This window comes from Passer domesticus, chromosome Z (genome assembly GCF_036417665.1).
Source record: "Passer domesticus isolate bPasDom1 chromosome Z, bPasDom1.hap1, whole genome shotgun sequence".
NCBI classification, from domain to species: Eukaryota; Metazoa; Chordata; class Aves; order Passeriformes; family Passeridae; genus Passer; species Passer domesticus.
The window spans coordinates 41,933,579-42,435,124 of NC_087512.1; the positions used below are offsets into that span (position 1 = coordinate 41,933,579).

Consider the following 501,546-nt stretch of genomic DNA (forward strand, 5'->3'; position numbering starts at 1 on the left):
AATATCAGCTGATAAAGATATGCTTGTGTTAAAATGCCTACTTGGTTGGGCTAATATCAATGTGATAGGAACCTGCTGCTGGTATGCCAACTATCAGCACTCGCTGTCTGAAGACAGTATGGACCAAGGCCCAAAACTGGAGGTGATTATAGGCATGAACTAAAGCCACAGCCAAGGAATATGCATGCTCTAAAAAGGCAGACCCGAGGAGGAGTCATGCTACACAATTCTTGGAAAATGTAAACTAGTTTGGGGAAAAGTTTACTATGTAATTGTTTATGAATATGTAACAGGCTGATGTCATATAAATGGTATATAAAGGGTGTTTTCAAAACAGCAGGTGTGCTCTTGGCTGAATGCCAAGAGGCACCTGCCTGTAAATGTTTGCTTTATTGTGTCTCCTATTGTCCTTTATTAAACTTTTAAATTTATACAGGAGAGTGAACCTTGTTTTTCACAATGTAATGTAAAGGAATGTAAACAGCAAACTCAAGCAGTACAATGCAGGATAGTGTTTCTATCTACACTGCCTTCTCCAGCAACTCTTTTTTAATTCCCTTTATTTTAAAATATTATTTGTATTCACTTGAGTTCCCACTATGCATGTTTATTTTAACAGCACCTCGATTACTCTCTGCGATTACCAAGACATTTAAACCCAAAATATTTTACTGAAAGTAGTTTCACACCATCTATCAGTTATGTGATATTCCTTCAGACTTCAGATTTCCTGTAAATTTCCTTTATACTATTAGGATGTATAGAAGACCAACTAACTTCAGACTTTCCATCATTAGAATTGATCTGATTTCCAAACATAAAAGTCTGCCTTGTTTATCCATTTATTTGTATAACCAGCATCTTGTCTTGAAACTCAAAGTTCTTGGCAACTGCTTTGTTGTACATTTCATAGTAGGCAGAGCTTGTAATTATGTACGTCTGTTTATCGACTGCATGTGATATGTGACCTTCTGCACTTTTTACTGAGACTAAGGAGCCTCTCCTACTAAAGCATTAAGCATTATCACAGAATCACAAAACACACTGAGTTGAAAGGACACACAAGGATCATCAAGTCCAGCTCCTGGTCCTGCACAAGACAGCCCCAAGGGTTACACTGTCACCAAAACAGAGAGAAAAACATAAACTCTCCATCATCTTTCCAGTGTTAGAGAATTCAGACATTACTTTATTCTGGCCAGGATGTTATTCTGGCCAAATTATTTCATCCACACATGCCTGGGTTGTGCAGAAAACCATTGCATCACACAGGGCTCTTTAATCTGGTTTTTCACATATTTATATATACAAAACCCAAAGAAATTCTCATTCATTGTTCCAAATTACCCAATTCTTAGTATTCCTATTGGTTATTGATCCCTTTGGCTTCCATGCTAATTTGGTTCTCATTCTTTGGTTCTCTTATCAGTCTTTTTGCAGATCAGGTGACTACTCCAGGGGTCAGTGTTCCCTGGTGTTCGTTTATTTCCTGTATATCTTCTGGCTACTCCCAATCTGTTGACTTTAAACTCCTCAGACCTCGCCCAGGCTCAGTGAACAGAGTCTTTTGAAGAGAAACTTCAATTCTTCTCCTCCCGGACAAAGGGGAACAAACCCCTGACTAAAGTTACATTAAAAATTTAAAAAGTTACACCGTTTCCAACAACACTGTGTGTCTGACAGCCCACTTCTCAAACCTTGTCAGGCTGGTGCTGTGAACACTTCCTTGCAGAGGTCACTATGGTTGACATCTAACATCATAAACTGTGAGATAATTAGGCAAGTCCATAACACTCCAGGTGAACAAATGGCTGACAGGACAGATTCACAGAGTTTTAGTAAATGGGGCTACACCAGGCTGGTGCCCAGTCACCAGTGGGATTCCACAAAGCTCAATATTAGATTCAGTGTTTTTCAGCGTTTTTAGAGGTAATTTGGATGCAGAAGGCAAATGTCAATGTAACTTTGCCAGTAATACTGAATAGGAGGAGCCATGGAATCCCTCCAGGGCAGAGAGGCTGTACAGAGAGCTGGGCAATCACCAACCATTTGAAACTGAACAGGAGCTAGTGCCAGATTCTTCCCATGGGGCAAGGTAATCCTGTTTATACTTACAAATTATGGGATGGGATCCTGGAGGGCAGCCCTGCAGAAAGACATGGGAGTGGGGGGACTTGGGCCGATGGCAATTCGAATCTGAGTCAGCAGTGTCCTGGCTGCCAGGAGGGCCAACCCTGTCCTGGGGTGCATCAGGCACAGCATCACCAGCCGAGCAAGGGAGGGGATTGTCCTGCTCTGCTCTGAGCTGGGGTGGCCTCACTTCATGTGCTGGAGGCTGGTTTGGTTGCCACAATACGAGAAGGACATTAAGCTATTCAGGAGTGCAGAGGAGGGTTACCAAGCTGGTGGGAGGTCTCAAGGGTAAGATTTACATGGAGCAGCTGAGGTCACTTGGTTTAATTGCCAGAACAGAAGACTGAGGGGTGATCCCATCGCCCCACAGCTTCCTGCAGGTGGGCAGTGCAGGGGATGTGCTGATCTCCCCTCTCTGGTGAGCACAGTACAACATGAGCAAACAGAGCAAAGCTGCATGTATGTTCTAGTGTTGGGTAGTCCCACAGGGAGTTTGACTTAATGAGCTTTATGGGTCCATTCTATTGAGATTCTCTATGATTCTAGGGTTCTATAAGCTTCTCATAGGTTGTTCAAACTTAAATGCTGGAAGACTAACACTTCTTTCTAAACTCAGTGCTGGTTTTGAAAAACAGGATGTGCCTTGATTCTTACTAATTCAAGCCTCCTTAAATTTGTCCTCATGTACATCACTGTTGTGATCAGTACTGTTTCAGAAAATACACCAGTCTGATAAATCACACTGCCACATTTAAGCATGTTTCTATGTTTCTACCTACATACCAAGAGCTTCTTACAACAAGTCTGAGAAAGCTGCTCCAGGTGGTAACAGCCACAAAAAATGCAAGTGGCAAATCTTTTGAACTGAGAGGTGAGAGTAGCATTAATTTTATCAAGTAATCTCCTGTTTCTCAGCTAAAGATCCATTGTTTCTGAAAGAAGAACTCCAATGCTAAGAAAAAAGTTTGAACACAAACCAATAATTATAATTTCACAACTATTCAATTCAAATACTATGCATCAACTAATTTCTCTTGTCAGTTTTGTCCCCACATCAAGTCTGAAGGTTACAGCAAGAGCTGGCTCATTCCTTTTTTTCAGAAGAATATTTCTTGAATAAATGAGTGTTTTTTCAGATTATTTTTTTTCCATAGGAAAAAAAAAAAGATCACTTGAGGTGATTTTTTAATGATTATCTATGTAAACAATACTTATTGATTAGTCTGTATGCTTTTTTACAAGCCCATCTATCTTGTTATCCCAAACAAATTGTGGATTTGCTGGCTTATTCAAATTAAATTACTATTTAAAATTTAAAAACTAATTTCTTAAAAACTTAATGAAAGCAATGACTGAAAACAGCAGAAGCAGCAGAAAAAGTTCATTAGTAGTCCTGGTCCAGATAAAACTACCATGATAAAGAAAAAGAATCATTTCTTACCACGATAAAGAAAAAGAACCTCAATTACCCAGCTTCTGTTATGACAATGAGAAAAACTTGAGTAAAGGTCCTGATTAGCTGCAGTTGCAAATAAAATGCACACATCTATTCATCAGATGGAATTCTTCTAAGCAATAAAAAAAAAGCTTTTTTTTGGTTTTGTTTTTTGTTTTATCTTGTGGAGGTTTTTTATTTTAAGCTGATTTTAATTTTGGAAGAGAAAAAGGTTAAACCTTTCCCCTTTAAAAAAAATTAAAGAGAAAATGTGTTGAACATAGGATGTAAAAGACTGTGGGGTTTGTTTCTATTTCTTTTTTTAAATAAGTATTTTTGAAGTAATAGCATTTTTCCTACCTTCAGAACTGTACTTGGAAATTTTATTTCTGTATTTCTTATGAACAGAGACATATAATGAGCTTATGATTCTGCCAGTTAACAAGGGGCCTTAACACAGTCAACATAAAGACTAATTTAGTTCTCACAGGATTAATTAAGCTGATTTGAAGGAGCAGAAAATTTTGTTTTGTTTAACTTAGATTGCTCAAATGATGCTAATAATTTAAATGAGGATTCTCCTCATTCTTTAATTAGTTTATTTTCTCATGAAAGGGAAAAAATACAGAAGATGGAAAAATTAATTTCAGAACTACAGCCTCTTTGTCAAATAGTGAAGAATTTACATTATGAGTATATATAAATTCAGTACAGTGAAGCACCACTAGTTATGTCTATGCAGTAATTTTGTTTCTGCTCACGTCTCTCCATTCCTTCTGGTTCAGCAGCCTACTGATTTATTCAATTTTGTTTGCATGGGTCAAACATTTTGCTTAAAATAAAAGTACAAAGAGAAAACAAAAAATGGAGAACACAAGGAGAGAACAAAACAAAAGCAAAGTACACCATGGAAGAGGAAGAGATAGAGCAAAGGTTTCTAGAGGTGAGACTACAAGTCTCACATTTGGTTTAAGTGCCTGTTCCCTAGAAGGAACCTATCACTTTGTCTGTTGAGTCAGCCAAATAAACTCCACCAATCTTTTGTCCCTAACATTGACAGAATCCTTCAATATATACCTTTGGCTACAAACATTGCTTGAAACATCAACACTTTTGATAACTTGAAAACTTCCAAAATGGTAAAGCACAATTCGTAAGAGATTATTTATTGTTAGAGTAATCCTTCTGCCAGTGCCTAGTCAAATAGGCTCAACCAAAGATCTTCCAAGCCACGCCACTGCTCCTCCCTATGCCACTGTTCTTTGCTAAATGCTGCTCCATACCTTAACCTTCCTTTTGTACCTGGTTGATCAGACTGCGGTGTACTGCTTAGACCCACAAACCACACACACAGAATATTAAGATGTGGCGGGGGGAATAAAAAAATAAAAGGAGGGTGGGAAGGGGAAGTTTCTGGGGTGATTGGAAGTTGATTTACTACTTTTTACATTTGATCAGAAAAATTGCAAACCAAAAACATCCTCCAGATAACTGCACTTGCATCTTTGTATTTGTGTAAAATTATGGTTTAAGCTGAAAACACAAGAGGTCTCAAACAAAGACTCCCATCCAAAAAACCCAAATCTATTTCAGAGCTAGAACAGTGTAGACAGCAAGTTTCATTGGTCAGTGGTGACAGAATCAGATGAAACACAACCTTGAGGAAAAAAATCTTACAGTGATCCAATCAGCCAGTAAGTTTAATAATCTTTAAAAGAACAACCTCTTCATAGCATTTAATTTTTCATATTCAGGGAAAGATATTTTAGTCAACATTTTCAAATAAATAATTTCATACCAAAGTTACCTTACTGTGTCTTCAGTTTTTGACATAATTTTCCCCAACACTTGTGAAGACTTGAATATCTGACCAGCTACTTCAGTCAAAATGGATCATGGAGGTGTTAGGATTACTGTACATTTCCAGTTTCTGAGCAAGAACCATTTTCTTCTTTTTCTATTTATACTGATGTATAAATTGAAATGAATCACATTCCATGTATCACCTTTCAAAACTTCAAGGTGTTTACTCATCCTAAACACTTAGGCATGTGTCAGTTTCCAAATTCTGTACCTAGGAACTGCAATATTTAGATAAACTTTTGATAAAGATAGTTACTACAGGTTTGCCCTTACTTTACAGTCCCAGAAAGATGACAATGATGGGATTGATAAATCTCACATTGACTGTGGTGGTACAGGACTTGGTATTAGCTGAAAATGTTAGATTGGTTTAATTTTGTGAATATAAGTGTGAAATTTTGTCATGCATAATTTTGAAATTCTCTTTAATCCTTGAACTGTATGACAAACTGCTATAATACTCATATATTACTTATGTATCAGTAGTTGTCAGCTGTATCTAGCTCTTTTTACTTCTGCTCACACTGATCCTTCAAGACATATTTCATCCATGAATTAGAAAATAAAGAGAAGGAATGTATGTGCCTTTGCACCACAGCATACACTGCTATCACTTTTCAGATAATAGTCATGATCTCCCTTTGTTTCACAAATGGAAAAGCAAAGCAGGACACTCTTCCCTGGATTGGACTGTGACTAATCAGGAAGAATTCTCAGGAATTAAGTGGGATTATGTTTGCCTGCCATCTCTCCACATCCCCCAGCAGAAAATCATGAAACAAAACATCCTCTCCAGAAGTCTTTAACTTTACTTTTGTCAGACATTCTCATCTTAAAATAAAAATCCTCCAGTTCCTACTTGATCACTCTTTCTTAAGAGATGTTGTCAGTTTGGGACAGAGAGTTAGTACAAAGTGGAGCTATGTAGTTTGAATACCCCACACTGATATTTTTGGGTCCATGGTAGTAACTTCACTGGAATCTTGTTTCCATTGAAAGCCCAGTTTTCCAGAATATGATTAAAATTTTCTGTTTAGAGACTAAATTTCTGTATTTCCTCTAATTTAAATGCATTTGTTTTGGAAACATTTCCAAACTAGAGTAGCCAGTGTCTTATCCATGAAAACCTCTTCCTTGGATCACAGTGACAGAAAGCAGTCTCAGCTGTGGTCAAGATACAAGGCTCAGGATGGCCCATGAAACAACCAACCTCAAAACAAACCAATCAACCAAAGAAACCTCTGGAGAGTACAGGAATGATGCACTATCTTTGGAATCTCAGCTTCCCTGGTGGTCTCCACTTGGTTTACAGTTCTCTTTCTGAGGCTCACCAATATGTGCCAGAGAGGCAGAGTGCACACAGATAGGATTCACCTCCTTGATTTACATATTTTTAGTAAACATTTTTCTGCAGACTTCTCTATGGCTGGGTTTTCTTTCCTGGCTTTTTTTTTTTTTTTTTGAGAGGGGGGAATGGTGGGGGGGATGTTTTTGTTGGTTGGTTGGATTACACCTTCACCTCCAAGACAAAAGAGGCACAGCTGCAGGTGTGAGAGTCAGTAATATCCCTATGAATTCATACCCTTCCTCCTCTCAGAGGTTTCTTTTGTTCATAGGACTGCAGCATTCCTGCAAAGGCATCTGTTGCTGAATGTTTTTTCCATGCTCTTGCAAAAGTGATGCTCTAATTCCTTGTATTTGTATTACTCATTTTGAAGAGTCATTAAATTTGCACACTGAAGGCATGTAAGAAGTGGAGAAATAACTGTTGAGTGGAAGTAACTTTAATGAGAGCACTTTTCCATTAGAGATGCTCCTCAAGTCTGTTGGGTGCCTGTTGCCATTATATCCACTTGTAACTTTACCTTTCAAGATTGCAATTTTTCCTACTGTTGCTGTAATGAGACGCAGCCTTTACTGCTTCTGTGTGGAAAGAGGCTCTTTCACAGAGGTGTGTTGATAACTAACACTACATACTCGCTTTTCCTTGCAGTATTCTCCTCTAAATGTTTCTGTACCCAGCAACTCAGAACAGCAAGTCATTAGAACAACTTTGCCTGTGCCTCTCAGTTCTATTTTGCTTTTCTCCAGCACCCTATTCCAGTATTTGAGCTTTATCAATATGATAATCTCACGGCTCACAAAAATCAAGTACTTTGTGATAGTGCAAAGTGGTCTCTGGACTTTTGAAACACTGCTGTTCCTTAACTTGTAAACATCACAGACACTTTATAAATTAATGAAATTAATTTATAAAATTAATTCAAATAATTCAAATTCAAATAATTCAAATAATAAATTTGAAATTAAAAATTAATAAAATCTATGTATTTTTTCAAGACACTAATAAACTTTCTGAGTTAAGGATCAGGTTTGTTTAATAGGCAATTTTTTCTTCTCTTTAGGTTTTTCCCATGTAACTACAACATGGAACATGTGAAATAATTTTTCAGATAACAAATGACTACTGCTACTAAGACCTTCTTATAAATGTAGCCATAAGACAAAAGAAATATTTAAACAGACTTCTCCTGAGTTTGACAGTTCCTTACATGCTAATGACTACTACCTATATTTAATGTAATGGTTGCTAGAACATGATAACTTTTTTTCAAAAATATGCATTAATTTGATATGAGATCATGAATGTGCTGTGTCTGTATGCTCCACTTGGGAAACTCAAGTCTTCTTTTTTTTTTCCCCAACCATTTTTTTCTCAAGTATTCTTGTTTGTTTGTTTGTTTTGTTGTTGTTGTTTTGTTTCCAGTTGCACTGGTGTTCAAGGGAGTAAAGATCCAGTCTAAGAATGAAGAATCATTAATCCTGATGGTATTGTCATGGAAGAAGTATGCTGGTTGTCCTTCAGCTAGGAGAATTGGTTTCACAGCAAAAGATCACACAGGAGCCAAGTAACCAGGCAAGCAGTGATGTGGATCAAGTCAACTCAGGCACACAGCTGAGTGCTGCTGTAGATACCAAGTACAATGAGGGTAGTATGCTGATCTCCGTGTCTTTCCATAGCATATTCAGGAAGGAGCATGAGTCAGAGCAGGGGACTCTTCAGTTCACAGGGTGTCTCACCAGTAATCTATGTTTGACTGCTCCCAATATTGTAAGTAAAATGCAATCATCATTGTAAAGCTTTGGAAAGCCTGCTTCAGTGATGGGAACTATGTCTGTGGCATGATCTTGGAAAGAGCAGAAATCATACTTAAATTGCTGGAACACTAAGCTGCCGTCCATTACTAATTCAGCACCTGAAATGATTGCTAGGTCCAAACACAGGCAGGGTGTGATATGAGAATGCTGTCTAGCTCTGCCGAGGGGGAAGCACACTCTATCAGGCTCATACATTTCTAACAAGGAGAATGTGAGTAAGTGACTTGCAACAACATATTCTCACTCTAGTGTTTCTCTGTGAGGATCTGGGTGACCACTGTACTGCTCAGAAAGCTGGCCAAACTGGAGCTGGCACTTCCCTTTCCTCTTTTACAGGCCTCTCATATGGATATCGTGGTTCCCATTCCTTTAGTGTCCTGTCCTGACAAGGCAGTGGATGGTGTCTCCTTTTCTTCCTAATACTTCCTAGCTCATTAGGAACTTTTGGGATTGAAGTTGATCTAGGAAGGTAAATTATTTTCATTCTCTTTGCCAAAGACGAAACAACATTTTTTAAGGATCACTGAAACATCATGAATACAAACAAATCACTCTTTCTCTGAAGTCTTTATTTTGAAGGATAATGGTATGCTGTCAAAACAATAGCAGATTAAAAAAATAAACTCTTGGAGAAGGAACAGTGTAGATAGGAAGAATATCTATGTGTTCTGTTACAGCTGTAATCATCCTGCAGCTTGAAAACTAGTAGCCATTTGTGAGTCATGTACAGGGACTAAGGCACTCTATTCACATTGGAAAAATGTCTTAAAATGGGCAGGTTATTTAAATAAATAATTTTTCAGGGCTTGATAGAAGCATACTCAAGCAAAAATATCCATTCACTTATAAAACTTACTCACTATGATATTCTATTCACATATATACAGGCATTCCTTACCAATGGCATTATTGAATACAAAGGGTGATTATCAGCATTCCTGCTACATTTCTTTTCAATATCAATCCTTGTTCAATCTCCAGACTCTCATATCACACTTGAAAAAAACTGCTCCCACGGAAAGTCATCAATCCAAGTTTGCCTTGGTTTGACCCCTTAAATACCTCCTATAAAATAGGACAAAATAGACAAAAATCTACAGCTTCATAAAAAATTTTAATGATGTTGATAAATAATAATAGTTGTCATTATACATTAAATCCACAGCCATATGAATTTACATATGAGATGAATTTGTGAATGAGTTTTCTTTCCCTTCTTTCTCTATATTTATTTTCCTTTCTCTTCTATCACAGAAAGCAAGTAGTGGAATTTTCAACTTATTAAAATTTTTGGCAAAATTCCCAAGACTGACATGGAGCCAGGATTTCACTCAGTAAATCTGGTTGACTAATTTCTTAATTTTAATAGTATTACACTGTATATTTTTCTCTGTCTTGTTTTCATGCTATAGACTTTTGTGGAAGCTTGTATCTGAATTAGCTAGCATGCAGCTGTGAGCACCTGCTTATAGGAAAGTCTGAGTATTATTTTGCCAGGTTTAAAATAGAAGACATGAGCTGCAGTTGTCCTTTGTGCTCCTCTGATTGATATTTTAAAGCATCTGAAACCTCTTTTGATTTCTCACAACAATGTGAAATGTTTGTCTCTTACTTTCAGCATATTTCATGCAAAATGTCCTCAGCAACTTCCACCTAAATCCTGTGCCTTACTTTCATTTATAAGGATGCTTCTTCTTGTTAGGTCTTTTCAATTTTTCCACAATCCCTGGACTTGCTTTGATTACTTTGGAGTTAGAGACAAGGTACACTCAAACTCTTCTCACATAAAAGAATGGGCAAGGCTGTGACTAAAGACAAAGAACAGTCATGACAAAAGCATTGATAGAGTTATTCTGCTCAACAGCATGTATATACCAAATAAGAGGCAGAACAGTAGTAGGACCTGTGGAACAAATAGGGATATTTTAAGGTTCTAAACATTCTTAAAAGAGAAAGATGTAATTGGATCAAAGAGCAGGTAATTCAGATCAGCATATACATATATGAATCTGCATCTCCTTATGTCTCTGTGGATTTCCAGATTTAATGACTATACACTCAGAACAACATTTGAATGCAGGACTGATAGTTTGATCCTTTTGGTGTATGTTTTTTCACAACCAATCTGGCTACAAGTGGTAAATGTTGCTTCTCTTCCAATTTGGAACTGAAGTTGTATATTGGGGTTCCTTTCTTCTGTTTTCTGGTGTTAGTGTGAAAACAAGGATTTCATTTCTATACTAGACCTTCCTTTTTTTTAAACGGCTACCTGTTTTTCCAGCATAGGTATATATACATATATATAAACATATAAATAATAATATAAATAAATAAATAAATAAGTAATTTTATCTGGCATTCAGGACCATTATTGTATCCATTCCTAATAAGGGCAATTATTTCAGTTGTGTAAAATAAAACTTGCTGGAAAAGCTTCACCATGAAGTTCATCAGTACTTTTACTGTCAAGCCACAATACCTACAGATATTTTTGGTGAACACGGTCATAGAGTTAGACAAACAAAAGCCCCCCTGAAAATTTCAGTGATAGGGAGGCTCACAAAAGTTCTCTTCAGTGACTAACAGTGGAAATCTGCTTGACAACCACCTAAGTGGAGACCAGCCTGATCTCCCTGGAGCTACCCTTTACTACTTCATTTATGCCATTTCAGAACAGTATAAAATACACTGCAGTTAACACTTTGTTGGCAATTTGAATCACTTGCATCACTTTTCTCTTGTGTTACAACATTAAAATTTTTCTTTATTTTTCCAAACGTTTTTCACTGAACTGTAGAAAATTTGTCTGGGAAAAAAACATTACGCTGTACTTAGCTTGTTCTTGGCAGACACACTTTTCCTTTGCAATCTTCTGCAGTGTTTATGTGATTCTACCACCTTCTTACTCAAGTTAATTCTGTGCTAACCTACATCGAAGTTGTTAATGTTCCCCAAATAATACCACATCTGCTGCAATCTAAGTAACTTACATCTTGAATTCTCTCTTGTTTCTTCCACAGTGGCACTTGGCCATTTTGGTCCTGTGTGTGACCAAGCAGGAATTTGCATTCATATATCTACTTAAGCATTAAGACACAAATGTGTTCACCCCCCTAAGCTGCACTTAGCTGTGCTTGTAGCAAAAGCTACAAGCAAAAGATGATAGACTCTGACAGGAAAAGCAGAAGGTGGCACAAAAACTGTGCAATGTGAATAGCTGAATTTTGCAAATTAGTCTTTAGCTGTAGGTAACAATTTTCATGGAAAGGTGAATACATTAATAATAATGGAGGAGAGGAAGTCTGCCATAACAGTGGAGGAAAAAAAATTACAAGTTTTAGCCTTGACTAACAGAATATTATATTCACAGAATCAGTTAGGATTTCATGGACACCTTGTTGCCTGACACTAGAAATTAGATTTGTTTATCATTTTTTCTGTCAGTCCTTTTAATAAATTCAAATTTTACTACAAAGCTAATTTCTCAATACTGATATATCAGTAACTTGCTGACATAAACATATCCCGTGCTGAACAAAATCACATGGCAAGTAGTCTTATTGTTTGAGAAAAATTGTCCCTTCAGCTGGAAAAGGGGCTGTGAAGTCGAGACTTCTATGTTGTCTATACTTCTGAATGTAACTTATTTCATAAAGCTGGGCTTTTCATCTTACTTTTGATGTCACACAGTAACCCCAAAAGATGTCAAAATTTGCACATCTGTAAAGAGTATTTATGCACTATTCAAAACACATAATTTCTCAAATACACAAAATGATATACACTTGTTATAGGCAACAACCAGATAAGGCCAAATCAATAATTTGAGAAAGCCAGATTAAAATAAAAAGGAAATAGATTTTATTTCGCGAATCAAAATACAATCTCTGCCAGTCATCATCAAAGGGACAGCGTCGAGCCGGGGACTCGACCCTGGGTGAACACAGGTCTGACCCTCTCGCATCAGACCAGTGAAGTTCACAAAGTCCTTCTGGTGGGCCGTGGTTATATACTGTTTTTCTTGCCCAGAGCTAGGTTTCCTTTGTTTCTTTCTCCAAATATTCATGCAGTCCTCATCCCCTGTCTGGTGTTAGAAGAATTCTATCTTCGAGTAGACAGACACGCTCAGAATTTCCTCAGAATTTCCATAGGAGCAATTCCTTTCACTTGCTAATTTGGACTCTTATTCAGGGAACACCTGTGTGCTACAGTCTAGTGAGGTAACCGATTTCCCAACCCTTGTGTGAGATTTCTAAAAACATGGGTGCTTTCTGTAATATATTCTAAAGCATGATTCGATATATATTTCCCTAAGTATTAATATATTAATCATATTTATACGAGCAGAAATTTAATAAATTTATTACACACTGAATGGAAATACATATTTCAAATCAAACTTGGTCTATGTAGACATGTAAAATATAGGACAGAAGAGAAAGGAATATGTATGTACCATGTTGGGCTGAGATGGAGCTGTTTTTCTCAGAACAGCCCTTATAGTACTAAGTTTTGCATTTGTGGTTAGAACAGTATTGGAAACACACCGGTGTTTGGTCTACAGCATCAAAAACACATCAGTGTTTGGTCTACAGCATCCAGGCTGTCTCTCTAACAGCCTTCAACTACCAAAGGAGGGTAGGCTGCAGCTGGGCAAGAATTTCAAGGGACAACAGTCTCCAACTGATGGAAGAGATATCCTGAATGGTGTGAAATTCTACTCAGCAATAAAACTGTGGAAAAGGAAAAGCGGGAGGTGTTAAGGTGCTGGCTTTCAAAGCAGCCCTAGGTAAGTTGAGGCCTAGCTTCCAAGACAATGGACAGACATTTGCCTGACAATGGGAAGTAGTGAATAATTCCTCTTTTTTTATTTGTTTCCATGTGCAACTTTTTCTTTTCTGGTTAAATGGCTTTTATCTCAAAAAATGAACTTTTCCACCTTTTTTCCTCCTGCTGTCTTGTTGAGGAGGAGTGAGAAAGTAGCAGAGAGGGCCTCTGGCAGTCATACAAGACAAAGTACAATGTATTACCACTTGATCCCATTTATCCTTTTCCTGCAGTACTTGGAAAAGATATTGTATTTGTAACTCTTAATACTAATGTTGTACGGAAAAAAAATTGTACCATCCTGAATACAGCACAGTGCCATTGGGATAAAGGAGCAAGAGATTTGATACTTTGCTTATCTCATCACCTGAACTGGTATTTATTTTCTGGGTCATTAAAGTAATTACACATCAGAACCAGTGCTGACATGTTTCAATGTAGGATGGTAGTAATTCGATAGAATTGAATTTATTTGCAAGTTTTTGAACTATTCACTTTTAGCATTAGTCAGTTTGAACAGAGTATAAACATGAGTTCTGCAGTAAATCAAAATCCTACTAACCTGATAGATTTCGTGTGTGGTTATAAAATCTGTTCCCAGTTGTGGTAAATAGTCAGAATTGTACAGTGTTGCTTTAAGACAGGAGAAGAATTGATGAAGCTGGTTGAGGTAAACAAGAGCTGGGCCATTTGCTTATCTTGCATCTGGCTTAAGCAGGGCTGAACAACAATGTCTGGAGCGGAGACTCCCACCCGATGTTGTTTCAGTGAGGCATAGAGAAAACACGGGACCTGCTGTACCAGTTAATTGCCACACTCCCTCCACCAGGAAAAAAAAGCCCTGGTTCACTATGGAGATAACAACGAGCACAAAGATCCTCTGAAGAAGGTCAGGCAGCCTTTTTTGCAATCTCAGTACGTGAAGGAGGACCAAAGTGTTTATTCCACCTATTTTGTAAACTATAAATCCTGACTAAAAGTAACTGACACTCATTAGGCCCCATTAACAGATTAATTTAAGCATCCTTTGGGATGCAAATGAAGAACACCCGTTGTGCAATGCATGCATGACCAAAGTCATCAAACCCCACCCCAACATGTAATTGTTCCATTCCTCAGGGAGGGCCAAAATTTATAGTACAAAAGGTGGGCTTCAGGGCAGAAAAGGCTGGACTGGCAAAAACATATCTTGAGGGGGAAAAACCTCTGGAGGAGGAAAACATTGCTGGAGGGGAAAAATATCGTTATCTGCTTGGCATTGACTGATACACGGTGTCTCTCCTCTTTCTCCTCTCCTGAAGGGATGGCCTTAGGTGAGGTTTATACTTCCAACTGCATTGTAGCACACCTGAGAATATTAATTTTCATATATATACCCCACTATTAGAATATCTCTAACAAAACTTTCTGATGTGACACTATTTTTAGTGCATTTATCACTGGCAATCCTGAATGTGCCTTTCTGTTGCTTTTCATTATTGTGAATCTGGATTGTGAACATTGCTTTTTGAGTGCAACCAAACCTATAGTGTTGGACTGGTGAACTACACCTATGCTTCAAATTCTTCTTTTGCAATTGATCAGACTTACAGTGCTAAATTGGTTGTAATCAGACCACACCCAGGCAATATTATCTCTGAAGGCCAGCTGGAACTCAGGGGTCTCATTTTCTGCTGAATTCCCATACTCTTAATGTGAGACCAGGTAATTTGGCATGTGGGGCCTTAATTTACTGGTTTTGAAATATGTGTATGTTTGCCTAAGTATAATTACAAAATTGTAACAATATTTAGATTAGATTAGATTAGATTAGATTAGATTAGATTAGATTAGATTAGATTATGCTAGATTGATGTGTGTGGTAAATTAAATATGCAAGTAAATAAATGTTTTTAAATTGTCTACTTTTCCTTTATATTATGGTTTTTCAAGTGCTACAGTTGAAAACATCAAAATCAGATATTTTTGTGTTCAGAAATATGTAATTCCTTAGAATCTTGTCTGAAGCAACTATATTTTTGGATCTTATTATGTATGACATTGAAAAGCACTAGTGACCTCCACCATAAGGCTGTCCATTATTTCCAAAATAGATGTAATTGCACCTAAGTGAAGATGACTGTCTTGGAGCAAATATTTGCAAATTGTGCAAATCACTCTTCACAGTTAGGTTAAATGTCTAAGTGCTCATTAAAAATTCTTTAGAGATAAACAAGGCTAATCCAATCCAAGAAAAACACATCTCATTTTTCACCATCTTGATTCATCTCTTAGTCTTCTTACCCTGAGTAGATTGATCATAATTAGGTCAAGTTATTTACATAGTTTTTTGCAGCCCTAAATGTTATTATGAATATTTGCTCTGGAATACAAGTATTTTTTCTTTCCTTTAAATTCAGCATACTGTAATAAAAGACACATTGGTAAATGCATATTTATTCAAAATATTGTCCAAAAAGGTATTTTTTCCTTCTTCTCTTCATGAAGTTCTGGAGTTAAAAGAACCAGATACACAGCTGCTGTCAGAAGGAGCAGTCCAACCATTTATTTTTCTTCTTATCTCCTCCCACCCTTCTCAGTATGATGACACAAAAAAAATTTTTGTATTTTGTACCGATATGTTTTCAGTGAAAATGCAGCTCCCACACACCACACAACTTCACTGTCACTAGATCCAACACAGGCTAATAAGGAAGAGGTCATCAAAAGAGGTGAAAAAAGGCAGGACCAGTTGGCAACGGCACTGCTTCAGCTTAATTTGAACCAGTCCTGAAGCATCTTCTGAGAATGAAAGATGTGAATAGGATATTTCCCTCTCATATTCATTTATTTTTGACTGCCTAGCAAAGTGACAACCTGTAAACTTGCCAGATTTATTGAGCTTAGCAATAGACTGTGGACATCCTGAGTGTAGAAGTTGTGCAATTTCACTGGTCATAAACTTTCATTGTTGTGCAAGCACTTTTCAGGCCTTTAGGCCCTTCCTGAGAAAATGGAGTATGAGTTAAATCCAAATACCTCTCCAGTCCTTCTCAATGCATATTTACTGAATAATTTACTGAAACTAACTGTCCTGTATCATGTTATCATCAAACAACTGCTGAATACAAAAATGTAATGAAGTACTAGTATTGAGACCTTGTTTTTCAAATGAACGAAACTTCTCAATCTCTCCACATTACAGATAGTCTGTTTCTTACTCAAATCTTGATGATTAATTGAAGCAATTAACTCTCCATAATTCAGTAACAGTTCAAGACTCTACAATTATCTCTACAGTTATTTTACTTTAAAAAAATGGCACAAAAATTAACTGTGAACTGACACAATTGTTTCTCATTAACACAATTATAAGAGTAGTTCTTCTAGGAGTAAGAAGATTACTTTCCTGCAACATATGAATTTGTTGGCCACATTACTCAGCTTGTAGATCAAAAATTATAAATTATTAAAAGACACATTGATATAAAAATTACATTAGTTTGAAAAGGGGGTAGAGGTTTATTATGTCAGCCATGGAAATAGTACATCTTCTTACTACTGCAATGAAAATCCAATACACCTGGCCAGACACTTCTGCATCAATTTGATCTGGGAAACAATGAGATGATGAGAATGTGCTTGCAGTGAGTACTCTTACACAAGACAAATAATGATGCTGTCTCATGCCAACACCTACTTAAAAAAAACGTGCAAGATGAAGCTTTGATCTGCTGCTAATGGAAGGGATTGGATACTATTGTTAACTCATAAAGTATCCTATTTACTACATAGTATAGATTACAAATTATATGTAAATGAAGGTAGGTTTAGGAGACAGATGTGTATTTGAAGATTTTCTTTTTAAAGCTGTTACCAAAGACACAATCTCTCCTCTATAACTTAGAATCACAGAATCATTTAGGTCAGAAACCATCTTTAAGATCATTGAGTTCAACCATCAATGTGACACTAACAAGTCCACCACAAAAGCACATCCTCAACTGCCACATCTACATGTCTTTTGAATACTCCAGAGATGGCGACTCAACCATTTTCCTGGGCAGCCTCTACCAGTGCTTGATAACTGTTTCAACAAAGAAATTTTTCCTAATATCCAATCTAAATATCCCCTGGCACAACTTGAGGCCATTTCCTCCTGTTTTGTTAGTTGTTATGTGGCTGAAGAGACCAACAACCACTTAATTACGACCTGCTCTCAGAGAGCTGAGAGACCACCCTTGAGTCTCCTTTCCTCCAGCATAAACACCCAAGCTCCCTCAGCTGCCCACTGAGGACTTGTGCTCCAGACCCTTCACCAGGTCCACTGCCCTTCTCTGGACACGCTCCAGCACCTCAGTGTTTTCCATGGAGTGAGGAGCCCAGAACTGAACACAAGATACAAGGTGTGGCCTCACCAGTGCCAAGATCAGGGAGACAATCACTGCCCTGGTCCTGCTGGCCACAGGCCAGGATGTCATTGCCCTTCTTGACAACCTGGGCACAGCTGGCTCATGTTCAGCCACTCCCAACAGCACCCCCAGGTCCTTTTCCACTGAGCTGCTTTCCAGCCACTCTGACCCCAGCCAGACCCCTGCCTGGGGCTGCTGTGACCCAAAGGCAGGACCCATCACTCCACCTTGTTGAACCTCTCCTGCTATAACTGCAACTTCTAGAATGCATAAACTGCCTACTAAGTCACCTGAGCTTATTACACAGTTACATAGCTATGTAACTTACTTACATGTAAGTTACATAGCTATGATACAAATATTATATACTAATAAATGCATCAGTTCATGCCAGATAATGTATCTATTTCCAATGTGCTGAGAAGTTCAGTAAAGCTTTGTCTTTTCTAGGCTAACTGGAAGACGACCAGAAGACATTGGGAGAGTATCTAAGAAATAAGCTAGGGTTTTCTGACAGCAGAAGTCAGAAAATAGCTTAAAAGCAAAATAGAAAAAAAAAAAGTTTGCCTCACAAGGGTTATTAATTTGCTATTAATAATGTCCACATACATATTAAAGGTTAGGTACTTGTATGTAAATAATATGCAGATAAAAGGTATTGGGATGTTGTTTCTCCATAACTTACCTCTGTTCTTCAGAGGTATTCATCTGAAAGTAACCCAAGTTTTCTCTAGAATGTATTATTGCGAAATAAGTATACTCAGTGAAATTACCACCCCAATAGGCTGACTCACTGTCACAGAATCATAGAATAATTCAGACTGGAAGAGATTCCAAGGTAAATTCCCAATCTTAACAGCACAATTTTCAGCATTGGATTTACATATTTATTTCACATTGTATGCAGTAAGAGACTGTCTATTGCTGTTATATGTGATTTTCACATGTTTTCTTGGCTGCTAATGAATCTTTATTTACCTACTGTTCCTCAGAAATCCCAGGAAAAAATGGTTCTGGTAAAATCTTGTTTATGTAGAATAGCTTTCTTAAACTGCTATAGGTCTCATCCTATGTCCAAGAATCAGTAATAAATTGCTAAATTGTTTTAAGTTAGTTTAAGATATTATAAAGAAAGAAACATGAATTTTTAATTTTCTGATGCACAAATATATGATACTCATAACATGACTCTAACTGGGAAATGACCAATCAACATATTTCATAGAATCTCACAATTAGATTAATGTCAGTGAACCCATCTTTGATCATCAGATAATATGAATTTGAACTGGATAGAAACAAGAGTTTTGATTTTTTTTTTTTTACCTGAAATCACTTCAAGAATTATTTACACCAGTTCATTATCCATGCTTTCTTAAAAGAAATATTGAATTAATATTTGCCAAATAACTTCAGCTTCTTACGCTATGGACAAATCCATTAATTGCAAGTCACAACATATTTCCTTTTTATTTTTGTAAGAGTAATCTGTAATTGCAGGAAAAGAAAACAACACACAAATAAACAAAGCTACACTATACCACCCCACTCCCCCCAACCTATAATTTTAATAAAAAATAAAGATCTCTATAGAGTGCATCCACTCACAAATCATCTGACCCACCTGGTTAAAGAAGAGTCAAAGGAAAATTATTTTTCCCTCAGATTTTCAAAATGGGCTGCTTCAGCACTATAGAAGTACCTTAAAAAAATTAAACCTTTCTGCATTGATGGCAACAGGTACATAACAAAAGTCTAAAATTTTTCAGGCCTGCATGAGAATTATCTGACTTTGAGCATTTACTAAAACCTGTTTATCACAGGTTTATGATGCTTTTGAAGTCAAGGATTTGAAGAAAATATAATTCCTTATATTCTGTAAGTGTTAATAATAGGTTCTGGATGAAATTCACAAATAATTACAACCTCTAATTTAGATATTGTGTCTTCAATAAGCTTGTGCAACAACTTGAATTTATATGCTACCAGTAACAAAATAATTACTTAACATATGCAAATTAACTGCATTAGCACAGTATCTTTAAAAATAAGAAGTCTAAGTACATTACTTCTTATTTTCCTCTGCATCTCATGCTCCTTGATCAGATGAGGTGAACCCAAGCCCTTGGTTTCATGCAGCTCAGAATAGAAGGATGAAACTGGTTCCCACACTTATAATTAAAGAGTTGGTACAGAAAGGAAAACATATTTTCTTTTCAACTCATGTGGTTGTCTATAGTTTAATGCCTCCTCCTGCTTGCTCTGAGAGTCTGCTGCTGCGAACACCTTCCTAAAAGGATGCAGAAGAAAGGAACAGCTGTCTACAGAACAAAAGTTACATCTTATTTGAATTTATGGGAGACTCCAGTTTAATGATCTGAAATATTTCTGAACAGTATTTGTTTTCCTGTCTTTTTACATATTTTTAAAAATATTAGTACTGTTTTGACTTTATTAGAAAATTGTAGGGTAACATATCCCTGATATTTCTTGTTTATAGGAAAATAATGTTTCTGTGTCAAGCATTTATATGAGCAGTTCTCAGAAGTTGTTTAAGAAAGCTCAGAATTGCCTCCACAGAGAAGGATGATCAGCCCTGGAGCAGAATGGAGACATTAAATAAGTAGAATTTTCTTAACATGTTAATGGAGAAATTCTTAAAATGTTCATAGAGAAAATTATGTCAGAAGGGACCTCTTTAGTACTCAAAGCAGAGCTAACTTCAGACTTAGAGCTGCTCAGGGACTTGTCAAGTTTTCAAAATCTCTGAAGATGGAAATTCCAGTTTCTGGGCAGTTAATTCCAGGGTCTGATCCCTTTACCAGAAACAAGCTGTTGTTTATAATGAGTGAGAGTTTGCACTGCTCTAATTTATGACTGCTGTCTCTTGTCCTTTCACTGTGTACCTCTGAGAAGTGTTTGGGTAGTTAACACTACAACACCCAATCACCTTGGAGAAACTGTTTACAAGCCCAAGTTTAGATGTCACATAACTAAAACAAAGTAGATACATATGGCAAAAAAGACCCCACTTGTGAAGGAAAACAACGTTTTGTAAAAAATAAAGCAAATCATGTTGAATTTACCTCACCTGCCAAAAGTGACTCTTCGATATATAATTGTTCCTTCATTTTTCCATTTCCATTATGAACAGCCAAAGCAAATTTTCAAGAAGGTGGTTACACTGCAATAGGTATACTCTAGTGTAAATAATCTGACAACTCACCACAGGCCTTGTCTAAGTAAATAGGTATCTTGGAGATAGATTATGGGATCTGCCTCTGGTGAAAAGAGAGGCCTTAACCTCAACATCCCTTTTGTGCTCATTCAGCAGCCCCATTTTATACAACACCACTGTTGGTTAGACAAGTTTAATTAACTGTCATGCTAGAACATGCGTTTGTGTTTCAACTACACTTTCACTGCAATTCAGAGTTAATGGAGGAGCCTTAAAGGAGCTGTGTTCCAGTCAAGTGAACTAACAGACATAAGAGGCCTCAGTTTATTTGTCTGGAGTCTATTTTCCTCTTATATTCTTTCCTTTTTCAACATTCCCTTTCCTACATAGATTTCTATATTTGAAATAATATTGCAACCCTTGCTGCAAAGCTCAAGATGAGACCTTATAAGAAGAAATGTTTATTTATTTACAGTAAAATAAATTTCACCCACACTGTCATATTCACACACTCACAAGCACACTCAAGAAGTGTGTCCATGAGCTGTGCCATCTGTCAAGCATCAGGTGACACTTGGTGTGCTGCGAGGTGTCTTTACAGGATTCAGATGATGATGCAAAGGGTAAGGTAAATGTACAATCAAGCCTTCTTTGCCTCAGAAGCCACTATATTGCTCATGATCTCTTTATCCACTGGTTCCAGCTGTGTTTTGCATCTGCCCGTCTACTTCTAAATTTCTTTATCTAGTTTGCAAGTTACTCTTTAAGCTCTCTTTAGCCACTGCAAGGGAAACAGAAAAATTCTATTCTTTGTATTGTCTGTGTTGTCTGTCAGTGAGCATGAAGACAGAGGTAGCAATCGCTTCAGCCCCACTACTGACACATAGGTAGCTGCAATCTAAATCCCCAGCTGGCACCCCCACCTCCCAAACAGGATGCATGTTGATGCTGCTATTGGACAATCCACGTTACTTGTTTTCTCTGATTCATAAGTTGTCTACACAAGTAACAAAGATTTATTTTCTCCCTAAGTGAAAAAAATGGTATCTTTCGATTCTCTGGAACCACAAGTAAACAAACTTCAAGGACCACTTTTCTCAATCCTGCTGCAGGACATAAAAATCATGTCTTAAACCCCAAGATATTCAGATACTATTCTGCTGCAAAGATTGATGATTTCTGCAAGCAGTTAAGACTTCATTGAATTATAAGCTTTTTTGAGAGTTAACTCTGAACATCTCCTAACAGGAGCTTATAAATTACTTTTTTTTTCTTAATGAAAGCAAATCACTCCAGATTAAAACCAGGAAAACTTCACATCAGTATTTTTTGAACAATTTTCTTTCTGCAGTATCTTTGCTGGCAAACTGGCCAGCTTATTTCAGATCCATTTGATTCATTAACACCTCAAGCCAGAACAGTTTGAAGCAACTTTTTTTACTTTTCAATATTGATTTAATTTCCATGGTATATTATTTGTTCTCCCCAATGATTGCATGATTTCATATTTTTTTTTTATCACTGTGAATGAGAGTTAAAGCAGAACTTAAAAACAAAAAGAGTGACAATCTAATTTTGGTTAGATAGGAATATGTTTTCCACAATGAAATATTTGAATAAGAATCCTTTGTGTTTGTTTAAAACATGATGGATTGCTTTGTAACCATCTGTATTATAGATTCTGCAGGGTATAGAAAACAGTAGAAAGAGTAAACTAATCAACCGTGATATCAAAAGATATGTTCCCAGATCACAAATTCGTATGATCTGAAACAACACAGTGAAATCTTGTCAATCATTGTTCAGCTTATTCCAAAAATGCATATTCATGGAAGGCTGCAGAAAAACGCATTTTAGAGAGATCTACTCATCTGTGAGATGTTCATGGGAATTTCAACTTTTAATGTATACAGTACCTGGAAATATTCAAAATGTTTAAAAGCACAGGTAAGCCACAGGAAAAAACATGGAGGAAAATGTTCTGCAATTATGATGATCACTAAATACTATCATTAGAGATTTTTGGTGATCATTAACTATCTGTTTTCTGGAATTAACCTAGATGTTAAGTTTTGCTGGTTTCCTTTTGAGTTAAGAGGGAAGGAAAATATTTAAAATGAAGGTGTTGAGAATCTCTGTAAGTTAATGAGTTCCCTTAAATCTTCACTAGATTTACAAAGTGGTCTTTATTCTCCATATTAAGTGTGTACTAGAAATACATGTAGTCTGATGGCTACTTGCTGGCTTCAGAAAACGGAAGAGTGCTCAGGTTGACTACTCCAATAATATTATTAAATACAAGCAGATTGGAAACAATTATTTTTAGACTGTAGACTACAGAATTTCATTATATGAGCAGTCAGTATATGCCATAGTTTGGTTAAATGTGGAACAAAAAGCACAGGAAAGCTTAAGAATCATCATCTTGGCAGTTGTGCCCACAAGAATGTTCATTCACAGTACCACTAACAGGTGCTTATATACAAATTTCTTTTACTGCATCTACCAGTGCAAGAGGAAGTTGTGGGAGAAATCAAGATTAAGATCAGAAATCAGATTAGGATCTTTTGAGCAACCAAACAAAAATTGCACATATCATGCTAAGAACATTTACACTAAATCTAACTGAATTGTACACATCAACATAAAAAACTAGAAAAAACCAATGCTCTGCACAAAGAATCTAGCAAACAATACCAAGTAATAGAGGAAAGTAAGTGCTAGTTGGGAGTATCTGAAGTGAAATTTTAAATTACATATATAGAGAGAAACATATTAGGAACAATTTCTTCACTAAGAGGGTTGTCAGGCTCTGGAACAGGCTGCCCAGGGAAATGGTAGAGTCGCTACCACTAGGTGTTTTTAGAAGACATGTAGGTGTGACACAGAGAGACATAGTTAATGGTGGACTTGGCTGTGCTAGGCTAGTGGCTAGACTTGATCTTAAAGGTCTTTTCCAACCAAAATAATTCTATGTTAAAATCCAATTTTTTAATTAAATTCAGTAAGAAACTTCTAGTTCCCTTGTATAAACGTTTGCTCCCAAGCGTGGTTTAGAAGGTAGTTTTTTAGTCCCCTCAGAGGAAAAATATTAAGGCACAAAGGACAGTTATTTTGTGAAAATACTACTACTACTACTACTACTAGATGGATGTCTCTATCCTTTATCAACTGCTTCAATGCTGAAAAACAGTGTTTGTTCAGCAGAACAGCACATTGTTTCCATGAAGACACATGACGGATGCTGCTAAATACACATACAGAATTATTATATTTTGATATTTCTGTGCTGGGACATGCCTATTGAAATAGCTGTGAAGTTCTGCAGGTATGTCTTCTATCCATTGTTCTGGTGCAATTTGGTTCCATTTGCTCTGTGGACTCCACAGGGCACTGGGGAAATGAACTTCCTGCTTTAAATATATTTTATGAATTCTTATAGAATTTTCAAAACAGTGAGGTATAAAATAACTGAGGTATCACTTCATATTGTACTAATTCTACATAGGTTTTCCTTAAATTCTTCTCTCCATGCTGAGCCTTGCAAACTACTTTTTCCTTGTATTACTCTTTGTTAATTTCTTTTCAGATTCTGTTGCAAGTGCAGCTGAGTATAAAGTAATTGAGGCTTCTATGCAAGCATATGTTTTAGAGGGTTGCAGTTTTTATGAAGGTGGATGTGTTATGTCTGAGTTTAAGTGCACCTAGTAGTCCACAGGCTGCTATTTCTTTTCATGTTCATCATCCTCCTCAGAACTTACTGGATAAGTATCACTATAAAAACAGATTAATTTTTATCCCTAGATCATCACAGCTGAGACCACTAAAAAGTTCATCCTACCAAGTTTTGTACAGACTGCATCTTCAGCATCAATACAGAACAGAGTAAAGCCCACTTTCCTTTTTATACTAACTATGTGTAAGAATTAGCAAACACATCTGAACTGAAAGTGACATGGCTGTAATTAAAGCAAAAAAAAATTAAGTAATGAAGATAATACACATAAAAAGTGAATGAACAAATGAAAATAATAAATACAAAGTAAAATTTACATAAATACCATGAAAAATTGAAACTGAAGGAGATATGCTAATAATACAACTGGAAAATACCTTTTAAGTCCTAATTAATCCAACACTACTGGGAGGAAAATCACACAAGATTATCTACATTGTATTTTCTATCTTGCATAGAAATATCCATTTGCCTTTCTTAAAAATAGATCAGTATTTCATAATTTTTCTTCTCCTTTCAGTACTAAATCTTTGAAAGAACAGTCTTTCTATCTTCCTAGAAAGCTGTTAATAAGTTGAAGTGACATGCCTTTTTTCTCAAGATTTGTCACAATGGTTTTCTTTGTTTTTCTTCCTGCTATGTACTTTTTTTAATATCATTGCTGGATACTTTTTTTAATATCATTTTCCCCTGGAAAGCTTTAAAGAACATTACACAGAGACCACATGTATCTTAAGTACTTGTGTAACTCCTTTAAAATAAAAATTATCAGTATGGAAATTTTTGTCATATATTTGCAAAATAAGTTGTTCATCAAACCTCTCAGGTTCAAAGCCCATATAAATAGAAATCATGAACAAAAAGTGTATTTTGGAGTAAGTATCTTTCCTTTTCTGTCATAGAGATTCATTTTTTCTACCTATATGGAAATTAGTGGAAAAAATGCTATAGTTTGTCCTGCAAAAGGCTGACAACTACTCATTTTGGATGTATGTGCGTGAAAGTGAGGAGGGAAGACACGAGAGTGGGAGGAAAAGGATTTAAATTTCTGCAATAGTACTATGATCCATTTGGCATTCTCTCTTGCTGGGACCAAAGTAAGTCTGTGAAGCAGGGTCTCATCTCATGTGACAGAAATATTTATCTGTTTCAAAAGAACGTCGGGTTAATATCTGTGATTCTTCTCTCCAAGCACATTTATTAGACTCTTTTCCCTTCAGTAGTTTATCATTCCTTGACACTTAGTAATAGATCATTCACTTATAAAAGGGATGTAAATACACCAGTAAAAATGAAGGCTTTTGTTACTAGTAAGAAAAATGTAATCATGAATTGAGACTGAGCTATAAGAAAAAGAATTAATTTAGCTACAAAAGCTTCCCTATCAAACCTCTAAAATTTCAGTTAGTTTTTAGATTTTGCTCCAAACTGAAATTCTAATTTAGTTTATTTTGAACATTTATCTTTTTTTGCTTTTTATATGTTTCAATTCTAAGCAGATTCATTGTAAGCCAGTCCTAGAAATTAAACACATTCATCAGAAGTCACTCTCTCTGTTAGCACACGATAGACATTTCTGATAGATCCTGAGCTTTAGTTATGTAGTAGTTGGGAGAATCTCTTTAGGCTGAGCTTTATCACTGTGTTCTGATGAATACATCTGATGAAAATTTTTTTAAAAGACAAGTTTTAATATAAATCACCAATATTTGGACCTTATTGTTGTTTTACTTAAATTGTTAGAAGACAGATATTTTGTTCCTGTAGATGTGATAATACACAAATGTTGCAACTATGTCATTTAGTAAACACACTAGGAGGCCTCTGTTTCTTTAATTTTAAATAACTTCTGTATCAGCTTTGTAACAACTAGTTTGGAACAGACAAATTTACCAGAGAGTCAATTAAAGCTACCCTTTAATATAGCAATTAAGTCCCTTTAGTCCCTTCAAGAAAATTAATACAACAGGCTGACTGATCCCAGTATTTAAGCACGAGGATTGAAAATCAGGCTCATAGGCAAGATGGCATTTCCCCTTCAAATTCACAACAAGCAACCTGGATTATAACAGTTCTTGATTCTACCATCAAGTTAATAATCAATTTGTTTCTTCAGGATATAAGGTTGATAATTCCTAGGCTAGGAGGAGATGTTGAAAAAGAAAATGTTTCTGGAATTTGAGGGAACCTGGTTCCCACCCAGAGTATCCCAACAGCATTCAAAGATTTTGGGAGATTTCAGCCACTCTGTTCCCAGAGAAACTAGGCAGCGTTTAGAGCATTAAAAATTCCAAGAATTTTTTGTACACTTTGTAAAAAAACAGGATACTAATAACTGGATTAAGCTGCTTTTTGAGTTCACAACGTGATGGCGTCAAATTGAGCTCTTCATGACTCTTAAGGTACTCATAAGGAAGCCAGACGAAGAGTGTTCAGGAATTAAAGTGTCTTTGTCTTATGTTGTAACAAAAAAAGTCACATTATGTCATGTTATACTTGCCAAGCTCCAGTGGAAAGCTTTCCACGCTAATGGAATCAAAAAGTTAGGAGCAGAAACAACAGTTCACCAAGGCCATCAGGACTGTGAAAAGAACTTGCAACCTTGTGCTTTTTTTAGCAGGGAATTTTGAAACGTTCCCCCACCCTCTTTTTGTTTCCCTGGTTCACAGATGACAAGAGGGAGACAATTTTAAAGGAATACTTCTGAAGGAACTACTCCTCCTGCAGTTGAAGAAATACTGCTGAGCCTCTTCCATAAGACTATTTAGTACAAAATATAGTATTTGGGTTTGCTTTTGTCAGCATCTGAGGGCTTGTATTGGTCACAAACATTTTGCTTAGCCTAATTAGTTGTCAGGTAGCCACACAATCTTGGGCTTCTCTGTACAGACATGACTTCCAACATTTCTTCAGAAAAGATGAATGGGCAAAAGGGCCCAAGTCTGTGCCAAGGAATCCACAGATTCACAGTCTGGCTGAAGCAAAGGTCAGATCCAAAGCTGCAAGGGTTACCGGGTTCAATTTGCCCAGCCCTGCCTACAGTCAGGCAGAAGCTCTTAGCAATTCAGAAGAACAAATGGCCTTGATGGGCAGTCAGTTTCTCAAGAGACTCTCAATCAAGCAATCTCCTATGCCTCAGACATCATCAGAACTCAGATCCTGAAGCAAGGAATGGGTTGATAGCGCTGAGGATCCTTTTCTATGAGGGTTTTCCAACGTAATGGCTCTCCCATTGTTCCCAAGAGAAGAAAACAACTATAACCCTGACACAGCTCAGGATTAACAGTAGTTACAGTTTTCCTTTTAAATTGCTCCTTTCCCCTCCAACAGCGTTACAAAACTACAATATTAGCAGCATGTACAGGACTGAATTCAGTTCTTGCTCCTGGGACCACAGAAATTACTTTGTTGATTTCACATGTGGTCTGATGACTTCAGGAATGTTATAAATAATAAGTGATAAAGCTAAATTAATAATAAAAAAATATATATTTTTTGATTATTAATTTAGCTTTATTAGCAATTTATTTCACGACTGACATTCGGTCTCCGATAGCCACAATCAAAGGGTCAGCGTCGAGCCCAGGATCAGCACTGGGTGAACACTGATCTGAACTCTACCACTTCAAATCCCTCTGTTCACAAATGCTGTCTCTGTCGGGGTAATTTTATACAGTTTTTTTCCACCCGGTGCAGAGCTTCTCCTATTCTTCTTGTCCTGCACATATTCATGTAGTTTCCTTTTCTCTGTATTGGGCTGGGCAAAACCGTTTCTGGGAAGTGATGAATGCTGATTGTTGGGCCACAGGAACCTGGTATTGGGATGCACACCCTTGACGACTCTGACTATCCTGATCACCAATAATTATCGGGTATCCATTGCTTGGGCATCTCTGGACTGTCCCAGGAAAGGGCCCATCTCTGCATGGAGCCACGTCTTTCATTTGCTAATTAGGTTTCTTCTCTTAGCTGAGGTCTGTGATGTCACAATTTGTGAAGCAATCTCTTTCTCAGGCTGCGGCTTGTGGTTTTAAATCTTAAAGAATTTTTTGTACAAGCACAACTTATTTAATGTATATTTTATACAAGCATTAATTATTCCATAGCATATTATCACAAGGAACAAGACCTTGTTGGACTCAAACACTACTTCCTTCAAAAAGCAGTGACATCCCATTTATGTTCTGTGGCCCATAAACTCAGGAACAAGCCCTGTGGTACAATGTGAAGGCTTCTGGGCAGGCATGGTAACTGGAGTTATTGGCAATGCATATTTTGGTCTGGCTTCCTGGGTACAGAAACACCTGAACTGATGAAGTGTAGGAAGTCTGGAACTGGTTCTTATATGTTGTGGTCTGAAAGTAAGCTCCAGACTAAGCTTAACAGAGAGACCTTCCCATTGTCACAGAGGGTTCAGAAAAGACTCCCTTGCTTTCTGAACTCCTTCTCAAAGAGAAGTCTGCGTTTGGCTGGATCCAATCCTAGTCACAGACTTAATCAATGATTATGTCTAAAGGACTGCATAGGTGTGGTTGAACCTTTATATGACTTTGTCCTGCAAGACTGAAGATGGCAAACCAAATAAATCTATATTAAGAAAGTCAATCAGTTATTTTAATTGATGATAGTGATTAGAGTAAAAGACTTCAGTCAGGACTGTAACTACTAGCAGAGTGCACTATTTTTTAAATCAATAATTTTGAAGCTAGCTTAATAATTATTAAATGGAGACTGATGCTACTCATCCAAACCAAAGACCATGGACAAAGTATCCCTGAGGAGCATCAGCACTCAAGGGAGGAATCTCCACATGCACTCCTACTACGCGTGTGTTGCAAGTTCCTCCTGGAAGAAGAAGGACTGGGCTTTCACAGTCATTGAAAGTCATAAAATATATGATTCTAGGTCAGCTATGTCAGCTCAGCAGCCTTGAGCTCAGCACCTTTAAACTGATTACTGTATAATCACTTGCTGATTTCTTTATCAATTTTTGTCTGCAGCCTCCTCAGCAACGTCAGTTGCTGTCAGAACACTGTTTTTTACATCCTCAGAATGTTTAGTTTTGGGATAACAGACTCAGGCTGGCTTCAGCATTCTTCAAAACCAAAAGCATCATGAACCCCTTCTCTATCTATCACTGATAACTTTTACAAATAGAGTAAGGTTTGAGCTGCTTACCCCCACTTAGGCAGAGCATCCTGCTACAGTCAGTGACAGCTCAAAAGAACAAATACATCCTAGTATTAAATCCTTTCAGAAAAATAGCACCACAGCCACTACTGAGAAGCTGTTACTATCCTTCTGTTATTAACTAGCTAGCTTCCATGATGGAGTATGTCCCACACCATATATTCAGATCTATTCTCTTCGTCTGCACAGTCATGCATGATTTGATGGGTGGACTGTTCAGTAGATGAGGAATTGGTAGGACACTTGCATCCACAGAATAGTGTTCAGCAGCTCAGTGTCCAGATGGAGGTTGGTGACGACTGGTGACTCTCAAGGATCTGTAGGCGGACGAGTAGTGCTTAATGTCATCATCAATGTCAGGGACAGTGAGATCAAGTGCACCCTCCCCATACTGGCAGATGACACCAAGCTGAGTGGTGCAACTGACACAACTAAGGGATAACATGCCATTCTTAAGGACCTGGACAAGCTCAGCAAATGGGCCCACGTGATATCATGGGGTTTAACAAGACAAGTGCAAGGTGCTGCACCTCAGTCAGGGCAACCTGCAGTATCAATCCAGGCTGGGGATGAGCAGATGGAGAGCAGCCCTGGGGAGAAGGACTTGGGGTGCTGGTGGCTGAGAGGCTGGACATGATCCAGCCATGGGCACTCCCAGCCCAGAAAGCCAAACGTGTCCTGGGCTGCATCCAAAGCAGCGTGGGCAGCAGGGGAGGGAGGGGATTCTGCCCCTCTGCTCTCTGCTCTGCTGAGAGCCCACCTGGAACCCTGCACCCAGCTCTGGGGTCCCAGCACAGGGAGGACATGGAACTGTGGGAGTGAGTCCAGAGGGGGGATACAGAAATTATCAAAGGGATGAAGCACCTCTGCTATGAAGGAAGGCTGAAAGATTTGGGATGGTTCAGCCTGAGGAAGAGAAAGCACTAGGGAGGCCCTAAGTGGCCTTTCAGTACTTAAGCAAAGGTTGTAATAAAGACAGGGACAGACCTTTCAGCAGTAGCTGTAACAGCTGAACAAGGGGCAATGATTATATACTGAGTGGGGAGTTAGAGATGGTAGGAAGCAAGTTTTTACAATGATGGTGGTGAAACACTGGCACAGGTTGCCCAGAAAGGTGATAGATCCCTGAAAACACTCAAAGTCAGACTGGATGGGGCTCTGAGCAACCTGAGTTGAAGCAACCTCTAGTTGAAGATGTCTCTGCTCATTGCTTTTGAAGGTCCCTTCCTAGCCACACAATTCTACGACTCTATGCCTATTTTAATTCCAGGAAAATTTAATCAATGATTGCTTATCTCAATGACATGCAAAATTGGTAAGGGATTTTACAGTCCTACTCAGATGGTACAGCATTATTAACCTGCACTCTCATCTTTACCAATCTTTGTCCCTACTTCATTGTTTCTCACTCTCTTTCTTTCTCTCATAAATTTCTTCCTTTAAATTGCAAATGAATAATTTCTCAGAATCTCACTACCCTTTTATCATAGGAATTACTGGGGACACAGTTCCTTTGATGAAATTAAGAGATGTGAAAACAACAAAAGAGAAACTAAAAAGATTATTCTTCTCCTGTTCTGCCAATAAGAATTTTAAGCAAAGTTATGTATGTCTGTACCTTCACATACCCGTATATTTTATTTTATTTTCTGTCACAGGCATGGAATTCATGAATGATGTGATCTGTCAGCATGACTTAGGAACTTGGATACTACCTTGTGCATTTGCTACTGTTGAACTAAGAAATCCCAAATGTCCATTCTTTGAACCAAATCTTCCCTTCCCCAAACTGACTTAATTTCTTGCCAAGCCTTGCTTCAGAAAAAGGTACCAGTATGATTTGTTATGGCAGATCAGCTATTCACCTGATTTCATTATTAGACAAATTTGTCAGAAGGTAACGATCTTACTGATGTTTCCCATTTTGCTACCAGCATGACAGTATGAATGGATCTTAGAGGTCTGTGTGACGGACCAGGATTTGATTACAGTGTATCACATTTTCATCAACACTTCCAGATTATTTTACTTTTTTCGCCCCCTCTAATTAATGCCCTAGACAGTTTAATCTGAAAATTTGTGGTACGGCTCACCAAATTTCTTCCTTCCACTCCATCTAGATCACGGGTGCTTCATGAATTAGAAAATACTCCCCATTAGGATTACGAAACGTACTAATTTTCTCCTAGATGTCCTGGCATCTAGAAGAAAACTGGCTAACAGTTGAAAAGATGGCACTTGCCTATGGTCTGTCAATTGCTGAAGAAGTCTTGGTTGCTTGCAGGTTTTCCATTCCTGCTCCCTCAAGTACTGTCTCCCAGCCTGCCAGGGGCATGCAGGACACCCCTTCAAGAGGAGGTAAGAACTTGTAACTACTGCTTTTGTTCACCACGGATTTTTGAAGGCTTCCTCAGCTTTTTTCATGTCCTTATTGCATAGATCAACACCTTTTCACGGAAACTTTTAAGTTTTGAAGGAACTACACCTTCTTTCTCCCAGTAATGTTGCCTCTCTTGAAATGAGAAGACAATTTCATACAAAATGCAGTTGTTTGCTTGTATTATTTACAAACACTTTCCCTGCTTGGCCTTCTGGCAGCTGCACTACACTCTTGACCTTCTTCAGCACCAAACCTGACAGAATTCAGGAAGCGCTCTTGAATGGAAGCGTTCTTGGACAGCGCTCCCAGGCACACTGTGTGACTGCCGGGGATGTCCCGTGCAGGGCTGAGAGGTGGACTCGATGATGGTTGTGGGTCCCCCCCCAGCACAGGACACCCAGAGACGGTTCGGTGATCTCTGGAGGGCTGGAGGGTGGCCGGGGGCACGCCTGGGGCACGCCCCGCGCCCCCCGCCCCCCGCAGGCCGCGCCGCCGCCCATGGCGGCCCGGGCGGGGCTGCCCCGCGCCCGCCGCAGTCGGGGCGGCGCAGTGCGCCTGCGCGCCGGCAGGGGGGGCCAGCGCGGGGGAGGAGGGCGGGCCCCGGCCCTGTGTTTTGAACGGCGCGATGCGGGCGGCTCACTATTTGGCAGGAAGGTGAGGAGGCCTCTATCCTGGCGGCGGAGCTCGCGTAGGGAGAGGGGGATCCAAATGTGGCAGAGGCGAGCTGGAGGCAGCGGCGGCGGAGGGGGACAAGCGAGACGAGGGGAGCGGCCGTGCCCGCCGCCGCTGCTGCCGCCGCCGCAGAGAAGCTGAGCGGCCCGGCTGGGAGGGGCTGAGCGGCAGCCCTGGCACCCCCGGGCGCCCGCCCCGCCGGCAGGTGAGCGACCGGGGCGAGGGAGGGGACGGGGGGAGCGCAGCCCGTCGCGCCGCCCTTGGCCTGGCCCGGCCCAGTACCGGGCAGAGCCGGAGGGAGTCGCTGTGCGGGGACCGGCGCTCCCAGGCCGGCCGCGCCTCGCCTCCCTCGGGCCTCTCGCATCGGGGATCCCCCGCCCTCCCCGCCCGGAAGCCGCGGGCGGCATCGGGGCCGCGGAGGCTCCGGTCTGGAGGTGTCGTCTCTGTTCTCCCTTTCCCCGCAAGCTCCCTGGCTGCTTGGCAACCCCCCCGCCCTTCCGGGCTCCGGGGCTCTGCCGCCCTCCCCCGGCACGGCCCCGCGCCGCATCCACCCGTAGGGGAACGGTGCCCTCCCCCTTTCCCCGCTGCGGAGCTATTGTGTGCGGGCGGGGGCCCGCCGAGGGGCTGCTGGCGGATAAGCCTTTCCCGGGGGAGGTGGAGGCGGGAAAGCGGGACGAGGGGGGCGTGAGGGCGGCGGGGGAGCCGGGGCCGCGGGAGACAGCGCCGGCGCAGCGTGTGCGCGCCCCGCTCGCTCTGCGCTGCTGCGATCCTTTGTCTGCTGTGCCGCTTTCCCCTCCTCCCTCGCTCCCTTCCTCCCTCCTCCCTTCCCTCTCCCTCCCTGCGTTCCCCTCTCTCTCCCAGGCTCCAAGCGCTGCTGCAGCTGCAGGTTTGTAAATACTGGACCAACACACACACACACAACATGGCTGACGCTCGCCCTGCTCCTCCACCAGGGTCTCCGCCTTCTCCCTCAGTCTCCGCTGCTTAGCCGCTCCTCCGTGTACGCTTTTGTTTCTTCCCCCCTCCCCCTTCCATCGCCCATCCAAAAAAAAAAAAAAAAAAAAAAAAAAGAGGAAAAACAATTCACCCTCCTTATTTGCACGCATGGCGGGATTTCAAGGGTAAGGATCCTCGCTTTGGAAGCTTTCTCCTTTCGTTTTGCTGTTTACAACAAACTGAAACCTAAAATCTGAGGTGATTTGGGTACCTGGCGAGGCCTGGGGCGAGGGAGGAAGGAAGGGAGGGAAGGAAGGAGGGGGGGAAACTGGCTGAGCCCCGCTGAGAGAGGCTTGATTGGAATGTGCGTGTCTTTTTCTCGTGTTGGGTGGGGGGCGGCTGATGCACCAAAGTGCTGGCAGAGATGAGAATATTGTGTTACACTTGGCAGAATGAACTAGGGCCTATTCTTTCGTTTCAGGACAATTCGGTATAAGGGGTCAACTCTGGACAATCACATTAAAAAGATGTGAACTAGTTATGTCAGAGTAGGCATTGTGTAGGTAAAACCCGTAAAATAGGCCTTTTGGCTTTTTTGCATTTCCTGTATCTCCTTGTTGGTATCTTAAACAGCTTGCAAAACATGGAATACTAAACCGGAATTTACACTTGTCGGGTCTTCCCGTTCCTAGCTTTCTGCCACAAATTAATTTGCCCTTGTGATGACAATAGTACAAACCAAAGCATTTCCTTTTTCCTAAAAGGAATGCTTTCAGATTTTTTAATTTTGGGGTTTTTTCTTGTTGTCATTGCTTGTTTGTTGGTTTGGCTTTTTGTAATAAAGGCATGGTAACGTGAAGTTAAATGAATTCCCAAATGAAAACAAGACAGCATGCTTTTGACCTCTTTACTAGTGCAAGGCAAATGCTTAGTTCGGTACCCTCCACCTCAGTTATTCAGAGCACCCCCTTCTGGCTTTGATAAATATGGCTTATTTTTTTGCTGCTTGTGACGTAAAACCAAAACACTTGAAGGTAGTTCAAGCGTATCTAAAGTGATCTGCCATGAAACGGTTTTATTTCTAGCTTGTTAATTAAGGGTGAATGTTGAAAGTGTTAAGACGTGATGCTTTATATTTGCTTTCTGGACATGTTAACTGTAATTCCAAGTGTTTAATTATTCAAGGATCATACTTGAAGATATGGTGTTTATTTATACACATGGATAGCCACAGTTTCTGAGCATTGCTCTTAAGTAACAAATGTCTTAGCTATGTCGTCTTTTGTCTGCTTTGCTTTAGAAGCTTCTAGTGGAGAAGCATTGGAATGGCACAGTCTTGCAGCTTTTACTGAGACAAAAATGTGTGAATTAAATACTGTATGTGAATACTTCTTTCTGCTCCTTTTTCCATCCCCATTAATAAGCATTGGTTAGCAAACATTGATTATGGAGAAGATAATATATAGAAAGAGTTTACAACAACATAAAACTTAAAAGAAGTCAACCAAATTACAGTATCATTTTGGAATGTGTATCTACGTCATGGCTTTTGAGGCAACTGTTTTAATTCTAGATGGAAAAGTCAGAGCAAAAGTCTGTAGCCTGATACATCAGTAGATTCCTTCAACAGACAGGTTTTTATTTTACATTTTTAGTCTGAAGGCTATATTGCCTAAATTAGAATAGTTTTACCAGTTGTCGTTAGTTTGTCATTCATTGTGATAACTACTGTGTTTTGAAATTGTGCTCACCTCCTAAAAATGTGAAATGCATTAAAGTATGCAGCTCCTCCCTCAGAACAGGCCTCCAGATACCTAAGCAAATTTTTAGCCTGAAGAGCAAAATAGAATAATAATAAGCCATCCACAACACAGTTTAACTCTGTTACATTGCAGTTTTGTTGCTAGAACTAAATTTTATTCTGTAAAATTTGTCTCTCTTTCATCATATTTGGGAAGTTTCTCGTCTATAGCATCTTTACTTCACCTTGAATTGTATTCTTTTGTGTGACACTCAGAAGGTTTTTCTTCCCGTCTTGGTTGTGTTTAGTCAAAAATCAGTATTGTGGGCCTTCAGATCTGAAAAGGAGCAGATGTAATTGAATAACTTGCCAAATCTCTGCATCTTCACTTAGGGAAGACCCTCCAGTGTTTTTGCCATTGTGAGTTATGGCAGACTGTATTTAACCAAATTAAAAACCTGAAAAAGTAAAGCCTTCTTTTCAAAAACTGTTTGGCAAATGAGACTGAGGAAAAGGAAGACTGCAATAAATGCAGTCCCAGTGATCAGCTTGTTGGAAGAAAGTAGAAATTAACTATTTTTTCAAAGTAGGCACGCTTTTCAGTAGATCTTTAATCAAATAAATCATGACTCGCTGTAGTTCTAAATATTCATGAAATTACCAAGTAAAATACTGTCATAAAAGTAATAAACATTTAGTACATTCTTACTGAGTACTTTATATTTTCTCAGTCTGAGTATTCTTTCATCCTGTTCTTACCCAGTATCTTTCCTTGCTATCTGTTGCCACACTGCACTCTTTAACATGTTCAGATCTGTAAACCAATAGCTGATGCAAGAGCTGTGTTAATGTAATGCATGATTTGCTTAATGTTTGACAAATGAAATATTTTTAGAAAGATTCTATTTACAGAAGCAAAACACCATTTTTTAACCTTTTTTTTTTTTATTTTCCAAAGAATGAAGCCTTTTGCTGCAAACTTCTGATCATTCTATTTTCTTTTTCTTGTCTCCTTTCTTCTTTTTTTGGCCTGGTAATAGAGAGATCAAACTTTGATTTCTTGATGGTGTGGCATGGTAGTATGTTTTCATACATGACTGAAACCAATTCAACAAACTGGTTTAGAAAACCATCTTTGAAAGCTGTTCATTGAAGCTGAACTGAAAGAGAAAGCTCTTACAGAAAGTTGTTTCCTGTTCTGTGGTTAGATAGCTTCTTTCTTATGACAGGTGTTAAGAGAATTTTTTGGTTTGTTGTTTTTCTTGTGTTCTTTCTCTTACTGCTCTTCAGAGGTTAGTGATTTTGTGGTGGAAGGCTGAATGCCGATCTTTCTTGACACTGGTTCTCATTATCAGTATCTCCTGTATATCAAGATGTGTCCCATTTGCGCTCCAGATGCTATCTAAATGTCATTGTGCCACCTGCCTTAAAGGAATCTGACTTTGCTTTATGTAGACTTTGCTTCCATCTGATGTGAATATATATTGAGGTCCTTAAAACAGTGCTGTTAACTGGTTTGTATTTAGCTATGAACAGTTGATTCTAGAGACAAAAGGGCCTCGTCACTGATCCATTTCAGTAATAGTGAAATAATTTAATTTGAACTGCTTTCACCATGTGGAGCTGAAGTTAACTTTCTGTTATATAGTAAAATGTGAATTTGCTAAAGACATACAGAATTCAGGAGTTGAGTGGATTTGGCTTTCAGTTTGTGGAAGATGGTTCTAGAAATCCAGGTTACATTTTAAAATTTATTTTCTGTAATGTATGTAGTGAAGCTGCTGTAAATCTGTGTTAAATGAGGTCTTGAATGACTGACTTGGAAACTTCACTATTGTAATGGTTCACAAAATGAAATGTATAGAAATAGTAATAATTACCTGTGATGTCTACTAGCTGTAACTGTTACCTAAGCATATTTTAATTTTTGCTGTTACTGTGCCTTGGTTGAAATGTTCTTGAAATATTTTGATGAATTTTTACTCTTTTTGATAAGACCTAAAAATCTCTAAAACTTGATTAGCTCTTTGATTAGGTTAGGTTTGGGATTTTTTTTGTTGGTTGGTGGTTTTTCGGTATGATTTTTTAATGTGATTGTGGACTATTCCATTATAGTATTCAAGTTTTCCACTTACAGATACTGGTGAGAATAGGTGCTTATTTCAAAAGCAGTTCTGCGAAATACAATGATTTAGTAAATACATGACTTTCACAGAAGGGGTGCTGAACTTAAGACCATCTGTTCCATATGGTATTTTGAACAACATGGAGCTCTATCAATTAGTTACTACTTTGCAGTGTAGTAAGCTATTCTAGCTGGTCTGTGCCATCATGCTAAGGTCTGTAAAGTGTCACCAACCCAGACTTCAAAAAAACCCATAAACAACAACAGATCAAGCAAAACCCAACTGCCCAACTTCTTTTCCCATGAACTTATTTTAATCCAGTTTAAATGTAAAAGAGAGCTTTGCTAGATTATGATTTCTTACCCTAGGTGGATAAGGAAGAAAGAGTATTTTGGTCTATTTGATTTATTAAAATCAAGTAATTATGTGTTTCACAACTGTTCCAGTTTTTACTAGTTTAGTGTTTCTGTTTCCTACATGGAAGTCGTTGCTAGTTATTTGGAATCAAGGCAGATCAAGTCCACTATATTATCTTGTGATTTTAGTTGAAATTTTTGAATAGGGAAATTTTTGCTTTTTTAGATGTAGTGTTTTGTGAGCTGAGTAGCACAAGAAAAAACATGCTCTAGATTAGTTCTCTAGCAAAAATTCTGTAAAATTTTGTTGATTAACTTTTCTATATACCTTGACAAACACGATGTTTGCTCAAGTCTGGAGCTGTGTTTCAGTTTCTTCTAGTAAGCAAAGGTTAAGTGCCTGCCATGGTCCGGGAAGTATTGTGTGTATTCTGCTGCATATCTGTAACTTATTTCTGGTTTTAATTGTGCACTTAAAAGTGTCTGCAGATCAGACCGTCTTTCTTCTGTTTTCTAGGAATGATAAAAATTAGTAAAAATAATGTTTCAAGTACGGAGTTTGTGTAACTCATAAAATTATACTTGGAAAAGAGTTGACTGATTCTGGACAATTGCTTGCCCATTATGTTTAATAACCACATATGGTCTAGACAAAGAGCTAAACACCAGTGAAGTTAGAACAGAGGCAAACAAGTTAAAGATGAATGTACTCCTTTCTCAAAGCATTCCAGTTGCAGAGAGCTTTGTTGAATTGATGTAATTACTTTTTTCTTCAGAAATCCCCTTCAGAAGTTCTTTGTCTTGTTGGTGAAAGATGGCCTACAAACCCATTACTTGATTGTTTAGGTGGCCATGGATCTATAAATGAGGTATTGTGGTGCTGAGATTTTGTGAGATACGATAGGCCAAAATCTGTACCCTGACAAGTATGCTTTCAAAAGCGGCTTAACAGTAGATTCTGACTTTCAGGGACTTCACAGAAATCTCTTCTTGAGTGCTTTTAGGGTTAAGGGATGTGCAGGCATTCGGTATACTTGGAAACCACAGATTGTTGCATATTCTGTTGATGGGCAGAGCAGCTAGCCTCTGGGTCATCTCTCCCTCCTGCAGCACAGAAGTCTTCATTTCCTGGACTGCAGGAGTACGTCTCAGGTGAACTACATCTCTGCCTTCTGCATTTCCTTTTTGTTAGTAAAGCACACATACTGTTAGGTGCCAGACAGAAGACAAGACTTTCCTGTCTGTTCAACTTCAGCGAAGCTTTGCTCCTGCCTTCAGTTTTTGTGTGTCTTTGTTTGAAAGGTGTCTGCTAAGGAAGGCAGGAGCATCCCTTGGAATGCAAAATATGATGTCCTTTCTTCTGAATTATTATAACTCTGAATTTAAGGGGCTTTCAGGCAAAGATATGAGAAAGGGAGTGACAATTCTTTACTAGTGTGTATAGCAAGGCAACAAACAGCAGTGGCAGCGACAGCAAACGAGAGCGGAAACTCCATGGCAGTCACGTCCCGCTCCTGAAGCGCTTTCCCTCGGGTGCAGTTCCGGGCGCGGCCGGCAGGGGCGCTGCTGGCTCCCGGCGGGCCGGGCGGGTGCGGTGGCTCCCCGCGCCTGCAGGGGGCGCTGTGCGCGCCCGGCTGTCCGTCTCCGCTCGGACGGTGGCGGGCGCAGCCGGCAGGAGGGGCTGGAGAAGGGGTTCCTTTGGGACCCCCCGGGGCAGCCACCCCGGCGCCCCCCTCTGGACAGCAAAAGGAGCTGTAGCAGGGACATCGGAGCAGTAAGCTGGGAAGGTAGGGATCAGCCAAGTCCCAGAGTGGTGGATGAGATTTATCAGAAACTTCACAGCTGCAGCTGGAGCCGCGGGGCGTTCCGGCTGTCCGGGGTGCAGAGCTACAATGTAGCGAAAACTCTGAGCAGTGGCGGAAAAAACCAAAATGGCGGGGGCAGGGAAGTAGCAGCCCGGCTCTGAGCGGGGCAGGGAAGAGGCTCCCTGGGAGGGGAAAGCACTCCTGAGGCGCCCCAGCAAATGACGTCCCTTTTTTAGTGAGCTTGGGCATTAATAAGGTCTCAGTTCAGTGGCTGCTCTCACGAGCAGAGGCTCACCCACGGCAGAAGAAGCAGGAGAGGGCTGTGCTCCAGGCTCAGCAGTGAATTCCCTCCCCCAAGCAGCAGCTCTGACCGTCCTCCTCCAAAGCTAAGTCCAAGACAGCTAGGAACTGCCCCAGCCCTTTGCAGCACAATTCTCGTGGCATCTCGGCCCTTCCCAGAGAGAGTAGCCAGCTGGACCCCTCCCCTGAGCTGTGACCACTTCTCTTGTCTCTCATAAGTACCCAGTCGTTACTGTCTCCTAGCAACACATATGGGAGAAAATTCCCTGAGAGAAAGAAACAAAAGGAAGAATCTTAAACCCCAGCACTGTATTTACAGTGTTTATACCTGTGGCTTGTATGGAAAGAGATCAGACAGGTTAATGTTACTTGATGGGAATAGGGATATGTGGCTGTGTTAACAGTGGATGAAAAGTACTTTTTCAAGTGCTCTGACCTTGACTAACCAGAAGTGAAATAGACATTGCATTACAGATAGTTTTAGGCTAGAAGCTTGAAGAACTGAATTTGCATGGATTTGTTTGAGGCAGGCTTTTTCTTTTGCTCTTAGGTATAATTTAATTGAAGAAGGAAGAGTAATGATGTGATTAAGCATCCCAGGTTTTGGTTGTACTTAAGCCTCTAATCACATTTCTAGGAGAGTTTGTGTTTGGGTGAGGGTGGCGCAATATGGTACTGGCATGAGCAGAAAGGGCAGAGGTGTGGCTGTTGTAGTGTGTGCTTTGATTATCTCTAGGACAGACTCCTAGAAAGCCTCACCTGATTTTATGGGGAAGGATATCCTGCTTCCTGGGATCCTGTTTGCTGGAAGATACCTCACTTTTTCTCTTCTTCACTTTCTGTATTTCCCCTTCTCTGCTGCCCAGTTGAGTAGACTCAACTTTGTTTCAAGGACCACAGGACAGTTTAGTCTTCCCTACAAATAAGCATGTGCATTTTCAAAAGGGGAGAGATATTTGGTTTTTGGGAGGATTGTTGTTATTACCAATACCTTGGTTGATGCAGACTCTCAGGAAATACACTGAAGTGTTTATTGGTGAATCTAGTTCAGATCAGATATAAAACTTTCCAAAGAGAAAATGAGATTATAAAGCAAAAGAAGGGACTTCCTTTATTTATTGCTAGACGTTCTACCTCCAAGTTCTGTCATAATTAATTTACTTTCTCATTTAATTTCTATTTATGTTGCATGCACAGTGGAGTAGTTTCAGAGCAGCAGTTGTTTTGAATACAAAAATACCACTGAAGTTGAAGAAAGGAAGGCAGGTTTACTGTGGGTCAGACACAGTATGGTAAAGAACAAGTAATTCCAAGGTGATTGTCGTTCTGGAAGCCTTGGCTTCCTTCCTGCCATCATTTTGTTACCTGCCTGCAACTAGAGAATGAGGACAGCATAGTGTTTTAAGTCAGCTATACTCAAATGCATACAGATGTTGTCTTAAAGTTCATTTTTTCACAGTCCAGTAAGTAACTTCTCAGAGTAACTTGGAATAGTTTGTAATCTGCTTAAATACTTCACATCTACTAATTAGTTTCCTGAGTATGTAGATACCATCATCAGAAGTAATAATATTTTGTAATACCATACAATCAGTAGTAATATTTTGTGCATTTTTCTTCTGTGCTTTTAAAGAAATACTAGTGTTAGGAGGATTGGTGTGTTCCAATGTCTCTGCAGCTTTTAGGGAGAGTCACTGGTTTCACAGTTGAACTTCTCTCTCTGTTGTCTCGCTCGTTACCAGCAGTTACACTCACACACATGCACACATACACACTTACGCAGGATGTGTTGTGTTTTTTCACCAAAATGTGAAAGAACAGTACTCAAGCGAAGAAGATACCATGGTACATCACAATGCTGATGGTTCTCGTCTTAGAGAAGAGTGTATGATTGGTTGTTTAATGAGGTACCATTGTCTTTGATGATAAATCCAGTTCTGACTGAAGTACTTAAATTAATACTGCAAATATCTGATATAAATTTTCTACAGCTAATTTATCTTCTTTTAAAGTAATTTCTTGTTCTTTTACTGACCCTTCAGACTTACAGAAACCGGTGTCATTAGCTGCAATTGGAGCTCGTATAATGGAATGCTGAATTTTGTTTTCAGTGACTTGCTGTTATACAGATTGCAACTTTGACATCTATGGCAGCTATGCACCATTTAAATGTGATAATCTCTTTAGGCCAAGATTTTTAGACGGTGAGTGAATATTGTGCAGTTGATCTGGAAAAACTAACATCTCATTTTTCATTAGTAGCCATGGCAGGAGACTGCCATGCTTAACAGCAAGTGTTTTCACTTAAGTGGTTTATGATTCCACTGTAGACTGTTACATGGATGCATTTAAGAACTGATTTAATATAAGCTAAAATGGCTGAACGTGAAGAAAATAGGTAAAACAAATTCAGTTTAAGACTGGTTGCTCAGCTTTTTCAAACTGTAGATTAAAGCCAAGATATCATTTTCTCTGAATCCTTTGTTCTGTTTTGGTTTTTTTTGGGTTTTTTCCCCTGTAATTATAAAGATAGGATGAAAAATGCGATTGATCAGAATTGTCTAACTATAAGTTTTTTTTAAAACAGGTTCGTAGTGAGAAATTTTCCTGTGCTTGGACTATGTCTTTACTATATACTTACCAGTGTGATAATGCTTTAGTTTGCAGAAATGGTATTGTTTGCTCCTTCATTGCAGTAATTCGTAAAAAATGTGACCATTTTCTTCTGACTAGAAGAGGCCAAAGTTTATCAATACTTTCACTCTAATTCCGCTTCCTGCTGTCAGCTGATTTAAGAAACAGAACTACATTTTTATTAGAATAGGGGCAGTCAGTGTTTGCATCCAGTGGAAATCCAAGTTAATAGCTGATTTATTAAAAACTGTCTGTTATGAGTGTAGCTACTGTGATATTGGTTATGGGAGAAATTCAGATACATGTGTCTCAAATCTTTGAATAAATGATCTTGTGGCTAACTAATCTTGTCATAGTTTCAGTTGTATAGAAAGCTCATGTAGGTAACTATTTTCTAACCTTATCCCTTTTCAGTATTTTTCAGTCCTGTTTTTTTTTTTTTATTATTTTTAAAGGCTGAATTGCTACTTACATGTCAATATCCTCACTGGTTACTTAGGTTGGGGTCATAACAATTAAATTTTGACATTCTAGTCAATACTGTGAATAATACCTTGTCCTTACAAGAATCTTGAATGTTTATGCGCTTTGTTTGCATTAAAAGTTGGTAGGTGGTTGTTGTGTTGTACAAGTATTTGTGTCACAAATTCTTACATTTAGTTTAGGATTTGTCTTTTATATGTCTTTTATTAAACTAGGTTTAATTTAGTTTTGCAGTGGCATCTTCTCAGGATACTCAAACACATCAAAGAGTAATTTGGTACTTATGATGCACAGACTGAAAAACTTGCAAGTGGTTCATCTAACGGACATCATCCCCCTGCCCCTAAAAACTGTATGTTGCTTGTATTCCCTCCATGTTTGAAGGTGCACGTAGCAGCACTGCTAGCCTGCATTGTGGAGAAGTGGTTGTGATGCGCTTAAAATGACACTTAGAAAGATCAGCCAGCCTTCTCAAGAGTTGTAAACGCAGGAGTTTGATTTGCCATGATTACTCAACCTAACAGGCTTGTAAGTACAGTAACTTACTACTCTGTTACTTTTTAACAGAAGGGTAGGTATGTTTGCCCTAGGCTTGCTCTGCCAGAATGTTGGAGCAATCCTTCTCTGAGTAGTACAATAGAAGTTAAACCTAGTCTTCTGACAGAGGCCAACTGAAGTATGCTCCTTGATGAGACATGAGCAGAGAACACTGAAGTGCCTTACATTTTTAAATAGACATTTTCCTCCATGGTTTCCAGAGACCTGTTATAAATGTTTCCAAACCAAATTCAGTGCACTTGCTTAGAGTTGTGATAAATTATTTGGGTCACTTCTGTATCTAAGAGCATGACTAAAAACAAAATAATTGCATTGTAAAACTTAAAGTTCACTTGCATTCACCATAGGGTGGTAAAAAGCACAGTGATTGTGCAGTGTTGCTGTCATATCCTGGGCAGCTGTTATTTCTGTGCATGGGTTTTTGGTTTTTTATTTATTTTTTATTTGAGGGTGGGGAGGATAGTTACCTACCAGGAAAGAAAGTTGTAGAACCACAGAGTGGTTTGGTTTGGTTTGGATTGGACCTTAAAGATCACCTAGGTCTGACTCCTCTGCCGTGGACAGGTGCACCTTCCACTAGACCAGGATGCTCAATGGCTTATTGAGGCAGGCTTACCATTTCCAGAGAGGAGGCATCCACAGCTTCTCTGAGCAGCCCGCTCCAGTGCCTCACCATCTGCACAGTAAAGAATTTCTTCCTGATACCTAAACCTATTCTCTCTTACTCTGAAGCCACTCCCTCATGTCCTGTTGCTGCTTGCCTTGATAAAAAGTCTTTCTCCAGCCTTCTTGTAGGTGCTCTTCAGGTTCTGAAAGGCTGCCATGAAGTTACCCCAAAGCCTTCTCTTTCCAGGTGGAGCAACCCCACCTCTCCACCTGATCTTGTAGAGATGTGTTCCAATCCTGTGATCATCGACTGAAAAGCTAACCCAGTTTGTATTTGCCACAATGCAAAAGTGTGCTGCTTTGGATGGTTACACAAGCCTGTGACAGCTTCTTGTTGTGCTGTTGGTGCAGGTTCTTGCCTTGTGGTTAAATACAAAGTTATTTGCAGTACACAAATAACAAAGTTATTTTCAGTGAACAATTAGGAGTGGGATAAAATTTACCTTTGGATAAAGTGATGTAAGGGAGATTATCATGACTTTAAATAAGAGATAAATCTCTTCTTTGTATTTTTTTTAAAAAGCCTTATCTTGTAAGATTGCTTTAAGCATGGAGGACCATGTAAGTATCAAATGATCAGGCTGTAGTTTAGAACATAAGACAAGGTTAAATCAGCAAGTATTTTTGCACTGCCTGTAAGAGGATGCTGTAAAAAGAAATCATTCTACTTGGTATATTGTGCAAAGTCATAGGAAGAAGTGGAGCAGTATAGTGAAAAGAAATACTATCTTTGTGTTACTACGTATATTGTAAACACTGTCACTGTTTTTAAAGCTGTTCAGCTAAACTTTGGTAGCTGATGATGATTCCATAGTAGAAGGACAGAATAGTACTGAAATTGAACCCTGTGTTCTGTTAGCATAGGCAAGTAGTTCAGTAATAAAAGAGGTTGTGCTTGTCCATGCTGCTTGAGAGAAGAGTAGACAAGAGCTATAAGAAAAGTATTTTAAAATGTGTTCTGTGTGTCTTTATTTTTCTTGCACTAAAGTGTGCGTAATGTTGCAGTAGTGGGATTTTTTTTTCAAAATTAGTTTTGCTCTGGCATCTGTATATATAGGAAAGCAGATACATTTGTTCTTAGCCATTAGAAAGAAAATAGACTAGAAATTTATTTCAAAACCACTGCATGATTTTGTGAGGAACTTGAAAGTTTATATTGACAAGCATATTTAGTTTGTTGGGTTTTTTTGTTTGGTTGGGTTTTTTTTTTTCCCCATTAGCTTCATTCCTAGTCAATAGAACAGCCAAAATGTATGTGTTTTAATACCAAATCTATGAAATTTTCTTTTGCAATTTTGTGTTTAATTTTTGGAAATTTTTTTTTAATCAAGTAAGGAATTCTTCAAAGGGGAAACATGTCAAAATGTCAGTGAGTCCTTAGCCAAATATTTAATCTGGTTGTAATATTGCCTGTGTGGGAAGCAGATCAGATAGGAAATTATTACATTTTAATCAGTTTAATTTTAGTGAAATGCTCTACTTTTGCACAGCTTCACTGTTGATACCTTGTAAAAAGCCAGACTAAGCCTACAAGGTTTTCTAAAATTAATTTCTGGAGAACTTTTCCTTGTTTTCTGGATTATTTATTTATGAATGCTTAAAGTGGCAGTCCTGCAGTTACTCTCTTTTACCCTGAAAGTTTGTGTGAATTTCACAAACATAATTGTATTTAGTGTGAGAGTAAACTTAAAAACTGGAGTTAATTGAGCTTTTTTTATTTTGTTTTTTCATTCTGGATGTGGCATGCATATTTTCTACTTTGTTTTGCCTCATTAATCTCATTTTTCTTTAATTTATCATTGGTTTTGCCAGTGGGTCAGTTTTGGTGTGTTTTTTCACCTGTGCGTGTTGATAACTAGCAGTTCATTTTCAGGAAAAATCCTATGCCTATTTTAATTGCAATCAGTAGCTGATGTTTGGCTTAATGACTATGTAGTATTATAAGTGCTTTTTGCATGTAATCAACCCATGTGGCTTGAGGTTTGGCACTTAAAAATCAGTGCTTTTTGGACGCAAACTTAATAACCACTGATGTATGATACCTTTAGGAATGGCATTGTATAGAAGTTTTCTGTTCCTTTTTCTGAAGAATTTTAGAACCATATAGAGCAACACATAAATAAAATCAAGAAAGTTTTGATCACAGGTTCCCAAATTCTTTCCAATTGATGTAAAGGCCCAGACAGTGGAAGAAGCCGTGATCTGTGAACTATTGAGCTGGGCCAGCTGAGATGATCATCTCTTGCAACTGCAACTGTCTGTTCTTTATGGGAAGACTGAGAACTCGTGAAACCTCTGGACAGAGGTGGACTAATTCCCACAATAATACTAAGCTAGATGTTCTCTTAGTTTCACTATTGGCTTTTGTGTGGAAAAATAGAATGAAAAATAGATAAAGCATGATTAAACTACGCCTTTCTTCTGTTGAAAGTGAAGTTATTCCCTTTGTCCTTCTTTGTGCATTTTTAAAATTCTAGAGGTAGAAAGACAAGCTTATCTTTGGTTTGTTTATTTGGTAGGGGAAGGGGTTGATAGCATGATTATGTACATCTGCATTTCCAATGCTGTTGAAAAAATCAGTGTATCGTGTACATACAGGTGGTACAGATGCTAAGCAAGTTCCTGAGTCAGAGAACTGTTAAAAACTTGCTGCTTGTGCTCTGCGTGAAACTAAGTATAAATGTGGTTTTTATGTCACTTTCACTCTAGTGACTTCTATTCCTGATAGTTAAATAAGGGTGCAAGTCAAAATATTGTGCAGCTGTGGACACAAGTTTTACTGAAGCATAGTATGTCTGATTATTTACAGAATTTTCTACTGAAGGATGATCTTCCCACCAGAACTATCTGCTCCTAATGTTTGGAATGACAAAAATTTGTCTATAGTTGTTTAAAGGAGATTTCTCACGTTATATGATGCTAATGTAAGCTCAGTATAACTAGTGTTCTTTTAGTGCATTTTAGGAAGCAGATTGAAAAAAAACTATAGTGAATTGTCCCCCATCTTGGATTGTTTTGCTTATTAGAAGTAACAAGGCACATTTTACTGCTGATTGCCTGAGGGTTGAGAGGTGTCCACTTTCACTGCTATTAAAATTTGTGAAGGCAAAATGGAGAAATCTTTGTTGTTGAAGGTCATTACGTTAATTTTTCTGTGTTGATGATGAAGGTATTGAGGTATACTTGCAAAATGTGGTGAGTTTATAGATGCTTGTGTATACCAGAATGTCTGTCTGGAAATTTGTTGTTACTTCATCTATTCATTGCAATTAAAAAAAAAATATTTTTGCTCCATAAGCAACTATAGCTGAAGACAAAACCCTTAATATCTTAGAAGTTTTTTTCCTTAAATACAGTGAAGTATTGTGAAAGAGTTGTGTCAGAAAAGATACTGTTTTCATCAGTCAGCTAAACTTCTTCAGATGAAAACATGTCTTGGTTTAACCTATACTTAATGGGAGCTGTAAATATAAGTAATAAATTATAGGTGTGTACTCAGAGGTAGTTTCTGTCAGGAAGATGAGTTTCTTGAGCTGTAGAAGGTGCTTATAGATAATGACTTGTTGTGTGATCTCCTGAGTTCTGATAAACCCATGTCCTTGGGTTTGTTTTCTTTAAAGTTCCATTAATAATTTGAAAGATAATATAAAAGCATGCTTACAGAGAATAATCTTAGGCAATGTATTTTTAAAATAAAAATTGAAAGTCTAGCTAAATGGTAGATAGCAAATACAAGACTTGGAAAATTTGCTTTAGCTGTATCAAATTTAACCTACCATCAAGTAAACAACAGAAGAGATGATAATTTTGAGGCCTAGTTCTCTAAGGTTGTATTTTATTATGCGTTTTACAGGCAGGAGGAAAAGCACTTACTATCTGTCTTTGAAGCTTTCACTGTACGGAGTAATACAAGAGTAGTTGGAAAAGCTATAGATGAATAAGGTAGATGTAATGTAAGAAAACTGTTTTGGTTTTATTTAAGTTGGTTAAACAAACTTGTTTTTTAAAAGCTACTAAAAGAAAATGCCGATGAAACTAAATCACAGAATTCTAGAATATGCTGAGCTGGAAGGGATCCGTCAGGATCATCGCTTCCAACTTCTTGCCCTCCAGAGGACCATCCCTAAGAATCACACTGTGTGCCTGCCTGAGAGAGTTGTCCAAATGCTTCTAGAACCAGACAGACTTGGTGCTTTCCTGGGGAGCGTGTTCCAGTGCCCAGTCACCCTCTGGTTGAGAAACCTTTTCCTGATAGCCATCCTAAGCATCACCTGACTGAGTTTCATGCTGTTTGCTCAAGGTCTGTCACTGGTCATGAGAGTGAAGAGGTTGGTACCTTTCCCTCCGCTTCCCCTCATGCATAAGTTGTAGATCACAATGAAGCCTCCCATCAGTCTCCTTCAGTGCTGTCAGTCACTTGTCATAAGGCTTCCCCTCCAGACCCTTCGCCATCCTTGTGATTCTCTTTTGGATGCTCTCTAGTAGCTTGATGTCTTTGTTTAATATTCTGGCACCCAAAGCTACACACAGCACTCAATGGAGGCTGAACCAGTGCAGAGCGAAGTGAGGCAGTCCCCTTCTTGTGTTGACCGTGCTGTGTCTGATGCACCCCAGCTTGGCCCTCCTGGCTGCCAGGACACGGCTGACATATTCAACTTCTTTTGACCAGTGCCCCCAGGTCCCTTTCCACAGTGCTGCTCTGCAGCCTATTGTTCCTCAATCTGTACGCATGTCCACGGTTGTTCCAGGTGCAGAAGTCAGCACTTGCCCTTGTTAAATTTGGAAGGATTGGTGATCACCCACCCCTCTAATTGTCAAGATATCTCTCACTCCTTGAGGGAGTCAACGTCTCCTAATTTAGTGTCCTTGTCAAACTTACTTAGTATCCATTTGAGCCATACATCCAAGTTGTTAATGAAGATGTTGAAGAAAACTGGGCTGAGGATTCGGTTTAGTTAGTTTAGAGGGTTTGATAAAGGTTTTTTGGTATAACAGGATTTTTATGGTATGAGGCTATATGAATCTTAAAAATCACAGAATTTGAAGGGACCCTAAAGATCATCTTGTTCCAGCTGCCCTGCCATGGGTAGAGACACCTTCCATTAGACCAGGATGCTCAAAGCATCATGCAGCCTGACCTTGAACACTTTAAATGATAGCGCATCCACAGCTTTTCTGAGCAGCCTGTTCCAGTGCCTCACCACCTGTGCAGTAAAGAATTTCTTCCTGATACCTAATCTAAACCTATTCTCTTCCTTTGAGGCCACTTCCTCGTGTCCTCTTGCCTTGATAAAAAGTCTTTCTCCAGCCTTCTTTTAGGTCCTCTTCAGCTACTGAAAGGCTGCTGTAATGTTGCCCCAAAGCCTTCTCTTTCCAGGCAAGACAACCCCAACTCTCTCAGCCTGACCTTGCAGCTTAGTGGCCCTCCTTGAGACTTCTTCCAACAGGTCATGTCTGTCTTTTTGTCTCTGCTGAGGGACAGAGACCTGGATGCAGTATTCCAGGTGCATACCATGCAGTTGGTATTACGTCTCTGGTCTACTCATAAGAGTGAACTAGAGGGGTAATACCACCTTCCCAGACTTGCTGGTCATGCTACTTTTGATGCAGCCCAGGATGATTGGTTCTCTTGACTACAAACACACATTACTGAGTCATATTGATCTGCCTCTCATCCACCAACACCCCCAAGTCTTTCTCTCTGTGGCTGCTCTTCAGCTGATTGTCTGCCCAATGTCTGTATTCATGCTTGGGATTGCCTCAGCCCAAGTACAGCACCTTGCACTTGGCCCTCTTGAACTTCATGAGTTTCCCACAGACCCAGCTCTTAAGCCTGTCCTGGTTCCTCTGGATGGCAGCACTTCCCTCCAGTGTGTGGACTGCCCCACACAGTGTGGTGTCTTCAGCAATTTTGATGAGGGTGCATTTGGTCCCACTAGCTGTGTTGTTGACAAGGATGATGAACAATTCAGATCTCAGTACTGATCCCTGAGGACACCACTCGTCATTGCTCTACTCTTGGATATTGAACAGTTGGCTGCAACCTTTTTGAGTGCAGCCCTCCAGCCAATTTCTTACTCATTAAGTTGTCTGGTCTGTCAAGTCATGTCTCTTGAGTTTAGAGACAAGGGTGTTGTGCAGGACAGTATCTTAATACTTCACAGAAGTCCAGGTAGATATGTTAGTCACTCTTCCTTCATCCACCAACACTGTAGAAGGCCACCAGATTTGTCAGTCATGATTTTACCCTTGGTTATTTTCCGGTGTTGAAGTGTAAATGATCCTCTACTATTACCCAGAAAAGCCAGTATAATGTTTTTCTTCAACCATCAGTGAAGATACTGAAGAGAATTAACATTATGAAGTGATAAATTCATTATGGTGTAATAAATTCATCTTGCTTTGAGGGCCAGGATTGTTTTCCAGTATTGGGTCACTGGACTACCTGCACGTTAGTAGAACTAAGTGTTAAGGCTTGTGTTATGGTTAAGTACAGCTGGCAACTAAGCCCCATGAAGCCACTTGATCACTCCCATACCAACAGGGTCAGAGAGAGAATTGGATGGGTAAAAGCCAGAAAACTTATGGCTTGAGAGAGAGGCAGTTTTATAGAGAAAGCGAAAGCTGTGCAAGCAGGCAAAGCCAAACAAGGAATTAATTGCTGTTTCTGAGGGGTAGGTAGATGTTCAACCTTCCCCAGGTGAGCAGGGTTATCATAATGGTTACTTGGGAAGACAAATTACATCACTTCAATGTCCCCCAACCCTTCCTTCTTCCCCCCACCTTTACATCCTGAGCATGATGTCACAGGGTACAGAATATCATTTTGGTCAGTTCAGGTCACCTGTCCTGGCTGTGTCCCATCCCAACCTTCCATGTACCCCCAGTTTCCTCAACAACATGGCAGTACAAAAAGCATAAAATGCCTTAGCCCTGTGTAAGTCTGCTCAACAACAACAAAAACCATTGCTGTGTTATCAGCCCCGTGTTCAGCGGAAATCCAAAACGCAGCCCCATACCAGCCAGAAAATTAACTCTACCCCAGCCAAACCTAGCACAGGATGTAATAGAGGAAATAAAATTCACCAGCTTGTCAGGGAAGTTATAATTTAATAGCCAGTGCCCTGGGAAATTAAAGGAAAAGAAGTCAGGTTTCTTTTCAGCCAAATCTTTCTCTTTGAGCAGGGACATCTGCTAAATCTTCAGATCTTAACAATACAGAAAAATAGCAGGAAGATACTAATTTGCTGGAAAACTGGGCTAAATGTGCAGTGCATTATTCAGAGCTGGAATATTTGGCCTTTTAAATGATATTGAAAATGCCTGAAGCATTTCTAATATCAGTAGATTTTATTGTCACAGATTACATGCTTTACAGAGTAGAAAAAGTCTTGGTTTAACTGTGATAAAAGATACTCTCAGAAATAAAAAACCTAAGAATGACAACTGCTTCTGCTCTGAAAACTTTAGCTGCAAAAAGCAGCAAAGAAACTCTGTATAGTTAGTATCGATATGTGACTACATTTCAGTACAGCAGTGAGTAGTAAGCAAGTCAGAAAGAAGAATTTTATGATTGCTTCCTCTAAAAGAGAAACTATTCCCTATGTACATAGGAAAGGAATGGATCTCCTGTATATCTAAAGCTCATAATCCTCTTTAGTTATTCTGCTGGCAAAACAACTTCATGCTCTTTATCTAGAAATATTTGTTACCTTACTAATTCTGTGTAGCTTCAGATTGTCTCTTGCTTAATGTATGCAAAGTGTATAATTTTTGACATGTGGTAATTGCATGTTGGGGTCATCTATAGTAGATAAGTTTCTCTGGACTTAAAGTTTTTCTCAAAGCCATCAAACAAAGAGATCACTTGAATTAACCAGTGTGCATTTCTTTCTCTTGCTGTGCACTGCATGGGTGCATGTGGTTGCATTACATTCTGACCAGTATTAGTTTTAATTAGTTGTATTCCTGATAGATGATAACTGCAAGGAAATTTGAAAAATGCTTTTAAGTCCTGTACTGCCTCTTTTGTTCTGGAAGTTGCAAGTAGTAAGATAAGATTAAGTGTGTAATCAGTTGAATTTTATGTACAGTAATGGAAAGTACTGTTTTCATATAAAGTACAAAAGCTATAAAATAGCTTAAGTGATACGTCAAATAATATTTTAAAAACATTTTCTGTTTCAGATTTCAAGAAATTGCAGTGTATGGACCTATGTGTGCCCTGCATGTTGTTGTTGACTGGCTAAAACTTATGAATATATAAGTGAAAATTATGTATGACATGACTTGACAGATATCAGTTTTCTGACAAATGTGTTTGATTCAGTACTTTGCCATGATGCATGTTTGTGAACTAAGCTACAAATGTTTTTGGAAGTATGGTTACAGGCTGCCCAGGGAATTGTGAAAGAAATGACAGGATGTAGCACTTAGTCAGAGGACAGTTAATTTTGGAGGTGTTTTCTGACTTTAATGATTCTGTGGGTTGTTTATTTTTTTTTTTCCCATTATTTGCTGATGAATTGAGTATTTGCTATAGCCCTTCTATTAATTTGGATGGTGTAACTAATTATAAATCAGACCTCCTTGGGTGAAAGGCAGAAAGGGTTCATTGGTTCTAAGACTGCATAGTGAAGCATCAGTCTGCTAACAAAATGGTGAAAAGAGCAGTGTGTAGCTGTTCAGAACATGGTGTAAATTGAGGGTTTAAAATTGCTTCCTTTTATTGCATTTTGAACTAGTAAGATGAGTGTATTTGGGGAAGTGCTTCTAAGCAGGCATTTAAGAATTTTGTGATACTGCTTATTTGCAGTTAATTTTGACTGCTTGTGGTTGTCATTAGTACTTCTTAGTCTGGATGTATGCCTCAAAGTATTTAAAGAAAATTTATAATGAAAATTCAGTCAAAATTTCTTAAGTTTCTTTATGATGATATAGTTAGGAAAAACTATAGATAGTTAGGATTTTTTTTTCTTCAGGAAGAAATGCTGTTGTTCTTGATTAAGTATGTCAAACTTTGTATCAAAGATGTGAAAGAACATATCTTCATTAAGGGTGTCAACTTTTATAAGTGGAAAAAAAATTAGTGAACTGCTAACGGATCACTTCAACTCAAAGAAATAAGCATTGAACAATTCTTGTTTATGGTACTTAACCAAAGACCCACTAAGACAGAGCTTGATAAATCCCCATGTTTTCTATGCAGCATTGTGTCAGCTGGATAGGATTGCTACTGTAATTTGTAGTGTTACTTGTTGCACTGCTGAAGACAACCACAGAGACTTTCTTGGTTTGTGTTCTGTGATCTGCTTTATGCTTTTTTAACAGTTCTCATGTTGACTGAAATACAGGGTTTTTCAGAGGTGATAGCTATGAGTTTTAGTTGTGACAAATAGCCCTCAGTGAGAAACCAGAAGCCACAGAGGAGTGTGTACTCTTAGCTTTGGTTGGTTTTGCAAACAGCCTAGGATAGAAAAAAATGCTGCAGGAATCCCAAGATTATTAGTATGAGAAACTATGTAAAAAAAGTTGAGCAACTGATTAAACTCGTCGTGGTCAAATGACCGAAGGACTTTTTCTATGGTAGAATGACCTAAATGCAAGAAAGACGAAAGGCTGAAGTCAGGGAGAGGGATAAAGAGAAATATAAGGCCGTGGTTGAGGAGTAAGGTGTTTTAAAAGAAGTGAAAGAGTTCTTGGCTTAATTTAGTTCAGTATTTCGTAGTGGCAGATAGCTTTAGAAACTGTAGAGTGACAAGTGGTTTTGAGAGGTAAAGAGACCCTGCCAGTGTGGGAGGGTAACCAATGTATGTGGGCAAATGTGGGCAGCCAGGCAAACCTACATGCTGCTGGTGGCACAGACTTGTTAATCTGATACTCTCAATAGAAGCATTTGAATGTCTGTATGGGGTATCACTAGCGACTGCTGTGGTGTGCCTATTAAGGCTTACCTCATCTCTTAAATGGTCGTTATGCATGTACTTAAAATGTGAATGTGAGAGGAGCTGAGCTCACATGAACGTGGAAATAATGAACTGTGCTTTCATAAAGAAAGCTATGCAATTTGAATGAAGCAAGTGTAAGGGTTGTTCAACTTTGCCTTTAATAGTTGTGGAACTAAATGGCGATGCATCACAGCAAGTTTAAAAGATCCTGCTAGGAAAGTGCTAATACTGATTTACATGATTTGGAGAAACAGAAAAATTTTTTTGAGTTGTGTAGAAAAAGTCTTTAAAAATGTAAAAGTAATTTAGAAGCCTTCTTTAACTTATCAACTAGGAGTCTGTAGGCAAAAGCTTGACCTTTGCTGTTTATAGGGATTTGATCTCTGAATTGTATTTTTCTCAAACGTAATCTTTAGATCAGGTTCAGGTATTTTAGATTGTTTTTAGGATACACTGTATTGTACACTGCTGCTTTGCTTTGTGTTTAGTTTTTGTATTGTTTGAGCAGTTTTTTTATTGGTCTGAAATAAATCTAAAATCAAAACATTGCTATCTTGGAGTTTCAACAGCTTGGGCAACAGCAGTTCCTGTTTCAGATCTGATGTTTGATTGTGGGCTGTGTTTTATTTATGGTGCTCTTAGCACAGAGTGTGCCAAAATAAGATTGGAGAAAACTGTCTCATAGTTTTAACATACTCGTTGTGAGATTCTTTATGTGTTACTTGGTGAAAAACATGCTATTGGGCTTCTACTTCCATTTAACAGCCCTTATTTTCTTAAAAGAATCCGAAGTCACGACTTTAGGTAATTTTTAATGTAAAAAGTGATTCTGATATAATGCAGATGTAAGGACTTAAAGAGCACAATTGCTTGTCCAGCCTCAGAAGGAACTTAACATAAGATAAACTTGGACAGCAGCAACTTTAGATAGCAGAAAACAGAGGAAGTTGTGACTGGAAAATGCTAATTCTAGGCCTAGAGGAGTCAAAACCTTTTAATGCATCCTGGTTAATGCATCCAAAGATTCCTCTGTAGCAAAGTGTGTGAAAGGAGGCAACTGCTCACAGAGTTATCATTGGCCAAACACAGATCTCAAGGGAGTATGCTGCCATGCTTATGTGCAACTTTAACATTGGACTTCTGGAGGAGGGCAAACTTCAGCCTGTTAGACTTACTCAGAGAGTTCCTTGGGAAATAGCCCTTGAAAACAAAGGAGTCCAGGAAAGGTACGCATGCTTCAAAACAGAGATCTTGAGGGCGTAGGAACAGACTGTCCCTGTGTTCCAAAAGACAAATCTATGAGGCAAATGTCCAGCCTGGATGGGCAAGGAGGTTTTGAAGGAACTCAGGCATAAAAATCATCTTTGGAAGGAGGGTCAAGTTTCTCAGGAAGTATTTTAGGGGCTTGCTAGAGCATGTAGGAAAAAAATTAGGGAGGCCAAAGCTCAGTTTGAACTTAATTTGGTAACTTCTGTGAAAGGTAATAAAAAATGTTTTTACAAATATATTCATGGTAAAAGTAAGGTTAAGACCAACCTTTTTCCTCTATTGGATGCGGAAGGGAACTTAGTAACTTAAGATGAGGAGAAGGCAGAGGTGCTTGACACTTTATTTGCCTTGGTCTTTAATGGGAAGATGGCTTGTCCTCAGGACATCTGGCCTCCTGGGTTGGTAGATGGTGCCAGGAAGCAGAGTGGTTCCCCTGTTATCCAAGAGGAGGCAGTCAGAACTGCTGAGCTGCTTGGATGTTCATAAATCTATGGGACCAGATGGGATCCATCCCAGGGTGATGTGAGAGCTGGCAGATGAACTTGCAAAGCCTCTCTTCATCACTTGCCAACAGTCCTGGCTCGCTGGTGAGGTTCCAGATGGCTGGAAGCTGGCCAGTGTGACACCCATTCACAGAAAGGGTGGGAAGGAGGAATCTGGTAATTTTAGGCCAGTTAGCCTGACGTGGTAAGGTAACAGAGCAGTTTATGTTGAGTGTCATCACACAGCCCTTACAGGATGGCCAGGTATCAGACCCAGCCAATGTGGAGCGGGTAGGTCGTGTTTGACCAACCTGGTCTCCTTTTATGACCAGGTGACCTGCCTGGCAGATGCAGGAGGGGCTGTGGATGTTGTGTACCTGGATTTCAGCAAGGCCTCTGGCACTGTCTCCCACAGCACACTCCTGGAAAAGCTGGCAGCCCATGCCTTGGACAGGAGCACTCTTTGCTGGGTTAGGAACTGGCTGGATGGCCGGGCCCAGAGTGGTGCTGCATCCAGGTGGGGCCAGTCACCAGTGGTGTCCCTCAGGGCTCTGTGCTGGGGCCAGTTCTGTTCAATATCTTTATTGATGACATGTATGAAGGTTTTGAGTCTTTCATGGTAAATCTGCAGATGACACTAAGCTGGGAGCATGTGTCAATCTGTTGGAAGGTAGGAGGGCTCTGCAGAGAGACCTGGAATGGCTGGATGGATGGACAAGAGTCCAATAAGATGATGTTTAATAAGTCCAGGTGCTGCATCCTGCATTTGGCCACAATAACCCCCTGGAGCGTTGCAGTCTGGGGACAGCGTGGCTGGACAGTGCCCAGGCAGAAAGGGACCTGGGGGTGCTGGTGACAGCGGCTGAACATGAGCCAGCAGTGAGCCCTGGTGGCCAAGAAGGCCGAGGGCATCCTGGCCTGGATCAGGAATAGCGTGGTCAGCAGGGCCAGGGAGGTCATCCTTCCCCTGTACTCGGCACTGGTGAGGTCACACCTTGAGTGCTGTGTCCAGTTCTGGCCCCTCACTTTGGGAAGGACCCTGAGACACTTGAGCGCGTCCGGAGGAGGCAACGAGGCTGGTGAGGGGCTTGGAACACAAGGCCCGTGAGGAGGGACTGAGGGAGCTGGGGGTGTTTGGCCTGGGGAAAAGGAGACTCAGAGGTGACCTTATTGCTCTGAACAACTCACTGAAGGGTGGTTGTAGTCAGGTGGGACTTGGTCTCTTTCTCCAGACAGCAGCTGACAGAACCAGAGGACACAGTCTCAAGCTGTGCCAAGGGAAATGTAAGTTGGATATTAGGAGAATGTTTTTTACAGAAAGGATGATAAAGTACTGGAATAATTTGCCTGGGGAGGTGGTGGAGTCACCATCCCTGGATGTGTTTAAAAAAAGACTGTATGTGGCACTCTGTGCCATGGTCTAGTTGAGGTGTTAGGGCATGGGTTGGACTCAATGATCTTAAAGGTCTCTTCCAAACTAATGATTCTGCATGTGAACTTGGACTGTATACTTGGTACGCCTGGAAGAATGAGTTGGGGATGCCCACCACCAAGAAGCCCAGAGTGAGGAAGGACCCATGGGACACCACAGGATCCCTCTCCCTGTCTTCCTCCCCGCCTCTCCAGAGCTGTACTCTGTCCCCTGGAGAAATAGAGTATGGGCTCAAAGGACTGATGTGTTTGTATGAGAACCTTTTGTATGAGAGCTGGTTTCTGTTTTGCATGAGAACCTTTTATGTTGAAGATACACACTGTCAGTAACTGCATGAGATATGTGTTCAGAGACCTTAACTTGCAAGTCCAAAAAAGTGTCAAAAAGGACTTTAGATATGTTACTGTTAAGGGAGCAAGGGGTATGTGGAATGTTAAATCTTAATAAAACTGAATGTTTTATCACTGTTCACAATGCAGTGGCATTGACTGAAGAAGCCCAAGGCAGAATTGAAAGAAGTTGCTACCAATCACCCCAAACCCAAGACAGCTTTCTTGGAGTTAGCCCCAGTTCCTGGGTTATATCAGTACTTTGATCCTTGGGACTCAGGAGGGGGAAGTTGCTAATGAGGCTTGGGTTGATGGTTGCTGTTGGATTTGCATTTTTAATGATTGGGATAGCTGTTGTACATTGTATGATTGCTCATGTTATTGCTTCTGTCGTTTCTCCTTCTGTTGCTTCATATACATCACCCTTATGGCCAACCTATGAGCTGAAGAACAAAGTCCCTGGAGGTCAGTATTTGAGCCACAGGGTGGTGTAAGGACTTAGCAGAGTTTCCTGTCTCATACTGTCAAGGCCACAGAAGGTACTTGTCTGTAAGACAAGGCATCACAGTGGAAACTTGAGGGCAGTGACAGAAGGAAAGAATTTGCAACAGGAAGGTGCTAATTCTAGGCCCGGCAGAGACGAGATCTGGTTAGCACATCCTGGTTAATATATCAGGACGAAATTTCCCACTGTAGCAACATGTATGGGAAGCAACTGCTCATACATACCACCAGTAAAAGAAGGAGCATGCCAATACTGAATCCTCTGTATTCTCCCTCACTCCGTCCCTTTTTAACAGTTAAGGCACATTTAAACTTCTGATCTATAATTCTTCATCCTTATTCTATGGTCTTAATTTCACATTTGTCCTAGTTTTGGCTAGGACAGAGTTAATTTCATCACAGTTGCCAGGAGGGAGATGGAGCCTGGAGCTGTGTGGGCAGGTCCAGGTTATTTTATAGCGCCCACATCATTATTAGGGGGCATGGCTTTAAATTGGAGAAAAAGGGAACATGATGCAGAACAGCCATTATTTTGTTCTGTTTTTCCAGGAGAGCAAAGCAGCCAATAGACTAGTGTGTGGGCAGTCCAGCTGGGAGATTTGTACATTGTGGTTTTTGTCTTAGGCCTGGGGAAGGAGCATGGGTGGAGACAGAATCACAGAACGAACTGGGCTGGAAAAGACCTTTTGGTAGGTGGGCAGATGATTCCAGCGCCCAGTCACTCTTTAGGGAAGAATTTTTTTCTAATGTCTAACTTAAACTTCCCCTGGTGCAGCTTAAGACTGTGTCCTCTTGTTTTTGTGGGAGAAGAGACCAACCCCCACCTGACTACAACCAACCTTCAGTAAGTTGTACAGAGCGATAAGGTCACCTCTGAGTCTCCTTTTCTCCAGGCCAAACACCCCCAGCTACCTCAGCTGTTCTTCATAGGCCTTGTGTTCCAATCTCTTCACCAGCTTTGTCCCCCTCCTCTGGATGCATTCAAGTGTCTCAGTGTCCTTCCTAAACTTCACAAGACAATTTGTCTGCCATTGTTTTTCATTGTCTCAGGCTCAGGGAAGAAGATGGTCATGTCTGCAATATTCTCCTTTGTCTCAGGAATCTGTGTGTCACTGGACATGGTAACACTGGATCAGTTGGACTTCAATAAGCGTTTTCTGCATGTGATCACCCTCTTTTATATGCTGTTGTTATTAGTATTGTTGCTACTACTGTTTGTGTTCCTTAGCTCATTGCTGTTTTTCCAGTGAATTGTTGTCTTAATCCATAATCTCTGCCTTTTTGTCCCTTTCTCACTGGAGCAGTTGGAGTAAAGGAAGTGGCAGTTTGGAGCTTAATTTCTGTCTGGGTTTGAGCTACAAGAGCCTTCAAAAAGAAATATTTTTATGATAAGAATTTGTGTGCATTGAGCTCACAGTTCTGTGAACCTCTAGAGTAGGGTTTCCTTACAATAACTCCATGTTAAAGTTTCCTACGCAGTGATTTCTTCAAGTACATGGACAGATAATGGCAAGTTAACAATGGAGCTTTTCACAGGTTATATTGAGATTCTTACCTGTGTGCAAGTAACTGATAATTCCAGGTCTCTAATGGATCAGGCTTCAACCTTGGGTTTTGTTTACTAGTATTCTTTAGGTAATTTGTAGTAAGGTTTTTTTTGTTTTTTTTTTTTTTTCTTCCCCATTATAAAAAAAAACCAAAACAATAACCCAAACAAAAGAAAAACAACCCCAAAGCCCTAGGCTGTTACCACCTGGGCCTTTGTAACCCTGAAGCTAAAAAATACTTCTTTTGTGGTCATACGTACTTACAGTTTTGTTTTGTGTTCAAATATGTTGAAAATGTTACCTTACACAAAAAAGGACCCACAAAAGAAGCAAGCCAGATGATCTTTCTAAGGAGTACCCAAATGGCAGGTGAAAACAGTAGCATTCTTGAGGCCAGAATTCCACATTCATGGTCTACTATATCCTGAGGAATGGCATAAAATACTAAGCCAGTCAGAGGAGAATCAAGATGACATAATCTTAGTTGGTAGTTTCCCGGAAAGTCTGAAATAATTCTTTGTATGCAGTAGGATTTAAACACTCTTTAGAAAACGACCCTTTGGCATATTTCAGAAGAGTAGGCATTGGATTCTAGATACCTGAACTTCGAGGACAGTACTTCTTGCTGTCTGGAAAGACCTTGACTCCTAAAGTCGAACTTCAATAATCACTTTCAGTGATGTGGCACTAGTTAGGTCTATTGACTCTTACCTTGGGGAGGAAAACATTTAGGAAGTTTCACATTTCACAGGCTCTTTTTCATCTATGGATTTTACTAATTTTAAGCTACAATATATATTTATATGTGCATATTTTAAGACAAATACCCTATCTTTCTTTGCATAGTGCTTGGAATTCTGAAATTGATTTTTCTCCCAGGAATCCAGGGCTTTTCAAGGAACATCCACTCCTGCCATCAAATGTGATATAATGTGTTCTTCCTGTAATTTTAAGCAGTTCTCCTGCATGGTAGAGTCTAACCTGATTATTCTGTGTTTTGGATGTTTGTTTGGTGTTTTTCAGTAGACAGTGAAAGGTCCTATTTCCTTGGATTTTTTCATTTTTCATGCTCTTGATGGATGGATTCTCTAATGCAGATAAGAAGACTCTTACTACCTTGAATTTCCCACAACAATGAGGGATATTACAATTACACGTACATACAGATACATGTAAGCATAAGGGTATGCTAAAATACATGTAGCTGTAGACACTAAAAATTACTTACATACTTGGAGAAAACAACATCTTTTTATCATTCAGCCTATAACACTTTTTTCTTAAATCAGAACTCGCTGCATTCTAACATAGGGACTAAGAATCCTGTGCCCTCCTGACCTCTTCACTGGAGCTTTTATTGCAATTTAGAAGTGTAGTGAGGGAGTTCTGAAAATTAGTCTTGCAAGGTAATATTCTGATCCTGTAAAGGTGTTATTAAATCTCTGAAATTAAAAAAGATAAGTAAGTTTGTTTAAAGTACTGTTTTGTAGTCCCAGCTCTAATGAAGTTCTTACTGCTGTCTTTACAAATTAGCCCAAATATACACTGTCAGAGTTTATTTCAAGTTACACCCACTGTAATACTGAATTGGATTAAGTGAGAGAGGCTGCTTTAATGATATAACATGAAGGAAGTGTAATGGAAGTAAAGCACAAACTATACTAGGTTCTCTAACAGCTACACTTTCCTAATTCAGCAAGTAAAAAAAAAAGGCTGGAGAGGAAACAATGGAAATTGCAATTTTAGGATTTTTCTCTGGCTGTTCTTTCCATTCATCTTTATTTTTCATGTGCGTAAGAACTTTTGAATGCAATATTCACAGGTTAACATCTTACCATCTTGATGTAATCTTGTAAGACTATACTAATGTTTCAAGTTAATGAACTAAAACAAATCCACCTTTCACCTTTATCACTGTTCCGAACTTTAAGAGAGCTATGGTAAAGACATGTGCTAAAAGATGATAGGTTTAATGAAACTTGCTCAAAATGCTGCCTGAGATAGCAGCCTTCTGAAAGAATAGTATCCTTTTTAAAGCTACCCATCTAATTCTAAACCTTTGGGATGATTCTTCAGCATAATTACTGTTCATAGTTATTGTTCTACTGTAGTGTTACCAAATTTTTTTTAGGATTCCTAAGTTATATCAACTTTCATGGTCTTCATAGCTGTGGTGAAAAGCTGGAAACTATAGTCCAAAGAAGCCACATCTCTTCTCCCTCCCTCTTCTAGTAAGAGAGGAGGGAAAGGCAGACACTATGGGTTGATATAACAATTACTGAAAGCAAATAGGAGTGGAGTAAGAAACACACAGTAATAGTAGCAATGCTGATAACAAAAGTATAGAAAATGAGAATGCTTTACACACAAAAGCAGGTGTTCACCACCATGACTTAGCTTTGCTTGGCCACCAGGGTAAAGACAAGATGGCAGCTGTTCCTGCACGCACTGCCATGTCGTCTGCCACTGCCAGACAAAGACAAGATGGCAGGTGCTCTTCACAGCCAGCTTTCCCTGTCACCAAGCCCACAACAACAGAAAACAATGGCACATAAAGCCCCAAAAGCAGGACCAGCCATGTCACACTGCACCACTGTATCATTCCTGGTGGCTTCTTGAACCAGTGACACTACTTTTGACATCTCCACTCAGCTCCTCTGGACTCTGCTGTGCTTGGCACCCAGAGCCACAGTTTCCTGAGGGAACGTACTTGTCATTTGTTTCCAGTCATGCTTACTTAGCTTTCAGTAGAGTCAACTGTTGGGATCCCCCTGCCATCCTAGGAATAGAGATGGATTCTCCCCCTAGCTGCCTTGATGGCATCAAGGTATATGGTGTGTTGGTGCCAGATAAAGCCTTATATTCTTATGTCTTTTAATGTGCCAGAGCATCAGATCCACATTCCAGTAGACCTGATTATTCCTTTCCCTCTCCTGTTTAGAGGCAGAACATCTCTAGTCATGGTACTTGTTACTTTTTGTAAATATGACCTTCAGGAGGATCAGAAATAACATCAACCTTTTAAATCTCTCTGAGGCTTTGCCTGAGCAAAACTGGAGCTCCATTTATTATCAAAGAGTTTAATGTGGTGTTTATTCTTCGTCTCAACAGAGGTGCTGCTAGAGCAGAGGTGGGTTTTCTGTCCCACTTTCTCACATACTCTTGGTGGTCATCCATCTAGAACCACAGATTACCTTGTGGTGTGTACCCTCTCTCTCTAGCTGGGGAGCACCTGCTGCCCAGTAGCAGGAACTCTGATCTGTACTGGCAGGGCATGTGACATTTCCTCCTTAAATTTCTGGTAGTCTTTTTAAAACTGTTATTGGTCCTTTTTAATTTCCCCATTAAATTGTTTTAAGTCCTTGAGCAATCATTTCACAGATGAGATGCAGTCTGTATTGGGATGCAGATAGTTTCTTTATATAGCTGGGGTTTGGCAGCGAAATTGTTCACTTTTTTTTCTCCTTCCCTCCATGACTTCTCTGCCAGTGAGTTGGCATGTAACACTGGCACACTCTGTAGGATCTTCACCACGTGTTTGGTATACCTTGGCTGTTTGGATGTCATCTGTATTTATAGGGGACTACTCAATATTTGAATCTTACGAATTACCTCCATTACAATTAGTTCTCTCAGGTACTGGATACCTTGGCTCCATGGTGTACCGCTTGTGTTGGTGCACTAAAAGGTTATCTGTGCAAAGATACCTCTCAATCAGACTCGAAGGAGTTACTTCCAGAGACTGAGAGTTTCTGGTCTTGTCTAAATCCCCTGGTCAATGCCTGCAGTCCAGGACAGGGATCCTCATTGTTTGGCTTCATTGCCATCTAGTTGCACCATTTGCCACGATATTCCGACATCAAGCAACCGGGTCAGTAGGGTTCACCAGGCTGGTGGCTGTAATCTCTTTGTGTATCTCCGAGCGCGCCCATGGGTAGGGATCAGGTGATTATGTCCAGCCCTGTCTCTTCCTCTGGTTTTGAGGGTCCTCACCAGCAAATTAATTTGTCCTTGACTTTTTTTCTTCTGAACAGGGGCAGCTGCTGCTGACATGGGTTGTTCCTCTGGTTCAGCTGCAGTTTGAGTTGCCTTGCTGCCTGTTGCTCTGCTTCCCTCTCACTTCCCTGAGCATGCTGTCAGATACACAAGCAGTGTCTGACAAGTGTCAGCAAGTTGCATAACTTTGTGCCTCTCTGAAGCTGTTATAGCATTTCTCTTTCAAATATTTTGCCACTTTATCAAGGTTGTATATTTTTCAGGGGTGAACTTCCAAACCACTGGAGAAGTGTACTCCATTAAAAGCTAGCTTATTTTCTCCACCATCCCATGCTACTTATGGGATGTTGAGCTCCAGGGCAGTTCACTGAACAACTTGCCTAGATGTGTCCATGCTGACTCAAAACATTGCATAGACTAAACTTATTCTAGATTTCACTTATTCTAGACTGAAGAAATCTGGCATACATTGCAATTAGAATATGCTTTCTTTAACATCCAAATGGAATTCAAGATTCTCCAAAACTGTTGTAGGAGGCCCAAAGGAGGAAAAAGGGGTGAAAGGCTGAGAAAAATCATTGTCCTCTGGCTCCTCTACAGGCTGGGAACTATTGTTAATGAATCCTCAGATGTAGCAGCCAAGGCCAGGTGAGCAGCACTGAACACACATCGCAGATGACCTTTATTGCCATTGATGTAATCATGTCATAAACAGATACCACACAGTACGGCAACAAAGCAATCCTGATCCTTCTCCCTACTCTGTAAAAATAGCATCATGGGGAGCATGTGTAGGAATATATTCAGGGCTAAGTATCACACCTCCATGAACAAATGGAGCTGCTGTAACTACAGGGTTCCTAATACACAGATTCTTAGATCAAAGTTATCTCTACCCTTTTGTGGTTCACAGTGGGCACCAATGAATGTAGTGATTTGACCCCAGCTACAAATTAAACTCTAAATAAGTCTCTCCCCTTCTTCCTGACAAAGGCAGAGATGATGGGTTGAGATCACAATTTAGTGAAAGGGAACAGCAGTGGAATAAGAAATGCACAGTAATAGCAGCAATATTAGTAACAAAAGTATACAAGAAGAGAAGGTGCATTATAGACAAAAACAGATATTCACCACTTCCATGTGATTCTCTGTGGCAGCTGGGACAAAGACAAGATGGCAGGCACTCCCTGCAGTTGGCTCTCCTTGTCTTGCAGGCCTGAGACAATGGAAAACAATGACAGACCCCTGAAAGCAAGATCATTCACATTGTGCTATGCCACTGCTTTGTTCCCCGTGGCTGATACCCACCCCAGCGCCTCTGCTTTTGCCCTTTTCACTCTGCTAGGGCTCGGTTCCCAGCAGCACCAGGGCTTTTAACTGCTCCGTTGTGCTCAGCTGTGTTTGCCACCCAGAGCTGCACTCTCCTGAGGGACAGGAATGGATGAGGAGTGGCAAGAGAGGTCAGGGTCCACTCAGCTGTTTCCAGCAACCTCTTTGAGGAAGAGTACTCACCTTCTCTTTCTCCCATGGCTGTGCCCTGCGGTGCTCATGTAGATTCTGTAGAATAGCAATATAAACCTTGCCCATGCAGTTCTGAGGTCCCCCCCACCCTTCTTACAACCACAAGAACTTACTAGCAACCTTTTTATATTGTTTTTCATTATGGTAAATAACTTGCCTGTTTGTTTATGCTAAAAGTTTTAGTAAGTAATTAGAAATTGCAGTGTGCTGTCTCTTGAGTTTTAAAGACACCTTGTCAACAGAAGACAGTGTGCACAAATTTCAGATTTTTCTAGTCTTCTGCTGAATAATCTACAGTTTCATTACTATGGCATTGCAATGGGGAGGTAACTTTGAATTTTGTGAGTTTATATCTGTCATGAGAGTAGTTTGTGTTGGAAGAGGCATTTAAGGAACATCTAGTCTAACTTCCCTGCCATTGGCAGGCACTTCTTTCCCTAGACCAGGTCAAAGCCCCACACAGCCAGTACCAGTGCAGTGGTATGGGTGTGTTTGTGTATATGCACACACAGTTGCATACCAGTGCTGCTTGTTTCTGTATAATTGTAGACAGCACCTCTCTGGGTAGAGGTAAAACTGCAGAGGCCATGATAATGGAGAGGTAGTTCTACTTGATTTGGGGTCTTTCAGTTCATAAATGTGTTTCTGAAAAGTATTATTTCTGTAGTTGTCAGCTGCAAATCACTTTCATCTTCAGATTTCATGTACTGTAACTGTACTTTCTTCTCAGACACCAGATCTTACTACCTACACGAATTCCTAGTATAGAATAAAAGAAGTTCCTAATAACTAATATACTGATTCAGCTGGTAGGATACTTCAACTATTTGCAACATGAGTTGCTGAATTCTTGTACTGCAGGAAAGTGTTGGGGATATTTTTTATTAGGTAACAAAAAAAGAAACCCAGCAGTAACAAACTAAACCCAGCATATTTTTATTGCAGCCATTATTTAGGAGATGTCTTAACAGTAAGATTGCCTTTGGGAAGGCAGATTCAGAAGTTTTGCGTAGAGTGATCCTTTCAGCTCATATAATAAGGATTAGGGAGTCTGAATAACAGACTAACATGCTGACTAACATGCAGACTAGCAAGTTCTTCCAGCTTGTTAGTGCTGGAAGAAACTATACTACTGCTTAATCTGAAACATGTAGCAGTAGCTCTGAGCTGATTTATTAAGTCACAATTGCTTACCAAGCAATTTAGTTGATGCATTTCAGTTTAGAATGACTCCTTTTCCTGAACATTTTTGTGAAGTGCTTGTCCTCCCCTGAGCAGCTAGCAGTGGAAGTTCTCATCGAGTTGTATACAGAAGTGTTTTAGATAGCGAAGTAAAAATATTGAAGCCCACCAGGTGGTGCCAGAAGGCCTGATCACTGGTGGCTCTGAAAGCTGGAACAGGCCTGAGAAGGTGCAAACATGCCATTTTTGGCAGAAATTGTATTGTCTAAATGCAAGCAATGTATGCTGTTACCTTTCTTCTCCTTCTAAACTTCTCTACCCCTAAAGCATTTCCTCAGTAAATATTTCCTTCTGTGTTCATAATGGTAAAATTTAAATATGCTGGTTAGGAGTGAGGCACTTAAAATTGTGAGCTTGGTGTCAGCATTAATTATGACTGGTTTTGTCTGCTAACATCCCTCTTCAGTGGATAGCAGAGCCATGAAGCTTTTACAAAAATGCCGTAAACAGCATTGTGCCATGTGTTGCAGTGAAATGCATGCAATTTTATGGAAATACATACATGAATGTTAAGTAAAATTTAAGCTAGAGGATTATTTTATGTGGTTTATACTTATTTTCATGGAGTTAAAAGCTCATATAAACATTTTAATGTTTGTAAACAGTTAAGTTTATAGAAAGGGGATAAGATATTTCACAGTAAGAACTGAAGTCTCTGCATGTTGGTTTTTCCATAATTTCTCTTTATACTGCAAAAAAACCTTTTTTCATGACTTTCATTTTTTCTGTCTTTATGTCATGTCTTTCTGCCTATTTTGATAGTATGACTCCCCTATTCTCAAATAGAACTGGTATGATTGACAATTTGTGATGCTAGTGTTTTTAATGTGACACTTAATAGCCTCTGAAACACTGCAATAATTAGACTGCTATCCGACGATGTAATCATCTAATTTCCTCACGTTTTTGTAACGTTTGCTTTTGTGTAGAAAGGCTTGTAAAAACAGATGAGATGAGCAACACTCCTGGGCTGGTGAGTAGCAGCTCACAAGTCAAAACAATGTCTGTCTTTTAAGTGAAACCTGCAGCTGCGCTGATCATGACCTGTGCTATTGGGTGTTGGGCAAATGGGTGCCTAGTAAGTAGGCATTCTCTTCCAAATGTCTGTAAAGCAGACTGTCTGTAAAGTCTAGTCTTGAAGTCCCTTTGGATGTGTCACTTTGTATCCAAAAACCCCTAGTTATGTTAGATTTACTTCAGTGTATCTGCCACTGTCAACAGAATGACTTAAAAATTGTTTCATAGGTCATCTTACATATTGCTAAACAAGGAATATCTGCTCTTTCTACACAGAACAGATAATTGCAACTGAGTGCATCAGAAGTGTGTTTTGGTTTTGTGTTTCCTACCTTTATGTGAAGCGTGACATTTCGTGGGACTTGGGGTAAAAGATTTTTCATTTTATGAGTTATCTTCTCTTTATGATTTTCTGTATTAGGAGATCAAGATATTTTCATGTTGGCATTAAGTCTGCTATTTTGCCATTTACCACTTTTAAGAACCCTAAGTTGTATAGGGTTTGGTGTATTTGTAATCAAATAAGTAAGACTTAACTTACACATTCTCAAAATTCAAAATGTTCTTAAAGTGCATCAATTTGTTTTCAGAAAATGAATGAGGTTTTATGCCTCATTGTTAGTAACTTCAGAACTGTTGCTATGCAACTGAAATGTATTGAATTCGGAATACTAGTGTTAGGAAAGCATGAGTTTCATCTTCAGTAAGGCTTTGAATTGGTAACATTTACTGGCTTAGTTTCTAGAAAATCAGTTTAAACAACTGGATCTTGTTTTAACTTCAGTAGCCTTGTGTCCATTCATTGTTTCAGAGAGCATAGTGAAGCACTTTTATTACATGCTAGCAAATTAATTGTGACTTTAAAAGGATTATGAAAAAATTTTCTGTCTCTGAAGCATAATTTCAAATTTAGGGCATAGTAATGATTGGGGGTATTCTAATAAAAATAACTGGTAGAAAACCATGTCTTTTGTGGTGGTTTAGTTATTTTTCTATACATAACTGCATAAGCAGTGCAGTCAAAATATCTAGTGCTTTATATTTTTACTAAGAATTGGAAATCTTGTGAGGGAGAAGTGTATAACACAGGTGTTACAAAATGCCTCCCTTGAATAACAGTTCACCAGCTTACTGTAAAAGGGTATATTATCTTCTAAATCTGAAGAATTTTCACATTTTGTGGATTTGTGAAAGTGGTGATGGTGATTTGGTTTATATTTTGGAGGGATTTTTCTTTTAATTTCATAGGTGTTTTTAGATCAGAAGATATAAAACAAGACTACAGTTACGTCTCAACTAAGAGCTTTTCAGGAGAATAGTTATCTCTTGTATTTTTATGCAGTACCTGTGAGACTGAGTATGGTTGTATATCACAGCAGTGCTACGAATTTAGAGTTAGTTTTTGATAATCTGTGATGTTTCTATATTAATGTGTTTTGGTCCATAGGAGAACACATCTGTGTTCAGCAGAAAAAAATAATCTTTATGCTGTATTTCTAGTAAAGTAGTTAAGCAAACGAATTGCTTCCTTTGGAATATTGTTGAATATTGTTGCCATGATATCATTTAGCATTGTTGGGTGTACACTGATAGATTTCAGGATGAGATGAATTGTGGAAAACTAGTATGTTTCTGTAAATAACTTTCTCATTTCACAAGTTCTTATGAATTCCTGACTGTAAATTGCTTAAGTTAGATCTTTCTAAAAACTGCTGATTACTCCCTACTGAATTTTCCTAGGTGTATTGCTCTTTGTTCCAAGAAGTTAATGGGTACAGTTCATGAAAGAATTGTCAAGTGCTAGATGTAAATGTATTTTTCTGTGTAACATTTTGCCATACCTCAAGGTGCATCACCTTTATGTTCCCTTATTCAGTAAGGCATTAGCTTAAGCTACATTTTTTCCCTTGTCTGGATCATTAGTTAGGGGCATTCTACTGCTTTTAACCCCTGTATGAAAATTGACAACAGTATCCAAAACTGAAGTAAAAGAGGGAAGACAGTGCTGACTCACAGATTAGACAGGCCCTGTCTCTCACAGATTAGCAGTGACATTTCTTAAGGAAGTGATCTGATCTCACTTGCCTTTTTTGTGAGCAACACTGAAGTAGTGAATTCTTACACATAAATGTTTCTGTTACTCTGAAATAAATTAACCTGTAATGCTTTGATTTTTTTCACATGGTCAAAATTTTCTGTTATTAAATCCTGAAAAGGGTATTAAAAAGTTGTCCTCAGTTACCTCCATATCTAGAGGGATGTGATGACTAAATGCTTTAGGAACTTGATGATCTTAGGTGGAAAGAATTGCCAGAAACTTAAAGAGATCTATGAATCATCAGATCTATGAACTATTGACCTACTCAAGAAATTGCTGGTATGAGCAGTCATTGCAGCAAAATCAGTTTTTAAAAGCTTTTGTGTTGCATTTTTTTCTACAGTCTTTTTTTAAACCTCTGTGAAGCAAAGTTATTCTGCTATGTGAGTGGGAGCATGTTATTTCTAACCAAATAGGTTGGTTAGATTGTTTGATTGGTGCTTTAACCCAGTAAAGGTAGTACAGTTTCTCTTAAGTTAGTAGTCATACATCCCTGTGTTAAGCTCAATAGTTTATAAGAAGCTTTCATTTCTTTTTGTAATTGACATAGTGACCTGGAAATTTACTGTGATCAGGAGATAAAAGTAGCAGCCCTTGTATTTGTTTAGCTGTTTAGATCCTGTGTTCTGAATGTTTTCGAAATAACAGAATGTAAAGGAGTATCCTATTGCATATGAAAACAAGCATTAAAATGAGTCTTGGTTAACATGGAATATTTTTGTTTCAAAATCAAGCTGCTTAAGAACTTCACCTGTTTTGTTTTTCAGAGTACTGTAATTGAAAGAGCATCTTCTACATTTGAAGAAGGAGAAGTTGTTGATTGAATGGTGGATTAATAAATGGTTGTCTCATCCTAAGACTAAAAGAAGATATCCTGGAAGTTGGAAAGAACTGGATTTTCACCCTAGTCCAGCAGCTTTGCTGCTCACTTAAACACAGATGAATGAAGACCCCATTTGGAAAATCACCAGGTCAGCGGTCCAGAGCTGATGCAGGTAAGGTGTTCTTTCTAGGTGGTTTTCTTTGCTTTTAATAGATGAAAAGCATTCTTATTTTACTGAGTTTTTAAATATATGAATGATTTTCTGCAGATGTTAATCATTTTAGATGTTATCATTCCATTATCATTTAAAAGAAAATTTGCTTTTATTCTAAAAGATCATGGCTTGACAACACAAACTAAAAACTTAAGTAGTAAATTTAAATGTAAATTTAGCAGTACAGATCTGACCTCCCTATTTCGTGTTGTGTCAAAAGTTAGTTATCAGTGACGTGTGTGGGGAAAGCAACATATTTTTTATCACCACCCATTATGAATTGTGGCTTTGATGAAACTCTCAAGAAATCAACTGACAAATGTAATTGGGAAGGCCCAATTAACTTTTAAAATACCTAAACAATAGACAATTTGGGTTCTTCCGCATACACATTTGATTAATTGAAAACTGGACCCGATACTGGAGGATTTCTCAGTAACCCTTTGGAGACTTTGAAACTTGTATTTTACCTGAGACTGTGTTAAAATTTGCTGTCACTTACTTGAAACATGTAACGATTACAAAAGTAATACAGTTACATTTCAAGTAAGAACTACAGGTTTTAAAGGAGAGATCCAGTGCAAAGTCTTAAATGCTTGGTCACTTGGTTCAGTGCCCAAACGGAGACAGTGATGAGTGGAGCTCCTCACGTGTTAGTATTGGGAGCAGCATTGTTTAACATCCTATTCAGTGGTAGGGATGGTGGGATCGGGTGCACTCTCAGCAAGGCTCCAGGGAGTGCAATCTTTTCGTTTTTAAGTGGGACTTCGGCGGAGACAGAGAAAGGCTATTTGCCGAAGCCTTCAGTGACAGTACATGGGGTGATTGTTTTAAACAGAGAGTACAGTTAGGTTTGAGTGTACAGAAGAATTTTGTTACAAATGAATATGTATGGTGAAACACAGGAACAGGTTACCCAAATGTAAGTGACTCCTCACTGGAAATGTTTAAGGTTACGTTCAAAGGGATATTAAGCAACTTGATCTAGTGAAAAGTGCCTTCCCTCATCATAGGGCTGAACTAGGTAACCTTAAGAGAATCTATGAGATTACCTAGAACAGCTGTAAAAAAAGAAAAAAGTTGTACTTAAAGAAGTAACTTTTAAATCAGATTTGTTGAGCTTATGGATACAAATATGTTATTAACTGCCTTCCATTTTTAATGGTTGTTGCCTCTTGCCAAGAAACTTTACAAACAGCACATAGGCTTCCAGAACAGCTACATCTTAAGTAGAAATTAGGATTTTAAGTCTTGCCTATGAAATTGCTGTCATCTGGGACTGAATAATAAAGCAGTAATATAGTCTTTATCAGGAGGAAAAAATAATAAAAGAACAAGATACAGAGAAAGAATGGGAATAATCTGTGTATTTTATATTTTATATGTTAATAATGTAAAATAATAAAATTGATGGATTCTAGAACACTTCTGGATCATGTACAGGTAGCAAAAAAACAGTCTGGAGGTAGAGATGAACCAGTGGTAGTGTCAGGTATTCATATAGGGCAAAATTTGATGCATTAACAAAACATTTTTTGACTGACATTGATTTCATCCTGTTGTAGAGACTTATCCATCAGTGACACTACAGGTTGGTGGCATCTTTGACAAAGCAAATTTTCAGCTGTCCTGTCTGTCTGCTTAGGAAGGAAATGATTTTATATGTTGTAAAGTAGGTGTAAAGGAAGAGGTGTATGTGATTTATAATATATCGACTTTTGAAATCTCTCTCTCTGGGAAACATACTTTGTACATCGTTCTTTTTCGAGAAGCAAAGGGTAGGATTGAAGGTGGAGAAAAGAAGGCAAGGTAGACATTTAATTTTTACACAACAGTAGAGTACATGGCTACAGACTCTTGGAGTTTGTCAAAGTATAGAGTTACTTTCCACGATATAGTTTCTGTCAATCAGACAGGTGCTCTTGGCAGTGTGCCTGCCTGTCTCTCTAATTAGTGTATTGCTGTCCTAAATATAGGAAATATACAGCCTTTAAAAAAAAATTAATGTACAGTATATTTGATTGTAAAGTAAGATGTGATTACCCTGCATTAACACAATTGACCCTTCTAAATCTAGTGATACCCTGTATAATGCTGTATAAGTGAAAGGCATGGTCCTCTGGAGTCTTTCTTAGCAGTGTTCTCCCAGAGACACAGAATCCTACCAAACTGCATGATGGTCAGGAACAACTGCAAAGCATTTACTGGATGGTTTGAAAACATAAAAGTACTCCCTTAGTAAAGAAAACTTCTAACACATATATGAGCATATAACAATTAAGTCATATGTAGTAGTAGTTTTGTAGCAGCATTTGTAGTTTTTTTCAGTCATAAAAGCAAGTGTAAATTCTTTCAGTATTTATTAACTAAGAAAAGAGATCATGGATGTGAATTGCTAAGAATTGCAGTGAAATCTTTTGTTCAGAATTAGAATTTGGTTTGTCTGTACTTCTGACCTACTTCAATTAAAATACCTCCCTTCTTCAAACTCTTTTTAGTTGAGGTTGAGCAGTACTAGGTGTGAATCAGCACACTGAAGTATTTCTTATGTCCCTGAGAGCAATTCTGAAATAGTCTCCAGATACAGAGTGGAATTACTGCTCTTCACACAGATGATTCTGGAATACGACTTTTAAAATATCTAGGTTTTGCTGCCTGTTGTAAACATAGGAAATATTCAGAGAAGTAAAATATGGTTGTTCTTCTCTGGAGAGCCTTTCTGATTTTCATGGATTGCATTGAGGGTACCAACTCATGTCACAGTAGCAAAACATTGTTAGTAGCTTTCTCTCATCCTTCTTCCTATTCTCCAATAGCCCCAGCTGAAATAACATGTATATTTCCCTTGAAGCCAACATCCTGAACAATTGTATTTTTTAGTGTTGTCATACCCTGTTTCTTTATGTGGAGTAAAGTTCAGAAACATGATTTCTAGTTTTGCTGTTGAATTTTAAGGATTTAATATAAGGTGTTGAATTAATGAGTCTCAGAAAACACAGGTATGTGTCACCATATGACAGTTGAATTCTTAATTCTGTTACTCTTATCTGGAAGCTGGAGTTTGTGGTCACTTTATATTGCAAAAAATATGTTTCTGTGCTCTTAGTCATAAAAAAAATAAAGTAGTTTGATATGAAAGGGACCTTTTAAAGGTCATCTTGTCCAATTTCTGCAGTTAGTGGGGACATCTTCAACTAGATCAGGTTTTTTTGTAATAGAATACCCCCAATCATTACTATGCCCCAAATTTGAAATCATGCTTCAGAGACAGAAAATTTATTCATAATCCTTTTAAAGTCAAAATTCATTTGCTAGTACTTATTAAAGTGCTTCATTATGCTCTCTGAACCAATGGATGAACACAAGGCTACTGAAGTTGTACTGAAAACTTGGATGCGTCCAGGGATGGGGCAACCACCACCTCTGGGCAACCTGTGCTAGTATTTCACCACACTCAATGTAAAAGAAGTCTTATATCTAATCTTTTCCATTTAAAAATAATTACTCTGTGTCCTGTTGCAAGAGATCCTCCTAAAAAGTTTGTCTTATATTTCTTGTAGGCCCCCTTCATGTACTGGAAAGCTGCAACAAGGTCTCTTCAGAGCCTTCTCTTTTCCAGGCCAAACAATCTCAACTCTCACGTTTCTTCATACAGGAGGTGCTCCAGCCCTCCAGTCATCTTCGTGGCCTTCCTGTGACCTGATTCCAGCAGGTCTGTTCATGCTAGGTCCCCTGGATGCAGGGTTCCAGGTGGGCTCTCAGCAGAGCAGAGGGGCAGAATCTCCTCCTAGGCCCTGCTGCCCACACTGCTTTGGGTGCAGCCCAGGACACGTTTGGCTTTCTGGGCTGGGAGTGCCCATGGCTGAGTCACATCATCCAGCTGCTCCATTCTTGTGGACCAAGACAAATTCAGGAGGCAGATAGTTCTGATTTTGACCTTATTATTAGAATATATTAAACATAAGGATTCCGTGCTATTATTCTCTCCCCTTGTTCAGAGCTGCTGTAGAGGACAGAGAAACTCTTGTTGCAGTTTCTACAATTGTGTAGTTGTCATGGTTTAACATAGTTTAGGTTTTAGTTAAGAAAAAAAATCCATGCGCTACGGAAGTGATTCGCTGTAAAGACCACAGCAGCTTCCTTTGGACCTGACAAAACCAGTCAGTTGGCTAGTTTGAATATTGACAACCTCTTAAACCACTTAAAAGCATGAAAATGCCTCTGTGGAAAACACATCTAAAAATGAACAAATCCTGGGAAAAGCTTTCTTGCTTCTAGCCTTTCGGCAGGTAACTGCTAGCCGGGCGAGGCCCCACTCCGCCGTGCGGCCTGGCGGGGTCAGGCAGGGCCCTGTTCTGCTGCAGCGCTGGCCGGGCTGGTCCGGGCCCCGCTCTGACACACGGCCCGGCCAGCACAGCCCGCTTGGCTGAGATTCTGCCGCCGCTGAGCTCCAACCATGGCCGGCAGGCCACACTGGCTCTGTTCGGCTTCGGGTGGAGCCGAGCCAGCCTCTGTTCCGGCTGAGAGCCACCAAGCCATTCTGCTGGTGCTGCAGAAAAATCTTGTGGCTAAGAACAGAGATAGCTCTGCAGTCTCGCGCAGAAGGAACCCCTGTGACTGGAATTAAATGTAGCAGGGGCCAGAAAATAGCCATGCAGCCAGAGCAACCACTGCCTGGCAAAGATCATATGGCTATCCACAGGCCCAGGCAAGATATTAACATTTTTAGTGTACAGATGAAACTTGCAGACACCAATCCTCTCTCAAGTGAGAGAAGAGGAAAAGGTGAAGACACATAGAGAAAACAACATAGAGACACCAAGGTCAGTAAAGAGGGAGTCAAATCCCAGATGGGAACAGAATGAGGAGATGCCTTAGTCTTGGGCTGAAATTCTCTTGTAAGGCTATGGTGAAGATATAATTGATACATTAGACTTTTTTTTTGTCTTCCTGTAACTCATGGAATGCACTGTGGGGATGTAGCATTCTAGCCACAGCAAGCAGAGGCACCAGTGCTGAAAGCAAGCAGATGAAGTAGCTTGAATAGAGAGAGATAAGCGAGATGAGAAACTTTGCCCCAGAGATGGAAGAAGAAAACCTCTGTTTACACAGATAAAAGAACTTTTGTTTCTCTACTAGAACAACTCATCCTTAAAACTGTACCCCAATAAGCTGAAATGACTCGTCCATGGTGATAGTTATGGAAAAGGATACCAAAACATGGGAGGGACTTCATGATTGCAGGTTTCCAGGCAGCTGCTATTTGTGAAAATTAAAGCCATGAAAGAACTGTTTCTTGTGGAGAAGTCTCCATGGCATGGCAAGAGAGACTCCTGTCCCTTAGAGAACTGAGGAAAGACTATTTTAGAGGTGGTAAATTGACTGAAAGTCCCAGGCTTTATCTATACATTGTCAGTGGAAAAGAAAAGAGGGTGTGGTGGGAGGAGAAGTGCTCTGAAGGTTTAGTCTGATTTCTCATTATTTTTCTTTTAATTCTGTTAATAGAGTTTTCTTTAAAGCTTGAGCCTGCTTTGCTCTCCTCCTAATCCTTATCTCACAGCAGAAAATGAGTAAGTAATTCTAGTGGGTGCACTGCATTTGGCCAGCATTAGACCCACTACAGTAGCCAAGCGATTCAATAGTGTAACCTGATACATCCTTAAAAGGAGTTTACATCTCTATGAGACCTATCTGAATTCAGACTGTGCAAATTAGGAGGGCAAATTGTGGCAAATTGGCATTTGGTTAGTACAAGATCTAGGATCTTCATATACTTGCTATTGATATATTTATTAAACATCCAAATGCCATTACTTCATATATTAAACTGGGAGCTCTCTTAAGAGATGATGAGAGTAGTACTTAGTTGTTCATGATGTCTTTGGTATAGAGCTCATTACATCAGTGAACAATTCGAAAATCCTGAAGCGCAAACTTAGCAAACAGCAAAATCCCATTGATAGAGACTGGCATAATTTCTCTTCTGTACTTATTGCAAATGTTGTGATAAATCTTCCTTCCATGTCAGTCTAGTGTTTCTGTTCTTGATTTTGAAAGATAAATCCTTCATAGCTCCCTTCTTACAGGTTACAGAATCCTTGAGAGGTGGACAGAAAGCAAATTCTTGTGCTGCACCATTCTGTTGCTTTGCTGTGTTTTTACTTGAGCTACTTCAGCCAAAATCTAACTTTTCTCTCATTAGCTGGAAATGTAAAACGTTAAGTACATATATTCATCTTCTGGTGATGAAGTTTCTCTGTTTTGTAAGAACAGTTCTTGGATTTTAAGAAATTACTGTTTTTAAAATAAAACATCACCATGTTTTTTATAAAATGTGTTTTATTATATATCAGTAGAACACAGCCTCATATAAAGGGACATAACTGAAATTATGCTTAGAAAGTTTTTTTTACAGGTTGTAATAAAGTCCTAAAGTCTTACAGGTTTCTGATCAAACTTTTTGTGATGCTGTTTTTGTTTTTCCAGCTAAGTTCTTACAAATACTCAATTATTTGGTTTTGTAACAGTCAAAAGTTGCAAGTAGGATCTTTACTACAGTAATTGACAGACAAGGCCCAATTTTTAAAAATTAGGAAAATTTCAGATATCATTACTATTGGAAATGCAGATTTCTGACGATCTGATGCAAGCTTGAATATACTAAACATAAGATTATTTTAATTATTAATTAATTATATTAATTCTGCCATTTCTGTAACTTTGTGTATGCCCTCTTAATTTTGCATACAAAAATTAAAATATTAAAATACTTATGAAGACTGAAAATTATTGGTACTGTCACTGCTTGACTCCTGTGTGATTCTCTTTGATAGGTATATAATTTTAGATATGCTTGGAACATGCACATACTGTAAATTGAAAAGCATTGGTTTGTTTAGGCTTAGAGAGAAATTAAAGCACTTCTCTGCAAGTGTTAATTTAAGCATTCCTAGTTAAAATTCTAGGCATGTTTGTGCATAAACATGAAGCATTAGAGTTATACATGGCTCAGTCCAGCACTGTGACCAGATTGTTTTAGATATGACAACCTAGAAGCAAAAAATCCAAAACACTCCGAAACAAGCTACTGTGAAGAAATTTTAGATCTCCATACTATTCAAAGGCAGTATAGTGAGGAAGACAGGGAGAATCAGGACCAAGGCCTGATATCTTCTGGCTGTGTAGTCACCATCAGTTTATCAGGGGCTGTTTCAGTCAACCCCAGTAAATGATCCCTGTGCGGGTGGCTTTTGACTGTGATCTGAGGCTGAAGTTTTCATTCTAATAACTAATTTTGATTTTTCTACCTATGCACATTACCTTTTATGTGCAGAGTTCTTTTGAAAGTGTTTTTCTGTCATTTTGTTCCTGCATATTTCCTCTGCTGAATTCTTCGTGGTTCCTCATAAGCAGCTTTCTAACAGCCAGCAGAAGCCTGATTTCCCATTTCCTCATCTCATCTTATTAAAAGCTTTCAATTTTTCATATTCATCCCAAATTTTCACTGGGTTGAGTGCAGTGCTCTTCTCTCAGTAAAACTTTGTTTATTTTTAGTTTTATGTGCTGTGTTAGGCACAGGTAGTGCTAGTCTGGCTAACTCAGGATGATGTGTATTGGCATCTGCTTTTTTAACTCAAGGATGAAAGTTTAAAACAGCCTGTCAATTCACTATTGTTGCTGATTGACCATTGCAGCTGCTGTCTCAGTTGTGTTTAGTTTAGCTTCCATTTAATAGTTACTGTCACTCATTATGTTCATCACTGAGCTTCTCTGTTGGGTTTGGGTGGCAGGGTGCCAGGAGGGTGCAAGGGTGACTTCTGTGAGAAGTAGCTAGAAGCTTCTCTTGTGTCCAAGAAAGCCAGTGCTGGCCGGCTCCAAGATGGACCTGCCACTGGCCAAAGCAGAGCCTGTCACATGCCAGTGGCATGTTGTATATAAGAACAGTGGAAAGATTCTGCCCCACAGCAATTGCAGGAGAGGAGTGAAACTGTGTGAGCGTAGCAGCCCTGCAGACACCAAGGTCACTGCAGAAGGAGCAGGAGGAGGTGCTTCAGGCACTGGAGCAGAGGGTCCTGTGCAGTCTGTGGTGAAGAGCATGCTGAAGCATCTGTGCCCCTGCAGTGCATTGAGGACCCTACATTGGGGCAAGTGGACCTGACTAATCTGAGAGCCTGCAGGAAGTCTGCACTGGAGCAGTTTTCTTGGCAGGACCTGTGACCCCATGAGAGAAGAGCCCACACTGGAGCAGGTCTTGTGACCTTGTGGGGGGCTCACTGCAGAGCAGCCTGTTCCAGAAGAATGGCACACTGTGGAAGAGATCCATACTGGAGCTGTTTGTTAGGTACTGTAGCCCCTGAGATGGATTCACATTAGAGAAGTTTGAAGGACTGTCTCCTGTGGCAGGAACCCCACACTGCAGTGGGGAAAAAGTAAGATGAGTCCTTCCCCTGAGGAGGGAGAACTGACCCTAACCCTGAGGAGAAAGAAAGAAGCAGCAGAGACAACATGTGATTGACTGACTGCACCTTCATTCCCAGTCCACCTGGGAGAGAGGAGATAGAAAAAGATTTGGAGTGAAGTTAGGCCCAGGAAGAAGGGAGAGCTGCAAGGGAGGTATTTTTAAGATTCAGCTTTATTTCTCTTTATATTACTCTGACTTGCTTGATAATAAATTAATATTGCCCGAGTCAAGCCTGGTTTGCCTGTGATGCCTCTCTTGACCCTCTCTTGACCCAGCAACGTTTGGTTGTATTTTCTGTCCCTTGTCCAGCTGAGAGAAGAGATAAAGCAGCTTTGGTGGGTACCTGACATCCAGCCAAAGTCAGCCCACCACAGCTTCATGTGCAGGTAGCTAATGTCTACCTCTCTAGACCCTTTTCCCATTTTAGCAGGTCACTGATCAGTCATAACATGATGTGTTTGGATTCTTTACATTTTGACATTCAATATGATGGCTTTTATGTAAGTCTTTAAATTATTTTTCGTAATTCCAACATCTTTTACATTGTAGGTCATGCAGGAGTGTCTGCCAGCATGATGAAGAAAAGAACATCCCACAAGTAAGTTGTTAATGTATTTACTAAAGAATAGCTCTCAGTAACTGGACATACTGTTCTAGAAATATACCTGTTTTGTTCCACTCTGTTCTTGAAGATTGAGGAATAATATTCGGTCTGTATATGTGTATAGAGTCAGACTTCTAATCCTTTCAGGAGGGCAGTAGGAAAGAAAGCCCCACAGATAAAGTTGTAAACATTGTAATGACTGTTAACATTATATTTTTTTAATACAATTTTGAAATTCTTTCTGGAATCTGTAGAGAAGGATTTTCAAGTCTGAGCTTACCCACGTCTACTGTAGGATGTCTGTTCTCTGGCACAGAGTTCATGCAGTCACCAGGTCAAAAAAACTGCAAATCATCCTTACTAAGAGTCCAGTTGGGAAGGAATCTCAGATATATCTAATCATGTGTGCACTGTAACTGTAGTATTGGAAAAGATTTTTCATTTTTTAAAAATAAAGGATGTACTGAAATACTTCCGTAAGGAAGCTGCTATTAGTATATGAAGGAAGGATACCTGCTTTTGCTACACTTTCATGGCATGTATTTTTCCGTCTTCAACGTTTTAAATAGTAGCAGCTGAACACTGGTGAGTAGCTGTATGAAAGCAGAGATAACCTTCTGGATATAATGGGTCTTAATGTCATGCAGCAAGATACCATATCTCGCTGTATCTGGTGAGAGAAATCTAAGCTGGGTAAGTGGGAAACTTAAAATGTTACTAGCTGTTTGTAAGTGTAAAGTCGTATAGTGTGTGTCAATCACAAGCAATTTGTTTGGCCGGTGTATTTTCCACAATTAATCTAGTTAATCACTATTAACAGTGTTAACTGTTTCCCAGAGACAACACTTGATGTTAAACTTCTCTGATGCCTTCCACCAGCTCATCATTATCCATTCTTGTCTATCTTCATAGAAGGCAAAGAGAAACATTTTTTTGTCTAGGGGCAGGTAGAGTTGGTTAAACTTTAATTTCTCTTGTTCTCTTTCAACCGCTCAGAGAAAGGAGTGTATGATGGGAAGACTATCAGAGGTGGGTTGCCTTTTGTACTTGAGGGTGGCTAGATTTGTCTTTATTGTTGTGTTAATATACACTTACTTAAATAACTAAACAGGCTGTAAATTTGTTAGCATAAAAGCTTTTGTGGGACATAAGAAGTTTTGATCCTAAGTGACATAATTTTGAGGTATTTAAATTAAACATCCAGCTTAGTTTTTGTTGATTTAGCCTAGTTCAATTTTTTATTATTTAGTTAACGTTTTTTTGTACCAAGCCAAGGTGGCTTTTTGTGTGCTGCTTACTGACTTGTCTGAGAATGAGGTGGAGTATGCATTGTTCATAGTTTACCATAAATGAGTAGGATATGAATGTGATGTAATACTGTATGCTGATGCTACTCTGAGCCAGCAGGATAGACTGTGAGTTAGGAACGTATACTTTGTCACTGATTTAGCTATTTATTTAGTTATGTCCTCATTTAAGGAAAATGAAAAAGAAGCCTACTGGTACTCAAAGGCCATTGAGATTTTAAAGGTTTGTTTCAGAAGGTTTGTGGCAGAGGAAGGAGAAAGGCATGACTCAGTAAGTGAGGTTGTGAAAGAATGAGCAGTGTGGATGAGCCTTATGAACTCTTTAAATAGTAGTTACCTATTTGTCGGACAATACCCTTTTCTTTAAAAGAAAGAAGGGCCCACAACTGTTCAGCCTTTTGGAGATTGTTCCAGTGGTTATAGAACAGTTTTTCCAAGCGCTCTGTCAGTGAGTAGTGGTGATCTCTGCCAACATGGCATCAGATCAATCAATAAACTAACAGATGTCATTTTTTCCACGCTTAGTGTGTAAGAATAGTGCAAGATCTAGCACAGGTATGAAACAATCCTTTCTTCATAGCTCTCCAGATTTCTTGTAATCAGCAATTCAGAGACTTGGACATCTAGGTTATAATTCCAATTTAACTACAATTGAACTTAAACATTTTGAAATTTTGATACCACTTTAGGTAACATGCTCTTGGCTTCTGCAGCACCCAGAGCTGAAATTCATAACTTAATGGTTTTTTTTGCTTTTGAGGGAGTATATAATGTACTTTAAAAATTCTGTCTTAATTAACATGCCTCATAGTCTGAATATTGTGAAAAGTAGTTAACAATTCTCAGATCACCATTATGTTATTAGTCATAGACATTAATAAAGTCACAGTTGTATTAAGTTTTGTATCCTGTTTTCAATAACATTTCTGTTTTGTACCATGAGAGATTTGAAAACATACTGACTACTGCTACTGTACTGCTTCTATAATGTTTTATCATTTTTAATCCATTTTTTCACAGTTGTGCGTGTTTTGCATATCTGAGAGGTGTGGTTTTCTTTCATCCTTCTGGGTTTTTTTTTTCCTTGTGGTGTTTTTTCTGAGATGACACGATCAACAATAAAAAACAATCAACAATAAAACTTAAATGGGTAACTTTATAGGTTACTGGGCATCACCATTCCTATTTTTCTAAATGCTAGTTCGTGTTTTAAGCACAATGGTAATGGCTGCTACCAGTCCTCTGCAGTTCTGAAATATGTTGGTTTCCCAGGTAGCAGTAGCCAAATTAAACTTTGTGTAAGGACCATATAAGCACAGCTTTAACATCTGGGCAGGTTTCCTTCTGGCTGTGTAGTCTTTAGAATGTTTCCAAAGTATCTGGTTCTGATAATGTAACTTTTTTGCATTAGGTTTTACTTAACAGCTTACAGCTTGCAAGATAAAGAAGAGGATCAGAAACTTTTGGGAATCAAAAGGCCATTTACAATGAGAATGTATCTGATGTGTCAAGAACTACTTCCAGGACATCCTATTTTCTTTTAATCCAGGCTTCATTTCTTACATGTCTAATTGTTTTCAAATATTCAAGAGCAAATGTCTATGGAAATTTTAAAGGCTGTTATAATGAAAGAGAAGGAAAAATTGTGTTGGACCTTCTGGATAGAACATCATAGAAGATTCTCTGTGTAACTTGATTTATTACAAAAATGACACGCTGTTGAGGAAAGGAGAATTGGTTACTTAGTTGTCTTGCATGGAGGTACAGTCATAACTTATTAATAGTTAGAAACTTCTGCTTGCTTTCTTACCATGTTCAGATGCAAGAAGTAGGTTTTCCTTGGTAATATACTAGTTTGAATATCTAATTTCTTAGAGTATGAACTGCTTCAAATGAGAAGTGAGCAGTTGTTCAGTAATGCAACCTTCAAAAAAACTTTGAACTTCAAGTTCACATAGCGGGTACTTGATTTGTAATTAAATTCCTAATGCTCCTTGCTCTATGAGGCATTTTAAACCTGTTTGAATTCAGTTATGTTGTTTTCTTCCATCTTTTTTTTAGAATGAGTGTAAAGCTTTTTACCTTATTGTTCCAAATTAAATATTAAAGTGGATTATTCTTTGTAGGTAGAAAGTAAAGTTGACTGTGAGGTTGGATATCAATGGAACTATAATCTTTTGCAAAGATGAAATGATGAGCAACATAAACTGCTTAAACCAGACAAAGCAATGCCAGTTTAAACTTCTTTTATTTCTAGTAGTTTTTATTCCCTTCAAAATGAAGCATTGTTCCATTAGAAGTATGTAAATGAATTGAATACAAAACAAACTCAATTTGTGCTGAGAACCAGATCTCTGAACTTACTTTGTTACAGTAAGCTATTACTGACACTTACTACAATTAGAAACATGTAGATATATATACTTGAGCATAGCTAGAATTTGAAAATACATTCTAGTTTTTGCATAAAATTAGAAGCGGCTCTGTGGGAGAGTTTCTCTTTATATAGGAACTCCAACCTCTTCCAGTTATCTGTGCTGTCAAGGTTAGGAATGCAAAACTGCAGTCTAATCTTTGAAAACCTCAAATTTGAAAACACCCTTGCTAAGGTCTTCATGGTGAATTAAAGTCTGAAGGTGGGACACCTATTGAAGTTAATTCTGTATCTTGTTTTTAATAGTTATGATTACAGTTATGATACAGTGTTAAACAGTCCAATATCATATTGTGAGTGTATTATTCTGAAATACTGCTTCCAGGATTTCAGTGGTATGATTGTTATCTGTATTTTCTGAATCATATGGGGACTTCTATGAGAGCATTAATCATATCTGGAGACCTTTTTCTTTGATCACTATCTCTAATCTAAGGAACAATATTGCCTTCTGCAACTGATCGTCTTTTAGATGTCACTTTTAAGCTAGTTGTGTGTATATATTACTACCATTGAAATGATGTGTGCTACAAGTAGTAGCCCAAAAATTTGTTTTACAACTAGTTAATATGCAGGAGAATTTTGTATATTGTCATAATGCCCCTTAGTTTCTTCCATTTGTGTTCAAAACTGTGTTTTTAATAACTGGAGAAAACAAAACTTGTATAACACTTTCAGTAATTTAGAACTGTCAAATATCTTACATTACAGTTCATCACAAGAGTAACTGTTACTTACCAGAGAGACTTTTCATGTCAATTCCATGAAATATCAGAAGGACAAAAAAGTTACTTGATCTGTTTTCCACATAAAGTAGTATCCCATCTCTGGCTATTTACATTAAATGTAGTTTTTCATTTTCCATACTAAATACGAAAGTGTTGTTGCTGTCATGTGTCTTTAAAACTACTTTGAGTCAAAATTACTTGTAAATGAAGGAGCCAAAATTTTCTTCAGGTGAAAACAGGTCTGTTTTAGGGAAAACAAACATTTTGAAAGAATTTCTGTCAGCCGTATAATACTTGCACTGGTGTTTTCCTTCTGGGAAGGAGTTGTTTACTGTTCTGCAGAGAGTAACAAGGTAGTAAAGCTGTAATACTGCCAGCTAACCTTGTGCTTTGAGATTTGATCAGGTGAGTTTCACTTTGGACATTCAATGTAGCAAGGGATAGAATAGTTATTTTGGCTTAAGCAAACTACATTTAGAATTTATTGCTGGGAAACTGACCTTATACAGCATGTCAAAAATGTGTCACTACTTTTAAGTATGGTATTTTTTTCCAATAAAGTGTGATAAGCTTTATGACCTAATTAGAATAAAGCGTGCTAAGCTGTAAAATATATTGTCATGTAAAAGCATACAGCTGTTTTCTGAAGTAGAATATATATGTACGTGTGTAATATTAATGTTTGTATCTGTGTACAGAAAACATAGAAACAATGTGGGACCAAGCAAACCTATTTCTCAGCCACGAAGAAATATTGTAGGCTGCAGGATACAGCACGGATGGAAAGAAGGAAGCGGACCTGTAACACAATGGAAGGGCACAGTTCTTGATCAAGTTCCTGTAAATCCCTCACTCTATCTCATAAAGTATGATGGATTTGATTGTGTGTATGGACTAGAACTTCACAAAGATGAAAGAGTTTCAGCACTTGAAGTTCTTCCAGACAGAGTTGGTAAGTGTTTGGGGTTTTTCTCCTAAATAAAAATACATATTGGCTGTCATTTATCACCAAATGTTTTCCACTAATCCCTCCAGATTTCCCCCAAGATAACCTGTGACTACTTAAATGTTACTGGTCAGTTTCATTTTTCTGTCATGTCAAGTAATCTGAATGCTTTGATTTTTTTTCTATTCCACTAAATTTTGATGGTGCTAGTGAGTGCAATTGCTGTCTTCTTGTTTAAGTAGTATGCAGTACATTCTGTAGTTTTCAGATTAACATTGATATTTCTGTTAAAATTTCAACTCTAAGCCATCTAGACTGTATTGTCTATTTTCTGTGTCTAACACTAACAAGGTTACATTTTTTCTTGTACTACTGCCATGTACTTATAATAATGGCTGGAGGACATTTTCTAAGTGAAGTAACCTACTTAGTAATAATGTTTTTTGTTTTTCAGAATTAGTTCTTGGATTGTTAAACTGCAGGTTTTTCAATCCACCAAGTTTGATATGTACTCAAGTAAACACCAGTGTGTAAATAGAAAAAGCTGTTGCTTCTTCTAACTGCAAAGGAATTGGTTACAGTGTGTAGGGTGGCATTATGAGGAACCAAATCCCAAAGTTGAATTAATAACATCATAGAACTGCCATGAGATAGGCCTTTTGTTTCTGCCTCTCCCTGTCCAGTAATTCAAGTTCAGAGTTCTTGCTGCTCAACTGATCTTTTGTTACCTTGCATTGTGATTGCTTAATCACAGGGAGTAGAATAATTCATTGTTATTTTAACAACATTCTGAAGTTCTTAGATCTGCAGCACTAAACTCCCCGGAATGGACACTGTTTTGTTTTGTGTATGAATTTACTATCTGCCAGTCAGATTTGTGCATTTATCAGCATAAAGATTATTTTTACAAAGATACATAACTGTACTTTTGAATGAATTTCTGAAATGCTGTCATTTCAGCTTCGTCTCGAATTAGTGATGCCCACCTGGCAGACACAATGATTGGTAAAGCTGTGGAACATATGTTTGAGACAGAGGATGGCTCAAAAGATGAATGGAGGGGGATGGTTTTGGCTCGAGCTCCTATTATGAACACATGGTTTTATATTACCTACGAGAAAGATCCCGTCTTGTACATGTACCAGCTCTTAGATGATTATAAAGAAGGTGACCTTCGCATTATGCCTGATTCAAGTAAGTAGGCCAGTTACTGTTTTCCTTTGGCAGCTTTTTGTATTAAACATTTAGCTGTAGTTTATTTATGGTCAAGAGAGCTGACAAATAAGCATTATATTTGATATTCCATGTAATTTTTCTTTAACAAATGTGGTAGTACAAGAAAGAACATCTGTTGATGTTCTATTTAACTTTTCTTAGCAGTGACATATGCAGGTAACACTTTTTCATAATTAATCTTAACTCTGCTGAAAATATGGGTATACTACTGTGAAAGACTTTACATTTTGGTTTTTAGTGGAAAATGACAGGCCAGAAGTCTTCCACTGCTGTTTTCTTACAGAAATATCATGTCGTATGGAGTTGGCTCTTGATTTGTGTCTCTGAAGCAGTTCTTGTGGGAATGAATATTTTGGGTCAAACTGATATAGTAAGAACAATTTCACTGAGCTGTGCCTTCAGTATGAAAAACTTCTTCAGTAGTTGCTTGTGGGAAAGAAATACTTATTTTTTCAAAATTAATTTTCTCTCAGGTTTTGCAACACTAGTAAGAAAAAGATTTCATCTTAGTATTTTTCCTCTCATTTTGGATGAAGTAGTCTTCTTCAGGACTTCTATTAGTTTAGGAGGCTTTTCACGCATCAGTATTATTCTAGAGATTTAGATAGTTCAAAGAAAGAGATTATAAAGAATACTTTGAGTTTACTTCTCCTGCGTAACAAAACCCTTTCTGACAGAAGCCATTTGGGATTTAAATAAAATTAATTTTAACTAATACATATGCAAAGCACTATTTGGTCAATGACTACAGTTATCCAATTAGTAATTTGTTGAGTTTGAGGTCATGTTCTTGCAGATGCACCACTGGTAATGATCTACTGGCAGAATAAAGAAGTGGCACTTATTTGCATAATCTCTGTGTTAATGATCTGTGTTTAGATTACTCTCTCCTCTGGCCCTAGCAACATCTCTGATGCTTTTAAAGAAAGAAGCACAGATGTTAATGGAGAAAAGTGACCTTCCTCTTCTTAAAGAAAAAAAGCAAGCTCTTTCAGACTTGAATATTAAAATAACTTCTTTGTATTAACCATCAGAATGGACTAGGAATGCATTTTAAGTCTGCTTTGCCTTCTTCTACCTTGAGAGTAGGGAAGGTTTATATGCTTTCTTTCCATTTACATATTAATTGATTTTAGTGCTCTTTACCCTCTTTGCGTGCCAAAGGATTATTGTTTACTGATTTTTCTAAACACTTCTAAGTATTTGCTTCCTTTCCTGAATGTGAATGCTTTCCAGATATTTTGAATCATGTCTTTGAGTCAACAACTGGATGTTAGTATTTTGGAATAGTATTATTCCAAAATCAGCTTTTAGAATATCTGCAAATACTTCCATAAATTTAGCGGCACTTGCCATAATATTATAAATAAAATTTCTATGGTACTATCCCTTATCAAATATAGGTTCTGCACATGTGAGGAGATCAAATAATAGATAATTTGCTTGAACCTTTTTTCTTTTTGTAAGGGGAAAATATATTGCTGGATCTGATACTAAAACTTGGCCTACACTACTAATGAAAATGTAGGAGTTGAACTTGCATCTTTGCCAAGAAAAACTCTTCATATAAAACTCATACTAAGAGGATAATAACTATGTGTGACAATGCATTTATAGAGGAACTGAAACAAAAAAAAGAAAACTTATGTTTGCAAGAATTTCTAAGTGCAAATGCAAGCCAGTCTATTCATTCCCTGGTTTTTTTCTCCTTTGAGAGTTCTTTCAAAGCTCTCAAAACTAAAAATAAAATGGGTAGATTCTGTAAGGGATTCTTAATACAAACTTGTAACTAAGTTACTAATTTAAAAGCTTATGAATTCCAGAATAAAAGCCACATCAGATATTACAATTGCTTTAGAAGGTTTTCCAGTAGAATACAAACTACAAGTTTATCTGAACTAGGAATCGAAGAGGAGGTGAGAAAGAAAATGTGATTAGCTTCCAATTCTCCATACAGTACTTTTTACCCTTTATCGTGTTCTGTGATTGGCTTGTATTCAATCACTTGGCATGTTACAAATCACACCTTTCATAATCCAGATTTAGCATAGAGATTGTCTGGTTAGGTTTTGCCAGAGAGGAAAATAATACAGTCAGACTTTACCAAAATTACTCAAAAACATGGAGTCAGAAGTCCCTTTTAATAAGGAGTTGACACCTACTACCATTTCAGAAGAGATGCTTCTGTTGTAGTGAAATGAGTGCATTGAACCTTTGAATAATGTGTGTGGGAAGAGGGAAGTTAAGTTAGGGTACCTTTCTGCTAAGTAGGTCCAATGCCTTTTTCTGCTCATTGCTTAAATTCAGCTGTCTACAGCCATTTTCTACAACTTGTGCATACACCTTCCTGCCAAAGATTTACATCTCTTACCAAACTGCTGTCTTTGTCTTAATAAAATTGAATACAGTATTGCTTGAAAATTTTTTCTGCAACTACTTTCTACAAGCATGGCAATTGTTAAATGCTTGTCTGAATTAAATTAATGAATCTGTTTACAACTTCTAATTGTTTTGTGTGAGTTTGAAAGACAACTATGCAGTTGTTTTCCTTAGGGCAGAATTTTATTAATGCCTACTAAAGCATACTGGGTTTATGTTACAGATGATTCACCTCCTGCAGAACGGGAACCAGGTGAAGTTGTGGACAGCCTGGTAGGCAAACAAGTGGAATATGCCAAAGAAGATGGCTCAAAAAGGACTGGCATGGTCATTCATCAAGTTGAAGCCAAACCATCTGTCTATTTCATCAAGTTTGATGATGATTTCCATATTTATGTCTACGATTTGGTGAAGACATCCTAGACGTCATCATGAACTTTTGCCAAATTTGTGGAACTATTACATGTAAAATTTGTAGACACAAAGACTTGACTGCTTTCCAGTTTAACGAAAGCTTAAATGTCCCTGCGAACCCACAATCTCTGCCAGCAAAACTGTTTTGTTCTGAGTAATACAAACATGACACATTTTGTGTAAGAGAACTCCTTTTCTTGGAGGAAGTCAGTATGTTTGGGCAGGAGGGAGTTAAAAGCAAAGAACAGCTGCAAATTCAAGCTGTGTAAAGTTGATCTAGTATTGTAATCATTAATCTAAATTTTTTCATAGATTTTGACTTTTTCTTCAATCTTGCACTCACTTGTTCAACTGCCACATGCAAGTGTAGTTTGATATTTTGATATGCCTTCTTTTGTAACATTAAATTTAATTTCTTGGATACTGGCAGTCCTTGTCTTCAGGGTTGGGACAGAGGTGACTTTTCTGAAAGGTTTAAACAGTTTGTGCAGTATCAAGGAGTGCCTAACCCAAGTAACATCAATCTGCTGTGTTTCTACACTTTATTTCAAATTTAGCTTTTTAAGAACTTGCAGTGCGTGGAAATGCTTGTGCATTTTTACTAGTCAACAGGGCAGTAGGATATCGAGTGTTTGGATTACGCACCTTTCAGTGAAAAGGCTTTAAACTATGAAATTACATTTAATCTGTATAACCACTTAATTAGAATATGCAGGTTAATGGCCCATATTTACAAGTTGTAGGAACCAGTAAATACATGCAACAAGGCTGCCTTCAATCCTAAATGTTGTACTTCTTTCTTTGTTTGTTATACACACTTCTTAGCAAAACCCAAGTGCTTGGTGCCACAACTCTAACAGTATATATGCTACTTCAAAAGACTTTAGACTACGCATTGGCATCAGTAGTCTCATTTAAAATCAAAACCTAGCAACCTGAATGTTTGTGTGTGGACTTAGAAGCCTAACAGTAGTTAATATTTTACATGGTAAATACAATCTCACACCAGGGAAGTGGGAGGGGGTGTCCTTTTACAGTGAAGATGTAACTTTAGAGAAGGAGAAGCATTTATTGCCTTCTGCTCAGTCCGTTGCATTCCTTTGTTTTGGTTTGCTTTTAATAATTTCGGTTCAAGAAGGCATCTTCCCAGTTTATTCTTTTTCTGGCTTTTCCACTTAAGGAGTGTCTGGACAAATCTACAGTTTAAACCTGTTGTTGCCTTTTGTGGTGTACATTGTACTTGCTTTGAGGTATGCTGTTAACATTAATTTCATTCTATGAACACTAGAGTTCTGCATGCCAGTGGTGTACTATCTAATGGAAGCTATAAGGCAGTCTCAGTGGTTCAGTCATCTGCATTAGATTGTGGATGTAAATAGCAGCCCACAACTGCAGAATCTTTTCATGGTTATAATCTTGCAAGATAGTTGTAAATTAAAATTAGGGTTTCCTTAAGTGTGGCAGCTTTAAAAAATAAAGGAATTGGAACAACAATGCAGCACAGCAACAAGGTTGTCATGTTACAGTAAGGCAGAGCTCTGCAAGTTTCAAATAACTGCTTCACAGAAGTACAGAATGTGAAGACAGTTAACACTGTTGATGGAAGGAACAAATACCCTGATATCCAGCTGTGTGCCATTAGTGGAAGAATGCAGGAGCTGTTAATCAGAGGACAGAGGTGCAATGACCTCTGTTGTGGGTATTCCTGATACTGAAGACTCAGTGGTTTAAGCCCCTTTCTGTCCATTTTTTTGCCTGATTTCATATTTTAGCCTTAAGGCTTGTGCCTCATTATGCTGTTGAATGGTAATAAATACTCTCCGTATAAATATGATACCTTAATTCTTTGTCCATTGCTACTATATTGCATTATGTCCAGTATTTCATCATGGGCAACCAAAGGCAGGCTATTGTCTTTCAGTGAATAGCTTCTCGATGCAGTCCTTATGCAGTAAGTACCTGAGTCGTAAGTGTTTCTTGTGTTTGAACAAAGTGAGCAGATTTGCAATACAGTGTTATCATCCTGCAGATCTGTTGTGTTTTCTATTGACTCTTAAGAGTCCTGCATGTAAATCTCAAAGCTGAGCCTGGCTCCATGAGCCCAAGTCGATATTTGTGGCATAGGAATGAGTGAGTGTATTAATTACACACAAGATACATGGATTACCTAGTACACTGAGCTTGGGGCTACATATCTGAGGAATAAGAGGTTTGTTTTGAAATATCTGAGGTTTAGGTCTACTGGAACACTTCTAGCATTAGGCTTGCATTTGTGGGTTTTCTGCAAGCCTATTGAATACACTATGTATTCTGACAATTAAGAGTATAATCTACAAACTGTAAATTTCACTGTCATTTTTGGATGTCCCCATTTGTCTGTTGCGTGGATATTTTCACTTGGGGTTTTTTTGGGGATTTTTTTGTTTTGGTTTGGTTTTTTGGGTTTGGTTTTTTTTTTTTTTTTTGGTAGCTTAAACCACAGTTTTGAGGCTTGAGACTAATTCCACTCCCTGCCCATCTGCTTTGGGCTTTGTTTTAGGCTCATGTTTCAGATCTGCATGCAGTGCTTGCGTTACCCTGGTAACTAAATGTTGGTTCCTTGTTCTAGGGGTTCAACATTACTTTCCAAAATCACATAGGGCTTGTGATGGCACAAGCCATGGATCTTTGTATAAAAGTTATTCACCTTTCACATTTACCTGCTGTAGTATTGTTGTATATTGTGTGTGTGCGTGTGCGTGATGTCAGGCTGCCATGTAAAACTTAAAAGGGAAAAAAAAACAAACCAACTTAAATGCAGACCATCCTTTTTTGCATGCTTAGAGGGTTAGAACATTCAATGTAACAAACTAAAGTTGCATGTTAAAATGTTTAGGTTTTTGTTTTGTTCTGTTTTTATTTTGTGTTCAGTTTTTTGTGAATTTGCTTATTGTGCTGTTTTAATGGTTGTTAGTAGGATTAAATGCACCGGTGAGACGAGCATAGTGCCAACGGAAGGTAATTTTCCAGTTGTATGTGTCATACAGCATTTGAAGGGACCATGTATTCTGTTAAAGAAAAAAATAAAATTTCAGTTGAATAGCAGAACACTACATTCTTCTTCTTTCTTTTGAGTGCCAAACCCTAAACTATGTTGGAGTAGAGATGGGGAAAACCCTTTTTGTTGGAATAGGTAGAAGCATTCTTTAAATGGATTGTTTAAACTTAGGGGCTTTGTCTTCAGAGAGAATTGTCTAGTTGCATCAGGGAAAAGAATTATGGTAAAAACAGTTTCTGGTTCCTTGAAAATGCTGTGCTTTTTGTATTTTACATCATTAGTGCAATTTGGATGGTTCTTGGTATGTGTATAGTTCAGAGGTCTTCGTGTTCACATTTTTAAATTAGGTAATGAATTCATCTTTAGAGCTTGGTTTCTTTATTTTTATTTTATTTTGAACAATGTAGACAGTTCCCTGTTCTCTGCATTTAGAAGTATAAACACTTTAAATTGTTACTTAATTCTGTAAGTAATTTTTATAATTATGATGTAACTCTATCCTTAAAACATTTAAAATAAACCCTTTATGTGCAACTTATGCCTGTAAACTTTGTTCTCATGAGCAAAACACAGAGATGTGATTTCAGATTATGAAGAAGCAGTTTCTTCATTTTTCTGCTGGAAAGGATTTATTATTTTAATGTTGAGCCATGTATGCTGGTATAATACTTGCCCTATGAAATATGTTTGCTTGCAAAGCCAAATTGTTGTTCTTTTTTCCAAGTAAGTATAAGTGGTGGTAAGGTGGAACTTGCCTAAGGAAAAGCATACTGTTAAATTGTATTTAACTAGACACAGAAAACTTCCCCCCCCGCCCCAGGGGCTGTGCTGGTCTGTGAAGCAATCTCTGTTTCCAGAGCACACAAAATGTCTTGCCAGTGGGGAACTGCGGAAGCATTTGGCAGTGTTTTGGTGATACATTAATTTGCTTTGAATTAAAACAATTTAAAATTTAGTGATGTGTCTTTTACTGGTGATAAAAAACAAACTCGATGCAAATTGGAGGCGATGAGGAAAGAAGATAACATCACCATGTTGTGGATTTTCTAAAATATTTTAAGTTGTTTTGAAGACTTTATGTGGTTTAATTACTAAGGCAGTCTTTCCATGTCGAACAGATTTTCTTTATTACTGCCTCTTTTCTGATAATAAAAGGTGCATGGCACTTAAAGGATATGGTATAGTGGTGGACTTTGTAGCGTTAGATTAACTGTTGGACTCAAGGATCTCTTCGAACCTAAATAATACTGTGATTCTAAAACATGTTTTTGACACCAAGCTCATTTAGTCATATACTGAAGAATATGGAGTATGCCAGCCTGCAGACCCAAGCCTTTTCCCTTAGTTCACATCCAGTTTATTGTATCCTGTTGCCCCTGACACTGCTCCCAGTGAAAATTTATATTGTGTACATCTGTGATTGGGAAGAGTCTAAGACTTTTGCTGTAGCTGGAGTATCACCTTCAAAAAGTAGGTGTTTATCTCTGTGACCAGCCTGTTAAATTGTAATTAAAAACAGGTACACTAACACATAATGCCTGAACCTGTTCTGTATTACCACTAATAAACCACCCTCAGTTTGGTGGCATCTTTCTCTGGAGAGAGACGAAGAGAAGGCTTATAAAAGCAAAGATATTTTTGTTGTCTGTCACTGCAGTAATGAACTCCCTCCTGAGAGATGATTACTTACAAGCTCACTTGCAAGCATCTTAATTGTCAGTGCTGTGTAGACAGTAATGTCCCTCAGATTTGAGAGGCCGATAGGGGTCTACTCAGAGCTATTGCTTTAATGCTACTGTACTGTATTTTCACATCTGTCAGGTTTCACCTTGTCAATATGAATAGGTTATATTTTCAGGGAGAAAAAAAAAGCTGCTCTTTGCTCAGTGAGTTGCTTATTTTGACATAATTTTTTTTTATATTCATGCTGTATGCAGTGGAGCCATTGATGACTTCAGGGGACTCTACTGCTTTCTGGAAAGTTCAGTAAGGATGTTTTGGAGGTGGTTGGGCTGCTGCAATTTAAGATCATTAGGGTACAAAAGGAGAAGTAAAAATAGGTCAAGGAAATTATAGGTAGGTTCTTTGATTCTCAAGCACTAGATAATAAATTATTTTTACTATTTTACAAACTTTAAAGCATTGTTTCCAATCTGGCTCATTTTTCTTTCAGTAAGTTCCTGCCTTAGCAGGTTACATCACTTAACCTCTTTGCCAATATCAGTATCTTACCATTTTAATATTCATTTCAGGATTTACAGCCTGGGGAAGTTATCAAGCTACTCAGGATTTTTTTTAAGCTCTTCCCACTGCCTTGTGAGTTTCCTGATTTCCAAACAGAGTTCAGAGCTGCATATGCCCAATGTACACCTGTGTGTATATAACAGGAAGCAGCTGAGGTCTCAGCAGTGTGGGATAGTCAGCACTTCCCTATTCTACATAGATATTTATTACAGATCTCTGCACATTTTTCTTCCGAAAACAGATATGATTTGCTTAACTTCATTTGTGTGCAACTTGGGTGAATGGTTTTGCAACCTCACAGTTCAGATATCTCTGTGTTTTGACACTGGTTCCACTCACCCCTATGCAATTAATCCTTAAATTTGTTTGTATTCAATGGAGTCTGACTTTCACAGCCTTTTTTAGTATTTTGATGCCATTGTTCCTCAGGTCTATAGACCGATCTGTTCAAAGCTGACTTTAGTAATGAACATGGACATCTTCACATTTACTTTGATTTGCATAATCTTGTTACTTCCTAAGGATGTTCCACCCAGATCTGACAGATAAGAGGCAATTTTTTTAAATTAAAAAAACCAAATACAACTTTATACTACTTTAAACACACATTCTTGTTGATCAAAGTGAATCCCTGTAAACAGCCACTGAGAAGAAAGTGGTCGTATTTTTCTTTTATGGAAGATTGCTCAGTGTCAGGGTGGCACTCATCTGAGTTTTGGGCTGATGCGTTTTAGTCCTGTGGCACTAACTAGCTATATATGATATATTCAGCTTTGAAATGGACTAGGGGATGACTGATTAAATTATCTTCATGAAGACCTTTACCACTGGATAAAAGCTGTTGCTAATATATTTGATTTTGCGCACTGTTCACTAACTCCTTGCTATTTTTAGCTTATAGAGGCAGATGTCTAACTTAAACTTCCATTAGTTTAATGAATTACAAAACATTAACCTTTTAAGCTGTAAGAACAAAATAAATCAGCACTAACAGCAGAAGCACTGGAGGAGATGAAATGATTAAAAGGTTGTCACTAAAGTGTTGGAAGAATGGCAACGGCAGTTTTTACAAGTAATTTTTGATAGGATGCTCCACATTTCATTATGGAAATTTGGAACTCTGTTTTGCTGGGAATCCTCAATATTCTCCAGTATTTTTTTAATTCAGGTTATGCCTTAAAAGGATGTCATTCTGCCTGACATAAAATCCTCTTCTATTATTATTAGTGCAGCTCAGTGTATTGTCTAATCAGTAGCTCATAGACAAAAAATAAAAAAGGGAGTTACAGTGCAGTTTTCTGAAAAAGGCAGAAAATCTGACTACTCTGTTTCAGAACTTCAGATGGGGCGCAGGGTAGGGGAGGGTGTTGGGAAATCCAAACATTATAAGGATCCATTATCTACTGATTGGGAACTAAGAATAAGATTTCATTCTTAAAAAAACTGGCAGGATGATTTAAGAGGAAGATGCTCATAATATATTAGAAATGCATTGTGTTAAATTTTAGTGAGAAGAAAAGAAGATTAACTATAGTAGGTAATGCTTTCTAATGTTGTAAATCCAAACATTATCCTGGCCTTTAACTTGACATTACAAGACTAGCAGTGTACACAGGAGAAGATTCTTAGCATTTTGGCATCCACAGATTTGGTTTAATGCATGAAAATTATCATATTTAAAATGTAATCAAATTATACAGGTAAATGGCCCAAAATAACACCATATGTTCTCCAAAATTCTGATTTTTTAGTCCAACAAATACCACTCTAGCAGATGACAAAACTACAACTACCTAAAATTTCTATTAATTGATACTATATAATCATACTCATCCAGATAACACAAAAGCATGAAATGGAGGTCTGAATTGCTTCAAATTTTTAAAGAATGTACTTGTGTATGAAAGGAAGAAAATATTTGGAGTACTAAAAACTTTACTGCAGAAAGTCTGTGATGCATTTCATGCTTTCTTTTGAGATGCTCCTCTGTGGAGTGCAAACATTTTTTTTGCACTCAATATAGGTTCAAGATTGCAAAGATATGAGTTGCTGATACTTGTGTCCTTTTGAGTAATTTAATTAAAAAATGAAGTATACACTGTACTGCCAGAGGCAGAAATGTGAATTCTTCAGACATCTGCTTTTCTGTAAACTACCTGATTATATCACTAAAAACGTTTTGGAAATAACAAATGCAATTCCAGTTTGTTTTGGTTTTTGTTTTTGTTTTTTTTTTTTTTTACTGGGATTAGTCAGTACTCGGGTGGCAGAGTAAAGGTGCAGAGGAAGCACCAGAGAAAATCATGCTATGGAGTAAAAAATGACCTGTCCAACTGACTGAAATCCTGAACTGCCTGTTGGGATGGCACTGGGGTAGGAGGCTCCTGCAAGGTATGGCAGCAAATGAACCTGCTTTTTACTGGCCTTTGGGCTAGAGCTGTAAGGGTATAAATACTTACTTCTGAAGCAGTAATCCTTTCTTGACTGCACCAGATTATAGTTGGTCCTGACCCATGCTCTAGTGCTCTCTTTGCAATGGGATTAACAACATAAGGAAGGCTCTGTCTTGATGCTCTGGTACTGGGGAAGTCCTGTCCGACTCTTAAGTCTCTTACTTCTATTCAAGATCCAGGGCTATCTTACAGGAAGAATTTATCTCAGAGCCACTTGGAGATGCAGGATTAAATGTGGCCTTACTGTGAACATGGAAGACTTCTTTGAGGCTTTAATACTTTCTGTTTGTGTAGACAACAGATCTAGCCTTCTAGTGGCAGGAGACATAAACAGCATTGAGGTCTTTGCATCCTGGACCCAACTTCCTGCACCTTCACCATGTCCTGTTCGCAGTGATCACTTACTGTGGCTTAGCCCCAAAAGTATGCCTGGAGCAGCCATTTTTTTTCAGTTAGCAGCCTTAACAATTTCTTGAATATGAAGATGATTGTGTTCAAGTAATTCCTCTTCTGAATTGCTTCAACCATAGAAGAAGTTTTGGGATGAAGTTACTGGGATGTGAGAATTTAAGATAAGAGTATTGGGTGTACATGTCAAGTGTTGGCAGTAGAGAAGTTTAGGGGTGGCCTTTGTGAGAAAACAGCTGGTGCTGCCTAGGACACAGCCAGCCTGAACAGTCCCACTACAGGGCACTGCTGATCACATTAGCCAAACTTTTAGTGCTGCCTCTGGGAAGCATATTAGAGAAAGTGTACAAAATGCTGCAAGACAGCTGTGAGAGAAAAGTGACGTTACGTGAGAGCAACAGCCCTGCTGACACCAAGGTCAGGGCAAAAGAAGGGGAAGAAGGTGCTCCAGTCATTGGAACAGAAGTTCCAGTTCTCCTGGAGCCCTGTTGCAATCCAGTTTAAACACAGAACAGCAAAGAAAATTAAGTTTCTGTGTATAAAATGGAAAGAACTTCGAAAATTGGAAATACTCCCAAAAATGTGATTAAAATCAAATGAGATTAGAAGCTGGTTTTAAAAAAAATAATTTAATAGTAAAAGGAAGTGGCAGAAGGAAGGAAGGAAGTGGCAGAAGAAAAGAAAAGGAAAAGGAAAAGGAAAGGAAAGGAAAGGAAAGGAAAGGAAAGGAAAGGAAAGGAAAGGAAAGGAAAGGAAAGGAAAGGAAAGGAAAGGAAAGGAAAGGAAAGGAAAGGAAAGGAAAGGAAAGGAAAGGAAAGGAAAGGAAAGGAAAGGAAAGGAAAGGAAAGGAAAGGAAAAGAAAAGAAAAGAAAAGAAAAGGAGAAAAAATAAAAGAAGAGAAAAAAGAAAGAAAAAAAGAAAAAAGAAAAAGAGTGGGTGTAGGATGGGTGGTAGGGAGAGAGTGACACGGGTTAGGTAGAACCATATCACCTTTAGAAATGACATCTGCGGCTGCCGTGCCAGCACGGCACGCTGGATGGATGGAATCCCGTGGATGTCTGTACCTGCGGGCCGGTGGGGACGCCCAGGTGCCGCCCTCGCAGGGCCCCGGTCTGGCCCCGTCCCCTGCAGCCCCGCGGCTCTGCGGCACCGGGGCAGGGCCGGGAGCCCTCGGGGGATCCTGCGGCAGGCCATGGCACCCCTGTGTCCTTCGTGCGGCTGCAGCTCCCCCGGGGCCGAGGGGCCCCTGGGCTGAGCCCTCTGCACGGCCAGGATGGGGTCACTGCCTCTCGCCAGAGCCCTTTCCGCACAGCCCGGAGCCTCTCGCCCTTCGTGTGAGGCCGGTGCGGGCCCGCAGCTGAAAGCCCTGGGGCTGCGGCCTCCCCTCCGAAGGTGCTGAGCTTGTGCGCTGTGAATTCACTCTTCTCCCCCAGCCCGGAGATGTTACTTTACTTATCTTCATCAGTGAGCGGTGTAGGGCCTGTCAGGGCCCCATTTAGGGTGTGGGGGTCTTCTCTGCAGCTTTTGTAACACAGTTTTGCTATATCGGCAAACTTCTTCCATGGAGATGTTTAAATCATAAACTATGATATTTCAGTTTCTGCCAAGCCTGTGGTGCAGTCCATGGTGAGGCAGCTGGGCCCTCACAGCCTGCAGAGTACCACTGAAGAGCAGACACTGTGGTCACTGGGGACCTGGTGCTGCAGCAGATGGAGATGCCCTGAAGGAAGCTGCAGTCTGGGAAAGTCCATCCTAAGGCTGATTCTAGGCAGTACCCATGGCACTGTAAAACGAGCCCACACTGGGGCAGTTTTTCTGGCTGAAACTGCAGCCCAATAAGGACCCAATACTGGTGCAATCTGCTCTTGAAGGACTGCAACCCCTGGAATGGACTTACAGTGGAGCAGGGGGGAAAAGTGAAAAAGTGTGAGGAGGAGTGAGGAGCAGTGGCCATTAACTAAAACTCAAGAAGCTCCAGTTCAACATGAGGAAGAACTTTATGCTGAGGATGGCAGAGCACTGGCACAGGCTGCCCAGGAACGTCGTGGAGTCTCCCTCTCTGGAGGCATTCTGAACCCACGTGGATGCATTCCTGTCTCACCTGCTCTAGCTGACTGGCCTTGGCAGGCTCTTTGGACTGGATGATCTCCAGAGGTCTCTTCCAATTCTAACAGTTTTGTGATTACATGAAGGAGCAGCAGAGATGGAGTACTATGAACAGATCACAACCGCTATTTTCCAGTTCTTTGCACCAGCTGGGCAGAAGGAGGAGGTAGAAAATTCAGGAGTGAAGTTGAGCTTGGGAAAAAGAGGGGTGGGAGGAAGATATTTTTGGCTTAGACTTTCTTTGTTACCATTCTACTCCTATTTTTAATTTGCAAAAAATTAATTTCACTTCATTAAGTCTATCCTACATTCAATGGTACTTAGTAAAGAATGTTTGTCTTCAACTCAACTCAGTCTTCATCTCAACTGATGAACTTTCTCAACATTTTTCTTCCCCAGTTCTGTTGAGGAGGGGGACTGAGAGAGCAACTGAGTGGGCTTCTGACAGTCATGCAAGGTTAACTCACCACAATAGCATGAGGATTTATTCTACTCAACAACCTTATGTATGATTTCTCTTTTCCTTGCCCAAAATTATTTTCTATGTAACTGAAAATGATAGCATAATAAAATGCCTTGGATTGGAAGAGACTGTAAGATCATCTAGTTCCAAATCCCCTCTATGGGCAGGGATGCCCATGAAAATTACCTGAAAGTCAATGTTCATGAGGCACAGAAGCTAGCATGTGAAACCTGAGTCTTTGACATCTGTCATTCTCTGAAGTTAATTGTCATTTCAGACCTCTAAAGTACAGTCACTGTTTTTTTAACTCACAGTCAACCAAAGGAAGAGAAAGTAGCCTTCTTAGGCTAATTTTGGGGGGGTTTTGTAGTGGAGACTTCAGCCTATTTAGTGACATTGCTTTCTCAAATATTTCCGTGCTTCTAATGGTTTTAAAATCAGAGCAAATCGTACTGCGAGCTACAGAATGTTGTATATTCTGCGTATGTCAGTGCAAGAGGAAGGTCTTTGGGATTTTACAGTGGCTGGATAAAACATGTACAATATAAATGACAGTGAATCCCACTCTTAAAAGAATGTTCCCTTAATTCAAACAGCAAAACCACAGCTTTCTTATGAAAAGGAGCATGCTAAACAGAAAACTCTTAGGACGCTGTCTACAAACCCATGAGACAAGTGACTGTAGTAAGGTCAGTGTGCTCTGCTGAAATACTTATATGAACTTCTGCTAGCAGCTGCAGCATAGCTGCATTAGTAGCTTGGTTATTGGCAGAAAAATATTCTAGCTTCAGCACTGTAAAACCTACACTAGCTTCTCTAGGACCTGGTCCATTTTGCTAATAAATGATCACCTGAAATACATGGTTTAATGAAATAATTCAATCTAGCTAGAAGAGAGGTGGCTAACAAGGTGGGCAGGAGTAGATGCAGACTGTCCCTTCCACGACTGAAGGCTCAATTCAAGTTTCGCCAGAAGAGGTTGTGCAGATGCCAATTACTTTTGTATGCAGCTATCAAATTAATTAAAGCAAGTGAAACTGCTATTATACTTCTGGAGTCCCTCCTTGCAGCAGAGTGCTTGTGACAATCTGATCTTTTTCTTCAACTAAAACTCTGACAAAAGGTTTGAATTAGGTGGTGGTTGCTAGCAACTGTAGGGGACTGAGCCAAACTCGGCAGGAAGAGTCTGCAGATTCACACTTCTCATAAGGCCCATAAGTGCGGGATGTAGTGTTGAATTACTCGGACCCTGAAAGGAATACCTCTAGTCAGAGGTCTCCTCAAGTAAAAAAACCAACGCAAAACCCTAAATGTTCTCTTAGCTACATTAGACTGCCAAAAGGCTAGAGTGAAGTGAAAAGTGTATCTGAACTCAAGTTAACTAGAGCAGAATTTTACCACAGTATTTTTCCATTTCTGCAGGTGCAAATGTTGTTCCTTGTTGCCATGCAGCTGTTGCTGTATTAGATGACGCTGCATTGTTTCCTTGGCATACCTGTTTGGAAGACAGAAAAGTTACAGCACTGATATTAAGACTATCTAGCACTTGGTAATTTGAGATACACTGCTGGGGATAAAGTTAGATGCAAAGGATCATTGAATCAGGCTTTTTGTACTGCAAGGAGAAGTTAATACACCTTGGTAAATTCAAAATCTGTAAATAGAAAGAATGTATCATAATTGCTGCACTTCCTATAACAGACTTTTTGCATAGTAGGAATCTGTTAAAAGGCTGTAGTATTTCCTGATTAAAACAAAAAATATTCCTTGCAAACTCTCAAATCCAGCTAATTTTAAAATATTTTTAAAGCATTTAAGAGCATTCTTTCACCCTTTTCATATGTGCTATTTATGTACACCAATAATACTTATTAAACTGGGACCCAGACTTAATGTTGCAAATGCTTACTTAAAATTGTTATTGTAGAACCACAGAATACCCTGATTTGTAAGGGACCCACAAGGATAATTGAGTCTGTCTCCAGGCCCTGGACAGGACACCCTGTTCTGTGCCTGAGAGCATTGTCCAAATGCTTCCTGAGCTCTGTCAGGCTGATGCTGTGACCACATCCCTGGGGAGCCTGCTCCAGTGCCCAGCCACCCTCTGGGATAAGAACCTTTTCTTAATATCCAACCTAAACCTCCCCTGATACAATTTCAGGTCACTCCTGCAGTGAGCTCTCCCCTCAGTCTTCTCCAGGCTGAGCAGACCAGGTGACCTCAGCCACTCATCATAAGGCTTCTCCTCAAGGCCCTTCACCATCCTTGTTACCCTCCTTTGGATGGTCTCTGATAGCTTAATGTCTTTTTTATATTGTGGCATCCAAAACTGCACAAAGGACCCAAAGTGAGGCCTCACCAGCACAGTGTTCTCTGATAATTATTGCCTCTTATTGCTAACAATCTGTTGCTTCAAAAAAGGAAAACAAAAGAAAAGGGTATACCTTACAGTGTCTTCTGTACTGAATTGTTTTGGTTAGGTGGTAGCTGCTACAGATCTCATTCAGTCTTGATGATGGAGATGTCTTTGTGGTAAGAATGCTAAGCTACATCGCAGTATCTCTTACGAAAGAAAAGTAAGATTCCCTAACAGGTAACCCTTTGATATCTGCTGCAATCGGCACCAAACCGTTCAAGTAAAAATAATAAAATTATAATTAAAAAAAAAGTGTGCTACTTATTTGATTAATTTTCCTACTTGAGAATAGCTGATATTTTTTCTTTTGTGTTTGGAGATTATGTAGGGAAGCAGCTCCAAGAACAATCCTGAATGAGCATTCACTACGTATCTGTATCACTACTGACTATGTCAGAAGACCCTGAACCCAGCTGGGGAAAAGGTGTTCCAAATGTGTCAGCTCTAAGGAATGCTATGAATATGCAATAACTACTTTAGTTGGCAGGTTTTGTATAGTAAAATTTAATTTTTTTGGCTCAGTAATTCTTTGTGCACTGTCTTCTTTCCCCAGCTCTTTGGTTAATGTGTTGGGTTGAGATCAAGAAACTTACTATTCCTTTTTTTCACTGTATACACTGTGGTGAGTAACTTTGCCTGCTTTCTCACCAATAACTCAGATTATAACTCTTTCCTGTAAAGCACATTTTTATGTATTATGAAAATTAATTTAAAAAACCCAGCTATTTTACAAAATTTTATCAATGATTGCTACAAATTTAACTCTTCCATCCCCTGATGTATTTCCTTTATTCTGTGTATTCTGGTCTCCTTTGGGGTCTGATTTTCTGACTGGCTAGTATTCACACATAATGGGATTCACCAAGGCTGGTTGCTAATATGACTTCTTCAAGGATTGCACTATATACAGTACTGCTCAACCAGAGTTTATCTTCATTAGTTTTGTCACTTACATGTTTTCATCAGGGTATAATTAACTAGATGGTGCACTAATGATTAATTGAACACAGACCCTACAAGCCCTCAACCAGGTCACACTCTTCTTTGAGTGAATTTAATCAGCTTTTGCCTTATGGCTTCTCACTGGAGCCTGCCAACATCAACCATGTTATATCAGTATGCATTTCCCACAGAATGCTTAAGCATTATAGGCAGATTGAAACTTGGTGTTCTATACTTTTTCATTTAAAATTCCAGCATCATGCATATAACACAAGTTTTGAGAGACTATTGCAAATGTTTATGGGATCAAATTCTTTACTACTCAGACCCATGCCAGCTATGAAGGAGAGAGCAATGGGTGTGTTCCTTAAAGACCTAGACAAGCTTTCAGAACCTTCTCACACTTTATCTTGTGTATAGCTTATAGAGACATTAGCTCTGCCACCACAGGTGTATGGAATTACTTTTCTTTGAGCATATATTGTATTTTCTTATATTATTTAGGAGTCAGCAAGTCTGAACAATTTTTTACTTCCAGTTCATTTCTTCTGCAGGTCTTTCTCAGCATGCTGCCTTGTATCATTGAAAGCAAGAGTTTATTATTCAGGCTCTTCTTTTTTTCTTTTTCAATTCTCTATTGGGTATCAAAATCTAGATATGTAATTGACTTCAGTGTTAATTAAAGTAAAATTCACAGGGAAAGTAAGATAATCTTTGCAATATGAGCACAAATAAATGAAAAGTCTTGGGCTTAGATTAAAGACAGGACTAAATATTATTGCCTTAAAAATAATATAGTAAATTCAATAATAAAAAGTTCATTTCTAGCAAAATCATAAGCGCAATTTTTTGTGGTAGGAAATTTCTGTTTAATTTTATCCTGGAATTCCCCAGAGGCTTCCAGTGGATGAGTATTGTGTGCAGATTTTCTGATAGTGTCGCATCACTGCTAACACATTACCTTGAGACAGGACCACAGGTTCTGTGTAAAGAAGCTCTATTATTTTCAGTCCAAGTGGAGACTAGCAGGGGGAATAACACAGTGTTAACACCACTAGCAAGAACAGTCCTAGAAGACATTTCAATTGAAAGGTCTTAGTCTCTTTGGTATGAATCATAAAGTGAGGCATTTCTTATTGATCCATGTTAGTGTCATGGAGAAATGTCTCTGTAGTCAATTCAAAGGCAGGTGCAAGACAAGATTTGCTGTGTTATGCAGCATTTTCAGTGAATCTTTGATGTGTTTAGAGAGTTGATTACCTTAAGCTTCCTGAGGGAAGGTGTCTAGTTCCTCATGCCTAGTAGCTCTCCATAAAACCTGAGAAAATACATTTTCACCACCAATGAAAGGAGAAATTGGTAGGAATATCAAGAATGTACCTATGGTAGCCTGAACTTGTCTGGAAACTTTTTTCCATTTTTTGGTGATTCTACAGGCTCCAAATGCTTCAACTCCATCCTGTTTCACAATGGTCTCACAAAGGGAGACAATATGGCAATATGGCAAAGCAAAAACCAAGGCGAGCCTATTTTAAGAACAGGCAACCTTCACAGCTCCTTTTGTCTTCTACTTTTGACATCCAGAGGAATTCTGAAGTGGAGAACTGCAGAAGACAGCACTCAAAAGTCGGAGAAAGGATTGATAGGTGATGTGACAGATGGGAGGACTACTTTGTTTTGAATGTCACTTCTGTACTGGAAGCAAATGAGTATCTGGGTTTGAAAAAAGCATAGTTTAACTCTTAATGAAAAATGGAGAAATACAGTATTCGAATAAATGCTAAATTCGAATAAACACCTAAGCTAAATTCGAATAAACACCTAAGCAATTTTTTTTGTTTTCCAGTAGAATATCAGAATTGAAGTAACATATCAGTCCAGATATACTTGGAAACAAATAAGAAGGCCTGCTTTGTAAAGGTTAATTCAAAAGAATCTCTTAGAAAATAATGATGAATTAACCATTTTCTTTTAAGTATGTGAACTTTTGAACAAGAAACAAACAGTGTTTTAACTAGCAGTATGTATTCATAATAAAAGGCAAAAGGGATAAGCGAAATGGCAGGAATACAGCTCCCAATTCAAAGTGACCCTACAACCAGTTTTGATGAGCCTACTGAAAAACCCCCAAGACTGCTGTGTTACTTCTGAGGTTCATCTTTGGGTTTTCTCTTGCATGTTCAGCTATTTTATATGATGCTACGTTTTTTTTCACTCAAGACAGAACACAAACAAAAATTTTTTGTTAAGTCAATGGAAGAAAAGCATTTTTCAAAAAGACCTCAAAAGGAAATAAACATGGGGGAGAATACTTGTGCTCAGTTTATTCCTAGACAAATTTAAACTGGAATTCTGACTGGAAGTATCACTGTTCATACAGGATCAGCAGATGATCAGATGTAGAAATTGGACTTTAATTTCACTGTAAACTTGGTTGCAATCTACCCAAGCGAATACTCATCATAATTAGCATCCATTCCATTCTACTGTTGAGTACTTGAATCATAATACATACTTCTCACAATTTTATCTTTTCTCTGAGTAAAAATTGACAGATTTTTGAGAGGCTGCAGATTACAACAGGGGGAAAACTGAAGAGTAAATTCTAGAATGCCTTTGTACACACTGTTTTAATGTGAAATATTTTTAAGATGCTTCATTAAACACTTGAAGTATCCATTATAAACATTAAAATTTATTTTGAGGGATACTGATAGTTTGTTTTTTTAAGATAAATTCTCTTTAATTGGGTTTTGCACAGTTCATGGAAAGGAAAAAATGTGCCAGATTTGATTATCACCCTATTGTGATCCTTTAATTAAACTGTAGTTTAATAGCCCTACCACCAAATCTTCTTTCATTTCCGTTTTTGCAGGTTGCTTTAGGCAGAAAAAAAGATTTCATATTTGTAATACAATTTTTATTAATTTCTAACTCAATGTCAGCTGGAGGGAAAAAAACCCAAAACATTATTCAATGCAAACACATGATAAGTGCCCTGGAATAAAATGAGAATTCCTCTTATGTACTGGGACAGAGAATAGACAGCCCCATTTATATCCAGAATTCAGATAATTCTCCATGCTACGAGTTAAAAAAAAAAAAAAAAAAAGAAAGAAAAAAAAAAGTGCCGGACGTCTGGTAATAAAAGTTTGCTCCCAAAACTGACGAAGCCTGGCGATGAGACCTCCAGGAGAGAGGCGGTGAGCTCCATGGCGAGCTGAAGGGGCCCAGCTCACGCTTTGCTGCTTAAATTTATTGCAAGTTCGGCATCTTCAGCGAGGCTTGGGCCGTCCGTGGCTCCTCCGGCAGCCGCTGGGCTCGCAGCCGCCGGGCCGGGCCGCTGTCCCGGCTGCGGGGGCGGGCCGGGCGGCGCCGGGCGCTATAAAGCGGCGGCGGTGCCATGGCAGGCGGCGGAGTCGCGGCGTGTCGGGGCGCTGTGGCGCTGGGGAAGGAGGGTCCGGTGGTGCCAGCATGGTGGATGTGTTCAGCGGGCGGCTCCTGGTCAGCAAGGATGGCCGCAGCGTGGACCCCGAGGAGGCCCTGCAGAACAAGGTCGTGGGCTTGTACTTCTCCGCCGGTTGGTGCTCGCCGTGCCGCGACTTCACCCCCGTCCTCTGTGACTTCTACACGGAGCTGCTGGAGGAGACCGAGCCCCCCGCCCCCTTCGAGGTGGTCTTCATCTCCTCCGACCACAGCGCCGAGGAGATGGTGGGCTACATGCGCGCCATGCACGGGGACTGGCTGGCCCTGCCCTTCCACGACCCCTACAAGCAGTGAGTACTCGAGCAGCCGTAGTGCAGCAGCTCCCCGGCGCCTCCGCCTCTGCCCCGCCAGCCCGCGCCTGCCTTCCCGCTGGAGTCCCTGAGCCCAGGTCGCGGCGTCTCCCGAGCCGCGGCTGCCGCTGGCTGTCACACTGCTTGCTCGCTGTCTTAGCCCGTCCCATACCTAAAGAACGCGGTTTTGTGCGCCTCTTTTGGAAACTGAAAGATCTTTGAGCAAGAGCTAGTAAAGACCCCATGTGTTAAAGAGATGAGTGAGGTAAAAACGAAGGGCCGGTGAGGATCGTGTGACTGCTGTCCAGCACGGTGGTAATTGTAACTAAGGCTGGTCTGCACTGTCCAGTTTAGTGCGCTGGGAAAAAGGCAAATGAAGACGCAGCAAAACTTGTAACTGAACTACTTGAAGCTGAGGGAACTGTGAAGAATTTCACACAGATACAGTATCAGCTGGAGTTTAGCGGTGGCATACTGCGTCTGGTAACAGGGGTGTAAAATTCCTGTGCTGTTCGGTTTCCAAAATGACATTCCTGTAGGCAGCTTGCTCATGAAAACTGCGAAAGGAAAGGGCATGACTGTGTGTAAGTAATGGGGTGAAGGATGATACCAAGAAGTTTTTTGATGACCTAAGTCAAGGATGGAGTCTCATTTGGATGACTTTCAGAAATCTGATTTAGCTCCTATAAGTATAGACTGGGATTACAAGAGGACAAGGGTTACTGAAATGCCTGTAGGCTTGAAATGTATGTTGAAACGTATGCTTCCAGTTACTTGAAATGTAACTGGAGACTTGAAATGAATGTAAATATTGATAAAGGGATTTTTTCCCCTCTTTAAATGGGTTGATGGTGGAAAATTTTTTTCCAGGTGGTACCAAAGTCAAGAAGGTAATATGACTTTTAAATGTAGATTGGGCAATAAAACTTGCAGCCAAATTAGTTCTTCTAAGAAAGAAACCTTTTCTAGTACTTCTAGCAACTTCTATCTTTCCTTTTAATTCTAGATCTATCCCAGTGTGCTACCTGGTGTGTAACACCCCAGCTACTCACTCAACAGGGAGCATGTTGGCTAATCTTGTTTTTTCAGTGCAGTTTGACAAACTCAAGAGCAAATTAATTGAAGCCAGGAACAATTTCATCCTTTCCTGGCTCATTTCTGGATGCCCACTACCAATTTATGTTAGACCTTTTTTCCACTGGCTTAACTATTGTTTTGCATAGTTCTCTACAATCTTCCCAGGCAGTAATTGTATTTGATATTTACTAATCACGATAGAATTCAGGCAAGTTTCCATCAGGAAATGTAGCACTTCAAGTCCCCGCACCCAGCAAGCTGTTCAGCGTGGCCCACGGGAATGTGCTTACAGCTTCATCCTCTGTGGATTAGAGGTCTATATCTGACTGCTCTTGCTCAAGAATGCAGAGTGGAGGCAAAGAGATAGTTTAATTGGCTTTTCTGTGTCATTCTGTAATGTCCTTCACAGTTCTGTATAGAAGCATGGTTTGTCCTGCCAGATGACTGTGAGATCACAGTGCCTTACTGAAGAATAGAGTAGAGGGGAATATGAACAAGCAATGCTTTTGAAGTTGTGTTTCTTGCATGTACCAATGAAGGACTCTGTGGAGCTGTTCAAGGTGCTTAGGTTGGATTAACTGGTACTTTGGTGTCAGGGGCACTGGTGAATCATTGTAGACTTAGAGGAGATGTGTATAGTCACTAATCCAAATTATAATTCTGGCTAGATACTAGTTCTAATTAAGAATATAATTTAAAGAATGGGTAATATAATTTTATTATTAACATTTAAAATTTAATAAATATTTTTAAAGTTCCATTGCAATTAATTGAATTGGCTTTTTTTTTTTTGACTGTGTAAAGAAGGCATTTGATATCTTCAGTGAAGTTAAAATATCCTAGCTGGTTGCTTCAGCGTTTAAGATATATAATTGCAGCATAGACTGATGTCTCTTCCAGACACAACAGAGCCAATTTTAAGCCTGCCATCCAAAATACTTTTCAACAACAGAAGCATTGGTGATTAATTTTGTCTTAAGAGATAGCCAGCATTCATATTTGTTGTGTGTAGAGCCAAACACTGCAATGTCAAACCTACCTTCAGAGAAGCAAAGTACTGAATTCAAAGCAGGATCTCCAGACTCTTCCATGCTGTCAGTCCTGACTATTCCCAGAGGTGGTACAGCACCTTTACTACTTCATGTGGTCTGTGGCATGGAAATACTGTTCCTGATCCTTTTACTGTCTGCAGGTTAATGTAATTTTTTTTATTGCCTGAGGCACAGTATTTTGATTCTTGAAGTGAAGACAGTATGGCAGGAAGTGAGCACTTGGAAGAGAAAGAGAGTAGTAGAGAGGAAAAGCAGGTGTTGGACAGAGCATCAACAACAAAGGGTGTTAAATCGGACTGATGTTTTGATAACGGCACGCAAAAAACATACTGCTGCTGTATTTGTACTGAACCCTGTGGTGAAAGGCACCAGTTTTTGTGAGGGTGCCTGGTGTGTACAGTAGCTCCTGCAGGCTTCCAGGTAGGCAGGTATTTACTGAGTTGGCCTGTACAGCTCAGTAAAAATTAGAAAAATAGAAAACAACCATAAAAAGAAAATGAAAAGGTTGTATGTACATTTTATATTAGGAAGCTTTACATATGAGGGTGGATTGGGGAGGAGGGGTGTTAAAAAACAAAGGTAGAATAATGTTAAGTATCTGAGCAGTTAAGAGAAATTGCTTAGTTATTAGACTTTTTAGACTGCTTTTGCAAAATCTCAGCAGACACCTTAAAACTGAATCCCAAGCATGTGACATGCATGCTTATGACTAAGATTTAACAATACAGAAATTTCACAGCTAAAAGAAAGTACTTACAGCTGTGCATTGCAGGGCATACTGCTAGAAGCAGATGAGCAAGAAGCTCATCACTTTCACATGACAGCACTTCCAAGTGAAAGCTGTCATAATTCAAGTGTTGTCAGATATCACATTACACATGTGTATAAAATTTATCATTTATGTTCCCAAGATTATATTATATCAGTCCTGTGTTGTCTTCATCTCAAGAATGGTCTTGCACGTAGATCTTAAACTCTTATATAAAAGTACTTGCATTGTGACTCAGCCTGGGTAGATGGGGAGAGAACGTGGAGAGTGAAAATGAGAATTTAGGGGCTGAAATAAAGACAGTTTAATAGAAAAAGCAAAAGTAAAAATACACAGGCAAAGCAAGATACGAAATTCATTCACTAAATTCCCATTCACTGACAGATATTTAACAGCTTCCAGCACAGGGTAGCCTCATCCTGTAATGATTGCATGGGAAGATAAATCTCCTGGCTCTTAATGTTGGTCCCTTCCCCCTCCTCTGTTCAGTTTTTACAGCTAATCATAGTGTTACATGATATGAAACATCCTTTGGTGGTGTGAGATCAGCTGTCCCAGCTGTGCATCCTCACAGACTCCTGTGCACTCACTGGCATGATAGCACAAGAAGCAGAAAAGGCCCTGTTGCTGCATGAGAACTGTTCAGCAATAGCTAAAACACGTGTGTTATCAGTGCTGTTTTGGTACGCACCATGGCAGCTGCTGTGAAGAAAATTAGCTCCCAGCTAATGTCTGTATTGTCTAGAAATACAAAATCTGTGCTCTCAAAAACTTTCATCCAACTTTCTCATAAGAATAAAAAGATCTAACAATGGCTATGATTTCCAGTTTGCCTCAGTCTTAATGTCATGGGTTTTTATTTCTATTTATGGTTTAATGGTACCATGAGTTGCCGTTGGAGTTAGTCCCATGGCACATATGTAGTTTGTGCAGGTGAGTCATGGGATTTTAGGTCCCTATCAGGAAGAATGATCTTAATAAGTTCTAAGAAGTAATTTTTGTAAGCACATGTACCTATGTGCACAGTGATTAAGAAGCACTGTCTGCAGACCTCTTTCTGAGCCTTCTTCAGGTCCACCGATCTTGAAAGCTGCACACAAATGTAAGCAAAATCTGTGCATGCTTCATTCTGGTTTGATGCAGGCAACCTTCTGCCCTAAGGCTGTCTGAACAAGGTGCCATGCTGGGCTGGATATATGCATTCCCTTAGGAAAGTAAAGTGTAAGATTCCAGTCTCTGTACCAAATTCCAGACCTTCAGTCTCCTAGTGTTCTGTCTGTGATTGCTACAATTGTGTTTATTGTTCACTGAACCAATAAAAAGTGTCTTCCACCCCTCTTGTCTGTCATTCAGGTGATATGAGGTGATAGTAATTTTACAGGGCTTCTATGCATACTTGCCTTGGAAAGTGGTTTTTTTTTTTTTTTAACCTGTTTTAGCAGATTTTGGAAAGTTCTATGAGGATTGTTGGTTGATTGCTTGTGTGTCACAGTTCACTGAGAAAGCAAACTTGATCCATACCCATTATTGCTGCCTCTGTACTATTTCCTGCATTATTGCTCAGGCAACATAACAGCAGAGCAGTATGCTTCACCTGTTGATTTTTCTTCTCTTAAGGAAAAATGCAGAAGAGAAGGCACATTTCAGGTATGCCTTATCTGGATCAGTATTTCACTTAAGTTTTATATTTCAGTATTTTTTTCCTCCCAGGAAATAATTGAGAATGTCTATGTATTAGTGTCAAGCATTTTTTAGCATTGTCTACATTTTTTTCCTACTCAAATTTCTTTGAACCTCATACAGCCAATGTTCTTGCTTGTGGTGATAGTGCTCAAGCAGCGTATGTCCATTTATTATTTTAAGTATATTTTGAGGGAGATGTTGTTAGTGTTTTGGAATTTGGCTATTCTGTTATTTCCTGTTTTGTGTCTGTCCTCTGATTCTTCTAAAGGTGCAGAGGAGTTGAATTTTTTTTCTTTGGCAACACAGATGGGTGACTCTTACTCCAGATATTTTGATTGCTCTATGATTCTCTATGTAGAAGGCTTGTTTCATTGGGGGAGTTTAAGGAATATCTTCAGTCTCTTCCATTTACACAAAAAGCTTATGCATCATGCTTTCTTTAATAGTGATTGCAGGAAGTAGCACTATGGGACAGTTGGGTGTATTTGTAGGGGAATGAATATCAAATGCTGATCTAAGTGAGATCCTTCTCCTGTCCTGTAAAAAGGACACCAAATTACATCTGGTTTGGGCTAGTAAAAAAAAGGTGGAAGAGTATATCAAACTTTGCTTCTAAGGACATCTTTTACATCTCCAAGAGCCTCTGCTCCTTTGGAAGCTGCAGGCAGCAGTGATAAGTATATACAGGAAGGGTGCTGCAGCTCTCTTAACTCTCAGAGCTACATTTCATTGTGTAGGCTTCCAGCTATGGCCTTGCTCATCTCCTTACACTACCCAGTGATCTGCCTCAAACTCTGAGGAAGCCCAGGCACTCATCATGTCTGCTCTCCCAAGTGTCCTGGCCAGAGTAGCCTTTGTAAAGACACTAGGAGTTTTCTTAAAATGCTCCTAATGGTGTGTTTATTTTTAATTTTTTCCCACAGTGATCTGAAGAAGAAATACAACATAACAGCAATTCCTAAACTGGTGATTGTGAAACAAACTGGAGAAGTCATTACTGACAAGGGAAGAAAACAGATCAGAGACAAAGGGCTATCGTGTTTCCGGAACTGGCTTGAGGGTGCAGATATCTTTCAGAATTTTTCTAGCTAAAATGTTGACAAATAAAAGCCAGAAAAGGCATTGTGGAAAAGTTGGTAGAGCTCTGAAAAGACTCCTGCTTTGTTCAGAATGAGAAGGGTAAGACTTATTTATTTACCTTTTCTTGTAAACAAATTCTAGGTTTGACTTGAAAACCAGTTATTCCAGTGTCATAAAGTACAATTATTGTTGTATTGTTCTATCTGTGATATTTAATATGAACCACAACGTTCCAAATAATACTGAAGAACTTCAGCAGAATAGGCCGTTTAGACAATAATAATAGAAACCTATGAAATCTATGCAAACAATTACTTTGCAAAGTCAACACACTAAAAATAAATGCAAAAAACCTATTTATTGATGACTTTTTTCAGGTGATTAGCACATTTTATTAAGAAAATGAAATTGTTTGCTTTAATAAATTACTGTTTATGAAATATGTCTCATGTATTTCCTTATCTACCTTAACAAGAATAAGCAGAAAGTGTCATGACTTTTAAATAGAACACATTTGTTTGTCAGTACTGAAGAATTATTCTTCTACTTTATTTTACTTTTATGGGATTTATTTTTATTTATTTATAGTTCTGCTCAGTTTTCTTTGGATTTTGCCCTATAAACTAAATTCCAATTCCACAGGACTGGAACTAGATCTTTAAGGTCCTTTTCAACATAAGACATTCCATGGTTCTATGATGTCAGTTCCCCAGTTAACATCAGATCAGGTTAAGAAGAAACCATTTTCCATCTTTTCTTTTGCCAAAATATGTAGCAGCAAACATCAAAAATTATACCAGGTCTCTCTGATGAATGCTCATGTTGTATCTAAAGCACAGCTTGATTTGCTATCTCTTCATGGATGGGGTCCCAGCCCAGATATTCATGCAATTAAAGAGCCAAAAAAACCCACTTCCCATGCAAACCAAGTGTTTGCTGATTAGAATTTAAAGAATTTAACAGAGTTGTTATTGTTTCCATTACAAGCACTTACATTGCTAACACTTGGAGTCTGGTTGACTCAGTTTGGAGCAAGAGAGCTTGCATCCATCAACTGCAGCACTCCAGTTGTATGTAGCATCCCAGCAATTCTTTGTGACCCCAAGGGGGTCACAGTCCTCCAACTGCACCCAGAATTCTGACTTCCTGTCCATCCCCTGGGCTATGTGCACTAGTGTAGAGGCATTTCAGTGAGGCACCTGAGAGTACTGATTCCTCAGAGTGTGGTGGTTTTGCAGACAGTTCTTTGCATGTCTGTGCTTGAAGGGTTACCACTTCAGCCTTGTTTTGTTGATTGCAATGTCCCATCTGCAGTTATTGGCTTACTGGCCCCACCATGACTGTCTCTATTATTTGCTGAGGTACGTTTGCCTTACCATGGGAAAACTTAGCAAAGAGGGGCTGAACTTTAATGTATGTGAATAATTGTATAATTTAATAACAAACCTGTGTAATTTCTTGTAATGGAGGGAGAAAAAATTCTCTGAAGAGTGGGAATGCAAAAAGTCACACGTACTTTGCAGTAGGTAAGAAGCAAGCACACCTGAGAAACTGATTTTTAAATCGAAAATAATAACTCTAGAAAGTGTTCAGCAGAGCTGTGAGTTCTGAGCACCTTTTAGCTGTTTTCAAAATTAAATCTGGGTGTACCATGGGCAATTTCTAATTTGTGCCATCTCACCATATAAGTAGTATTCATGGTCTTTCCTCATGTATTTTAAGCTCCCTACTAAGTTTTTTGTGCAAGTGAGATGTGAGCTTTGCCTGCTGCTCTAAAACCACCCATTAGCAGATATATTTGAAATATAAGACGAGAAAAAAAAATCAAAATTTTTCCAAAAGTTTTGAGATTAGTTACCTGAATGTGGAATAATTTCTACCCTATTATCAGGTATCAGGCCTTATTTCAGCCAAGATATCTTGATTCATCATTTGTCTATTTGCACATATATGAAAGAACTTAGTATTTATAACAGAGATGGACTTAGGCCCTTTGGATAATTGAACCAATTGAGTAACACAGCTTCCAAGTAAAATTCAGCTATGAATCCATAATGATGAAATGAAGATATATACTGTATAAAAAGCTTGGTGTGACTTCAGTCAAGGACTGGTGGTTTTGCACATCAGTGCTTGCAATATCAGAAAACTATTTTCCTTGTCAGTGCTAAAATAATCCATGTTTGACCTAGATGAAGTACAGAGTAGTGGAAAATATTTTCTTATTAGCAATACCTTGTGAAATTAGAGAAGCAAATCCTAGTGGGTCAGCTGTAAAGCTTATTATTACTTGGAATGTGTGTTCTTTGCAGTGTACTCATCTTAGAATGTACAGAATTGTCCCTTTAACGTTCTTAAATTCTTTTTCAGTTCACTGATGACTTTCTACCCTCTGTATTTAGTCACAGTCACCTTTAATATTAGTGAGTACTAGTACTTTTTCAGTGGAGTGGGGAAAAATCCCTCATTTTAAAAATACAACAATAGACAGCAGCATAGTGATAGTGGTTGATGCTGTATCTTTTTAAAGGAGTCAACTAAAAAAAAGTAAAGTTAGTAAGAGAAGCATTCTTCCGAATTCCACTGGACAAGATCTTTTCCATTACTAGTAAATAATTTATGGATCAATATATGCTAAGATTATTAACAACCAATGGTGTTGAATTTGTTGTAGACTTTATGGACAGTTACTTTACTATGAAAAATGGCAAGGATTGTAAGTTGATAATTTGTGAATTGATAAAAAGCCTGAATCTTGTAGAGACTTGCTGCAGGTGAGTACTGCAGGCGGTCCTGTGACTCTTATTTTAGGAAAAGGCAAAGCAGAAAGGGTGACAGATTCAGACATGAAATAAACATCAAAAAGGCAATGAACATTTCTATCTTTGTTAATATTTTATTCCTTTTATTCCTTAACCCTGCTCCCGAAGAAACTTTCCTTCTTCCTCCTCCAGAGCTGCTGTTGTCAAACTTTAATAGTATTATGATGTATTTAAATATACGTGCATAAAAATAGGGGGAAGGGGGTGTTTAATCTCTGTTTATTCACCTAAACTCTTCAATTATGATATTTTGGGCTGAAGAAAAAAACCTAAATTAGGTACTTGAAAATTCCTTGAAATGCTGTCATGATATCTTGATCTGCATTTTTAATACTAACTTAATCTTTCACTTTTCTTCTCAGTTGAGAGTGCATACAAAATATGTACTCTCTTCCTGAAGTAGCTCTTCCTGAAGTATGAGTTAAATCTAGACTGCAATGTTCTGCAGAACACAAGTAGTAGTTGGTACATACATGACAGGGTTTTTTTGCTTTTCATTTCATTTCCACCCTGTGAACAGCCTGGTTTTGCCTTTTGTACAGCTGAGTTTTTTTGTTAAAACCAGGCACTGATAAGAGTTTAACTGTTACATGTTCTCTCTGCAGGCAATATTCATAAAAGGGCAACCCTAATATTTTTTTCTGTCAGTTTCTGTGAAGATGGACATATAAATGACAAATACCGAACAGAAACACTTTTAAGCCTTCTACCTCCTCAGTGTAATTTAAATTTCTCTAGTACATGAAGTTCAATGATCAATCTCATGACTCTCTGATCGCAATTAATGCTGTCAGTGTCAGGTGAAGAAGTTGCAATGGAAGGTGCTATTTCTATCCAAAACCCCCTGCATTTAAGCATAGTGGTACAATCCCAAAGAAATACTTCAAAGAGAAGTTGAAGAAACTTGGCAAAGGGGTGTTCTTATATAGATTTCTCTCTGGGCAGGTACTGAACTAACAATTCAAACAGATAAACAAAAGTTATAGGCAGGTTGTAAATAGATACAAGCACTGTCCTGGAAGTGTTTGTACTGGCTATTCCAGTAACTCTGCCTACTTGGATTTGTAGGACATTGAAAAATCAATAGATTCTTAGAATAATAAACAACCACTTTGTACAGGCAGTAGCCAAACCTCCCCAATCCTTCTCGTACAAATAACCTTACGTGCAGGCACAGGACATCAAAGGACATCTTTTTCAGAGATTACTGTTTTCCCAAGTATAATATGAGGGCACACTTCCCATGTAAACATAAAATTTACTAATGCAGTTATGCTTGGATCAAAATTATTTTCAAAGGAAGTTATTTTATTTGAATAAGTGGGGCTTTGTCCCAGAACAAGGTCATTTACTGAGATTCTCTTCTTTGGCAGTAGCTTCAGTTTGGTTTTGAAAGGCACTCAGGTTGCTACCAGGACTGTCAAAACCTTAAGTTCTCTTCAACAGATAGCATGCCTGCTTAAGCATGGAAGAGGATGTTTTTAGTATTTTTTCATTAATGTGGCAATCTACTGGTTATGCTTATTTCTTACTTGGAAATTAATAGCAATATTGCCAGTCTCAAATGGTACATTGGGGCTTACAATCTCTATTTCATTGTGCAAGCTTCTCCTGGCTTCTCCCAGTATAATACATAATAACCCATAGAATGCCATCTCTGGAGATTGAGATATTTGAAGGGTCCTCTGAAGCTCCAGGTATGCTGATGCAATGCCAGTGCATACACATTTTGTGACCCAGTGCAGTCCACATAAATTGGAATGCAGCTGTATCTTGTTGGCATCACCAAGGCAAAATTCCATTATCTACATCTAGATACCTCATCTCTACAACCTCATAAAGCTGCTCTTACATATAGTCCTATCTGGTGAAGAGAGCAGAGAATGAAGGTTAGGCAAGGGGAATGAGTTGAGATCTTGACTGAATCCTGGGCTCCCAGTCCTGGCTTTGTTTATCAATACTGAAAAACACATACTCTGTTCCCTGGACCCATATTACATCCTGCAGTTAGCTGTGCTTATGAAGAGTGCTGCTTTTAGTGATACCTTAATTAACACCTATCATTAGAAGAGTATTCACATTAACAATAACTCCACTTGTATTTGAAGCTGACATGTTATCACCTCCTTCAAGAGAAATTCAAACAATTGCACATTTAAGGCCATGCAAGAATTTGAGTATATGGAGGATTTTACTGTGTGTGGTGCAGGGGGAGAGACCAGTTGCAGAAACCAAGGCAGAAGTGTCCCACATGTGAAAAGAAAAAAGACAGAACTGCTTGATGTTCTGCTTGAAGTAGTTCTAACACCATGAAAGAAGTTTGAAGTTGCTGGGACTAGGCTGGAACAAGTGTAGGGTTGTGACAGTAAAATTCTGCATTTGTTTCAGTCATACTGTATTCAAGATGGCATGACTTTCTTTAAAAATGAACAACACTGATGAAAACAAACCCACCTCCAAACCCTTCAATTAGATGGTAATAAATTTCAGAACTTCAAAATTTTGACTTTCTGCTCAAGTTGAGAGACTAAGTGCCGACTTTGTCTGAATATTCTAGCAATGTCCAAAACGAAACCACTTTCTGGCTGGTATATGGAAGCAGTCCTTGGTGTGGTCAAAACTAGATCAAGGACACAGCAGCATCACAGATGGAGGAGCTGGACAGAGGGCTGTGCATTCACAGGGATGCAGTTTCTGAGTTATCAGGAAGAAATGGGTACATCTGCTGAAACACCTTTCCCCTCTATAAAGATGCTGCTGCCCTGACGTATCAATCCCCTTCACAGAGCAGTTTGTATCTGCTGTAAACGTACACAAACCCTAGTAGAGTTGTGATATGTCATGGTTTGTACTGATAGAGGACTGAACCATTCTCCTTTCTGTCCTATAGCTGTTGAAATAACCTCCTGCCTGACCAGAATGTGTGAAGTAGACTGTGTTTGCAGCATGACAGGTATTTTGTGTAAGAATGCACCAAAGTGCAATAGCCTCTTAGGCTCTAATAGGCCTCTAGTAGCCTCTAATATGCCACTTAGTGATTTATCTTCTGGTGTACTTTAAGTTTGGAAATTTCTGACCGCATGAACTCAACTCTGTGAGTTCATGCAGAATGTTTCTTGCTCACAAATTGAGCCGTGGTTTGTAATCTGCTTACCCAGATGTGTCTTAAAAAGTCATGATGCACTTGACCTTTGAAGGAAGACATTAGTTTGAGGTTTTATTTACTTTCAATCTCAACCTAGAACATTCTTGTCTAGTGGTCAGATGCCAAAACAGAATATGCAGTATAAAAGAGAGGCCCCTTGAAGCTATGTTAGAAAGTATTTGTTTCATCTGTGAGAGCTTAAAAGAAGAGAATTTGATGGGACCTTCAAGTGTAGTCTAGTTATGCCATAGTTTATTTTCAGCTGTACTTGTTGACAAACTGTACTTATTGACAAATAATTTATTGCTACAGTCCAGCTGCACTTCATGAAGGTAATTTAAGACTGCTGGGCTTCAGAAGCATTCTTCTGTCTTTCAGGAGGATGGTGTAATTTTCATGCTGGATAGAGCTCAGGTGATTACTGAAGTGGAACATGGGTGGGTCTCTTCTACTTAAAATAGTAAGGGAGTGGGTGTTTGAGAGTTATGCAAGCTAGCAAGAGGCACAGTCAGTGCAGCTGCTCCTAACTAGGAGGGAGAGAGGAGAGGGGGAACATGTATTAACCTGGAGCTGCTATTAACCTGGCCTTCAGGCTGCTGTCTGTTGCTGTAGACCAAAGGCCAAGAGTAGCTCAAACTACAAGCAGGGGTGAAGAATGGAGGGACCAGACATACGCCTCTGTATCGGCTGTGCTTTCTGCATGGAACAGAGAAGACAAAATCCAGCAACAGAATCTAAACTTGAATCCTCGTCAAATGGTAACAAAGAGAAAGGCTTAATCCTTTTCTAGGGAAGGCAAAGAAGCAAAAGATTGTAAACTGTATTTGTTACATCCTCCCTCTCCTTACTCTGCTAAGGCCATGTTAGGAAACTCTACCTGTCCAGCTGCTGTAAGATGCTCAGATTCCTCTCTGAACACCTAAATGCTTTATCTAGAGAATAGTTTGTCAGCTCCTGAGGACTCAGGAAAAAAGCTTTTTTTAATCTCACCAGCTCACTAAACACAGGATCAGTTAATGCAGTGGTTATCCCTGGCCTAGTAGTTTTACGCTGAAAACCTGACAGTTTTCAGCATAAAATCTTCATTTTTCCACTTATTTCTCCAGTTTTTGTCATCCATATTTATCACTCTTCTACTTACCCTTTTATCCTGAAGTACACCATCTCCTAGAGTTTTGTGCATAGTAAGAGAAAATCTAGCATACTTTTATTTGTATTCACTGTGAGTTACAATGTATGTTAAAAGAAAAAATTGATTCTCTTTTAAAAACTGAACATATAAAGTTAGACCAGTGAGTTAAAATCTGGAAGTTAGGATGGAAAATTAAGTTAAAAATTCAATACCTATATAAGTATCTGATTTAAATATGCAGAATTGAGTGATTTATATCACTTGATATCAGGTGACCTCCCCAGAAGGAGATCATCTTAAAGCAAAACACTATGCTACTTTTAAATTTCTGCTTATTTTTGAGGACCTCAAAAATAAACATGAAATAATTGATGATTGACCATAAATGATTGAGAACTAAGAAAGCAAAGAGGCATGTTGATCAGACAGGTAAGCATTTCGAGTTCATATCAGTTGCCCAGGATGGAATAGCAGCTAACAAATTTAAAAAAAAAAAAATCATCATCTTTCTCCCATGCTGATTTCATGACTCTTTTATGACTAGGTTTATCAGGTTTTTTAGCAAAGTTCTACTCTTACTGGTTTTATTCCTGACACACACCACACTAAGAATCCCTCTATCTTTGAGCTTGTCTTGAAAAGCAAAACTCTTACTTAAAAATCTATTTTATTGAAAAGATAATACAGACTCACACAGCATGCACCTTATTATGGCTTTCTGAAATTTGAAAAAGGCACAAAAGACATGTTGCTAGGTTTTTAACAGCCTTGAAAAACAAAGACTTTTTTTTTCTAACAGTGATTGTCCAGCATAAAACATCACTTCTTTAAAGATATATTGTATATACATCATGAGGTTGCATGGAGCTCCAAATTCCTTTGACTTGGCTAAAACGGATAATAAACTTGAGAACTGCTTGTCAGTCTTTAATTTATGTCTGTGGATGAAAAATATCTTAGCAATATGTCACTGACCTGATGCCCCATGAGGTAACTGTCTGATCCCAGTGTGAATACTTCAGGTTTCTCATCCTCCTAGTTTATCATAGCAGGAAATATGTTTCTGTGTGTAAAACCCAGGCAATGGTAAAACAGTGCTTCTATTTAAAATTAATTTAACATTTAATATTTTTTATTCACTCCCATCTTTTCTTTCTAGTTCAGAGGATAACACATTATTTGTCACAGGCATAACTGAAACTGTAGAGAGTATTCTGAAAGTCAGTTCATCACCTCTGTCTCAGGCAGGTGATTGTCTCCAGAGAAAAACTAAATCATGTTCATGCACATCTCTGCAATGCACAAATGTCCAAATGACACCAGACAGATTCTTGAAGATAAATTCTCCCTTATGCTTGAACCAGGTCCATTGTCCCATTTAAATTAAATTTAGTTCTAAAAATAGGATTTAAGGGAGATTTAAATAATTGAAGAAAGATTTTCACTATAAAACAGAAATTTGTATTTCTCCCTGGCAGTGATCTCACCACAATCATTGCATTGATCTCCAGGGACACCATTTTCTCGGCTTATACCCTGTTTCTCTTTGAGAACATCTCTACGATTTGCATAAACATTAACCATAGTTCTAGAAGAAAATACATTTTAAAATAGGTCCTATAGTATTATGGTGGCCAGCTGTAGCTGGCCTGTAGGCCTCAAAGTATAAATAATTATAAAAATATAAGGGAAACATGTGATCAGTTACGTAATTACCTGACTTATATAATTCGACCAGTAAGAGCAGGCCCAGGCCGTTGGAGACTCAGGCTCCTATTGGCTGGCTGAGCAGGAAGTAACAGGCTCAGCCAATGAGGATTAACCTCATGGGCTCCCAAGGTATATAAGGGAGCAATGTCTGAACTGCAACATGAACTGCTGCTGCACGGACACAGTGTGCATGGCACTGGTCTGTCTCCAAAATTGTGGCAATTGGTGGACCCCGATGTGATTGCAACAGCTGCTGCCAAGAGAGCGGGGAGGCAGACGGGGCAAGGAGGTGTTGCTCACATCTCTTGAGCTGTGAAGAGCAGTGTTCACAGCGCTGTGAGGCAACCAGAAGGAGTTGCCCGCAGCCTTCGGGCTGCGAAGAATGGCATATAGAGCTATGATCGGTCTGGACCCCCCCCCCACCCTGTAGCAGGCTCAAGGCCTGCAAGGCCTCCTTGGAGGCCAAAAGCCTGAGCTAGGAAATGCCAAGTCAGCATGACTGGACCTTAGCAGCCCCTCTCTTCCTCCTTCGGACGCTGCTTATGTCTCTGTAAGCCCATAGGTCACTTTCCCCTGACCCTTACTATTGGACAGTTTCCAAAACCCCTCTAGGGTATAAAAACCCCTAATTCTGCCCGGTTTGGCAGAAGAGCTGTCACTGGGAACCTTTGCAGAACACCCGGATAAAGAATCCTGCAGAACCTCACACGGCCTTCTCCTCTCTCTCCCTGCATCTGCTGCTGTGGCACCTAGCAAGGTAAAGGGCTGAAATCACTGAGCTGATAATCACTAAGAGCTGAAAATCACTATAGCTTGCTTAGGCTGCTTGAGCCTCCACTGAGTTATCCTGGCTCCGACACCCTGCTGGGCATCAGCCCGGCAGGAAACTGCCGTAATACCCCTCCCCCCTTTTATTTTTTCTTTTAATTTTTATTTTTTCTTTTAATTTTTTTTTTTTCTTTTAATTTTTATTTTTTGCAAGTGGAAGACACTGCCAGCATGGGAGCATGGGCTCCAACACCCTCCTGAAGGTATGGACTCCCATTTTAAAGAAAATATTTGAAAAATATGAGGAATGGGCTTTATTTGCCCTCATAACGTGGTGTGAGAGCCATGGACTGGATGTATCAGAAGGGGCTGCCCTATATTTAAAAACTTGGGAGTGGGCTGGCCAACATATCCTAACAGCTGCCTTGACAGGAGATGACTCTGCCATTTATGTTGTCAAATCATGGAGACTCATAATGAACATGACCAAAATGTTGCAGAGCGAGCGGGTGGTGAGAACGGCAGAGGCATCACAACTGGCACCGTCCGCCAAGGCAAATGGTGAAAGCAGGGCACCGAGGGAGGTGGCGGGGCAGGCAGGTGCTGTGCCAGGTGTGAGAAGGAAAAGGATGGGTACCAAAAGCACAATGCATTGGGAGGCTTATGGGTGGAGTCATGGGGCCTCCCCAGGCGAGGGTGACCTACCCAGAGAGTGCCCTGACCCCCTTCAGGACCAGGATCTGTTGGCAGATCGTCCCATCCTTGGGTTGTCAGATAAACCACCCCAAGCAGCCATGATATGTTAAATGGGCACTCTACAGCCCCTCTGTGCCCTGCCGCGGCTGCCGAGGCCTCTGAAACAACTGGCCGCTTTCCCGCTCTGTGCTCTGCTGCCCCTTGTTCTGCCGTGCTGGCAGAAACCTCCGTAACCACCCACGACCAGCGCACATTGTCAACAGGGTGCACTGCCGCTGATGCAGAGGACAGAGAAACCCCCAGCGCACCAGAACCACTTCCTCCTGAGACCAGCTGGACCAGCTCCAAGACCACAGCCCCAAGCCCCCTTCCTCAGGGCATGCCTGCATTTTCTGCCCAGTCTCCAAGGGGTAGGGATGTACCTGCCCATCCCCATGACATGGGGGTGGATCTGAGAAATGGCTCACCCCACGGGGGTGGGTCAGAGAAATGCGTTCCCAGAGACCTCATACACGGAAGTGGTGCTGCTGTCCCAATCACTCCAATGCTGCTGGACCGAGAGCTTTCCCTAGGTTATACACCAGCTAAGAACACAATATACACCAGAGAAGACTCCTCTGCTGCTGCTGAGTCATGACAGCACAGAACTTTCCCTTTTGACCCTGGTGGGTCTCCCCGTACCAAGCCTAAAATTGTGTTTTGTTCTCAGTTATCCAGAGTTGTGCTATCAAGACATATTATTTAGGGATAAAAGCTGTTAGACAAATTTATAACTAATCAGCCAAAGGTACAAATAAAGTTCTAAAGCTTATAGGGTTATTAAGGAAAGACCAGAAGTTAACCTACTCAATATGCTTGTAAAAGAAAGCCTTACATACATTATTCTCAAACAATATTAATGATAATATTTACCTAGACTTTATCACCTTATATCTAACTGAACATACCTTGTGATAACTCTAAATAATGGCAACATAACACTTAGCTTTGTCACTTTCAGTTTAATGATTATTCATAATCCTTCAATGAAAAATACACCTTGGGCCATCAATGGGACCCTTAGAATGACAACTCACTTGTAACTTTACTCAAATACTTCAAGAATCAAATATTTTAAAGACATTACAAACACAAAGATGTGTCATTTTTGCTTATGTGTCAAGATGCGGCTTGTGAAACCTGAGACATGAGATGTTTCCTTTAATAATTTTGAATTAGTCTTGTAAATAGTACTTTCAGAAGCAGTTGTATACCTCAGTAAATACAATTCTTGCAGGTATAAGGTGTGTTACCCCACTAATATCCCCTACATAGCACTTTAAAATATACTTTTTCAACAGAAAAGGGGGAATGCCTAGTGCTGTGTATTCCCTAAAACCGGTGACACTATTAAAATTATTTTATATATTTAAAGAAATGAAGACTAAGGATTTTATTTATTTAAGACTATAAATAACAGGACTGAACTAATATGGTTTTCTTGTTGTTTTTCCCACAGTTCTGAGAATTTAAATGTTTCCTGTTTTTAGAGTAAGCTGTTTCTTATTTTAAAGTTGTAAATTTGTAATCGTTGAGCTGTTTCATGTTGTTAGCATGTCACCCTGATATTTTATGAAAAATCCTTTGCTAGGATTTTTCCCTCCTGAGGAGCTGAGGGCCTCAGGAAAGAAGTGTAAACAGTAACTATCTGCTGCTGTGGAATGCAACAGGTGCAGCTGTGATTGGGGCACCTTGGTTGTTTCTAATTAAGAGCCAATCACAGATGCAGCTGCATCGGATTCTGAGAGTCACAAGTCTTTGTAATTGCATTCCATTCTTGTTCTTTCTAGCCTTCTGATGAATCCTTTTTTCTCTATTCTTTTAGTATAGTTTTTAATGTATCATTTTGATATAATATATATCATAATATAATAAACCAGCCTTCTGAAACATGGAGTCAAGATTCTCGTCTCTCCACTGGTCCCAGGAGCACCCCACAAAGCATTCACCGCAGTTAGAGCTAAGTTGTAAATTTGTAACTGTTGAGCTGTTTCCTGTTGTTAGAGTTAAGTTGTAAGTTCCTAACTGTAAAGCTATAAACCTGCAGCATGCCGTATTGATAACTTGTATTGCTAGTGGTCCTGCCTGACAGAGTGAATATTACAAATTCAAAAATATAAAGGATACATCACCAACTAAAAGGAGGCCTGAGCCTGTTAAATAGAGTTGAAGGCTCAAGGCCTAGGTTTTACACAAAGCCGTGTCTGTCCTCTTGTCTGCAAGGCGCCTGCAGAGGATGACAGACGCTGCTTTCGTATTTAAAAACAAAATGGGGTGGCCTACAGCTGGCCTGGAGGCCTCAAAGTATAAATAATTATACAATTATAAGGGAAATGTGTGATCACTTACGTAATCACCTTATTTGTATCATTCCGCCAGTAAGAGCAGGCCCAGGCCGTTGCAGACTCAGGCTCCTATTGGCTGGCTGAGCAGGAAGTAACAGGCTCAGCCAATGAGGATTGATCTCATGGGCTCCCAAGGTATATAAGGGAGCAATGTCTGAACTGCAAAGTGAACTGCTGCTGCACGGACACAGTGTGCATGGCACTGGTCTGTCTCCAAAATTGTGGCATGGTGTAGCAAACTAACTATTATTTCCCATTTAAAATGTACTATTTTGAGCTCAGAAATTATGATTCTTTTAATTAGATGTTGCAAGTGTTGAACAGCAATATTCTTGCATTATTTTGCACCAAGTGGAAATTTTGTGTTGCTATATACCAGAGTAACAGAAAAGGCAAATTGATGGAAGTAGTGTTGATAAGAATGCATTTTCTCTTAGGACTCATAACTGCAAAAATAAATGGAAGGGAATTGTTTTTAATATGAAACCAGGAAACAAATTCACAAATAGAAACTAGTAAGCACAAGAAAATTAGCAGACTACTGGTCAGATTTTTAAGATTTATTTTCCAAATAAACAATAGGATTTACCCACTAGGAAAAATGATCTGTAATGAGAAACAAAGAAGCAATTGACCTTTTAATTTAGTCTTGTAAAACAAGCCTTTCCTTCCAAATATTAGAGTCTGAAAAGCTGTAAACGAGGCAGGGAGGTGCTTAAAATTTCACAGGCAAAAGTGGTTAAAGCATTATGCTTTTTAAAACATTTTGACAGACTATATCATTACCCCGCTTCATGGAAGGCAAGACAGCAACTAAAGGCAGAATTATTTTCTTCTGGATAACTGCTTTGACTTTCTTCTCTTGTAAGTGAATCTGCTGGTTTTCTGCGACTGTTAGGTAATTTTTAAAAACGCTTAGTTTAATGAGAGATGATAAACATTCTTTATTCTTTGGTTATTGGCTGTTTTTTAAAATTTCCTAATCTTCTTCTTAAATTCAGCTGTAATCTTACTCTGGAATGGTTTATTTAATGAGAACATCTAATAATGGCACTCTGTGCCTCTCTGGTCACATCCACCCAGATTTCACCATTATCAAAACACCAGTCATCCCAACAGTCCTGGGAAGCAGCTGATGTGATCTCTATTAATTTTACTGAGAGAGAAAACAAGACATAATGGAAGTGTCTGGAAAAGTTTCCTGTGAATTTGGTAGCAATGCCAGGACCTGAACACAAATTGTGGTATGATTTGATTCCTATGCCAGTGGTTACCAAACTACAGCTAGGGACTCATTGCACAATTATGATAAACTGTCTACAGAAAATTCACAAAATCATATGGCCTTTTCAGTTAGAGAAGTTGATTGTAAAAGACTGTGAGAAGTTGTGGTCTGTCTGAAAAATTTGGAAGGACCACGTTTTCCTGTGAGTGTGAAAAAATAAAGCCAAAAGGCCTGTAGCTTTAATTGCTAAACAAACTTGAGCCTTTATACATCTGTATTTTTCTCTTCAAAGAAGTATGAATGAAAAATGCCATCATAACAAGTTGTGTTACATGCTTACACCAACAAATGTATGTATATCCTAAAAAAGAAAAAGGAGACGAGAGAAAAATTGTGTACTTGTAGTATAGGAAAAGAGCATTTACTCCAGGAAATATGGTGAAGTTCCATCGCAGACATGACACCAGACATAATGTAGGACCCAGGAAGGATGCATAGTCACCACAAGTACCTTCTAGGCCCATTTAAAGAGACAGGAATACTGGCTGATTTTCTTAAAGATGTACTTGAATCCTCTTGTTCTGTGGCTACTGCATCCATTTTTCCAGGACGTGTTCTCCTCTCTTGCTCTCAGTGTCTTGCCCAGGCTGATTTCTGGTAAAAGCAGTTCATGCCTGTGGTTTTTAAGCCCTGTGAAAGAAGGAGCCAGAGTAGTTGTGTGGGTGGGAGAGCAGCAGCACCTGTGCCAGCAGAGCAGGAGAAGCTGACCAGGCACAGACCTTAGGCTGGGGTGAGAAGGCAAGGGAAGATGGCCAGCTTAGGATGAGGAATTTAGGGAGACCTGTGAAAGGAATGGGATCATGCAGAGCAGGAGGAATATATTTTTTTCCTTGCAGCCACATAATTCTGAGTTGGGATACACTGGGAGTCTTGGGACATGCCGGGACTGGAGCAGAAGGAGCTGGGGTCTGCATGTTACCTGAGGGTCCAGGAGGGATGTGGCTACACTGGAACAGCTGCTCCACTCCAGTCACTCAGACAGCTAGGCATTCTAAGGTTTGTGGGCCAGAGACTTGATAAAACACCCATTAAAGCTGGGAGGTCAGGTCTTCAATTCTCTTTTGATACTGGAACCTTGTTCTGTCACCAGGAGACGCATCAGGAGCCACAAGGTAATTGCTGCACCAGGCAACAGCCACTGAGCACACAGAGGGTATTTTTCTGGCTGTTTGCCGTGTTGTGAATGAGCCCTGAGGACTCAGAAGAGACTCTGGGGGCCACCAGGGAGCTTGCGGGGCAGCTCTGTTTGGCAGCTGGAGCCGATCTGCTCTGATCCCCGCTCTGTGGCAGGAGGGGAGGGTGGCAGGGGCTGGGGTGCTGCACCTTTGGGCTGGGCTTAGCACCACAGCAAACCCAGGCCCTGCTCTGCCCACTGCACCACCACGTCTTTCCTCCAGCTGGCAGTTGAATAGAAGTGGACCTGAAACACTTCATTGTGTTCCTAACTTTAACATAGCTGGTTTTATCTAGAGATACGTTATTGCTAACATTTTCTGTCTTTAAACGTTTTACTGGTGAAACACAGTAAAGTTGGCTTTTTTTAGAAAAAGTGCTTGCCTTCTTCTCTATTGTGTAATCCTGAAAGACAAACTGTCTGAATAGTTTCTTTCTGTGTGCACTGGTCAGTTAGAGTCCTCTTATTGCCCATCTCACCTTTACAACAGCCAGTTCAATCTTCAAAGCACTACTTGGTGTATGAAGAAGGTATGACTTCTTCTCTCATCATGTGTCCTCCATCCCAAATAACTTGAAATTGAGACAGTTGGAACAAAGACTTTGAGAGAGTAAGATTTTATTTAGTCACTGCAGTTGTTACCCGCATTTGTACATGCATGGATACGTACATGTATACACACACATATATATATATGTATATATAAAGAATAGAAGAAAAACAAGCTCTTCTGAACCCAGAACATATCTAGTTTAATTTATTTCTCTATGGTTTTGCCATGGTTCTTAACAGCTTAAATATTCCCACAGTGAATGCCAAGTGGTGGGAATATTTTCGTTGTGTTGAGAATAGAATGTTCATTAATGGATAATATTCAGGCAGCCATGCTTACTACAACAGTCCTTTATATGCTGTTAACAGTGACAGAGCTGTAGGCCTGTGTGCTTTCTTCATAAAGATATCCTGAGACTATCCTGCATTTCTGACATTGCAACCATGTGGACAAAACATACCTGGGCACCAGTAACATCCTGCTTTCCTTAAGGCAAATCCAAGCTAGGTTGTCCTCAGCCTTCCTGTCCTCATCCTGTCTCCTCCTTCTTGCTTTTGCTCATTCTTCTTCATCCCGAGTTTACCAGTTGAATAATTCATCTTTTACAAGGTTCTCTGAAGAGATCTGAGCAAAAATCAAAATCAACTTTCTTTATAAAATTTAATTCCTGAGGACAGCCTATTTTAAATGTCCCCATCTATCATGGCTGGACAGTAACCCACTCTATAACAAGTTTTTCAATACAGTCCACAATCATTTATAAATCCTCTGAAATTAACCCTAAATCACCTCCACCCCACCACTCTGTACAGTATGAATTATACTTTTAGAAGATATGAACTGAACTGCTTGTAGACAGAACAGAGGCAATATTTTTAAAGCAAAGCAATCTTAGCAGGATTTGACTCTCAATATCACAGCTCTTTATCATGGCTCTTAGGCTGAAATTTTTTTTTTTCTGCTTTTGACTCTGTTCTTTCTGAAAAAAGAATTCTGACCTCAAATATCTGGCTTTCAAGAGGAATCTTCAGGGCCCTAGCCTCACAGTTATACTCCTAGACAACACATTGAATTTTTTGGTAAAGATTTAATCCTGGTCCTGTAACATGCCACACATTCTCAACTCTGAATGACCTGAGCATATGGAACAAAAATGTCAGGAGTTTTGTGCGCCTGCTCTAATGAGACTCGTAGGATTAAAAACCTTGCTGGCATCAGCCGGCGTCAGCTTTGCTGCTTTCCACTTCAGCGTTTTCCCACGAGAGGGCAATGTCATCCCTATTTTTCATCCTTCAAAGCTCCATCCTTCCCGAGCTTTGTCAGCCTACACATTGCCCCCTCTGCTGACCGGTCCACACTCAGTTTTCTGCGTTTTTCTTATACAAATGGATCTATTTAACATTGTGGTTATTAATCTTCAGTAACGGGTCCACCATTTGCTGGCAAAGGAAATACTAGTAACTGGGAGACTCTTCCCTGGCAAAGGCACTGTAAGCTCCAAAATTATCTGTAATTATGTGAGCCCTGAACTTGTGTGCTCCTTTGAAATAGTGTAATTTACTTTCTATATAGATTTGTGTGAGGAAAGCAGCTTCAGACATTAGTGCTGGCTGCCTATCCTTAAACAATGCATTTATCAAGCAGATGAGTAGGAGTTGTGTTTTTGTGTAATTGTTACTGAAGAGAAGCTGTGGGGAAAAAGTTGTGAGGAAGAAGAGAGTAATTACTGTTCAGTGATTTGACAAATAATTGGTGCCAAAGTTGTCCTGTAAATCAACCTCATGTTTCAATAATCTGCTATAAGAGCTCTTCATATATATCAGGAAAAAAATATGTGTTTGCTGTTTTGAACCCAAGGTAAGTCAGCCATGCCCTTCCCCTTCCCCCCGTACCTGTCTGTTTAAAACGTGTAGTTTTTATAGCTGGTTTTTGTTCTTTTTGCCTTTACAGGCAGGCAGGACAAATTACCAACACTGTCCATTCCAGTGATACCAGTTGTTTTGCCATCTGGCCTGTCAGCAGTGCAAGCACAATATTGCAACATGAAACTCCTCCCCATCATTCTCTCTTCACCACAGCAGCAGGAAAGATAAATGGTATTCCAGAAGAAACATCTCAGCAGAAATCCATGCCAGAGCTACATCTATGCATCTTGCAGGAAGTCTTTAATATCTTTCTGGATTGAGTCTATGTGAATTGCCCAAGTGAGTGTGTGTCATGTCCAGGACTAGGTATCAGAGCTTGATGGATCCAGGCCTTCTGTTTTGACAGAGCTCTTTCAAAAAGTAACTGTAGAAACTGGTAAGTTTTCAGAATTGCAACTGATATAGCTTACACAAATCCTTTGCTTTAGTCAAAACATGCATGCTGAAAGTTTTAAACCCCTAATATCAAGGAGGGGGTGGGGGAAACATTCTAGTTTGAGTTCCAGCATTCTCATTATTCTAATTGACTTATACCTTTTTTAATAACCAAAACCACCTGTCCAAAGCAGAGAAAATAATAAAATTGGACTATTTAATTTTTCTCTGAGATTTGTTTTGCATTTGGTATCTCAGGGATCAGAAAATTCAAACTGCTATGTTTTCAAAACGTTCCCACAGATGCCTTTCTCACATTCCTCCTGCCACTGTAGATCATGTCCATTCAGTGCAGTCTTCGCTGGTGTGGTTTATTCATGTGCTGCAGTAGTGATGCTCTCTGGAGCATTCAGCTGCTGATGGAAAAGGAACACTGATGCCTACTATGACCAGTACACTGTGGTCTCTTTTGGCAGCTTTGTGGTTTCCATTGTCTGAACATTCTTCTAGACTTGTCCAGAGTATCTTCTGCTACCTGAATGTTGTAAAAGGATTAGAAGAGGGTCATAAACATCCACACAGTTCATTATACAGTTGCCATTAATGTCCTCTCTTGCTTTATCTAGAGGTTGTTAGTTTATTCTCCAGTATGGTAAAAGAGACTGAACACATTTACAGAGTCATTTTTTCTCCTTTCCCCCTCTTTGTTTAGTGGGGTTTTTTTTGTTTGGTTGGGTTTTTTCGTGGTGGCTTTTCCTTTTGTGGGGTCTTGGTTTTGTTTTGTTTGTTTGGGGTTTTTTTTTTGTTTGTTTGTTTGTTTGTTTTTTTTGTTTTTTGTGTGTTACATCTATTTAAGAAATGCAAGGGTTATTTTTTGCCACTTAAGTGCATCTCCTCAGTTGTTTATTGGTTCATGTTTTGTCTAGGTACAGGCTTAAAAAGTAGCAGTTAAATGCAATTCTAACTGAACAAGTTAAATAGTCTCTCAGCAGTTACACCTCTGGGATATTGCCAAATTGAGGCAGTGGCCTGGCGACTGGGCTGAGCTGTTGCAGCAGCAGGGCACCTTTGGCACAAATGCCATTCTGTGTTCACTGACCCTCACACCTTGCATCTGGAATACAACTGATGGGAAGGAATAAGAGGTACATTTCAAAGCTTTCTCTGTCCACATGAAATAAAGCATGTCTCTAACACAACTTAACTAACGTATTGTCCCTTGCACTCTTGAAGCTTTAACTGTAAAGTGTGTGTTTGGGGATTAAAGCACATTGTTTCCACAGAGCATGTATTCTAGTTTTTGGCACCCTGGTTCAGAGATTTGGGATGTGTGATATATTTGGAATAGATTTTGTTTTGCACATGGGGGATTCTGTTTCAATAAATCTAGATTACATTGCCTGTGTCATAAAAATATAGACTATGACATACATGATTATGAGAGCCCCTCAGCTAGATTGGGCAAGTCATATTACTGTAAAAATATTTAAAGTGAACAGTCCCAATAGTGACACTATTGTTTGGTTGAATGATTTTTAAACTATTGTCATTTTTCTAGACTACATGGGTATACTTTGAAACAGAACATTTTGAAATGAACCCTAAATGCACTTTGGCAGTTGGAATCAGCTGAATATTTTTTTTAATTGGATCCTGTTGTTATTAACCTCTTGGTTGCTGGGAAAGTAATCCAGATAACAGTGTCAGTCACTCTTATTTGCATTTAGCTATAGAAACTGACATGTTTTCATTTTATCTTTCAGAGATAAAAGATTTCAGCAGAGGAATTCAAATGTGCACTTAGTTCTTTTTTTTAAGCAGAGAACCTGGAAAATAGCTTGAAAATGATGATTTAAAAAGAGGTATATATGTCAAAAAGACAGATGCATTTGATAGATCTTCAAATGCTGTACATTGTTATAGTTCTAAGTTTCTGAATTTTATTTTTGTTCCTTTTAATTACATCAGTATTTCTCTAAGGGTTTTAAAGAGAAAACCCATGCACAGAATGAGAGAACATGATAGAAGTTTTGTTTCTTCAGCACATTTGCAGTGAAATACCCCAAAAGTTCTGGATAACAGATCATTGAGCCTGCAGTGATAAGCTGTTGATTGTTACTTGTGCAATGATCCCTACAAATTGTGCCATTATCCTTCAAAAGAAACATACCAAAGGAGTACAGCCTTGTGATAAGTGACATAATTCTCAGTTTTCCTATCGTGACAAGGGAGACAAATCTGTTTCTTGCCAAACCCCTGTGTTTCTTGCAAGTCCTGCTGTCTCTTGTTCATCGTGTCCACTCCTAAAGCATCACTTATGGTTCCTTCCCATTTTTTTACCCACTACCCACTCCCTCTCTTTACAGTGGGTGTGTTTGGCTGTGCTACAGGATAGGGTTGTGATGCTCCTTGCCATTCATAACTGGGAAGTGGTTACCTCTGGAGTGATACGGAAGACTTGTCAGTGTCTGGGAGCTGGTATTGTGTGAGTTAGCATATTCCCTTTCTACTGGGTATCAGATGAAGGAGGTGGCAGCTGTAATCCTCAAGATGGTAAGCCACAGCACACCACTGGGCAAAAGTGGGTAGAGCACAACAGACAGGGTCTATTAGATTAAATTAGAAAGCAATTTTCGATTATTTGTTGTGTTGACAGTAAAAAAAAAGAGATATTTGGTCATCAGAGGAATAATTTTCTGTCATGTACTGCCAGATGTTTAATTTTGGTGGCTTGTCCCTTATGAGTTTCTACTATTGCCTGGAGCATTATCTGAACCATGAAAATGGGATGCTTCTGTTCTCGGCCTAGTGAATTCTTCTTCTGGTGAAGTGTAACAGAGCAATTCTCCTACAGAGAAATCAGAACATGAGGAATGAAGGGTGGGAGCAGGTATCAGGTTTCTGGGGAAAAGAAAGCACAGCAACCTTGATTATGGCAAAGTAGCTCTGGGCCTTAGGGCTTTTTTGATGAGGACATCCATGCAGTAGGGTTAACATCCAGAAGTGTACTCCAGAGCCCCTCATCATGCAAGGTGTAGGACAATTCTTTAAAAAAAACCAAAGTTTGGGAGAGGACAATTCTCTTTTGTGTTTTGTGCACCAAGGTTCACTTCTCTGCTTAGAGCTTGCAGCAGCAAATGCAATATGATGAGCCATCCAAACTTCATTGCTAGGCTGTGGAATATGGATCAGATGGATTACACTTAACAGTTAAAATCAACAGTTGATTGTGATTAGTGTGACTAATTAGAGCACCTTAACAAGATAGATGGCTTACAAGATGAAGCCTTCACACTCTCATGGAGATTTGTTATTTTTGTGATGATCTGTGCTGTGCAAGCACTTAAAAAATACAATATGAATATAAGAAAGCTGTGTCATGACCCTTACTTATAGCAATAAAATGTTGTTTTTCTTTCTTGGGGAGTTTTTACAGAAAGCAGTGAGCTCATCATCCTGTATGTTCTGCAGTGTGTGTGACACTCTGAAGTTTAAAAGCTATGACTGAAGTGGGATGAAAACAGAAAACTGTTTCCATTATGTATTTCTTTTATATATATATATGTATATGTGTGTGTGTGTATATATATATATACACACATAGATAGATAGATAGATAGATAGATAGACTTAATAAATATATATAAAATTCCTTTATATGTAGTGAGAGTCATTGTCTCCTAAGGGAAAGGAAGGAAAGATACTCACAGTCATACTAGTTTACTTTTTTTCCAGTTTCCAAAATTCATTTGCTCTGTGACCTTGAACAAATCTTACAGCTGCTGTTTACCATGAATTAAACACAAGCACTGTTTTTTAACTGAAGAATGCTTTGAAATGAGAGGATACCAAAATCCATAGAAATCATCTTAGAAAGGTGACCTGCTGTGCTTAGATCGGTTACTGTAGATGTAGGCCTTCTCATTCCCCATAGTTTAACACCACTAAGACTACAATAGTGTTGTGAGGAGTTTCCTTTTTTTTATTTTTCAGATTTTAACCCCTTTCATCCTTCTCACTCCCTCAGACCTATTTCAAAGATTCTGGCATAGATGTGGCATAGTATCAAAGTTTAAAATTAAAACAAAAAAGCTACCAAAAATCACCCCAGTTTCAAAATGCATGCAATAGTATCTGGACCACATCGCCTTCTCTGTAACTGGAAATTAATGAGGATGACCCTGGTCAGCTGACATTTTCTTAGAGATGGATTCTCTAGTCAGCCATAGCCAGACTGTGTGATGCCAACACTTATAAATACAATTTTCCTGCAGCAAAATAGAGAGAGGACTCTGTGCTCTATTCTTGTTCCTTGGTTCCTGTGGAAGTTATTCTCTATGGCAAAGAGATGGTCCCGATCACTGCTTATGGCAGGAGTGACACTGATATCACCCCCCACTTCTGCTTTCATTGATTCAGAGGTCAGGTGTGGTGGAAGCCCCCTGGCCTGGCAGCCACAGCAAGAACAGACTTGTCCAGTCAGTGATTTATCTGCTCCATGGAGAGGTGACAAGGAATCGGGCTCTCTCCTGCAGCTGATTTGAACTTTGACAGCTGCCAGTAAATATCTGTGTTGTGTCCCGTGTTAAAATCTCTCAGAAGATCTCATGATGCCTTACACGCATGTCAGACCTTACACGCACAGAATTAATAGAGATTAACTCCCCCATACTGTGCAAGCAGGCTTAAGTAGCCCGAGTAGCTGTAAAGGAGCTTGCACCATGCTCATAGGACCAACTTTTTCACTTCTACTTATCTGACTTCCAAGCTACTTCATTTTGTTCTTTTTTGAATTCCAGCACAGTGAATACACTCAAAAAGAGAAATCTGTGGCTCAGTAAAGTACAGAGTCTGAAGTAACACACTCCAGTTTTTTCTTTGCAGCTGACCAGAGGCTGCAGAGCTTTCATCCTTTGCGGGGAAGTCTGTTGGGAGCAACTATTTTGCTCCACTGTGGTCTTCCTCCTTCCCTTATTAAGGCTACAGTTTTCACAGCCAGTCCCTTCCTGGTAAGGGCAGCCTAGTCTGTATTGTGGGAGATAGTGTGAAGCTACACAGACAGACAGACTCCCTCCAGAAACCCTCAGAGAACTGAAAAGCTAGCATCCTTAGTGGAAGGTATGATTTCAGACCATCTCCATGTCCCCACATGAGCTCAACTGCTACTGATGTGAAGAAAGCAAAGGAATTTTTTATTCCTTACTCCAGGCTAGGCACCATATGGCATTGTTCTAGGAGAAAAAGCAGGTAAAACATTTTTTAAGGGAGAATGAAAAAATAATTTCATTTGTGATGCTTGATATTGCAACCATTCTTTTCTTTTAAGTGCATTATCATCATATATTCGTAATATCCACGGTGTGTTTTCTTTTCCAACCCAATGGCAACATGTGGACCACAATTTCAAAGAATGCAGTCTGACTAAAAGAAATGTGGCATATATATTGAACAACTGGCTAAGGGAATGCTCTAGGTTTTGTGGCACAATCAGAATCAAGAGATTAGGTGGCAGTCTTTTCATTTGCAATGTGTTTTAGCTCAATATCAATTAAAGGATAAGAATGAGTTATTGCAAAGAGCACTAGAGTAGTAAATTTTTCCCTTATGTTTTGGGTGTGAAAGATCACACAAAATGGCAGTACTGTTTGAAAGAGTTTGAAGAACTCACGAATCATTTATCTCTCCATGACACTGCCTCTACCATACAGGGTGTGATTCAATCATTTTCTTCAAACTGTGATTCTCAAGACAGACAAGTATCACAATGACAAGTGGTACTGGGCTGGACATGCCTTTATTGAATGGCCAGATGATGGTGCCCTAAAAATGTCCCAGGTCTCTGAACCTTTATGGTTCAGCTCTTAGGAAGAGATATTAAAGTCTTAGTCCTTGAAAATTCAGTTAATTCTGAGAAAAATAAAAGTCATGACTAAACACCCATGCAAACTGTAGTGACTTTCAAGAATTGTTGGCAACCCTATATGTATGGTTTGTGAATTAATAGCTCACTTCATGTTTTGCAAGGCTCACAGGTGGTAAATAACATATCAAGTATTTCTGTGTTGTTTTTAGCATTGTGCAAAATGTTCCATGCTTAGGCAATTTTTTTTTCTGAAATCAGACATAAATTTAATGAGAAAATCACATTTCAAGTGGTATATTTGGGTCTCAGAGTGCTCTTGTTTAAAAAAAAAATCTGTAAGGTAATAGAGTCTCAGGGCTTTGCATAGGTCACACTGAATCAATGATTCAGCTGAGATAAGTTGATTGACTCCCCTTTCCCTTTTTTTACCCCATTTATTAGATACCCCTGCCAGTGTAAACAGTCTGCATAACTTGGTAAGGAGGTTAAAATGTCAGGTCGAGTTCATTTTAAATTGCTTGAGCCACTTGTGGAATGTAAACTCTATGATCAAGTTTGTATTTAACCATGAATCTTCAAACAGTTCAGTACTGAGACAAAAACTGATTGCACAGCAAGCTATGGCTGCCTGACAGGCCGACAGTGTAGGTGGGTCTTATCTTCTGCTGGAACTTCTAAAGTGATTTACTACCTCCATATAACAGATGTGTTTCATTCTCATTAAAATTTAAACCCAAGTGGCTACATCAGGATTAGCTAACACCCAGCCCTGCTAAACAGGACTTGCCAGAGTATGTAAAAATAAAACTACTTAATCAGCTATTAAGAATGATGAAGAAACAGTCATGATGTTTCTGCAATTTAGCACAATAATGAAGCAATATTCTGTAATAAGATAAGGGGACACAGGGCATGCCCTGCTCTGAGTGGAAGGAATAACTGCACCACGTGCAAGCATTACAAATCAATACAGCTTGACTTCAGAGCAGCTGAGGCAGGGTGGTATTGCCTTCAGTGCACATTAGCTCCACCAGGCATAATCTATCTCCAGATAAGTTTGCTGCAAAAGAACTGAATGCCATAATTTCTGTCCCTATGATTTGCATTGTACTTTATTTCAGCCAGAAAAGATGGAAATTTATATTAAGAACTAGTCTCTCCCATCAAGTTCCCAATCTGACAGGCAACAGAGACCAGTAAACAGCTAGAAAAGGAAGGCTACTTGTTTCTGTATTACTTCTGAGAACTGCTGTCTTGTCAGTTAAGGATCAATCCTGCGTTCATGGTCCAAGCCCCTTCTATCCTCACAAACTAGCTCCCCACAATGAAGCCCAAAGCAGGAGAACTGCAGCAGAAGGCAAACCTGGTTTAAAGCTGGATCTCTGCTGGTACAAACTGTGTGGATGCAGCAAACTCACGCCCTTTGATCACAGTCACAGAAAGTTGTCTAGCCAGCCAAAGGCTGTTAAACAAGCAAAGGCGCCCAGGGTTCCTTGGCCAAGTGCAGCACCTGGAGCAGGACTGCTGCTGTTTGTTACCTGCTCACTCCTAGAGACGCAGTGCTATGGCAGCCACATACCTGGAAAAGACATCCTGCAGACACTGGTGAATCTCTGCAGGCGTGTCTGGACCTGCCCACACCTACAGGGAGCTGAGCAGCTGGGCAGTCATCTCGTCCTGCAGACCTGCCTGGGGACTCTGCTGCACTCCTCTGCAGGGACCACACTGGATGATAGTCCCTGCTCCGTGTCACTGTGAGGAGAGGAGCAGAGCCTGTCACAGACTGTGGGGTTTTGGATGGTCCCCCATTTTCAGGGAGGTACATGGGCGTGTTTGTAAAACACCCTGGGTGCCAACTGTTGCTATGTATAACATGTATGCTGCTATGTATAACATGTATGAGACAATCCCAGGGTACTCTTTTAATTCAAAACTTTGTTTTTGGTAAAACATTAGCTGTAAGGATAGAAATCTGCATTCTCATGCTCAATAAGAGAGCTAGAGGCAAAGATAGCTCTCTGTCTTGGATATTTTTCCCTTCCCCTGATGTCAGAAATCATAAACAACTTATTATTTTGTTCTTCACAAGAGCTTTAACAGGGAACTTTAAAACTCTTCTATCTGACTGCTCTTTGTTTCCTCAAGTAACAGCCTCACCCGAGTCTCCTCTTCATCTTGACTACATTTCTTACAGGTACTGAGAAATGGTCTAACCACGCTCCTATCTCAGCCTGGCTGGCCTTTTAAATCTGGAAAGAAAAATGGTAAAAACTCCTAGCAGCTCTCAGAATGAAAGTGGGAAAAGAGAATCCCATAACATCTCAATGTAAGCAAAAGGAAGCCAATTGGATATGTAAAGCAGAACATCAGTTTGCACTCCCACCCCTCTCCTTTTCACTCTCAGGGTACCCTGGGAGATTGGAAGTTATCTTTTACTGTCCTTTCCCTTCCTCTGCATAGTCAGATTGTTTTCAATTGCATAGCTGGAATGGTAATCCTCTTCCCTTCATAATTTTTTTCTCTTTCCTTTGGGCCTGGTTCAAAACACACTTACATTAAGACAGTCTTTTGTGTTTGACATAGTAAGTCGCTGTCAGCAAAATTCAGTCTCCAGCAAGAATTGCAAGAGATGTTGTGACATCAGGAGTAAATCACTCCTTGAAACACTTCTGAGAGAAACAGGCTGTCAATTTATGACTGGTTTACTGTTAACACTTTCATTTGAATATTTCAAAGTACTTTTTATTTATGAAAAAAAAAGTTCAATAATTTCCAGGCAGCTGGACCGTTTCTTACTAATATAATTAAAAGTCACCACAGCATTTAAACCTGCAATTAGACCCCAGCAAAACCGAGTAAATAAACCAACGAGGAATTGGAATTTTCCACCAATGCAAACATAAAGGCACTTTTCTGTCAGACAGCTTGTTTCACATCCACAACCTAGCCCAAACATTACCAAAAAAGGACAGTGAGGGAGCAGAGTGGTATTAGGTGTGAGAGAGCACTCTTGCTTCTATGAGCATCATTCTTTTAATTTTTCTATTCTGGTGGGAAATAGCCAGAAATTTAGGGTAGTATGCAAAAAGTGAGGAAGAGAGACTGAATTTGCTAGTATTTCAGGAAAGTAATAACCTGCTGAAACTGCAGTGAGTCATTTGTACAAGATGTTAAGAGATTGTTGTGGCATAAAAAATACATAAACTTGCCTCAGTGTGTTGCTGTAGCATACACACTACTTGAAATTATTTTTCCTGACCTTAATTTAATTAAGAGTTAGTCAAGAAGAAATCATTTCAGAGTTATGTCAGACCAACAGTGTGTCTACAGAAAGGAAAAACAAGCTGTTTTTGCATTTGCATTTTCAAAAGACGCCATAGCTCTTCATAAAGCCTGAAGTAAAACAGAGAGGATAAAATGGATGGCAGTGTACAAAATACACAACCAGATGCATAATTAAGGCGTAGTGAAGGGAGGAAAAGGCAGACTGAATAATTCTGTGGGTAGAGCAGATCTATCCAGCAGTATCTGGGAGCAGGACCTGGCCCTCAGCCACAAGACTGCAGGAGGATGAAATGCAGCTTAATGCACTGGGACTTACTGGTGCTAAATTAACCCAGAAGCTCTTGTTTAATAAATTAACCACGAGGTTACTGCTTTCAGCAGCTCTTAATACAGATGATAGCTTTATTCAGTAGCCAGCAACATCAAGGGACAGGGAATCAGGGATAAAATGGGCTGGTAATTTGCATGCCTGTTTGGGAGTTTGTCATGGCAGCCTATCTGTGGGCACATCCGTCTGTGCCTCATAGGATAATATGTTCTTACCTTACCTCAACAAAACACCAAAGGTTTGCTCCCAGACAATGCTCAAATACCTGAGGAAAGGTGTCTAAATAAAGTTTAAATCACTCTATGAATGGTTTTATACCACATGGAAAGTTCCAAGGCTGGTATGTGTACTTTGCTGGACCAGAAACATTCTTTTGGCAAAATATATCCATCTTAAAAAAACAGTTCTCATCGGTCATCAGTCTAAAGTGCTTGCAGGTGCTCTGCTCAGGGCATGAATACAAATACAATCAAAACTGGCCCCACTTTCTCTCCCCTCGCTCACACATGCTTACTCCAGTTTCCTGCTAGCATTTCTGACTGCCCATGCTGTGTATCCCTGATACTTCTATTCCTTCCCAAATGAGGACCACTGGCACTTCTTACATCACTTTGCTCGCTGCCTGCCTTTCTGTCTCCCTACTTTTTCAGTGTGGTTTGAACCACTGCACTTTTAATGGCAGGAGACCTGTGCTGATGTGATGCTTCTTTTTCTCTCTAAGGGCAAGCATTTAATGACATGATGCCTGCAGTCCTCTTCTGTACAGTTCTTACCCTCAGTGGCACAATGTGCATCATCTTAAACCTCTGTCATGGCATTTCCTAATGACAAGTGTTTCACTTGCTACATTAGGCCTACTGCCAGTAAGGCAATGAAGATATGAAACTTAGCAGTTTCTATTTCATTTCCTTAAGTGAAAATTACTTTGCAGCTGAAGGAAAAAACTTCATTTAGCAAGCCAGGCTATTAGAGCGGAAGATTATGAAAATACATTCTGGAAGGAGATAGGGAAAGAATATATAAAAAATAATACAAGAGTATGTTCAGTTTTTAATGCTGTCACTGCCTCAAAGTCCGTGGTACAGAATCACAAAGGAGGAAGTCAGCCAAGGGCAAGTTAGATAGCCCTTGGGAAGGGCAGGAGGTCTTCTCAGGGAGCTCACAGTGAGCCTGTGTATGTTGGTGGTTGAGAGGCAGACAGCACTGCAAAAATATTCCTTGCTTTGCTGTTTGTTTTCATTCCTTCCTCATCAAGATCATGGAGAAATTTCTGCTCTTCCAAGGGAGCTATTAGCTCTACTAGTCCATTTCCTCCTCCACATCCTGCAAAGCCCAAGGTCTCCAGGGATGACTAAGCCAATGTTTTTACATTGATGCAAAGAAGTGAAATGGATATAAACTCAGAGTAACCTCAGTCAAAGCATGGGAGAATATAAGTGTGACCATAAGCTGGACTCTGCTGACACCAGCAAATGTGCTCCAGGCCAGCGCTGTTCTTCTAAGATGTCACAGATTTTTAGGACCTAGGACTGGAGAAAGAGCATATCCCTTCCAAAGCAGGAACGTAGGGTTGGTAATTTGGCAAGGCACTTCTTCAGTAGCAGCTGGCAGGTAAACTGTAAACCCACTAACCCCAAGTGCACTAAGGATGTGGGAGACGCAAGGAGGGGAGTACTGAGAGGAGAAGCACAAGCCAACATGTTGAAGATTGATACAGCTTGTTGAATGTCGGGTTTATAGAAATGACAAATTTTAAACACGGGTTTTTTGTGTCACATTAAAACATGTATTAGGACAGCACTGAGACCTTCAGTGTTCTGAGCAGTTCCTGACTTGGCCTTTAAGATATTAACAGGCCTGATTAATCTCTCAGTTACATGGTTGCAGGTAAGGATGATCTCACTGAATTCAGGCCACTAGTTATCCACAGCTGGAAGCTGCATGCACTACACTTATAAAATGTACTATTAACCTGGACACAGAGATTTCTCTCTTTTTCCAACTACAAAAAAAAGACCAAACTACAACTATTACACAAAGACTTTGAGTTAAAAGCCGACTTGCTTGCTTCATTAAGAAGGAATTTTTTTTTCCATTCCAGATTTCCACTATGGCACATGCCTGATCATTGCTGACTCTAGTAAACATTACGGAGAACAATCAATGAAATGTTTACAAAACACTTTTAACATTGCAAGAATATTTTTTAAACAATTTTTTAACCCCTGTTCGGAGGGAGGAGAAAGATGTTAAACTTGTGCTGAGAAATAGAAAGAAGAAAAACAAGGAATGGGTACATGGATACAGACCAGCTTGAAAGTAGCACTTTTTCCTGATATTTCCACTGGCAACTGTTCAGCATATAATGTACTGGCCACTGGCAACGTACAGCATATAATCATCTAACTGCTGAACCTAAAATCTTTTCTTGGGAGTTCTGATAAAGGATACTCAGAAGCCTCTTCCACTGCAATTGGAATGATAGTTTTCAATGGATGGATAGCATAGTTTCATATTGGGGTATAAGGGAGAGCAGGCACATTGTTAAAAACATAGATATGTCTACTTTTTTTGTCAGGAGGAGATTTCTTTTACCCAAAGGTTGTTAGCTGCAGCCAAACCCAAATATATTATTTGAGTCTGCACTGAATATTTTGTTACATCAGATGATTATGGTTTTCATTATTTCATATCGATTTAGACTATGAATGGTATTTTTGCCACTATGTTTCCCAGAGCACACAAATTTAATTTTTGATTAAATTAATGATCCAGATTTGCCAGTAATGATCAGTTATCAGTTATTATGTATTAATACAAATTGATAATTTATTTTCATTAGTATTTTGCAAAAGTGTATTAACCAAATGAAATACTAAGGGAGGGGTGGGGGGAAGTGAATATTATAATTTTAGCCCAGTACACTGAAAGATAAGCCAGCAGCAGATAAATATACAACTTTGTGTTTTGACAGGAATGTGCATCTGTTTCCCATTAAGTTTGCTTGAGACAAGCAAGGAGTCAAGGTTTCCTGTGATTTAATTTGAAGAGCAATTTGGATTTCCTGTGCCTCAGCTGGAGGTATTATTGGTTTGAGACCAGAAATGCCCTAACTATCCAAGGAGTTTCATGTTCCACAAAGAATAATACCTACAGAAATTTAAACAGGATGTCAAGAAGTGTAATATGTGGACTCTTAGTGCTCTCCACTATTTCCAATATAAGCTCACATGAGTTTCATTCTCTCTTTTTGCCACACGAAGTGACCAACCTGGAAAAGACAATAAGCTAACAAATACTGCTCAGCATAATTCACAGTGCAATTCTGTCCAGCAGAGGAGCTAAAATTCCACATCAGATTCCCTGGAAAAGACATGACTGACTTAAACAGCCAAAACTGTTTTTCATAGAGTGGGAACAGAGCCCAGACAGACAACTGCCAAGCTGTGGTCATACATGATGTTCAGAAAGGTCTGAACATATGTCCTGTGACAGCAAGGTTCTGCAATGCCTTTCAGGCACTGTACACAGAAGTAAAGACACACTTACTCACTTATTTAAATAATGGCCTTGGTTCCTGTGATCAACATATAATGCTGATGGTATATTTGCATGAATAATTGAACATTATTAAGAAGATAATTACCATCTGTTAGATCCTTTTATTTACAAAATACACTTCACTGTCTTTTGAACAAGGAAACGTTATTTTGAGCCATTCAGATTGTTGAGAGGTTAATATATCAGCACTTTTGTTGAGAGGTTAATATATCAGCACTTCTACGGATCTCCTCTTCAAATGAAATCTTAGTCCCAACTAAAGTCAGTTCTGTTTTTTGTCATAGGGCTTGATATAGCCTATATTTTCAACTCTCATGCTCCCTGAAGACTGAGAGAGCTCTGGAGAGTCAAGTATAGGAATTGAGATTTTTAACACTCCAGATTTTTGTCTAAAATATTAGTCACTTATGTTTCCTCCTAGCCAGAATAGTCCCATTCCTAACCAGAATCACTATTCCTAACCAGAATAGTCCACAAGACTCAGGGTTTTATCTCAGCTACATCAAAAGGGGTAATGCAGCTTACTTATGTCCTTTCAGCTTGCACTGGTTTAGGAACTTGTAGAAACTATCTTAAAATGCAGTCACTTTCAGTTTTGGGGAAAAATTTAGGTTGTTTCTTTGACAGTATCAACTATACTGCATTTTTTTCTGGTTATGGTTAGACTGCACTGGATTTTGTAAGACCATACCATTACTGAATATTTAGGAAGCTTCAAATAGTTCTGTTGTTTAACGATCTAGAAATAGAAAATTACCTGTAAAATTATCTGCCTGATTGTGACTGCAGTACTTCACTCTTCATAATGAATAGAAAACACAAATGACTTAATTAAGGCTATGAAGATACCAATACTAGTATTTCTTTAAAATTCACGTATTTTTTCCCTGGGTTTTCATTGTTGTGGTTGGGTCTTTTAAATGTTCACTTTATATGCAGACATTTGGATTTTTAGGTGAAAGTCAAAAGAGTTTCAGCAGAGCAGTTTACCTCGTGTCTCGTGTTTTGGAGGCACGACTGATCTCAAAAAGCAAGAAAGCAAGAAAATCAGGCTACTCTGCTACTCTATTAAACCTGTTTTAGGCTATTCCAGGCTATTCCTGGAAAGTATGCATCTTCTGCTGTTTTTTTCCTACTATTTACATTTTTTAGTGTATGAGATTTTAATTTTAATGTTGAGGTTCTCCAGGGTTACTGATCCCACAGCTAAGACACCTCATGATTTATTAATCTATATTTGTAGCTGATAGGTGACATTTGTCATATCGTTCCACATAAATATTCTCTTAACACTGCAGCAACATTATCTAATAAAAACATGAGGAACAGAAGTTCTGTACAGTCTCCATGATTTTTTACTAAAATTGGAGCCAAATTCTTACAAATTCTAGTCAGGAAGCTGAAAATTTGACTTATGACATTCACTAATAAGTAATAATTATTCATATAGAGACAGTATTCTATTGATACATAAGGGATGTAGTGATCTTGAACAAAACTGATGAGAGCTATCATCAGATATGGAAAATATGGAAAGTTGCACCAAGATATTTATTTACAAATAATAGCTATTCTATCAAGTATGAGCTTCTGTTAACAAAATAAGACAGGTTTTGTTATTTTTTCCTATAGTCCATCGTATCTCAAAGGCTCTACAGATCTCTTATAACCAGTATTAGTGCTGTGCTATCCCTGACTGGAGCTCAAAACAATTATGTAACTAACATAAAAAGAACCTCTTTAATGGTATGTGACCTGGATGTCTCAGAAGGATACAGAAATACCAAGATGAAATATGACTTTAGTTCTGTATGAACAACCTACTCTCACTTCTCCAAATCCAGATCAAGATGCTTGGGTAATTAAATGCTGAAACAACAGCTAGAAGTGTGACCTAGCCTACTTGAGGATAGTAATCCCTCAAGAGTCTTCAGGTTTGTAACATTTCTTGCAGTTGGTGGTTTCAACTACCTACAGATGAAATGTACAGAAATCTGCAGCAATTTGCTTTGTGGAAATAACATCTGACCATTCAAAACACAGGCTGGTTTGAAACAGATGAATTTTTAAAATTTTTTTGGCTGGTACTAGCATGTATTTTCCTGATCTCCTCATAGAGCCCTGGCCATGCCATGTTCTGAGAACTTTCCTGGTGACACAGAACATCTGTTTCTGTCTGTGGAAACCTTGGCCTTCTGTGCTCTGTGTGACCCAAGAGCCATATGTATAATGTTTACACAGAATCATTTGTAACACTGCTGATAACACAAGTGACTGCTGCTTTTTCACATGCATTGGTACATTTTTTTGAGCAGGCAGAGTCACACATCCCTACTCAAGCCATACTTGGGAAGCGTAGTCTGTATGCGCCTGTCTTCAGTCAAACCTTTTCCTTTCCTGGAACATTTCCAGGGCTTCCATATGTTAAAACAGGGTTTTCCCTTACTAAATAAATAAAAGAAAATTGATTTAGTTGGTTTTCTCTTGCTAAATCAAGGATTGAAATGAAAATGGCAAATACCCAAATGTACATCCAATGACTAATGTGAGAAAATGCTTTCTTACATCCCTAATGTATTTCCATAGCTGTGCCAGAATTCTGAAAAAATTCTGGCAGCTGAGCTCAAGAAATACAATACTTATTCTTTGTTTCATTATATCTTTCATTAAGAAAAGAATGATCTCTGACCCAGAGAATTGAATAAACAGCCTTGCACGGACTTTGGTGAACTGTGGATCAGTCCTGTGGGATTTATCTGTAAAAGGCAGTTGCTAGGTTTTGTCCCACCTAATTATAAACATTTTTATATAAACATCTACTAAGTCACACCAGTCAGGGGAAAGCAGAACATGATTATCAGTACTACTTTAGTGCCTGCTTGAAGATGAGAGGAATCATATTCAGTCAGTTCTTATATTCCTCTACACAAAGGGGATCTCTAATCTTGAGACATTTTCATTTAGTTTAGTCAGATGAATACCATCAGAAAATTTAATTTTCAGTGCTTCCCCTGTGAGTTTCCCTAAAATATCTCTGTCAAAGATGAAGCATTTATCAAATAATGTGTGCTACAAAAATCAACACTGTAGGCCGATTGATTATTACAATGCGTGCTTAATTTGTAAAAGCAACTAAGAATCCATTTTGGGTTGAGGTTGTTTCAAGGATAATTGTTATGACTATTTTAACAGCAAAAATTGACTAAATCTTTCAATTAGCACTTCAAGTTGCACATCTGAAAGAGGTGAAGTTGTTATGATGTGGTATTAACTTTGAAAAAATCAGCCAATTAGGTCTTTTTCTGCATGTGTAACTCTCCACTACAAGTCTGCCCTTTAGAACCTGGCCTGAAGAACAAAATAAACCAGCATAACAAAGATACAAAACTACTTTGCCTTATGTAAACCATGTGATATTATTTATGACAAAATTAAATCATACCAGTTCAAAAAACTCAATGCTTTTTAGCATCATAGCTTTATGATTTAAAGTCTCTGAAGAGTATAATGAAGTGTTTAGGGAGAAAAGATGACCTGTCTTAAAATTCACAAGCAGATAATAATTTTAAAAACCTGTGTTGCCTGTGCACATTTGGAGACCATTACAAATGTATTTTTCACAAGAAAAACTACATTAAAAAAAAAAAAAAGAAAATAGTCACAGTATTCAACATTATCAATACACTATTACAACTTTGTCAGAAATATGGGAGGAATGCAAAGGTACTTTGTGGGACTTTAAATAGACTTTGAACTCTCAACTTTTATTCACTCCTGTAGTGGCAGGAATGCTCATTAAGCATCAGGAAAGCTGGACTGCATGCTTGTCTCAGCTTCAGGTATTTTCATTAATCTTTTTCAGTTCCTAAGAAAATGAGTGCTATAATTAGCAGATGGTATACTAACTGAGCCTAAGGTTGATGATGGAACATTTTGCAGCCAAGAGCACAAGTCCTAGAACTGAGAAAGAAGCAAGAATTTGTAACACAATGTTATTACACTTAGCTAGAGTTGTATACAAATCTGTGAAACATCAGATGTTGAGTATGACTGTTGACTCTGTTAAGAACTGTAATATGTGTGAGTTATTTCATTCCTTGCTCTCCATTTCTGAAAGTACATAAAATCCTTTCATTTCTGCAAGTACATAAAATCCCACACTGAAATTAATTGAAACACAAAATTCTTTGCAGATATTTGTATGCTTTAACAAAATCTAGTCTTCTGTTTCAGGAAGAGAGAGAGCTGAGAGCAAAGATTCTGGGAATCCAAGAGAATTCCAGCATTTCAAATACATGTTTCAAACACCCTAATGGTGGGTTCAGACAGGAGGGAAAAAAAGAGGTTTGTATAATGTATGGTCTTGGCAACACTTCCTAGGGTAAAACAAAATATCCCCACAATACAACCGTGACAGTAAAAAATGTAAGGTCACATTACAGATAACTTAAAGTTTAGCTCATTTTACCAATGTGGTAGATAGAGGAAAACTAAAAGAATATGTAGAAAAAATTATGTTCTTTTCCACACATGTTTCAAGAAGATGACAGAGACTATTAGTATGAGCATGCATAAAAATTGTATTTTTAATTGCTTTTACACTGCTTCATAAGCCAAGGTGGACTCCCTTAAATAAACTCTACACTATGAGTGACATTTGTTGCATGGGCATCAGTGGTGTAAATGTTAGGTGACAGACTTCTCTGTAATGATGGAAAACCCTTGTCACTCTCCACTGACCACAGAAGAAGGCAAAACTGTCCCAGAAGTGCTGAAGCTTAAGTGAAAAAATCTGGTTTTGTCCTAGCACAGTGTTTTGAAATGATTGCTGAATATTTTAATTTTAGTGAGAGGTTCTAGAATTTTTCCAAACAGATGACTGTAGGGATGCTGAGGAAACTGATTTGTTTCTTTTGACCTCTTTAGGGTAGAACCAAGAGGCAGCAGAAAAGTGACTTTTGAAAAGACTGAAATAAACTCTATATATTCAGAAAATACAATCAGATATTTTTTAAGTGATTGAGGCATCTCTATAGTCACTGAGCTATAAAACTATCTGAACGTGGGAGCACAGGTAGGTTTTTTCCTTGATTTTAGTATAACTTTCATGAACAATTTCTGCCATTATTTCTAACTTAGAATATGATTCATCTGCTTGAAATCATTATAAACCTTACAATTTTTATTAGACACTTGAGTTCATTGACAAGCAACAGAAAATTTGCAATCTATGAAAAAAAGTTGTCCCAACTTTTCCTTTCTCTGTGTGTGATTAACTATCCTTTGGAAATGGTGATGATCCATACATATCTGATTTATAAGAAGTGAGTGAGAGAAATAAAAAATAAGGAAGTAAGAAAGAATAGAATAATAGTGACATTGGACAGCACTCAGAATATTTTCTGGCAGATTTTTCAAAAAACTAAGACAACTCTGACTTGTCAACCTAGGAGGATATGCCATCATCACAGAATACCAGCCTCTGTGACTGGTTTGGGTTAATGTCACTGCATTTAAGAAGACAAACAAATTGGAGCCGTTTCCATGCTTGCATCCACTGTCAAGAGAGCCAACAGTGCTGGACTTTCAGGCACAGAAAATCAAACCCCATTGATTTAAAATTATGGTATTAGACACTTGGTGATGTCCAGCTGTTCCAAAGCAGCTGTCAGACACATTTGCAGTAGGGTGACTAATTTGACATACAATACAGGATTATCAGGTGATCACTTCCTGGTCTTCACTTGGGGCAATACAAGAAGAAATTCCATATATAGAACAGATTTTTATGAAAAAGTGCAGAAGTGTCAGAAATACAGTGAAGTTTACAGAGGCAATGAAAAATACACAGTAGCTGATGGAGCCTGTTATTTAGGGGAACCTGGTTAAAAAAATTATTTTTGTCTTCAGTTTTTTCCCAGACTGGTTTGTCTCAGCCTACAGATACAATTCCTCTTTGGAGTTGAGGGAGTGCGAATGGCTGGTGTTTGGCACTCCAACTGATTCCTTCCACACAAAGACACATGAAAATATGAATTAATACATGTAACTCCAGTATTTATTTTGGAAATAATTACATCTTTGTCTTCCATGCATGGTGCATGGTAGCATAGTAGGTTTCCCACCAGACAGAGTGATGGCTGTTCTCTGGCACACCAGACCTCAAACAAACTCTGAGTGATCTTTTTCTACAGTGACAGTAACAAGACTTTGTCAAGATGTTTGTGATTTGTGATTAAAATCCATTGTAATAGATTGTCTTGCTGGTTTTAGCTATGTTATTTTTCAGAGAAGCTCATCTCAACCAATGACTTCAGAACAGTAAATGAAAATAGTGTACTGTGAAGCAGCAAGAGTTGTGAGTTGTCCCTTTACACTGACATAAACCCACTGAAATACAGTGATATAAGTCCACCACAGAATCAATGACTCGCAGCAAAATACAAAAAAAAACAACAATGCTTTGCAGTCAGTAAAATGATCTTTAAAGTTATATACGTTTATTTAGCAATGATGATAAAGTGCCATGTTAGCTTTAATGTGATTTATTTTTTTAAGTAGAGAATATTTGTGATAAGTTGCTGTTAAAATTAGAGTGGGGACCAGGTTGTGTTCATCTACTTTCCATGTATTGTGTGGGACATTTTATTTTCCCTCCTGACACTTTAAAATCAGTTCAATACCTCCTTCTCTACAAAGATAGTCATACTTGTATATATACATATATATTTAGTCATATATATCGAACTAGTTCTGGCTGTTTGTTTTAGATGCAAAACAGGTACCTGTAACAGATTGGCATTGATATTGCCATTCACAGCATCTGTCTTGTCAAACGTCACACCAGGTAGTAGGAAAAACAAGTTTCGTTAATAAGATCACAGTATTGGTTCACAGGTCACTGGGTAAAATTTGACAGTCTGTGTTACTAAAAACAACAGAAAAAATGTTTGGGATATTACCCTCTGAGTTTAAAACCTGAATCCTACTGGGTTGCTCATGGATGATATCACATGGATAAATAAAATTGCTGAGAAAAATTATACTAAAAAGACAAACGTGTCTGGTTTTACCCTGCTTTGGCAGTCAAACTGTAGCAAAGGAACTAACATTCCCATAATTTGGAAACAGAAAGCTGGTGTCTTTTTCTGCATCATGCTGACAACAGAGGAAGCAGGACAAAATAATCCCTCCCGTATATTCTAATTCACTGTTCTCAGAAATCTATCACTCTCCCAAACTTTTGATCGTATCACTCTCTCGTGAATATTTTATTTTTCTGTAACGTGAAGTGTGGTGGTACATTTCTGGATAGCATGACTAAAACATTTGTCCATCTATTTTCAGCACAAATATGTGAGGCAGTAGATCAATTAAAACATCTGTGGATCCAATGGAGCATATCTGGGAGTCAGTCTGAACATGTGATAAAAGCTACACCAGGTAATATAGATGCATGTGTTTGGTTATTTGAAAAGGGAACTGACAGCTATCAAAGGATGCTAGTAATATTGCCTCCTTTCGTGATGCTGATTATGCCCAGAATCATAGCTAAGCTCAGGGGTTATCTTTCCTTTCTTAGCACACTGACTTCTCACTTTCTCTGTCTGTGGGCACCAATATTTCTCTGTTGCATAATATGAAAGGGACAAATGCAACTTCATAGATTTATAGAATATGCTGAGATCGAAAGGACCTATTAGGATCATTGAATCTGACCCTTGGCCCTGTGCAGAACAGTCCAAGAATCATACTCTATCACACCTGAGAGCATTGTGAAAGCACTTCTTGAGCTCTGTCAGGCTGGTGCTGTGACCGCCTCCCTAGGGCGCCTGTTCCAGCCTCCAATCACCCTCTGAGCGAAGAACCTTTGTCTAATAGCCATCCTAAACATCACCTGACATGACCTCAGGCCATTCCTTTGGGTCCTGTTTCTGATCACCAGAGAGAAGAGATCAGTGCCTGCTGCTCCTCTTCCCCTCATGAGGAAATCATGGACTGCAATGAGGTCTGCACTCTGTCTCCCTCAGGCTGAACAGACCAAGTGCCCTCTGCTGCTCCTTCCAATGCTTTCCCTCCAGACCCTTCCTTGTCCTTGTTGCCCTGCTTTGGATACTCTCTCATACCTTAATATCTTTTTTATATTGTACCATCCAAACCAGCCTCCAGCACTCGAGGTGAGGCCACTCCAGTGCAGAGCAGAGCAGGACAATCCCCTCCCTTGCCCAGCTGGTGATGCTGTGCCTGATGCATCCCAGGACACGGTGACCTTCACACCAGAAAACTTGGGAATTTTAGAGAGAGAGAGAATTTGTTAGGAAGTGAGAAGAGCTCCTTCAGACTTTCCTGTCTGTTTCTTCATGAGAGATTTTCTTAGGACTGGTACCAGCACAAGAAAAACTTGTATTATTTTATATTATATAAATATTATATGTATAGATTAGCCCAAGTTGGTTGGAGTCTGGTGCTAGAAACACCAAGGTAGTGGATTCGATTCTTGTATGGGCCATTCACTTAAGAGCTGGATTTGATGATTCTTCTGGTTCCCTTCAAACTCATAATTTTCTGTGATGCTGTGAAACTAGCGGGACTTAGAAAGATTGAGAAGGTCAAGTAGTATAACTGCCAGTATAAAGCCCATCACTATGGGTAAAATACAAGATAAGGACACACAATAAGTATTTCTACCAAGATCATGTCAAAATATAAGAAGCAGTTAAAAGCCTTACTAGACCAAATAATTTCAAATGTTAGGAGAAGAAAATTCAGACTGCAGTTGAAAAACAAATGAGTCAAATGTGAGAAATGAGGGAACTCATTTAAGAATATCTTCCTGCTGGTGCAAAACCAGACCCATCAATACAATACAAAGTGAAAGGTTTGGGGGATGTACTTTGGACTGTGTACAGGGGTCTAAATTTAGTGCTCTGAATTAGGCTACAAAGGCATTCATCTCTTCACTGACTCCAAGGACACTTAGGCATCTTCACCTCTGGACCTTTTTGTCTGTTAAAGTGACAAGTGCAAATACATATATTCCACTATCTTCAACATATTCATAAAATCTTCTTTCTTAGGCTGTTATTTCACTTCTATAACAAAGAATTCCCTAGGTTTTTGGGTTGTTTTTTTTTTTTTAATTTTAAAATATTTTTAAAGAACAAATTACATAAAGATTTAATCACAGGAATTAACAAGTGATTATTCAGGTGTACTTAGCAATTCTGCTATCATTTGAAAAACAGCAGTACTGCTGAAGTTTACAATAAGAACTTCAATGCTTAGCCTTTAACCAGTGGCAGTACACATCCAGCCCAGATAAAAGGAGATCTGCTGTATGCATCTGTTAATTAAGAAATTAGGCTTTTGTTTGCCTCAATCAGATTTCTTTACATCACTGATCAGCTAAATACAGGGGGCTAGACCTAACATTCAGTTTGATATTTCAGACACTCAGTCCCTACAAGAGGAGGTCCAACATTTTCATGGACTTACTGGAAAATTCAAGGCTGGAATAAGTGTAAATGCATTAGACTAGTTAGCCTGTAAAATATGAAAAATGCTTACCCTGAATTTACCAAATTATTAAAATCTTAAGTAGAGAACTTCTATTTTCAACATTTCTGGTAAAAGATTGAATTCACTTCAACAAGGACTTATAAAGGGTACGATTCAGTTTAGAGAACCTGGACCTTTAGGAAAGTTAAATAAAATTGTGTTGGGCAAGCTGCGTATTGATAGACAGTAATATATATACATATATATATATATGTGTGTGTGTGTGTGTGTGTATTTAACTGACAGTTTTAGAAAATATGTATTTTCAATAAGTAATCTAGACATATCCAAGAGAAAATCCAGAGAACAAGTTTGGACAATGATTCGAGAAGCAAAGATATAGGGGCTAGTGGTTCATTTTTTTCTCCTGAACAGAAGACATAAGTGATTGACATTTGTATACGGTCTGGAATCACATCAAAAAAGTGATTTCCTGGGACTAGTCCACCTGAAAAGAGGACGCCTTTATTACTGTCTCTTGGTACCTTAGGTCCAAGATTAAATAAGTTAAAGAGACGAGACAAGAAGAGTTGTTTCACAATTTTCTTTCTGGTCATATGAAGGACAAGATCCCTATGGCTCAGACAGCTGCCACAGAGGATTTTCTGGGTGAGAAATTGCTCTGTTTACTCAGCCTGAAAATGACCTCTCTCCTGTCTACCTCTAGCCCATTGTTAATCAACCATCTCAAACAGGGAAACAAACTGGAGGACCGCTTTCCCTCTTCATGCCAACATACATTTTGTACCCACTTAAAACCTGTCTGGGATGCTTGTGTGATAAAACAGAAACATGACATTGTCTTTCACACTCTGGTTATCTGTCAATTAATAGACTTAAATGACAGTCTCTGTTAAAGTGAAAAAAAATCAGTATTTATATCAGTGTTTGTTTATTTCACAAATTCCATTAGTTAATTAGATGACCATTTTTATTTCTAGATAAGAAGTAGGAAAACAATTAGAATTAGAATTAGAATTAGAATTAGAATTAGAATTAGAATTAGAAACTTTGAGCTTCTTAGAGACTATTAATTAACTACATTACTGTGACTGAGCTGCTTAGAAACTATTAATTAACTGCATTAAGATTTTGATACAAAGTTTCATAGCTGCACTGACTAGACAGTTCTGGAGGGTTTACAAAGTTCCGCAGTCTTATATGCTATACAAGTAATTTGCACTGCCAGTTCACCTCCATGGGTATGAGGAATGCTGGCAGCATGAGCAAGGGATAGGTGTCACCTTTGACTAGTGCTACAAAGAGCTGATTAAGGCATGCTCCAAGCTTTGAGAGCAAACAGGCTTTGCCTAAATTTAGTAAACAAACTGAGGTGAAGCTGGTCTGGTCAACTGGAGCTTCCAGAGGTGTCAGAGGCAACCAATTAAATCAGAGCAAAAGATGACATTTTAGCCTTTTTGTATTAGTACAGCCAATACAGCTCGTTCTTACCCTACTGAAATCACCATTCAAAACAGCTTGCTCATACTGAGATTAGCACAGATAACATGCTCTGAATTTTATTGACATGGGGGAGACTAACCAAGGTTTCCATACATCATAAGCATGCCAGAAAAATTTGTGTACAGCCACTATAAATGAAAGAAAGACTAATATTTGAGTCAGTCTTCCTGTTCTGAAAATGAAATACCAAGTAAAATGAAATGCCCACATGGGGGAGTTATTGCAGAATAGTTAGGCCAGCTTCTCTGTTAAAACAAGCACTCCCAGTCTTTGTAAAGAACCATCAAACTGACAGTGCTATGAAACAGAACAGTATTATTCTCAGTAAACAAAGCACTGGGCAACTCTCATTTGTTTATTCTTCATGTAGCAGGTTTGTCAAGATCCATCTTTTTTTTCACATAGGTGAATAATAGTGACAAATACACAGTGTAGAGTAAAAGTTCTGAATGTCCAAATATGACCTGAATGTGCCTATGAAAATTGTTTTATACTTATTGAAAAAGTCATCTTTCTTAGAAAAAGCTGTGTACAGCCATGCTTGGATATCAGCTTCTGATTGAGCAAGAATTTTGAAAAGAGCCTAGTACCATCTATCATTGTTAAAATTTCAGACAACATAAACTGGAAGTGACATGTAGCTGAAAGGAACTTCACAGAGTTTGCTCTGGACACAATGGAGCTGGCTGTAGCTGTTCAAACAGCTCTCCTCATATCCAAGAGTCAGAGGCATGCATGCACTCTTCTGCCAGGGCACTTTGAATGCCCCAGGCAAAACAATGATGCAATAGATATCGTATGTCCTCAAATCAAAATCAAAAACATGCCATCTTTGCTGGATAATTCCAAACAGGAATAAAAGCACACAGCAAGAAAATGCACAACAGAAACAGATTCCACTCTTTAAAACGCCACTGTGGCAGGAAAGAGAAGCCTCATAACTGTGGAGAACTGAAAAAAAAGTAGGCCATAGAACAGTTCTTGTACAACTGGTAGCCATCAGTGCGATATAGACAAATCCCTGGAGAGCTGCATACTTAGGCATGAGTAATTTAAGAAAAGAAGATTTTTAGGCACTCAGATCTTACATTTTGGGGATTATAAATCAAAATCACTTCAGCATTTATGTGATAGTCCACAGCTGAATAAGATTTTTTGGCTCTGCAAAGAGCTAAATCTACAGTTTATTAGCAATCTGAAAGAGAGCAGGCAAATGAAGATCACTGCGAGACTGCAAAGGCATGTCAACAGTTTTAATGTCTTTGAAAATGAAACTAAAATTTTGAGTCTGTAGTATTTACATTTAATATTAAAACTCATGACAATTACTAAAAAAGCAAATGAGTGCTTGCTCTCCAAAGTTACATAATCGCCTCTGACAGATAAATCATCAGCTTTCCTGATACTCGTAGCAGTGACTCTGTACTGGATACATCTTTGGTATTCCTGAATGGTTGAAGCTAACGTTTATAAGTCATATCAACTTGTATTGCTACTGTGTAGCAAGATTTGTGATTTTATTCATTTACTCAAATGTTTGAGATTTTTGCACTCTGAAAAACTCATGAAGCAATGTGCTGTGTTGGTGTAAAAAAGTCAGCTGTTTGCTCACTTTTGCCTTAGCTCTTTCCTGAATAAAGTCAGAAATGTGTATTCAGCAAGAAAATAGGAGAAAGATACTAGATGCTATGACAGAATTTACCCATTGTATAAGAAGAGATCATTCAGGTAATGCAACTTTTAGATGAAGATGGCAAACCTGGATTTGAAACATTGATCACAGACACTTACAAAGCACATTTTTAAACAAGCACAAGAAAAACTCTTACCATTATAAGGCCTGAGTGCAGAAAATATTTCACTGACACATTAGGTATTGAGTGATAAAACATTATCCAATCAGTTTCTTCCTAGGGGAATGAATCCAGGTACATGTTTCTGATCCCATTGTTATGAACAGACTTGTCATTCCCTCTGGAAAGACCAGAGCTTATCTCAGAGTGGAGTGTTGTGTCATAAGGATCACTGAAAATCCCCAGATTATGTAACTTTGATATGTGCCTACTCTGTGGCAAAGCTTCTAAAAATTCTTCCTTCTAACGTGGCCTCCAGATAATAGGCCAGTTGGACAGGTGGACTAAACCCGGTGTCCATTGGTGCACAAACTAAAGTCTCAGGGAATGGGTCCAGCCCAGTTATATCACAGAAGCCATCAAAACAGAGATAAGGTCAGAAGTTAAGGGTGTGTAATAGCACATTTGGCGGAGTGATAATGATTGCCTGATCCAGAGATAGTTAAAGTCCATGAACAGGCTCATATGGTATTTGCAAGACTTCAGTAGAGCTACTATTTTGTTGATATTTTTCTTCTTCTCAACATAGATGTGATAGAGCTTTTCTATTTTTAACTCTTGGTTAAAAGTAACAGAACTCTTCTTAAACTTTTTTCTACTTTTAGCCTAACTTCAAAAAATCTGCATTAGTTGTCTGTGAAAATTTCTATTGTTACAGCTGAGAAATATATGTAAAATTTCGTTCATTTGGTTGCTAATGAAGTGTTAGACTATCACTCTTACTCATATTCTAGCTTAGCTCATATTTATTTTAGGATAAAAATAGCAAAGGAATGAATACACTTAAATCAGCCTTATTTGTCCAAAAATGCTGTTTTGCTGTGTGAGCAACAATGCTTTTCAGCTAGAAGGTATGTAAAAATAGGAATAATTAAAAAAAATTAATGCTGGTTCTTTATTTTGGTGTAAGTAAAGGTTTTTCAAATCAAGATCTATCCTGTAGCTAGTGATTGAAGGACAGTGATTGAATTCATAAAAATAACCAAATTCAAGGAACATGACTACATGTCTCTGGCATGCAGTGTCCTTGTTTAGAGAACAAGGAGCTGTTCACTGGAGGACTTCCAAAGGCTTGTCTCCACCAAGAGGACTTCCAAAGGTGTCTCCTTGTGTCTGTTGGTGGACACTTTGTGCTACATGGTGCTCCAAGGCTGACCACAATTTCAGTTTGACTGGATATCACTGGCAGTGAGCTTCTGCCAAGGCATTAGAGAGTTTTCACGGGCAAAATAATAATAGGAAGCACTCCTGTGATTCTTAATTCAGATTGTCAGCCAGAAACACACTGTTGTGGTGACACTGTTGTTCTTCTGTAAGTGTAAAGGACAGACTTTTCTCCAGCAGAAATTGAAATCCCTGCTTGTATACCAGCATGTGTTCTCTCCTCAGTTACGTGCTTCAGGGTTGGGTTTGAAGCCTGTACTACTCACAAATAGTCTTCTTTTACAGACAGTAGAAAGAAGTGAGCATCTTCAAGAGCGTTCGTCTCTTTCTAATACAGATGGCTAAGACAAGTTTTCTTCTTCAGGAAGAAGTTCTATACTCGTGAAGAAACTCTGTTATTTTACTGTGAGGGTGGTAAGGCGCTGGCACGGGTTGCCCAGGGAAGTTGTGGATGCCCCATTCCAGAGCGTGTTCAAGGCCAGATTGGATGGTGCCCTGAGCAACATTAAATGTGTCAGTGTCCATGGCAGGGGCGTTGGAACTACAGGGTCTTTAAGGTTGCTTCCAGCCCAGGCTATTCCATGATTCTGTTCTATGACTCTATGAAGTCACCTTATTTTTCTTATTTGCCTAGATATGAAGCCAGGGTGAGTTGTGATCAAGTTTAAACTTTTTGAAACTTTAATTTCTTCAGCTGAATAAGGTGAATCCCATATATAATACAGGAGACAAAAACCTAGTGTGTTTAGGACATATGGTGTAGTGGAATGTGAAGGGGTAATGTGGCTGGGGGGATTTTTGCAGATTTAATTTGAGTCTTTAACATGATTAAATAGACTCCTCTGGTTTCCAATCTGAGTGTAAACAGACCAAAGTAAGGAGGAGCTTCACCTTTAAACAACCTTGTATATCAGCACTTGGGTTAATGACTGGTGTCACTCATGGGCTGTCACAGCTGTATTTTCCGTCTTATCAGAAAGTGCCTGCAAGCCCAGTTTGCTTGCACATGCACAGATTAGCCTACAAGAATTGCTGATGACTCTCTTCCTCATTTTTTGTGGTTATGAAATAGTGAGCAGCTACAACCAGTTTCTTTCCCGGTATGCCTGTCTAGGCTGAGAGACTTTCTCCTCCTCCTGTTGGAGCCCTTTCTTTGTTTAGGCAGTTTCTTTGTGTAGTTAATCTTCAACATGCTTCACCTACTTCCCATTCTCCTGCCTGCAGCCTGAGGCAATTACCTCAATCCAGCTGGGATAAAGAAAGCAGAGGTTCTTCGTTAACCAATGGAACAGCTTAGTAATGATCACATTTCTTCTGAAATAAATGATTGTTTGTATAATATTAACCCTCCAGCCATAAATTAAGTCAGATAGTGCAAAAAATGGCTCAGCGAAAAAAAGCAAATGCCTTGTATTCTCTTTAGTAAACAGGAGAATATCCAAATATTTATACATCTCTTATTATGTTGCTTTTAATCTTACTAAAACGACCTTTAAAATGGAGAGTGAGCTTCATTTCAGTAAAATGATCACAAAGAATTAATTAGTGAAGAAATAAACAGCTCTTCCATGGCCACTGGGAACAAATATATCAAAAGCACTAAAATGCTGGTATATGATCATTCTCCTAGGCAAGAAGATCTCAGTGTAAGAGGGGTTGGAATAAACAAAGAAATAAAAAAGGTTCATTTTCCTTATCCTGAAATAATTGCTAAGACTGGCCAATGATGTCAGAAGGCAACATTCAGTACACCACTAGATTGTCAGTAACTAAATCATTAATCTGTAATTTGTGTCAGAGAGAGGAAAGCTTGAAAATGAGCCATTGAATTGTATAGTAAATTGTTAAAATAAACAGCAATCAGGTAATCTTCATTCTTTCTGATATTCTTTCTGATTAATACCTTAATATTAGTCCTTGATACCTTTTAATAGGTTTTTATTCTCTTAATTCATTAATATTGAAAAATAAATGTATGCAGACAGACCTTAAGGTACATTCTTAAAGTATTTAAATCAGCTTTAAATGGTCCTTGCTTGAAGCTGGAATACAAAGTGCTTGGGCTGCAAACTTTTGAAATATGACTCTTTAAGGGAAACTAAACTTCAGAATCGTAAGTTAGATTGATTTTCAGCATTCCAAGTCCTGTCATGTGGAACCAATTTAATGACCTAAACCTCAGAAGGGTGCCAAAGGCAGAGCACCAGTGGAGGTGACTGCTGTCTCTGGTAGTTAGGTTTAATAAGGAAAAAATCTCATTGTTAAAGTTGCATGTTCTGTGTGGTTTTTATCTACTGGCAGAAGTCCAGTGTAATAAAAGCTATAAAATGGCCTGCTTATAGTTAAATGCCTGAGTGCATATTTCTGGAAGACATGTTTTGTTACATTACATCTTAATCTCCACAATCTTCACATTGGAATGATATCCTCCCCCCATCCCCTTTCATATTTTATCCTGAGGACTCTTTCTCAGGATTTCTAAAAGTGGAAACAGAGGAGGAATCACAGCTGGAAGAAGCCATACTGCTGCACATGTGAAAAAAGGCATGAAAGATGGAGAAAGAGAGTATTTACTGTTGAGCAATTTCCATGACTTGTCAGGACAGGGTAGTCACAGCTTGATTTGTCCTTTGTGGCACACAGGGTATTTGATTTTCATTCAGCTGAGGAGGACAGACTCCTTTTCAAAAGAAGGCCTTGTAAATCAGAAATGCCTGGTCACCTCTACATGAAGTAGCCCCAGATTACATGGACTTCTGACTAGAATATTATGAAATCACATTTCTTAGCTCCAGAAAAATGAACAGTGCATTTGCTCATCCTCTTAAACTATAGTTTTAAAAGCGAGCAGATTGTCAGATGTCAGCTCAATGGCTAGAGGATTTTGTTTGGTGGATTGTTGTCTTGGATATTTCAGGAAATTCAAATCACTGCTGCCCATGAAGATGCCAAAATTGTTACTCAAATTCTTTGATGTTGTATCACTGCAACAGCTTCATAAGACAAAATTACTGAGAGGAGTAAATCAGAAATATTTAGAGCTCTGGGAGATCATAGGATGGCACTCCAGGAAATAGTGTTTTCATGCCTGGAACTGTCTTTGAGTGCAGGAAAGCAAAGGTAGCCTAACGCATACAAAACCTATACTTAGAAAACATGTTAAAGTGATTAAGTAACCAGTAATTTTGTAAGTTTTTCTGTTCTAAGAAAGTAAAAGACCTTATTGTGGTGAGACAGGAACACAGGGATGTGGCAAATGTGTGGTGAGTGGAAATCCCAGGTTTAAGGGAAAGACCTTAAGCTTTCATAGAACCTTTAGAAGGCATCAGTACTGCAAAATCCAGCTTAAAGATCAAATTTGAAGCTAGACAAGCTCAGTCTAGAAGTACCTTTTTTCAGTAGAGTGTTGTTAAGGAGTTTTTAATCTTTGCAATCATGGTTAGTAACAGTAATGCATCTATAAAAAATAGTGAAAGAATTGTTCTATTCAACTGATCTTTTCTTGCCTTTAAATCCCTAACTTTAGAACTACAGGGTGAAAATTTACAGCATTGTGATTGCTGAGGTTCTGCTTAGTGCTAATGGATTGCACAGGTTTAGATAAAACAACAAGTAAATCTTGCTCTAAAAGCCACCTTCCTTCTCTTTTGATTAACTTGAGCATCTGGAACATTATACTAACAATAGTACTGTGTTACTTAGCATAGCTATTTGCTCTACAGGAGCAAGTAATTCCTGGTTTCAGTCTTGGGAAAACTCAGTAGGAAATGGGATAATGGTATTCATGTCATTAAAAAGTCTAGTGGAGAGCAATGAAAATGAAAATTTGATTTCCTTTTGAAAGGGTTCTTCAAAAACAGGAGAAATTATCACTTTTGGCTTAAAATCCCTTCATCAAAAATATAATTGCTTTGCTAACAATACAAATCCCTTTGTCTTTATGCTCTGGTGGAGGATAACAGATTCATGTTTTAAAGATGTTTTAATTTTGTTTGAGCTTGAATGGGAGTTTACACACTTTTTTGATTGCTGAAAACAATCTAGGCTATAACAAACCTGTTTTGGCATCAAGATTACAAGTTTGTAGTATATCTGTTGGTTGCTTTTCTAATGAGAAGATGGAGATAACGTGTAACATCTGGCACCTTTTTAACAAACCTACAAAGATGAAATCTTTTTATCTTTAACACCAGGTTGAGCTCCTTGACTTAGAAGATTAAGCAAAATACTTATAGTAGTCAAACCACTTATCCCCTAAGCATTAGACATAAGCATGTGGTTAATGCTGGTCTTGGAAGGATATGGATAGGGAGTCCTTTGAGGGCACAGAAAGTAACCACATCTTGAAAAACAGCAGAGATGGGCTTGCTGCTCTGTTTGTTTTAACATTGGGCAACCTTGAACTACATTTTCCCCTAATCCAGGGGAAAAAAGTGCACGTCTAAACCAAAAGCTTTATAATGCTGTAATAAGTATAACTTTGTGTAATTTCAGAGCCCTGTTACTCTCTGCAAATCAGGGTCATGGTGACACGTGGTTGAACCCCTGGTACTGAGGCCACAATGATGTGCATTATGGTGGGGAAATTAACATTGGAAAATTAAATGCTTGGGAATTTTAAAGCCTTCTACATTAAATGGGCAAGTTCCATTTCCTCTAAGTTGTAAACACTCTTTGAGCAAAGAGATATGTTCCAGCACACAGTTTTCAAAGCAAAACCCTGACCTGACTGAAGTCCGTGGGAGGCCTGCCATGAAGGTCACTGCAGATGAGGCTGGGAGTTCTCATTAAAGAAGAGCGGCTTTAGTCCTGCTGTCCCCCAAAAACTCTCTTTCTTCCTTGTTCTGCAAAAACCCACTTAACATTGATGGCTTATTCAGCTTGTAAATCTGTAAATAGGCACAGATATTTGCTCATGATTAAAATACTATGTCCTCTCTGCTTATGTCTGTGTGCTTGTGTGATGTGAGAAACAGACAGTGACTGGATCAGAACTCCCACAGACATGACATGCTGAGGGGTGATCCAAACTGTCCCCTTTTCTCCAGATCATGAGCTGCTGGCACATATTGATCTAATTCTGAACAGCAACTGCTTAAAAACACAATTGACAGATAAACACGTCAGCAACATATCAAACCTGAACATTTCTGGAGCAGTAGTTCTCAACCTGTGGACTGTAAAACTGAAGTCTGCTTTTAAAGGGTCAGTGAAATGTGACAAGAGAAAGCAAATCTGTAAATGCTTTATAACAATCAGTGTTGAAGAAGTTTGTCTGTCTTTTCACTGGGAATGTTGCTGTCATTCGTATGTTGGAAGGATACTGAAAAATACTGAACTAGAAGATAAAGAGTTAAAAAAGCAAAGAATAATAATGTATTTCAGAAAAAATCAAGCATGTCCTTGCATACTCCTCAGGCTGTGTGTTAACCTGGGATAGAGAGCATAAAAAAATCGAAGTGTCTTTTCATTTGGCAGGACAGCCAAAATATCTTTAAAGCTATGTTTGTGTGTCAGAGCAGAAGTTGCCCTTTTCTAGATAGGCAGGGTTATTATTATGCAGTTTTCTGTGTCCCTCTAAAGAGAACAGGCCAGCAAATGTTTTGTCTCATTTCACATATTTTCACAACTGTAATTATATACATGGTAGCACAGCAAGTAGTTATGTTTAGTTTTTTTCTTTCTACATGAATATACATAAACCTGCCAGAAAGAGTGCCCTGGTTTTATGCAAGAGTGTAATTTCTTTGTGGGGAATGGAGATGGTTTCTCCCATTTAACCTACCTGTTTCTTTGCCATCCTTCTAACAGAGCAGACTGTAGCAATTACTGAGCCTTGAGGAAAATCTCTCCAATACAGGCTAAAACTGCAATTTATCTGATGCCTTGGTCTCCTTTTCAACATATATTTTAGTGATACTGACCTCTTTTATTTTTTTTATGGTTTCTCTTAAAATAAATATGCAGGATATTTGCAATGTTTTGTCTGCCATGAATTTATAGGCTTTCTAGTTGCCTTTTGAATAAACTGCTCCTTGGTGTAGCTTGTGGGATTCTGCCTTTCTTTTCCTAGGCGCACACAGAGAGAAGTACCTTGCATGCAACACGAGCTATTTGCAGCTCCATTTCTTACAAAGTGACCCACGTTTCGTTTCTCAGGCGGAGTCACACAGTCAGAGCCTCTTTTCTAAACAGATGCTGTGAAACCTGGCAAGGGACCACATCTGTTTTGACTAGAGAGCTGTATTTCTTGAGAGGCAATTGCAGAGGCAATTTTTTGTGTTCACAGGAATGCAAATACAGTTCACTGGGTGTAGAAAATGTATTTTCATAGAAACTGGATACTGCTGGCACCAGTGTAACTCCTATGGATAAGGGAACATGAACACTGCTTGAAGCTCAGTGAAAAACCATCCACCCAGAAGAACACCACATTTAAAAGCACTTGGATGGAGATGACAAGACACACATTTCTCCTTAGTGCAAATTCAGGACAACTCTGTGTATGGGCAACCTTTGGGTCTTATCCTTAGACCTTTTGAGATGGGTGACAGGTATATTAAAATAATTGCAACACATATTTGAAGTGCATTAAGCATAATGATAATAAACTCTGCAATGTAAACATTAACTGAGAGCTATTCAATGTTCAGTATTTCTTTTAAATGGTGGTTGTTCAGACAGATCAAGATTGCAGAGCTAAGCCATTTGTCCTCATATCCAAGACAGATGGGAGTGAGAAGAATGAAGAGTGGTTTCATACCATTATTTTATTCCATTCTGTCTCCTGTCTAGGCACGCAGCTCAGCTCTAACCTAACACATCCTCCTATTTGGGATCAGGACCTGCTACAGACAGCTCACCAAAAATTTTTCACATAGAGAAAAATTTGGATGTATGTAATTCTCCCTTGAAAAATTCAGTGAATTACTAATGTATTCCTATTTTTGTGAGGCATAGTGTTTGACAGAATTTGTGATCTGTAAAGGAGTGGCATTATGAAAAAAAGTAATGAAAACAGGACTTGCTTCTTTCTTTTTTCTGCTCTTTCTCTGAATATGTTTCCTCTCTGTATTTGAGGGGTATAAGTAGAGTTTTAGAGAGTTTTAATCTAAGGCAGAAATACCATCAGCTAAATCCTTAACTGCCAGCAAAGTGCCTTCCTTTCAGGAATGTGCCTGACTATCAAACAGTAGGCTGAAATCTTCAACAATCTTTCTTCCCAACGAGTCCTATTATTAGCTGTAGAATCACTAAGACAGAAAACATGTAGAGCTCAGCCTGCATGGAAAGAAAAGTATGTATATGCAGAGAAAAATCCCTCCTCAAAGTAAATTCTTATCAAGAGCAATGCATTTCTTGAACTCTAAAGTAACTAAAATGAGAAAGGCAAATTACATCTTCATCTATTCTTGTTCTCACCAATCACCCTCCCTATCCTTGGGAAGACTTTAAGAATTAGTTGGGAACCAGTTTGTTCTCACACCTCCTCAATGGTGCATTGGATGTATAACTGAGGGATTTTTCCGAGATATCAGTACTTTGGCTGCAAGCTCTGATCTGGCCTTGACAATCAATCATTCTTCACAAGGTGAAACTGAGGCAGAGTCTTGGGACTACTCACTTGAGTGAGGATAGTTGGACATTTGTTCTTTATAATGAACAACATGTCTCAGGTGTAGATAGTCAAAATGTCTCAGGTGTAGATGGAAATGGCCAGAGCTACAGCCTCTGGGCAGGGTGCCTTTCCTGTGAGCTGCTTTGAAAGAACAGCTGGATCACATGAGCTCTGCACACTCAAAGCAAGGAGAGAATGCCTGAACAAAGACCTCTGCTCCATTTTAAGAATTTATTTTTAAATATTGCTATTAATTTCAAAGAATAACATAGAAAGTTTATTTTACATCTGAATGAATGGCACCAACAAATTCCTTTTCCAGAAAACTGCAACAGCATCAACACCACCCTTAACATTTTCCTTCCTCTCTTGAATTCCAATTTTCAAGGTCCACCCTCAGAATGATGACAAATTCTGCTACATTTTGGTCCCAACACATCAGTGAAGCTTTAAAACTTAGCAGAGGATATTTTAGTTTGTGTACAGGACTGCAGCAGAGTGCCAAGATGCGCTTATTTGTGTTAATACGTGTACACTTGACAAAGCCTGAGGGCAAAAGAACTCTCTAAACATTCATTAAGGCCCTGCTAAAGGGAAATCAAACCCAGGTTCTCTAGTACAAGCTTTTAATAAACATTTTCAACAGATGGTGGGAGGCAAAAAATGCTTCTCTTGTGTAGAAACTGGTTCTTAACTGCTGGAAAAGCCATTTCACCTAGGAAAAAGGGTGATACCTGAAACCCACTCTTACTGACAGAATTACAAAAAATATATGTAAAAAATATTATCTTTAATTGAAGTCTTGTAAGATACAGATGCATATTTTAATGAAATAGGGACAGGATATCTAAAAGAGAAAAGGAAAGATGTTTTTGTTTTTCAATCTTATCTTCAATTGCATCTGGTTTAGTTTGTGGCTTCTTAAAGTTTTGTACTTTCATACTTTAGGGAGAAGGAAATTTGCCTGAATTAAGCCCGTGTATTCATTATTTCCCTAGTGACTTTACTGATGCCTTATTTTTGTGACACCTGACGTGGAATTAAAATTATAATTAACTCAGTAAGGAGAAAAATAGCTAAAGGAGTTCTATCAATATTTTACACACTCAGCAGCAAGTCTAATTGTTTCAGAAAGTGACATGGCCATTTCTAGCTCTGAAAGGAGGTGATTTCTCCAAAATTTCTTCAGAGAAATTAGGGGAATTAACATCTTTATCATTTCACATTTGAGAAGGCTCATTGTGCATTCTATGCCCCAGCTGGGTAGGTGCAGTGAGGAAGCACTCATGGCAACACACTGCATGTCTGCCTTTCACTCAGCTTGCCTGTGCCTGTCTTTTGGCTGTGTACTCTGCTACTTTAGTGAAAAGTAATTCTGATATTTAAGGTGCAAATAGGGTTCTCTAAACATATATATGTTTATAAACTCCAAATATAAACTCTACAAATAAAGAGCTGTAAACTCTTTGTCTGCCAGACAAAGTGGTTAGATTAGTAGACACTGCTTTTAAGCCACTGTGGTTTCAGCTTCAATAAAATAGGTCTAGGAAAGAAGAAGAAAAAGTACAGAAAGCTGTGGCTAAAGTCTTCTTTTTCATCACGCCAAAGGCTTTTTGATCTTGTATTGGAAATCATCAGTTTCAAACACTTAAGATATGTGGTAAAGATCTGTTCAGAAGTGGACACCATTTCCCCCTTTTTCTATTTCTCTTGGTGAAAGGGAAAAAAGTGGTTTAAATATCTGGGCTTCACAATCCAGAGAAAAATGAAAACTCCAGGAAAACACAGTTCATGGTTGGCAGGGCTGGAAAAACAAACAAAAGACCCAGTGGGAATGAGTGAGGCAATGAGCAAACTTCATAGTGTGCAGAAGAAAGGCAGATTTCAAATTAAAATGCTTACCAGGTGATTGAGGTATTTTGCCTGAAAGTTTCAATAAACATGTCCACTGAAGAGTATCAGCTGTGTCTACAGTGGCTGGTGTGAAACAAAGAAACATCTGTTATGTATATCTTTTGGACACTTTGGAAAGCTTGGAGCCAAGACTGAGGGTCAAGAATGCTATATATACAGATATATAAAGCGCAATTCTCAAATGTAAGCAGAGCTAATGTTCTGGCTCTTTGATAATATCCCCTGCAGTGAAATTACCACCAAGTTGTGTATGCAGAGGGCCTTCCCTCTGCATACACAAAAGTACACAGCTTTGTGCAAAGTCAGCCTAGTTTATAGAGAAGACCCACCCAGCCACCAGCTCAAGCATACTTAGCTAAGTAGAAGGTACACACTTACCTTTGGACTTCACTTAGAATATAAACTACAAAAGCTCTGCCTTCATCTTCACCCCCACAAAACCAGTGGCTGTAACAATCAGGATTATTTTCCCTAGAAAATAAACACAAATTGGTTGCATATACTTAATGTATTTGTTTGAAAAAATAACAAGATGGATGCACACTCCAATGGACAGTGTTTCATGCTGTTTATGATATTTTACATTTTGTATACCTTATTTTGTGTCTTCCCATCCAGCCAACTCTGTATCCACTGAATTGAAAGTAGTGAGAAAGAATCAGATCTGAGGAAGAAAATAGAATACAGATTTTATTTTTTCTAGTAAGTATTTAGCCTGGATGATATTCAATCTAGCTTTGTCAGTAAACACAGATCAAAATATTTTGTAACCAAGTTATATGGGACATGCTGATGAACAAAAATAAAAGGCCTGCAGAGAGACAACTGGATTTTCTTGGCAACGTTTGTGTCAAGGTTGTATTCATGGCATAGCAGAGAAGGAATTCAGGAAAATGAGAATATCAAGGGTAAACCGGAAGATTTAGGGAACTGTAGGATGGTTAGTTAATGAGCCACCATATGTGCTTGCACACAGCAAAGCCAGTCTTGTGCGGCAAAGGTAAAAAGGAGAGCAGAGAGCATCTTGTTAAAAGCAGAGATGAACAGAGAAAAGTATGATTCCCTAAACAGCAAACCTCAGATGGTTCTATCCCCTTTTCTTCTGAGGTGTCAGGGCAAAAGGTTAATTGCAGGGGATAACATGAGTGCAGAGCACTTGCTTGGTCAGTCTTAATTATTTCCACAGACTATCTCATCACAGAAAGTCCAAAATTGCCAAGAGATACTGCCTTCAGAAACCATTACCCAAATCTGGCTGGCATCTTCTTGCACAGCATGGCTTGCCAACAGTGACATGTTCAGGAATGGTGGAAAGAAATGTCAGTGTAGCGAGGGATAATGTCTAAGTGAGGAATTTAATCTGAAAAGAAGGGAAATAATCCAAATCTTAATCTGTGCAATGATTCATGTGAATGACATCTGCTCTGTCTGGCTCTGAGGCCAAGATAATTAATCCATGGAGAAGAGGTTTTGCTGTACATCTTTACAAAAATCTTGGAGTAATAATGTCAACAAATGAAACAAAATGGTCATTATAGGATAACCTTTTACCTGAAAGGCAGTGGTGTCACCAGTGGCTGCTCGGTTACAAGCTAGCTTGTTATCTAAAAAAGGCAGAAATCTGTCTTTCCCATAGGAATTGCTTTACTGTGGAAGCTCCTCCTCTATTTTCACAAATGTGTTCACTACATGCTTGCAGATGTCTTTCAAATGCATTTTCTCCCTGAGAACCAGAGGGATCAGGAGCATAAGGAAAGAGCATATGGTAAAGTCTTAGCCCCAGGGGGTATGCAGATTGGACTTTGCTCTGCATTTTTCATGATATATGATTCTTCCCATGGAAAAAAAGTTGGTGTTAGGAGAAGGGTTTTGTATTAAAATTTCAGAACAGAGAATGTTCTGAAAAACAACTACTTTTTCAGGAAATTAATATTGCCTCCCCCAGTACATATCTGCAAAGTCCTTGACTACAGTGCTGAAAAAGGTCTTATTTTTTGGAAACATTGGAGAAAGATCAGAGAATTAGACAAATATATGCTTAGGAAACAGAAGTAGTTGGAAGAAGGTTTATCTATGGAGAAACTCCCTCTGTCTCGCAGAAAAGAGAAAATACATCTGTCTCAAATTTTCTACTGTAAAAGCTGACAGAAAAAATTTGGTACTGTCTCATCAAATAGCATTCATCATTTTATAAACAACAAGTCTGATTTTTGGCACAATTTGAACAGACACTGTGCTTCAAGACCTGAGCACAGCCATCAATGGAGAAGTCCTTCAGAACCTCAAAATCCTGGAGGGAGCTGCTCAGCACACTGGAGTGCACAAGAGACTCAGGCATTTGTAGGAGGAGATCAGCACTTCCGAGTCATAACTGCTTAAATCAAAGGCTTCAGGCATGGAGGAGGACAGCACCTTTCCATGTACAACTGCTAAATTCAAAGATTGTTGCAGTGAACGTATACAAATTTATATTCCTTAAGGTTTGTCTCTGGGCAAAGTTCAAATGGATTTTTCCTTGAGACAGATAGATAGTATGGATATTTTTTGTCATCAATGGTTTGCATTTTCTAACATGGAGTATATTGTTATAAAACCTCTGGATGTTTCTCATTCATGCCATTCCATATTAACTCAATCCAGTATCCATGTTAGCCAAATCACAGCAGAGATTCTCTCTGATTTACATGGCTCTTAAATGCTCAAGACAGCAACAGTGTGAAGATAAAACTTATGTTTCACTTAAAAATGTATAATAATAAGCAATACATGATATGTGTACGGGTGAAACACAAAGCAGTGATCACAGATATGAATCTCTAAGGTTGATCCTGTATGTGCAAAAATAACTTTCTTCCTTTTGGCCCCATTTAAACCTGGATGAACTGGATTTTACTTTTGTAGAACAGAGAGAATACAACATCAAACTTACCAGATGGGCTGATAGTTTGTATTAAAGAAGCAGTGCTAGTAGGTAATTACAGAATCTTCTTTCAGGCAGTGTACACACATCCGTCAGACTAATGATAAGATGTTTAGTTTGCATTTACAAGTTAAGCTGCAGCTTTAACTTTACTTGGCTTTTAAAATGCCATATGCTACCAACTAATAAAAAGGTTAAGATTTCACTGAAGAATAGCAGGCATTTTTCCACAAGACGCTTGCCCATAATTTATGGGTATTTAATGTACTTCCAGAGGACAAAATTATGTGTATGAGTTCTCTGAGCATGCACCAGTCATCTCAAGAATCCCAAAGTAGTTAAAACCCTAGATTTATAGTAAAATAGTTTAATATTGTTACTGAACAAAATTGAGAGTTCATGGAAAGGACAAATACAAAACACATGCTTGCAAAAATAGCACTGGTTGAGAGTAACAGTATCAAAATATGTCCATAAGATCTTTAATGTTTGTAAGCTGCATGTGAAGGCTAATGAGATTTCAAACTACAGTATGTCAAATTTATGAGGTGTAGAAGGACATGTCCCTTACTCTCATGTAAAATATTGGGCAATAAAGCAGTTTAAAGCATTCCTGAACTGATTTGAAATTTAAAGTTATGCCCCAACTGGACTGGACTTTAGAGAAAGTAGATGGTGTTTTTTCCTGCCTTCCAAATCTAGCATTCTTAATATTTTCACAGTGCCAGTGTCTGGAGCATCTAATGCCAATGTATCTTCAGCAGCATGAGCTCAAGTGACTTGATATTTACAACACAAATCTCATGTGAGCTTTCAGAATCGTCTGTAGAAACAGAATTATAAAACTATGAAGGAGGGGCTTAAAATATTCTGCAATCATGACACAGTCTTTGTGCCCTACGAGAGGAAGAACATGCTATTTTATAAATGTCAACAATTGTTTTCTTTCTTCTTCTATGTTATGCATTTGCTGGGTGCACATTGCTACCCTTTTATTTTACTTAAGAATGGGTCATATTAAAGAATGACCACCGGAACATTCACTCTTGTGGATTTGTTTTTCCTTTAAGTCACAAAAAAAATCCATAAATCCATGAATTTAAAGTTACTAAATCTAGAGATTAAGTCCAGAACTTTTTGAGCTGTGTTCAGTTCTCTTTTTACATCATATTTAATTTCAGATCTCGACCAAACCAGCTCCTTTATTACCTGTGAAAAGAACTTCTTCCCTGAAAGGTTTCTGATTAAGCTGGTTGCATTAAAGGTTGTTTAGACCTTTTTAACATATGAAGAAAATCGATTAAAAATATTTTTAAAAGAAAATACAACATTTCTTTTTTTTCTGAATGCTCTCTGTATTCAATAACCATACACATAAGCCTTCCCTAAAGCACTAACTCACAGAAATTGTGTATCGTAAGGTGTGCAAGTTAGTCCGGACAATTCTAGAGCCTCACAGGGACAGATACTGAAAGAACAAATAATAACTTTGAATCCTGTCCTGAGGCACTATAGATTACAACTGCCAAATGGACAAAATTTAGTAAACCTGAGAAACTCAAATTTAGGTATAATTCCTGGAAGTTTTTTCCCATTAAATTATAAACAGGTATATTTGTGTTATTGAAACAGCTTTCATTATGCCTTAAGCACTATTTCAAGGGCTGGAAGGAATCTGCCTTTAAAATTGTTTAATCTAATTAAGGGTTTGGGAGACCAACATGGGTTAATCTTAACCATATGATAAAAACCATGGAGTATCACTACATGTAAAAGCCATTATCTGAATTTTCTGGGTTAGTAATTTTTGCTTTGGAATAATTCTGGAAACCTTACATTATGTGTTTACCTTATGCTGACAACATGTACTCTCAAACTCACTTGTCCTATAGCTTTTGTCTAAGACTGGAGTATAAATTTTGAAAGTAGAAAATACATAATATTTCACTTGAATTGCTCTTTTATTTCTTCCTCACAGCAAAATCATGCATGCCACATTGTTTTTGAAAATCTCAAGTATCTTTTTGCAACACAAGAAGGCTCACTTCCATAAAGGCATTTCTGACAGGGACATTTTTATTCTCTTAATAGAATACCTAGTTCTTAATTTCATCCCTGTGTAACATGCTAAGTGTCTGAGTTTCCTCTGTGCTGCCACGCAGTCAGAGACAGTGTAACTTACATTGATTCCTGTGCCTTGAGATTTGTGGTAGGATCTGGAAGCATTTGCATGTATATGCAAACAAGAATTGTGCATCAATAGCACAAATACTGACCCTTTTTTACCTGGTAGTGGGAATGAGCGTGTTCCTGATGAAATGGTTTCAGGTCTTGATCTTTGCCTTGCCAAAAGAAAGCCTGTGTTCAGAAACCAGCAAGGGGTAATTCAGCTCCTCAGTAAAAGAATTGCAAAGCCATAAGCAAAGAAAAGAAGGCCATGTGCTGTAACCAGATGTCATGCCAATATTTCAGCTCCAATTGCCTCTATATCTTGTAACTCTTAAAAAGTAAAGGGAATTTGCATGCATGTGTAAAATCCAACTGCTGACTGTTGGTCAATCGGCTCCCTCAGCCCATAGAAACTGACTTTAATCTTTCCTACACTTATCTCTTTCCTGGAAGCTTCTCCCATTGTGTGTTCTGGGAAACCTCTAATGCATTAACAGCAAGCATAGCTGACTTGAGCAGTTCTGAAGCTGAGCATTTGTCAATTTTAGTTTGGAGTGTTATCATAACAAAATCCAGTCACTCTTGTGTAGGAATGCATGTGCTGCACACTCTATTAAATCTAACTCTTTGTTCGGGGTATAATACCTTACTGCTTAAGAATGATAACAGCAAAATGTCAAAACAAACTCTAGAACCTTTTTAGGCCAATATCTAGCATGTTAAATACCAGGCTTTGGCAGCATGCAGGCAGGGATAGCAGGAAATGAAGCAGTGACAGTGGAGAAAGGGATGCAGCCAGAGCTTTCTGAATGGTGACATTTGTTTGCAGAAGCTTGAGACCTTTTCCATGCTGATGCCAACACAGCTTTGAATTGTGTTATGGGAAAGAGAAGCTGCTGAAAGGATGCAGAGATTCACAAAAGATGGTTCAGGTCCATTCCACGGTAGGGGAAGAGGGATGGGTATGCGGAGGGGGATATCTAGAAGTGTATGCACCTGCGTACACATGTATGTATTTGTCTTTGTGTGTGTGTGTGTGTGTGTGTGTGTGTGTGTGACTACGAGAGACAGAGGCAAATGCACACTTTGGATGTGAGCTGCATCCTTCCAGATGCACACTGAAACAGAGCTGTGCTTTGTTATAGTGCTAAAACTAGCTGCAAACAACAGCTGGAGGCCTTCTGAAAAGAGAAGGGAAGATTTTCTGAACATGAAAAGTGCTCCAGTAAGGATAACAGCATTGGTTAAATATGGGACAGTGACTGTGGGACTCCTAAAAGGCTCCTGGACATGCCAAGCAGGTGCAGTCCTGGAGACACTGCCTCTTATCAGCTGTGGCCTGTAGCAGCAGGAGTGCCTCCCTGGCTCTACAGCTTTCTGTCTCCACCAGCCAAAGGAGCTGCAAAGGTGTTGCAAGATTTGTTTCCAAGGGATCCTTGAAATACCAATGCAAAAATGTTGATGCTGTCTGAGTGATCAATCTTTGAGAGATGAATTCCATTGTTATTTTTTTTTGTCTGGTGAAAAGGTAACTAATGTGAGAAATCTCAACGTTGCCGGTGTCTTCTTCAATAACATAAAACTTTACTTCGTGTCTTGATGAAAATGTCCCTGTCATTTAAGGGCCAGCCTTTGTATTAAATACGCCATAAAAGATCTGAGTAAACAGGCACACATGAGAGGAGGCAGGAGATCTCTTTGTTTAACGCACATGTGAAATTTGATTGAAACATGGGACCTGAAGTAAAATAACTTCAGCCAAAACAATATTTTGGATTAAATAGATCTATCAAGAGTGATGGTAGAATCAGTGAGAACAGAACCCGTTCCAGAAAAGATGGCTGCTGCAGTTTTTGTTATTTGACTAATTTTTAACAACACATTAGGATCTCAAGGGCTTTTAAAATATATTTAGTTTTTTATGTCCAAAATGTAGCATTTATTTTGGTCAGATACAGCATAGTAAGAGCTGAATCAGCTTACTAAAAGGCATAGTAAATTGTACTCAACAGCAAACAAAACAACAAAACAAGGTTACTCATGCAAGGACCCAGTAAGAAGACTTAACTTCCATAATGGACTGAAAACCCATTAGGGATGTGAGGTCAGCAAACGTCTCTGCTGCCACTCCTGCTTTTGTGACAGGACTTCAATCATTACAGAAGCTTTCTCAGAATTTAATGAACAGAATAAATGAGCTTTAGATGGGCTGGTGCTTGAAGGAGCCTCTGAGAATACAATAGTTGCTAACAGACATTGCTGAACTGCTAAAGAACCCGGGAGTAAAGCCTTGACACACTTTTCTTAATGGTGTCACACTTTCCTCAATGTTTCCCAGTGAGGAAACAGGCACCCCAGGAGCTGTTTTGTAGGGCTTCTTCAACTGGGTTTATGTACCATTTGCAAAAGATGCCACCAGGTCACCAGCCAAAGAGGTGACAGACACAAGTACCAGGATCTGTACTGGAGAGACACTGATTTCTGTTTCTTTGTCTTTCAGATTTAGCAGTGTGAGATCTCTTCCCACACAATAGCTTCCCTCAAGCTTTGCAGAGGCCTGCATTGCTTTTCCCAATTTGCAGATGGCAAGGGTTCAAAAAACGTCTAATTTTTTTCAGTATTGAATTTCCTGCTCTGAGGGGGAAATGATGTGCAGATGATGTTTTGCAGACATGGCCTTACAAAGGCTGCATCCACAAAGCCTCCCAGGCATGCTGCAAGGAGGACTGAGGCTGTATGTGAAGATGAAGTGGGAATGGTCAGTGGTTCTCAAAATCTAAGCTAGAAAAGGAAGTCAGCTGTACTGATCTTCAGCTCAAGCACGCATTACAAAATGGCCTAGGACCTAAAACAAATCCCTTCTAATATTATAGGAAAGGACTCATTATTTGTTTTCTCTTCAGCGTGTAGCATAGAATGCTTAGAACAGGGCAAAGAATCAAGTAAACAAAAACTAAATTGAAAATTGAAACAAAGTGTCCTTTTTAAAAGTAGCAGTTACCCCAGACACAGTTTCTCGGGGGCCTAAGCACACCACAGGCCTCTGCAGCTGGAAAAAAAAAAAAAAAAAAAAAAAAAAAAAAAAAAAAAAAAAAAAAAAAAAAAAACCCAAACAAACAAACAAAAAAAAAACCCCAAAAAAACCAAAGTGAAATTTACTCATAGGACAGCCCAGACTGGAAGGGATCTCAAAATATTGCCTGGTCCAACATTTTATCGGAAATACAGCCTGGATGAGATTACCTGTCACTCTGTCCAGCCACATCTTGAAAACCTCCAGTGATGGAGACTCCACCACATCCCTGGGCAAGATTGTTTCAGTGAATGAATATTCTCACCATTAAAATCTTCTGTCCTATGAAACATCAAAAAGAGATCCTATACTCAGGAAGTAAATACAATCAGTACTTTTCTGTTGAATTTCAAAACATAGCCCCTTTGCAGTATGTTGTAGATCCACAAGAGTAGAGACAAATTGTTTTTAACTCCAGTGCAAAGGTAAGGCCTTGATTTTGCAGCTGTTTTTCAGCACGCACAAGGACCCAAGTGCAAATGCAAAAGGACAGGGGAATATACAATACGTAAAAAAAAAATATTTGTGTATCTGAGGTGTATGCAACATTGCTGCTGTTCTGTCAAGAATACTGTATCAATGAACCCAATTCTTCCATTTTTTACACTAGTTAAACACTCCCCAGAGCCATGAAGTGTGGGACCTTACTGTCCTGCCAGTTGTCACCTGCAGAAGCAAATGAGTAAAAGTAGATTCTGTTTGCTTCTTCTCCTGTCTTCTCCTCATCACACTTTCCCATATCACATCTGTAAAATTTTCTAACAAAAACTTCTACCTGTAACTAAATCAGCCAAAATGTACTCAAGCTCAAGCTCATCTCATGAGCTGCCAGGCAGCTGTGCCATCCTTTTGGATAACTGAGGTCATGTTTTTTCTGACATGCATATAAACTGGAAAAAGGATGTAGGTTTATTGTCAAGCCCCAATATAACTTGAAGCTGGAAACCTCAATCTTTGGTCTGCAAACTGATCTATCTGTCATGGAAACATTAAAACATGCATACATTCTACTTCAGAATATTATTTCCATTAATTTGTTTAACGGTGCCTTTAAATGCTAAGTATTTCCTCTTTCTATGTTACAAGTGCTGCACGTAGCTTCCTGCTTTGCTGTGGCTTAGATGTCTCTTGAGACATGCAAGTGAGGAGCTTGCAGCAGACCTCACTGAGCTTGCTGTGATCATAACCACAGGATGATGATCATCAGCCCTCCCTCTGGCTCCAGCTGCACGTTTCCACCAATAGTTCCCCTCTCCTGTGAGATCCCCTCTATGGGCCCCAATGTTCCACCCCGCTGTGCCTAAATGTGCCTAATTTATTACCTGTGTGAAGTAGTAAGTGCCTTCTACAAACTTTCTGAGTGTCTGGAAGGTAGAATGAAGCAATCAAATATCTTGCCTGACTTTTTCTGTAGCATAGTGCCAGGGGCAAAGCCTTCAAGTTTCCACAGAAGCAGTAGTAGAAGAGCTGGGTGAAGACTGGCATGCTGCACCTTCTACAGCCTGAGGGAAGCAGAGAACTTGGGAGGAGAACGAGAGCCAGGCTTCAAAATGCATTAAAGGTAAAGCCTGTGCAAGTGAGAGAGCCCCTAAAGGAACTGCTACATGTTGGGAAAAATATGAGCCCAGTCTCATCTAATGAAATATTCTGTTGCTCAGTATTTCCAGGCCACTTACAGATATACCAGATATATTATATATTTATTATTTATTTGAATACTGAGAGTTTTTCTCTCAATGTTAAGACTGCTGGTGGTAATTTTTAAGGAAGACAATGTCAGTTTTCCCAAAGTATCTTAAACATATACTGTCTGTAACACTGCTGCATTATAAACAGTCCATTACTTCAAGGAAGAGTTCATGTTAAAATCAACAATATTTAGGTTAAAAACATGCACAGAGGAGTGTGCTTACTGGCCAGTCTGAGAACTACTGCAGGAATAATAGCTGAGAAGCACTGGAATTTTTTAAATTTTCAGTGATGGAACGGTTTGGGATTATAAAATATCTTTATATGCTCACTCATTTTTATCAGAAGACATTTCAGTAGTCTGACAGAATACAATAGAAACAACTTTCACCACCATGGGTTTTAAAGCTTATTTTCCCTGGAAAAAATGAAACATGGCATACTGGTGCATTTTAGAGGATATTTTCTCTTGAAATGAGAGAACTTTGCAAAAACAAGGAGGGACAGACTTGCTTAGGAGATTGTAATCTTACAAAACCTAAGTAAAACGGACAATGGATGCAGATGATGTTTTCCATTAGTTGGAAAACATTGTCTTGTTAATGAGGAGCTGCTCTAGCAAGTAGAGCAAAGCTTCCCATGTCTGTCCTTCTGTATTTAAATCTGGAGATTGAAATCTGATTATGCCATATGCAGGGTGGTAGATGGGCTGCAGTGAAGGTAAAATGCCAGTGCAAGCATACTGCATCAGCAGAAGACCTCAGGATCCCCAGGAGCACTGGGGAATAGTTACCTTAAGAGCTACCCAACTCCCCCAGATTTCCTATCCAGAAAAGATAATTTCTAATTCTGCTGTCAGATCTCCATCTGGGGCCAGGCACTAAGGCTCACCTCTGAAATAAAACCAGTGCAAGTCAAGGATCTTTTTCAGTCCCTTGGAGTCTTTTGGTCTGATTGTAACCACAAATTTCTTTTCTGGCTGCAGTGAGAGTCCAACTGAAAAATCATTCTCTTTTGACTAATACCTGACAACTGTTGGACCATTGAATATGAGTAATGTGGTCATAATCCATATACTAAAAATCAGTTCATTGACACTGTGGAAAAATATGCTTCAGGAAGGGACAAACTGTCTCCTTGTGTCAAGCAGATGAGCATTGCTTTCAGATGCAGTGTCTGTTATGATACAGCAAAGGCCCTTTCAGCTTTATCCTCAAACTGCCTTTTGGATTTTTCATCTGTGAATTACCTTTTTTCACTACCTTGTTGCAACATCAATGGTTTGATCATATGAGAGCAAGACAATCTCTGGGAGGAGATAGGCTTTTGTAATGTCAACCATTACACTTGATAGAGTGGTGGATCTATCTGATGGATATTTTAGCCCATTGTGGTGATTTAAATAGAAAAGGACTGCCTAACCACATAAAGCCTTACCTCTGTAAGCGTCTTTTCTTTTTGTATTGTGGTTACCTTTAAAATTGCACTTTCTAATATGTTGTACAGACCTTCTGCAATTAAAAATATCTTTGCACAAAACAAATTACTTATACCTTGTTAGGCAAGACAAAAGCTAACTTTCTATGCCTTTGCCTTTGTTTTTCAAATCAGAAAATCGTATCTTCAACCAAATCAAGACTACTTTATTTTATAGTCTTTTGATCTATTGACAAAAATTACAAGGTGACTTTTTATTCAGGCTAATGTCTCCCTTCTTTTCTCTGCCGATTACCCAGGTACTGCAAAGTTGCAAGTTACTCCAGAGCAGCAAACTTCACAGTATTTAATTCAACAAACTAGACTGGTAAACAAGAGTAAAATGCTCTCTTCCTATATGTAAGGTGCTTCTTTCTTCAATTCTCAGAAAGCTTAAGCTGCCCATGTCAAAGATATCCTCACTGGAAGATGTGTTCCAGCTCTTCCACAGTGATAAATTGGGAATAGGTGATGTTATTTTCCTATTTCAGTTCCTGAAGGATACTAACATTTCTGTTCAAGTCCTAGTGTTATGGATATCTACTCTGTGACCATACAAAAATAAAAATTGAGAGCTAAATTCAGAGTACTAGAGGAAGTATGTAAAGATGTTTTCCAAGAGAACGAGATACAAGATGACTGGATGATTAAATTACTGGGTGGTATTTGCCCAGAGAAGTGGTGGATGTCACCTCCCTGGGAGTTGCAGAGCCAGACTGGATGGGGGTCTGGGCAACCTGGTCTAGTGTGAGGTGTCTCTACCTGAAGCCAGGATGTTGGAACTAGATGAACTTTCAGGTACCTTTTAACTCAGGCCACTTCTATGATTGAATGATTCTGTGATTCTATGATTCAATGATCCTATGATATGACTAAGAAGAAAATATAGAAACCCCTGACACAAAATATTGATTAATGTATCTAGTGGGTTTTTCTTTAATTGTCTCTTACATTAAATTTCAAAATAATTCATTAGAAAATGACACCTATCTTTAATCTATAGTTTATAGCTATGGCAATTAAAATCTCCCCTTGATGACATTTAATTTTTCCCTTAAGGGGTATTGCATTTCATCTCTAAGGGGATATGCCTCTGCTCCTTTATACTTATATGCTGTCTTCCAGTTGAAGACACTTGTTCAAAAGATAAACACATTTCAGTCATAGAACTAGTGGTGAGGAAGACTGGTCTCTGACTCTCTGACTGCTAACAGCTCTGTGACTACTAAAGAATATACAGCTGCTTTGCCATTTCTATGTTAACTTGCATCCAAAATAATATGTTATAGACCTTAACTGAAAGTTATGCTAGTGGATGTTAGCTTACTGCAAAGTGACTAGTTGTTCTAGTTACCCCACTTAGAAACTGATTTCTGGAAAGCACAGTTTGAAAATATCCACACATTGTTCCATGTTAACTTGCATGACAGAAGGGAAATCTGTTCGCATCTAGCAATCCCCAAAGACTTCTGACAAACCCACTTGTGCTTTCATTTCTGTGTTTGTGGCTCTACACATGTTACTCAGCCTTCCTTCTGCACTGAATTTATCGGTGGTCAGTGGCAGTGTGTGGATCAAGCCAGTATGGATCTTCCAGTCAGCAGCTGCTCTCAGCCAAGTTGTTTAACAGCAGGGAGTGAAAGAACAGCCTTGTTCAAGGTAACTTCTACTTCCACAAGTTTAGAAACATCGGGTGGACACACTGCAAAGCTAAGGAAATCTGACACACAATGACAACACAGTCCCTGCCTTACAATATCAGCCTCTCTGCAGACAGCTGCTGCAGTGAGGCCAGAGGGGAAAAATTTGATTGCAGAGAAATTGTCTGTGTTGAAAAAGACAGAGACCACATAGATTTGAGATGCAAATATATGCATTAGACTGATGGTGTACAAACAGGCTTTAAAGGTGTTGTCCTTGACTTTGGAAAAGATATATTTCTCCTTCAAATCTCTCTTGCCTTCAGTAGAGCTGGGGTTTTGATGAATTGCTGCTAGCCAGTTTGTGGGTATCCATTTCATTCAGTTTTAAGGTGTTTAGCTGTCCAAATGCATACCTAGACCTCAGCATAACTGATGCCACCCTGAGTATCAGTAGCAGTCCTGTTTGTTGAAGAAGAGTAGCTGTTATCTGTTCCCCCAGAATAGATTGTGCAACAGGGATCCAAGGTAGCAGCTGGCAGCTGATGATATATATCAAAGGACACACATATTTTTCACTAACTTTTGAACTTTACTTCAAATTTGGAAATGAAAATTACAAACAAGAACATTACTCTTAATATTAAAGTTGTCACCATGCTTAGGTACTTTGTAGTCTCAGGTGTTCTAGGCTGGGTTATCACTTCAATCAGGACAGTTTCTGTCTCTTTAAAAACTGTAGTTGTTTTTTCCCAACATGCCATCACTGTCTAATTGAAGCTTTTTATCCTGCTAAGCTCTTTGTTTCAGTATAACTTTTCAAAGTGAAATGTATGGATTCAATTTGTCTTGGGAGCATTAAACCCTTTTCATGATTTTTTCAGTTTGTTCAATTATATTTATAAAGTAATGACCCTGCCCACATTGATATTGCAAGAAAACATGATGGGAACTTCTTTCTATGTCTCCATTAAGCCCATCATTATTTACTGTATTTGTATCTCTTTTCTCCTTCCCTAGCATTCCTCAAAAGCTGTTGTGTTTTTCTCAACTGACTTCATGAGAAACTGTGAGATTCTCATGGTGCTCTTTGGAAATGTATATTGTAGAAGCTCATTTAAGTGATTTATGCAATTAGGAAAATGTACAAGCAATGGCTCCAGGTCATGCTTCTAATGAAATCCAAATGCAGGTAAAGAAGTTCTATTTGAAAATAAAAATTTTGCATACCTCAGCTGCCATCAACATAAACCAAAGCAATTCCAAACTTGCTTGGGAAAAAGTGATGTTAAAATTAAATGCAGAGGAAATTCCAGAGAGATGCAGCTGCCTGTGCAGTTCCACAGACCTGTAACAGTTGTCTCTAATCTGTCTCACCTGTCTCCATGAGGTGTTGTGTTGTGTTGTTTTGTCACAAGCTTTGATCACCCACAGCCTGGGTTGTTCCAGAACTGTCAGAGTAAAGTGATGAGGCAGAAAGCAGAGTGTGTGTGTGGGTTTTTTTTTTTTGTTTTTTTTTTTAGTCCCAGCTGGAGAACACTTACCAAAAAGTTTCTACTCAAACACAAAAACACAGATTATTTTCCCACAAAACAAGATAAAAGCATCCTGAGAAGAAACCAATGAGAGTTTACTCAGGAGTTTATAAAGGTTGGGGTTGGGGTTTTTTCAGACTGAGACAAAGACAGATTATTGAAAAATAAATGAAAACTAATCCCCATTGAACTGTTTTTTCATTCAGGACTCAGCTCTGCTCTCTACACCTGTGGTTTGGACTTGGGAATTGTCTGGGGTTTTATTAATGCAATTAGTCCAATGGACTGAATAAGTGGGTTCAGATTAAAGATTCCTGAACTGAACCAGAAAATTTTACTGTCATTGGCAAAGTATTGTTGTCAGAAAAGAAAGATTTGCATGCCCAAACTTGTAATACGGCCAATTTAAAAAGAAGATAAAAGCTTGAGCAAAAGCTTTGAGTCTAAGAACCTTACACATAGATGAATGCTGAAAGAGCAACAAAATGAACAGCAGTATGACTGCATGTCCAATTGCAGTAAGATAATAGAGAAAAAATGTGAAATATAAGGAGTAAAAGAGAAAAAAAAAATATTGCCTTTGACAGGTTTTCAGAGAGAATCTCCATTACAAAATGCTGTATTCTGTAGAGGTTGCTATCAGTCATCTGCTACTAACAGCAAATGTAGCTGATTTGGTAGTTTGACTATTTTATGAAAACTAGCATCTTTCAATTTTGTGCTCCATTACAGATTTCCAGGCCACCAAGAACCATTGGGCTCCTATTCTTTTTATCACAAGCTGAGATATTTCATCCATTCTTAAATTCAGTTTGCATTCAATTAAATCTTGCATTTTGAATTCACTTTTGACTATGAATTTTCAGAAATTAAGGATCCATCACACTGCACAGTGTTCTGCTCTCATTATTAATCAGCTTCTTTTCAAAAAGGTCTGTCTCTTACTTAAAATTTTGATATGCACGGCTGTTATGCAATTTGTCCTAACACCCTTATAAGTGCTAAAAGATGTGTTTCAACACTAGTATTTTTTCAGTTCCAAAAACAGATCTTAGGTTGATTATTTTTGTTCTTGGGTTCCAGTTTTTCTGAATGAGAGTGTTATGCACTAAAAAAAAAAAAATTAGATGCACATCTCACCAATGCCTAAAAGTATTAGAGCAATTTTCTATTGCTAGTATTTCGTTATAATTTTAGCAACAAACTGTAGGAAGACACAATCATACTCTAAAGACTCTAATGCTACTACACAGGAAAATATTCAGAAGGGTCCACATTGATATGACATAACATCTAAGCACTAGGATGATGAAGAGTCCTTAACAGAGAATCACTCCTAAGCAAGATCAGCAGAATGTGTCTCCCAGTCTGTAAAGCTGCTGGATAACTGATGATTGTAATCCCCTGAGGGAACGTAGTACTAGCAGAGAAAAGTCCCATCTCTGCAGACCTAACAGGATGGTGCTCAATCCACCTCAAAACATTTACTGTTTCACACAAGATTTGTGTATGAAAGAGATTAAGTTCAAGGTTAGTTTAGACACCACCATTTACAAGCAAGAAAATTGCTCTGCTTCACTCCAGCTCTGACCTTTTTAATTGACAGCAGACACCTATAATTTTCTTATTATTCATCACATAATCAAATTATTATCTATATCCCCTACCTGTCTTCTGTTAGAATCAGTTTATCCCATTGACAGTGTCCATATGTCCTTTCTCTTTTCCTGTAATCTGTATGTCAGGAAAGCACAAAGTTTTTGGAAGGGAAGACAAGGCAGAGGAAGGATTTTTTCATAAGTTGCTTTGTTGTTGACCTAAGTATAGCCATGGCCTTTGCCTTACATGGCTCATCTGCTGTCCCTTGGTGCATCAGGAGGAGAGAGGCTGCAGGCTGCAGCCAGGGACTATAGCAAGGCAAAACAAAATCTCTGAGGCAACCAGGTCAGTGTCCCTGATACTTCCCTTCACAGCCCAGAGTACAAACACAGTCTAATATTCATCTCAGTTGTATAACATGGTCTTCACAACCTGGCCCTGTCCCAATAGATCTCATAATGACAGTAAGTCAGCAGAGTCAAGACATTAAACTTCTCTAGGGTTGACTGAGGGGCACAGTCATTTTACTACATGCCATTTGGAAGACAGCAGGTTGTTTCCCTTTTAGACATCCCCAGCTGAAGAATCATTTTCTGTTTAAAATACAGGACTTATTACTAACTTACTCATTTCTTGAGGGCTGTGGCAGTGGTGGGGTTGTAGAGCAGATGACAACTGCTTAAGTGACTCATCTGCTGCTCTGGGAACAGATGGCTAACAATTCCAGAAGATTTAATGGCTGGAATGTCCCAATTTTTCCAAGTTTCTGTTTTTCTGACACTTTGCAGAAATGGAGTTCCTAGAAATTTGCAGCTTTTGTAAATCAATCCACTTGGCACTCTTTGGTTTTGATGGTGCATCATTTTACGGTCAGTGATTCAGCTGTAATTAACCCACGTACTTCCTTGATTATCTGGCAGCTATAGCTGCCAAGTGGTGCTGCACAGAGACTTCACATGTCACACTCCTTTCACTTCCAGATTTCAGCATATCAGCTCCCTTATCACTCTTTAAAACCGTCCAAGAAGATGTTGTAGGGAGGTGGAAGCTGGTCTCTTCCCCCAGGTAGCAAGAAATAGGAAAACAAGAAATTATTTCAGGGAAGTGGCAACAGATATGGAGAAGACAGAGGTACTAAATTCTTAGCCTCAGTATTCACTGGCAATCGGACTTCCTATGTCTCTCAAGTCCCTGATCCTTTGGGTAGGTTCAGGACCCGTGAAGTCCCTCCCACTGTAAGTGAAGAGCGGGTTCAGGACCACTGGATGAAGCTGAATAGATCCAAGTCTATGGGGCCTGATGACATATATTCTCCAGTCCTGAGGGATCTGATTGATGATGTTGCCAAGACAATCTCATAATATTTGGAAAGCCAAGGCAAAGTCATTGATGGCTGGAAAAAAGGAAGCACCCATTTTTAAAAAGAGGAGAAAGGAAGATCTGAGGAACCACAGATCAGGCAGCCTCACCTCTGTGGCTGGGAAGGTCATGGAGCAGATCCTCCTAGAAGCTGTTCTATGTCATCTAAAAGACAAGGATGTGATTTGAGGCAGACAGCACGGCTGCATGGCCTTACTACATGCAATCATGCTTGATCAGCCTGGTGTCCTTCTAGGACAGGGTGACAGAAATGGTGACGGAAGAGCAACAGACATCATCCATCTAGAATTCTTCAAGACTTTTGATATGGTCCCATATGAGTTGGTGGATGTGCTATTTATTGAATGAGGAACTGGCTGGATGGACACAGCCAGAGTAAATGGCTCTGCCCACAGAATTCAGAGCTCTGTCTTAGGACTAGAGCTCTTCAACATCTTTTTCAATGACACAGACAGTGAGATCGAGTGCAGCCTCAACAAGTTTGGAGATGACATGAAGCTGAGTGATAAAGTTAACATAACAGACAGAGAGTACCATGCAGAGGGACCTGGACAAGCTTGAGAAGTGGGCCTACAAGAACCTAAATTAATTTAACAAGTCAGGACATGAGTGCAGACTGGAAGAACTCGTTGGGAACATCCCTGTTGAAGAGAACTTGGGGGCTCTTGCCACTGAAAAGCTGCACACAAGTCAGCAGCCTGAGTTCTCAGCCCAGCAGGCCAAATGTGACCTGGGTTATATCCAAAGGAACATGGCCAACAGATAAAGTGAGGTGATTCTGCTCCTCTACTCTGTCCTTGTGAGAGTCCACCTGGAGTGCTGCATCCAGCCATGGGGTTCTTAGCACAACAAAAACATGGACCTGCTATAATGGGTCCAGAAGAGGGCATGAAGATGATCAGAGGGATGGAACATTTCTCTTAGGAAGACAGGCTGGGAAATCTAGAGTTGTTCAGCCTGAAAAAGACATCAGGGAGACCACATTGTGATCTTCCAATATCTAAAGAAGATTTATAAAAAGGAGGCAGAGGAAATTTTTGTATGGGTAGAGAGTAACAGGATGAAGGGCAATAGTTTTAAACTAAAAGAGAAAAAATTCAAGATGGAAAAATGGAAGAAAGTTTTGCTCAGAGGATGATGAAGCACTGGAACAGGTTTCCCAGATGTGCCGTGAATGCCCTGCCCTGGAAGTGTTGAAAGACAGGTTGGATGGGGCCTTAATCAACATGATCTAGTGAATTATATTCTTGTTCATGGCAGGGGCATTGGAACTACCTGATCTTTGAGGTCCCTTCATAATCACTCTGTGATTCTATAACTCTAAGTTTCACTGAGGAGATTTATATTAATTGTTAGGAAAACCCTTCACCAAAAGGATTTTCAACTCCTGGAAAAGGCTTCCTAGTAAAACAGTTTATTTTAAAATATCTCCACCATTGCTGGAGATATTCAGAAGATGTTTAGGTGAGGCTTTTATGGACATGGTTTTATAGTGGGAATGTCTGTGTTCTGTTAGTAATTAGATTCAATGATCTTTAAGTCTTTTCCAACCTAAATGATTCTATGATTTTGCAATTTTTCTCCTAGAAAAAAAACCTGCCTCTCTGCAGTTTTCAGCTCTCTGCTCTGTGCCAGCTTTGGGCATGACTGAAAGATTTCTCTCAAGGCAAATGGCGTTTCATGATTTTTCCATGGCTGGGGTGATCAACAGGTCTTAGTGAATTCAGATTTCCTTAGACTTCAGTGTGGGGCTTTTCTTGGCCCTGCTGTAGCAATGAGCCCGCTTCTGCAAAGTGCAGTTCCCTCGAGTTCGTGGAAAGAGCTGAAGGCAGTCAATATCTTGTTGGGCTATGCTTCTTCTGAGAATTGAAATTTATGGACTTGAATTCATCAGCCTTAACAAAAAGGAAGGAAGAGGAGAAAGGAATGGCAGGGACAGCAGTCAAAGAATTCCACCAGTGGTTTTTTGGATAATCAAGGCAAAAGTTTAAATATGACAAACATGTAACCTGTAAGCTTTCAGAGACATTTGCAGGTATTTTTTTTTCATCCCTGTCCTTTGAAACAGTTTCAGGAAGCACACACTTGATATGCAGCCTAAATGGTTGATGTTTAAAAACAAACCTAGCAATCCCCCCAAAACCAATACCCTCTGTCTTGGTTTGAAAAGACAGGAGTCTGTGAAGGAAGGCAAAAAAGCCTTCTGTGAAATGGAAAAGGTAAACCCCCTCCTTCTGAATTATCACAATTTCAGAATTAAAAGGGCTCTCAGGCAAAGATATGGGAATGGGAATAACAGTTTTTTACTAGGAAGAAAAAAAAAGACTAAATAACAATGTAATTTAGCACAAGCAAAAAACCACAGGCAGAGTGAGAAAAACCTGACACCCTGAGAAGTCAGGGTGTTGATAGTAGTCCAGCCAGATGGTGGCTGCTCCTCCTGGAGTGGTGATCTGCAGAAGGGTGTAGATCCTTTCTGGAAATGCGGCAAAGGAGCAGCTGGGCCTTGGTTCCTGATTCCTCTGGGAAATCCAGCGAAGAAGGCTGTCTGTGGTCTCAGAAATGCTTGTTTTATGGTGGCAGGGATGCTTGGCTCCTCCCTCTGGGTGGAGCATCTCCCAATGGGATGATGTAACTAATCTTACCAACCACAGTGAGTAATTCAATAGCCCATTAGCAGGAGATTATCTTCCTGGCAGTGTCATTGTTCTTGAAAGAGATAAGAAAAACTGCCTAACCCCCAACAGATGGCAAAAATAGAATACATGCTTATTTTACAAGCCAGGACACCCTCGCAGTCCTTTTGAGGTATAAATGCATTTAAAATGGAATGTTGCTATTGCTATTATCTGTTAAGAAATTCTAAGTTCTTTAAACACAAGGGAAGTTGAAAAAAGAACAAAAATTTAATGAGACCCAGTCCTGTTGTGGTGTGTTTTTTGTTTTATTAGTATGTTTACTGTTTGATTTGTAATTCTGTAGTTTCCTTATGCTGTTCCTTTTGTCCCTGCCCTTTTCCCAGAATATTTTTCTTCTCCTTTCATTAAGTGCCAGTTTCTTCCCCAACCTGCTTTCTTTCGAGAAATTTCCCTGTCAGTTTTGTATTTCTCCAAACTTTATTAGTTCGCTGAAAATGTTCTCCTCCCTTGAAATTCTTTATTGGTTTATACATTGTATTCCCCGCCTTGTTTTTCACTCCCAATTCTCTTGATTTGTTAAAGATTGTATCCTCCCCTTGACACCTGGCCCAGTATATAAGTCACTGTCTGCCCCCAGTTCGGGGTCCTGGGACGCTGAAGAGGGGAGGTTTTACCATCTAATAAAGTTACCCCGGGACCCGTGGTGCTGCTCGTTGTTTATGCTGGGATTCACTGGTAGCTGGATTCAACAGGGCTCGAGGGGGAATTTGCTGCCTTCCCTGTCACCATCTAGCTGGGACGAGTGGCACAGTTCCTCCTCCTGTCTTTTCCGTTTGGGTTTGAAATTGCAGTACCATATTTCTCTTTGTATTTATTCAGAGGAAGTCAAATTTTTTTTCTTCAAACCCTGAGAACACTGGACTAGTATATAAGTAAAATTTTCAATTTCAGCTCTGGAAGACATGAAAAGGGAAGACCTCTATGTTTTACCACATTTTTATCTCATTCCTTAGAATGAACTTCAAAACCACCTTCTGTACTACTAATAGGTTAATCTGTACTTGTACAGAGAAAGACTTTAAATATCTGGAAAGCAAAAAAACTACTTCATTTTAACATTACTGAATTTTTTAAAAAATGAAGAAATTTTTTTTTTTTTTGGGAAAGTAATATTTTGCTGTACAAACTGTAAGAACAGCCTATGTCTATCAGCCAATGTATTGCTTTTTCCTTTCATTCCCCCCCTCCCCATGTTTTTACTTCCATCTCTTTTGTCCTTAAATAAAACAATATCTTTTTTATTTTTCCCCCGTGAATTTAATTTCAAAATTATTTTTATGCTGAAATTAAATTCTGGGTAATTTTTCAGTCAACTTTATGACCTATGATAAAAAACAAGGCTACATGCTAAGTTTAAATACGATAACAGGCAGTCAATTTCATGCAGTTGTTAACGAAATCATGAACAGTCTGGGAATGTAAGAGTTTCTCAGCAACGTACTGCAACACAGAAATAGCCCTGTGCTCATCAGGGAAATATTAGTGGGCAATTGGGTTGTGGGCTATTAGCCTGTAAAATAAGCAAACCATTAATCATTAATTTCCATTGCTGCAGTGCTGAATCAGCTGACAGGTTCAAACAAACTAACAGTCCTGCATGAAAATATTTTAAAATTATTTACCAGGCTTGAGGCCTTTAGTTACTGCAAAGTACCAACTGTTGGACAGGGGCCTGACAACTTTTTAGAGACAAATGTCTCTAATAATATGTGTGTATATATAAAAAAGGTGACATATTCATCCAGACTAGACAATGATCTTAGAGAGTATGTTCCAAAGTCTCTGGCTGTAGTGAGAGCATCTACAGTGTTATTCTCTCGTATTTCTTCTTTTACAGCAATGTGAGCCTGCACAAGGGCCATCTTGTCACTTATATTCATTTGCTCAACACTCAGAGGGCAAATGCCTGTAGGGAAATGTCATATCAAAGCAGGACCTAGGAGATAGGGAGAAAAGAAAGAAGAAGAAAAATGGAATTTCAGGGAAATTCCAGTGAGTAAAGAAGGCAGCTGAATGTTTCTCTGGAGTATAAAAGGCAAACAGAGTATGCACAGTCCTCATCACAGGGTAAGAGGGGATCCAGAAGCTCCTGATGCACCCTATTGGCTCAAGCACCATCTCAGAGACTGCCCTTGGCCTAGAAACCTCTGTCCAATGCCCATAAAAATGCATGTCCCCATGTAAAAAACCCATAGTGTGTGCAATGATCTTGTATTCCTTTCTGGTAGCTTGATTTTCCTGTGTAGAAAAGAATCATTATGGTTTAACAAAAAAAAGTTGTGAACTTATGAGCATGTCTTTCTGTGTATCTTATTATCATCAATAATCAATAAAGAACAAGCTTTACATGGCCATCAGGAAAAACAAAATGCTTCTCATTCCTAGTAGGTCTTGAGGGACTCCTGCAGAATTCAGTGTACTTTACAAACTAGAGTGTAAAGAAAAACAGGTAAGTTTTTTGCTGAACATTATTATGATCTCTAAGATAAAAATCAGAACTTGCATGTACACAAAGAAATCAAAACAAGAACTCCTGTGTCAGAATTTCCTGCCTGGAGAGCAGACAGTCACATGAATAAATATGCAGTTTTACTTTAGTATAATTCTGCTTATTAAGTGGGCTGCTATATAATATTAAACTGAACTTTTTTGCATCCTACATGTATACACACAGATGAAAATAACAGGAAATTCTTTCCCACACAACATTTTGTAGTGTATTAAGATCTTGGACTTAAGGATTGAGTAATATGTCCCTAGGGGTTTTTCCAAGTCTGCGCATAAGCTAAGATTTTCCTCTTTTTTTAATTTTTTTTTTAAGGTATATTGTTCTCATTGCTTTTTATAATTGAGATGGTGCTTTAAGCTACTTATAAGTGGTACAGAATTAGGCTTCATAGATGTGCATGCAAAGTTCTCATCTTCAGTGATACTTCTCAGTGAGTATTTTGTTCAATCTGATATTGCATTTGGGAGAGAATGTTTATACACTGTCAACTCTGAGGTATCAGTTATTTTATTCCCCAGAGCTGTCATGAAGGTTCAAGTCTCGAAATCTGGTGTCAGAAGTCAGTGAAGTATATCACTAGCTTGAGTCCTAGGAAGAAGGCAAGGGTGATATTTGCTGCTTGCCGGTGGTAATTATTCCCTGTGAAAACTTGCAGCCTGGTAAAAGCCATGAAACAAATTGTCTTAGTACTTTATTGGATAGGTAGGATTTAATTGGGACTTTTCGTAACTTGTAGTACATAAGACATATTAGAGACTGTTTGATGAGTTTATGGATTGTAGTGTATTGTCAGCTACTTTTTCTACATTTCTTGGACTAAATTTTCTACTAGTTTATATGGTCATGGAAAATTTACACTGTAAGTGAAGATGCCTTAGTTTGTATCAGCTAGAGTCTGAAGTGTGACATGCTCATCAGCAGCGTTTCCTAATGCAGAAGTACCTGAGAAACCACAATGAAAAAGATATTACTGACATTTTAAAACCCAAAACAATCCTGAAATTTAGGAATATATAATTTATTGGGTTGTTTTAAGTATTTTTGGTCCACACATTTACTTAAAAATCACTGTGTACCTTCCAGCTTTTGACCAGGTAGGCCACAGGCAGCTGTGCATCTGCCAGCCTCAGACTCCACAGGCCAGGAGGGGTTAGGGATTGCTGTACACAAAACCAGGGTTTTGGCTCTGTGATCCTGGTGGGTCTCTTCCAACTCAGCTATGGCCTCTCTGTTGGCTATGAACCTGTGGCTGGGTGTCTGTCACCCCACAGAGGGTAGAGAGCAGCCGCACAGCAACTGGAGTCCTCGGCTTTGCACAGACATAGTTCTGATGTAGAAGTGTCATCTTCCAAACTGCAGCAATGGAATTAGTGCTATCTGCAAACTCATGCTTTGAGTTTGTGTAGCTGAATCACCACTATATCTGTGACTCAAAAAATAGTTACTTGCATTTTTTTCCCATGTTTATTTCTATTTACTGATCATTTATATTCCCTTCAGTTGCTGAATATGTCTCTCTAAATCTAAACATTTTGAAATGCATTTGAGAAAGAGGTATAAAGCTGCAGATCATGCTGATCTCAGTTCCACATTTCTATGTTTTCACATCATATATAAAGGGCCTCATGGAAATAGTCATTGCTATAGAGCAGATCAACTGAAGCAAGTCAAAATTCACTTCCTAAGGACCCACAGACTTACAGCCTCACATGGGTTAACCCTGTGCTTTATTTAATTTTGTTATTTAGAAATTCAGATGTTAAACAGATGTACTCATAAAAAACCAAAACAAAACAAACACACACAACAAGCCCCAGCAATTTCCTATGAGAGCTGAGAAACTCACACAACAAACATGATCTTCCTGAAGAGTAACTACAGAACTATTTTTGTACTATGTCCTATACTTCTCTCCCCATGACACATACTGTGACCTATGTCATGGAAACAGAGGCAGACTGCTGTCACATGTCCATGAGAACAATGGGAAGGAGGTGAATGTACTAAAACAAACCCAATCTCACTGAAAGTTTTTGCATTGGTCTTTAATTTAATACATGCAGTGCCACCACGGGAACAAAATGACTGTCCCTAGATTTCGGTGTCCTTTGTAAGTCTGTGAGCTGGATCATCTGTCTAACCACTCCTCAACTTCACGTGCTTATCTGTCTCTGAACTCCCCACCAGCTCCTGTGAGAGAACATAGGGAAAGAATCTGCAATACCAGCTCTTCCCACCACTCCACCCACTCCGCCCTTGTGGATGAGCAAACAGCCACATGCTTTTGTAGTGAGGCTCTACCCTACAGCTGCTTGCCCACAGACACCTCTGAGGGAATATTTGATCACCTCACGGCAATCTGTGTTTGCCCACCGTGTCAAGTCCTCACTCAAGTGCACAATCTGAGCAAGCACTGCTGAATACATACTGTGTACTTTGGGATTTCAGCAGTTTGGTATCCAGTTCTTTATCAAAGACATGGATCTCCCATCTTCGCTTTGAGTACTTTATTCTGCAAGTATGTAAGTTTATCCACACAGGAGGTGGGAATGCAAGCACCATAATTTTGCAAAAAGGACAAAAAGGAAACAATATGTAAAAAAATGGCTGGTGACAGCTGTCATGGCTTCAATTAGGGAAAATCATGTCTGGCAAATTTGGTGGCCTTCCACAATAGGATTACAGCCCTGGTGGATGAGAGAAGGCCAACTGACATAATTTACCTGGATTTGTGCAAATCGTTTGGTGCAATCCCACACATCAAATTGGTCATCAAACTGGAAAGCCTTGGATTGAATGGGCATTTGGTGGATAAGAAGTTGTCTGCATGAATGCATTCAAAGAGCTGAACTCAGCAGCTCGATGTCAAAGTGGAGACCATTGAAGATTGGTGTTTCTTGGGGGTCAGTCCTGGGACCACTGCTCTTTAACATCTTTGTTGGTGATGGGACAAACTTCTGCAGTGAAGACAGGCTGAGAGAACTGGGGTTTCTCAGCTTGGAAAAGAGAAGTCTCCATGAAGACCTGGCAGCGTCATTCCAGTACCTAAAGGGGGCCTACAGGAAAGCTGGAGAGAAAATTTTTACACAGGCATGGAGTGATAGGAGAAGGTGTAAGTGCCTCAAAATGAAAGACAGTGGGTTAAATTAGATAACAAGAAGTTTTTTATTGTGCAGCAGGTGAGGCACTGGAACAGTTTTCTTGGAGCAGTTGTGAATGTCTCATTTCTGGAAATGTTTAAGGCCAGGCTGGATGGGTTTTTTAACAACCTGATCTAGTGGAAGGTGCCCCCCAGCCATGGTGGGAGGTGTGGATTATCTTTCTTCCAGTTTTGCCCAGTCTCTGATATGATTCTACGATGAAAAGTACTGCATATTGATGGATGAATATCTTATGCCATCTAGAAATCCAGTCCTGGTCACTTAATTAGGCTCCATACATAAACTGTAAGTGTCCCAAGATTACAATGTAATCTCAAGCCTGAGATTACAAAATTAAGTCACTGCTTTTGAAATCTCATAGCCCTAAGCACAGTGAGGCCAATCTGAGAAAGATGCTGCTGCTATCAATTTCACATTGTAATCTTGTACCATATAATTGGACTTAAAGTCAAAATCGGTTTTTAGAAGTGTAGACGGGGACACCTGTAGATAGCCAAACATTTGGTTATCTAAATTTTAAAATTAAAAATCCTAGCTTATTAGTTGGAAAACTACATAATGTCCAAATTTTTTTGCGTCACTATGAACAATAACCCTATTAAATTATGTCAATCAAATAGCAGTTTGTCATACTCAGATGTATGGTATACTAGGAGAAGGTAATCGTGTTCATGCATTCCATCATCCTCAAACATTTTTTTGATCCAAGGTATATTTTTTTATGCCACTTGCTGACCCAAAGCAGATGAATAACAGATGAATTTGCGTTGAATAAGAGAATTATTGAGAACCAAGGTGTCACTGATTGCTCTGATTTGCATGATGATAGATGTGTTATCTGAAGAAGCCAACATCTATCTGAAACAGTACATGCCAGAGTGGTGTGTGAGGGTGGCTGAAGAAGAGAGCTGGGTTCTACTCCAAGCCCAGCCACCTTCAGATAACCTTTCTTTGACAAGAGGTTTTACATTTGCTGCTGCTGCTGCTGCTGCCAATGAGTTAAGCCCCCAAATAGATCTTGTCTAAACCTCTACATCCTTTGTCTGGTAAGATTATTTTCTGGTGCCTCTTAAAAAAAAAAAAAAAAATAAATAAAAAAAAAAAAAAAAAAAGTACTCTCTGAAATGGCACAGCATCAGTATTTTCAAGAGACAGTAAGAGAGAATCAAGACATACCCAGAGCTTTAAAAATGTCTCCTTTTAATAGAAATCAAGTTCCCAAAGAAAGAAAACCCATTGCATTTATTTGGAAGATCATGCAGTATAGTTATATTTCCAAACTAAATAGATTACATTTACAGCATGATAAATAAATTTTTAAAAAATACTATGTCAAGTACCACATAGCTCTGATCTCAGAGAGTTTCCCAGCAGGAGCTCTCAGCCACATTGAATTAATGCCAAATTGCTGCATTACTCTTCTGCCTCCATCTGATAGAGGGAGATCAGGCTTTTTGTCCTAGACCTCAACTTCCTGCAGCCACCCTCTACCCCTCCCATCCCTGCCTTCTGTCAGCACTTTCAGAGACAGCCCAACAAATTCCTGTGATGTTTCTGGACCAGCAATCAAAAAGCACAAGTTCCAGTAGGCTGTTGATGGCGTTTAAGAGGAAGGTCTTTAGAAATACAAGGGGGAAACTGGAGGAGCAGCAAAATGCCTTCTTTTTCCAATAAAATTGTAAACAATTTTTTTGTTTAGAAAATCTTGGAGAGTGGCTGTTTGGTGCAACTCTCTTCTGCAGCAAGTTTAGAACATCTTGTTCTCCAAATACACTCCAAGGGTCAAATCCACAGAAGGCATTTATAAAACACTCACTTGTTTCAACAGTAACCAACTGTTTTACAGAACAAAATATAAATTTTAAGAAGAGCATAAACTTTTAAAATGTGAAACAGAGGAGTTACTGTCCCACTGAGTGTGCACAAAGCTTCTCTTCTGGGCAGAGAGAGATGGGCCAGGAACTTTGTTTCCCTAGAAGAGCTGGGAAAAAATCTGCCTGTTTCTCGACTCTTGCATCCAGAATTCTAGACAATACTGCTTCTGCTGAAGGTAGATATTACAGAAAATATTTTAGAGTTCTCCTGGAGAGTCCACTGTAATAATCCAGAATTATTACCTCAGCCATTTCACAGGCTCATATGCACAGATGCAACTCTGTTAGAAATACCCAAACATCTTCAAAAAGGCCCATGTAACAAGTTTTGTGGGTTTTAAAAATTTTTATCTGAAGGTGGCTAAAGAAGGCAGTGAAATTTATGCTTGATAGAGTAAACCTTGGATTTCTGTCCTACCTGAATTTGAACGCATACACCTCTGATCTACTGGAGTAGCACAATACTAATTTTAAATACTTGCAATTTGTTTGCTATATTACACTAATTAAGTTCTTTTTTGCATTTTCTTTTAACACATTTTGTACATTCATTATTTATTTTTCTCCCCCATTCTTCTCCTATACTTTTTTCTTACAAATCATTCTTTCTCCCCTCTCTTGCAGCTATAGATTTCTTTCAATATAGAGATCCATCAGGATCTCTCAATATAGAGATATTATGTAGTCATATGTAGTCAAAAGTCATACTTTTTATCAGTTTTATGACTTTTATTATGGTTTTGCTTCTTGTTTTTTGCCTTTGTTAGCCACAAGTTCTTCCTCTCTTCTTTTTATTCTGCCTTTGTAGCCTCATTGTCTTCCCTCTCTATTTTCCTATAATCAGAAGGTGAAAGCTAAGCATTGCAGGCTGATATTTAGGACCATAGGTCATGGCACTTTAGATCAAACTTTTATTTTACATTCCTAAACTTCTACCACTGTCATTGCCAAAAGACTTGAGATGTGAAGCATTGCTGTAATTAGTACAAATGTTTTAATGCATGCAACCAGCTTAATTGGTATTACAACATTTGCCAGAACTTTTGGAAAGTCTGAAATACTGGTCTAGAAGATTTTCTTTTGTTCCTTGTCTTGCCTCCACATTGCCCTGCAGAAAGATGAGGAGAAATAAAGCTGGTTTTTCTCAGAGAAAATTTTGGAAAATATTTGCTTTTATGTTAGTCTGTTTTGATGAGAGATCGATACCATTGTCCTTGCATATGTGACACTGTTGTTTCTGATCAGACACCTATTGTGTTTGATGGCAGGTTGCCTTGCCTCAGTCCTGTCCAACTTCATTCCCAGTTTATCAAATAAATGCAGCTCATCTCTACCTTCCTCTCTCCAAATCCTCAGTCAGAGGCACACACATATGTGTCTGGTCTAAGAAGGCAGCCATCCTCCCTACCAGAGACAAGACCGAGGAGGCAGGCAGAAAAGTCAGATCAGAGGAAGGTGGTCAGAGAGAAGTTTTGGTGCGCACCCAGGACAGGTGCTTAAACACATGTGTTAATAGATATTTAGTAGACAGTAGATGGTGCTCCAGTTCTAACTGCCACTGTTACTACATTTTTTAGTGGCAGCTTTTCTGGACCACTACCTTTTCTTATCTCTAAGTTCAGGCCTTACACAAGTCTATGAAAAAATAAAAGGAGCAGTGAAACCATCTCTTCAGAGACCACAGACTGGGAGAAGACGAAAGTTTAGGTTTGGCTTGGAGACATAGCCACAGCTGCCAGAGTCAAGATCGTTGGGGACTTTTTCTCTGGTCATTGCCCTTGCACATGGGAGAGACAATTGATGCCCTGTACTTCTTTCCCCAGCTGTAGATTCTTAGGTCTCCATAGTCCTAGCTGCCTCAGTTCAGCAGATGATTATGAGGCTGGAGCTCAGGGACACCTCTGTGTATTGTGAGAGTAATTTCTGTTTCTGTAATTTACTCTATTGTGATGAATTAGCAAGTTATCAGATTCATTTTTTCGTAGTTGTGCTCTATGTACTAATGGCAGTCTGGTGACATGTCAGCAAGGCTGTTTCATCATTATGTAATTAGTGCACATACTAGACCTTCAGACCAGCAGCCAGCTGTGACTCATTAGGATCTTGGCTGAAGGCTGCATTTCATTTATGTTCAACCCTTTTTATCTGATCAGCTCGGCCTTGTGAAAATAAACCCCAGTGGCATGTTCAGGTAGGACATGCGGAGTTCCTGGACCAGCCAGTAACAGCAGCCAAATGTCCTGGTATGGGTCCACATTCCCTGGTATCTGTGATGTGAGTTGTGCCCTGAAACAGAAGCTTTCCACTGATGCTCCTGTGAGGGTCACTGGGCTGTCTCTCCCACAGTTATTTTCTTGTGAGGAGGAGAGCAGTGACCCTTTTGTCCTAATGTTTTTTCTGTGCCAGTGCCTGTTCTGGTGGATCTGCAAAAACCTATGTCCTGCTCTTTGCTCTCTGATGAGTGTGGCCTCCATGTAGGCAGCTATGGAGAGACAAAGTGAAGTGTACAATGATCCCCTGCAGCCATCAAGACCCCAGAGAAGACCAAGGCAAGGGCAAACCCCCTGGCTTTCTTAGTGCCTGCTTACTGTGTGAGAGGCTGTGTGACCTTAAACCCTTCCCTAAATTCTCTGCTGATCAGCCACAGGCACAATCACTGGCAGCCCTCAGAGCTGGGGCAGTGGCTTCCCTAGACAAGGATATGCAAAAAATTTCATCATTCTAAAACTACTCCAGCTGCTGGGTGCCAGGTGTTTTCAGTGGGATCTGCTTGCAGGGGGATTTCCTGCACAGTTGTGGGTCTGTAACTGCACTCTGAAGGTTTAAAGAGGATTTGATTTTTTGCTGGAATTTCTCCAGCTGAGTTCAGTAATTGAGATATTCCTTTGGCTGCAGTGGGGCACACTATAGAGTATCACTAGGTTTATTCTTAAGCTGGAAATCTAGGAAATTGAGCTGTTTAGGCAAAGAGCCAGTGTAAACAAATATCAGCATATGCAGCAGATAAAGCCAGACAATCGAATTACTACCTTCCAGGGAATAGAAGAAATATATAGGAAACTACTCCTACCCCTTTAATAGACTTTTAAAAATTATTCCCTCAAGCTGCATATGGACAACTTTGAATCCATTGTTAACCTCTTTAGAGTGTGTTTGGTTTCCTGGTACAGGAAGTAATAACCGTAAAGAAAACAAATGCCTTAATTAAACCAGCGCATGAGAAGAGGCAAGGATGATGTCATAATATTGCATTCAATGGCACTAGAAATATTAATGAAGCAATAGTCGCTAAAAAGTAGGTTTAACATGTGGCAACAACACACATGTAATCAGCCACTGTTTCTACTGAAAAAAAAACTACAATAAGAAATAACACTGCAAAGTTCCCCAGGGTAAACAGGGTGCCAGATGTCTTAGTTGAATAGTGTTGTAGTTAAGGGACAAGGACATGAAAGGGACATGAAAGAAATTCCTGCTCTGCATGAGAAAGTGTAAAAGAAAAGTCATGAGGCATTTCCGGAGAAATGAATTCCTGACTGCTGCACATAGCTGTGCTGTGCTACTCCCTGTCCAAAGGAGCATGAATAGGGCACCAGAGGATAACACATTTATTTGGGTATGTTATACTGTATGTCATACCTTAATACACACTGCATGTACGGTTTGAGACATACAGATAGAACCTGTGACCTCAGCCCAAGGTAAGCAAGAAATATGTCCTTCTGTCTCAACATATCCCCAGCTGTAGGACACCCATCAGCTTATGGCCACAGCTAGGGAACAGTCTGGGAAAAAAAAATTAAGAAAAATCAGAAGAAAAGAAGGGTTATGGAAGGAAGAGCCTGCCATGTTCTACATGACACTTGCTCAGGCTATGACCTTTGGCAGAGCATCTGGGTCCTGAGTTGCTTCTGTCTCACAGGCTGACTCTGCTGTTGATGGACCTGTTTCTATGTAATGACTGAAACAACTTAAGACCACATTACTTTTCCTGACACTGTGCAGAGATAAAGTACTTACTATGGTTTTTTTCATAGCTAATTGTGAGATGGTTAGGAAAATAATGATTTGTTGGAATATAAACTGGAAACACCTCAGCAGCATTAGATCCTGCCAGGAGGCATCACAATGTCCTCTGGCATCTCCTCTCCCTCCATTCACATATGGGAGGACATGAAGCATCACTTCCTTAGGCAGTGACAGCCTTGGTTCCCTTACAGCCATCCTCCACCTTTCCCTGCTGGGTCTCAAAGGCTCCAAATCTGCATTAGACTGAAAACGTCACAGGTAAAATCTGAAGTTTTTATTGGCTATGGTGCTTGCTTCATTGTGCAAGTGCAGCAGAAGTTGTTTGGTCAATTTAAACTCTTTCTTTGTTATGAAGGAAAGGAGAAAGTAGTGTAAAAAAGTGCATATTTTTAATGCTGTGATTAATTTCTCTGTGGTTTTTGAATCAATAAGAAGTGTAACAAAACTGTTGAAGGAAAAGCTAGAGCTCACTCTATTTCTACATCTTTTGGATACTATTTTCTATGACGACTAAGCTTCATGTCTCAAAATGAAAGAATATTTACTCTTATATGCTTTTCCTTTAGTGGAAACTGGGCCTCGAGAACCGTGTCAGTAAATCAGAAGTGTATCACATTATATTTACAGATAGAGTCTGTGTTTCTCCCATTGCAATCTGAAAACTCCACAGGTTTTTTTTTGTTGTTATCCATGCCTGTAGGAAGATAAAAAAGATCTGATAAAATGTATAGGCAAGCAATTTCTTTTCAATTCAGGCCACATGAGCCACTAGCAGACAGCAGATAACTATTTGGAAATGTAGGATTTGTAAGCAGCTTTAGAGACAGCATGTACCAGACTGTAGTATGACTGGCCATTTTCTTCTTGCTAAATAATACAGTTCTGAACTCATCCCCTCCACTTAAACTGGGAATTACAGTGTGTACTTGAACTGCCTCAGTGGCTAATATAGTGTTGGAGGAAAAAGACCAGGTCATTTGAGTTACCCATTTAATTTTCTGTCTTCAACAGAAGTTTGCCATAGCTTTTTGTCACTTGATTTACTTTAAAATAGTTCAGTTTTTACATAGTATAGTCCATCTCAAAAGATGGTTGCAAGAGATGCCTTCAATACTGAAGGTAGAAAAAGAAATCAGATTATACAGGAAGTTTTATTTCAAAATATGAAGTAAAAGTTTCAGGATTTTTATACACTCAGATGTAAGTGCTACTATCAGAGAAGTATCATAATTGAGAAAATCACAATTCTGAGAAATGCCATGATTGTTGCCACTTTGATTTTTTTCCTAATTGAAAAAATGTTTTAGTAACATTACTTTTTTTTCTTGAAAGAAAACTTAGGTCAAATTTTCAGAAGCAGCATAGAGCTTTTCAAGGCCACATATAGATCAGAAGTACCATCACAGGAATTTACTCCCTGCATATGTGTGTCCTTGTGCATATATGAATTTCTGGGAGATGCATTGTACAGCTTATCTTTGGCTTCAGGGCTGCAATGCAAGGCTTTAATTTCTTCTGTGCTGAATAAATTGACTATCAAGCAGTATTCCATTGGAGCCAGTTACTGCTCCAAAGCAGTGCTAGATCACTTAGAGCAGAGAAAACACTGCAGGATACCTTTGTGTTTCTGAATGCAGATGATACCAAAATGCAAAAATAATAATAACTGTTAGAATATAATTTGGGAAAAAAAGATGCAAAATAAATATCATGTCACAAGTAAGTGTTAGGAATTTTATTTTAATAAGCAGTCCAAGAACTTCACAGAGATGTCATATGACAGAAAAGAAAATTGAAAAGGGAAATTCCTGATCACATTTTTATCCATCCCAGACTTACTCTGACACCCATTTAAAAAAAAAAAAAAAGTCTCTGTGTAGATATGCAAGGCAAAATATGCCTGTTACAGCACTTACTAGAGTGTAAGGTTTTATATGTCATTGTAGAGGAAGAAATCTAAGCTCTCAAATATGAAGGTCTCTGGCAGTGGTTCCATATCCTTATCTCAAAATGTAATTAGAGAGGGTTTAAAGGAATTTTCAGAAAATAAGAAGCTGCCAAAATGGCTAAAGGTTACCATACTGTGATGTGACAAACCAAGTAACCACTTAGGACACTGGATATTAAGGCTGTTCTCCAGGTTATTTCTCTGTGTGTCCATCCCACATGATGTAGAAGCCTTGAGCTCGTGTGGTATGTCTTTACAATGCAGCACAAGGTCTCATGGGAATGCTTACACAGCATCACAGGAAGTAGGAAAGGATCTAGGTATCTGCTGATACGCCACAATCATTTGGATAGCTGACATCCCTGTGAGGAATCAGAAAACAAACTCTTGTGAAGAGCACAGCAAAACTGAGACTGCTGTGGTATAACGGATGGTATATGGTATAATGGATGAGGACCTGCTCTGCATCATTTCTGTTCCCAAGACTGTTAGTGACACAGTATTTCTTCCTGGGAATACTATGTCACTACCCAGCCTTTACCTGTGTGCTCAAACCCAGTCCATACCTATGTCTATAGATTTGCAATTAAATTGCTATCCTACAAAGGTCTGGCAGAACCTCCTATGCGGGGGGGAGGCATGAAATGGGTGCTTGGGGTGCAACATCAGGCATTGTCATTATTTCACCAGAAGCTTTGCTTTAATTTTTACAGACAGTAAGGTTTGCCATAGAACAAATGAGCATTTCTTTAGAGTTCCAGCATTGCAGTGCTGAGTGTGTTGGCTGGGAAGCACTGAGGAGCAGGGCAAGTTGAGCTTTCTCTCAGGGCTGGTGTGTGTCATCCCCCAAGGCACCCCCTCCACCTCGGATCACCCTTTCAGGAAGGCTGTGTGAACTCCATGAGCACAGGAAGGGGCCTGCCAAAAAAAAACCAAAAGCCATGAACTTCTCACTTTGGGACAGAAACAGCATCTGCTGAGTATTTTCTTGATTCTGAACACTGCAAGGTCTGCAGTTTTTCAGCAACTGTTTTAGTACAGGAGGGGAAAAGTCTTCAAGTCTTTTGGGAAATCTCCGGACAACAATTTTCATTAATATTTTTTGAGGAAGTTTTGAACCTCTCATTGACTAGGATAACATTCCCATAGTGTGTTCCAACTTCTGCAAAAGCCATTAACATAGACTTCTTTGAGCAGCACAGCCCTATCTGCTAGAATAACACATGTGCCATGGAGAGTATCTAATTGGCTCCATATAAATGGAATGTGTCACAGAATAGTTGGAAGGGTACAGAAGTATTTTACCATATTTCACTTTGCCTTTAAATATGAGATAAATGTGGGATTTGCAAAAGTATAAAATTCTGGGGATTTATCTCACCTTTCAGCAAGTACTTCAAATGTTGTACTTTGATGAAATGCTGTACAACTTTGAATAAACAAAACTAAAACTCAGGAGAATGTGTTGCATGTTCTGTATTCTCTACAGCAAAATAGCAAAAGGACAATAGGTAACTGAAGCTTTGTCACAAGGCAGTAGGTGACATTTCAAGTATTGTAGCTAGGTATTCTAGAATGAGCTGTAATTTGATAGTAAAGATTCTCAAAGTATCACAGATATCTATGAAAAATGATGTAGACACTGAGGTATCCAAAATGAAGGGCTACCTTTGGAAAATCTGAACCTCCTTGCTCTATTTTTTGTAATAAAAATTTCTGAAGTGAAAAATAAAAGGGATGACAGAGACTTTCTGATCACCTTCACACTGTCACATATTAGTAAGACAGAAAAGGCAATAGAATGATATGAAAGGGAGCTTTGGCCAACTACTGTCTTTGATGGGGCTTGACAGAGTAGACACAAATCTTACAGGAAGTGAATAAAAAATATGCATATCTGTGTTTATAGACATGCTATAGGTGCTTCAATTGTTAATAACTTTCCCTTCTGATGACAAATCACAGCCTTCATAAATATTTTGTGTTACCTTCAGCAACATGAGTTATAAAACTACAAAATAAATCAGTTTTTCCTGAAATTTAGTACAGATTTATTAGATTCTTCAAAGCCTCTAACAAGAAGTAAGCCTCATAATAACCCACGAAGGAGTATTACAAATATCTGTGCTCTGAACCTTGTTGATGGCAGTGTCCTTCACCCGTAGAGAGCCTAATGCTGCAATGGCAGCATTAGTTCATAGTGGCAGCTCACCAGAAGACATCACTTAGCTGACCCCACAATGAGAACCTACTCATTATACCTTAGCTACTGAATCTGTTATAGAGAGGCAGCATATCCTTCAGTTTCCAGATGATGGAGGCTGCTCACTATATACTTATGGAGATAACAGTTCCTCATGAGTACTTTTTAGTGCTTTTAACACTGTTTTCACATGTGTTCTTAAACTCAGCAAACCGATGCTGAATGTGCTGTGGTATGCATGCAGCCTGCCTATGTTATTTCATTCCTTTCCCTTGTGTACACCTATAATTGGGTATGTTCTCCTTAAATAAGTTTGATAAATCTCATTAAAAATAAATCAGACTATTGTCTCCTAGCTTGCTTACAGTTATAATCCAAATATAACAAGAGACAAATTCAAATCAGATAGTTTTGAAAGAGGATTACAGGCAAGATTTAATGCCAAAAGAAAATAAAAGTATAAACAATAATTGCATAAATAGTATTTATTTTAATTGTTTCTTAATTATAAGATCAGATTCAATATGGGTTTCACATGTTGAAATTCAGAGAAGTTTTATTAAAGTCAAAATACCAGAAGGTTTTTAAAGTTCTTCTCTCAAATTTACACTTTGGAATTGTGCTGTTTTGTTTGTGTACAAGGCCGCTTTCACATTAGCAGTAAGCACTTTGGTAAAGGAATTAGGATAATGTCTAGAGGTTCTCTTGAAGGCCACACTCATCTCTTGGAGAAATTGGTTTAGTTTATTAATGTCAGTGTGTTGAAATCCATGAAACAATGAACAGTATTCTGTAGTCTTCAGCAGCCTGCAAACAGATGCATTCCCATTAAGGTGTTGTATGCGGCAATCAAACCTTTCACAAGTTATACTTTCAGAAGAAGTAATTTTTCAATTTCAGAGTAATGTAATATGTGATCAGCACAGTATTCTCTTCACACAGCCTGGCTGTTTTCTATTGCCTCTCTCTGGTTAGTTTCTGGACAGGACTGCTGACAGTGTAATGACACATGCCCTGTTACATTACCATTATGCTTGTGAAATCTCTTCTGCTCTCTGAGGACAGGGAGGTGCAAGCAGAAAACCACAAAATCTTCCATCACTGTTTCATGGAACATTCCTCTGAAAGGCTGTAAATCCAGAAAACTGCCAGTCTCTGTGAAGAATATGGATCTGTTCAAATACAGTCAGATTAGTCAGTAATGATTTTAATGAAATCCTTCTGTCTCTTCTTTGAACTGTTCCTTTCATAACTGTTTTTTAAACTTCCACAAATGGCCTTTGTGGGTCTTGCCACACACACCAGTGGTAGCACAAGACCAGTGGGCACAAGTGGATGTAAAACTGCAGGAGTATATGAGCAACTTGCAAAGAAAGAAACAGGTAGGAGGTGAAACTGTGGCTCCATTACCCCAAGAATACAGTCAAGAACAGTGATTTGCCCTGTGAGCCATGAATGATGAGTTCTAAAGAATGTTTTGTGAGCTGTTCACAAAACTGTTGTAACTGCCCTTTCCCTCTTTTCCTGTTTTAAGAAGGGCAAAATACAGAATTTCAACACCTAAGTCTTCATTGCCTCTTGGAGCATCCTCTATCTACATTCTAGAGATTACATGAATGCATAGGCAGAAAAAAATACCCATAATGTTTGCTGCAAAGATAATTTTGTTGCTGCACTTACAGAGGAAACTAGAAGAGATGAAAGAATATGGAATGATAGTGCTCTGGTTGAGACTTACAGGTCTATTATCTAGAAGGCAAGATCAGACCTTTAAAAATAAATATAAACAACAGTTTAGATATGAGTGATCAGGGAGATAAAATGACCCACATGTCCAGCAGTATGAATATTATCTCAATATCAAATCTCAGAATCTGTGGGGGGAAGCAAAACCTCAGGAAAATATTAGTTCTATCCAAGCCATGCGAAATACAGTCTGATATTTGTGCATTATGTCAGACAGAAACACTAAATGCAGGAATGATATCAAGGGCTATGAATTAAGGAAAAAGAGATTACTTGGGAATCATTTGTGATTGATACTCACTAGTTAACTATAAAAGTGGGCCAACCAATTCAAAGAAAGAAAGAACGTGTAAAGCATGGGTGTTAAAAGGGAAAATATAGAAGGGCAGTCTAGAACATAGAGGCAGGGATCCCTTATATTTAATTTATAGCAGAACCGAGAAGACCCAGAAGAAGATGTGTGCTTTGAGTGAAAAAAACGTGTTGAAAGTTCTCCCATCACACTGGACCTACAGTGTGATGACCTACAAACCTTCCTTACTCATTTCTCTTGCTCTTTCCCCCACAGAATAATGCAAGTTTTGTTTACTGGTATCCTTGTAGTGTTTGGCAGAAGCAGATATTTTCAACATAATGGCTGGTAGCTGAAAACTCTCAGGATTTGTTTTTATCTATGTAAAAATTCTTCTCGATGCAGTGGGGGCAGACCTATCAATATGGAGGGATGTTGTAAGTCCCAGGTCATGCATGCCAGTCTCATTAGCAGAGAAACAACAAATTGAATTATTACTTAATTTTAAAAATTGATCTGGCATAAAGAATACACAACAATAAAACCCTACTCTCTTAGTTTGACTAGGAGAACCATAAAGTTTCTCGGAGTGAGGTTTTCAGTGACAAATGATACATTTCTGTGGCTGGTGGGTCTCTGTCTGCTCCTAACATAGATCCATGCTCTCAAAGAGAATCATTCATAGCCTGTGGAAATCAAGATGAGTCTTTTTACTCTCTCAAACTCTAGTCTTGTTTTCGCTGATGGAAATACAGCATCTGGAAAGCATATATAAACCACAGTAAATTGTCAAGATTTGCAAGCTAAGTCAGAAAACCAGGTGATTCATATTTTACATTTAAGTACCCTGAGATGATTGTTAAACACAAATCAATCAAAGCTGCATAGATGCCATTGCTTACCAGAGAAACAATTAAAAACAGGTTCTAGCATTTGTGGACTCTGTTACCAAAGAGTTTGTGCTTCAGTTCTCAGCACATCCTGCATCCATGGGAAGAAGTTATTCAAAACAGGAAAGTATTCTTTCTCACTTAATTATGGTGACAGTGAAGTGTATTTGTTTAGTTTCCTTCTGAAAGTTCTACATACTTCAATATCAATGTTCTAAATATTGCTATTTCTTCCAGTCTTTCATAAGGTGTTAGTAAAGCATGCATTCCTAAATCATAACTCATATATATAAACTGATACCTAAATCTTCACAAATTTATTTTCAGCTCAAACCATACAAGAAACTGTATGTCCCAGTTCTCACCAACACAGAAATAAGCTGTGTGGTTATTAGAGGATAAAAAGTCCTCTGCCTGCTAAGAAATTGTCTTTAGCATAATGGTGAGCTCTCCAGTGTGTTGCCTTCTGGGAGAATTGTTATTTCTCACACTATATATATATATATATATATATATATATATATATATATATATATATATATATATATATATATCTTGTACTAACAGTGACATCTGACTAAAAATGAAATATTTCCTCAATGGATGTGCAGGACTTCAAACACTGTGCCTTTGTTATGTTGATCTTTGTTTCAGTGGTGATGCATTTCCCATAGAAAATGCAGGCCTTTATTGGGTTTTAGTGGCCTTGGATGCACACGGTCTCTGGGAAAGCAAGGTAGTGAGAAGTGAGCAGCCTTCATAACCTACATGCACAGCACCAACCAGCATCAGGTAGGTCCTCTGGATGTGTATTTTTGTGCTGAAATACCCTTGCAATAGTTGCAAAAACTATTGTCTCGAGACACTCTTACCAAGCAGTGTCATTACAGAGGCTGTTGTCAAAGTGTGGAGTCTTTCTTCACCTCAACTTAGCTGAAATATGTCTGAAACATCTGTGAATTGACTGGTCCTTAGTCCAGCTCTTCCTGGTCCTTAACTCAGCTGTCCTCTGATTATTGTCCAGACTTTCAGATGCTTTCTCTAAGTCTTCCTTAAGCCACCATATCAACTTTTTGGTGCTCATTCCTTTTCCTGGATCTTTACACTGAAAACCTTTTAACATAGCCCTTCCTTGCCAAGCCCCTTCCTTCCTTTCATTATCTAAAGTACTTCAGAATGCCTTCATGTTCTGGCACCTGTAACGATAACTTGGCAGAAAACAGAATTCCCATTTCACTTTAAACGCATTCCTTCAAAAGAACTGGTAAAGCAAAGTACAAACATGAGCTAAATGTTGCTTTTTGACTAACAGACTCACAGTGGTGAGATACTGAATAATTAGAACCGTAAAAGTAAAATTGAATCTTAAATTGTAAGATGTTAATAATTTCCAAAATATTTAGACAAGGTGATTTCAGTCTTTTTGAGAGCTGACAACTGATGACTGAAAAAAAAGAAATCTTTTTATTGGAAAGTTGGACAGCGAAACTCTTGACACTGAGACTCTTTAAATATTAGACAATTATATCTCACCTAAAATACAATTAATGAACTTGCTTAAAACAGTATAACCACCATATCATGAAATAAAAGACAGGAACCCAAGCCCATGGTTTTCCTTTTTCAGAGTCTTGTACTTATGCTGATCATCTGAGACCTGGAAGTCATCTGCTTAAATGTTTTGAAGAGGGTGCACAGTCTACACACATGTTACAGAAGATCAAGGCCAGCTGTCAGATTTCAATACTCTCAATTAATAATTAGGCTAGCTTTGTCCTAAACACTTAAAAATATGTTTCCAGTGATTGCAAAAATCTTTTAAGAACAAGGTCAATTTTTTTTGACTTCTAGGGTCAGTCAAAATTTATATTTAATTTTACATAATATAGCACAAATGTATATTTATGGAGGGAATCTGATAAATAATTAGCAATAGTTCTTGAATTTTATACTACATTTTTTATGTTTGAATCTCATATATCTTCTTAACAGCTAGCATTACAGAATCTACTGTTCAAAAGGCAATCTACTAATCACTGGATGTCAAATATTCCTTCTGACAGTTTACGGTGCCTTTCAAACTCTGCTTGACATCAGAGAGTTACTCATCAGCTTCAGCTTTAAATCTTGCAAAGGTGCCCTGAAGAGTCTGATTCTGTCCTCAATGAAGGTAGAAAAAATGCCACAAACACAAAAAACCCCAGAAGCAACAGCTAGCCTTGCATTAAAAAACTGCTTAGCTAGGAGGGATGCCATCTTGCATCAAAATGTTTGGGGCATAGCAATGTAATTTATTTAGAAAAAATTCAACTGGTAAAAATAGGGAGATATGTCCTATGATAGGGCAGATTGTATTTATTGCATTTCCTCAAATTTCAGAAAAAATGTGAAAATCCTCCTAGCCATTCTAATTAATGGGTGATGTGCGGGGCTTGTGAAACAATTATGGTTTTCTACTAAACCTCAAGGTGTGCTGTGAACATGAGGTATAGGCAGTTATTTAGAATTACAAAAGGAAAACCAGACTGTTGCTCCAGTGCTCTGGATCGGCCATCCCGCCCTCAGGGGGCTCAGCAGCCACGGTCTTGCAGTTCTTCTCACAAATACACGCAATCAGTTTTCTAACGAATCTACAGCAATTGTGACAATAAGTTTGCAGTGCTTCAGAAGTCATTGTGCCAGTTTTTCATCCCAAAATCTCTCTCTTTGCAGGCTGCACTGCTTTTCTGCTTATGCTTGCCTGTTTGATTTCCTGGAGTTTTCTCTCCATCTTGGGAAATTACAGGAACTATTTTTACCAAATACCTCACACACAGTTTCCAGCTTCTGTCCTCATTTGAAAATCTTTAAATCTCTTCTTTCTCAGAAAGAAAAAAAAAAAAAAAAAAAAAAAAAAAAAAAAAAAAAAAAGAGAAAGACTATGGGGTGCTTGCTGCAAACAAAAGCAGTTAATTTTCCAAAGTTATATTAAACACTGTGTTTGAAATTTCAATTATATATTTTTTCTTGTATATGATATAAAGGCACAGAAAAAAAATGCAGTCAACTAGGCTTCTGGAAAGAACATTTTATTTTGGTTGATGCAATCAGATGTCTTTTAAAGTTGGGCTGTGATTAGAGGTTATGCATGGAAAAGTACAGAAAGAATCCCAGCTGTCCAGAGCAGCACAGACAACTGAGATTGTGGATCTACATGTGCATAAGTAATCAGGTCGAACCATTGGCTTTATTCCTGCTTCTTGCACAGATGCATATAGAACAAATAAGAAACAAGAGTTACCTTTTTCTAAAGGTTTAAGGTTTCAAAAGCATAAAAACTTCAAGGAGAAAAGGTGGCAAATGTTCTTTTTAGGTACTACTCCTGCAATGGAAGCATACCTTCTGTGCACTCTCCAAGAGCTGTGCAAGTATGCATACAATGTGGAAAATGATACTCTGAAAAAGAAAAAGAAAAAAAATAATTTTCATATCTTTTCTGTAGTTTCTCTTAGAGAACTCATGTTTCTTTAAGGTAAAAAAGAAGTTTATTCCACCTTTTTCACAGGAGGAATATTTCCAGTTCTAAATAGAAATTAGAGAGAAGATACAGAAACACAGACACTTTTAAAATTGCAAAGACAGACTTTTAAAAATGGATGTTAAAATTGTGTCAGAATCAATTCTGTTGTGTAATTTTTACAAAACTCATGGAGGTGGATGTTTTTCTGAAGATTGGGTGACAGTCATCACAGTAAGTTATAGTATTTAAGGACGACTACCAGTTATCAACAGCAGCTGTTACTAAGGCTGTTTGAATTCAGTGCTCATTTGGACATTTATCAACACGATGTTGTGTATGTATAAATCCTTGTAAATTTTTGTTCTGAAATTATGCTTACATAGTGTACTTCACAATAGGTGCCTGGATCTGAGATCCTGTAATTCATTTATGAGACACATTTGTGTTAGAGATACAAATTCAATAGTGTGGAAATGATTGAATAGTTTCACCTTTACCAGGTGGAAAAAAAGCCTTAGGAAGCTGGGCTCTTTTAGTAAATTTTAGTAGCTCATCTCACCACTGTCCTTCCAGTCAGCAATTGCTGCTTGCCGTTATGATGGTAACCATATGTCCCCTGCTGTAAACCAGCACTTAAGGAAAGCTTCAGAAATCTTCATTGAAGAAGCTGCCTCTTTAGGCAGATGAATTTTTTTTTTCTAAATGGCATGATAAGACTGATAAAAACCTCACAGTAAGAAGCTGTAGAGCTTTTAAATAGCAGATGGTCCAACATGATTTGTTATTGACTAAGTGCACCCATGAATTCTAAAATACATATGAAAGCACATTGCTCTTTGGTTAAAGTACAAATATAACCCATGAACTTATCTCACTGCTCAAGCAGCATTTAATGTCTGCTAAACAACAGATGTTGAAACATATGGAGACATGGCTAAAGGCCATAAAAATATAAATCATCCTCAAACTTTTCTGTTATTCTTTAACTATATTGGTTCCATCTGACACCCTGAAAATGTCTGCTTGGGCATCATAGGGAAACCTGACCCCCTATTAATTGTCAGCTGTGCGAAGAGATCACAGTACAAGGTGTCAACACCAGGAAGAAGTAAAGCAAGGACTTAGGAAAGAAAAGAGAATACTTGGGAAGAAAAGACATGACTTGGGTCTTGAGAACAATGAATAAGAAACAGACCGAATAGAAAAAGTCATGTTAAAAGGATCAGTGAGAACATAGATTTAAAGACCGGGCACGGTCCTTTGAGCACCACACTTGCGAGGAGAAATCTAGTGCAAAGCATCTGTTCTGTGTGTCTCTGCTTCCAGCTAAATTTGTTTATTTGCTGCTGTTGCTGTGGAGTGGAAAAAAGGAATAGGGCTTTGTTGCTGTAGGCATTTCAGTTTAACTTAGTTCAATTTCACTTATTTTTTTGGTTTGGAGTCCTCTCTTCCTAGATGTCCTTTTTCTTTCCCCCAGTGAGCAGCAGAGAACTTGTTTCTTGAGTATCAGACTTCTCCTTAACCCCTTTTGCTGGCTGCACTCTATTTCTTACAAAGACAGAAAAAATTACTTAGCCCAGGTCTGCACATGAGTGACTGCTCAGTAAGTGCTGCACAATGGCAGTTAGTGGTTGCCTTCAGGGAACTGGGTTCCTCAAAATAGTTGGCTGCTTTTGACTCCCTGAAGGAAGACTAAGATGTGAGGTAGGATCCCACTACTATCTGCATAAGTGAAATTACCTCATTTACATTAAATAGCGGGAGCTGAGACAAGCCCAGAAAGGTCTGGGCACCACCTGACTGCCGCTTTTGATGTTTCAGCCTTGCCCACACAAGTTCTTGCTGGTTAATGTTTCTCACAGCATGTGTATTCTTTAAGGGCCACAGAAACAAAAATTAAAAGCTAACTTTTTTCTTGCATTGAATTTGGAGCCATATACTGCACTAGTCCACAGAGTGAACTTATTCAGAGTAGTTACAGCTAAAAACAAGACTGGATTTGGACTGGTGAAAAGCACTTAAGAAAAAACACAAAAATTAAACCACAAAAAATTACCCATGCTCAATTAAAAAAAATAGGGCCTCATTTTAAATAAAGTGAAGAAAAACTCGTAATTCAGGAAAATTTTACCAAAATTAAAAAATTTTCTCCCCTTTGTAGCCGCACAGAAAGGTGGGAAAGTAGCCCACAGAGAGGTGGGAAAGTAGCCCATAGAAAGGAGGAAAGTAATGTGAAGCACATGGGACACCCTTCTGTCTGTCTGCATATCTAAAGCACATTCAGAGCCTTGGTCTATTAGAATCAACAGCATGGCTATGCATAACAGAAGACCAAAATAACATTTAAAAAAACTTGTTTTGAAAAAATCTATGGCTGATTTTTTTTTTTTTTCAGGGATTTTATAGCTAGTATTTGTTCTCAGAAGGGTTTTTTTTTAGGATGGATAATCAAACAGCATCTATTTTTTACTGAGCTCCATAGTTTTCTGCTCCTTGTGAGTACTATGAACACCCACATATATTTTTCATTCAAGGAAACTGTGTGAAACTGCTTCCTGCTTCTCATTATCCTATCCCTATGTCTTCATTGCCACTAGTACTAAATCTATGTGTATTCATTAACTAAGAACTAGAAAAATCACAGATGCACAGGGAGTGGAAGTTTCTCACAGAGATCTAATGGTTGAGATGTAAATCTGTCTACTGCTGAGACGTAAATTCAAACCCAAATGCAGCCAGTTCCCTGGAAGGCATTTGGAGTCAAAGTCACTGCTGCTAATCTTATTTTTCCTCCTCTTTGCTGGGCCAGCAGTTTCAGCACTGCAACTTTGCCAAACACTGGAAGGAATAACTGAGTTTTTCAGTATGTCTTCATGTTCAAAGTTTGGTACAAACATGGATTCAGGAGGAAAGAGATAGGCATATCTCAAATCTATTATGGGACTCAATATAGGTAAAGACCCAATATTTATCGTATGAGAATAAAAGGAGATAACTGAATTAGAGGCTATGGTGTGAATAAGAGGAGATATTGTTTACCTTGAGTTATTGAATCATTATAGAATATAATAAATGTTGAAGGCAAGCTGGAGAAAGTCCAGTCAAAACAATGGATGTGAAAAGAAATGAAGAAAGATGTCCTGCATGTAATGTTGAGGAGAAAAACCCATTTATTTCATGTAGAAGACACGGGGACAAGAAAACAGTTTCTGGTACATAAAGCTTTGTTCTTGAGAACCTGTTGACCTACTGTTCTCTTATGACCATAGGGGAAGGCAAGAAGTTTGAATAGTTACAGTACAGATTTATAATATATGTTGCATTTATTTTTGGTGTCAGGAAAACAGAATGAGCTAACTGGTTCAGCAGAGAAACTTGGGGATATCTGGAGCATAATTCGTGTAATAGGGGTTTGGATAACTTCTTTAGAATAAGGCAAATCACACCCTTGGAAGTACCCATTTCTCTCTGTGGATTCTGCAGCAAGCCTGGGGTGACTAACTCTGGTATAGTCATCCTCATTCCATCAGATGAATCCCCACACCAGATGTCCAGCTTGGCTTGATAGTCCCAGAGCACAGGGGCTATCTTGGCACTGTGACAAAAAATAAGGATGTTATTTTTTTCCTGAAGTTTTGTCAGGATACCAGATTTTCCCTGTCTCTTCCTGTCAAGCTGCAACCCTGAGAACAAATCCATTCCCAGCACCATAGCAAAAGAGATGTCAGGACCTCTCCTGTCCTTGTTCTTGACCCCGCCACACAGGCCAGCACAGGATGGGGGTGTTCCCACCTACCTTACACCCCTTAAAAAAAAAAGAAACAGCACTGAGTATTTTTCAGAGATTATCAGAGATGCATTAGTTGGTATGGTTCATCCTGCTTCTGTGCTGTGACTACAACTAAGCTCAACTGAGATCCCACTTTTTCTGCTGTCATAGTTAGTAAGATGAATTTAATGGAAAAGACAACAGAATTCTGAGTTTCAAAATAATGAAAAGGTTACCAATAGTAAGATCTGTTCAGACTGAACAGAGTAGAAAATGATCCCATGGATCAACAAGAAACATCAATAAAATTGATTGAGATTATCTTGGAACAAAAACTGCAAGTAATAAACTCAGGAAGACCTTGAGAGCCTGGATCAAAAGTAACCATTCTGATGATTGGCATCAATAAATTTTAGATTATATTGACATAAATTATATTTTCCTCACAGATCAGTAAAAGAAAAAACATCCCATTTAAAACAATAGTTTTCAGCTGAGTAAAATCCTGTTCGTAAGAAAGTGTTACTGTCTATTTGGTAGTTAATATGACAAATTCCCATTTTCTGACTTGCTGTAATGTTACAGTACACTATGACCTACCTGCAGATAGAGTCCACAGAGGTACAAGTTTTTACTTAAAGCAGTTTTCCTCAGCATTTTAAAACCTGTTTTCCAAGACATACCTTTATTTCTTCCAGTTTTTCAGAGCTTCAGGTAAGAAAGCAATTGCTTTTTTTTTCTACAACCTTCCAGAATATGGCCAAGCACTTGAAGACTAAATCATTGCAAGTCAAGGTGGGCTCTGATCATCTTCCTGGGTTTCCACTTTTTCTTCTGCCTCATTTGCTGCCCAGTCTCCGGAGACTGTTGCTTACATGGAAATGCTTAGGTGCAGCTGCTTCCCAAACTAATTTTGATTAATGGTCGTTGTCAGCACAGGTGCTCTAGGAACAAACAGAGCCATGAGTGGTTACAGGGGCGTTGGAGAGGGCAGCTTTTTGATGTGCTCAGGCAAAGCCAGGACATCATTAATTCAGCATAACAAAATGCACCTTTGTTAACCAAGCATGGAGGAAATGGGACTGAGCAGAAACATGGGGAGTATGACAATATTTTCCCTCCTTTTGTCAGAGTCCTTGCTACACCTACCAAGAGCTTGCTCCTGAGCTTGCCACTCTATGTGGAGAAATCTTCCCTCAGACCCATGGCAGTTTTGCTTGAATGAGTGTTTTGGAATGAGGTACACTATGGACAGTGATGCTTGTTAATGGGCTTGTTCTCCGAGGCAGAGCCCAGCGCACCTGACTCCAGGAGCAGTGATTGTCCTTTCTGAAACCATGGTTTTGAGTATAGGGTGTATTTAGGACCATTTACACTGACACAAACAGCTTCCACTCAGTAATGAACGTTTAATTCCTCCCTATTCCTAAATCTTTGGGATGCTGGGCTGCTCTGGAACAGCTCCCTAAAATCCTGCTGGGTTCAGCAGGAGATAGTGAGATAAGTTCTTCCATACTGAACATTGAAATAACAAGATGGAATATTCCTTTAATTGTTTTTCCAGAACTGGTCCTGTGTTCTTCTCTTGAGGGTTTCAGGACTGGTGTTTCCAAAGAGCAATGTTCCCTTGTTATTCAGAAATCTCAGTGGAAAGATTCACATGTCCCAAGATGAGCATGAGCTTAAGTGGTTTGGTGGATGAAAGCCAGTTTGCTCAGCAGCATCCCTGTTGGATAAGGTGCCCACAAAACAGACAGAGAAGGTAGATTAAAAATCCATCCATCACATACAGCACATTTTACCTATCCAGGATCCTGCTCAGATGCATTAAGGATATATTTTAATTTCTCAGACGCAAAGTCATTCTGCTCTTAGTAATTTCCAACTCACAAAGGAAGTTATGCTTTCAGGGAAACTCTTAGGGAGCATAAGATAACTATCGGTGCTCATAAAAGTATACATCAGGAAGAGATATAGATGTATTAAGCACATTGGGCTTGAGTCAGAACTCACAGAAGGGTTATAAAGAGGCATAAAGCTTTGGTCCTGACTCACAGAAATGAATGCTAGATGAGAACTGCAGTGTTTGTATTTGGAATATAAACACTTCAATAAAAAGGCAGCTAATGCAGTCATGACAACAAGAAGAAAAGGCCACAAAGGAAAGAGTAGCAGCACTTTGTACAAAGATGGAGGCACTTCTACTATCACTGAAGTCCCAGGTTAAACTTTGCATTTGTTTTCCTTTGTGTTGACCTTGGATTTCTAATAACTTTTCTGCAACTTTTCTCAGATGTCCTAATTACTGTTGTGCTCACATATGGGTTTTTTTTTGCAAAGAGGCATTAATTATCCGGATTTTCATAGCATTTCCATGCAGCAGGAAAAGTGTAAGTCTTATTGAAAAATTATTTCATTGGCTTTCTGCTTCCATAGTCCCATCATTATTTCAATAGTCACTTGAGTAACTTCATGAAAACGTCAACCTTTCAATATATGATGCTTCTACCAAGTCTGATATCCAGAGAGTTTTGGAGATATTTCACAAATATTCATGAACTAAGAGTCATGTAAGTTATGTGTAAGTTATATAAGTTAGATGAACATAACTGTGGTGCTTTTGGAGAAGGATTTTTGCAACAGGAGAAGTGGAAGTAAAATGTGTGCAATACAGAAAAGCAGTTCTGGATTAAATGAAATAACACCAATTGCATAACACCAAATTGAACCAAAGTTAATTTCTTTCATTTAAGAAAGACAACTGAACTGAAAATCTGGGAAACTGCATCCCATTCTTTAACCACTGAATAAAATCCTCAACATATTTATTAACTGGGATATTTTTGTTAAAGCTAGTCTATAAAAACTATAGACCCTGCATGGAAATGGGAATTTCTAGACTCTGAAAATTTGTCAAAATAAGGGAAAAAACCTGAAAATGTAGTAGCAAGTATCTAAAGCCTAGAGGAAAAAAAAAAAGATAACAAGATGAAAATAATTAGATTTTTAATTTCAGCTTAATAGTGGGCAATGAAATTATTAAATGGGCAGGGGACTAGTCAAGAGGCACTGTTTCCCACGCACATAGTAGTGGACATGAGAAAAAGGCTGAGCAGGGGACTGTGATCTCCCTAATAAACCGATGACACAGGAAAAAAAAAAGATGAGATTCTTGGTATAAGAGCATGCAGAAACAGCAGTATATTATTCCCTTGTCCTATTTCTCATGTATCACTTTAAGCTGGATGAGGTGCTGGAATGGGTAAGTAATTGAGAAAGCAGAAAGTCAAAACAGATGGATATGAATATTTGGGGGTTCCCCCTTACCTTAACAGGGATATTAATTTTTTTGTTGTCTTTACTTTCTTTTATAAATGAAGCAATCAATCCTGAACCCATGAAAACTGGATCTCAGACTTTTGCAGCATCTACATTTTAAAAATGCAGCTGCACAGTTAGAGACCAAACAAAAAGGACAGTGTAGTTGTAACACTTTACAGCCTCCTTACAGCAGGTGATCATCCTGATGTCAGCTAAGAACTTAAATCTTCTTAAACAATCTTAACTGTAGCAATTCCAGATTTCTATGAATCTCTTCTAAAATTTCCTAGGACTGCTAAATATGAGCTGTGAACTGGCATCAGATCACCACCCCTTTAAGCTAGGCCCAGATCCTGTGGGGCTGTTTTTCTGCTATGTACATCAAATTTGAGGCAAGGGCTGGCCTTGGAATATCTACACACATAGGGATTTTTGTCCCGACTTTCTAAAAATAGAACAGAAAATCATTGTCCTTACTTCTGCTGGAGCAATATGAACTGTGATGTCAGATGGCATAAATCAAATACCAACCTTCACTATGCAAATATTTCATAGCCCATAAGTGGGGCCTTATCAAGAAATTAATGTTGCTATACATCTCCCTTTTCAGCCTTGCAGCAACAGTGATGCTCATGGGAAACATAATTTATAGACACTACAAAATTCAGTGTCTGCACATTGAAGTGTCTGCACATTGAAGTGCTAACTTATACATGCTGTAAAACAGTTACTGCTCTTTTATGGAATAACAAGGTTCAGAACCCCCTGAGTCCAACAAAGAATAGCCTTATAAAACTAAATGATGAAAGGAGTGCAGAGAAAGCTAAGTTTCTCATTAACAGCCAGAGATTTTTTTGTTTGTTTGTTTGTTTGTTTGTTTTTTTATCAACTATAAGAAGACAAAAATCCTTGCAAAAGCAGCTGTGAGCACTTACATCTACTCAGGACATGGGGTGGCCCTGGACATGCAGTGGCCGCTGGGGGAAGGGAATACCACCTCCAGCTACACCTGCATCCGATGAGCTGCCAGCCTAAGCCCGTGGTTAGTCTTCACAAAGATGAAAGGCACAAAGCATCCATTTGGACCAGTCATGTATTTTGCACCACGTCAAGATTCTAAAACATGGGACAGAAAATAGAGAGATGCTGGAAGCAATGGGAGAGAAGAGTATTGGACACCAGGTGATAAGGATGTGGTGTGAATTCTTGGAAGGAAACTGTAAACCACAAGTATAAAGAAAGAAGAATATCATCCACATCTACCCATAAAGGAGTCTCAACAATACCCCTCTGCAGGAGACCAGAGCAAAGCTTATCTTGTTAACAGCTAAAATAATTATATATTTATTGACTGAGACAAAGGCAGTGTATTTTCAACCACTGAAGATCTGCATCAAAGCATTGTGTCCACAGCTTCAGCTGTCTCCAAATTGATCAGATCAGGAGAAGCAAAGAACTGAATCCCCACTATTTAGAATAAAAGAGTAACACAAAGCGGGGGTGGGGGGGGGGAAGGCAAAAGTGGAATTAACTTTCTTCAAGTATTAAGGAAGAATTATACAAATGATTTCATCTGCTTAGCAGAGATTACAAGTATGCCAGTCCCACAGAAGGAGTTAGAGGCCTTTGAGTAGATAAATAATGTCTTTGAAAAAAAGGAGAATAAGATGGTAAGAAAATGTAGAATCTTCCAAAATGTGTTTAAATTCTCCAGTAAGATTAAATTTAATGAGATATTAGGAGTCATCATCCCTCATTAGCCATAAAAACAGTGATGAATATTTAACTAATTATGTAGAACATTTCACATCTCAAAATAATGCTCCCACTCCGTGTATTTTCCAGCCTATAGATGCTTGTGTCTCCAGTGCTATTCCATTATTGAATAAAATATTCGAGAATGCCCTTTTCCTTTTAATTTCAAAAGGTTTGTTTATGTTTACTACTTGAACAAGTAATTTTGTGCAGAATTTACTTACGGGTTTTATAGAATTTTTCTGAGCAGTAGCTGGTAAAAAAATTACAGTCATTAGTTTAGATCAAGTACTTCTCTCTAGTGTTTGCTTCTTTAAATAGCATTGATGACTCCAAAGGTTTTTTGCATCTGAACTTTCAAGTCTTGGATAAAATTGACTTTTATTTGGGTAAAATTCTCATTTTATATTGGAAGTTCATCTCACATAGGTTTGTCGGTCTTAAAAATATGAGCTCTTCTCACGTTCAGCAAGTTAATGAAAGTAAACTCAGCTTCATCACACAGTACATTTTCTGCTTCAGATCCCTGTGCATATAAACCAGATGAAAAGTATGAAGCCCGGAGAACATGCTTCTGAAGACTGTCTCTGCCTCCTTGACTGAGGAAATATATTCATTTATCCTTCAGAGGTTTTCACTTTCTGGTAATAATCTGGGATGCAAAAATGTCTTTAAATATTCACATTGCAACAAAGATCAGAGTGAGTGGGTTTTAATCTCTATCAGACTGGGAGACTTTGACAGCTTCACATGGCCAATGTCTCAGTTTGAGACTGCATTACTGATCTACCACCTGAATTAGCCTAGCCATGAAATCAGCTAGGAAACTGCAGCTTGTATACCATGCAAAAATATGGTGTGGCTTTTTTCTTTGTTTGTTTGTTTTGGTTTGTTTTGTTTTGGTTTGGTTTTTGTTTTGTTTTTAATGGGATTCATCAACTTATTGTGGGTTAGCTCTCTCTCATAAGAGCAACAAAACCGTCACAGATTTGGCTTGATGTTTAGCTGAAGAACAGAAAATCCATTCTGGACACTTTGGGAATCCCCAAAGGTGTATAACAATTTGGATCTGATATTTGTTGCAGATTTAATGCAACGGAGGTTCTTTAACTGTGATGTTAAAATATTGATTTACATTATGGATTGCAGCTGGTTCAGAAACATACTCCCTGAGGCCAATTAGACTGACCCAAACATCAGCAACAAACCAGACCTTTATTGCTTGGCAAAGTCTCACACAGTCTTCTTTTTTTGTTCCTCTATCTGCTTTCAAAAAGCAGTCTTATACTTAGCACTATGGCTTTCTGGGTTTTCCAGAGCAATCTGCTAATAGGATGAAGTTTACTGCAAGGAGACACTCAGTCCTTAGTTCAAGAGCAATCATTTTCCTAAACTCTGTAAAAATTTCTTGGGTCACAGTAATTTGTCAGAGAGAAGACAGAGCTAGCAGAACTATTTGCTAAAATTCCACTAAATGCTCATCATCAAAGAGCTGCAATGTGTCAGGAACACAGAGAGACAAAGTCTGTGATATGGTAGCTACAGCTCCTCATCTTACAGCATATCCAAGGCATCAGTCTCCGGGAAATCCTGAGACAGTCATACTCTGCTCTTTCTCATATAGGATTTATTAGGAAAGTCTGAGAAACAACATTCTGTAGCCCAGCAGACAGGGTGCTTTCCATGAATAGAGAAGTCCTGGCTTTTTTGTGAATGAATGCAATTACTGACTGTAAAATTATTTGGTTTTAAAACATTCTCAGGTCTTCTGCCTCTTATACACAAAAGAAATATTACTTGCTAGGGCTGACAATAGGCAGGTATTCTAGGAGCTCCGTGAAGCACAAGCTCTTGTCTTAGGGGAGACAAATGAGGAGATAGGTGTGTCAAAGAAAAATCCAGCAGGTTTCTAAGGCTCTTCCACCGTTGTGGTGCATATGTGGCACAGCTGACAGGCTTTGTTTAAGGCTGATTTAATCTTGCAACTGCTTGGTATAGTTGGCAACAACCATATTACAAGTAGATGCTATCAGAAGTATGTGAGCCACCAGCAGCAGTGCCCATGTGAGTTACATAGACATCTGAAAGCAAATAGTGGAAAAAAAGAACCAACCCAACCAACAATAATTTCTATTTACACTCCTTTACTCTCTTCACATGAACAGTAGACAACAGCATTTTAGCAACTGTTTAGCAGTGGTTTTCCACTTGGAGAGTCACACATTGGGCTGCTCTCAGGTGTCAGGGAACCCACAATAGCCATAGCAGAGTCCAATGTTTAATTGCTGTGTTTCTGTCACAGAGACTATTGCAATATTGCCACCTTCCTTTTGCCTTGAGACAAGGCAGGGGCACAGTTAGCACCTACATGGTGGCAGGGAGGCACGACAAAAGCTGCCTTCTAATAAGTCAAGCCCAGTAAAAGCCAGATTCAAGTACCTAGCAGAGGCATGAATTTACACCTTGGAATATGTTTTGTGAAGCTCTGACCTACTGAATTGAGTCTTACCTAGAAGCAGAATTTTATTTACATTACAACAATACAGTTCAAGACTTTTGTTTTGTTTTGTTTTGTCTTTTGTTTATTATTATTACTACAAGGCTGTTTACTATTAGTCCATCATTTTTATCTCGTAGGCTGGCTCCTGAGCAGGGAGACAAGCACCCCAAAAACTCTAAACCAGATCATCAGAGCAGAGCAGGCACTCAGCATAGGGGAATCTAATGCAAGACTCTATTTTATGGGGTATTGATGTTGAAGTAAAACTCTTTGATCCCTTACTTCTAAGCACGTGAGCTGCAATGGACTAAGCAGACAGCAGATGTACTTACTAATTACTACTAATTGCTGCTGTCTAGACACCATGTGAAGACTAAACTACCAGCCTTGTTTACAAACCAGCAAATACCTGCATACTCCTCTCATATTATTCTGGATCACTGCATGCTAAATTCACCAAGGCTGAGCTTGCATACATCAAGGTCAGTAAGAACAACGGTCCATCATTTTTGCAGCAGTCTGGACAGTTGCTTAAAGTGAAGAGAACTGGACAGTCAAGCCCTCTGTTGCTAACAACATTCATTTTCCTTTGTAAAATCCTTGCTATGTTTTTATTAGTGTGTAGGAGGAAGCAATTTTCTGCATTAAATTCTCAGTCAAAGATCCAAGAATGAGAAATTCCCACAAAGGCTTCCAACAGGCAAAAACCTCACATGGATCTTGTGGCACAAAGTATTCAACCCCTTTAAAAAGTGGATCATTCACTTTTGTTTGGTTTCTTTTAAACCAATACCAGTTTAAGTAGGAAATTTCAGTGCTTTCCATCATCGTCATCCTGTTGCAAAAACACCTCCTTCTGATGGCTTTCAAAAAAATACAATGTAGCACAGACTTCCACCAGCTGACATTTTTTGCATTGCCTTTCTGAAAATGGTTTGCAATTGTTTTGAAGTCACGGCTGTATTTATTCCACCTTTCTCCATCCTTCCTACAGAGCCCAATACACAGCCTCAAGCGCTGAGGATCAGCAATATCAAACACTTCATGTGTCTTTTCTCTGCCATGAGTTAGTGCATCTACCATTGTTCTGCTTTGTGATGCTTATGTTTTCTCCCTTCTCAGCTGTCATAAAAACTAAATGCAGCATTTCATGTCTCAGATGGACAACATTTTAAAATATACATTAGTGGGACCTGCACAAGAATTTTCTACCTGCAACATCAGGTAGAAAGACACCAGTCTCACACAAGAATGAGACTGTGTGACAGAGAAAGTTAAAGTGAGTAAAGGAAATAGCAAATGAAATAGAATAACATGGAAGTGCATGGATATGAAGGAAGTAGAATACAGTTCCAGGAAAAAAATGTATTCAGAGGGGCCAAGTTAACATATTCCTCTTTACATGGAACTAGAGATTAAAAAATTTCATTTGCCTAAATTAGAGAAGAGTTGCCGTGAAGAAATGGTACCAGATGCTAAATGAACCTGAATTTAAAATGGAATTATTAAAACCAAGGACTTCCTTAAAGTGTTAGGCTGTTGAGGCTAACAGGGAGATAGTAAGGTCTGGAAAAAGGTAGGTAACATTACTATTTGAACATGGTTATGAACTGATTTCCCTTACCCAAGGCTGGAATTACCCAAGTCAGCAATGATTGAGGCAAACCATTGCCAGCAGCCAGCCAGGCACGCACGGATAAACCCTGCCTTGGGAAATGATGCAATTTGAGCAGTAAGGTAAGTAAGGAAATTTGGTTTTCAAATTTCCCAGGAGAACAGAGAGAAGTAGCAAACTGGTGGAACCAGTGACTGCTTCCTCTGTCAGTACCCCACAGCACATTGCATCCTCATTGCACAGCATGTCTACCTTAACCTTGCCTTGTCACAGCAAACTGGCAGTCTGGACTCAGGTCATGGTTGGAGACAGGATCTGTACCCCACACTGGCACAGGACATCTGCATCCAAATATGCAGAGGGGGAGAGGAGGTATCCAAGGCATCACTTACCTACACATGCTTTTTTCCCCTAATGTCAAACACTGAATAATTCTTGGGGGTTTTTTTTCCTCTTAACTGCATATGATAACTGTGAAACATCAATGTTACTTTTCTTGACTTTCCTGAATAGCTCAGCATTTGGAGGTTTGGAACTTATTTCAATTAAAAAGAATAATTGGTGAAAGGACACAGGATTTTTTGGGCACTGAAAAATCCCTTTCTTTACATAAATAAACAAGGTCATGTTTTCCAGGACACACAGGGGACCCAACATCCAGGAACAGCTTTCTAGTGGATGGCTTTCTGCCTCCTTCAGAGAAATATGATCTGAAAGCCCTTTGTTATGTAGTGCCAAACTTGTGTGTTTGCAGAAGCCTTGAAAATTTTTCCCTGTCTTTGAAACTCTGTACATCTTTCACTCCTTCTCTCTTCTTCAAAATGCCCTGTCCAATCCTTTCTGCCCAGACCATCTGAATTTGTGAACAGCTTTTTATTCAACTTTTGTCTTGCTTGAAATTACATATTTTTTTCTTTCTTATAGCTCCCTGAAATACAGTAAACAAAAAGAAACTTAGTACTTCATAATATATTCAACTACACAGTTATTCTCAAGACCTTTTTACTTCAGAACAAAGTGCATTTTCTGTTGTGTTTTGAAGCCTCAGCCCATATTTCCTTAAAACCAACTGAAGAAAGAAAAAATAAAATAAGAACGTGGGTTGATGTTCAAGTTCACACAGTCCCTCTGTCTGCAACTGGCCTCTCTCCAGCTCTCACAAGTCCCTAGACACATCTTATTTTTATTCTTGATGTTTCTGCTGATGCCAGGTGGCTGATCTGTGTGTCTTCTTGGGACAACTGGGCTTTGCAATATACAATTACGTGCCTCCAAAGCAAAAACTTTCCTCAGCAGGAATCATAAGGAACCTTAGAGAAAAAACCCCCTCCAAGTAATAATCTGTACTCAGGGTCAGAAATTAAAGAGCAATTCTTTATGAAGGACAGAAAAATGAATGCTGAGGGACTTGTAGAAGGTAAATGAAACATACTTTGTTAATGCCTCTGTTAGACAATAGCCTCCTTGGAACAGAAAATACTGGATGTTGAAGACACTGGGGCCCTGCCACCAGCTGCTTTGTTGAACACACCCAGAGGCAGCTGCTGTAGGCATGAGGGAACCCACTCTCTCCTCACTCAGCCTAGATTCAAAGGGTAACAGCTCTTCATATCTCTTCCTGATCTCAATATATGCTAGAGGTCTTTAGAGCTCTCTGCCTCTTTCCATTGCCTGTGAAATTACACCTTTATTTCAGGAATCTGTACCAAAGTATCCCCAAAACACATGACTGTCTGTTAAGGTACTCAATCATCAAGAGAAGCTGTTTTCTTTAATAATTAGATAGACTTGAACCTAGCCTTTCAATACTTTATTGGCACACCTACATTGTAGCTGGACTCCCTTTGAAAAAATACAGTTTGCAGTCCTAAGACATTTTCTTCTCCAGTCCCAGAAAACCAGACATTTTGCCCTGCTGTGGCTCCTATACATGAGTCTGATATCACCCAAAGATCCAGGAGCTATCTCTGCTTTTATCATTGTTACACAGCCCCAGGCCATGCCCACTGCATGAGTTCACAGCCAGCATGAGCAGCAGCCAAGGCAGGCTGCTGTGTGAAACATGGCACAGAGCATGCAGCTTTATTTTTGCCTTGCTTCCTCTTGGAATATCAGGCATTTCAAGGAAAGATGGCACCCTCAGCACAGTGTGGGACAGTGTGGTGTGCTCCTAACACCCAGCTGCTGTGGGACACTTATCCCTCTACTCTTGGGAATGTGGGCAGTATCTGCTCTTAGGATGGACCTGACTTCTGGGATCAGCAGATGCTAGAAACACTAGCATAAAGGAGCTTCTTTTGTTTTCCAGAAACAAGCTTCCAGGAGACTATAGCTAATGTTTAAGCAGTGGCATTTTACCCAGGGGAAACTGAAGTGCTTTGCACTCTGCATAAGAGAAGAACAGACTAGCAGCACAGCAATGCGTAGGCAGGATGAAATTAGTGCCTGATTCCCATCTTTAGCCGCCTTCCTGGTGCAGCTGCCCCAGAAGGAGTGACTGAGCTTTTACACACATGTTGGCTACTGAAATGTCAGCCAAGTTTACCTGCCACATGAACTACTTGTGGTGGGGAGGAGAAAGCCACCAGAGAGGCAGAGCTCTTGCCCCAGGCAAGATACTGAGCCTGGGTCAACACAGATCAGGGGAGAATACTGACAGGCAAGGAAATAAGTGTCTCCCTGATGCCATGGAGATTTTGAAAAAAATGGCTCCTGGGCTGCACAAGTGCAACCAGGTGCACACAAATCCATTCTATTCCAGATACTCACTGCAAGACAATGCATTAGTGGGAAATATTGTAGTCCTTATTTTTATTCTGGCCCTTGTGAGGTGCTCTGGATGTCCATGCAAAATGCTGAGCTCATGGAGTCTAGGGAGCACACTGAGGAGCACAGCACAGATCTACAAAATTATATAGTCATGGGTGCTCTTCCCCCCATGATGTTAACCAGATGGCCTAGATGTATCCCAGTGTAGATACACAGATTAGAGAAAGCAGTAAATAAAGATGAGCTATAGCTAACCAGACATACAGAAATCATGAGTCATGCCCAGAATAACAGTGGGGTTTGAAAAGCATTTGAAAGCATTTGTGATTTTGTACTGCTTTCATTTTCCTGCCATTTTTTAACATTTCACATGGACTTTGACTGAATTCCAAGTAACCGTATGGCTTAAAACAGTGACTTTAAAAAAAAAAGCTGGATCTGTAAAGACCCTATAATAACGTTACTGATTGGGCTGAGACTTTTACCAAAACAAAGCAGTATTAGCAGGGGAAACTTCAGTAAAATCGCACAGGCTGGTAGCATTAAAATGCCCCCAGGCTCACATTTAATGGAGACAATGTCAGCAACAGCCACACTCAGTTGAAGTCAGAGTATATATCCATGGAGAACTCACTATGTTACAGTTACCTCCCTGCAGCACAGCATCATCTAACATGTCAACAACTTGAAAAGAACCTTTCTCCTCCAGGCAGCCTTTTCCCCTTTATCTTAAAATAGGGCTGGATGTTTCTGTGTGTCTGGCTTTTTAAGAAACACCAGCCTGGACTTTTTAACCTCTCTGTCCCAATTCTCTTGATAGTTTCAGTGACATAAATAAATCACATGCTTTTAAAGCACGGCTCCACTGCTTGGGTCTGGATTTATTTGGTGTGCTAGTTCTATAGCTAAGCTATTGCTAGGAAAGCTGAAACTTAAGTAAATATCTATATAGACTTCCCTATTGCCCCTCCGCTGATGAAATCTGAATACAAGGAAAAGTTGGATAGCCCTTGAACTGTTGTGGCACCACTAAACTTAGCATAGATACCGTGAAATTAGATACAGCAACTGATTTGCCTTGGGCAGCCATAAAATAACTGGCATCCCAGCGATTTGTGGTCTGGCATAACGGGGCTCCAACCAAAGAAACCTTTTTTTATAATTTCACATGTTTTTAAACAAAAGCCAGCTCTCCCACACTCTCTTAAAAGTAACAATCCTGGAGGTCCTCATTTTCTGCTTTCCTTTAAAAGTTGAGACACACCCTGTATTTCCACCCTACCACCTCTGCTTTCCTTACACTTACTTTGCAGCACTGCCTCGTCAGTTGGTCCCAGGGAAACTTCCTCTGCTAATGCTCCTGGGAATAGAAGAGATTTGTAGCCAAACTGGTAGTAAGGCTGTGGTTGCATGCATGTTTGCAAAGTTTGTTTTATAAAGATTCAATCTGAGCCAAAGTGACTGGATGGAAGTTTCTGCTACTCTGGACTGTGCATGGATGCTTTGTCTGAAGTCTTCTTATCTGTGCCTGAAAATCCTGGCTCATATGACTTTGCATTCTGAACTTACATGATATACATACATTGCATAATCAAAAGAAGAGGAAATGTTAAAAAATTCAGACTTTTAAAATATTAAATTCAGACCCTGTAAATATCTATAAATATGCAAAACAGCCAAAAAATACCTATGTGAGGCTAAAAGAGAAAAGAGCTCATCTTCTTACCCTCTCCTCCTGTCCCCACCAGCCTGTAGGAGAGGATCTCTGTCCACATCTGTCCACAGAGAGAAAGACACAGGTGAAAGGAACCAACAGCCAGACCCAAACCTTGTTTACTTTTCAGAAGCTGCTGAGCTGGATCAGGATGCATTTCTAAGAAAGGAAAAGCACGGAGGTACATCAGGAGCAGTGGGAAGTTTACAGCAGCCATGGTTAGAAACCTGGGCCACCAGCGGATGTGCACAACTGCCCCACATTAGTGGTTCTCTGTCTGGGGAAAAGCTCCTTGTCTTGAGGCCTGAAAAGAAAAAGAAAACCAACCAAACAAAAATAAAATACATTTAGAAGTCTTCAGAGGACTTAATAGAGAATGGGATTTGGTGTTATAGGAAGTTTTCAGAAGGAAATTAAATAGTTGGAGAAAAAAGACACTGCTAAAGTAACTGAATGGGGCCTTTGTCAATGGGGAAAATTAATTACCTAGGCAGCAAGTAGTTTAGTTTAATTTTCTTAAAACTCTGGGTGAGAGTTTGAGCTAATCGTTTATTAGTGATACCTCAAATTTGATCCTCAGACTTTCAAATCTGGCATCTGAGTCACAACACAGGATTATTACATCTGTGAAGGTGCAGCTAGTGTGCATAAACTGCAAATAGAGTTTACAGTTGAGCAGTGATTTGTTCTCTAGCATGTTGTTCTCTATTTTATCCATTTTGATAGGTAATGATACAACATTCCAGTCTTTCAATAAACTTTGGATTAACTTTTTTTTTTTTTTTTTTTTTTTTTTACACTCAAATCTCTTTCTTGCTTATTTAAGTAAGTCTTCCACTGCCAGCTTGCAATATCTATTAAAGGGAGTCCTGCTTCTTTCCAATGTACTGCAAGCTAAAGGGAACTATCAACTTCATGTTTAGGTCAGGGTCTGCTCAGAAAACCTCCTCCTCTCATCTTTGGTGCATTATGACGTGCTTTCCACTGCTGCAACTGCAAGGCTGTTTTAACCTCTCATGCAGCAGCACTGGTTATATGAGAACATCCATTTGTGTGCTTCTCCTGAACTAAGATGGCATGGCATATTATCAGTTAAAGAGAGAGTAAGATCATGGTGAATTTCAGACACATAGCTCATCTTTCTCTTTCTCATATCCATAGTACTCCAATTCCAGAGATTTCTTCCTTTGCCTGTGAACCACATCCTGCTGTTTTGCAACAGCATAATTCTTTTGACCTCAGCCTTATTGTAAAATAGAGTCCAATTTCATATTTCGTAGTTTTCATGGAAAATAACCTAAAAAATAACATGCATTTAAATACCTCTCTTGGTTTATCTCTTCTCCTAGGTATGTGCTCATTACATGCTTATTACAATGTCTGTGCATCTATATTGGCAGTAAATCTTTAGGGAGTTCTGTGATACTTGTATTCTGGCCTTCCTTGACTGTCCCACTGCTGAGGCACAATGCACCTTTGTCTAGAAACAGTCTGCCCTGCTGCATTTGTCATCTGAGCTCCCAAAAACTTTTTTTTTTTTTAATAAGATGGAAAAAAGCAAACAAAAACTGGTTCACCAATCTTTCAGGCCAAAGGTTGGGTCCTCGTTTTTTTCCAATTGCCGTGGCATCCTCAGCTTGCACGGAGGGTATGGGCATTACTGCAACATAAATATTAAGTGATGATAAGGACATAACGGGAGAATAGAAGACCACACATAGTAAGTTCATCCCTCCACAACAAATATTCTTGAAACACTGTGAGAAAGACATTTTCCCACTGAAAGATTCCACAGGAAATAAGAAAAACCATCAGCAGTTTGACGTGATGGTCTAACTGAACTCTTCTTTTTGTATGGGAGTTCAATGAGTATTTAAACAATTTGGTTTGTTAGTCTGCAACAGATGACCAAGGACATTTGTGACCAGTCCTCAGAGCAAATACTTGCAAATATTAAGGCAGCACAAGCGGCATTACTTACAGGAAGGAACTCTAAATAATCTCTTAAACCACCCCATTTTCCAAACCCACAGTCCAGGGATTACCTTGAATCATTATGCATGTTCTTCTTTTCATCCTTTTAGATTTCTGTGAACATTAAGAGGTCTTATGTCCATTCCCAGTAACTCCAGACTCTGATTGGCCCTGTGTGCACTGGCAATCAGACACAATATTGCAGATTTTCTCTCAGTCAGTGAAAGCTCAGGAGAGCAGACAGAGAGAGTAGGGTTTTATTTGCAGAATTGTGGAGCCCTTGGGCTTTGGCCACACTGCCCAGTGTCCTGTTGTAGTCACGGCACTTTTAGATAACAGTAGTTACCCTAAAATACTTGCAGCACAGGCATCTGTCCATTGACAGCTTCTGTGCAGCTAATTAAGGAGTGCTGTAGTTGGTTTTAGGGGCAAATAAAAAAATAGAGGTGCACTGGGAAGCAGACAGGTAGTCCCATCATTTACAAACCAGCATTACCATAGATGAAGTGAAAAATACACAGTCAAAATATAGACAACAGTTACAAAAGTGTTAAAAATCATTAAGAAGAAATAAAAGCATAATTATATGTATCTATAGTTCATACCAGCTTCAGGAGACCTCAACTCTCTGCCTGTGAAGCACTTACCTGAATTTAGAACTTACTTCTTGCACTCTTATTCCCTCTGCCTTTAAAGACACTAATTAGTTACAGGGAGCATTTAGCTGTCATGCAAACTGGTGATGGATTCTTCTTTAAATCTGTCCTTCCTATCAGTGAATGATCCATATTTCAGTAAAGGTATTAATTTTAACCTTTTGCTTCTGGCTAAAAACATTTCTTTATCCATGACATTTTTTAAAAAAACCTCGGGCACATCTGGGGAAAGCCACCTCCTGCCCAAATGATGGCCTTCTGATTCAGAGGGAAACTGTGAAGCACAAAGAAGGTCTCTGGGCACTGTCCCTGGAAAACATTTGCATTAAAAATAACTCTTTGCCACCTTCATTTTTTAGTCAGTTTATTTCCACTGTGGTGCTAATGCCCTCAGCCACCCAAACATGAACTGGGATCTGCTTGATACAGCCTTGTACAAGGCTGGAGGAAAGACCACAGGTGTGGCCTCCGGGTACAAATAATTGAAACAGCGCTGCTCAAAGGATCAAGCTTTGCAAATCATTTTTGCTCTTGGCAGAGAGCCAACAGCAGTGCTCTAACACTCTGAGTTAGTTTCTTTTTCTGTTTTCTAACACTCTGAGTTAGTTAGTCCCCTGCCCCTGGCAATGAGGGCACTGGGACATTACGCTTCTTCCCAGCAGAGACTCCAATGCCATGGGTGGTGTGCATGAAGCTCAGTCCTGCAGTGAACTGCAGAAAGACCTCTGTGTGGCCTCTTCATGTAGGCATAGTATGATGTGTTAGTATTTATTCATCAAAGTACTGATATTCAAGAAAAGATGTTGATAGAAATAGCTTCAATTAAAGGTAGAGGATGTCTTTACCAAAGCTATTTATCATTTTAGAGTCTCACTGCTTTGTCAATATAAATAAGATTTTATTAACACAACAATCCTTCAGCAATTACTGAAGACAAAAGCCAGCTCACATCCAAGTACCACAGCCAAATATGCCACCAGCAGTATAATTACAAGCTCCTACATACATATCATAATTTATGGCTGTGTACTAACACTTAACAAGAGAAGTGTTATATTGAAAGCAAAGAGATGGATAGATATAAGGAAGGAAGGATGAAAGAGTGGAGCCAGCAGTTAGGTGGTCTGTTCCCTGACCCTTCTTATGGAGCAGAATATTCACACTTACACAAAAATGGTAGGAGTAGCATTGCCTTGGCTTGGATACACACAGATCTTTGTGGCTGACTTACTTCACTGTCGCCCAGTTACAACTCCAGTAAAGCATTAAAGACAATGAACTGCATTTTGAAAATAAGGATAAACAGTGTCGCAAACTAAAACCTCAGAAAACATAGCCAGAAAGGATGTGGTAAACATCTGTCAGCTTGCATCCTTTTAAAAAAATACCCAGGGGAAGTACATTTCATTACTGACTATGCATAATTACCGCAAGCTTAACCTTTTCATTGAATAATTGAGTATCCTTCATATTCTGAACCAGATGAATGGTTTGTGAGAGCTGTTAGGGAGATTAGACTGCTTGTAAATAATCCTGGCATCCATCTATTCTGTTCTCCTCTCTAGAAAAAACAACTCCATCAATGAAGGAAGATCACTCCAGAGGGACCAGTTTCAGAGCAGTGGTTTATGTAGTCACAGTTGTTCTGGGGATGTTGAATCACTCAAGAAAAAAAAAAGTTGCTAATGACTAAGAGTTATGCCTTATATTTATTCCAGAATATTTTGGAGGAATCTTGCCTTTTCTGTCTTCCAATATGCTAAAGAAAAAGAAAAAGCCATTGAAATCAGGAACTAAGCATTATTTTATGGACACTATTAAGTATACCTACAAAAAAGAATTAAAGTTGTTTAGATTTCTATTAAACTTTATATAAACTGAAAACTTCCTGTCTATACAAAGCATTACTATTTGAACTGCAACATTCCTATAATATACTTTACCTGAAATTATATACATATATTCTCTCTATCTTGACAAAATTTTAACTTTGTCTTCAAAAACTGAATGAGGCTATATGCCAAGAGGACAGAGGTACATATAACTATATGTTTGCAAATCTCAGAAGGGTAGCTGTGTCCTGGCAACCTGTATTTGCTTAGCAACCAGCTTATTTCTAAAAATCTCCTGCTCTACTACCAGATGAAGGGGCCTTCAGTGAGAAGCAGGAGAGGAAGCCATTGCCCAGCAGCTCAACTAGAGTTTGAATTTTGTGTAATTTAGGTTAGGATGTTCAATACCTCAGAGAAACACATTTTGCACATTTTAGACCAAGGGAAATAAGAAGTGGTATTATGACCCAGCTAATATTTTACAATTAACTGAGGTATCTCATGTAGATGCATCTTCAACTGAGATTGTCCTACCATGATTGATAGAGAGAGAAGTCCTACAGGGAATCTTGTTGACCAGGTCTTGGGACAGGAGTTTGTGCATACATCTGTTTGTGTGCATGTGGCCCTCCAAAAGGCTGCCCTCCCAACAAACACTTCAGCTAAGTGTCTACTGTGGTGGGGCACAAATTCAGCAATGAGTTATCAGGGTGTTTCCTGACGCAACAGGGCTAAGAATTGCGTGAAGAGAAGTATGGATTTATATTTATGTACTTGGCAGTTCCTAAGAGTCTGTAGAAGGATGCAGATGTAGTTTACAGATCTATATTTATTCCTCTACCAGATGAAAATGCTGGGACTTCCTTTCATACCAGATGACCCTTTTCAGCCCTGCCATATGGCTGCAAATTGCATGAGCTCAAAGAGTCTTGAGATAAAAATTTTCCCAAACAACCCGATGTGTATTGCAAAGCCAAAGAGTTTTACTTCAGTTTTGCTCTTAGAAACAGCAGTGTAATGAAAGATGAGCCTTGTTTCTCCAGTCAGACATTCTGGCCTAACCTACTTGGCACTTCTGTGAAATCATGGCCAGAAGTACAAGATTTAATTCTTCACAAAATCAGCAATCAAAATCTAATCATTAGTTTGCATCCATCTGTGCTATTCCCCATAAGCATTTGACTAACACATGATTGCTCAAGGAGAATTAGAAGTGGCTGGATGCTGTGCCCAATCAGTTAGACAAAATACTAGAATTAGAAGGAGGAACTAGATTAGATATGGTAGAAAGTTTCTGTGGTTTTGCTTTTGCAAGATACTGCTAGAATGTTCTAGATAACTCCACTTTACCAAGTGATATACTATCTCAATGTCAAGTGACCATGAATAGTTATGCAACAGGACAACTGCTGTTTTATTACCTAATTATTATATTTTCATAAAACCTCCTTGTACTTTCTACAAAATAAGTAGGAGGATAATAGATGTCCCATGCTAACAATTTAATTATGGTGTTGGGGGATTTTGTTTGGTTGTTTGGCTTAGTTTGGTTTGGTTTCTGTTCTGCAAGAGCAATATGCCTCAATCTTTCTAAGTCTCAAAAGCTTCCCTTCTTCTTGGGAAACTCCACTGCACGGAGTAGAAACTTTCCTGGATAAAAACATATAAGTTTTTCTCTGCAATTCCTGCACCTGTGTGCCTAGGATCAAGGTAGGTTGTCCATCCCTCTTCCTCATATCATTCTGTATGGTCCCAAGGTAAAGCTACAGGGTACCCTGTGGTGTGTCCTTCTATGTTCTCTCTCTTGCACAAAAGAACTCCTGCTGTCAGTTGTTGAAATATGGGCCTGTACAGGTGGGGAGCAGGACATATTCTCTCTGAATTGCTGGAACTCATGAGTCAGCTTATCTGTCAGTTTATCTATAAGTTTCCTTACAGCCACAATGATGGAGAAAGAAATACTCTCTTCATATTCCCAGAATTGCCAAATCACATCACTGACTGTTGGTGGTGCATCACCTTTCCAAAACATTGTTGCCAAGGGGTTGGCGTGCACTGCTGGTACACGCTGTACAAATTTCCTCCACAAAGTTCCTTGAGAGAAGAGGTCATCTGGATCTGCAGGGAGCTGCACATTTTCTGGGTCAAAATTTCATTTCTTTCTCATATTTCATTTTCCTCAGTTATTGAATACCTGTCTTTATTGTAGTCCATTTGCCTGAGTTAGGTGAAACATCTTTATAGGAATACCTTTCCCTCACACTTGATAAGAGACTCTCTCCTTCAGTGACTAAGGGCTTGTGTCTTTTTTCCCTTTTTTTTGTCAATTCCTGGTTCCTCAGCAAGTGATCCCAGCTGCCTGGCTTCCTTACCCTCTAAGTCAACATTATTGTCTCCCAGCACTGGAGCAGCCAGGCAGTAAAATGCTCACATGGATGAGAGCTGAACTCTTTTCTTGGCTCCTGTAGCTCACTCAGAGATAGGGATTGAGATGTGGTTGTCTCTTCTGTCTCCTCTTCCAGTTGCAGTGATAGCCTTGATGGTGGCCCTGAAGTTCACCCTTGTGATGGTTCTGCTTCTTCCTCCTCTTTGCTCTCCCAGTCCTCCTTGACTGTTTTTGCCAAAGCTGGTTTGCCCGGTGACGTTCATGTACTTTTCAGTTTCTCTGCACCTGTTGATTCCGTTCCAGGGGTTTCGGTGGCAGCGCCGGTCGCTGGCGTTGGAGCAGCCTCAGTGTCTGTCACGGTGGTGGGGCCAGCTGCAGCCCTGCTGCCATCTTATTGTCAGGTCCAGAGACCCTCCTGAGGCCCAACAGGCCTGGCCAGGCCCCAACACCTGCAGTGATTTGGGTCCTCTCTGGAGCACTAGCACTCTTTTTAAGGAACCACTTTACTAGTTTTTCTGGATTTTGAATTTAAGGGTAAGGTACGAACACATTGGAAATGTCCACTGCCCCAAGTATTTGCTCAAACAATCCCACATTCCTTGCCCCTTCAAACTATCCAACCTTTGTGCAGATCTCTGGGTAATACTCTGAATTACTTGTCTAGCTTTAAACAAGACCTGAACTATATGCTACATGCTGGCTCCTGACAAAAGGACCAGGTTGGTTTTAAGGGTAGTCAAAGGATATTCAAAATCTTTAAAATTCTCAACTACTGTAATCAGCCTGGAGGACAAGGAAAGAAAAGGTTTGTTCCCCTGAGAAGAAAAAAACAAATATGTGATTATTAATCACTCCCACTAGATGACTCCCAAAATACAGAGCTGTCAGCAATACTGAATACAGACAACAGATTGGTGTTGTGAGGAGAGACATTGTCACAGAATAAGCCCTGTGAAATATCAGAGAGAACACAAACAGCAAGTAAGGTGTTACCAGTATGAGAGACTAAACAAGTATGAGAGAAAATATGTCTGCCTTGTAACTAACAACTGCTAAACCAATGCAATGAATGTTTGTAACAATTTTCTTTTAACATCTGGTCAGATCTGTTATTACCTCAACACTTTGTGTTCAATATTGCACATCCAAAAGGATGGTTGTGGTTTAATCCCAAATGGAAAAGAAAGCACCCTGCAGCCACTCACTCAAACCCCCTCTCTACTCACTCCTTGATGTGGAGAGATGAAGAGTCTAGAACAGAAGGATAATCAAAGCAAAACTTATAGGTTAAGATAATAACAGTTTAATGATGCAAAATAAAGTGCAAAATACAATACCAAAGGTAAATGATTATATTAGTGACAATAAAAAGGAAACAAGTGCTGCAAAATGCAATTGCTCACCACCAGCTGACCAATGCCAATTCCCCTGCCCTGAACTCAGACAGACCCTTCCCTTCCCCGTAAGTCTCCCCAGTTTATATACTGGCATGATGTTCTCTGATGTGGAACATCCCTTTGGTCAGTTCAGGTCACTTGTCCCAGCCATGCTCCCTCAAAGTCTTTTGCATCCCACCTCACTGGCAGAGCATGAGAGAAGAAAAAAGTCCTTGACTCAGGATAAACACAACCTGGCAAAACCCAAAACATCAGTGTTATCAACACTGTTCCTGTTCTGAATACAAAACACAGCAGTGTAACAGCTGCTGAGCAGAAATTAACTTTATCCTAGCTGAAAACAGGACAATGAGATAGGAGTGGCTTTGGAATGGCATGGTGTCATGCTAGTGCAAACATATCCTAGAGATGTGCCCAGACATCACAGCTTCACTGCTGTGGGCTGGAAGGCTTCAGTTGCATTTGTAGCTGCTTTAGATCACATTAATTGCAATTTTTCCCAGTGGAAATCTGAAAACAGAAGAAACGAAGCCTCCTGGGGGCTTCATTTATGTGTGAGCCAGGCCAGCTTACACAAATATGAAAGGAAAATTTTCTTGCCATGACTCCATGAACAGAGCTATTGGGGTTTCCGGTTAAATATTTTCTTGCTAGCCCTGAAGAACACTCCATACAGTATTTATGCAACATTAGGAATTTGTACTACTTCTGAATACTCCTTCCACTATCTCCTGTCACTTGAAGACCTTTTGAGCTACTGCAAGCTGTCTGTGTCTGGAGTTGACTACAGGACAATGGGTGAGCCTGTAGCACAGTGGTTCATGCTAAAATCAAATTCCTTAAATATTCACTTCAGGCAGCTTACCAGGAATCAAGAGACTCAGTTTTAATTGCATTCTGCCTGAAATTTATTACCAGCTGGCACCTCAGATTGTCTTTTTAAAGTCTGGTTCCAAAGTAATCATACTCTGCACACCTACTGCAAGAGGAAAATTTATTTCTCAAAAATATAACAAAGGTATTTCATCTGAAAACTGCATGTCAAAGAAACAAAAATATGTTGCACTTTCTCCCCACAACCTCATGACTGCTGATTTTTATCTCCTTTTATGCTTTGAGCTGTTTAAAACCAGTGATCAAAAAGCTCCCAATAAAGAAAAATGAGCATAAATTCTTTTTCAGACAAGACTTCTTCCTGTGCTAAGGATCATAGCAGTGAGCAACATGGTAATATTGCATGCCCACACAGGCTTCTCTCACAGGCTGCCTCTGTGCCAGTGGTAGGCAGAATTAAAGAGATATCAGTACAAAGCAGGGAACCTGAAAGTGAGCCTTAACATAGATTTGCTTGGCTGATTGCTTTTTGCCTATCACACCCTTTACGTGGGGTTATGCTGTCAGATTTGATACCTGTTGGACTGTGAAGATGCCTCTGGCTCTCCCAGTACAATGAGGCATGGAGGGCTGGGCTGGCAGCCTCTTCACAGCCAGTCCTGACTGTAGTCTCTCAAGGTGACCAAGAGAGGTGCCCTAGCAACATTGCTGGTATGTTATTCCGCCCCAAAAATCTCAGCATAATCCTTTAGCACTTCCCCTCCACAAAACCCCAACAGGATGAAATGAACCCAAAAAGCAAAAATCTTCCCTCTCCCACTGCAGTGTGCAGTGCTCCCTGCAAGGGTACTGTGCCAGGCCACTAATTGCGCTGCTCTTAATCCTACCTATTTTTGCAGCTTTTCTTGTAATTGTCAAGGATGCATTAGATGTTTAACCTTGATTGTGGTAGTTTGATGTTGTTTGTTTAAAAGCTGCACTATGAGAGCTGGGGTAAATCAACTTTTTGCATCACATTGTAACAAAAACTTCTGCCATACTACCTCAGCCACCTTGCATACTAACACACTGGCAATTTTTAAAACAAAACTAAAAAGGCCCATTGGAACTGTCTGTGCTTTTATTTTAGACACAATAGGAACCTAACCTTCATGTAGGAAATCACAAAGATAAAATAAAATATGTCACAAATAAAAATACCTTGTCACCTTTCCATTGTTTAACAATTTACAAAATACTTTGAGTGAATAAAGCATTAGTTTGTAAAACATCAGCTAATTTTGTTCTCAGATTAACAATTAAACAGGAACCACCTCTGATTCACAGTAGACAAGCAGCAATTTAAACAAACTTTATAGTTAAGGCTTATTAGACTTTGTTGCCTGGTCAGTCTGAGGCGTTCTGCAAAAAATATGTTTTGCAAACTATGGCAAGCAGCAGTCTCAGTAGGCAGAAATTTCTGAACAGCACAGAGAAAAGCAGGGACACCTGTCCATCTTCCAAAATCACATTTATTTCTGCATTACTCCGGTGGGAATCACTAGCTCCTTTCACTCACCTGAGTGCTCAGTAAAATGCCTCATAAGCGCAGAAATAAAATACAAGTCCACTGCCCTAGAAGGAATGAAAGAATTCCAATGCCATAGATGTTCCTGAGCACGTCTTCCACTTGCAACCAAAAAAGCAGTTCAGACATTTCAAAGTTCCTGGTGTCATAAGACCATTTAGGATGTCCTAACACTAGGACATAAACATAACACAAACATAAACATAACATAAATATTAGGATATTTTTCAATGGCAATCAAACACACTTAAAAATAGGAAGAGGTAATAATCTTTTCAGTATATAAAGAAATGTTTCCCAGCAAAGAGACCCATATGTTTTGTATCAATATGCTGGGACACACTACTCAGTAATTCCCACAGTAAAAATCTCTTAAGGCCCTGGAGTGAAAGAATAGAACTCTTACACAGAAAAGGAGAAATACATACCCCGAGCTGCACAGAACCATGGTGCTGACTACTCAGACTGAACTGGTTTATAACTAATTTTAACCAGAGATGGTGCATTTCTGAACAATGACAGCACCTTACTTCACAGGCAGCTGGGCTCCTGTGAAGGTGTCTGTTGTGGCAACGCTGGAAGAAGTCTTGCACATCACCAGTAACATGGCCTTTGACACCCAGAAATCGATCTGTTCCTGCTCACCGTGACAGGTCTTTGGCTTCATTCTGCCACAACCAAACACAGAAGCATTTCTTCAGAATATGCAACGACTCTGGGAAAAGCCTGGAAGAGCTTTCTCTTTGGTTTCAAGCTCCTTTATCAGGCCACTCATATCAGAATAATACTAAAGGAGCCTAAAGAATCCATTTGCCTTTTTGCTGCTTTCTTAATGAAAGACAGAAAAGATTAATGAATGACTGTGATAAAGAAGATACTCCACAGATAGTGGAAAAGGTAAGCAACGCAGAAGTCAAGAAAAAGCAGAACACAAGAGTTAAGAATATATGCTATAGAAAAGGGAGCTCATGCTCCTGAAACACGAACCATGTTTTCATGCTCATGAAAACTCTTGTTGCTTTGCCACACACACATCCCCCTCCTGCAATTCTCCACAGTTCATCCATTAAAGTAGCCACTCTCGCTCAAGTCATCCACCCCCTGCATATTTATAGCACTTCTGCTATTAATTCACTCCTTTTGTGGGTGATCTCTTGAGATATGCTTCCCCTTACATCCTGTGATTATTCATGACAGCTAAAAATAGTCAGCTGAGTGGGTCGGCACATCCCTTCCCCCTCTCTGAAGCAGATTTAATCTACACAAATACTCTGGTCCTCATTTGCTGAGTGGGGACATCTTTACTGCTGTAAGAAGAGGATATTGCTGAGACTACAGTATTTGATGAAATAAAATTAGTGAGGTACTTCTCCAGCTCTCGTGGGGAAGAGAAAGAGAAGGAATAGAGTCTTGTATAAAGTACAGGCAGATGCTTTAGCCTTGCAGCATCATGTCACCCAGAGCATAGCATTTGTGAGGAAAGCTTCCCAACTCTCTTATCTCTAACTAGTGGCCACATGGCTATACCTGGAATCACGTCACATTCCACAACAACTATTAAGACACTGAGTCATTTCTTTTCTTTCTGTGCTAGGGAATCATGCCCAATTCTCCAATCTTGTAACAGGAAGAATTCATATCAAACAAACTATTTTCAGCTGCACTATTTTAAGCTGGCCATATATTAGTGAGCCTTAACTGATAGGACAATAACCAAGGTTCAACAGAAAACTCATCAAACAAGCCTGGAAAAATATCAGCCACTGTCAGCATGACCATTATTTAGTTCAGGACAGCAAATACAGATTTAATTTTGGAAATTCTCCAAAATTAAATCATGTGTGTCTTCAGAGCTTATAGTAGTAGGTGGCTCTCTCACCTCATACACCTCTGGTATGTTATTACATGCATACCTCTTGAGGACTGCAAAAATATGCTCAAAACTGTTCAAAATCTTCTTAAAGCAAGAAACACAAGGTCCATCAGAATCAATTCCAAAACAAACAACAGATTTTTTTCATTTCTTCTATTTAAACGCTGAGGAAAACAATATCAGCAAAAAGCCCAACATAAATAATTTCAAATGAACACATTTATACAAAGATCCAGTTCTGTTCAGAACCCTAAAAGAAGATTTACAAATTGCTCACATAGAAAACTTCTGCTCATGGAGACCTTATGAAACTACTCTAAGGAGACACACAAACTACTTTCTAGTGACACAGCAGCTGGTGTTTTCAGATTCATCTGAAGGCAACCCACTGACTAAGCATAGTGAAAGAAAACCAAGAGAGGAATGCAAAAGGCATGAGATGTACACACAGAAATTCAGTAACAATTATTTTCACTGAGGCTACAAAATCAACACTTGTAAACACATAAATACAAAGCAGATTTTGAAATCATCAAAAATGTACTGAAAAAAATGTAAATTTTGTTTCCAAAGCTCATCTATAAATTGTTGTATACATACATTAATGATGAGATTTCTTAGGACAAAATACCCGTTCAGTGGTATTTCTACTTGCCTAGATTTCTTGGAAATCTGGTATGTGTCAACGGAAAATATTGCAGAAGTGTCAGACCTTTTTCAGTCTTTTCTACATTTTTCCTGATTCATAGGACATCCAGGTAATGTCACTAACAATATATAATTTCTGCATAAGTATGTTTCAAAATGTTAGGTGTTGAAGTCAGATAGTGTGGGCCCCAGTCAACAGGAAAGTGTCTATCAGTTTCAGTGTCTTCAGGATAAATTTTTGACCAGAAATTCAGAGCTGGAATGCATAATTTCTGGACCACAATAAAATTAATATTTGAGATTCAGAACATTTCATTTGCTGTTTCATAAAGTGACTGTGGAAATTAAGTGAAAACCGTACATTGATTTAAAAGTGCAAACCCCACAGAATTAATTCCTCATACAAATCTCCAAAGTCTGAAAATAAAGAGGAATGCTGCAAATTATTTTTCTCCACGGCCACTACCCTGTGTTACTCCTTTGTCTTCCAGCACAAAGACAGCTCTGTCTGGAGGCAGCATGAGACAATGACCTATAAGAAAAGAAATGGGTAAAAACCAGCATTTACAAATAAAAAGTGATTGAAACAGACACAAGGATTAGCCACACGGCCACTGTCCCCTAGGTGCAATGTAAGCAAGCATGGGCACGTATCATTTCCATCAAAATTAATAGTGGTAAGGTGCTTTAAATGAGAACAGAATAAAGTCTTTCATTTACTGATCTCTCTGTGTTTGTTACAGAGAGTCTGTTCTCGTGTAGACCAAAAGACCATGTTGCTGTTAGATGAAATATCATGTTGCAGAACTCCTGATATGCTCTTAGTAGAATAACATTTTTGATGTGTGCACAGCCTAAATGACAACTATGTTTGTTGACATCCACTCCTAGGCACACTGGTCTTTGTGCTGGTCCAGGTCCCACAGACCTTGGGAGTACTGTAACATCAAACCCATCAATTTTTTTTTCAATGACAGCTTATTCATTAGCTATTGAAAATGAATACTCAAATATAAAGATACACAGAAAATTTATATAGTAGTAGTAATTTGATGCAGAAACTGATTTTTGTCAATTAAATAGTAAAATAAGAGATTCTTATAAGTGTATATCTGTTCTTTAAAAAAATAAATACCACAAACATCAAACAGTGCTCAGAATAAGATGTAAACAGCTTCTTACATCTTTATCTCATTATGTGAAATTTTCTTTTATATACAACATACTCAGTTTTCTTTAGAAGACTATTCTTTTTACGAAGTAAAAGCATCAGAAGATTTACAAGCCTTTACACAATTCCAAGGAAAACAGAAAGAGCATTGAAGAAAATACAGAGAAATAAGACAGATTTTGAATTCAATTTTATGTTGAACTATGGATTCTGCTTTCTGGTCTTCCCTGCCTAACCTGAGCTCCTGAGGCCTTCAGCTGCTTGGGGCTCAGGTATAAATGTGCAAGCAGTCCTCCACCTTGGGGTCATTCTGTTTCCTATGCCATTCCACTTCCTATGGTGCTTATCCCAGCGGGGTGGGTGGAGAAGTTGTCTAAACAAGGCAGAGATCTGCAATTGCATGCAGCCAAAAGCCATGTATGCTGAGACATATACTTGCTTCTTTTGCACTAACATAATTCAGCAACTTACAGCAATGAAGGTCCTGCTGCAGGGAAGGTATTTAGCTCCTCTTTCCCTTGCCTCCCCAGTACATGCACAGTTACCCAGTAAAAACTGGAAGGATGCCACTGGTAACTATTCTGTGTCCATACATGCTACATGACCGTCCACACAGATGCAAATGAAGGATTTGTGTTCCAGAACCAGAGAGATCTGTATTTAAGCTAAATAAGGCTTTGATTATGCCTTTTCTTCCCAGGCTTGCCAATGGGTGGGGCATAAATAACACTATTCCAAAAACATCCCAAAAAATAACATGCCCTGGAGCCACACATTCCTACTCTTCTCTGGAGGTGGGAAAAATTATTGTCAGCAGTGTTTCTCCTAAGGCAATAGATCGACCACCTCAGATATCAGGTGCCCCATGAACTGCATCTAGTTCCACATCTATTTATTTTCAACTCTGCCACAAACTTCAGAGACAAGGTTTGATAGACACCATCACCCTTAAGCAAGTTGTTCTTGCTCCAGCAGACACCTGGGAGCATGCGAGCTGTAGCACTAAATCAACAAGAAACTAACTTTTGGTATCACTGATGTTTTAAATATTGCCTTCTTTAGAAGACTTTTAAAAGAGTAGCAGTGAGCAGAAAAGACATATGAAAGAAGCAGGCAAAAGGCACCCAGGGTTTGAATATTGGCAAAAGAAGATTCAAATCAGAGCTTTCAATCCTAAAAGAAGAAATTAGAATTATAGAAATATGAAGGAATAGGAAAACTTAGTATAGGAAATTGAATAGTGAAAAATGATTCAGTAGCTGGAGGACCTGACATTCTGAAAAAGGTAAGGCATATAAAAAGCTAAAGTGTAAGACAGAACACAAATGAGAAGATATGAATAAAGAGGAGCCTTAAGAAATAGGAGGACCTTTAACATCAGCGGGGATTTTTGTGTTGTGTTGGCATAAAAAGGCCAATATTTCATCCGATTTGTGCACTGCCAAGCAGAAAACAGCTTAGTGTAAAATAAGTTAATAAAATAAGTAACTTAAGTGTATAGCAGGGAGTAAGGACATGAGCCTGAGTTACAACCCTGAGATTGTACAGGCAGTACTAAGTAGTTGGTATGGTACTAGGGTGTCACCAAGAATGTCACCAAGAATATGCTTTACTTGGCAGAGCCAGTGACAGAGCAGTGTCCCATGCCAGAGTAACAACGAGGCTGCCAGTGTCTGGGTGACAGTGTGGGTGGGTGTTACCACACAGCATTGCCTCACACCACACAGACACTCTCAAGAGGAACAGTGAAAAACACATTCCAAACTTTAAAACAACTTGCCACTATTTTATGTGCAGGTATGGATGGCATCATGTGAATATGTGTGAAAGCATCTGGCAGGTCCACTCATTTTCAGGTGTTCTTCCACCAGCAGTCCTCCCACTCCATTCAGCGACACAATCCTCAGTCTTGCCTGCAAGCCACATTGCCATCTGGGCATTATTTACACAGACCCTTACTGTGACACTTCAGCCATCATGTTCCATGAAACAGCAACAAACACGCCATCCATTAGCTGCTAAAAAGCTCTTAAAGACTGATTGACAGCAGTGGCACACAGTGCTTCTGGGGAACTTCTTGTTTCAGCAAGTAATAACACTTCTCAAGGAATGCTATGTGGTATGGGAGGAATTTATCTCCTGTGTAAAGGGAAACAGATGTCGAAGAGAGCAGGACATAAGAACATTAAGGGGCTGCTGTGACTGGTCTAGGGTTCTTTTCTGAACAGTGCTTGTTTTCTACTTTTCTAATAATGTTGACTCATTACTGCAAAGTCAATACCTATGCCAGATTTTTAACATTTCTGAGCACTCTCAGCCCCTCTTAGCCCCAGTAATTTCTCAGAATTTCTCAGTGGCTTTCAAAATCAGGTCTATTATCTCTTTTAAAATGTTAATTCTTTTCCTACCCACCTCCACTTCTCTTTTCTTTCCAGCATACAAATTTCTCATGGTAGAGACAGCTAGAATTCCAGTGCTTAGAATGAAATGCCTTTACACTCAGAGTAGATACAGATTTTAGCCTTATATGCTACTAATACAAGCAGTGTCTTCTGTTTGAAGTCCTCTTCCTCTGTGACTGTGTCACAAGGCGACTGTGGAATAGATAAACTGGCTTTGGCTTATGAGGGAACATATGTTTCCTAGGAGTTTCTGGTCTTCCCAAGAAAGTTTTTGGAGTGGTGTAAGTAGCCTTAACCCAGGCTGCCTGCAGACAGACATGCTACAATGCCCTGCAGATATAGAGACACTTAAAGGCCTCTCTCTTTCCATCACTCTATTACGTGGCTAACTTAGGTCTAGTCTAGATATCTATTTATTTCTGCTAAGGGAAAACATATTAGGTTTCCACAGCTTACTTCCATATATCACACTATGAGTCTCCTCCTTGGTTCCTGATGTGTCTTGTCAGCAGTGACTTGTCCACGCTGGTGGTAGCCGAGATGTAATTGGCCATACAGTCCCTGCACACTGCAAATGAGCCTCAAACACAACTTGAGTTGCATTGTCCAGAATAGGCTTTGAGGGAATTTGGAGACACTGAAAAGGAAGATAACTCATTAACCAAATAAACTTGATATGGGCACAGCCAGACTATTTTAAAGCATGGCATATCTCAGAATTCTAACTCACAATCCCCCATAGGTTCAGCAGAGGTGATTCATTGTCGGGGCCCTGGGGACACTATTCATTGGAGGGGAATATCTCCATCCCCATCTCCTGCTGTTTCCCTGTCTGTACCAAGGGTGGCCATGACCCCATAACCAGCCCTTGTGTTGTCCCTTTCTCACACCCATAGGTGTGAGCCTGCCCATGTGAGGTGGCCCCTCTCCAGGCTCCCAGACACAAAAGATCTTATAATCACAGCCTACCATTCCTGTCTGAGGTATGGCATGCCTTTCAATGGAGACAGCAAGGTGATGTTAAACCCACTTGAACCCATAGTACTTTTCAGACCAGAATAAAACACAGTGGCTTGTGGTTTAAAGAAACAAGACCAAGCTATAGACTGTCTCTCTTATAGACAGCAATAAGTTTCAACTTATCTCAGCAGGGCAAGAAAATCATGCCCCACTATTACAAGAGTTAATTACAGAACAGCAAGCATCCCAGTGAAACGAAGTACAACCTTCCAGCATCACAAAAGCATTGTGTCAATACAAACTCAGGGGAAAACCTTCCTGCTTTTTGCTACTTGCTGTCCCAAAAGAGGCCCATTTTCAGCAAGATGTCCCAAGAACTCAGCTGCTATTTTTTTTTTCTGGCCTTTTTTTTGGCCTGTCCCAGGCTTTCAAGACACCAAAAGAGTTGCATCCTTCCAAGAAGGACTTAAGTGTGTAGGTGAAAAAGAATCTCAATATTCCTCAGCACTGCACGGCTGCAGCCCAGAAAGCCAAACGTGTCCTGGGCTGCATCCAAAGCAGCGTGGGCAGCAGGGGAGGGAGGGGATTCTGCCCCTCTGCTCTGCTCTGCTCTGCTGAGAGCCCACCTGGAACCCTGCACCCAGCTCTGGGGTCCCCAACAAAAGAAAGATGTGAACCTAATGGAGAGAGTCCAGAGGAGGGCCACAAAGATGATCTGAGGCCTGGATCAGGCCCTCTCCTACAAGGACAGGCTGCAAGACTTGGGATTGTTCAGCCTGGAGAAAAGACTTCAGGGTGACCTAATTGCAGCCTTCCATTACATGATTACATTACATCAACAAGAAAGGTAGAGAGGGACTTTTTACAAGGGCATGAAGTGATAGGACAAGGGAAAATGAGTTTAAACTGAAAGACTGTAGATTTACAGTGCATATCCAGAAGAAATTCTTTTCTTGGAGGTGAGGAACTGGCAAAAGTTGCCCAGAGCACTTGTGGATGCTCCATCTCCAGAAGTGTTCAAGGCCAGGCTGGATGCAGCTTTGAGTAACCTGTCTCCTGGAAGATGTGCCTACCTGTGGCAGTGGAGGTGGAACTAGGTGATATTTAAGGTCCCTTCCAACCCAAACATTCACATGATGCTATCTGCATTTTCCTTTGATAACATATGTTATCCTCTGCTTGCTTAACATTTCTATTAACTAAAATTTGGTTCTTTGCTGTAAATTCTATTGAAAACCCTCATATTTCTTTGGATTTTTAGTTATACTGTAGTCCTTGGCTAATTTAGAAGAAGTTCAATCGGACAACCTACAGTTTTCTTTTCACGCTTTTTTGCCACTTTTGCTGAGTTGACTTTTTCCATTTTTCAGCCCATCCTTTTGATTTCACTAAAAGATGAAAAAAAAGGGTCAGTGTGCTCCAAAGGCCACGCACACATTCCCACCACGTGATGCTGTGTTAGGGAAGTGCAGCACTCCTCCAGGAGTGTGTGGAGCTAGCCCATGGATTTGGCAGCAGGCACCATGCCTCAGCTACGCTCTGCCTACCCTTGGCATGGGGGTAGGAACGGCCTTCCGCAGGACTGGGTCTCATGGATGCAGCCTAGGCAGCAGGAGCTCTGCAGGACCTGTGTGTGATGAGTGATGCTGCAGCAGTGGCATTCACATGAGCTGGCCCAGGTCACCCTGGACATCTCCCTCTAGTACCCTGAGGCTCACTGTACAGGAGGAGACAGCAACAACTGGGGAAGGATGGGAATAATGTGCAGAAAAGAAAGGAGGGACAAGCCTTCAGACAGTGATATAGGCATCTTCATGTCTTCATGTCTGGTGTGTTGCAGATGGGGAAACCCAAGGAGCTGTTTAACTGAACTAATTTTTCCTTTTTTTTCTGTATTTCACTTTTTACATCATGTCTTGCTGGAAGTGCTATGATAACAGCTATCTTTCCTTTAACATGTGCTGTCTGCATAGTGATGTACATTGAGCTGAGTCAGTCTTAACATTAACAATACCAATAAATATCTGGCCACGCTCTAAGCATCTTTATCCCTAGAGGAGAGCGTCAGTTGCAGAGTTTATCGTAGCTAAGCACAGGATTCCTGTAGTTAATATAAAACTTGCAACTGAAACATGTCCTATAAGCATATATTTGCTTATACATATGCCATGGTAGTGCATGAGGAGGTGAGAAAAGTCATAGTTTTTGAAGTTTCCAAAGCATCCTCTGCTTATGTTTTATAATTATTGACAGATTTCTTCTTTGATGTAGTCTCCAAGTGTATTTCAATCACTGCAGATTATGCTTTAAAAGCACTCCAAATAAATGTTCTCCCATTTTGGTTTTATTTTTTTATATTCAATTGAAATATTAATTAATCATACTTATCTTTCAATGATTCCCAATTTAAACAGTCCTACATTTAATACTGGCTTAACATTAAGTTAGAGTCACAGAAATAAGAAGAAAAATGGTGTTAAAAAAATATGTTGCACCATTTCATCTTCTAGATGGAATAATGCATAATACATCTGTTAATATAAAGATGATAGTTCAGCAGCAGTAGAAAAGTAGAGAGCTAAAATAAGCTACCTCAGAATCAGATGAATATCATACTGCTTTGATTTTTAATTTTAAAATTGCCTTGCTGCTGTTTAGCTGTTTTCCAAAACATTCAAAATAAGTTATTGATTTTCCAAATGAGGAAGCATTACTTCAAGAACTCCAGGCAAGTAAATCAATGACAGACCTGTAAAGCATTGGATGAATGTCAGTATGAAGAAATTATAGCTAACGCATTAATAAAACTTTGCATGATCTTGACAGACAGATATTACAAAGATTTTGTCATGCTCTAAACAGTTAACAGAAAAAAGAGATTCTTCAAGGACTTAATTGTAACTGCTACATGAGAAGGTCAATATTAATCTTGAAACTTTATCTGTTTTGTCTGTAGAGAAACCACAATATCTTTCATCTGAGAGTAACTTCAGATTTTATTGCATGTTTATGTATTTTATCTATCTGTAAGTAGAAGTGACTTTAACCACTTTTCTGACTGTAAAGCATGTATTGAAAAGCTGTCCATATCAATGGCACCCATCATGCACTACATTCATTGGACCAAATAATGCATTTAGAAAAAAAATACCCTTTCTTTAGTCAGTTATTCACCATGTAAAACCCATGACAGAAAGGCTGGCTGTCACAGGATGCTGAGAGGCCCAGAACCACTCAGATAAATTCACTAGGGCACTTGCTGAGCCCATGGCACTCGCTAAGGCTTCTCCCTCTGAGTCCTTCTGCTGACTCTTTCTCTGCTGTGCTACAGAAACATCTCCTTTATTCAATACCCCCTAAAAAGTGGGCAACAGACATGTTTTTAAATGTGCCCTGGCTTGCCCCTTAGTCAAGACCACACTTAATTGCAACACAGAAGAAAAGAGCACAGAAAGAATTCAGCACATGGCAACTTTGCAGCTAGAATCTTGCAGGGTAAATACTACCCCTCTTGTGACTCCCAGCCATTGTGCCCTGCACTGCCTTCTCATTGTACTTAACAGCAGTTCATAGCCCTTTACTCCAAGTGTTTTCATCAGTTTGTTTGACCACTTTTTCTCTCATGTTCATCGGTTTCCAAGACTCAACAGTACATTGTTAGAAATTTGTGTCCTTGTGTTTTAAATTATCCCATCTTGTGGTTTTTCAGCTTTTTTTTTTTTTTTTGACCATTGATTAGCCAGAGCCTACCTGAACTTTCCCTGCACAGGTAACTTTTCTAAATATTCCATTGCCTTTTTTGCCTTTTCGTGTTTTACAAAACAGGACACGAAGTAACCACAGATACTTGTGGTACTCAAGGTGTCAAGCTCACAGAAGAGCTCAACCATATTTTCCAATTTGTTCTTCTTTCCTTTCTTACTCATTCCTAGAATTCAGTTTCCCTTTCAGTTAATGAATGTCAATAGCTTTTTAAGGACAATCTACAAAGATGTCTCTTCTGAGTATAAACACTCCACACAAATATGTACATCTATTACTAGAGTTGGTTTTCTACGTTTCACTTCGCAGCACAGAAATTTTATCAGCAGGTCAGAAATTTTATCAGCAGGATGTCATTTCCAGGACATCCAGGTCTTGGAAATAGTTTGTTCTCAGTTTTAGTTTCACTGTCAAATACTCCCAACAACATCAGTAAATAGTACTTTCCTATTATTCATCCTGTTTGCCCAATCACTCAGGAATTTCCAGGGCAGAAAGGACTTCTCATCCTCAGAAAACTGAGCTGTTAACCTCCTGTTCCTATGAAAATTCATCACTGCTCCTGGCCTTCTCTTTCTATGTCTTTCTTAGTCATTAATCTCTCTACCCCACAAAAAGTAATTTGTTTTAAGGTTGACATCATTGTGGAAAGCTCTCCATGTGTGCCTCACTGGCTGTTGCATGACATTTGGAATTGAACCAGTGGGTTGTACCAGCCATTGCCAAAGAGGCTGAGCTCTCAGAAGGTTTTTGCCAACATCTGCTCTGGCCTGAGATGCCACACCAGGCAAATCCCCTGCAGCCTCTGAAGAGGGACTCTCTACCTCTTTTCGTTCCTGGGTAGCTTCAGTATCCTGCCACCTACCTCCTTCAATGATATCAGCAGCCACTGCAACCACAGGGGTCAAGAGGTATCTGCAAGTAACCACTGCCTGCTGATGAACCAGATGCCGCTGCAGCACAGCTGTGTGTGAAGTCAGTTTCCCATGATGGATAGGAAAGCTGGGGCATGAGATTGCTGTGCTCACTTTGTGGGACTGTGTTGCTCACAGTGCTTTGCTGCCAAGCCGCTTTCAGGCACCACCACGTCAGACATCATCAGAAGTCTCAGTCAGAAATAACATCATAGACCACTTCCCTTGTACTGTAGTGGGCCTTGTTGCTAGCTGCTCCTGTGGGTTGCTGGAGGTGGTAAGCCCAACTGACGGCAATTAAAAAACATTACAGGCAGCAGGACACAATTTGCCACCTCCTGGAACTATTGCCAAAAAATCTTTGTGGTGGCAGTATCTTCTCCCCTCATCCATGACAGTTTGGTAAGAGTGACTATTTCTTCTGGCTCCCCTCTCTAAGTAACAAAAAGGCAATAAAGGAAAAACAAGAAGAGAGGGGAAAATAACAAGGAATAACAGCAGAACACAGAGCCAGGATAGGGGCTACCTGCATCCACTATGTGTGAACAGGATCTTGCTGGTGTGTAGCAAGTGGCTACCAAGAGGACTACAGAGCTTCCTGGGGTGATTTTCAAGGAATCGGCAGAACAAGGCTTTGATGAGCAATGAGAGAGTAGAAGTTCACAGGCCTGAGCTCCCCTTGGACAAAAAGTGGTGTGTACCTTTACGGGACATGGAAAGAGTTTTCCACTCTTGTTCCACACAGAAGACAGCAGCTTTCACACAGCACACAAAATGGGAGGACAGGAGGTAAGGCTAAGACTACTACATATTGCACTATAGTCCTATCCATAGCTAAGTGGGGCCATATCCGTAAGGTCCATCAGCCTGGAAGCAATTTTACCACCTTTTGCTCAGTGTTTTTTCTACCAAAATCCTAAACCAGAAAAGTTCTATTACTCCTCTTCAGGAGATAAACAGCAGTCACAGAAACAACCACTTGCTCTATTAGTTAAAAATTCTGGCTATAAAATGCCTAGTTCTGCTTTCCTCCAGGACTCTTCCTCCCTGCAGAGCAGCAGTGCCGGCAACCCGACAGCCGGGCCCATGGCATGACTCCAAGTGTGATGATGCTCAGGTCCAGACAGGAGGCTCCCAAGAAAAACACTGACTGCTGTGAGATGATAGGCAACCCTACACGTCTGCCTCTGCTTAGCAAGGCTGCTCCTGTTTGCCAGCTTATCATATGCACTTCTGACAGAAAGATTTGCTGTACCCACAAGCATCTTACAAGTACATTTAAATAAGACACTTGTGGGATCCAGGTTCCAACTTCTTTTTCAAAGTGCTGCTCCCATGACTGGCACAATCCACGTGCCTATCGCTGTCCTTGGGTTGCTATTATTCACTCAATAACTCTGTCAAGAGGTACCTTTCCAGGAGCGTGCTGTAATCGACAGTTCTGGGTCAAACCCGAAGAAGTACTTTTACCGAGAATTTCTGAATGTTTTACCCTGTGCCTCTTGACTCAAGCTCTCTGAAGGTCGCATTACTGGACACAGTGAAACAGAGGAGCAGAGGTAGAATACGTACAGCCTCACTTGAACATTCTAGTCGCCCGACCCGAGTACCCTCCATCTCGCATTCTTCTGGACGTTATAAATACTCGGCTGCGGGCTCTGCCGCCTCACATTTTCACGCCGGCTGCCCAAAACGCCGTTTAAGCATTAAACGCGCTGGTAGCCCCGCGGCCGTGCCCTGCCGGCAGCATCCAGCGCTGGGGCGCTGCTCCCCGGGCACGGGGCACGGTGAGCGGCCAAGGGGCGGGGTGAGGCGTGGTGGGACGGGACGGGACGGGACGGGACGGCACGGGGGCAGGCAGGGGCCGCTGGAGCGGAGCCTGTCCGGCAGCGACGGCGGCGCGGAGCAGCGTGCCAGCGGCAGGAGCGGAGGGCAGGCGGACGCGGGGACCAAGAAGAGCCCGGAGGGGCGGTCGGGAGGTCTGTCGGGGGTATCCGGGCGAGGCGGCTGCGGGCAGCGGGGGGAGCGCGGAGCCGCGGGGATTGGCGGCGGCGGCGGGGCAGGGCCGGGGCGATCCCAGCCCCGCCCGGCCCGGCCCGGTCCTGCCCAGCGCAGCCCCGGGGCCCGAGCGGCGCCGCGCAGGCGGCGAGGTCGGATGCGGCGCCCCGGAGCGCCGTGGGACGCGGCGCGGACGCAGCAGGTACCCGTGCTCCGGCCCGGCCCGCCCGGGCCCCTCTCCCCGGCCGGGGCGCCCGCCATGCCCGCCCGCCGTCGGCGCGGCCGAGGCGCGGTGCCGGCCCGGCTGCCGGGGCGGGAAGGCACCGCTCGGGTGTGGCGCAAAGGAGCGGTGGCTGGCGCGGAGCGGCATCGAGCCGCGTGGGAGCGCCGGGTCTAGCGATCCTCACGCCCCGTGGGTAGAACGATGTTCTCTCTGTGAGACCATCAGGCGGCGGACACGTCGGGTAACTTAAGCAGGACGTTTGTCACCCCAGAAGGCTCAGGCCGCAGCGCTGACGGGAATTTGAGAACAGTTACTGAAGTTTGGAGTGGGGGGAATGGGCCGGGAGCGCTGGGAGACGGGGGAAGTCAAAATGCCTTCCCCTTAACTCCACGAATTAAACCATCCGGGAGCTCCCCTGTGAGGTGTACATGTGTGCTACTCGGTATTAAAAAATTCAAACTGATGTCTAAAAGCCAGAAGCTAAGAAAAGTAACTCTTGGTTTTCCTGAGGCTGTAAACTGCCAGCACATTCAATTAAGAAAAAAAAATGTTATGAGTTTGAGTTCTCTAAGACATTTTTCTGTAGCAGATGTTTATTGTCTAAACTTCATCTGCATCTAGCACAGCTTAACTTCAGTGGAAATGTGTCTTGAAATGTACTGCTCTTCTCAAAAGTCCTTTCTGTTAATGAGACTACCAGGGTAAGGGTGCCTGATAAATTACATGTGTTTACTTTTCATTTGGAAAGGCTTTACAGATACATAAAATATAAAAGGGTTTTGCTTCAGATTTGCATTCTTGTCTTTCCCTTTGCTGTTTTTAAAATTCTCTCTTTTGGTCAAAATGTGGTGTTGTACATGGAAGCAGAGGCAGAACTGCAGCGTGAGTGGTGGTGGTGGTGGTAAAGGGGATCAGGTTTCTTTGGTCACGTCTGTTTGTGGCTGTTTGGAAAACAGGAAAATATGATTCCAAATTACAAGTCTGCTGAATATGTGGTATCATATGTTCTTCTGCAGGCAAAAGTATGTAGCAGAAGGTCAAGTTCTGTGCTCACTTTATTCTCACTTGTTGCTTTGACTTCAGGAAAATTGAGTGCAGTTTAGCTCACCTTTTGAATACAGAAATTTCTTACGTCTTTTAGATATAGAATGCCCAGTGACTTGTGAGAGGGTAAAAGTCCTCAGCTCCCTGTAGGACTCATATCCGAAGAGCCCACTGGAAAGAGAGAGTTGAGATTTATGGGAGGGAGATGGTTGCTGAAGGATTTTAGCATCCCCATTACCACAGGTTCCCCGTTGCCTTCTGGCACTGGGAGTTACATGTTCCCAGAGAAAAGCTGCAGGCCAGGGGAGCCAGTGAGAGCTATGACCCTGACTTTCTACCTGCACCGCTTTGTGGTTCAGTTGGAGAAGGCAGAGGAGCTGTGTCTTGCATTGCTTCTTTCATGGTGTGTTGGGCAGACGGACCATACAGACACTGGTGGACCCTGTCCACCAGTGATGTGATCTATGGTAAGGAGCCCCTGCTCTAATTTGAAAGGGTCCTTGACCCTGCCAGGATCCTTGACCTCTGCAGGAGTCCGCATTAACCTCTCTCCAGTGGTTAAACTCCAAAACATGCCAGTGGGCGAGGACATTGCACAGAAGGGGGAATATCTTGATGCTCACAGCTTGGACCGAGCTGCTCTCTGCATCCTCGGAGCTGGGACAGCAAAGATCGGCCAAATAGCTGGAGAAGGCAATTGAATTGTCCGGAGCATGACCGTGGTGCTTGATATTGTACCACTGCCTTAATTTGGTAATTTAGCGATCGCTGTTTTAGCCAGCACATCCATGAGGAAATACAGGCAGATGGCCCCCGCATTGCAAAGAGGTTTAACCTTCTAGTGGTACCTGCTGGTGTAGAAATAGGGATTCTCTGCTTTGCTTTAGAGGAAATAAAACTAATTTCCAGTGGTTTCAAGAGTCATGGATGCTGAAGTACCTAACCATAGCAGTGCTGGGCAAGCAACATGCCACAGACAGGTTCTTCAGGTTGTTTTTTAAATATTTTGAACTGAGGTCCATACTTTGTAGCTAGTATGTGAGTGGGGCAAACTTGTTTTGAGGAGTAAATGGTTGAGCAGTCACAAAGCAGTGACAGATGTTATCCTGAACCTGCCTTGTCACTTTCTTGTTACTATAATGCATATCCAGCATTAATTTTTCTAATTGTTAAAGAAATAATGTATTTTCTGAATTACTGGCTACAAAGCAGGAGGTAAATAAAAGAAGACTATGGCTGAATGATATTACTTGGAGATAAATTCTAATTTACTACTTTTTTTATATTAACTTTGAAACATCCTGTGTGTGGTACTCTCTCAGTGAGAGTCCTGGTAAATAATAACGTTACAACTTCCCTTGTCTTCTTACTAGTTTGTCAGAGGCAAAGATTTAGTTTTGTGATACTGAGTTTGCTGTAACAATTTGAAGAGAAGTAATTACTAACAGTGGCAGAAGCTGTACGATTTCTGCTGATTGGGTGCATCATCCTTGCTTTCAGCCAGAGGAACTGGTATAGTGCCATTACCTTTAGTACAGTCATGGCCCTTTACATCTGCTGAGCTGTGGCTGATAAACTCCTATGTCTGCCATATAATTTTCTTCACAGAAAGAAATGTTTTTGCACTTTGATAGACAACTGTGATAACTCACTTGAAAATGTCTTAAAGAAGTATTTATTTTGTTGCATGTGGGGCTCTTAAATGATAGGAATATTATTCTCTCAGGCAGTCATCAGCCTGAGAGAATCAGTCTGGTGAGTATTGCTGGTTGAAGTATTATCAACAAATACTTTTCTAGTCAAATGTAATTGTTTATTTTACAGTGGAAAGCACTTGCAATTCATATGGACACAGTGGGATTTTGTTATAAGCCAACACAATGAAAGGCTGTGACAGTTAATGTGTTAACAGTGCACAGATTGTAACTGAATTACAATTACACTGAACCTTAGCTGAGGTGAAGTTTTTCTGTTGAGAGCTTCACTGTTACCATGCTTCAGAAAAGAATTTAACAGCTCAAGGGCCCAGTTCAGCTCCTGGGAAAGAAATGAGTGGTTGCTGTCATCTTCAGAGTAAAAAAGGACCAAGGCACCAAGAAGCAACTGTGTTTCTTGGATGTCTTTTCCAGTGGGCCTCTTCAACTGTAGTAATTTGGACCTATGAACTAAAATGGGGAAATAACAGTGGAAAAACACTAAATTATTTCCTCAGAAAGTAATTTTAAAACATCCTGAATGTACTAAGAATTCAAGTCAGTTCACTGTAGGCTTTTATCAGATAACTTTTTTTCTGAAGGAGGGAAACAAGGAAAAGGAAGGGTGGGAAAATAGGGTGTGGGTCACCATTTAAATACCTTCACTTTCATCTGGGATGTGGTTTGCTCCTCCCCTCATCCTCAGAAGGCACTTGCAAATGCATCTCTGACTTCTCAAGTGCCCTAAACAGTCTGTTGGGTCAGCAGTGGCTCAAACGTATTTCTGATCTTATGAAGCCTGCATGCAGAATCATAAAATTAGAGAATGGATTGGGTTGGAAGAGACCTTAAAGATCATCTTTTTCCATCCCTCCTTACCTTGATACTTGTCCTTTGAAAGTGTCTTTAACATGTTTGGAAAATGTTCATGACCGTTGAGTAAATAAATGAGTCAGGAGCTCCAGCTCTTAAAAAATTCCCTAAATTAAGTTATTTAATTTTGGGCCCATGAGAAGTGTCATCCCATTCAGTGCAATTATTTTCTTACCAAGAAAAAAAAGAAAAAAAAAGTTACAAATTTGGTTCACATGAAACAAGTTCTGACCTCATCTCCATCCTTGTTTCCTTAGAAAAGTGAAAAATTGACCATTTGCTCATCCTCAGTGCATACATTTGGGGCATGAGCACTGATTGTCATTGGAGTATACAGCAACTAAACTGCAACATTTTTGGTAAAACAGTAAGTGCTTCTGACATTTTCTGATATTTTTACTGTGCACATCTCTTCTGATATTTTGAAAAAAAAGACATGTTGGAACATCTGCTGTGAAAATGGAACCTCAAAGTCCATGGGAAGATACTGCGGTAAATCTAAGTTGTTACTTCAAGAAAATCAGAATTTCTGAGAAAAACATATTTGGTGTAAATATTTTTTACTTTTTAAAATACCCAAGGACATTAAATATATGTCCTATATATCTACACAAAGGGAAAAAATAGTAAAATTAACTATAAAGAAAAACAACATTTATAAATATATAACTTGCTGTGTTTATTTTTAAAAAAAGATAGCAAAAATCCAACTAATTTGAGTGGGAGGCAAGATTGGCTTTAGGATGACTGATTTTCAGTATGTCTTCTCAACTGTAAATAGCAGAAGTTTATACCATTAACTGGGGGAAGTTATTTTAAGCACTGGCAACATGCACACTGGCATCAAGACTTGACACCAACTTTCTCAGGATGTTTCCTACCTTGTGTCTGCATGGCAAACAAGAACAAGCTTTAAAAGCACAGAGTTTGCCCTGCTGATGTGGAGGCAGTGATGGCTGGGTGGTCTTTTGGTAGTGCAGTGTACAATTAGGTCTTTTTGAGAGGAAGTAAGCTGCTTACTGTGCACACTATGGCTTGCTGGGTCTGTTTGCCAATCCTTCTCGTGGCTCTTCTGTGTGTTTTTCAGCATGGAAATTTTGTAGGGGGGAAACACCTTTGAGCAGTTGTGACATTGTAGTGGCATTGACCTTGTATTTCCGCGTCCAGGCTGTTTCTGAGCTTACCTACAGCTGCCTACATGTGAGGCATGCAGCAGTGCTCAACCTTAGTGCCCCGTCAGTCACAGACCCTCACCCCTGGCTCCTGGATGTAGGTTGCAGCTTAAGCACTGGGTGACATGGGAAGACATTGATATTTATGTTGTATTTGTTGATTTTATTTTCAGAGCCTGGTTTGAGAGCCACTCTCCTGAGTTAATATGCGAGGCGTGCTGGAGGTAAGGATACACAACGACTACCCAGAGGAGCGTTGGGAGGAACGTGGCTTGATCTCCCTCTTGTGGAAAATTATTGGAACTATATCCTTGTGATACTGAAGAAAAAAAGTCCAGCATCTATCAGGAAACAAATGATGGCAGCAGTTACCATGCCACCTGATGCTATTGTCAGCCCTCAAGGAAATGAAGAGATGGACTCTCTTATTGTACTGCATTATAATTACACAGGAAAACTTATTTTAAGGGAAAAGGCAACTGATAAAATAGACCTGCCCACTATTTCATTTCTGATCCTATGTAGTTTCATAGTCCTGGAAAACTTGATGGTGTTGATTGCCATATGGAAAAACAATAAATTTCACAACCGCATGTACTTTTTTATTGGCAATCTAGCTCTCTGTGATCTTTTAGCTGGGATTGTTTACAAAGTAAACATTCTTATGTCTGGGAAGAAAACTCTGAGCTTGTCCTCTACAATCTGGTTCATTAGGGAAGGTAGCATGTTTGTTGCCCTGGGAGCCTCCACTTTCAGCTTGCTAGCAATAGCTATTGAGCGGCACTTGACCATGATTAAAATGAGGCCTTATGACGCAAATAAAAAATACAGAGTGTTCCTTCTCATTGGTACATGCTGGCTTATTTCAATTTCCTTGGGTGCCCTCCCCATCCTTGGCTGGAACTGTATAAACAACTTACCAGATTGCTCAACAATTTTGCCTCTGTACTCCAAAAATTATGTTGTGTTCTGCATTAGTATCTTCATAGCCATTTTGGTCGCCATTGTCATCCTTTATGCCCGTATCTACATACTGGTTAAGTCCAGCAGTCGTAATGTCACCAACCACAATAACTCAGAGCGGTCCATGGCACTCCTTAGGACTGTTGTCATCGTCGTTAGTGTCTTCATTGCATGCTGGTCTCCACTGTTCATCCTGTTTCTCATCGATGTGGCCTGCAGAGTCAAGGAGTGCTCCATCTTGTACAAAGCCCACTGGTTTATTGCTCTGGCGGTCATCAATTCCGCAATGAACCCCATCATCTACACCCTGGCCAGTAAGGAAATGCGTCGGGCTTTCTTTCGCCTTGTTTGTGGCTGCCTGGTGAAATCCAAGGTGGCCAGATCTTTGCCTATTCAACCCACTCCAGATCACAGTCGAAGTAAATCCAGCAGCAGCAATACCCAGAAGCCAAAAGAAGATTTCACACCAATAAATGTTCCCTCATGTATTGCTGAGAAAAATGAATCTTCATTTCACAATGGAAACTTCTGTAAGTAAAGGACTACTCAAGACAAGTACTTTTCTGTGGTTTTTAGGTTTAAGCTACAGGTGTAGTTTAAATATTCATGCACTTCAATCACAGGGGAAAACACTTAGCATTTATTTAACTTGGAGAACATATTTATCAACAATCATTTGCATTGAGTGTTCGTTCAGTAACACACCTGATTCAGAAAAAGCCTTTCATGCTAGCCAGAAACCAGGACAGAGTCCATGCACAGCTAAGGACATCAAGTGCCACAATGGCGTTGCATGCTAAGGCTTCATTTGGCACCTCGTGGTCTTGCAAGGCATCATTAAAACCTGTTGGAAAGTTCAGCATTCACTAAAGACTGCTGATGATTGTAAGATGAGCCCAGTTATTGCTTGCTGCGAGAAGAATTCATTGCATAAGTTGGTGATTGTAGTTCTCTGTATGTATCTTGCTGTTGTGTTAATGGCCTTATATGTATGTGGTATAAATAGCTGTATATTTGTACAATTTCTCATTAAAAAGTCATTGATTGGTAAAAGTTTACAACATGCTAAACATTGTATTGCAGTATACAGTGTGACTAATTGTACAAATAGATGCGTTTCAATGGGGATATTTAAAATGAAGTAGTAGCTTTTAACTGTCAGAAACTTTAACAAGTAATATCAATGCAGTATTTTTATTTTTTCCATTGTTATTTGAACTTTTCGTGTTTAGTGGAAGACAACATGACAGTTGTCACTGTGGCATTTCACAATATATTTTAAGTGAGCAGTAGTAAACCGTTGAGAGAGGATATATATTTGCTATTTAAAGTAGTTAAAATGTGACCCCTCAATACATGTGTAACAAATGTATGTGCTGTTTCAATGCATATATTTTTGCTTACTATTTTCAATATATTTAAAAATGTATGTTCACTTTATATCAACCTGTATACATTGTGAATGCACTACCTAAGCTGAGATCCTTCCGTTCTGAAAGAGAGACGTATCATTTCAGAAAGCAGTGAACCACAGTGGATTCCTGTGGAGTTCCTTCTTTCCTTTCTAGGCCCTACCACAGTGTGGGATTATGTTAGAAATTCTCCCTGGGAAGTTCTGCGAGTGGGACAATGTCTCATTTTCTGTCAGTGGGATCCTATGCTTCTACTATTTCTGGACACTTCTGCAGATACCAGAGGGAAGATGCGGTACAGCAGGGTCATGCTGAAAGGCATATCTCCATCTATACCTGACCCTACCTTGGATCTGGAAGGAAGGTTTATTTAGTTTGGAAGACCTGGAGCCCCAGCCCTGACCTTTTGAGAGCCCATTCCAGAGAAACCTGACAACAATTTTATAGTTCATCTCTGCCTTACCAGCCTGAGTACAGGTTGATGTTGAGTGTCAAAGTGGTTTCCTGAGTCCTGGAGTGGTAAAGACTTCACAGACATTTGGTTTCAGGTCGCCATGGAAGTGGCCTGTGGTACTTCCATCAATTGTACTTTATGGCTGGAGGCTTCAGTGGAGTTTGATGGGAAATTCTGGGACAAGTTCCCATTGTCTCAGTAAGAATGTATACATCTAACTTCATTGGGCTCTTTCAAAGATTTGTGTTTAATGTCTCAAAATACACTTTGCCTTATGCACAATCAGAAGTAGTTGAGGCTTTTTTTAATATACAGCCTGAAAGAGTTCATCCGTAGCTTTACTCTGGTCTTAATCATTTAAAGCAACAGCATTAGACTCTTCTAAAATATGTATTGTGTATAAGTTGTGTATTGTATGTAGCAAAAACCTTTAAAATGTAGAGGTTTGCATTGTGATTATCTTTTACAAATTAATAGTCTGTAAATGTAGAAAAAATGTATAAGAACAAAGAAGAATTGTATTTGAATGAAATAACTGTGAAAGAGAGTAGTAAATATGAAATAATTTCTACCAAAAATGTTGAAAAGCAGTGCACTTAGAGAAGAAGGAAAAGGTAAACCAAGGTAAACATGATGTAAGTATATGGACTGTAGATACAGGCTGAAGGCTCTGTAGTTTTGTGAGAAATAGAACTGGTGACATTACATTGCCATGGCTTGATTAGGTTTTTAGATTCTACATGGCTATTGTGGAAGTTCTCCCCTGTTGTTGTGGCTTTTAAAACTGTAAGCTCAAATTTTTATATACTTGTGTTAGTTGCCAGAGTGGTGGCACATGGCAGCTTCCTTGCTATTGTAGAGCAGATCGGCCTTAGGAACTCAATGGTTTGAGAAAACATGGTTGCTGAGCCCAGACCAACCCTCATGTCAAGGATGTTACATGATTCTTGATATATAGGTGAAAAATAAAAAAAATTGATGGCCAAAGTCTGAAAAGATGTAAATAAAAGTGAGTTTTACCATCTGTATTCTAGCCTTAGCTATTGTCAGTATTGGTGCAAGGTACAAGTGATGCAAAGAATGCCACTGTTAAAGGCCATGTGGTGGCTTATTAGTACAAAATCCTTTCATTCTACTTTGATTTCCTTCTCTTAATTTGGAGCTGTGGGGATATTTTGTTAGTTCAGTACCCTGCTGTACTTGAAGCAGGTTTCTAAGATTCATGGCTTCACATGTAACACTGCTACTACAATTTACAATGTACTTACGATTGGAGAAAAAAACTATTGTCAATACAATCTTCAGTGAGTCCATCCCATTGGGAAGTACTAGATAAGGCATATATTATGGAAGATTTCAGAGCAGATTTTGAATTAGGACAAGTCAAGAGTTTAACAGCAGTGGACCTTAAACAGCCAGGAAGATGACATACCCTTGAAGGTGAGAAAAGATAGAGAATGTCTTCTTCCACCCTAAAATATTAGAAAATTCCTCCAAACACATCCCAGAATCTAACCTTTTATCATCCAGGCTGATTTGAGCATACAGGAAACCAAATTTGGTTTTCCTTTCTAATTGGTTTTACATGGAGCAAAGACTACAAAGCCTTTCATTCATATTATTTAATGAATTTGACTATTTGTTTTGATTATGGATTATTAAATAAATGCAAATCCAGTCACCTGTGGAGAAAATAAAGGTTTTCACAATCTGCTTTCCAAGAGTCTTTTATCGCCAACAGTCTTAGAGAATGTTTTCAAATCATTAGGTACCAGGAACATTTTGAAAACTTCTAATAAAAAAATCTCAAACCTTTAAACTAAAGGTGTCAAGTAAGCAGTCATTTTTCTAGGAATTTTGAAAGGATTTTGGCCTTCTATGGAAAACATTCATTTAAACTCTGGGTGTTGTGCCTGAAGGCAGTACTCCAGAGGCAGAAGGCTTGTTTAGGTGAACAGGGATCTTCTCTTGGAAATGAGACTAAAAGGAAGGTGTGAGCCCAGTGGCAGCAAGCTCAGGTGACATGGGAATAATACTGAAATGGTGTTTGCCAGTGTAGGGAGAAAATTTGTGTTGTCAAATCTCAACTGGACATGAAGCTGCCAAAATGTAGGGAACAATAAAAAGAGTTGCTTCAATATCACTGACAAAAGGCATCTTAGAAATAAAAGGAGGCCATTATGGGTAAGGATGGTCATGTCACAAACAGGGGCATGGTCAGGGCGGAGGTGTTTAATGCATTCTTTGCCTCTGACTTCTACATGGATAACAGACCAAGGGAGGCTCTGTGCCCTGACCTTCCAGGACCATGACTGCAAGAATGATCAACTTGCAGTTGACCCTGAAGTTGTATGGACCCTGGTGCTCCAGCTGGATCCCTACAAATCTGTGGGACCTGACTGGGATTTATTCAAGAATCCTCGAAGAGGTATAGTTGTCATTGCAAAATCTCTCTCAATTATATTCATGGGGTTTTGGGAGTCCAGAGAGGTCTCAGCTGACTGAAAGCTGGAGAATGTTGCCTCGTGTTTCAGAAGTGGTAGGAAGGAGGACCCTGGAAACTACAGGCCTGCCAGTTTTGTTTCAGTGCCCTGTGAAGTCATGGTCAAGATTATTCTGGGAGGTACTGAAAACTTGGAAGACAATGCATTCATCAGTCACATCCTGCACAGCTTCATGAGATGGAAGAGTCCTGCTTGTTAAACATGATTTCGTTCTATGACAAGATAGACCACTTTGTTGATCAAGGGAAGCCAGTTGATGTAATCTTTTGGGGTTTCAGCAAAGCTTTTCATAATATCTCTTTCAGAATCCTTCTGGACCTAATGTGCAGCCCACAGCTGGATAAACACATGTGGTGGGTGAGCAGCTGGCTCATGGGTCAGGCACAAAGGGTTACAGCGAATCAGCTGACATCAGACTGGGGACTTGTCACTGGTGGGGCTCCTCAGAGCCTTGTCCTCAGCCCTATGCTCTTCAACATTCCAGAAATGACTTGGATTAAGTACTTGATAGAATACTAAGCAAGTTAGTTGATAATACTACATTGGGAGAAGCTGCCATCTCCCTCAAGGGCAAAGAGGCCCTGCAGAAAGACCTCAATAAATTTGAGGACTGCAATCACCAACCACAAGAAGTTTAATAAGGGCAAGTGTTGGATTCTGCACCTGTGATGGCTGAGCCCTGGTTGTGTGTGTAGACTGGGGAATGGGAGGCTGGAGAATAAGACCCTGGAGAGCAGCAGTGTGGAAACAGACTTAAGGATCCTGCTCGATGACAAGTTGAACATGAGTGAGCAGTGTCCTAAGCGGTCCTGAGATGCTTCAGGCACAGCATCAGCAGCCAGCAAGGGAGGGGATTGTTCTGCTGTGCTCTGCACTGGGCTAGCCTCACTATGTGCAGGGGGCTGGTTTGGGCACCACAATATAAAAAAGATATTAAGCTATTGGAGAATGTCAAATAGAAGGCCATGAGAATGGTGAAGTGTTTGGAGGGGAAGCTGTGTGAGGAGCAGTTGAGTCTTGCCTTTTCAGCTTGGAGGAGACTGAGGGAAGACCTCACTGTGGTCTCATGAGGGGAGGGGACATCTGTCATGACCAGTGACAGACCTTGAGGAAACAGCATGAAGCTGAGTCAGTTTCAGTTGGATATTAGGGAAAGACTTTTCACCCAGAGGGTGGTTGGGCACTGGAACAGGCTTCCCAGGGAAGGGGTCACAGCACCAAGCTTGACAGAGTTGAAGAAACATTTGCACTCTCAGGCACAAGGTGTGATTCTTGGGGTGTCTTGTGCAGCACCAGGACTTGGACGTGATGAACCTGATGGATCCCTTCCAGCTCAGGATATTACATGATTCTGTGAATGCTATGGAGCTGAGGGTGGCAGGCTCTGCATCTGCCATCCCCAGAGGTGGAGGAAGGCTTTGTCTCTGCTTTCTGGGAGTAGGGTCAGCCTATGGCCTATCTGCTTGGAGGCCTGTCTGCTCCAGTTATGCCAGGCACGGCTGCTCCCTGGAAAGAGACATTTTGTAAGAAGCAACTGTAGTGAAGATTTGTGCTGCCTTCAAGGCTTGTTTCCAACTGCTCTAGTAAAGAAATGGAAAACACACCCATGTGTAAGGTACCAAAAAGCTTAAAAAAAGTGGTCCTAAAAGTGGGCAGTCAGCTCCTTCTGAGTGGGGATGTGCTGGCGTTCACCTGCAGATGCCATTTCAGCTGCCAACACAAGTAAGCACACTCCCAGCTGAGTTTGGGAACCCAGGCCATGCTAGGCCTGGACAAACTCCCTTCTCGTGGCCAGACTCATGGGAGCCAGGTACAGCAGCAATGATTGGGGGGTTCTGCTGTTGTCCTGTGGCCCCCAGGACCTGAAGAAGGCTGGAGGCATTGTGCTGCAGAGTCTGCATGCATTCAGAGCTGCATTCTTCTCCCCAAGAGCAGCGTAACTCCCTAGGGCATGCTTAGGCTCAGCCTTTGTCCAAGTGGTTAAAAGAGAAGGAAGGGCCTTTGCAAGAAGACGTGGTCAGTGGGGGAAGAGGACTAGGGTTAGAGCTCAGCAGAGATCAGCTTCCTGCTGGCACGGAGACATTGTTCTCTCCACAGCACACAAAGTGGCTGCTCTTGTCCTTGCAGTCACTCTCCACGGAAACATCATGGAGGGGACTACCCTTTTCTATTCTCACCTATTCAGTGTGCTAAGCAGGAAAGCTCCCTTTCCAGGACAGGGCATCATCTGGCTCAGAAGGAGGGCCTGTGTTCACACTTGCATGTTTTCACAAAAGTAGTATTCATTGAAAAAAACACATGTTGTCTCTGTCAAAGAACATGGAACTCCTGTGACGGTGTAAGGTCAGGGTAGCTGAGGTCCAGGTCCTCATGTGCCATTTGTTCCTCTGAATTTTTTCATCCCTGATTCTACCGGGTTGAGCAATTGATTGACTTATTTGATTCAGTATCCAGAGCAATTGATTGACTTACTTGATTCAGTATCCAGGTGAACCTTTTGGAACGGCACACATTCTGCTACAAAATGTGCCTCCCTTCAGGTTGGGAGGCACAAGACACAGATTGGGCTCCCAAGCCCAATCCCAAACCCAGCAAATAAACTTCATTAAGGAATCTGAGCATAAGAGAATAGACTCAAACCCACTTTAGATGCATTTCAATCTAGTAATAGTGCTCACTGCTTTATTACTTTGGTTAAACATATACAAACTGAATAATCAGAAAACAGTTGCATGACACTTATATTCCAAACTACATTGCTCAAGGACTTCCTCAGAGACAAAATTTGTCTCTATAGCTAAAATATCACAGTCAGCAGAGAGGGAAAGACTTGAGATTCACAAAAGTGGTTAGGAATATAAATTATCACAATATTTCCACATACATTATCTTTCCTGCAATTCTCAGTTAAAAATGTTTCTAAAAGTAATAAATATTATTAAATAACAATTGTACAATAAAACTTCTTTTACAGCAAAATAGTCACTTTTTACTTTTGTTGTTGCTGCCACACAATGCAAAGAAAAACATTTACCTCAAAAGAAGAAACCTAGCTTCTTTCAAGTTTTAACTCTGCAGGACTTTACTAAGAAGCAGTTATCACAGCAATCCAGACAGAAAGGACACAAATATATACTAATTATCATCTTCACATTCATGACTTAATAGAAAATGTCACTTAATTTTGAATTAATGTATGCCTGGGTGTGTTTGATGTCTTGTTCCTCATGGAAGAAAGAGGAGGACTGCTGGAAAAAGCTTCCATTTGACCTGGACTTTATTTGATCTTCATGATAGCTACATAAAGTGTAAATCTGTATCTTAATCTCAAAATCTGAAGCTACCTTTGTTTTCTGAGTCATCTGCACTGTCTCTTACACAGTAGGGTAGCAGAATGAGTCACCTAGTTCTAGCTTCTTCTTTTGGTTTCCATGACCTGTTGTGTTGTCAACAAGGTTGAAACACTCTCTTTGTATGATGCTTTTCCTAGAAATGTGTAGCTCTGAAATCTTATCCCCATTACTGAGACCGAAAAAAAAAAATAAAAAAGCTGCCCTGCATTTTCTCCCTGGAAGCCTTAGGAGATGTTTACTTTGGAGTGTGCAGAGGAACAGATCAGGGCTTGTGAACATAAATGTCTCAATAAGAGATGAGCAGTAGGCTTTGTATCCCCAGAGGTTCTGCTTTAACTCTATCAACCAATTAGCATGCTTATAATTTGGCAACAACTCTCTATTCTCATTAGTGGCTTAAATGCCTACTGGCTCGTGTTTCCAGGCTTCACATTTCTTATCCCTGAAGTTTTCTCTCCCAAGACAGCTTTTCTCTATCTAAGCCTCTAGTTAACTGCAGGCAAATTGTATGTCCATGTTATCTTTTCCACAGGCCTGCCCTCATTCCAGCTGCATCCAATGCAGATATCACCAAGGTGCACAGACACTGTGAGTGAGCAGAGTAAGTCCAGCTGATCACAGAGCATTAAGTGGAAATTCACACACTATTTTGACAGTTTTGAACACACATGGATGTGTGAAGAGTGCAAACCTCAGCTTGAGCAAAAAAGACCATGTAAGTTAAAGTGGTTTTTACAGTACACTAAGGTATGTCTGAATTTAGACTTTATGCAGACATATTTTGAAAGTGTCAGGCAGATAAAAAGGGAAGTATGTCTCTTACTTCAGCTTAGAATTCATTTATGCAAATATGGATTATGGTTTACTTAATATAAGTTCTTGGTTCTAGCATTTACTTTGGATAGACATTGGAAGCTAAGAACAAAGTTTTGAAAACAGGACTTGTAATATTTTTTCAGAGTATTCACAAGTTCCAAATATCCCTCTGATAACTGCAAATTTCCTAGAAGGTGCAAAACTTTGGTTATCAAATCTACTGACAAATGTCTAAATATGCATAAATTCTATTATTAATACATTATATCTAGTATCTGGTATTGATATGCCAGCAGCAATCACACTACAGTATAATTTTTTTTTTTTTAATTCTCCTCATCTTACTTCATAGGATGCCTGGGGACCATGGTGATAAGAAATGTGAGCATATTATTCCACAGTGTGGAAAAAGTATGACTATAGGCTATAGAAAACTTAGTGCTGGCAGGTGACATTTACGAGACTGTTAAACATTTTGTTCCATTTACACATTTTGCACTGAAATCCTGGTCCCAGGACTATGTCCTTTGTTCAAGCTTTTATTGAATGTCTGGCAGACAGGTTTTGGCAGAACCAGTGTTACCTTCCATTGTGAACCCTGTAGGAAATTAAGTGGAGTAAACAACTGTATAACTGGGCAAAAAGGCAGGCATTAAGCCATGGAAATTGCATCTTCTCACATGGTGACCAGCCAGGTATGGTTAGTTTGAACATTCTCTTCTTGCATTAAGGAAAGGGGAGCTGCAACTTCTCACTCTGAGCAAACTCCCATTTGTCAGAAGGTAATTCTGTTTTCAAACCATATTTTCAGGTTTCATTTCTTCTGAAGCATCTGAAATAATGAAATTTTGGAAACGTGATGGTACCTAGATGTGCAGCCTACCACTGCCAGCAACATCGGGTGAATTTTATTAACTTAATAATTAGTCTAGTTCTGCAATAAAAAGTAATCAAAATCATGTGGTTCACATGTAATTGGTCTTTGTTTAAAGTCATTGAATGTGTTTTCATTGCCATTCATTCCTATAGTTGCAACATGACCAGATCAGATAGATAGACTCAAAAGCAGTGTAGACAGTCTTGCAGGACATTTAGAGTTCCAGTTCTGACTTCTCAGCTATTTGTTGGAAAAACATTAAAAGATACTATAATATCACCTAATCTCAGTGATTTCTATTGAGTCTAGAAATGTTTTTCATTCAGTAAAATCCCACTTCTTGAAGTCAGGTACTGAAGTACCACAAGCAAATGTCTAGTCCTTGAGATTGCATAAAAAATAATAAAATAGGTGAGGTACTCCAAACCAACGGTGAACATTAAAAGACTCATATTATTATGCTGTCAGTTGTCAGGTTTTCAGCTAATTTCACAACATTTAAACCTGTCTTATTACTTTTACTTCTCTTAAGTTGGTGGCAGTGTTGGCTCCTCACAGAAGTGAGCCCAGCCACTCTAGCAGGTTCAATTAGTTCTTGTTGAAATCAGTTTAAAACTGGTCTAATGACAACTGGTTTGGAGCTGCTGTCCAAACAGCTTTACAGTTTATTTGCCTTTTTCATAAAGGAGAAAGCCAAATCTACCAGAGTGACAGGGACAAAAACACGGCTGGATCAACAAATGGAGTACTGAGCGGCACACATGCTCTTCCTTTCTGAGCAGTTGTGAGTCTGTGTGGCTCCCAGCGATGCAGAAAAGCCTCTGTATGCTCACGTGTGGCCAGGCAGGATCTGCTGGCCCGTGGTGTGGGCAGGGCACTGTTGAGTGCAGTGGCACTATTGCCATCTCGGGCCACATTGCATCGATGTATGTAACCTTTGCATCACCAGTGGATATGCTGAGCTGGGCAAATTGGCTGTGCTGACAGAGCAGCTCAAAATAGCCACATTCCCCCAGAGGCACAGTTTGTGAAATATAGTCTGGGAAATTTAGTATTTCTGTCAAGAAGTTTCATTTTGTGTCTCCTTGGCATCAGCTTTAATTTCCAAAACATGCAGCTAAGTGGCTGCTAAGTTATTAAAGCTACAGCTAGGACAGTGGTAAAAAAATTGAGACATCTATTTTGATGTATGTTTAGTGACTTAAATTCATACACCTAAATCTTGTCACATTTTTCCAGGATATTTAGGAATCCAAAATAGACATAGGGAGCAGGTGGTCTTCTTGAAGACACCTAAGAGGGTTATGCAGCAGACTTTTACTGAAATGATATGCAATATTCAAAGACACCTTCTCTTATAGGTAGTGATATCACAGTGAAAACTTTCCAGAACATGGCTACAGAAAGGTTAGAGCATGGAATAAGAAGCATTATATATGAAAAAAATAGTGGCAGCTAAGATAATCTAATGGAAAATGGTGAGACATGGGTAAGTAAAATCATTTTGTGAGACTCTCAAACAAAGTCATTTTGGTCAATACTACTTTGGCATATAAGATCTGTTCCTATTTCCCTGCCACTCCCAGCCTAGTAAAACAAAATTTCAGTAATTCCTTCAAACTCAGTACCATACTGATCTGGGTTGAATTCAGCATTTAGTTGCTCTCCTTATCTCTCAGCTCCCATTCAGACCTAGAAATATCAAATAATAACTATATTTAGTAAAATTAATCACAAGCATTTGGTTCACTAATATCTTTGGCTTCTGGATGTCCTAATTACAGAATCAAGTGTATTTTTACATAGGTGCATGATTAGTCTTAGGTGTCACAATAATTTTCAGTTTTGAGATTACTCAAAATCAAACTTTCAAGTTGCAACTTCATATTTAAAAGCAGAAGCTACAAGAAAATTATTTCAGAATTTTAATATGATAGTCCTGCTCAATATATTCTAAGTGAATTCTTCAGTCAGTTTGATTACAGTTTGACAAATTTTTTAACTTAGCAAATTGTTAGAACCAAATGTAACTTTAAGTATACTGCAGGATAGGCAGGTACTTAACCTAGACTTACCCTGCTGAGTTTTTATGAATCAAGTCTGAAGATTTGATTTGAGAGACTAGTGCTAGAGAAGACTTGGATTGCTGAAGGCTAAATCTTGACTCTGGCACAAGCATTGCATTTACAGGAACTGTGTCTATTGAATTTGACTCATAATAAGATTCATTGAATGGGAAAATAACTTTATATAATGTTTAAATGTGGACAGTACAAACATCCCTTAAAGCATTTCCCAGTACCAAAAGTCAAGGGCATTGCTGCCAGAAATGTGTCTTTATTGTATGTGGGTTTTTTTAACTTGATATTTAGAGAAAAACAGTATATTTCCAATAGCTATCACTTGCTGAAGGCCAAAATGAAGTTATGCTTTGGCAAGTAAATGCAAGTGACATCATTTGCAAAACTGACCACTGAGTTCAGATAGTTTTCACTGCTTACAAGAAGAAAAGATTTTTCAGATATGTCTTTGAACAGTCATGTACATCTCATATTAAGCCTATTAAACAAAAGTTATTTGAACTTGTCTAATCAATATGCAACATCTCGTTTGAGACTGTTAGTTCAAGGACACCTAGATCTTCACCATAAGCAGAGAACTACTTATAAATAACCTTAGCACTGAAATTAAAAAATTGAAGTTACAGTATACTGTTACAATATCATTAGAAAAATCAAAACACACACCTCGTACACATAGAGATCACACCAAATCATTGTTAAAGTAAGATACAAATGTTTTGAATAGCATCATATAAGAATTCAAACTTGACGTCAGAAAGATAAAATCCTTTTGATATCAGTGACAGTGAATAATGATTTTAAAAAACATTTTATGCTAAATTTCTGAGTTGGAATACTAGTTACTGAATTCAGATTCCTTCCATGGTTAACTAGCATAATCCATCTGTAATCCCCATAGTTGTGCTTCTTAGGTAAAATCAGAAATAAGATTTGTAATATTAAATTTCTCAAGAAATTGAGACTGCTGGATTCTATTTTTTTATCTGAACAATCACACTTGTTATTTTTCTTTTGGTAAAAACACATGGCACAGAAGATAGTTTTAAACTGTCAACAGGCTGACTTGAAAAATATAAATATATATTGTATTTATATATATAATGTGTATATACACTATCAACATTCACATTAGAGAATCTGAGCAATTTTGTTGAAATTTCTTTTAAGAAAGGCTTCTGATGTGATTTCATGTCACATAAAGCATTGAAAATGTTCAAGTGGACCATATGAAATGGGGCTTCTTAAACTTAAATAAAACATACTTGTGAAATGTATGTGAATATGTGTAGGGGGGTGGTTAATGTACATTTTCCTTTCAGATCTGCAATTTCTACCAGTTATAGTTTGCAAATTGCAATAACTAAAAGAGTTGTCTCAAATCAGTGTTTTCTTTCGGCAGGCTGTTGCAGGCAGAGTTCACTCACTGAAGAAACTATAGGCAAATTATTCTCAAGGTGATAGTTGATGAGATGACTTATGCTGTCAAAGACACGATCCTTTGTACGAACCTTCAAAAAAAAGATGCAAGAAGATAGATTAAAGAGTGAGGTACTTTTCCCCTTAGCTTAGCACTAAAATTATCTAAGAATAAAATCACAAAATAATATTTCAGAAACTGGTACCTCTTCCATCAAAATTGGTGGAAATTTTGTGCTTATCCAGTGTGGCTTCTGTTTCCTCTCTCACTCCCCCTATTTACACCAAATAGATATTTTGCATGCAATTTCATGGACCAACCTACTCTTATTACACTTTCTGAATAGGTCTGCTTGAAAAAGTCTGTTCATGACTTTGTTTCACTGTCAGATTTTTCTTCTTCAAAGGACCACCTACTTCTTTGAGATGTTTGTACCTTTTTGATTAGGAAGAGCTAATATGCCAGATGTGTCAGAAAACAGCTGCTTTGTACACCTCAGCATTTTTGTGCTTTTCTTCTTCCGCTACTCAAAAATTCCATACCTAGAAAGTGATCCACCATGTGTGCTTGGCTTGTGTTTGTCCTATGCTGCACAATACATCCCTGTGCCTTCAGAACTGAAACACTTCAGGGCAGGGAAAATCATTTTTCTAGACCACATGCCACCTCTCTGTAGCAGCATCCTGGTGGTATACAATATTCCACCCATAGGTGGTGGTTACGAGGAAACTGATATTGCAGGATAAAACAGTCAAAATTATCAGAACACAAAAACCAATCTATATTACAAGGCAATCTCTAGTTATTTAGCCACATGTTCACAAAACATTTCCTTCATATGTTTCAAATGAGTTAGGCATACAACTGCTACAGGCAGAGCACAAATCCAAGCAAGCACTAAAACTTTGTATAGGGCTGGCTCTATACTGCCTCAAGCAAATGCCTGTGAGCACTGCTATGAGTAAGAAATGTTGTTTATTTTCCTTAATCTTTTCTCAGGAAGAGAGAAAAACTTGTGTTAAAACTTTCAAAAATCATCTTATGCTGTGGTGGACACCTCTCCTAAAATAATTCAGTTTCAACATTAAGTTCTGTAAAAATTGCTAGAAGTTTAACACAATATGCCACAGGATTTAAAAAAAAAAGAAAAGAAAAGAAAAGAAACAACTTTGATGGCATATGATACTTTCTGGTCAGTCTACACATAGTTATATCACTGAAGGAAACGAAAAGGCTCTCCCAGTTTTTTAAGAATTCTGCTTTGAAATGTCACTGTCTCTAAAATTAAACTATATTTTCAAAATGAAAAGATATATTTTAAAAAGCACTAACTTTACTTATCTATATTCTGAGATGTTCTTACCTAAGTTAGACACTCTACCATCACAGAGGTCTAATTCTAAATGTAGAAAAATCCTGCAGTCCTCCATTTTAAGCATCTGTTTTCTGAATGAGTGATCTCTTTTAATTTTTATTTTTTTTTACTTTTTTGTTAGCTGGATGAGAGCAGAAGCAACTGGACTGTTAACTCTGCTCTGAGAACACACCCTTAAGACCTGTTACGTGTCACTGGGTACTGTGTGTGAAATTAATTTTCAGGCAACATTTGTGTGAATCAGTCTTCAAGAACAATCCCACTGAGACCATGCAGATGAAATGCAAGCCACTGGCATGCTGTGGCGGCTGGCCACAGACTGGCATGTTATTGATGATTCTCCACTTTGACAAGCTGCAAATAGGGCTGCTCAGAAGCTTTGTCAAGATCCCACAAATCGTACAGACAGCACAGTTTTCTATAACTAACAACAGCTGCATAAAATCACTGTTCTGGAACAGTGCCTCCTGAGCCAGGCATCTCAGAGCCATTTGGGCCATGACGATACAATCAGGCTGAGGGAAGGATAGGTGCAGATAACAAGCAGGTCCTTAACCAAGGAGGTCAGCAAATTAGAGATGCACTAGAGGCAGAGCAGCAAAGATGGGGGAGCCCCTCCAACCTGTACAGGAAAAAGATGCTCTGGAAGTCATCACAGGAACTGAGTATTCCATGCCAGTCAGCCCTGCAGCAGAGCTCCCGGTGAGACACAGCATTCATGCACTTGCCAGGTCACACAGCAGTGTTTGCCATGAAGTAGCCTGTGACAGTTATTTGTGGGTTCAGGTAGAAAAGAGAATTAGGCTATCTTGGTGCAGGAGTCAACAAGGTAGCCTAATTTTGGCAAGTTTTAGCAAAGGAGCTGCCCCTCAAAAAGCGTAAAGCCACTCCCCTGGGCTGATGATGTACCCATCAAACCCAGGACTAGGCAGCTGGCGCCTCAAAAGTGCAAAATCATTCTTTGACTGGCCTCATGTGGCAACGTAACTAATTGCAACAAGTACCATGGACGCTCCTCACTACTGCAATACGGACTCTGAAGGACTGATGTCATTCTGTCACAGCTTTCTCAGATCAGATGCCAACAGGCCAACCCCTTTATGGGAGTTTCTCACTTACCTTGGGGCTGGCTATCTAAAACTGTCCTTTATAGAGGAAAAGGAGTTTCCTACTTGCAGCTACCAGGAGCTAAGAGTAAAACTCATTACAATGATTTCAATCTCTCTGAAGAGTTTACGCCTCCACAGAAGCAGGACAGGACAGCTACAGAAAACTAGAGCTCCCTTGCACCCTCCATCCTGCTGTGGGGATGGTGCCTTCATCAGCTGAGAGTCTTTTTGCAGCAAAGAAATGGAACAGGTTTACCCCAATTCTCTCCTGGGCATACATGCAGGAAAACACAGAGGGCCTGGTCCATATCCCAGGTATGTCAATATCCCAGGTATCCATATCCCAGAGATGACAAGCAGGCTAGCCAAACCTCCTTCCTTTAGCAAGAAAGCTGAAGTGGCTTAGCTGCACTTTTGACCAAGACTGCACAGCAGTGGTCCAAGTGTGAACTTGCTTGGGAATCAGGTCTCTAAGGTCCCTCCAATGTGCAGAAATCATGTGCTAGGCATCAGGGAGAGAATTAGAGATGTGATGGCACATCAGAGATATGAGGTGGTGATTATGGTAAGGTGTGAACAAGCTGTAAAGAAGATTAAAGGCATTTACAGAAAATGAGTAGAGTCAGAAACCTCATCTATTAGTGAGGAGTCAGTGCTTACAGTTCCTTCTGGGTCCACCAAAAGAAGATGCTTGGCTTGTCCTTTGTGCATGCCTGTCAGCACATAGGAGCCGGGATTCGTGGTACTCTTCCTCACAAGGAAATCTCCACATTTCTTTAATAGCTGTTCTGCTTCTTTCCTGCTCATCTCTCCTTGATACCATGGCTCTGCACTCAGCTCTTCAGCTTCAGTCCGGACAGCTACTCTGGATAAAGGAGGACTGGTGGAGGTGGATTTCTTCAACATAACCTCAGATGTTTGATTCTTGAGAGCATCTTCAAATGGTTCTTGTAATGGAAATAGAAACAAGAGCAGGATCACTCAGAGGTAAAAGTAGCCAAATGGTGATTTTCTGATCATTTTAAACTGGATTTGTTTTGCATTACAACCACTTCTCTTTATGAAAAAATAAGGGAAGATACACTATTAGACTTACTGATTTAAATAATATATTAAGACTGAGGAGTGAAATGTTTTTTAAATGTATGTTATGCACAGAATTATACTGATAAAAATCAGGCTGAACCTTGGCAGGATCTCTTCAAAGGTACTGGTTTATTTCAGTAGTGGCTATTGTCAACAGCTGTATTTCTATGATCTGGTACCAGGCAAATCTTTCCTTCAGTCTTTCTAGGTATGTCAGACAGTTTAATTTCAAATAAATTACATAATAGGGGTACCTAATGTCATTATACTCATATCTGGTCTCTGTTCAAACAACTTATTCATTTAAAAATTATCCATTACTGAGTCTCCAGCCCAAGGCTATGTCTAGTAGGGAACATTTACCCTCACCACTCAGCCTACTCCTACCTTCATCTAGGAAGAGAACTTCACAAAACAGACACAGGTCAACACATTTAACATCATTTGCCTAGTTAAAACCAGCCTTGGGGAAGCATATTTTAAACCTCAGCTACGTTCTGAACTCAGTGCAACTGTAGAGTTGAGTAGAAAGAAGCGTCATTATGGATCCCAACAGTATTACAAAAATAGCAAAGAGGGTGCACAGGGTGCTTTGTTACATGTTGTACTGACCTCTTGGAAGCTATTTGCTCTTGCAAGACCTTCATCTGGCCCACCAATACATATCAAAAAGAAATGTTCTGTGCCCCTAGGCTTACAAAAGGACATCTGGAGAGCAGCACAGTGAAGTGATACACCAGCTCTAAACAGATTGTTCAGAAGCAAGAAGTACAAAGTCCTGTTTGCATGGGGCCACAGAGAGGCTAGTTTAGACCAAAGAAATAGGAAAAATATTGTGCTGTCACCATTTATTGATATCTCAGCCAACTATTAAAAGCAGCTTATAAATGTCTTCCCTATACCGCAGTCTGCATAAAGTCCAACATATGTTTATCTCAACAAGCCATTATCTTAGGGCTAATTGGCACATTTTCTAATACTACTGTTCTCTGATGTTCCAATGGCTGATAACAGTTAACATCCCTGATTTCAAATAGCAGATTTTTCTCCTTTCAGACCTATATTCAGAGAGAGAGAGATACTCTCTCAACTTTCTTTCCTCCTCCTTCCTTTCAATTGAACATCTCACTAAGTTGTGGAAATAGAGCCATATCTCAGCAAAAACATGCCAGGAAAATGTTTTCTTCTATACTAAGAACCGAAGTGTAGATACTTTATTTTACAAATAATTTTTAGGCACCAACTGCTTTTGTCTCACTACCTTTTAATTATGTGAACTGAATTAAATAAAGCATGGAGAAGCAATTTATTTGAGGCAGGAAGAGAAAAAGGTAGAAAACCCAAGAAAATTTTCTGTGCATCAAATGCTTTCACTATTTCTTCACCTTATATATCTATCTTCTCAAGTCTGAAAACAATGTGTATTAGTAGCACCAATACCAAACTATGGCTGATGTTTAACTGTGGTTTTGCAGCTGTGATGATTCTGATCTAGGAAAAGCTGCCTTTGAAGCTGGAACAGATAGGACAGTAGGCCTATCCAGAGTAAGAAATAAGTCAGTACTTTAACTTTCATGCTAGATTTCTTGCAGCACAAAGCTTTTCATATATGCATTGACTTCCTCATAACATACAGGACAGGCTGAAGACAGTTCTCCACCTATCCATACCTTCACCCTCCTTTACTTTCCTGTATGGAAAGCTTCCTGATTAATTTTTCTTCTGACATAATTGTCCGTGATGTTAAGGATAACATGGACTGCAACTAACCTTAACTCAGATATTATACAGACTAGGTTCAAGTCTTCAACCACTCTTATTTTATTTCAGTCCAATACAAAACCACAATGGATATTAAAATTCACCATAATTACACCAGGAACACTAAATTTCAAAAACTGAATTTTCTTTTTTTTTTTTTTTTAATACAGAACTAATTCATAAACATATTTGGTCACTTATTAGAAAGGAAGTGAATAGGAAGGGAACTCACTCATGTCAAACAGATCCTTTCCTGGGCTGTTTGCTTCAGCATCCTCTACTGTTCCACTGAAGGTACTTTCAGCATCTGCCTGAAGTGCCACTAGATCTTCTCTATTTATATGCTGGGTGTTTACATATATTGGCAGCTCTCCTGTTGGTGCTACTTCTGATTTCTCTTCTGACATACTACAAATATCCAGAGATCCTAGAAAAGTCAAGACTTTTTTTTGTGTAATTGACAGAACAGTGTTGACCAATTATCATCACACCACATCACCACAGGTCCTGGATTGGGAGATATAAGTCAATAATTGTTGGGTCTAGTAGAAAAAGTGTTAATTAATGGATTCAGAACTGTGTTTCAATGTGGGTATGGTCGGGCTCTTTCCCAGGAGGAAAGGAAATCTTTGTAAATAAAGATTGTAAATTTCAAAAATTATTTCTGTTGGAGAGACATGAGAGGAGGAGAAGGTATAAAATCCTCAAATGTGTACAGATTAACAATAGGGAATATATGCTGGTCTTTGAACACAAGTGTCCCCAGAAACACAGTAAAGTTATCACATAAAGCTGGATAGGGTGAAACTTTTATATGTGTTTTGAAATTACTTGAAATTCAAAGACAACAAAAGGAACATTATGCACTATTTGCTATTTGTTGAGTAGAGAACATTGCTTCACATTTTGAATTAAACTTTTCACTTTAGGTTTTTCATTTAAAAATTCTGTTTTGCATACCCTAATGGGTCACATTTTCAGAACAGATCATGCAGCAGACCCTTAAATATCATAGGGTTTTAAGATATAGAAAGTTAGAAAGCTGAAATTCTGGGTAATTCTATTTATGAACTGCTCTGCAGAAAAAAATACTTCATGAAGGTGTGCATTTAATAATTTATCCAGAGGTAATTATCAAGTGTTTTTCACTGGTATCAACACTGAAACTCAGACAAAGGGAACCTACCAGCCAAGTTCCTTTCATTGCCTTAAGGCTTCGAGGCACCAGAGTTTCATGTGCTTTGTCCTTCAAGACCACCTGCAGTATTACAGCTAAAAGTAGCAAAACTCACCTTGTTTAACAGGTCCTTGATGCCATTCTTCACTGAATTTTTCTCCTAAGTTATGGCTCTGATAATAAATTTGCTCTCCTCCAATTCTTGATGCAGACTAGAATGGACACATGTGCAAGGAATTTTTAAATTGACTTTTAAATGCTCAGACACATCACAAGTGGCTCTGCCAATTTCCTTGGACATGTTTTGTGTACCCTGACTCTTCCTTTCCAATTCATCATAATTTCAGAATACATTTTCTTAAGAGTAAGAGATTACCAATATCTTACCAGTCACCTTCAGGGGTTCTTCCCTCATTTCTGCTTTTAGTGACACCCTATGATATCAAATGATGCATCATTTCGTTAGTTTCTACCATGTAGTGAGTCTTGTCAACCTATTACTGGGAAAAGTGTTCCACAGAAACACAGGTGGGACCAGAAGACAGCCCCAGCACTCTTCACACCATAAGCTGAAAGATTCACACTGGTACCAGGGGAAGTACTTGGGCACCAAGGGGAGGATGTTGGCTACAAACAGGACCCCTCTGGATTTAAGCAAATTTGTGCTGGATCTGAAAACACCTCTTAGGGGCTACATTGATACTGCAGCCAAACTTTCGACAGGAGTGCTGGTAGAAATATTCAAGCTGACCTTAGTTCAACATGAGGTGCAAAACCTACCTAAGAACCTGCCTGAATATTGATCACTCCCAAGTCATTAACATAATGAACTGTTAGTAATGGCTGCACTAGATTGTTTAAATGATTCTGCATTAAATCATTCCCAGTTAATGTGCACTATTTGATACTCTCTGAAGTAGACATGGTTTTTGCAAATGTAGTAGCCCCCAGTGGATTTCTGTTCCTTGAACCTCGTTAATCTTTTAATACCACGAGGATTTCACCTCCTTTAATTTGTTCTGATCCTGCCTAATGTGTTGCCCCCTCAGTCTGCAATGGCTATTCAGATGGAAACTGGCCACACAGGAAAGGCTGTGAATGCATTCAGTCCCAAGGTATCCACCATAAAACACATCTTTTAAAAATTTTGGATCAACCAGCAGGAGAGTAGAAATGAAATTATGCTGACCTGAGCTGTGTCTGCAGCAGTGAGAAGCCTTGTTTTGAGCCTGGCATCAAGGAATCCGCCAGGGGGAGGTATTTTATTTGGGATATTGTTGTAATAGGGATGCTCTGTTGCCTCGTTCTCTTCCTCTGTCCATGGGTCCTCAAAACTCTGCATCCTAAAAGGAAGAGAGTGCTTTCTTTTGCCTCTCGCTCAAAGACATTTTTTAAGCACTTACAGACACTTTCAGCAGGTTAAGACTGCCTGTCAGGGGATCACTACAGCATATTGTATGGACACTTCAGCTACTACTGTAAGTCAGGAAGCAATGATGGATTATGTGTCAAGTCTTCTCTGTTTAGTCAAACTGACATAAACTTCCTTTGCAGTGAACCAAATTCTTTATGCTGAGAAGAGTATGTTTGAACTTGGCTTTAAAGACCGTTATAAACTGCATTAACAAACAACTTTATCTAACCTTAAAATAGGACTTGTAATATTATGACTTGATTGACTGACTAGGCTCTAAATCTTTGGCTTTAGTTATGACTGCTCTATCACCAATGTAATTCTGTAAGGACCTCACAAAGTCAAGAGATGTGAATATAGCATGCTTCCAGATTAGGATAGTAGCATCTATATACCTGGTTTTGCTCTGATAGAAGAAATTACAGAGGGTAAAAGTTCATTAGGGTTTCTAGTAGTGTTAGTAAGCACATAGCAATCCATGTCTCTAAAGAAAACAAAATGCTATATCCCAGCCTTTTGAACATATACAAGGAGAGTTTGTATCCTCCAGATATCAGTGCAGTCAAACCTCCCTGCAATACATCACATTACTAGAAACATCACCCTAATATGAGAAATACTGAAACACTATTAGTCATTTGGAATCCCAGCAGTCTGACCTACTCCATCTAAACTGACACAGCTGCTGTGACAGTAATGAGGAAATGCCACAAATAACAACCATTCTTGGCCATCCATCTCTGCCTACTAACTAGAGCAAAAAACACATGATCATTTTAACATCATTGTGAAATCCATATTTAGTCTATCTTAAACTGACTGTACTTCTTTCATGTTCATTAGGCAAACACTGTTTTGCTAATACAGCAGAAATATTTTTAAGTATTCAAGTTCTGTCTGTGCCCAGCAACATTGTCCACATTTTATCTAGTAAATTAAAAGCTAAAGAAGGTCCTTTAGCTGTCTTCTGCAATTGCACTCACCTATCAGATAAAGTAGGTGTCTTAGAGGGGCATTGCAAGTACTGCTTAAATCGAAGCTCGAATGCTTGCCCTATGGTGCTGATGACATCCTGGGCCAGGCCATCACAGCATTCCAGTATATGACAAGCTAAATGAAAAAGATTGACACATGCAAATCACTGTTTATATCATGGTGGGATGCAATGACCTATGACAAAATACCTACATGTCAAGCTTAGTGATGCGCAGATTTCAATAAAAGCCAATTCTGATACTGTGAATTTCAGGTAATCACAACTTTTTAAAGGTTACATAAAATTGGACTAATGTGTAACTGCAATAGACAAGATCACAAATCTGTTCCACTATTTTAACAAGTCCACAAACAGAAAAAACCTTATAAAACTTCACTTGCTACCTATGCAATAGATTATGTAAGAATTCTAAGCTTTAAATTTAAATTACACAAATATTAATAGATGGTAATTACAATAAAAGCTTTTTATTTTCCTCAGTTTAATTACCTCACTTTTATGTCTAATCACCCCAAGTTCACAAGCTGCTCTCTTTTCCCAAATTGCAGTCTGAGGGAGGAGCAGTGTCCACAAATACTTCCTAGATAATGAGCCCTGATCTTATTCCAGGAATACAGAGGTTGGTACCTTTTTCTGCTTGTTTGCATGGAGACACTCCTGGCAAACTGCAGGGCTGCTGAGGAATACTGACCCAGCAATCTGATTAGCTCCAGCACTTCCCCATGTGCAACTTCTCTGAACCCACTGAGGCAGTAAAGGGGAAGGATAGCAACATAAGCTCTCTTCCAGTAAAGACTGAGAAGCCTTTATCAGCTGTTTGAGCAGACATATCTGTCCTGGTTTTAAATCAGAGAATGGCTTGGAAGTCTCAACATATGTGAAAACATAAAGAGGTGAACTTATGAAGTTCCTGCAACTCAACATTGCAGGAACATAGATGGGTGCTAAGAGATGGAAGCTAAAGATCTCAATAAACAACATCTCAGTGATGTCCAGAGAAGCCCAGGTGAGTTGATTTTTCATACTCAGAGTTGGACAAGATATTGTCTGCTGGCTGTAGCCTGGACTGGATTTCAAACTGGCTCTTTTCCAAGTCCTGACACAGGAAAGTGGGTGCTTGTTCAAAGCTACTGATTTGTTCCCCCCTGACTGCTTTAATAACCTGAATATATACTCCTCAGCTGAAAAAACTGCATTTTAGTGCATGCCCAGTGTCCAACTGGAACCAAGTGCATTGGATACCAGTGTCCTACAAATAAGGGTTGATTGTGACATTTAACTGAAGTAATACAGGGAGATGAAGTAGATTTACATATGACTTTTGTAGAGGCTGAAATATTGGATAGACTTCTGTAGAGACCAGAAAAAGGGCCAAGAAACCTGCAGCTGCTAGTCAGGAATGTCTGCTGTCTCTTCTTCAGCAGCAGCAGCAGAGCAGCAGCAGCAGCACCTCATTCAGCATGAGATGGCACCAGTCACAGTGCCAAGCAGATACAGTGGTGTTCACTTCTCACCTTACAGCATCTCCTGTGCCAACCAGCAAGCAGAAATGCCTTGTCCAGGGAAAATGCCCCTAGCTACGAAAGTGGATTCAGCAGAAAAAAGCAGGACCTCCATGTGTCCAAAGACAGAGGCAGACATCCCTGACTAGCAGTGAGGCATTTGGTTTTTTATGCCCTCTGCAACACTGCTATTGGCCTTGAACAATCAGCCCCCGTGGAAGGTGCACATTTATCTCTGAAAACGTGGACCAAAAGTAGTTAGGCCAAACAAAGCTAAAATGTTTGCACTCCATAACTAGAGTGTGAATTTAAGGAGGTGATATCGCTCACTGCTAAACCTTTCTGGAGCTGAAATGAAGCATGAGTCATTAAGTAGTTTCAGTAGGTGACATAATGAGTAACCTGTTTCCTTGGATACGTGAATGGACTTTCAGCAGGTAGGAGATACGCTTCTTGTAAAAGGATGAGAAGGTTTGGCTCACACAGAGATGATTTCTTGTGAATGTTGCAGCAGAAAATAGACAGCCTTGAACTTGCTAGATCCAGAATGCAAAGCACGAAGACAGCTATTCCATCCTTGTGAAGAAATGAGTCTAACATGCAAGCCATACTACAGCATTACTGGTAGGGTAGCATCAGTAACAGCAGCAGTAACATTTTCACTAGATACAGATGTAAAGACAAATCCCCTTTTAAAGTAATTTGCAGACAGCACAAAGAATGACAGAACAGCAAATGATGGTACAAGAGGGCAATTCAGGTCCCTTGGTAAATTAGACCCTTTTAAAGAATGTGTTTTAGTACAGGTGACATACAAAGTCACTGATCTGCAAAACACTGATGTACACAGATGAGTGAGGAAAGCACCCATAGGAAAGCCATAATGCTGAAGGCTTAAAGATCACAGCATGAAAGAATTTCACATGAGGTAACAGTAATTCACTGCAGCAAAAAGGGCTTAGAAGGAACCAGATGAAGAAGAGGAGAAAAGGAAGAAAAAATAGGAAGGTGCATTCTCTGCTATAGTGACAGCCCCTGTTATGCAGATACCATATACCTTTTTAAAGGAGCTGCAGGAAAATGAAGGAAGGAGGTACAGAAATTATCTGAAGGGTGGAGGATGTGCACTGCATCTGGAATGTTACAATCAGTCAATCTTTTTATAAAGAAAACTAAGAAATTACTTGACTTGAATACACCAAAGGAAGACAACAATATCAGGTGCTCAGATGACTTCTCAGTCTAGGATAGCCTAGCTCAACAAGGAACAGTCACAGGAAGCTAAGGATGGAAGGCAGAAGGAACATAATACGGGAAGAACATAGTGCAGAAGGAACATGACAGAAGACAGAGCACAGGGCTCCTCCAAACCCTGCAGAGCAAATATCTTGTCTACAGTGCTAGTCCCTACACTGACTGAGATCTCTCAGAACAGCGAAATCAGTCTTGGATTTAGCAGAAGGCTACTGCTAAAGCAGGTGGGCTGGAGAGCAGCTCTGCACCACGTATTCCATAGTCTGACATTGGAGCCTCTCCAACAGGACACTGCAATGGAACAAGCATTGCAAAGAACTGGACTATTCCCTACCTCCCATTCCCTTTAAGTTTTCTAGATATTTAACTTATATTCAGCAAACTGGTATACTCAGTGCAGGTATTATTTATGAGCTAATACCTTCAAGTCTGAACATCTCTGCACATGGACACAGCAGATTCTTCAGGTATCATTAAAGATGACTACATACGGAAGCTACTCTGGGTCAGTTGTGCTGATGGTAAGGCGGGCAGCTGAGGGTTTGGCAGGATTGGCATTTTGGAGATAAAGTGTCTGAATTTTCCAGAAATCCTATTGGAAGTACTTAATGCCTTTTTTTTTTTTTTTTTTTTTTTTTTTTTTTTGTGTGTGATAGTCTGATCTTCTCTCTTTATGATCTATGAATAGTAAATAGATTCTCAGGTACATTGCAAAATACTTTGTATGTTGCATTAAGACCTAGTGAACACAATCAACAAGCAGATCCCTATCCCTGAATGATTGCTACTAAAGCAATACAACCTTGAATAAACCTTTACTGAGAAAGAGAATTACAGCAAGCTGGCTGTAAAGCTAGTTAGTTGATAAAAAAATCTGATTCTGCCAGAAAGACTTAGGCTTATACTGGGAAGACCTTACAGATACAGCTGCCTCATCAGAGGACTTAATCAGATTTCTTAGCTCTCACACAGTGATTGGGTGTAGGTGAGTCTTGGCTGTTGCCTAGAAGCTTACACAGTCAAGTAAGGCAAGTGTTTGATTTAAGAGATGAAGAAAATCAAAGTGATATTGGGGTATGAACTAGCGGCAAGACCTATTTATTCCAAGCTTGAGAAACAAACTGCTGCTTCTTATCGCTACGTAATCTTTTCATGGCTCTGTCAAAGGCCATTCTTTGATTGGGCTACATTCTACATCCATGTTTTTCGGGGGGGAGGGAGGGGGCGTTACCTGACCTAAACCATTAATAATTAGTGTTTCTCAAAGAAAAAACAGACATCAAATAGATATTTATAACTTACCTCTACGATTAACAGGATCCTTAGCTACATATGCAATATAGTCTGAAGTATCCTGTCAAAAAATTAAGACACCTACAATGAATGCAAAAACATATTTGCACAGATTACAGCAAAAGATCACAATCCAGAGTATGTACAGTCCTTTGGGCAGAGCCCCAAATGACATATTTTGCACTACAGATGCATACTACTTAAACCTCCATATAAAAGTTTATGAGTTTTCATTTCCTTTTACCACTTTCGTTTTTACAGAATGTGATCTAATCCAGCAGAATTTTAAAATCTCTTCTATCAATCAAACAAACTCAGTAGGATTTGGCCCAGGCCTCATTTAGGAGGGAATAGAATTACAAGTCCTTATCTTCAAACTACCCAGAGATTTTGGTTCATAACATGAATAATCATCTGGTTCTGTGGCAGAAAGAGTGGGAGTAACAGCGCTGCTCCTCAGAACTACTGAGCAATGGCATTTATTCATGTGTGACAAGCAGGTGTTTACTGACTACAGTGCCATATGGCACAGAGGTGTTCAGCCACTGCTTGGCTCTGAGAAGCAGTATCCCAGTATCCCTGCACGCCCTCCCCCTGCCCTTAGGCTGCTCCCTGACACACCTGTTGCCACATGACTGGTGGATTTTCTGGCAAAAGCACAGACATCTTCTTGTGGGATTTTTTTCTTCCTCTGCTGACACTCCTATGCTCCTGTGCACAAATGTTGCAGACTTCTATTATTATGCAGATGAAACAGAAAGGCCTGGGTTTCTGGGAAACACTTAGGCCTGTTGATAAATCTGAAAAATGCCATATTGCCTTGATGCAATCAGGAAGTCCTGGTTAGATCTGGTATTTCCTGACATGCCTGGCTAGTCAGGTAGGCTAAACCCAAGGGATATACAGGATACGTTACAGCTGGCTGTGTAAATCTACACAAAGCCTTTTCAGGTGACTGATCCAAGAGAATTGCCAATTATGTCAAGATCTAATGTCATAATAAACATCAATCTTCAGTAAAAAGGTAGACTTCTTCAGCACAGCTTTTTCTAGTGCAAGCATATACCACCACCAGCCACCCAAAACAAATCACTGTACTGAATGTCTACACAATTTCCTTCCTAAGGAGAGAGCAAGGGAAATGATGAAGCACAATCATGGGCTCTGGTGACAGATGTGTAACCATCTCAGTTAATGCATCATTGGAAGGCATTCAGACACGGCAGCAGTGGGGTTGGTCTCTTAAAAAAGCATAGCCCTACCATTTCGTCTCGTAATTTCTTACATCCTGTGGCACAGCATCTGGGCAGCGATTACAGTGGAAATAAGGATGCATATCAACAAGTAAGGAGAAAACAAAGGTGACTATGTCTATAGTACCAAATAATACAGGGCCCTTGTCTCACTGCACTAGCTTCTCAAAGCATGCCCTGAAACTTTCTGAGGGACCAGCACATGCTTGGCATCAATCCCAAGAGACCACTGCGAGGGAAGAGAGTGAATGTGTGGGTGCAAATTGCACTGTGTTATTTATTTCAGGGCCAGGAAGACTAGAAAATGGGCCACAGATCAATTTATTTACTACTTCAGACATAGCTAATGGATACATTTATGCCTGAGTAAATCATAGATCTATCTCATAGCTAGCGTGGGTGTGACAGTCTGAAATCACCTACTCCTTATTTCATTTAAAGCTCTGAGATTCAAGCTGACTATGACAAACCATTAAGGACCTAAGGTGGGCACATTTCAGTGTGGCTAAGTTAGAAGACCCTCATCCAAAAAACTATACAGGACTTGTCTGATGCAGCAAAGCGATCCTTGACATTCAAGAACTGAAAACAAGTATGAATGAGCTGTAATTTTCAGCCTAAAGAGATTGCATTGTAGAGTTCAAATGTGGAGGTATTGCTGACACTGAAAAACTACTGCCTTCAGGGACCTCTGAGAGACCTGCCTTATTAGACTTTATGACATCCTCCACTGCAAAATTTCAGCAGATATCTCCAAAAAACAGATGTCTTCTCTGACAGCCTGGAAACAGCCACCTGAAATTACTGTGGAGCAAAATTGTTTAGAGTATCATAGGAGGGGCTGAAGAGAACTAAAAGAGATTGAGAACCCAGCCTTGGAAGTGAAATAAAAATGGTTCTGAAATGGCACATAAAAGGATTTGGTACAGAGATTTTTAAGCTCCCATATTCTGACACAGCCAGAATATGCAAAGGGGAATACTGTAAAAGTATGTATTCAAGCCTTTCTCAAGAACTGTGGAACACTTCTCCAGGGGTTATATTTTGAATAATATAATTAATGGTAAGGGAGTGGGAGGAAGGTTGTAAAGGCAACTGCTATGACAAATGAGAGACAGATATCCTGAGCAGAAAGGCTGACAGGGTAGAGAAGTGAGAGTTGTCTCACCTCCTAGTAAACCAAACTCCAAAATAACTTCAAAATAAGGGAACCACTTCCTGAGGAAACATGGGCACATATCTAGCTTCCTAGGTCACTATGGCCTTTCTCCAACCTGTTTAAAAGTCATATAAGGAGATGCATCTATGGTCTGGAGGCCAGCTGTGGTTGGGAGATGCAGTTTGGTGGTGGCAGTCCAATACCAGGTAGAAATCATTAAGGACTGATGAAAGTTTTGTTTAGATACTACTCTGATGATTAAATAAAGCTGTGAGCAAAATCACATTCTTCCATTTTGTCATCTTCAACATGCACCCAGGACAAAGGAACTAGCTGCTTTTTGCACAAGCTTTTGAGTTAAAGCTGTTCCTTACTAGACCAGAGATAAGCTTGTAGAAAAACATTAGATATTCATACCTACTTTCTTCCTCCCAACACCAGAATGAATTCACGCAGTCGTGTCATTGGGAACACAAATTCATAATTTCACTGTACCTTGTTGGCTCCCTTGCACCATGCAATTTTATTTCTCTGGTAGCTCACTGACTCAGTAGTGAGATTTTTATCTCTTTAAAACATTTGGAAGAGCTTGTTTACTCCAAATCCAGAACTCTACTGCTGTTCCTCTCCTCTTTCCTGGTAAATCATTTCATCAGTGGGCAGTGTGAAATGGTGTTTCCAGGACCTAGCATTTGGGATGGCAGATGGGTAGCAAAGAATCTTCTTACGGAGGCAGGGAACTGTGCTAATCACTCCTCTGCCCACTTCAGGAATTGTTCATTTACAGCATCCATTGCAATCTGTTGTGTTTCCAAGCTGCTGTTGATCCATTTTTTGTTCCCCAAATTATTGTGATATTGTGTCCTTTTCCCTTCTGCAATTGTACTGAGCTCAGTGAAGCTATACTAAGATAGAATTTATCTTTATGTTTTCTGACAAACCATAATGAACAGAGAAAGCACCAAGCATCTTCACCTTAACAGAGTTGAACAGAGAGAATTAACTCGCAAAGCAGGCTAGAAATTGCCTTACTTGTAGTACATAACTGATATATGATAGATAATCACGTGATGGAGAAAAAGGTACTCATTCAATTAATCTAAGTTTAAAAGCTTTCAAACCTCTTAGGTAAGAGGTGAGCACTGTCACTAATTTATATTTTTCCCATTGCTTCCCAAATGACAAATACTTTTGAAGCCCATTTATTAATATACCTTTGGATGAACAGGTTATAAAATAAGGAAAAGCACAATAAGCAGGAATCTGCCCTTTGATCTAAACAAATAAAATTTGTAGGTACATCTAAAAGCTTTGCAAAACAGGAAAGATAGATCTGTGCTTTTCCTGAAAGCCTGTCTTCAAGCTTGCATGACTGTAGCAAATATACCTGCAGGCAGAATTTAGCACAATCTTCTCAATTCATACTTACAGTTGAGAAGAACAAAAAAAAAAAGAAAAGCATGCATTACTATAAATACTATAAATATAGCTGCAACATATTCTATTATTGTAAAAAGTGCAAGACAAATAACAGGATAAAAATCCATACAATGCCCATATAACTATTCTACATTACTCTGAAAAACAAGGCCCTGCTTATCAGTTGCTATATGAATGCTTACAGCCCCTTGATGCTTTTTGTTACAGTCGTTCAAAGGGGAGGATCCATGAATGCTTGTCAGCCATTCTGCTCAAAGAGAGCTTAATGGCAACAATCAAGAAAAAATTATGAAAGAAGAAACAGGAGCTGTTGTGATTTTTTTCTTTTAGTAAGATATGCTTTACATTTTGTCACGTGGCCCTCGTAAAGCAGTTTCTATGTGGGAGAAGGCTTTACAGAAACGCTTACCGGATCACCTCCAGACGCAAAGGAGATAGATTGCATATGGTGATTTGCTATGATCTGTATGGATCAGAAAGAACAAGTGTGAGTCAGATGCGTTTCTTACAGTTTGCAATTCTGATTTCTGTTTTTTTGCTTGTATGCTGGTGAAAATCCAAAATCAAGCTCAAATATAAGGACTTCAAAGAATAGCATGATAGCATAAACAAACTTAAGGATAAATGTTTCTATTCTGGTGTTCTTTAAAATGTATCAGGATACTGCAAGACTGCTAAATGTACTCAGAAGTCTACTAAATCATACAGACCTGTCAGAGAGTGTCTTTGGAGAAATTTTAATCTGCTAAAACTCACTGTCTTTATTACAGATAATGATGAATGAAACAAAAGGTCCTATTCATCAAACCATTTTTCTGCTGATGCCACTCTGGTGAAATCAATGAAACCATGCCAACCTCTACACCAGCTAAGATTCCTAACATTGCATCCAACACCTACTGTGTCATTTTATGTTTCAAACATCAACATGTTTACAATATGCAAATAGAATTTTGAATCTAGCTGCAGTGTAGCATTGTGGACAAATTCACAGGCACACTCCAGGCCATTTGAAATTCAAATTGCTTATGTACAATTTGAACTAATATGTTATTTCTCTGGGAAAAGACAATTTGTCCTGAACCTCTAATAAAAGCAGAACATCTCTGCTATTCTGAGAATCAACTTACAAAATCTTTTAATAATGAAATAATGTAACAACCAAGAAAGAAAAGGTCATTTGAAAGAAATTTTCACTTGAAATTTGAGTCACAGAAGCCATGCCAAGGCTTCCCATCTGGGATGGGACAGGCCACTGTTAAGTGTCTCAGAGCATTTCACAATAAGATTTAGGATCTTGATTCTTCACTTTGGAGAGGGAACCACAAAGTGGTTCCAAAAAACCATTCTGGGAAAAAACAAAATAGGCTAGGAAAATATTCTCTCTGCTGTTTCCCCTAACCTGCTTCTTAAAGACCTGAACTATCAACTACCTTCCTTGGAAATAAAAAAATCTGACAGAACATTCTCTGGATCTTGCTGCTTCACTAAGTCAGAGAGAGGTGACGACTATTGATAGTGTTTCTTTTATGGAAAGAGCACTTCATTTTCAATAGCCCTGCTTTTGCCGCCACAGCCTCCAATATGTGGTTAGTTTTTAAGTGTACACTTGTAAATTAGTGTTCTGCTACTCAGCAGAGAGGATTTCCTTCTCTTTTTCCCCTTAAAGATGTAACAATAGAATATATCGTACATATAATACATATAGAATGTAGATTATCTTAACAATAGAACTGGTGTAGTGAAGTTCTGTCACGCAATTTCCTATTATTACTATCTTGCACTGTGCAAATAACTTAATCTTTTATTTCAGCATGTAAAAGAAAAATTATTTCAGATTGTCACTAAACTAATTTTCCCAAATTTTAAAGAAGCTGAAAAGTGCTTGAAACCATTAGTTCACGTCAGGCGTTTTGTTTAATTCCACAGCTAATTTAGTAGGAGTGCTCCCCACCTCACCTTTACCAATATCAAAATACTGAAAAGAAATACAGCAAAGTATCAATGCCTTGCATTGCTTAAAATGAAACAATTCACTAATGTCGGCATACAGTTCAGAAACATTTTAATCTATGCCAACCTTCATTTTAAAGAAATAAGCAAAACAAAATCATGTTTCATTCATCCCTGGTTAATATGTTCACAGAAGTGTTGTGCAGGGGTACTTGCAGTTGCTTTCCTTCTACCACAGAGGCCAACAACCCTAGCTTGTCTTTTCTTTCCTTTCAGATCTGCCGGGAAAAAGACACTATTACAGAAGTTTGCAGCCATCCTCCTGTGTGGGGCCTCACAGGGCAAAGCTGCTGGGCTAAGCTTATCTGCAAATCAAATCTTCGGCATAAAAAAGAAACAGGGGAGGCCACAGAGAGACTAGGAATCTCTGAGAAACCAGACATTTCCCAGGCCTGCAGCACCCAGAAGTGTCTACCTCAAAAAGAATATAAGAGAAAGATGAACAGTTTTGTAAATTCAGAGAAAAAGGCAAAACGCGTAGGGGATGAGTCTTTGAAATAAACGAGTTTAACTACATTTCTGCCCTAGCACTGGCTGATGACAAGCTGACTTTCAGGGTTTGACACTTCCTTAGTAAAGCTAATTAACATCACATTCTTATGCTTCTGATGGGGAGTAACTGTCTTTATGAAAAGCACTGCTGTGTATATTCCATAGTAAGGCTACAGACTACTGCCAGTCATAGCCCTGCTCCCCCAGTCTCAGTGCTGCATGCAGAGGATTGTGGTGTTTTCTAAATAAGAATAAGAATGAAGATATACGAATGAAAACATAGTAATGAACAGCAAGATTTTTAATAAATGGTATGTATATATATATATTCTTTCTTATTTTTTAACCCTGAGGCCCCAAAGGACAGTAGGAATTTTACTTCTTTTCTATCTGTCTGTATCTGGGCAGAAAGTCGCATGCCCTAATGCAATATGTGGTTCACAGCAAATAGCACAGCAGTGACTACGCATGTCTGTCTGCTTCCTTTTTGTATATACCCTGAGCAAGGATTTTTCTCATCTCATACATCATTCACAAACCACTGCAGTGATTCCCCAAAGTCTGTCTGTACCTTCAGCACAGTGAAGAAGAAGAAATGAGCTACTTTAAAAAGGCTGCCTTTTCTCTCTAAAAGATTGGCCTTTCACTGCACTGCAAAGTCCCTGAGGCTGTATTTTTGGCAGTGCCTCAGGAACAGTGTGCCCTTTAAGATTCTAAATGGGAAGAAAACAACAAAACTGGGGAGGCACATTCAGTATTTTAGTTGTTGCTCCAAGCACACCCCTTTTATGACTCTGGAAGTTTGTAATTTTATTTAATAAGAACTCCCACAACCAGATAATAGTATTTCACATCATAGGTCTTTTAAGAGCAAAACAAATCTACCTGACACATGGCCAGAAGAAAATAATTTATCAAAGCTGTGTTGAATAGTGAAATAAGCTGACTTCCACTATGATTATATTTTGGGTTAATTCATTTTATGACATTATTCAGGAATAATTTTGAGCAACTGAGTATTTGGCAGGTAGCAAATAATTGTGCAGTAGGCTGTTCATAAAGAGCCTCACAAGTTAATACAGAAGTTACACTCACCTGTTTTGTATCTGGATTCATTAGATTTAAGCTGCTGGTGGAGATATTCAACATTATGCTCATTCCTGCAAACTGAAGATTGCTCTTTCCCAAGATGCTAGAAAGGACTTTGCTTGGTGGCTGTGAGGAGGGGGGGAAAAAGCAGATTTTGGTTCTCTGATTTTTTTGAATGACCTTCATTGTATGCAGGGTTAGTGTGATCTTAAAGGCTTCTAAAAAGTTTATGACTTTTCAAAGATCATTTAATTGCAACAGCTGTCTTCCTCTGGAAATTATTTCTCATTTATTCTACTACTACGACTACAACAACTACTACTACTACTACTATTAATAATAACAGTAACAATAATAATAATTATACTAGCTAAGCAGTTCTTCATCTACTCTTCACAAAAAAAAAAAAATAGGGGTTTTGTGAGACAGCACCAGTGTCATCTTCACCAAGGGACCAAGTAAGCAGATTAAGATGAATGCTTTCAGTCAGTACCTTAAAACAATGCTTTTGTTCTCTAAAAATAGCTTCAGCTCTTGAAATTTACTGTTTGCTCTACATCTACTGACTATTCCTTGTCACATGGAAAGTGGGACTCCAGTGATACCAATGGAATGCTCACAAAATGGGATACGGAGTATTATGGACTAGATGACCTCTAAAGGTCCCTTCCAACCCCAACCACTCTATGACTTTGCTTGTAGACTTTAGAGTAGGTAAAAGCCAGAATAGGCAAATAACACCTCTTTATGCTGGGGTGAAATATGCATCTAAAGATTATCAGAGAATAAATCTAAGAATGTAATACAGGGGATGTAATAGTATTGATAATGTTTATAGGCATATCACCAGCTCTTAGGAGGTATTGCAGCAATAGAAGTTATGCTTTCACAGCAAAATTCATAAACTTCTCACCTTTGACAACTATGGGGAACCACATTGTTGCATGACACCAGCTGCATTCAAGTAACCACAGCCTGTAAAAAATAAGGCTGTCCAGCAGTAACAGACTGAGCCCTTTAACTTGCTCTACTTGCACTGGTGAATATTCATGCTGGTCATTAGGATATAAACACAAAATTACTGGAGACAGTGCTCTTCTGCCACTATTTTTGCACTTGTCCTAAGCTTCCTGCAAGCTTGTATGGTTTTGTTCCTAGTAGGATGGACACACTTGAGCTTCCGTAGGCCTGAAAATTTACACACATTCAATTTTATCTTCTTTCCCTTCTGTTTAACTGATTAAAAATACACTACATATATACTGCTCCTGTGTAACATGCTGCACTATTTCAACCCTTCATGTTACAGAGCTAGTACTTCATTAACTTCTCTTTTGAACAAACAATTTTGACTATTGTTGTATCTCCTCTTTCTTTAATCCTTAATGATTTGCGAGTCATGCCTAAGGATCACCTACCCACAGTGCAGGTAAAGTGTGAAAATTTGGCTTCAGGAAGTACACGTCACTTTAACCAAATTGATATGCCACTAGTGGCAGAAACATGATGAATGTACAGACGAGCAAAAGACACATGTCTGACATTTATCTGAAATTCTGTTGCTCTTTTCAACAACTTATAAGCAACATTACTTTTAAAACCTGTAATACAGCCAGGTGTCTCACTAGGCACTTGGAATTCTGTTTAACTTATTTTTCAACTACAATTTGTGTCATTCTGCTTTCCAGGAAGAAAGATAATTGTGTCTTTACTTTCAAATTTAAAATGAAAAGCCAGAGAACCAAGAAATGCCAATGAGATAAATTTGGTGGAGGTGAAACCATAGCCTTAATTTCTGAGATAATTTCCAATTACACTGTGACACATGTCACATATGACTGACTTTACCAGGACAGGATTCTCCATTGCAAACAAGTGGCATTTCATTGCGTTCCTTTCTGCTAAGATTCTGCCCAGATGGTGCAGCAGCTGGGGAAGCAGGCAGACCTTTTCCTTCACCTGCACATTCTCCTTCTGTGCCCAAGATCACACACAAGTGCTATAATTAACTACTTTCAATGCTTCTTCCCTTAGAGATAGCATCACATCCCAGCTTTGCTAGCAGGCCTCTAGAAGAGACTGTTGAGAGCCATCAGTGCAGGAGCTGAGCCAAGGCTTCCTCCTCTCCCTGTAGGAAGACTCTAACTCCCAGCACACAAATAAAAATAAAAGCATGGCAGTAATGATGTCAGGTACACACTGGACTCACCATCAGCACTGGGCACTGAGCATCAGCCACAGGTGTTTATGGAAAAAGCAGAGGGAACAAAGGATCACCTCATATGCTCTTTCCATTTTCAGAAATCAGTGATTACCAAACTCTTCAAACGTCATCAGTATATCTATCTTTCAAGAACAAATCTAGTCACTTTCAAAACTATATATGTTTTGGGCTTCTGCTGTATCTTCCAGCAGCTATTTCCATAATTTACTCATGAATTTTATGGACAGGCATCCCATTTGTTGGTTTTAACTCTTCCACCTGCAATCTACAAAAGAAAGAAAGTAAAAGGAGGAGGTTTCTATGGAAGGAACATAAAGGCACAATCTTCATCCTAGATGCACTTATATTTCCAGATGCGTACAAAAGCAGATCCTGACCAAAAGGGCAAGTGACAACATACAGTGAGTAAAAATAGCCAATACTTTAAATGATTAATCATCTGCAATTCTCAAAGCTGCCTTAAAGTCACCTGCCTGCTGTGCCTGGTCTCCACTGTGCTGTACAGAGAAAATACAGTCAACTGCACTACAAGAAAAAAAATACCTTTCGTTTCTTGAAGGCTCTTTTGGCACCAGGCATGGCTTCACAAACACGACTGATTGCTTCCCTGAAGAGACAGAAAAAAGCTTTATGGCAAAAGAATGTGGGGGTTTCTTCATTATGCTTGAAATGCACTGGAGAGAATAGTTTCAACTGTATTTCTGCGCACAAGTGAGGACAGTTAGCAGGTCAGTTAGCTTTCCTTTAAAAAAGAAAATGTTTCCTCACACTATTAAAAAGACTTTTTCTCACTGTAAATTAGAATATTGCTCATAATACCATCTTTTCAGTCTCACTTTTGTACATTGCTTAACGCCTTCTTTAAAAAAATGTTTATTTTAATGTGAGAGTTAGAAAGCACAATTTTTCTTACTACTATACTATGCGCTTTTCCAGTTAGAGCAAAACCACCAGGATTTAGGTAGTAACAGAACCCTAAAATACTCTTGGTAATATGTACATTCTATACAGTACATGAGATGTACAACATTTTAACTTATACTATTTCAATACAGTCTGAGTAGTTTATTAGTGACCTTACATTTATATTATAGGGAAAATCATTGCCTGAAACAATATTTTGTTTCAGTTTTTTAATGTTGCTTCATTCTTCCCATCGCACTCAGGTTGACTGAAAGAAATTTTTGTCCAAAAGGGATTTTAATCTTTACCCTTCCATAGAAGAGTAACTCTACATCACAAAAACTCTTGAAATCATACAGCTCCAAACAAATCTTACAGTTCCTCTCAGTATTTAGCAACTTATTATCTGAATGGCCAATCTGGTCAGTGTTTAGAATTTGCTCTTGTACACACACAGGCCTTCCCTCTAACCACTAGGTACAAGGCTTTAATAAGCTTGTCCCATTGCAAGACAGAATGGTTTCACAGGAATGAGAAAGGGTGACTCCCAAACTTGTTTAATTATTTGTATATGTACTGAGACTAACAGCACATTATATTTAGAGCCAAAACCATGCAAATTACACACACTTTATGCAAAAACCCTCAAAACTCAAAAACAACCAACTGACCGACCAACCAACCAACCAACCAAAAAAGCCAAACAAGAAAACAAAAGAATGGGAAACCATGAACTGCAAGATAAAGAACAGGCAAAATAATCAAAACCTTGAAACATCATCTAGATAAAGACACAAATTACATTAACTTTATGCCATGTGCTGTATATTTCAACTACGCACAGGAGCAAAAAGTGAGCCAGGAGAACAATGCCATACACATATATCAGCATTCACTCAGCAAATATGACAGATTAGATCAGGTGGCAATCAGTAACTGATATATAGACATGCCTTGTGTGCTTATAGCTCGGACCCAGTTCAAGGTTGGAATCACCTGAAAGAATCACATTGTATTGGTTTGGGGAGATGGGTGGTTGGGGGAATGGAGCACACCTTGAAGCAGGTTTACAGTCCTGCCATTCTGAAGAAGTCTGAGATTTATAGCGAGAGATGGTTAAAAAACCTTTCATGTACCCTGTCTTTTCTTCAGGTCTAGAGAAGAGGTGGTTTGTTCCATAACTTCTCTTATGCCTTTTTTTCCCCCACCTACATCTGTTTATCTAATAACATTGCCTCTCACTAAAAACCCTGCCTTGCATATGCACTTAGACCATTATAGCTACAACAATACCCCAATTCACGGTTCAGCACCTGTATTTAGTTCCCACCTTCACCACATTTTTTTTTTACTCCAAACAAGTGTTTTAGTTAAAGTAATAACTAGATTTTCATACAGAGCAAGTAAAAAGCAGTTGGTTTAAAAGAACATGTCTGATGCATCTTAGAAATAAAGCACAACAAGAATCACACAGTGATCACCATAATACTGGGACAAGGGTTATTCCTGAAAATGTAACCAGGGAAAAGTAAATAGTACACCTCTCAAAAGAAAAATTCACCAAAAATGCTTTTTTTTCACTCAAGAAAAACAAGGAGACATCATCTTTTACAGTGTCATCCTCTCTGGCTTCTGAGCTAAAAGTTGTGGTTTCCCATCTCTTCTGCTGAAGCAAATCCTTTGGAGGTAATAGAATGAGAAGTTCAGGCCAGTGGTGGTCTCCAGCAATTTCAGTCTTTCAGACCCACGCCTCTTGTTTCACCAGATGTGTCTTAGTTTTCCAGGCATTTTGACTGCAAGCTGCTCTCACAGAGACATCACCAACACTTGTCACCTCTTTGTCTATTCCAGTGGTTCAACTGGTACATTGAGATGTACCTTTCTGCCTCTCACAGAAAGGACTTGGATTTCTGAGATATGTGCTTGAGGGATAAATTAGTCTACAATTTCCTTTCTCTTCCTATTTGCCCCCTTCATCTTCTCTCTTTAGAGGCAGCATGGAACTTACAGAAAGACAAGGGGATTTTCAGGCCACTGAACCCAACAAAAAATGTGTGTAATCTTGTTATTTTTCTAGGGCAGGGTTTGGTCTTGTAGCAGTTTTGCTACTACCGCTCCTATCTGCCAGCTCCTGATAACCAGACATTAAGTGTGTTACTCAATAGATTCATCTGAGTCAAGGACCTTGTTGATCAAAACTACCACTTGAGATAGGAGAGGAAATAACTAGGTGAAAGCTGAAGCCCAGGGCAAGGCTTCACAAGGCAGACTTGACTACTCCTTGCACACCCTGTCTTGGCAGAGCAGAGAAGACTTAAAAAAAAATCCTAACAAACAAACAAAAGAAACCCCAAAACAACCAACTAACCAAAAAAAACCCAAAAAATCAAAAACCACCCAACCAAAAAAAAAACCACAAAAAACCAAACCAAAACAAAACAAACCCAAAACAAAACAACATCCAAAAAACCAAACAAACAAAAAAAAACAACCAACCAAACAAACAAAAAAACAAACAAAAAAACCCAACAAAACCACAAACCCGACTGGGTTACATGTCCCCCCACTCCCTAAAAAAGCAGCTCTCTGTCTTCCTTTTGGTAATATTTCTTTGTTTTACAGAACACAGTGTTCCCAAAGGCTGTGGGAAGACTGGGAGTCTTTGGGTTTTGAACCTCTGTGAATAGTAAATGAATTCAAGCAACTGCAGGGTTCAAGTTAACAATGCTTTTAGTAAAACTGCTGGGAACTTCAGAAAACATATTCATAGAGCAATTCTGTGTAATCAAGGTCAGAGTGTCCTGGCAGCAACTCTTTGCATGCCTGAAACAGAAGGCACAGTACTTTTCCTGCGTGGGAGTTAAGGAGTCTAAAAGCAGTATTTGAAGAAAATAAGAAGAATAAGGACAACCAAACATCTGTCACTGCACTGAATATGCATTTTATCCAAGGGTCACCAAGATGCTTAGAGGGATGGAGCACCTTTCCTATTAGGAGAGGCTGAGAGAATTGGGATTGTTCAGCTTTGAGAAGTGAAGGCTTTAGGGTGAACTAACATGACCTTCCAGCAGCTGAAGGGAGCCTACAAGAAAGGTGAAGAGAGACTTTTTACAAGACCCTTTAGTGATAAGATGGGGGAATGGCTTCAAACTGAAATGGTAGGTTAGACAGGATATTAGGAAGAAATTCTTCACTGTGAGGAAGGTGAGGCACTGGAACAGGTTTCCCAGAGAAACTGTGGGTGCCCCAGCCCTGTAAGTGTTCAGGGCCAGGTTGCATGGGACAGTGAGCAACCTGGTCCAGTGACAGATATCCCTGCCCATAGCAGGGGATTGGAATGGAATGGTCTTTACAGTCCCTTCCAACCCAAACCATTCTATGATTCTGTGAGAGTTCCCTGATCAGATGGCCAGATAGCCTAGTGATGTGGAAAGGATTGCCTAATGACTTTTTTCAGCCTGCACAGTTAGGAAGGACAGGGTAGATGTAACTATTTTTTTCAGCAAATCAAATTTGAAAATGCCTCAGCAGCACCTGATATACAAATCAAGCCCAGGAGCAGGTATTGCCACTAGGCTGACTTGTGCATGGAAACCCTTGCCTAAGGAAGGCAAAACCAAAAGTTCTGTATATATCCGCATGGCTAAATATTGCACAATCTGGAAAAGTTGGATGTGATTACATTTGCTGCCTTTCTAATAAGAAAATTATTTGACATAGACAGACATTACACATTTCTAAGCCACATCCTGCTTCATTAGTTAGGCTCAGATAAAAATCAGTGTAAAGTTATGCCGATCTCTTGTAAAATTAGTTATTGTGCTGTCTGCAGTAAGGACCACATGCTGAGTTCCAAATCTGCCCAAGAGTATTTTCTGATTTGCAGATGGTCATACTGTGGAGTCATTTTCTTGGCACAAAACATGTTGCGTATTTTGAATATAATTTCAGCATTCAGTGCATCCAGTAAAAAATCATGAATATTCATTTTCTGAGATTGACAGATACTGCTTTAAAGTGGCTTGACATCTAAGAAAGAAAAAAGGACATTTCACATTGCTATTTAGTTCCATTAAAAAGACTAATGCCCTGGTATCATTCATAGCTTTAGTGATATTTTATTCTGTTATACAAAATAGTCCGCTCAGAAAGTTCACATGTGTTCCTCTGTGAAACATCATCACATGAAAATACTCTCCATTTTTTGATTGTGCTGTTCCTGTTCTTAATTAATATGATTTAATTGATTAAGCCCCAGAATTCTGGAACTCATATTTCAGGGAAATTACATACACATAGAAAAAGCACTGATTTTCTCAGCATATTTGGAAAAAGTAAAGCCATCTCAAATAATGGGATAAGAAAATGTGACTACATTTTAGTCTGAAATGTTTTGTTTCAAAATATCTAAAACCTACTAATACTCTCTTTTTAAGATATTCTAGAGTCCTGTAGTTTCTAAGTTTACTTCTCCCTATATCAAAAGTTTAGGACTTCACAGGTTGAAAAACAGAGAGAAAAAGACTGACTTTTTAAATGGAAGAACTGTTCAGAAGGTTCACAGTTATTTCTTAACAGTACTAATTTCCTGTCAATTTTAATCATTACCAACTATTGTACCAGTATTTGCTGAGAAGCAAAGTCTGTACTAAATTCAAAAATAACTTGCTTCTGAGAAAATATTTTAAAAAAATAAACAGAGACCAAAAATGCATTTTTAGAAGTATGTTTAATAATTGAAATATTTTTTGTTCATTTGAAAAACAGGCAAAATGAGCATGCACTGTCTGAAGTAGCACAGGGGACATTCACAACCTCTGAAAACTAAAGCAGTATTTGACAGCAGATTGACCATGTCTGGAGGATGCAAGGCTGAAGAAGTAGCTAAGCAGAATGAATCAACAGTATGGAAAGAAAGAGGAGGTTAACTGCAGCAAAGATGCACCTACTGCCATGAATCCAGAGTAACATGCAGCAGCACCCCTGAGGGGAAACCCCCCACAGAAACTGGTGCAGAGACCAAGCAATGCCATCTGTTACCATCCTGACCAAAATGAAGCCTGTCTTCATGGAAACCTGGAAGAAAGCTTTTGTGGAATAAGGTGACATCAAGTAGATGTATCACGCAAGCTGATGTCACTTGTAGAGCAAAAAGACGACTCTTCTTTTTCTTTTTGTCAGCTCCCCATTCTGTTTCTTCAAACGGAGTTTTCTCACATGTAGAAAATCTAAAAGCAGAAAATGAAAGGAAGCTGGCCAACTTAACTTTTGGTTTACTGAATAAACTTTACACACTCATGTGGTTGGCTTTGAATACCACATGTCATTAGATATGCAGTATACAATCTATCTAATGATAGTTGTTCTTATGCTCCTGCATCTTCAATGTGAGTCTTCCATTAATCTCCTAAGAGAAACCAATGCAGTTCAAAGGACTCTTTTGGTTTCATTGACAAAGAAACTCTTTATCCATTGGTATGCTCAGTACTCTGTTCTCAGTCTTTACTGATGACCTAACTTTTTAAGGAATATTTGATACAATTTCTGTACAATTTATATCTTCTTCCACAACATGCAAGTAAGTTTCAGAAAACCCAGTTTCATTCATCAGTAACACAGAAATCTACCTGATGTTGACGATTTCTTCCAACACAACAGGTCTGAACAATGGTCTTATTTTAAGAAATGTAGAGTGAAACTTGTTTATCCTACTGGCACACCTTACCTGTATCTCTTAACTCTGCATGCATACACAGCTTTGATGAACATAAAGTAAGGGTATATGAAACCTTGGTTTTGAATGTACAGCTACAAAACCTTCCTTATAAACAACCCTCTAACTGTCAAGAATATAGTCAATGAAAAAAAGTACTTTAAGGTTTACATCTGCTAAGTAGCTCAATCCCTTAACATCTTTTATGACCTTTAGGCTTTTTTCCACTCAGCCTGGTCTCTAGCTACTTATCATAATCCTGGTCAGAGAAATGGAGAGAGAAATTAAAACTGTTTTCTGTTGCTAAATCAGTATCATAGTAATCTCCAAACTGGACCAAGTCTCAGGTAATTTATAAAGTATTTTCTCTCAAAGAGTAGATATCAGCAGGTATTTCAAAGGCAGACACAGCAAACTTTACAGAAGTAGAGTGAAAACATTTTGTCTAACAAATATTTTTCTTTAATGCCTAAGTGACTTCATGTTCAAAGCAGCACTTTGGAAAGGTATCTTACAAAAGCTCTGTGTTAAGATAGATGACACTTTATAAATATCTGGGCTGCGTTTGCCAAAAAGGACTGTTCAGCATTGATGAACTGTCTGGTGTGACTGGACATGTCATGTGAACACACACAATTCTTTATGGCATTGATTATTTGTGTAATCAAGCTGCCAGATGCTGTTAGCAGAACTTGAAAGTGTTTTGGATTCCATATTTCTGTCAGTTGTTAACTTTGTACTGAAATTTGCATTTAAAACGTGTTAAGACCACTCTGCTTCAGGTCATGCTTCTGCAGACCCATGTGGAGTCACCATCTTTCTGAAAATCCAGGATACAGTGATATCCATAACTGCTTCCCTGACTATTTGGCTTCCAACTTTCCAGCCTCCAAGAGGCTCTTTGTTTTCTTATAAAGGCACATGGACTGGGGGGAGTTCAATTAATTGCTCTCATTCTGGCTTTGCATTACCATAGATTAGTAAAATTATTCTAAATATTAGGTAACAATTTCCAACTAATACTGCATTGAAGAGGAAAGATTCCAGTCTTAGGCATACAAAAACCTATTTATTCTGCCCCATTTCTATGCTAATAAGAGCAACTGTAAATTATCCTCAATCTATCAGGCACTATAGCTGTCATTGTCCCACTCAGAGGTATGCTGTATGAATTATAAAGGATGTCTCCATCCACTTTTAAGACTCCTGCTTCCTGGTGAACCAAGCAGCAGCTAGCATCTCACGCTTCCCACATCTTTGACTCTGAAGTAGCTGTGCCCACCTCTTCCTGCAACTGCAAATGGTCTATATGTTCTGCCATCTCCTAACATCACCCCACACCCAGAGTTCTCATGGAAGAAGGCAGAAATAAAACACACTCACCTTTAATCATGACAGCATATTAAGCAGGACTCTGAATACAGAATTCACTGCAGATAACAGATTACCTATCAGCCTTCAAGAATCACAGGAGACACATTCTTGCTTTTCAATGTCTTCCACCCTTTGTTCAGTGATGCTTGCTGACAATTTCTGCAAACAACACAGACACAGGTGAAACACTACATCAACTTAACTGTTCCATATTGTTTAGCATTGGACTCAAATACAGCTCTAACATTTGGATTTCCACCATCTCTCCTCCAGGGATATTGGCATAAATGGATTTGGTTTAATAATTTTATTAATAAAGTTCAGGCCTCAATTTGGAGAGGAATACCTTTCAAGCTACTCATCCCAATAGAGTTAATGTAGAGTACTGGGATCAGAGTTTGGATTTGGGTCCACTGCTGATATGAGGTATTTCCATCCTCTGACCTATTGCTATTAAAACAAAGTGCAACATAATGTTTTACTTGGCATGGGGAGCTGTGACTTTATGATGCTGCATGCAGTAAATGGATTGCATTCAATTAAATGCCAGTGAAGATGCATCCTTGTAGTTCACACTCAGATGTACAACAAACAATGCATGCAACACCTAATTCAAACTAGTGCATAAGTCACTCATGCATACAACACAAAAGCGAGGACTCATTATTCTACCATAGCTTTAACAATAAGCATACAAACAAATTACATGAACTGCAAACACTGCACAGGTTGCAAAAGAATTTTACCTGATTTTTAGCACTTTTTTACAAAAAGCCTGAAGGCACAAAGGGCCTGGCCACAGAAGCTTAAGAGTGGCCCCTTTCTATGATGATGACGGTAGGTTTCGGATGAACTTTAACCACTTGCCACCCGTGGTTAGCTCAGTAGTCTTGTCTGCTAGTCCTCCTGTTCCTCCACTATGTTGAAAATTAAATGCTTTTGTTTGTCTTGCTGCCCAGAAAGTCATCTTGACTTCACGTGTGTTACAAGAATTATCACTGGGCAATTAAAGATGCAACACGTGGATTCAGCTGGCTTTCATTTTCATTACGTGTAATGGCAGATCATTGCCTGGTGCATCCTATTTGCTCAAAGATTCACATGACATTACATTCATTAAAGGACAGAATAAATACAATACAACTGATTAATACTACTCTAGTTCTTCTATTTCCCTTGTAATGAGAGAATCCTGAGACTTCATATGTGTAATTAAAAAGGTAAAAAAACTGTTAGAAATTTTACATAACTGTTCATTTTTCCTTCAACTCAAAATGAGGGCAGTAATACCATTGCAAGGTACCACCAAGGTTATTAATATCTGATGAAGAGTATGCCAAGTGAAAGTGTTTGGTCACTACTCTCACATGAAGATAAATGTATTGCTGCAAGTTTTAACATTATATTGTACAAAAAATGAAAAGGCAAAACAAATACAAGTTACAGGATAGGATAGGTAAGACAGCATTAGATGTCACAAGTCAGTATTTCACAGGACTGCAATAAGGAAGGAAAGAAAGGCTGCTGACCAAAGTAGCAGCTTTGATACAGTTCCTGAAATTGAAGCCAAATTTCTTCATTTCTCAGATACGTCCATGCATGCGCACAGATGTACATACTTTCCTAATGCTTTATAACAACTGTGATTTTAAAGCCATTCAAATTGTCTACACAACCTTTCCCCATGAACTTCTTACCTCTAATTCACCAGATAAGTGGAAATCTCAGTCCAATTTTTAAGTAATTTCTAAGTGCTCACTCAACAATTTAAGTGCCATTTACAAGCACTAATTTGTTTAATCACAGAGTTGTCTGTGACTGGGACTAACAGTTTGTCTAAAATAACACCAGGAGTTTTCAAGCAGAGCAGGAGACTACATGTCTTACCCTCCCATTACTGAGCCCTGCAAGCTTTTTCTTCTAGGAATTTTTACTGCTTATTTTACTTTTGGGGATTTGCTCATCCTCAAAGCTGACAGAGACATAAAGTGACATATGCAAAAACTTGAAGGCAGAAAACAGGTAAATTTAGGATTCCTAATAACTGACTTCCTGTGTTTAAGCTCTGCAACATGGAGAAAAAGTAAGGTTAACAAAGGAGGCAGGGACAGGCATGTGATGCAGTGCTAGAAAGGGAGTAAGTGCTTTGTATGTGTCAAACATGATGCCTACTTATTAGGAAGAAATGCATCCAGGCTTTCACAATAAATCAAGTAACTTCACTAATTTTTTTCTTAGTAAATACTGCATAATACCAGAAGTCACATCAGTCCAAGACAGATCACTTTCTTCTATGACTGGTTTTGAAAGGAATTGAAAAAATAACAGATCCAACAGGTGTGATGCATGCAGAAGGATCAATTTATAAAGTTGTGGATCAGAAAGGGATTGCAGCTGCATCTGTTTCTCTGGTTAGAGGAAACAGCACAGAGATGTTTACACAGAGAAGCTTTTACTTCAGCTATGGATCCTGGCTCCTTGGCTGATGCAGTCATGGCTAACAACACTACAGACTTAAGCCTTGGCCACACCTCATTCAGGAGCCATCAGGCTACCAGGACAGTTTTTTTTTTACTGGTAGCAAGCTGCAGAGAAATCAGCAATGGACATACCTAAAAATACATGTATGATGTAGTAGACATAAATGTAACTTTCAGGTGCTTTTATTTTATTTGTAATCAAAAGGCTGCACAGACGCTTTGGTACCAGCTGCCTTCTTAAGAGGGAATTGGTGCCTGTAATATTAGAACATCAGTCTTATTAATTCAGTACATGCCTTGAGGCCTACATTATGTTTCTTAAAACATACCAGGAAATTAACTAGCATGTGTGAATTCTAGCAATTCCTTAATATTATCTTAATAAACAACAGGCTTGAATGTGAAGTGTTACATAGCAAAGCATGTGAGCGCTGAAAACCTAGGACATGACAAGGTAATTTCTACAGCAAGACAAATTAATGAAATGCAGATTAAGATCCTAGGTCCTGATTCAAAAGCTACCTAAAAATGTAAAAATTTTAGATCAGGAACTACATTACAAAAATTATGAGATTTCATTGTTTAATGATAAATAGAAAACTGTAAATGCAAAATAAAAAGTGAACCAGGAAGATATGGCTTCCTGCTTGAAAAAAAAATATTCTGTGCTGTAATTAGAGAAATGTGGAATAACAAAATAATTTCATGTACTGATAGATGCTATAACTTCAACTTTTCAACAGAAAAAAATATAATTCCAAGTTTGTTTCACAGTAGAAGCCAATAAACTTTTTGGTTTTTTATTGGAGGAACTACATGGCAAAGATATTTTGTTTACATAGACCATATTGCTTCAGATCACCAAATATGCTTATGTATTCATGTCAAAGTAGTGCCTTTAAGCTAGAAAATAAGAAAAGTACAACACTATTACAATGAACGCATACAGTGAAGGAAACTGTGCAGAAAAATTAAGATTAATTCACAGATATAGAAAACAAGCCAAATAATTATTACAACTGTTTCATAAGCCAGTAACACTGAATTTCCAAGTGGTAAATACAAATGTACCACCTGAGTTAGAACTACAAATCTGCTTAGATATGAAATAATTTTCAAAGGTCACTGCTGAAATACATCACAAATGTACATGATACATTTTTAAAAGTACAGTATTGAAATTATCAAATGCCTCCGTAGTCTACATTGTTTGAAAAACAGGATTCTGTCATTTACCTGTCCTTTGGCTTCTATGCCTCTCATCAGTGCAGTATCTTGACAAATTAATGGTTAACTTTTTGTAAGGACTTACATGACCCAATTCAAAGCTGCTGTATGCAAGTGTAACTCAAAGTCAATGCATAGAGACCACATGATTAGCATCCAAGCCTAAAAAAAAGTGATCGTTCTCATTTAATAAAATAAATATTTAGCTGTTTATGGTATGATATATGGCTTATGATAGATTTATTTATTGTCAACTGTAAGATGTCTCAAAGGGTTGAAATTCAAGCACTGTATCCAGTCATATCACTTTATATGTGTTTCTTTGAAAAGGATTTCTTTTATCATTTCAATTCCAGAATTTGAAAAAGTGGTCTCCAGTTGCTAGAAGACATCAATGCTACATTCCTCTGAAATCAATGACTCAGCTTTTCATGTGAAAATGCCTGCAAAACACCATTCCTGTAGTTCTTAGAAAATATTCTTCATAGGAAAAAAAGTAATGGACATTTCTACTTCTTTAGTCTTGTCCTTATATACTGCTCTTACAAAAATACTATGACACATTAAAAGGAACTGTCATAAGAACTTAATACAAGCTTATTGTTTCTTACATACAGTCTGAAAAAGAAATTTTTTTTTTTTTGTCTCTGGTATCATTATGGTGATATATTATCCTTTATATTCTTTATGCAGGTAGTTTATGATCTGAATACTTTTCATAAGAAATTACTATAAAACCCATAAACATGGGCTCCAAACCAGCTCCCTAGATTAATTTTGAGATCATAGATTTTAAGCATATTCCAATTCTCACTGGCTTAAATGCCTTTAAAATGGTACCCAGATAAGTGCCTTACTTGGCACAATTAACAGGCAAAAAATTTCTAAAGTAGCTCCTGGCATGTCAAAAATCCACAGAGAAAATAGCTTTTAAGTCCTGCTGAAACTGTATTAATACCACATAAGGGATTTACATGTAAAAGCAAAATTTAAAAGTGGACTTATGGTATCCAAAAATCCTTTACCATGTGTTTTGCCATCTTTCTGGCCTGTTCACTCTGGGGACACAATTCAGAAGTTACTTTAAAAAACATAGTTGTACAAAATCTTACCTTGCAACCTGCATTCTAGTACTGAAGTCAAGAGATCTCATTGACCGTAAGACTTCTATGCAGCCCAAGTACTGTAAGGAAAAAGAAACAGTTGGAAAATGTATTATAATTAGGCTTGAGAAAGTTCAACTAACCATTAAAAGGCAATGTGCAATTTTTATTTTTCCATTTGATTTATCCTATGTCTAAAGTAGGTTGTTGTGCTTATGCTGTTCTACATCACAGATTTGTTCCATAAACATTTTGTTTTATTTAAGTGTCACATTTCATTCAATATATAGTTTTATGTTTAACCTGGTCACTATAATACACTCAATTTATAATGCATTGATGTGCTTTTTATGTTGTTTTCTTCTATCTTAATCGGTCCACTTTAGATGCAATCAAAGTAAACAATAATGTTAATGAGAAAGGAAGTGTGCTAAAGGGAATTTATCTGGTATTGGTTAATAGGACAAAGTTATTTAAAAGGGAGAAAATGAAGTCTCATTAGAACAAAAAGGCAACTTATAACAGGGAAAGTTGAAAAGAACATCAGCAACCATTATTTCTTAATAAACAGTTAAGGGATAGATGTGATTTAGTATTTTCATTTATTATAGTAGTAAAAAGGTGGAAAATGCCAATACAATATACTAAAAATCCATGCTGGGAAATGGCTTTAACAGGGTCATTCAAGAAAGGAATGACATGAAGGTTAGCTAATATTAAGACAAGATCAGACTTTTTGACCAAGATTTCTGCCTTGCATCTCTGTGTCAAAAAAGGGAGTACCATTATGAAAGACGTTAAAATTCAACAGTCTATCACTGGGAGTGAGAAAAAAACTCAGGTGAATCTCCTAGATTTGCTTCCAAAACTGGGCATAACTTGCATATGCTGAAGTCTACTGGAGCTAAAGCTCTTGTCAGATATTTAGATTGTGTCTTTGCACAAATTTCCTCATGACTGGCATAACCCATGGCAGTATCTTTGCATGTAGATTAAGTATTTAGCCATACACTGGACTTTTGAAAGTCTGGGGAATTGTAGAGCAGTCTTTATTTACATCATGAGCCTGATAATGATGATCATGATGCTACTATAGCATTGGGTTTTTTTATATCAGCTTTTGTATAAGTTTTTCTATCTTCACAGCATAATACACATATTTGGGATGAAACTGGTGCAAAAATCAAGAGAGGACACAATTTTTCCTGTTTGGGAATTTTATTTTTGTGGAAAAGGTAATCTTTTAAACAGAGAATGACTGGATCAGTAACTGTAATATGTAGAATTTCAGTAAAGATTTTCCATAGAAACATGTAGGTCATAAAATGTTTACAAGCTGAGGGAATATCAAGTTTGTTTTCACATATTCACTATTACTAATTTATTTCTATCAAGTGCTATGAAGTCATCACAACATTGAATAAAATTAGCTAGAACATCAAGTGACTCATACATTAAATTGTTTGAACTTGCATTATTATAGCACACAGTTTCTGAAAAGGGTTATCTCAAGATCCATTTCCTAGAATATTTTAGAAATCTGCAAATATATGTTTTTTGAAAAAGTGTCTTGTCTAAAGAGATCCTGGAACACAGAGCTTTCAAGCTAAAGATCAAACTGTCACCTATCAGTACAAAATTAGATAGTCCTTGTACTTTACTACAAATAAATTCCTTTTTTTACATATACTTCTGTCTGAGTACTTAAAATATATACAACTACATTTTCATACTCTGATGAAGGAAGTTAAGCCATTAAGTCTATTTTTAATTATTTCAGAGGGTGATTTCATTTTCTTGGAGATTAAATTCTTTAGCATCATTTGAGACAATCAGCTGAAATAATTTAACATATGCCAATAAACAGCAACAATCAATATTTTCCTGTTTTCTTGCTGTGACATTTTGTTTTAGTCCAGGATTTCATAGATTTCATAGATTTCATAGATTAATTTTGCCCATTATTTATTTCATATGAGATACTTCTGTAATTAACTATGCTGTAAATGGTATGACTATTGAAAGGTATCCCTGTGATTTTTTGTTAAGGAAGTTTCATTATTTCACCAACCTGTTAGTTTAGACCTCCAATACTAAAACACTCTTGGATTGCACTTGTTCCTTCACTTACCTATATTTGCCACAAGTCTTTTAAAACAAAGTAATTGCATGAGTTTGAGAACCAGGTCCAGCATTTTGGAAGCAAACTCTGGAAGGTATTTTGACAAGTACATGCAGGCGTGCAAATAAATACACAAAAACATATGCACACAAGCCACTGTCAAAATAAATAGACGAATAAGTAGACAAAAATCCATAAACATACTCAGAAGACGTGCATTCAGACCCCTTTGAGTCACACTACCTGATCTGCATTAACAAAATAGAGACAAGATCAGACTGAAGGAAGGTCAGATGGAAAAATTACCCTGTATTGTTTTATGTATATCACAAAGACAGCTGAACACAACATAGTAAGGCTTGCAGTATTCCTGACTGATCAATGCAAAGATGGCAACTGATTTGCTGGGATAAAAGATGTGAACACTTAATCACCATGGCATGTTTTCGAGTAACGAAATTACTATAAAAACTGACATTCAAAAGGTCCAAAGGCCAACTACAGGGACATATAACTCACCTACTGCTATGCTTCAATTATTCCCCAAGACCAACACTGCTGTCTAAAAATATCCATTTGAAGTACAACCTGACAAGGATCCACAGAAAGAAGACATACAACCAAGATAGCAAGGAAATAAATTATTCATTTATTTCAACAAATAAATACCCTGATTAAAAAGAAATGCTATCTTTTGCTTTAGGCATTCCATGAAACATTTAAAATATAGTTATAAAACAGTCTACTTCTAAAAAAAGCTCCTCTTCACCCAGCACTTAATGTATAATCTAACCAATCAGCTACTGTGCACTGTGAAATTTATGAGCTCCTGCTATCATCCTCCTTCTCATTGCTCAGGAACCAAATATATCGAGATGTAGCCCACCTTGAAGTAGGAGGATTTGGGACTACCAGTTCCAAGCTTTCTCAGATAACATTCTGCCTTCTGTTGACTTTCTAATATTTGAATGAGTTTCCAGCTTGTGTACACTGAAAGGTATTATGTCCCAATGAAAAAAATCTTTTATATGAATGAATACCTTCCCGTTCAGAGGTTTTAGATTCATAACTTGTACTTTGCATGCTAAACAGTACCTTGCAGGAAGCAGAGTGCCACATACCAGTGGGACCATGCAGCTCTCATTCCATGTGGCTCCCATATCCCTATTAGTTACAATTTTGACAGGTTAGTGTAAGAGAAGGCTATATGTCTCAGATTTCTGGTTTGTCCCATGTGCGAAGATTCGTTCCATACTCCCTAAACTACCTGTCTTCTTTACAACTCAGAAAATTCCTGTACAGAAACTAAAATTTTTAACTGAAGCCTGTGTAAAAGAGGATATTGAGATCTCTCAACACTTCTGAGAAACAGACATGAATGCTGGCTGAGTGCATTTGTGTACTTGGAGCCAAGAGAAAAAAAAGAAAGCAAAGAAAAGAAGAGAAAAAAAGAAAGAAAAGAAAGGAAGAGAAAAAAAAGAAAGAAAAGAAGAGAAAGAAAGGAAGGAAGGAAGTGGTGGAAGAAAAGAAAAAGAAAGAAAGGAAAGGAAAGGAAGGAAGGGAGGAAGGGAGGAAGGGAGAGAGAAAGAGAGAAAGAAAGAGAGAGAGAGAGAAAGAAAGAAAGAAAGAAAGAAAGAAAGAAAGAAAGAAAGAAAGAAAGAAAGAAAGAAAGAAAGAAAGAAAGAAAGAAAGAAAGAAAGAAAGAAAGAAAGAAAGAAAGAAAGAAAGAAAGAAAGAAAGAAAGAAAGAAAGAAAGAAAGAAAGAAAGAAAGAAAGAAAGAAAGAAAGAAAGAAAGAAAGAAAGAAAGAAAGAAAGAAAGAAAGAAAGAAAAGAGACTAGTCACTGTCAGAGAAGCCCTTTGCTCCAGAAGTATGAACAACCTTGTTTGGTACTTCCTAACAAGCTCTTCAAAATACCAAGAAATTCTCCGTTGTTGGACTGAGAGGCTGACAGTAACAACAGCAAGAAATACTTGTATAAAAATGTAGCAAGACTTATTTTGTTATTCCATCAGGATGTAGCTCCATACAGCACTGAAGCAGTCCAACCTACATACATGTCTAGCAGATGAGTGTCTGCCTCGTGCATAGCATATCTACCCATCACCTACTCTCAAATAAAATAAGAACTCCAAATCTTTGAATCCAAACTACCTGAGTATCATTAGCTGATCAAAACTGCATGGGTATTCTTAGTAAATTGAGATTTACTGGTTTTAATCTGTGTGAGTGGATGACCATCATCAGATATGAGGGGTTCACTACTTTGCAGCTTGTACCTGCTTGTGCAAGTCACATGAGAGATAACAGGGTTACATCAGCAAACAGACGTACAATTGTATTACTAGACAAAAATTAGCCTGTGCCTTCAAATATTGATGTATCCAAAGTATGCTCTAACATTGCACAGCTGCAGATAATAGCCTGGGGGCTCAAAAATTAGATTCTGATTCCTGGGGTTCTGGGTGTTGTATGGAGATTTAAGTTTCAAAAATAGAAATAAAATAAGCTGGGCAATTCACTGCAATTTTCTCACCCACGGGCTTAGGCTGTGCTTTTACTTGGCATGTGCAAAAGGGAAAAAGTGAGTATCTTTTTACTTGCCACATCTGGTTCTCATGTGTATCTCAAGTCATACGCCTACATTTTCTTTCTTTTCATTTCTTAAGGGATGGGAAAATTTGTTTCCTTGGTTTTGAGGGTTTTATTGTTTTACATTGTATTCTCATTCACCAAAGAGCTAGTCCAGAATTACATTATGCCATGGAAGTAAATGAGTAGTTAGTATGAATTGACTAGTGCTAGTTAACTCTGGTTGAGGACTCTCTTATTTAAAAATAAGATCTTTTGTTTCAGATTCTATTGCTACTACTGCAATACACATTTATTTATGCATCACTCTAATTTCAGGTATCACCACTAATAACTAAGGAGTTTGTGAAATGTACACTGGGAGTTCCCCAATGTACCACAAAACTGAAAAATTACTTTAAGGTTTGCTATCTACCCTAAATCATATTAAGATTCAAATCCAGATGCCCACTAACAAGCAGGCAATAGTACAAAAATAACAGCCCAGAATTTGATTTCAAGATAGTAAGTTTGTCCACATGTAACTGTGGATACAGGCAGGATTTGTACTAACAATACTGATGTGTGAAAAGGAGAAGAGGAAAAAAACAAGAAAAGAAAAAAACTAACACAAAAGCAGCCCAAGCAAAAAGCAGCCCAAGCTATAGACAGAGACTGCAAGATTGATAAGTATTTTATAAAATGAATTTTTTCTCTTCAGCAAATTAATATGAAACCCTATCCTTCAATCCCTTTGATATCATATTAGATTAAATTCCCAGCTTAAATGAATTTACAATATCCACTTTCTAAACCACTGAAGTAAAGAAAAAAATCCATAAAAGTTTTTGTTTAAAAAAAATTCTTAAAACTAGAAAAAAACCACAAGTCCAAGATGTAATCAGAAAGTGTTCCCTTTAATAAAATAAACTAAGTTAAATAAAAATAGTAAGAGCCACAATGCTTCCTAGTTTTTTCATTGTGCTTTACAAGAACATTTATTACTCTGAATACCTTACTAGTTTGACTGAGACTCAAAACTACTTAATTCTGCTAATCAGCAAGACATGGGCGCAAAAAGGGAAGATAGCTTATCAATACATACATTTGCTTCTTTACTTTGTATGGAAACCATAGTGTAGTTGTACATATGTTATTTATATGATTAAATCAAATTAGCACTTGAAATCTTTTAAATATAGAGGTACTGCATTCATACTGAAAAAAATGTATATGTAAAGGCCCCTTATAATATCATACTTGTCATTAACCCATGGATGTAGCTCAGCTACCCAACTGGGACATAGATCTGTGAATCTGAAAAATCTTCCTGGACTCAATGACAAGCAAGACCTGCACTCCAATGTGCAAAAATCTTTTTTCTTTGTTTTTGTGGGCTTTTTTTGTTTGATCCTTGTTTTGTGGGGCTTCACTTCCTTGTTTTGTGGGGGTTTGTTTCTTTGTCCATTTTCTTTCTTACTTTAAAAGCTGCCCATTGCTTTTGCCCACTTTTGAGAGTGTTGTCAAACATCAGGGAAACACTTTCCTGGTAGGTGGAGAACCATTGTCCTGCCATTAACATGGCAAACATTTCCCCCAGACTCTGGCATCACAGAAGTTTCCCCTCTCTCTTCAGGTGTTGTTGAAAATACAAATCATTTGATGAGCAGAAGAGGCAGCCTTTGAAAATGTTGGCTACCATCAGCTGAACAGACAGCAGTGTGGTTAAAAGGAGGCTCTGCATGCACAAAACCATTCACATTTATGCTAGCTTACCTAGGCACTTTCAGTAGAAGAATGGAATGGAAAATTTGTTCTGTGACATTTTTAATGTAGAGTAAGTTATAATATTAGAAAAAGCTGTGGGCAGAACCAAGGCTAGATATTCAGAGAGAAGTAAATTTTCATAAGCACTAGTCACAGAGTTCTAAGTAAGCTGCTAGAGATTTCAGTTTCTCTGAAAACTCTGAATAGTTTAGAATATAAATATATTTGCCTTTAAATTATCTGCTTAACTACCACATAACACCATATTAAAATCTTAGCTAACAAACATGCTCTCCCAGCCATGCCATATCCTCCTGCCCATCCCTCCCATTGGGGCAAGACATACCTTCAGACATAAATGCAGGTCTCTGGGGTCACCTGGTGACTGTGCTCTAGCAGGATATGCCAAAGCTCCCAGTCTGTACCTCTGCCCTGTGCTTTCCTGCTATATGTAGAACAGCAAACCTGGTTGCGGAAGCAGCAATCCTGCATGAAAGAAGCACTGGCAGCCTTGTTCTGAATGAGGAAAAAGCCCTATATTTAGACACTACCAGAATCCGGCACAAAAATGTGTCATAAACATATGCTGCCATGAAAAACAGAAAGGCTCTCTTCTGTGCTTTCATACTTTTGCAGTTGGTAATTTTTATACTGGTAAGTAATCATGTACAGAGCTTTACAGTGAATCAATATTTGCCCCAAAGGTTTTTTCCTCATTAAAGAATGCATGTTCCAATCCAGATGGAAAACTCCAGGTAAGGATTGATTGAGTGGAAAAAGAAAAGAAAATCTTCTTTGGGGTTCAACTAAAGATAAGCCTCAACCACTCAGTGTAAACTTATCATAACAAAATCCTCCATGAGACAAGTAAACCAACAGAGCTTTCATACTAGTAGAAATGCTGATGGATATGACTCTCAATTGCATTCCTCTTGAAAATTGGTGGTCTGCTTCTACTGCAATGGATGAGAACACAGTTCTCCCAAGAACACCTCCAACTCTGGCCAACACCTTCCTATTTCCTCTTGTACATGAACTTGTTTCTGTAGCAAAAATAGATTATATGTCTCTATATATTCAGACTAACAATTCTTAAGTGGCAAATGATAGCCAACCCTTTCTATGAATTGTCTTACCCTGTGAAAGCATTCTGGCAGCATCTCACAATCAACTCAACAGCAAGGACTCAGAATTTCTTTAAAAAGGCAAAAGATTCAGCTAAGGAAAGAAGAAGATATTTTATCTTATCTCAAAAAGCAATATCTTAAGTCAACTCTGAGGTCTCATTTCTTGCTAGAGAGAGGAAAGATATAACCGAGAAACAAATTTTGCTTCTGACAATTTAATCTCCATCTCAAATGGGATTGAAAACAAAACATTTTCAAATAAAATACTTTTTTTCTTATTTCTTACTAGGTAGATGAAATAAAATTGCCAACATCATGCCCAAAAATATTTATGTAGTAGAGAAGCTAAATGAACAGAGCCTTCACAAGATTTCAGAAAAATCCCATATTGGTAGTTTTGCATGAACAATATTTCTTATTTCTTATCTTACAAATAAATGTTTTTGCATGCAAAACCTCAGAAATGTTAGAATCTGAAGCTCACACTGGACAGTGATTCATTCTATTATTTTAAATGTAAATACATTCTATATTAAGCCTCAATTTTTTGTATGGGTCAAAAATTTCCCTTAGAAAAAGCTACATTTGAGGAAAAACCCACAAGGTTTAGTTCTATACTTTTTACATTTAATTTTAAAAATACATAATAACAGTGAATGCAATTATTGCAGTGTGAACCACTTAGAGCATGCAATGCAGTAGCATAGATGAATTGCTTCATTTTCACAGCTGCATACTTTAATTCAGTGAACACTTTCCAGACTGTTTTGCTGCTACCTTGAATATCCACTAAGATATACTTCCCTTTAAAGCACCATGCAGATTAGTTCCAGCAGCTTATGTTCTGCATCAGAATTCCTTTAATACAAACACACAAAAGCTTCTGCAGCCAAAACAATGTGCTTCAGTAACTGGAAATCATAATTAGACATTTGAAACTGTAAATATGGATACTGTAAATATATTTAGCTATTAAAGAACTTGTTCTTCCTCAGTCATTAGAGAGTAAGAGAGTCATTAGTAAGCAGAACTTCTTGATGAGGAGTATCATTAAAGCACAGATTCAGAAGACAAAAAATCTAACATGTGCTTTTCCAGTATGCCAGAGACAAACCCATGTTAAGTATCTGAAATGCATATACTGTTCTGCTTTCTAAACTGTGCATTTGGAGGTGTGATGTAGGAAGGACCTGTCACTGTTAAAACTGAAAATCCAAAACATGCACGGAGGGAGAGGGAGTGCTTTTTTATATGAATGCCATATGTATCTCTGGTCTTCATCGAAAGAGTTCAGCAATTAAACCAGATCTTTTTTCTAAGTCTTTATCAATATTTAACTCTCCTATGCTGAAGCTACAGTTTCTTGTCTTCTCAGAAAAAGTGCCCAAAAGATAACCCCACTCTGCAGAAAAAGGGATAAGGGGAGAAATTTTCAAGGTCGGATTTAAATAATGAAAAATGTCTGGAAGGTTTCCTTGCAGCATAAAGGCTATGAAGAGGCACAGCAGCCCTGGGAGGCCAGGGGTACCACCAGTCCTCAATGGCCCCAGGCAGGCTCAATAGAGACCCCTTTTCACCACCACTCCCAAAATTCCCAAGGCCAGGGTCAGCTCGAAATTGGCACCTGCAGGTTCCAGTTGGTGCCCAATACCAAGCAGCTCTGACTTTCTATGTTTTCCATCTTTTCTTTCCTTGGCAGAAGTAAATATACTGTAAGAGAGAGGTCATACAATGTTTCCAGTTACTTAGTGTTTGCTGCATAGCTTTTCTATGCAATTAATTTACCAAAAATGTTAGTAGAAATGTAGCATCTGCATTCAACATGTGGTTACAAAACATGGCCCCTACATTTCATGACAAAGGCAGTGTTGCTGAAACATTCCAATTCTTTGGGAAGTTACAGGAGTTTCTAAAATGTCCTGTGGTTCATGAAAGCAGCTTGTCTATAAAAAGAGAAAACTGTTTCTTATTATGTTTCTTAATTACTTTATCACAGGTAAGCAGTGTCAAATGTCAGTCAGGAAATATGTTGTTGTCCCATGAGATATTCTCTTCCTTATATAATTCCTAAATTAGTAAGAGCCAAAAATGGAAATAAAGGTATCTTTGTACAACAACATATCCAAAGGATGGAAATGGCTCTGAGCAAGGTTAGACAAAATCTTAAGACAAAATCTCTCTCTTTTAGTTGTGTCCTTGTTGTTTAAGTATTTGTTCAACTTATGTCTCTAATTTCAGGATTTATTCTGAGGTAAAGAAAAAAAACAAACAAACAGACAAAAAAAAACCCAGGAAAAAACCCAAAAAAAAAAAAAAAAAACCCACCAAAAAAAAAAAAAAAAACCAAACAAACAAACAAAAACCCACAAACAAACCTGTATCAGTAAATCCAATGCGAGGGTGCTGTAGGAAAAAAAAAATCCCTAGACATCTTTTTCTGTCTTCCTCACATATCTTTCTTTGTGTCACCCTATCCCCTCTCTATTTTTGGGTTTTATGGCTTTGGTTGCCATTTCTGTCTAATTTCAGACATGTTTTTTTCAGTCTTTGAACATTTAGCTGTGACTTGGATTGTTCTGGTTCAGCCTTTGGAGACTGAAATCTCCCCTGGCCCTATGAAAATTTATTTGAAAAACCAAGGGGAATATCTAAATTTTATTAAATAAACATTCTAGATTATCCTTACTGAATTGTGCCTAATCCCTCCAGAAAACAAGGGATGACTGGAAACGTGCTTGCACTGAGTCCCATCATTATTCCCATCACAACTCAAATGGACAGGCTCTGCCTCAGACCTGCCTGCAGCTGACAAAGGTAGAGCTGCATTACATTGTGTCATAAATATATAGGCTCAAATGAAATTAATATTTCACGACTATGCAGAATTGCAGAGAAGCAATACTGAACCCCTCTTCCTCTATGAAATTTGTTTCATTGCATGGGAGAGAAAATCACCTTGAAAAAGCATTAGTATCTGGGAACAGTGGTTGTCTCCGACACAACACCAAAGCAGATCCAAGCTTTGCTCATTGTAAACAAGAAAATTTAATATTGATGCTTTGTGCATTCACTTGAACTTTCAGGTATGAAATGAAGCCAGGCTGCAGCACAAGTATAGCTGTTGGGTTAGTGGAGACAAGATTTCTCTTTGGCTAGGGGAGAAAAACACTCTGTCACTGGGACAAAGGAGTGCCTTGTCTCCAGCAGCACAGAAGGGCATGAGTTTTCACTGAAGATCTTGATTCACCCATGTGGTTTTTTTGTGTTTGTAGTGGCAGATATTTACACTGGGCACATGATATGCTTGCTCTAAACATTGTTGGAAGACAAATAAAGAAAAAAATAATCAAATTTCCAAGGAAAAACAGAGAAGGAATTCTGCCTGAATGCAATTTTACCTCTTACAGTGACCAGCTAAATTCATCTAGGGATTTTAAAACTGTAGGACACACATAACTAGCAGGATAAATAACTAGCAAGAGTATAATTTTTGTTTTAAACAAAAATACTCCATGTAAACACTGCAAATGTACTGGGGAACAGACATTCATGTTGACAGCTGAATCCTTCAATTCTGAAATCAATACATGCTTTGCTTTCTGCAGAAAGAAAAAAAGGGTGCAAATGTAATAGTACAGTAATGGTACTTGATTCATGTAATTAGAATAATATTATAATTAAAGACTCTATCGTATGATTCCTGCTCTTAGAATCTGATCTAATTTCTGTGAGAAATGCTCTTTTCCTATTATTGGGCTGTACAACAGACCCACAGTAGTTCAGGTCCATGAAGATCAAAAGAAAGGTTTTCAACAGAGCAACAGGCATCAACATCATTCTTTCATAGTTCAAATAACAGTGAAGGAAAATGGAAAGGATACTAACTGATCTCCCAGGAATATGGTACAATAGGAGGGATTAATTACTTAAACCAATGCTGTCTTTGTCACTTACTTCTCTCTCCCCTAATCTGCATGCAGGCAGCTTTAAAACTCATAGTGATAAGCCAGTTTCATTAGTCTTTGTTAACATGGTTTGTGTACCCGGGTTGAGGGCAGCAGACTCTGAAGTAAAAAGTCAGTATTCTATCCTATTATTACCATATGGCTGAAACACACAACACATTTCTTAAACATGTAAACCTCATTACAAACAGGATGCTCTGGGACTGTGGTTTGGAGGTTTTTTTATTAGAATTATATGCACAAAATCCTACTGAGCATGTGTTTAGTCAGGCCATGCCAAATGATCAGTGATTAACCAACAGCACTACCTCAATTTGACTGACAAAAGTTGAAATTAAATCTGATTAAAAGAAACCCAAACAAACTTGCAAAAATTTATTTTCTATAAAGAAGATAAATTTAACCAAGAAGAGAAATTAAAAAGCTTTGCTGTAATGTTTTTGATTTTTTTTAGGAAAAAGAAAAAAAAAAGAGAAACATTTTTCCAAAGAGCCCTGAAGTCTTCTAGGGGAAGGTGACATACGACGCAGTTTCCACTTTGTTAGCTCCATTTAAGGCTATGCTTTACAGTCTGGGTTAGCCACTAAAGAGACACAGCAATTCAGTTCATCCCTAAGCACACACTTAACTTCCAGTGTACAAAGGTAGCCTCAATTATTTCAATGAGAATGCTCCTGTAAACAGTGTCATGCAGGAATGTTTGCAGAACTGTAAGCCTTTACTTGGTGATGTGCTTGAACAGCTTCACAATGATGTCTGTTTTCCACATCAGATATAAACTGCTGTTATTCCCTCACAGAGAATGAAAGTGTTAGAATGTTAAAGAAATAATACCAGTTAGGATTATATTCTTTGAATACTTTGCTATTATAATAATCATAATAATGATTTAATGTCCTTTTAATTGAAATATTTTTTGCCTGACTTGCAGTGATTCTTTTGGATGAAATAGTTTTTCCTTCCTCTCTCTTAGATACTATATTTCTATCTGGTTTTTAACACTAGATTTACTCAGGTCTGTTCTATAGTACTGTGTTGGCTTTAAATCTTACTGGCTTTTTCAGACACACTTCATAAAGGCATATAAAACATACAGTACTTTTGGTTTCTTTGGTTTTGAACTGCTGAACAGCAGCACTTTAAACTCATTGACACTTGTTACAAAATGCAGCCACAAGTTACCTGAAGACAAAAATGCATTTGCATTTTGACTTTTGTGCTCTTATTTAAATAAAACAAACTCCAAAATGTCTATAATATTAACCAGTGATACTCATCAGTAGATATTTATCATTTGAAACAACAGATTGCATTGAAACATTTAGCTGTTGTTACATTACTCAGGCATTTTTACACTATTTTTATTCTATGTCTTTGTTTTTCTGACAACATGAAGACTTATAATCTCTTCTTGCAGTAATCATTGCCACTACAGGGAAAGCACTTTAAAGACTTCCAGCACAGCAAACTACTGCCTTTTTTTTTTTTTTCATTAATTCATTATTTGTTAAATAGTCCAGCAGTAGAATTAAGTATGATATCAGTACCTGACTACTGTATATTCCCAGTATGGTTATGGTCATTGTCTAATTTGTTGCTAAAATGTTTTCTGGGGCTGTTTTTGTGAAAAATTTTATGTTATAATATATAAAAATGCAACAGGAAATCCACAGGGACTAAAAGATTGAGAAAGCACCAGCACTTTTATGGTTGAAAACAATTCCATTGCAGCAGACCATGGAGATCAGAATATAGCTACAATTTACCATAAACCTGCACCCTTTTTACGCATTAGTGTAACACTGCTTATTTTAAAAATAAGCAATATGTAAAAATGTGGAAACAGCAGTGAAATTTCAGATTTTTCATACATTGCACATAGGAATTTTGGAATTTTGTGTCTCTTCATAAGATTCCAATGTGAGCTATCAAACTGCCCAATAGTTACAACTAACCCTGTCCTATGACAGATTTTCTCTTTTAAATGTGGATTAATGAGAAAATTTTAACCCAGTGCACATTTGCCCAAAAAAAAAAAAAAAAGGCTTTGCTGGTTAACAACAAATCTAATTTTTGTCTCATTTTACAAATGGCATATGAAATTTTCTGAAAGGCATATGGTACTAATCAAACATGGTATGAGTCCCCCAGACAGTCAGTATAGCCATGAGGTATCCAAGGAATGTTTTCCCTCAGTATACATTATCTGTGTATTGATTTGATGGTCTGATTGGATAAAAGCCTTGGTAGCAAACAATGTTTAAGGATTTGGGAACTGCACTTCTATTCTTATCCATATGGATGCTGCAGTTGCCAAGGAAAACTGAGATAGTTAATAAGCAGGCAAATTAGGAACTAATCAGGACCAGTTTATTTTCATTCATTCATTAACCACTTATTTTGCTATCTATTTTCAATCTGTGTTTTTACATTTAGAGCACTGTTCTGTGATTCTTATGCCAGAAACCATAAAGTTAAAGCAATTGTCCTATTTTTTTAACAGAAACAATAAACTAGATTTCATACATTTTAATGACTAACAAACACCTAAAAGTAAGTTGTTTGATTGATTTTGAAAATTTTTATATACACAGTGTGTATAAATACACTTTCATGTACCCAACATCAATTTCACTAATTAAATATTTGTTCTACTATCTCAGTTAGGTAGGGTTTATTACTAACTGTAAATGTTAATCCACTTCTCTATAACTTTAATTCTCTTTTCAATTCAAAGATATCAGCTTCCTCTAGCGTATAGTAGGTAAACTACTGAAAGGATTAAGAAATTGAATGCTGTGTTTGTTCTTTTTCATAATGATCACTTCAGGTAAAACTAACAGCAGCAGTGTATTCACACAGTCATTATTGGGCTTATACTATTCTAAGCAAAAGAAAAAGTAAAATGGTTGAGTTTCCTGAGCAAATGTGAAAATGGTAAATGACGTCCTGTTAATCAGAGTATTTCTGTACAGAAGAACATGAGAGTCCCAAGACCACTATGCCTAGCATCAGTGGTTTTTGTTTTTGTTTTTTATTGAGACATTTCTTGAAGAGTAACAGAACAGCAGTTTGTGGCTTGAAAGGTAGCACTGACTCCTTTGTAGTCCCAGTAAATTTCAGAGTAGTAAAAAAGACAGTGCAATTTCAATAGTGCTCTGAATCGGCCAACTTACTCAATCTACCACCACCTGCTAAATCTATTATCACCACTAACACAAAGAAATGAAAACTGCTTCCTAGTCTCCCAACAGCTAAATATGCACTCTGCTTTTGATAATAAGACTTGAGAAAAAGCAGTGAGAGTTAAGTAGCAAGGGTGTCACTCAGTTTTAAAGCATCCCGAAATAAAGTCACCTGTGACTCTTACACCTAAAATAAGATGACACTAAAAATAGACCTGTAACATTAATAGCCTGCTGCAAAGCAGTTTAACACTTAAGATACAAAAGCCTCTTGGCAAATGAAATATGGCAACTGAAGAATGAATTCTGGACAATCATGTCATTTTTACAGTTTCTGCACTCTATGCTGAAAGGTGTAACCAGACTTATCTAACTACAAAAAACATTGTACATACACTTATCTCGAAATCTCTACTTTAACAGGTGGTTTCAAAATATTTTCAAAGCATATGGAAACACTAAGTTTACCCTGTAAACTTAAGATCCTCTGCTCTTGACATGCTGTATCAATGAACTGAAAAGAGCAATAACATTTAAAGTGGCTGAATGCTCATTATGTAAAACAAGCTGCATTTTCCTGCTCTACCCACGTTATTTCTAATTGTGAAACAGAATAAGAATTGTGCTCTCTGCTTTACTGCTCTAAGATTTCAAATATCATTTCACTTTAAAAAAACAGTTGCCCTTAGAGGTTTTTAAAACTGAAAAATTCATGCATGATTAACAGCTTTCCTCGCATCAAGGAGTCTTTCTTTCTTCCTGTATATTGCACCAGACATATTGAAAGCCTACGTATCCAAGATATATACAGTATGCTAGATAACACTGAAAACCTAAATTCAGAAGAAGGCTAAAAAACCCAGATCAAATCAGCTTTTAGCTTAGGAACAAGATTTTTACACTGCTGTAGAACAATATTTGCAGGTTTGCTTTAATGTAACAAATTAACTCAGCTTCCCAACCCTTCCTTCCTGCATTTACATTTAATGTATTATGCACCAAAAAAAAAAAAGAACCGAATAGAGATCCTTTCAGCCTGACTATCCTGTCAGCAAAACCAGCAGAGAATTTTTCATTGATAAAAACAGAGAATGGAAGAAAACAGACCAACCTTCACAATGTACGTCACACCAGGTCCCAGGATCTTCTCACTCGAGTGCAGCCATCCTCGAGAGGATTTATTGACAAAACTGCTAGTTTGATTCCAATCTTCACTTCCCAGGTGCATTTCCTCTGACCATGCTTTTTTCCCCATACTCATCTTGCTCACGTCCTGCTGAGAACACGAAGTGGCAGAGACAAGGTTACATGTGTTGTCTGAAGCCCCTGCTGCTGAACTAGAAGCACTCGAGCTTCCCTGCAATTTGGAGACAGCAAGCTCCTTCACTGCAGAGGAGAGGTTTTTGATCCCCAAAAGGCTGCCCGTGCTAGAGAGTTTCAAGTGGGACACTTTATGGATGAGGGTACACAGGGTGGTGGGTCCATCTTCTTGGTCCTTGCGGAGAACCTCTGGTGAGACCAGGTACGAAGGTGAAGCTGAAGTTGTAGCAACTGCTGAGACCTTGCTGTTCATGGGCAAATTGTGAATAAGATCATCAACAGATGTCACAGAATCATTCCTGAAGCGGTTATACTTGGTACGTTGAAGCATGCCCTTCTATCTGCTTTCCTGCATATGTTCTGGCAAATCTGATGCCAATGCAGGAGATGCTTGTACTAACATAGCAAGCAATTCATAACGGCACGGAAGGTTAACAAGAATTAGGGTAAAAAAGAAAAAGAGTGTAAGCATAAATGAAAAAATGTATATTTTTAAGAAATTTCTTTTGGTTCCTTGTTAAGGTTGAGTGAAGTAACAGTTTTCTGTGACTGAGATCTCAGTCCTGCTTAGAGCTGCCAACTCGCTCACAGCAAAAGCATGACTCACACAAATGAGAAGGACCCTTTTCAACAAAAGGCTGTGAACACTGCAAATCACTTCCTGTAGCCAAAAAAAAAGGAGAGAGAAGGAAAAAAAAACCCACATCCACCCACTTACAGCACACTAGCACCAATCAATTCTCAAATTCCCTTTTCCTATCTTCTCAAACAGATACTTCCTCCCAACCTTTAATTCCTATCCCCTCCCACCACCCTTTTAGTACCACAGGCAATTACCTCTAAAACTGAATTAATAGCCTTTATGAAACACCACACTTTATTCATCTGTTAAAATGTTCCACCTCACATATTTGTGAATCTATAAAGAAATCACAATTAGATAGCAAATATCTGGATAATATTTGCATACATATAATCCCCCTCTCCTGCCCCTGCAGCAGAACACAGACACCTTATAGGTTCTCAGAACAGATAAGCAGAACTAAAGACTATATATATTTTTTTCCACAAAAGCAGCCTAACAGTGCTTTTTTGTCAATGCAGCCCCTCACAGAAATTGTTATATTCAAATTTTGACAGAGAAGTAAATCCCTCTTCCCTATTACTTCACAAGAACATTCTATTTTAATGCAGGAATTACGTAAGTACCTATGTGTGAAGAAAAGTATTTTTCTGATGTCCAAAACAGGCTTAATAGACGTCTTTTCTTTCACAACTGATTTTCATTCCGAAGAAAGACATGAAGAGGGTCTTCAACTCACAGGAATGTTTGGTTCAGTTCTGAAAAACTGAAAAAACCCTGAGAGAATATTAAAAAGGTAGCAGCAAACTGACACCCTGCAGTGAGAGAGAAAAAAAAAAAAAAGCCTTTATTAAGAATGAATGTCAGTCACAAACACTTGATCTGGAGAATCAGCAAAACATGCAGAAAACCGGTATTTCACTTCTTCTACAATTTCTTTAGAAGTCCAAATGTGTACAGCATTGTGAAACACAATGCCCATCACAAGTCATATGGCTTTTTCCTATAAATCAATCTGCTTTGCAAAACATTTTTTGATGTAGGACAACACACTGCATTATACACAAATTCAGACCAAAGAAGTTGCGTAGTGCAAATTTTTAAAATAAATTACAAACTACAGCACAACTTAAAGGAAAAAAAGCCTACGGAATTCCTTCTTTCTCCCATGACAAAAGGCTGCAGTATACAAACTGCAAACACATTGGAACAGCCGGCTTAAATACAGGTATTTAATTAGTATATTCATGACATACTGAATTAAGTCAGCACCTCTTATCCCAGCAGTGATGAATAATGGCAATGTCCTAGTCAATGTAAAGCAGTTTTCTACTGATCTGCAGAAGAGCCTTTCATCACCACGCTGCAAACCTGCTACAGCATCCTCACAGCATTCATTCCTCTCGTCATCCTCCTAGCACAGCAACAGCAAATATACACACCATAGCCTATTTTTACGTGTCTCTATTGCCCAGAAAACCCTACTGCTCCCGAACGGCTCTCTTCATTAGAAGCGGCCAGCAGGACTGCAAAATGTGAATGAGATGCTGCGCGAGTGAATGAAAGGGCTGGCTAGCATCCCCACATTTCTGTGAATGAAGCGAGGCCTCGCAGCCTCTGCCAGGCAATCCCTTGGGTGCTCACCAGCCCAGCCAATACCAGCCGGCTTTGATGACTCATTCAGCAAAGCCTTGCTAAATAGTGGAAGATCCCATTTCCAGCACAGGCGGCACATTTTTTGCTGCAACACCAGAAAATGAAGCCCGCGTGTCAGCAGACGGGAGTGGGTCGTGAAGCTCCTGCGGAAGACAGGATGTTGCCAGAAAAATGTCTGGGTTGTCCACAGGAGTAGCAGGTGAGGAAAACAGTGGAGTCAGATCTCTGTCTCTCCCCGACTGTGTTCGTTCAGCCAATTCATTTACATCCAGCACAGGAACATGAATGTGCACAATTCGTTTGGTATTCGATTGCTCTCTGTGCACCCGCAGATTCACAGATTTTACAGGTTTATCTTCAGAGACCTCTGACAAAAACAAAACAAAACAAAACAAACAAAAACCCCATAACAAACAAATAAACAAAGCCCAAACAAAAAAACCCACCCAATCAACAACCCCCCCCCCCCCGATAAAAATAACCACAAAAACAAAGCCAAAGCTCTCCTTGAAAAAAAATTGCATATACTTATTTCTCCCTTATTTACCCTGTTAGTACAGTAGATATTTAAAGGCAGTATAATCATCGCTCCAGGGAATGGTAGGCAAAGGGAAAGCTAGAGGATGAAATCTTCCCAGAGCACCAGCAAAAGGTCTAAATTTGAAACTTTCACTGGACAGAGAAATGCTTGCAAGGCATCCATTGGATGCAAAGCGCTACTGCAAATCTGACACTAGACACTGCAGAGAAGTAGAAGCCACTGAGTTACCCAGTGCTTGAAATCCAGTGCCTATTTCAGTGTCTGATCAGGAAACTGCCTCCCTTACAATTCCAGTCCGAGGGTAGGAGAACTACTCTCAACATTTCAAAACCCTTTAAACATTTCAAAACCTTTTGAACATTTCAAAACCTTGCCTTTTATAGTTCCAGGGACTAGAAACAGTACATAATTTTGCCCTGCAGGCAGCAGGTTCAAATCCAACTCCAGGAAATAATGAATGAAATTAGGAGACTTGCAATAGGCATAAACTGCAACTTAAATTAGAATCTAGTTCATTCTAGCTGTTGCCAGAGCATTTGTAATGTCTTCTGCATTTCCAGCACTGTGTCTGGACCTTGCACACTGACTTTACCATGCCTGCCTTAAACAAGCTTGTTGCTACTATTTTGCAAGACAGCAAGACATTCAGAGCACTATTTTTTTCTTACTTCTATTTAGCAACCTATGCTAAGTCAGCATGTTGAATTTCACCCAAGTTGAAAATGAGCCTTTTTCTTTTCTTTTTTTTTTTTTTTCTTTTTGCAGGCCTGTGAGCCAGACACTACAACACAATTAATAAATGGCCATGGAACAATTACTCCTTTGTCGACCAGTAATAAAATGGCAGGTGGAAATTCAATGTCGGTAAGTGAAAAATAATATGTAATCCTAGAAATACATACACAGTGAGGGGGTGTACACTGCCTCTGACAAAATACAGCATTTTTTACAAACTACTGGTAATTTTGGCATCTTAGACAATACTTTCTTTCTTTTTTTTTCTGTTGTCTTTTTCAGCTTTGTTTTCTCATGGACACTCTTCTTACCCTAATTCAGTTCTTGTTTCATGTCCTTTTCTTCCTCCATGCAGCTCTTAGGGGCTTATTCTTAGCTGCCGTCTTTTTCCTTCTGTATCTAAACTACCTCTGCAGCCTGTATTTCAGAAGCTACTAATTTTTATTAATCACAAAGGGTAAGAAAAGAAATTATGCTGGGGGCATGATTAGAGGGAGAAAGTATATTTTGTTGAGGTTTAAATCATTTTAAATTGCTGCAAATATAGGAGACATTGCCAATGCACATGCCAAACCAGGTAGGATGACGTGACCACCATAAAGAGGAAACACCACCACTATGTTCCCCAACCTATAGTAAAAAACTGTCCAGAATGCAAAAATGTGACTTCCTGTGATCATATTCAGAGAAATATTAACCATAATCAGAGTCGGCAAAAATACCTCATTCCAGTAACACACTGTAGTCAAGTACATACTCTATACAACAAAAAAGTGCTAGAAACTGTTGAAATTCTGCTGAAATATTTACATTTTCAGAGTTGTTGCCTGGTAGCAGTAAAATTGCTTGCAGACTAAACTGAATTTTAAAAAAATGATAAAGACCTTAAGTTTGGACCAAAACAAACCTCCAAATGGAATTTGGGTTAGCTAAAAAGTTATAAGAAACACTAACTATGTCATCTATATAAATATAGATGTTGCTAAGAGTTTAAATACTTCACAAAACGTAGCCATAGAGCATCATAGTTAACATTCCTCCTTATGACAAGTCCTAAACAATTACTGTTGGTGTGATGTAACATTAAGCCATCAGCAAATTGGATGCTATTGCTTATATTGCAATATGATGGACACAAGTGTTAATTATCTGCTTTAGTAAATGTTCTTGGTGAATTTTCAATATTAATAAATGGTCAATTCTTCAAATAAAAACATAGCATTTCTATAATATAAAGACTTCTAATACCCCGTGGGGAAATTTCTTCTTTTGATAATTAAGAAGGAAAAATATCAGCATTCTTTACACAACACAAGATGGACATATATCAGAAATCTCTTACCCATGTATTTATTAATCAGCCTAATCCAGCTTTCTTTATGTGAGACAAACTCAGATGAAGTAGTTAAAAGAAAAGCAAGATAACTTCAGGATAAGCTAAAAGGCATTATTATCTAACCTTCTTAAGAGGTACGTAGCTATTTTAATTTTAAAAACTAAATTCCTAAACAATTGTATGTATTTTGTTTGTACATATTTAACATATCTTATTCTGAATTCCTCTGTTTCTCTGATCTACCTGCACACAGAGCACAGTTACATCCTACTGTGATTTCAAGGGGGGCTCATCCCATAGCTGCAAGACTTACTGAAAGGCACTGTACTTCCTGTCAATGGTAGGACTATATACTTCTACTTCAAAACATTTTTCAGGAGCCAAAGCATAAACTGGGCTCACATTGCTTAGGGTTTTTTTCCATAATGGGTGTTCGAGTTCAACCTCAGCTTACTGTCCTACGCAAAAAAAAACGAACTCTGAAGGCATGTAGGTAAAGGGTACCATTTTCCTGTTGCAGAAAAACCAACCTACCAACCAACCCAAAATCAAGGAACAACCCCTTTCCCAAAAATAAACCAACCTGAAATCGAAACTATTCTAACAAATTTTAGTTAATCTATTAAAAAAAAAAAAAAACAAAAAAAAAACTATAAATTGCCCCCATCTCCCTTTCATCCTCACTCCTTTTCTTTCACTGGATGGATCAGTTTTGCTGTTTCCGTGGCAACATTATTGCTAAGGGTGGGCTGCACCAGGAAATGGGAGCATTATCTGTGGTTTTGCAAATTATTTCTCTGGAAAATCATACTGTTGAAATTATTACTATTCAAGATCAGTGATTATTAATCATTAATGATCAACTTCCAACTAAAATTACATCAGTGAAGTATAAAATCATGGTCTCAAAATGTGCCTACAAATTTTTGAGCAAATGCTTATATTTTGAACCAGAAGCAGATCCTAAACAATGTTCAGGAGGCTGTTTTTTCTGCTTATTGGAAATACTGAAACAATTTTTTCTTAAGACATGTTCACTCATTGAAATATGACGTGAAATATTTGGAAGAAAATGAAACTTGTAATTCCTTCTGCTCCATTAGTAGTGCCTGAGCCTAGTCGGAAAAGTTAACACACTACAAAAGTTCACAGAAAAGATGGATCTGAGATAATACCCAAATCTGAACATGACACTGAACTTTTGTGAGGAAGGATCAGAGAGTGAAGTGTATTAAAATCTACAAACACTAAACCAACTCTTCCAATGCCCCCAATTTTAATTATTTCTTTTTTCAGCCAGACACTGAAACCAGAGAATTAGCAGCAGTGTAACAGAACTGTATATCCTAAAAACCAGAAAATCTAAAGCTCTTCCATGTCTGTTTGGCTGCTAGCACCTACTGCAGACCTCTGTATATAACAGACCTCTGTATATGTAGGTCTTTTCCAACCTAAATGATCCTGTTTCTATGGTTTTTCCTCTTTCTCCTTGTTCCAAGCTTCCACCCTCTGCACCAGGAGTCTCACTCTAGCTGGAGCCTCACCCTAGAGAGGCTTTCTGCCCTAAAAAATACATCCCAGTCACATTTTCTTTTTTGTCCACAAACTGTGGCATGGTGTACAAAATGTACCGCATTGTGAATAATGTAACGAGAGGCCCAGAACATGGTTCCATGATTCATTCAGAGTGATGGAAATTATGCTTCTTCTGGGCATATAGGCACTAATGTCCATATGTCTCCAAGTGTTTCTATTTTAAACAACCAGAACCAAGCACCTTTTTGGTTCTCATTCACAAAATGTATTTAATAATTCAATAGTTTTCTTTTCTACATTGTAATAAGGTGTCTGTTTTTTAGTTTTGATAGGTTTTTTGAGTATTTTATTTTTATTTTGTTCGTATCTTACCTTCCTATGAGTGGTTGGCAAAGCTGATGTTAAAAACCCCCTATATATGAAATCTGACTTCACAAATTTCTTATTGATTCCAAGAGGAGTCAAATTTAATTCTTCATTTCCAAATCCAAATGGAAATCTGGGAATTTTAATTGTGTCTGACTTTTTGTACAGGATTTCTCAGGTTGTTTGCCACTCATAAAGTATATCTACTTTTATGAAAATGCAAATGACTTTATTTATATTTTCCTTTTTAAAACCATGAAAAAAATATTTATTACTTATACAGTACATATATAAATATGTTCCTTACCATCATAAGAAAATTTATGCTCTAGTATCTCCTCATTTGTTAGGATAGCTAAATATTGGCAAGAAGAGCAGCAATTAAAAGGATATGTAAAAAAATGCACAATGGACTTTGTTGTAACTCTTGGCATCAGGAAGGGGTAACTATACCTTGTTTGAACAGACAGCAGTCTATTAAAAAAATGCAGACTTTCCCAAACACCTTAGTTTCCCCTCCCCTAATTAAAAGGTTATCATCAAAACTGTAAGAACCAAACACCAACAGAGAATATAAATTACCATTTTTTGTCTTAGGTCACACATCAGGCCAAAATTCTGGCAGCACTTGTAGAGATCTAGGGAGAGCAGCACTGTTCAGACTGCATCACCTTTGCCATGTTGCCACAAAGTGCATGCTGTGTGTGGCACCTGCCTGAAGAATAACACAGAAAAAACTGTTGGGGAGTTTTCGGGGTTACTTTCAGCTAGATCAGTTCTAGACTCCAAATCACTTCAGTCATGAACAGTGAAGAGGGAGAGGAAATAAATTGCACAGGCCAGGACAAGTGTCTAATACCCAATCGCATCCACTTCACCCTGAAACAGAGCCCATTAACTTTTGTCACCAAACAATACAGATGCTCTTGGCAAACATGGAGCTACATGCAGAGCCATTATTGATCAGCTTCAGTACTAAAAAATTCTGGCAGTTCTGCAGTAGTGGATAACAGCACCAGTGGAGGACTATTCATAGCAGCACTCACAGCACTCATTCCCAGTGAATTAAAAATAAGGACTACTTCTGCATATCATAGATGATATGAACCACCATACCTGTTTATGATAATGATACTTGTTTTCTGACCTGAAGTAATGCCTCACTTCTTTCTGGGTATAGTCAAATGAAAGAGGCATCTGCAGACAGTAGAGTATACATGTGCAGGTATGCCCACATGCCTGCATGTATTAAGGATGCATTCTTTTCTTAGCTGGGTTGCTCTTCTTCCTTGCATTTGAGTTGGCCTACCTTAGATACAACAATACATATGGAAAGCAGGACGGCAAATCTGAGAAAGACATGATAATGAGGCAGGGCTGGATGGAGGGATTTAAACATCTGTTTAAATGTTCACTTAAATGGATTGAAGTTTACAAATTACATTGCTAGTAATGTAAGGAAAGGCACTAAGTGAAATGGCCGTAGATGTGAAGACCAAGACATTCTGTTTTAAGCTTCATGAACTGAAGTAGAGCAGTAGGGAGGCAAGCACCCTGAACTCTAAAAGGGACTCCAAGATTAAAAAATGTTTAGAATGGCAGAGAAATGGAGATACACATGTGCCTAGCACCCTACTGTCATACACAGCAGCCTGTATACTTCTTTGTTGTAGCAAAAGTACATAGTAACTTTCTCTAGGTACCCTCAGAAAAATGTGTTTTGTTTGCTCAAGCAGGGCAAGCCCCTGAGAAGCTTCAGTACAATTATGGCTGAGTTATCATGAAAACTGTGGGTATTCTGAGGGTCAGCAGTTCTCCAAAGGACTTTGGGCATATGCACTAAGAGCAGAACTCAGTAACAGCAAAGACACGTAGCAAGGATGTACAGCAGAAAGGCTGGAGCAAAAACATAGTGCTTGTACAGACAAGCAGAAACCAAAGCCCACTGGCCAAGCAAAGGTAAGTGATGGGTATCCAGGTCAGAGGAGATATTGGAATAGGGAAAAATAGTCAGCTATGAGGATCTGCGGAGAAATCTTATATCAACAGCCCAATCTCAGAACTGCCCAGTGCTCACTTTGAATTGGGTTTCAATGAACCCCTGGTGCCAGGATGAAGAGATAAAGGAGAAATGCAACTGGCAGAGACACAAACACAGCTCACAGCTCCAGAACAGAGAGAGGAAAAAGAGATGCTGAAGCCATATGACAGCCTCGAGGTCTGCTATAGCAATAAGTAAAGCAGAAGGAAAAATCCTACCAAGTGCATTGAAAACAATCAGCCTTACTAGCCAGTGGCACCAGTAGTGCTGTTGTCTCCAGTCAGTTCAAGTTCAAGCGACAGCACATCTGAGACTGACTGCACACTATTATTACAGTCAACGTTAGCATTGCATAGATGTCGATTGTCTGCTTTTATTATTCACTTTGACTAGGATATGAAAGAGTACGGATCCATACTGTTATGAAATTATCATGTGCCACTGAAGCAACCTGTTACTTTTCTATTCTAACAGTTATTACTGACCACAACGAACTGCAATTATCCTTAAACTAAGACTTTATTTTGAAAACTAGCAGCACTTATCTGTCTAGGACTACCAAGACAGTGTCATAGCAATGCTTTGTCCTACTAAAGCTGCTCCTCTAAGCAAGTGCATGAAACTTTACCAGTAAAAACACAACTTTGCACCCAACAGTGTGCAAATAGTAAGCCTGCTTTTGAACAGCACCTTACCAACATATGCTTGGTTGGAATATCTAAACCAGAAGAAATCTGTTGTTTAGCTACAAGCATGAAGACTGCATGAACCAAAAAAAATCCTTAAGTGCAATTAAATTGTAAACTCAACAATTAAGGCAAAAGTAAGCCTGCTACATAAAATTTTGTATCAGAATACATATACATGTCTGTAATGGAACACATATACAGACCACCATGATGAGAGTCAAATGAGAGAACAGAAGGACATTGGGAGGTTTCGGAATACTGATGCACAGATAGTAATGCTACCTTGCCAATACCACTTTAGTTTTGTGCTTACTTTTTTTTTTTTTTTTTTGCCAAAACAACAGCTGGGGTTTTTTTAAGAAAAAGCAAAAGAATATTCTGCTAAAAACCGACTTCCTACATATACAAAAAAAGCATAATCTGTATTTAATTGCTCTATAATGCATCTTTCTAACCCTTTCTAGTATGCAGATGGAAATGTGTGCATACAACCATTCCACAGGAGCTTTCAGTCACACAAAACTAACACCTGCCCTCTGCTGTCCAAGATGCAAACAAAGCTGGAAGGAGCTCTTCCTTTCTACAGAGCACATTAAATCTCTCTAGAGCATTTGCATCTACAGGTAGCTACACAACCTCCCAGCAAATCACACTCACAAATGCATTAAGGAGAATGAAAAACTCAAAGGTTCCTGCAAGGCCACACATGCTGGTTTTGGCTGGGGTAGAGTTAATTTTCACCATAATGCCTAGTATGGGGCTCTGTTTTGGATTTGTGTTGAACACAGGGTTGATAATGGAAAGATGTTTTTGTTATTGCTGAGCAGGGCTTGCACAGAGCCAAGGCCTTTTCTGCTTTTCCTATGCTGCTGAGGAGACTGGGGATGCATGGAGGCTGAGAGAAGACACAGCCATGACAGGTGATGAGCAAAGGCATATTCCAGACAGACCAAATGGCATCATGCTCAGGATATAAAGTGGGAGAGAAGGGAAAAGGGGGGATGCTTGGAGTGATGGTGTCTGTGTTCCCAAGTAAATGTTAAATGGAATGGGGCCCTGCTCTGCTGGAGATAGCTGAACATCTGCCTGCCCATGGGAAGCACTGAATAATTGCTTGTTTTGCTTTGCTTGTGTGCACAGTTTTTGCCTTCCTTATTTAACAGTCTGTATCCCAATCCACAAGTTTCCTACCTTTTGCCTTTTCAGTTCTCCCTGATCCCGCTTCTGGGGGAGTGAGCAGGCAGTTGTGCAGTGCTTGGTAGCTGGCTGGGGTTAAACCATAACACCATGTTACAGGTAGCAAGAAGTGAGTGTGGTATCTCATCAAAAAGTAAGGCCAGAGTTTAAAAGGGCAGAAATGTCCTGCTGGTCTCATCTGCTCAGAAGCACAGAGTAATGACTAGCAATGCAATTTCTATTGCTGCTTCAGCTTTTTGTGCTCATGAAAGAAAGTAGTCTATAAAATTTCATCAGTATATAAACCATCTTGGCTTACCCTTGGGGTGGTCCTTTGCAGCAGAAATTATCTCTCCATCACTTAAGGAAAAGAAGGGATATCTACTGCCAGGAAAGGTGATGCACGTGAAATATCAGCAGTGTAGGGAGGATCATATGTAGGTCTTTCTGTAATTATGCCTAAAAAAATATCTTGTAGTTACAAAACTGTAAATAAATCAAAAGGATGGCTGAAAAAAACCCCAGTAAATTCCTGTAACATAGATAATCAAAAATAAAGAGGCTGTTTCAGGTTTTCCCTTTTATCATTAATTTTTTAATGATAAAAGATTTTTAAAAAAATTGAATCTTCTCAGTACCGCAAATGCCCATAATCCTAATGATAAATAAGCACTGGGTTAAACCAACAGAATATTCATTTGGCATCACTAGAGATGTAACTGAACTTCACCAAATGAAAATACCTTTTAACAGCTGTTAAGTGCTTTTTTGGGAAAATACTGATTTTCTAAACTATCATTAATTTGTTCATTTTTAATAGAACTTTGACCAAAGAAAATTAAAATTAGTTCCTACCATAAAAAGTATCTACCATAAAAGCCTCCTTTACATATACACCATGACTAAGAGATTCATGACCCTTTAGCCTATTTTCCATTCCTTGGTTACCTCTGCAGCTGCTCAGTATCCTCTATCTGCACATCATTGTTAGATCGGCAGCTAATGAAACCACTGACCAAATTCAGCCAAAAACTACAAAGAAGGGGAGGTTTGGAAGATGTTAAGTAACAAGATGTTAACCCTCATGGGATAACCAGGAAGAGGAAAAGGTAAAAATATACTGATGTCTCCCGAGAGGGAGGCATCATAGTATTTGCCTGTATTTCTTAAAGTCTAATGTTTTTAATAAACATGCTTTACATATTATCTGAGGTATTACCACTATCACAAAACTTCACAGATAAATGTCAAGACACTGGCAGTATAACCCACATGGTTAGCAGGAGTTGTTTTGGTGTCATTTAACGGAGGAAAAAGATGTTGTATATGCCACAGAACAGTGTTTACATTTGCGATTAAGAATCATAAACTCATTAATGATTTTCAAATATAAGTTTGAAATTTTACACATTTTCCTTTCTCTGAAATCCTAAGACTGTTCATAATGCCCTTAATGTATCTTACCAAGTATGTGAACCCGCCTGTCACCCATATCTTCATGCAGTCTGGGATAAACCTGTCACAAATTCTTAAAAGAGACACTTGAGAGTACCTCAGCACATCACCATACTTCAGTACACATGCTTTTATTATGGTTATCTCATCTAGTAACTTCCAAGCTAACACTCAAAAATTTTAGATCTGAGTTTGCCAAGTTCCACATACAAAAGCAATTAGAACCAGTTCAGTTAATCCTTCAGACATTCATCTCACCATGATCATGATTATTTTCCCTAGATAGAATACACATCGCATGATTTCTCACTAGTTAGGCAAACTTCAACCACTGGTTCAGATGTTCAGCTGCACATTCATTTCAATACAACTAAATATGATGCAATTTGCAGTTTACCAACTGGCTTGAAGTAAGCTTAACAGTTAACAATTCCTAGAACAAGAGGCAAAAAGGAGCTGCTGTTAGTATCTCCTCTATTCTTCTGTTTAACACAAGGAACATGTCTTCTGTGAGTGAATTCTTCATTAGACTAGTCAGTTACTTTCAAGGAAAATAGCTGGTGTTTATTAAAACTTCAGAGAGGCTGTCACAACTCTGGGCAAATAGCTGCTGTAATCAGTCACCCAATTTCTTCCTGTTTGTAAGCAAAAGCACAAAACAAAAGCACTGCACATTACACTTTTGAGTCTCTTCCTAGCATGGGGAGATAAGGTCAGTATTAGGTATAGTTTTCCTGGGTAATTCTTGAGGCTTAAATCAATCATTAGTAGCTACCAGTGCCGGGCATACTCCTACATTATGCAGTCTGATGATGCAGACAGATTTGCTCCCACCTGCTGTGATTCATGCAGTCCAGCCAGATAATACAGTAGCATTATTCAACAAGCTGCAGCAAGGTAGTCTAATATTGTCCTTTCTGGAGTTGCCTTCTAAAAAACAGCCACATAATATTTTTAGCATTAAAAAAAGTCACATGAAAAAATAATCTGTTTCTTTGGTGATCTTGCACTCAGAGCAAGGAGAAAAAACATGTTTGTAGATTGAATTTTATATATATATATGTATACACATGCACACATATGCTTTTCTCTAGCTAGTATAAAGAAGTTACTGTTTATTTCCAAGGCTGTTTCTCCTCTTAGTGTACATAGCTATACTGATTCCTATTATGCCTGCAGTTTTGCTTTAATTTGAATATATTTGGTAAAGATCAAGTAGCAAATGCTGCAGGTATCTTACGTAATTCATTTTTTCCCTCATCACTATGCAATACTGCCTGATGAGAAACCATGCACATATTTTGGCTTATTAATTAATGTTGCTTCTCTCAATTCTCTCCTGAAAACATACTTCCATTGCAGAATGCCTGTGTCAGTATTTAGAGCATATGACACACTTCAGACTACCTCTTGAAATTAGCAAGAATATTAAACCAACTTTAATTTAATTAAAGACAATATTAGATTAAAAAATATGCAGCAGTTAGGGATGCCATTTTTTCCCCTCTTAATTTGGAGTCATATCACTTCAAAATCAACATTTGATTCCATGAGACATTAGAGTGTACTTGACATGGAGATTGGTTCTGGTGTTTGTATGGTTAATCTGCTGAGTCGTGACTACTTGTAACTGTCAAATTCTCTCCAAGGATAAATAATTAAAGCTTCTGGAAGAATAAGCACACAGGAAGCAGTGGAGATTGGATGTACGTAGGTGTTGAGGGCATTAATTTTTATCCAATCGCTGAATAAAAAGCACATTATTCATGCAACCTTGTTCATTCACTGCTACGTGACCTGCACCACAATAGAAGACTGCAGCATCCAGTGCTGAATTCAAGGCATTCAAGGCAATGAGGAAAGGACTCCAACAGTACCAGCACAGAAGAGCAAAATGCTACACTGTAGGTGTAGCATGCAGCCTTTGGTTAATGCTTTAGCTCTTATGACTAATGCTAGAGTGACACAAAAATGCTTTTTCTCATAGAATATTTTTCTTTGGGTGCAGTAAAAGTAGCAAATATTAGCCTTAAGGTAGAAGGACATTTTCATTTTCTTTTCAGCATGTATCTCCCACATGTCAATGACAACTATCAGATAAAAAATCCAAACTCATAGCAACCAACAAATAAAAGAATTCATTAATTGGTGAAGCAAAACAAATGCAATGCCTTGTAGTATCTGTGGTACAAAACTTTTGACACGAAGTATCTCAATAAAGTGAATACTGAAAGGTGTAAAATTTACAAAGCAATTTTAGCTGTGAAGCTCAAAAAAGCCTGTTATAAGTTCCTGAAGGTTTTTAAAGCACAAGAACAGCTCCCCGTTCCAAAATAGATTCCTCCACCTTCACATTGCTATTCCTGTACCATGTTAACTCACTACAAATTCTATCTTTGGCTTGATGCCTCATATGCCTGTTAACTAACTACTTTTACATGTAATTGTTTATTTGCTTGAATATTTGTATACCATGTACAAAGGTGAAACTCAAACAAGAGTCTAGTGAAAAAAACAACTCATAAATCATAAAAATTCAAGTATCTATAAACATTCATTAAGGTCCATGGTTACTGGAAAGCAAGGCACCTGCTAAAAGTGTTCATATCATCTCCCACAACTACCTACTCACTCTGGCATTTTTAAATACCAGATCAGTTACATCATTCTTAGTAGCAGATGTAACAGCTTCATAGCTTATATCCAAGCATAGGCACAAAAGATTTTAACTCTCATTTATAATGAAAAATAATGGTCTTTTAGAAAGGCTTGAAAGCTGCAGAATTCCCTAATGACAAATTTGGGTGTTTGAAATATTATCAGAATAAAAACTCATTTTATTTTTACATAAAAACAGAACACTCCACAGATTTCAAGCATACAGGAATGAGGGAAATTAATTAGTTTCTTATCACAAACCAGGAAAGAAACTGAAAAAGAACCAAAAGGAACTTAAAAACTAAAACCTTTGTAATTTAAATATACAAATAATGAAATTTTAAAATATATTTTTTTAATATAAAATGTTACATCTGCAGAAAAAGAAATTGATGCATGTGAGAAAAAGAATTAAGGTCCTCCCAGTACAAAAAGAGAAAATCGTATCAAGGCAGTCAGGAAGAAGAAGAAAATGGAAACAGAAGTTTGTACATGTATATTAATGGCTGTAATAGGACCAATTTAATTTAGAAATAATTGATAAATTTGAAAATAGCAAAGTCCTTGAGGAAACACATTAAGCAATTTGTTGAAGTGTTTTAGTCTACTGCCAGACCTAGAGAGGTTGAATAAGCTCTCAGAATTGAGAATAGTATTTGCAAAAGCACTGCTATCAGACACACTCAGGAAACAGCATGGAAGTTTGGATAGCAGGTCACTCCTCCTCTCCTGCACCTTTATTAAAGCTAAGGAGAGCATTGCAGAGCACATGAAGTAGGAAATTGAAAATGGCAAAGATTGTCCTTTGTGCTCTTCACTGGTCACCTTCTTCACTGTAACTCTAGTACAAAAATATATTGCTACAGGACAGGACAGGACAACATGAGATGTAATTAATCAAAAGAACATAAAATTGTCCTGTGTCCCAATGATGTAGTACTAATGGTTACCATTGTTGTAAAACATTTGCCTTACATTTTGAAGGAAATTAATCAACATTGTGATAAATCATATTATATAATTAAACATTATTAATGCTGGGAACCAAGATTACTGAGCTCCTAGGTAACGTCACATTTGTATGATGTTAAGAACTGTGTGACATTACTCAGGAGAAAATAGCTTTCCTAATGTCAATAAAGAATGTAATATAATCTCCCTCTGCCTTTTCAAAATTGAAAAATTATTAACTGAATAGAAGAGTAACACAGGACTAATTCTCCATTTATCATGGCCAGGTCATAAAATGCTGGTCATATCCATGATAGGTTCATTTCAGGGCTTAGCTCAGGAAAGGTTAGTTACTTGGGAAAAGGGCATTGCTGATACTGCTGTGAGACAGATTTTTTGACTGCATATTTTATGGAAAAGAGAATATTCTCTCAATGTTAATGGCATAGATTAAAAAAAATAAAGAAAGATAAAGACTTTCAATTTTTAAAAACTGGCTAAGATCATATGGCTTTTATAATTCATTATTTTCATTTGTGGTATTTGTGAAAATTCAGTTCCTAGATATCAAGAGGGAGACCAACATAAGCCTTTTCTGGGCAACAAAAAAAAGGTGATGAATGAAATTTATGAATGTTTGCTTGTGAAGTTCAGATATGCCAATGAGAACTCAATGTGTTTAAAACAGCCACAGAAAGCTATCTCAAGTATGATTATGGAATCTCAGCAGAAATGCAACGTGTCCATAAACAGTACAACTGTTTTTATCCCGCCTGTATATAGCACATGTTTCTGACACGTTAATATGCAGATTGCAGGTGGGAGTTTCCAGGTTCAAAGCTAATTTTTCCACTGAGTGGCATGTTCCCAAAATTCATTTTCAACCCACCTAATTTTAGACACTTAGTGGAGGCGCTAAAGTTAGAAACCAAGTCATCCTAAACTCTCTCTACAGGCTATGGAAAGATAGTGATAAAGGGCTGGTAAGATTTTACTGCAGCTGAATTACATCTAGTGAATGCCTTTTCAGTATTCAGACTGAAGCTGTCTGCTTATAAGCAGATCAAATGTTTGAATATTGTTCAGAACAAACAAATGCCATCTAATCATTACATAAGCTGTATACTTTCTCCCCTTACTCAATCTCCTCAATAGCTACTTCTGTGAACAGCAACTTGCTGGCCTTTTAATTATCATTCTTTCACTCTTTATTATCTTTCTAATCAGATAATTCTTCGTCCTTTCTCCTCTTGTTTCCTTAGGTAGCAAATAAGCAAAAACTATTCTCTAAGATAGTAGCACAACAGTGTTGGGTTATTTTTATAACTACAAGTGAATGAGTAACTTGTCCACCTAATGGCTTAGATTACTTTAAAATTACCCTTAGCTCTCAAACACTTTGATCAGTGTTCAATAATTTTCTATTCTCACAGCCAAAACCTCTGCTGGAAGTCTGGGAAGGTATCATTATTTATCAATTTCACTCCAAAAAAGCAAAATCTGTGACAAAGAACGTGTTGACAGTCACAGTTAAACAATTTTACAGGATGAAACAGTAAGTATTGGAAAACGGTAATAGGAAAAGTAAGGGCATTTATTGCCTTTTGCATTTCAACAACTTAAAAATATGAAAAGAGGAAACCATGTAGTCAGTGTACATAATGTAACGATACATTTTTCAAGCCAAATATAGTTGACTAAATCAAGGCAGAAACATGGGCTGCAACTGCAAAAATAGAACACAGGAAATGTGGGGAAAAAAAACCCAACAAACTCAAACCTACTTGAATTTTAAATGTCTTTATATATAATTATCTTCTGATTACTCAGTTTCAATACATACTTATTAAAACATTTGTTTCCAAAAAATTTTAAAAAACCAAAAGGACATATATCCTGAGATTAAAAAAAATTACTCCTACAGTTTCAGTTCTACTTGCCATCATAGACACTCAGAAATCTATCTGTAGAGACAGATTCCTCATTACCAGTTTCGATATTCTAGAAAGTCCATACATAAGATTCTCCAGGTATTTGCCTTGCATAATAAAGTATTTGTCATACGTGCAATATACTGCTTTCATTTGGGGGAAAAAAAAAATTAAACTTCTCCTTCTTTATTACATCTGATGAGAATCAGAAAGGGACTTCCACACTCAGTCATGCAGCACATCTTGTTTTTAACCTGTGCAGGGCCCCACCAGATTTACCAGACCTAACTGTAGATGTATACAGATACTATAAACACTATTTTAAATACCGCAGAAGAGGTACTGTATTTTCTTACTTAGATTGTGAGAAGAAAGCCAAACTTTTGGATGTGAAGTAATACATAAATGAATAAATTCATTTCTAAAAATACATTTGATGCAATTATAAAATGGAATGATATTTCAGTTCTCTTATGAAACTTCTAGGATAGGATATGCTTTGTAGAATTATCTAAGACAAAGATGAGAACCAAGTAAATGCAAGCTTCTCTAATTTACAATGTTTTTAAGGAGTAAGTTAAGTTCAGTGAAGCCCATTACTTAATAATATGGAAATAGAGCAAGATTACAGGACTCTTTCTCACCTGCTTTATAAGGCTTGCTTTAAACTCAGCAAAACAAAATGTCTAGATTCATTTAAAACCAAACTGAAGTCCTGCTACCATTATCTTCCTTCTAATTCTCATTATCTTCATTACTCTTATTTCAGTGACATATGCCATGCACAATAATAACAGTGTAAAAGACACTGCATGAAAACAGAAAGAAAAAAAGGAAACACCCACACACACAAAACCAAAAACAACCCATACACAAAAAAACACCATAGAGACTTTGCACTCAAAGAAAATCCCATGCAGCTAAACCCTCTTGAAAGGATACCTGGAATGTACAGAAAGTCATGATGAAGTAAATGCACTTTTCAACCTATAGGCTAAAAAACAAACACATTCTTATTCACCCTTATGATGTGTACATACTCTTTAGCATACCATTGATAGAAATCAACTGACATCTAAGAATGCAAGGAATTTATGCATATAACCAGTCTCAAATCATGAATCTTCTTTCAGCACTAGGAAAAGTATGATAATATTTCATGCACCAAAACTGGGACTTAAAACTCTACTCAGTAGTGTGTGGAACAGGAGAACACAGAGTATCTGCAGGAACAGAATTAAAGCTGTGCTTTCCCTGATTTTAAAAGGAGGAGGAAAATTTCATTCAAAAAGCCTTTTCTGTCCCTGGCAATTATTTGCACTGGGAAAGTACTAGACAGTTGCCTTCTCAGCTAATAGGTCCTGAGAGTATGGTTGCATGTGTGATTGCACTGGAGCACTCCTGATTGAATGACTAAAGAGAACTTGACCTCCTCCCCGCTCATATTTTCAAGCTGCAGAAAGAGGCATTCTCCAATTATAAACAGGGCAGATTGAGATGCAACAATTGAATGGTAAGGAACAATCAGACATAGATCTCACTCAGAGTGCCACAAATATGACATTCAACCATCAAAGAAACTGTGTTCACGCTTACCAGATGCTAACACATCCATTTCATTTAGTTTTGCCTTCTGCACAGTGAAAAATATTGTAATTTTGTAGTAATTACTGTCAAACTCACAGCTCTAATTATATTCTGCCATTTTAAAGTGCTTGCATATGCATTTAATGCTTCCAAAGATGTCACCCTAAATACTGACATTTTCTGTTCATTCACAGAAGATATACAGCATAATAGCCAATGCAACAGCACTTTCATGTAAAACAAATCAGCAAGGAAAGTAAGGTTCAAGCAAACATTTTTGCATTTGAAAATCTGAGGTACACTTACGTATTTACATTTGCATTGTTGCAAAATACCCAGCTTTTTCCTTTGGATCTGCTTCATGCAGCAGGAAGAACTCTGACAGCACCAAAATGCATGTTGAAGAACTGCTGAGTTTAAATTAAGCTTCAGCCTCTTCCCTTCTATATTTTGGTCACCATAAAAGTAAGGCAAACACAGGGCAAAAATAATTTGAGACTCTTACTGTCTAAATTCTCCTGTGCTTTGAATTGCCATAGTAGAGTAGGTTCAACATTTGGTTGCTAGATTGTACAATCCGTACTGCAATTTATATACTCTTTAAAAACTTCATCTTGAACAACAGTTGGAGCAAAATACATCCATATCCTGTAACAAGTTGAAACTGGAATATACAAAACATTCCCTACTGATAAAACCATATGTCTTCAACTAACATGTTGTATTTTTAAAAGCTCAGTCACACGATTGACTGTATTTTTAAAAAGCAACATATTTAAACATATTTAAAGCCTTACCACCTAACTTATCTCCTGGAAGCTTCACAAAACTCACATTTTGTAAGGTACGCTGAAGGAGGGCAAAGTGCTATATTTTGGCAGTCATGAGGAATATGTGCTTCAGAAAATATGGGTGAACTATGGATTTTTAAGCAACTCTATCAGTCTTCAACTGATTTGTGAGAAACTTTGCTACCACTTAATAGCATTCAGGAAAAACTTTCCCCTCTTACATCCCACCACATTTTCAAGAAGGAGCTGACTGCACTGGCAAACTAGTCCTATGACAATGTTAAAACTGCCACATTCCTAATTCCTACATTCAGTCCAGTGTCTTCATTTTATTTTACCTTTTGAGAAAGTACAGTATTGAACATCCTAAAGGTTAATTTTTTCCACTTTTCCAGATATTAGGTTGAAGACTTAAATAAGGGGATATAGCTTCAAGTTAATTAAAGGCTGTCATTTGTTGTGGCTAATTTGTAGTAATTGGCTTTGGTTATGTACTGATTAGATAAATGAGAGCACATGTTTAACTAACAGATGATACACTACAGGACTGTTTCCTTTAATTTATTGTCAATCATATGGAGCATTTTTTATACCAAGTTTATTTTAGCATTATGCCATTCCAAAATTCTTCTCTCAAGTATTTTTCCTCCCCTTGTGGCTCCATATGCTGATTAAAAAAATGTTAAAAGGTACCATGGTAACACTTGCTATGCTATAAGACATATTGCAGAAAGTTTTCAGACTCCTAAGGCATAACTAAGACATTAAAAAATGCACAATAATGTCAGAAACATACTCCAGAGATACTGTGCTAGTATCCAGATACTATTTTCAGATTTCATAGACTTGTTAATTTTATATATATATTTTTTACATTAAGAAATTACAATACACAGAGAATGGGAAAAGTGTCCCTATTGAAATGAAATTTGGTATTTCACATATGCAACATATTTTGTGGTTTAAAATACAATTCAAATGCTCTCAAAGTATGAACTGGCAATTTTGAAGTCTAAACTTCATAGCATCCAACTACTGACATCAATGATCAATGTCATCAAAAAACAAATTATACACATACAGATTAATTTTGGGGGACAACAGGTTGAAAATTCAAAAGCACCTACTGGTTTTGTCTTTATGAGAGTCCACCTCTGTCATCAAAGACCTGGATGACCAGCTACACTGTTTAAACTCCTCTTGTACCCTTAAAACTCAAACTAACCCTTATCTTCACTGGGGGCTCCCTTGCAGCAGCACAGATTAGTAGCTGATATCAAGCAGGGGAAAACAGCATGATCAAGCCAGAGCACTAATCCCATAGGCAGCCTTTCATCTCACAAGAAAAAGCACACATCTAAATCCATACTATGCTTGCACACTTCTGCCAGCTGGAGCCTACAGAGAAAGAACTCCATCTCCTGCCTTCAGGCAGGATAATGAGTCTGAGTTCACACTTGTTATTTAATTTTCTTTCAATTGCAAACCCACCCCACACATAATAGTAATATATAATAGTAATAACACAGCATTTTTCCCATGGGGCTAATTTCAGATTTGTTTTGCTTTATGCATGTGCAAAAAATGGTAGACCTCACAACACAAAGTCTCTGAAATCCACTTTTTCTTAAATGAAATGAAATGTTTCCTATCTGTCATGACGCAAACTCCAAGCATAACACTGCCTACCCAAAGCAGAGTAATTTTTGTAAGCACACTGTGTAACACTGAGCCAAAAAAATTAGGTGACTTCATCTCAAGCAACAATTAGTTTATTCAGTGTCCTGAAACACACCCCCCTTATTCCCATTTTTATTTCTTGCATCTTCCCAAAACAGATTTTTAAGTCCAAAACCAAAGTACATTCTCAAAGCTGTATGTATTTTATGGCTTCTTTAAAAAGTACTGTTCCAGATTTATAGCCTTACCCTACTGCAGTTGAAAACCAAGAGCAGTTACAACGCCTAACCCAGTTCTTTCTGTACAGAGCTGCATGATTTGATAGTAAAGTTTTACTCTACTGGAAAGAGACATATACCAAAGACTTAGCAATGATCTTAATATATCAATATATAAGGTAATTTATTTACCTTATGCGAGATAAATAAATAAGGTCATTTATGAAGACCCCGAAAAGGGAAGCTCTGAACAGTTTCTTACAAGTATACCAATTGTTGCAAATCACAGTTCAGTAAATACGTGTCTGCCATTTCCACACCCACTGTCATTTCCACAGAAGACAAATTTATGACATATTTTGGCCAGACCTTGGTCTGCGCCATACAGGAATGGAGAGCCCAGGATGAATTCTGGCAGGCACATCCCACGGGCGTAGATATACACACAGTTCCGCAGGGCGGATTCAGTTGAAATTGTGAATCAAGTTTACACATCCCCACCCCTCCGCCTGTCAAATGCTTGCACTGCAGTGGTTATGTTACTAAGTACCTCATTCCAGAAGGCATGTAAAGAGACAAATTAACAGTGGCTTTTTGTGTCTTCACAAAATAATCAAGCTATTGTTTCCCACAGCCTTTAATGTTTCATCTAAAACTAAAATCAACATGGCCAACATCAACTAAAGTAGTTTTGGTTTGTTTATTTGGTTTTGGGTGTTTTTTTTGTTTTGTTTTTTTTTTGTTGTTTTTTTTTTTTTTAATAGAGAATTCATGAAATGTGAACTACCAGCAGTATTTTGAGAATCAGGCATCGTATAACCTCTGTCCTGAGCCTGAAGCAAGAGTCATGAGGGTTGTAGCTCTGTGCTGTACAGAAGACAGAATGAGTGGGACTAGTGGGTCAAAAGCAGCACTACTGTGTCAGAAATGCAGGTGATTCCAGCATCACAAAAGGGAGGCTGAGTTGGAAAATAGGCTGGGGGAGAAGGGAAGCTGAAATCCCTCCAGCTCCCTCTGTAAGCTGGCAGAAAGTTCTTGCGGGGTTTGAATTTACAGTAAAACACAAAAAAGGAGATATTACAGACATGACAGTTCTAAGATACAGCTGAAAAAGGTTAGTGTCAGGGAAAAGCCAGGACCAGTAGCTCCCTATGGGAAGAAGTGCTGGGAGTCCAGTGTGGTGACACAGACAGCAGGTTTAGGGTCCTGGGCCAGTCACAAGCATGCCTGTGACACAGAGGGAACTGCAGCTCAGGCCAGAGCAAGCTTAAAGCAGTTCCTGCAGGCTAGGCTTGACCCATTCTCCCCACGGTGCTCCCTGGGAGCCTCTTTCCACCACTGTCACCAGTGGGAAGGGGTCACCAGCAGCTGCACTGACTCAGCCACCACAGCCAAGTCCACCCAAAGGGAGGCACATTCCCATAACTCACAGACCACAATAAAAACACTACTGTATGCAGGAATGGTTTCCGAATCTGCACTCAGTCCATACTTTGAACCTCTGATTACAAGGTTATGCCCCAAAACAAAAGTTTTAAAAATTATTTTCAAAAAAACTGTAGCCCTGAGGCCTAATATTTTGAGCCTGCATGCCTCTCTTACAGTGATGACAGGTTCCTGGGAGTTACACCATGGTGCAGGAGCTGCACTACCAGACTAAGCCAGCAGAAGCTTGCAGTTTGGTGTGCCCCAGCATGAGGGAAAGCGCACAACATGCATCTAATTTTCAACAGTGAAATCAGATGTAAAAACAATTGAACAATATTGTGAAATAAAACATGTGATGACATTCTATTGTTCCCTTACATCTTAGTCCAACATCTGCTGAAATGGCTAAAGGCTGATTTCAAGCAAGTTCATATGAATAGTTAAGAGGTGGGAAGCAAAAATCCCATTTTTAGCACATCTGCAAGATGGCAAAACAGGATATCCATGACAACACCACTAATATTCCACTAAAAACATGAAAAGGCATTAAGTTTTAATACCTGTAAAGCAAGATGAATCAGTTTGCCTATTTCTCTTCTGTGAATTGGCTGATTTTTTTTTTCTTTTTTTTTAAAGGTAAGCCTGCAAATGCATCCATGTAATGACCTAATACTCAACTATAGCCAAGGAAGGCTTCAGTCAAGGATATTCTTAGGAAAACTAATAGTTTAGGACAGAAGCAATCCATTCATTACATAATGGGATACATCTGTAAAAACAGGAAAACATTTCAAACTAAGCAAATTTCCAATATATGCCATGTTTAGAGGTGAAGTCATCTGAAAAAGGCTCGTTTCATATAAAATTTGTAGGATAGCCCCATGTACACATGTCCCGAATGAAATGCAAAAGTGAGTTTGACAAATGTTTTTAGTCTGAGAAGGAAAGACAGATTCAGACAAAATGTATTTCCAGGTAGGATCTTCTTCCCATCTACCTTATAACTGGTAAATTATTTTCTGTATAGCTACTGCATGACAATGTATAATGGGAGAGTTTAACTGATGGATGTTTTTCTTTACATGAATAATTAAAAAGCTGATGGAGAGTGGAAGGAAGATGTGTTGAGAACTAAGAAACCAAAAATACTTAATATTTACTTAATATCAATATACTTAACTGTGAATTATAAAAGAGGTTTACCTGCCATGACAAAATCAAAATTTTGTGTATCCCCTGCAATAGATGACTTTTTGGTATCTAAAAGGAAGAGGGAAGTGACAAGGAAAATTCAAAGTGGACACATATAAGCAGGGAAAAAGATATAGAAGTAGTTGGCAAAATGCAAGATCCAAAATCACGGGAAAGAATTCAAACAGCTACTCAGTGCAAAGCAAATATTTTGAAATAGGTTGAAAATGATCACTGGAGAACAACAAATTAGATGAGTTTCCTTAAAGTAAAGCAACACACTGAGTGAAATTCTGGTATAATATATTCCCACAGGAACAGAAAGTGTAAGATAACCACAAATGACTGGCAAAATCACTTCAAGAACTGTGTATTTCATAGAGCACATGTATATCCCACAGAAAAGTGGTGAGTACTGCTGTGAACTTAAGGAATCTGCACATAATAAATATAAATCGTTTAGTTCCATTCATTGTATCAGTGAGAGGACAACACAGTATATATCCAAAAAGGATACTTAAAACCCAAAGAGATGAAGGAAAGATTCAGGCTGGGGAAAATACAAAAGCATTATTGTATGTAAGCAGAACTAATTGTTCCCAAAGTTTCTGAAAACTAAGTTCTGTTTAACTCAAATTAAATAAAGGCTTGATTCAAAATGCCAGGAGGAGCTGATGCCAATTAAATGTGTTGGAACTCATCCCAGTTCTACCAGTGGTCCAAAAAGACCACAGCCCTAGGCCTGAGTGTTTGTGTGTGAAGCTTTGGTGCCACACACAATGGAGAAGGGAAGGGAAAATCTGTCACGTGTAGGTGGCTCCTCAAAATGGGGAAACCTTACTGTTTGACAGGAAGAAATGTTACATATTTTTATGGTAAGAGAGTGGGAATTCTGGTCCTTTATATTCATTTTATGGCATCTACATCCTCCTGCCTTCCAAACCTTTGTAAATGTTCTGTGACACTGTGACACAGGTAACAAGCATAAGAATTGCTATTCTTTGAGATGAAAATGTAGATGTTCCCTGTGCTTTATGTTCAAAAATTCTGTTATCATCTAGTCTTCTTCAAATGGGAGCACACCTATTAATACTGCCTTAACCAAAACCCACAAGTACCAGCTTTGAAATAAGCTTGTCATTTACTTGATCAGTGAGCCCTCCAGTGGCTATTTTAAACCTTAAATTGTAACAATAACCGTAAGAAAAATATTTGTCTGTATATGCTTTACTCAGATTACATTTGATTTCACTTGTATTCTGGCATCTTTTACCACTTTAACTAAACAACACTTAAGGCAACCTTTGTAATACTTGCAAACAGATGTATTTTCAGCTCACAAACACTTTCACTCCTGTGTATGTACAAAATTTCTAAGTGATATATTTTAAACATTTAAGTAACTTCACAGAAGTCAATGAGCAATATTTATGTAAGAGAAGTGGGGAAATATCAATGTATTGTGCTCAAAATCAAAATCTTAGCCTATAATCCTGTAGGATATATACCCTATTTCTTGGAACTACAAACATGTAGAACAATGAATAAACATTCACAGGCCTTTTCAATGTAAAACCCAGCATGTTGCAGATTTAACATAAATTTTAAAAATACCTCTTCTCATAAAGGAACCTGTTCAGCCATGGAACTCCTTGCTACAAGGTACTGTGGAGACTTTTGGGCCAAAGATGACCTGAAAATTCATGAAGCAAAAATCCATATGGGCAATGAAATCCCTCAAGAAACTAGATTAAACTAGGAATGTGTCATCACAATACTCTTCCAACTCTTACATTCTTCCATTACAGAAGGTAACCACTAGAGAAAGCTGCAAAAATAAGTTTGGCTGAAAGTATGTTTTCTGATACTGACAGCACTGACATAGCCAAGTTTAAATAAAATCTTACTTAAAGTATTTAAACACTGTTTGAAAAATATCCAGTAACTGAAGTACCCCTCACTACAGATTTTTTGCCCTTGATCCATTCTAAGACACTCTCATGTTGCACGCTGTGCAATCTCCATGAAAAATCTCAGCAGGACTATGCCTCATTTGACAGAATCTTCTTCTGCTTGATTCTCTAGTTATTATACAGCATCATCCTGAATGTGTTTTATGAGCATTGGTTGCTATGGAAATCATCTGCTAAATTCTGCATTATTGATTTTGTTTAACAGGGGAATTGAATCACAGAACCATTAAGGTTGGAAAAGACCTTCAAGATCATTGAGTCTGACCTTTGACAGAAGTTGATGTTGTCAACTAAACCACAGAACTAAGCACCATGTTCAGTTGTTTCTCAAACAGCTCCAGGGTTGGTGACTTCACCACCTCCCTGAATTATGATTTTAAAAATTTAAGACTTTAGCTGAGAGTTAGAACCAATTCATATTGAAGTTAGATATACCAATGATAAGTTAATGATTATTAGATGCTTAAGCTAATTGTTATATTATGAGCTTATTTATAGAAGGAAGTGCAGCAAGTGAACCATTATAGGAATATATGGAAACCAGTAAAACAATGCCCAGCACCTGGACTCTATGTCAATCCATCACAAAGCAAAGGGCCTTGGATTGTGCCAGAGGGTCACAGAGACCTGACGAAGACCTTCTTGACTTCATCGCTGGGATCCCTGACCCAACTGGAGACCAACCCAACTCATGAGAAGAACTGTGCATGCATGAAGGACCAATAACCTCATTTTAATACAAAGCAGGAATGGGAGGTGCTGCAGTTATGCATATGTATTATTTTGGGAAATAAATAGAAGGCAAAAATCCTTGTGTGGGACGGTCACGCATTTTGGGAATGACCCCCCTGCCCCGTGCCACCCTCTGGCATAATAAACATACCAGTTTCTAACTTTAACTAGTTAGAGAGTTGTCCTGGTTTAGGGTAAATTTGGGAGAAAACCTCCAAAGGGGGCCCCTCCAGAAGGCAAACCCACACGGCTCGTCCCCACAACCGGTTTGAGAAAGATTCCTCAGAGAGAAGTGGAAAGAACCTGTTTATTTAACAGGCAAAGCATCCCCAGCACACAGAATGAACAATACCGAGTGACAACACTCTTTCACTACTCTGAAAAAGATGGCAAATTCAGAAAGTCTCTCCTGGGGGTGGTCGCTCTGTTGTCAGTCCCTCTGGTGCTGGGAATGGCTGCTGCAGCCACAAAGTGCAAACTCTGTGTTTCCCAGGTCCCAGTCTGGAGCAGGCTCGAGTGGTTCTGAAAAAAGGGAAAGGAAAAACAGTCCAGGGAAAAAATTCGGACTGCTTAGCTAAACTAACTAATGAGCAGAAGCAAAAAGCAAGAGCAAAGCAGGAGAAAGCAGAAGAGGAAGAGCAAAGCAAAAAACCAAGCAAAAAGCACAAGCCGCACTATGCACTGCTCTGTCTGTGTCCTGCCAGCTGTGGAGGAGCAGGCTGATAACTGATAACAAACCAAAACAAAACTCCTCTCCTTCAGAGCCAGTCTTCAAGGCACAGAACATAATATCCAGCAAAAACAGAACACATAGTTGGGGATACAAGCATCATAGCATCACCCTAGGACAAGAGTCTTTGTCTGTGATTTTCAGTTTTAATGATTCATCCCCGGGCAGAGCATTCCAATGGCTCAATAGCCTTTTCATTAATAAATTCTTACTGATGTCCAACCTGAACCCCACTTGGCACACTTTGAGCCTCTTGTCCTGTCACTGGTTGCCTGGGAGAAGAGGCTGACCCTGAGCTAGTTACACACTCCTGTAAAGCAGTTCTAGAGAAGGATAAGGCCTTCCCTGAACCTCCAGGCCAAACACCCTCAGCTGCTCCTCACAGGACTTCTGCTTCAGACCCTTCATCAGCTCCAATGCCCTTCCCTGAACATGCTCCAGCACTTCAATGTCCTTCTTGCAGTGAGGGGCACAGAACTGAACACACAATTTAAGGTGTGGCCTCACCAGTGCTGAGTTCAGGGGGACAATCCTTGCCCTGGTCCTGCTGGTCACACTACTGCTGGCCACAGGCCAGAATGACAGTGGCCTTCTTGACAACCTGGGCACAGCTGGCTCATGTTCAGCCACTGTCAACCAGCACCCCCAGATCCTTCTCCACTGAGCTGCTTTCCAGCCACTCTGACCCCAGCCAGCAGCACTGCCTAGAGTTGTGACACAAGGACCCATCACTTCACTTCATTGAACCTCACGGAACTGGCCTCTGCCTACCAATCCAGCCTGTCCAGATCTCTTTGCAGAGCCTTCCTATCCCCCGAAGATCAACTCATCTGCCTACTTTGGTGTCATCTACAAACTTACCAAGGGTGCATTCAATCCCATCATCCAGATAATTGATAAAGATGTTAAATAGTAGATGCACCAATACTGAGACCTGGGAACCCCACTAAGTGGCAGGCCACCAGCTGGGTGTTACTCCATTTACCACTACTCTCTAGGTTCAGTCTTTGCTTTAACTCAGCAAACAGAGCCCTCATCCAAGCCACGGGCTGCCAGAATCCCCTGGAGTATCAAAGGCTTTGCTGAAGCCCAGGTAGACAACATCCACAGCCTTTCTCTCATCCACTGGGCAGGTCACCTGATCATAAAAGGAGATGAGGTTGGTCAAGCAGGACTTTCCTTTCCTAAACCCACAGAGTGGGCCCAATCCCCTAGCTGTCTATGTGCTGTGGGATGGCACTCAAGATAATCTGTTTCATAACCTTCCTTGGCCTGTATTCCCTGGATCCTCCTTCCAACCCTTCCTGTAGAAGGGCATCACACTGACCAGCCTCCAGCTGTCTGGGCCTCCCTGGTTAACCAGGACTGAAGATGAATGATGGTCAGTGGCTTGGTGAGCTCTTCCTGCCTGCCCTCAGTTCTTGGAGAATCCCATCCAGTCCCATATACTTGTGAGTGTCCAAGGGGCACAGCAGGTCATTAATTGCTTCCTCCTAGAAGCAGTTTTTAAGGGCAGTTTCCTGAGAGGCTCTCTGAACCAGTGTCCTGAACAGGCCAAAGTCTGCCCTCTGGAAGTGCAAGGCAGAAGTTCTGTTGATCTCTTCCTTACTTCACCAAGAACAGAGAAACTCTGTCATTCCATGGTCAGTGTGCCCAAGATGGTCCCTGACCACCACATGTCCCACAGCCCTTCTCTGTTTGTGAACAGCAGGTCTGGCAGGGCATGCCCTGGTGAGCTCCCTTATAAACTGTGTCTGGAATTTACCTTCCACACACTGCAGGAACCTCCTAGACTGTCTCCTCTCCACTGCTGAGTTTCCAGCAGACATTTGGCAAGTTAAAGTCTCCCACAAGAGCAAGGGCCAGTGATCATGAAACATGCACTGACAGAGTATTTCACTTCATCCTGGCTGGGTGGTCTGTGACAGACTCCCAGCAGGATCTCTGCCATGCTGGCCATCCCTCTGACTGTCACCCACAGGCACCCAGCCTTATCCCCACTGTCCCTGAGCTCTGTGCAGCCAAAACCCTCCCCAGTGTACAGAGCCACCCACAGCCCCTCCTTCCTCACCTGTCCCTTCTGAGGAGCTTGTAGCCATCCACTGCAGCACTCCAGTCATCCCACCACATTCCCATGGTGATAACCACATCACAGCTTCCTGCTGCCACTGGCTTGTTACCCAATTGTTTGTTACCCATGCTGGGTGCATTGGTGCAGATGCACTTCAGCTGGGATGTCCGTTGCACCCCGACACAGGCAAGTCACCCCAGGCTCATCAGTGTCACTTTTTAAATCTAGGCTGTAGTCTTTTGAGTAGGTTCTGATCACTACTTCCACAAGAAAATCCATAAAAGCAGAATGAGAGAATTAAATCTCAATGAAATGACAAGGATCGACATTAGCCTCCAACCTCTGCAATGACCTGAATGGATCACAGACATTCTGTATTTCTATACTCATCCTGCAAGCTGGGCACTTCTATGACTTGGGAATAATTTATTCAATAATCTATTCAAGAACACCTTCAAAATGCAATTCTTGAACCAGCACAGGAACAGGATGGAGCATGCATCAAAATTGGCTCCATTTTTCAAGGGATTTTATCCTCTCTCAGAGGACAACCCTCAGCAATTCAACTGGATTATTTTCAACACTTACATTGTTTTATTCACAGTCAGCTAGACCATCAAACCATAGCATCATTCTTTAGTCTCTCCACAATTTTGTGCAGACCAAAACAAAACAAAAATAATCCATCTTCTGCATCTACTAAAGGAATATTAATTAGCACACAACACTTATGATAAAGTCCTTCAAATTAAGTAAGGCAGTAAATTCAAATTTAACCATCTAAATTGAGGTAAATTCTGAAGATCAAACCTTCAGAGACAAATACTGTTAAAATTACACATACAAGCAGCCTGAGAGTGCTTTGGGGAGAACTAGTGTTGCTGAATACTAGGCAAACACCATATAAAGCCAGCAAATAAAATTAAAAATAGAAAGTTACCTTACTGAATATAAGAATTAAATGAGATTTTTTTTCTATTGACTCATGATTTGTGGCTCTGCAGTCTCAGAAGGCATGTATGCCAAATGCTGAAAGATACTTTCCCCTAAAGCATTTATGCAAAGCTTTTTGTCCCATGTAGATTCTCTAATAAGGTGCAATTTTAATTGTAACATCATCCCCCATCAGAGTTCTTCTGCTCTATTTACCTGTCTGTTATCATAAAACTTGCAATGATTTATCAACATTTAAGTTTCAGCCAATAGGTTCAAAAGTTAGTTGAGGATCAAAACTGATGAGAAGTACAATTGTGTACACCTTGTTTCCATAAGAAACACTGAAAATATAAAACCACAGATAACAGTTTATCTATATGTGCTATGAATGTGATTCACATTCAAATTACTCAAAAGTTATTAACTGTGTATATGATTATGACTCATGAAGAAAGTACAAAAGGTTCCTTGACTCTGATCTTGCTGTTCTATTCAGAAAAATACTTTTAAGCATCTGACACTAGTGTTTTATAAGGACATGTTTGAAAACTGAAGCACAGTAAAAGTACATAAAACTTTTCTTTTTTAAAATATCTCACAGAACTAAGCAGGAAAATCTGCAGAGACTTTTAATCAGAGACTGCTATGCACAGCACAGATGGGAAATTTTTCATCTCCCCCTTCTGACAAAAAGCACAGAAAATATTTTCATATACATAACTTACATCCTGACCTCTCTAAATGCAATAGTTAAGGTGCACATGGGCCCCTCACTGTAACAGTTTTGTCACTTCCCCCATATCTCTGTGGATGGCCTTAGTCACAAGCAAACAGGTTGCACAGAGGATTTAAACCTGCTCCTGTCTAGACACAAAATCATGCCCCACAATAAAGTCCATGGTGTACCTTTAGCTCTGGAGAGCCTCTATGATGACTAGAGTCATGCTGTTCACATACAGAGCGCAGAATACCAGTGTTCCATTTTATATGTGCTTTTGTTACAGCTACAGGAGAGAGGGATGCTCAAGAATACTCTCTTTGTGTTCCGCCATTTTATCCTGTGTTTCAACAGCAATGTAATCACAGCTGCTGCCCTAATCACACAGGTCTCTGAGCAGGAGCTTACATTCCAGTTGCACAGCTCACTCACATTTCTCCTAACAAACCTATACCCCTAGGGCTATGTGGAATACGTTTTAGTCTGTACTATGGCAAACTTCTTTCATAAGTGCTTTAATACATGCCTTCAACATGCTGAGGCAAAAGTGTATAATAAAGCTTCTCAGCAGCTTTTCTCTTTAATAAATATGGGTATTTGTGGTCTCACTCAGTTCTGACCTGGTTCAGAATCTTTGGACTGAGGATTCAGTTCACCACTTGATAATCTTAATTCCAGAAACTAACTTCTTGGAATATGAAAACATAACAATTACAATTAAAAGGTCATTCTAGAGCACAGGAGAGAAAAAAATTACTTTTGTTCTACACTCTGTATTTGCAAAAGTTACAGTGGGAAAGCATAACTGACACAACCATAGAAAGCAGGCCTCAAAGAAAGCACGGATCAGAGACAGGATCGGTTTGACCTAAAACATTACTGCAGAAAGTGGTTTTTTTTTCTGAAATGTTCTAAGACATTTAAATTATGTACTGGTAGGAAATGTTTCCTTAGGTGTAGACAAAGCTGCCTGGACAAAGTTCAAGCATTTTTATTCTCTCCAAAATGTACAGAACAGCTTATTTCCTTCTTTCAATGAGACTGACACAGCCCTTTTGAGTAGCAGTATCCTGTAGACAATGATGAAGAGCCTGTTTCAAACAGTACCACACAGTGTGGCTGAGGCTGGACCTCTGGAGGTCATATGGTCTGATATCCCTGCTCAAGCAGGGTCACCTACAGCCCATTGCCCAGAATCATGTCCAGGTGGCTTTGGAAGGTCTCCAAAGTTAGAGAATCCAGTAGCTCTCTGTCAGTGTCCCATCTGCCTCACAGTAAAAAAGGCTTCCTGATGTTCATAAGGAACATCCCACGTTTCAGTTTGTGCACACTGCCTCTGGTCCTGTCACTGGGCACCACTGCAATGAGCCCGGTTCTGGTCTTCTTTGCATCCTGCCTCCAGGTTCTCACACACAGGTTTTCATCTTTGCAGCCCTTCACTGAACTCTCTCTAGCAGCCCCATCTTTCTCTTGCACTCAGGAGCCCAAAGCTGGGCTCCAGCAGAGGCCTCGCTTGCGCTCTCTGGAGGGGCGGGATGACCCCCCTCAACCTACCAGCAACACTCATCCTACTGCAACACAGGGCACTGCTAGCCATCCTTACTGGAAGGACACAGTGCTGGGCCACATTCCGCTCAGTGTTCATCAGAATTCCCAAGTCCTTTTCTGAAAAACACATCTCCAGCTGCGGAGTTCCCACCATGCACTGGTGCCTGTGGATGCTGCTCCACAGATGCAGGACTTTGCTCTTCACCTTGTTCCACCTGTTCCCTTCAACTTCCTGAAGTTCCTCTCAGCCTGTTTCTGCAGTTCCTTAACCTGGCAGCACAACCCTGTGGTTTCTCAGTTACTCATCCCAGCTAGGTGTCACTGCAAACTTGCCAGTATACTCTGCCCCACTGTGCAGGTCTTTAATGAAGATGTTAAAAAGATTGTTAAGAAGTCTCAGGGACACTTACTGGTCTCCAACTAGACTTGTGTCATGTGTCACCATCTTCTGGGCCTGGCCATTCACCTGAGGTCATTGTCTGCACACCCAGTCCAAACATCAACTGCTTCTCTTTCAAGGTAGAGCCTGGAGCCAAAAGCCTTGCTGATATCTGTAAAAACAATGACTGATCTCTCCCTCACTCTTTAACAGGTCAAGAGTACAATGTCCCCTTTCACTTCAAAGTAAAATATTAATAGTCATAGTCTTCATAGTTCTAATAGTCAAATTAAGAGAAAGATATTACTGCTAGATTATGAGAAGCACTTGTTTTAATGGTTGCATGGTGTGAGACTGGCTTAAACTTTTTTTGTTTAAGGCAAGCTGCAGTGCCAGTAGAAACAATGCTACTAAAAAAATCATACCTATTACCCACGCATGTGTATCAGCAGTCATGCATCACATGGATTTGGTTGTTTTTTTATCTCCATCAGCACTGTTTTCAGACAGATGCATTACATAACCACAGACAGTACCCACGTTTCTGGCAGCACCAAGGAAGCAGAAACTTCTTTAACGACTTATCTCCTTTTTTTCTGCAGAGGCCCAGCAAGGAGAGGAGAGAGGAGCACACCACAGGCAGGGGGCATGGAGCACGAGAGGACATTTAGACATCGATAAACTATTTATGGAAAGGCGTTTAGCATGGACCAGGCTGCCCGGGCCGGCCTGGATGCCCCATCCCGGGGCGTGTTCAGGGCCAGGCGAGACGGAGCTGAGCAGCCTGGCCTGGAGAAAGGTGTCCCTATCCGCGCCAGGTGGTTGGAACTGCGAGAGCTTTTGGGCCCCTTCCAAGCACTCTCTGGTTCCACCGCTGTGAAAGCAACACTTTCCCACCGTGCTTATCTCAAACCACAGGGCAGACAGAGCACGCTTATCTGGGGAGCTGCAGCACCTCCCAGCCAACACCGGCAGCCGGCTATGCCCGTACTCCCAGGGAAGCATTCCGTGGTTTTTTTTCTCGGTAAGGATGTTTGTCAACTGAAGTGCTGCCCGCAGTTCCTACCCTGCTCCGGGCACACCTGCACCCGCGTTTTATCTGCTTTCACCCTGAGCAAACACGACCGACGGCGCGGCCTTTCCGACAGCAGCCAGGGGACAGCACCATATTAAAGTGAACACGACGCTCCGCTAAAAGAACGGAAGCATCATTCTTTCGCTACCCTGAAATAAGCAGGCCCCCTGCACACCGGAGACTGGGCCGGGCCGGGCCAAAACGGGAACTGCGCAAAGCAATGGCGAAGAGCCGGGGTCCAGCTGCGCATGCGTCAACTGTGGCCCACGGCCGCCCCTCCGCAGGCTGAAGGGCCCGCGCGCGCCCCGGCCGCCGCTGGCCAATCAGCCGCGGCCGCGCCCCTTCCCCCGCCAGCCCCGCCTCCCTGCTTCGAGCCCGCGCCGCCGCTCCGCCCGGCCGCCACCGCCCGTTACGTAACGCTCCCGCGGCCGCCGAGGATTGGTTGGGAGCGGCGAGCGTGCGAGTCACGCGGCGGCCGTCTCGGGTGGGGCGCGGCGGCGCGGCACGCGATTGGCCGGCCCCCGGCGAGAGCCAATGGGAGGCGAGCGGCTGGATTCAAACGGTGCGGGGCGCGGAAGGGGGCAGTTAGTGCGCGAGGCGCTCCTGAGGGGTGAGCCAGAGGCCGCTGTTCGTGCCGCTGCTCCAGCCTGCGTTACCGCCCGCCATGGCCCACAAGCAGATCTACTATTCCGATAAGTACTCTGACGAGCAGTACGAGTACCGGTAAGAAGCTGCAGGAGAGTGCGGGAGGGCCGGCTGGAATGGGTAGGAAGAGCGGTTCCGTAGGAGGGCAGCTCGGCCAGCCGCCTCGGTTGAGGTGTGCGGGCTGCTCTGAGGGAATGAGGCGACTCTGGCGGGAGAACGGAGCCAGAGGGAGCGCAAGGCCAGAGGGAAGGCGCTGTGCCGAGCCTCTCCATGGGGGGTTGCCGCGTGGCGGGACGAAGGGCGCGAGTGACCGAATGCTGGCGCAGATTGCTTGGGGAGCGGCCAGCACAAGCCCCGCCACAGGGCGATGGCGGAGAGGCGGTACCCGCTGCGCTAGCTCCAGGGAAGGGGCTGTGGCAGAGCCCGGGGTGGGGCAGCGCCCTCCCCTGCCCGCGGGGAACTGTTGAAGTTTAACTGTTCTAGACTTACCTGAAAGCGGTATTACAAATACTTTAGAAGTCCAGAGTTCTTATTTTTCTAGTAGCTGATGTATCAACCTGTTGCCAGGGGCGCATGCTTCTCTGAGTGCATAGTCGTTGGAGTTTGAGGGGGTCTAAATCTCGACTAGAAGACAATTTGGCTCCCAGTATGCAGTTGCTTTACAGATGTAACGTTTAATAGTCGTAAGTGATTTTAGACTGGGTTTCTGGGACGGGTTTCATAATCAAATTCATGCCAAGATTCAGTACTCTCGTTTTCTTTATAGGCCAAGTGAGTATTCATAACGTGGTAACTGCCTTTCAGTGCAGATCTCTTCTAATTTTCTAGTGTGCAGTATTTTGTCTGTGTGTTTAATAATTAAACTTCTACAGGCATGTGATGCTGCCACGAGAACTTTCGAAACAAGTGCCAAAATCTCATCTGATGTCTGAAGAAGAGTGGAGACGACTTGGTGTTCAGCAGAGTCTTGGCTGGGTTCACTATATGATTCATGAGCCAGGTGAGCATATCTGAACAGAACTAGACAAATGAAATAGTCAAATATCAGACTGGAGACTGCTCCTGCCTGTGCCCATAGAAACAGGCTTTTTGTAAGCTCTTGAATAACATGAGTATGCAGTGAGTGAACCAAAGTTAATATAGCAGCATATCTTTAAATCATAAAGCTAGCACACCTACTTTTTTGTACAACAACTTAATAGATGCTTGTGTAGACGAGGTCCTGTATTAATCCTCTGAAAATTCTAGAGGATATATTAACTCTAGCTGTAGAGCCTCCTGAAAAATCAGTATTTCAGTTAATGGGGTGTGAAGCCCTAAGACCCTTACTAACTAGGATGTTGGCTTGTACCAATGACAAGTCTGACTAAAAAGTAACAGGTTGACTGATAACTTGTAGCAGCATGAAGTTCCAAGTTTCTGAAGAATCAGGTGAAGAAATTAGCATAGCCTTCCAGTGTTTTCCTTATTTGGGCACCTTTGACATTTTAGACTTTTTTTGGCGGCATTCAAAATTAAGAAGATTGATAATAATGTAAGCTGGCTGTATTAGCCAAGGTGGATTTTGTTGGTGTTTGATATGTGCCTAACAGACGATATCAGCAGTTTGTTAGTGTAAGTTACAATAACAGCGTTTATCAAATAGCCTAATGTAAAGAGGCATTATGAAATATTCTCTTTTCCCAGCACTTCCCTCCTGTCAGGATCTTAAGTTTCTGACACTGCCAGCATTGGTTATAAAAATGAAAACTTGACTGTTGTAGGAGTACTGTATACTTGGTTTGTTAATACTACGCCTGGGGCCATACTTAGGCTTTTAATTACTTATTTGAAACTAAGCCTCAACTATTGCTCAAGATTAAAGTAATCCCTTTAATCAAGACTTGGACAAACTGACACTTTGTTCAATTTTCTTTCTGCAGAGCCACATATTCTGCTCTTCAGAAGACCTCTTCCAAAGGATGAGCAGAAATGATCCACGGCCTTTTAAATCTTCTGGAACTATGTATATGAGTGTATATATGTTGGTAGTATTCAGTGAATACTTTAAATTTACAAAACATACATCCAAACCTGTGCATGAGCTGTATTATTCACAGCAACAAAGCTCAGTCAAATGCAATTCCAAGCAGGCTGCTATGATGTTCAAAGAGTTATGATTTTATCTTTTACTGTTAATGTAAGTGCCTCTCTGACTTAAATTGTGTTGTTTGCATGTTCTGATTAGTTCATCCCTTGTTAGTGTTGTATAACTTTTGCACTCAAATTTTCTGCTGCAGTTCAAATCCAGTAGTTCAACTGTTCACTAGTAAGGCAGGCTTAAGAAATAAACTGTTTAAATGTTGTATGAAACTTATGTGTCTGGAGTTGTGATTTAATGGACAAAACATATTCATGGTCTAATATTTTTAAGAGTGCCTACTTCAAAAAACAAAACTCATTTGATGAACCTGGTAGTACTCGGTATAAACTTAGGGTTCAGTAGTACTCAGTGTTTGGAGAGCTTTTTAGGCTTCTCTGTTCAGCTTTGCCAATACCAGTTAATTTTTTTCCTCTGGGGTTTTAGAAGGCTCTTCCTATCCTGCATTCAAATTGTCACTGTGGCTTTGTAGGAGGTGTTTCTGTGTATTGAGGAGCTCTTCACGGGTTCATTTCAAAGGCAAATTGCATTATGGCTGTGCACAATTTGGAAGGCCAACAAAGGCAGGGTTAAGTATGTGCTCTGCCTGTGTAATGTGGGCTCTCACGGAGACAGACCAAGTAAGTAACCTGGAAAGCTTGTTGAGGAAAAAACCCTTGTCTTTTCTCCAAAAGCTGCCAGAGACGTCTGTCTCAAGTGCAGGTCTGTACCAGACCGGTTGGAGCAGGACTGTCCAAGTCTGAAGCAAGCACCTTCACTAAGAATTCTGCTGAGCTCTGCTTAAGTTATGCATTTTCCCGCAATGTAACCGCCGCAGTCCAGGGCGCGTGTCCCCGGTGCATGCCCGCCTTTATCCCGTGCCGTCCTTCCCCCGCACGGGGCCCGGGGGGCGCCGGCAGCGGCCCCGGCAGCGCGCGGGCGGGCGGGGCCGCGGCGTCATCGCGGCGCGCCCTGCGCCGGGCCGGGCCGGGCGGCGGGAGCGGGGCTGCGCCCCCGCGCCATGTCGGCCGAGAGGCGGCCGCGCTCGGGCCGCGGCGCCCAGGTAAGGGCGGCGGCAGCACCTGCAGTCCCCTGCACCCTCCCCGGCCCTTCCTGGCGCGGAGTCGCTCTCCGGGAGCCGCCTGGGGCCGCGGGCCGCGCCTCGGTGCCGCTCCCCGCCCCGGGGCCGCTCACCAACCTGGGCCGAGCGCTCCGGTTGTCCATTCGCTTCCCCGGGCAGGGTGATTCCCACCGCTCCTTGGATCAGCCTTTGGTTCAGGACTGGGGGAAGAGTCCTGGAAGGTCAAAACCGGGGGGCAGGGGTCGGTCAGGTTGGAGCACGGCGAGTCGCTTCCCACCGGTTGGGATGGGCAGCTCCAGACATTAACTTTCAGTGAGCTCAAGCGTGGAAACCTGTTCTCATTCAGAGTGGAGGGTCTGCTGCAAGGACAGGTGTACGTCCCAGACACTGTAAGGCTGGGTGACCAGATTCTGACCAGTAGTGGTGGTGTTATGCACATGGAGCTATGACCTAGTCAGGCGGTCTTAGTGATGAGGGCACTACAGTCGCCATTGCTCCCTGCGTGTTTTGATGACATGGCAGGAAATACTTCGAGTTCCATTTAATTGTCCTTCCATATATACATACCCAATTTAAGTCGATGGTAATTCAGAACAAATGGAAAGCTTGTCTTAATAAATTTGTGTTGTGCCAGAAACAAGAAGGCTATAAAATGAAGTGGTCATTTCAGCCTTAAAATACAGATGTGCACAAAGTCATTATTGTTACATATATACATGTTACAGAGTTTGACTAACAGTACTGTTAGTATATTTATCATCTTTAGTTTGTACTGTTCAAATATGAAGTAAGAATTCGTATATTTGCATATATATATATATATCTAAGTGACTTTACAGAGCAGTCAGATGTTTCTTTGAATGCCTTAAGTTTTATTTTCACTTTATTTCTCCATTTCCTTTTGGTGATCTTTGTTGTTTTGCATGTTTTGGTAGAAGAGAGCAAACACTTTCTGATGACAGTTAAGCTCACAAGACTTGAGTGCATTTCACTTAATAACATTAATCTCCAAATGCATGTAGCCAAAAAACGTTTTGTTTCTCAGGGCATCAAGTTGTCAGCAGAGGTCAAACCATTTGTTCCAAAGCATGCGGCGGTAACTGTGGCATGGTCAGAACCCTCAGAAGCATGTGTCTTTCCTAGGTACTTAACTACATGCTACCCATTTGTTCACGAACCATCTTTGGATAAGTATGTATATTTTCTGAATCTTATTTCTTGGGGGCTTTTAACCTTCTGGTTTTGGATGTTGAGTACTCTTAAAACGTCAAGATTCCAACATATTGTTAGTCCAACTGTACAAATGCTTCTGCATTGTCTTCATTATTTAGCTTTTTACATTTATGTTCTCTGGGTGTATACCAGGTACCTGGTCTTTCGTTCACAAGGGCTGTGTTGTTACAGGGTGTTAAGGAGAATGTGGGGTTCTGTAATGATTGGTCTGGTTTTTCTGTGATTTGGAAGGAGCTGAATCCAGTCCCTGGATGAAAGAATGGTTGTGTTGCAACCAGGCTGAGGTAGATGTAGTTGTACACAAGGAAAATGATTCTTCAAGAAGGTTTCTCATCCTGTAAAATGTTTAGTATATAGGGTGTCTCCTAGATCTCCTCTCCACAACCTGTGCATCTCCAGAAAGGCAGTTTTACTAAAAATGCTACAGGTTTCTGGAAGTTACGGGATTTTTCTGTTAGAGCCCAGGAATGGTATTTGTGGTAGACTTATAAAAGTATTTTATAAAGAGCAAACTAGAAAAAGAGCCTACATAGCAGAATAGGAAATAATTCAGTCTTGTAAGAATCCAGTGATGTTACATAATTCTCTAATAGCTTCTTAGGACCCTAAGCATTGGATTGATTATACAATTACTGCAAAGTTAATGGTGTTTCTTTAAAAATTCAGAGCAGTAGTGAACACAATCATCATAGGCCATCAGTTTATGCTACAGGAAATCTTAGTATTTGCAACCTATTTTCATTTGTACAAGAAATTTAACATTGAGGTGATTATGGCCTGTTCTCTGCATTAGAGAAAGCCCACAGCATTAGCACTGGATGAATTACTATACAAAAACCCCACAACCCAGACAACCGTAGTCTTCTGATGAGTGTTCTGCCTTATTGGGACTGAGACATAGTTGTATTTGAGTCTCATTTGGTATATTTCTTCTTTGTAAACTGATTATAAGCATTGTTTTTACTACATTCTGTCAGAATTGCAACAGGTAGTATGAAGTGTGTTATCTGAAGTCTTTTGTACCAATGGGAATGATTCTCTGTCATTCTCTACACAAAATTCTGAGGTTGGCAACTTCATGGAGCAGCTTTAAAAACTGAGTGCAACTTTCTGAAACTGAGAAATTTCTATTCTCCCTAATCAAATCTGGACTCTCATGTTTTTTCTGGACAAAGTATAGAAGGAAATTGAAAGGGAATTTTTACATTTGAAAGAAAGAGGCATGCCCCAGACATGCTGTGTTTTCATAAAATGTGATGGTTACATGCAGGTCAGTTAATTATTGTCTTATAATTCTACATTATATTTCATACATGTTTTATACTCCATAAAATGTTATACTTCCACTTTGTTATTGTCATTTTAAGACAGGTTTTAATGTTTGGGGGTTTTTTTTCAGTCAAGAATGTGATGCATGCCATGTCCTTGCACTGTGTTTTTGGTTTGTTTCACAAGAAAAAGCTTACTGAAAACAAGCATGAAGAATCTCAGTAACCTTAAACAGGCATGAGAACTACAAGTGCAAAGCAGACTAGCTTTGAAACTTGGAAATGGATGTGTGTTTAAGATACTTGCTTAACTACATTTTTTTCCAAAACAAAATTAATTGCTTTTAAAGAAGTCTGTAGCAGTAAGTAAATAATTAATTGAAATAACATGGAATAGTTTTCTTTTGAAATAGAGCTTTCTTGTTAAACAAATTCTTTCTATAAGGAATATGTTTGTCTAGGCAACAAGTAGGTGCTGAAGACTTGCCCCAGGATGACTTTCATTTCTTTCTCAATATCCATCACGTAGTGTTCTGGGAGATCCTGCCTTCCGTGAATACTCCAGCTGCTCTTACTCACCTGATGTTGTTGCAAATGTGTATCCAGTAGCTGGCTCACAGTATCAGTCTAACAACTCAACACACTATAATGGTTCAGGAATAGTCAGTGAATCTGCTGAACAGGCATATCCAGTCAGACAAGAAAGCAAAAGTCTTTCAAAGGTGAGCAAATTTGTGTTTTCTTAAAAATTAATATTAAATTCTTACTTTAAATGAATCTTTGTAAATGTTTGGTTCATATTTTTAAAGTGAATCATCACTCTTTTTTGTAGTGATCATCAATGACATTTGAAAAGGATAGTAGTGTAGTGTGCCCAGCTTCAGAATACCAAAAAGTTTGTGGAATGGTACACTTCAGATTAATACAATTTTTCAAGCAGCATTTTTGGAACATGAGGGGAAATAATTTTTTTTTTTTTTCTCAGAAAGAAGCGTCCAAAGTTGGGGGGAGGAGGTGGGGAACGCTGTTCATTTGTGAGCTGTGCTATCTTTTTTCACTCTTTGGGCTTGGGGGGAGGGGAGAAGGGGTCTTTTTTTTTTAAGCCCTGTGGCAGCTTCTGTTAACCTAACTTAAGACAGACCTGGTATCTGTAATCATCTGTTTGACTGATAAGTCAAAGACCACATCTGTTGTTGAAGGATTTCCAAGACTTGCTGCAGGTTGAAGACAGTCCTCAAGAAAGGAGAACTTGTGCTGCTGGGGAGAGGGAAGAAAGGTTCATGTTAGAAATGTAATCTTTCTTCAGTCAGGAATATACTGATGTTCTGTAAACATCTTCAGTCATTTTTGAGGATAAATTTCCTGAAACTTGCAAAATATTTTCAAACAAAAAATAGATAAACCTCTCAAAATATAAAAGAAAAAATCCCAAGTGTATTATAAACTCATTTCTCTTGGGGATTTGACATTGTGTTTCTTAGATTTGTACAACTGCTTTTGTTTCCAGCAGTTTCATCTGATCTGTTCTGCAGTCACATCTTTTTGCTGCACCTTACTCCCTAGGTAGAGATCTAAGTAACTTCACAGTGATCAAGCCTGTGTAGAGGAGTTGTAAGGACTAGGTCCTAAGCATGCTTTATTAGATATAAGGTACAAAGTCTAGACACCTAAAATTATTCATTTTCTTGCTGAGAGGAGGATCATGTGCTGAAACTGGGGAGAGGATGGGCTCAGCATTAGCACAAGTGATGTACTGTGAAAAAATGTAGTTAAGCTTCTGGGAGGAGTTCTGTGATCTTTGTAGGGGTCTTGTACTGTTTATTATAGTATTTTTGTCATTTTTCCCTGCCATCTATTCTTTTGTGAACTTCCGAGAAGTGATTTATATTTGCAGCTTTCATTAATTTGATAGTGTGTCCTAACACTTCAATAATTTGCCTTTGGAGATCAAAAAATGCCTTGTCCTCCCACCCAGGAAAACAATTTTGCTGCCAATTGTCCTCTGAATTTAGTTCAGCATCCTGCAATCAGAGTTAAGCCATTTGTCTAGGCTGGTGTGCGTAGATGCAAACCTAGTGCTTGTTCCTTGCTTGCTGATTTCTAAGCTCAGCTCTGCCAAACTGTATTTCATGGAAGAATCTTAAGATTTTCATGATTGTGTAGAACGGGTGTGTGTGTGTGTCCTTTACAGGCATTGCGTGTGTGTGTCTTCTCTAACTACTTCAGGTTTTTCGGATGTTCTGACATCCAAAAAAGTTTTAAACAGTTTGCCCATGATATGTAGTTTAGTCAAAAGATGGCATGTTTTTAAGATTTTAGCCCTGTTCTAGAAGAAACTTTGTTTTAGAAAACCAGACTGGATATTTACCAAACATTTTTAAACTATTGGAAATGCTCTGATTAATGAGATCACAAAAATGCAGTTGTCTAGAAGCATATCTATGTATCCATCTTACTTGGGCTATAATGTATGCTAAAAATGGCACAGGGAACAGGGTAGATGAAATTAAATACCATATCTCTAAATGGCTATTTCTGTTTTTATTGGTTATTTGTGGTTATGATATACTGTTTGTTTTGTATTAGCTTGATGGTCGAACTCCAGATGCAGAGAAGGTTAACTGTAACTCACGGCAAACTCGCTGGTTTTATGAAGTTTCAGTAAAACTTGCTAAATATGTCACAAATACTTGCAGCAGAGGAGATCAAAAGAAGGTGAGAAAAAACTGGACAAGAAAAGGCATGATGGAGGTGAAGCTTCTGTCAGAATTGTGAACAGGCCTTCTTTCCAGACTTCTACGTGCAGCAGAGATTCCGTGAAGCCAGGTACAAACATTTTGTTTGGTTATATGTACATGGAATAGATATGGAATGGGTGTCTGTGCAATGTGCTGTGGTTTGTGACTATGTTTCTAAATCCAGAATAGTTAAGGAAAAAGATAAGCTTTTCTATGTGACTCTCTTGAGAAGGAGTGGTGACCTGTCCTATCCTGATTGAACAAATTAATGTGAACTGATATAAAAAAATCTCTAAAACAAGCATCTGAATTTATACTTGCTTGTTAAGTCAGTGTTGTGTTTGCATGTTGATTATAATTGCTAGGTTTTTTATTTAATATGAGCTGTGCATAGCAACAGTCCTCGTGATGATTGCTGTAGTTATGTTTACTAGTGTATAAAACATACTTAGAAATGATCACAAGCAAGTTTGATTACTTAGGCTTTACATGCTTTATTTAGACAGGTTCAGTAAAGCTACAAACAAGAAGTCAACTGAAACTCCAAAACCAGAGTCTCATTCTGTACCCATATTTGAAGCTAGCATTCTGGATTTCCACAAGTCACAGAGTTTGGAAAGCAATGAGATACTGAACGTGCACCATAAAAAGACACCAGTAAGTTTGGTGGAAAGTAACACTATGTCCTTAGTCATCCTCATGTGTCTCTTCTGCTGGTTCCACTAAGACAAGCAACAAAAAGGCCAGAAAGGTCGTTATGCCCTTATCTGTAGATGGGTTGAGAATTTTTAGTTTATGGTGGTTTAGGTCAGTGATTTTAATCCTTTTATGTTACCTGACCATCTGTTTTGCAGGAAGATACTTCTGTGAAAAGCAAAGCTTCACCAAAAGCTTCAGATGAAGCAGGAGCCAATTTAACTCCCTTTTCACTTGATGGTAGGGGTAAGTTCTTCAAACAAGAATTATTTGCCTGCATTTTTAACTATTTGTATCTCAGCAGTTTGGAAAATTAAAGTGCTCTGAGGAGCTGTTGATGTGTAAAGTAAAAAAAAAAATAGGAACCAGCTCATTATAAAAGAAAAAAACCCAGAAATAGTGCTATTTCACATTCTTTGAAATGAGATGACCACTTATCACTCATTCTTGCTCATATTTCATCATCTGAGATTTTAGAACTGAAGAATGATTTAGTTTGGAAGACATTATAACTAACATTGCCAAGTCCAGCACTAAATCATGTCCTTAAATGCCAAGTCTCCACGTTTTAAATATCTCTAGGAGCAGTGAATCAAGTACTACACTGGGCTGCCCATCCAGTGCTTGATAATGCTTTTGGGAGAGGAATTTTTCCGGATGTCCAATCTGAAACCACCTTGGTAAAACTTCAGGCCATTTCCCCTTGTTCTGTCTCTTGTTACCTGGCAAAAGAGGCCATCCCCCACCTGGCTACACGCTCCGTTCAAGTGGTTGTGGAGAGTGATGAGGTCTCTTCTGAGCCTTTTCTCCAGGCTAAACACCCCCAGCTCCCCTCAGCTGCTCCTCTCTGGACTTGTTCCAGCACCTCCATCTCTGGATACATTCGAGGTGTGGCCTCAGCAGTGCCAAGTACTGATGTCCTGGCCCTGCTGCCCACATTGTTGCTGATCCAGGCCAGGATGCCATTGGACTTCTTGGCCATCTGGGTGCACTCTGGCTCGTGTTCAGCTGCTGCTCACCAGCATCCCCAGGTTCTTTTCCTCTGGGCAGCTTTCCTGCTGCCCTTCTCTAAGTCTGTAGCACTGGATGAGATTGTTGTGACAATCTGAAGGACAGAACCTATCATTTCAGCTTGCTGAACCTCGTGCAGGTGGCCTCTGCCCATCAATCCAGCCTGTCCAGATCCCTCTGCAGAGCCTTCCTACCTTCCTAACAGATAAGACTCCTGCCTGGTTTGGTGTCATCTGTGAACTTGTTGACTTGATCCTGGTCATTGATATGTTACACAGAACTGGCCCCAATACTGAACACAAGGGAAAGTGAAGAACACTATATTGAGCCCCATTTTGTTTGTTATTGATGTTCAAGGGAAAGTATTTCTGTAGTTGCCTCTCATGTTGTTTCAGGTGAGAGAAGGAACATGTTTTGTTTATTGAAAGTCTCTTTCATCATAAGCAGATTTTTTCCAAGAATAAGTTAGAGGCAGATATTTGATTAGTCTTTATATGCAGATTTGTTTTAAATAGCTGGCACCCCAGAGTTTAGTATGTACCTAAAATTTTTCTATGTCCCGTGTTATTTCTGTTAAGAGAACCGTGATGCTGAAACACCTCCCTTTTTTGTTTGTTCATTTTATTTGGGAATTTGTGAGGAGAAGAGGGGCTTTTAGGCTTTTTTTGGTTGTTGTTATTTACCTGTTGTCTGGCTGTGGGGATGAAAAGGTTTTTTTTCAAATTGATACAAGCTATCACATGGCTACTTTCATGTGAAAAGAGTTCTGTTCATCAAGACTGTCTTAGAGGCATCACATACATTAAGATTGAATTGTCTGAGTGCCTCCCACTGGATTTCTGTGCATACACAGACATGCAGCAGTCTGAACAGTTTGGTCTTTATCTTCCCAGTAACTTCAGTAAGGATTCAGAGAGGACAGATTAATCTGCTGAAATGCCTTGAAGGGCCTTCTAAAGATAAAGTTATTCCAGAACTTTTAAAGTCATCTGATAATGGGAGTTTTTGGTTAAATACTATTGTCAATTCCTATCCCTGAGAAAAAAATAGCGGTGGGTGGGTTGACCATGGCAGGCAGTCAGACTTCCACACAGTTGTTCTCTGGCTCTCCTTCGTCAGCAGGACAGGAGAAGAAAATAAGATTAAAAAGATTGTGAACCAAAATAAGGATAGGGAGATTGTTTGCTTGCCAGGCAAAACAGACTCAAATTGATGAAGATTGACAGTTTCTTGACAATTAAAATAGAGTGAGATGGTGAGAAGCAAAAACAAAACTAAAGCAAATTTCCTCCATCCCTCTCTTCTTCCTGATATCTCCTCCCTGCTGTGACACAGAGAAACGGGCCACTCTGCCACTTCCTTCTCTGCAGGGTTGCAGGGGCACAGCTGCCTCACCATGGTCTGCACCATGGGCTGCACCTCCTTCCCCTCCTTCTCATTTACCTTGCTGATTACTACAGTTTTTCTTACCATTCGGCCTTCCCACTCCTGCACGTTTTTCACTCTTTCTAAACATAGGCACCATCAGCATGGCTGATGGATCCAGCTGAGGCTGGGAGCTACTGCAAACTCCCCCTGCTACCAAAATATAGCCATCTAAACCCATTATGCTATTTTACTGTTGAAGGGAAGTTTTCGCATTCTTAGGAAAATATAGATTGTGTTTTATCTTTGCTTCATGTTAGGAATATTTACAAAATTAATTATGTTTTTCAGAATGTCTTTCAAAACACTGATACATCTTAGTGGTAGGGAGTGATGTTCTTGTACACTGAAGCACACAAGGAAGTATTCCAGCTGCTTTGTATGCCGGTAACATGAGAAAGTTTTCAGAAAGTGAAAAGTACCAATGTGGCCTTGTGCATGAAAGCTACATGACAGCTAGGAGGAATATTAAAGGAGTTTTGTATATAAACATAGCAGAATTTTCAGTATTTTGAAGGTGAGCATGGGAGTGTGGAGTTAGTATGATACAGTACAGATTTCCAAATACCAGTTAATTTTGTTTTTGTGTATAGTAATATATGCTGGGCAGTATATGGAGTAGTTAAAATTCAGGAAAGCTTGCTGCAGAAATAGAATGTATGTTTTATTCAAGTCCTTCCTCAGAAAGAATATGGATCTGCTTTATTTGGTAGGCCTTGACTAATTAATTACTGATCCTTTTTCTTTTGAGTATTTGAGGACTATTTTTGAGACAACTTGTGTTTACTTTTTTCCCAGTGTCATTTCCTGAAGCACCTGCAGATGGCTCTGCTCAGCCACATGTGTCTTGGGCCTCGGTACTTTCGCAGCCTCCAAAGAAAATTGTTTCATCACCAGCATCTGAAGGCAAAGGGAAGCAGGAGAGTGAACCAAAGGTACTTGAGAATTCTCTGCTCCCAACTAATGCCTGTCACTGTGTTTGGGTCTCTTTATTGCAATTTTTCACTTTGCCTCTCTGCAGTATCCACTTTTAAAGGGAGATGATATTGAGTCAGCTTGTTGTTACTAGAATTTTTCTTGTCATGGAAGAGAATCACAGGATATCAAAAAGACAGTGCTAGCCTAGGAATAAGAACTTGAACTTTGAGGCTGGATTTTTTTTCAAATTCCTGACCCTCAGAATAAGACATGAAAGGTGATCTTGCCTTATTTGACTTAATATTTCATAATTAAATCCCAGTAGTTCCAATACATTCTGATAACAATGCAGTATGCTGCAACTGAAGAATTCTTGCTGTAGCTGTGAATTTCTAAGAGATCTGAATTTTCCTTGTCTGCTTAATGTCCCAGGCTGGATTGATTAAGATAGTCTTTAGTAGTGTAAGGCTAGTCATTGCATATATTTTGGTAGGTGATATAGAAGAAGATTTTAAAGGTCATGCCTCGTGGTCTTTTGCAGCAGTCAGAAACAAAAAATATTGCAAGTGAAACTGAGCCTGAAGAAGGGTCAGAAAAGAAGAAAAAAAAGAAGAAAAAGAAGAAAAAACTAAAGTCACCCACTGATGTAGAAAGACCTCAAAGTGAATATAACACAGTACAGGAACCACCGAAGATTGAGGTAAACTGAAATAGTTTTTGTTGCTGTTCTTTTAAGTGTTATGAATGTACTAGAAGACAAAGTGTTAACACAGCTTCATACAAATTTAAGTTCAAATCCTATTTGTAGAGGATGTTAGTAGAGTTTTTTTTAGATTGAGATGTTTATCTGAGGTTACTGGTAGGAAACTGTTGTAGTTTTTAAATTATCACATGTTTGGTGATCACAATTTTCGAAATTAGAAATATTCTGTAGCAACTCTTTCTTGGGGTATGGGGAACAGGTATACTGGGTACTACAGTGTGCCACAGTTTTAATGATTGTGGTATTAGAGTATTAGCATTAGAGTTCTAGTTGCCTCGCAGCTGGAAGCAATTTCTGTGTAACACAGTTGACAGTGCTTACATTTCTGATTTTTAATTTCAGTTTCCTTCCAAATTCATGTAACTGTAATAGCCATGTTGGTATTTTGATGCTTTTGTGTATCAGTATTGTAAAGGCATGAGCCTCTCCCACATTGGAGGAGTGTTGCTGGTATGTGGTTGAACAGTGCTTCATTGTAGGCCTACTATTGTATAGCATGTACATGTGTTGATTTACATGTTTGATCTGCTGTACATAATACTCTGAAATGACAGCATAAAGAAGCCTTCCTGGCTGGCTTCTGTTCTGTACATTTCAGTGTGGAACATGAAGCAGAACTATGTCTAAGTGGTTTCATTATGTGGTTCCTTGTCCAGGAATGGCACAAGAAATGAGTATTAATAGACCTCTTTGTTAGAGGATAATGGGTAAACCCAAGGATCTGCTAGTTATTTTCTTCAGGAGAATATCCCCATTTTTGCTGTATGTTACCATAAACACTGTATGGTGTGAATGGGCATTCTAAACTGAAAGAGAATGGAAGTGGAAGTCATGGAAAATAGCAGAATGGTACTGGGACTGTTGAAGTCAAAATTTGAAAAAAAATTGCGTAGAACCATGGAACACGACATACACATTGTATTGAAATCTTTGATGTGGATGCAGCATCTGTTGTGGCAGTGGGGAAAAGCTTTCTCACCCTCCTGGTTTGCTGGGAATGCTTGTCTCCTCATCAGTCTGAAAAATGGCTGAGATGCTTGTATGATGCTCTTGAAATAATGAACCATGAAGAGATGACACACATGGAGCTTCTGTGCACCCAGGAGGTTTGAGAAGGTTCTGTTTATGTGCAACAGCTCAACAGAGCCATATTGGATTGCTCTCTAGTTTTATATAGGTCAGTCATTTATAGACATGGCTGATAAGTGTAAATGGATACATCTGGAGAAAACCAATCCTGTCGTTTCATACACATTGGTGGGTCCTGACCTCAGTATCTTCCTTGAGTTAAATATTGAAGTAGCTATTGATAATCAGGTCAGTGCTAGTAGTACTGGTCAGAGTAAATGGTGCTGGGAATTACTAGGTAAATAAAAAGGAAAATGGATTATGACAGAATTTCAGGGCATGTCTGATCTAAATATAGTGTAGATTTTGTTTTCTTATGTTGCCCCCACTCCCTAAAAAATACACATATTTGAGCTAAAACAGACAAAAGGCTCCAAAAATAATCAAAGGTATGAAGCAATTTCTATGGGAGGCAAGGGTGAACAAAATTAGGACTTCTCAGTATGTACAAGAGATGCCTAAATGGCAATATAGCAGTGGAAAGAAAATAAAAAGGAAGTTACTTGACCTTTCCCCTAGTGTTTGATGTTCTTACAGATGGTAAGAACAAATACAGGGAGGTGTAACCTCTTACTGAGTGCTACATTTTAATTATTCAGTTTGCTACTGAATGTTGCAAATGTCAGAAATCGATTTGCATTTCAGAAGCAATTGAACAGACTTACTTAAATCTTCTAAGCTGAAAAGAGTGTACTTGTGAAATATTTTGTCACTTCCATGCAGTTGCTTTTTGGCTTACTTGCAAGTTTCTTTAACGTTATTTCATTTCTTGAAGTGTGTCACTCCTTGTGCTAGAGCTTCCTAGCTTGGGGATAAAGCTTCCTAGCTTCAGGCTGGAAAAAGTCTTAGTGTGTTCAGTGGTACTGTATCACAGCTAAAAAGGCCTCTCAGAAAATGGTAGGAGAAGCAAAAGCCTAGCTGATGGATTGGGATGACTGTGATGGAGGCAGTGGGTATAGGGCGGCGAGTATAGGCCAAACTTCAGCCTGTCTGCCCTTGATAATCCAGATTCTGCACAATGGATCCTCTGCTAATAAAACTTCCTCTTGTGTGTAAGCCATAATCATTTGAGTAATTTCTGTGTTTATTTCGTATTTCGTACTCTAGTACATACTGCCTGTTCAGCTCTTCACTACTCACATGTTTAAGACAGAATTGCACAGCTGGCAACTGTACTGGAAGAAGAGAGAAGTTGTTTGAAAGGCTTTAAAATGAGATGAAAAACACTCCTTTAGGAGCTGTTTACCTCTAATGATTTCTATCAACTGACAACCACAACAAGCTGCTTTTGGAAGCATTTCTATTACAAGCTGTTTCTGCCCTGAATTAGCTGCTGCATAGAAGATTTAACCATTGTTGTACTTGTCATAGTTGGTGGCACTACCCTGGCTTCTGAATTTTTCTACAGTGAAACAAATTATGATAAATGTTTGATAAGCAGGGAGAAAATTGTTGGAGTGTAGGAAAAAGTTTTGAAAATACAGACTTGATTTTTCTTATAAAATCATCATCTGATTTATTTGTTTAGGATGTTGAGGAGTTTCCTCATCTGGCAGCTGCTTCTGATAGGAGAAACAGGGTAGGACCTCAGAAACCATCCTTTACATCTGCAGTCAGAAAGCAGTCTGAAGTAAGTAATCTTGTGACATTATGTGAATCAAATGTCAATTATGAATCCAAGTTTTTTGGGTTTTTTGAGTTTTTTTTTACATGAGTGAAATAAATCTCAAAAATTAATTTGGGACTGCATTCAGTATGCAAATGAATCCTAAGCATAAATGACAAGGATTGAAAATGTGATTGTTGTGTCAAAGGAAGTAGCATAAATAATAATGGTAAAATTCCAGGTTTCAGTTGCTTTGAAATGAGTTTTGCTACTAAAAATTTTGGTCCTTGTCTTTATTTCCCTGTGAATTTTTGTGGTTTAAAAAACCCAAAACACAAGAAAACAAAACCGTTGCTTGCTTTGTTTGAAGCAGTAAATAGCTTTGACAAGCAGTGAGTAGCAAAAGGCACAGCAGTTGCTTAAAAAAGATTTATTCCAAAAAAAGGTGGTGTACGCACATGCAGCTCCTTAGATGAAAGCAACCCCTTAGCTTTGTAGATGTAAGTGGGATATAACCCCTCAAAGCTTACATAAACTTTAGAGATGTGATCATTAGGCCGTTCATATGCCTGTAATAAATACTTGAAAATGAAGCTGCTTTGCTAATTTCTTCTTCCAGATCGGAAAAGAAAAGCCCCATGAATGTGATTTAGTGGTATGGCAGCCAATAAATGGTCACCCTTCTAGAAGGCCACGTATGGTCTTCCCAAAGCCTTATCTTTTCCAGGCTGAACAGCCTCAGCTCTCTGCACCTTTTATCATAAGAGAGGTGTTCCAGCCCTCTGATCATTTCTGTGGCCCTCCTCTGGCCCTGCTGTAGCTGGGGATCCCAAAACTGGATACAGTACTCCAGGTAGGGGCACAGAAGAGCAGAGGGGGAGGATTACTCCTCTCAATGGGCCACACTTCTTTATACACACCCCAGGACACGTTTGGCTTTCTGGGCTGGCAGTGCCCATGGCTGGGTCATGTCCAGCCTCTCAGCCACCAGCACCCCAAGTCCTTCTCACAGGGCTGCTCTTCATCTCCTCATCCCCAGTCTGTGTTGATACTGGGGGTTGCCTCAATGCAGGTGCAGCACCTTGTACTTGGCCTTGCTGAACTTCATGGGTTTCACACAGGCACACACCTCAAGCCTGTCAAGAATGCCATCCATCATTCTGCATGGCATCCCTTCCCTGAAGGAATTCCCTCAAGCCTACTCGGCTTGGTGTTCATTCACAGACATGCTGAAGGTGCACTTGGTTTGAATTTAATATCATCATCACCCTTTTTCATGTGTCTTGTTTTTATATATCTTTCTGTCCTCCCTGTCACCTTTTGTCTTTAAATTCCTAAGATCCATCTCTCTGAAGAGCCTTGTGATAGTCAGTCTCCCTCTCTGGATGAAACTCCCAAGGTGGATGGACTGCCAGGGAAACAAGCTTCATCTTCTGCATTAGAAAGAAAGAAAACTCAAGTAAGTGAATTCATGTTGAAGAGAAATTCACAACTCAAAATAGACAAAGGAAATGAGCCTATTTAAATATAAGACTAAGTCCATGCTCATCTGGGATTCTGCATTCATACTTTGAGATAAGTGACATGGTCAGCCTTCTAATCTCTAATTAGAAGCAATCACTGTTATTAATTGCCAGCCTCCAGGGTTTGATACAGTGTTTAAGGAAAAATACAAATTTCTCATTAATATCTGTGGGTTTCAGATATCAGGAAATCTTTCAGATCTTTCAGATATCTTTCACCTGTTTTACTTGATCATGGCATAAATCTGATTGTTGTAAGGAACTGGGAACCTCCTAAAAGTGGTTCTGACAGAACAGGGAGGTAAGAAGATCCTCTTATCTTAAGGCAAGGAGGAGAAATACAGAGAAACAAGTAAGGTCAGGAAGTAGTTTCCTGTTGGTGACTAGGTTCTGGCAAGCTCTGATCCCAGGTGAGATCTCAGCTGAAGACTGAGGAGGTCATGTTCTGTAACATGTAATTAAGAAATTAAAATGAATTGATTCCCCAGATAAGACTTCTAAAAGTGTCAAATCTGGCAGTCATTTCCTTTGCATGTTTTCCTGTGGTAGTTTGTTCATAGTCTTCACCACACTATTCATTTTTAGTCCTTTTTTTTCTGCTTTATTAAATACGGATCATGGCTTTTGCCTTCTCTTCAAAGCAGAGAGAAAGATGAGTGCTTATGAGGAGCTGCAAAGATTATGACCTTTCTTTTTAGTGAAATATTGGAGATATGATTTGTGTGTGTTGCAGTCATATACTCTGGAAGAATCACAGTAGTTTTTCTATACTTTTAAGAAAACTTTAAATTTTGATGTGCCTTTTATCTCTTTCAAAGATAGATGACAGTGTGACCAAAGTGGGACCCTGACATAAAGGCCTTCCTTTATTGAAGACTTCTTACTTTTATGCTTTGTTGCAGTAGCATGTTTAAAAGTTACCTGAACTGTTTCTGATTTTTAAATATTTTTTGACATTAAAGTTGATGTTTATTTGAAGGTCACTGAGTGACATTAAAGAGAAGAAGTATTGTGGATAAAGATGTTAAAAGAGTATATTATACTGTAAAAAAGAATGGTCTTTACAGTCTGAAGTGGAGGGCATTGCTAACTGGTGCTGAACTTTTTCAGGAAACATCCAGGAGCAGTGGTAAGAAGAGTCAAATTCCAGTGCAGTTGGATTTGGGTGGCATGCTTGCAGTCTTGGAGCAGAAGCAGCAAACAGAGAAGTCAAAACAGTCTCCTAAACCTGTGGTATTTTCAGGTATTGGTTACTATGAAATTTCCTTTGTTTTACCTGAAGATGTTTTTAAGTATTCAGACATTAAATGTAGTCTGATTTCTGATCTGTAGTGATCTCTATACAGGCAAGAGCACAGTTCACCAGATACAAGAGAAAATGAAGGTTCTTTTAAAAGAAAATTAAAAAGCATGACAGTCTGAATTGTTTGATAGAAGACTTAGGGAAAGAAATATCTTAAGGACACTGATTTGTGCCTTGTATAAATAGCAGGCATGATTGAAATGTTGCTTTGACAGAAATACCAATGTTTGTGTAGGTTTTTGCTCTCTCTTATGTATGTGTGTTACTGAACACACATTTCTGAACAGGCAGGAAGGGTCTATACAGTAACAAAAGCTTTCTTAAATATCCACTGATGGTAGAAATTATGGAGCTGAGGCTTGATTGAAAAAACTCCTTTACAAGCACTGTTGTTGTATGAGAGTCAGGCAGCCCAAACCAAAGGATGAGTTCTGATATACCTCTTAATTGTGAAATACTTTATGTTAACAAAATGCTAGGTTTTGTTAATGGAAAGGGTCTTTCAGTCCTTTATGATGTATAACTAGGAAGCAGAAAAAAATAGCTCGTTGCCTTTCTTATTATAGGTCAAAATTAATCTTCATTATGCTGGTGTAGTATATTTTGCAAAAGGAACCACGATATTTGGTAGCATTCAGTAAAATTTCTCTTATTTCAGCAAAGATTTTTTTTAGTAATTATTTCAGAAAGAGACCTAACCACAAGAGATTTCATCTCACAATACTCAATGTGATAGCTGAGCTTTTAAATACGAAGCTCAAGATGCTAAGCATCAGTGAGATCAGCTTCACTATGTTGAGGGAACTTATGAGATGCTTTTTAAAGTTATTTTTTTCAGTTGATCTCCTTTTATTTTCATTTGGGTCAATCAGACTTAATGCTGCAGAGGTACTAATTACCAGTTTTGTTTCTATAAAACTACACAGTGCCTGGATTGATGAGTAATGGTGGGCCACAAAGGTATGGGTCAAAATACCTGTTTTCTAATACTGTTTCCTGTGCCTGAATCTGCTGCAGAAGAGAAATTGATGTGTCATGTTTGTATCCTGGAAGCATAAGGCAGATGTCACTTTAGCTTTATACTGTTTTAAGGTTCAGTACACCATTGGTTTGTTGTGTACCAAAGTACAGCTTCAGTTTGCAAAGTGGCATCATGCTGACCTCTGTTACTGAGGACAGTGAGCAAGAATGGAAAGGACTGTGACCACGGACAGTTGTTTTTATTCCAGTTACTACTTCACATTATAGATAATACTGGTAAAGTCATCAAGTTTAGGAACGGGAAAACTGTGAACTTGAAATGGTGATGTACGCATTAAGGAAATATGTATCTGCAGGGTGTATGCTTATTAATTGCTGCAAATCCAGCTTCAACTTTTGTAGCCACCTATGCTGCACATTCTTGGCAGTGTTCTCAGTTTGCCTTTGATACACAGAGCCGCAAAAGGAATATCAGTGTGGCAGTTTATGATGCAGACTGTTTACGGTAAGAGTACTGCATGTGATGTGGGAGGATCTGCATATAAATGCTGTGGAAGCAGTAAATGAAGATGGCTTAAGACAAACTGCCAGAATATTTTCGTGTGTTTAGAGGAGAGAGGTTGCATGAGTCACAGAGGGAAGTGTCAAGCTGGTTCCACTGGTACTTACTTAGTCATCCTCTCCATTGACTTGCTAATGTGAACTGCTTTATATTGCAGGTAACTGAAGTTTGACAAAGTGCCCTACAGGATACAGCAGTTCCTACTGATAGTGAGGGAGAGTAGTTTATTTGGTATGAGGTCCTGGTGTGGAAGATCCAGGTTTAGTCATTTGTCCAGTCATTTAAAGCTCCTGTGCTCTAAAACCCTCTGAAAAAATGCCAGTAAAGTGGACATCTTCAGCTAGCTTTGCCAGTTAAGCAAAAGAGACTTAGCTGTAGCTTTGCATTACTCATGACCCATTTGCAAGTGAATTATACTAGCTTCCTTTAGGTGTAACAAATGGTAGGCGTAAATGCTTACGTTTATTTACAGCAAGTAAATCTAAAGTCTGTAATACTGCTACTCCAGTATTTATCTTAACCCAGTACAGAATCTGTGGAGGAGGAAGTGCCACCACCATGAAATACAGAAATTCCTGAAAGTTTACCAGGCTGGCATGGCATGGTGTTGAAGGTAGCTTGGACTGCAGTGTTTGGTCAAATTCTGCTTTTGAGACAGAGGTTGTGATTCCAGGGTGTAATAGAAGTAGGGGACACAGCAGTCTTTTATAAGGACTGTCTTTTAAGAATAACATAGTTCAATGATACAGGATTGCCTGTAAATATTCTTAATAGCAACACAACACAATTTTCATATGTGTATACCAGTCTTAAACTTGAAATTGTATTCTAGTTCGGGTATTAATTTTAGTTGTCTGATGCAAATTTCTTCTTAAACCTCAGTTGGTGGTGCAGTACCATTGCCATCTAAAGACCCTGCTACCGCCGCAAGAAGTCACCGTTTAAACCAAGGAAAGATGCCTCATAATCCCTTGGATTCCAGCGCTCCTTTGGTAAAGAAAGGGAAACAGAGAGAAGTACCTAAAGCAAAGAGACCAACACCTCTTAAAAAGGTCCTCTTTTTTTTACCTTAAATAGTAAAACTATAGGATCATATATTACTCTGGAAGTCTGTTAAGCCCTCTCATATGGAGGTCTGCATCTCAGTGTCCACTTGTCTAAATTCAGTTTAAGCTTTGCTTGATTTCAAAGAGGGTAGGGGTAGAAGAGGGTAATCTTGCTAAATGGCATATTCAAATTCCTAAAAAATACACTTTCTCCATTGAATCAATTGGTAGATGATCAAATGGTACTACAAAAGTGTCCACACATCGTAAGTACAGGAAGACATGCAAAGAAATATTACTTGGTTTGGTAAAGGTGACCTTATTTGCAGGACTGGGGAAAATGGATCAAACAGAGGTCATATTTACTGTTTTTGTGCTCTTCCAAGCCATAACTCCAGGTGATTCTGCAGCAACAGGTGTTAGGTTCAACTGGAGAGGTCTGTTGTATCTTCCCTCTTTGCCCGTTCATTCTGCTTCCTGTCACACCTCCTATACAGAGGATTTCTTTAGTTCTGTCCTTGTAGTTTATCCCTAGTAAATATTTTCTCCACTCATATACTGGTAATCAAGATTAAAGCCCTTTCCTATGTAAATGTAGGAATTATCTTTCCCTTCTTTTTATGTGCAAATAGAAAGTAAAGGTTGTAAACTTCAGATGCTAGTGCTGAACCTCTTTATAAATGGTTTTGGTGTAAATATGTGGTAAGAGTAATGCTTTGTTATCTGCTTGACATTAAATTGGTTTGGTTTTGATACATATTTTTAGATTATTCTGAAAGAAAGAGAACAAAGAAAACAGCAGCACCTGTTAGAACAGAAAGCAGCAGAACCGAAAGATGAAGATAACATTTGTCAGACAGAAGGAAATGTTACTGAAAGCGCAGCACTTCCACAGGATAGTCAAGCAGGTATCTTTTGAGGGAACCTGTAATAGAGTATGTAGCTGGAAATTTGAGCACATTTAGTACTTCAGAAAACAAGTAATAAATACTGCTAAATGAAGGGTGGAACCTCAGAGTTTTGTGAGATTCACCTCAGGCTTATCTTGACTGTAAAGTGGGCCAAAGCTGGAAGTCAGTAATGGGGATTCTGATTACTGTTCCACTCTTCTCTGCCTGGTGGTTTTATGGTATCTTGTAAGGAGAGTTCCCGCCTACCTCTGGCAATTAATGAGGTTTGAAATGAGAAAAAAAACCCTATGAGATTAAAAAAAAAGTTATACCTCTTTCCCTATTACCACAGACTGTTCTAATACTATAGTAGTGACTCTTCCATACAAATGCTTGACAGATTAATCTCTTCACAAGGCTTTTTGGGCTGGCTTTTCAATAAAAATATCTTGGTTTACATTATAGCTGCTGTGGTAACGAAAGTTGCTGAAGGGTTTCCGGAGCACACGGGGATCAAAGAATCTAAAGAAGGTTCTGTGACTACAAAGCAGCTAACTGCCACTCTTCCAAAAATCCACAGCAGGAATTTTAGAGAGTAAGTATTGATTGTATTTATTGATGGCTTACTTTGCACAGTACCACCAATATGGCATTTTTCAAACAAGGTTTGAAAACAGTTACAATCTCTGCAAAACTTAAATGAAGTTTAGACTGAAGGCTCTAATTTTTTTTTTTCTGTAAGCTGGCATACAAAGAAATTATGAACTTAGTGTGTTTTGTGATTCTCACTTGAAAATGCTTATTCCTTGAAGGAAACTTTAACCCCAAATTCGCTAGAAGCTAAGGAAAGAAAAGAAGCTGCTGTTAAAATATAAGTACTTTATATTAAATAGCAGGGTAACAGCTCAAATAAGGTGTGCTACTTTATTTCTAAAATAGTATTTTTAGTAGTAGTTTGGTTTTCTACTGCCAGACCAAACAGCAAAAATGTAAAGAAACAACATGACATTTTATGGTGAGGCTGGGCAAAGAAATAAAGGTAATACTTAAGAGTTATGATGTGCAGCTTCAGTTAAATGTTTAAGATGATGTGTATACACATTTCCTTATGAAAAAGATATAGTCATTGCTATATGTGAAGAGGTCGGAGATCCAGTCATGAGAGCTTGAAACAGCTTCTTGAGGAAAGCAGTGTCTTAATTTTCAGTTCCCTGCCCATAAAGCAAATCCACCACTGGTGGTTTTTCTGCAGTTCATGTCATAGTAATGGTTAATAGTGATGCAACCATTCCTGCTGTGTTAATTCTTAATTTAACTTCTAATTCCAATAAAAATTGCTTCATTTGTATCTATGTAACAGGGTTTTTTTTATGTTTTACTGAGAGCACAGTTTGGGTTGAATATGTGAAGGACAACTCAGTTTACAGCATGCAGAGCATTCAGCAAAGCTTATTTTCTTTAGATCAGGTTTTTTAGTGTTGCAGTAGATCTGTCTTCAAGACTTAGTGAAACCAATAAGAAATAGTAAGTAAAAATTCTGGTAACCTAAATAAAATTGGGAAATAATTGTATCTCTATGATTCAAGATAGATGTTGTGATCTCTTCCCTTTATCTTATGTGAATTTGCCACTGGCAAATCTTTCTGTTGACAGTGCTGTTGATATATCTTTAGGTTTTCTCTTTGATACCCTTCTTCACCAGAAAATTCTTTGTGTAAAAGTGAGGTGGGGTGAAATAATTTTTAACTCTGATCTTCCCCAGAGTGTACTAGGAGGGTGAATTACATTGTTTTGTATCCTTCCCTTATGAACACCACAAAGCCATAGTCAGATAAGTGAGAAAGGATGACAGACATGAATGTAGCGAGGAAGAATGTGATCCAGTTTTCTGTGTTTGGTACACATAGCCTTGAACTTACAGAAATAAGTTAGAATTTTGTACTTTGGTTGCTGTACTTTATATATATCATTTATATATGTCACAATAAATGCCCTCAGAAAAATGCTTCAGTAGAAAAACATATATGAACGTACCTATTTCTTGGAATGAAATATATATGTATATATAAATACAGATAGATAGGTTTATTGTACACGTATATATGTATTTTTAATATCGTTTGATGAGGAAGCCAGGTAACACGAGGAACAAAACTTTTTCCTGTCAAGTTTTCAGACACTAAAAAGAAGTAAATTTTTGGTTTTGATTATACAAGTGTGTTTGGAGAGGACACAGAAAAAAATACAAAGACATAGAATAGAATTTTAAAAGTATATTTAATGTATTACATATTTAAATGTTACATATTTGTAATTTTAGTGAATCTAACCATTTGATTGCTCTTTTCTTCCAGTTACTGCAGCCAGGTACTTAGTAAAGAAGTTGACAGTTGTGTGACAGATCTGTTAAAAGAACTGGTTCGTTTCCAGGATCGCTTGTATCAGAAAGACCCAGTAAAGGCCAAGATAAAACGCAGGCTTGTTATGGGTCTTAGAGAAGTTCTGAAACATCTGAAGCTGAAAAAACTGAAGTGTGTAATCATCTCTCCTAACTGTGAAAAGATCCAGTCCAAGGGTAAATAAGTTCCTAACAAAAAAAAAAAGTTTAATAAAAGAAATGCAAAAAAGGAGATTCAGTGTATTGACAGCAATATTATTATTACTGGAGGAATTTATTTGAATATCCTTTGAAAGCCAGCCATATAAAGTTGCCTTGCTCAGATAGTTTACTGCTGTGCAGCTGAACTGTGAGCTGAGTCAAGACTATCTGGGGTGGGAAAAGTTACCTGAGATTAGGATCTTTAGTTACTGATTTGCTGTGCTGCTGCACAAAAAATTGCACTGCACAGCTGAGACAATCTAAAGGCTGCTGATGCCAGCTCCGCCATGACAGGGAATCCCACTGTATCAATCTCTTTCAGAACACAGACTGACAATAAATCACTAGTGATAGTTTCCTAAAAGTTGTCATTATTAGCATTAATTTATTGTAATTGTTGTAATTATTGTCATTTAAATAATTCTTCAGCAGCTGGGTCTTTTTTAATACTAGATTAGACTGTACTACATATATAGTAAAATATGGAATAGAAACAGTCTAAAATTAATGCTAACTAAGAAAAAAATGCCAAGTTGTTCTTTAAAAATGGATATTCAACATTGCTATTGTGATTTCTGTTTTTCTCCTATGAGGTGTCATTTCAGAATGCACCCGTAGTCTTGGGATTTTTTTGCCATGTGTTAACAGTATAGTTCTTTAGCTCCAATCAGCCTAATTGTGTTGTCTGATCCAGGTGGGCTGGACGAGACCCTACACAACATTATTGACTGTGCCTGTGAGCAGAACATCCCGTTTGTTTTTGCCCTTAATCGCAAGGCCCTGGGCCGCTGTGTGAACAAAGCAGTGCCTGTGAGTGTGGTGGGGATTTTCAGTTATGATGGGGCTCAGGTAAGCTGACATGAGTCACTTCATGTGTTTGTTCAAAAAGCTTCACTTTATACTTGGAAGAGGAGATGAAAATACTGTGGTTCTAAAGGGGTTTTTTGCTTGTTTTGCCTTTGCAGACTAAGACTCTTCATCACAGGTCATATATGTAGCTTATATGAAAAACTGATTTTACAAGTACAGGCAGTCAGCATTGTTAAAAAAAAATTACTCTTGCCATCTTTTCCTGATATCCTCTTTATCTCCCTCAATGGTTTTTTTTCGAGAGAACTGCTGGTTTTATAAATGCTGATAAATGCTGTGTCTTTCATGTCTTCATACATACCAAGCTGCTCAACCTTTATACATGAACCTACACATTAGAAAAAGGAATACTCATTAGATTTTCAAGACGTTAAAACTTACTGCATGATTTAAACTCTTGTGCTTTATATTGCCATTTTCACAGGATCATTTTCATAGAATGGTACAGCTGACAACAGAGGCTAGGAAGGCCTACAAAGATATGATAGCAGCTTTAGAGGAAGAAGCTAAAGCAGGACTAAGAGAAACCCAACTCAGCATCTTAACGCCTGAATCTGAAAAAAATGGCTTGTTAGAAACTTGTAAAACATCTACCAAGGACTCAGATGAGGATGTACCAAATTACAGTAAGTATTTACTGACTTGCATTTTGTTCCATTTTCATTCATAGTGCTCATCACTTCTGTGATTTTCACTGAAACAAATGACATCTGCTGTAGTCATTAGTAAGGAGAGAAGCTGGAGGTGAATTCTTGGGGTTTTTTATATATCTGAAGTCAGTTTTTACTGAGGAAGTATTAAAGAAAGTTCCTCCCTGAAATCCACAAATGGCAGGCAGTACGCATTACTTTGCTCAAGGAGGCTTAGCAGAGCTCCTAATCATATTTCTATTTGTTTAAAAAATCCTTTTAAGATTAATTGTGGATGTTCATACTCTATGACTATGGTAGACTAATTTTTGTATTGAAGCCTATTTGCAATGTATCTTCCTGTCCACAAGCACTTGTTAGTAAAAACTTTTTCCTCCAGCTCTGTAAGAACAGCATTGTCTGTTGACATCTTGTTCTGTCAACAGACAATGCAATGTACTGCAGATAGAAAGTTTTAAAAACTTACTGGTTTTTTTAAAATTGGAACCACCCTCAGTGTTAGCATTACTTGAGTAGTGAGGAGCTCAGTGGACCCCATCACTCTTAAATTATTTTTTGTGTGTTATCTGATGTTGCATAACGTAAATGTCAGCATGCCTGTGTGTCAGGTGACTTCAGCACTTATTCTGAACAGGAAGTAAAAAATTAGAGTTGACTTCTCATTTTAAGTTTTTTCTCAATTATTATATGGTAACATGTTGGTTGTCGTTTTTTCTTTTTTTTTTTTTTTTTTTCTTTTCCCAATATTCCCTAGTTAAAGTCTGGAAGAGAAAACTTGAAGAAGAATATAACGCATACGCACTAGAATTGGAAAAGAGTGCAACTGCTGACATGGCGATACTGAATTTGGAAGACCATCAGTAAATCCCAATCCAGCTCTATTGGGGCTTTCATTTTTTTTCTGTTAGATCCCTAGGAAGGAGGTAGCAAAAATAACATAATCTAAAGAAAGACCTGAAGTTAGCTAAGCAAACTGTTCTGAATACCTTAAAGCAAAATATACACTGGAGCACATGAGGCACTGGTTAATGTTTTTATGTTCTGTGTGTTTCTCTGATTATTATAGCACATGACAACATCAAATTGTTGTAGCCCCAAACCACTTGTACTGGCTTGGCATACTTTAATGATTTTATGGCATTGATTTCTTGGGGTAGAATATACCAAAAAGAATCTGAAACGAAAATAATTTTCTTCTGGAAGAGATTCCTTGAGTCAGAAGGGACTAAAGGAGAGTTGCCCTTAATTTTTAACTCCTGTGTAAAAACCTTCAGCTGTTGTTTGATAGTGGGTTTGTTCTTAGCTTTTTTTCCTAAATAAGCCTGCTCAGAAGGGCAGGCTGCTGTCAATGTCACTTTATTCTAGTCAGCAACAAATTAATTTGAGGCAGTAGCTTGATTTAAACTAATTAAGGAAGGCCACAATGAAAAAGTTCCTAGTTAGCTCTTCTGTGTTGTTCTTTGGGGATCATACATCAGGTGTGAAGGAGATAGCACAGACTACAAGAGTCTGAAACTCCTGAAGTGAATGTGCTCTGTTTAGACTTTTTATAAATTTGATGTTTCTATTGCTACTGAGAGTAGTTTATCATACATCCTGCTTTGAAGTTAAAGGATATTGCAGGACAGCAAATGTGCTAGCCTGCTTATCTGTACTTTCTCCTTGCTGAGACTCCTCATTCCTTCAGTTTGGGGTTGTGTTGGTATATACATCTGTGAGTTTTTGAGCAATCCCAGTTTGTATCTAAATAGAAAAAATTTATATCTTATGAGAAATGAAGTTTGTATCCTAGAGGAAATAAAATTTTAAAAACAAAATGCGCTTATAGTAGTGGTGGAGCACCTTAGTGGGAATGGCCTATATACACACTGTTTTTTGAGGACAAGCCTAAAGAAAGTAATTGAATGGATGCACGTGTAACTTGTGTCAGCTTTTCTGAAAGATGATACAGATGCCACATGCTGCTCAGCATCTCAGGTGTTTCTGCAAGCGCTTCACCATACTGAACACTTGTAGTGCAATACTTTGGAAAGTAGCTGCCTTGTGATGATAGAAGTGATATGAAAAACTTCAAATAATTTTGAAATGCAAACAATTTTGTAGACTATACATTGTATAAAATCTGTTACAATATATTGATTCTATAAAGAATGCTTGTGACTTAAGTAAGCTCAACTTGTGGGAATGTAGTGATACTTGAAATGTCACTTTTGGGAAAGAACGTTGACAAGAGGAGCCAGCCTTATGCTGAAATGCACTAGTTATGATGATGATCTTTTTTGTATTAGTTCCTTCTAATCTGAAATGGAAATTGGGGGTGAAAGGTCCCAGTGGCAAAACATGCTTTTGGCCAGCATATACCATGCAAAGGTAAGTTGTGATTTATTAACTTGTACCTGTGCCACTTGGATACACATCTAAAATTCTGGAACTGATAAATGCAGTCATTGCATGGAATGAGGATCAGTTGGTAAAGAAGTTTGGTTTTGACCATGTTTTCTATTTTGTCTTACTCTAGAAGAGCATAAAACTTCAGAAGCATTACAGGTTGTTCACAATCCTAGGGACTTATTTCAAATTCTTAGAGAATATAAAAAAAAAATTACTATAAGGTGTCACAACCATGGTTACTAATGCTGGTACACAGATTTTTTTTTTTTTTTTTTTTTTTTTTCCTCCCCATAAGACTGAACTAAAAAGAAAATGTGGGAGCAAAGCTTTCTATATCATGCATAACCCTGACCCCTGTCTTACTTTATATTCCTACCCAGCTCCACAGAGTTAAACTCTGGAGCACAGAACTACGTGTGCTCCAAATTGGTTGAACAAATGGAGGAGAAACAATTCAAGAAAAATCTATTTATAGTTGTCCTGAAAGAAAAAAATATTATGAGAACAAATGAGAAAAAAATTATCTCTGGTGGTGTTAGAAGTCTGCATCAGCATCCTATGTGAAAAACAGGGAAAATGGTTAAGAAAAGTAGGAAAAAAATGAGTTTTCACCCTGCATGTGTGACAAGGTGGTCAGATAGTGGACAAAAAAAAAGGGGGATCATTCAGATCTTAACATGAGGAGACTGCTTTCTTTAATGTCGGAAACACTCTAATTTAAATCTTGCCAGTTAGGAGAGAAATTAGGGATGAGTATGAAGCTTTCTGATACTCTCAAAGCACCTCTCTGCCTGGGCTGGTTGGTTATTTGGGAGCATCTTTCTTGCTTCCAGATTGTTGAAATCCATTGAGCAGATAATAGAAAAAATTTAATTTATACATCAGACTTTGGTTTCCTAGATGCAGAAGGACGAAACTCTGAGCAGTAATGTAGTAGAACACTTTTACTGTGGATGGTGTAGGTCCTCACATTTTCAGTCTGATCATCACACTTGATCTTCATAAGGAATGGTCTTTTGAGTTCATTCAGCACAGAATTTTTAACCTACATTATCTCAAATATAGAAGAAGAATTTGCGAAAACCAAAGTCTTCTTTCATACTTCATAATCTATCTGTATTTTAAGCATTAGTCAGAACTTCTTTATTTGGTATAGAAACTTTATTACTGTCATGGTTTAAGTCCAGCCAGCAACCAAGTACCACCCAGCCTCTCACAGTTGGAGAAAATAGGAAGGGTAAAAGCCCTTGAATAAGAAAAACAATTGAATAGGAAAAGCAAAAGCCATGCAGACAGGCAAAGCAAAACAATTCATTCAGTTCTTCCCATGGGCAGGCAGGTGTTCATCCATTTCCAGGAAAGCAGGGCCCATCACACACAATGGTTACTTGGGAACACAAATTACGTCCCTCCATACATGCCCCTCTGACTTTATGTACTGAGCATGATGCCACATAGTCTGGAATATCCCTTTGGTCAGTTGGGGTCACCTGTCCTGGCTGTGTCTCCCCCCAACCTCCCACACACCCCCAATGTCCTTGCCAGCATGGCAGTGCAAAAAGCAGAAAAGGCCTTGGCTCTGTGCACGCCCCGCTCAGCAACAACAAAAACATCTCTCCATTATCAACCCTGTGTTCAGCACAAATCCAAAACAGTCTCATACCAACCACTGTGAAGAAAACTAACTTAAGCCCAGCACAATCACCAAAGGAAATATGTTTGAACAAATGAGCGTGCTGACACTAGAAAGGAATACCCTTAGTTGCCAGTGTTTTGAAGAGCAAACAGTAAAAGAAAAATAAGTGTACAAGTTTAAATGCCTTTTTAATAAATGTGATCCATGTGCTAATTTCTAAATCTTATGCCAAGATCCTCAAGCCCAAAATTATCTGGTTAACTTAATGAACTCAAAACAGAAAACATCATATTACATTCTTTGAACAGCACAAATCTTGCTGAGACTACTTTTGTTCTTTATTAAGCTGAAATAGCTGACATCAGAAAACCAGAGATAGTTGCAGCATGCGATGCATTGTACCATGTAACTTAGCTTTGGTGCAGTAAGAATATCCCCTTCCACTTCATGCTTGAGGTGATTCTCCTGAATATCAGTTTTAATGTCAGCACTAACACTTAAAAAGACATCTCCAAATACTATAATAAGAGTAACAGGTACTCTTAACTTGCATACATTTCTCCTTCTAGTCTGTTAATTCCTTCGTCCATTAGAGGCTGTTTCTCTTGTTGCAGGTCTCCTGAAGAAAAATTTTAGAATTATGTGTTAATACCACTCAAAAAATGAAAATGGAGCTTAAGGTTGCCTATGCTAACTGTTCTGCAGCAGCAAGCACATAATATCTATGGTTTTTAAAAGTGATCTTCTGGCTGTTGGAGAAAAATACTAAGCAATGAAAATGTACTTATTTAAAAAAAAAAAAAAGAAAAAAGGTCAGCTTTTATAGACAGTACCATTTATGAAGCCCAGTAGTCTCTGCAATCCAGTTAGTCTGCAGATGTGATGAAATTTACCTAATTGATTCACTATACACAGACTTACTGTTTTGGGCAGGACCAGAATTTCTGACTGATGAGCGCTTGGTTAGCAGACTGAAGCAATAAGCTGACACAACTGCAGCGAATCTCATACATAGACTTTACTGCTGAGTGGGTCAGGAATGATGACATGTACAGGACACTGATCATTTTGTTACATAAATACATGCAGTTGCAGAAGTCCAAGAGGCAGTCTATAAAAGCCTTACCCATGTTTTCCTCCAGTTTTGCATCATCTTGTCATGCTCGCTGATGACACTTCTCCAGGTATCAAATTCTTTGGTCCATGCATCCTGACCAGTACTATCTGAGAATGGGAAATGGGATGATTGCTAACCATATAATGGCAGAAGTCAGTACCTGATCAGATTCAGGACTGTCTGTCCTGCAGGAACTGGGCTAGAAGGAACCCCCATCCTTCAGTTTGCTCTACATCCTTTCATGTTATCTGGCAGCAAGTTTTGTTGAAGTACTTATGTCTCTTACACAGTGCAGCAAGCTTAATAGCCTCCAGAGTAAACAGATTTAGTGCCATTATCTGTGATTTGAGATCTAGAAGGTAGGATGTACAAATTAATAGTTCAAACCCATCTAATAAGCACAGGAATGCTCCAGGTAGATCATAGGCCTTGGGAGAAGAATGACATGTTGGAGAGGACGAGTTAACATGATGAACGTGCCTGGTTAGTATTCCCCATTTTTCAGCAATCACAGGACCACAGAATCAATCAGGAAAAGACATCTGAGATCATCAAATCGAACCTATGATCCAACACTACCTTGCCAACCAGACCATGGGTGCCATATCCAGTCTTCCCTTAAACACCTCCAGGGACAGTGACTCCACCACTTCCCTGGGCAGCCTAATCCAATATTTAATTATCCTTTCTGTGAAGAAATTCCTCCTAATGTCCAACCTACACCTCCTCTGGCACAGCTTAAGCCTGTGTCCTCTTGTCCTGGGAGAAGAGACTGACCTCCCACCTGGCTACATGCTCCTTTCAGGTGGCTCTTAGAGAGTCATCAAGTCTCCCTTGAGCCGCCTTTTCTTCCAGGCTGAACAACCCCACTCCCTCAGCCATTACTTACAGGACTTGTGCTCCAGACCCTTCACCAGCCTTGTTGCCCCTCTCTGGACTTGCTCCAAGCATATCGACTTCATTCTCCCTCGTCTTCCTAAACTGAGGGACCCAGAACCAGACACAGAACCCAAGGTGAGGCCTCACCAGTGCTGAGTACCGGGTACCTTCACTGCCCTGCTCCTGCTGGCCACACTGTCACTGATCCAGGCCAGGATGCCACTGGCCTTGGCCACCTGGGCACAGCTGGCTCGTGGTCAGCTGCTGTCACCAGCACTCCCAGGTCCCTTTTCCTGGCCACTGTCCAGCCACTGATCCCAGCCTGTAGCACACAAGGGGTTATTGTAGCCAAAGTGTGGCCACAACACTTGGACTTGGTCCAAGGCTCAGAACTTGGTCTTGCTGATCCTCATATTGCTGGATTTGGCCCATCAATCCAGCCTGTCCAACAGATCAACACTCCCCCCTAACTTAGTATCATCCGTAAATTTGTTAATGAAAGACTCAAAACCTTCATCCATGTCATCAATAAAGACATTGAACAGAACTGGCCCCAGCACAGAGCCCTGAGGGACAGCACTGGTGACTGGCCCCACCTGGATGCAGCACCACTCTGGGCCCGGCCATCCAGCCAGTTCCTAACCCAGCAAAGAGTGCTCCTGTCCAAGGCATGGGCTGCCAGCTTTTCCAGGAGTGTGCTGTGGGAGACAGTGTCAAAGGCCTTGCTGAAATCCAGGTACACAACATCCACAGCCCCTCCTGCATCCGCCAGGCAGGTCACCTGGTCATAAAAGGACACTGGGCTGGTCAGGAAGGACCTGCCCCTCCTAAACCTGTGCTGGCTAGGTCTGATCCTTCAGCCATCTCTAGACTCCATGTCATTTCACTCAAAAGTTCCTTATAGTTCCTTACATTGATAATTTATAAAGGGCTATGTGACTTCATCTTGGTCTATTTACCAGCTTAGAATGTAAGACTGGTGATGACATATTTTCTATTTATCTTTTGGGACAGTAGCAACAGTCATATGTTTTTAGAGCACAGTGAGAGCCCCTCTATTTTATATTTACACTGGTTTGGTTGAGGTGCTCTTAATTCTGCTTCTGAGACAAATTTCAAAGTAACTGGGGTGATTGATTGCATGGCTTTTCTCTATCATTGAAAAAAGAAGCACTGAGCCTTCCTTGACAGACTAACATTTGGTATTAACCAGCTTCTTAATTTTTCCTTCATCTTGCCAAGAAAATCCCTGCTGTATAATAATCATTGCTTCTCCACACGTGGGTAGGGTCTCGAGAGCTAATTGCAGCAGGCAGTCTGGACACCCCAAAATCCTGCAGCTGCTGAAGTTCCCTAACTGCCCTCCTGCCCAGTTAGTGTTCAGATGGAGCAGAGGGAACTGACCTTGCCCAATCCAAACCATAAGTGGTTTACAAATAGTTTTTGTTTTAAAAATCCAGCATAGTGGGATTCTCTTTACCATCTGACTTCCTTAAGTCCTTATAAATTACAGAATTTTTCTACATTGGCCTGTAGAATTACATCAGAGTACTTATTTGTAGCTCTCCATTACTCATCTGATTTTCAGGTTTTTTGAATTAGTTTACCAGGTTTCAGTTCAATTTCGAGATCTTAACTGCTAATTTACATTAGTCCTTTGAGAGAGGAGGTAGAGGAGGGAGTTTTTATGCCTCTAAAACTCTTCCATAAATGAAGTGCATACTGATTGGGTAGGCAAAAGTTACTGTCTTCAGGTATGCACATTTTCTGTGTGGCTATTACAGAGCTTTACTCATATCAGGGTCAGGCCAAACATAGCATACTCTTGAAACAAGCCTACCTTTATCTTCCACTGTGATCAGCACTCCTGACGTTGTGTTCCCAACTTTTGAGATGAATGAACATCTGTATTCTGTGTTTTCTGATACTGAATCTTTCACCCAGCTGAGAACATGCACTCTGCCATCAAGCAGCATGTGGGACTGCTCCGTGATGCATGCCTTCATCTTTTGTCCATTCTTCCTCCAGACAAAGTAGGAGCTGTCCGGACCTGTAAAAATGTCAGGTTATTCTGTAAGTGAACAGAAGATGGGTCTTTGAAAAGAAAACAAACCCCATCACATCAAGATCAGGCTTAAAAACATAAATAGTTGATTGAAATGTTTCTTAGGTTTCTTCAGCTGAAATTGTGGGTACCAAAAACCTGGGATTAAGAGGAGCTAGCACGGGAAATTTAGGTTGAAGCCACAGTTGTGGGTTTGTATTGAGGAATTCTGTGTGGATTCTCACAAGGGGGAACTTAGCACATGCGGCAAGAGCCAATGATGAACACCAGCACCATGTGCCTGTGCAAATCCCTGTAGCAGCAGGACACACTGCCTACTGCTGCCCAGCCTAGCTCCTGATACAAAGCTGAAACCATCTGAGACATGCCTCACAGGATCTGAAAAAAAGGCCAGGAGGGGAAAAGTTCAAGAACTCAGTGCATCAAAGATACTGGAACTAGTAGTGAAAGAGGAAGAATTGGAAAAAGCACAGAACCAGTAGTCACACCAGGCACTTAAGCAAGACAGAACTTGAAAGAACCTTGGATCAACAACAAAGAGCAAGCTAATTTTTTAGCTTTGTTACTATTATTTGTCTTAACCTGCAAGGGCAACATTTGAATAAATCAGAGATTGACAGTAGCCTGGAGGATAGAACAGCTGTTCCCAGAAAACTAGCTAGCAAGGTTGGCTGAAGTGCACTTGGCAGCATCAGAACCTTCCCATTTAAAATACAGACATCTGGGCCAAGCTAAGAACTTGGTAATTCTGATGTTTAAAACATGATTATTTCTCCCTCTGGGCCTAGGATCCAGACTAGCCTTAGCAAGAGATGTGAAGAGAAATTTGGGGTAAAAAGAAAATTAACTATGGCTGCAAATATGTCTTGACAGAGCCTACTATGGCTTTTATTGTGAGCACTTCATATTGCAAGTTGATGTGGCATTTTTTCCCTAGAAAAATACAATTCTGTCATTAAGTTTTAGATAATCATGCAGAAAAAATAACCACCCAGTTTTTACATTTGTGTACATACTACATATTTGTACATAGTAGACATTTTTACATTGTGTAAAAAGGAGATCATGGCAAATTCTTAACTCCTAAGTTTTATTTCCAAATCTCCCACAAATATGGACACATAAATTAGCAGTAAGGGTAAGTGTGAATGATAGAGGACATGATCTAGTTAAAGCATTGTAGAGTTTCTCTGAGGGAAGTGGCACAGTCTGAAGGGCTGACAGCAGCTCTAACGAAGTGGAAAGTGCAAGCATACACTGGACTGAAAACAGCTGGTCTAGCACATGCCTTTTTTCTTTCCCCCTCAAAGGTGTTTTATGGATGATTGTACTCATTCTACAGTTAACAGCAGATAGGTTACATGTCACTAAGTTCATGGGAAGTCTGGAACCAGGGACAAATTATTCAGTAACGTAAAGCTGAAGTTGGAATTTGGACAAATGGGAAGAATGGTAAGTGCAAGCAGAGTAAAAAAATAAAAATCCCTCAGTGTCATTTTAGAGCCATGCAAGGCAGCAGCATGTTTAGTGCAGGACACTTTCCTGAACTTACTTCAAATGTACTATTCACACCAGAGAACCTGCTCTATTTTCTAGTACTGAAGATCCCAGTTGTGCTGGAAAGTTGCCAAAATTCCAGCTTATATGCACATTTCACCAAGAGATTAAAAAGCAGCAATTTCCTTATACATGAAATTTTGCAAGCTGTGTTGGTTCAGATTGGCCCCTTATGAAGTGCAACTAGGCAATTTTACCCTTCCGTTGTTTTTCTGTGCAGTCAGAAGCACTGGAAATCCCCAGAGATACACACTCATCCCCACTTACACTGGTTGACAGCAAAATTTAGATGCAAAGCAGTACTCAGGGTTTTCCTGATCCTGTTTCAGTGCAGCTTGTTTCCAATTTTCAGGCAATTACCTTCTCTACTTTTGATTTCATTTTCAGGATGGATCAATAAAAAAAAAAAAATACACTGTGACACAGTTTCATCTGCAAAAATTTTGAATCACATTTGTTAAATGCAAATTTTCTACAACTCTATGATGAGAAATTCAGACTCCAATGTAGTGGTTAGGGAAATAATTTTTGAAGATAAAGAAAAATAAAAACATATACTCTGCTTTTTTTTTACCTATATATCACTATAATATAAATTATTTACATGTCTAGTGCAACCTTTAAAATACAAGTTTCTGACCTGATCTACTTACTTTGCCATCCATGTTAGGAGTGCTTGAAAGATTTTAAGAAAGTAATTTTATTAAAACATAATAGTCAAGCAGAGAATTAAACAACACACCAGGATAGGTACATAAGTAACTATGTCTAAGCAGACATTAAATATATTTCAAACAGTTAACTTCAAAAACATTGCTTCAATAAACTACACTAGCTACACATAATTAAATAAAATCAACTTCACCACCTTGATGATTTTAGAAGAGGAATTGACACTTATCAAACAAAAATACAAGAAACTTTGTGGCATTATCTGAAATACCTTTTTCTTTGCATAAGACCTTCAAAATTTCAAGTGTCTGTGGAAATGTTTGCTTCTTTCCCACACAGACTTCATCTTCTCTGTTTTCACTAGTTTGAATGAAATTATAATGCCCAGGTAGTAATGGCCAGAGTAGTAATCGTCCAGGTAGTTTCTGCCAGCACAACAGGTTCTCTGACATATGTCAAATCAGGCTGGGTTACAAAACCAACATATTTAATACACAGCTGACTTTTTCTCAATATTTTCCATGAGATAAAAAATTCAACCACCACCATTGTTAGCATAGAAACTCAAACCACTGCAACTGCTTGTAATCTTCTACCCAAAATCTGACTGCAGTCACTGGGTTATTGGTGTAAATTTGACCTAAGGTTAAAGGAACTAAGTAAATAAAACCAGACTTAAAGAACTAAAGCATACAGCTACAGATTCAGAGCAGCATGGGGATGTGCCCTGCTAAGCTGGACCAAATTCAGCATTTGCCATATATGCATCACATCCTAATAGACACAGGTTTTAAGACAGTTTGGAAACAATAATTTGAAAGAAGCAGATTATGGATTAAGTAGAGCTTGATGACATAAGGCAGGGGCAGCAAGAGTGAGCACCGGCCAAGCTGGCCCCTTGTGCCAAGTGCTGCCATGTGCAGAGGGCTGTGGAGACATCTCACACGCAGCCCAGTGAAGCTGCATTGTAAAACCTGAGTAGTGCTACCACTGGTTCAGCACAAGGTCTGCCTCATTTCTAACCCAGTTCTTGAAGGGTAGCATTTGAATAATAACTTCCCTATATTCATGAAAACACTTCAGAGACAGGGGAGTTAGTGCAAAAGCAGGAGCCACCAGAAAAACTACACTCCAGCTAATAATTTCTGCAAACTGACAGCAAATTGAAATCCAGTGAAGATAACCAACAAGTATCCCAGAGAGAAATGCTACCAGAGTAACAAAAAGTCTTTTACATAAATTGCAATAATCTAGACAAAGAACTGCTACCAGAGGCTATCCACAGGGATGGGAAGTTCAGGTTTACAAAAAACCTCCCTTGTATAACCCAATACACATCAAAACCTCTTTCAAAGCTCACCACGTGCATCAGATTAAGAACAGCATCTGGATTTAATGCTTGTTATCAAGCTTGCCGCTTTGCTGAATTCTACTGAAGCAAACATCCCAGATTTCTGAAAAGCAAGATCATACAGGAAGCTCTCATCTGGGGCAGGGATTAAGTTTTTAAAAGGCACTATAATCTGGATGCAGGAAGGTTTCCTTTTAAATCAGACATCAAAGTTAGCCCAGGAAGAGGTTAGTCAATCATTAATATGAAACATTACTACCAGCACAACTCAGTATATGAATGAAAGATTTAGGGCTGGCCACAGTTTCTTGAGTTGTAGGAGTCTGAGTCATTGCTGCTGATAAGATACCAAAATAATAAATCAGTATGAAATGAAGCCATCAGAGAGCAGCTGATTGGAAAGGTGGCGGGGGGGGGGGGGGGGGGGGGAAATAATCTTTATATTGAGACAAGCATATTTGCAGTTTTCTGAAAATAGAGTGCAAGTTATACAGCCTGTACCCCCTATAAAGGGGTACATTTTTTTTTGTAGTTTCATTGGTTGGTGTTTGATTGTTAAATCAGGGCAATTAATTCTAGACAGCAATGGAAAAAAAAACAAACCAAAACAATAAAAAGCCAAGAAAACAGACCTCTCTGAAATGCCAAAGAGTATTACTTCCAAGTATTTCATACTGAAGAATGCATAAGGTCCTTCAGACACCTGCTGCTTCATTAAATTACCCATCCCTTTGTGTAACATCAACACCACAAACTGATGCAGCCTTATTATGGCAGATAAAAAGCAGGAAGTGCTTCCTGCGGAACGGGAACCGTGTAAGAGCTGGAAGCAGCAACCAGTCACTGGAGGTGATGCTCAGCACACATGGGTGCAAGCAGGACATGGCATCTATCTTCTCAGAGTGGAACTTAAAAGCAGGTTGGGAAAATGGCTGACTGGCCCATTAGATAAAGATTCAATTTGTAACTGGTCATGCATTTACTCAGATGCTGAGAGTGTCCAGAAAAAGGTTTTGCAATTGGAACCTGGATAACTGTCTGTGGAAAAAAAAAATAAAAAATTATTAAGCACTAGTAAGCTAGGACCAGGGACTGCCACAAAAAAACCCAAAACAAAACAAAATTAGGTTCCACTTTCACCGTATCACAGAATTCACTAGGTTGGGAAAGACCATAGAGATCCTCAAGTCCAACCTATAACCTAACACCACCTTATTAACTAGAGCACAGCACTAAGTGCCACATCCAGTCTTTTAAGGATCCTTAAACACTTCCAGGGACAGTGACTCCACTGCCTCCCTCGGCAGCCTATTCCAATGCCCAATCACTCTTTTCTGTAAAGAACTTTTTCCTGATGTCCAGCCTAAACTTCCCCTGGCACTTTGTGTTTGCCTAATTATTTTTTCTGTCAGCCTATCAGCTAACAAAACTACTATGTTAGGTTTTAAAATAAAGCAAAGAAAATTAAATAACATATTTTAAGGAGTAACAACATGCTCTCCAAAAAATCACTTCTGTTCTCCAGAGAACACAAACTACTACTTTGGCTTTGTCTGACAGGTAGCTCTAGCAGGAAGATGACTGAAGAGATGGAAGTGAGATTTTCATCTTCACTGTGGGGACAACGCACACAATATGCTGAGACAGTTCTGGTAGCAGTTTCTGCTGAAGTAGTTAAAGATGACAGCTTTGGTCTAAATTAGTACTTAGCCACCACACCAATGGATTATTTACAAGTGTACAGGCTGTAGCTCTCATCGGGAAAAAAACAAGTGTACAGGTAGTCAGGCTGCAATCCTGCCTGGCAGGGGGTAACAGGATGTTCTGAGTAAAACAGCATAAAATTTGGGTTACGGTCCAGATTCCAGTACCAGTCCAAACCCATCCCATCTCACTAGGCAGGGCTGGGAAATACAGCTGCTGAATCATGGCCAGGGTGTAGCAGTTATTACAAGGGTACTGCTTCAAGCTAAGACATTACTGAATCAAGTTCCACATTAGCAAGGAGAAAAAGTTGAAATATTTATGCTGAACTGCAAAAAAAGAAAGGCTAAACTGGGAGGTCAGGTAAACTTCTGCAAGCACATGGTACAGAGAACAAAATACACACCTAAGTGAGTCCCTCGCTCTCCTGAGAAGACAACCCAAAAGGCATTTGGATCTTAAAGTCCCCAGTGTGAAGCAAGCTTCTCCTTTTGTACATACCTAATCACACCACAAAAGCTGGTGCGGATTCTGCTCCCTCAGTCTCCCAAAAATGTGTACATTAAATTCAAATGGACAATACTGCCCATTTTGTGACCCAGGCAGTTTGTCTCTGGGGACACCCCATGTAGCACCTGAAAAGCAAGCTGAAAAGCTGAACTAGACAACTGATCAGCAAAGCTGCTGCTTCACAGAGGCACTCCTGCACAGAGGTGAAAGCTCCTTCCCTTGGCCTCAACAGAGTTTTTGACAAGTTGCTCTCTCAAAAGGGTGACTTATTCAAACTCTGTGAGGGTAAAAACTGGGGTTTTTACCAGTGGAAAGCTCAGAAAACCATGCAAAGGCTTTACTTCCCCAAGCCCTGTGCTGAGACGAGATGCAGCCTGTAGGACAGAGTGGTGAGTGCACAGAACACCAACTGCTGTGCAGGGGACACTGCAGCAGGCGTGCAGCCTCAAGTGCTCCACGCACACCACAGCAGCAGCAACTACTGCAGGCTGCAGCTGCTAGTCTACGTGGACTGAATCTCCCAGGGTACTCTGGGATCTTTCTTTATGTTTTAATCATTTATAAACTACCAAAAGCCACATGTTTCCCAACTGCACCTTATTACTCATTCCGCAGGAAAAACCTGTACGAGTGCAGTCAGCCACACACTGTGAAATGTAGGAAAACAATAAATTAACAAATCTTCTGAGAAAAAAAACCAATACACTTTTGGTTCTACTTCTTTTTCTTGCTCTCCCCTTTTTAAATTTGATGCCTGATGCTTTTTAATTTGCCTTATGCTTAAATTATTTTTACACTGAACTTAATTCTTGTCTTTAATGGACAACTAATATAAAGTTAAAATAAAACAAAACAATCAAACAACAAAAAGTAATCCCAAAAGCAACAACAACAAAAAAATGAAAAGGCATTCTTGTTGCATACCTTTCCACGTATCTCATACCTCGACCACAGTCTTTCCACATAATACTGCACAGCAAAGCAAAATTTTACAGAAATGTTTCAAAATATCTTGCTGGTGCCAGAATTTAAGAATGCATCATCCATGCAACTAATAAAAATTAATTTTCAATTTGATTACAGAAGTCACTATAAAGCTCACATCAGAGCTCAGGTAACCACAGCACTTACAAAGGTGTTTAATGCTGTTGGTTTTGCATGCAGACTTAGCTATGAGGGCCTCAGCACACCCCATGTCTGAAAAAATAAATGCCAGCATTGTAGTCAGAAAATTACACTAAGATATCACAACTAAAGTAACAAAGGTTTTTTTTATGTGAGTTTTATGAAAAACAGATCTGCAATATCTACCCAATTTTATAAAACTTCAAAGTCCTCTTCTGTTATATGTTAAAGGGACAACCTTAATTTTTCAACTTGTCTTCCAAATGCATCCCAAATAATAATAAACAGGTGGCATGTCAGAGATCTGCACACAGGAAAGGTCTGATAGTGCCACAGTTCTGTTAAGCACTGTATAGTCAGTGCAAAAATCACTGGAAAAAAAAGGTACAAAACCACAAAATTACAAATTAAGAGCTATGAGATAACTAGCCAAATACAGTGAAATTAAGTCAAATAGCATGTGTAAAACACCCAAGGTCTGTTGAGAAGACAATTCATGAAGTGGGATATGAAATTGTTTAACAAGGTGCAAACTTACCCACTGGAAGATAAACCAGCCATTTATTAAGCACAGAAATTAAAGTCATGGGTATTGCTTCAGGAAAGCATCACATTTAAACCTCAAAGTATCTCAAAATATATTGCATAAAAATCTGAAAATTTTCTGAGGTGTTGAAATATTTGTGCAGTTGATTGATTTGTGCCAGAAAACACAGAGCTTTTCCTTTCAAGGCTATCAATTAAACCATTCTCACATTTCAAAACACTGTATCTCTCCACAGCTGTAATGAAGAGCCACTTACCAACTTCAACTGGTTATAAAACACAAGTGTATGAAAAATTGCAATTTGATATTCTTACAAGAACAAAAAAGTAACAACCCAAGTAAAGTCAATGTGAGATACTGATATGCTGTAATTTAAATGCTGTCATTTGCCATCCCAGAGAAACACTCTGTCCCACACAAAGAACATTCCAAGGCAGGCTCATTCTGCTCTGGCTGATGCACACCTCCATGCCTCTCCAGACTGGGCTCCACACCAGACCAGACCACCCCAGGGCACCAGGGCTGATGCAATCATGCAAATGATGTAAAAAAACCTCACCCAAGAATTAATTACTCATTTCCATGGGTAAGTCAGTCTGACAGGTGACCTCCTCCTCCTCCTGGGGAAAAAAAATTTCCCCACCCTTCTGCATGTCTCTCAGTGCAACTTCAGGCTCCACCAAACAGGAATCTCTAGTGCAAACTACTTACAATTCTGATTCTTGCAAGTTACGGATCTTTTCTTCCATGATGTGGGAAACTTGTACACCTTCTAAAACAGCACAACCACAGGGAACAGGCACTGTATGTTACCAAATACCCATCTCAGTATCTCCATGAAATAGTAACTCCTTGAAAGCGTACTTCCAAATTCACTTTTATGTCCACACTACTGGGGCTTTTTTTTACCAAGAATTAAAAATAATCCAGTATGTAAAATCTCCAGCTACAGGTGAATTAAAGGAGTCATCTTGACACCATGGACAGAGAGAGGCTTGATCTGCAAGTGAAGCACAGTGTTTTGCAGTGTTTGATTATAAAAGTGTTTAAAATAATGCACAGCACACTCACCGTATTTTAATTTTTTCTCTGAAATTATGGACATGGAGATACTACTCTAAAGCTGGGGGAGGAGGTGCCAGTAAAACACCTTTGAGTGGAACCAAAAGTCTGGAAAAAAACCTGTTCTTACTATACCTAATTTCAACAGAGCACACCAGAGAAATTATACAGCAGGTGTGTGCATCACCAACTCACTGTCTCTGCCCTGAACCAGATAGTGTAGTGTTTTGTTCAATTTATTTGAAACTTGCCTGAACTGCCTCCACAAGTTTTTAAAATTCTGTAATGGGAGAGAAAATTTGGATTAGAGAAAGTACACAGGAAACTTGTTTCCCCATGCACATAAAACAGACATGTGTCTGGAGAAATGTGAGACTCTCTGGGGGAGTAGACACACACCAAGGGAGCTTTATTCCTCCATTTTCCAGAAGAGGAGGAGTATTCCATGCTTGAAAAAACTTATTCTTCAGAAAAAATGTAGCAGTATGCCATAAGTGCTGTTTGTGCTGTATCCACTCAACTTTACCTTATGGAAATGAGCCAGTTACGAGGTTGTAAAGTCTTATCCTTAGGCGAGCTTTCAGGTAAAAACATGTGGGATGAGTAAGAGATGAGCAAAAGAACTCACCAACTCCTGCTGAGTTTCCAGACAGCTTGAAACAGATATTTACAATTAAAAAAGGAAGAGATTCAGCAATTCTGATAAAATAACAATTAAGTTAGAAACTTAATTAAAAATAAGCTTTGAGGGTTTTACTGCATGATGTGGCAATCTATGTATTTGCATCATACTGATGCCATATCCTTTTCTGCAGACAACCAGGCACAACATTTAACTCTCTGCCGGTCTTATTTAACCCTTCTGCTCCCTGCAAACACATTTTACCTTCTATTCATAGCTGAGAGAAACCAAATTCCACACTAAAGCTATGTTGATATAAAGAAATACCAACTGACACTGAACAAATCTGAACATATCCAACAGAGACCTTCCTTGCAAAATTTGTTTAGCCAGCCCCCACCCAGGATGAATTCCTATATCCTCACATGCAGGACCCAGAACAACGCAAGTATGTGCACCAGTTCCGTGTGCTGATCTGCATTTGCTGGTTTGTTTTTTAAATCAAGAGACTGAAATCGTAATTCTGGGTAAGAGAAGAGTATGATGTGCCAGCCAATTGCCCTCCTTCCCAAAGGCAGGAAAAACTCTATCCCATAATACAAAGTCCTGTCCTTCCCTGCTTTGACAGGCATTAGAAGCACTTCCATAGCTGAGTCCCCTTAACCCCACCTGTGTCATTACTGCATCCCTTGGATTTCAGGTGGTTGTTAGAGAGTTTCTTCCACTATCCACCCCTACACCTCCTGAGGAATGGAATCCATACACTGACTTTAGGACACTGTGCCTTCTTTCTTAAATTCATTACCAAGGCAAATACAATTACTGACAGTTTTTAAGAGCAGCATGAGCATCATGTTAAGATGGGCACTGCTGGATGAAAAAAAGTAATTCTAAAATGAAGTCTAGGTCTGTAGCACAATTATCAAACTGTTTAAATCTTCTGTGCTATAGTAACTTTCTTTTCATAGTGGACTACCAAGTTTCCGAACTGCCTATTGCAAAAGTGAACAAATTACTGCTGAAAAGTGCTTTCCCATCAGAATGATTCTAGACTATGAAAGAACTTTCATCCCACTGTTGTTACTTCTAGCCATGGAAATACAAATAGTGCCTTTATAAGATCTATGCTAATAAAGACTTAGGCCTTTTGGATCTGCTTCCACATAACACTAACAGAATTGCCAATATGGAACAACACTACTTTCTATAGTCAATCTATACTCTCTTCTTTTAAACAGTAAGGTTACATATGAAGAGCTGTTTTGATCCACTGAATCATACTTAAACCAGCAATTACAAGCTGTAATTTGAACAATCCAAACAAAAAATGGAAAAGAAAGCTAAATTGCTGTGAAAAAAAATAGCTCTGTCCTGTATACCTCAGATAATGTATCTGCTATAAAATGGAAGTTATTACTGTATGTATTTCACCACTTGAAATAAGATGGAAAAAGGAATAACTGACCTGGTCCACAAAACATGCTAAGTTCAAATTCAATAGAAGTGCGCTTTTTAAACTGCATACACACTGACAAAAGTATCTGCCTGCTGAACATCCATATGCAATCCTGAGTCACTGAATTCCTTCAGCATGCAAGTGAGCCTAACAAAACTAACAGATGATCAACATACTGAAGCGGACTGCTGCATCAGAGCCTCCATTACACAGTATGGTACTCGCCGTGATTTATTCTTGGTGAGAGCAGGTTGGCATCCTGATGCACACTGGCATCCTGACACTGTCTCTCTTTGTTCTTGTTTCCCCCCCACCCCAAACATCACAAAAGTGATTTACACAGTGCATGGTGACATAGCTAAACCTTTAATGCAGGAAGTGCTGGCTTATACAGGGGTCCTCCAACTTACCTGTGGCTTGGCAGAAGAGGTGGAAGGGTCCCCGGACACTAACATGCTGTGCCTGGTCACTTAGCAAAGGTGGCAACAACATGACCTTTACGGGGTCTTTGCTAGACCAAACATCAAGCTGGGTACGGGTGGGTGAAGGAGGTGAATCACTTCCCACACAGGACAAAAAGGAGGTACCAGTAGGAGGGAAAGGTATAGGAGATGAGGCTGTGTGACAGAAGAGGACAGAAAAGAAAGTAAAAGGGTACTAAGGAAAGAAGTTGCAAGAAATACATCACATAATGAAGAAATAATGCAAAAAGACAAATGAGTTTTAGATAGTAAGATGAAGTATCCCTAGGCCCCTAGAGAAGAGCATTTTCCTCCTCCTCCCACGTTATTTTTCTCCCATCCTTCCCACCTCCCCACCCTGGGTTATAACCCATTCAGCTGAAGCCGAGAGGCTGCTTCAAATTAATTACAAACTTTTTACATTCCCCCCAAGGAAATCACAAGGAACATTAGTGCTTGCCAAATGGAAAGCACTGTGTCATTGTGTCACATTTCAGAAAAGCCAAGATTAATACAATTTATTTTAATATTTATTCTGTTATATGTACATAATTAAAAATAGAAAAATAAAACCAAACTGAATCTTATAAAATATAAACTGTTTACACTAAAATGGTCTAAATTATGTTTGCATGAAGGTTCAACACAGAAAAGCAGCCCAGGCATACTGCTATTTACTGTTAAAATGTATTCTACTTCTAGCAATATTTACAGAACGAAGCAGTGAGAGGAACAATTCTTCAGGACTGTACTGCACACATAAAATGCTTTTACAGACAAACAGTGCTGCTGTGAACCAGGCTGAGAACAAATGCACACTTTCACGGTAGCAGGCATGATTCACATAAACAGTTCAAAGGACTGATTGTTTAAGCAGCTCCAGTTTCAGTCTCCAGTTGCATAGGAGAGTGAAGGTATCATCCAGAAAGGGTGACGCTGCAAGTATTTGTCACAAAAAGAAGCTGAGTTATTTCTGAACCTGAAAAGAAGAAAAAAATCAGCAACGTTTTCTCATCAGGCTGTGTCCCAACAGTCCATTCCAGCAAGTCACTAGCTGAATTGTTGGAGTTAATTCTTCTTGATTCCTCTTGCTTCCACAATGCAAGAAACCTCTTTCCTTGTCACTGCTAAATGACAGCTGCTTGCCTGTACTGTTCTACAAACTAAAGGAAAAAAAAAATAAATCCAGTTTTGTATAGAAAATAAAATGTGACTATGCCCAGCTGGCTGGCTGGTGGGGGGGAGGAAAAAAAAAAATGAAGGAAAAAAAGAAGCATTTGTTTCCTCCTTCCCCATTCCCCACTTACTCCATGTTTTGTACTGATATTGTTGTACCTACATTTCTAGAAAGCAGCAAAGAAAAGAGCCTTTAAACAAGATTATCCCTGAGTCTTACACAAATCAAGGCAATGCTATCCCCATTATACCTTAAAATCTAAGATACTTGTAGAGCAGTTAAAAAAATTAACTTTAACCAACTAAAGAGACCTAGTGTGCCAAAACACAAAGCATAAAACTAAAAACAATCACTAGAAGCAAAGAAAAAAAATGTCCCAATCTGGACAAAAGTCTATAATTTACCAATCTGATAAACTAAACTCAATTTCCAATTTGGAATTAAAATGAAACTAGATCTTTTTTTAATGGCAACTAAAAATATGTGAAGACTGAAGTACCTTTTAAAGCCAACTGAATTATAAAGTTACTTTTGCTCTATTGAAGAATATGGCCAAAGAACAAGCAAGTAGCTTCACTAGAGCAAAGTGCTCAGTGGGGGAGAAAACTGGGAATAAACAAGTGGTGATCTGAAACTGGCCATTTGAAAAAAACAGAAAAAAAGACAGTACAACACAAGATGCTATGGTCTCCAGACAAGCACACCACTTCTCTAATCTGCTGAGATCTGAACGAAAACTGGCTTGCTGTACAGCTTAAGCATGTAACCCCTGCTATGGCTTAGCTGTCACACCCAGGCTCTCCGTGCTCAAATAGCCAGCCGCAGGAGCACAGCTCACTTCTGCCACTGAGAGGGACCATGGGCTCCTTCAGTCCCCCTCCACGTCCGAGTCGGCGTACTTGAGCTCGCACTTGACGTCGAAGGGCTTGTCCTTGGCCTCACGGGAGGCCTGGGAATCCCCAGCCTGCAGCTGGCTGTTCCCGCAGTCGGGCTCCGTCTCGTAGCCGGTGTCGTGCGCAGGCTTGGGCTGCTCCCCGCTCTGGTGGCTGACACTGCCCTGCTCCACCAGCGTCTCTTTCACACTTTGCTCGCAATCAGAAAAATCTGACTTCGTTTTCTTCTTACCAAGCAGCATCACAGAGCGAAATTTCAAGCACTGCCCGGGCAAGTAGCCTTTGTAACAGTTGTAGGAGAGCAGGCACAAAAAGAGAATGAAAAAGAAGAGGAAGAGGAACATCAACAGGAAGTTATCATTTGACTTGAGGAACATTGTCTTTTCCGGGACTGCATCAGGAATTGAATTGAAGAGCTCTGTGTTGGAGGCTACACTTGTTAGGACAGGGCCAATGGGCTTTGTTAATATCCTTGCTGTGGTTACTGGTACCATGTGAGTGGTCGAGATGTGAGCAGTGGACACCTCGGTTGATACAGCTGACACTTTTGGCACATCACTATTACCTTCTGTTGGTGCAGCTGTTGCAGTGGGGCCCACCGTGGTATGCTGCATTTTTTTCAGTTCCAAAACATGCTTAGCTAGCACTTGAGAAAATTTTTTATTTTTCACTTTTTCTTCTGACAGGCATTGGTAAACACCACTGTCTCCTTCTGATAAATTGAAGATGAGCAATGCCTTCTCCAGCAGACGGTACTTGGGACTCTCCACTCTCAGCACGTCATCTTTGAACTTCCAAACTACCTGTGCCAGATTGGACTTTTGAGAACACTTGAGTTCTGCTGTGCTCCCATGCTTGAATGTATGCTGTAGGGGATTCTCTCTTACTTTATCTGGAACATCAAAATAAATGTGCAAAGTATCAGCAATGATTCCAGTTTGCTCTAATCTGTACAGCTTCACCAGACTGTGTTACAGTCTTACTGGAAGCATGAAGATTATGGCATTCACCTCACAAGACCAGGTGGACAGCATGCAAGAATCTCAGCGGAATACCAAGCTGCACGTGGAACATCAAGACAAACTAAGAGACAGGACACCTCAACTCTAAGACAGCCTCACTTCCAGACAGAGGTGAGACCTCACTGACCCACAACTGAGTGTGCACCTGAGAAGTCACTGTTTGGGGAAGATACTGTACTTGGTCACACTTTACATCCAATCAGTGCATTTTAAGTAAAGCAGCAACTACAAAGTATCCAAGAGGAAACTGAACTAGGAACTCTCTTCTGAAAAAAAGGATATTTGCACTTATGGAACACCTGCAACTTATGGCATCCCATAAGTTAATAAAAAAAATAACAAGCAAAGCTCTCATGGTGCTTTGCTTGGATTATAATTAAAAAGTGAGTAGGTCAAACTCTTAAGAGCTTTTTTTACTTGCAGCTAAAATCTCCTGTAACTCTACTCCACTTCATGATCTCCTTGATCTGGTGGCAGCAGCACACAGGACAAAGAACGGACCTATGGTTACCTGCTTCAAAGCACTATGGAAGGTACTTCAGCTACTCTCTATCATGTTCTATGTTCCCCCTCCCTTTTCACCATAAAACCAGCTTTTTTTTCAGAATAATTTAATCTGATCTAGCAGCAATAACCAAGCACTTGTCAAAGCTCACAGTAGAATGTCAAATGCTGAATCAAAGAGACAGAGGCCTCTGCATTAGAAGTACTTCTGGTATTGCTTTCATTCACAAGTCACTGTTGAGGTGCCCCCATTCATTTCAGGGGGTTGTGCACTGCACACTGAAATGCATACAAACACAGACAGTTTTTAAGACAACATGCAGGTTATACAGATGCTCAAATATTCAAAGCAGAATCCCGTACCTATTACAAAGTAAATGAATGTCCAGATAATCACAAAACCAAAGCTGAACTAAACAGAACTCTCTCACCACTCCACCCAGACATATGAAGGAGCTCTTCGAAGACTGACTCACCAGAACAAGAAGATGCATCTCCACCTATGTTTTGAATCCAGTTCCTGTAAAAAGAAGTCCATCATTACAACTTAGAATCTTGTTTCCTGAAGTCTGCCCATCCCCTTGTACTGTTAAGTCATCTAAACAGTACTAGCAGACATAAAATAGATAGGAGAAAATCTGTATTTGAAAACATTCCATTTCTAAAATTCCAATTATCAGTATGGGACAAGACTGATTAAATACTGATTGAAACTGTAAGTTCATCAAAGGTACTATTACCTTTCCATTTCACCTTCTTTAAAAATATCAATGCAGGAAGCTTCAAGGGGTTTCCAAGCACAGTAAGGATCCCTTGCTAAAACACAGTCAACACAAGTGGTATACTTGTCACAAAATGCCACTGGAGACTGCACCACACCAGAATTTGAACCAGCAAAGAGGTATCTTCTGCCCTACGGAAAACAAAGCACAACAGAAAGCCATCACACTCAATCACTTTCTCAAACCCAAACAATGCAATTCATGGAACAATTTAAGTGTTATTAAAAAGCTGCATACATACAGCCTTTTTTGTAAAAGTGGTGCCTTGGGAGAGTAAGCATTTGCTTAGCTTTTGTTTCTAGAAAGTTGTCTTGGAACTATTGAACCAATACTGAAAAGTGCAAAAAGACAACAAAAAACTGGAACAGGTATGTGGAAAGTAACCATGACTAACCATGACTTTATCTGTTTTCCCAGAAATATGAATGCAATAATCTTTCTCTGAGGCAAGGCAAGGCTGCGCTGGTGACAAGGCTGCAGTTGGCACACGCAAGACTGAGCAGGTAGTTGGGCTGCTCCTGTTACCCAAAGCAGCCCTACTGCCTTCAGCTCTTTAGCCAGCCAGTCTCTGCAGCCACATCAGCGTCATCCTTAGGACAGTTCTTAAGAAAGAACACTGGTAGCATTCAAAGGAAACAGCACTGGCAAGACACCGAGAAGAAGAGGGAAATAATCGCAACAGCTGCTGAACCATTGCTGCTGGGGATCCCAAAGCAGTCTGACTCCGAGCACAGCAGGAAGAGACCACACTCATCCTTATTATAGAAGGCAGGCAGCTGCCGTATCTCAGCCATCCGCCTTATTGCTCAGGGAAAATGATAGCTAAAGGTACACTGTGACTTTGCATACTATCAGGCAAGCCTCAAGAAAGGGATGTGCTGCAGTGCTCATACAAGGAAGTCTGCAGTGTTGGAGACTTTACAACTTCCTAGGAAAAGCTTCCCATTCTGCTCAAAGATTTCCACAGCCCACCAAGCACTGCTCACTCTCTCTACTGCTCTGCTGGATTACACTGCAACAGTGCAACACTGCACATGCGTTGTGGTGTCTTGGCATGTTTCCCAGCTCATAGATCCAAGATTCCAGGGAACATGCAGCGAGCTGAGCAAACCGTTTAAAAAAAATTCCAGACACACTTTCCAGTTAAGCAGGAGTTAAGGTGATCTACTGTAGGCTCATCTGACTGCCCACCACCCTCCACACACTATGGGAAGAACCTAGAGACTAGTGCAAAATGCTTTCAGAAAGGACTCTGACTCCAGAGAGGTCTAAAGCCCACCATCAGGGTAATTATTATCCTTCTGTGGTTAGTCCACTACTGTGGGATGCCATGACATGTAACACAATATACCAGCTCTGTGATGGACTTCAGTAGCCACTGATGTGGAGGCAGAAACTTGTGTTTTCAGGCTGGGAAGCAGCAGGAATCCCTGCTTGGGTGGTACTGTTACTATGACTCTGGCAGCTGACCCAAACTCCCACTCCCCATAACTGAAAAGGACCTCTGGTTTCATGGGAATGTACCGGGCAGTTGAGTACGTCAGTGAGTATGTCGCCCCTGGATCCAGAGTGAATAAATTCAATGCCATTATTTCTACAGAAGCCATCCCAGTGTGTGCTGAAATTGCTACATGATGTGTATTTGCATGAGGCTTAATGCCCATCTCTTTCTTAGCACTCCTCTGAATTAGGCAAATCATAATTAAACCAGTGTAGGAATGATCCCACAATTAAAAGAATGAGTATTAGCATATATATTAGAAGAGCTATCAATCATTATCTTCTATGACAGGGCAAATTCCAAAACTTCCTGTCAAAGCAAGTAATTTGAACTTTTTTTGCAGATTAAGCAAATATTAATAGTGTGTATGTATGTGTGTACATATATATATACACACAGACATCATACATATCATATATAGGTGAGTTGTAAGTGTGATGTATCATACAAAAGTAATACAAATATGTTTATGGAAAACTAAGCACAGACATTTTTAATCCTGCTTTCTGTTTGCCTAGCAAAAACATACTCTGTCCTTTCTTTCTATTATAAGCATTAAAGGATAAATAAGCAGGCAGAATGAGCTTGTAAATAATATGACATAAAGCTCTGGTTCACTGAGCTGGTCATGCTGACATGCAAAATTTTATTAAATATCACACAAAAATAAAAGCTGTTTCAAAGTATTCCTAAGTCCCTAAGCTGCAGAGCACATATGTATGGATCACTAGGTAGCTACTGAATACTGGTATCACCACTAGATACTTCAAAAGAGGCACTCAATCTTCATGAAACACAGAAAACCTCACTGATGCTGATGCTACACTGATGCTGTCTAGGCACAGACAGATATATTCATGGATGTGAAGGTCTGAGCAAGTAGGGGCAGAAACCTAACTCATTACCAAACTACACAGTGACCATCTTCCTACTGTCCCAAAAGCACTCTAGGATTAGAGCAAACAACTGATAGACAGTGCGGGACAGCTGCCAGGTCTGGAGCGTGCAGCAGCTCTTGTGCCATCAGCTGGAGCTGCAGCTGGCACTCCACTGGGCAGACAGGACGTCAGCAGAGGTCCTCACCCACAGCTGCAGCAACGTGACAGCTCTCATGACACAATCAGCATGCGAGATTTGGGACAGCAGACAATTGTGAGTCCCAGTGCTTGAGGACTTTTCTCTCTTAGGTCTATTTTCTCAGAGCCACACACCACTCCTCTGCTAACCTCTATCACTGGGATTTTTCTTCACAAACCTGCAGTGGCCACAAGGGGTCAGGTTTTTTACATCCCTGCAAAACTGAAATTAGTTTCTTAAAACACCTTTTGTTTCCTGCTTCTGCACATGGAAACCATGTGAAGACCTGTATACCTGTGCTCCTCCAGCCATTCCCCATGTCTAAATACCTCCAGAAGCTTACCACCTACCAAATATACTGAAATGAAGCCAGCAATATGTGAATGCTGCAGCATGGTGAGTTACAAATGCAGCCTTTAGCTGGCTCTATGCACAGTGATGGTCTCTTTATCCCAAGGTCACAAAGTGGTGCAAAAAAAAGTGTGTGTAAGAACAAAAGGAGATATATGCTGTGATGTTTATTCCACTCACTGTTTTGGATGAAATCAAGAGAGTTTGGACTGGCTCAAAATTTGGAAAAAGCTGTGTTTCTTCAATAATATGCATTCCATTTTCATAGCTGATAGCTTTGTGCAGGGCTCCTCGATCTGAAACAAAAGAGCAATATGTTTAAGTAAGATCCTTGAAATAAAAAAGCAAGAAAAAGGCCTACACAACTGCTGTAAGTTGTGTCAGTAATCTGCTTCCTGTTCAGCAGAACAACTCTGTGTCAAAGGCAACTATTAAACTTGCCCTCAGGACTTCTGAGCAGGAAATAATATTTTGGGGCACACAATGACCAGTTGGGGATAAATAGTATAGTTTTGCTGAATTCACTGAAGCTTTGCAACTCTTTTACTGCAATCTTTTTTCAAAGCACCTAAGATGTACTTTTTTACACCAGCTGCTGTAAAAGCCCTGTAAATATGGAAATCGCAAAGAGTTTCTCTAAGAAAACTTGAGAATCAGTGCATCACCAAAACCAGATGCCCTGCAGAACTCACCTGTACCAATGAACATAACATCATAGATGGTGCCATTGAGTGCTCTGACTCTGTCAACAACAATCTGTGTATACTTCACATCTCGCTTTACTAGGCGAGGTCTGTCTCCCATTGGGGTCACTGAGTCATCCATCAGAGGATGATCTTTAACAAACTGCAATGTTTTGTCTGGTAAATTCAAAGAACTCATGTAGTTTGATGCTCTGGCTTCATTGTTTATACACTAGAAGCGGGGACAGGGAGAGAGTGAAAAAGAAAAAAGAGAACCAAATTGTATCATTTACTTGTACAAAATAAGGACAATTAACAGCAGTTGCATGCATTTTCTTCTCCACGTTATTTTGGCCAGTAACCACACCTGTACACTATACTCACTGTACCAAGGAAGGTCATCAGACCTCATACCACTTTGATGTGCTAATCCCTGAGTTTTGGACTACATTTTTGTTTGGGTCAAAACTACATTCTAAGACAATATTCATTCTGTGCTCTCATACCTTCAGTACTTTTAACCATCACCTCTTCCAGCACTAGCAACAGTATGACTGTAAGGAACATAAGGAAGTAAAAAAAATCTGAAAGAGACCCAGCACTAGGAAAATTTTATTTTGCAGAGCAGTGCACTACATTGGATAAACACGTTGATTCTACTGAGACAATGCAACAGTTGCATTGTCTCAGTAGAATTTGAGCAAAAAGTGTATGATATTGCTAGTGTAAACTGAGTTCTATTTCACAATGAGAAATTTATTAACAAAATAATGAAATACAAAACCAGCAAATAATTCCAAATTTAAAAATCCCTAAACCCAAAGACTTTGACTCCCAGATAAAAAGTTCTGAACATATCACCTGAGTATTTTTCTACGAAGTTTTTATAAGAAGCTACCAGGTGAGGGCAAACATTAGTAGGTTACTGGTATTTCCTAGTCTGTTTCCTCCTGAGCATTGAAAAAGGAATGAGATCCAAGAGCAAAGAAACTTACCGCACCAGGTCGAGGATTAGGAATTTCCCCATTGTATCGTACCCACTTTGTATGAGCCTGTTCCACTGTAGCACTCTGCATGTATTTTCCTTTTGAGAAAACCTCTTCTACAGTAGACAGATTGTATGCACACACTGCTGACAACCCCACATTATTCCTATTAATGCAGGAAGAAATTAGGAAAAAACCAAAACCCAACAAAACATAGGAATAATTATCATTTTCTTGTAGTAACCAATTGAGATTAAAGGTACTTATCCAGGAAAAGGCTATATCACACTTACAGTTGTGGGGTGAAGACTCCGTATATCACTGGTTCCTTCAAAGTTGGAGATTTGAGAATAAAAACATCATTGATAACATTGAAAATTAAATTCTTATCAGGGATGGTACAAATCAGTCTGGCCTTGAGAAACGAAGTCCATTTTTTTTGCAAGGTCCTTAATCCTCCTTGGTCCCTCTTATGACATTAGAAAAATAAAAAGGTGTTTGTGAGGAGAACTAGCAGCATTTTTGCACTTGAGAACCACTGCTATAGAGCATGCAATTACTAAGCCCTGGTATTTTGTAATATTTCATCTATAGCAACATCAATAAATGTTAACACATTGACAAACAAAACAGTATGAACACCACAGGAAAACTGGTTCAACAAAAATAATGCAAAATTATTTCTATCACACATACACACAAGATGAAAAACGGGAGTTAAGGAAGAACCATACTTCAGCATCACTCAGAATAACTGAGATGGGCAATGTATCATTAGGAAAAAAGTAAAACAAGCATAGAAGTATTATAGTGTCCTTTAAGAGAAATACATAACACTGCATTTGTTTGGTGACATCAAAACTGATTTAAATACTAACACTGCAATATGCCTTAAGACCTGTCTGACACTGATAATTTCATTAGAAGAAATCCAGACATGGTTTAATCCTTCTAGAAGTTATTTTTTATTAAGGATTTGCAGGTAGCAAGGCTTAATTTGAGATATATTGACTAGAAATGCATTTCAAAATATTTGATATTTCAAATGTATTTCAAAATATTTGAGCTGTAGATCTGGTATTTCCCATACAAAAGGGCATATTGAAACAGATTAGTATTTCCATTCATTATCCAATTGTGTATGCAATGTATTAAAGGAAATCTGCAAAATTTATTAAAATAATTAAGTATAAATGCTTACAGATTTGCAATCTGTCACTGATTTCTACTTCAAACAACAGTCTGAAATATATAATAATATAATAAATGAAGCTCTCATATTCCACAATACTCCCCTTTTAAAGTGTGCACAAGCTGTCAGTGGGCAGAGTGCCATAATAGTGCCCCATCTAAACCTGCCTCCAGCTCCTCCTTTAATGGAAATCTCAAGGGCATTAACTTGTTATTGATGTTTTGACTTCCCTTTTTAAATACAAAACAGTGAAGTCAAAATAAAACTTTCAACCTCATAAAAATGAAACAGGCCAGATAAATTTCCTGTTGGAAAAAAAGGAAATTGATACATTCCACTGACAAAGTTTTTGTTAAATAAACATTTTCTACTGAAAAAACATTCATCAGCAAGACTTTTAACCAGCACTCCTGAGCATGTACTTGAATCAGCTTAACACACTGAGGTTTATGCACAGCAAGTGTGACAGAATCAGGCTGCTGGTGACCATTTCCCTTCAGGTTCTGGCAGCTGTAGCAGCTTCACAGAAGTCCCATCTGCTACACCAGAGTCAAGAACTATTTTGCTGTGGACACGGCTACAGCTGTGTTTACATACAGCTGCTTCACAGTTACCTGACACACATCCTATCTGCTCAGCTCCAACCAAAATCACTTCTTCACAGGGAGCTGTACTTGTTTAAAAAATTTAACAGTGAAAACTGAAGCAACACTTTTCTGTTGCTGGGTTTTGTCATGGTTGCTTTGTTTTCTCCAAGAGAAGACGAGAACCCCCAGATGTACTGAAATTTCACAACTGTGCAAAATCAAATCAACTATTTATTTACAAAGCAACTGTTAGGCCTTCTCAGTTCCGACAAAATGACTGAACAGCTTATTCATTAAGGTTTACTAAACTCAAACACTTCCATTTACCTGGCAGTAAGTCCAGAATAATGAATGCTTTTTAACATGCTCACACAAGATTCTATGAGATATAGTAAAAGTAAACTGAACTATCTCCCACCTTGCATACTCTAGCTATTCTTGGAATCATCAGTTTTCCAACAAATTCATACTCCACAGACACCTCAGTGAAAAAGAAGTATATCTTGTCGTCTTCTCCATCTGTGCTGTTTGGATCTGCTCTTATCACATCAGCAAAAACAAAGCTGGGCTCTACAGATACAAACAGAAGAATTTTCTATTATATATGTGACTACTAACTTGATTCCCTCAAAGACCCTCAGAAGTTGTCTTTCACCCAAACTCCACACTGCATTTACTTCCTCTCCACTTGGTGACCTACTTACACATTTAATGTACATCACATGAACAGGATTTCTATAAAAACCCAAACCACGAAAAAAAACCCCAGAAAGAGAAAAAACCCCAGAACACCACAAAACCTATGTGAAGCACTAAGATACTGAGAGATCTCTATGATCTGACAGCTCATTCAGCATTCTTCAGTCCACAGTCAAATGTGGTTTTAGATTCTAATGGGCCTGGAGAGGTAACCCTCCCTTGACTGCCTCTCCTCTATTTCAGCTATTAGCTGAAGCACTTAAATGACAGTGCCATTACAATATATATTACAAAATTCAGAATCCTGTACTTTTTGGATAATGCTCATTTTTTTGGTCCTTTTTGGAACAAAGCCTCAAACTTCTGAAAATTCACAAAATGCAGTTAATTTTCAAGTTCAGGAACTTGAAAGTGTCCAAAACCACGATCAGCTCAATTTAAGAACCAATTCAAGACCAAAAACATTCAATTCCTTACCATACCATAATTAAGCTGCATTATTGCAAGGATAAGCAAGCAGATAAGAAATAACCATTAATGCCAAGTTGAAACATGTATATTTTGAAGCTGTTTTCATCATCAGTACTGATAAAAATCCTGACATTTCAAAATAGAATCTCTTGGATGCAGGAGGGCACACACTCACATCGTATCCAGTATAACCGAATCTGTCTCTTTGAGACATCAGACAATTGCTCCTTACCCAGGTAAGACACTCAAAGTCCATATGTGTGATATTGAAAAACTTGTCTGGACCACTTCTTATGCTCACTTACCATTAAGCCAAGGTATTGCATACTCTGTTCTCAGAGGGCTCTGATGAGAGTGACGTGAAATAATAGGTTCACTTCCCAAGAAATTGTAGGAAGTCCCAGAATAAAGCTCCTCATCTTCAACACAAAACCAAATATATTAGAACTTATGGACTGGATACCAAAAAGGGTACACAAATATTTTGTGAGTCTATCTTAGGTTTTAACTTCCCACAAGAAACGGTAAACACGGATTTCCTCCAAAATGCCCCAGATACATCTTTTATGTTTACATTTCTGACAATCACTTTCAAGCTAACACTTCCACACTTGGGTTTATTATTATTATTGCTCTAACATGTGACCTGACAAAAGCAGTCGTTGTTTTCATGGCATTTTAACATTTAACATGAAAACCTACAGTTTATCTTAAAACATGCAAATTTACTTAAATGCACCAGAATTCTGGAAATGCTTTCCTCTCTTTCTATGCCACCATTATTCGAACTCGATGCATACAGATTTAGGCATAATGCAGGGAGCATATTTTTTTATTCTCATTTCCTCTTTCATGTGATGTAGAGCTTCTCTTTTATGATCTTGATACAGAGAGGTAAAAGCCACAAATTCTGGCTTCCCCAGATTAAGATTTGGTGGTGTGTTTCCACGCAGTAAGAACACTTGCATTAAACATCTCACTTCCCTATTCTGTAGCACATCTTCAGGACAGCCAACTATACTGCTTGTTATATTGACTGAAATTACAGTAATTGATACTACAAGGGCAGTCTAAGTACATTTAGACTATATGGATTAAATATGTTTAACATCTAGAAGCACAGTTTGAAAATTGGTATTTTAGAACTTGCTTCCGAAACAACCTAGTCTGATGTTCTCCTTTTAAGAAACATTCTTAGGTTGCCTTCATAAGTATTTTATCATCTATACAGACACACAATACAGACAAAAAAATATGGATGCAAGCCACAATTTTGATAATGACCAACTGGAGAGTGACAGTGGAAAAGATAGAGCATTTTTAGACATAAGAATGAGGAATGCAAAGTCTGAACTTACCAACCATAACAGATGTGTAGCTTTGAGCAGGATCAAATGGACATCTGCCCTTACCATCTTCATTTTTACCTCCAAGTTCAAATGAAATTAAATTCTGTTGAAAACCACAAAACAACTACTAGAACTTTTTTCTTTCAGCCACTCAACTTGTGCAAAGTTAGCTAGAAACTAAATAATGGGCTATGCCATCAATTTCCAGCATCAAAGGCATTCTGTGTAAAATTATAGAAGGCATATGTGTTTTCATAAAATCTTATCAAGCCCCAAAGACAGAGAAAAAATGTGATCCTATAATTTGTGAGGGTGGAAGCAGAAAAGAGCAAAAGATGAAAAAATAAATCCAGACAGACTTCAAGAACAAGCACCCAAAAAAAGCTAGACAGCAGGAAAGGCAGAGAAGTTAACCGATACATAGAAAGAACCAGCAATTATTCAATTAGCTTGAAAAAAATGGAGACTCAGAAATCAAGAGGGGTTTCTAAGGTGGATTAAGCAATTTTTGAGATGATGGTGAATTTCTGAGATAGGGCATAATCCAATTAGGCTTTAAAAAGCAACAGAGTACTTTTGCTGCTACTTTATAAATCCCTTACAAACCAAAAGAATGAGGATCAGAAAGCTGAAAGGTAGCCACAGTACTTGGGAAGTAATCAGTATGAAATGAAATGTATGTATGTAATGAATGTACTATGTAATGAAAGCACTGGAAGCTAAAGGCAAAAAGAATTGTTACAAGATTTCTCAATTTTCAAATTGCTAAGAGCTGCAGTAAGGAAATTATACAAGAGTCAATAGTGAGAAAAGGGAGTTTTAAATTTTGTGCCAAGACTTCACTCTGAAGGATTCAGCACTACTCATCTTTGGCACAGCCAGGAGCAGAGACAGGAATCTGAGAAATTTCAGGGAGATTCAGTAATGAGTGATAGCTGCAAACAGTGTAATTTCAGTTTTAGTAACCAGTTTCATGCTAACACACAATACATGAAGAAGTATAAAAGCTAAGAAAAAGCAGATCTGCAACTAGGCAAGATAAATCAATAATTCATTAAGTGCTCCAAAAAAGGAGCCACTATGATGGGACAGTGCAACAAGTGCTCCTAACCTTACAGCCAACAGCAAAGATGCAACAGTTTTGGGAAATGAAAGTAACCGGAGCTGCTTGTAAGTTACAGCTATTGCTGGTCAAAACATGTGTACATTTCTTACCAGGTAATCACACGTTGGCTGAAATGCATTAGTTCCACACACGTAGAGGAAAGTATCATTCAGCTGTTGCAAGACACGCACGTAATTACGACATTCTGTCTGTAATAGAGGATGAGGAAAGGACTAGTCTGATAAACCACAGATGCCACATTCCAACATAAACAACCAACATTGTCCACTGCCGCTACTTATGCCACACCGGCAAGCCCAGGTGACACGTGAGTCCATCCCAAGCTGTTTTATGGAAGGCCAAGCTCCAAACACACCTCCAGTCCATGGGAACCAGTTAAACATGAAGTGAGTTTTAGACTTTGTCATCCCTTGTACTTCTAGACAAAACAATGACAGTCCAAGGTTGTTTGTTAAGTACAAAACCTCTAATACCCTTAAATTAGCCACAAAGTTTTGTTGCTTATAATGGCATCTTTTTCTTTTTTTCCAGTCCTTGATACTATCCAAGGAAGCTCCATAGTATCTTTAGCTCTGAAATAGAACAAGGAATTTGACCAAAATACTTAATAAAGGATACAATAAAAATTCAGAATAATAATGAAGTAAAACAACTCTAAACCACCACTTAGAGAAAAACCACCCCTTAGCTCTTGCTGGTATACTGCCATATCCCTCCACTAACTGCTGTTCCATGAACTTCTTAAACAAGTTTAAGCACTGACCTTACTATTCCTTCTTATGAGACAAATTAGGTATTTCTGTGACTGTACAAGGGGGAAAAAAAGCAGGGGAAAGAGAGGAAGAGTGTAAAACCAATTTTCTGCCAGATAAGGCCCTTGAACAGCTGCATGAATGCTTTCTGCTGGCATTAAACATTACAGTGCTTATGGGTGGGAGAGAGAACCGCCCATTTAAGTTTAAGAAATAGCAGTACTGGTTTAATACCTTGAGCCTTTTGAAACTACTGCAGTGTGCAAAACATCATAGCTGCACCATAAATGGGACTAGCAGAAGGTTAGAAGTAAAGTGAGGAAAAAGCATGGCTAGCAGTAATTATTGAGCTGCTAAACCGGGAGCAGGAAAAAATAAAATAGATTCAGAGCTCTATCAAAGTACATATTTATGAGGTCTATTATACCCCACCAATAATTTTTGAGAGGACTTTTGGAGATTCACACACGTCTGCTAAACATATGCGCATGCACAAGAGAAACTTATATCCCATATTCACTATGGCTCTGCATCAGTATTACTAATAGCAACCACAACTGATCCATAAAAAAAAAGTATTCTCTGATCCTATCCCTGCAGAGGTAGACAAGGAGGAAACACACCTTGACTATCTGTCACACTTCACGTTCAAATAATGTACTGATGGTCATCAGTGGTCAGTTAAGGGAAAGAAGTAGCTAGACAAAGGGAGACAGCCCACTCCCATCCTGATGAACCACACAAACACAGGGTAACTATCAGCCCTGGACACAGCATTTGGAGGTTTTTAAGAGGGTGAACTAAACAGGCTGCACGTTCAATGATCACATCCATCCTAGTGCAGAACAGATCTGCTTTTTGTATTCAGACAACTTGCACACTTCTACTTTCACACCTGCATTAAAGGCCTGACCATCAGTCTTTCCCAGCAAATCCTTGCTTTACTGCATCATTAAAGAAGTGGTGTTACACAGAAAAAGGTACATTCACATACAGCCAAACCACCCCAAGTAATCAGGCAAGAGAGGCAGGACGAGGAAGCCAGCCTGTGCCCTGGCAGTCATAAGGAGTCAGCAGTTCCCAGAAACACTAAGGGACCCCGCCAAGCTCACAAGGAGGGCTGGCTGCTCGGGTGCCCTCTGAGCTGAGTCACACCGCAAGGGGAACAACTGCCGAGCAACACAAAATATGCATATACTGGGCCAGTGAAGAAATAAACCGGCCTAATAAAAAACCCCTGTGCCCTAAAGCAAAGCACACAACATTAATCATTCACTGTGTGTAAAATCAAATGCTGTGAAGGAATTATTGCAATAACAAAACACAACAGTTGCTACCAATTACTCCAGTGACAGCAATACTGGTTTATCATCTTAATGGAAAAACATTAACATTAAGCACACATTAGGGTGTGTTCAGATTTTCAAACATTCAAGTAATATTCAAAACCAAAAATAATGAACTAAAAAAAAAAAAGAAGACTAAGCATGCTGCAGTTTCTAACACTCAAGTTAATTTAAAAAATTTAGGTGATTGTTTTGAAATTTTAATTTCAAACAGCTGCAGACTTTCTTCTTTTAATGTCACTCCTCTTGAAGTAAAATGTGCAAGATCTTTCTCCAAGTACAACAGAAGTACATACCTGTTCTGATTTGCCCTTAATTGCACATTTAGTCCTTTTATCTTCTGTGACCTTCCAGTGTAACTAAGTCAAAAAACATGCAACAAAAAAGCACATTGTACTTTAAGTCAATGCAAGGTCTGAAAATTTTCAGTAAGACAACACAAGAAAAGGCAACCCCATCTAGAGCAAATACAAGACAATTTGCTAGTAGCATTCAAAGGTTCAAAGCCATTTTGTCCCAGGGAGGTGACATTTTCAAATCCATGTGCCTTAACCAGAACTAAAATACCATCTTCTAGATTCACAACGATGATTCCCCACAAATGGCTAATGAACTTTTCATTAGCATATACACTGGGGAAATGCATCTGTAAATCGTTGAATTATTTTTTCAGTTTGAAGTACTTCTCTATTTCATTAACACTGGAATAAAAAACACTTGGGGAAAAGATATCAAAGAAAATTTACTGGACTAATATGCATTATACCAAGTACAACTTTACAATTATGTTGTATGTGCTGGTCAAAGTGCCCACCACCACCCATGAACATGTTCTTCATAATAAAAATCAAATAAGCATCTTCTAAAGCACCCTGGGTGGTAGTCCATGCTGTACATGTCAGTTTGAGTTGCTGATGGGATGAAAAGCAGGGGCCTGGGAAGGACCTGGAAGCAATATAACATTAGCAGACTTCTGCCTGGGCTAATCTACTTTGAGAAAGTAGCACAAACATATTCAAAGTACTTCTCTGAGGTGATCAGACCTGTCTGCAGCACTACTTGCTGTGCAGACACACCCAGGCACTTTAATACAAGATGAGAGTGAAAGGACAGGGCCTTCTTTTGCAGCACATCTGCGGCCTGCTCTGAGAAAGCCCCAGATCTGCGTCTGTTTCATATTACTTTTTGACTCCGATTAACAGAAAATGGCCCACTGCTGATATTAAGAAAACACATAAAAACTACAGGTGATACCCACAATCCCTCTTGTCCATCCTGCCCCTAAGAAGAAAATATCCAAGAAGATCTCCAATTACTTGTTTATACCAGCTTCTCCTTTCTTACTGTCTTTTACTCTGTAAAATCTTCCAGAAATAATACTTTAGTAAACCACATAGAGCAATTTCTCTTTTAGGTACCTATTTGTCTAAAATGCAATGCTACTGATATCAGGAAATTAAGTCAAAGTCGGAGTACAACTTTTACATGGAGGATAATGTATTAAAAGGCATACCTCATGCTGCTTCTCAGCAATATTCACTGCATTTAAGGCAAAGATCACTTCCCTGGCTCCTACATATAGAACGTTTTTGTCTTCACTTAACAGCAAGGTTGAATAGTTTGACACTTTTGATTCATTAAAATGTATTAGCTGGACCTCTGTTGAAACGGAAAAAAATAGCACCTCATGAAGAAACACAATCACTTAGGGTCAATCTCATGAGTAATTTTTTCTGAGTTGTCTAAACAGCTGTTGGAAATCTTGAAAACAACAAAGGTTAATTCAGACGACCCACGTAAAAGACAAGGGACCCATCGGGAGCTTGATTCAGCAGAAACAGCAGCTTACCCCAACATCTAAATCACTTGTCCTGACTTTCTTATTCAATTTCAAATGCTTGAGTATTTCCTCTTGTGGTGATCCCTGTAACTCATTTATTCCTTCATTTTTTTTCTACTTGCTTTTTCTATACTTGTCTTTTCCACTGTCAGATTATTCCTCACCTTTTCCCTTCCATATACCAATCTACTGTGGAAAATCAGGCCAGCCACCACATCCCTTTGCAACTACTCTGAACAAATCCTACAAAATATCCTGCACCTTATGAACACTCTTCAGCACACTGACATAAAAGAAAGAAGACACGAAATCAAATAATAAACCATTTGCAGATGATTGTGAAGTGAAAACCAGAGATAAAATACACAAAATAACAGCATGAATGACAAAAATCAAGGAATAGAAATAAGACAACAGGGAGACACGAGATAAAAGGCACTGGAATGAGGAAGTGTGTAGAGTGGACCAGAATGGCTTGAAGAAAGATGATACAAACTGACTAATACAAAAGGGTATTTTTTCTGAATGTACAACTATATTGTAAAGATGACTGAAAGCTTTTGTATATGAAGACACAAGATTAATTAAGCATGGCTTTTTATGACACAGATGAAAACAATATATTATTAATTCCAATTGTAACATTAGTAATTGCACATTTTCAACTGTAACACTGCAGAAACATTAGTTTTAAATTAGATTTGTCAAGCATGTAGTTTTGAACTCTTTTGCTTGGCAGGAAAATTTCCCAAAATTTCCCATTTTGACAGTTCTTCGTACAACTGCAGTGAACTACATTCCCTCTCCTACTCAAAGTAGGTTTCCAACATTTAAATGCAACAATCTTCAGCAGACAGAGAAAGAAACAGCAGGAATGAAAATAAGCTCCATTTATTTTGACTAATTTCGATGTGAGTCAGCAGTACCCTATTATTCCATCAAACAGCAAATTGCCAAATTTTAACTACGAGATGGAAGCATCAAGGAGTCTAAGCAGGAACTGCTGGCCTTGTCTAGGCCAGCCTTTCTGAAAGGCTGTGTCGGCAACTCACTAACTGCTATACCAACCATCAGGAAAAACACTTCCTACAGTCATCCCATAATCTGCTTATTCCTACTTCATTCTTAATCTCCATCAGTCTTTTCCTACAAAATGTCTGCTCAGAATTTAACATCCTTATTTAAGATTGCTTCATTATACAGCCAGTGCATTTGTTTGGGTTCATTCAGTTATTGCACACTTGGGTAAGCAATCAGTTGCTGTTTACTAAAGGACCCAAAGACAAAATCTCAAAGCATCCATGCCACATGCGTAATGGGGGGGTAGGAGAGGAAAAAAGGATAAATGTATATATTCACAAATAATTACTCTCCTGACTTTGCTTGAAGTTATTTTTTAGACCCAGGCTAAATTATTAAACCAAACAAAGCTGGGGATCCCCTGATTTCTATTACTCCTCTCTGCACTTATATTTGCAGACTTCTGATTATTGTATTGGGAGATTATGAACACCTGCTGCAATTTCAAATGCAAAAAAAGCATGGCCCTGTGAAAGACATTCATATCTAGACACTATAAAATGCTGTTGAAAGAGGGCCAAATGCTTATTTTTCTTTCGTCTGTTGATTTATTTAATGCTCATGACGGCTCAGTGTCAACACAGATTATTAGCTGGAGAGGTGCATTTTGCTAATGTATTCAGACTCCAGGTAAAAATAATTTGTTTAAAATAAAATACACCTACTGGGATTTTCTCTTGAAACAAGTTTCAGTTGCAATATCCTTCAGCTGAGAAAGACAAATTTGGAATTCCTCCTCTGTTTCAAAACAACTCTGTTTTTAAAGCTGCTTGAAGGAACCAAAATCAGTTAATCCAGTGCCTGAATGACTTTTCAATATTCTGGTCGTAAGCATTTCATAAGGTGAGCAAAGTAGCAACACCTGACCAATTCACAGCAAACTGGCTGAGAGAACCTAATTTGAGCCTCAGGGAGTTTCAAATCCCACAAAAACCCTGAGGATGTGGTAATATCCCATGTTACAATACTTAAATTTCTGCTCTTACCTTTGTGTTCCCAAGTGATCCTTGGCACTGGGCCAAATGCTATTGCCACTTCTAGCAACAAACCCCAAACTGCATAAAAAGCACACAGAGCCATCTTCAGTGTCCCTGCTCTTCGGGGTTCACTGGAGTAACTGCAGCAGGCAGCGTTTCTTTGACAGATGAAATGGAGACCCCAGGGAGTATTAAAGACCAGGCATTTCACCTCTTGAGAGCAACACCACAAGGGAGGCTGGAACAACTGTACAAGTACGTGCTTTTCAGCAGATCACTTCAAGAGAACGCACATTTTCCAGGATGCTGCATACAGAGACTGCCCACACACTCCACAGGCTGCAGAGCTGCTGAGAAGTGTGACTGAGTGCATTCTTCTGTTTCGCCAGAGAAATAAATGATGCTGTGGAGAGAGGAGGGAAGCAAGAAGTAGAAGAGAAAGCAAACCAAATACTGCCAAAAATAGCACTGATATTGCAGTATTTCTACAGCTGTCAGCATATCCTAATTTGGACACAAAATATATTAATTGGTGAAAATCACATTCTTAAAAATAAGACACACATTACATGGCACATGGGCAATAACTGAAAACAATGATTTCAATCTAGAATTCCAAGTGTAAAGAATTTGAATTACCACTTAAGCTTAATGCACAAAACTTGACTTTATTCTTTCAACAGTGTCAAAGAAAATCCCACCTCTCCAACAAACAATAAACAAAGATAACAAAAACCACTAATATCACAGAGCAAAGTACATGAGAAGTGCAGCACTAATAGTAAGAATGGTTACACAACGTGCTGTACTTCCCATACATGGGATCTTACAGAAGTCTTTTTTATTGAAGTTTCCTGTAATGCTACTAACTCACTCAAGGTGTGCAGTGTGCACGGAGCAGAAACACAGCTACAGAAACAAAGAGCTAATGCACTGCATACAAAAATTAAGAGAGAAAACACGTCAACAGTGAAACTGTTAGCTAGATAGAGTACCATGGAAGTCATTGTGTCTCTAGGTCAGCTATTACTCTCACACCACACAAGGTCTGTCCTAACAAACAAAACTGTTCACTGCTTTCTACACCATCTTCCGGAAGTCTCCACTCATCCTGTCTTTCTACAACCACTCCTGGACAAAGATGCCAGAAGCAATGAGTGCATTCATCAATTACTAGATTATAAATAGGTTTCGACGCCTGTACACTTGGGGTGGTGATGAAAAAAACATGCTTTCTTTTACAGCACAGCACAAGATGCTAGATGTTCACTGTGCCACCACTGCCTGAGACACCACAGTCACAGTCCCTCTAGTAAGGGACACACGATGATACAAGGTAACTGTAATACCTATCCAGTAGGAGGGCAAGTGAAGGTTTATTGATTTTGCATGGCCTGGTTTTGGTAGCAGGCGGGCCTCAGGGGTGGCTTGTGGAAGAATCTGCTAGAAGCTTCCACCACATCCAGAACAGCCAGCCTGTGGCAGCTCCAAAGACAGGCTGCTGGCCAAGGCTGGCCCAATTGCAAATGGTGTTAATGCCTCTGTGGTAACACACATAAGAAGAAATCAAAACTCAATCGGTGGAACAGTTTTGGTTATGAGCAGAAAAGAGCGGAGTGAGAACATGTGAGAGGAATAGCCCTGCAGACACCAAGATCAGTGAAGGAGAGGAAGGAGCTGCTCCAGACACGGAGCTGGGATTCCAGCCCCTGGTGCCAATCACGGTGAAGCAGTTGTGCCCCTGCAGCCCATGGGGATGCTGAGATCCACCCACAGCCCATGGAGGAGCCCCACGCTGGAGCAGGTGGATGCTATAGAAAGCTGTGACCCCATGAGAGAACTGTGGAGAGAGAGGTCCTCATTCCATGCTACAGCAGCCTCTCCTGGAAGGACTGCACCCCACTGAAGAGTGACCCATGCTGCCGCAGTTTTGGGAGGACTGTGTGTCCCTGGGACGTACTCCCATTGCAGCAGGCCACAGAGAGCTGCTGCTCTTGAGAGGGATTCTCATCAGTGCTGCAGTGTGATTTTATGGCTTCTCACCTGATGATTCCCTCCCAGGTGTGTCAATCATCCTTCCTTTCCCCACCCTGACCCCTGCCGAGCACTGTCTGTCCATCCTGGAATTCCAGAAGGGCATCACGTGATTGGGTGGGCAGATTCAAAATATGCCCTCTACCCCCGGGGGGCATTGGGGCATCCAGGTGTTCTATGTCCCTTGAGACCTTCTCTCCTGTACCTGGCTGGTGGGTTCCCTGTCCCTTCCCTCCTCCCCTCCCCCGGGTAAACGGGCGAGCAACCACATGGTCCAGCAGTTCTGCTGGAAGAGCTGCTGGATTCAGAGGCCTGTGGGCCAGAATAAAAACTCTGGATTAAAACCCTCCATCAGAGCCGACTCCTTTCCTTCACCACCGCCTTAAGGCTTCTCTGCAGAGGGAAACCTGAGGAGCAGACCCTCTGTGAGAGGAAGCTCCATCCTGCTGCCACCAGCGCCCCAGCATGCCTGGGCTTGCCTCCATGCGCCCAGCTGCAACTCACAGCTGGCCAAAGTGGCTCTGGGGTGAAGCACCACAGTTGCCGCTATTTGGTTCAGCAGCAGGGCCAGACAAGCCAAGGCACGTCCCGTCCTCCAATACTGGTAACACCAATTCATCAGAAGTTCATGGAGAACTGTCTCCTGTGGGAGGGACCTCCATGGTGCAGCTGGGGAGTGACTCCTCCTGCTGAGCAGTAGGATAAACCATGGCTGATTAATTTACTGTAATCTCCGTTCCCTGTCCTCCTGCACCACTGGGGTAAGGATGTAGAGTTTGGGAAGGAGGGAGGGATGGGGTGGAAGTTGTTTTTTGAGGGCTTTTTTTTTTACTTCTCATTATCTTGCTCTGATTGTGTTAGTAATGTTCTCAATTCATATCTCTAATTAGAGCCTGCTTTGCCCATGATGATATTAGATGAGCAATCTCTACCAGTCCTTATCTCTACCCATGAACCCTTCCTTAAATTTTCTCCTCTGTCCAGCTGCTCAGGAGAGTGAGTGAGCAGCTTTTGTGGGAGCCTGGCATCCAGCCAGTGTCGAGCCATGACAGAAGGTTACAAAATCATTAGTAACACTGAAAAGGAAGGGGGACCAGTACCTGAAAAACACAGAGGTAAAAAGACTAAGGGAAAACTGCAGCAAGAACATCTCTAAGTATAAGCAAGATCCCTCTGGGAGGACCTGGGTTTAAGCAAGAAAAGGCAAGGAATCTCTAAAAAGCACAGCCAGTGGATCTTAAGTAAGGTGGCCAAGCAGAAGATGGGCAACTACATTTGATCACAGGCAACACTAAAAGATTTAGAAATCCCATTTATTTCTATAAATATCTTATTTACTAAGAATAAAAATCCACACAAGACTGTAACTTGCTCAAGCTGAACCCATGACTTTTTTTTTCTGTTTTTTTTGGTCTTGGTAAGCACTTTGCATCAAATCCAACTGTTTGTAGCAGATCATATAAATAGTTTTGGGTTTTCATAATGTTTTCAGCTAAACTTATTAGGCTTTTTTGTGTGTCTTTCATCCTTCCTGTTTTTCATCATATAGAAGCAATTCAGGTTTTGCTCTCCAATACATTAAAAAGTGCCCAGTCATCTGAGTTACAAGGTATGACATATTCTGAGGCAGGCAAACAGCTTTACAGGTAAGTGTTTAAAAAGGGAACAATAGTTCCATTATTAAGTTCCAGGTAGTTTAGCTGCTTTAAGAGAAATGTAAGGAGGAAAACAGCAGTTTGAACACAACTAATCGTTTGCTTAATGCTACCCTTTGTTAATGAGAAGACTACACATAAAAATCAACTCCCTGTTAACTCTTGATAGTATTTTTTTTTTTTAAATTATTTTAGTTTTTTTTAAAGATACAGCCAGGATATCTTAAATCCATCAGTTATGTACAATGCCATACAGCAGAGACGACTCCAGAGGACACTTCTGAAGTCCTGTAAATTTTTTGGACTTTCAAACAGAATTTGCAAATATAAGCCCTAGTAAAGAATCCTGAGTTTTCCTATAGCCACACTACATTCCTAGTCTAGCTTGACTACCTCAGTAAATGCAAAATGACAATGAAGCTTGAAACAAATTACATTATCTTTCGAAGGAAACAAAGGGTCTGGCTGGATCCTTTAATGCCTGCTTTGCTATACAAAATGGAGATCTGTGATTTCATTCCTACTGTACAGGATTGCAAGAAAAGTCCTTTTTCACATTAACAAGTTTGACTTGTTGGACATTACTTAATCTAGGGCAAAATTTTGCATGTTTCAAAATTACTACAGTGAGCATTACATGCCCAATTGTGCAAGATCCACTTTGTTCTCATTTCTATAACTTTAAGTAGAGATGAAAATGCACTCAAACCTTGTCCTTTAATTTAGCCTTCAATTTAGTTACTCACCCCTGCCCCTCCCTTCCCTGCGCTGAAAATTATCTGTCTTCCACTGACATCCACTGAGAGGTCATTCATGATCTAATATGAACCTCTCTTTACATAACACAAGTGGTACAAGAAGGAAAAGTTAAAAAAAAAAAATTAAAAGGCCCAGACAGTGGCCTCATTTCCAGATTAACTCAGTTCCATCAATGTTCACTAGCTTTGATTAGATCTGAGTGTTCCGAATTTCTGAAAAGTTAGGTCTCCTAATACTTTGAGCATTACTCCAAAAAAATAAGCCACAATTTGCTTGGAAACAAGTACACTGAAGAAGTAAAGTAGAAAGAAACCTGAAATATTTGATTACATAATTAAATTCTGATTAAAATGACCACAGGTCTACTTTTTTGTAGAACTGTTAAAATTTTTCTGAGGTAAGTAATCAGTAAATCCATAACTTAGGGACTCTGATGATAGTTTTACATCAGTGATGTAATGATGAAATGGAGCAAAATGAGTTTTCTGTGATGTGATGCTTGTATTTATGGTGACTAAAAACAGGGCAACTGTAGAAGCAATCAACGCAGCTCCAGTCAGTTTGGCAGAGCACAGCTAGAAGCTTAAAGCTGTGAACATTCCCACTGACATGTAAAACTGTAATCCATGGAAAGAGAAATAGGTAGAAACAACCTTCTGCTCTCTTGAAGGATAGAAATTCAAAGCTGTTAGAAAAATTGCTGCAGAACTGCTAGTAAGGAATACTACCACAGGTTTTGAAACCAGGGAGTTGCAATGGCATATACTGACTGTTACAAAGATCAGAAACCATCTGTCTCTCACATCACCTGTGTCACTGGGCATCAAAGAAGCAGTGCTTTAGTCCACCTTCTGGAAAAATGCAAAATCCTAGAAACTGGAAAACCAATCATGGGAAGGAGACTGTCATCCTCCAGGACACAGAGGCAAAGTACACAAAGAAGTATTTGTGAACACAACATTTCATCTTTCAGAGATTTCAATTCCACAACCTAGTACCTAGGGTTTTTTTAATAAGTAATGCAACCCAGAGGCAAGTTTCTTCTTCCCCAGATAGCATGGTACGGCTGGATCCAAGTGTATATCTCGTATGAGCAAATACCACATAAGTTTGCCAGATTCTGGAATTTCAAAGCTAGGAAATGGCCAATTTTGCAACACTCGTTTTGAAATGTTTTTTCTTCTGATAAACACTTAGTTGCACTGTGCAACTTCTCGGTTCCGCTCAGTATTACATAAACTGCTAAGAGGACCTAGTTTTATTTCGTATATGAAGGTTAAAACCAGGAGAATTTATTAACACACCAGAAAACAGTCAGCATCATAGTTGCGACTCTTGTGATTCCTAAGAAATTATCACTACCATCACACAGGATCCAGCCCCTCCCTTGAAGAAAGCCAAAGACACGCTAGCCATTCTGGTCTAATTCCATCACTCTCTTCATGATTCTCCAGCCATACTAAGTGCTGCCATAATTTTCCTCCCTTTTTGTATTGCACTTTATTCTCCTCCACGGGGTTCATCTCTCCTTATAATCCCTTATCTGCTCTGTACTTATTCTCCCACCCATGCTACCACCTACTCTTCTTCCCCAACACGAGCAATGCACAGCTCCATGACCACAGGTGATGCCAGCCCCGCAGGCTGTCAGACAAAAGACCACCTTCCTTTAAGGAAGGTCCTTTAAAATACATACTTCCCTACCTCTCCATAAAATCACTGTCACATCACTCACTGTCCAGAGACAGCAAAATGAGTAGCTCACAGTTATTAATAACTAACTTCCTTCCCACTGCCAAGAGTGAAACAACCATGACAGGTTTGCCAGGCAGTCTACCCCACTATTTTCAGATAATTAAAAAAAAACAAAAAAAAAACCCAAAAACATTTGCAAAACTTGCAAGGAGTAACTTGTAAGTTACTATGATGAGGCATATGAAGCTCAGTATGTGGAGACAGGTGAATTTATGAGTGAATTGCTTCGGCCAGCAGAAAAGGATGAGTTAAAGGATCCAACTGCCAGGAGGCATAAATTGCAAGTTCTCCCTAAATAACTTTCTTTTGAAGCTTTAACAAAATACAAACCTGCTTTAATATTTATTGATGCCTATTTTAGAACAGATGTTCCATTTTAGAACAGATTCTAAGGCTCCATACTTGAAAAACAAACCGGAGAAATCCAACCATGAGGTTTTGCTTAAACCTGTTTTTTTTTTTAATTTTTCAATTTTGTTTCCAAAACTGAAAGGAAAAGTTAGCAATATTTGTATTTTAAGTAAGTAAAATTACACAGTGAGAAGTGTACAAATTACCTTTGACAGCTGAGTTTTATTTACATTGTTTGTGAATTTCAGACCAGTAAAGACAGGGTGGTTATATCCTTTGCTTCAGTTCTCACCCTTTTAAAAACCTCAAGCACAATGCCATTTTTATACAGTCTCATGGAAAACATCATTATTTACAATCTCTTTATTATGAAATACATATGGATTCATTTTTCATTCATTCCTTACCTCAGGAGCTGAGGGAAGGTACAGCCTCAAACCAGGAGATCAGTAGCCCTTTATGATTAATATATACATGTGGAGCATGGGATTATTTGCATTTTGAACTGTAACCAAAATACTTTGTAGTTGCTACATGATTACAAATTAGATGAAGATTCCTAAGACAATTTGGTGTGGTCTTTATCACTACCACAAAGCCTGCTGGAGGATGTGCACTACTGCTAGAATATAAAAGCTGTGGAAGCAAATACCCAGTTTTAGGCGAGAAATCAGTATTTTCTGTTTCTGCATGATAAATATGTCATCAAGCAGTCCTCAGGAAACTAATGCTTGTGCTTAAAGAAGAGAATTTATCTTCAGAGGGATACTACTAGAGATCTGTTACTTTTTAAACTCGCACTCCTTTCACTGCTACATTTTTTTCTGTAGGCAAAGATTATACAAAGATAAAGTATTACATGAAAAAAAATAATGACAAAACAGATTAAGACCCTTATTTTTAAGATTATTGTGGATAGATCTCTAGGAATAGCATTCAACTTCAAAGAGCAACAGAAAAGTGCTAACTTGAATGCAAAGTTATCCCAAGTACAGAATTCAAAAGCTTCCCTGGGCATATTCTAAGACCCTTTTCTGCTTGACTGGGTACTCCCAAATATTAAAGCTGGGTTGTGACAGTGACGTGCTGCAGTTAAAACCAAGCAAGAAGGAAAGTTCCTGAAGTTCATCTTCTCCTACTAGTTAAACATACTGCCACAATAAAAAATATTGCTCAGTTTCTTTGTCATTTTTTCTTGGGCTCATAGGACTAAATTAGTCATTTGAAGATGCCTCCTGGCAGTTAATGGCATATGTGAAAGTACCTGCTTGTCTAAATTAACAGGTATATGTGCCTTAAAAAAAACTATGCTGGCTGTCCAGGAACACTTTCAGAGTCCAACATCTCCAAAAGCAAGGCCAGGACCCCTTCATACATATAAACCACATAACACAGAGGAGGTGCAACCCTGAAAATGACCTTTTAGTGGTAACTAAAGAACAGGTAAATACAGAGTATGTTCCTGAGTGAAAGAAGTCCTTCCTGGTAAGTGTCCTGAGTATTTTGGTCTTGAAGCAAAGGAATATAATAAATCAATTTATAATTCAATTCAATTCTGATTTACATTTTTCAGTATGCACTAGTCCCCAGTATTCTTGAAGTACATTTATTAGCTTCTGCTAACAAGGACACCTGTAACAGTCACCACGAATCCAACACAGCCCTCCTTGCTGTGGGGATGTACCTCTGGTTTCAATGTACATACCTGCCACCCTTCAGAGCCTCCTGCACACTCCAGAGCTGGGAAGCCGTCAGAAAAACGTCCTTTCTGGAAAGAGGTAAGAAACAGGCTTTGACATCAGTACCACATAATCCTGAAAGGCAAGTTTTGATATAGGAATTAAAATAAATCCTCCCCCAAAAGTTTGGCTTTTGTTTTCCAGATTTCCAAGGCAGAACATTCCTGACAAAACCCAGAACTGCTACATTTGCATCCAGTGAGCCAAGATCCTGACATTGCACTTAACACCAAAAAAATATTAAGCAGACCTGATAAAAAGCAGACACATCAGCCCTTTTAAAACTCAATTTGTATCTCCTATCCCAAGCTGGCTGATATCTACCCAGCACAAAATTATTCAGTATTTGCATTGCAGTAGCAATTACTGATATCAGGAAGAGTCTGGGACCCCTCACATGCTGGTATGGGAAGTACTAGAGAGGTTAGACACCAGCTAGCCTCAAAAACAACTACCTTTACAAAATTCATATAAATCAGTTCCAGCACTTTCCTCCATTATTAAAGAATGGCATTATGCACCAGCTTAGGAAAGAGGCTCCGGATACTGACAACAACACCCAGCATGCTTGTATTTATTTTGCTGTAATCACAGGTCAACAGTGGGCCACTCTGAAGCAATCACAACTGGACACAACAAAGCACTTATCCCAACACTGTTACATCAGACTGTATTCATATGTATTTCCTGATGCTCATAAAAGCATTTTTAGAAGGCTGAGCCATGTGAAGAGATAGTGTTTTTTAAATGCAAGTCACTGACAGTCTGACGTAGATTTCACTATAGTCAATAGTAAAGGGGTTCCCACAGATGCAAGTGGTAAGATGGTGCACCTGACAAAAAAAAATCTCCGTTGCACTTCTGAAGGCTTAATTCATGTCCCAGAATATTATAATGGCTCAGAAGACAGAAGCCTCAAAAGAAGAAGGCTAGAGAAAATTGTAAGAAGCAGCTCAGTACTGCAGGTCTGTCTCTAAGGGAGAGCCTGTACATGGTCTTTTCCAGAGATCTTCAACAGCGCATGTTTTGTGACTACCACTATAGTAAAAGGCATTAAACAGCTACATCAAACACACTTTTGCTTAAAAAAGTAGTATTTTTCAGTACATTTTGGGCTATATAAAGGGGGTGAGGTAGTCTGATTCTCCCCTCAACCTTTTTTGAACAAGATACCCCACAAAAATCCATTACACCCATCAATGTTATTAACAGCCTGCTACTAAACAGTAGCAGAATGTAACTGATTTACTTTTGATGTTAAAAAAACCCCATCCACCTTTCATTCTCTTGAAAACGAACTAGAAAAGGCAAGCTGTAAATCATCTGACCAGTTATGAAGCTCTCTACAAACCAACTTACACCAGATCACCTCTATGGCTTTAGCTACTCAGTACTGAAGTGAATAAGTAAAATTTACCAAAAAATCCTGCTTGCCACAAGAGGCTATCAATCAACATAGCCACTATTGCTACTGGAGTTTTCAGATCCAAGTACGCCTCCATACAGCTTATGGTCCCAGAACAAACTATAATAATCTATTTTAGCTTCAGGTACCTTAAGGGAAAAAGAAAATTCTCGTTTACCTCTCTTGAGAAAGCTTCCAGCAGCCTACAGCTTGTACAAGCACTTTCACTTAACAAAGCACTTGCATCTAAATGAATAGCTAGAGTAGGTGTGAAACTCCTCTGAAAAGCCTAGCAGCAAATCAGCTGACCTGTATACTTTCCTGGCTTACTTTAAATTAAGTAACAGCCCGACATGGAGGTTTTCAAGTCTCGGCAAATAGCTCCAGGTTTCTGATCTGAGGTCACCGGGGATTGAAAGACAGGTGGCAGATGGCTGGAGGTCAGAGCACCTCTCAGACAGCCTCTGGATCTCCATGGGGATGATAAGAGGCAGAGGAGCTGTTAGGATTTCCAAGCTCACCTCCTATGAGCAGTCCATCCTTCCTCAGTGTGGACCTTGGGAAGGGGCCAGTAACCAATCAGTGTTTCCAGCAGAGAAATCCACAGGCACGGGGCTGGGTGCGAGGGTGGCTGGGCTAAGTTGAAGGGTGGTTTGCAAGTAGGGGCTCATTCTTCTCCTTTGGTCACACTGCCACTGCCTGCCTGTCAAGACACCACCTGTAGCCATGCTACACACAAGAAACTACTCCCAGCTTGCCAGAAGCCATGACATAATTAAGACCTTTAATCCAACTCAGATTTGAGCATGAAATTAAACATCCATGTGAGCACTGCAGGTTGGCAGACATCCTTCAGGGGGCTCTTGTTCGACCCGAACCTCACAAGTGATCCTTTCCATTCCAGCAGATACTGCAAGTACTTAAGTCTAAACTTATGAGAAAAAAAAACCCCTCTAAACTGTTTCTTCTGGCAATGATTACTTAAGCTTGGGGAGAAAAACTACACCACGAATACCTCATTATTTTGACAACTGTGAATAAGTCTTCAAAGATTAAAGAAAACACCTACTGGATTATAAATGAAAGACAGCCTGGAATACATTATGTAGAATAAAGGCATAGTCACCTTAACGAAATTTTTCATAAAATATCCACAATCCTTCATATTATGTGTGTTTCCATACCCTTTATTTATTTGAAGGGCTTCTAATCTGTCAAATTCCAAACCACATTAACGTATTACAAGGTACTTCTGGCTGTTACATCCTAGTTGCCTTAAAAAAAAATTAAAATCCAAAACCAACTACCATGTACTACTTTTCCTCCTGCACATCAATTACCATCCAGATCAGCAGCATTTCTTTCATTTTCTATTCAAGCACATGCCTGCTATAACCAGGTCCTTGTGATTCTAAATGAAGAGAAAAAGAAAGGAAACTCAAGAAAACTAGCTTATAAACAAATTTTCTTTACTTGGAAGTCTCTTTGGGAGCCCATGGGGGCAATTTTTAGGTTTGGGAACATTTTTAGTGCTACAGCACTATACACCTTACTGAAATACCATTTTCAGATAAATACCTTGATAATCACAACTAGACCTATATTTGGTACCTCTGTTTCAAGTCAGCCACAACCTATGCATACTGGCTTTCTTAGAAAAACTATTTTAAAAGCTTATATAGAAGCCACAATAAAGCCAACATACAGCTATGAGTAAGACTGCACAGACAGCTGCTCACAGACAGCGTCTGTGACTAAGAACTTTCCTGTTAATGCTATGTGTGGTTTTAAGAGTTTTGAATTACATGAAAAGGTAGGCTAGACTACAAACTTCAAGAACAGTGCATATTACCATCCTATATTTAAATAATTGATCTGAAACACTAAAATAACTGCTGCTGACACTGCCCCCACCCACTCTGGATGGGGCTGGTGATTATACCTGCACCACCTGTGCAAGACACTGGGGGTGAAAAATCAAGTAACAAACGTGCTACAATACTTGGAGAGCAAAGCTCAAATTTTTTCTTCCCCTTTCCTGCCTGCAAAGTTTACTTTCTATTGAAAAATCTTCATTTCACAGACCCATTTACTTCCTTACTCACCCGTCTACTTTTCCTAAACATTGTAGGAAAAATAAGTTCTTGAGCTTTAACCTGAAGCAGAAGCCTATGCTAAACCTTGTTCTGAAACAGTGAAGTGAAAAAAGCTCAGTTAGATCTCAAAAAGACAGCTCTATCTCACCCAAACTCTGCTGGGATCCTCAGTTTTACTTTCTGTCACCTCAGCACTCCTCAGATCTCACAAGCATCTTCAAAACAGCCAAGAAAAATATAGAGACTAAACTGGTGGCAGAGAGCTACAAACACCTCCTGCATCCCAACAACACAAGAATCCCAATAAGAATATCAAGGTTGGGCCAGCTACTGCCATGATAAGAGTTTCTCCATTCTTAAGGATATTAAGAGAATCTGTAATTAAGCAACTTAACTTCCATATAAGTGAATGGGAGCTTTCATGATAGTACCTATGCATCCCAAGCCTTCTTCAGGAAAGGATCTGAGTGGGTTTCACAATTTCAGCTTTCTTCCAGTTACCATACTGTACAAATATCAACACAAGAATATTTTAATAAAAAGCATGGTAATGGTTCTGAAGAAAATTACAGTAAAGGCAGAGAACACCAACACAACTGTGTGACACCAACATCCACAGTGCATGAAAGATGAAACAAGGATGAACAAATGCATAAAGAAAGTAACCAGTACCAGCACTTTGGCTTGAGATTAATCTTTTTAAGGCACCACTTCAGAGACATGTAAAAATTTTATGTATTCAAACAGCCTTCACTCAGGGAAGAAAAAAGTTCAGAAGGAACACTACAATATTCTGGTCAATACACAAACAGTCTTTGGAGAGCAGAGATCACTGTGACCACCTCCACAATCAACAATTTTTCTATTTCAACAAGATCAATATAAAGGACAAAATTACTACCCCTCTTGTCATAAAATCCCATGTAATCCATGTCTCCTTCTCCTTCTATCAGAAAAGGAGCAATGTGGGAAATTATTTGCTGGTTAAAAAACCTAAACAACAAGAACAGCAGATAAGCCTCTAAATCTTATTCTTTATCATTAAATTAAACGTAACAGAAAACAGAAGTCTAAATTCTGCCTGCATTTTTCATTGTTGTTCTTTATAAGATGTTCTTTAAGGTTCCTAAAGGAAAATCAACAGCTAAAATGCCCCCAAAGACGCACAAAAACACGTGTCTTATCCAACAGACTATCAGATGCCCAATTATGGTGAAACATCTTCTAATATTGGTGAGAGAAGATACCTATTTACATATTCATTCTGACAACATGCCAACCCAGGAAAGCTAAAATTAAGATCAACATGCTGTATTATACCACCTGCTTTCTTAAGAGCTTAGATCAAATAAGCAAATCAATTTTGTCACTTTCAGAGAACTTTTGTTCCTTTTCAACTGTGTAATACTAGAGTACTTCCTGGTTTTACTTTCTGGATTGTTTACATAAACTGCATTAGCAGTGTTGACAGGTCAGTTTGAATATGTTTAAGAGTTATCTAAACACAGATTGCAAGGTACCTAGACTTCACAGTGTTTCATATTTAGTGTTTTTCAATGCTATCTTGGCATTTTTCTCTCTTGCCTTGAGAAATACAGGGCCCCCTCCCCAAAAAAAAAAAAACCAAACCACACCCACCCCCCAAAAAACCAAACCAAAACAACAACAAAAAAGCCCCCCCCACAAAAAAAAAAACCAAAACCACAAGACATGAACAATCTTTCACATTCTTTAGAACTGAATATTTTACTATCTTGACAGTGCAGAAAAACACTTGTCCATAATCAGTTTCTAGGTTTTCATGCTTTCAAGCCAGCTTTTAACAAAATATGCCAGTTACTGACAGGTTCTTGTTTCTTGACTCTCAGAGGAGGTAAATACAACAATTACCTTTTTGACACAGCAGCAGTTTTCACTACCAAAGTATCTCTAGGCCAGCTGGACCACTGAGAACACTCAACCTGTTAGACTGTACATATTCCTACACGCTGTCAACACCATGTGCTGCTCAGGGACACTATGCAAAACCAGCTTTAAACTAGTTTTAAAAGCACATTTGAAACACTGCCTTCCTTTTTCTTTTTAATTCCCTAAAGTTATTTGGCATTAAATGCAACAGAAGGAAAAAGAGGAGGAATTTTCACCTAAACACATAATTACAAACTAGTACTTCTTCAACTGCACAGCAAAACATTTTGCACCCTAAAGAGAAGCCTTGGAAGAGGTTACCTGTCAGTCCTGAGAAAAAGGGTCTGTGTTGGATGAAAAAGGCAACTTCAGTTCAGGGAGTCAGAGTCAGCTCCCTGGTTGTGTAAGACCCAGCACAGCCTCCCTGAGGGGGTTGCACAAGGTTGCTGAAGTAGGGAATTTGAACCAAGTTATTCAAAACAGTGGATAAGTAACAAAAACAAAACTTAACTGTCTTTGGCTATAAAAATATCAGAAATTGAACCTTGCAGTGTTATCTACTATTAAAAAAAATCCTAATTAAAATTCACAGGTGGAATGCACCCATTTTTTGTAAAACCAAAACAAAACTGTTTGTGTCCAAAAAGACCCTAAAAAGCTATAAAAAGGGATTTCCTCAAGCACTGCAAGTTATGCTAGTTATGCAAGGACATCTCTGACTTATGTGCAGGTAATATTTGTCCTAGTTCTGAGTATGTTTACCTTACTATCATGCATCACACCTGCTTTATCACACATGCCACTTTGAAACTATCTTCCTCTCGTGTTCAATTGCACAAATCATAATGAGAATGTCACTAGAACTGGTGAGGACAACACTTCATAGCATAACAAAAACATGCCCATTCAATATAGCAAGGCAACCTGAATGGACCACAAAGAAATTAATACATTCTTGAATCCACCTGTACCACATTCCCAGTTACGCTTGGGATGAAGAACTACAACAACAAAATGCCAAACAGGTCTGTGATTTTGAGTTCACAGTTTTGGATGCAGAAAGGGGATGGAAGTATCACCACTCCCAGGTGCTTTACCTGTTCCTCCACAGAGTTGCTTCTACTGCCAATCACACAAATCCACCTTCGTATTTCATGAATCATGCTGCCTGAACTTTTGTAAAATCCATGCAATTTTTCCTCCATCTGGCATTACACACATTGAAGGTGGTGCAATAAAGCCCTCTTTCAAAATGCCTTTTCGTCAATTAACTGTATTTCTTTGGCAGCTAGCTGAAGAGTCACCACCAAATGCTGTCAATTCTCTTTCCAAAGCTCCAAGAACTGACAAGTCAGTGCCTCTATGCACGTGCTGTTTGTTTGGGAAGCTGCTTTTTCAGCAGCAAGTTTCACCACTTGGGTTTCTGTATGACAGAAGACAGGGATATTAAGACTTACAAAGAACTTAAATTCCTGTTTTCCTGTCACCCACTCATTTAATAAAGTCATATAGGGAATCTTCTCAAAGCAAACACAGTCCTGGCTTCTAAACTTATTTCCACTGAAAACCTGATAGAGAATAAAGAATTAAAAACAACATACCATAAAACTGGTAGTTTCCCTCAGGTCTGCTTACCCTTGCATTAGTGAAAATAACAAAAACATCTTATTTTTGCTTTCCATACCCATTCTTTGATATGTGACTTTCAGACAACAAATGTGAAGCTCTCTTTTCAGATACAACAGCAACAGCATAAAGAAGCAATGCAGTTTTTCAAGTTTCATTGCACTGACGCAAGTAGAGTCTGACATTCTCGGCCCTCACACCTGGTCTACCACCAGGTAACAATTTTTTTCCTCTTTCTCCTGCCGTATTCCACTTGCAGGATGAGATAACTCACTCTTGTTAAAACAGTACATTTAGGCTCTGTAGATCCTAGACACCAGCTCATAAATTACATGAACTTCTGGGTTTTAAGACAGTCATCATAAATTTAGCAATGTGCCAGGGTGAATGGCTTAAAACAATCATCCCCTGGGTCCCTGAAATGGGGCTGGGAAAAACAGCAAGATCACTGCTCTTGTTCCTTGCAGTGGCAAAGTGTCCAGCCTGCTTACTTAAGCCATCCTGCCTCTGGCCGCCTCTGTGTCCTCTGGTCTCCATCCGTAACTCCCCATCCAGACCTACACCAGTGTGCAACTAATCAGGGAGGTCAACTGATCAACCTCCACAGGCTAAAAATCTGGTTTGGGGAGGGGCTGGATCAAGGGAGTTTAAATCCACACAGAGTGTCCCTTTCAGCAGCCATGACAGCTTGTGGCAGATTGAAATACAAGTGCAACGCTATGGGAAACGTTAAGTCTGGGTCTTCCTTGGGCAAGGGGAAAAAACGGGAGTGCCAAGTGTTAGACTGACTCCAAGTCCTCCTTGCCTCATCTCAGGGCCAAAATAAGAAAAAGTGAGGAAGAGATGACAGATCCTGGTCCATGAAAGAAAACCCTGAAGGTCTGAGGGCTGTATATGACTAGACCTGTGACAGACATCTCTAATGCTGTATAGCACCCATGAGGTACGGAGCTTTCTGCAGGACTGCCTGCTGAAAAAGATGTTGAAAAGACAGAAGTCCACCCAAGGGTAACATCACTTCCCCAACAGTAAACACTGCTCTTCTGCTGCAACATCATTACGAAAACAACTTCCTTTATTCTGCCAGTGACAAGCAACTACAATTCCTTCTCATCAGCTTAAACAATTGCCAAAAGCATGTTACCATTAGACTTGCTAGCATATTTAAGAAGTTCTACTGTCCCTAAGGACTGGCAAAGATGACATGCCATGGCACAACCACATTTCCCAGCCAACCTCACTCAAAACACGACACATGAGGTCTAAGGTCAAAATTCAGAATTCACCACACACTGCAAGGGTTGTTTTAAACAGCTGGAATCACCTCCAACAGCAAAATGCAATTCATGTTTTCTTACAAAGCAAGAAACAGTAAAATAGCCCTGAAATTTAAAAACTCATCATCTCACTTAACAGATACAGCTAATGCAAACAGCTTCAATGGCAAGCATTTTAAAAGGTTTGGGATTTTGCTATGTTTAAGATCTGGTTATTATCCTTTTTCACTGTGTTAAAAACTCTGTATCAATCCTCTCAATTTTTATGCTGAAAAGTAACAGAAATATACTTCTGAAATACGCTGCTAGTGCTTGCCACAGACAGCACAGACACAGATTTTAGAAATCATCCTTAGATTATTTTACCATTGCTCACTAATAACTTTTGCTCTTTTTTAAACTACGTACAGCCAGGGAATCTGCACTCTTCTATAAGATACACAAAGAAATTATAGATACCAGCAAATACAAAAATGTTTGCACAGACCTGAACTTGTTAAACATAAGCAGAACTCAGTCAGCAACAACTCAGCAATGACTCAGGAGTATGGAAAAAAAAAAAAAACAAAAACAAAACCCTCTGATCTTCCACAAATGCAGTGATTAATTATGTGCTGTTACATCTATTCTGCGGGGTTACACAGCATTGATCATAACTGTTCCTGCCTCAATACAACCCTTGTGCTGATATTAATAATGCAAAGGTCATTCTGACCTTTACCTAGTAACTGGGTATCAATTTGTGCCCATATCACTGCTTTCCATACATCCAAAAACACAGGTGCAGATCTTTCAGTACAAGTGCTTCAGGTTTCACATCAAATTATGTGTGAGCGTGTCAGGAATAGGATTAATAGAAGCTTTGCTCGCAGAACATTCTCATGAGCATTACTGGGATTTTAACTCCTGCAAAGCCTAAAATGAGCTTTTTCTTATGCCAAATGAAATGCTGCAGAGAAAGTCATTATAACACTCGATAATTAACTTGGAAAACCTTGTTTGCACTACCATTGTAGATATTTTAACAGAAAAGATATGAGATATGCACACCACAGAGGTTCTGCCTCAAACTCTGTTGATAAAACAGATAATTACTACAAGTTTCTAGCTGTTGAAAGCTAAATTTGGGGGTTTTTAATATTACAGAAAAGCAGAACTGGAAAATTACACAAAGGCATTAGAGGCAAGATGAGATTTATGTGCTTCCTACAAGGTTTAGGGCTCAACAGAGAAACAAAGCTTTCCTCAGCAATGCTGACCTCCAAATGCCACAGCAACCACCATTCATGTCTTATCACAAACTAGAGATTCCCACCCCAGAACACTTACAGCTTTCACATTTCAAATGTCAGAGTTGAAAAATTAGGTTAAACTGAGTTAAATGCAAAAGTTAATCCCAAACAAGAGAGACATGTCAGAGAATTCAGTGGCAACTAATGTTACTTGTGAACCAGATTCTACAGAGTTGTTCAAGCTATTAGCTGCTTCCCTGTATCCCTTTATAACTTTCTGAGGTCATCAGATACTGTAAAACATGCAAAGAAGAACATCCTTAAGACTGCTATATCCCCTTTCCTTGGTGCACAACACAGAACAAGCAGAGACAGGACTCGAGAGGACACCTTCACTGTCTATATTCCAAGCATCATTTTACACCACAAAATACCCTTCTCTTCTAAAGCGCACTTAATAAAGCAAGAAACTAACAAAAGCCTCCATACGGCTTATAAAATAAATGGGCCCTTTCTACAAAGCAAAACAGGTATCATCCTTATACATTAATTCAAATAAATTAAACTTTAAAGGTTAAAGTTCTTTGTGGATGTATTAATTTTCTAAATTTAAATTTCAATTGCTATGGAGCTTACTTGCTAAAAATCTGGTAGTTTTGGTTTTTATTTTTGTTTGAAAAAGGCAGACTTAATACAGTAAACAAATTAATTACTCTTATTAAAGCATTGTTTTCCTTCTCACTTTCCCTTGACACTTTCCCCAATTTTCTCTAATAGGAATATTAGCTTTAAACTATTGCAGAGTTTATGCCAAAAAAAGAACCCCAAAACAACATCCCATTATTAAAATGTGAATCCAGCAAGGTTAGGTATTTGTGGAGCAACTTCTGATATACAGTTTTCTTTCCAGCAAATTATTACCTAGACTTCTTTGAATCCACTAGTGAAAAAAAACAAACACTAATCTTCAAGCTTCCTAGAGGATGTGCAGACTTGCACTGAGAATTTAAATCTACTAAAGATCAGCTCGCTTTTCTTAAGTAGCTTTTGCAGATCTATTAGAAGTCATCCAAGGTAACCATGAGTATACACACTACAAACTGAAATCAGTACTCGAGATTAACATCCATGTATTAGCTGCTTTGCTAGCACTCCTCTACAATTTAAGACAGAATGACAGATCTCATTATTTTTGTTGCTAAGAATCCTGTCTCCTGTTGGGACTGTTTGCTAGCAAGCTTCATTTAAGCTCCCTTATTTTTACAGGCTGCAGACATATTTCTGCTTGGCAAAACATTGTCTTTAACAACAGATATGTCATTCAGTGACACTTAAGAAACTGCATTACAGTTTGCATGCAATGTTGCCCACCAGCAAGGTCAGCCAACTGCACACCTTGAGGCACAACAGAAGCTGCCTCTTATTGATAACAAAACTTCCCTGATTGCTCTCTGAGAAAGTCTGAAACTAGTAGTCACTCTGCAGAAAAAATATAGGTACCAGAGTACCTATGCTCAAACAGCTTCTCTATCTTTCTAACACAATGGGAATTATGCACTTTATCATTAGCTCTTTTAGGCCATGGCACTTCAAAAGTATCTGAATAAGTTAAAGATTTTTTTGAATTCTAACATGCTCTGAAAGGCTGGTGGCATATCCAATATTTAAGTGACAGAAAATGGTAATGCAATTTCACAACAGTTGACCCCTCCCTCAAAACTGCAAGCAAACACTTGTCATGCTGTGTTGCCTCAGGTGATGTTAAATGGCATCACCCCTCAGCAGGAAAAAAACCCATTCCTTAATTGCCTTTGTTAAAATTATTCAAAAAATTTTAACTGTTAACATTTGAAAGTACTGCTCAAAATGAACCTTCACCAAGACAATAACAAACTTTTGACAAGGTAAAGAATTAGGTTTATATGAAATAAGTTTCATCATTGACATAAAAGTTTCATCTTGCTGGCACTCATCTAAGTTCTCCAAATTACTCATGATGCTCAAGGAACCAAAGATTCATCTCCCACTGCTTCTCAAACTATGAAAACCGGTTGCTTCATTCTACCTACTACAGGATTTTTTGGAACATTTCCTATAAGAGTCCTTCCTGTTTAACAAGAGACACACTTCACAGGACACTTCCTGAGAATACATGTCCTGAAAACAATCTGGTCAGGTCCTGACCAAGATGAGCTGCTGACTAGCAATCACTCAGACCAGTCCATGGGTGGTGAGTCTTTTTTCATCCAAGGCTCAGAACCTGTCAATGGCATCTGTCTTCTCTCCAGTGCTCTGGTTCATTTTCCAGCGCTCAGAGATATGCATTACGTTCAAGCTCCTCTGATACATGATAGTGTAGTTGCCAGTCCTATATCCGAGAAAGAGTGCAAGAGCCTGGGATCAACTGCATCATCTCTGAAGGACACAGTAACTGCAAAAACATAAGGTGACCAACCACGTGTGGGGAAACAGCTACTGAGCAGAGCACTCTACCAGCTCCTGTGGTACACAGAGGCTGCTGGTGAAAGCCTGGCTCAGGAAGACTACTGAAATGTCACAATGACTCAATGAAAGCCTCTAACTTGGTAGGGCCCTTGAACAACAGCTCAAAAAAGCAAGATTTTACTAATCAGAAAGACTTGAAGACTTCAGTAACCCCAAAACAAAGAAGGTGAGAAGCCTGCCTAGTGAGGATTTTCATGTGGCTTGTAAAAGTTGCAATTTCAGCAATTCAATGGAAGTTTACACTGCTTTTAGCTTAGACATCTTAATGCTTATGTCACTCGTGAAATAGTTCTCTCCTACTAAGCCACTTCATAAGGCTTCAGGGGAGAAAGAAGTTTAATAAGCATTATTTATCTGTCCCTTTAACAGTCTGAGGAGCTGGTAGTACAGCTTGCTTTTGAAAGTGAGCACCTCCCATCACTTTCCACCCTCCTCTGTGAGGATCTCTCAGCCACTCACCACACTCCTTCACAGCTACCTCGACAGCTGCCAGAGCTACCTCATTCCAGCAGCCACTCCCTTGCCAGCACAGGACTCCTTCAACTGCACCGAAGGACCCACGCCAGCCACAGGGGTAGTACAACCACACTTTCAGTACTGACACACAAGCTTAGAAAACACCCCTCCAAAATCTCATGGATATGCATGCAGACAGATTAGAAAAAGTGCCTACTCCCTCAAGAGCTCTCTATCTGGTCCTCCAGCAGCCAAACCCTGTACCCTAAATAAACCCCTCTCCATGAGCTGGTGATAAGCGAGAGGTGCGAGTGCAAGCGAAGACCCCATGCCAGACCCTCTATTCTCTTCCACGCTGCCAGAAGAGGCACAGGTCAGGTGGACTTCTCTCTCCCATTGCTATGCAGGGTCCTGTTTCATAGTTTTAACTCCAGGATGATAATTTTTCAGACCAACAAGCATCAAGAAGCAATCTCTCAGACAGCAAAGCACGTAGCCTATTCTTGAGATATCAACAGCAGAGATGCATGATTTAAAGGAATAAATGTGCATCATTTGGATTGCCTCACTGAGACTAAACAACCCAGAGCTGAATGGTATTTTTCAGGTGAAATGCTCATCCAGTAAAAGTCTGTAGTCCTCCAGTCCTTGCCCTCCCATCTTGAAATTGAGACAAATAAGATTACTAGACCTTAAAGTGATCTATTAAAGCAGATAAAGCAAACACTTCAGTGTGTTACTGCAGCACACTGGAAGACTTAAAAACGTAAAAAGTATTTTCAAAGGAAGAGATCTTCATAGCAGCAAAACTATGGAGGAACATGGAGTTGTTTCTGCTGCTAGCTTGCAAATTTAAACAGTAAACAGCTAATAAAAATGCTTAGAGAATATAAAATATTGCCAAATCCAATTTCAGTAATGTCAATTGTTCGTAGTCCAGAAGATTAAACTCTATTGGATTAGAAAGGATGACACGTCACCTTTAGAAGACTGTCTGTGACAATTATATCCATGAGACTGCAGAAGGCTGATCACCAGCAGAAGAAGGATACGTCAAATCTTCAGGCCTGAAAGTCAAGATACCAGTCCACTCTGCAAACAATACTATAGTCAGGCCAGGGTTTACACAGCACTCAGACTCATAATCTGCACAGTGCACACTGCCCATCAACAGGACTCGAGGAAGCTAATGTAACAATGAGTCAGTATTTTATACCTGAAACAGAAACAACCACCGATTAGCAGGATTTGCAGTAAGCACTGAAGAGAACAATACAAGAACAGAACAGGCACAGCTTGTTTGGCCAAGTAACATGCCACATAATACAGTGGAGATAAAAAGTAAAAATAAAAATCAAATTTAAAAACCAGACAGCTGTTCAGAAGAAAGCTATCTCAGGGGAATAAGACGAAGAATAAATTTTTAACCAGGACACTCTACAGTCCCATCATCATAAATATCACACTCAAGAGAAGCAGCACCAGCAGCACAAGAGGTTAGGGAAGGGAGCAAAAGGACATGGAAGAGGCAACTGCAGTTACTCAAGCACAAGCTGAAGCCACGGCTTAAGGCTGTATCCCTGCAGTACTGGCCTTCCTCCCACCCTGCTTCTGGAGCACTGTAGTGTGAAGCTGTTGACATCTATGACCTACAGCACGGACAGCCAGGTAAAAGTTGCAGAAGTGAATATGGGAACACCAGATTCATTTTCCTCTGCTGCATATTAGGAAAAATCTGGAAACAAAGCAGACTCCAACTAAGATCACTTACACTCCAGTCTTAGCAGACATCTTCTGAAAATACAGATCATTATTACATCTCCAGTTTCAAGGAAGTTGAAAATCTACTCCACTAGAAGAGAAAAACACTACCAAACTAGAAAAAAAAAATGTTTTCAGATATTGTGTACTATTTGATCCAAACCAAGGCTCACCAGACACAAGAGGCATCTGATCTGCAAAATGTCTGCAGACATCCTTTCCTTTGCTTCTGCTTCTAAAGCGTCTGTGGTTGACAGAAGCTAAACAGAGCAAGAGCAAAAGCAGAGAATTTCCATGGGTTGAAAGATTAAACCTAGACTGCAAAGTGGCAATCTTTTCTGCCTTTATGAGGAAAAGACCATAGTTAGAACAAGCTGAGTGAATTCAGTGAAATCATAACCACATTCAGCCATTCATCTCTGCACAGAACATCCCAGGCTTTGCAGTAAACATTTCACTACGTGAATGGGTAGAAACATTCGCTCACATAAGCTGGTTAAATGTGATTCAGCCCAGATGTCTGAATGGCTTAGCAGTCTTTGTTTGCAAAACATCAATAAAGAATGACAGACATATAAATACAGGACTGAGTTCCTGTCCAGAGGACGTGCAAGGCCTGGCGTTTTACAAGACTACTTTTCACAGCACATATTGCTAACACTGAGTGATGTACCAAAACTATGGTTATAAAACATTCAGTTCTTGTTCAAATGGAAGGTGAAAATGGGTGCAATCTAGAATCTAGAACACCTGCCCATTAGGGTGCCCACAACCTTACGAAGCAGCGCTGCACCTGTCAGCAACAAAGAGGCAGAGAGGAAGAAAGAGTAAGAAAAATGCTGCCAATTTTGGCGAATACCTGATACACCGTGGGGCAGGGTAAACTGCTCCAATTGCAGCCATGACTGTTTTCATAAACATGAACCAGGGTAAGTCCAACAGCTTTGTCTTATGGACAATGTCAGGCATGAGATAGCTAGGGCCAGAATTGCATTTACAGTGGATCTGCTCAGATACTTCTATCACAATAGAAGTCTGTCCAGCACTCTTAGTACCACACACACTTCTGGAAAACACACAGATCAAAGACAGCATTTTAAAATAAAGTATCATAGACATACAAAGCTTAACAAGAGAATCCAGGGTGCAAATAACACAGGGAGAAGCTTTAAACAAGGCCAGTAACACGCCAGTAATTCATCCTCTAAAACTCAAGGTCATTTTCTACTCTCATGGTGGAATGTATTGATTCTAATTAAGCACAAAATTTCCTCCAGCAATATGATGTCTGGCTCAGCCAGTTTCCACACTGCATGTGTACATTACGAATTTACCCTTAAAAAAGCAACCTGGCTAAAAACTATGGTCTTGATCTATTATGCAAATACATGTTAACATTCGCAAGAAACTTCCACACAACTACTATGCTCAGTTATTTGGTTCATTATGGTGAACAAGCTGGTACACAAGCACCTTGATAAATAAAGGCATTCCCCTGACTCAATCATAAAAAACAAATTCATCCCAACACCACTGCCCCAGATTATCTGCTAGAGGCATTTTAACAGAGTTGAAACCAACAAAGAAGCTTATTTTACATTCCCCAGAATATACCATATACCAACAGACAAGCCTTAACACACCAAGCAGATGCACCAGTCCTCCTCCACTACTTAAAACAAGCTAACATCTAATTTGTAATGAAAAGGCATTTCACAGGCAAAAGAATGGATATGCTGCAATCAATACCAATAAAGTTAGCATTATAGCAGGACACTGTCTTCCGAGGTACCAGGTTCACTGCCTTCAAATTTAATTTTAAAGACAACAAATTAAAGGAAACACTCAACTCTGAACGGACCTAACAGCCCTTCAAATTCTCCTCCTTAAAGCTATCTTTGAAGCTCAACAGACATTCTACTTGTAGGAGCACATTCAAACATTGTGACTTGGGAGTACTTGCCTTTACCCAAACTTTAGAAGTTCTTTTTTAACACTGGAGCTAGAAGGATCAGGAGAGAATTGAGCATCAAGTACCTAACCGCAGCTTAGGTACAAGCAAAGCAAAAAGTTGCTCACAATGCACACACAACAAAACTTTGATCAACACAAGAACATTGAAACCCTGCGTAACCAAGGTCTTGATACACTTCTGCCAGAAGTTTTTTATATTCGAAAAGAAGAAAATTACCTTTCAGGTATCACTCTACTTCAAAAGCCACTTATAACTCCATTTTGTTACATTTAGTTATAAATGTAGTTTTCCACTGTGCTCTCCAGAAAGGAAGCACAAAAAGAGTAAAACAAAGGATTTTGTGGCAAAGAAGGGAATTCTGGGGTCAAGGAACAAAAAAAATCAACTAGCAGAGAAAAACACACAGAGAAAGTTTACCGATGAAATGTTCAGTCTTTTGTCCTAATTCATGCCTATTATTTCACACCACTCTCCTGCATGTATATTTTGAAGGTACATGGACCAATTTTTTTACACAGAGTTGTACAAAATTCTACCTGCCACACACTTAGGATTACAAAGTACAAGTAGTTGCTCAAGCCAATTTTGTCCCAAAAGCAGCAACTGCTTTCCTTGCCTAAAAAGAATTTAATGAAGCCATCTGCTCACAGTTCAGTCTATGTTAAAAACATCCTGCATTCTTCATACTCTCTTTTACAGTTCAAAGTCTGGCTAGCATCCCAAGGCTACAACCTTTGAAAAAAGCATACAAAAATTCTTGAAAATATTTTGTTCATATTTACATTAAAATACTTCAGTATCTGCATGTATCATATGCAGATAGCACGGTACTGACAACATTTTTGGCAATACTTGTATTTTGAAGAATGGCAATAGACTAGTAAACTGGAATGCAAATTGGATCTTGGAATGCTTGTTTTTAAATATTTGAATGGATTATTTGGTAACGTAAACAATGTCCAACTGAGGACAAATAACTGACTGACAAATTTAAAATATCTCAGTGTTACAGACTCATATAAGCCCAGCCAAGAAATTAAGAACTTATGTTAATTTAAACTCTATCCAATGCATGTGGAAAACAGCTATCAGGAAATAAAGACTTAAAACAACTGCTGTGGGCACGGCAGGAAAAGTGCCGTGTTTAATTGCCACACACCTGTGACAGCTGGTTTCAGCTGTCAGGATGCTGCCTATCCATGGGGGATCTACCGGGCAAGAGTACTGGAAGTGTATAACCAGGCAAGAATGAGCCTGAGGTCAGTCTCCTATGTGAAGTTACTGCTTTTACACATAGTACAGATAGAGAACATATATTGACTTTTAAAACTGCAAACTTAAGAGGCACATTTCTCCAATTTCCCATCTGTTAGCATCTCTCTGGCAGCAGCTTAAAACATGATTTTTCAAGGAGATATATTGCAGCAAAGGATTAACTTCTGCTGCATCTGGCAGTACAAATAAGAGTAAGTGTGGTTTTCCAACTGAAAACTAATCCCATTACCCACTAGCTCAAAACCTGTTTCACTGTGCATCCAACAGAACTCTGAAATCAACAGTGCTGCAAATCCATTAGGAAACAGCAAATACATTCATCATGATACCAAGCACAATGGCCCCTTTAATTTTGCCTGGCTCTTCCAGATCACTGTCTAAGGCAGTTAATGGCTATGCTAAATTACAAACAAAACACCATGAGCAAAAAACTAAAAACAAAACAAACAAAACAACCCAAAAATACCAACCAAAACCCTGTAAATAATAGCACAATAATAGCACCTTACTTTGTTTGCAAGGAAACAGAGCCTTCAGACACCAAGAGTAGTAGTCTGGATATAGAGCATGCATGTTTTGGGTTTCACTGTTTCCACATTGAGACCTTCTAGAAGACTGGCAACAAGAAGAGGAGATATCTTTCAAATGTTTTTTATGACCATTTGCAAAAAGCATGGCTTCTCTGTGGGACTCACATTTAATGTACTAAGATACACTGCATATCCAAAATTTCAGTAATCATCTGGTGTCCAGGAAATTTATGCAGTAGCGCAGGACAGGCAAAATTCAGACCAAAGCTGCTGTCAAAAAAAAAAAAAACACAAACCAAAAACAAACAAAAAACCAAAAACAAACAAACAAAAAAACCAAACAAAAAAACAAACAAACAAAAAAAAAAAAACACACCAGAATTCCACACCAAAACATGCGCATGAACATTTGCTCTGTTCTCACAGCACTGGGTGTCAAAATTCCATGCTCACAGTTCAGAATGTATTGTCAAAGAGCTGCTTCTTCAGAAAGCTAAGGCTGTTGTCACATGAAGAGAGGGGAGAAAATAAAATCTCAATTTACATTTTTTCTCCCAGATTTCTCTGTAATAAAACCAGAATTGCACCTTCCAAACTTGGCCTTTTCATGATTAAACAGCATAGAGCAAGGAAAGCAAGGCTGTTATTTCAGGGTTTTATACGTGCAGAAAAAGAAGTAGAACTGCAATGTACTGTAATGATTAAGCAGTATTTTTTTTAAATTCTTCAAAAGCAATTGCAAGCCTAGGGTCACAGCCATAGGTAACTCATCTAAAATAACGTGGCTGACAGAGACGGCAGCCAAAGCTACCAAAGGGCCTCCAAAAAGGCCAAAATTAAACTTATCATAGAAGCCAGTTCTTCTGTTGCAAATGGTGTCATTTCCTCATTTTGTGTTAAGTGACTGAAGCATAAGATTCAGGAAAATCAAATCAGAAAGCACCAAGACAGTGCCATAAGTGTTGAAAACACACAGCGCCTCCTGTTCTAAGAAGCAAAAACCAGTTCATAATTCAAAGGAAAATTATGTAAGTAGGGTGTTTGCTACACTGATTTAAAACACACAAATACACTTCTCCTCTGCTCTGGCCCGAGAATTTATGCCATGACAGCAAAACCTTTACTAACCGAATTGCATCACCATTACCCTCTGCACCATACTGAAGGCCTACCTACAGAGGAATGGCAGTAAGATGGGCCTTATTGTGAACAGACCCAGGACACTGTGCTCTCCATCCCTACACACTTCTGGTTTCAGGCCAGAAGACAGGCACCCAACAACACACCTCATCACTATGCAAAGGGCAAGCAAAAGATCTTCCCATCAAAGGTGGTATGGGAGTCTGCACTTGGCTGTCAGTGGTTACTTTGGAAATTACTGCACAAAAGCACCATCATCGAGCTCCTTCTCACATTCAATGAAAATTCCCAGCATCATCCCCCACTGCACACTGAACCAACTTAGGCCATATGGAGAGAATAGGCGTTCCCTACAAATATGGGAAAAAGAGAAACAACACTCCCCCAACACCACTTTCTCAACCAGGGATCCCAGCTGAAAGAACTAAGCAAAGGATCCACACTGCCACTTGTTTCAGCACTTCTCAGACTGGCCATGTTCTGGAAAATATACTTCTGGGATATGCAAAATATACTTCTAGGATATACAAAAAAAAAAGTTAAGCAAAAATATTTTTTCCAGGTTATTGCTAAGTCACATCTGCACATATGCCTTTTCTTTCCCCTTGTTGTCTGGTGTCTGATCAGTGTTACTTACCAAGGATTACACAGAATGTAAACTATCAAGTGACTGAAGTTTGCTCCATCAGAAAAGCCCACAAATGTTTGAAGAGTGCAGCAAGGTGAAATGCTGCTAGTATATTTCCAGGGTAAGGAAGCAAAAAGGGCCTTTGCATAATATCCACAGATGTTTAATTCAGCTGCCCAGTAAGATGTTCAGGTCCCAGACACACACACATGGAGGGTCCAGATCTCTCTCTCCCCAGGGGCCTGGGGGCTGACCCTGGTCTCAGAGATGAGGGCTAATCAGGGAAATGGCAGGGAGTGCCTCAGGGACATAGGAGCAGACATTGGCACAGGGGAATGAGCCACTGGGGTCTAACAACTTTTTGAGGGAAACTTTTTGTGTCTCCTAAAAACCAGGGAATGCCGCCCACAGGGTGCCCACAGAAGAGTATCAGGCACAAGATGGAAGGTAATTTGAATAAATATTAGCACTGTTTTAATGGAAATAAAGAGATTTGCCACCAACAAACACAGTCTTCTCTCCACCTCCACCAACCAGGAACAGAATGTTATCACCCAAGAGACAAGAACAACAGGATCAGGCACACAAGCAGAAAAATTCAGGCTTTATACAACCACTAGAGAGACAGTGCTTGAAATGACACTTTAACAGCAGTATATATGTAACATATTAACATATGCATTAGTGTGAGAGATGCAGAAAGCTACACATGCATAGTTTTTTCCCCCTTGTTCTTACAGACAAATGAAAACACTAGATTTCAAGTTTCAGAAAACTTACGCAGCAGAAAAACTAGGCTATTTGCTTTTATGTAGAGAAATGGAGGTGTGACATCACTTTTCAGCCAGATCAGTTTCTAAATGCAACTCAATATAGAGCCAGACAAGTTTTAGTACTAAAACAAGGAAACAAGTAGAAGCTCATTTAACTGCAGATTTTCAGGAAGAATATGCTCTCTTTCACAGTGCAGAACTACAGTTTTGGAAAGTGTTAAGGTTTTTACTGAAATTCTGCCAACCAGAGAAGACACACTGGAAGCTACCAAACCAGTTGCTGCCACGGAACGTGTTCCTCACAAGTCTGGGTTTCCACTGATCCACCTGTCTCTTCAATTTCTAATTGCATGAGTGTATTTTTTTTAATATCCTTTAGGTAATTTTCCTTCTGGCAGCTCCACTTGAACTGTGATATATGCCTCTTCAGCTCACAGCACACACAGAGTTAATGCTCTTGCTAACCAAGTGAGAAAACACTGCAGAATACCAACCTATTTTATTTGAGGTCTGTGTTAACTTGTGTTTGAGCTACAGTGAAGATGAGAAGCATACAGAGAGGCTGGACCTCTGAGTCTTTGAAAATTCTGTGCTGATACCAGAGGACTGAATAAGCATATGTGCAAGTGCACAAGATGAGCTTCTGTCTCACACACACACAGGAGAGCACTTCCAAAACACCGACCTGAGAATCACTGAAACACACAGACAGGATTCTGATCTACAGCAGTACCAACAACGTGTCAAAGTCTGTCATGCAGGTGTACTAAAGGGTGGAAGATCTCGAGTTCAGAATAGCAGGACTCAATGCAGATCCCACTACTTTTGCTCTCTTCCCATCCTAGACCTCATTTCACTCTTTTAAGCAGATTATAATGTGGGCTTCAGCTGCCTCCAAAGCCCCTCTCTGCAGCACTGTATGGAGGATGCCAAGCCCACATTACTCTACTCTCACTGCCAGCCAAAATGCGAGCTGCTCCCAGAACATTAAATAAAAAAGTCACTGAATTACAGTGATCCCACAGTCCTCTTCTGTTCCCATGCTGATGAAAACTAGCAGACTGTGGCAGGGACGTAATGATTTAGCATTATGAGAATATAATGATGCATCACAAATGGTCAGCAGCAGGACCCAAAAATGAACACTGAAGAAGAACAGAAAGGGACAGGTCACCTATGCTGAAGTCTGTTTATTTACTTTTGTCTTCCAACTTCACTGACTGCAGAACGCCAAAAACCATTTTGAGTGCTGTGAGATAGAGCAGATAAACGCCTGATGACAAGTTCATCAAGTATAATTTGTACCACAAGCTGATTTCACTACTTGGATAGGACAAAAAAAGTATGAACAATCACTGTTAGCATGTTTAAAATTTACTTGTCTTATTTTGAACACCAAAAATGTACCATAAAAATCACTTAGAAAATCAACACAACGGCTATGGCAAATACTAACCAACTGCATTTACAGTTTTAACACAAACCCTCACAGCCCGCAGCCTGATGCAACTTCAGACTGCAAAGGCTGCAAGAACAAAAAATCCATCTGAAAGACACACTTCTGCGTAGAAATCATATGAAGTAAACTAATTTGAAATACACTGATGTTTAAACAAATTCTGCCCTCTCACCCCACCAAAGTTAAGAGTGGTACTCTCATCTGAAGATTCTAAAAGCACTGCTAGAGAAGCAGGTAGTGGAGTGAGTAATTAATGGCTACCCCCGTCCAGATCGATGAACAGTGACAGACTGATCACGACACACGGCATAGTCATGACAGCCGCAGCAGACAGGAAACGCTTTGTACAAAAGCTGCAATTGGCATAGTTTAGAGCTGCCAAAGAAAAAGTTAACATACAACCAAGACTTTCACACACAAGCACTTCATTAACCTTTGCTTTTCATGCTATGCACCCTTGAGTAACAGGTATGTGAAACTTTTGTTTCAGAAGGTTTGTCTACCTTACTGTGAAATGTAAGGGGCTCCCAAAGAAAGCACTGCAGTTACTAAAATGGTTTAGGTGGGTACTGCCATCTTGTGAAACAGAACCAGGTCTGTGATTAAAGCCCTGCCTAAGCATGATGGCATCCACTTGCTTCACTGTCAGAAGAACTGGATACTAAGCCTGTCACTCTCAGAAGCAGAGCTTCAAAACAGATAAATCATAATTCACAGCTACTGGCACAAGTCTAACTTTTCTGCCAATCAGTAAGTTTTAGATGCTGCAACACATATACCAGTCTGAAAGGTTTCCAAGGCAGACAACTAAATATTCCTGTAGGTTAGTGTATCACTGAGCAATGGGCCTCCTAGCACAGTTTAAACAAACAAACTGTACTAACAGACTGTCCATTAATTAAAGCTGACGCTTCCTTGCCCATCAGGCAACAGCATTCAGGAGCCATCACATAACGAAACCATTGTTAGTCAGTCTTTTACATATTCAACTGGAGAACAAAAGGTGACTGTTGTACAGTCAACAAGGACTTGAACTTCTGCAGGTAGCTACGCTTCTCATCGCTCAACAAACACAACAGTGAAAAACGATTATGCACTGAAAGAAGAGGCAAAAAACTCTTAGTAAAAATAAAACAAATAAGTTTCCCCAAAGTTTCCTCTTACAGTTTTTCACTAAACAGTACTTTTCAACAGACAGTAGATTTTAAGTACAACATCATACTACTTAAATATTGCCATTAGCTAGAAGAGATAGTAAAGGAAGGACAGTTTATCCTCCTTCCATTCTCCTTGGTCACCACATTCAGTACTCTTTTGAAACTTTTCAAACCTATGAAAATACAACATTTTGACACTCGAGTATGAGACAAACATCTAAAAAAAAAAAATCAGATACTCACTTCTTCCAAAACATTGGTGATACAACAGTTATTCTTCAGTAAAAATGTGACATAAGAAATTGCAAAACACCATAAGGAAATGGAAAGGAGAAAATTCCTTTCATAAAGGAAGGTAAGAAGGATTTTGAGCTCCCGGTGGTGTTCCATTAATACATATAACACATTTAAAAATAAAATCAAATTGTATCAATGTTGTTTCTAAACTGTGATACTCAACCACACTAACTACAAGCAGCAATCACAGGTGGCACAATGTGAGGACCAACTGAAAAGAACAGAATAAATACCTTCATCCCAATTTTCATGAGAAGAGAAAAATGATGAAAGAACATACAAAGCTTCAGAAACAAGTAAAGAAATAAATCCCAGAATAAAATGAAATAGGCTGAGACAAGTAAAGGGTCTCTAATAGTAGTGATTTATTCTATCACAACCTGTTAGTGTCAGGTTATGAAATGAACCCACATGATTTAGGAATTCACACAGGGAGATAATGTTTTTCAATTAGCAAAATGGATCTGAGTTGGCTGATGTCAAGTGCCTGTAAGTGATAATCTCCTGAAAATGACAGATGAACACCTTAAACAAAGTCTTAAAATTCACTGCTTTTTATGACCTTAAGTTTACGAAGACATGCCTTAATACTATCTTCAAAATCAACCGAAAGAAACTAGATATAAGGTGTAATTCTTCCAGCTACCAACATTTCTCATGTTTTTTAAATATCTCTGCTTCTGCACTAGGATACAGATGAAACAACACATGGAAGTCAAAACACAAAAGTCAGTAACACAGTGCTCTGAATTAAACCAGGTGAAGCCTGTAAGAAATGAAACAAACTCCTAAAGAACAGTACATGACAAGCATTCACAGTAGGGAAGATATAGATAGGAAAAAACCATAAAGCAAAGCCAAAGCTGCCACTGAAAATTGGTTTGCCCTTCCATGTAACAAAGGCTGCTAAACCCCTCCACGAGTCAGCTGAAGTGAAAATCTGCTCCTAGAAAAGCAGTTTCCAACATACAGCATCCTGCAGTGGTAGAATTCATCTCCACTTTTCTTTCAAGGAAATGTGCTTTATTACTGCTCTGAAATACCTGCTTTCAGTTTCCAAACACTGCGGTCTTACATACATTACCCTAAGCAGTCAGCTAAATTTTTCTTCCTCATCATTTGTATTTATCCATTTATGCCCATTACATTTTCTTTGAGAAGTCATACAGGTAGTGCTTCTTGAATTTATCTCATTGCAAACATTTTCTAGTACTTATCAATCCTCCACGACTCAGGTAATATGCTGTATTCCCTCACAGGCAAGTAAGATAATGGAAGAAGACTAAACCAAGCTTTTGTGAGTTCCACTAAACTGATATGCATTACATGCATCACATATTAAAAACATACATGGAATCTGTTCACAACCACTAAGACATTACAATAAAGCTCCAAACTTCCAAATGAAGCCTTGCCAGTGTCTTTTAAAACTTTTTTGAGACATTCACACAATGTCTGTCCAAAAGCCCCTGTTTTCAAAGCAACCAGGTTCAGAGCCAAGTCACGACTGAGACCAGCAGCCTCTGGGGGTTGTCAGCACTGGAATCCTCAGATGTCAATTCAGGTGGCTCTAGAGTTACTGAAAAGAGAAGCCTACAGCAAGCATTTACTCTCCAAAATCTACATAAGACACAGATACTCTTTACAACATAAAGGGCATAGGTAAAGCCATTTTCTTTGGGCTTGTTTTAGGTTTGTTTGCTTTTTTTTTCTTAGAACAGTTACTTTTCAGTACACCAAGGTCTTTCATTAAGTCGCACAACTTCAGTCAGGTCACCACAGTTCCTAAGGTTAAGAAGCATAAAGTTAAGCATTAGCACACTTCTGCACTCCTTTTCCACTGCAGCTACATCACTTCATGGGGGTAAAGGTGGTGTGTCAGGTAGAAATCCTTCTAGCCAAGTAAGGAACAGACATAAGCTACTAAAACACAACAGATTTATCTCATGGTACAAGTTTGGTCATGCCATGAATACATGTACCTCTCTTCAATGTGAGTCCAACTCTTAAACTGCTAGAAGGCACAAAATCCCCTCCATCCTCTTATTCCCATAAACTAAGACCTACATAAAAGTTTGCAAGAGGAAAGGAAACACAGGATTATAAAAACAAAACTAAACATTTTCACTTATTTCCTTCTTCCCCTTCCATTCACCACAAACCAACAAACCTCTTGCCTTCACCTTTAGCAGAAATCACTCAGCTTAATCTGAATTTACCTTCTTTAGGCAATGAGAATCCCAATGTCTTCCTCTCAACTGAGCTTAAACTTTACACAGATGAGAAAAAAGCAATTCCAGGGTGCGTATAAAGCAGCAGCAAGGGGAGAGCCACCCAGCTGCAACACCAGGGAAGACAAGAGTTCCCTCACACTATAATGCTCAGTGCTGCACATGCCCCACATCACAGCTTTCCTTCCCCATGTCCTGTAGCCAGTCTGGCTACCACTGCATCTGGCTCCTTTCTCTCAGATACAAGTACCCGGCTCAGCCACCAGGAGGAAAACAATGCAGAAAAACAAGGCCAGAGAAAGGATCCTGTGTTTTTCATCAGCTGACTTTCTGGTGTAGGGGCCTTTTTTTTTTTTTTTTTTTTTGTTTAAGAGTTTGACTTACATGGGAAGCAACTGATGTCCTCTTAGTTCAATACTCTAGGGCACCAGAACAGCAGTGACCATGGGAATTTAACATAGTGGCTACCTCGTCTGCTCTAGAAAGCTCCTCAACAGACAAAAATACTTTAAATATTGATACCTACAGAACTGAGAAGATTACAGAGAAGAGTTCAGCAACACCAAAACAGGAAAAGAAGAAAAAAAACCCCAAACAATCCAATACTGTGTTCTAAGTGAGCCCTGGAAATTGTAGAAACCTGATGATCCAGAGCATTCAGACAAAACAGATGAGTTTGGACAAAGAATAGTCCCAGATTACACATTAGAAAACCTTACTAACAGCATCACTACTCAAAATAGACAGAGGCCAACCCTCACAATAGGCCCTGTTGTCATCATCAAATACAAATACCCTAGAAAGGCATCTTACCTGCTAAACCTGCCATTTTTGCTGAATCCAATTTCTACAGATACAAAGAGGTGATTCACAGTTCTTTACCAACATAAAATGGGACATGGAGCTGGTGTGACAGGCCCAGGGCCAGCAAAGCAAGCCCTGTGCCAGAGGGCATTGGTTTGCTCTCCCTCTGGTGCTGGATCACTGTGGACCCGTATGCTCACAAACCACCATTTCAACTATCTGCAATGTAAACCAAACCATGCCACATAGCACTGCCCCCCAAAAACCACAGGGAAGGTAAAAAATGGAAGATGCACCTTCCAGAGTCTCAGAGTCTACACTCTCCGGCAGGCACAGGAGACAGGAAGGGAGCAGCCAGGCAGACAGGGATACAGATGGGCAAGAAGCTGACAGAGATAGTGATCACCATGGATAACACTGAGTGTAAAAACCTGGTGAGAGGCATAAATTACTGGGAAAGGAGGTCATTTTTATAGTGCAGTCGAAAGGAGCTGCAGCATTGCAACTTTCTCAACCACTAACTGAGGGCAAAGCAAAATAATGTGCTTCCCACTCATCCTTCAGAATGGGCTCCTCCTGGCCCCATTCAGCTCCAGCAGCCCTTCCCAGAGTCTGGCGCTGGACAGGAATGGCTCTCCTGTCACACTACCTGAAAGCAAGGAAGGGCTCTGCAGCTGCTCCTCCTTGTCCCCTATCCTTGCTCCATGCCTTTAAGGGCGTAAAGGCCTCAGAGGACAGCCCTGCTGACACTGGGGCTGATCTTACTATGCCAGACTCCACATACTTAAAACAAAGGAGGAACAAAAAAGTTAACATTGAGATATTCAAAATAAGAGTCACTGTCAAACACAAGAAAGGTAAACTCCACATCTAATTTAGAACAAAAATTAACTCTGCACTCCTAAAATCTTCAGATGCCATATACTTGAAGAGACTGCCAACACAGCAGTAACTATTCCTTGATGGATGCCCAGTGGTGTTTCTTTTTGTTGAAGAATTGGGTCAGAGACTCCCTGGGTCCCTACCACATTTCACATTCCCAATCAGCCTTCAGCCCCAGAAGACTCTGGTCACACCAAGCCAGCAGCTGCTGGCCAACACTGCTGCAACAGCCAGAGGGCCCCTACACAACAGACACTGAAATACCATGCAGAAAAAGGAACTCTACAGCTATCATCTACCACTAAGAATTTAAGACACAATGTCAGACAGTTTTATTACTTTTTTAAAAGGCTTTGATCAATGTTAAACCACACAACTGATTTATCAGACTCTTAAAAGGCATCTTATCCGTGCTGAAAAACATCAGCTCATCAGTTTGTTTCACATTACAGGTTAACCTTCTTTTCCTAAGGCAAAGATAGCTTTCATCAGTTCACATTTTATACCCTGAAACTCTTACCCCAGTTTTTCATCAAGAACCTGATTGTCAAATGATCTGTATTTTAACTACACATTAAAAAAAAAAAATCCCCAACACCAAACTCCACCAAACTTTCACTTATTTCTTGTGTGAAGAAACTCTGCTGACATGCAGTTTTCCAACCAATGAGCACCGTATCAGCCTTGTAAAAGGAGGAAATACCTTTTCCATGCCTAAACCCTATTCCATACTCAAATGTGTTATTTGAAATAATGCAGTAAAACAACATGGAAAATTAGGAGTTTAAAGTTCTAGATAAACACACACAGCATGAATAAGTACATTTCTTTCTCCAGGCACCCTTCACCAAAGAGACTGAAGGTTCATCATGCCTATAGCAATCATTCTTTCAAGAAGATTATTAAAAAGAAGCTGTACACCACACTCTCCCTATGATGCAAGTTTTGATACAGAAATATTTCTGCATACTTAAAAATTTAAACATCAAATCAAGGAGTAAATAAATAGCTGTCATTAAACAGCTGTGCTTTCAAACACACATTTCTTGGAATTTTTCCACCATTCAAAAGCAAATATTACCATAAAAGATTAACCACATACTGTATTTATGTACTGTGTGATTCTCTGCCAAGTGAATCAAACTACAGAAAGTTAGTTTCTAAATTAAACAAAACTTCTGGTTTCAGCCTTCTTACCTATTAAGCAGTCTGCTGATAAGACAACTGGACCAGCAAACTTCATGGCAACTGTCACACATGAGTGAGTTCAAGTGAACCAGTTTTTTAGCAAAACATCACCTACAGCCTGAGAAGTCATTACTAAATGAAGACTCTATATTAAAATCAGCAACTTGCTCAATGTAATTAAAAATGTAAGTTGGAAGCAGTGTATTAAATCTCAGGAAAATTACTTAAGCAGAATGCAAGCTGTGAAAAAGCACCAACCACTGACAATAACAAAAATGCAGAAAACATCCCCCCATTCATTAGGAGCTAAGTAATTAATCACAGTGAGCTGGTCAGTGTTGCAAAGTGTCCCCAAAAGCCTATAAAGCCAGATTACACCACCCTCTCTTAAAAGAGAGCCCTCCCTCTACATTGAAGGTCTGGGCTTAAACTAAGCCCACAGAGCAAGACGTCACCTATCGGGAGTGAACCACATGGTGAAAACCTGTGCCTGCACAAATAAGATCAACTACTAACCTGAATTAAAAATCAAAGAGAAAAAACAAATGCAGCCTGCTCTAAGAAACTGTCAGCTCGTAACATCAGAATGCCAGATGGTCTTATTAAACTGACCCATAGCAGAAATCAAAGTGCAGAGACATGAGGCAAAAACATCCGCATCAAAAGAAAACGACATTGTGCAACAGGTCACCAACACTCCATCCTCTGCAATTCCACCCTAAAACTTGGGGGAAGAAGAGACAGCCTGACAACCCATCATCACAGAGATCATAATCTCTTGCTTCTGGAAGAGGCGTGGAATTAAAATAATTCCCTCCTTTGGGGACTGCCACAAACATGACATACAATTCCACACTAAATAATAAGTGAAAGAAAGCCAACACTTGGGAAATATTTTTGTCACTTCAGTCAAGTCAGAATCGCCCTTAATTTGCTGATGCACATTTTCATGCTCCAGCTCACCCCAGCACAGATCACACCACGGTTTCACCAATACTCCTCTTACTGGCAAAACCAGCTGAGGCAGCTCCTGGCCCTGCAGCAGTGCTGCTTTGTCACTGGTGGGGACACACCATCAGCAAGCAGCACTGATGTGCTGCAGCATCAGGCCTCTAAAAGCAGCACCACTACCACTTCTGAGGAAGCTGCATGGGATCAAGGAGAGAGAGTGGGAATTGGCAGAAGTAGCTCTGACTGGCTTTCCTGGCATATGCAATGGCAGTGGTGCACCGACTGAGAGGCACGAGTCTCCACGGATGCCATGACCATGAGAAACACATAAAGCACTATTAATGCTGCTATATTTGAGTTGATCTTAATGAGCAAGTGGCGACGTTAGATATTTGCATATGTATCCATAATAAAGAGTTTTATTGTGCAATTTTCCGGCTACATTAAAACAATAAATATAATCATGGAGGAGAAAGAGGCAACTTTGGTTTTGCCCATAGCAAAGATGAACCCACAGGCAAGCTTATGCTGGGAACAACCACACTGTCCTGCCCATAAAGGGTTGCATTTGTGCTTCTCGAATCTCAAATCAGAGATTCCTCTTTCAAGCAGGAGGAGGGCAGCACAGACACTGCCACATGCCCAACAACATGGACAGGCAACCACACCACTCCATACTCTATGCCCTGGCAGCACCACCGCACCTCCACAACTTACCAACCTTAGGTGAGCTCCTCACAAGGTTTTTCTTGCAAAGGTGCAGCACCAGCACTGTCCCAAGAGCCACTGCTATACATAGGTAGCTCAAAACTCAGGGTCCTTTGCAACATGACAGCCAGCCCATCCTAAGCTGCAGGCATTCCCATACAACCAGACACTCCACCAATCTCAGCATGGCCTTTTTGCTGGCAGTACACTACAGATACCAATTACCAACACAGCTGACACCATGTAAAAACCTGCAGTCACCTTTCTTGTGGGTTTCCATGCATGTGTAACCAGTATGCATAAATAACTATCCCAAGGAACGGGGCCCAATTCTTGCTATAGTTAAGGTAAAATGTTTGAGTACTACCACTAGTTGAGAAACTACCATACCTGAGTAATCTCTGCAAACAAAACAAGCCTCTTCAATGCAGACTGTCTGGGTAGACACTGCTAATGAAGATGAAGGACAAACAAAGGTCATAAAGCTAAGAGAGTTTTAAATACCTACTCTGGAGGCAAACCTCAGCAAAACACATAGGTTAAAAAAAACCCCAACTAAACATATTCTTTATTTGCAAAGTACCATAACATCTTCTGAGCTTCTATACCTTTACCTCAGTTTTTAATTAGGAGTCTCTCAGTAACATGTGCATGGGATTATAGATTTCCTTCCCTCCCCCACCCCCCAATCAAGTTTCAAGTTTGTGGACCACATCCAAGGAGCCAGTTTCTATGCATTCCTGAGGGAGAAAGGGCTATAGAAAAGTCTTTTATTTCTGCATGTATTTCCCAGAAGACCCAACTAATGCAAAAGGAAATGTATCAGGCTTCTTCAATGGGGGGAGGGCAGGAGGGGATTAACATGTTTCATGGGCAGAGTGTGTGCAAGCCAGGAGGGTTGAGCACTTCAGTCTGAGCAATTAGATGCAACTCTTTTGTAAACCTTACGGTACGATATCTGAAATACCCTTTTCAACAGAAAATCCTATGCAAGTAAATGTCAAAGTAAATTGTGCTGAAAAACAGGCTACGTCACAAAAGGCTACTGTAAAGGGACACGCTTGAGACTGAATATATACACCTCATGAGAATCACCACTGAAGCACATAAGCATCGTGAAGTTAAGGGTATAAATTCAGGAGTGCATGTTTTCATTGCCAGTCGGCATCACGTACATGAACAGTTTCATGTAACTGGTAGCAACTGTTTCTTCCTCCTAAACTGATTTTGTAAATACTTCTCTACAAAGCTTTTCAAGAACTTACCAAGTTTGGATCCAGCTTCAGAAAGATGCATCATGATTTAATAAAAAACAAACAGAAAAAGGCAACCAGGAACAGAGCAACTGTTCCCAATACTAAAATATTACAGGAAAACTGAATAAAAGGCTCTTTCTCCAGGATTGTGAGTCCAGCTGCTGAGTCTATTTCATTGGCAAAGCATTATCTATAGGCAATGCACATAGCAGCTTCTGCCCCACCTCACACTTCCAAGGGACTCCAACCACCATGTACACTGTCTACTGCAGCATTGCCCAAGCCTCTGCTGTTCGCCCAAGGGCTGTTTTTTCTTTAAAACACCACCCCCCCTTCCACCCGCTTACAACAGTAGGATTTAAGGCAGGTATAGCCTAGATTTGCTGAAGGTGGATACTGCTTTCATTTTTACAGAGCAGGCAGGCAGCAGGCCATGCCACTAAGGTTAACAGATGAACATACACTTATTAACATACAACTAATTGAACAAGAAGCTCAATTCAAGTTTTACTGCATTTGCTGGTCCAAAAATTCCTACTCCACCTGTATTTAAAAACTGTTTGCAGTTTAATTGCAGCAACTATTATAGCTGTCTACTCAAAGTAAAAACAGATTCATTCCCAGACTTAGCTACTCAGCATTATAAGTTACAGTGTAAACAGCCTAGGACATTTAACTAGTACATTCAATAACATAACCAGTCATCGTCCTCTTCAATCCTCTCACAGAAAAGTAAAAGCAGCCAAATAATTTATTTACTTAAAACCAAATTATCAGGCTGATTGTTCCAGGACTGTGCTTTTAGATGGTGAACTATCCAGCACTGTGTCTACAACCTTTAGTAAACCCATGGAGAAAAAAACCAAGATTCAGTACTGATTTTGTTCAGTAACTTCTTTTCTATGATCTCATTTCACAGTATTTGGAGGGCTCTACTTTTGCAAAACTATATTCTAGAATTTTAACTCAACAGATTATAGACTTTCTGTCAACAAACATCAACACTTCCAGCAGTAACCAATTTGCCTATGAAACACCTACTACCATCTAAGCAATATGTAAGCAATTTAAGATTTTATCATGTTGATATGAGAAGGTGATACTGAATAGCATGATCACTCATTTAATAAGGTATGAAAAGATCCATCAGAAACTGATGATCAACAACAAAATGTGCAGGCTCTTGCAGAGGAGAGTAATTAGTGCTCGGAAATAAGATGACATGGAGGATTTGCAATCTTTAGAATCAAAATGAGGAGAGACCTTTTTTCTACATGGGGAAGATGAGAGTAGTGGACAAGTCTCATTTTAAAATATCAGTCAGCCATTCCAGAGGTCTGCATTACTCAGGGACTAAGGACCTTTAATTTGCTTTTCTTCAGGGAAGCGGTGTCTCACTTTTTTCATCAGGTTATGTTTTCACTTTTAGCTGAAGCTCACCACCCCACCTCCTCTCCCCCTCCCCCATCTCAGGCTAGAGGATGGGCATTGAAAAAACAGGCAGGACACCAGCTGCTGTAATTCTGGAGCACTACAAGAAAAATTATTTTGCGGCTCTATCAAGGATTTTACTATCTTTTACGTTTTTTACATAGTTCTATAACGTAGCCATGCCACAAAGCTGCAGACGCAATGAAGGACAGAGCACAGCTGCAGCAGTAGCATGCACATTGCTTCTGTACCGCAGCCCCTTCTCAGGGCAAAACCCACTCAGCAGCAGTCTGCTGCTACACAAGCAGCTGCTTCACCATCCCGTGCACAGCTCAGAAGGACTTCCTATGTGTACCTCTGAGAGAGACAACGGAAACCAAGGCAGCAATCAAGCTGTTTTAATTCATTTCTCTATTATTTCACCCAAAACAAATTAAAAAAACCCTACCACACAAAAAAATAGTAATTCATCATTATAGCACAGATTTTTTTCCATTATGAATCTGCCCAACCCACTGTCAATTTGGAAACGAAGCCCTAGCATCAATACATACGTGTTTTGAAAACAATGTCTAGTGATTACAGAGCAAAGCTCTACTCTGTGACCTATATGAAAATTATTGTGACAAAACCCTTCCTCGCTTCTCTTTGGCTGTATACATAGCTTTGAAAAATCCCACCTAGATTTTTAAAAAGTTTCTGTAGCAAAGTCACACTTCTCTAAGTCTGTTCTTACTTGCTATGAATCATATGTTCTCCATATTAACTCCTTCCACCTTGCATGGCATAATTACAAATGTTCTCGCTGCATATTTTTACATATTTAACTGAGAGATTTCATGCCACACAAAAGAAATGTCTCAGTACACATTTATTTCACATATTAAGTTTATACAGTGCTACACCATTTACTTCACAATTTCTAGATAAACTCTAGCATAGTGCAGCTCATAAACAGCAATTATAATACAAGATAAAATGCAATGTAACAATGCAAACGGAACTCCCCAAACTGCACAGGATAATTAAGAGCCTTCATGGGAAACTCCATGTGAAGAAAAATTTAATTGCAGAACTGAAAAGTGATAGACTATAAAATCAGGAAAAGAGGAACGTTTCAGCCTCCAGACACTGTACATTCCGCATACATGCTAGCCATCAGAAAACTCTCTTTAAAAACCTGACATGGGATCTGAAGCTGTCTGGGAGAATCTCGAGGAAAAGAAAAGCAGCATTATGTCATGTTTTGCCTACAGTAGCAACACTATTTGGAAGAACTCTCTCATCCCTCTCAGTATAACACATCTTGTCCAAATTATCATTTGGCCAGAGCATTTGTACTTAACACTGTTTCTACCCTGAAGAAGGCATTATGGCCCAAAAGGTTTAGCAGAACACCTTACTCTGTGTATCACCTGCCAAACTGAAGTCAACAGCAAGTGCCAGCACAACTGAGGATCTTTCCTCCTACACTAGTCTTCACAAGACTACAAATTCTTAAGCAGAGGAGGACCACTGATCTAGTGCCTGGTGTTGAAGTAGTACTCTTGACACAGAATTAAATATAGTCCCTTTCTCAGAAGCCCTGTACATCTGGAGCCTCTGAAGGTATGGGTGGTCCCCTCAGGAAGTAATGAATCCCTATCAATCGGAAAGATGGACAAAACATAGCCTGCTGATACCAAGCTCAAGCCTCCCATCTCCATTCTTGACTACTTCCAAAAATATTTCATCCATTTCTTTCACCCACAAATCCAAATCAAGAAGGCAGATACTATAGCAAGAGCAGTAAATGCTCCTAAGCTTGTAACTAGTAGCTTCTCTAATCAAAGAAACACATATAACTTGTTTTTTCTTCCTGAAGTTCCTCATCCATCCTCAGAGTAACACTGAACTTCAAGCAAATAGGGCCCTTCAGGATCCTGACCTGCACTAGATTTCCAGACAAGAAAATTTGTATTTACATGATTAATAATGTAATTACTATAATTACTTATAATAATATATTAGTATATATTATATGTTAGGTACTACAATGTATATTAATACAGTAATATAATTACTTAGATTTATTAGAAAAATGTTGAAAAGTACAGGCTTCTTTCATTGACTGATGCCTTTAAAGTTTAAAGCAACATTATATATAAAAGGAAAAAACAGTCATGAAAACTGGGCCATGCACTCATTTTACTTAGGTCTTTCATGCAAATGTAAGTGCCTTACTTTACTGAGCTGAAATCCTCCCAGTTGTAAAATTCTAACAGCAAATTTATATTGCCTACATAAACTAATTTCAAGACCATGATGCTATCACCTAAAGTCACTTAAAACTTTTTAGAATAAACTACTTTTTAAAATGAACTTCTTCGTTCAGTTACACTCCATACAGTGACTTTTCCAGAGGCCAAATAAAGCATGACAACTCAGCCACTGCAGCTTTTCTCAAATGTCTCGACTGTTTGCATCTCTGGTAGCTCGTGCAATGGGGTGACTTTGCCAGCACTATTTCTGCAAACCATTTTAACTGCAAAAGCCAGCATGCACCACTGGCTTCTGCTCTGGCATGCTGTGCTACATACCCCCAGTCTGGTCTTGGTCACACTGCTGAAGCGCCTGCACTAATCCCAAACATTTGTGATTTTTTTCAAAAGAGATCATTAGTTTCACAGCAGTTTTTGTGGACTTTATTTTACAATGATGAAGGCTAATAGCAACAACCAGAACAGCTACAGCTACTTTGTTCACACAGAAAACAATATGAGACTGCCAGCACCATTCTAAATTGCCAAAATTGCTAAGTTTTACTGCACTATGTTAAATAGCTGATCTACAAAGCAAAGTCACAAAACTGATGGTTGATCATTTCCCTCTCCCATTCACCCTCCCTCACAGCAGATGCCAACTACTCAGCTACAGTTCATTAACAAGAAAAACACGTATTCAGCTGATACAAACATGGTAACCGGAAACCTCTCATTGTTTTAACCATCTCATTCTTGACAGAATAATGAGAAAGAAAACTTAAATACTGTCCACTTCTAATCTGCAACTACACTTCTTCAGCTGAAGTTTACTGCACAATTCTGTGACTAAAAAGCAGTAATGCTCAGCACATAAATAAAAACTGCATTATGAAAATTATCTGGCAAATTCCTGATTTTGTGGTCTAAAAAACAAATGAAACAACAGTAAAATGTGATTTGTGTAAAGAGAAGCAGTGGAGAGGGACACCATATTCACATGAGGAACACTCTCAGTTCTGCTTGCTACCTCTGGGTGCAGTTTATGCCCCAACACCTTGGGCAGCCCAGAGGCTCCCTCTGTGAAGGTTCCCTAACAGCATATTCCCAAGCTTTTATTCCTGGAGAGGGCAGCCCGTGGCCTGGAGTGGAGGCCATGGCCAACAGGCAGGCTGGAGCCTCAGTGAGGCTCCCACAGCAGCAGGCACTGCTGCCAGGTCAGCAGAGGACCTCCCAAGGAGCCCCACAGCACCAGCACCTCTGCCCCCGTCTGTCAGCACCTGCAGAGCTCCGGGGAAAACTAACTGCCACATAAGCAACAGGAACAAAAGAAAAGACAAAATAATAGTCTGTACTCAAGTGTATCAATAATCAAACCTGTAGAGTTATGCAAGGCAGCAGTCATGTGGCACTAGCTTAAAATAAAAATTAAGAAGGGAAAGGATAGGAAAAAGCAGACACAGCTACATACCCAGACAGAAAATGGAGAGCAAAACACCAATGATAGTTACTGCCGACCAGAAGTATCAGCTTACCACTCCCAAGTGAAAGTTATGCCATGTGCCAGGTTTCAGCCATTCACGAGAAAAGCAGGTCTGTATCACACACATCTCCCACTGATAGACGGGACCACCCTCTCAAATCGCTCCAACTGACTGCAAAGAAAAACCACCTGCACCCACAAAAACAATCCTCAACTCCCAGCAGCCTCCAAAACCAAACCAAAACAAAAAAAAAGCCCGCTGTGGCAAACTCTTCCTGAAGGACCTACCACCACCAGGCCAAACTCTACTCCCCTGCCTGCAGCCATCCAGTGCTCCCTGCACACTGATCTATGCACACCATCTCCTCAGCCACATTCTTCAGGAGAGTTTCCCCTCCCAACAGAGATGGAATTCCTCAAGAGAGGTGTCCAATTCTTTGTGTTTGCCATCATCTCACTTGCTGTAAAATTCCCCATTTTGCACACTGCATCATCATCTCTAGTCTGCTCTCTGCTGATCTCCCTGGAAATAAACATACATATACACCTTTTTTCTCCTCACTGCAGGAGAGAAAAAGAAATTTCAAGATATCAAACTTCAGACAGCACTGCACGTCCAACCGCCACAAAACAATTCAATGACAAACATTCATTTCTCTGAATCTGCTTTTCTGTTATTGTTACAATCTTGGCCTTCTTTTTCTGACCACATTTTAAAAAAACTCATTGGGAATTCATAGGTTCAGTGAGACCTTGACTGAAGTTCATATTAAAACATATTAAAGCAAAAATTAACATATTGAAACAATATTGAAGAAAACATACATATTAAGTGAGTACCAGGTAAGTTCCTTCTTAAATTCTTAGCTTCTCGAAGTGCACACAGATTCATCTCCATATTTGGTTGTTTTTGTTTTTTTTTTAATTAGACAAAGCATCAATGTCATTAAAATGTAACAGCATCCTTTTGGTATAGTTGATTCATGTCATTAAAGAGAAGAGATCGTTTAGAAGCATAAAAGATTATTCTGATGCCTTCTAAAAGGCAGATTTTATTCTTGGTTTCCCTCTGGTTTTGCACATATTTCCAAATAACACCATACTGATTCTGCATTTGTGCAGAGTGCGTTCTATTCCCTTATTCAAGTGAGCTTCAGTGATGCTGATAATCAAGGTACAGTTAAATTTTTAAAATCACAAAACCGGAAAAAGCAAATGCTAGTTATGCAATACATACCACAAGTCTCAGTAAAAAGCAAAAGCACTGGCACAATTCAGAAGTAATAACCAGAAAATGCAATGGTACATTCTAGAGCACAAGCACAACTGAGGTCTGTGCCTGTCATCCCAGCCCCCATTTATTCATCTAACTTTCATGTCTTTGGGCAAAAAATAGTGACATGCAACTGCCATCCACTTTTCTAAACACAGATTATCCTGTATACATTTCTACAAATCACATCAAAGCCTGATGTCTTCAAAATAAATCTCAAGATTCAAGTTACAGTTTTGCACACTTATAGTGCAAACAAAGCAGCCAATTGTTCAGCTACAATTTACTCAAAACAGGCATCAGTGTTTTTCATTAATTCTTCACATTTAAGCTGTATGGCAATAGAAAACATAGAGTATGTATAAACAATGTACCAACAACAAAACCAAAAGAAAACAGCTTCCCAGTAGATCCTGCTAGACAACATTAAGGCCCTTACTCAGGCACTGCTCTTCTTGGGGACTACACCTACCTGTGTCTCCAGATGAACCGAGGCTATTACAGAAATGATGAAAACTAGTCACAGAAAGGGATTCTGATGTACACGTACACATAAGAACATTTACAATTAATCTCCACATAGGCAACATGGCACAGAGTCAGTTTAGGAAACTTCAATTTGCCAAGCAATTCAAACAGCTTGTTAGTTGTGATATCATGAAATTGACCAGTCAACAGGGACCACACTATGTAAAACTCTCCCATTTGGAGCCTAGATTACACCATTTTACAACTTAAAAAATTCTTTTCCACTGCCACTAAATTATTCCCTATTGTGACACCTAATTTACTAGAAGAATCTCTAAATGAGCTTTCAATTTGCTCTACCTAACAAAATACCTAAAAAATTAATTTCTTACCTGCAACTCAAGCTGCTTGGCTGTTCTCAAAGCTCTATGACAAGGACAGTAGCAAATGGTTGCCTTGAGCAGTTGGCAATACTCTGAATTTTGTCATCAAGTAATGAGTCTGCCACAAAAATAATGACCACATGGCAGCAGCCTGCTGGATATAAATCCCTTTGCAGCTTAAAAACAGATTTTAGATCAGTATTGAAACAAAAACAAAACAACCCCCATAACACTATCTGAGTATTGAGTAGAAAATAAAAAGAGCATCAGAGCTGTTCTCACTAACAGGACGCAAATGAGCACCAGGTTTTTTTTTACATTTGAGCAAGTGTAAAAAAAATGAAACAGAGAACACTTAGCTCTTCACAGAGTCACCTCACAAGTGCTAAATGCTTCACCATGTAAATGGAAAACCTTTCTCAAGAGACACTAACTAAAAAAAAGAAATGTTTTGGGAATAGCTCCCCCCTCTCCAGCCCTGCTTACCCTTTGCTCCCATAAGGCTTCAGTTCTTGGTTAACATCTCTCTGTCTGAAAATAATTGCCTGCCTCCTAAAGGCATCTTGGACAGTGTCACTCCTTAATCAGCAGGAGGACAGCTGAGTGATGTGAGGCATTTCCATCTTCTCCCTGGAGCAATCACACCATCTCTACATGGCACTACTGCAACATCAAGAACTAAAATGACTTTAGATGTGGTACTCTCCCTAAATGAGGGCCATATGCCAATAAGGCTGCCCTCTAAAAACCCAATTCTATTACCAGCTGCCTATTAGGACTTAGCTTATTGATACTGCTATGCCAAGGATCAATCAGTGCAGCCTAAATACAAACCTCAGGGAAAATCCATCTGTAGAAACGAATTCCCAGCATGTCTAGTATACTTAAATACAAAAACACAAGCAATAATCAACTGCATTATCTTTAAATTTTTATCATAATGTCAACATGGCAATCAGCATCAGTAGGTTTGCAAGTTCTAATGCTTGGCACAGGAAAGATACCAGTAAAATTCTACAAGATTTACAAAACCCAATGAATTTACTTCTCTGCATAAATACCTTAGCAAATAAAACTAGTTACCTATTTCTCAGCAAATTGGAGGGATGGAGAAGAAACGCATGATCATGGGCTTTGTTCATGTACTTGCAGTGGGTATACCAAGAATGTAATGTGTGAATCAGAATAACACATATTTCAGCTTTCTTCAGATCAGTAATACACACTAGAGTTTCACAATGAAACATCAACATCTAGAAATTGCACAGATGCATTTTTTCAGAGCAAGTCACCTTCTCTTTCCACATGATATTAGCTTGAAAATCTAGATATAAATTACTTTTCATTAAGAAAATGTAAATCCCACACAGCTTTCTTTTTATCCAGTTTTCTGTCCTTCCCAACTCCACATCCTTCCTTACTATCCACTCTTGATGTCTGTGCCACACAATTCAGACACGTGGATGATGCTAATATCGCCTACCCCATACTCCTTTAATTTTGCTCTGTATTCCATAAACTAACAGCTACTGCCACCTTTCCCTCCTCCAAGCACTTGGGATTCGCTTCCGCAGAAAGACTTACCTGGAAAGCATTTTCAGATATAACAGCCAAAGGCAAAGTTGAGTGACTCAAAAGAGCAGGACCACTCAAATTATCTTTCAAAATTCTGCTTCTCCTCCTTCCATGAAGCTCACCTTCTTCTTGTTTCAAACTACTTCATGGGACAGTGACCATGTTTCCCACTGGTGTTTAGGTACCATAAACTCTTAATACATCTGCCTGTTTGGGGCCCTTGAATGCCACCAGAATATGACAGCCCTGGTAGCACCATAAAGCCATCAATTACACTTGAGCCTAGTCTTGAGATTTTTGCAGAAAAGGTAACTCATTAATTGTGAAAGTGACAAACATCATCCTTTCACAACCTCCAAGTCCTTCTTTTCCTCATAAAGGGAATTACCTAATTTGGCTTTATCAGGCACAGTTGGAAGAGAGCTTCCAAAGCCTTTGTAATTACTTCCTCAACCTCTCATAATACCACTTATGTTTCTTCTGTTTCCTGAATGTTTAAAGCTCACATTTTCATCAAATACAAAAGAGTAAACTACCCTTGCTTTATGTCACGTCACAGTAATACAGAAATACTTTCAACCTTTTCACACAAACTCTGAAAAACAAATACAATTAGGAATTAAAATTAAATCAAAGTTCTGAATGAAAATGGAGAAAGAATCTCCAAAACTGTACTTTGGGAGATCCAAAAGTAAGAAGTGCTTTATACCTGAAACTGATCAAGGCATCCTGAGAAACTTGAAGAAACATGGCAGCAGTGTAAGCACATAAAGAAACCTTGAGGATAAGAAAATTTTGCCAGGTTGTCATGGCCAATAAGCAGGCTGGAGCCCCAGTGAGGCTCCCACAGCAGCAGTCATCACTGCTGCCACTTAATGCTGTGAATTAAGGCATTAAATTCCAGAAGTAAAACTCCTGTATTTTATCAAACAGAGAGGCTGGACAGGAAATGGGAAGTGCTAATGAAAAGCTCAGGTTTTTAAGTGTTTCCTGTTCTCATTAGAAACACTTTCTTGATTAACAATGTATTCCTCGATGATGCATGTCTACATGACGCCCCCATGACAAAATGAACAGTGAACCTCACTAAAACGTTTTCCACTCTGCAGATGGCCACAAGTAGCATTAAGCTTCATTACTGATCCTCCCTGCTATCACAGTTTCTTCCCCTTCAGCAGTTTCAGAGCTAGGCTGTTCCACATGCCTCTCGGAGACCTCAGGCTTTGGACCAGATCACACTGTCCTCCTGCCAAAGAGCTGAGCAGAGAGTTACAGCCAAAGTCCAGACACATGCCACAATTACCACGGCAAACACTCAGCTGTTTTAGTGAACTCCGATTTCCACCTGCCACAAAGTTCAACCCCAAAACCAGGACAAGTACTTTATTCCTATGGATAACTTGCTGGCTAATAGCTGGGGCAATGACAGGGCCTCTGATGAATTCTGCATCTTGCTGTGCGTTTTATGAAAAGTTAACAGCTTTCACCTTCCCACTCCCTGCCTCTGCCACAAACACAGGCACTCCAAGTACTAATACAAAGTTTTGAACAACTGCTACACAGACTGTACAAATCACAAAAGAGCCCCAGAAAAGCCCATCATGACACTGCTGGTGCTGTCCTGGATACTGCACGCCTTGCCTCTTACTCCATACAGTTAACTCTGGCACAAATGCCACTACTGGTTCGGCATGACGGGTCTGGAAAATCTGTGCCAATGTGCAAAGAGAACAAACAGCTATGTGTGTAATTTGATGTACGTGATAGTATTAGGAATTTATGGCAACTGAAAAACAAGCTTTATATACAATACTTCTTTGTCCTAAGTACTAGAAACACCTACATATGTAACCTGATTTATGTAGCAAGATATTTTATCAGTCACTAAAAACGCACTACACGAACTCTAACTACTTTTGCAGTTTTTATCTAAAATTCAGATTAGAAATTTCTGGGCAGCTTGACATTAACATTTTAGTCTAAGTGTTTTTAATTTTAATGAAGCCTGACTTCCAACTCCCACGGAATATATTGGCCTTCAAAAGCAAGGTATCTACTATGTTTTTATGAACTCCTTTGGAGTAAAGGAAATGAAACATGAAGAATTTAAACTGAACTGAATTTTAGCTACAGCTTTTCTCTTTCAGTAAAAAGCAATAATCATCTGTTTTTATTACAGTTTTGTCCTTCACATTCCTCTACTTAGGATGATTCAGGAAACACTAAAGTTGCTTGTTCAAGTACATACAGTACCCACCTGACATTGTTCTGGCTCACAACAGCACAAACAGTTCCATCAATACATTTTAAAAAAACTACCTGCCAAAACAAACATAGTGGCTCAAAACTGTACTTTCCCTCTTTGAATGCTAAAATTGATAGGCATCATTATTTCAGTATCTCAGCAATAACACTTCATATTTTCTCTCTTGGCTTTACTGTTAATATTTGATTAATTTTTAACCCTAACCAAAGGGTTTGTCTATCTGAACAGAAGGCAGGATCAGGGGTGGCAACATATAAAGAAAAAAACTAATAGCATGTTGCCTAAGTAACCAAATACAGAATCTCAGCTACATTTAGAATTTTCAACTCTATACTTGCATCTCAGGGCTTAAACACCTTGACCTCATGCAACCACAAAGGATTTTTAACACCTCAGGAAGGGTATCAAAAGACCCTGCTGAAATCATTTGATCACATCTGAAGAAGTTTTGAAGTCACAGCAGCAATCCCACAAGGACATCTAACCAAACATTTTTATGGTGTTACTGGCTATAATGTAAGTACTACATTAAAAATCCACACTGCTCTTCCTAGTGAGATCACTGAAACATTTTTCAGAAGCCAAACATTTTTCATTTTCTCTGCAAATCCTGAACAAAGGCTACAGTATTATCTTGTAGATGCAGGTCTATTCCAGATGAGCTTTATCGAGGCAGACATTTCAGGATCAGGGCAAACTGTTCAAAGACTGCCCCAATATCATGGCCTGAACACTCAAGTTCAGAGCTGCCACAGCACCTCTCCAACCAGAAGCACATACTCAGATCATCAGAGTCTATTCTGCAGTTTACGTACCCATTTTCAAACTCCAACACACACTTTCAGTATCCTTTAGACCACTTGATTCCCACCTCTACACATATCTAGCCGCCTTTTAGGCAGTTTCAACTAATGTTATTTATCTGGATCTTGCTTGTTTTTATTCTCTATTAGTGACACAAGACATAAACCCTCACAAAGTCTGCAAACAAGTTTTCAGAACCCTAAAACAGTGTTAGAATATTAGCTGTAATTGAGAACAAAGCTAGCTAGCAAATAATTTTTTCCACTCTTAAGCATTACTCCAGTCCATTCCTGGCACTGTAAAACTGCTATGGGAATGTTCTTCTGCCACACTGCAGAAGCTGACAAAAACAGCACGACTTCCTTCTCTGGTGGTAATCACCAGAACAAAACCCCAGAGGGGGAGTTGTGACTGGTGTTTTACTGACAGCACTCTTCTCTCAGAAGACAAATGATCATGCTCTTCATGGATGTTACTATATTCACTTGCATAACATCTTGCATTCAGGCAGTAAAGCAACTTGACCCAAAAGCTACTTTGGCTTTAAAATGCATCTGTTTAACTCCGGCTAAAAACAAAAATTGTCAAAACAATGCCTCATCCTCTGTATACTTAAAAAAAAATCCACACTGGCTAGTGCTAAACCTCACCTTTCTAATTTATGAAAATGGATGGAAATGCTGCAACTATGCTACCATGTCCATTTGACATGAGGTCCTGACATCACAAAGTGCTAAACCTCACCTTTCTAATTCATGAACATGAGGATGGAAATGCTGTAACTATGCCACCATGCCTGTTTGACATGAGGTTCTGACGTCACAAAGACCTGTTTTCTGCTCTTACTTAGATCCCTAGCACACAACAGTTATCTCTTATTTCAGAGTAAGAAATACTTATTCATATCAGAACAGTCACTCTAAACCATTCCAAACACATGGGAATTAATAAAAAAATTACACAGATTAGTAACAATATCAATATCCTTTGCAGCCTAAATGAAAAAAGGAGTCTGCAATACCTTCTAATTTTTCCTCCAAGTTTTCTTTTTCTCTTCTATAATGGAGACTATCCTTCTAAATATCCCAGCATCACAAACTTTCCAGTCCTGTTTGCGTAGTCACTATGAGCTTTCCACAGTAACCAGCTGGGTTGTTCAGTAGCAAAAATTCTCCGAAGGAACATTAGGGATCTGTGCAAGAGCAACATGAAGACTGCTTTGCTTCAGGGTCAAAGCAAAAGTAGTACTTAAGGCTTGTAGTAACCATAGTCTGCTCAGCCTTAGCAATTCAGATGGAACAATACATCTGTAGCACTGAAACTCCCCGTTCTGGCAACTCTAGGCAACTCTATCAATCTATCAAAACATACCAAACACGAAGCTTACTAGCATCTTTCTTCTGAAAGAAATGATGGCAAAATGATGGAGACTCTGCATGCAGTCACAACAAAATATCTGTCATTCTCCCTCACCAAGACAGCAATGGAGTCACTACTGATTAGTCCAAAGCAAAAAGACAGCCCAGCTGTATAAAGTAAAGGCAGAGAAGAAACAGTTTTATTTCATCCCTCTGTAAAGGTCCCGGTATTATAGCTCAGCCTCTTCTAGCATAAATGTGAAACCTCAAAGTAATTCACTATTTCTTCCCATGGATGATCCAAGAAAAATGATGGGTGGCAAAATTCTGGTGCTTTTTGATAACAAAAATTCCCATGAATTACAGCACAGGGCACATGAGGATTACAAGTGACAATAGCTAACCTGGACAGAGAATACTCCTTTTGCAATCCTGGTACCTGCCCACCACTGCATGGATAAAAATACTGTGAAGAACACAGAGGTGGGTAAAGGAGGGAAAGATCTGAAGATGCAGCAAGCATAAATATGCCCTTCCTCATAGCCTGCAAGCCAAGAGCAAGCCTAAGTTTCTGCAGGAACAGTTTGCTCTCCCCTCCAGTGTAAAGTTTTTGTGCATCAGCCACTATACTGCTTAAGAAACTACAATTTAGGCTATCTTACATTTCTCCTCTTGGAAAATCCCAGAGAATTAGCAGTTCTTTTCCTCACATGTTGGAATCTGAAATGTAGACAATTCTCAAAACTTTGGCCTTGTAAGGGAAACCTTACAATTAAATACAGGATTTGATCTGAGACTTTGGAAAAGTCTTCTAAATTTAGGTATCAGAAGTGAGAATGTGGATTTATAGTTGAAAGTAAAAACATGTTAAACTAAGTAGAGGAAAGTTTAGAGTTTTAGGGTATAGTATTGTAGGTTTGCGTAGTAACGTGATTAGTTAAGAAAGCTTACACTGTAGCATGAGTATTTACAACAAAATATTTAAAGATTAAGTCAAAAGTACCAACAGCTTTATTAGCAGTGTTTTATTACTTAATAAATTTTTAAAATATTTTGTAACTAGAAGTTGCAACTTTCTAAGCCATGTGGTGAGGATGTGAGCTAAACTCACCTTTCCTGCTTATGTAAAAGATTTTTTTAAAAAATCACATCATCTAAAACAATTTAAAAGTTTTGTCTCCAACTTATTTAAAATTCTTTCGCAAATCCTCACAAACATTTTTATCAGAATAACAAACCCTTTGCATAATAAAATTTTGAGTGCAATTTTGGTACAAAATACACTAATGTAAATAAACAGCAACTAAGTTGGTGGAATGATGTTGGTGCAGCTACAATCAAAGTCAGATATTCATCTCCAGAACATCACTTATGCTTCCAAATGTCATCTCAAAGTCTACCAAATAGGAAAAGGACAGCTCTGTTCCTTAGAAAATCACTACATTCCAAGGAATGTAAATAAGGGATACTGTTAAAATGAAAGATCTAGTTAAAGCTATACATTTGTAACTTTTAAAACGTTTCCCCCTCCTTTCTGTATCTTTAATCAAAGGTCATAAATGCGTTCGGGATGGCCGTTGCCATGGAAATATGCAGGCCAACATCTCTCTGTGGGAACCTCAAAGCTCTCTTCACTGTCAGGCGCCTTGTAATGACAGCGCCACATTAGCACCTTTGACTCTCAAAGGCCATTTACTGCACAGAAATTAGCACAGCTGACTCCATTCACCTTCCACAGACAAACCACTCCTGCTCAACTGCCTTTCTGCTGCACCCATTCTCCCAGGACGTGCTCCCAAACCCACTTCAGCACCATCCCTCCCTCACACTACAGCAAATTCATCTTCAAAGTATACTGCCTTGTCAGCAAACACTAAGCAGAAAACAGACACTGCACAGGCCATCAGATGCTTCACCTGATCAAGAGCACCATTTCATAATCTGCCAAGAAATTCCTTTTTCCAAAGCATCTGACATATAATAAATCTGCATCCTATTCCAGAAGATAGAAAGCAGAGCTATGAAGAAATACAGAGGCAGACAGGCAGCAACAGGAACTGAAGTCTCATAAAAGCCAACAATTAAATTAGAGAACAGAAGACAGCTTCTGAATAATGGCTACTTTTACCTCTGGTGGTTGTCAGCGCTAAAGAGGGAAAAAGAAGTTCTCAAAAATCTCAGTGGAATTCCTGGATATCAGCATGTACCATTTGATGCACAATCAATTTATGCACATAGGAGGCCCATTTCAAGGCAAATGCAAAACAGATGCCATTTTTAATATTATTTTAAATTAAATCCAAAGAGGCAAATTCAACCATCTAAGAATGTGTTCTTAATCAACATCTTAATACACACATGAGCCAATATATACACATTTATACAGTCACATGTTTGTATGAAGTAGATTTGTGTCACATACCCTCTGACATTGGAGTAATAAATCCCTTAGACATATAAAAGATAAGATTCAACATACATTTAGAACAAACTTATCTACATATTTGAAGAAAGAAACTATTTCAGTAGAATTCACCCTCATTAAAAATAGCCAGTCAAAAACATTAAACAGCTAATATACTGTGAATGTATACGTATCGGTTGGTTCTTTTATTTTTTAATTCTTCAGAGAGGAAATTGTAGAGATAGAAGCTCTTGAGCCTGTGGAAAGGTCTCACATATTTTTCACACAATCCTTCACAACTAATTCCAGTACAAAAGAAACGAAACTACATTCTATGTCTCACTTACCTAGAAGATAACCAGGGTGACATTTCAAGGCAGTTTATCAATTTCACTGATGCTGAGTAAAACCTAAGTAAGATTTAACTGAGCAGTAAATTTATTTCCACAGGGCCAAGCATCTAAATATTTAGATTTTCAACAATCCAAATAATTTAATGAAGAAAACGGCAGTCACTTTGTCATCTAAATACGACTAGATTTTAACAGGAAAGAAAAAATTAACTCTTACCACTGTGCAAAATACAGACACTTTTTAATGGTTTTGCGTAGCTTTGTTCTCTCGGTGAGGATATTAACTCCATCGAAGGTACTTGTTTTCTTTACACCTACAGCCCTAACCAACAAACAATTTTCTGACAAAGGGACACTTTAGGTGGGGTATATCTACAGCCATACACAGACGGGGATCTCTGTGCACATACATATGCACCTACAGCAAATCCTTACTAATCATATGCAATTGCTGAGTGGAAAAAGGAATGCCTCAATTTCTTGCCTCTGGCCATTTTAGGCACTTTTAGTGAAAAGAAACAACAGATATATGGAAAAAAAAATGCTTTTAGCACAGCATTGGTTCAGCAGACTCTGAAAGTCTGCAGACATCTAAAGCTTGTAACTGGTGGGGGGATTTGTTTCTGGGAACTTGTGTGTGTGTATGTGTGTGTCTTCGGTTGGTTTGGATCGTTTTGTTGCCATTGTCTTGGGAGGGGTTTGTTTGGTTTAGATTTTTGTCGTTATTTTGAGGGGTCAGGAGAATATACTTGTGCAGGTCCCTGTACTAAAGGGCAACCCCTACAGGCCTATGCCTAGTCTCAGATATGTTGCACCCACACTAACCTGCTTGCAAGATGAGGGCCTGATGAGGGTCTGTGCGCAGACCCCTCTTCTCTTCTTAAATGCTTTACAGACCATTCTTACCATACTCATACTCAATACAGATTTAGACACAGCAGTATCTCATGGCCTACACTGCAATGTCTGGCATGAATTACAGAGTCTACTGAGAACATCCAAGATGAGGCTCAGAAAGAAGCGCAATAAATATTTTATAAGATTAGGTTGGGAGAATATTGATTGTCCCAAAGCCTGTCACTGTATCAGCTGGTCCAATGATTCCCCCTTCCAGAAACTGTCTTCCTCACATCCTCAGACAAACAAAAGGAATCTCATCTGATTTTACTGAACAGTCAAATGTTAACAACTGGGATTTTGTTTCTTAAATATGACTTAATTAATATCTACTGAATACATTCAAGCATTACTAGCTGAGGTGAAAGCACACAAGTGTATATGTAAAATACTGTATTGACATACATTCTTACAAGTTACTGTAATCCTAGCAAACAAACCGCTTTTATCCATGTGCATATGACAGTCTCAAGCACCACATGGTACTGCCAGTTTATGATCTGCACACCAGAAAGGTAAAGTCTTTTACGGACATAAATTATGGAATTAACTATGTCCTTGCAGGGACCCCTGGGCAGGTGCGGTCAGGGTGACCACCTAACCAAGAGCGATCCCCTCCCGGTCCAGACAACCAGCTCCTCCCACCTTGCACTCAAGCCCGGATGAAGCAACCAAAGCCTGACCAGAAACACAGGAGGACTCTTCACATGGCAGATCCAGCAGAAGATCCGAGGGTCCAGGTGAGGTGAGGGTGAAGAGAGGAACAGGAACAGCCAAGAACATACATGCCCACTGAAGGGAACCAGGGGTGAAGAGCCAGGGGCAGGGAAGGGGTCAGGGAATATAAATGGCGGAGGTAGGAGGGGTCGGGATACAAATTGTCCACCGGGGAAGGGAGTCAGGGGAGGGGTTGAGGTGGGGTAACATGGGCTACACCAATGAAGGAGCAGAGCGGGAGTGGTTTCTCCTGGAGAGCCAATGGGGGAGCAGGAAGTAGAGAACTTTCTGGAACCGTGGGATGAACAGCAGTCGATTGACAGCAGCATATTTACATTGACAAGCAAATGGGGAGTGGTGTCAGTCACTGACCCTAACTTACACAATGGTGTCTTCCCATGGCATTCTAGTTCTGTCTTCCCTGTCTTCCCCATGTCCTCACACAAACTGTGACCAGTCTGTATCATGCTCAGCAAAACAAACAGCTCCTTCTGAAGTATTCCAGAATTATGAGTTTAATTACAACAAACCTAACCAATGTCAAGCACATCGTCAATGACCTGATTTAAGACATCAATTCCATGTGCACTTTGTGTTTTAAAAAGTCTATATTGCTCCATTCTCCCCAGAACATATAAAATTTACACACAGAGAGAATTCATATACAAATACAAGAGCTTCCACATCTCTAGGCCTCTTCCCCACATCCTGCATTGTTTATCCAGTAACATACAATTGTAACTCATTATCTCTTTCAGTGAAAATGGGAACACCGACATTCTATAAAAACAAAAAGCCTCCACATTTCTATTCATCTCTTTGTATATTCAATTACAAAGTTCATACAGTATCATTTGTTTATTAAAAAAAAGCACAACAGAGCATATACTTATAAAACAATTATTTGGGGCAAGAAGAATGCCTGCTTTATATTGGGAGAAGGAAAAAAACTCAAATACTGTTAAAGGCTGGCTGTGAAAACTATTCACAAAGCAAGAACTATAATCACGTTTCATGCATTCTTCCCCCTATTTCTTGGCTCTGCCATTTGCAATGTATGCAAATCTGTATGGATCTGGAGGTTTTACGCAGGCACAGGGAACTCCAGCCTCCCATTGTCTTGCCTTGCTGCAGTTCTGTCAGACCTGCTTTAGGTTCCAGACAACCTTTGGTCTCTCTGTTGTACACCAGCAAAGAGCTAACCAAGTCTGTAAGTTTTTCCTCTCCTCCCTGTTTTCCCAGTAGAACTGGCCATCTCCATAAACCCTCCCCTGCTTTGCATATTCTTTTCCATCTCCCAGCTAAGTAATCAGATGCACTAACAACATCACAATTTCCCAGTCTGCTAATTCCATATATTTCCAAGTCACTTCCATACCAGTGCTTTATCACCTACAAATCTGCTCAGCCTGCACAACCCTGCAGAGGAACACACAACTAGGCATACAAGAAACGGAACCTGCCTGTCCTTGCAATGAGGCCAACAGGTACTAATTTTGCAGCAGTGTTCAATCCTCTTTAGCCTGCTTCATATATAGGCTAATACTAATTTTTTAAGAGGATCAATGCAGAAAATGCCTAGTGGATTATGAGTTCACTGCTGTACATGAACAGAGACAAAAAGAAATAGGTGGAAGAGCAGAAAAAAACAAAAAATAAGTCCACTATTTTTTGTACCAACAAACTTGGTTCTAAACTTCATACATGGTCTTCAATTAACTATATGTACAGTCTTTACAAAGGTTCCCAAGTTCCTTATCTGCTTACATCTACAGATTTTTAGTATTATTTTCATCTGTTTACAGTTCTTTATTATTTTGTCATCTGTTTTGTTCCCTCACCCCAGGCCACAAGAACTGGCTCCCTCAGTACAGAACAACATACTCTTGAAATAAAGGCTGCTGTTTAGTACTGAAAAAAGCACTCATGACCCTTCATTCAATACGCGTCTTTTCCTCCTCCATTCCATAATAAAAAAAGAGAAAGCACTACACCTATTAAAAGTAAGTTCTGGTATATTTATTAATTTTGTTTTCAGAAACACAGACACACCCAGAAGCTTGCTGCACCACAACCTGGTGTTACAGGGAGCAGGAGGAAATACAGCAGCTCTTGGACCCCCCTTGGCCAGAAGAGGAGCTCAACACACTTCTCACAGCAGGTAATATCCTCCCTCATGGTGAAGGCAGGCTACAGCAGCACATCCAGAAGCTAAACACGCCTCTGCATTCCTGGAACTTTACAGGCAGATAAAAGAATATAAAAGCTTTTTGGCCAGAATATAATTAAATGTAAGACCTCATTAATCCAGTTCTGGACAGCAAGATCTGTAACTTCCCAATCCAGGATGACAGCACACATTAGCCTGAAATAGGAGCTTCTACTTTTCCTCTTTGTAGCTGAAGAGCTACAGAACAGAAAAAGTAATTCTTGGTTCATCAGTTCATCCAAGAATCAAGGACAAAACCTTCATATCAGAAGGAAAACAGCTTCCACATCTAGCCTGCACAGCTACATCAACACACGGGCAAGTTAAAGTCAAATGGAAGCTTCAGTAGTGGCTTTTGGCATTCCCAAGCTCGTTCTGGTACTCACCCAGTTGAATGCTCCACTGAAAAAGCAGTTCTTCAGCCACTTCAACTTCCCAAGCTCAAGCCACAGGTAAAGTGGGACTTTTCTCATTCTTTTCAGTACACTTCTTTTACTTATGTACCTAGACACTCAAGCACAGGACTACTATGCAAAGCCAGATGAAGAAGGCTTTATAAAACATTGCTTCATCAGAGAAATTACAAGTTAGAAAAAAGGAATCAGAAAACTTCAGAGAAAAAGCAACCAAACAAAAAGCCAAAAGCAGTTCCCAGCTCCTAGTTTATTATGCAGGTTCCCAAATGAGCATACCTTTCTTCAGTTAATTAACATGGCATATAGCAACTGAGTATAGAGCACAACAGAAAACACTCCCCCACCAAACTGTTCAATATTACCACAATGAAAGTTTCCTATGTTCTTTACTTGTTTTTGTTGTCATCTTTAAATCTCCAACCTTACTACATGCTACCTAAAATTTAAAACACTGTAAAAAATTGTCTCAGTCATGTCTACAAGTACTTGATTTTTAGTTTAGTAAGATTCATAGTAGATCACCACCCAGTCATGAATAATGCTTTCATGGTCATATACCTTCAGAAGCCACTTTTCAACTCATTTAAATCACAGAATATGAATTCAACAAGATCCAACACTTGGAAGCACTGGAGGCTTACAAGACATGTTAGTCAACTTTGGCAATTATTTCATTACCGCTGCACAGCAAAACCTGGCATAAGTAACTTCACCTCTGAACATTCAGGGGAAATACTTTATATTCTTGTTATCTACAAAATCCCTGTTGTAACAACTAGCTTGAGAATCCCTTTTTCCTGGAGAAAACCAAAACTAAAACAAAACAATCGGCGGAGTTCCAAGATAACATAACTATGATAGAAAAGCTCCAAAATTTTATTTCTGTTGATTTAGAGTCCCACTTAGAAAAGTCATCCTTAAAAATCAGGTTATGGCACAACCACCTATCGACTTATCCAACACCTTTTGCAAACTAGGTGACATATGAAAGTATCACATCTAATGCTAGCAGCCCAGAACAAGAATTGGTTTTGACATGACTCAAAGAGACCTCCCACTTGCTTCATTGCAAAAAAACAGCCAAGAAAATGTATTTTAAAATGAAAACATTCATTTGGCACACACCCCCTAAGACAGCTGGGAGAGAGGACAAGAGTGTGCTGCAGAGCAAGCACAGTGCAGCTTTCAACTCCACCCAAGTGGCCTTCAGCAGATGACAGATCCTCTCGAGTTCTCCAGCTCCTCCTCAGCAAAAGGCTGCATGAAGCAGAGAACTCTGAGGCCCAGCTGCTCAGGAGGCAGGCCAACATGGGATGTGCCAAGGTATCCAGAACATCTGTTCTTTTTGCAGGACCTCTTAGTGGTATAAATCCACACATTTTGGCAGGGTACTGCTGTATCCATGCAAGGTTAATAAGAAAAGGTTATCAAGTGTTCAGTGTAATAGCTGTTTATGCAAGGACTGGGATGGGGAAAGGAGAGGAGAAAATCATAATACCCACAAAGAGATGGCAACACAGCGTATTAAATTAAGTCTGGACACACCTGTATTAAATGTATCCAGAAAAATCTATGAATCAGTGTTAGAGTTTTGAAATGGAACCGTTCAGATCAAACAATTTGTTGTGGAAGTAGGTACCGCCCTCCCCACTAGCTACAATGGCTTTTGTTTCTTAAAAAAAAATATGAGAGAAATTTTAAAACCAGTTATGGACCTATTTTGGTAGGTATGAATATAAGCAGCTTTCATCAACAGACTCTATAGCAATCCTCGACCATCGAAAAAGGAATATGAAGTAACTGCTTCAGAGGAGGGGAGAGAAATGGTGAAGTGTTTCCTCTGCAAGGCAAGAGATGATTGTAAAGACAGACTTCATCTGTCAGTCCACCTCCACAGTTACCAAGCCCTTTCTTTTTTTTTTTCTCTCCAAGAATATAAACGCAGTAACACATTGCCATGCCACCCGTTTAGATCCAGTGGAAAAAGTCACCTATATCTCATCCCTGCTACCGCAAAGAATGAGTGGACATCCATACACAGCCTCCTCGTCCCAGGCTGTACAAACGCTCTTCCCTGCACAGCAGGGAACATGGTACGTACTGTGTTTCACCCAACACGAGCCACTCGGTTCTCTCTTACAATGCCCCTTTCTAACTCAGTTTGTAAACGATACTCCCACTCCGGCTCGGCCTCCACATTCGCCATCCATGCAGCCAGCACAGCTTCCTTTAGGCGCACTTGCGTAACTGCCTGAGCTCGCACTCTTTCTAATAAAAGAAGTCATTAAACAGTTCCCTAACAAAACCTCCATACAGGTATCCAAAAGGGAGTATGAGATCAGTAGCTATTTCTGAGTCTGATGGGCACAAAGCACTCAACAGACATGTGCCAATTACTGTGAGAATTCTAATTTTCTTTTAAAAAGAGGATTTATTACTATACTGATTTCCAGAGCTACAAGAAATACCTGGTTGCCATGAACTTTAAGATGATGTTTCACTTTTTTCAGCCGAACTAACTCCCAATAAGAGGCACATGACAATAAAGGCATGAAGTAAGATAGGAAAATGTTCCAGCATTAAACCGAAGAGTAGACTTGAAAAATCCCTTCAACCTACAGATCCATCAGGTTTCCTCCTACACCAGGGCAGGATCAAGCTCCTACTCCCCTCCCTGCTAAAGGCCGTCACGCAATAGAAAGGAGCTGCAACAATGAAGTTACCACGGCTGCATTCATCCACTCAATCCCTCTCCCTTAAACGCCCATGATGCGTAGTTTTGTATACGCAGAAACAACAACCCACACCTCCGGGAAGCAGTGAAAACATCCCCTGAGAATTAGCTGAGGGGCAAATGGGGACAGAAAACTCTCTCTTCACCAGTACCTTGCAAACTCAGCACCTCTGTGGAGACCTGATTTAAACTCTCCTGACAGTAAAAAATAAAGCCGCACGTAACAGCTCTTCAGAACACATCCAGCCGGTCACCCGACAGCCAGCCCCCGTATCGCGTCCTACTCTTCGCTCCGCGAGGGACGTCGGCTCCCAGCAGACAGCGGCCTCCCCGAAGCGCCCGGACACACTCCTGGCAACCTGAGCGGCTGGCCCTTAGAAACCGATCGCTTCCCAACCAGGCGAAAACGCCTCGCATCCCTCCTCACCACCCTCCTCACCACCCTCGGGCGCGCCCCCGGGCCCCGTCTCCGCGGCAGGTGCGGCAAGCGCGGGCGGCGGGGGCCCGACCGCCACCCCGGGCACGCACCTGGCGGAGCCGCAGCCGGCAGTCGCTGCCGCCGGAGTCAGCGGGGCTCGGGGACGGCGCTAGGAAAAGCAGATTTATAAACCTGGCAGCCCTCGCTCATTTGCTGCAGCTGGAGGCCCCTCCTCTCCGTCTCGGTCCGGCCGCGTCGCAGGCGGGGGCTGCCAGCGCCCTTGCCCCCCGCCCGAACCCAGCGGCGGCCCGGGCCCTGTCAGGCGGCAGGACGGACTGCGTTCCGTAGGTGCGGCCGCGCCGACCGCCCCCACGCCCGGGTCCCCCAGCCCCGCACCCACCTCGGCGGGAGAAGGCGCGGCGGGCACGGACGGTCGCTGCCCCAGTGCCGACCGCTCCCTCGCCGCCGCCTCCTGCTCCCTCCGCCCGCCCCCCGCCGCCGTCTCCTCCCTCCCTGGCCGGCGCACAGCCCGCCCCGCCGGGCGCTCCTACCTGCGGGGGGCTGCGGCGCTCCCCTCGCACGGCCCCCGCCTGCCTCGGCGCCTTCCCCGCGGCTGGGGCTGGGCCGGCGCAGCCCCCTCCTCCCCGCGCCGGCGGGGGCAGGGCGGCGGCGGGAGGGGCAGGAGCAGGAGGAGGAGTTGGTGCCCGTGTGTAACAAGTTTGGGTTGCCGCGCAGTATGGCGGCCGAGCGGTGTTGCGGGCGGAGCCGGCCCTCGTTGCCGGGGGTCTGGCGGGGGCCGGAGCCGCCCTGCTCGTCCCTTCCCCCGCGCCCGGCGCAGCCCCGTTAACGGCAGCGGCCCCGCGGCGCGGCCGCAGCGGCAACGGCGCCGGGTGACATTAGCCCGGTCACGGCGCCGGCGGAGCGGCTCCTCCCGCGCCACCTGGGGCTGCATGGCTTGGCAAGGCACCGAGGCGCCTCTGCCGAGAGCAGGTGCGGTGTCCCGCAGTTCAGCCGGGCCGAGCAAGAGCCGCCGCAGCTCCTCGCACCTAGTGCCACTTGTCGCATTCCACTGCTCCTCCTCCGCCTTTTCGTCGCGGGCAGGATGGATCCGCTCGCCGCAGACCACAGGGAAAACCGCACCTGGGATCCAGCCTCTCGGTACCATGGGAATGAAATAACTCGTATCGAAAGCAAATGTTACTGGAATTATTGCACCTTAAAAGCATAAGTTCGCTTAGGTGACTGCTTGGCGGTAGATAGAAGGAGGACAGAAAATAGGTCAGTAAATGCACAGCTCTCACCTGCGATCTGTCTGCTGAGTCACTGATGAGTTATTGATTATCATCATGTCCTTGCACGCCTGATGTGAATGTTCAGATGAATGACATGGACCAACACATGGGTGTCTGGTTTTGGATTGGGGTTTGGTTTGGGTTTTTTTATTGCTGTGGAACTGGTGATACCAGTGTCTTGAGATTGCCATAGCTTGGTTAGTAGTCATTGAAGCAAGACTGAACAAAATATTTAGTTTGTCAGATATTAGCACTTGCTTTACTGGCTGACCTTTAAATTCCAGCATTACACAATATTGTATTTTTACAATAGCATGCTAGTAATAATTCACATTAGCTGTAGGTAAGAAATAATGTCAAGAAGAAATCATTGAGGAAATCGAGCCTCTTAAAGCATGGAGACATGATAATAACTTCAGATTAAGGAAGTTACATGCAAAGCAACCGTGATATTTCAAAGTCTACAAAATGGTAGCATCTGAAGGAGGGTACTAGGATAGCCAGCAAGCAGTCTGTTGTGTGGTAAACAGTGGCAAGTGAGTTTTCCTGCACTACATTTTCAAAATGGTGATGTAACTTAGTTCTGCTTAACATTAGATAACCAGTGTTCATCACACCTTTGGCATCAAAGAGGGTCATAATGCCATCAAAACATTGGATATGAAGCATGGAGAAGAAAGTGGTGATACCCAGCTCTGGGGAACAGCAGCAGCAGGGGAGCAGGAGGGGCTGAGAAGCCACGGTCTGGAAGGAAGGGGAGAACACTTCTGACGAGTCTTAGAGGGACATAAATGAAAGAGTCAAATGAACGAATGCCAGAAGATCCTGCCTGAAAATACAGTAGCATGATAAAAAATCCTTATCATATTGTATCTGGGAAATTGCTGTAATTTATACCATCAGATTAACCTGCCTCTCCACTGGGACTGACTGCTGATATTAATATGCTAGCAAAACCCTCTAGTGTAGACAAGACTTTAAGCATGTCCTGAGGGATACACAACTATGAAATTGTATTCCAAGGGAAGAAACAAAGATGCTTTTTAATCTCTCATTTTACAAAATCTAGGCTTGGGCAGTTCTTACCTCTGAGTAGGAAAATCACAGAGATTTTTCAGGTTTCCCCATTAAGTCTGCACAGATTTCCAAAATCCGGGAGTAGTACAAGGGAACTAGAGCAAAGGCTAGCACCAAGACAAAATATCCATTATTTCTGACTCTGTCCAGGTTATATGACATTACCTTTTAAGAATTATATTGTTAATTTGTATAAAGTAGCTTTCAGTCTCCATTCTCAGCAAAACCTGGACAGTCTTCCAGACGTGAAGGTCGGAGGTAAAACAAGGAATTGATATTTGTACCTTGTGAAATGGCAGATTCTCAATCAATCTCAATCACATTTAGAACCTTCTTTCAAGAATATATTACCAAATGGGATTTGATGAGAAAAGGAAAACACTGGTAATAACAGTGTTGGGAACTTACAGCTGGTACCATGAATTGCACCACTGAAAATTCCTTTTAGTTACAATCAGAAGTCATGTCTTTCACAGGACTAAAAAACAAACGGCCTCTGACACAAATTTGAGAGGTTTTCCAGAGGTCTCTAATATTAATCTGGATTGTATGTAAATTACTGGTGTAGGGCTAAAGACACTGGTCATCATGGTAATTATAACTGATTTTGTTTTCCTAAAAGAGATAATAATCTTCCAAATCATGCATGCTGTGGCAATGAGATCATATAATGAACAATTATTAATACATGTCCACATCAATTCCATAATGGGTGTTCCAACGACATGGAGGAAACACGCTTTTAAAAACCTCAACTATAAGCCTAATAAAGTCTAATCTTTACAGAGCACATATAATGCTTTCTACAAAGTAATAGTATGTAAAGACTGCCTCAGTTCTAACACACTTACTTCAGACAGTGTGTTGAGGTTGAATATACACACAGGTTATTTTAAGTCTAGGCAAGCTATATCAAATCTGTGCCAGGAAAAATAAATAAGCAATTAAGAAAGAAAAAGAGGGTTAAAGAGAGCTGTAACAACTGATGGTGCTCTTAAGCCTGCAGTCCTTAATTAAACTCACAAACAAATAAGATACAGGGTAGAAGATACAGAAGCAGAGTAGGGTCTGAGAGGAGACAAAAACTTTCTCAGAAGCCAGATCTGAGACCGAGGGCAGATCTGTCCAAGAGTGAGTGAGTGAACAGGTGGTAGGTTATTAGTAAGTCAATGAAAAGGGCATTGAACATGCCCAGAGGTTTGCAAACCGATACATAATGCAGGGCATAGCAGGGTGCATGAGAGAGTGAATGGATGACGGAATAAACGAATAAATAGTTGCATTGAATGAATGCAACTGTGAACAATTCTGAATAAAGTCAAGGGTTCAAGCTATACCTTTATATTGCTATGATGGCATGACTTTCAAATCACTTGTCATTGATATAAGACAGCATTAGAGGAAAACAGCTCACATTGCTGAAAAAAAAATCCCTTTTCACTACCAATTGTGGGAAAATAAAATAATAAAAATAAGGATTTAAAATACATTTTACAGTCATAATAATAAAACCAATTTTGGAAACATTAGTAAAGAAAAATAAGTACACAAAAGGCATTTAAAAGCATTGTCCAATAACTTAATGTTGATAAATATTATTAAGCTACTAGAATTGAGATAGACCTAAAATTATTTCCAGAGCGAGAAGATGCCATTAACTATCCTAGTTAGGAACCTGATACACAACAGCTCAAAATGATTTATGCAAGATTATACACTAAGTCAGTGACAGAACCACAGATGGATAAAGCCTTGACCTTTTACTTTTGTATCCTCCCCATCAGGCAGAGAAAATGCATTGACTTCACTTTTGCAATTACGGAGGCAGTGAAACTAAATTATAATAGTCAAGGGGTTTTATCTCCTAACCTTGGGGTTTTTTGGGTTTCTTCGGACTGAACACTTCCTATATCATTATGGATGAACATGGCAATTATACATTCAGAGACTTCAAAAGTGTCCCTGTATTTACCATGTTTGTATGCCTAAGACAGAAGAAGAGGGAGCTAAGTAAATGCTACACAGACATCTGTGTTTAGATGATGTAGAGTAGGGGAAGTGCATGTCTGGATGACATGGCAGAAAGTCTTTGCCTTTGGTGGATCTGTGTGGCTAGGAACACTGCAAAGGTCACAGAGAATATTTTCCTTTTATTTTTATTTCCTAATCTGGAAAAACAGATTTAGGGGAGCTACACTGTCGTTTAATGTCTAGCCATAGAATTATCTGTAGTCTAGTCTATTAAATCTCACAGCATAGCCTGTCAGAAGTTTGCCAAAGGGATGAGGGACTCAGTGAATTTAGAGAAGGATGGCAAAAGTGGTAGGGATTCCCCTCACTGGGGTGCTGGGTCAGCATTTGTATTTTAAAATGAGATATTACTAGCAAATTACATTAGTAACATACTTTGCTCCTAGGCAAAACAGCAACATTAATATTTTGTGTTTTCAGTTATCAGTGTCCAAATACAGAACCTGTAATTCTTACACAAACAGCTAAGTTATGTGCATGATTACAAAATTAAGAAACTAACCACTCCAGTGGTCTTTTCACAGGAAGATGGCATGGAAAGACTTAAAATCAACAGTTAATGAATAATAAATGTATGATAAAAGACGTTTTATCCACTCTGTGTGGTGGAAGAAATACATGGGCTAATGAAGAAGGCACATGTTTATTAATGAGAAAAATAATAAAAAAGGTGTCAGCAGTGCTTACCTCAGGGGACAAGGTCAATGAGGCAACATTAATAATGCAGTACATTAAGAATAATGAAGAAACTAAAACTCAATCTATTGTTTTTATGTTTTTTGAAAATGTGATTACATTTCCAAAAATATCAAATTAATGAAAATTCTTTAATGGAGTTGTCACCAATTAGAGAAATTATTTCTGATTACATGTTTTTCATATGTATAGTACCAATATCAAACTACTGGTGTGGGGTAACATGCTAGTTATGAATAAATATGAAAGCAGAGAGGTAACCAAAGTGTTCTGTTGTTAATACAGGAAAAGCAAATGTAGGGTTTGAGAGTACTGGATTGAGACATTAATAAACTTTATACTAAGCTTGTATTCTTCCTGTATGGACGTTTTTATTGCCTGCATTCTTACAATATTTTGTTTTCTTATTTTTCCTACTTCTTTTTCTAGACTAATAACTTAATAAGATGCTTTACAAAAACAAATTAAGTAGTGGAATTATAAGAGATTTTTCTGGCGACAAACTCGATTGTAAAAGATAGTAATCACAAACCTCTCTCTTTTATGTAAGCATGTCTCAGATCATAGTGTGGTCTAAGAAGGGGGAAATGCATCACCACAGTGGTGAGTGAAGAGTCTGCCTTTTTATCAATCAGAATAGCATTTTAATTCAGTTGCTTTCCATACCATACACCGAGTTTACTTGGAGAGGATCACAAGACTAGTGGGATTCTTTGACCTGAACCAATGTCTCTAACTGTCTTTGACTGTAACTTCTGCTGTGTTACCCAGCTAAAACCTGTACAATCCCAGCTTTGTACCTTGATAGAAAAACAATATTAATAATAAAGTATGTATCTCATAGTTGCTCCTGTTCTTGTACAGGGTGTCTATCTCAGGTATTGACAAGCCAATTGATTCCTGTCACCACTCAGACAACCATGAATCCGCAAAATGAGAAGTCAGCAGTGGAAATATACTGTGAATGAAAGGTGAAAGCAGAAAGCAGACTGCTTTCCTCTCTGTGTGTGACTTTGTTGTTGTTGTTGTTGTTGTGCTGGCATCCCTTGTCCTTCTCACTCCCAAAGAATGCAAAAACTTGATGTAACTTGCTTCTTGAACTAAGTTGCCCTAATAGCCACCTCTTTAGCTGAAGCTAAACCAGGTCATGATTTCCCAGTGTCATGTCTGTCACAGGGACATTTTTTCCCTGCCCTAGAGTAAGGTTTTCCTTTCCACTGGTTGCTCCTATTAGGTTTCTGTTACTTTATATAGAGAACAAAGCAAACGATCCAATTGCCTCACTATTATAAACTAAATAAAAGGACATACAGTACAGGGAGAGGATGGATTTTTCTAAGCTGATATGAGCAATTTGCTGCTATCAAAACCCTCTTGGGAACACAGAGCTCTGTTCCAGGGAGTAACAAAAGGAAAAATAAAAGATAGGTTGGAAGGGACCAAGGCTAGTCTTTGACAAGAGACTCACAAAGATCATTTTGAAAGGTAATTTTAAGCATCTCCATCTTGCTGTTCTCCCTGAAAGGGAAAGAAAAATGCAAAGACTGATGATTACTACCATCAAAGTGCATCAAGAGGTTTGGCTATCAGGAAAAGATGTCTTTTATCTCCCTAAAACATTCCCCTCCTTAGAAGTTCTTCGCTTGTGTTTCTGCCAAACTGCCAGAACATATAGAAAATTTAAAAAAAAAAAAGTTCGGGAAGAAGAGGAAGCAAAAGTTTTATAGCAGAGCAAGTTAGGATTGTTTTTATATAATTCTGAAAATTCTCCATTGCTTAACAAAAACTACTTCGAACAAAAGAGATGCAGTTCCTGTCTGTGATTCAACACTGATTTTGTAACTAAAATTATCAAGTTACCAAAATTTTTATCCATTAGCCAAAAGTTTTTATCCTGAAGGTCTTCTTATTTTGAAATTTAATGTTTGTTAATTAACACTAAAAAATACATATATTCAGTTACAGATGAAACAATCTGATTAACCATTTATCTGGGAACAATTTCTCTATTGATTTTCTGGTGTAAATTTGCAATGTTTCAATATCAAGGGAAATTCTAAGGTAAAAAAGGGTGTGTCCAAAATTCTTGGTAGTCTTCAGGGTAATGGAGTGTGGTAGGAAATAATGACAATAGAGGTCTGTTAGTCACTCAGGTTTACATCTCAGAAATGTCAGAGATGTGGGCTACGGTCACCTTGCACTCTGCCATCCAGAAGTTTGGCCCTGGTAACTAATTTACCTACGCTGAGCCTGGAAAAACTGTTAAGTAAAATCTATTAGCTCAGATTTGGGTTCTGCATTCTTTTATGTGACATTAAAGTGATTTGTTGCCCAAACAGCTGTCTCTCTTCCCTCTGCCACAGCGTGATCACTAGCATACAGGGGAGGCAGGAAGGAGCATGGGAGGGGCTGTACTGCACATTTGGGCTCGTGTCCTGGGCAAAAGTGGAATCTCTTCCTTATACCTCGTTGCTGAGGAACCCTGACTCTTGCTACATTCCATCAGGTATGGCTGATAGAGCTATAGCTGCTAACCTTAGGAGTAAACTAGAACTGGGAGAGCATCAGGTTTACCCTTTGTTTTTCTTTGATTAAGGCTTAACATTTCTATTTTAGGTTAAGAGAGGTAAGAAGAAGGCTAAGAAAAATGTCAACAAAGGAATTATGAAGGACCTTAGCTGATAACCATTGTTCTTTTTTTTGGCTTTAGGAATGAAACTAGAGAAAGGAGAGTCAAGTAGAAAGCAAGCATTTTTTAGTAAGAGGTAGCCAAGATAAAGAAAAAAAAAGAGGTAGAGAAAACAAGATCAGAGAAAAATATCAGGAAAATGTAATGACTTAGCTGGGCCTGTTATTTATATGTTTCTCACATTTAAAATATGTTTTTCCACTGAGATAAGGAGAAAGAGAAGAAATATTCTGTAATTAGGAGCAATAAAGAAAGTTCACTCCCAGATTTCCTAGGGTTTTGAAGTTGCTTTCAAGGCCTGTTGTTTCTGGTTATTATATGTCTTCAGTGTTAGGGTAGATCCGAAGTTTCCAGCTTCTGGGATTTGTTGAGTGATATGCCTAGGGGCAGACATTTTTAATCAATGCTTTTGAGAGTCACTGAAAGTCTGCTTGCGTTGTATATTCAGTCTATATCTATTGTGTACACTCCCTTATTGGAAAAGAAATACCCTACAACAAAAAATGACCCTATGAAAAAGGATAAGGAAACGGTATTTGCTTCTTTCTGTGCCCACTTTTTCTTTGACCTTGCAGCTACACAAATAGCTCAGTCAAAGACTGTCTGAATAGATTTCAGGGATCAGAATCATATCAGCACCTTCTGCTCACTGTCACACTTCATACAGATGCTCCTATCTTCTTTCCGCATGAAGTCCCATCATTTTAAGGCAAAGACAAACACAGTGCCAGACTCCCTGGCTGGTGCTCCCTTACCTGGTCTGGAGCCCAACCTCATTTGTTTGTTTGTCTGCAAGTTAGTCATTTGGAAATAATTTTATACATAGCAGCCAAGGAAGTCTGGTAGTATGAAATTAATAGATAGTATGTAATGTTGAAAAAGCCAGTGGCATCAAAAGAGCTGCTCATGAGTCTCTGTGTGAAGCAAAGAAAGAAGTAAGCCAAGGCGAAACCCAGACAAGTTAAGCTGCCTGCTATTTTTGCAAAAATAACAGATACTTTCACCAACGCTAAGTGATAGATCTTCCAAAGTCTAAATACAGATTCAAAATGCAGGCTGGGATTGCCTATTTGTGCAGGAAATTACAGTGGTAAGAGCTGGGGAAAACAATGCCAGTGGTACAGTTGGCCAAGTTGAGAAGCCAAATTATCTCCAATCTCAATGTAATGGACTGGTGGCACAATGAGGACTTGTACCATGTACCATTAAAGTTTCATGCAATGTACTTATTTAACATTTAAAAATGGGGTAAGCAAATGCTGTTCTGAGGGATTCTAAGCCTGTTAATACCATGTCCTAGTTGTGACACATTATTGTCTTGTGTCCTTGTTGAATCTTGCCAATTGCTTGGTTTTCAATTGAGTGGAGAAGGCAAATAGAATTTACACAAGGTCCCTTTCTGGGCCTTTTACTTGCTCATCTCTTCAGAAGTGAAAGACCATCCTCTTCATGGTCTTCAAATGTTAGTCTGAACAAAAATTTCTGTGGGATGGTCTCAACTGTTCCCATCTCTCTGATCATCAGCTGAACTTGATCAGTGGGTGGTGCAGGACAACTTGCCTCCACGATGCTGCATTTTGTGGGCACAAGGGAGACTCGGCTGCCCCTCGGTGTCATTACCTCTCTCCCTTTTTCCCAGGGTTTTATAGCACCACAGCCTCTCTTCCCTTTTCCAAGTGTCAGCAGTGTGCTGTCAGCTCAGCTTGGCACCACAGCAAGTTGAGAAAAATCCTGACCTGATATGGTGTAACAAAGTTTCAGGGCACATTGCTTCATCTTTAGCAAAAAGTACAGATGTGGAGGAGAACATGTTCCTCCCAGGTAACACCTCCCTTCTCAGCAGGATTTGTGAAAATCCCTGCAAAGACAGCCCTCTTTGCAGAGCTTTCCCATAGAAGGAAATGACACAAGAAAATGCCATTATTTAGAATGTTCACAGTTTTTTCCTTAATTTTGCCAATTCCACCTCTATCATATTCTGGGTACTTCTTGGCCAGTTGCTTTATCATAAACGGTGTAGCCCGCACTCAAGCAGGAATTGTTCTTCCAGTTCTGGCCAGCTGGACATATACTTAAGGAAAAGTGCAAATAGTGATTTAAAAGCATGCATTTCAGTCCTGATAAATCAGAATAGGATTTCTGTCCACATAGTTAACACTCCTTTTGATGTTTCAGACCAAGGAAATTAAATCACACAAGATTTTTTTCCTGTGTTCTAGCTGACTGGCTTACAGCAATGAGTGTGTGAAGACTTCTGGGTGGTTTTGGAGTGCTGATTAATGATAATTTGAAACTGACTGAGCACAGGTATATACCTTGAGTTAAAAAAAAAAAAAGTAAACACATTGCTGTCAGTAGTGTGTGGAGTAGCAGGTTTTGTGGGGGTGCAAAAGAGCCTGTCCACAGCTCCTGTCACTTGACAGCCCTTGTGCAATGTATGGGCCTCTACACTTACACCTTCCTTCCTCCTGTCCTCAGGCATCCAAATGACCTCTATGGTGACACATTTCTCAAATGACCAAATGCAGATGCCCAGTCAATAGGCATGTTGTGCTTGTTTCATAATGTGAATGGAGGTAAGGACGTGCTCTCAGACTCACAAAACACCTAAATGTATCCACCAACCAGAACTAATTCACAGTATGAATTAATTAACAAGAAGTAAAAGCTCCAAAAGGGGAAAACTGATGATTTTCACCCTTTATTGTGTATTGCTCCTCCCTGTTCTAAGAACAGCTTGAAATGAGTTGCAGGAACTGTGATTTGCATTGTTTGGTCTTGTTTGTACATGTTGCTAAACCACTCTCCATGCTGGTTTAGTTACACCCAATACTAACATCGGTGATAAATGCAGGATTTTATGAGGCACTTTAATGCTCAGATCCTTATATACTAGGGATTCTGCCAGAGATAACAGAACAGCACATATCGGAGGGAGCTGTGCACTTCCCTCTTTCTGTCGGTAGGTTTTAAGGATTAAAGATGATTGATCATTCAGTCCTACCCTGTGTATCACAGAGGTCAGTGAATTCAGCCAGGGTTTTCTGCAGCTAGTGCAAATGATAAGCATGATGTTTTTTTCCTGCAGCACAGTGCAGTAATCTTATTTGAAGACAGAGTAAAGATGGCAGGATGCAACTCCTTCAGGTTCAAAATTAAATACAGTGTTTTATGGTGTGGGAAGCTTGTCCAGCTGGTATTCAAAGTGTATGTAATTGCTTCTCACAGTTCTGCTTTGAAGGAGAGACTGTCAAGTTTTCATGATTATCTGCCCAGCACAATTCACAGACATGAAAGTCACATATAAATGTTTACAGACAGATATACATACCCACCATGCAAGATTGTTATTCATCCTACTCTCTTACTTTCAAAGAGCCAGGAAGAAGAAGAAATGCTGTACTGGTATATACAGCCTCATGAAGAACAAAGGATTGCATAGAGTAAAATAATGCAGCACAGATCTCAAGGGAATTAATGATGGTTTGGTTGTTGGTTTTCCCCCTACCCCACCATGGAGCCTGTAAGTCTGAAAACCAAACACATGTGGGAATCAAACAGATTTCCTGTGTGTGTGGTAATTCTTCAAGAGCAAGTCTGTAACAGCAATGCTGCCTAACCAGTGTTTTTTCAGAGCACAAGTAGTGTGTGATCTGTTTAAACCAAGAGGTGATCAGCTAATGACCAACTGGACACTTTTTAGGCACTTGAGAAAATTGTAGCAACCCTCAAGCCTTTTACATCCCTCCACTGTGGCTGCGAGCCAACGTGCTCCCTTGCTGAAGGCAGCAATAAGCTTAGGCAGCTTAGCCCAGCCAAAGTAATGAAATTACATGTCGCAGTTCAGTTTACTGTGGTCAGTGCCCTCAGCCTCCATTTGGAGAATAATTTTCCTGATAGCAACTGTTCTCAAAGCTTGGTAATACCAGCTCTTGCCTCCTGCTAGCTTTGTAGAAATAAAATCCATTATTTTCCTTTTGGATTAAATAAAGTATCTCACAAAGCCAAAATGACAAAGCTGTAATGGTATTAGGAAGAAAAAACAATAAATTTGTCTCTAACCTCAGACACAAAAATACTAATCAGACTTGATAGTGCAGAATCAAAAGGAAGGAGCACTGATTGATAACTCTCTGGGCATAAAGCTATCCTAGCCAAACTCAGATGCAAACACATCTTCATTAATGGAAATATTACCACATTTGCTAGCAATTTTATTGCTGGCCATGGCTGTCTCCTGGCATACAAAATACAATGAGTTCCTCCCAGAGCAGAAATCTCCCTGAACATTCATATGTTTAAGGCTACCAAGTGTTTGGAAATGATTCAAGCTTGAGACAGCCCTGCTTCTGGGTCTCCCCCTGAAATCAGCTTTCATTCTTCTGCGCACACATGGATCTCAGGTATGGTGTCTGTTTGTTTGCAGGTTTGCAGGTGTTTTGTTGTTGGGTGTTTTTTTTTTTGTTTGTTTGGTTTTTTTGTTTGGGGTTTGTTTTTTTTTTGGTTGGTTGGGTTTTTTTGGTGGGGTTTTTTTTGGGTTTTTTTTGTTTTTTGTTTTTGGTGTTTTTTTTGGTTTTTTTTTTGTTTGTTTTTTGTTGGTTTTTTTTTTTTTTTTTGGAGCATTTCCTCAAGCAGCTTGCAACAAAGCAGCTTTAGTGGTCTCCCCACCAGAAGCAAGCAGTGGGCAGGCAAGGGGAACAGGAACACCTTCAAGTAGTCTTGCCACCAAATGCTCCATACTATAAAACAGCAGCCCCAGTAATTATACTTTTGTCAGCACTTCTCTTGATTTCAGGGATTAGCACAAGGAAGACAGGCCATACTAGAAAGATCAAGGGCTGCAATGACTAAGAAGTTAATTAAGGAGGTCGGAAGCTCTCAGTACGTTCCTGACTCTTCCCAGACCTACCACTGCTGTAGAGAGATGTGAGTAGGGCCATACAGAGAAGGCCAGAAGGTGAAGCTGGGTGTGAAATCAGTGCCCTGCTGATGTGGCGTTCAGGGCTCGGGGAAGCTGTTCCTTGAGGAGCCTCACCTAGGAAAGTCTGTTGCTCTGACAGCCCTCCTGCTTTACTCTGCCGACTCAGCCATCCTGTTTATGCATTCCTCCTGGATGCCTTTATCCTGCTCTGCAAGGCTTTGGGTGGCTTCTTATCAAATTAATTTCCCATCTTTCAGAAGTTGTTATTCATTAGTAATGCAGAAAAGTTTCCCATGCACTACAACCTTGTAAATGGAATTGGCGCTGACAGCAGTAAATGCCTTGTAATGTTCCCTTGCCAGGAAGGTGGTGTGTCACCTCACTGCCAGTTTTCAGAAACATTTTAATTTCTCAAGTGAAATGTAATAGTAGGAAGATGCAGTCTGAGCTCAGAAATCAATTCTTACTGCTAACAAAGCTGCTCCTTTGGGAACTTATTGGTATGAACCAGCATGATAAATTAGGAGAAATTATGTGTGATCAGGTTTTGTAGAAAGCAGTTATATTATGATATTATTTGTGCAGCACCATTAAATGGTAAGAATTACATGTTCCCACACAAAGCATTTTTGTGTAATTTAATTTTCGTCAGCATGCTTAAACCAGAATTAATATTACACAAATCTCTTGTTTATTTCTAGCCTGTTATGGTGGAGTCTAAAGTATTTGCACTCAATGGTTTATTCATAAACATTCTTGATCCTTTTTGCTCAAATGGGATAAAATCCTTACTTAAAATAAGTATTCTGCAGTACTCCATCTTTGTTTACTTTATACAATGTCAGGCTTCCATCCTTGATGTAGACTGGAAACATACTGCTATTCCCAGCCTGACTCCTCAGTCCCTGCTGGGTTAACTACGCAAATTGATAGTAAGTGGTAAGCAGCCAAAAAGCACTTTAACCCTTTCAGAGGAAGTCCATAACTGCATTTCTTATGAATGAAGATGGTTATTCATTAATAAATACAATTTTAATTAATTGCATGCTTAGTGAGTCCAAAATCTGTTACAGAAGGAGAAAACAGTTTTTTCCACGAAGCTTAGATTATGAAAAAAGGAGGCACTGCAGCATGCAGAAAATACTGCTCTTGGCTTTGCCGTGTTCAGGAAGGCAGGATGTGGCAAAAAGTAGCTTTTTCTATCATTTTAAGAATATAACATTTTGGTTTTGGGAGTTTTCTCTTTGAGACAACAGTTAGACATAAAAACTTTGAATTTCCTCTGAGACGTGCTGTAAGCCTGGTAAAGTGCCCTTTCATTTGTGAATCATGTTTCTCTGGGAGCCAAAATGAGAAAGAAAGATCTCCAAGGCAGATGTGCACTGCGTTGTGCAGTTGTTGGCTGGCTGCCCTGCAGAGGTGTACGTAGTCTCTGGAGGAAGGTAGGGAGATTTATTTTTTTTCCTCTTTTCAAGAATTTAATTTGTGTAAGAGGTCAAGCTGCAGGGATAAATGAGGTCCGTGGCACCTCCAGTTTGTGGATTGCCCAGAAGGCCCCTCAGAACCGCTTTTGGGCTGTCTGAATGTTGGCGCCTCTGCTCCACATCCCCCACACTGCCCGCCCACCCCCGCCCCAAATATCTTTTGCTATATTTGGTTTTTCCTGAATTTCGGTGCGTCTGGTGCTTCTTGGCTACTTTCCAAAAAGGCAGCGCGGAAACTGTCGCATGTGACAGGGATTGCCACCTGCCCGGGTCTTGTCAGACCTCCTGCGGATCACTGCTGGAATAATCAGGTAGGAGTGGAAGTCTGAATTTTAATGAAGCTTTCACACTACACAACAGTGCTATGAGGGATCCCACGGAAAAAGAATCTTCCGCTATGGCTAACGTTTGTGTAAGCATCAGGGCTTAATCTTCAGCTATGAAAAAGAATAGGAGAGGCTGATAACGGTGACACTGTCCTCCCTTCAGGAGGGCATTGGCACGTCCCCGGAGCTTGTGTGACCTGCCCGCTTGCATGAGAACAGGCAATTTGCCCCGGCACTTTAGGTTAATGGTTATGCACATTCTGCACCGAATTCTTTCCTTTGAGATCAGGAATTCGCAGCTACAGCCTGCACTGCCGGAGCCCGCTGCAGAGCAGGGCTCCATGCAGGCCTGCAGGCCCCG

At 39.4% G+C, this 501,546-nt stretch overlaps 7 protein-coding genes and 7 long non-coding RNA genes across 43 annotated transcripts; 8 read left to right on the plus strand and 6 right to left on the minus strand.

Annotated features, from left to right (window-relative positions):
- The first annotated feature begins 32,814 nt into the window (after window positions 1–32,814).
- On the plus strand, window positions 32,815–93,074 carry SPIN1 (spindlin 1). 3 transcript variants are annotated; one of them, XM_064405660.1, is made up of 6 exons: window positions 32,815–32,946; window positions 70,721–70,948; window positions 80,001–80,049; window positions 85,223–85,476; window positions 86,431–86,664; window positions 89,309–93,074. In XM_064405660.1, the coding sequence occupies exons 2-6, from the start codon at window positions 70,897–70,899 to the stop codon at window positions 89,506–89,508; spliced, it is 789 nt and encodes a 262-aa protein (XP_064261730.1). In that variant the 5' UTR covers window positions 32,815–32,946; window positions 70,721–70,896; the 3' UTR covers window positions 89,509–93,074. The 3 variants fall into 3 exon arrangements, with proteins under 3 accessions (XP_064261730.1, XP_064261729.1, XP_064261731.1); XM_064405659.1 differs by lacking the exon at window positions 32,815–32,946 and adding an exon at window positions 32,953–33,169; XM_064405661.1 differs by lacking the exon at window positions 32,815–32,946 and adding an exon at window positions 33,873–34,085.
- A 5,549-nt stretch (window positions 93,075–98,623) lies between these two features.
- Window positions 98,624–125,743, minus strand: LOC135289784 (uncharacterized). Of its 2 annotated transcripts, XR_010352522.1 has the most exons (5): window positions 125,667–125,743; window positions 121,080–121,167; window positions 119,537–119,668; window positions 117,411–119,420; window positions 115,948–117,282 (listed from the first exon to the last, which is right to left on the minus strand). It is a non-coding gene; the product is annotated as an uncharacterized LOC135289784 (long non-coding RNA). The 2 variants fall into 2 exon arrangements; XR_010352523.1 differs by lacking the exons at window positions 115,948–117,282; window positions 117,411–119,420; window positions 119,537–119,668 and adding exons at window positions 98,624–99,939; window positions 101,609–101,705.
- NXNL2 (nucleoredoxin like 2) lies at window positions 106,708–113,057 on the plus strand. 2 transcript variants are annotated; one of them, XM_064403615.1, is made up of 2 exons: window positions 106,708–107,344; window positions 112,849–113,057. In XM_064403615.1, the coding sequence occupies exons 1-2, from the start codon at window positions 107,043–107,045 to the stop codon at window positions 113,015–113,017; spliced, it is 471 nt and encodes a 156-aa protein (XP_064259685.1). In that variant the 5' UTR covers window positions 106,708–107,042; the 3' UTR covers window positions 113,018–113,057. The 2 variants fall into 2 exon arrangements, 1 of the variants encoding a protein (XP_064259685.1); XR_010352521.1 differs by lacking the exon at window positions 106,708–107,344 and adding an exon at window positions 107,937–108,981.
- Window positions 108,594–112,578, minus strand: LOC135289785 (uncharacterized). Its single transcript, XR_010352524.1, has 2 exons — window positions 111,673–112,578; window positions 108,594–110,481 (listed from the first exon to the last, which is right to left on the minus strand). It is a non-coding gene; the product is annotated as an uncharacterized LOC135289785 (long non-coding RNA).
- A 22,405-nt stretch (window positions 125,744–148,148) lies between the features above and the next one.
- Window positions 148,149–149,011, plus strand: LOC135290620 (uncharacterized). The gene is made up of 2 exons (XR_010353376.1): window positions 148,149–148,355; window positions 148,938–149,011. It is a non-coding gene; the product is annotated as an uncharacterized LOC135290620 (long non-coding RNA).
- Window positions 149,012–166,072: 17,061 nt separating this feature from the next.
- Window positions 166,073–175,966, minus strand: LOC135290653 (uncharacterized). Its single transcript, XR_010353420.1, has 5 exons — window positions 175,915–175,966; window positions 168,177–168,246; window positions 167,961–168,053; window positions 167,571–167,645; window positions 166,073–167,472 (listed from the first exon to the last, which is right to left on the minus strand). It is a non-coding gene; the product is annotated as an uncharacterized LOC135290653 (long non-coding RNA).
- On the plus strand, window positions 175,093–179,462 carry LOC135290654 (uncharacterized). Of its 2 annotated transcripts, none has more exons than XR_010353422.1 (3): window positions 175,093–175,429; window positions 177,159–177,305; window positions 179,170–179,462. It is a non-coding gene; the product is annotated as an uncharacterized LOC135290654 (long non-coding RNA). The 2 variants fall into 2 exon arrangements; XR_010353421.1 differs by lacking the exon at window positions 175,093–175,429 and adding an exon at window positions 175,795–176,169.
- Window positions 179,463–237,201: 57,739 nt separating this feature from the next.
- LOC135290297 (uncharacterized) lies at window positions 237,202–244,723 on the minus strand. 5 transcript variants are annotated; one of them, XR_010353044.1, is made up of 5 exons: window positions 243,308–244,268; window positions 243,064–243,132; window positions 240,990–241,055; window positions 238,528–238,670; window positions 237,202–238,049 (listed from the first exon to the last, which is right to left on the minus strand). It is a non-coding gene; the product is annotated as an uncharacterized LOC135290297 (long non-coding RNA). The 5 variants fall into 5 exon arrangements; XR_010353041.1 differs by having other exon boundaries at window positions 238,431–238,670; XR_010353042.1 differs by having other exon boundaries at window positions 238,431–238,670; window positions 240,885–241,055.
- Window positions 244,724–251,578: 6,855 nt separating this feature from the next.
- On the plus strand, window positions 251,579–261,279 carry S1PR3 (sphingosine-1-phosphate receptor 3). 4 transcript variants are annotated; one of them, XM_064404766.1, is made up of 3 exons: window positions 251,695–251,711; window positions 255,822–255,931; window positions 256,910–261,279. In XM_064404766.1, exon 3 carries the CDS (start codon window positions 257,092–257,094, stop codon window positions 258,235–258,237), a length of 1,146 nt encoding a protein of 381 aa, XP_064260836.1. In that variant the 5' UTR covers window positions 251,695–251,711; window positions 255,822–255,931; window positions 256,910–257,091; the 3' UTR covers window positions 258,238–261,279. The 4 variants fall into 4 exon arrangements, with proteins under 4 accessions (XP_064260835.1, XP_064260836.1, XP_064260837.1 ...); XM_064404765.1 differs by lacking the exon at window positions 255,822–255,931 and having other exon boundaries at window positions 251,579–251,711; XM_064404767.1 differs by lacking the exons at window positions 251,695–251,711; window positions 255,822–255,931 and adding an exon at window positions 251,843–251,932.
- Window positions 261,280–266,940: 5,661 nt separating this feature from the next.
- On the minus strand, window positions 266,941–357,240 carry SHC3 (SHC adaptor protein 3). Of its 5 annotated transcripts, XM_064404760.1 has the most exons (17): window positions 356,814–357,240; window positions 355,779–355,919; window positions 333,090–333,229; window positions 324,339–324,717; window positions 323,321–323,460; window positions 321,903–322,772; window positions 306,064–306,134; window positions 293,798–293,861; window positions 291,037–291,156; window positions 287,846–287,899; window positions 283,594–283,645; window positions 279,522–279,648; window positions 278,314–278,467; window positions 277,240–277,336; window positions 276,180–276,374; window positions 273,761–274,047; window positions 266,941–270,707 (listed from the first exon to the last, which is right to left on the minus strand). In XM_064404760.1, the coding sequence occupies exons 6-17, from the start codon at window positions 322,440–322,442 to the stop codon at window positions 270,579–270,581; spliced, it is 1,890 nt and encodes a 629-aa protein (XP_064260830.1). In that variant the 5' UTR covers window positions 322,443–322,772; window positions 323,321–323,460; window positions 324,339–324,717; window positions 333,090–333,229; window positions 355,779–355,919; window positions 356,814–357,240; the 3' UTR covers window positions 266,941–270,578. The 5 variants fall into 5 exon arrangements, with proteins under 5 accessions (XP_064260830.1, XP_064260834.1, XP_064260832.1 ...); XM_064404764.1 differs by lacking the exons at window positions 324,339–324,717; window positions 333,090–333,229; window positions 355,779–355,919; window positions 356,814–357,240 and adding an exon at window positions 324,137–324,332; XM_064404762.1 differs by lacking the exons at window positions 324,339–324,717; window positions 333,090–333,229; window positions 355,779–355,919; window positions 356,814–357,240 and adding an exon at window positions 324,137–324,332 and having other exon boundaries at window positions 323,321–323,509.
- LOC135290806 (uncharacterized) lies at window positions 324,411–349,706 on the plus strand. The gene is made up of 3 exons (XR_010353626.1): window positions 324,411–324,549; window positions 325,657–325,755; window positions 348,839–349,706. It is a non-coding gene; the product is annotated as an uncharacterized LOC135290806 (long non-coding RNA).
- Window positions 357,241–357,386: 146 nt separating the features above from the next.
- CKS2 (CDC28 protein kinase regulatory subunit 2) lies at window positions 357,387–359,819 on the plus strand. Its single transcript, XM_064404769.1, has 3 exons — window positions 357,387–357,545; window positions 358,340–358,467; window positions 359,390–359,819. Exons 1-3 carry the CDS (start codon window positions 357,487–357,489, stop codon window positions 359,440–359,442), a joined length of 240 nt encoding a protein of 79 aa, XP_064260839.1. The 5' UTR covers window positions 357,387–357,486; the 3' UTR covers window positions 359,443–359,819.
- A 695-nt stretch (window positions 359,820–360,514) lies between these two features.
- Window positions 360,515–385,694, plus strand: SECISBP2 (SECIS binding protein 2). Of its 5 annotated transcripts, none has more exons than XM_064404488.1 (18): window positions 360,515–360,649; window positions 361,713–361,858; window positions 363,698–363,890; window positions 365,865–365,994; window positions 366,409–366,563; window positions 366,761–366,848; window positions 369,837–369,973; window positions 370,498–370,656; window positions 373,376–373,477; window positions 374,793–374,912; window positions 376,087–376,219; window positions 378,705–378,874; window positions 379,635–379,776; window positions 380,224–380,353; window positions 382,113–382,333; window positions 383,052–383,206; window positions 383,652–383,853; window positions 384,632–385,694. In XM_064404488.1, exons 1-18 carry the CDS (start codon window positions 360,608–360,610, stop codon window positions 384,739–384,741), a joined length of 2,535 nt encoding a protein of 844 aa, XP_064260558.1. In that variant the 5' UTR covers window positions 360,515–360,607; the 3' UTR covers window positions 384,742–385,694. The 5 variants fall into 5 exon arrangements, with proteins under 5 accessions (XP_064260558.1, XP_064260560.1, XP_064260559.1 ...); XM_064404490.1 differs by having other exon boundaries at window positions 369,852–369,973; XM_064404489.1 differs by having other exon boundaries at window positions 365,868–365,994.
- Window positions 385,695–388,220: 2,526 nt separating this feature from the next.
- On the minus strand, window positions 388,221–487,313 carry SEMA4D (semaphorin 4D). 10 transcript variants are annotated; one of them, XM_064404485.1, is made up of 19 exons: window positions 480,859–481,013; window positions 431,687–431,749; window positions 423,437–423,830; window positions 421,044–421,189; window positions 419,827–419,889; window positions 417,522–417,620; window positions 416,316–416,409; window positions 415,263–415,376; window positions 414,206–414,357; window positions 412,302–412,477; window positions 412,018–412,174; window positions 411,032–411,254; window positions 410,520–410,635; window positions 407,369–407,541; window positions 407,105–407,148; window positions 402,982–403,188; window positions 391,741–391,950; window positions 389,031–389,128; window positions 388,221–388,523 (listed from the first exon to the last, which is right to left on the minus strand). In XM_064404485.1, the coding sequence occupies exons 3-19, from the start codon at window positions 423,528–423,530 to the stop codon at window positions 388,494–388,496; spliced, it is 2,196 nt and encodes a 731-aa protein (XP_064260555.1). In that variant the 5' UTR covers window positions 423,531–423,830; window positions 431,687–431,749; window positions 480,859–481,013; the 3' UTR covers window positions 388,221–388,493. The 10 variants fall into 10 exon arrangements, with proteins under 10 accessions (XP_064260555.1, XP_064260556.1, XP_064260557.1 ...); XM_064404487.1 differs by lacking the exons at window positions 388,221–388,523; window positions 389,031–389,128 and adding exons at window positions 394,176–394,197; window positions 401,122–401,146 and having other exon boundaries at window positions 391,751–391,950; XM_064404486.1 differs by lacking the exon at window positions 402,982–403,188.
- Between the last annotated feature and the right edge of the window lie 14,233 nt (window positions 487,314–501,546).

Bases quoted from the DNA above. Each gene is read 5' to 3' on its own strand.
- SPIN1 (XM_064405660.1), top strand. From the start codon at position 70,897: ATGAAGACCCCATTTGGAAAATCACCAGGTCAGCGGTCCAGAGCTGAT. The intron at 85,477-86,430 runs GTAAGTGTTTGG...CTGTCATTTCAG, and splicing joins AGTTCTTCCAGACAGAGTTG to CTTCGTCTCGAATTAGTGAT. The intron at 86,665-89,308 runs GTAAGTAGGCCA...TTTATGTTACAG, and splicing joins TCGCATTATGCCTGATTCAA to ATGATTCACCTCCTGCAGAA.
- NXNL2 (XM_064403615.1), top strand. From the start codon at position 107,043: ATGGTGGATGTGTTCAGCGGGCGGCTCCTGGTCAGCAAGGATGGCCGC. The intron at 107,345-112,848 runs GTGAGTACTCGA...TTTTTCCCACAG, and splicing joins TTCCACGACCCCTACAAGCA to TGATCTGAAGAAGAAATACA.
- S1PR3 (XM_064404765.1), top strand. From the start codon at position 257,092: ATGATGGCAGCAGTTACCATGCCACCTGATGCTATTGTCAGCCCTCAA.
- SHC3 (XM_064404760.1), bottom strand. From the start codon at position 322,442: ATGCTTCAACGTACCAAGTATAACCGCTTCAGGAATGATTCTGTGACA. The intron at 306,135-321,902 runs GTTGGTCTGTTT...TTTTCCTTACAG, and splicing joins GTGTGACGTACATTGTGAAG to TACTTGGGCTGCATAGAAGT. The intron at 274,048-276,179 runs GTGAGTTCCCTT...TTCCATTACAAG, and splicing joins AAAGGATCTGTTTGACATGA to AACCATTTGAAGATGCTCTC.
- CKS2 (XM_064404769.1), top strand. From the start codon at position 357,487: ATGGCCCACAAGCAGATCTACTATTCCGATAAGTACTCTGACGAGCAG. The intron at 357,546-358,339 runs GTAAGAAGCTGC...AAACTTCTACAG, and splicing joins GACGAGCAGTACGAGTACCG to GCATGTGATGCTGCCACGAG. The intron at 358,468-359,389 runs GTGAGCATATCT...TTCTTTCTGCAG, and splicing joins CTATATGATTCATGAGCCAG to AGCCACATATTCTGCTCTTC.
- SECISBP2 (XM_064404488.1), top strand. From the start codon at position 360,608: ATGTCGGCCGAGAGGCGGCCGCGCTCGGGCCGCGGCGCCCAG. The intron at 366,564-366,760 runs GTAAGTTTGGTG...TCTGTTTTGCAG, and splicing joins TGCACCATAAAAAGACACCA to GAAGATACTTCTGTGAAAAG. The intron at 369,974-370,497 runs GTACTTGAGAAT...GGTCTTTTGCAG, and splicing joins AGCAGGAGAGTGAACCAAAG to CAGTCAGAAACAAAAAATAT.
- SEMA4D (XM_064404483.1), bottom strand. From the start codon at position 423,530: ATGGCTCTGTGTGCTTTTTATGCAGTTTGGGGTTTGTTGCTAGAAGTG. The intron at 412,478-414,205 runs GTGGGAGATAGT...TAATGTCATAAG, and splicing joins GAATAGCTAGAGTATGCAAG to AGGGACCAAGGAGGATTAAG. The intron at 405,995-407,104 runs GTGAGTCAGTCT...TTGATGTTCCAG, and splicing joins AGATGCATCTTCTTGTTCTG to ATAAAGTAAGAGAGAATCCC.